We start from the raw sequence: 429,199 nt of genomic DNA on the forward strand, positions 1-429,199 counted from the left end.
CTCACACACTGCCCTGAGAAGCTGTTATTCTGCACAGGATGGAAGTATTTCCAAAACAGAACTCTACATTTTTTGTCACCCTGGGGACACAAAGACAACATATTTTATATATGAAATGCACCAAACCGGCAGGCAACCTCAGGCACTCAGCAGAACATCAGCATGGAGCTTCACACGTTGGCTCTGCCCATTGGTGCCCAGCTATGGTGGGAAAGGCACAGACCCCTCCGCACCACCTCCCTGTGGAAGAACCACTTATATTTGGTTCCCTGTGGAAGAACCATTTATATTTGGGTGCTCCAAAATAACCTCAAAAGGCATCTTTGAGTCCATGCCTTTGCTTTGCACCACCCCCAGGCAGGTCCCAGCAGCGGGGATAGGACCCACAGCCGATGTCCTCCTGAGAGCAGCGACATGATGGTGTTGGGATGGGGTGTGTGCCTCTGCTGTCCATCTGCTGGTACCTCGAATGAGAATTGTTTTCTTTCTCACAGGCTTATTTTTAGCCAGGAGGAATCTGAGGCTTGTGCAAATGTTTAAACATGTCTCCCTTGAATTATTCAGTACTCTGCCAGCTCCTGGAGTTAATTAAAATGGAGGTCGGTCAATAGCGAGCTCTCTGGCTCACCATGGGGAGAAGGCTAAGAACAGCTGTGGGGCCACTGATAACCACCTGCCTTCTCCTTCCCTCCCAAGCCCCACAAAAGCACTTGACTTAACAGCAAAGTGTTTTTGCCTGGAGTCAGGAGCGACGTAACCACCAGCCACTGCCAGAGGTACCACCGAGGGGCTGTTTTAGCTCAGAAGTTGGAACTCACAGAGCCAACACATCTCTGTTTGCAGGGCACTCCAAGGACTTAGGCAGAAAGAGGCCCCTTCCCATGCCCACCTCCAGGTCGCACCTCTTGTTTACCTCATTTCTGCTGCAGTTGAATGAGGCTTTTCCCACAAACATCCTCACGTAGCTTTAAAAAAAGCCCAAATGCAGCCCTCATCCTCTTGATGACAATGAGGAAATGGAGAACAGAACCAGAATTTCACCCATCGCCTGAAGAAAAGCACGTGTCCGAGCTGGAGCCAAAGAAGGTCTCACCTGTGGCTGTGGAAAGTGTAATACTGGCACAATCCAATCGCATGAGCTTGCATTGGAGTGTATTCATCCACACACACCTCCATGGCCCTCTCCTATTCTTGAGAACTGTTAGGAGCAAGTCCCACACTAAGTCACCCAGTGCAGACCTTATCATCTGCCTGCACACCACTGATAGCACTGACTCTGACATTACACCGCACGGAAGCACACAGTTCCTGTTGCACAGTTCTGTCCCCAGATCAGACATCAATTAGAGTCACCATTTCCCTCTGTTCATCACAATACTGCCCCAAACCCAGGCTTTGTTTTGACTCAACAATGCTCAGCAGCACCCAAAATCCTCCCCACCACACACACACACGGTTTTAGCACAAGCAACTTAACAGAAATACTGTATGGAGAAGGGAAAAATGATCACAGCGTGCACCTGGGGGCTTCTTTTCCCAGCAAGAGGCACCACTCAGCAACTGTCTGACCTGACTGAAGCCACGTTTGTCATCATTATGTTCTGGTATGTCCAAGACTTGCCAGTACCAAGACACTGTAATTAGGTTACTTGATATACAAAGATGTTTAATCAAGATGTCCTGGACTAAAGTTCACGTGGGGTTGCTCTGTGCTCCTCAGAGACAATCTGAATGAACAGTAACTAAAACAGCGTCTGATTCACATGTGGCACTGCTGGACTTTGGAACAACAACAGCGTGCTTGGAACCCTGTTGGGAAGGAATCTTCTCCCTCTTAGTATAAACAAAATGGAGCCTTTTGGAACCGACCCTTCCTGCTGTATGGTAAGAGAAGTCACACCAACAAATAAACAGCTTTAACAAAATGGGAAAAGACAAAATCTCCACCTGGTTCCAAGGTTCAGTGCTAGCAGACAATGGATGCCTTTCATCCCGAGCAGGTAACAGCTTGCTTCCCTCCTTAGAAGGACGGCTGATGGATGAGAGCCAGGTGCAGAGCTGCTGCTCTGGGCTGCAGAACCACAGCCCGGAGGAGGTATCACAGGAGCAGAACTGCTGCTCCTCTCAGGCAGAACGTGGGTGGGAAAGCAACGGCCTCCAGATGGGAAAAGGGACTTTCCTGCTGAAAGAGCCTGAGAACCATCAGGGTGGAACAAATCCATCCAGAATGACAGCTAAGGCACGAGAAAATGAGCTTTAGTTGGAATCAAAACCAAACGTTACAAAACACTTTATCAGAAAATGGACCGTCTTCAGAGGGCTTCTTTTGGGGCAGAAAGCGGCGTGACACGTCACTGTGTGCAGGTTGTTTACATCTCGCTTTAACACAGTTGGTGGGAGGAAGCGTTTCACTGCCAAAAAGGACTCAGGAGCTGCATTGTTTGCATGCAGCAATATTTAGACACGGCAAACCCACGGGTATTTCTGTCTGATGATGATACCGGTAGGAAGCTGCAGGAAAGACGGACTCTGTGTCCATTAAGCCAGAGAGAGATAAAGGCTCCCATTAAATCTGATCACAGAGGTGCTGTTTTGAGGCACAGACGGCGTTTTCAGTTCCTGTCCCATGCCAGAACTCAAAGCTGTACTTATTTCAACAGGAAATGAGAATCACAATCTGAAGCCCAGAGCCATGTCATTTCAACCCGCAGTTTTGCTCCCTTCCACCAACATTTGGTGCGTGCTGCAGTTATGATGTCTCACTAAGCAGCCCAGGTAGCTCATCACCCCAGAATCCCATCCCAAGCTAGGAAGGTAAGGAACCTTATTCCTCAAACCAGGTAGACAGCAAAGCTCGTGTCTGTCCCTAAGCACTTATCTGGATGCTCACAGGGAACAGGACCAGCCCCAACCAGCTGCTTCACGCTGCAATGAGCACAGCATGACATACAAAGGGCAGCGAGGGCGCTGTGCTGCTGGGGAGGTGACCCCCATTTAGGGGCTGGGGGTTCCTCCTCTCAGGCTCTGGGAGGAGGCAGAAAGGAAGTCGAGGGTTGGCTCTGCTGTGATGTTAATCTATCTAGAACGTTTAACTCTTGGTAGCAGGATGGCTTTTTATCATCTCCACATCATCTGTAACAACACAGCCCTCCTCCACAGATTCCAGCAGCCATCAGCACCAGTCATTTTCCCTGCTCAGATGATGCAGGCTGGCATGATGCTCCATGGCAGCAGCGCGGCACTGACTCTGTTGGCTCCAGCAGCATGGCCTGGCAGAGCTGCCTTCCAGTAAAGAGCAGAGAAAACATGAACTACGCAATTGCTGCTTGAGAGTGGCCGTGGGCTGAGGCAATCCTTGTCCTCCCTCTTAGGGAAGCACAGGGCAAGGCCCGGGTGGTTATGAATCACCCAGCCCTGAAGGAAGAGCTCTCTAAACACTGAGGGGTTAAAGAACTCGGTTCTAACTCCAGTTCAAGACTAAACAGTGAGCTCTGCCGAGTGCTGCAGCTCCTCCAGGCCTGCTGCTGCCCTGAGGCTGAGGAGGGGGAGGGGTGCAGCGCTGCCAAGGAGCCCAGAGCCTTTCCTAGAGGTTTGGGTGGAATTGTGACAGAAATCACCTGAGGGATTTGCAGTCCCAGTCACAACCCCAGCCTGTAACAACCCAACTGCAAGCTGCCTGCAGCCATACGGCCCCAGACTGATGAGAGACTGGGATGTGAGCCCCAACCCAGAGTCTATATCCACATAACAGAGGGTACAGCCAGCAACTTAGGACAATGGTCAGCCAAAACCATGCTACCTGTAACAAGCAGCATTAAAATGCATCTAAAAAGCAGTTTCCGTACATCTACAGAGTAGCTTCCCTCTGATACCAAGTATACAACCCACACCTCCTCACCTCCCCACCCCAGTGCTCCCCAACCAGCACAGGACCCTCTCAGAATCATTTTTTACCCTTTCAGAACCATTTCCGAAGCTTCTCAAGCGCAGCGTTTCTGGAAGATCTCACACACCAAAACATCTGAGTAAGAAGCAAACTGTCTATAATAAAGTGTAATCTTTATTCAAATAAACCTTTTCTTGACTTTCACATTATGTTCAGAACAGGGACACCCACCTCAGCAGGATGCTGTGCTGAATGTCCATCCATCAGCTGCACACAAGGGCCTCTGAAGCTCAGATGGCTGCCATCCTTCAGTTATCACAGTACTGTACCTTTACAAGAGACAGCATCAGCACTGTGATAACTGAGCCAGGGCAGCCTGTCAGTCATCGTGGCCCTTCAACAACGCTGCCAGGCCCAGCAGGTGCTTCCTCCACTCCCCATCCCTTGCACGTCTCAGAGCCTTGGTGGGTTCCCCAGCTGCCAGGTGAGAGGCTCGAGGAACATCTAACAGAATTGCTTTGCATCTGAGGCTTCAGTGCAGGAAATTATCATGAGCATAGTGCTACCCAAACAGCCTTGCTAACTTCTGCCTGAATCACCCTTAAAAATCCAACTCACCAATGCTAGACTGAAGAGAGAGATGTTAACTTATCTCTCTACAAATAACTAAAGAGAAAGAAGGCATCCCCCTCTCCCCGTTAAATTCATTGGAGCTTGAAGGAAGCATTTGTTTTCTGCTACTCAAGTGCTGAACACCACTAGCAATACAGCGTGTACACCTGGCTGAGGGCCAGGTGAGTTAATGCTGCCACACTGCAACAGCCAAGGGCTGGGATCGCTCACAGCACGAGTGTGAGGGCAGCACCACACCGTGACCAGGCTGCATACTGCACTGAGCGGGCCGGGCTCTCACCCAGGCAGCGGAGCAGGCTGGCGGGTGGTGGAATTTTACAGAACACATTCAGCTGGGCTTAATCAGAGCTGGTCACATGTGCTCAGAGAGCTGGGATGGCAGATATCCGCTCCTATGCCTGCTGATGGAGCAGCACCGAACAGCAAGCAGCCAGCTGTGCTGAGAGACTGCAGCTGGAATGGGCAGAAGAGGTGTCTGCAGCCTCTAGGTGCTTCACTATGCAGCTGGTGTTGTTAGGTGGGGAGATCCCAGCATAACACTGGGAAAAAAACAGGTAGGCTGCAAGCAAGTTGAACTTTTGCCTCCCTGCATTTCCCAACTCCCCCCTCTTTGTTTTTTAATGGGGATTGCTGAAAAGATGGTGGGGCTCCATTCTATGTACACACACCTGGGGGAATCGAACACACTGAGCTCTGAACTAAGCAGATTTAAAAGGAAACGTGGAACAACTCATTTGCTTCTAGCGTATTATAAAAGCTCCGTTTACGATGCAGATGGACTCCATCAGTACAGGATGCTCCTGTATTTCAAACAGGAGGGAGAGGAAACTCCAGACGTGGGTCACTGCTGGAAGCAGCCCGCTTACCTGCAAAGGGCACATCCAGAGACGTCAGGGAGACTGGGTGTAAAAGAGAAAGACTCATAGCACTCGGGTGGACCCAGCCATCAAAACGGTGCCTTTCAGCTTTCTGACTGAAGAGGGCAACAGAGAGGCCAATATGAAAGAGCTGAGCAGAAGCACGCAGTGGAAAAAAATATTTGTACCTTTTAAAACAAACTACAGACATACATTACATAAAAAGGGGACAGTCAACAGATTATGCAATGCTGATGTCAGACGGTGACACGAAAGCTTAAACACATCGCCTGAAACATGCGGGTTTGCCATCCACTGTAATTCATTACATCAGCAGCTGCTGCAGGAAAAACAAGCAGAACTTTGTAAGAAAAAGCCCCAAGCTGATGAAATGCTGCACGTACAGCCACGGCTCCTGACAGGGAAGCAAGAAATAAGCTATTGGTTCTTACTCTGTGATGTTTCTGTGATGTTTTCAGGTTACCATTATTATCCCAGCAGGAAAACTCCACCGATTTCAGCTGAACGGAATGGAAGGAGGAAGAGGAATCCTACATTTCAGAGGCCAATGTGACGGGAGAAGAAGCTGATCAGCTGCAGGAGTTCATCCCGTGCTCCAGCAGCTGCTGTTACGCTGTGCCAAGGGAGGAGAAGCACAGCAGTAAAGGTGAGCTGCCGCTCCCAGCACAGCCACCATCCCACTCCAGCTGCACTAATGCTCACGGCCAATGCCACTTCCCCCAGAGAGGAGCTCACTCACTCCAACAGAATCCCGGCCCATAGCACTCACTGATCTCACTGCCTCAGCCAGGCCGAATGCACATAGCTGTGCACAGACACACTGCTGAGCTCCCTGCTATTACCTGTGGGGCCCTCCCTTGTGTTGAAACACCAACCTGCACAGCTCAGATCCCAGCACAGCTCTCAGCTCCCAGCCCAGCTCTCAGAGCCCAGCCCAGCTCTCAGATCCCAGCACAGCTCTCAGAGCCCAGCACAGCTCTCAGAGCCCAGCACAGCTCTCAGAGCCCAGCACAGCTCTCAGCTCCCAGCACAGCTCTCCAGACTCAGATTCTGTTGGAGCACTCCATGTTTCCATACGCTTTTAAAGGCGCTGGTTCTCAGCCCCATCTCACCTCTCCTCGCTGTCAGCCCTGCAGGCCCCTGTCCCAGCTCCGGTGTCTCCGCGGTACAGCTCCGTTGTGTCACACCGCCCTCCTCACACGGGCCGGTACCCGGGGCCGTAGCGGAGCCGACCCGCGATGGAACCTGCGGCAGACCCAGCATTGAGCAGCACGGAGCGCACCGAGCACATCAGCCCCCACAGCCCCGATCCCGCCCGGCGGCTCCTCACAACTTTCCCGTGTAACGCGGCGGGTCGGCCCGGAGCCCACGGCTCCCCCGTGTCCCCTCGGATCCCCCCGTCCCCCTGTGGCCGCACCCCGCTCCAGGCCCCGCCCGCGTCAACCGCGCCGCTCGGAAAATAACAGTGCGCAACGCGGGAGCGACGAGCCCGTCCCGGCACCGCCCGGCACCGCCCGTCGGCCTGCTCCGAGCCGGCCCCTCGGGAGCGGGCGGCGGGGCCGGGCCGGACCCACCTGCGGGCGCTCGGCGGGGCCGGGGGCGGCGTGACGCAGCACGGGCGGGCGGGCGGCGTGAGGGCCGCCATCTTGGCGTGTTGATGGCAGCGCCGCGCGGCCATGTGACCGCGACTTCCGGAGCGGGGCGGGGACCAGCCTTGTACACAGACACACACACACACACACACACACACACACACACACAGACACGTTACACGCACATACACGCACGTACACACGCGTGGGCGCCCCGTGTGTGTGTGTAGGTGTGGGGTTATGGAGGCTGCGTGGAGGTGCGGGGTCGCTCCGTTCCGTGCGGGGTCTCCCCGGGCCGTACCATCAGCGCAGGGTCCCGTCGGGCCGATCGGACCCGGCCCGGTTCGGTCCGACCCCCCCCAGCGCCGCCATCGCTGCGGGAACCGTCGGGCAGCGCCATAAATCAACACAAATCATCATATACAAATCAACACAAATCAACATAAATCATCATATACAAATCACTACAAATCACCAGAAATCACTACAAATCATCATATACAAATCACTACAAATCACCGCAGATCATCATATACAAATCACTACGAATCATCATACACAAATCGCCCCAAATCACTACAAATCCCATGGTGCCGCGGCTCTTGGGGCCGTGCTGCAGGCGGGTTGTTCCCCCGTCTCTCCCCCGGTCCGTCCCTCCCTCCCCCGTGCTGATGTGTAACCGTGTGCGGGGCGGGGGGGCGGCCCGACGCGGCCGGCAGCCCCAGTGCTGTGTGCGCTGTGTGCGCTGTGTGCGCTGTGCTGGGGATGCTGGTGCCGTCGGGGCGCTGCCCCCCGTCTCGGCGGGTTCTCCTCCTCCTCCTCCTCCTCCCACATTTGCGGGCTTCCCCCGCTCCGCAGCTCCGCGCTGCCGCCGCGTAACGCGCCGTGCCGCCCCGCACGGACCCCCCCCCCCAACCCGGTAGGCGGCCATGGCCTCCAAAGTGCTGCGGGCGGTGGTGTTGGGCCCCCCCGGCTCGGGGAAGGGGACGGTGTGCGAGAGGATCGCCCGCAGCTTCGGGCTGCAGCACCTCTCCAGCGGCCAATTCCTGCGACAGAGCCTGCACGGCGGCGGCGGTGAGTGCCGGGGGTCGGGACGGGGCCGGGGGATGATGCTCCGGGTTGTGTCCGTCCCGTTGAGCCGCGGGGTCCCCGAGCTCCGCCGCCGAGTCGGGGCCGGCTGTGAGCTGTGGGCTGCAGGCTGTGGCGTCGCTGGGTTTCGTTTATCGTCTCCCCGCTGTATCTTGAGGTTATGGGGTGGCTGATACGATGGAGAGGGTTCTGTCCCAGCCCTGGGCGCTGCTGGGGCTGCACCGGTGCAAATAGAATCCAAACAGATCCCGAGTTGGAAGGGACCCGTGGGGATCGTCACGTCCAACCCCTGGACTAACCCACGCGGGAGTATTGAGTTCGTTGGATTTGGCAAGAGTAAAATTAGCCATTGGAGCTGTGTGATCTTTCAGGTGCCTTCCAGCCCGAGCCGTGGAATAGGAACGTTGCAGTTTGACTGAGGGCGGATGCTTGAAGTTGTGCAAGGGATGCAGGCGTTCGTAGGGATCCCATTGGGACGCAGGGTGCTGCAGCTGCGCCCTCCCTGCAGGAGGGCTGGGGAGATGCTGCAGGGTGCCCGTGCGTGCCCCCACTCATGAAGCTATTTCTGCGATCAAGGAGTGTGGGGGGACAGCAAGACTCAGCCCATCCTGTATTTCATATCCTAAACCTTTTGCAGAGCTGATAGCGTTCACTGTGCCCGCTCTATCACATCCCCCAAACTTCAGGTGCCAGCAGCCGGTGGGGTGGCTGTGGTTGGGCAATAGCAGCTTGCGGCAGCTCCTGTGCCCTGCTGCTAAGCGAGGGACCGGCCCAGGAGGAAGCTGACTCAGAAGAGCCGTGGAGTGGCATCCACGCAAAACAGGAGGGGGGGAAATAGGAGCACTTTCCCTTTTTAGAGGTGTGACAAGAAGGGAGGGTGAATGCTGGGAGCTGTGTGCGCCGCGGGGCGTTGCTCACCACCCCGCCTCTGGTCACGCAGTTAAAAAGACCCAGATTTCCTTCTGTAAATAAAAAGCACAAAAATATTTCCTTTGGAAAAGAGGCTGAAAAAAAATATCAGAAAGTCCGGCTGACTTTTGGCTGGGCTGCAAAGCACCTGAGGGCAAAGCAAGGCGGATTTGCAAGGTGTGGAGGTTTGGCCGTGGGTGGGAAATGCTCCCGTGGGCATCAGGTGTGCAGCGCTGAGCTGTGTGCACCCACAGGCTTCCCTGGGTTTTGTTTGCAGCTCTTTGTGTAGGTGTAGGAGAGCTCAGGGGATGCTGCAGGAGGAGGGAGCTGGGAGCTGGGTTAGCCAAAGCCTTCCAAAGTAAACTTGGGCTTCCAAAGGAGACAACGCTGAAACGTGGATAAAACTGCCCAGAAGTAAAGCAGCCTCAATTTGGCACAGCTGATTGTCCTTTCAGATGCCACCTCTGGCGTAGCCTCTGGTCACAGCTCTCAGTAAGGTACAGCTATTTGCTTTTTTTTCCGCTGTTTGCTTTGGACAAGCTGTTACATGAGCGTGCTGCCATGTGCCAGCTCTGGAGGAAGCTAAATGGAAGTAAATTCCCTCCCTGGGTTTATCATCTGTGTCCTGACATTGCACTTCAGGGCAGAGGAACCACGTTACAGCACCTAAAGGGCTGTTGGGGGGGAGTTAGAGCAAGGATCATAGGTGGTTTTTGTGCTTGCTGCTGCAGGACATGGTTCATAGGAAGCCAGTTAATCAGTGTCTTGTTTAGCGACTGCCTTGTTGTACAGAAGTGCTTTTAGTGGGTCTTGGTTGAAGAAAGGTGCTTTTGGTGCTAGGCAAGGCGTGACGGAGGATGCTGACTGCTTTATTCATCCGGTTCAGGCCTCAGTGCCCAGGGCTTTATTTCTGGTCTGTGCAACATCCTGTGGTCACAGCAGGACCCAGTTAATTTGCAGTAAAACTGCTCCAGGCGATGCCCACGTCTGTCCTCTCTCCTGCTCACTGTGCTGCTCGGGATGCAGCAGTGCTTCTAAGAGCCATCTGCCTGTGGATGTCCCCAGATGTGTGGCTGTGCCAGGCTGCAGCTCCCCAAAGCTGGGTCCTGCCTGCAGGGATGGGGTGAGTGCTCTGGGCTGGGGAGAAGCACCGGGGCTCTGAAAACTAGAGGGAAATATCTGGCCTTGGATGGCCGGGGTTGTTATAGCTTGGTGCACAGATAACCGCGCTCAGTGCCGCATTAACCACTTGGAGCTTCTCCTTCTGTTAACTCCAGATTGCTCTGTTGGAGCCTCTGTAAGAAATCATGCAAAAGGTGGCCCCAAGGGACCAAAAGTCCAAGGTTATTTTGTAGTGTCTGGCCAGGAGCTGCTGGCCAGCAAAGCTGTTGTGCTCCATGCCAAATTCCTGCACCTTGTGCTTGGGAACAGCCTTTCCTTGAGCCCCTGCAGCCTCTCCTCGAGCCCCAGATTGTGCTGCTGCCATTGCAGGAGGTGTCACAAGGCTGGGACCTGCCATGTCGCTCCAATAAGAGTTGGGAGGCACAGATGAACTAGGGTTACAGCAGGGGCTGAAGTCCTGTGTTAAACCTGCGGTCATTAGCTTAACAGGATTAAGTGATAGCAGTGTGGATTTTGGCCCTTGTTTTGGAAGGATGAACCCCAGATCATCACACAGCGGGATGGGGATCTGCAGGGATATCCATGCGTGGGCATGCCCAAACCCTGCTGCCTCTTGGCTCAGGGCTGGGGCAATTTCACCACAGAAATGCATAGGATAGATTGAGAAAACTGGAGACAAAAGCAACCCAGCAGGGTTGTGCTGCAGGGGGGATGTGATCCAGCACATCCCAGGTGCTGGGGGCCAAGGACCAGGTAGCTCCATGCATCCTTTGCAGGAACTATCTGCCCATTCTGCAGTATGAGCAATGCCTTGAGAGCTTGGGAGGAGGCTGAGCAGGGGGTGGAGAGGCTGAGGGGCTCCAGTAGAGTCTGAAAGCATTGCAACCCTATGCTGATGCATTGCCCCTCATGTCAGTGCATGCACTCCTATGGTGGTTCGTTGCCCCCTTGCTGATATGTCTCCCTCTCTATGCCAGAGCACCAGGAGCAGCAGAGAGCTGTCTGCTTGTATTATAGCCCTCTGGTGCAGAGCTATGGCCTTAGCTGGACATGTGAGGTGCATTTCCAGCCTTCCCAGCTGTGTGTTGGGGTGTTTGTCATCAGCAGCTGGTCCTGTAGGTCCTTGGGACAGGACTAGGACCTGCAGCTACAGCCTGGGCTCTGCTCCCTCAACCAGCCACAACCCTGCAAAAGCCTTCTGGCAATGTGCAGGCCACATGAAGAAATATTAAAAAATGTAGGTGGATGCAATAATATTTATGCCCTAGCAGATCTCTGTGCTGGTTGCATAAGACATAATGTATTCTTTTCATCCTCATGTGCTTTCCCGAGCAAGAGGATGACATATGGGCAGTGACAAAGAGCTTGTCATTGAACAAGGTATTTTCTGCAGCCCTGGGGATGCAGTGAGGCTACGTTGGTTGCAGAACGTTTGTGGAGCGGAGGGAGGGGACCACCATCATGCCCCTGCTGACTCATTCCTGCAGCCTGGTGACTCAGCGCTTTGTGGGCAGGTTGCCAAAGGGGCAGCCCCTTTCATGCCCTGCTTCATCCACACACGTTGCTCTGGGGAGGTTCCCTGCAGCCTCACACACCCGGAGCTGTGCTGCACAGGCTGCTTCAGGCTCCATCCTCTAGGTGAGATGTGTTCTCTGGGAGCCGTGCTTCTTGTATCAGACCCTTCTGTGTGTCAGCAATTCAGCCTGTGCTCCGATGCAGGTGCCTGACCAGCTTCTACATCTTGCTACAGTTTGGCCAGCTGAGCCTGGAGAGTCCCTTCTCCTTCATCCAGCATCTTTCAGCTGCTTCGTTCCAAAATCCACCAGCGAGGGGTACTGAGACTGTGTGTTGTCAGGCTCAGACAGAAGGAGGTGGTGGGTCCCTTCTGGAGGGGGAGATCAGCTACAGACAGTCCCACTAACAGGAGGATTCTGCAGGGAACTTTGTCCTGCTGAAGCTCCCTTCATGCCCAGCCACCCATGCAAAGCCCCAGCAGCTTGCCCTGAAGGTGCAGCATGGCTCTCAATACTTCACACAAAGGACTCGTGCTCTGGGAGGGCTAAAATCTGCTGTCCAAGTAGAAGACTTGCAGAAATGGGCTGCAAAACCCACTGTAGTGACAAATGCTGTTAGGTGCTCTGGGGGGGAGGAGGGGGGTATACTCAGCTTTTCTTACCTGAATGTATTCTGAGTTGAGGCTCAGAAACCTGAAAAGCCCGTGGCTGGAAAGCCATGTTCTCCTTTCAGCAGCAATAGCAGATGCTCAGGGACATGGGTTTTCAGACAAGCTTTCTGATGATGCCTGTTTACTGTTGCATTTTACACGTGACATTGGGTAATGTGTGCAATGTGTGCATCCCTTCAGATAACTTATGAAAGATGGTGCAGTGTCTCACAATGTACACGGAAGCAGGAGGAGGCAAACTTGGTTTGTCTCAGTCAGGTTACGAGCATTACCCAAAAGCATCATTTGTCCCCATAACTTTATGGGAAGCTCCTCTGAGGCACAGTGACTGCAGATGTAACATTGGGTATATAGCAAGGGATGTTATGATATACAGTGTGCAGAGCAGGAGGTGAGCCTGGCTGCTGAGCAGAGCTGCAGCCGTGCAGTGTCTTGGTGACATCTGATGCAGGTGACCTTGCTCATGTTACCCCTCACCACGCGTTCCCCAGCTCCAAAGGAGCTCTGTGTTCCCTGATGTGCTGCATGAAGGGTGAGCGATCTCTGAGGGCAAGCAGAATTTGAGGGGGAGCGATACTGTTTCATGCAGAAATGTCATGCAGTTTTAATTCCCTTTTTCCCTTTTTTTTTTTAAACATGAACAGAAGTTGGCGTCTTGGCAAAGCAGTACCTCGAGAGAGGCCTTCTGGTGCCCGACCACGTCATCACACGCGTGATGATGACGGAGCTGGAGAAGCGGCGAGCGGAGCATTGGCTGCTTGATGGTGAGTGCATCTGTGTGGGCAAAACCCAGCCACCTTTACAGCACTGCTTTGCTCCTGATGCGTTTGGGAAGACCAAAGGTGCCTCTCCTGGTGCTGCTGGCAGTAGTAGTGCTCTCAAGGATAGCATGCGGTACGCCTATTAGTTGCAGTAAATCAAGAGCTTGAGGAAGGACTCCATCAGTTTGAAGCTGCGGAGCTAAAAATAAGGAAAGGCCCTTACTGTGTGTGGGTGCCATCAGTTGGGCTCAATGGTCCTCTCTGGCTCTGGCAGCAGAGCAAGGAGAGAAATGGGTTTGTGGCTGTTGTTTCCCTGAGCCCTAAGAAGCAGCACGTGTTCATGCAGTTGAGCTCATCATGTGCGTGGGGAAGGGAGAGAGGTGTTTCATAAAACAGCCCCCGAGGGCAGCGTGCAGAGCGGGGCTGGCCAAGAAAAACTCCTTCACAGCTCCATCTGCATCTGAACGAGCTGTAATCCCAGGCCATGCATCCACCTGGGGTAGAGAAATGCTCCAAGCAAAGTGTGGGAGGTGAGCAGCTCTGACGGCAGCACTGAGAGGAGCTCGGGCTTTGGGCAGGGGAGGGGATGGTGGCACTTGGTGGGGTGCAGATACCTGGGGTTTGGGCAGAGGCGGGTGTGACATGGGGAGGAGCAGCCGATCTGGTGCGCTTTCAAACAGCTTGTTACTAATACACTTCAAAGTAAGGACAGGAGAGTTCCTTGTCTTGTTTTCTAGTTACTGAGTTGCAAACTGAGGAAAGTAGGCGGGCAAAACACCCCAAACTCCATCTCCACTGTAACATCTCATTACTCTGATAGTAGCACTACTCCGTTCAGTGGAAACACAATGATTGGCAAATGTTACAGCAAGTAGCGCTGTGCAGACAGTGTTTCCTATTACAGCTCTACTGCTTCTGCATTCAGGAGTGTTTGTAGCCCAGCTCACTCAGAGCCAGGTTTGCCTCCAGGGTGAAGCGTGTCCATGGGTTTTGGGCATGGAGCTGGGGAGCCTCCTGCTTTGCACAGTGACCTCTGACAAGGAGCTTGCTTATTTCAAGCAGTCTGTTCAGTAACACAAAGAACAGCCCAGCTTGACTTGGTAAAGCAGATAGTGTGTATTCATTCTCATGCTGACTAATCCATTAGGTGTGATGACATCCTGGTGAGCTCAACTGGGAAAAGGCCTGGGGTGTCTCCTGGGGCTCTGCAGGTGTTTGCTGAGCTTAGTGGTGGCCTGGAGAGGTGGGGAAAGTCCTCGTGCTGGGCGCTGCTTCCCAGGAGAACAGGAGCCTGCAGAGATCTGTGCTGTATTTTGGGAGCTGGTGCTGGAGGAGCTATTTTCTACAGCAGCCATCTGGTGGATGGCTCTTTCGCACCACGAGCGCTGCAGCGAGGAGCTGTGCTATCTTTGCAGCATCTCTGCAGCACTTTTGCAGCAAGTGGCTGTGTGCTTTCCTTCCAATCACCCTGCCGTGCTGTGGGTTCATGCCTGCAGGTTTCCCGCGGACGCTGGGGCAAGCTGAGGCACTGGACAGGATCTGTGAGTTGGACCTGGTGATCAGCCTGCACATCCCCTTCGAGACGCTGAAGGATCGTCTGAGCGCCCGATGGATCCACCCAGCGAGTGGACGGGTCTACAACATGGAGTTCAACCCTCCTCATGTGCACGTAAGAGCTTGGAGCAGCCTTCTGCTGCATGAGTGGGCTGCAAAAGCTTCAAATACCACTGGGGAAAAATCCTATGTAGCAAGACCACATCAAAAGCAGCATAGCCAGCGGATCAGGGTAGCTGATCCTGCTCCTCTGTGCTGGTGAGATCTCACCTCAAGTACTGTTGTCCAGATGTGAATTACTCAGTACAGGCATTGACCTCTGGACTACCTTCAAAGGAGAGCCACAAAAATGCTTCCAGGGATGGAACACCTTCCTATGAGGACAGGCTGACAGCTGGGGCTTGTGCAGCTGGAGAAGAGAAGGCTCTGGGGAGAGCTGAGAGCAGCTTTTCACTATCTAAACAAGGGATGTAGGAAGGAAGGGGACAGACCCTCGAGTGGGATCTGTGGTGACAGAACAGGGGGAAATGGTTTCATATTAATGAGGGGAGATATAGATTGGATAGAAGGAAATAGGTTGTTTCTGTTGTGGTGGTTTTGTATATGTATGTGTGTTATATATATATATAATGTAATAATATAATGATAAGGGCAGTAGAACACTGGCACGGGATGCCCAGAGAGGCAGTAATGTCCCATCCCTACAGACCCCCGGGGTCAGAGGATCAGGCTCTGAGCACCTGATGGAGCTGTGGGTGTCATTGCAGGGAGTGGGACCTGATGGCCTTCAAGAGTCTCTTCCAACTCAAACCATTCTATGGTGCAATGAAGACTCTGGGATGTTGGGGCCCCAGTTGGCTTTGGTCTTGAAAGCTGTTCTGCAAAGTTGTGCACAATGCCTTTTGGTAAATGAGGGTTATGCTAAGTGCTCAATGAAAATGCTCTTGACAGTGTTTGCCTTTCTGCAGGGCATTGATGATGTGACTGGTGAGCCGCTGATCCAGCGTGAGGATGATAAACCTGAGGCCGTCACTGCCCGGCTCAGAAAGTACAAAGATGCTGCAAAGCCAGTGATAGAGTTATACAAGTGAGTTCAATCATGCGAATAAAGCACAGCCCTGCTGCATTCTGAGGGCAGATTACTGTGCGGTACACCCAGGGCCATGGAGGTGGTGCCCTGCAAAGGAGGGTTCGCTTCACTCACCAAACCCATAGCAGCTTTCTGTGCTGCTCCAAATAGCATCAATGAATGGGTTTATTAAATAATCCCCTGTGCTGTGCGGGTCTGAAGTGGTATGTTTGCCTTGCAAAAAGCAGTCTGAGGCTCCTGGATCTGGCTTCTAAATGAAGTACTGGGCAATTAGCAACAGGGCAGAGGAAGCAAGGGCAAAGGGTGGTAGGAAACACATGTATACACCTGAGGGGATATGAGAGGCATTCTCCATTCCCCTGCACACAGACACATGGGGAAAAAGCCATATTGTAAGCATCTCAGAAGCTGCATGTCTCTAAAGCTCAGAGCTGTCGCCACTTTGAGCTGTGCATTGCTGCACTGATGCCCCAGGGCTGGCTGGGGTGGGTGTGCTGTAAGCAGATGATCACACTTCAGGATCTGACCCTGCAGTCCACGCTGTCACTTTGGAAATACACTGAGAAATGTCTTGTTCTTACCCTCTTGGCATTAACTGCTTGACTCTCTGCAGGAGCAGGGGTATCCTGCACTCATTTTCGGGGACAGAGACCAACAAGATCTGGCCGTACGTGTACGCTCTGCTGTCCAACAGGATCCCTCCCCTGCGCTCAGAAGAGGAGCACTAAGAAGTTTGGGCCAGGGACCAGGAGTTGGTGTGATCGCTGCTTGGTTTCTCTGCACGGTGCTGGAGCTGTGCTCAAATTAGGCAATCATGCAGTACCACCCCCAGGTGTGCTGGGAAACAGCTGTGGGAACACAGTTAGAACCAGTATCCAGCTGAAAAGATCTATGCTTATAAGGTCAAGACTGCTAGAATAAGTGTTATTTCTTCTGAGGCTAGAAAATATTCCTGCCTGTGATCCAACCACACAGATCAGTGATGCAAACCTAGGTCGTGATTCTTTCAGGTTTACACAACTTGCTGTGATCTCCCTGCCATCCCCGTATGAAACACCAGCCTCTAAGCCTACAATGTGCCATTCCATTGCCCGACAGTACTGTTTACCACAAGTCTCTCTGTCGTTGTCTTTTATTAAGAATTATTTTCTATTAAATGTATTTCTTAGAGAAATAAAGCTCTAAAGTGCAGGGCTTCAGCCTGGTGGGAATTGGTGAGGAATACAGAAAACATTCACAGATCAGAATGTGAAGATCATGTTTCCAATAACAGTAGAATAAAAGAGGGAAAACACAGGAGGTAGAATGCATACTTTGTGCGTTTCCCATAAGGAGAGATGAAGAGAACAGTAGAAAAAGCTGCTACATGTTTTACTTGTCATGAGCAGGTGTGATGTAGAGCAGGAAGGTGAGCAGGCCTTGTGCTTAATTTGTGCTTACCTTGTCCATAGCTTTCTATACCACAAAATATGGTCCTGTTTCAATAGCTTCTCCCAAAGATTTTAACGTGTTTTGGTGAGAAACAAAGTCATTCCTTGTTTTCTGCTGCCTTTGTCCTACTGGGAAGGGGCTGTCCCAAGGATGTGCCTCCTGCGGGGGGTTCACCTGCAGCAGCTGCGGGCTCTGGCAGCGCCGTCCTGCTGTCTGTCCCTGATGTCTGTGAGGGCTGCCAAAGTGACCGCACCCCTTTCAGCAGTGCTGTGTGTGAACCTGCATCTGTCTGGAACAGCTTTAGAGTGCTCCTGCTGCCCAGCAATTGGTTTGCAAACAAGATAAAGGCCGTGCTGGTGCTGTTCCAACCCCTGCACACAGGAGCTCTGGGCACAGGTCTATGGGGACGCTCCCCCGGTCTCCTCCAGTTGCCTTATTTTATAGACTATATTTAAGAGAATAAAAGAAAGCAAGGTGTGTATTTTTTAAAGTTTAAAAACTAAAGCTGAATTTTAGCATCTGCTTTGGAGAACGCTTTGCTGAGCTGCTTGCTGCAGTCTGCCAGACCGTGGGCAGGGATGCAGGGAAGCTGTCACTGTCCTCTATCCGTGCAGTCAATTAGAGCAGCCTGGGCAGGTTCCTGTTGCTGGAATGTCGCTGTGTTGTTGCTTGGAGAGCAGCTCCTGAGCAGGGCAGGGCGGACCAATTCCTTAGGGAAATATTTCTTTTAGGATTTCTTTCTTTTGCCCTGGGAGTGCTTCTCTGAGCCACCAGCAGTTCTGCTGCTCACTGCTTGAGTTGGGGACAGCTTTGCCCTCGCTTTCTCCTGATAACACAGCCAGAATCCATCGCAGTCTCTCGCAGTGACATCTCTGGCACTTGAGCTCTTGTTTCAGAGGCTCCGAGCTCTCCTGTAGATGCAGAACCCCGCAGCCACGCATCCCTCCAGCCCTCAGGACAGGTTTTTCTATGAGTTGTACTGTGCACTTTGGTGGACCAAACCCTGGGCAGTGCAGCCCTCGCTCTCCCCTGCCCCTGCGCTGTGAATCTCGTGCTTCCCGCAGCCTCAGCCACACTGTAGGGACCAAAGGGCGGCGGGTGCCCACATCCCAGTGTGTGACACTGAGTTTTGCCCCTGGATTTTCCTCCTGGGGAATCTCCTTTGCTGTGCTGCCGCTTGGAAGATGTAAATAAATTTTTTCTCCTGCTTATCCTCAGCTTGGTGGTGTCTGTTTGTGAGCTTTGCCCTGTGGCCACTGAGCCTTCCCACACACTGAGGCAGCAATGGGTCATATTTGACCTAGGGTTTGTCCATGGGAGGCTGGCACCGGTGGGCACAAGAAGGATGGAAGGGAAGAAGAGCTACAATATCCAACTCAAACTGGAGGAAACATCCCCTGTATGGCTTTTGGTTTGAACATGATGCTGCTGTTTGAGTGTTGTCGCAGCCATCTCCTTTCATAGAACCATTCAGGCTGGAAAAGCCCACTGTGCTCCCCCAGCCCACCTCCCCACCCCCACTGCCCACATCCCTCAGTGCCACAACCCCACGGCTCTGGAACAGCCCCAGGGACAGTGACCCCCCACCCCTGGGTAGCTGTGCAGTGCTGAGCACTCTTTGGAGAGGAGATATCCCCTAATATTCAGTCTTCATTTGATACAATCCAAAATTAATAGAGCTAACCCAGGCAGCTCTGAGATGCTATGGGTGAAGCCGGCTGTTCCTCTCCTGTCCTCACTGTGCACGGAGCAGTTCTGGTTTTCCTGTTTAACTTCCCCCAGCAGAAGCAAGGCAGGGCATGAGGCACCACAACACACACAGCTCTCTCTGGTGCCCCCAGTAATCCATCACGTGGGTTTGGGCACAGGGAATTAAGAGCTGGAGGTGCCCCCGCTCATGGCTGTAGATCTGATCACTGGTTCTTTTTAATTACCAACCAGCAGCTCTGGAGGCTCAGTCTGCCATGGACTCCAGGGTCCAATAGGTGACACTGTCCCATAAAGCGACATTACCCCATAATGTGACACTGCCCCAGAATTTATCTCTGCAACTGTGGGTCCATAGAGGGGAAAGCAGCCTGAGCATCCTTATAGATCCACAAGCAGAGAGCAGCTATGTGTTCCTTTGAGCCTCAGAGCACTAAAATCACTACAATTCCAACCTTTCTGTACAGTGCCGTATGTAGCAGCCCAGGCCGGGGGCAGGCAGCAGCTGCGTGTGCGGCATCACCTGCTGCCCAGCTCCCTGGCGGCCCCAAACCCTGCGCATTGCTCCTATAACCTCCCTGGAATCGCACCGGTGACCGACGCGGTGTTTGGCGTGAGGCTCAGTGCAGAGCCAGGAACACAACAAAAACAGGGGAAAAAACAACCAACAACAACAACAACAACGAAAAAAAACAGAAGGAAAGGAAAGGAAAACGCACCAAGTTCCCACTCGCTCCCGCCCGTCGCTGACTCCGGATCCCGCTCCGTGCCGCATTTTGGGAGCCGTGTTCCGCCCGCCCGCACCCTCTGCCTGCACCCTCCCAGATCGCTGCCGCCGCCCCGTCTGTCCGTCTGTCCGTCCGTCCGTGCGTGGCCCCACCGGGCGGGGGAGGATGGAGCCGGCCGGGGGCCCAGGTGAGCAGAGCGCGGGGAGAGGGGGCTGCGCCGGGGGGGGCTGCGGGAATCACCCCCACACGGAGCGGGGCTACGCGGGGCTCGGGGCTGTGCGGAGCCGCGGGGTCGGCAGCATCCCGCATCCCGCATCCCGCATCCCGCATCCCGCATCCCGCATCCCGCATCCCGCATCCCGCCTGGGCATCTTCCCAGGCACCCCGACCCCAGCTCGGCGCTGCGGGAGCCGTCGGCGCGCGGTGCCGTCCCCACAAGGGAAAGGGAACGATTTTTAGGGTTACAGATCAGAACTGGAGCCGAGCGCGGCTCCGCTGCCCGTTCCCCGCAGCGGGGTGCTCGGGGGTGCGTGCTGGGCTGACCTTCAGCACCGAGCCACGCAGCGCTGCCTTCCCCTTAGCAAAGCTCGGGGAGAAAATAAAAGGGTGATTGCGTGGGGTTCCACTTGCTTCAGCGCTCCGGGGGCAGGCAGCCTGCTGAGGGAGCAGAGCCCCGCTTTCCTGATGCGCTGGTGGCCGGCATTGCTGCAGCCTTCATTTGGGTATTGCTGAGGGAAAAGCAGCAGGAGGAGGAGGAGAAGGAGGGATGTTTTGGTCAGGTCCCCGGGTCTGCGAGCTCCAGGCTCCTATCAGCTCCTGCTCCCTGCTGAGGGCCTCCATCTTCTGCCATCTCTTCCCCAGCAGATTCCTTAGTCATAGCCTTCCCAGAGCGAGAGCAAACCAACCCCGGATCGCTGCGCCCGGCGATCCCATGGCACAGGCAGCGCGGAGACAACCCGGCTGCTCTATATTTAGACAGCAGTGACACAGCTCATGGCCCCGGCAGCGCTGGCAGCCCATGGATGCAGCATTTCGGGGCATTACGCGTCGCCCTTGAAGCGCTGCGCCGCTCTCAGCGCCAGCCCCGGCGTTTTGCTGCTGACCCCACTAATCTGCCCCGCTGCGCTTAACCTGAGGCCGTGCTGTGCCCGGAGCAGGGCACGCTGTGGGCTGCCCAAGGGCTGGATTTGGGGCTTTGGGGTGGGGGGGTTTGCTGCAATCCGACCCCGTGCGTGCCGCCCCATAGCAGCAGATTGGGAGAATAAAGCCCCAGGGCTGAGATCCCAGCTGGCACCGTGACGCTGCGGCTCCCGAGCGCCGCAAATGGGATTATGGGCGCTTCCCAGCGGCGGATGGAGCGGCCCTGGGGAGAGCTATAAATATCTCCTTAGATTTCTTATAATAAAATACGAATATTGATCTAGGAACCCTTATGGCAGTTCACCTTAGGATAGTGGATGGAACCTTGTGTTGACAGGTAGACAAAATACAGATTTTTGCCTAAATAAGTTCTTTCCAGGAACCTAAAATAGGAAGGAAAGGGAAGCGGTGCCCGCTTGGGTCTGCATCCCAGCTGGGAAACTGATCCAAGGCAATAGGATGCGCTAACAGACCCGCAGAGGGGCACAGGGAAGCAGGGCCTGCGGTGGGGATATGTGTCCCCTGCCCACCCCAGCAGCTTTGGGAGAAGCAGCCAGGTGCCTTCAGCCTGCTCTCGTCCTGCAGGGCTCAAGCTTTTGGCTCAGGCTTTTCATCTTAATCTCTATTTCTGCAGCGTTTTTATTTCCTGGTGAAAGCAAAACCCGGCCTGAGCCGTGGTGGGGGTGGACGCAGCAGCTCCCGCAGCACCGCTGTGTCTTTGAGGAGCTGTCTGATTTCCCACTTGGAGATGCCTTTTCTAACCTTAACGATTCTGTGCTCCTACCAGTTTTTCCCCTTTATTTACCACTGGCCTTTTTCAAATGCAAACAGTTCCCTTCTGAGCAGAAATGCTGGCAAGCACTGGGTTTTGCACAGAGGATTTTTCTAGGGCTGTTGGGCGATGGGTGCAGTACCACTGCCATGGAGTTCAGTGTGTTTCTGAGCTCATCCCTCTCCTTCACCTCGAGATCACACACAACACATTCTGAAGGCTTGCAGACAAGCTCCCAAAGCCCAGATTTTCATGGCACTGGGCTATTTGTAACATACACGAGGATGGGGATAAACAGTGAAAGGGGAGCAATGACAGCAGTTAGGCACCAAAATACCTGATTTTTTACCCAAATCCCCACTTGTTGTCTCCATGCAGACAGTCCCTGAGTGCAGGATGGGTGGGCTGTGCACTGTATCAGGGTGGAGAGGCACAATACAAAACCCCACAGACACAGCAATCCCTGCCGTGTACCATCACAGAGGGCAGAAGCGGACGGGGAGATAACAACAGTCCCATCGCAAGGCACTGGAAAACAAAATAATGATAAGCTGTGTAGATAAAGGGGAGGAAGGCAGGGAAGGAATGCAAAGGGCTGACTTGTGTGTGCTGGATATGACCCATGGCCAAGTGTTTGCCCCAGAGCAATGGCCAGCAGGAGAAAGAAAGAAAAAACCAGGCTGCTTGCTTTCCATCTTCGTTTTTGAACCTCCTGGCGAGGTTCAGTTTTCCTTCATAACAACAATCCCAAGCTGCTCTTTTTCCTTCCTCCCTGTGCCTGAATTGCTTTGGTTGGCCTGGCTGCCATGGAAGCTGCTCACTTGGGTTCTTGGTGTGCACCCGGTGAGGCTGTCCAGCCCAAACTCCCCACATGCTCTTGGGATGACTGTACTTCACTTCTGCTGCTATGATCAGAACTCATGCATTCGTGTGAGCACTTTTATTACCATCAGCATTGAGGGCAACTGGTGCTTCCTCTCTAGGTGCTCCAATGGGGACCACAAACAATGTGAGCTTATGGTCATTGACTGGCCAATGCTTTTGTACCCCATCCGGGATCTGAGCATTCTGGCCAGGCCTGGCTGCTGCAGGGGCTCGCGGTGCCCTCGGCTGCAGTAAAGCAAAGGTCCTGGTGATAAGGCCATGTCTAACACAAACAAGTCTGAGGCTTTCTCAGGGCCATGTGTTCTTTTCATCAGAGACAAACAAGGCAGGAATCACCAGGTCAGAGGTTCCAAAATAGCAGATGGGGCTCACACAGGGTTGGATCCTCTCACCACCCTCTCTACCCAGCTCCCTAAAGATCCCAGTCCTGTGGCAAGGTACATAGCACAGCAGTGTGACCTGCTGCACTACTGAGCAGGCTGTATTTCTCCATCACGTCTAGGCATAGACAGGAGATGGAACCACATGGTTGTCCTTGACTCCAGCCCAAACATTGCTTATTTATCCTCAGCACAATCCCGACACTGCTCTGAAGTCCTCTTTCTGGCTCTGGACCAAATGCCTTCACCCATTTTGCTGTCACATGCCCATTCCTGGAGCAGTGCAGGGGAAGTGGTGCTCCTTACCAGCTCATGGCACTGACCAAGTGATGAAGGAAAGCCCAGAGGTGAGGGAAAGGGGTGTCCTTCCCCCTGCACCATTTACATCCTGATGTCATTTGGAATGGAACCCAAAGACTGAGCCTGATGCTGCAGATAACACACAGGGACATGGGAGGGCCCAGCTAGCCAGGCAGGTGTGCCCCACTAGGGACAGGCTGCTTTCAGGGAAGACAAGTGTTTAGAAGAACTCTTGCTTCTGTTGGCCTCAGGGAAGATGAGCAGCAAGGTAAACCCTCTGGCTGTATGCAAGGATATTCACTTGCTGCCCCTTGCAGAGGTAAAAAATGATCTGATAATTGCCACATCAGTGGGGAGGTAGGATGAAGAACTGTGGTTCTCAGGCCAAGAAGCAACAAAACCTCAATCACACGGACTCATAATGACCTACAAATCTTTTCTGAGGTACAGTTATTTCTCCCAGTTGATCAGTGCTGCTTGCTGATGGGAAGGGAGGTAGAACTAACCCAGAGGTTAGGGGAGGGTTGTTTTGGGGTTTGGTTAGGAGTCAGGTCTTCTGTGGGTCAATGTGATGCTGCCATACATGGTTCAGGCAGATCTTGTAGCAAACCAATTGTTTTTGTTCCCTCTCTCCATGGGGTGCAGGATTTGGTGCTGAAGGGCTCTCCAGAGAGTGGCTGCAAGAGCTTTTTTTCCCTCTCTTATTCTCCAGAAAGCCAATTTTGTAGAATTCTCATTAAAGAGCTCTTGAAGGGAACCTAAATCAGGAGCTCTGTGAATTGAGGTGGTTTGATTGGGATTTGAGTGCTTTGAAGACAGGGAAGGGCAAAATGTTAATTGTCTGTAGAGTGTAGTGATGGGCCAGGGTCCCATTGCAAGGAGCAGAGTGAGAGTGAAGGGGAAGAGGGAAGTCCTGTCCCTGGGGCTGAAGGGCTTTTTGGAAGTGGGATTATGAAGTCCAAGCTCTGTATGTTTATTTACAGTCAGTGATAGCATGATCTTCCTTGGGGGTAAGATTAAAGGAAACTTCTTGATTTGAATTTAAGAAACAAGTGATGAAGTTCTGCTTGACTTTTCTTTCTGGAGTAGAGTGACTTGCTCCCAGGCCCAACATGTGAGGGATGAGGAGTTAAGCTGCTTGAACAAGCCTTGCGTTCCTTAACAATACGTGCATTTTTCAGCCCACGAGAGCAGCCTCAGCACAGCCCTGCTGGTACTGTGTGCCCTCATCTGTGCAGTCACACCTGGCTCTGGGCCTCCTGCAGAAACACTCTGTGCTGAGAGGGTTCATGGTTCACAGTGGAATGCCTTTGAACAAATGTTCAGCTCATTGAGTTTTAGCGGTATCGCCCTGGATGGTAAATTAATTTTCAAGCTCTAGTTGTAGTTCTTACAATGCTGCAATGTGTTCATGGGGAATTAAGAGTTTAATGTTTCACCTCAACTGATCAGCTTGTTAGGGAAGAGCTGGAAGAAAATGAAGTTGCACCTCCAGATATTTGGTGCTTGATTACAGCTGCTAACACTGACTTTTGCCCAGGAGAGCTGCAGCCCAGCTGGCAGCACAGGGCTGGGGGCTGGGCTACCAAGTGACCCTGGGAGGTCAGCAGTGGGGAAGGAGCTCTTCCCTCCCTGGCCTTTAGCTCCATAGTGTGGATGGTGCCTCCAGCCTCACCATGCACGCATTAAAAACACCTGGATTATCTGGTAGCATCATCAGCCGTGACTCAATAAACCTTGGGGGGTGTTGGATTATTCTAAGCAGATGTTTCCCCTTGTCTTTTTGTTTTTCTTTCTTTATTCACGCTTCTGGAAATCATTCTATATTTTCTTGACTAAGGTGTGGCAAATGGGTGATGTGAGGGAAGGGAGCGCATTCCTATTGGTGAGCATTGCTACCTACACATAGACAACAATGTATTAACAGCCCAGTAAGGAGAGGGCAGCAAACTCAAGCTGCTACTGTGAACCATTTATGTCAGGTTAACTCATTTGAGTTTGTTTGCATATAAATCTGCTTGGGTCTATTTACTGAGAAAATTCTGGGTCACAGATGTACCTTGTTTGCAGCACAGTATAAAACTGCTGGAGTTACATAAACAAAAACATGCGATGAGATATGGCTGCACCAGATGCCCGCTGCCCTGCACTGGGGGAGAGGAGAGTTTAATCCAAGTGTCAGAAATATTTCAAGTTCTGGTTATTGCTTTCAAAGCCCTGGTGGGGGATGTGCTTTGTGTTGGTCTGAAGTCTGTGCACGTGTGAACAGCTACAAGAATACTGGAGTGCTAACAAGATAAATGGACTGGCAGGATTTTGAGGTGTCTGAGAGTGATAGGATGAAAGGGAGTATTACAGGTTAGGGGCAAGTGTGCTGGCAAGGAACTCTGCAGAGAAGGATCCGGTTGACTTCCCATGCAAGTGGCTGGCCATGAGGCAGCAGTGTGCCCTAGTGGCCAAGAAGGCCAATGGGATTAGGGGTGCATTGCCCAGAGTGTGGCCAGCAGGTCAAGAAAGGTGATCCTCCTCCTCTGCTCTGCCCTGGGTAGGGCACAGCTGGAGTCCTGTGCTCAGAGCAGAGATGCCCAGTTCAGGGCAGACAGGGAACTCCTGGGAGAGCACAGAGGAGAGTGCAGAGATGGTGGGGGCCTGGAGCCCCTCCTGAGGGAGACAGACTGAGAGCTCTGTGGCTGTTTGCCTAGGGAGGAGAAGGCTGAAGGGTATCTGATCAGTACTGATCAATATCTAATGGTGGGAGTCAAGTGGGTGGGGATGGGATCTGTTCAGTGGTGCCCAGAGACGGGACAAGGGGCGCAAATTGGAGCATATGAGGTTCCACCTGAACACTGGAAAAAAACTTTATTCTGAGGAGGCAGAGCTCTAGCACAGATGCCCAGGGAGAATTGGACTGGGAGATATCCAGAAGTCCTTTCCTACCCGTGTTTCTCTGAATGGCTTTAAACTGTAAGAGGGGAGATGTAGGTTATCTGTCAGGAGGAAATGTTTTGCCATAAGAGTAGCGAGGCCCTGACACTGCTGCCTGGAGAGCTGTGGGCCCCCATCCCTGGAGGTGTCAAGGCCATGCGTGGGGCTACGGGAGCTGTCCATGACAGGAGCTGGGACTGGATGGGTTTGAGGTCCCTTCTTACCCATCCGGTGATCCTGTCTCAAGAACCTCCCTCCACCTGATACACCCTCCTCCTCCGAGCGTAGCGGTCGCGCTGGGAGCGGGCGGTGCTGCAGGGTGTACGAACGCACCATTTTCCGCTCAGATCTTTCTTTCCACGGCATCTCGGATCGCGGCCTCGTCTCTCCGATTGCTTCCGGGCCCGTGGGGGCGGGCAGAGCTCAGCGGCCGCCCCGTCCCGCCCCGTTCCTCCCCTCGGGGCGGCCGGAGCGCTCATCTTCCGTCCTGCCCGCGGCGGCACGGCAGGCTGCCCGCCCGCCTCGCCCCTATGAGCCTGCTCGGCGGCTACCGCAAGAAACCCGGAGGTGACGGCTATGAATCTTTGCAGCTGGTGGAGAGCGGCGCTGAGGGAGGCGGCGGTGGGCCCGGCGCGGTGGGGGCGGGCGGCTGGAGCCCCGCGAGGCAGCAGCAGCAGCACCGCGCCGACGGCAGCACCATGGACAGCTCCGGTAAGGGCCGCGCGTGGGGACAATGGCAGCGCGGACAATGGCAGCGCTTTGTGCCGGCCCCGCGGGGCTGAGCGGGTGGTCGGGGTGGGTGGAGGGAGAGACGGGGGTTGCACAGCCCTTCCAGCACGGGGTGCTCTGTGAAAGCAGCTCTTGGTTTCACCCTCGTTGGAGGAAATGGTAATTTGGAATGTAAAACGGATGAAGGGTGTTGGGGTCCTTTCCCCCCGGTGCGACCAACTGACCTATTTCCTGGAATTGTTGGTTTTCTTTCCCTCACCCAAAAAGCATCATCCAACCAAGGTGTGTTAATTGTGCTGGGGGATGCAGTGCATGCAGCGTTTTTATTGAATCAGGGAGCAGGGGACCAGATGGTCTTCGGGACTGGTAATGGGATAGAGAGCTCTTCAGCTCTGTATCACAGGTCCGAATTTGCCTTGGTCACCAGCCTTCGGGCATTCTCATCCAATAGCTTCTCAATAAGCTGCTGGAAGGAGCAGCTCTGCTTCTGGTTACTCAGAGGCGCCCATCCCCACCAACATCTATAGCCCACGCAGGGGGCTTCCAAAGGCCAAACCTGGGCAGGATGTGCCTTGTCCCATCGCAGGGGACCGACCCATTGTCTATCCATCATAATGGAGTGATGTCGCAGAGATACCTGCACTGCTCCATGAAAGAAAGGCGTGGGCCTGGGGCACTTGAATCATTCCATTCATTGCCTTTGTTTTAACATGGTAACCTCCTCCAGTGGGAAATAAATCCTCCTGACCCATGTCTGGATGTGGGTGAGAAGAGCCATACCTTGTATTCATTTCACGTTTTCTCTGATACAACGAGAGTAATGTTTTCCTCTTCCTCATTGCCATGTAAATGTGCTTTCTAAAGATCTTCTTAAGGCCGTCTTTGTTTTTTGTTTTGGTTTTTTTTTTAACTTTTTTTTTTTTTTTAACTTTTTTTTCTTTTTTTCCCCACTCCTGGACTTTAGAACTGCATTTTAATTTGCTGCTATGATACCTTTGCTATAGTAGCTTGTAATATTAGTGTTTGTCAGTAGAATCTTATTCGCAGCAGGCTGCCGTGTTACAGTTGTTTGGATCTATACAGTGGCATATCTGCTGCACTGGTTAGATATTGCAGTTGGTTTAACCTCTGTCATTAAGGCAATTATCTGAATGAGTTTCCTAGAACTTTCAGAACCACTTACCCCCAGCCAGGCGTGGGCTCACGTCAAGTCACAGCTTTTGTCTGGTGTCAGCTCGTGGTGTTATTTCAGTGTTGCTGCTGCAGTCGCTCTGTTCTGTTTCTTCAAGCCATGCCGCTCCCTGCTGAGCCAAAAAGAGGTGTTTATGGATAGCCAGACAATACCTTTATTTACGGCTTCTGTGCAATATTCACCCATTCCAACAGTTTAGCTGCAAATACAAAGACATCCCAGAGTGTTAATTGTACTAACTCCCCCAGCCTGCTTCTGGGATGCTCTGCTCTTAAATACATGGGGCTGGGAAGGCTGTGGTCAAGGGCTCTGTTTCATGCTCTTGGTGCTCTGGATACCCACCCCAGTGCCTCTCAGTCTGCCCAAATCTTACAGCCACGCTCTGGGCAGCAGGGAGTCGCAGGCCTGGTTGTGTGGCCTTTGAGTTTAGAGAGTTTTTGGTTATTGTAGTAAACTTGAATGTTGTGCATATAAGTACATATTTTTGGAGGGTGCCAAAGTCTTCACGTGAAGTTCAAGTACCCAATGTGATGCTCTGTTTCAAATGTGAATTCCCAGCTGGTATCTACCTTGTTCATTTAAACACTGGTTGCTGATAAGTGGCAAATTATCAGAGGTTTTTCTTTGCCAGAGGTGAAATTGTAAAAGCTTCAAGAGCCGTATCCATCCCTCAGGTGTGCTTTTGGCTTCTGGTCACTTAGTAGTAGAACTGTGGGGCAATTTATCTTCAGTGCTGTGTGAAGATGTGTCATTCTGGGGGGAGATTAGGTGGCAGTATAAGGGAAAGACAGGGCGATAAAGTGGCTGTGGTTTTGGCTTACTAGAGCAAGGGGGAAAAAAAAAAGAAAAAAAAAAAAAGAAAGCCACAACATTTTTCTTTAATAAAAGAGACTCCACCACCTCTGTGGGCAGCCTGCTCCAGTGCTGTCAGCCTTACTGCAACGATCTTCCACATGTTAGTATGAAAATTCCACTGTGTTTTATGCCATTACTCCTTGTCCTATTGCTATGCAGCACTGAGAAGAGCCTGGTCTCATCCATTTGCCTCCCACCTCCCTTTAGAAATTTATAAACATTTATCAGATCCCTTCTCAGTCTCCTCCCCAGGCTGAACAGACCCAGGTTATTCAGTCTTTCCTCATGTGGGAGATGCTCTAGGCATCTTACATTTAAGTTATGTGAGGCACTAACACTATGTGTGACTTCAGTGTGTTCCTCTAGCTGCTGAGCTCTTAGCACCTGATTCAGTGCTTTTCACAGCCCTGCCACATGTGCTGGATGCTGTACAGTAGCAGGGTCTCAGTGCCTAGGTTCACCCATGCACTGCAGCTCACTCTTCCCTAAAGCCGCAGGGTTCAGGGATGGAGGAGAGGTGAAGGGAGAGTTGTGCTTGAACTGGCAGGACACAGAACACTGCATGTCCAAAACCAGAATCCCAAGAAGAACATCTGTGTGGTTCTCCCTTTGTCATTTTAACCTGTTAATTTCTGAAAGCACTCAGAAGAATCTCAGCAGTGGAGATTCAATCGATTTTGGCTTTTGCTGTGGCATTCAATCATGCTTGCTTAGCAGCTTGCTGTGTGCTGGAAGAGGAGGAGGGGGCTGCAAACTACTCACTGCAAACTCATGCTGCAAACTACCTCAGGCAGCCTAACTGCAAAAGAAAATGGTTTACATCAATTGCAAGTGTACCAGTCGAGGTTTCTTCCTCTGCTTCACACCTGCAGACCTGACCTCTTGCACATTGGTGATTGCTTTTCACTGAGTCAGGAGAGAGACGTCTCCATGTCACTGGCATGGGGACAAAGGCCGGCTCTGACAATGTTGTCTTGTCTTCTTTTCTGCCTGCGTTTTCAAACAAGGAGGCTCTGCTTAATGGTGCCTTTGTTTGGTTGTGTTTGGGACACTTGAATGCTTTGGTGTTGGCAGTAGCTTTTTTAATCCTTTTTTTTCCCTTTTCTTTTCTTTTTTGGCAGAGGGAGAATGTCAATTCGAAGAGCAGTTTCACAGTTGTGCTGAAATTTCAGTGCTCCAGCCTCAAATACATTTTGTCACCATAGTATGACTTTCATAAATAAAGGAGACCATATAACAAATGGGGGAAAAAAATCCTGAGGAGGGGATATTCCTTCCCCTCCCACCATTACATCTCTTTTAACTGACAAAAAAAAGTTCCCTTTCTTTATTGTAATCTTACGTATTGCTTTGTTAATAGTATGAGCAGTATTAATTTCTCAAGCAATAGCAGAGATAACTTAATTCTTAGATCTCTGTGAAGTTTGCATTTAGGCAATCTCCAATGAACCTTAAACCAGCAAGCTTTGTGCTCCCGCTCTGTTACCTCCAGAACTGTATCCAGAAGGACTCAGAAGGGGCTCCTGGGCTCCCTCCTTGTTCCAGGCTGCCCCAGGCTCTGAGAGCTTCACCACTGTGGCTGATGGCCCTGTCCTGGCCCACACACAGCAAACTGAGCACAGAGAGGGACATAGTGCTCGTGGGAGGAGGAATGCAGCTTTTCTTTGCAACCCTGAGAGGGAGGCAACGGTGGATATTTTGCCCAAGGTCAGCAGAAATGCACTGCAATGTCCCTGTGCCAGTGATCCCTTGTAATAAAGCCCAAACCTGGAACTCTACAAAGCATCTCATGTTAGCATCCTTATGGTTCATAGACTGACAGTGTGGTTGGGTTGGAAGGGCCCTTATAGCCCACCCAGTCCCACCCCTGCTGTGGGGACATCCATCACCCCCTCCCTGGCCATGGGCATCTCTGGGCTGAAGGTCCACGTGGGTGCAGTGCCAGAGGACTGCAGGAAAGCTGCAGTAAGCGAAGAAATGAACAATGAAAACAGCCACCACAAACAACTCTTCCCTCGCTGGAATCAATAATTAAGATGCATCAGTCCCACAGCCCATCCTCTCCCAGCTTTGGCAGCTGTGCTTGTACACTTGTGGCGGGGGTGTTGCTATTGATTTTGCAGACAAACACTTGAGTTTTGAGATACCTGTGCTCACTGTGGGAGGGAATCTAATGCGAGCAGGAATCTGAGGCAGCTGTGAGGAGGGGGTGAAAGAGCCTGGTAGCCAAATATTAGCAGAAGCATCAGTCTGTGGGGCCTCTGAGACTCTAAGGATCTTTCCAGTGGGTTGTGCAGGCAGCAGTGCCTTCCATCCTGGTGCTGTTGGGTGCTTGTGCCCTGCTGCTCTCTCCTCAGCCCTTCCTATCCCCCTGGCAACCCATGCAGTTCTGTTAGTAAAGATGAGGCTGCCCTGGCTCTCTGTGGTCTGGGTATGTGTGAGAGCAGGGATGCTCTGGAGTCTATTCAGTGCTTATGTGCTGGGAGGAGTGGGGAAGGTGGCTCAAGGCTCTGGGGCTGTGCTTTTCAAAAACACAGCTGGCAAGTGAAGCACTCAGTCCTGAATACTATTGATTGCCACTAGATGCAAAGGAGCCACCTGCCTGGACATCCTCCAGTAGAAACTTGATGCTTCCCCCTTGAAATGGGAGCGTGGACTCTTCCAGTGATGCCTGTGCATTGATTTCAGTCCCTGTGCTGAGTGTGGGGACAGGGCAGCGTGACGCTGCGGAGGAGCTCCTAAACCCGAGGGAGTCTGGGCTGGTGTCCCCTAATGCTGGTGTTAAACACGTCCTGCCCTAGGCTGGCTTTGCTGAGGGATGAACGTGAGCAAAACAGCATCGTGTTTTGCTGGGTGCTCCTTAAGAACAAATAATTTTTAAAAAGCCATAACAATTTAAGCATTGTTGCTGAAGCCACAACAACAGCGTCTCAGGCTCTCTCAGATGGGAGCCTTTACAAGGGCCCTTTCTGCCCAGCTCAGGGTGCCTGCACTGTGTCTCTGGCTCCCCACTGTGCCCCACTCAATCTGGGGGGAGCGACAGGCAGCCCCGACCCAGAGCTTCCAGAACACCAGGAGGAGGCTGCGTATGAGGCAGCTACAAGCTTCTTCTCGGTGTGCGGTCAGGCTCTTGTGGCACCATGGAAGCAGAACACAGAAGAGTATCTGATGTTCCCAAAGCTGCCCCCACTGCTTTGACTTGAAGGAGAGATGAAATAATGGAATTCTGGAGTGGTTTGGATTGGAACAAATCTTGGTCCCTGGTTTGGATTGTGCCAGGGGAGCGTCAGGTTGGATATTGGGAGGCATATCTTCTCTCAAAGTGTGGTCAGCACTGGCACAGGCTGCCCAGGGCTGGGGGCTCACTGTTCCTAGGGGTGCCTCAGAACTGTGGGGATGTGGCACTGAGGGATGCGGGCACTGGGCATGGGGAGCTGGGCTGGGTGGGCTTTTGGATCCTGGAGGGCTTTTCCAACCAAAACAGTTCTGTGGTTCTAAAGGAAGCACAATCAGCAGTAGCTCCCTAAGCAAAAGGAGTGTGACCTTGGAGATTGTGTTGCATAGCATGGGCAGGCTGAGGCGAACCTGCTTTCTTTCCTGTGGTTTCATGTCTGCATTTTGTCTGCCCTTGGCATGAAAAAAGGGATTGTTTACCCTTGCTAAGTAACCTACAACACATAGCACTTAGCTGCCTGATCCTCCATTTGCAGACATCTTGCTTTCACCTCCAGCTCTCAAGCCAAGTATTGCTTCATCAGCACCGACTGACAGAGCCTTAAATGCCTCTTAAATGTCGGCTCGATTCCCGGCAGGGCTGGAAGTCACAGCCTGTGGCTCTTAGCAGTGTGGATTGCTTGGGGGTCTGGTGCTTGGAAACCCAACTAACAGTTCTGATGTGCAGGATAGGCTTCCATAACAGGGAAGTGAGCAATGCAGTGCCATCCATCAGCAGTCTGTCTGTATGCAGTTTAGTTTTGTAGTGTGGCTAATAGGCTCCTGTTGCTGGTTTTGTTGTGCTGAGGACAAACAGACTGCAGAGGGTCTCTTGGTGGGATTCAGTCTCTCCTGATGCAGCAGCTGATGTGATGTTTTGGCTGTTTGTGCTGGGAGAAGTTCTCCTGCGCTGCTCATCCTTTTCCTAACACTCTGAAATTAGCTGGAGGACTAGGAGAGACCTGAAGTACTTTAATAAAATATCAGTGCTCTCCAACTCCCATCCATGCTGCATGAGCCTGGTGCTGTGCAGCAGCTCCTTCATCTGCAATCTGTCCAGATGTGTGGAATCCTACGAGTGGCTGCTGATGAGAGGGGGGCTGTGGCAGAGTGCTCCTGCCACTTGAGCTCTGCAGGGAGGCGCAGCAGGATGGTGCTTTGGTGGTGGTTGTTGGAGGTTTATGATGAACTTCAAACAGTCCCTTCCTGGGGGAGGCATCAGCTCAGAGCAAAGAGCTTCAGTCAAACTCCAGCTCGTCAGCTGAATGGGAAAAGCCAGGTGGACAAGGAGGGAATGTTTTAAAATGAAAAGGGGAAAAAGGGAGGTTCAGGTTGGATATTAGGAGGAAATTCTTTCCCATGAGAGTGATAAGGCTCTGGCACTGCTGGCCAGAGCAGAGTGGGTTCCCCATCCCTGTAGGTGCCCAAGGCCATGGCTGGGGCTTTGGGGCTGTGGATGGTGTGGTGTCCCCACCGATGGCTGGGCTGGGACTGAGAGGGCCCTTCCAGTCCAACTCATTCTATGGTTCTGTGGCTCTATGGAAGTTGTCTCGCTTCCACAATGCTCCATTGGCCCAAAGCACATCATGCAGAGATGATTGCTACCACTCCCCAACCAGCCAATGAGAGCCAACCTACGCACCGCAGTGTCTCAGGTATGCTGTGCTGCAGAAAAAGCCTAATGTGAACCATTCCTTCATTGGGAAATGAAAAGGCTGCAGTTAGCAAGTCATCCCTGTGAAACCTGTGCCACAAATACAGGTCAGAGGCGTGTCTCTGGAGCCTGCTGGGGGATGTCCTGTAACTGGGTTAATAGGGAATTCTTGCTGCATAAGGAGCAAGATGCACCTCATGCATCAAAAGTAATTCTCTGTAACAAGGCTTCTAGACAGCAACTAACACAATGCTGGAGTTAACTGAGCTGCTGTGCGCTAACAAGATGAAAGGTAGGAAAAGCTGCCACTAAGTCATATCCTGCCCAAATGGTGCTGATCTCCAGATCTGTCTGGGCTACAAAGGTTGGCCAGCTCTTCCCTTTGGACCCAACAAGTGTCCTTGTGGCCCGGCTTGGGGTTGGGAGCAGACAAGGACAACTGCTGTCTCATTTGCAGCACTGAAATCCAGAGCTCTGCCTGTCCAGGTGCCCCTGTCCCACAGCTCCTGCCTGTGAAACTCCTGGTGTCCTTCAGAAGGGTCTACGGGAGCTCTGAAGGTCCCCATTCTCAAGAGAGACTTAGTACAGAAATGTTCTATTCAGCAAAATCTGCAGGAGCAGGCTGCGTTTTTTTTTCCTTTTTAATCAGATTTTTTGGCTGTTCATGTGGGTTTCTGCATATGCCATCAGATCTGTGTGCTAATGCGTTAACGCTTTCTGCTCTGCTGCTGGGACCCATCATTCCTTTGCACATCTTTGTGCTTTGCCTCCTAACACAGTAATGTGAAAGCAGAGTGTTTGAAGAGAGATCAGACACCGACTCCCCACTTGTAGGCAATGAGCTACTTGTTTTTTATTTTTAATCATACTCAAAGTAGATTCTTAGAATTGGTTTGGATAGGAAATGTTCCTGTGCCGTGAGAGGGCAGCTTCTGCTTGGAATCGGGCATGGTGCTCTCAGTCTTTTTATGAGTACAGTAAAGAAGATATTGCCTTCAACATTCCCAGTTTGCACGTGTGTCACGTGCACATTGATCACAACCACATCGCCATGCACTAAGCACCCTTTGTACACAGCAGAATAAGTAACAGCACTTTACCCGTGGAGTCTTCTGTTTACCAATATATTCCGTATTTATTGATATCTCCCTCCATATTTGAAAGAGTGAATGGCATTTGAATGGGTTTGGTACTCTACACAGTAAATCGATGGGGACTTTCTTAGAGGTATCATTTTTCATGTTCCTTAATGGTCTTAATGCCCCTAGAATATTTCTCCTTGTAGTGTGGTACTTTAATAGTGGGCATCCTACAGAACCAAAGGAGTTACAGCTGTAAAGTCTCACAGCAAAACACACGATAAGCACAGTCCACCAACCTGCCTTAACCTTGACAAATCTCCCACTTTTCTGGGTGCTGGAGTAATTAATAATGGCTGGGATGTTCTTGTTACATCTTGTCCCATGGCTCTGAAGCAGGACAAATGTTTTCAGACTTCCTGGGTGCTCTGTGAAAGGCAGCTCTTAGTGGATGCAGTCTTATTTATTAAAACTACTTGAGAGCGTGGCACACATTTCCATAGGTTGCTTGTTGCAGCAGTTTTGCTTTCTGACTGATCTGATACAATAACGAAGTAACAAACGTATAATTAATGTAGTCAAAGCTTGCTAAGATCAGGCAGTTGGGTCCTAGTGATTTTGGTAGCCAAGAGCTTTGTGTATGATATTACTGGTTTGTGGCCAACAACTCAGTTGTATGATAAAGCAAAACCATGTTTACTCAAGTCCACCTTCAACTTATTAAACTTTACTTTTCTAAGAATGATACGTGCTGTTAATACAGCAGTAGTATAATAAGAGAAGCTGCAGTGAATTGGGTCTTGGTTGAGAGACTGGAATAGTAGTTCTGGCATAATTGCAAAATGCAGCCTTGTGAGGAGGAATGCCACATCACAGCCCATCGAAATCATGATTTAAATGGCTCTTGCTCTATGTTAGTCTCCTACTGACATTGCAACTTTATGATGTTTCAGGCTGTGAGAAAAAAGCTTGAAAAGAAAAGGAGATGAGCCCTGCTCTGTTTTCTCCCCATCAATTTGCAGCGTTGTTAATGCTGCAAGTCTAGGGATATCCAAAAAGGGTCTATTTGTCAGCTAGGGAGTTTAATTCATGCACTTTCTTCTTTTCTGTCTGCCATCTTCCACTCAAACAAATCAGACTGGTCTCTTAAGTGACTTGAGATTGCTCTAATGGTTTCTCCTCTGTGTATGGTCATAGGTGACCTCTATGCATGTGGTGATAAGACAACCTTCAGTCATCCAGCCGCAGTGAAATTGGAAGCTATGACTTACACAAAAGAGCTGTGGTATATTGAAATGTCTCTTTCTTGTCCCTGTGGAGGTGGTTGTTGGTTTGGTGTTGGCTACATGCTGAAGAGCTTTGGGCTGTGTTGAGAAGTGAGGGAGCTCAACTGGTGCTTGTCCATCCTGTACCAGCACCAATTAACCTACATGCAGTGCTGAAAGTCGCTGATGGATTCTGTGCCTAGCCAGCAAGGAAGTGCCCTCTGTAATTATACTCAGTAGTCCTGGTAGTCCCTTCCAGCTTGGGATATTCTATGATTCTAGTTTCTGGACAGTCATAACTTTGAACAGGAAAACCTCTTTTGCCCTGCTCAATACGTGACAGTGCACATGAATACATTCAGTCTGAATAGAGCAATGGGTTTGTTGGCTCTGTGAATTTGTTTCAAACAAGTGATGATGGGTTTGGTTCTGTTGTATTTGAAGGTGCCTCATCACCGGACATGGAGTCCAGCTATGGGGGAGGCTTGCTGGATATGGTGAAAGGAGGAGCAGGGAGGCTCTTCAGCAATCTGAAGGATAACCTCAAGGATACTCTGAAAGATACGTCTTCGAAGGTCATGCAATCTGTTGCCAGGTATGGTACAGCTGAGGCAGGCTAATGCAGTAATATCACTAGCTGCAGGGTGCTAGTCTGAGCTGCCATCTTAGCTAGCACAAGAGCTGACCTACTTAAGGGGAAGGGGAAAATCACAAATGACTTCTGTAATTCTGTCTCGCAATTGGGTATTTGGGCTCAAGGGAGTAGAAAACCAAAGTAAATATCTAAGCTTCATAATGAATGAGGATCAACATCCAGAAATCTGGAAAAGGCCTTCCCAGTGGCAGTGGGGCACTCAGTCTCTGGTTCCCTCATTAACACCTGTGGGGTCCTTCTGCTCAACCACTGCTTGTTTGTCACTAGAAGTTGTCTTGTGCTGTATGAGGCTCCTCATGCTGATGTAACTGTCCCCTTTGCTAAAGCCACTTTTTGAGCTGAAGAAAGGGCTGACGTGACTTTGCTTTGGTCAGCTCTGCTGGCAATGGTCCCTGTGCTTTGCACTCCATTGTCCTCTGAGGAACGTGGGGCTATAGTAAATTGAAGACATGTAATGGATGCAACTCCTCGGAGTCTTTGATACATGAAGTGTTTAATTGCTAGAAATTTCTTCTGAAAACTGGTGCTGAAAATTAATGACAAAAGGGAAAAGGGACTTTACAGGGGGTCCACTTAAAAGGAAGGCTGGGTCACTGCCTACAGTAAGCTATCTATAGCTTCTGCTTAAAACATAAAGATGAAGTACAAGTCATCAGTTCTAAGATCATTCTCTTCCTTGCATTGAAAGTGGGAAAATACTGTTCTCCTGGATCCTGTAATGGGCTGCCTTCTGTAAATATATGAGTAACATCTGTCTCCTTCTTCGTCTCCTTCTAGTTACACCAAGGGAGAGCTAGATATTTCATACATTACCTCAAGAATCATAGGTAAGTGCTCCTTGCCAGATATATAAAGCTTGTAATATCTCAGGGTTCAGAGGTTCATAAGCATGAAAATGGTGCATGCTCAGCTCAGCTTCTTCTTACATTTCTAGTGATGTCTTTTCCGGCTGAAGGCGTTGAGCTGGGATTCAGGAATCACATTGAAGATGTCCGGACATTTCTGGATTCCAGACACCCTGACCACTACACAGTCTTCAACTTGTCACCCAAGTACTATCGTAGTGCCAAGTTTCACAACAGGGTGAGTGTCTTCCAAGGGATTAACAACAGTGGGGGGAAACCGAAAGGTGGCAAAAGATCCTGACTCTCCTGTGTGTGGCAGAATGTAATAAGATGGAAAAGGTGTTTTAAGCTGCTGTGGTCATTTTTGGGTTTTAGCTGACACCCAGGGCTGCAGGGATTAAAGGGATGGAAAGTTCAGGGATTAATGAGATGTGTTAGGAGTCTGTGAGAGTGGCATTGCACTGAGATGAGCCTGCGTGCTCTTGGCTCCTGCACTGGTAGATCCCCATCCCTGCAGACATCCAAGATCAGGAGATGAGGCTCTGAGCACCTGAAGGAGCTGTGGATGTCCCTGTTCATTGCAAGGATCTCAGACCACATGGCTTTTAAAGGAGCTTTCCCACACAAAATAGTTCTGTGACTGCTGTCAGAAGCTGCAGCAAAGAAATAACCTTTAGTTTCTCATGCACTTACTCCTTCTGAAGTTCACCTTTGTTAATGCACAGACTCAAGTGTATGACGTGGGGTGCAGGACTTGAGTGTGCTCTGAGCCCCAGTGGGTTGCTACTGAGACTCCTAACAGATAGCCAAGTGCTGGCAGTGCCTGGAGCAGAGTATAGTCATGGGTTACCACGTGAGATCATCTGAAGGGGAATGAGGGCTTTATAGGAGTTTGAAGATGGCCTTGCAAGGGTTGTAACAAAAGTGCTCTGAAAGAAGTAACTGATAAAAGAAGTAGTAGTAGTTTGTTTTTATGTTGAAGAATCCTCCAGTTGTGTTTAGTCAAGCAGGAGGACTCAGCATGCAAAGCTTGGGGTCGGGAACTGCATCTAAGGCACATTTTTTGGCTTTTTTATAGTATATTATATTTAAAAAATACAACTCCACACTCTGTCCCACTTTCCTTCTCTAAAACCAGGATGTCATGTGGGAACAGTTCAGGGCTCTGGTTCATCAATGGCTTTTAGAGGATATCTCTAAAAAATAATGCTGCTGAAATACAAGATTAGATCTAATCTTTCAGAAAGCTTCCTATTTATTCCCTATCCCACAAGGGATTGATGATTTTCTTTTTTCTGTCTTTCATTAACTCCAACTAGAAAGGCAGCATCAGCTGCTGGACTGAGCTCTATGTTGGGGTGAATGCCATGCCTCGTGTTTGCTTGAGGTGTAGCTGAACAAGAAAGGCTAATTAAAAAGGGTTATAGATCTTCAGTCTTGCTTGTGTTTGGTGCAACAGTGTCAGTGGGAGGAGACATCTGCTTTTGACAGCCCAGCATTAAAGAAACACTTGTTAGTATAATACTTGACCTGGCCGTTACTCCTTCATCCCCTCTAGTTCATCTCCTACCCTTCCTATGACTTGGCAGCTACTTCATATGTCACTCTTGAAGGCTGACTATGTGCGTGTGAAGGCAACACAAAGCACTAAGGAAATGAGGTATCTTTCAATAAAACATTCTGCTTTCAGGTGATGAGCTAGGAAATACAGACACCAAGTATCTCTCAGGAAGATGAAATGTGCACAGCAAAATGCATGAGATGAGATGAAACACAAACCAATTGTGAAAAGGAATTTGAACCTCATCTATAGTGGGGAACAAGATACTAACAGGCCATCAAGGAAGTGAAATCACGTGGAGAGTATCTTCTGTTTTGGATCACCTGAAGTTTTGAGACAGACACTTGTTCTTTGAAGTGATTGGGGTCTTAATTCCTATCTCCTTTAGAACTCCTGTGCTCTAAGTCCAGAGCAGATTATGATGAGCCACAGCACAGGAGGAAGATGACAGTAAATGCCTTCTGGGGCCATTCTCTGCCTCAAGTTGGGACACAAAGCCCTGAGTGCCCAGTCCAGTGCAGAGGAGAAGGAATGCAAGCAGTCAGAGCTCTAATCTGACTGTGCTTTGCTCAGCTCGCTGCCCAGCAGGAGAGCTCACATCTGCTGCAGAACACGTGAGCAGTTTGAGAACATATAATGCAAATCTAGCATTGAACAAAGTCATGCTTTGGAGTCCCTGCAGGGTCACATTCCTGGCTGTTCCAGCCCCACTGCTGGAATAAAACAAGCACTAGTTGCATATTTCCAGAGCTCCAGTAGAGCTCCTGTTAGTTCCTGCATAGTTGCCTTTCACAGGAGTTGCTGAGGTTGTATTTGAAATAAATGAAATGCTGCATAACGTGCCTTTAATTTCCTAATTGCCAACCAGCAGGCAGATGTGTAATTATAGACAAAGTAAATAAATAATTGTGGACTGTTGGGAAAGGCGTTTTATTTACGTGATAAGTGATAATGGCTTTTCCAAATGCCTGACAGTGTTGTCATGGGGCTTGTTCAGAGAAGTGTCAGTGAAAGGTCGCTGGTCACATTAATTCTAGCAGCCACTCACAATGCGTATTTGGTGTTTTGGTGGTCTGACTGCAAGTGGATCTCGGGCTGCCAGAAGTGGTACACAAGTTCTTGGGATCAGGAGGAGAATTTGGCCCGATAGCATAAAATAGTTGTTGGGCACCTATACCTCCATTATGGCATTGGTATTTTGGGTCTGTTGAAGAATGGAATGAATGTTTGTGATCACCTCGTAATTCTTGCAGACAATCTGCCTCCTGCTCCCTGGTTCTCTTCAAGCAGAATCCAAATGTCAGCTGAGAGAGAAAAGCAATCCTTTGTCTTCAATGTTTTTTTCTCCTTTAAATTTCTTCTAGCTAGAAATGATGTCCAATAAAGACATTTCAATTAAAACCAGATGAAGCAGGGATGTCTGCAGAAGGCTATTGATATGCTGTTTGAGACTGCAGAGACTGTTCTTGAGATGTGTCATGACTCGGAGCTGGTACACTGATGAATAGTAACCAGGCATGCTTCAGAGTTTGTGGGTTTTCAGCTCTAAGAAGTCATTCATTTTTCTAGCTCATATCATTAACTGTGCTTACACAGATAAATACACATACATTAATTTATTCATTTTAGGCAGAAGTTTCCCTTTGATCAATCTAACTTCTGTCAAACAGGGTTTGAAAATTCTACTGCTCTGAGAATAACAGATGCTCAGTATCCTTCACAAATCAGGGCTGTAGTTTCTGGGGACAACTTGTTTGAAGGCTTTTTACTGGCCTCAGTGTGCAGCTGTGAGACTAGAGTGCCATGGAAGGCCACTCAAGATAATCTGGCTTGGAATGTAATTGTTAATAAAGTATTGCCAATGGCAATCCATCAGTACCATGTTATTTAACTGAGAATTCCTTTTTGTTTGTCCCTCACAGCTCATGAAAGTCAGGGATCAGAATTACGTATGAGAAGTGATGGAGTAGGTTTCAAGTCCGTAACTTTATGTTGCTGAATTAAGTGTGTTTATTGGCCAAAAGCATTTGCAAAAGCATGCACTGCTTAATACTCTTATGAAGCTGGCTGTGCTCATGGTGCAATTCCTGTAGGTATCTGAATGTAGCTGGCCGGTACGACAGGCTCCCAGCCTGCACAATCTCTTTGCTGTCTGCAAGAACATGCACAACTGGCTACAGCAGAACCCCAAAAACGTGTGTGTCATCCACTGCATGGTGAGTACAGCAGAAAGGAACCACATTTTCAGACCTGTGAGTCGTAAGTCATGCTGCATGTTGCAAATATTATGTCTGTGGGCAAAGATGGCGACAATTTCTAAAACAAGTGTGGTAAAACTCCTATAGAAAGGGAAGCAAAGGCATAGAGAGGAGTTCTGTTTAACTCTAAACCTGGGGTTGTTAAAGTCTCTTATGGTAACTGCTTGTCAGATGTGGCTGAAGATGTCCAGTTGCTTTCTGCCTCGCACTGTGCACCATAGCCCATGGGCTGCTGACTCCTGATAAGGACGGTTCAAGATGGGAACACACAGGTCTGATGTGTGAGGGTGGTGTCATTCTGTATGACTAATTTATCCCTGAGCAACCTTTGATGTTATCCGTAATGCCCAAGAGGACAGTTCTGTTCTGTTCCTGGAGCCTAAATTAAATCCAGGAGGCTGTCAGCACACATCAGGGTAAACTTGGAAGGAACTGAGGAAATGTGTGCTCCCAAACTGTGCAAACCTTACGTCTGAGTCTGGCAGCTCGTGCCTCACATAGTGCAGCCTGTGGCTGCAGGACATGAGCTGGGTTCAGACAGTTACTGGGATGTACACAATGGCTCCAGCCTTAGAAATTTAGCTCTGCTGTCAAACGCCTTTAATGACCTTTGGACAATGAACTTCAGAATAATGCTGTGAAGGGTAGTGAGTCCTTTTGAACATTTTCTGAGGAGTCAGGAGAAGCCCACTCATTTTACATGAACCCCAGAGATCCTTTCAGAGGCCGTTGGCTAAATCTGCAAAGGCAAGCAGCCCATTAACCTGAGGTAGATGTTGGGCCTGGGTCACCTCTGCATGGTAAATCCTGTGGGACAGTTGGAGGTGAAATATACCGGGTATGGAAGCAAGTCTGAGCCATCCTCAGCTTTGGCTGCTTGTGAATGTCATCTTTGATCCAGGCCACTGCAGCTCACTGAAGCCCCAGGCTGGAAATTCATTGTGGTGCGGTCTCATTACCAGACTTTACAGAGACATTATTTTGTGTAACTTAAGGGAGAGTGAAGAGTGTTTGGGTGGAATTAGAAGGCTGTCTCTGACACTTATGCATTTCTTCCCTGCCCTGCTCTCCCTACCAGGATGGCCGTGCAGCCTCAGCAGTTCTGGTCAGCGCGATGTTCTGTTTCTGTCACCTCTTCTCTAACCCAGGCCCTGCTATGCAGCTGCTAAACACAAAGAGACCTGGAATTGTACTGTGGCCATCGCACAGGAGGTAGAGTACATTGGCTAAATGCTATGTGTGTGTTTTGGCAATGTGTCCCCAGCTCCTAGGCAGAGACATACATTCCATTTTTGCTTTAATCCCCAGAAATAGCGGGTAAACAATTAAGGTAGTGATTATACACTGGAGCAGGTTGTCCAGAGCAGCTGTGGGATCTCTGACTTCTGAGATCCTTGGCTGGGGATCACCATGAGCAGCATAATCCAGCTCTGAGGTTGGACGCAATGCTGAGGTTGGTCCTGTGCTGAGCAGAGAGCTGCACAAGATGACTTTCAGAAGCCTCTTCCAACCTGAATTACTGTGTTATTTCACAGAATAATGCATGTGACCTAAAAGATGCATATGCTCCATGCCTCATCCTGTCCACCCAGTCCCAAAGGTGTCAGCAGGAGGCAACAGAGTTAAAATGCAGGACTCCTACTGCAGCATCAGCAGTATTCATGCATTAGCCGTGCTACTTAGCTTTGGCAGGTCATAACTGATGTTTATGGCCACTTCCTATCCACCCATATTGTCATAGTAATGGAAGAATAAAAACAAGTATTACAATAGCTTTGTGCTCTGGCTTAGGAAAGCTGACAAGCCTGTAATTAACATGGCCTTGGTGAATCCCCCTCCCAATGTCAGCTTCATCCTTTAAGTATTTACACTGTAAAAATGTCTCGTTTTCAATTTTCAGGAAGCAGAGGCAAAACTGCCTATCAGAGCAAATAGAAGATGTAGTGCTGTGTGTGGGGAAATAATGGTCCATGACTAAGTACTTCGTATGGCATGTGCATGTAAAATAGAATGAAAACTGGTCACCTGGGATGAAGTTTTCACTGATGGCTTTCTCTGTCTGCAGGTACATAGGATATATTTGCGACCTAATAGCAGACAAGCCCATCATTCCTCATTGCAAGCCACTTACTATCAAGTCAGTCACTCTCAGTCCAGTCCCCTGTTTCAACAAGCAAAGAAATGGGTGCCGGCCCTTCTGCGACATCCTAAGTGGAGAAACCAGAATCCTGACCACATCCCAAGAGTATGAGAGAATGAAGTGAGTTGCTGTGCTCTCCTACCACCCTTAGGATGCTTTGCTGTAAGGCGTCTGGTATCTGTGCTGTGGTCATTGCCAGACTGCCTGATAAATCATGGAGTGTGGATATTAATTGAAGGTTGGTGCCTAGTATTCAATTAAACTAGGGTCAGTCTGAAGGTATCTCAGTTGGGTGCCTTCACTGAGATGGTTCAGTGCTACGCTAGTTTCTCCTTTGAAGTGTTTCTGTTTCAACTCAACCTCACGCTATACAGAGTGATTCTGTTGGCTCAGCCTGAGCAAGATGGTAATTTTGATGTTGGGGTTGGGTGGTAATGGCATTGTAGAAGGGAGCATAACTGTGGATCTCCTTCTTGTCCCTTTGAAGAGAATACCGCGTGCAAGAAGGGAAAGTCCTAATTCCACTGGGAGCCACTGTCCATGGAGATGTTGTTGTTTCTGTCTACCATATGAGATCAACCATTGGCGGACGCCTTCAAGCAAAAGTAGGAGTTTGTTCAGCTTCTCTTGCATGATAGAGGCAATGTAGCTAACTAAGAAGGGCCCGAATACTGGGTCTGAGAATGCAGATGGCACTCAAGACATAGAAGGCTTCCTTACCTGAGTACAGACATAGCATAAATTTGAGCGGTGCCAAGTGAAAACAAAGAGCATTTGGGGGAGTCCTTGATGCCTCCTGTTTCTCTCTATAGTGTATACTGACAGGGTGTAGGATCCTTCCAGGTGATGCAGAAGATAGAAACCAACACATCAGTAGCTAATACAGGGCAAAACAACACCAAAACCTCTGTCTGTGCCCTCTAAGAAAATGGGAGAATATTTTTTCCTTAAGTTTCAGTGAGTATGACTGACTGAGCCATCCCTCCTGGATGCTGTCAGAGTTGCTTGCTGTAGAACAGCCTTTACCTTTTTGAATGTTATGGATAACAGGCAAAAATTGCATTGCGACTAATGAATTTTTCTCTTCTTAGGTCATTACTGGCACTGTTTGCTGTACAGACAGTGCTTTACTGAACTTCCTACTGCAATTGAAATGGTCTTCTGTGTTCCTGGGCTACAAGCCTGTTGCTTCACTATATTCAGTGGAAATAGATATCAGTTTCACTTAAGAGCAAGAATAGGCCAAGTAGGTCCTGTCAATGAGGGCATGTTCCCAAACACTATGAAGACACTCCCCTGTCAGGGCAGCAGCAAAATTAAAGGCAGATGGAAATACTGGGGCTTGAGAAGGGAAAGTTCTACTTTCTATAGAACAAACAGAACAAATTAGCTTATACAGCAGTTATCATTAATCTATGTAGTAACTGGTAGTAGGGTAGACGTAACCATCTGCATGTGCAATATAAACAAATACTTGAATTTCATGAGCTAAAGCCCTTGTTCATTACGGCGCTCTGTTTTTCAGATGACCAACACACAAATATTCCAAATTCAATTTCATACTGGATTTATAGCCCTGGGAACAACCACATTAAAATTCACCAAGTGAGTATTTTAAACTGAACATTAATCAAACCTGGAGCATAAAAGCCTTAAAAAGGCTAAAGGAGAATATTCACAGATGAAAGTCTGTGTGCGTGCATATATATTGAAAGATGACATAGATTTGTAGAAATATGAGTTCCTTTTGAAGTGACCAGCTTCTCCCCATTTAGACCCGAACTGGATGCCTGTGACTCCCCAGACAAATATCCCCAGCTCTTCCATGTTATACTGGAGATAGAAATACAATCTACTGATAGACAAACAGAGTTAACTCCTCCATGGGAGAACTTCACAACAAAAGACATCAATCCAACCATTCTCTTCTCCTCTCATCAGGAGCATCAGGACACTCTTGCTTTGGCAGGTGGGAGCTGCGCAGGTTTACTCGCTTGATTTGCACACTTACATGGGTGTGGGGCTCTGTTTTCCTTTATTTATTTGTTTGTTTATGTTGGCACTCTGTGCTGCAGGTAAAGGTCCCACTGATTCACCCCAGGATAACATCAGGAATGTTGGACAGAGTGCTTTCTTCTCATCTCTCAGTTGGCAAGGTACGCAGCGTAGCCTTTAAGTCAGGTTGCTTAGAATGAGATAAACAACTTGTTTCTCTCTCCCCACTCCCTGGAGCACGGAGGCCTGCTGAGGAATCTGATTGTAGCATGCCTTATGAATTAGATCACTGTGTTGCTGGTCACGCCCTTATGTTGCAATTGAGTGGAAATTAATTTCCTACAATATTCTCTTCAGAAATTGCCTTCTCACGCTGTACGTGACTGATTATTGACGTAGCTCCAGTGTAAACCTTCACCCTAGGCATCCTTGGCATTGAAACAGCATGAAGCTGCTTTTTGCTAACGTTGTATTTGGGAGAACGTAACGCTGAGAGTGAGCTGGGTGCCTGTCCATAGCATGGGGACATGGCACTGGGGATGTGCAGGCAGGAACTGGGCACAGGCTGTCCTGGTGTGCAATGCCAGGAAGGTGATTTGTGTCACTGCTATTTGTAATGAGCCCAGGCTCTGAGGCATGGCTGGAGATAGGCTGAGTGCTTCATCCTGACCCAGAAACCTGTGCAGCACTGCTCTGTGCGGGTGGCACTCACTGCTCTTTGGGCTCGAGGAGAGACAATTAGCCTCCCCCTGCGCTCCTGATCAATAACACTGATTGCTTAGCATGCAGCCCAGAAAAGACTGAAAGTCTTTACCACAGTAGCATTCTGAATAGTTCTGTTCTTGACAGCTTTTTGTTCTGCATGTAAGCTGATTTCTATGGGAGCCTTGCAATGAAACTAATGGCTACCTAATTTTATTTTAGATCAGAAATCTGACAAAAGTAGCTCTCACCCCACCTCAGAGGACCGAGCAGCGTTGGTGCATGAGGAAAGCGAACAGTCAGATGATGAACTCTTGTCCCTTTCCAGTCAACACAGCAATGCCAGCGGTGACAAACCCCACGGGACGCCAAAACATGGCAAAAAGCAGCAAGAGCCGCCGGCACCACCTCCACCTGAGGACGTGGACCTGCTGGGGCTGGATGGCAGCCCTATGAGCAAAACCTTTCCCTCGCAGCCGGCGGCTGCCCCCTCTAACTCGGACTTGCTGAGCGATCTGTTTGGGGCTGGTGGGCAGAGCACACAGCCTGCTGCCGATGAGGTCTTTCACATGGCAGGGCCCGGATCGGTACAGTCCACTCCTCGGCATTCTGCGGCCTCGGCGTCCCCATCCCCATCACCAAGGGTGGGAGAAGGTAAGGCTGGCTCTGTGGGGGTGTTGCTTTCCTCTTTGGGTGTGCTTTTCATGGAGACAGTGAGGGACTGTGGGACCCTGAGAGCCCATCCAGTTCCTCTGCTCTGAGGCTGGAGTCACCAACACCAGCAGATTGGCCAGTTTGTTTCTTTAAGACTCTGGGGTGCTCACCCAGGTGCTTGGCTGGCTTCTTACATTACAGGCATTGGAAATCACCCTTCTTCCAATGCATCTGATAATGTACATGAGGAGAATATATGCTAATTAAAACTTAAGAGAACCCGGCCACTTGGGTCTTGGTTAGACCTGCAGCGGTTTAGGTTGAATTTCTTTTTTTAACAGTAGGGTTTTGGAGCTAAGATGGTGGTCTTGGGCTGTGAAATATGGTGACACTTTGCTTTGTCTGATCATTCAGCAGACATGATAAGCAATATAAGAAGATTTTTTAAATTATTACTCTTTTTTATTGCTCCGAAGGTCGAAATCAGGTTGGTAGAAGGGATGGCTGAATAGATTATTAGGGAGAGGGATCTTTTGGAGGATTAAGTGAATGGAGAAGGGCAAGTAGATAGCATGTATAATTGAACAGGTGAGGGTCTCTGGAATAGGTATCAGTATTGCCAAAGGCAGAACAAGAACACTGAGCTCAATGTACTGTCTGTGTGGTCTTCCTGTGTTTGGTTTGGCCAAATCCTTTATGTTACAGTTTAAGAGCTGACACGTAGTCAACAAGTACATGATTCAAAGAGCACAGTATGCTCACTTAACTTTTTCTTAGCAACTAATGATTTGAAGTGTTTGCCTTGTACATAAATGTTGGGTTTGTTTTTCATTTTGTTGAGGAGGGCACTGGCTTGAGCAGTGCTGTGGATGAGACTGGTGGCACCTACCCCAGGATGGCCTTGCGGCACAGCCATTGTACAAGCTGGTGATTTAGAGTTCTCAAAAATCTCTTCCAGCATCTGCCTTTGATCCATTTGGAAGTAGCCCTAAGCAAGCCGGTCCAGACCTCCTGGGTTCCTTTCTTGGTTCATCGAATGTCCCCGGTGATCCTTTCCTTCAGGCAACAAGAAGTCCTTCACCAACTGTGCACAGTGATCCCTTCCACGTGGGTAAGAAAGTGAAGCTCTTCCAGTGAATTTGAGCAAGCACAAAATGCTGCTTTTCAACCTGATGGAGCCATTAAGTGCAAACTGGTGCTTACTATGAAATGACTCTAAACCACACAAACTCCGCTAAACAGGAAAGGGCTTTTTGTCTCTAGACTTAAAGTATGTTCATCAGTTGAAGTGCGGTAGGATGAGACTTGTTTTGCTCAACTCAAATACTTAATTAATAAGCTATTTGTTTACATGAGGAAGGAGACCATGAAGAATGTCTGCCTGCATATCCCTGTGGTTATGAGGTCTACTTTGAACAAACTGCCACTAATTGAGCTAAATAGAGCATCGCATATTATGCCTGCTAAAGAAAATGCCCATCCTTTGGTGGTTTTGGTTAGAAGTATCTGATTTCTTTAGATCTGATACTGATCCTGGCCACATTCAGCTAAATCTGACTCTTTAAGACTCTCCCTTTGTTTTAGAAAAACGTCCCTTAGTTGTCCCTTTCTCTCCCTGTGCCAAAATGCAATATCATAACCTTCTATAAAACACATTCAGATACGAATTCCTTTGTTTCTCACCATCTAACACACATCACTTGGTGGCACGGTCTCCCTGGAAAGTTAGGGTTACAAAGGAGGGAAGTAGTCTGCTGCTGGCACTGTTTACAACCTTGCTTTGCTAGACTCAAACACTGGGTATTACTTCTGTGAATAAGACCTTTGGGTCACACTCGGAGCTGGCTGCACTAATGAAAGGAATTTAAATGATACCCCAGCATGATGAGGTATTAAGTGACACTGCTGATGCTGTGTTTAATGAAAAGCCGGCAGGGTGAACTGGATAGATGTACAGACTTTGTTTGATACAGGCTAAAGCAAAGACTTCTTTATTGTCTCTATGTGGAGGCTGTTTTGCTGTATCTGTGTTTTCTATCCTTGCCCTTTGCATATAGAACACTTCCTTCGGTTGAGTTCTATTCAGAAACACAAAACCCCACATTATTCTGGCGATAAGGTTTTATAAATATGTATGTAAAGCCTCAGACCAAAGCTGCCATAAAACAAAGACTGTAAATCGATGTCCTTCCCTACTTAAATCAGTACAGTATGAGATCAGAAATAAATGGAAAAAATCATAATGCCCTTTGTGGGGAAGAAGTTCACTTCTAATTAGAAAATGATAGATGGACACAGCCCTATGCTATCTGCCCTGCTCCTTGCCCCCTACCCTTTCTAGATGCTGGATTACCATAGAGGTTTGGGTTGGCTATTAGGAAAAATATTTTCTCTAGAGATCAGTGAGGCACCAGCACAGGCTGCCCAGTGGGTGGGATGGTCACCATCCCTGGGGGTGTTCCAGAACTGTGGGGATGCAGCACTGAGGGATGTGGGCAGTGAACATGGAGGAGGCGGGCTGGGGTTGAGAATGGGGAGCTTGGAGGGCTCTATCAACTTGAATGATTCTATGGTTATGCTGTTTTTGCTGTATTACTCTGAAATATTTATACATAGCCATTCTGCTTAGCTTCCAGCACACCAACAGTTTCCATACAGCCGGATGTTTCAGGTGGCTGGGACTGGCACAACAAACCAGGTATGTACTGTAAAATCTCAGAACAGTTAATGAAAAAGCCTTAGTGAGCCCTGAGATCTGTTTCCTTCCTCAAAAGATCAGGGCCTGAGGTGGGAAAGGTGCTAGAGGTGGGTGTATGTGCTTGTGCTTCATTCCATTGAGGAGCCAGGAGAAGGACGTGAGAAATGCTGTATGTTCCAAGGATGCTACTAAATTATAGTATGATTCCTTCTACTCGTGGGGGGGTATGTGTGTCCTACCAAAACTTGTTTCCTGAAGGCTTCCAGTTCTTAAAATATATCCATTTATCATAATTACTCCGTCGCTGCAGACAGTCTGGGGAATGTTCTTATTGCTGAGCCTAATTGTGAGTGGGAGTGCAAGTAGTCTGGGCCAACGCTGAATTGAGACTGCTTAGGAGCCTGACAATAATACGCTTAATTTTAACATCAGTCTTGTAACATTGTGTAACTAAACCTTGGGTAAGAGCTGTGCTCAACTAAAATAAGAATAAAAATGTAGCTATTTTTTTCTCCTTCTTATCTTTAAGGTGGCCTTGGTATGGGAAGTAAGTCGGCTGCCACCAGTCCTACAGGATCCCTCCATAGCACTCCCACTCACCAGCCTAAACCCCAAACACTGGATCCATTTGCTGACCTGGGGACTCTTGGAGCAAGTTTAGCAGGTTTGCATCCCCTGCAAAATAAAAGTTACCAGCTTCCCCTGGTTTAGAGAGATGGGATGAACAGCCTGATATGTGACAGAGCCCTATGGCTCTCTCAGCCCAGCTGCATGCCAGTGCCACTTTCAAGCATTCCCTCCTGCTTCATCCTCTAAATTTTCACAGACCTGTGCTTTTGCCCATCTTCCATCAAAAAAACCAAAAACCAATAAAACAACAACTGTTCGTGCCAGCAACAGTTTGGACCTTGTAGGCTGTGTGGATTGTGAAGTGAAACCTCCATCTCATCCCCTTCAGCTATTTCTGGCTAAGGATGCTGCTGTGTTTAGGTCCAACTGCAGAACGGTTGCTGCAGACCTTGGAGCTGTGCCTGGGAACAGGCTTTGGCTCCTGATAGCTGCAGGGGTCCTTGAGGAATTGTTTAGTCCTTCTGGATTTGGCCAACTTTCCTCCTTTGTGAGGAAGCCTGTGGTTCCTCAATAATCTGCCTCCAACTTGCAGTACTGTTGGAAGGTGGGATCTAAACCCATTTTCATTTGCACCTGGCTATGAAGGGCTCTTTGCCTGGCTCTCAGACATGCATTTTCTCCTTGTTCTGTCTCAGAACTATCAGCAAACCCTCAGCCCCAAAGCAGTCCTGACAAATGGCTTTCCTTAAAAGCCAGCACATCAGCTCCTCTGTCTGGTAAATAGATTTTTCTTCCCTTTGTCACTGCCCTCAGCTCTTTGCAAGCCATTGTGGTTTTATCTGGTGTTTGTTTTCCCCTTTGCGTCAGTACCAGCATGGTTCTGGAATTAGGTTTCCCAGTTCCCTCTGCTGGATCACTGGCTGCTCTGCAGGAGCAAAATAAAAGGAATGCCAAGATTCATGTCAGAAACACTGATGTGCTTTTAAAGCATGGATTCTGCAGCACAGCTATGCAGTTCAAAAACAAACGATTTGGCATCCACAGGATATTTAACCACATTGTTGTTGTTTGTAACTGAATCAATAGCACTTGACCCACTTTCCATGATATGTTTCAGGGCCTGAAGTTGAGTGTGGATATTAATCTCAAGTCATAAAACATTAATGCTGAATACCACCCACCACAAACTCTCAATAAGGTGCTGAAACATGTGACTCTGTGGGATAATACCAGATCAGCACAGCGTAATGAGGAACCATTTCAACATGCGCCAGCTTGAGGGTGCCACTGTAACACAGAAGCTCAGATTAATAAAGTGGTGGAAGTTAGAATAGTCCTCTGGATATTTCCCAACCCAACCCCACCTAAAGCAGGTTCCCTAGAGCAGGTTACAGAATGTAGCTGTGGTTCCCAGCTAACTGCACATTGCTTTTCCTGCTTTATCCCATCAAACTGCTACTCCCAAGGCAGGTGCTTGCTTTTATGCAGCTTGCAGAGCAGAGACAGGAAAGTGGAAGGGCTTTGTGCAATGTTGCAAAAGTCAGTTTGTGGCAAAGCTGAAAGAGCTTTTGTTGAGAGTCCCTGGCCAGAAGGTGGGTCATTGCTCAGTTTGTTAATGCACACCATCACTCCTTTCCCCTCACTGTGCAGGTGGCCCTTCATTTGCCAGTAAACCAACCACACCAACGGGTATGGGCGGAGGATTCCCCCCCTCACCACAGAAGCCCTCCCCGCAGCCCATGGGCAGCAGCTGGCAGCAGGGAGCTGGCTATGGCTGGCAGCAGGCACAGCCCAAGGCCCAGCCAGCCATGCCCCATGCCTCGCCCCAGAACAAGCCCAACTACAACGTGAGTTTCTCAGCAATGCCAGGAGCACAAAACGAACGTGGAAAAGGACCGGCTAATGCTGGTAAGCATCTCAGAGTTCAGTGTCTAAAAGGTTGGTTCTTTGTGATATTGCTTTCATGCACCGAAGCAGGTTGGAGTCTGGTGAGCAAGTCATGCTGATGGCGTTCAAAGTTCAACACTAGTTTCCTATTCTAGACTCTGAAGCATGCTAATATGCAGGAAATCCTGGATTACAAATGGGATTTGATAATAACAATTCAAAAGTAGCATTAACTTATACCTCTTCTGTGCGAGCCTGCATACTCATAATCAGTGGGAGATTGTTATAAGTGGTGTGGGGGGTTGCTTGGGTAGGGAAGCAGTGTTAAATAAGTTTGTATTGTGAAAACAATTTATTTTTGCTTTTTAAGATTCAAAACCAAAAGTGTCTGCAGATTTCGAAGATCTATTATCTGGTCAAGGTTTTAATGCTCACAAGGACAAGAAGGGACCCAAAACAATAGCTGAGATGAGAAAAGAAGAAATGGCTAAGGAGATGGACCCTGAAAAACTGAAAGTAAGCAACACTCTTGGTTATGCTCTTACTGGCATTCAGTGTGTCTGTCATTCTCATGAAGCTGGATGCTCTTGAACATCTAAACTTGACGGCATCATGCACTGCTGCGCTCCCCATTTGCATCCCAGATAGGAATGAGTAAGTGTGACCAGAAAAACCAAGTCAGGGGCTGCAGGTGTTGGAGAACACCTGGAAAAAAATCCACTAGGTCATCAAAATGAGAGATACCACTTGGAAAAAGAACAGTTTGTTTTCTAACAATAAAGTAAAAAACAACAACTTAACACCCTATGTTCCAAAGTAGCTTCATACAAAGAAGCCAGATAGGAGAGCAGCAAACATCTCCATCTGCCCTTCAACCAAACCCAGGCTTTGACCAAATGAGGGACTTAGCCCCCAGAATGAGATTGTCTTGGGGCAGAAGGTGAGAGCTTCCTGCTGTTTGTTCATATAATGCATTTTCACACCTCTCCTGAAGATGAGAACATCCTTTGGAATGCAACTAAAACTCCAAGGATACATTTCTGTCCTAAACCAGAAAACAACAGTGGCTTGCTCAGTGTTACTGACCTGGGATTCCAGGTCACTCCAGCTCTGGTGAGCAGGCACAGCTAATTGAACTAAAACTCTGTCTCGTTAATTGAACTAAACCTCTGTCTCATTTATCTTACCTACTTTGGAATTCTCTCATCTCTCCTGAATAAATTGCTGAACTACAGCTCTGTCATAGAGGGAAGGAAATGCATTCTGTCCCACTCCATGTAAGGAAATTATAAAGATGGCCACCACTAAGGGGGACATCACCCAGGGAAGTAGGATACCTACTGCTTTGTTAGGCTGCTGCATTACTAATAGAAAAAAAGGCTCATGGAGAGAACTGAGGCTTCTGATTCAAAGATTAGAAGGATTTATGCTGAAGCTAAGCTTCTGTATGAGTCTTTTGTGCATGTCTAGAGCTAAGGCTTCTAAAGATATGCTTCCACAGCAGAGTTCCAGTCAGGCTTATTTTTAGGTATGCAATTAAGCTTTCTGAAGAGCCACACAGTTAATCATTTCATTTATCTTTTGACTGTTCCATGTAATGGTTGTTCAAAGTGTCCTTAGGAGTGGCCCGAGTCAGTATTTTTGGCTCTGGCTGTCTTAGCTTTCAAGTGGTGATATAAAAATTAAAGACAAAGTACAGACTGACAAATATCTTCTATGAATATCTCCCAAAGCCCTTCCGAAGCTTGGAAAGAAATATGAGATGTTCCTTGGAGTCATTGCTTTTCAAATACAGAAACTGGAATATCTAATGTAAGACATAAATGGAGATTTACATTTTTCTCCTCAGATCCTGGAGTGGATTGAAGGAAAGGAGAGAAATATAAGAGCCCTGCTGTCCACAATGCATACTGTCCTATGGGCAGGGGAGACCAAGTGGAAACCTGTTAGCATGGCGGATCTTGTAACTCCAGAGCAAGTGAAGAAGGTCTACCGACGGGCAGTGCTCGTCGTTCATCCTGACAAGGTAAGGTTTTCCTAGTTCACATTGATCAAATTGTCACTGTTCCCAAAAATAAGGTTAATTATGAAGTGTTGAATGTGGTTGTATTGGTACAAACAAGCATGTAGAAACTTTCCAGCCTTGGTTAAAGCTTTTGGTCCTCATGGGGCTGCATCTCTTCGCTCTGTCACATCGAAACTGACTGAAAAAAATAGTGTTTTTTCTCATCAAAGAATATCTGAAAGCCATTTGTGGAAAGTGAACAATATGTGTTTGAGAATCTAGCTATACAGAGGTGTGTATGGTGGCCTCCCTTGATAGATGTCATACCCGTGTTTCTGTTTTCGTTCCAGGCTACTGGGCAGCCATACGAACAATATGCAAAGATGATATTTATGGAGCTAAATGATGCCTGGTCAGAATTTGAAAATCAAGGACAGAAACCCTTGTATTAGGTACTTTCTCAGTCTCCACTACAGACCTGTGCTAGTGCTTGTATAGTCTCTTGTCACAAATGTCACAGATCAACCAAACTCTGGCTGGAAATTCAGAAGTTTCAGAAAATGAAGAGCCTAATACTTATCATGAAGAACAAGAGAAAGGTTTCCTTATGCTTGTTTCAAGAATCCTGAGCTCAGAAGGAACTCTAGCCATCTGGCTTGTCATCTGAGAGCCATGGGGCTACTGTTCCTTGTATCTTTTTTTTTTCCCCTTTGGATTCCAGTCGGGTGAGAGAGAACACGGAAAAGGTGGGATTGTTCTGTCTCTGACACAGTGTAGCCAGTGAATTTCCTACTTCTTTTGTGTGTGTGAAATGTGATATGGCAACACTTCACTTGAGTTCTGTAACTGGTGGTGAAGCCCAGATTTCAATGTATTTTCTTCCTAGGTTTGGATCAAACTTCATCAAACTTTAAGTGCTCAGACGTGGTTTAGGCACACTTCTAACAGTCACCATTTGCTGCTTAGTTGCTCATATAGCATAGTATGCCTGAGTAGAGACAAAGCTGAAGCCTGGGTAGATCAGTGTGGCAGCTTACTGCTGCTTTATGCATTAATACTGTACTTCACCTCACAGTCCAGCAGTGAAATGTGTGGAAAAAATTCCTCAGCATCATCGAGTAAGTGTCTTTAAAGCAAACAGCAAGTAATTAATGTTAAACAGCACCTCGATGGCTTGTTAAACAGCAATTCTGGGGGAATAGTGAGCTGGGGGGAAGAATGGTTCTATGTTAGTACAAGAGAAGGATGAGCATGTGCTGCATTTCCCATGAAGTTCTCATCAGTAGTCTGAAGCCATCAAACAGCAGACAATACCAATAAGCTAAAACCCTACTGCGATTTTTTAGGAACTTCCTAACCTATAGGTAACAGCTCTCCTCCCGAGGATTCAGAAAACTTTATCCAGCCCACCTGCATCACCTGTATGCCTTGATCAGCTCCAGAGCACTTGGCAAAGGCTCCTGGCAAAATGCAACCCATTGCAACTTCATTTTTCAGACCATGGTGTACAAGCTGTCATGCAGACTGCTGTGGGCCGGGTCTGATTTTTGAGGTAAATTGTGCAAATTAATTGTCTTAGAAGTTTATTGTGGACCAAAGCAATAATATCGTCATGAAATATCTCTGATGCCGAAGCATCTTTCCTAGTTCAAAACAAGTTACGCTCTTCACCCCAAATCTAACTTTCTCCTTTTGTAGAATCACTGAAGTTTGTCTACCAACAATTGTATCCGTATTTGAGCTTTGGAAGGCAGATGTATTGAGAAGACAAGCAGGAAATCATTTGTATTTGCTGCTTGAGGAACAGGTTGCCATCTGACGCGAGACATTAAAGCTGGTGGTTTTTAAAGACAATCCACTTGTCGTTGCACTTAAATTTTCAAGTGGCAAAACTTACTGCAAAGACAGAGTGTCAAAGTACATTGCTTTCTGTATAAATTCATCCTTTTGTTGTACTGGTCCATTATTTACTACCATGAATTGAAAATGTGAAACCAACACATAGGTCTCCTTTTATATAAAAGACCTTAAGATAATAGTAACAAACTGGATGTTATTTATTAATGTTTTGATCCAGTATGTGCTTGTCTTATTTAAAGAGATAACTGGAATGTGAATCATGTTCCTGTGATTTGTTGGTTTATTGTTTCTCATTCACATTTGTAGATATCGTGACCTATGCCTATATAATAAAAAGGATCTCATTACTATAATGTACTTTTTTTTTTAAATAATGGAAACTATGTTAGCTTTGTATCAGGTTTGTCATGGCAAACAACTCTGGATACTCATACATTCACAAAACGCAAATCCATCATTAAACTTTATCTACCCAAAGAAACCCTACCCCACTTAAACTTTGATTACTTCATCCCTAATGTTTTTATGGGTGCATGAAAGTATTAGGAAGTATGTATATCAAAATAGTTAACTAAAAAAAAAAAAAACAAAAAAAATCTTGTCATATCTGGTAGTGACAGAGGTTATCAATGTTCAGGTTTACTGTTTGACTAAATTATTGTAATTTTTGTAAATACAGTATATACTCAATGAAATTGTGACTGGTCTAAAACATTTGTATATACATTAAAAAGCTGAAATGAACACTCACAGATGTTTTGTGCTCGTGGGGGGACTCTGCCTTGTTTTCAGCACAGGTCAGGGAGGTTTCTCTGTAATGCTGGATAAACAACAACGCTTCCCTTAGCATTGGGTGGAGGCTCCTTTCTCTCTGCATTCCCTGCTGTGTGTGACTCACATCTCTCTGTTCCTGTGGCTCAGGGCTGGCTGGGAGTGGGTATAACCCACACAGGTCACCAAGAACCACTTGATACGAATGTCCTTGATTTTCCTCAGTGGCAAACAAGGTAAATGGAGAAACCAACTCCTCTTCCTGCAGGAGGTGGGAAGAACAGCTTGGGGTTTAACTTTGAGAAAAGCTCCAATGGGAAAAGATGCAATGTTTGTTGCTTAAGATAAATACCCTTAACCCAAGAGAAGCACATTTAGTTAGTCAGCTCCTTCTGCATTTTGGTTGGTTGGCTGGTTTTTAATGAAGTGCTTTATTGTAGGCCCCAAAGCAGCATATGTTGGCTGTAAGCTGGTACTACCATGTTCCAGCTGCTTTTTCAGAGCAGCTATGGAGTGAGAGCTGGCAGCTGAGGCAGGGAGCTGCACCAAGGGAGCCCCTGTGGGGATGTGGGGCCCAAAGGCTTTACATAAATCGTGCTTCAGAGCTGTGGCTGTTGTTTCAAACCCTCACCTTCATGTGATGGAGCCCTAAAGGTGTGTATGCTGCACTGCGGCCTAGCACAAATGAAGGGGAGCGACGCCTCGGTGGCGGTGCGGCCCCTTTAAGGCACCCGATCCCGTGCTCTATAGGGGTGTGCTTAAACCCGGAAGTCTCTGGCTGCCACCTCAGCTGGGCGTCGTTGGGGCGCTGAGGAGCGGAGCTGCTGCGGCCCGGCCGGAAACATGGCGGGGATCAAAGGTACCGAGCGCTGCCACAGCGCCCGATGGGCGGCTCGGGGCTGCTGGGGGTCGCACCGAGCCGCTGCCGGCCGGTCTGAGCTGCTCCCTGCCTGCACGGAGGCACAGCGGCCTGCTCTTCCCTCAGTGGGGCTGGGCGGGAGCGTGGGCCGGTATCGCCTGACTGACCGGCTGCCTTGTGCTTTGCAGCGCTCGTGGGGCTGTCCTTCAGCGGAGCCATCGGGCTGACGTTCCTCATGCTGGGCTGTGCCCTGGAGTACTACGGGTGAGCGTGTCCCCAGCCTCCATCCTGCCTCATAACCTGCTGGGCTCCCCTTGGTGCCTGCTGTCCAGCTGTTGTCCCGACGTGTTGTGGTTGAATAAGCTATTTTCAACCAGCACCCATAAAAATGGCTGAAATCAGTGCTACTCTCCCTCAAGATGATAAATTCCTCAAATGGCTGCTTGCTAAGCAGTCGTTCTTAACCTCGTACAATTCTTGCTTTTTACTTGCCCCCTGACACAGCGCTGTGGTGTTTGTTGCTTCTCAAAAGCACCCAGCTCAAGCTGTAGGTGACAATATTCATCCTGAGGGCATTGGAGCAGGGAGCCTTTCAGGGACCCTTCCAGCTCAAAGTGTGGCTCAGTGCAGGGAGTGCTGGCAGAGATGCGTGTGGCAGGGTGTGCCTTCAGGGCTGCCGTGTTTATAGGCTGCCATTCCTCTCATTTGGAAAAAACCTTTGGTTCCAACCGTGCCCTTTATGTCTCCCAGATGATTGTAGGTTTGTAGGAGAGTGGTTAGGCCCTGGAACAGGCTGCCCAGGGAGGTTGTGGATGCCCCGTCCTTGGAGGTGTTCAAGACCAGGTTGGACGGGGCCCTGGGCAACCTGATCTAGTAAAGGTGTATGTTTGGTGGCCCTGCTACGCAGAGGGGTTGGAACTACATGATCCTTGAGGTCCCTTCCAACCCGAGTCATTCTGTGATTCTGTGAGGTGTTGCAAATGTAAAAGACATCATCTGGTTGTGTCTGAGAATGGATCCTGCTCTGTGAGGCCATGGGAACACCCTTCTGATGAAAGCTTAGGGTTAAATCAATCCGCTTCTCAATGCACAAAGTAAGACTACTGAGAAAATTCAACTAAACTGATAACGTTTCCTTTTCTTTTTCCCCATCAGAGTTTACTGGCCTATGTTTGTCTTAATATTTTACTTCATCTGCCCCATTCCCCACTTCATTGCCAGAAGAGTAAGTGATGACAGTGATGCAGCCAGCAGTGCCTGCAGGGAACTGGCGTATTTCTTCACAACTGGAATTGTTGTTTCTGCTTTTGGCTTCCCCATAATTCTCGCGCGGGTCGAAGCGGTAAGTTCTGCCTGCTTGATCTTCCCATAAGGAGGCAGTTATTGAGTGTAGTCTTTTAAGCGTGCAATTGTTCCTTTCTGAGCCAGGTGAGCTGCTTTTGTTTGTAAATCCTCCCTTTACTTGTGATATCTGTAGATTCCGATGAAAATAATCACTGCTGGAAACTTGCTTAATGCTGCTTTTTTGACCTAAACAAGCAACTTGCATGACTAAAAAGTTTGCTTCTAGTTTTGTTGTGGTCCAGTGCAAGGTATTTATCTCCTCCTCCATCTCACACCCTTCTCCGTCATCAGCTTGTGCAGCACTTCTTGCACTTGTCTGCTTTCTCCATTTAGGATGCTGGAAACTTGGTGACTGGAGTGTATTATCAATTAACAGCAAAAAGGCCAAACTTCCAGAACTGTCCTCTTGGCTTTCAAAGCATTTCCCAAGCTCGTGCTTTGGCCCCTCAAATCTGAGGAAATTTCTGCTAGCTGCTTTTCTCTTTGCTTTCTGAGCTGCTCTTCAGTGGTGAGATTTTGTCACCTTTGTTTCCAAGGCAAAAAGCTCCTTTGTCCTGTCTCCCAAACTGCTCGATGAGATGTTTTGGTCCTTTTATTGTTGTTGTTCATGTTTGTTTTCCCCCTTTTTGGTCTTATTGTTTTGCTTAAGCTTCATATGCTTAGTTCTAATTTAATTTGTGACGCACAATTAACCAGACATCGAGTTTATTGTGGATCTGATAATAGGCAGAACCAGAAGTGGCCACTTGAGGGAACTCTAATTCATCGCTGTGTCTTAAGAGTAAATGCTTGTTAGGGTGAACTTAGGTGGGCTGCGGAAGGTTGTTTACCATTAAGGCCAGGTAGTGTTTTCTGTGCTTGTTACTGGCATTTATTTGAAAGACAATCTTTTATTTTTATAGGTAGTATTTAAAATAAAGCACTAATCTCAGTGGGCTTTTGTGGTTTAGGTCTGTTTATAGCGACTTTTATGACAAGGTAATCATTTTGCTCTAAAATGTAGAACAATTAGCCCAGCTATTGAAGTCTTGTATTATATGAGTAGTTGCTAATTGAGTAATTAGTACTGTAAGGTGTAGAACTTATTGTTATTTTTCTTCTTGCTTTTAGCACCTTTCTGTAGTATTTCATTTAGTTTATCTGATGCTTATGAATAACTGACCTGAACGAATGTTAAAGAACTTCTTTGACTGTTTCATTTCCTTGCATTTCAGATCAAATGGGGAGCCTGTGGTCTGGTGCTGGCTGGCAATGCAGTCATTTTCCTTACTATTTTAGGCTTTTTTCTTGTGTTTGGTAGAGGAGATGACTTTAGCTGGGAGCAGTGGTAGGACCTCGCTCTGATGCTGGTAACGTTTTCAGTGTGTGTCACCACATATATGCTGTATGTGTGTGTCTGTGTGTATACATTAGTACTGATGTGTGTGCATACGTGCGCAGTTTTACATTATCACATCCTAACGTGCTCTTTTAAAATGTGTCAGCCAAAGGGGAAAGAGCTCTGTGACAGCTCTCTTAACATCAGTAAAAGTTGGGATTGCCATTGCAAATCTGTCCACAAATAAGTTTGCAAAAACATAAACTGTTTTTTACTCGTTTTTTAATACATGTGCATTAACTGCTGCTCAAGTCAGAGTTTCACTGATCCTTGAGATGTTGCTCACCAAAAACCATAAAATAGATCAATATAAAGATTATCCTGCTTGCTCTTGCTTACCTTGATTGCCTTTCTGCTCTGTTTAAGGATCAATGAGTACTTGCTTTCCACTTGAGTAATTGTAATTGTTTTCTCTGATAACAAAACCAAACATAGCGTATGCCAACTCTTACTACCTAATGAAAGAGGAAGAAAACCCTGGTTAAAAATTGATGGTGTTCATTTCGAATCCACATTCTTTCTTCTCTCTAAGATATGCTGGTTTTGCCACTCTTCAATTTAATGACTGAATGTATTGTGGGAATAATCTAGTATTTTAATGCTCAGAGTTGACATTACTTCTCTCACGGAGGCTCACAGAGGAAGAGATTACTCTCGGGACACGTACAGTCACAATACAGCATACAGCTCTGTATTCCTGTGTGTGAAGTGCCTGAATTGCAAGGAAGTGAGTGTTCTGCTGGGCAGGACTTCGTTCTCACTGCTTTGGTAACATCCTTATTCAAACTGCTATTTCTTGGCTGTAAGATTGTTATATTAAAACACTATATTTTTATGATGGCATTATCCTAGTGAACATTCTCATAATCTCACTTATAGAAGTTACCTTTATTACTGTTTTGACTTGCTGAAGCCTTTGATTTACAGAGGCACGTGATTTTATAACAGCGCATCGTGGCACAACCCAAACTCTAGAGGACACTTCAGGAATCTGCAGAGGGGCAAAGGGAGAGACGTGTTAGTTTTATTCTTACCTAAGGAAACTGACAGAGAGATTCCCATTTTATGAAGTAAGAAACCAATTTCCTGTGTAGGGCATGTTTAATTATTGAGAGTTCTTCAGGTTAGCAGGGGGCAAATGCGTGTTTTATCATCTGCGTTAGCTCATGGCTGACTGCTGGGACCCAGCATGGCTGTGAGGGACCCTCTGCAAGGAGGTGACAGAACTGACTCTGCAAGATGTGGCAGCTTCACTGAGACAGAACCTTTTGCCCACTAGGTTGTATGAGAGTACTCCACTGTTGTCCAATCTCTCATTCCTAATATACTGCAGAATGGTGTCCTGTGGGTTGCTGTGCAGAGCAAGAGTTAAAAAATGAATGAATGTTATGTGAGCACTCATACTCTGCTTTTTTTTTTCATGCTCAGGGCCCTGCTGAAAGGGTACAAAAGTCATTCTGTGGTCCAAATAATGTAGTATTGTTGAGATGTAGAGTATCTTGGCAAATAATTCTAGTATTTGATTAGATGGAAAACTGCTAATTACATGTTTTAAACTTCAGATGTGTATAAGGTGGACGCTTCAGTGTTGAGTAATGCTGAGTAATTGCGGCTGATACTGAAGTGTATCTGCAATGTCATTGCTGCCAAAGAAGATTTATGTTGCAGTGCAGCTTTTCTTCTGGATGCTGGTGCTTCATTGCAGACGTAGCAGGAACATGCTTATTAAGGTGCTGGTTGTGAGCAGGTTGTCTGCCTTCAAGTGAAATTTGCCATTTATGACTGATATGTAAAGTGCTATTGTTCTAAATATTAGCTGAGTTATTGAGAGTTAGCATAGTTTCCACACAGGTCCTGCTTTAGTTTTTTTTTTAAAGATTCACTTTGTTCCCCTTAGCTATGAAGTTTTTTATTCAATTTAGTGAAGTAAAACAACGCTGATATACAGCTGAAGTGCCTGATCCTGCACGTGTCTGAAGTCTTTGTTAAACATTCCATTTAACTCCAGTTTAAAGTACTTTGTGCTGGCAGCTTTAGGTTCCTGAACATTTTCACTCCTCAGAATTTGCTGCAGCAGAAGTCTGTAAAGCTACTCAATTACCACTGAAGTTTTGCTGTTGAGACAGGTGGGGTAAGGAAAAAAAGCTCCCATCAGTTTTTAATTTGAAGAACAGCCATTGTAGAATCTGTTTCCCATCTATTAGTGAATAGCACGTGTGTGACAGATAAGATTGGGATCCAGTTGGGATGCAGGCAGTAAACATGTGACAATCCAAAGTGAAAAGGAAGGCTCGGAATTTTGTTGTAGTGTTGAGGAGGCGTTGCTCCTTGCAAGGTTCTTCCATTGCCCCGTGTTTCCTTTGGCTGTTGCTGTAGCAGGGAGATGCTGAAGGAAGAAAGTGAAGACTTCTGCAGCAGCTGCGTGCACTAATAATGTGAACTTTGTGCAATTTTCATTGTGGACGTTTGTTTTAAACTGTTTAGCATTAAAAATCATATTTAATGGTGTTTAAGTAATGAAATTCTTCTGTGTCCTCTTTAGAAGCAAATTTGCTTGAAGGAGTTCAGTGTTTAATAGGGTCAAAAAACCTTCTCAGTGCACTTGGGTTTTTGTTTGCTTGTTTTTACCAAGAGCTTCATTCATTCACCCCACCCTGGTGCCCTGATGGCCAGTATCGGGCATGCTGTCACTGTCTATCAGTAGTGCTTTATTGTGGTTTCCCTGGAATTGATTCCTTGGTGGAATACTAAATATCCAAAGTGCCTTAATTTCAACACTGTGCTGATGTTGTATATGCATATAACGTGGAAATACCATTTTCATAATCACCTGAAAGACTGTTATTGCATTTCTATAAACCTGCCTTGCCAATTAATCACATTTTCTGTAATTCACTCTGCAGTGCAGTTTTTGTAACTTTTGTAAACACTATTCATGTTTTTCTGTGTTGGCTGGGTTCTCGAGATGGAGTATTAAAACATATCCTGCTTTTCTTCTTGAATTGTCTAATAAAACTGAGTAAACATACCCAATGCTCAAGAGTTTGTCTGTCTTCAATTTCAAGAGCTGACGAGAAAGAAAACGCTCCTGTAATTGGAAGGACACAGAAACGGTGCCTCTGATGCTTTCAGAATGGTGCTGTGGCTGTTACGAGTGCTGCTAATGAGCTGTTTGGATGCCTCTTGCTGTTGGTGTTCCTGAACTGGAGGTATTTAGAAACTGACTGGTGTGATACTGGGCAACCAGCTCTGTACAGCCTTGGTCAAGCGAGGCATTGAGCCACATGACCTCCAGACTCCCTTTCATCCTGAGCCATTCTATGAACAAATCTCAGAAGCCATGATCCAATTGCAACAGGGCCACTTAGTTTTATGGCCTCCATTAGGATGTATTGCAGAGGTCACGTTCAGACGTGTCAGTATCTTACCACTTAGCTTGAAAACTGTTATTTGTTTCCTGTATGTGGTGATTCTGTGAGCTCATACTTAACCTCCTCTCTGGATTTAGACACATTCATCAGCACCGGTGGAAGCAGGGATGCAGAGGACATCAGAGCTCTTTTCTTCCTAGGTCAGTGGGTAACCATATTAAGTGTGTGATCTTGATCCTACCGCTGCTTGGGAAAATGAGCCTGCTTAGTTAATTGAATCCAATTTGATAAAGCACCCACCACCAGGAAGAGTAAGCTGTAGCATCTGAGAAGCTGATGTTTTCTGTTGGCAGTAATTTTGGCATCTGAGCCTTCAAGAAGATGAGCTTGCTTGTGCTTTGCATTAGTTAGCTGCTGGCTTTGTGCTGTTTTGCAGACAAATACTTGGTACTGCTATTCTGTGCTGCCTCACCCAATTCATTCACTACTTACAGAGTAACTTACAGCACTAGATTTTGAACCAGGGGACTTGCTTCCTGAAGAGCTTTATTTAGCCTACTTTTGGATTTGCTAGTACTATGATACAGGATATAGCTTAACAAGTTTCCTACCTCTCCCACCCTTGTTTTTGTAGCTTCTCAGACAGCTGTTCTTTGTCAACTTAGATAGGAAATCCCCTAAAACAAGATGCAGAAGAATAAATGAAATGCAGAAGAATCTTGCACTGATTTTACACTTAGTTCAGCCCCATAAGCTTGCAAACTTCCTAATGAGTTACGTCTTTGGGTAACTTCCTAAAATCTTAAACAGACTTGAGTTCCACGAAGTGAATCTAAGCTCATCAGCACCCAGGAGTTTACCAAACTTGTCCTGGTAACGCAGTCCATTTCTGTTGAACTATGTAAAATTATGTAAAGCTCTAAAATGATCTCTTTAACTCTGATCTCAGTTGTTAATGCTGCTTTTAAGATACTGCATCATTGCTCTGCTCTGTGTTAATGGATGAGAAACCTATTTCATTAGGCTGGATGCACACCAGGTACTAACAACTAATTGATTTGTTTAAGTGGTGTCTGCAAATACGTGACTGGAATGTAATTGAGAGCTTTACAGGGGAGAGTCTCGTGATAAAATACGGAAGGAAGCATTAACTGCAGAGTTGTGATTAAATTTTAAAGATCAATGGACACTCCTAGAGAAACATTTTCTGCATTGGCCTGGTATTTATCCTCTATTTATCCCTTCCTTCTTGTTTTGCTTTTGCTCTTTATGGTGAGGTTTATTTTAGCTGTGCCTCTCAGGTGTTCTTTTCCAAACTGGTTCCAGCTGTGTATGTCCCAGGGCTAGGAGTTCAGCTGGAGGTGCTGTGAAACAAGTGCTCTCCTTGAATGAGTTCTACATGCTGACCAATATTGTGGGTGCTGCTTCTTTCTAACAGCTCTGGTTGGTTGCTCCCTGCTTCCTCTGCCACGAGGGGATCAGTCCTGGTCTGTACATGCAGTTCTGATACCTGGAGGGTCTCTTTGGAGATGTGCTCTCCCTCCACCCTATCTCTTAGGTGAGAAGGTTTATTTGCATAGTGAGACTACAACTATGGCTTTGTTTATTGCAGTGTTTTATGTATAATTAACATAATTGTGCATAGTCAAACGTGTTACAATCTCACTTTAGAGTCTTCATGTATAGGAAGGTTGCTTATAACGTTGTTGTCTATTATTAAAATGAAGAATTGTGAGTAAGTGCTTACAGCAGCCCTCATAGTGGAGAATAAGGAGCTACTTAGTAAGTGCTGAGGCTCACGCAGAGCTGGAGGTGACGGCGGATGTTGGTGTCTGCAGAGCAGTAGGTCAGCTGAGGCTATCCGTGTCTGTGCATTTGTTTGTACCACTTGCTTTGAGCTGCTTTTTCCAGCATGCTGGCAGAGTTGCTTTAATTTTCTCGATCGACGTGAATAAATGACACCATGCTTGGATGTTTGTTTGCTCGAGGATTTGGAGAGAAGTTAAAATGGTATTTATCATGCTCTACAAAGCATGTGTTTGAAATGAGAGGGTTGATCATGACATGTATATGTTTCGCTTACCCTTTGTTTTGACTATTTAAATTGGGCTTGTGATTTTGTTATTCACTTAATTCCTGCCTGAGGCTGGCATTTCACCATATAATAGGGGCCTTTGTTACCAGCTTTCCATCTAAAAAAACAGCCTTTGCACAACACATAAACAAAAGCTGCAGTAGCTGTAACTTATGGCTGCTGACCCAAGTCCTCCCTTTTTGAAGCTGGTGGGAATTTGCTATTTGGGTCAGTGGGGCAGAGAAGCAGTGATCCAAGAGGGCTGATGCTGTTTGATGCTGAAGGGAGCTCATGAGTCACTTCTCTGCTATAGATTGTCCATCCTGTTGCTCCTGGCTGCACTACACAGTGTACACGGGTAATGTTGGTACAGAAATCCATATGTCTGTGTTTCAACAGACGGCACTTTATTCCAGGAGAGGATTTCACAGCTTGTCCTTGTTTTCAGTTAACTCAGCTCGTGTCACTCTGCACAACTGGCCTTTCTTTGATGTCCTGCTTTCTCTGATGGTGTAAATGCTGAAGTTTGCGATGAGGGGTCAGGATGTTTTAAGACAAGCACGTGATAATGAAATGCTTTCTCATTTAATAAAGTTTGAAGGGGAACTTTGCTCCTAGTTTGATTTTAAAATACTAGGCAATGTAGAACATGTACCATGCATGCATAAATGTAACTTTTGAATCAGATGATACAAATAATATACCTATAGGCAGTCCAGAGCATGCTGTTTCCTCTATTCAAATAATTTACTATCTTTTTAAGGAGGATTGTGCTTACCAAATATTTTGGTGTTTAATCAAGATCCAGAGCAGAACACGTTAGTATGCAAGGCTTTTAAAATAGCAAGGCAGATTGATTAGAAACAACCATTTCAAAACGTACAGTCTTTCTTGTAGGGTCTCCTAAGTGTGTAAAGTTAATTAGGATTCAGCAAGTAGCCTCAGTTATGATTCAGGTGGTTCAAACTCGTCCTAGCTCTGAAAGGGCTGAGCTGGAATCCTGTCCTGGCCCCAGCCTTCATCCTGCCCCTTGGGGTTGGATGTCCCAGCTCCTGGCTCCAGCCTTCATGCCACCCCTTGGGGTTGCTCAGAAGCCCCCAGATCCCTCATCCAACCATGACATACATGTGGGCCCTGCTCCATGTGTTTCATTAACTAACAAAACCAACCCAAACCAACCCTCCCAAAGATTGTTGGCGTTTCCAGTCCCTCTGGAATATGAGAGTGAATGTTGTACTCCCACAGCCAGCGATTACAGCCTGTTCTTGCTCCTCTGCTCTGGTGAGACTGAGCTGTTGTCAACTTGGGAGTCACAGCTGAGCCAAAAGTGAGTGGCACATCTAAAAATACTCAACAAACACTGATTTATTGGTGGTATTAACAAGATAGAAAGCAAGGCAGACAAGTGGCCTGAGGTGGCTACTTCCTTAACACAGAGGTAGTTTGGGTGACTATAATTTGCATGAGTAGTGTCTGAGAGTTGCACATAATGGTTTGTGTTAAGGTGCAGAATTGCTATTTTAGTCAGTTTCAAATGTGTTAACGAACCCAAAGGGCTTGGTTAGAAGGACAAAGTTAATTCCCCACGAGGTCCCTTGGGGTGCAGTGGGCATCCAGAGCCAATTTTTACATTCAGTATAACCAGACAGAACAGATGCATGGGTAGCCTTGAGACTGAGCTCTTATTTCCAGAGAAATCAGCACATTCTCTTGAGGAAATGTACCTTTTTGAGCAGATAAAATATCAGCTAAATCCTGTATTGCTGAACAAGGCCAATAATCACTCAATCGAAATGCACTTCATTGGTCCTATCCCCATTCAGCTGGTACAGCAGAAGCTTCTAGGTGGCTTTGGAGAAAGCAAAGAGTGATTACACCAACAGACAGAAATAACCATAAAGCTGATTTGTGTGGATCACTTACAAGTCAATCCTGAACTTTCTGACTCTTTGTAAAAGGCTTTGTGTAAGTCCATCGAGGGCAAACCCATCATTCGTCTGTGCGGCTGTTTTATTGTGTACATCTCTGCTGTGTTACAGTGTAAGGTATTAGGAGTCAGTGAAGCTAATTGTATTCTTGGCACTAAATCTCTTTGGTAATGTGCAGGTGATGAGGAAATCTGTAGGTAAACTTGTTATGAGGTCAGCCAATATGTGTTTTCCTGCAGTGCTTTCAGTAATCACATTAACTTGGTAGCATCTCCTCGGCTTTCTGAGAACTTTTAAATTGCAGAAGTTGGCCATTTGTTGTTGCTGTGTTTTCACTCAGAGATGGAGCGTAGGAACTAGATTTAGGCTGTTCTGTTCTCTTCTAAACATCCAAACTTCCTACCCCAAACCAACCCTTTTGAAGTTAGTTTTGGTAACTGTGCTCAGTAGCCTATTTTCTCTCTCTTTAAGCCAACGACAAAGAAATTGGAATGGTGGAAACAAGAAGTGAGCTGAGAGGAGGGAAAGGCAGCTGGTGCTGACTGGAGTGAGCCATGTGTGCTGTGGCATCAGCCGTTTGCCTGTCCTACAGTCAAGTGGGTGACAGAACAATGCTGCATTAAATATGACCTTTCTGAATGGAAAACCTGTCTGAAGTGAATAATCAAATGAGACCTGCATTTGACTTGCGTCAAGTGGAGATCTTTTGGTTAAAACACCTAATCAGCAAGGGAGAATCTTGATGTTTGGAGACAGCAGAGTACTTTTAATGTGCAAAACAAAGGACTGTGACTGTTCAGACAGAGAAAGATCAGAACGTGTTCTGCTGCTGGATCTCCTCTTTTGCTCTAACTTAATTTTGTAAGGACAGCCCAGTCTGGTCTGCACCCAGCTCAGTGTTTCTGTTTCTCAGTGTGGAAGGACTCATGTTGATTCCTTGTGATCCCGATTTTCAGATTTGCCAGTATTTGTGTGGATCCTTCCCAGTGGAAACCAGCATAAGAGGGCTGACTGCTGCCCATTCTTCTCATCTTCTCCAGCAGCATCAGCAGAGCTTAGTCTATATGTTCTCATGCAGAAGCAAAGGGAGGTAATGCTGGCTGAGGCAATGTTTCCTATGGGAATGAAATGTGCTATACAGATCGTCTCTCTCCCCAAGGCCTCCATGTATCCATGTACTCTGAGCCTGGTCCACATGGCATTGCAGCCTGGATTTACAATAGGAAACAGCTGTCTGATTCAGTGCCTGCTGGCTTGGCGCCTGCCTCCTAGTGCTCCAATTTTTGCTAAGGAGGGCAAAATGTACAAAATCCTCTGTCACTGGCAGAAGAGCTCTCACCAGCCTGAAGTGTGATGGCTTAGCACTGCTCCTGCTGGCAGCATGAGCCCCTTTGTGGGGACATCGTGCTCTGCTTTTGTTGTGGCTCTGCCTTCCTCTTTACTCTTCCCCTCTTATCAGAATCCCATACTCTTCATTCACACCTCCTCGGTGCCAGGATTATCTATACACATTTCTGCCCTGGTGGGATCCATCTGCTTATTGTTCCTCCTCTTCCCATATCTGGCCCTTCCCAGCCCCCTTTCCCTTATCTTCCCACTACACACTGTTTTGATACTGTTTTTCTTTTTTTCCCACGCTATTTTCCCATGCTGCTCTTTCCTTCTCATCCATTATTATTTGCCTAGAAAGCAAATCATGCAGAATGTCAATATATCAGCATGGAAAGGGGTCCACCCATTCCTTTTTTCCTTTTATTTATGTTTTTTTTCTTCCATTCTGTGCTTCTGATTTCCTTCCAAAACTATTGGCTACTCATCTTGGAATAGTCCCTGATGTTCTGAGATTGTCAGATCTGGCTCTGAGAAGTTACTGAGACAGAAATGACTTCACTGCTGAACATTATGTCTCAGCCACCCAGTACATCTGGTTTGGGATGCATGTGAGATGTGATCTCTAATAGGTCTCGACCACAGTACATCCTAGTGTGGGTGATGTACTGCCAGATTTTGGAGACTAAAGCACAGGTCCCAAAGGTTAGATGCCAAGTTCCCCCTAGAATTAGTGCCTGAGGATATGGTTCAGAGCAGCACTGGCAAGCTAGTAGCTGAAAACTGGACACAGTGTGCAATGGCTTTGCTCAGTAGTTACATCAAATCTGATTTGTGGAGTTCCCTTTGTTGCAGCTACTTTGGGACAAATGGCACAATTTTCAACACGCTAGGAAAAAGAAGCGTATCATTTGTAGAGATTCAGTTATGAAGTGGATCCAAATATGAACACCCTGTAGAAGACTTTAAGGCTGCGTTAATTTGGTAAAGGGCAGCTGCCAACAAAGCCCCATGAAATCAATTAATAGTCACTTGATGAAGCACATGAAATAAAACTTATTGCTAAGCTGGGGCAGCAAATGTGGGATGGTGCTTCTGAGGCACAGGAATTCAACTCACTGCAGCTTCCAGGTGTGATCCAAGTGGTGTGTGACATCCAGGCCACTGTATTGGGCTGCCACAGCATGTTGCACTGGCTGCTGTGCTGAAGCAGAGTTCTCCCTGCCCTGAAAAAAAAGAGCATATTCATCTTGGCATCGTAAAACGATCTGCAGCTATTGCCAGGATTTTATCTGTATTTAACCATGAGCAGCAGTGGGTGTTACTGACACGTCACGACCGCATGCAGTGTTCAAACTGCTGTGATCTGCTCAATTTACTCTTGGCCCTGACGCTCAGAAGTGATGCACCCATTCCAAACACATAGCAATTAAGTCTTTTCTGTGCATAGTGTATTCTAGTCATGTAGAATGTGTTCCCAGAGCCCCCAGGGAGCTGGTGCTTTAATCACTGTATTTACATGGCATTGACTCAATATTGTACTGGCTGTACAAGGCAGATGGGTTCCACCTGGAGGAATGGACTGTTTCAGTGACTGCACAGTGTGACAGTCCATCTGAGCACTCAACATCCAGGCTAATCTCTTCCTCCCTCTTTGTTTTAAAAATAATTCTGCCTAAATGTCAATTCATACAGAGGTGTTCTTCCCTTGGACTCCTGTGTTACATTACAGGGAGCGATTAGGACAGTATGGACTGATATTAGGCTAATCAAATATGCCTTGATGGCTTAGGAAGTGGTTTGATGAGAAATTACCTGTGTGGTTTTATGGCTTTTTTAAAGAATAAAATATGAGAAGTGGTTTATGAAAGCATTGGCTCTTAGATTACAAGGAACATTGAAAAGGAAATTTTAACCATAAACAGAGTTTAAAAATGAAAAGATTCTCAGATCTTTCAGTCTTTGAATGCTTTGATGTGGAGGTGATCTTCACTGAAGGTCTGGTAGTGCTCTCAGTGGTATGTCCTGATTTCTGTGCCAGGTAGATGTGCCAAAGCACATCGGTTGTTTTGCAGCTTTTCTCCCTTTTTTTGTACTGCTGTAAAAAGGCCTTTTCATCTACACTGGGTGGACATATGGTGCTTTCCTTCCTTCAAGAGGAATAATGCATCTGGAAGAAGTCAGGGAAATTATATGGCATGTGTAACATGTGACATTTCCCCCGTTAGGACAAGCTTTCCCATTTGGAAGTGCAGGATGAGGTGGCTGAGGATCCTTGTACCCATAGTCCAGCTTTGCCTGCCTTCAGCAAAGAACAGTGATATACTATCACGTATTGTGGGCATGAAGTAGATTGGGTTTCTTTTTTTCCTGGCATGAAATTCATCACTGATGCATAAACATTTGAAGTACGATGCTTCTTCCACTGCCAAAAACACAAAAGGAGCCCCAGTTTATGTTAGACCACTGTTGCATTCAATGCATGTTACAATGCTAACCTTTTACCAGGGCCAGGCATGTTTGTGTTGCTAAAAGGCCTCTGTATTTGTTTGTTTCCCCAGGGTATTTTGCAGAATATCCCCTTTTTCCTCCCCTCTTCTTCACCATTTATCTGTCTCACATTTTGTGAATTCAAAGCCTCTGTGCTAGATGACACATTCAACTCAGACCAGTGCCAGGTTTTATAATGCTCTTCTGGAGACAGATTTCTTTCTCCTTTGCACATGAAGATGTAGTGGTGTTTACCTTCTTGTCAGTGAAATGAAGTCGAGCAGCACTCTCATCCTGGCAGGGATTGCAGTGATAATAGACCACACAAAGCTCCTCTTCTGAACCAAAGCAGATTCTGGTTTTGCCTAGCTGTAGCATCAGCAAAGACTAACTCTGTGTGACAAGCAGTGTTTGGGCTGTGGCGCAGTTCTGTTTGCTCTCATTCTCACTACAGTCAGAACTGAGTTCGTACATCAGGGAGAAGAATGGAAGGGAAAATCAAACTGACCCACTGGAGGGGTCTCCCAGCTCTGTCAGCTGATAGCACTGCTTACCTGTACTCTGTTATCCTCTGCTGTCTGTGTTTTCCACTTGCTTGCTCCAATTAGGTAAGTGCATGATCTGAGAATGTTTGTATTGGGTCAAGAACCCTGGCTAATGGACCAAGGATTTTTTTACTCTGCTATGCTGTATTTTCATCCATTCTTTATTTTTTTAATGTGTTTTCCCTCCCTCTCCACAACAGCTTTCTTTAAGGAGTCATTTGTTGGGAATGCATTTCCCTACTGAGTGTTTCAAGCACATCTTTGCAAAGGAGTGAAATAATAAAGGATCTCATTCTGATGCTGTAATTAGGAAACATGCATTAAATCCCACTCCGTCTGTAAGCTGACGTCCAGGTAACTGCTGGAAGACAAAGGGTTCAGCAGGGAAATGAACACCTAGGAGCATGTGGAGGGCTTGTTTCTATATTCCCTGTCACAGGGAGAGATGAGAGAGGAGGCTTTGGTGGTAACCTGATAGTGCCTTTGTCCCTGACTGTATGATATGAACCATGATGCAGCTACAGATCCCTCTTCTGGCCTTGTCCTTGGTTCTTTTCCTCCTCATCTGCCAAGGAGGGCCATGTTTTCCTTACTATATAAATTGCTCCTCTAGAGTTGGAACAGATTTTAACCATGCAATAGGGTTAATCTGGTCACAATAAGGCCTCCTGGAGAGCATAACAGGTCTTCCAGCACTAAATCAAGGCAGTGCCAGCTTAGGAGCATTCCCCTATAGAAGGGCATCCTCCAAAACAAAGCTGGGTCATCCGTCTTCTGTGTCTTCTGATTACTCACAGTAACTTGGAGTGAAGTAGACTGGTGGTGCAAACATAGCAGGGATACAGAAGCACCTGGACGTGCTAATGAGTCAACTGGTAAGAAGCTGGGAAAATACTGGGAAGGACAGCAGTGCTCAGAACGCGTTGTGTTGCTTTGCTGGCTGACAGGCTATAATAAAAGCTACAGAGGTGAAAGCTTTTAGTCCCCCCTAAATAATAATCCATTGTTGTACTGTGATTCCTGTACGAGGAAAATGAGTAGCAGAAGGACTAGAAAAGCAAGATGTGTCTTATTGTCCCCATTTTGCACTTTCCTTTCTACACGCATCCTCCTTACTCCCCCTGCAACCAGGTTTCGTGTTCCCACACGCAGGCCTTAGTCATTAAAAGGAAAACTAGATCCAATACATTGTAATTTATAATTTGAGAAGTGCAGTGATTAGGGAAAAGAAGCCAATTCATTAGAAAACAGGTTTGTCCTTTAAAATATTGCAGAAGTGAAGTGCAATGGTTCACACAGCAGATTGGTTTTCTGTATCTCAGAGGCAGCGTAAGTACAACCTATGATGTAAATGTTACTATAGTAACTCGTGTTTTTATTTAAGAGCCCAGTGAATTGATATATCATACCCATAGAACTTGTAAGAATATAAACTAAACTGCAGACCCTTGAAAGAACATCTTTTTTGGCTGAACTTTTGGTTTTTTGCTGCGATTTTCCTCCTGAATGCATTGAGCGTTTTCTTGTAGCTAAATTGCAATTTGGCACTCAGGAAACAGGCTTTGCTAATGGTGATGGCACTAATTACCTGAGACCTCACGTGCAGCCTTTCCTCTCAAAAGGGTGAAAGTTTCCACCTCGTGAATTTCCTATAGGCTTTCCCTTCTGCCTCCCCCAACAGCTTTGCAGCTGTACAACAAATAAAGAGTATGGTATGAACTATAATGTATTCCTCCCTCCTGGTGGAGCTGCACAGCAGAGCACAGTCCCTTGTGAAGCTGCTGTGCTCAGTGCTGCTCTGCTCTTCCCACTCTCAGAGCTGCTGCAGCCACTGCTCCTCACTCGATGCTGGCCAGGCCGACATCAGAGCTCACTGTCCCCTGGGACCTCAGTGCTGCTCTATCCAATTTGCATTGTGTGCTTTGACTATGAGCTAATTACCGTCTTGCATAAACTAAGAACCATGCCTCATGAATATCAAGGATGTATTCTGCTCGTTGTGCTCACTTTTTCCATTTTGAAATCTTCCTTTTGTTTACCAGCAAAAACTCATGTTAGTTGTTTGTCTGGAAGATGAGCAAGTGTGTGTCCTTGCTATGCAATCCTTGCTATGCAATCAGCAGCCTGTGTTGGACAGGGACTGCTTTGTGGTTATGCTGCTGGTGGTGTGTTGAGGACTGATTGACTGATTGCTGGGAGGCTGTAAGGCTGCTACAGTTTGGGACAGGGCAGAGGGAGGCTGCAAGCTGAGCTTACACCCCATAAGTTTGATGCTTTCATTTCTATCAGTTCTGAGCCCTGTCTTATTTCACTTTGTACCTTCTGCCTCTTGTCTCCTGACCATGCAGTGCATTGTAGACTTGGCTCTGTCTCCATGCTGCTATTGGTGCACTGATGCCTCCAGAAGATGGCATTTCTCCCACAAGGATGGCTGTAATCTGTAAGCAGTTTTAGTATTCTTTGTATTGTTGCTTCAGGACGTACCTCATACACTGGGAGGTAGTTAACAGAAGTAACACAAAAGCTTAAAAGCCCCAGAAAACAAAAATCTAGAAACCTGCTTTGTCTGTTGGTTTGAATTATTAACGTGTGGAAGAAGAGCGTGATGTGGAAGTGGGCAATTTGTTGTGTATGAATCAAGCTTTTTAAGACTCCTCTCATTAATAATTCCCAAAGTATTTATTATCCTCAGACACTTTCCAGCTTTGTATAATTTCTGTCTATATGACTCACTGAATTACTTCATCCTCTGTCGCTATTTTCTTGCCTCAAAAGCTTCCATAGAAGGTGGCAATAGCCATAATCCGTGTCTATTTAGGTCTCTGTAGAAGGAATGAAGCATTGTGAGCACCTACAGTGTGCCACAGAGCACCAGCATCCTGAAGGCAATTCTTACATTAGCTTGGCAGTGATTTCTTCCCTTTGCTTCTGTGTGTTGCCATCAGGTGTTCAGTAACACACCACTGGGTTCACTACAGACTGCAGCAGCAGCCCTGGGCTCCATCAGCCGTGGCATGAATACTTGTGCTATGGGAATGGTAATGAAGAGTCTGGAGAGTTATAGGTCAAAGCCTATTTTGTTCTTAAGGTTTGCAATTGTTTCTTGGTATCATTTCGTTGTTTCTTTTATGCTTCTCAGGTTCAAAGCAGCAATGGACCTTCTTGTCCTAGAATCAAATAAAGCAGCAGGAATGGCTGGATAACAGGAGTCAGACTCTTTCACCTGTTCAAACATCGGTTTGTTAACCTGGCAGGAATAATATGTTGGATAAATTAGAAGGGGGAGTGGGGGGGGGGAAGAGATGAAGATGCCCAAACCCATGCAATAAGCCCAGAGGGAGCTCAGCTGTGCTTAAACCTGACAAATGTGACCTGGTAGAACTGGAGCTGAATGTCTGCTGCTGTTTCTAGCTCTTTCAGAAGCACGTTTGCTCCATCCCCAGAAGTTGCTAGGATCCGGTGTGCTCCACGGCTCTGCATCTTTATTCAGAGCTGTGCCCTCAGAAAAGGGTCACGTTTAGATTTCTGTGGGCACCATCCTGTTGCTGCTGGAGGAGATGGCTGCAGCATTTTGCCTCTTGCAGAGCAGGAAACACTTCTTATTTGTACTTGTTGGCTTTTTCCTTACTTTTGAGTAGGAAGCTTGCAGGTTTTTCTGCAAACCTAGAAGAGTCTCAGTTGCAAGACTGGCATCACAATGGGTATCTGTAGGTAAGACTGCAGGAGATCACCCTCATTTTCTTGTTGTGAGAGGTTGGGGTACTATCACTGAATGCAATGGCTGCACGACAGTCCAGTGTGACTGCTGGAACGGATGGGATGGTTTTAATCCTTCATTATTTAACTTAATAAATATTAAACATTACCTTCGGCTTCCTTTTCCTCCTGATATCCTTCCTGCTACTAATGCTACAGTCAACATTGCTATCTTTATGGCCAACGAAGGCGATTCTGTATCTCATGTGGGGTTCTAGCAAGTTTGCAATCTGTGCTGCTGCAGTTTGCTTTAAGGAGGTTATCTCCAGTCTGGGATTTAATCTCTACTTTTGTTTGCTGTATTTCTTCCAGGCTTCCTTCGCTTGGATTTCTGGCTGTAGCTTTACTGCCTCGTAGCACGGACTCCTGTTAGAGCCTCTTGGTGTGCGTTCAGATTTCATACTGGTCAAACCTCTCCTCCAAAGAGGGGCAGAGCACTACAGGGGCTGCCCGGGGCTGGGGGGGGGGTCACCATCCCTGGGGCTGTTCGGTGCCGATGTGGCACTGAAGCACCCCGAGGGCGAAACGGGCCGAAGCGCTAAGTAGGTCAGCGGGACCGGGAGCGCTGCCCGGCTGCCTGCGTGTCCCCCTCGCTGTCTTCATGATTAAACTTTATCCTCAGCCCCTCGCTTCCCCGGGGGAATTCAATGTCAATACGCAGCCACATCGCCTCGTGCCGGAGGAGGGGCGGGGCGGGGGCCGCCGGGGGGGGCTCGGGCAGCGGGCGGAGCGGACGGAGCGGACAGACGGGACTGAGTTCAGCGCTACGGGAGCGGAACGGGGCTGAGAGTGATCCGTGCTGTGAGTGGTCCGTACTGTGAGTGATCCGTACTGTGAGTTAATTTCGTTTGTTGTTTTCAGACCAGTTCTTCAAAACAAGATGTATCATCAAATCGTTCTGAGCATCTCTGTGCTGCTGGGTAAGTCACTGCCGACTGTGTGAAAAGTAAGTGCTGACAGTCGTGTAGAATGAAGAGTTGTCTCTGCTTTTGTTTTATGGAGCTGTTGGGAGTCGTAGTGCTGCATTAGCACATGTAGAGGCCCTGGTTTATCCTTGTGCAGGATTGAAATGTTGGCACTCCCGGGGTCGAGCCTTTGTGTCTTATCCCTAGAAACAGTGCAGGTGATTGGTAAGATCAGAAAACATGAGTCTGGTGAGTCAGAATGCACTCAGATAAATGCCTCATTGAACCTGGCAGAAGGGCAGTTTGTTCTGTTACCTTTGCAAGTGCAAACGCAGAAGGGAAGATCCAAGTTCCATCCAAACTGCAAACTTTGTTTAACTCAGCGAAGCCAAGGATCACTTTGAGTTTGAGCTTTGCTTTTCCGCCTAGCTGGCAGTCTGGCTTTAATGAGCACTACATTGTTAAAGTTGCTCCATTCACTGTAACTGTTGATGAGTATAACAAGCTGTTTTTCTGCTTGGGAAGTGTCCGTACTGGTAGCGGTGTGTGCTGTTCAGGGACAGCTGGTATCTTGGGAGGTGCCTTTTCTGTTTATAAATTTTATATATAAGTTTATAAATTGAAAGAAGAGCCATTTAAAGAATTTTGATGCTGATGCTTATGGAGGAAGCAGATGCTGCAATCCAGTGATGTTAGCTTCAAAATCCTTCTTATCTTCATGAGAAGTGAGGAGCTCCTCAGGCAATATCCATACCTTTATTCAGTCAGTATTAAATATCGTCTTGTTGGTTAATTCTTCTTTTAAATCCCTTATGTAAACTGAAGGTGTGTACCTTTTTAATTAGAAAACCTGGATGCCTCAGGGAGGTTTCAGAGCTGCTTGTCACTAACTGGTGGCCTGTAAGGGTGGCTCATTGGTGTCTCTATTGACTGGCCATCTCCCTGTTTCCAAATGGAAAAATAGCCATGGTTGGCATCTTCATAGCCCTCTTAAGCCAGGTATGCCACTCACTGAGAGGTAAACTGCACGTGATGGCCTCCTGTGCATCCGTGTTGTGGAGAACTGGTTGTACCTGTAGCAGGAAAGCATTTTGAATGCATGTTGTGTTTTATTAACAGGAGGTTAAGAGCTATAGCAATCCTACACTGTCCATTCTGTACTGTAATTCATTACAGATGTTTGTTTTTTAATTCACCTGCAGAAATAGTACCTGCATATGTTTTGAATGTACTTAATCCTGTGACACTGGTGTGCTCTGAGAGGGGAGAGCCTGCTTTTAGAAAAAGAAAGTGACTTGACAAGAGTCTCTCCCAGCCCCTCACCTGACTCTGTGACTTGGGCAGTATGTTAGTTAACTGCCCTGATTTGTAGACAGTCGTGTCACTAACTTGTCCATGTTAATCTTTAATATGGACTAATAATCTGTGTGATCAACTGGATCCTCCACGTGGAGCCAGGAACCTAATGAGGCTGGTATTTATGGAGGCACAAACTCTGTTAAAGGAGGGAGGAGAGATGAGCAGAGCCCTTCAGGAGTCTGGTTGCAAAACCCATGCAAAGAGCAAATGAAACACTCCAGCACGCTGCACAGCAACAGGGTGTCTGCTTCTGATGCTGCATCTACTCTTGAAAAGCTTTCATTTTAGATTTTTACATTATTTAACTACTACACTATCAGACAGAAAACTTCTGTGTTTCTTAGTTTAGATGTTGCAGGCGTAGAGCATGAATTAATTTCTGCCTAATGAGTGGTTTAAAATATTTATGCCTTGCCGAGCAAAAAGCTAAAAGCAGAAATGTGCACAAATCATCCACACGTCTTTCTGCAGCCAGAGCTTTAATCCGAGCAATTCATTCAGTGCTTTACAGTAAATTTCTTCAGATATTCATCATTCTCAAAGTCGCTGTTAGTGTCATTCAAGCTACAGCTTACCAACAAGAGCTGCAGCTGTGGCCAGAATGCTCTCATTTCGGAGAACCCAAGTCTGATGGAAAGATCCATTTTTGCCCACATCTCATTTCCCAGACAACACGTGGGTGCTGCTCAGTTGCATCCAGTCCTGTGTTCTGGTAGCACTGTTCTTTGGAACTGAATGGTTGTGATGTGACTACATTATATTTACAGTGGGATTATTCTTTCTGATTGCAATTGTCCCAGCACTGCAGGGAAGGATGAAATTTGTCTGTATAGTGTGTGAACTTAGAATTGGATTCAGCGTGTTTTGAATACAAGGTGGTTCACCTTAAAGCGTCGTTTCCGCTACAGTCTTGTTCTTGACCTATTTCAAGAGGCTGAGGAAACAAAAATTTGTTTGTAGAGACTTCAGAAGAGGAAGCTGACGTTTGTCAGCTGTGCACCTGTTCAGAGGTGATGTCTGTAATACTTCTGTCTCCAACTCAGAGGAGATGAGCCCCTGGAAATGATTTTATGTAGATATATTTTAATAAGAGCCTTTCTGTATAATGTCATTTATTCCCTTTTCTTAGTGTAATGACATGACATTTTTCGTTGCCAACATCTTTCTCTTTCTTATTGTAGGCTTTCTTCACATGGCAGCTGCCCATTGTATGGTCCATGAGATTCATCCCAGGAGCTTTACGTTACCATGCCTGCTGCTGAATGAGACATCTTGGAGTTCTTCTGCTGCTGGAGTTGTACAGAGCTGGTCTGGTTTAAGGAGCGAGTATGGAACTGCTGAAACCAGCCCTTCTTTGCCAATGGATGAGGAAAGTTTTCTGTGTTGCCATTGGAGCAATAACAGCACCAACTGTTCTTTGTACAGAGCAAACATGGAAGCAAGGATGCTTATTCCTTCAGAAATAAGCATCTCTGCATCTCAGGAAAGAGGTAGGTTTCTCTGTCAAGGGTGTAGTGAGTTTAACAAACACGTTGTTTTTAGTAGTTCAGGAATGTTTAATCTGTTTTATTTAGATTCAAATTGGAACATTGAATGTTGGGTTGAAGGCAAGCTGGATCTCTTAGTTTGTAGCCTGCAGTTCCTGAAGTTTCACATGAGACTTGATACGAAGGTTCATCTTTTATATGCTGTGTAAGTACAGACTCAAATTTCTCACTGTTAGCATTACAAATGTGAAAGCATTTTCTAAACCATCAGCATTGGTCTCTCAGCTTTGTAGCACAGCAGTGGCACCAGCTTCACAGGCAGGTGAGACTTTATGTACCTTATCTTACCTTTAAGTCATCTCAGACTATACGGAGAAAAGCTCATGGTTCTATCTTTGAATGAAAAACAATTAGCATGGGGAGTCTCTCTGCTCTTATTATTTCCAGGTTTCTCAAAATGTTTAAATGAGATAATGGTTGGCTTGCTGAAATATCTTTGCTTTTGCACTGGTAAATTCAGACACTGCAGCCTAGTTCTACCTGTTTATGCTTTTGACCATAATGTTCTCGCAGAGTAATTAAGTAACTTGTTGTTTTGCGTTGTGTTAAGTGTTGCTCTAATCACATTGGTGCTGCTGGGAGGCATCCATCTGTGTAGCTGTCACTGTCATAAATACTCTGTGATGGTAATTATCCCGACTCTGGGGTGGCGTAGCATGTCTGATTTTATTGTAGGTGGGTCTATTTGATTCTGGTTTCACTGTTCCTCTTGTATTACTGATGGATTGGAAGGAATGATGTAACATACAGACTGAATTTCTTGAGGAAACCTGCTCCATAAATAGTTGACCATGCTAAATTTACAGGTAACAACTTCTATTTAAAATACAGAACTAGATGGCTGGCATCACTTGCCATAAATTTTATCTGTAGTGAATGCACTGGTAGCAAATATGGTTGTACAGGGACATAATACTTTAAAACTGAAACCATTCGTTGAGTGGGAGCCCACAGATTTCCAGTGTTCCTCATGACTGTGATTTTCAGCGTACCATTACATGTGTTTTTGCAGAAGCACATCTCACATCTCAGTGTGCCTGTGTTCCATTCAGTCGCAGCTGCAGAAAAGTCTTACCCAGTAATCCTGGCTTGGTTACTTAGTGCGGCAGAGACAAGGTGCACTGTGGTCCCTGACACTGGAGGCCTTGTCTCACTTCCCAGATTCTCAGGTGTAAGACAAGCCATGTGTGAAAATAATGACCTAGAGGAATCTGTAAGATGAAGTTTTACTCCTTCAAAGTTTTTTGGCATTAAAGATGTACCCTTTTGACTTTGCACATCCATGGTTTATTTCCTTGTAACTGTATCAAGTTACTTGGAGTGGAAGATGTGTTTCTCTGCCCAGAGCAATGCTGTGATGAGGGTACCTTTCCCAGCACCATGTCTTTGGGAGGAGAAGGATTATTCTGGAACTTAATGAGACAAATTAGGTTAATTTTCTACCAAAAGTGAGTGATAGTTGCGTGTATTCCAGGAATGCTGTAAGACCTGAAGGTTGATTACATTAACTGAAATCACTGAGCCTTAGGGATCCTTTTGCAGTGGCACAGATGAATGCTGGTGGGTGAGTTCTGAGTACTGATACAATTTGCCCTTTCACTGGATGGTGATTTATAGGATATGCTCGTATTCCTGAACTATTTGCAATGCCCGAAGGGCACTTCTTTAGTTCTGGGCTTAGACTGCTGTGTTCTTACAGATAAATTACACAGTTTACCTCAGCTTTGGTGTCTTCGTTGAGTGCATCAGTTATATACACTGTGAGCCTCATGTGAACCAGTCAGCCATCTCTCTGCAGTGAATAAGCCTTACCCAGAGGACAAACACCTCTCTATTTGAAATACAGTGTAAAGAAGAATACTTTGGTTTTTGTTTGTTTTACCTTCCAGGTCAGAGCTGTCACTGGGAGATACATCTACCAGCTCTCTGAAGGGGGCTGCCCTGGCTGCTCAGTGTAACTGCAGTGAGTGTGGCAAGTGTGAGTGCCATGTGCCTTCCCCAAGCCTCAACCACACTTACATCATGTGGCTGCAGATCGTGACTGGTGTAACACCTCTTTGGTCACCCTTGATGGCAGTCAAGCCCATAGACATAGGTAAGTGTTATGGAAGCCTTTGTAAGTGGGATGTCTTTGGATGAGAAGGAGGACACAGAACAGGAAAGGACTTCCTGATGTTGCCTTGGATTGCTCACTGAGCAGGAAAAAAGGCTGTTCTTAATGCTGCTTTGCAATTAAAACCCTTCTCTCCAGCAGCTCTGTTTTTCTTATGTTTTTCTTTCTTCCTTACACATACAATTAAACATTTTCCAAATTGGAAAACAGTCCTCTAATATTTAATAGAGCCAAAGCCTTCGTGACACAATGAATTGGATCTGTGTCGCTGTTCATTACACGAGCACAGTTATTGCAGACCTTGGCAAAGATTGAACAGGTTGAGTCTGTCAGCTGTAGGGGAAAAATCAGAAGTTTTATCAGCTACTTCCCAACTGCTGTGCTCTGCAGACAGAACAAGTTAAACGTCTCTGGGTTGGGTGGTTCTGAAGATGAGGGGCTGCATTCAACATTATGCTGCTTTCAGATGATGCCACAGGGAAAAAGTTATGCATTCAGAACCAAGTGTGCCAGCGTTAACACTGGTCTTATTAGATTGTTCTGCTTAGTGAAGTATATTTTAAGTGAGTGCTAGTATGTGTTCTGCCAAGGGTTAGCAGAAAGTACTTTAGAAAGTAAAAATATGAAAGTTTGTGTAATACGTCAGTAGAACAGGTGGCAGCAGCAGGAGAACACATCATTATTTGTATTGTAACATGCCCAGAAGTGTGATGTAAAAGTCACTGACTTTTTTTTGTTATAAAAGCTGTGGCCCTCTGCTGAAATCACTTATTCCTGCTGGTGTTCATCATTCCATCTCAGTGCATTTAACTTGGAGAATTTGGATAAGTAATAAGAAAATAAGTTGTGACTTTGTATAGTGAATTTGCACTGAAAATAATAACAGTTGTTTGGTAAGTTGAGTGAGGTTCCAGTAATACCATCCAAAGAAGACGACTATAAGGGCAAAGAAACCCACAAATGGCCTCTTTGTATTTAGTCCAGTACTGAAGGTTCAGACTCTTCCTGGAGTGAACACCCAGGTTGCTCTGAGAGGCTCCCGGTGAGACTACGTGTTGTCCAACCACGTCATTCAAATGCCAGGAGCCAGTTACTTGTGGGGCTGTGGGGGCAAGTTGTGGACATCCAATGCAGACAGGGCTAAAGTGAGCGTGCACCCACTGCCTGAGACCCTTGGAAATGCTTTCTTTTCAGGTAAGGCACATGCTGTTTAATCTGCAGTGGTTTTTAGCAGGATATCAGCCTTGCATGAGAGGAACTCTGCTGAATGAAGACAAGGTCAACCAAAAGGCACTATACTTACACAGTGATATGAAAAGGTCTCATTAACAGGTAAAATTAGGATCTCAGTTCCTTGCCTGTGTCCAAGGAAGAGTGAATGTGATTGCAATCATCATTTTAAATTGCCCATCTATTCTATTTCCTCCTCCACAGAGTTATCAGTATCCTTGTGGGAACTTCCCGAAGCCCCCTTTTTCCTTCTGCCTTAATGTAGCTCTGTGGGAAGCCTTTTATTCATAGCCATAATCACAATAGAAGGGATGGGAAGATTTAGGAATCGTGTGTGCATTATGAGGATATTTCCTGTCTGTTAAGGAGCTGAGCAAATGGCTTTGTACAGCACTCCCATCCCTTTCAACCCCTTCTTCAGCAAACCAGATAAGCTGGTACTTGATTACTGGGGAGAAGCACGACCAAGGCAAGAAGTACTTGTAATTTTAGGGCAAACATTAGGTCAGACAGCATATCCTGAGAGCTAACTGTGTAACAGTGCCAGGGTGAACTTTCACAGTAGCATTACACAACACTGCTCTCTCATTCGCTGTCTGTAGAGCAATTGTTGAAAACTGAACTTAAAGGGTGAAAGAAATTTCCAAGTCAATAGAATTCATTACAGCCAGCGGTCACAGGCAGTGTAAACTCATCCATTGATTTGTCTGCAGTAAAGCCTGAACCCCCTTTGAATGTGCATCTGGAAATGACAGAGAGAGGTCAAGTGAAGATCTGCTGGTCTGAGCCTGCACCGATGCCATACCCCCTCCGGTATGAAGTCAACATCTCTGGAAGTTCGGGTCAAAACAGCTGGCAGGTGAGTCAGCCCCTCTTCCTTTCTTTTTCCTGAATCGCTGTTCAATAATAATAGATTCTGATAATCCAACAGGTGGCTCAAATTGCTTTAAATACCTCATTAGACGTAGACAATGCGCTGCTTGATTCTTCCTCCTTTGCTCAAGTGCGGTGCAAGAATCATTATGGTCCCGGGTTCTGGAGTGAGTGGAGCACGCTGTATAACCTGAATGTGGGAGGTAGGTCACAGCGGTCAGCTTGGGCAGTAAGTAAACTGCTGGGATACTGTCAGTTTTCCAAGTTTTTTTTTGTGGGATCAGTGTGTGTAAGAACATTATCCAGGGGGATGCAGCACTCTGTGTGCGGGATTTGGACTTAGAATTCCCCTGCAAGCTCCTTCTGCATCTCCTGCCCATAGCTTTACCTGAGGTTGTGCTCTTTCCTTTATAGAAGATTAGCATTAAATGATAAATGCTGGAGGCTGCACAGTGATCTCCCTGACACCCCCGTGTCTGACTTTATTGCTTTCAGACCCAGCAGAAGCTGAGTCTTTCACTTAAGCTGCTGTGTGTTGTTTTCACTGCACTGCCCGTGTGTTTTTTGTCAGTTCATTACTATTTGCCTAGGGACATAAAGGTTATTTTTATTAGAACTTGTAAACATGAGTTTTGGAAGGAAGCAGTCAAGGATCTGTTCCTGCTCCTCTGCCCTCTAGCGATTCATAATAACAAACATGGGAGAAACACATGATGCAGAGATACAACTGGATGATAGTAATTTTCTGTTGATCTGTGGCTTCTGCTGTTGTTCTGATTCTGATCTCAGTAGATTTCTTTCTTTTCTTGTAGCTGAAGTGCTGTACTTCCCTACCAAGATGCTGACCAGTGTTGGGTCTAATGTTTCATTTCATTGCATCTATAAAAACAAAACCAAGAGAGTAACGTCCAAGAAGATTGTTTGGTGGCTGAACTTAGCAGAAGAAATCCCAGAAAGTCAATATACGCTTGTGAATGATCGCGTAAGCAAAGTTACTCTTTTCAACTTGAAAGCAACAAAACCTAGAGGAAGTTTCTTCTATAACGCGTTGTACTGTTGCCATCAAAATAGGGAATGTCATCATAGATACGCTGAATTATATGTAGTAGGTAAGAGTCCAGATGATTTTAACTTGGTTTTGGTGCTTTTTAATAGTAAGGTCCAGCTTCTTAAACCCCACTTGGCTTTTATCAAATAATTACAACTTGTAATGCATGTTTTTTGTGTAAACAATTATATCTTATTAATAACCTTTAATGTGTTTTTAATTAGATGTGAATATCAATATCAAATGTGAAACTGATGGGTACTTAACTAAAATGACTTGCAGATGGTCTGCAAACCCAAACGCATTGCTCTTGGGGAGTTCCTTGCAGTTAAGATACCACAGGTGTGTATAGCTTTTAATTCACATCTTGTTTGGGAAGCATTACTCAGAAAGTACTATTACAGCAAAGAACCAGGAATAGGTGGTAAAATGTGTACATACAAAACGTGCTCACCTCCTGTAAGCCAGACTTCTCTCAGTTGGAACTCCAGAGGTATCAAACGTATGTTCAAATGAGGGCTATGGGTATCCAAGTAGGTGATGTGGATTCTATTTTTCATTGACCTCCTCTTCTGCATTTGTGAGTCTTGTAGGTGCAGTTCAGCAGCCAGTTCTATAAATACAGTTCAGAACACAGATCTTTATTGACTCAGTTGTGACACTGACCTACATCTAACTGAACTAAGTACCAAACCCAGCTTTTGGGTTTTTCTCAAGTCTTTCTGCTTGCAGAGTGAATGCAAGTTCACCTGGCTCTTAATGTGGACACATTTGCTTCTATCAGTTATGTAGAATCTTCTACTTGCCTATTTCTACAGACAGTAAAGAAGCAAAAAAAAGAAGTAGCCAAAAAAACACGAACAACCCACCCAACAAAACCACTCATTGACAGAGTACTGGAGCAGGAGCCCAGACTGGCTCTAAAATCTCTGTCCTTGGAAAGAGACCTTGGGATCTCAGCTGGGCAGGAGCCTCGGCAGACTGGAGCTCTCTGTCTTTCTCTCTACATACAGACAGTATATAAATACACAAGGACCAAAAAAAATTAAATCTTGCTCGTAAGATTCAGAAAGGAGGTGTTGCTTTATGGAGGTAACGTTGGTGGCTGGAGCAATCCTTTCATTGCACTGTTCAGCAGGAATAGATGCGTAAAGGTTTTACAGAAACAAGACCTGAGAGCCTAATCCTTTGGAAAGCTGAACTGTCCTTCCTAGTGAAGGAGGATTTAATTTCTGCACTACTGTTGTACCAAGATGAGAAGCTTTTGTGGACTAAAGCAATAGCTGGGATGCTTGAGATTTCACGTGGAGACTTCTATGGCAGGGCTGGTGACTGAATGACATCTGAGGTAGCTTTTGTTTTGACTGTCTTCAGGAGTATGAATGTCATTAGTGTTGTGCTGGGCAGGGACCCTGAACTAAACACATTGCTGCTCATGCCGTGGTTTTATCCCCACTTTTTCACTGTTCAGGTTTAGCTGTTTTTTTGTTTCCCCTAATGCTACATAATAATCTGTACTTTCAGTGTTCTGCTTCATCGAGCACCGCACAGGGATACAACTGAAATGCTTGCTGAGTGCTAGTGTTTAATGTGGGATTTCTTTTGGTATTCTTGGGCTGGGATTTTGTTTCATGCCTTTTTAATGGAGTTGTGTGCGTGGGGATGTGCATCCTCGCTCTGGTAATACTACAGACTGCGAGAGCAAGAACTTAAGAAAGAAGTGCCACTGGGAATGGATGGAGCACACAGCTATTCTTCGTATTGATATGACTCCATCTGGGAGATGAAATCCCATGCTGTACAGTGATGTGGTGTGATAGCTCTGCATGTTGGTGTTTTGTTTTCATTGGCTCCTTATTACGTCTTCCTCTACAGTCAGTGCTGCCAACTGTAACAGCACAGAACTGATCGTGCTGGAAAAACAGGGCGCTAAGCTAAACCTTCTAAGCAGCAGACAGCTGTTAATCAGTATTAGCTGTGTTGACAGGAAGAGGAAGGATTCAGCTAAGGCTAACTTTTGTGGTGCAGCCGAATAATGAATACCCTATCTGGCCACTCTTACTGCAAGTCTGAGCTGTGCAGAAGCTTAGGAGGAATTTGGAGCCTGTCTTTCACACCTCCCATAAGACATAACTGCTGTTTTGTCCAGAGCCCAGGTCTCCTCTCTTCTGTTGCCAGCTGTGATACTGACTGCCTGTGGGATTTTGATAGCACCCTCCAGAATTAATACTCGTATGGAATTTCAGTCTCCTGGAGACTTCACTGTGCATATCTGATTGGGCTCCTGTGCTCTGGAAATGGCTTGGCAAGTCATATTCCTGGCTGCCTTGCCTCTAAATACCTCTAAAGTAACTTGATTTATTAGTGTTTGGAGATGCCTGCTCTTTTTGTACCTCTTTCTTCCTGCTGTTTGCCTGTTATCAAAAGATTTTGCACTGGGATGAGCTTTCCATGTCCTACTTTTCCTGCAGGCTAAGAGACAAAGCTTTAAGGAGCAGCACTGCTGTGTTAATTCTCCATTCAGTGAAGAGTTAAGTTCAAGATCTGTCCAAATAAGCATTAAAAAAAGATCACCCAGTTCCAGTGATAACATTCGTTTTAATTACCTCCTATATGACTAATGCCACAAGCAGATTATTGTTGCAGTGCATTAACTGAATGTTTCTCCTCTTTTAAGGAGCAAAATTTATTGTTCTAACTTTCCAAGTACTCCTCCAGAATCAGAGGTGAAAGAATGCCATTGCCAGAGGAATCATTCTTATGAGTGCACATTTCAGCCTGTTTTTCTTTTATCTGGATACACCATGTGGATCGAGTTTAAGCACTCACTGGGAACACTTGAATCCCCACCGACCTGTGTTGTTCCAGCAGATGTGGGTAAGCCTAGATTTCTGCACGTCTTCCTTCACTTGTGACCGTGGATTTCAGGCCTTATATGGTGTAGGTGAAGCATTTAAAATGAATTACATTGTGGAAAGAACATAAACACATAAGAACTTCAGTGTTGTCTTCTAAAAAAACATTGGATTAAATGTTATTTCCATAGATTTTGCTTGGCAGAGGAGTAGACCGTGACTGTAGCAAGTACCTATAAATGTCACGCTTAGTTTTGTATGTTTATCCTTTTGAGTGTTTTGCAAAGACATACAGAGGACAAAAAAGAAATAGTTTGGTAAAAGACACTCTGATTTTTAAGATTCTTGATTAGCTACTTGTTTCTGGTCTCTTCTCTGAGGAAGGGCTGAGAGGGCTGGGGCTGCTCAGCCCAGAGAAGGGGAGGCTTTGAGGGGTGCCACGTCCATAATAACCTGGAGGGTCATGCAGGCAGAACGGAGCCAGGCTTTAGGCATTGGTGCCAGTGCAGACCCAGAGGTGCTGGGCACAGGAGCTCCCTCTGCCCACCAGGCAGCACTGTGTGCTGGGCAGTGCTGGAGTGCTGGCACAGGGACCGGAGAATGGGGAGGACTCCTTGGGGAACTCCAAACCCACATGGCTGTGGCTGTGGCTGGGCACAGCTCTGGGGGCCCTGCTGGAGAATGACATGGGTTGGATGGACCCAGCGGTAGCCCCAGCCTCAGCCATCCTGTGGTTCCCTGAAGGTTATGCTTTGATGCAGTGTAACATGATAGCACACTCCTGTGCAGCTCTTGTTCCATAGGAGCTGTTTATGTTCTTTCATGCTTTTGCAAAGTTTGTTTTGTGTCACATAAAGCGCTGAAATTTGTGTAAAAGAGGCAGAAACAGTGCTTGAGTGTTTTCAAACACTGCAAAATGTGCAAAGCAAGTCTTGTCATTGGGTCCATGACTCAGAGCGCTCATTGGACTCTGTATTGCTTTGGACACAAATGAGAACATATGTAGAAGGAACACATTGCAGCTTTGGCTTTGTGTGACTTCTGCAAAACATTTTTCTACATCCTTCTACAGAGAGCAAGTATCAGTTTTCCACCCAGATTCAGTGTTTGCAGTAGCTGGTTCCTTCTGTATTCCTGATAGGCCACAAAGTGCTACACGAAATAAAGCAGAGTAGAGTATGTGCTTTATGGGTGTAAAGAGGTACCTGCTGCCCTTGGGACAGAGGGAGGGGTGAAGTGATGAGCTGAGCTAATGACAAATAGCAATGCTGATGTTGCAGTCTTTTTTCCCATTCGCATTTTCTAGTGAAGCCACTTCCTCCCTCCAACATTAAAGCAGGGATCACCAGAAATGATGGGCTGCTGAACGTGAGCTGGACAAACCCCGTATTTACAAATGATGACCTTAAGTTTCAGATCCGGTATGCAGTGAACAAGGAGGAACTCACATGGGAGGTACTGTCTTCTTCAATCCGGAGCGAAGCGTGAATTGTTGCAGTGCTGTCATGTAGCCTTTTAGCTAGCAGGTGTTGATGGAGTTGTAGTATGCAGTGAATCAGAGCTCTGAGTATTTGCGTTATCTGGCAAGGGAATGTTACTGAGTAGGCCTCTCTCTCCTGTTGGATTTATTTTCAAGAGTTTTGATTATCACAGGTGCCAAAACAACCCTCTGTTCTCACCCTCAGTATTTTGACTTCTGTTACAGCTGTATGAAGTTGTAAGCGTACCAACAAGATCGGCTGTGATACAAGTGCAACTTTGTGTTGAATATATTGTTCAGATCCGCTGCAGAGCCCTGGATGGTTTAGGCTACTGGAGCAACTGGAGCAGATCAGCCCATGCAGCTGTAAAAGATATCCAAGGTAGGTGTGACTTACGGGTGTGCTCTGGTGGTTTGTCCGCTTTCAGGCTGAGATGTGACTCTGTTCTTTCAAAACTGTAATGCTGCAGCTCCCTTACATGGCCCTGAGTTTTGGAGGACTATTACTGAAGATCCAGCAACGGGGCAGAGGAACGTTACGCTCCTGTGGAAGGTGAGAATGGTAACGTTTCGGTCCTGCACTGTGTGAGAGGTGTGATCCAACAGCACTGCCAGAATTACACAGCAAGGAGTGTGGTGCTTCCCCTTGCAGGCAGTGCTGTGTCGTATGTTTGTGTCAGTCCGCACCTTCAGTGTTAATTATGCAAATAGGTTGAAACAGATTTAACATGCAATTTGTTCTAATACTTGGGGGCGTGGGGGGGAAAGGTAAGATGGAATCAAAGACTGTAAGGGAATGAGAGATGCAGTTTTTGGCTGCCAAGTTCTACTAACAGAGATCTCAGAGCAGAATGTGCCACTGACTCCCAGACAGCTGCCTGTGCAAACACTGCTGCAACTGCATGGACTTGGCAAGGCTACCTCCAAAGGTTAAAGCAGGATAGAGGAAAAGAGTACAGCAAGGACTGGCTGCTCCTTGCAGTGATGTTAAGTGTGAAAAGAATCATCTGTCCCAGGTTTTATTTTGTTGTGTTTTTTTGTTGTTGGTTTTTTTTTTTTAAATCCTGAAAAATGCCAACATAAAGCAGCAAAATTTTTAGGAGTCTGAAACTTTGTGCTTCCTTGTGCCCTCTTTCACTGGAGAGACAGCAAGTAGGGTATCCGAGTCACATCATAGAACCATAGAATGGCCTGGGCTGAAAAGGGCCACAAAGATCATCCAGTTCCAACCTCCTGCTATGTACAGGGTTGCCAACTAGCAGACCAGGCTGCCCAGAGCCACATCCAGCCTGGCCTTGAATGCCTGCAGGGATGGGGCAGAGAGGAAGTCAGGTCTGTGGGTGGACTTTGGTGTCTTTGCTTAAGGCATATAGAATATCTATCTGGGGTCACGTTTTCTTCAAACTGGGACGCCGACACTTCTGCCCAAATGTTTTCTTTTGAAACCAAAGTCTGGGCTGTTGATTAATGTCAATGTCTGCCACAGCCACTGATGAAGAATCATGCATTGTGCAGTGTGAGCCACTACATCGTAAAGCATCAGACGTCAGAAAACACCTCGTGGTCAGAATATGTCGACAGAGGCACCACCTGCTCATTTCCATGGACTGAACACACGCACACCATTACAATTTTAGCTGTGAACTCAATTGGAGCTTCTTCAGTTAATTTTAATCTGACTCTATCACGGCAAATGAGCACAGGTACGAACGTGAGGTAGTTACTGTTCTGCAATATGAAATATGTTCAGAATCCTTGTGATGCTTTTAGGCAAAGCTTTCTTTGTGATGAAATTCCCTTTATTAGGGGAAAAAAAAGCACCTGGAAATCGTACCTGTGATGTCTCCTGTCCAGTAACAGAACACAAAGTAATTAACCAAATAAAAATGGTAGCATACTGTGGAACTGATCTCTCATCTGCTTCGTCTTGGGAACGCCCTGCATTCTTGCAGGGGAACATTTTATTGTTTCCAGAACGAAATGTGGTCTCCTTTCCCTGGCTGGAATGAGGTGCAGTCCTTTTTCCTGAGCTGCTGTGCTTCATCAATAAAATGAAGCCTATTGGAATTTTAAATCTTATATTGTGTAACGTTCCTATGATTATGTGTTCTATGGGAAGCAGTTCTGCAGTTTATTCATGGAACTTTTCCACACTAATGCCATTTTAGAAGCGTTTTTATGGGTCAGGTTCTTTCTGGTACTGTACGTAAGGGTGGAGACCCATAGTTGGTAGCAGATGAAGTGGGAAGCGTTTGTGTGCCTGGATTATGGTCTGGCTGTGTTATTTAGGGGGATTAGATGGGATTTAGCTTGCAGACTCTCAGTGTACGTTTTCATAGCTGAAGTCCATTTGTTGATTATTTCTTAGTGAAGCGATGATTAAGGAGGTACACATGACAACACAGACATTTGTCTGGTGAGAAGCTCGGTCTGTTTAGTGCTCAGGACTAGTTGGTATGGACCAAGCTTCACTGGCTTTGAGGAGTACATTTGCTTATGCGAACCATGGATCAGGCTGTACTGTATAATGATAACACTAAGATGAAGCTCTTAAATTGTAGTGGTCATTTGTGTGCGGCTATGCAGCTCCTGCTGAGCCAGCTCTCACCTCTGTTGGAGCCCTTGTTTCTCACAGCTCTTCTGTCCTTGCTTTGGCAGTGAACGCTGTGCAGTCTCTTATTGCTTACCCAGTGAACAGCACGTGTGTGATTCTGACTTGGACACTTTCACCTCAAAAACATGTGATAACATCTTTTATCATTGAGTGGAGAAACCTTAACAAAGAAGAGGAGATGAAATGGGTGCGAGTTCCTCCAAATATTAGTAAATACTATATTTATGGTGAGTGTGTACTTGAAAATGTAATACAGTACGTTAATTGCAATGGAATAGAAAAATACAGCATCCCCGAGCTCTCAGATTCCTCTCTTCCCATCTCCCCTTTTCTGTTGTTATGGTAAGGAGCAATACAGTTGCTTTCTTAACTGAAATTGATGCAGGATGAGGCTGAGATGTGTGTTCAGTTTTTGGCAATACAATGCTATTAGCTCAGGCATACTGACCATACCAGCTAGTTACCTAAGTTAGTGCATTAATTCTATCTGCATTATTTGCTTTAATCTTAGAAATGTTTACAGTAGTTGCATGAAAGTGTTAATTCCATGGAAAACAATTTGCTGGATTATGCAGTGAGTATTAATAGTTTTAATCTTTTGATATTAAAGTGTGTGCCTATAAAAGGTAGTTTTCCTCTTTCCTGCCTGCGGCCTGGCTCTGATGTGAGACCTCTGCAGGCCTTGTTTCATAGCAGGGTAACAGCTTGCATTCACAAGGCTGATTTCTTTGCTCCAGATCATTTCATTCTGATTGAGAAGTACCGATTCAGCCTGTACCCCGTGTTTGCTGCAGGAGTTGGCAAATCCAGAGCCACGGAGCAGTTCACCAAAGGTGAAGGCAGCATCCCTCTTCTGCGTGGTTCACAAAGTAGGAGCTTGTTGGTAAAGAGTGGAAGTCTGTGCCTTATCAGAAGAAAAATGATTTTAATACATCTAAAAACAGTGTTTTGGATTTCAGTTCCTTTAATGTGGAAACTCTTTGTAGAGTGAACTGAGAGAGGCAACTGAATTTCCTACACCTAACTGGGTAGCTGAGCTCCTCAGTTCTTCATTTCCCACTTAGGGACTGTTCCCTTATCTATCTGCTCTCATTGCCAATAGTGAGCGCCTCCCACCAAGATGGAGGAGTCACCTCAGTATTGAGAGTAATTCCTTCCATTTGTCTGTTCGTTCCCAAGGTAAATGCTGGTTAATGTGTGATAAAGCTGTTACCAGATTTCTTTTGCTTAGGCTGTTGCTTCTGCTGTTTATGGAAGTTGTCATTATTTGTCTTTTGTAAACTGTTTGTTCACAGACAAATTATTTCGCTGCAGCGTTACCTGCTTTGCTTTTACTTCCAGATGGATACACCAGTCAGACCAGTCCTACCCTCTATATGGTTCTGCCAATAGTTCTTTCAGCCTCCGCGCTGTTGCTTGGGGCACTGCTGGTGTTGCACCGAAGGTAAATTTGTCCTCACTGAATCCCATGCAGCCTTTGGAAGGCGGTGTGGTGGGCAGTGTCCTCCTGAGGACAGCTGGGATCATTCTCACCATTTCAATCTTTGAGATGTACGTTAGGCAGCGGGCTCTGAAATGCTGCACCAAGGATCTGAATGCCTTGTTACCTTGTCAGTGTAACGACCAGAGCTGGTGTTCTTTCTCAGTGGGAAATACCACGTCGGCCTGTATCCCACACTGCTTGCTTCTGCAGTGCTTTGTGGACAAGCTGATGGCTGCTGGGTGCATTGAATTTGTAACACACTCTGTGCTGCAGATGGAATTCTCCTTACAAACTAAGGTCTGAAGGGAGAGCCAATTCCAAAAGAAGTCCATTTGAGTTTTGTGGAGGGTGGGTTGGGGTCCCACTCAGCAGAGGCTGCCTGTGCATTTCATAATGCACAACACTGCCAGCTGCTGTGTCACTTCTTACTTTTTCTATTTAATTTTGACCTTCTAGAGGATCCCAAATGACTGTTCCATGGTCACAGTGTCCTGGATAAATAAAAGGCCACATATTCCTTTCCTTACATAGCAAAGGTAGCAGCAATACAGCATATATGAGTGCAGAATTAACTCCAGAATTTACCTCGTCTTTCAGAATGAAGAAGCTGCTCTGGGAAGATGTTCCGAACCCCAAGAATTGCTCGTGGGCACGAGGAGTTGATTTTCAGCAGGTGTGTGTTTTCCTGGTGCTGCTCTGCCCCACGCTGTGCTCAGGGGCTGTCTGCTCAGCACTGAGCTCAGAGTGTTGGTTAGCCTGGAGCCCGCCTGAATTGCTGAGCCTGGCACCTGGAGCCTCTGAAGTTGGCAATACAGCAGTTCTTTCAGCTGTAGAGAGCCAGCACCCTGAAATGTGCCAAGACCAGAGACCAGCATCTCTTGAATGCGACACGCCAGTTGTAGAATCCAAATGTGTCCCATTGGTGTAATGCTATGAGTGCAGTGCTTGTAGCAGTGGCTGCATGTTTTGCTGGAGTAAACTGCCACTCCGTTTACCATGTGAATCAAGAGCTGTGGTGCAATGAGCTGTGACCACTGAGAGCCTTTATGTGGACACAGCCCATTTGCACAAGGAAAGGGAGCTTCTCACAGTCGTGGGAGCTGACAATGTGTAGTCACTGAGACAGTGATCTAAATCAGGCCCATTAAAAGAGCACCCAATGGCAGAAGATTCCTTCTGGGTATTTTAGTTGCATTCCCAGGGGAGGTTTCCTTTCTCATTTCATTTCAAGGGGAGATGGGCAGTCTTTCAAGCCTAATCATGGTCACTGCCTGCTTGATCCTTTGGGCCATCTCCAGGCTTCCTAGGGTTAGAAGGCTTCTCTATTTATATTCATAAGATTGGAAACCCAGACACCTTATGATGCTCACTTGCTTTATTATAATGAACCGTAGAAGTAGCTCTGTCAAAAATCTAAAATACCCTTGCAACAATTAGGAGTAGGTGCCATGTAACAGACCAGAACGTGGCTTGTCACTTGTACAAGGCTCTCCTGTTAAGATCTTCTGAAGTCTTTACGTGCACCTGGTGCAGCAGCAACTCAGAGAATGCAGATACTGTATGCATGTTGTGTCTTGGTTGTGTTTTTTATCACCTACTTGATGCTTTTTTCCTGCAGGTTCCAATATGCAAGCTGTTTATATGGCTTCTTTATTCGTTAGTGTTCAAATAAGCAGCTGTATCAATGCAGATGTCTGAATCATCTCTAACGTTAGAAACAAGCAAGCAGAAATCCCCAAGCACGGCCTGGTTTAGGTGATGTTAGAGCAGTTTCTGCCTACTGTAACATGCATTTAGCACTGCATCTTAATTTTAACATTATTTTTGTAGCCTTTTAATGTGCTAAAATACTTCTCTGATGCACCACACCATATGTTTGAATGTTAAATGAAGCTGTAGGAGTTCATTCTGTGGGGGAGGATGCAGAAGGTGTTGTCCAGCCTTGTGGCAGCAGTCCCTGTGCCTCTGCCTTGCTCTGCAGGGCTCGCTGTGTTTTCCTTGCCCATGTTGGTAGGTCCCAGAGCAGTCTGACATGGCTGCCCCCATGGCTGCATCCTGGGAAGGGGAGGGATCTGTGTGAAAACAAGAGCAAAGTGCCAGGAGGTTCAGTTGCAGCAGCACACCTGTGTTCTGTCTGTTTAATCTTTGCATTTATAACGAGAGGAGCTTGTGGCGATCCAGATGGATGTCAGATTTGGCAGCACTGGAAATGATTCTCCTTACTGACTGGTGGAGCTGAAATGAGCACGCTGAAGCTGGTGATGTTTTAACTAGGAGGGTGAAGTCATTCCTGCGGATACTGTTGCATATTCATATCCCTTGCTTCATAATTAACGGGAAAGAAATGATGCATGCAAGTATGAAAGAAGCTGGTGTTTGACATGATTTTGGACAGCTCGTTCTGCAGCAGAAAGCACGCCTCCTTCGTGCCCTGTATTAGTCTGTCTGCAAAGTACTGAATAGGGTTAAGTGCACAGGGCCAGTCCTTGGATGAGCAGGATCACCTCCTGCTCATTTTGTGACATCTGGGGCTGAGACATTCTTTGCAGCAGTGTGGCCAGGGCCTAATTCTGCACCTGGATGTGTGAATGCAGTTTCCACTAGAGAAAGCAGTGTACAGCACAGGATGGTGTTCTTGCTTAGCTGCAGTAACCACTGACTACATAAACAGCCCATCTGCCACTGCTGGGAAGTTCTGGTGTCTTTTTGAAGGCATTTGATGCAGAACTTCTGTCTCGGCACATACCAGTATTCAGTCCTGCAGTCAACATCAGACCATTGCTTTGGATATTCAGCACTGGACGCTGCTGTTTGGTGCTCCTGAGCTGCATTCACAGAGCACTGTTTTATCAGAATTGCATTCCTTATTGCAGCAATAGCTTAAAGTCACAGTTTAAAGTAGGCAGACGTAAAGGCTTGCAAGAGTTGAGCCTACACGTGTGTCAGAACCAGGAGAAAATCACGTTATTTGCTCAGTCGGTGCAGTGTGTGCTCAGGTGTAGCAGGAGGCAGCGCTGCGGGCAGGCTGTGCCATGGGGGGGCAGCAGCCCCAGCCATGCGAGTTGCTGCGCTCTGGTCTATCATTGCCGAACGCTCTGAGTGTTTTGACACGTTCCTAGTTGTGTTGGCAGCTTTCCTGCTATAAAATATGGTTTGTTAATACACACAAGGTCTGTTTTTATCTGTTTGTTTTGTCTTGATTTCCTTAGGAAATACATTTTCTTCTTAAGTGACTTCTCCTCTGTAGCTAGAAGTTCCTGTTTGGTTCAGTTTGGGCTGTTGTGTGTTTCATGTGTGTGTATATTGGGTAGGAGGGAAGCGTCCTTTCCTCCAAAATAAACGTTCCTCTGTGAGCAGCTCAGACATACAGCAGGCACTGGGGTGGGAATGCTCTCAGAACACTACAGACAGCCCAAACTTGACGCTGAATAATCCAGCCCTGGCTGCAGGAGTTTGTTTTACTTGGCGTGTCTGTGATCTCAGACTGGTTAAATAATCTAAGTGAAAAGCCAAGAAAGCCTAAGGGCACACAGCCTTTGTCTTACAAAGCACTTGGGCACATTTCTTAACCCTGAAGCAAACAGGACCCCTCTGCTGCTGGGTTTCAGCTTCAGTGGCCGCTGCCTGGCTGCTGCTCTGATCACTTGGCATCCATGCTTTGGCTTTGCCCTCAGCCTTCCCCACCAGCCAGGCACATAAAGGAGGAGGAGATGTGTTGTAGGGGGCTGTCAGTGATGTGCTCTTATTAAGCTATGGGGATTTTGTCTGTGATTCTTGAAATCTTAGCTCCATGCTGAAATAGAGCTGTTAAATAGCAGTTGAGCATTAAACTGTATCTTTTCTTCTAGCCTGAAACTTTTGAGCACCTTTTTGTCAAGCACCCTGAAGCAACGTCATTTGAGCCTCTTCTTTTGGAGCCAGAAATAGTGCTGGAAGACATCAGTGCTGCTAAAGCTTTGAAACAAGAAGACACACAAGATTTCTCAGCAATGGATTCCATGTTCCCAAAAGCAGCAGGCTCTGAGCACGACTCCGCATGTTCCAGCAGCCCTATCAGCGGTCGCAGCTTCTCGGGGTGCTCCCCCAGTGACCCAACCACTGCAGAGACGAGTCAGTCCAATGTTAAGTATGCTGCTGTTATCAGTAACTCCGAGTCAGCTGGGCTTTACAAACAGAGCAAGAACCCTGGGAGTTTTGGTAGGTGTTTGCTAGCTGAAGGCTCCTTGGCTGCAGCTGCTTGCTCAGATAGCTCCTGGGAGCTGGGTAGCGAGGCATTCCTCCTGCTGCCCGACCAGCCTGACAGCCGGCCCTGCAGGACCCTTATATTTTCAGAGGGATTTTCAGAGCCTTCAGAGCAGGATGGTGCTTTCACAGCCGGAGGTCCAGAGCGAGGTCTCTGTTACCTGGGGATGACATCATTGGGCAAAAGAGAAAATGGCATTTTTTTAACACAGAGCTCCAGACTGAGGTGCCATTTCCATACAGCTGATCTACTCAGAGGTGTGGGGTTTCTTCAGGATACACCTCCTAATTTAAATGCATTTATCCAGAGCAGCATTAAAGCCATCGTGCCATACATGCCGCAGTTTCAGATGACAGCTGCCAAGGTGCAGGAGACCACAGAGAACAGCTGTTAAGCCCTCATGCCTTAATTTCGTGCTCTTTATGGCTTTCTAAGCGTAGGTACGTGCCCTGCTTTTCTCTCTCCTATCTTCTCTTAGGAAGGTTGGGTAGCTGGAAGTGAAGGAACCACATTACTGATGTTGAACATGAGACTGTGGTACGAGTGGCATCGCTGTACAGCTCACATTTCCTCCAGACCCCCTCCATAAGAACCCGCAGCAGAAATGGCAGGAAGCTGAGCCAGGAATGCTGTGCTGTACCTGCAGTGAGCTCACCTGTCTGTGTGGGTGTGAGGGAGTCAGGGTGAGTCCAGCCGCCCTGCTGAGCTCAGCCAAAGGGCCTCAGCTGTGAGCAGGAATCAGGTCCTGCATCCCAGTGGGACCTTCTGGGATACGCAGGTAAACCAACCCACAGTTCTGCAAGCCAAATAGGATTTTTCTACTTTATAGTTGGTAAATATTTTTGTATACATAATTCTTCAAAGAGCTGTTTGGGAAAGCTATGACAGGTGAAAATGTGCATCCCAAAGCTAAATTTTTATGAAACGTATGTAGGCGAGGAGAAACAAAAGGGCAAAACTCATCAGCGACAGTAAATAGTAGCAGAGTGAGCATGTGTTGGGGATAGGAAATTCTGTGGAGCAAAAGGGAGCAAAGTAGGAGCGTGTTTGCACTTGCAGAGAAGCTTTGCAGGCAGCTCCCTGGGCTGGGAAGGTGCTGGCATTGCTTGAGATGGGGTTTTGTTGCTGCTGCTGCAGTGCAGCCGTGTCCGTGCCTGGAGGAACAGTGCCCTGCCTGCTGCAGAGCTCGCAGATGGGATGCATGCGGTGCAGCTCTCTGTAGACCACAATAATAAAGGCATGGTTCATCATGAGCTTTGAGTCCCTTTAACTCCACATCCTGCAGAGTTTTCTGCTTGTGTTTGGTAATCTTTCTTGAGCTATAGAAATTTACATTGATCTTATCACTGACCACTGTTAGCAGGTGCCCATCCAGTAACCAAAGACAGAGCGGTGCTAAGTGAGGCAGCAGTCCATGGGGTGAGCCTGGGGGCTTTCCTGAACCGAAGGGATGGGATGGCTTTGCTGGGATGGGCACAGGGGAGGGCAGGAGGTCCTGTCTGCTCTGTGCAGCACTGGGCTGGCTCAGAGCTGGAGGCAGTGGGTGCTCTCAGCACGGATGGCAGCAGTAGGAGCTGCCCAGGGATCTCCATCTCTGGGAGCCCCGCCTGTCCTGGATGCCTCACTGCCATCCCTGTCACTTCATTTCCTGATAGCCAGAGCAAGCGGTGCTCCATAGAAAGCATGGTATGTCAGCAAAGGAAAATGTGAAGTGTAACAAGTGTATGAGTGAGCAATTTAACCCTGGGTGCCTCTCCTAAAGCAGCCTCAGGCTGTGCCTCCATCGAGCTGCCTCTGTTGGCATTTCCACCCCCACCAAATGGACCTTCGCTCTCAGCCTTCCTTCCCATCTGTGTCCAGCCTGAAGCCGTACGTCCTGCATCCCCCTGTTCCCAGTTCCCCTCCTGTACCACTGCTGCTAAATGGGCCATTGTGCTGCTTTTTCTTCTATGCTTTTTTATTTCTCCGTGGCTCCGCGCTAAGGAAAGGCCTTTTCAGTCTAAGCAGGAAAAGCAACCAGGAGGAGCCACGTGTGGCTTCAGGAGCACAGACTGAGCTCAGCATCCACCTCTGAGAATTAATTATGAGGAGCATTCAGGAGTGCGGCTCATTGATCTCAGCAGATGAATGGAGCGCGTTGCCCTCCCACTTACAGGTCATTCGCAGCCGTAGTTAAATGCCCTTATTTAGCACGATTGATGTGAAACGCAGTGTTGCCCACTGAGAACATCCGCAGTTTGTTGTGTGCCGTTGAGTCACCGCTCGGTCTCTCCATCCTCTGCGTAAAACAGGCCGCGTGTTTTTCTTTTCCGCCCGCGTAAACTGCCAACTGATTTCTGAGCGCAGCTTCCAGTCCTGCAGCTTTCGCTCCTGGAGCGTTAATCACTTTGTGACCACACGATAAATGACAGCTGGAGTTTACAGCCCGAACTGAACTGCCGCCATCCGCCGCTGTCAGAAGGATGCTCCTCATCGGTGCCAGCAGTGAATGGGGTAACGGCGTGCAGCAGCGCTGTGCAGCTCAGTGGGATGGGACTTTGTGTCACAGCCTCCCCGCTCCCTGCGCTCATGGCTGAGGATGGTTTGGGACAGAGGAAGGAGCCCTGTGTGGCAGCGTCAGGAACTCTGTACAGGATGAGGGTGAAGAGAGTGAACAAAACACCCTGCCCCAGAGCAATCCGGCAGCTAAAAGCATCACCCGGCAGCAAATCCCACCTGCTGATTATAAAAGCTTTTTCTTTATGGCTGTGAGCACCGTCTGAGCAAAAGAGAGCCAGGGCCCAGGGCTGGGGACATGGAGCGGCTCGATGTGCAGCACTGTGGTGTCAGGGTGCAGGTGGGCTGCCCTCAGCTCGAGAAACCTCTTAGATTTAAAAACACAGAATGGAACAGCGTGTGCTCCCAGCTGTTGCCCAGGGTTTGCTTCTGCTGTGGGTATATATTCCACTTTCTGCATTCCCTGTTGCAAAAGACCTCATTAAAATGCAGGTTTCTACTCCATCCTGTTGCTCTCCCGGCAACAGGAGTTAATTTTGTCCATCTGCAGTGCAATCATAGGGCCCGATGTGCAGGGATCTCTCTGCTGTGTAGCGGCAGAGCCCTGGTTCCCTGTGCCTGACTTTGCATCCCTGCTCCCCTAGAACCACAGAATGCTTTGGGTTGGAGGGGACTTTTGGGCTTCTCTAACCTGAGTGGTTCTGATTCTATGACTTTATACCAGCCAACAAGCACAAAAACTTCCTGGTGTTACTTTTACAAAGCTGCTTCTCAGCAGAGAAACTCACTTCAGCATTGAAAGGAGTGGCTGTCAGCTGTGTCACTTTGTGGAGGAGGAGGAATGGGATGGGGAAGCCAAGGAACAGGCTTGTTCCTCCCAAATCAGAGCTGGGAGACGAACCCATAGGTGGGCAGGAGACACAGCACAGGCTGGAGCTGCTGCTGGAAAGAAGCACTCAGAGAATCCTTCAAGCTTTAAATGGTGATTAAAAATCTGGGCTAGAAGAAGCTGGCAGTGAAATAATTATTTAGTCTTCTGGCTGCCTAATGTGAGGAGCGAGCTGCAGAGTGCTGATGCTGTTTTGGTAGAACAGCTTGCCATTGCTTACCATTGCTCTGCTTCCAGCCGTGTGGCCATGAAAACAGCGGCTGAGAAACACCACTAATACAGAGCTGAGCGGGGACAACACCAGCACAACTCAGGAAATGACAACTCCCTTCTGAAGCAAAGCACCCCATGCAGAGCTTTATGGCTGCAGAGCTTATTTCCTACCTGAGGGATGCCCGCTGGGTTCGTGTTCAACCCACAGGATTTTGAGGAAAAATGCCACGTTTCATTTGCCTTTTGTCTTATAAACACGGGTCCCTTCTGCTCCTTCTCTGATGAGTTAGATATGAAAAGTGATGTTGAACAAGCCATCAGAACTGGGTTTAAATGCAGCACCCGGCTCACAGCCTCCCTCTTGTCCTGCCTGCTGTCAGCGTGGCACAGTCTGCATTCACTGCTCTAAGCAGCTGCTGTTTGTTTAATCATGTTTCCGTCTACCTTGTTTTTGTTGTATCAGCTACTGCCAGGCTAAAACACAGAAGGTTTTATTTCCTTTCAGTTGGATCTGGATTTTGTAGGTAAAATGCAGTGCGTGGTATCTTAGGCATGTATTTTGGAAGTGATTTCCTAAGTCTTACCAGTGAAAAATCTAGATGCAAACAAAAGAAGATAAGACCTTACGTTTGTAAGTGTAGGAAAATCACCTCCACGTGCCTCTATCAGACTGAACCTGCAGCTCGTGTGGCTGTCCTGTGTGTGTGCTCGTGTTTGCTCACCGTGTCACAGTGCCAATGTGAAGCTGGATGTGCTGCAGCTGCCAACACCACTGTGCAAACTCGGCGTGTCCACACTGCACTGCTGCCAGCAGCACTGAGGGCTCCAGGCTCTGTGCATGAGATGAGCTGCACTCAGATTCATGGCTCCGTGTGCAGGCAGCGGCAGGAAGACCTCGTGTAGAACAAGCTGGGGAAAGGCAAGAGGAATGAGGACCCCGTCAGGACAGAGCAGACACAAAGCTCATGAAATGCAATAGCCAGTTTGTTGGATTTTCGGTTGGTGGTTGTGGTGTTGGGTTTTTTTTATGACTTTCAATGGTTTCTCCTGGCAGCCGTAAGGAAATGGTATGCAGAACAGACGGTTTGGACGGCTAAATATCCAGTTTGGGTTGGTGCTTTGCCAAGACCCTGCCAGAAAAAACACTCTGTGAGCAGAATTGTGAATAGCTGAGGTGGGAAGGGCCCCGGGGATGGCTCCAGGCAGCAGCTGGAGCAGCGTGCCCGCTGGGTTCAGAGAGCTGGACCACATGGAGGTATAATTCACACAGACATTCCTTTCCATGGAGAATAGCTTGTATAAGCATCATCACTGGGGATTTCCACGATTGATGTGGGAACAGAATGTCCCACTGAGAGGATGGGATGCGATTTCACTGAAATTCGTGGTTGAAAAAGGTATCCGTTATGGATAAATACCTCGATCCCGTGTTTTATAGTAGTGTTGACCCACAAGATTTGTTCCAAAGTAAACTTCTTTCCCTATTCCATGCAAAACATTAGTGTTTAATTACACGAAGGGGCTGAATACTGGCACTCTGTAAAAGCAGCCATTTCCCAGTGGAGGAAGAATGCCAGCTTTCGTGTCAGGGCGTTATTATTTGTGTTACGTGTATTGCTTTGATTGGACCGGTCTGCTGGATGGATCTTTGGCTGGTTCCGTTGTGAAATACCAGGCCCTTCCAGCCTTGTCTCTTATGCAAGCTGTCTGTGGCTATTTTTTCACAGAATTCATCACCATGTAGCCAACAGAGCAGCCCTCCCTCCCACAGCTCCATAAGCTGGGCTGGATGCATCAGTGCCGGGGGTTTAGGCTGGCAGCCAGTGAGCCCTCACCAAGAGGATTAGCTCTTCTGCTGCAGGTTTCCCTGCGATGCCAGCCGTGACCCCAGCCCTGGCTTCTCCATTTTCCACTTGGACCCTCTCAGGGATTTGGATGCTCACGTAGGGCTGGGGGGGCTGATTCAGCTCCGTATCTGACAGTGCTGTAACCGATGGGAGGAAGAGGAGTGCAGTGCCCGTACTGATGGCTGTAAGCAGCCAAACATGGAGTAGCTGCAGCCTAACACTGAATGGTGTCAGCTTATTCCCTTCTGAATGCTCTGCCTGAAAGAAACGGCCTTGTCCTGCCCTCTGTGCTACGGGCTGCCCCCTAACCCTCACCAACCAGCCCCCTGGGCACAGCACTCGGTGCTGCCACCGTAGTAGCAGCTGCTGAGTCTGGAAGGGAAGGGATGGGAACACTCAGCCTTTCCAGAGCAGGGTGTAATATAATCCACCTCCCAATGATTTCTGCAACAACTCTTCTGTTATGAAACGTGGAAGGTAAATTTCAGTGTCTGATCACAGGAACACAGCCTCAGCTGCACCCCATGTGATTCCCCTGTATCTGATACTTAGAAGAGCTCCTTCGGCTATTTCAGCTGCAGTGGAATAGCAGAGATGGGAGCGCAGACATTCATTAATTATGCCCAATGAATTAATCCACTGGTCTCTTACAGTACTCAGCATATTCCTTCCCATTGCCACACTGCCCTGTGATTCTCCTCCCGTCTTTCCCCTCAGCCCCCCTGGCTGGCACCAAGGCCTTCATGAAGAGTTGCAGAGATAACCAGGCTGTTTTGGTGCACGAACTGGAGGCACAGAGAAGACACTGTAGGGGGAGGCAACGGCTCCCTTCCCTTCTCTTGGTGCTGGCAGGAGTGAGGAATCTCCTGACCATCCCTTTGCTGAGAATAGGAATTCTGGAGGGATTCTGGGGATGGCACAAAGGTTTGTGCCCACAGCAGCTGCTCTGGGGCTGTGCTGCCTGCTGGGAGCAGTGCAGGGCATCAGAACTGCAGCTCAGAAACCATTCTGCCAGCGCTGCCCTGACGGCACAGCCCAGCTACGCAGCTGGAAGGATGGGGAAGGGAAATGATTTCATCTCCGAGACAGAAAAATCTCCCCTTTTCTTCTGGCAGTGAAATGAGGGCTGTGTTCCCCTTATTTTTAGCATTGCTAATACCAACCATCCTCCTTCAAAAGCGCATTTGCTTTTACTCCCTTTCTATTTTAATAGGAAACACATCTTCTTTTTACTATTTTGACAGCCCCTCGCTGAAGACAGTTCTATTCTACATGAGCTCTCCCACCACATTTATCACAAGGTATCTGAGTGCATTACGCAGAATGACTAACATCTGCCAGCTTGTTTTTTGCTCATTGTCTCAGATTAAAAAGAAAAAGAGAAGGGATGTAATAGCATCCTGGTTTGGTACATGGGGTTGTTTCCCAACCTCTTTAACATACACATTGCCCTGGTGTTTTATTGTAAAGAAAGCAAAGCTTGGGAAGCATACGCTTCTCAGGGAGCAGGAAGTGGTGGTATTTAATGGCGTTCACCCCTTGGTTCATTCCCTGCCCTCAGACTGATCCTGTGGCAGTTCTGCTGACCACAAAACCAGAGGGTGTCTCCATAGACTGGCAGTGGTGGAGGTGTCAGTGATGGCCTCCACCCATGAAGCAGCAGGTGAGAACGCTGCACTTGATTTTCTGTTTTAAGAGGAATTAGAGCCAAGCCTCGGGTGGTTCCTGGTGCAGCTGAGCTGTTCTGCAATGCCCTGTAGGCTCAGTGGAGTTTGTGAAGTGCATCATATGGCTGCACCGCGCCTGAGAGGTGATGAGAGGTGATGAAAGCATGAATAGCTGCAGTAAAGTCATCACACTCCAGAAAAGGACAGCGATGGTAACTCATCACCTGCAGATGACGGAGAGCATTACTCAGACCCTGGGAAGTGAGAGCTCAGTGCCAACACCACAGTCAGAATCGCTCTCAGATTGCTGCCCCAACTGACCGCTTGTGCATCATCTCCACATCACTGGCACTCGAGTGCATCATTGGATTTCAGTCTGCTCATTAGCAGGGCACCCTGTTAGTGAGGGGTCCAGCTGTGGAGGAGCTAAGTCCTATTACAGTGAGTGGATGTCCCCTGTCAGACAGCATCTGAAGCCTCTGAGTAATTATCCTGGCAGTTCTGTGTGGAAGGCGGTGGGATCTCAGGGTCAACAGCTCAAACACGAAGCGACACAGGAGAATGAGAACAGATGCCTCCCTCCTACCTACTAAGGAGGAGATCACCTCATGGCCGCCCCTCGGCTGTCTCATCTCCATGCCTTGGCCTAAATCAGTGAGGATCAGTTTCAGAGAGACCCTGGGAATATCTTAATGCCATGGATGTGTTCTCCAAGTAGACTTGGCAGGTTCTGGAGAGGAAGATAAGAATAACACAGCCTATGATATGATCACAGTGTGAGCTCTAAGAAATCACTCAATTTTGTCCTCCCCATGACAGTCTTTGCTATCAGCATTTGAGCTTCCAATGGGGTGCCAGAAAGCCACAGATCTATGAAGACAGGAGGATGACCAGCTCCTTCTGCCCAGTGACACGCTGCCACGTGCTCTAAGGCGCTGGGGCTCTGTCAGTGTTTGCAGATCACTCGCTGAATCAGGATTACTGATGTGCCTCGTTGCCAGGGAATTAGCAGACACCACGCACTGTCTGAAGGCTGTGGGGGCCTGAGAGCAACATTCCTGTTTTCTTGGCTTGTAGTCTAGCAGACAAGGCTTTCTTCTAGCCATACGAGCTATTTTACTTGTCCTTTCCTAACCTGCCTATGGTTTCCTAGTTAAGCAGAACTTAGAGATGACTTTCCTAAACACCATATAACCAACAATCACAGATCTCACTCCTTGCCATAAGCGACGGGCAATGAATTCATTACCCAACACTGTGCTCATTTCAAAAAGCACCATTTTGCTCCAAGTGCAAACTACAGGGAACTCTCGAGGTTGGGATATATTTCACAAGGAAATACGGGAACCACCTGATCCCAAACCACAGAGATTAAATGCAGAGTGTACGGTGGGGCTGCTGACCCTAAATGTGAACCTTGGCACACCAGAATTTTGATGAGAATTTCTATGTGACTCTCTGACCAAGGCAGCATCCAGAGGGAAATAACACCTTGCTCTGCTCCCGTGTGCAGCCAAGGATTGCAATTTGCAATGGCAAAAAAGAGGGCTGACATGATCCTTCTGTGTGCAAATTGGGCCCTGGGAGTGAGAGTGGGAATGTGGCTTATGGAACTGATAAGGCTGTTATCAGAATATTACAAATAGTTTTGTAGCCCATGTTCTGTAAAAGGTATTTACGTGTTTTGAGGGGCCTGGAAAGAATTGCACAAAAAGACATATTTGAAGAGTGGAAAAACACCATGTATAACGGATTTGAAGTGCTTGATCTGTTTATTTGATCAGAAAGAGGATTAAGCCATGGCTTGATTAGCATGTTGAATACTGTAAAGGAGTGGTTGGTTCAGCAGGGAAGGGCAAAATAAGAAGCACTGCTTGAAGGCTGGTCAGAGAAGTTCGAATCATTGCGTTAAGTGTGAGTTTTGTGGCTGTCAATGAGCAACCAGTGGAACGGCCTATTGAGTGGTGATGACTGATGTCCAACCTGCTGAGCCAGGCCAGGTGACTGAGGGGGACACACTGGGCACATCAGGAAGAGCCGTCCAAGATAAAGCGGTGCCAGTCTGTCTTTCCTGAGACTGCAGCCCTGACAGGCTGGGAAATGTTGAGAACACTGTTTTATTGGCAAAGGAAAGGATGAGATGATAAGTTGTAAAGGTGTGAAATGATTGCAGAGAGATGCTTTAAAGATCCTGCCATCCCAGCATCATGGCTGCCTGTCTCTGTGATGTGAAGGAATGAAAGAAACACAGCACATACCTGGATTGTTGTTTGAATTACAACTACCAGCAGTCTTACACCTTTATATACATACATATATATATGTATTAGATGAACAGAAATTGATTTCAAAAAGGAAAAAGAGTGAAAAATTGAAATTTTTTTCACTCATTCATAACTTACCTTGTGTGTGCTAAAAGCTAAGTGTATTTTATGGAGATCTAACAAGTGCTTATTAACCCTTCATCTCACCACAAGGCAATGAATAGCTCTTCATTCAATCTCTTCCCCTCCTCCCCCCCATGACTTCCCCTTATGCTCGTGGTACAAGACTTCCATTCAATATTGTTCTCTTGCACTGCATAAAGGCTGGTTTATCAAGATCTGCTGCAGTCTGCCCTGAATCTGTGGTACACTGGGTGATGAGATAGTCCTCGAGCACGAATTAAACAGCAGCTTTCTGTTCTGATTTCAGAGACTGCAGTCATTACTCCCTGAAATTAAGGGTCTGTGTCCTCTACAAACAGTGACTTTAACTCGTAATTCAAAAGCTTTTACAATCAACGCATTTCATTTTTGTTTTCTGGATGTTTTGGGGAGTTGGAGCTGCTCCTTTAAAACTGTTCAATATTGCTCCTCAACTTATGAAGGCAAGAAAATTACTCTTTTCAAAATGCAAATGAAGTGACATGAGACTACTTTGGAAGTCAGGCCTTTGATGAAGACCTCAAACATCCAGAGACCCAGCAGCACTGCTAGGATCAAACAGACATTCCTGCTGTAGCCAGCCCACATGAAATGACTCCTTCCCAGCCTCCACATCACAGACGTTTGAGGTGCTGTGAGCAGCTCTGGTGCATGGCTGCACCCTCAGGGCAGGCTGCTGTTTGCTGTTGCAGCCCCGAGGTGGTGGTGAGCTGTGTGTACCTCCAAGGGGGCTGCTGCCATGTCACTGTGATGCCACTGCCACGCTGCCACGTCACCACGTCTTCTCCAAGAGGGCCAAGTGCTGCGGTTCTAAGGGCTGTGTGTCCTAGAACCATAGAATCACTCAGGTTGGAAAAGCCTTCAAAGGTCCCTCCCGCCCCCCATCCCTCCACACACTGCCCTCATCCCTCAGTGCCACCAGGTCACCTCTCAGCCTCCTTTTCTCCAGGCTGCAGATGCTGAGCTCCCTCAGCCTGTCCTGTAGCAGAGCTGTTCCATCCCTGGGCTCATTCTGCAGCCCTGCTCTGGCTGTGCTCCAACAGCTCCTTGCAGTGCTGACTCCACACGTGAGCGCAGTGCTCCAGGTGAGGCCTCACAGCACAGCAGAGGTGCAGCATCACCTCCCTGCCCTGCCGGCTGTGCTGCTTTGAGAGTCACAGAACTGCTCGGGTTGGAAAAGACCCTCAAGACGATCAAGTCCAGTTTTGACGCAGCCCAGGTCCGGCGATCTGTGTGAGCTGCGGGCTCACACTGTGGGCTCACATCCAGCTTCCCACCCCCAGAGCTGCTCTCCATCCCTCCGCGCCCCGGTCTGTGCTGGTAATGGGGGCAGCCTCTCCCCACGTGCAAATCTTGCACCTCACAGCGCCGCCCCAATCCGGGCTGCAGGGCCTCGTTGTGCTTCCGACAGCGGGGAGCCGCGGCCTCGGACGGCACTGATGGGCTGATGCACAGCGCCAGCTCCGCCAGCACCGCCGCTTTGCTCCGCTCTGCTATCACGGCCGCTTTGCTCTGCTGTGCTCTGCTATCACGGCCGCTTTGCTCCGCTCTGCTCTCGTGCCGGGCGGCGCTCGCTCCTCCCTCCATCCCTCCATCCCTCCCGTTGCGGAGCGCCCGCCGAGGTGAGCCCGCCCCGCGCCCGCGGGGGACGGCGCCGCTCCCTCCCGGCAGCCCGCGGCCGGCTGGGGGGGGAGCGGAACCGAGCGGAGCGGAGCCGAACGGAGCCGAGCCGAGCTGAGCTGAGCTGAGCTGAGCCGCCGGTGCAGCCCTGGCAGGTGTCGGCCCCGCTCGCTGCCGTTTGCGGACAGGCGGCCGAGCAGCGCTGAGCCCCGCGGCGGAGACGACGGAGGTGAGCGGGGTAACGGCGGCTACACGGCGGCTTCCCGTTCTGTGCCGCATCGCGGGGCTGCGGGCGGAGCTCCGCCGGGGGCAGGTGGGTACATGCGGTGCCTGCGGGTCCTCCGGCGGATGGTAAGTTGTGCGGTTGGAGTCGCACCGTGATGGGAGCGGATGGGCTGAGCTCGGGAAAAAGAGAAGGAAAAAATGGTTTTCCGAAGAGGGGAATGTAAACGTACGTTGCTGTTCTGTCTGCTTGTGTCGGGGTCTGTCGTTTCATTTTGGAGGGGGAATGGCAGCTGTCCCGTCACAGCGCTCTGCTTTAATCGGCGTCTGCGGCCGCGTCCGTGGGGCGGGGGGAACACGGGGACACGGGGCGGAGGGGCACAGGGACGGACGGACACACGGACGTGGGACGCAGCCGGGCCGGGTCCAAAGCAACCGGTGGTTCCATGTGGCCCCTTCCCAGGTCAGCCCCCTGCGCGTGGCTTCTCCCCTGTGGGTTCTGCTGCCGTGCATCACGTTCGCTCACATGTGGTTTGAGTCACTTCGTTGTTCCGGTTTCCCTTTCGCAGCGCAGTGAGGATGGATGGGGAAGTTCGGTGTTCCCCCATAGCAGGGAGCGGGGGGAGCCGCCTCCAGCCCCGTGTCGGGGAGTGAGGAGGGAACGCAGCCCCGGTAGCACCCGGCCTTCAGCAGAGGCCTCAGGAGGAGCATCACCACGGAGGTGAGAAACAGAGCATCCCCAGAGCTCCAGCACTGCAGGGAGAGTTGCTGGTAGATCCGTGTGCTGCCCTATGGGAGCCGTGCTGGTTCCCTCTGAAATGCTCCGGGGGAAGCAGCACTGAACGAGCTGGGAAACGGTGTGTGCGGGTTTAGATCCAGCTGGATACAGGGCTGTTGTGATGCTCTGAGAGCCACCCTGGTGCGGAGCTGGTGGCCGGATTGTGGACAAATCTCTGGTTAATGGCTCAGCTGAAACCTAAGCTCTTTAGTGCAGGGAGCGCTTTCCTCGCCCACTGGCTGCGTACAGCAGGTTATTTGCTGTAGTTATCTGTCTGTTTCATGTGTCTGATTTATAGTCGTGATTTACTGGTGTGTTACCATGTGCCTGCTCAGGTACTCCCCGTCACACCTCTGTCTTGTTCTGCTCCTGCCCTTGGATGTCTGAGATCCCAGTAAACCATTGTGATGTAATATCTAAAGGTGAGGCTGAGCGTGGTGTGAGGTTTGGCCCCACTTGGCTGCTGCTTCCAGGACTGTTCTGAGGTTGAATTTGCAGCCAGGTACAAAACCTCAAACTCGTATTGCTGTGTTGGGGATGCGGTAGGTCAGCAAATCCTGGTTCCATGCTGTATCTGTATTTGCAGGTAGGACCCTTTCCTCACTCTGGTAGCAACCATGGTGCTGCAGGTGCATCCTGCTTTCTTTCTGTGCCCACTCCACCTCCCTGCCCCTCAGCTCTGTGCTTCCCATCGCTGAGCTGCAGTGTGGGCCCTTCCTTATCTGATACTCAGATCCTTACTCAGGAGTCTGGCTTATCTCTCAAGAAGTTTATAACAGGTCTAATCATCTCCGTGAGCTGTAGTCTTACTTTAAAGTCATTGCAATCAACTGTCTTCCGTATTTAATGTGGGAACTCTGCATTGTAAAGTCCATCTTTATGTGGCAGATTGTAGTGCTGATAGCCCACCTGGTTGGGACGACTTGCTTTACCCAAACAGACCTGGAGTTAGCGATGCAGGAAAAGCTATGGCTGTAGCTCCTCTGGTTTCTCTGTAGAAGCCCAGTGTGTATTTATTATAAGTGTGTATTTAGTACCTCCAAGGACTTGAGTCTTGCTGGCCTGCACTGGAGTGCATCTGGTTTGTTATGTAGGAAGTGTGCTGAGCAGCTGAGCTGTGTTGGGAAGCACCCAGAGGCAGAGATAGAACTCGCTGTCGTGCCACTTCCCTAACACTGTGCTCATGTGTGGAACAGGCAGTGGGCGATCAGTGCCCAGAAGGGAGCAATTAACTTCGTTCCTTAGTTTGACTTCTGTTTTGTGACGTGCAGCTTCCCGTGCTTCTGCAGCACGAGCAGTGTTTGTCAACTTGTTGTTCTGTGTGTGACGTGCTCATGATTTCAGGTGCTGGATAAATACATGGCGTGGAAGTGGTGGTTTCCATGCATGGAGGAAAAAATACTGACAAAATGGAGCGTGCAGACACCTCTGTTTGTTTAAATTTAATGTCCACTGTGCAGAAAATAAAACGTGTGTCTTTGCACCAGCTCCATCAGTAAATGAAACTGAATAATTGTGACAGTGAGATAAATATAGCCCCAGCAGATGGGAAAACTATTAGAAAGGCATAGAACGAATGATGGGAAAGAACTCCCCTAAACTTGAAGGCTGTTGCAAACAAATGTGTCTGCATACATTAAATATTGCTCCTGGAGCGAAGGGATATTAATCTGATGGTATTACTCACGCTCTGTGTTGTGATGGGCTTTGTATTATTATTTCTTCTGTATCTCTCTTGCTTTAAAGAGTTGAAATAATTTGTCAGCTTCACTTTCAGGTTCTCGCTGCTGTAATGTTTTGGTTTCAGGCAATGTGGAGGGATGGTTATTTAGCTGTTGTAGGTAAAACATTCTAACTGCGCTCCTTAATTATGAAAACATTTTCCGACTCTGAAAGCTTGTTTAACATTAAAAAAAAAAGATTAAATTGATCGTATCTCTCTTGCTAAAAATATGCCCACGAGGCCTGTTTCTCTTTCCTTCTTAGAGCTGTTCTGTGGCTTTAAGGACCTGTTGGCTCTGCTCTTCTGCAGCCCTTTGTGCAGCGCAGTCAGGCTGGTCATGATGCCCACACAGAGGGTGGTGATGCACTGGAACAGGTTGCCCAAGGAGGCTGTGGATGCCCCATCCCTGCAGGCATTCAAGGCCAGGCTGGATGTGGCTCTGGGCAGCCTGGGCTGCTGGTTGGTGACCCTGCACACAGCAGGGGGTTGGAACTGGGTGAGCATTGTGAGCCTTGGCAACCCAGTACATTCTGTGACTCCCTGATCCCTTCCATGGGGCAGTGCCTTAGGGCAGGATGGATGCTATAGAGAAGGTAGGCCAATGGCAGGAGGATCCAGAAGTGTATGAAACTTTGCAAACACTAAAGACACAAAAGTGGGGCTTTCGAAAGGATGTAAATGTCTGTCCTTCGTAGCTTAAGCCGGTCCCTGGGATGTAAGGCTCAGAGGGAACTTCCCATGGGAGCAGCTTATCCTGTCTGCCAGCAGCAGAATTTCTTGCGCTTCTGTTGAAGCATCTGGCATCACTGTCAGTGATGGGAGACAGATTAGTGGATCACGGTGGATTAGATCTGTGGCTATTCAGATGCTTAAAAAGTGTAGTTTTATAAGTCTATGTCTGCTTCAAGTTTGGCATTTCCTGTTTGTGTACAGAGCAATAACAGTATGCTTTGCTCATGTTAGTGTTAAGTCAGGGGTAGAAGGTCTGGAAAAGACCCTTTTTCTCCCTTGTCTTTCTATGTGGTGAGTTGTTTGTGTTTCCCCCCTCAATGATCCAAAGCCCGAGTGCAGGTCGGTGCCGTTCACTCTTTGGTTGGTGCTGCATAGGGTGAGCTGTGTGATGCTGGGAAAGGAACTTTAAGTGGGATGGAGTTATAAAGACTGATAAAACATTTCCTGATGAATCATTGGAGTCTTGAGAGCAGGGTAAGAGCTGGTGCTTCCACAAGCAAGTGGCTTGTGATGGGCACTGGGAGAGCCCAGCAGGATGGTTTGGATGTGTTGTTTGTGGCCCGGATGGCACAGGGATGATACAGAGATCCTGTGGATTTCTGTGAGGTTACAGTGGATTTCAGTGGAGCAGAAGTACTGAGAGTTTGATACTGCAGAGCATAAATAGGCACTGGAAAACAGGTGAGATTTGCCACAAATCCAGTTGTCATTTCTTTTTTCTCTGTGCACAAAAGCTGTATCACTGAAATGGGGGTCAGGGATTGGCAAGTTGACCACTCCTTTCTGTAAGGACTGGCATCAACAGGGAAGAATGCTTTGGAAGAGAAGGCTGGGTGAGGTGGTGGTTGAACGTTTCTGAGGCTGGATTTGGAATTGTTAGTGCACAAATAAATGAGCAGAATTCCGGTCCTTAAACAGGGATAGCTGAAGCCAAGTGGGACAATGGCTTATTGGTGGGCTGAGCCTTGCTGAGGTGCAGTTAAGTTCCAGGTTTCCATACAGTTTGAGGTGCTTGGATGTTTCCCATTGGACAGTCACCATTGCCAGCAGCAATTCAGGGACTGCTGAGTCCCAGCAAGAGGACTCTGAGTTTTACAGAGCCTCCTTCCAAAGGCTCACATCCAACCCTTGGCACTGCCAAACCCACCCTTCCTTGCCTTGCTGGCTTCAGCCATGGGAAGAAACACAGATGTTCCCTTCTGAGAACTGATTGTGTTTAGCTGTAGCAGTCCTATAGGGGCATGCCCTATTGGGGATTAAACACAGCACAGGGACCCCATGAGGGTCCTCAGACTCAAGCAGTGGGGCCAGCTCTGAACTGGGAGGATGAGGAGGGATGAGGGAGGATGAGGAAGGAAGGATGGCAGAAAGGATGAGCTTGATCCTAAAGAGCAGCAAGCTTTGTACGTTGTTATACCACTGATGAATTTAAATCCTCGATAGAATTCTTCAGAAATAGTTTCCTCTCTTTGCATTTGGTTCACTGAAAATGATAGCTCTAAATTGATTGAGTCTTTTAAAGCTTCTTTTTATAACTGAGACACAAGTTAATTCAGAGGACCTTTCCATCTCAGACTGTGGAAAGCGCTTGTGGTTGTGCTGATGGCTGACCGAGACATCTCCAAGCAGTTCTGTGTTCCCTTGAGCTCTGGATGATTGGATGGAACACCAGGATTTCCATGCAGGACAGTCTGTCATATGTTAAATGAGCTTCTGAAAGCATCCAAGTGGTGGAGCCCACCAGGATCCTTTGCAATGCACTGCAGAAACTGAGGCAGCCAATGTATTTGTTTCTAGGGGTGGCATGAGTGGTGCATGGGAGCACATGGAAGCTCTCCTCACTGTCTGGTGTTGTGCTGGAGGTTTAGGCTGCACTTCAGTGGAGCACAGTGATGCAAGCTATGAGACGATGCTTTTGAGAAGTATTTGAAATGGCATTTGCTGACGTACACTTGACTTGCAAATAGCTGTTGAGAACGTGAAACCAGCCCCACTTAGCTGCTAAACAGCTGATGTACTCCTGTACTCTCTAATTATGTGCAGCACAGCTGATAATACCCTTACTTTGGCCAGATTATAGGCAGCAGGTGTTTCAGGGAGTGGTGGCTGTTTGTGGCTAAAGAAATGCCTTCCAGATATGTATGGAGCCTCAGTGAGAAGGGAAATGACTGCAGTTAATGCATAAGAGGTAATAAAGGAGTGACTGAAAGGGTGACCAGCAGGTACTAATACCCTTTCTAACAAATGTTTTTCAACCTGCACAATCTAGGATACGGATTGTTGGTGTGTGCAAAATCATTCCTTCATTACAAACATCACAGGGCATTCAAAGCATGTGTTGTAAAACAACATGGTGAGCAGAGGCTCTGTTCTGCAAACAGAGAAGCAGGAAGAGTGAGAAGGAAGAGAGGTCATCTAAAACCAATTTAAGGAAACAATCATAGAATCGCAGGTTGGGAAAGACCTCTAAGATCACCCAGTTCAGCTGCTAACCCATGTCCACCGTGCTCATCAGCCATGTCCTGCAGGGCCACATTGAAGCAACCTTGAAGGCAGCCAAGAGCCGGGCAGGCAGAAGGGAGCAGCTGCTTGCTGGGGCTGCAGGGTTGCTCTGTAAGCCGCCTCTGTTAGGTGATGTTTAGGTGAGGAGATGCTGAGCACTTCTAAAGCCACAGAGCAGCCTGTCCTGGCGGTGCATCCTTCTCAGCTTTAGAGAAGCTGCAAGAGATTGAGTGAGAGCTCAGTGCCAGGATTTCCTTCTCAGCATTCTTTTAAGTGTTTTTCTTTTCTAACTGCGTTTATAAACATGTAAACAACGAGTAGAACCTTTTCTTTGCTAGAATAAATAACTGCGCTGTTTCCATTTTTGCTTTGTGCCCGAGGTCCCGAGCGCACTCGGTGCTGCTGACAGATCCCAGAAGCAGCGTTTGTGCTGGAAGCAAATCCAGATAATGAGGCTGTGCTGCACCTGCAGGTCTGGGCGCTGCTGGAGCCGCAGTGCTCCCTCTCTGACACAAAGGGCTGGTTTGGGGCATACACTATGAAATGCACAGAAACAAGGAGGAACTCCCTCTTGGTTGGGAAGCCCGCGTTATTCTTCTTGTTGCTTGACAGATTTGAACATCTGAGTCGTGCTGATGGATGTGGATCGGGTGCCTTCTACCTGCACCTGCTGAAAAACCATTTCAGAGCGTTGGGTGATGTAATGGTATAACAGAACTACGCTCTGAAAAACACATTCTTGCCACTGATTTTCATTTCATTCATGCTTTCGTAGTTCATTAATTGCTCGAGGAAGCAATAGGCTGCACACTGCTTGAATGCATAGCACCAGGAGAACCTTCTGAAGTTGCTGGAGCACTTGTTAAATGGGAAAGATAAATTGGGAGTGAAGCTCCTTGCAACAGGGATGCTTTCAAGAGTGCTTATAAATAGTGTGAAAACAGGGACTTCGGGAAGAGAGGAGCCTGAAATGATTAATCCTTGCTGGTAATCACTGCTGAAACTACGAGCCCAAATAAGAAACAGAAAATGATCCAATCTCACAAGAGCTCTCGAGAAGAAAATAAGTATAAAACATATGGAAACCTTCAGGGTGAAGCTGCGCTGCTTGATGGGATTCTGTTCAAAGCAAATGCTGTTCCTGCGATGCACACTGTGCTCAGGAGTGCTAATCACAAACCTCACACTGCCTGCGTGTGGAGCAGGATCTAAACCCACTGCTACCTATTTTGGTTGTACTCCTGGAGGAAAAGGCATCTGAGTGTATCACATCTACAGTCACTAGAGACATCAGTTTGGAGAATGGTCACTGAAATAACTCTGGGTTTTTTCCTTTGAAAAGGGCCACTGATGTTCTGAGTTCATGGTAACACCAGCTATTCTGGGATGGGAGGCAGAGAACATTTTGAACCAGGCTGTTAAGTGCTCCTTTGTGAACTCGGATTCAGCTTCTTCCAGAAGCTCTTATCACTGGAGAAAGCTCTCAGGGTATTTTGGGTACATCTTATGGGATTGGGGGATCTCAGCCCAACCTCCTGCAGCTCGTTGGGTGTCTGCAGGGAGTCCTTCCCCAAGGTTTTCATGAGGAATTCTTGCTAGAGGCAGACAGAAGCTGTACATCATTGGGGAGATATGGACAAATGCCCTTCTGTGCTAACAATTCACATGCTGCCATCATAGTTCTTAGGATGCCCTTCCACACTTTTTGCTCAGCTATGCAGGGTTGGGAAGAAATACGAGTTTCCATTTCCTTAATTTTCTCTTTTCTTTCTGAAACAAATTCAGAACTTTTCCCTTCCAAATCTCCCCCATTGCACTTTCCTGATGGGTTTGGGGCACGTGTAACCAGTCCTGAGCTTTATGTTTCTCTTTCAGAAGTGCATTTGCTTCCCTGAAACCCCTTCCCCTCCCATTTGAGGTTCAGTGCTGTGCTTGCTGTCTGACTGATGCCTCCTCAGCTCTGGAGGTGATTGGGCTCTGCGCTTTTTTCACATTTTTCCTTCATTTTTGTTCATTTCTGTACTTTTTGAAGGAGCCAAAGGACTCTTTTCAAGCAGCTCACAGTCACTGGTGTATCAATTCCATTATAAACTGAAGCCTTTAAATGCCTTTTCTCAGGAAGGCAGGAAGAAAGCAGCGTTCAAATGAAATCAAGCAGGAGAGCTATAAAAATAAATGCTTGTTTACCTATTGCTTAATGTGCTTCTGGAGTCTGTTGGCAAATTCATGGGATAACATTCATTTATTAAAAGGGGGAAAAAAAAAACCAGATCACAGGGAAACAGGCAGCTGGTTCCTTAGTCATCCGCTCTAAGTGTAAAAGTGCACAGAAGTCACCAGTCTGTGTATAGCAGTTTGGAACTGCTCTGCTGGCTGCTGCCATGTAACCTGGTTGTAAGGGAAATGAATTGCTCAGCTCAGCCAGGTACAAAGACCAGGTTGGTACAGCAGCGCAGGGGGCTCTTATACACGGAGGTGTCTGTGCATCTCCCAGTTGGAAGTCAGCACTTTGCTGCTAGCTCTTGCACTGCTGGACAAGTTGTTCAGCACCTCACAGTGCTCTGAGCACTGCAGGAGATCTTTCCAGGCTGAAAATTAGCCGAGCATTTGGGGAAAAAGCATCTTGAGCTCTACCTGCTTCTTCTTGGAGACCTGCATCTCCAGGATAAACATGCATGGAGTGTTGGTGCAGAGCACGTTCATTCTGCATCTACTTCTATACCACTTACTCCGTGGTTCCAGAAAACAGCTTTTTTTTTCATAAAAGCTTCTTCTTTTCAGGAAGCTGAGCCAATTTGGTTTGTTGTTACTGATACTGTGTCTTTGGGAGCAAGATGCATGTAAATTGATGCTGCAAAGTGCAGGCATGTGTGTGCACAGCTTCACAGTGCTTTTGTACTTTGGGCATATACTTTGGTGAGTTTAAAATATAGTTGCAATAATTAACGGTAAAAGGATACTTGGAGGTATCTAACAAGTGTAGCTTGTAAACAAGGCAATTAAATTCACGGAGATGAGGAATTTGAAATAAAACAATAAATTGCAAGAGATGTAAAATTACTTCCCTTGTGTTCTGGTAATCATCGCTGCATACTTGATGATTAAAATGTAGTACATCATGTTTCCACACTAAATATAAACAGCTATTTATTATCGCTCCGATGATGACTGGTTTTTTAAGATTTAAAATATCTAGAGAAGGTTTTTTCCCCCGTGGGAAGTCGGAGGGATCAGCTCTGCTTTCTCTGCAGAGGAGGTGAAAGGAGTGTTCTCCATATGTCTGTGGGGTTAAAATTATCCTGCGCGGTGCGCGGCGGAGCCTCTGCAGATGAGTGAAGTTCTGCACTCCAGAGCTAAAATGGAGGCATGGAAATGGAGAAAGGAGCATTATGAATTGGTTCCTGAGGCGTTCGGGCTGCCTGCAGGATTCCATTGTCCCCCTGCAGCTGACATCTCACTGGGTTGGATGTACAGCAATGCATAGCAAACGCTGACTGCTGTAAGTGCCCTTCTGTACATCTGGGCTTTGATTTTCACTCTTTTGCAGCCTATCATCCTGCCAATGGCTGGTGGTTGCCTTGCAGTCTGCTGCTGGCCTGCTGTCCTTTGGAAGTGGTGTGTCTCTGTTGCTCAGAGCCTGCATGAGCTCAGTGCAGTGTGGATGGGCAGTGGCAGCAGGGCAGGGCCATCTGTCCCCTGCCACCGCTCCATGTCCTCTGCTGCTGCCTGGCCAGCATCCCTCCCTGGGCCTGTGCAGCCTTCCCACGCTGGGCACAGGGCACAGTCGCTGCTTTCCTCCTCCATTGCTGTGCAGCTGGGTTGAGGTTTGCACCTCTGACTGCTGACCCCAAAGCTGGAACGAGTGGCAATGGAAGAGGCTGACTGCCCACGGCAGCACTCCCCATGCTTGGGTTTGCCTCGTGGTTCTGATGTTTCCTGCTGTTTGCAGCGGCAGAGATCGGCCCATTCATACCCTGAGGCTGTGGAAGGTAGACCTCATAAATGAGATTCCGACTGCTGCTCTGCTTGTGCTCTCTGTAGTCTGGCTTGCCAAGTGCTCGGCTTTTTTCTTTGGGGATATATTATAAATGCATTCAGCCAGGTTACAGGCTGTTCTGTGCATAGAACTTTTTATTTACTGCAGAAATGCAGCTGAGGTACAGCTTCCTCAGATTTATTACAGGCATCTTATTTGGTTACAGGAAAAAAACAACCCACAGTATTTCTTCCTATTCAGAGTTCTCAGAAGAGGGAATATGGGCATTTCCTTATCTCAGTGGAAGGAGATTCATGGGGGAGAACCTGAGCGTTGGAGTTAGGAATGCAAAAAGCCTTCTGAAAGCAGAAGAGAAGCAATCATACAGTGCCTCCTCCAGAAGCCAGTACGAACAGATTCAACTGAATGTAATTAATAGCATCAAGAAGAAATCCATTAAGTTGTTATAGTAACTGGGAAGCTCAGGTTTGAGATGTATGATCCAAGTGACTCAGCTGAGGAGGGAGAGGGGATGCAGAGCCCTGGTGGCAGGATGCTGCCTGGGGGCTGTTCCATGTCCTGCCCCAGGCACTGCTGTGCTCAGGTTCACAGCAAACCCTGAGTTGGTCCATAGGAAGGACTGTTGTATTTCCTTATCTATGAACTGAATTACTTACATGCGTATTCTGGACACATAGGGCAGAACCAGTCAGTGTGTAAGTGCAATAGTTAGTGCCAGCTGATGGCTGGGGGGCAGAGTGCATACACCTGGGATGCTGCTCGCAGCCTGCTGTGAAGGTGGCTGTTGCTGTTGTGATCTGCCTGATTCTGGTTCTGTGTAAGGAATTAATAAAGCTTTGGAACAGCCAAAGCTCGCTATGGCAGGATGTAATTTGCGTGACTGTGTACTTCTGCATTTAAAACAGTGAAGTTGCTGTGGAACAATTAAGTAGATAATGGAAGTTCTACAGCTAGCAGTAATTTGGTAGTGAAGTGGTTTGTGGTCTTCATAAAATATTTGGGTAATGTATAGCAACCGAGTGCATCTGTTCAGTTAAAACCGAGGATTTGGAGGCCTTGTTGCTTCTATGGGAAGCTCAGATTTATTTAACAAACAACCAACCCTCAGGCACAGGTCAGAAGCTGGCAGTGATGGACAAGCTGTGCAGGTTTCTCACCTGGCCTTGTGTTGCAGGTTCTGCACGTGTTAGGCTGTACAAAGATGAGTACACAGTTGCTTCCGAAGCCCCAGGACAGAGCTTTGGCCCCCACTTGTACAACACGAGGGTCTCTTATCGGCACTGTGCAGAGGTAGTAGGAACAAGGCGGAAAGCTGATGCCTTTCTTTTTATTCTTCAGCAAAACCTTTTCCAAATTGTAAAGAGAGCTGTTGATCTTTGCAGTACATTCTGCAGGGAGGTTTAAATCCCTGCTTTAAAATCCATTGAGCAATTGAATGCTGCTGTTCTGCCAGGCGCCCTTTGGCTTTTCAGGAGGGTAATGCTGAGGACCAGGCACCACTCCTGCAGCGGGCATTCACCGAGCTGGGCGGTATGGAACAGTTGGTGGGGCCCTAACAAGGCACAGATCCTGTTAGCCTGCTATTCATCTTAGGAAATCCTTCCCTTCTTTTCTTACAGCCATTTAAAGAAACGAAAGGGAGCATGAAAATGGCAGCAGGTTTCTTTGCTGGCTCATAAAGCGCTGTTTCCATGAGCAGTGGTGGAAGGCTCAGGTTGCCTTCCAGGGCCATAAACATTTGGTGCCTATGAAGGCTTTTCTATGCTGGAGAGGTGTCTAGAGGGCATGTACAGAGAGGTACATTGCCATGGAAATTACCTCTGTGTGGCTGAAGTGTGGCTGTATTGGTTCCATATGGAGATGCAGAACCACCCCAGCCCTCTCCATGGGCTCCTCTTGCAGCACCCAGGGGGTCCTTGCTTGCATTGCAGTGTGGTCCAACCCACCCTGATGCTCATACAGATGAGGGTAGTGTGGGCTTGCTTGCGCCAAAGGCTGGTGTTCGGCCAGTCTACTTTGCCATCCAGAGAAAGGAACACATTTTGCTTTGTTTTTGTTTGTTTTTGCCTGAGTTAAGCACATCGTCCAAAGAAAATCAACCAGGAAACCTTTCAGAAATGTTAGGCCATCCTCGTGACTTTCAGCATTTGGGATGCTGCTGTCTTGTGATCTGAAAAGGTCACTCGGTGTCTGCGTCACGCTGCTGCTTTGACTTTTTTGCATGGGAATGAGTAACACCAGCTCTGCTCCGGGGTGAGCTTAGTTCAGAAGGATGCTAAGGATGCTGTGCTGAGAATATGGATATTTGCTTTCTACAACACAGTTGCAGGAGCTCAAGTTTGATCGTCTGCAGCCAGTAGTGATATTTGTTTTAAGAGAACCCATATATTTCAAGGGCAATATTGCACTTCATTGCTGCAAAGGTGAGCGACTGCCTTTTCCCCCCGGATTTTCCAGTCTTACTGAGAGAGCAGTACTAACTGCAGCCTGCTGCTTAGCAGTGAGGGAATGTCTCCTTGCGGGTCTCTTTGCAGCATCAATGCTGAACGATTTGGACAGAAGAGCCTGAATTTTCCTGGTTGCACAAAGGAGGAGTGGCACAAAGCCTGTCCCTGTCGAGTGCCACCTCGGGAGCAGGGAGTGCTGCAGGAGAGGTCGCCAAGCAGCGCTGCTGGTTAATTGAGCTCTTTGAAGCACTTGGATTTCATCAGAACTTTCTAAAGTACGTGGCACGAGGCAGACACTGAGTGCTGGAAGAACAACACCACTTAATTAAGGGGTTGGAGAGTTTTAGATAACAGGGGGGGAAGGAGGGGGAGAAACAATAAGAACTTGGAGGAAAGGAAACTTTCCCCTCTCAATACCAGCACTTCACTCTGAGAAAACTGCAGAGTTCTGAGCCAATAACTTCAGCTGGGAAAACAAACAAATATTTTCCCAACAAACCAAATATCAGATACGGAATGCAACAAAATAGCTGTGGGATAAAGGAACGTACAGTCCTGGAATGGTAAAGCTCTGCGTTCTTCTATATCAGGCTTTACGAAACCTCTTGCTATGAAGAATTTGTTGGGAATATGGAAATGTTGTCACAGATGTCTCCTGGAGTGTAAGGTGTGAAGGGACGGCGTGGGAGCACTGCAGGCAGTGGCTGGGAGCACACATCTGGAGGCTTTCCATTCGGTGGAAGGATGGTTGTGATGCAGCTGCTAGACTGGAACGCTGTGAGGGAGATGCTGTGTGAGCCTGGGGTGTTTTTCCACTCTGCTCTGCTGATATCCATAGCCCTCTTTGTGTGGCATCATGCTGCTTCTCATTTCGGTGTTGCTGTATCATGAGTCTGCCACTGATCTGGTGCTGTTAGTGGTGAGGTCACTCCTGGTGGTTTGCTGATAGTTTCACCCCTTCCTTTCCCTTCGTGATGAGAATGGAAAGAAGCAGCGTTTTGTCTCGTGGGCTGCATCAAGAATATTTCATTGCAATTCTTTGGGTTGCAAATTGAGACCCTGGGCAAGGCAGGCTGTGAGAGGCTGCTTCCCAAGGAGAAATAGTAAAGTGCCCCCGTTCCGTTGCTTTACTTGTTAACTGCAGTATTTCCTTGGCCTCTTCTTGTGCAGCCTCATCACCCCTTACTGTGGGCACTTGAGCAAGCCAGGGGGACTCAGCAGCAGCCTGATTTGCTCATGGGCTTGTTCTGTCAGTAGGTTTGTATGGGCTGGACAGGCAGGAGGTTTCCTTCTGGAGCAGCAGTGTGGCATATGGCAGAATCACGGAATGGCTCAGGTTGGGAGGGACCTCAAGGATCATGAATCTCCAAACCACCCTGCGGCAGGCAGCAGTGCCAACCTCCACATGTAATAGCAGCCCAGGCTGCCCAGGGCCCCATCCAAGCTGGCCTCAAACACCTCCAGGATGGATGGGGCATCCACAGCCTCACTGGGCAGCTGTTCCAGCCAGAGTAAGGAACTTAACATAGGTCAGGTAAGCATCAGAACTTAGCATACATCAGGTTCTCATTGACTGTGCAATGCTATTGCAGTAACGTCCATGTTAGTGCTCCAAGTGCCAGGCTTTGCCTCTGCAGTGAGACTGCAAGTTTATTTTTAGTTGCTCTCTGTATCTGTATGGAAAAGGGGACTTTGTGAAAGCTGGAGCCATTTGCTGAGCCACGTGTCCTCTGGAGCGAGAGCTCTGTGTCAGACACATGTAGATGTGAGTTTTGGAAATGAGTTTGGTTCTCCTGGCAAGCCCCAAAGCTGCATTTAAACTGCTTCTTTTGCTCTAGAGGAGCAGCAGTTCTAGAGGAACTGTGCTGCTTCTGAAATCTCAGGATCGAGCTGGTTCTGGACAAACAGGGGAGTTAGAAGTAGGTTATCTTGCCTGGTCTGTGCACACCAGCTGGTGTGCCCCTGGTGCAGTGCTGGCACGGCTGGGTCTGTTCTGTGCCTGTTCTACTGTGTGTCTGGCCTTCCCTCCATGCTTCTGTGGCCCTGGGGGGCTGTAGGTTGGGGGCTGTGGTGCTGCTGGTGTGTGTTAAGCCCAGGGAGGAGGTGGCTGAGAACTTGGCTCTGCTGTGGGTGCGTGGCTGTTTTTCTGTGGGGGATGATGTGTATATTCTGGTTCGTATTACAAAGTTTATATATGCAACGCATGGTAACTGAGAGTGGCTCTTCCTGTACTTAATAGCAGGGTCATAGCAGCTACTCCTGCACAAAATCTGTGATCTGAAAAAATAAATCCGTTGTTTTTCACTAGCAGCGATGATGCTGCAGACGGGCAGAGCTGCTAGAAACAATACATCAAGTCTGAATAGATGCTGTTATCCCAGGAGTAGCCTTGTTTTGTACTCATTTAACAGCCCAGAGAGGTCGTGGACTCCTTCTCCTTCCTTGAACTCCTTATGGCATTGCCTTTATGTGCAGTCTACAATACACAGCTTATGAAAATGCAATTTATCAGCTGCAAAATGCTTTCTGGTGCAGGGGAGATGCAGACAGAGCAGAGGGCACATGGTGGCAGCTGGATCTGGGTACTGGATTTGCTTTTTTTTAATGTCTCTGATAAGAAAATCTTGTTATTCTTCTCCCTGTTAATAGCACAGCAGCAGCTGCCGTCATTTGCTACAGAGTCAGTTTTGCACCAGGCAATTAGCTTGCTCTGGGAGGTGCTGTTTCACATGGAGCAGGTACCCACTTTGGCTGCAGCATCTCCTCCATCTCCCCATACCTGTAGTCTTCCTTTGCATGTCCCAGCTGCTCATCTGTACAGGAAGGTGAGCAGTTGCAGCAGGCTGTGGGCCTGTCTCCTGCTCCATGCACCAGCTGGGGGACTGCAGCTCCCTGGGCTCCTGGCAGTTCTTGAAGATGCTTTGGACTTGGTGAATTGAAGGTTGGACTTGATGATCTCAGGAGGTCTTTTCCAACCTTGATGATTCTGTGATTCTCATTCAGCTCTTGCTCTGCACTGCGTATGCAGTTGACATTTCTGCTCTCCTTGGTGAGTCCTCTCCTTTGCAGGTCTCATTCAGCGCTGGTTTCCCAGGGACACCTTGCAGTTCTGATGTTGCACATCATCTTTTCCCACTATTTAGAAGTTTCTTTGAAGGGAAAAATTCAGGCTTATGGATGCTCCTCTGTTACAAGAGTAACAGCGATGCGCCCTTCTCGAGGTGCTCTTTGTTTCTAGGCTCAGTTATGCAGCTCTCTGCAGGCTCCAGCACTCTCAGCAAGGCAGCCCTGCTTGCATGCTGCCTGACCTGGGCTCTCTGTAAGCTGCAGGGGGAGGGAAGCTCCCCCAAGGACTGCAGAACTTCTCCTCTTGTCACTAAAGCAATGATGGGGTGAGTTGAGGAGAGCAAGGAGAACACTGTTGGCATGGGGCAGATGCTGTGTGCTGGTGATGCTGGGATATCCCCTGCTGCTGGCTATCCACAAGGCTAAGGGAACAACACTCCTTTTTCTGCCATCATTTTGTGGTGTTTTTTTTCTGTTTAAAGCATAATTAATAATCATTCTGTGTTCTCCGAGTGCTCAGCTGCAGCCCGAGGAGTGGGAGGCTGTGCTTGTCATTGGCACGGGAACAAGGAAGGTGCGCAGTGTGTCTTTTAATAGCACGACCTTGGCAGTCCTGGATGCTCCGGGTACCACCAGCAAACTGCAGCCTTTGTCACAGCCCAGACTGTTCCAAAATGAATTGGCTTTGACCACAAGAGTAGACGAAGGGTTTGGGAAATACAATCCTAAAGTCATTAATGTAGTTTAAAATATATATATATATATAATAGAAGAGGTTGTCTTTGTAGCTCTTTCCTCTGCTTGGGCTGTGATTTCTGGGATGAACCCACGTGGTTATTCTCAGCTTCAGTGGTTGAGTTGCCAGAGAAAAGATGAGTCTTTGCAATCCTCTTAAGTGCAGCAATATCGCAGCAAGCAACCTCCTAATGAACATTAAGGTGCTTGTTAATAAGGATCATTTCCCCAGCAGTAACACAGGCAGGGAAGTTATTGCAGGTTCTTTACTTGCAGCGTCCTCCTTCTGACAGAACTTTCTCAAATATCTGCATGGGATATCCTCTGTTCAGCGTTTCCTTTTGATAGTAAAAGAATTGAATGTGCTTATCAATTGATAATTACTGTGGCCTTCCCTTGCTGTGGGCCAGCCGGGCTCCTGGGTCGTCACAGGGCTGCTTGAAGGTTGTCACTGGTGTCATTGCTAGTGATATCACAACTTGCTTTTACCTAACATTAGGTCCACATAAGGTTTATTTTTCTCCAAGGAACCCTGTGCTGCTTCCAGATCTGCAGTACAAGCCCATGTGCTTTGTCTGGGAGAAACAGATGTGAGATTATTGCATTCTTTGGTGCCTGTTATCCCATGTCGCCCTGTCTGTCTGTGTCACCCCGTCTGTCTGTGTGGCCCTGTGAAGTCTGGATGATCTCTGTAGAGAACTGGGTCATTTGAATGTGATTTGAGCTCACAAACGATGCAGTTATCTGTATAATCAGATCTCCTTCATTCAGCCCCTTCCTTTGCAAGGCTCCTCTATTCAGTCAGCATTCCAATTGCTGTTTTTATCTCTGACCATCTCCAGGTTGTGCAGGACCTCTCAGGGTCAGTGTTGAGCCGCTGGGATGGATGCAGTGCTGGTGATACATGTGCCCTTGGCAGCACTGCTGGAGCTGGGTGGAAGGGGCACAACACAGCCTGGGCTACAGGGGCCCCTCATCTCCTGGAGTTTGGTTTGTGGTCTCTCAATCATTGAAATGAATGTAGAATACGAAAGCAGCCGGATGAACAGCCCTGCTTGCCAGAGCCTTTCTCTGATCCAAAGCAGTAGCACAGCGTGAGCAGCAGAGACGCGATCTTCCTGCATGTCCAGGAGGAGAGGCTGGTCTGCCTGCCACCAGAGCCAGGATGGGGGAAAGCAGTGGCACGGCGAAATGTGTTTCTGGAGCTGCGAATCATAACGGTTTGCACATTGAGCTGCACTTTAGAAATCTCTTTAAATAGCGTTTTTTGCGCTGGATGAGTTGAATAGCTATTTTTAAGAGTGTGTAGGAAAAGCCGACTGTATCCCATGCAGCCCTGTGGTTTTATCCTCAGCGCTGTCAGTCGCCAGCATTGAACCCCGCTGTTAATTCACACCCTCAGTATAAGGCTTCACCACCCTGAAATCACAGGAGCATTTGCTGTCATTTTCAAACTACGTGGTCAGCCAGCACAACACCGCTGAGGTGTAAGAACTAGGTCAGCCCCGTTGGAGCACAGATCTCATACCCTGCCTAGTGTAGATGCTGGCCAGATGGATTGGACCCAGCCACAGCCCACCTCAGTGACTCTCTGATTCCTGTGTCATCCTTCTGAATGCGCAGGATTCTTCATCACTGGTATATAAATGCTGTGAGCTGTCTGGTTTATCACTGGTATATGAGCTATTCATAGTTGCATTAGCCTTCCTCAGTGGCATAACCCACCAAGTGTTAACAGTTCTTTCTTTTAGCTTGGCAACCCAAAGGCCCAGTGCTTTGTTGGCATCCTTCTTCCTGCACAGTAGGCAGGAAGTATCTTTGAACCTTCAGGCTTGAGCTTATCATAGAATCATTCATTCTGGGATGCACAACCCCAGCCCACCCTTACTATGCCTGCAGACCACGTCCAAGAAGCACTGTAGGATCCAGCTCTGCCAGCAAGCTGCACCCTGCTTCGTTCTGCTGCTTAGGAGGCTGCTTCCTTTTATTCTTTCTGAGGAATTTTGTCTGCGTGCTGTGGAGGAGTGCATATTTTTGGCAGCAAGTAGTCACGCCAGCATTAATTTCCCCAGTCTGTGAATCCATGCCGCTGTTGCTGTCATCTTTACCCGTGTCTCATCTCATTTGCTATCTGCCCACTGTCATTTTGGGATTCTTTCCATATCGCGGCTGTTTAGTTTCTCACCATTGTTGAAGATGGATTAAGATCGTTCCATTTATTCTGCAGCTCTGTTCTGCTATGCAGTGTGACCACCAGCCCACTGATGGGCTGTGAACCTTACAGGGATGTTTCTGAGCAGTTTCTCCTGACCAGCCAGAAAGCTGCTCTGCCTCCACTTCTCGCTCCTTGTGGCACAACATCAGCCGGCCCTGGGCACCTTGGCCTGCCCCAGCTTTTGCCCCTCAAGGCCTCTCTCTGTGCCAGAGCACAGGTTGGAGGTGGCCCTGTGTGCAATAAGTAGTGGCTGTGAGCTGTGATTCGAGTTTAGAACTGCTTACAAATGCAGTTCCTTTGCTGAATTACAGTTGTTCGGGCTGGCTTCTCTCAGAGCCAGCTCAAGCCTTTTTCTAGATGTCTGGAAAGGGTTCAATTGAAGAGAAATCCCTTGTAAGCGGAACCTGTTAGCTTTGATCCCATGTTCTTGTGCATGTTTCAGTCTTGGTTGGATTGCAGAGCTTTGTGAACACCAATCACATTTCACATGCTTTTACTAGGTGTTAAATTGCCCTTTCCCTAATGGAGAGCTACACTTGCTAACATCAGTTGCCAGGTGTTATGTGGAAGTGATCAGCAAGTTACAAATCAGCGGTGATACCAGCAGTTGGATACCTGCTTTGTTACCCAAAACGGGTTGTTATTCAGAAGTACAGCTGCAGCTGTTTCTTCTTTCAGGCTGCTCATCTGAAGAAGTTGGATTGAACAGCAAGTTCTTACATTGGGGAGCACTTTAATCTCGACCATGAAGAAGAGCCGAAGCGTCATGACAGTAACTGCAGATGAGGTATGTGCTGTGTTGTGTGCTTTATGAATGTAAGGTCAGAAGTCTCTCTTGTCTTTGTGTCAGCTGGTTTTGCTTCAAGTGACTGGTTGACTTTCTTAGAGTTGTTTGCAGTTTGTGTATTAAGCAGTAAATAAAACAAGCGCTATTAATTCTGAAGAGTTGTTCTTTGCTTGGTGTAATAATGGCAGGTGAGAGGGATGGACGTTTCTGTGTCTTGGGGAAGCTGTGTTTTGCATCCCATCTTTGTGCTTTCTGTGCTTACAAGCGTTTCAACATCTCTTGCTGCGGTAGGTGTTGAACATCTAATGCAATGATGCATGTTATTCCATTACTATGCTTGCTAATCGTCATCATAATTTCCTATTAATTAAAAGCCAGTCCCCATTCTCTGGAGGAATGCATCAGTTTGTAGTGATGGCGTGATAACTACAGCATTAATTGCCTTGCTTGTTACAGCTGGGGCCCTCCAAAAATGGAAAACCACAAAGATGTGTGTGGAAATACAGGAGAGGAGCCTAAGAGCTGCTGTATCCTGCAGCACTCCTCCAGCAGCTGAGCGATTCTTTTACGTTCTTAGAGCACTTGTTGTGCTGCTTTGCAGTCAGTTTGCCTGCACCTGCTGGTAGGGTTGCTACAGTCCACTCAGTCTTTGCTGATAATGAAAGCAGGCATCTGACATCTAATGGGACCTTAGAAGGCACTGCTGTATGTTTCTTAAGCAATAACAAAATAGTTGCAGTCTCAAAAAATTATTAATAAAGGTTAGTCAAGTGAGACCCAATGTAGAACCCCTTCCTAGGGTTTTTAGGAGTGTTTTGGCTGGAATGTTACATGTGAATTTTCAAGTTTGTTCATAACTTGATGAAACAGCAACGTGGTGCAGTCAAACCCTTCCAGGACTTTATATGGTTATCTTTTGCGAGTAGCCATATCTGTAATACAAAACAATTGTGTGTGATTTACTGTGGTGGAGGAAGCCATTTGTCTGCAGAACTTCAGTGGCTTTTCTCTTTGCAGAATGCTCTGGATTACCTGGAGTGTGGGCTGAGCAAGTCCTACAGTACCTCCAGCCATGCCCTGGGCATAGACCTTTGGAGAGGAAGAAGGTGCTGCTCTGGAAACCTGCAGTTACCACCACTATCCCAAAGGCAGACAGAAAAAGCAAGGACGCCTGACAGAGACATTGTCTGCAGACCAACCACTCTGCCCTTGTTGGCCCCACCAAGTATTGCAATCACCACTTACCAAGACTGGTAAGTTATTTTCCTTTGCTACAAACCTCATGTGTTGTTTATTTGGGGACTGTTTTTACTTTCTGGTGTTTTTGGTTTGTTCTTTTGTTTGTTATGGCGGTATTTCTTTTGTGCTTTTTTTCTGAAAGGCACTAAATAATTTGTTCATTTCTTAGAGTTGTTGTGTTGCAGACCTGTTTTGCTCATTTTTGTGCATCTCTAAGAAACTTCAGTGTTGTAGCTTCTGATTCAGGTGAAGGGATTTGTTATTAGCTTTTCACCCATAGAGGAGTTCAGGGTGGTGTTGAGCTCTTCTGTGACAGCCCCAGGCCTTGGCCTCCTGGCTGTTTTCTGTCCAGGTGCTAACAAGAGGCTTTCTTTGTTCGGAAAAGGCATTTAAGCCCAAGAAAAGTCCAAAAGAAGCTATAGGAGAGCTGATTAAAGGGGGGAGGGGAATGCAGTGAGTTGAGTTCAAAAACAGAAACTGAATTTTAGGTGTAAAAGCAAAGGAATTCACCTGGAGGGAGGGAGAGAAAGACAAGCTGCAAGTGGTCGTGCACTGGAATTGCAGTGGTAGAATTGGATGGCGTTATAAAGTGAGAAGCCCAGCTTGCCATACGATTCTTGAAGTGGCATTGCAGTGTGGCTATGAATCTTGTCCTCTCAGCTTCATGTTTCAATAGCACTTTGGGTTCACTGTTTTACATCCTCTGCTCTCGATTTCGTTTGCTGGCTGCAAGGTGTATTCACTTCATTATATCATAGTCTGAGTCTGGTTTTAGCTCCTGGTAAGCTCAGCACTCAGTCTTCGAGGCCAGCGTTGCAATTTGCATTTGAAAAATAGAGGTAGAGGACATCCTAAATTAATTTGTTATGGTACTTTAAAAACAGTGCACTTGATGGTAGATGAGATACAGAAATCAAAGAGGAATTGGCAGGGGCTTTTGTTCAATATTTGCATTTAATTACTGTGAATAATGTTAACAAAATGAGTTTGTAATTTGGGATGGGTAGCGTGTTTTGACAATGGAAGGGTTGGTTCATCTCTTATGAGCATATTAAGAGTGTTCTCTTTCATGTGTGTTAAGCAATTTGTAATCCTGTCTACAAGACAACGTGGAGTCTGTTCATAATGTGCAGTTCTGTAACGTTGGTCTTTGAATAAGCCTTCATACATGATTTAGAAAATGCAAGGAGTGGCAGTGAACTGATGATTAGCTTCGTCACAACACAAGAGGGCAATGCTGCTCCTCTCTTCCATAACAGGAGAATCAGTGCCTGGGTATGGTGTCGTAAGTGTATTTTTCTGGCATGGCATGCCAAGTCAGGGAGAAATCACTTCTAACTGGTACTCAGCTTACTCCTTTATCGTTGTTAATCAATAAGCGCTTGGCTTCTGACTTCTTAATTGCTCGAATCACATATACCTGTTTGTAGCCATTTGGGCAGCTTGGTGTTGCTGCTGCTTGTGGCTGTTTGCCTTGCAGTGCTGGTCTCACCTCCTTGTAACACAGTGTCCTGCTTATCCATGATTTCAAGTTATTGAATGTGATCGTGTTTGGGATTTGTCTGTGTAGGGCTGGTGCAAGATGGATCCGATCCCAGAGCTATTTCAGCTCCTGTACCGGGGTATAGTCCTGCCTGAAATACGCCCTGGAGGCAGCTTGTATTTATGTAAGCCCACTCAGTGTCGTTGTGTTGGAACAGCTTTGGGATGATATGAGCATTAAGAGACTCAGTGAGTGGGCAATAAAGTGATAGGAAAATTTCAGTGTAGATAAACATAAAATGATGTATCTGAGCGTGAAAGGATTGTAACTGCAAAACAGCATTACTGCTCAGAAACGAGATCCTGGGAACAGGAGAGAAGTCTGACAGCATGGCAAGTTCACGCTTATTAGTGGTCTAATAAAGCACTTCAGAAGTTAAGGATTGGAAGGAAAAGCAGAGGATAAAGTAGGTGAAAAGTTAGCCAAATCCTGAATGCAGTGGATGGTTCTGGCCTGTTTCTGTTCCCCGAGGTACAGTCTGGCTATAGCTTGCAGAGGATGAGTTTGTTGGTGCTGTTACAGAGGTGAATTTAGTGTCGCGCGCAATGGGAAACCCTCCTCTAAGTTTCAAGTCTATGGCCTTGGTCAGGGACACCCAGGGGTTTGCACAGCTGAAGTGTGTAAATCATGTAGGACCCAGATTTGGTCTTTCTGTAAGATAAATCTTACACATCTGCTGTAACTTCTTCTTTTAACATTCCCTTAGTATGATTTATTTTCTTCCTGAGGTTTCATAGTCATAACTTGGAGGCTCTTTCTGGAGGAGACCAACAGGACTCATTCAGAAGCATGGAGGTTTGCCTGAGTGTTCTGCGACTTGTTCCTGGCTGTGCAAAACCCCAAAGAGAGTTGTGGCAAACGTCGTTATTATGACATGAAGACTAATTCTTTGAGATGATGTTATTTCATTCGCCTGTTGTGCACAGAGAAGTCATGTGGGTTTTTTGCTGGCTGTAAGACTATGGAAGGGTTTCCCAGTGGCACAAGCTGATTTCTTGCTGAAACACAGATTCCTCACTACACCCCCATAGTCGATACGTCTTCAGGAGCACATGCAAAACTCCTGTGGTGGACACTGTCTCTGTCACGTAGAGCAAGTATGATGGAAGCGAGGCTTTCCGTGGGCATTATATACTGAACAAAGAAACCGCTTTGGTTTGGGCTTTTGTTTCCTGTTTGTGTAAACCATTGTTGTCTTTGTAGAAATTTATCATCTCGAACAGAAGGACAAGAAGGTGGTTTCTGGAGAGGCAGGGATAAATCAAAACCCCATCGCTGAAGGATTGCTCTGAGCAGGAAATGAGCCGATGGAATGGCCAAGGATCTGCCTTTGTTGGGGTCAGTGCTCCTGCAAACTCCATCACATCCTTGGGAAAACATCTACTGCGTGTCTCTTTGGGGTGTGCGTCTGCCGAGCTGCTTTCTACCAGTTTCTCCGTGTATTTCTAGTACAAAAATCTCTGCTGCACGTTCGTTATCTTGTGCTGGTATTGGAATGCTGTTGCTCTTCTGATGGTTTCTTCAAACACTTTCTTACCTCCTTTGCTCCAAAGCATTTTGCTCCTTGGGCTCTGCATTGAGCAGATGCCAGATGACAAATGTCTCTGTCACCAGATGAGATTTCATACTGAAATCCTGTAAAATTAGGTTTTACATATAATAGTATATCTGCCGTTCTTCACAGAGCAGTTCTGGAGAGGCCCCATCTGTGAAGTGCTGTGCTCTTTGCTAACTGCTGGGGTGTTCATCTGAGTGCACTGACTGTACGGAGGGCAGTGGATGGGCTGAGATGCCTCTGAAGGTAGTAATTCCACCACAGAGTCCTATTGGCATCCAAAGCTGTGAAGATAAATCTGTGGCTGAGAAGGGAAAAAGCACAAAACCAATTCCAAGCAAAGAACCCAAACCAACACCCTTATGTACCTGAAGGATCTCAGTCCATTTCCATCAGCACTCGCTGGGGTAAGGTTAGCACCTAAATACTTGTGCTGCTTGTGGACCACTGTAGGATGCCAGGAAATCAGGTGGGGTTAGTTCTGGCCTGATATAGATCATGGAGCTCAGGAGGGGATTTGGAAATAACCACCTGCTGTGCACGGTGCTGTGTACCACCAAGCTGTGCAAAATCTGATGTGCCAATGGAGAACATCACCAGATTGTGTTACGACAGCTTTAGTGCTTTGCTTCCTTTCAAAAACAAGGGTTAGGGGGAGTTTGGTTTGCTCTGAGCTTACAAAATTCATCTGCAGCATCAGTGCTGTGCCACAGCAGTGGGCTGAGGGCATGCTGATGGAGGAAGCACAGCTGTGCCTGGTTGGAAGAAAGGAATAACAGGGTTCAAGTACAGAAGGTGTTATTTGGGAGCACAAAGGATGAGCTATGGCTGATTGCTTTTCTGCTGTTTTCCTGCCATGTTTTTTTCAGCAATTGCCTTACTTCTGCCTGCCAGTGGTATTACAGAGGTAAGCTCTGTGGGAGGCTGGGCTGTGACTTACATAACACTGCCACTGAAGATACATGGGAACCTAAAAATAAAGCTGCTCCTCGGGGTGTTTTTGCTCTTTTTTGTTTTGTTTTGTGAGAACTGTGTTTTCTTGAGGCCAATGCTGCTGTAACCAGCAAAAAAAACCCAAAAACCTGAGCAGACTGGGACCAAAGCAATAACAGCAAGTTAGCTGTGGTGTAATACCATTTGGTGTGGAAATAGCACAGCAGCACACGTACAGAACAGCCTCTGTAAATCAGACAGGGGAAGGAGCGTACAGGATACGGGTCTGCAGTGGCAGTCTGAGTGCGGAGGCCTTACAGGCAGCTCAAAACCCCTGTGTTTTTATAAGGGTCGTTATGATGTCTTCAACAGCCCTGCTCCATGTTTGTGATAATCAGTCTGGGGGTGTGAGCAGTGGGGTGGGAGCTGTGCAGAGCATCCAAAGCAGCACACAGCCTTTCCTCAGTGCTCTGGGGAGGCTGGGCAGGAAGCAGGGGCTGGGCTGGGGGCACCTGCTCCTCACCCCTCATCAGCTTCTTTACCCTTCTAATATGTGTGGTGTTAATTATACCTTGCTCGTCCGTCAGAGCCAAATGAGAACTTTGTGGTTTGAAGGGAGTTATCTCTGATGGAATTGGTTGCTGTTGGAGCCTTTTCTTTTAAAGGTTGTTGTTATTATTATTAATTTACAGCATACATAATGAACCAATTAACTGTAGTGCTTTGTGTGTGAGCTTGTGTTACTGTTAGTCATTCACCAGTGGTCAATTCTATGGCTCAGTTTCTTCTGAAGTGGTTTTATGGTGCAGGAAATGGTCAAAATCTAGAAGCAAATTGGATTGGGTGCCTGCAGTACTCGGGCTTCTGCTCCAGGTGGTGACAGCAGGCAGCAAATGTGGTGCAATGTTAACAACAAAACAACAAAATTTAGTGGGATTTTGGGCAACTGAGTCCAATACTGCATGCTCAGCAGAGATGCTGAATTCAGCTGGGTTTGGCCCCTGTGAAGTTGCTGTGCTGGTGGTAACTGGCCAAGGGGCAGGCATGGGAAATTAGAATGGGGAAGGGTATGGAGATCTGCTTACCCTGTGCAGTAGGTCAAAGTCTCACGTCTTAGATTGTTTCAAGTACAAAAGATAACTGCAGAAATATGCTGCAACCCGAAAATAGAAGAAGAAAGAGATGAGCTGGCTTTCCATTTGATGTGGAAAATAGAAGCCTAGAGGGAAAAACAAGCACCTTGTAAGCACATTTCTGATTTCTGTCTGTGCTTAGAAGTACTTAAATTGCAGAATGGTTGAGGTTGGAAGGGACCTCTGAACGTCATCTGCTCCAAGAAGTGTGTTACTGTGTAAGTCACTGGGATCGAGTGCTGCTATTGAACACGGTTCCTGTGTATCTCAAAAGCCTGGGCTGTATTTCCATAGAGCATCCTGAAGAAGGAGGCCAGCTCTGTTCCTCACAGCACTATATGTACTCCAGGGGAAAAACAGTTCTTAATTACACTGTGCTGTTTCTGGATACTGTACATGATAGTGTAGTTTCATAAAACAGAAGAGCATGATTGACCTGAGTTTCTTTGCATTGAGAAAGATGTGAGTGTTGACTGGGAATATCCTTAAAGGATTTCAGCTGTTGAATTATTGTTTGCTTGCTCTTCAGCGAGGTTCCTTTGAAATCTTATCTGCTGTGTTTAAGCATCTCTCAGTCCCGCTGCTGAGCGCTGGATTTTATGGCTTGGAGAGCCAGCAGCCCCTCCAGCTGGGACTTGAAAAGCTGCAATGTTCTGTTGGGATTTACATCTTGTGGAGTCTGCTGTAGTTCACAGATCCTCCTGATGAAGTTCAGCGTGGTTCCCATCCACTTGGGTTTGGCAGGGTGATGGGCAGGGGGTTATAAGCCTCATATGAAGGAGGGAAGTCTTTGGTTCTGATGCCCTTGGTGTTCGCCCTGCCCAGCTCTGTTGCTCTCCCTCCAGCAGTAGGTCGGTGTGACTGCACGCCTCAAGCTGCGCAGGTCATTTGTCACTAACACTCATTAGGGTCATTAACACTACTTATGTTTTGTTTTTGCAGTATTACATTTTCCTTAACCCTAACTCTGACATTTCCTTAGTTTGCATTTATTAGATTGGTCGGCTTTTCCTCTGCTTATACAGCATCCCCTTTTAGTCTGAACTGCACGTGGAGCCGCTGGTCCTGTTGTAGCTGATGCAGAAGGCTGCACTGCAGACTTTGCCTGGAGGTACCCACTGAGTGCAGAGGTAGCTGATGGCACGCAGAAAAGGCCCTTAATGATTCAGTAATAATTATATGCCTCTATCCAGAATGAAGTAAGACAGCATGAGATGTATCTAGAATGGAAAGAAATGAGTCACCATTAATTAGCAAAAGACAATGAAGCTTCTGAAATATTATGTTCAAACTTCGTCCTCCCAAGAATGTAAAATAAATGGAGATTATGGAAATACAGCTGATAGAAAAGCTGAATCAGACAAGAATTTGACACAACTTTCTTTTATCTTTAAACTTCTGACTAATGATGACTTCATCTGAAAGGAAAGATCAAAACCTGTTTGCTTTGTTCCCTGGAGAACCACCCTCCTGGCGCTCAGCAGAGCCGTGTTGGCAGGGCACATCATCACTCAGGTGGTGGGCTGCTCTGTGCTGCCCTGACAGCAAAGCAGCTGTTTTAAGCATCAATGTGAAGGTGCGTAGAATAAAGTAGCAGAGCTGTGCCCTGCAGTGTGAGACCAGCACCATCTGTGACATGTGTCTGTGTGCTGCTTCAGTGCTGTCTGAGAACGTGTGCATCCTGCTGCCAGCATCCAGGCCTGCCAGTGCCACTGTGCCCTCCTGGGCCTTGTATGCACGTCGAGAGGCAGAGGACTAAGTTGTGAGCTCCTTTCAGTAGAAGGAGTCTAGTGTTGTGCTGGATGAGAAATTAAGGAATGGAAAGAATGGGAATATTGGGGCTGGGATGCACACAGGAATGTATTTCTTTATGGAAAGGGTTGTTAATGGGCGCCCAAGGGAGGTGGTTGAGTCATCATCCCTGGATGTGTTTAAAAACCATTTGGATGTGGTGCTGAGGGACATGATTTAGCAGAGGGTTGTTAGGGTACTGTGGTTAGGTCGTGGTTGGACTTGAGGAGCTTTAAGGTCTTTTCCAACCTGAGCAGGTCTATGACTCTGTGATGCCCCCTGTTGTGCCATGTCTGTTTAGCAGCCTAGCTGCTCTTGCAGAGTAGGATTCGATGCACTGTGCATTCTTCCTCAGCCAAACTCAACAAAGCCCACTTACAAATCACATTTCTTAATACTTGTAACCAAGCTGTGAGATCAGTTCATTAGTAACACTATTATCTCAGGTCTGTTATGAATGGCTCTTCTGATTGGTGAGACTCCTTTGAGATAAAACTGCTTCTGTAGTCAAGACGTAACAAACCTATTTGTTCTGTTGGTGCCAGTCCTTCAGCTTTGGATTTGCTTGTCTTCAGTGGCTGTGGTTGGTGCCAGGTGGTGATGTGAGGTGAGCCATGCAGCCAGTCCCTGGGGGCTCATGTCAGCTGCCTGCCACTGACAGTGCCAGAGGCTGTTGTATGTCATAGCACCAGAGAATGGTTTCAGTTGGAAGAGATTCTCAAAGGCCATCTGATTCCACTCCCTGCAGTGAATAGGGACACCCCCAGCTCCACCGGGTGCTCAGAGCCCCATCCCTGACCTTGGGTGTCTGCAGGGATGGGGCACCACTGCCTCTCGGGGAGCTCTGTGCCAGTGCCTCACCACCACTAGCGTTAAGAACTTCTTCCTTAAATCCCATCTGAATCTCCCCTCTTTTAGTTTGAAACCATTTCCTCTTGTCCTGTGACAACAGACCTTGCTAGTGCCTGACCACTTCTTTCTTTTAGCCCTGGTCGGTGGGTTTTGGGCTGTGAATTTCTTCCTCTACTTGAGCTGTAATGGATAAAGCAGTATGTGAATTTTGTATGGTATCCAGGCACCAAAACTGAAGGCACTTGGCCAAGCTGGAGCTTACAGCCTTGCAGATGAACAGTAAATGTGGTGAGCTTTACCTCTCTTCATTTTCTTAGGGGAGCAGCAGTTAAAAACAGATGTGTGCTGTAAACCTTACGCTGTGTTTAATTTGAGAGATGATAAGCTGTACATGGTCTGGAACTCAATATAGTTTCAGACTCTCACTTGCATGCAGGGTGGGATGGTTTTCTCAGTCAGCTGCAGCAGAATGAAGAACTTGAAAGGGGAAGAGTCGAGTACCAGAATAGAGCAGTTACAGATTAACAGTCTTGTTTCTGAGTCCTGCTCAGCTGTTGCAGGTGAGGCTGGTAATGGAGAATTGTTTGCTCATGGAGATGACTTAAATCCTTTATCTGAAAGGTGGAGGGGCTTTGTCCAGGGCTAAGCATGTGGTGTTGGCCCATTCCCATCGCCTATGTCAGAGCAGAGGTTGGCAACAAAACTGATCTGTAATTTTTCTTTGCCTTGGCTTCTTTTGCTCTACAGTCACTATAGAGGTTTCTGCCTTTGAAGAATAAGCTTACACGCTCAGCTCACTTGTGAAGTATTAATCTATAGCTCTGAAGTCAGAAAATAATCTAAAGGAATGCAGATTGTTCTGACATATGTGATTACTCACTAGGGATAATATAGAAGGCAGTTAAAAGTGAGATATATTCTAAATCAAGCACAAAGTTGCTAAGGAAATTACTGTTATGAATGCCATATCTTACATCGTTCCCCAGGGGTTTATAAGTCCTAAATGTATCTCCTCATATGTAGCTACTGGGAAGTAATAACAAAAAGACTTATAAAGTAGCATTGTAGTGCTATAAGAAGCTGTGCTTTCTGTTTAACTATGGAGTGCAAGGCGTTGGGCTGACTGCTCTGCTGCCATGTCCATCCACCTTCTGAATGCACCAAGTGCTGCTGCTCAGGTGGTGCAGGGACTGCTTGACCTGGAGGAGCAGTTCTGTGAGCACAGATGTGCTGCTGGGGGCTCTCGAGGTGTCTTTCTTAGAGGTGGGGTTGGCTTATCTGTGGCACACCTGAAATGGATCCTGGACCTTCCTTGTCTCGCTAGAGGTACAAGGTGTTTTAAAGACTTAAAAACATACAAAATCGTGTACCAAAACTACAGCACTTGTGTGCTAGAGCAAAAACAGACACACGAGCTGCTCAATAAATGTGGGCTGACCTGCTCTAAAGCAATGGGATGCTGTTTAATTGGGAAGAGCTCAGGAGGCCTTTAGGGTAGAGCGGGTCCTGTTCAGCCCTTGGGAAGCTCCTAGAAGTGCATAATTTCTTTGTGCTGCTGTCCAGACTCCCTAAAATAAGGACAGACTTTTCCAGTTGCTTCTTTCTTTTGCAGTTGGCTCAGCTCTTACTCTGCAAACGTAAGTGTTGCTAGGTGCTGTGGTTCTGTCTTCTGTGGCCATTTATAGCGCTCCAAAACGTCACTTCCAAGGTCTGTGCAAGAATTACTGGTGTCAGCCCCTCAGAAGGATTCAAAGGCTCCTCAATCTGTGGGAACGGAGGTACAGGGTGTATGATTTTGAGCTACTGAATATAGCAAAAACTGATCTTCCAATGGTAATAGAAATTGCTGCGAATTGTAATTATTATTTTTGCCCCTTCAACGTGGGGAACTTGTCTTGCAAACCAGTAATTAGTGATGTATTTCTGCCTCTCGTTCAGCATTTCGATTTTGGAAACATTCAGGGAAATACAAGAAAAATCCTCAAACATGTCATTTCAAGTTTTCTGTCACGGAGCTATTGAGAGACCATCTTTTAGAAGCTGAGCTTGTGAGCCAGCAGGCGTTGCAGCTGAGTGAAGGCAAGGGCAGGGTATGAGCTCTGTGCTTAGAAAGATGAAAAGGAAACAAAACCCAAACCATAAAACCTCCCACCTGTGGGCCCAAAAGACATGGTTCCTGCGCTGGGCTTTGTATTAAGGATGTTATTAAGGGAGGGCTGGAGCAGTTTATTGCGTGCAGCTTCCAGATAATGTTTTTGTTGTGACATTTATACTGTTATTGAGGACTGGGTTTGCTCTGTGTTCTTTGGTTGCTGTGCTGTGTTGGGGCTCTCTTCCTTGTGGTAGGAAGTTGTGGCTGATGGAGCGCATCTCAAATTAGGACGGTGCTTTCTTTTTATTCAGGCTAAATGACTATTTTAAAGCATCAGATTTGGGTGCGATGGTTTAAAAATGTCAATCATAGGTATATGTTTAAGTAGAGCATGTCATCAGCTTTGCTACTTCTTTGAATGGAGCGACAGTGAAATATGGATTAGGAGAGGTAGAATGAACTAGTGTGGGTTACAATGGGTAGAATTAAGGAATATAACACCCAGCTGCTAATATCTCAAGTCCCTGAGTGAAAAGTCACCTAACTAGAAGTCAGCTCCTCCCTTCCCACAGGAGCATGCAGGACATCTCGCAGTCACTTCTTCCCTGGTGTTTTATTTTATACTGGCAACTCCGACTTAGAAACAGGTAAAGAACAGTGCTAGTGTAAAGAAAGTGTATGTTTTCTTGTTGCTTAGCAATTGTGCCTGCTCTCAGCAGGGTGAAGACCAGCCTGTGGTGAGGAGTTGTGTGCTTGGCAATATTGTTTTCCACCTATATCAGTTGTTCTATTAAAAACCATTAAAATCTTCTCCCACTCTAGGAAGGTTTTATGAAAAAGCACCCAATTGAACTTTGGAAAATTCCTTAATTTCTCCTGTTCTTCTGAGCTCTTTCTGTTTCCTTTCACCCCTGCTGGGCCTTCTTTAATCATCTTTCCTGCCTCCGTTGCTCTTCCTTTGTATGACCATTTGCTTTTCTGATCTGAAATTCCTTATTGCTCATGGACAGCCCATCTCAGTACACACATTAGTCTATAAGGGCAGGCACATCTCCGTGTTACGTCCTCTTGTGTCACACTGCATGAGTTCAGGCAGCAGCAAGATGCCTGCTGGCCATTTTTTGCTTGTATGAGGGGGACCTGCAGAGGGCTGAGCCTTGTACCTGGCTGTTCTGTCTGCCCTTGTTCCCTGTTGCTGACTGTAACCTCAGCAAGTACAGTCATTTTTCAGAACTACTGCCAACTTTATTCTTATACATGCCAGTTACTTCACGTCTCTTGAGATGTTCTCACCTCTTCTTGGATTACCCTGAAGGAAAGCAGCCTGTCTCGATGGAATTCCCATACTGATGTCGGCAGTGACTGTACAGACACTGGCTGTGTGCAGCGTGTGCCAGCGTGAAGGATGGCAGCCCACACAGACAGCTCAGCTACCCAGCAGGTCCCAGTGCTGCCGAGCCCAGCAGAAGGCACGTGCTGTGCTCATAGTGAGCTTTTGGAACGCTCTTTGTTATGTGTCCTGGACCTCAGCATGGCCAAACCCCCCTGTGTTGTGGCTGGCCAAAGCAGTGAGTGGCACTTGGCTTTTTCATCCTTCATGTGTGAGTAAGGGGGTTACCTCTGCTCATGCTCTCCTTTTCCCCACCTTGCTAGCTTAGTCTTCCTTATTTTCCTTCACTCCACCAGCAGCCTTGGCACACTGTACTGCAGTGTCCTCTGGGGGTTGGTACCTCATTGCTAATTGTCCAACTAATGAGAAGCACTCCCTAAATGGACACTGCTACTGAAAGAGCTTTGGGTTCAGGTAGGGAAGTACCAACTCAATATGAGGAGTGTGCCGTGGTGCAGCATGCTTTATTGCAGAGTGCCTCTAAAGGATGGGTTCCCCTTTTTTTTTTCTCCTTGCTATTTCAGCAGCTTAATGAAAAGAAATGCTGTGTTTCTAATATAAGATCTATTCTCATTTCAAAATACCTCATTTTGGTTCCCGGTGAGTTAGAAAATTCTTTTTTTTCTTGTCTGGAATTCCAGATTCTAAGCATTTGCATGGCTTTTATTTCTCATCCAGCACTGCTTTCAGACTTCCCTTTGTCTTTCCCTGGCTGTCAGTACAGTGGAGATGAAGCACAACAGATCACAGTCTAACACGTCATAGCTCCTGAAGCATTAAATGTTCCTGTTCAGCTACTGTGTCAACCTCTAAGCATCAGATAACGCTGCAGTTTGCACCATCCTTAGGTTATGCTCAGGGAGATTTTTCTACTTCTTCTTTCTAGGAGCTTAGTGTCCACGGTGTCTGGTACCTGGTCTTTGCTATAGGGAAGCCCTATAGGGAGCCTTTTGCTTGATGCTGAGGAAGGCATTTGGGTGTTTTTACAGGCTGTTTTGGGATATAACTGAAAAGAAGCCTGGAGCTGATGGGGCTGCAGGTGATCAGCTGTGTGTGATGGCACACTGTGCAGTCCCCATCTGCCTGGGGGTTCTCGTTCCTTTCTCCTCCTCCTTTACAAAGGATTGCTGTATTTACATTTTAGGGTCTCCTGGTTCTGACCAGCTGGAAAGATGCTCTGCCACTCTCTCTCTGTCAGCATCTCATCTTTAACTTCCCCGTACCTTGTGCTTGTGTGGTGTTTTCTTTTTGTACTTGAAAGTACAAAAGTTGGTTTTGTGGTGTTTACATCCAGGGCAGATTTAGTTGTTATTGTTGTTTCTAAATCCCCACATGGCTTATATTTTTTGGCATGAACGTGCTCTGTCCTGGCAGCGCCGGCAGCCCCTGCTCACTCACTACACACTGCCTGCTTGGGGGCTGCTGGTGCTGAGCTGCCCCTTGGTCATACATGGGCAGCCAGGGTGCCAACGCACAGTGCTGCGCTCAGCTACGTCTGTGCTGTGTGCATTCTCACAGCCTTTGTTCTTGCAGAATGTTATTTGTTGCTTCTTTTTTCAATCCCTCGCTCCGTTTTAGACCTTTTCTTGCCTTGTGCATCTCTCACTGCCAGTGCTGGAGCCACAGTTCTGGGTCCCTCTGGCTGTACCTGACAGCAGCGGCACGGCCCCCAGCTTAGGCTTTAGCACTGTGTGGGAATCCGACCCGCTCATAGTGCAGGACAGAGCTGAGCAGAAGCCACTTGTCAAAATAATATTGAACCAATAACACGCCATGGGTGGAGCTACTGCGGTAATGGCTAAAACTAAATCTGAATGGAGACCTTTTTGTTCAGCATCCTGGGTCTGAATGAAGCGGGGTACCTGGCTCACCACAGACGCAGGAACCCCTGGATTTGATCAGCACCCACCCCAAGATGCTGCGTTGTTGTGCTGTGCAGGTGCGCGGAGCCGGAGCCTCCTATGGAAGGGATTGATTATTGGAGGGTCCTGATGAATTTTTCATGAGCGGGCGCGCACAGCTGAATGAATGCAGCGAGTGTCGGCGTGCAGCTCGCAGCCGGCCCCGTCTGCAAGGAGGCTGCTGACACACAAACACGCTGGCGCATTTTCAGGGGGAGCGCCGGGCTGATAAAGGCTTTTCTGACAGCGCTGGCTTCTTGCTGTCCTCCCCTTTCTGCTGCCGTTGCTCCAGGCAGCCTTGGCGTTTGGAAGGCAGCCTGGTGAATGAGTGGGATAAGCCCTGCTGATTTATCAACGCTTTTAATCTGCGGCGATGCCTGTGTGATGCGTTTTTGTTCTGCTTTCTGAATGGTGAGAGCTCGCGTAACGTCTGAGCTATGACGGCAAAAGATTCTTCCAGGGAACTTGCTACTCCGGAGTCAGAGATTTACATCAGGACTTTCAAAGAGCAGATGCATTTAGAACTCGAGCTTCCCAAGCTGCCCGGGAACAGACCCACGTCTCCAAAGATCTCTCCCCGCAGCTCCCCGAGGAACTCTCCCTGCTTTTTCAGAAAGTTGCTGGTGAACAAAAGCATCCGCCAGCGCCGGCGCTTCACGGTGGCACATACATGGTAAGCTCTGCTCCGTGCCGGGGGGTGACAAAGCAACAAAGGTAGCAGCGTTTTGGGCTGAAAAATGCGCTGGGATTCATTCGCAGCAAGAGTTGGGTGAATAGAGCAGAGGGCAGCCCAAATGTGTGTAAGGCAGTGCCTCTGCCATTGGCATTCAGCTGCTGCTCCCCAGCATACATCCAGCCCATTATTCCCCTGCGCGGCGGCTGGTCACCAAACAAAGAGGCAGCCAGGAACTTTCCCGGGCGTTGCTGCTGCCTCTGGGAGGCTGTGGGGATGGGTTTTGGCTCCCCCAAGACACACTCTGCCTTCGCACTCGTAGATAACAGCACAACACAGAGCAGGCTGGGAAGGGTCCTCCTGGGGCTGAATCCTGGAAAGGGCTTTAACTTGATGCCTCCTGACCATTGTTACCTGCTTCGGATATCCCTTCTTTCAGCCGTTTTTCACAGAAATTCTGGCTAAGAGCTGTCTTTTCCTTCCAGTTGCTGACCCCCCAGCAGCCCATTTACATGCCATTGCAATTCATGGTCAGCTGCCTCTGGCCGTCAGTTGTGCTGGCTGAACCATACTGTCAACAGAGATCCAACGCACAGCTTTGGGAAACCAGGGGAAATCGTGTTGGTCTGTTTTCTAGATGGTGAACCTTGGACAGCCCACCTTTTCAGCTCCCCGCCTGTCTGTAAATACGCACTGGGTAGCTGTGGGACTCGCACCAAAAACTTTCAGTAGCACTGTCATTTTCAAAGCTTGCCCATACAGCCATGTTAATGGCCTTCCTGTTCTGCAGGGTGAAGCAGAGGAGGGAGGGCTGGGCTGTCCCCCGAGATCTGTGTGGGCCGGGTGCTTGGTGTACCTGAAACACCCCGGTGCCATTGCTGTATCTGCTGCTTTTGGAAACAGGATATTTCCAGCTGGGACCATTCTGCAACGCTGTGTGTGTTCCTCAGCTCCCTGCAGCCTTTTAATTGGGTATAGGCAGTGGTGTTTAGGTTTGTACATGTGGGTTCCTTGGACAGCTGTCATCTCTCACAGCACGGTACCAGGAGGTGCTGCCCATCCTGCCCTGCTGGGTTGTCCTGATAAACCAGGCTACTGGGAGTTAGTGGGGCACAGTGGGTGTCTGTTGCCTGGGGAAGGCAGCGAGTCCGTGTGCACACACACACACCTGGGGATGTAGCTGATAATCCCTTGGACCAGTGGAGGTGGGATTATCCTGAGTTTGTTGTTTAACAGAAGGGTGGAAGGTTCTCGTGCTCTTTCCATTGGAGTCTTTAGAATCAGATTCCGAGTTGCACATAACGGGTTTTAACCTTACAGAAGGAAACTGCTGTAGAAGTAATGAAAATTGCCTTTGCAAGGAAAGGTTTCCAACCTGCTGGGATGCGTGTGCCTGCTGTACAGTCGGGGCGCAGCAAACTCAAGCGTACTGTCAGCTTGCTGTGGCATCTTATGAAACAGGAGGGAGCTGACTCTGTAAGTGTGATGCAACATTTGTTAGATTGTCTGGAGAGCTGTGCTGCACGTGTGCTGTGAGCTGGGCGCTTCCAGCAGGGCGGCTGGATCTGCTCATTAGCTGCAAATCTGTTGTGCAGAAGCAGGAGAACATCCATCACCTGTGCTGCGCAGGAAGGCCGCTTATGTAAGGTCCCCTTGTGCCGTGAGGACGTGTGGCTGGATAGGAAGGGCCTCAGAAGTAATGCAAACCACGCAATGATTAAAAGGGAATTAATCCACCCCTCTGAAAATCACGTAATCTTTAGCTTTCATAGTGTGGTGAACAGGGAACTTCTTCTGTGTGGGGATTAGCGGCATGGTAAATGGTGATGTTTCACCACCTTTATCCGCACCGCTAATCTCATTACTTGATGAATCTCCTGTTCATTCTTCTATGCTCTTTATTTTCAGTTTTCTGTCTTAATTGCTCTGCTCCTTTGCTTTTCAATCCATCATCCTTTCTTGGTGTTCTTCTCCTTTTCTAACTGAACGCATTTCAACTTCTTTCTCCTGGTTATACTGATGAAGTCTGTCATCACCGTTCCTCTTCTGTACCCAATCACTTTTCAGCAGCAAACAAAAAACAAGGCTGTGATTCAAACACTTCTGTGCTCCGAATGTTCCCCCCAGGACCCAGTTGTCACGACAGTACATGACCGACATGTCAGCACTGTGCCCTTCGCCATCTGCCACCCATCCCTGCCTGCCTGCAGCCCTCCCATCACATGCTGTGGCTGCTGCTGCTGTGCCCAGTCTTTGAATACCTCTTCCATAGAACCTAACAGTACTGGAAAGGGTTAAGCCTGCACTCTTTTTCCTCTGCCAGAATCCACAGGTCTCATTCTTCCATCCCACACTTTTGTCCTGAAGATGCTGAAACCCCCATCCCATTTCTTCCTTTCTGCAGCCAGCCTTGGTACCGGCTGTGTTTGTTGGCTTCTGTGTCAGCGTTTTAATGAAGTGTTTTCTTAGGGTACGATGTTTATTGTCTTATCTAAGACTTTTTATTTCTTTTTTTACAAATGAGTTTCTATCTCCCTTTCATTGGTTTGGCGAGTTTACGTGAGTTCTCTGCTGGTAGCAGTCACCTATGGAGCAAAGAATGCACAAGGTAGGATGGAAATGGCACGGTAGGAAATCTCGCTTTGTTTTGTTCTTTTGGTTATCTTACAGTGCAGTTGAAATGCCAACACATTTGCTTTGTAAGGTATACTGCAAATTGTGAATCATATGCTGGCCTTAGGTTTTTGTTGAAAACATGATCTGTTTTCATTGCAAAATAATCTTCTGTGGTGGAATTTATTAAGTTAAATAGTATGGCACAATCCAGTCAGAGGGGTAGCATTTGAGCTCATTCCAAGCCTGGTGAATAACAACTGATCTGTTTAATTACTCGGAGCTGCACGACGTCCTGTAGGCACATCACAGCTATCAAGAGACGTAACGCTTTGTTTTGCTTTCTGAGCATCGAGCTTCTGGAACCAACTAACAAAGGCTGAACTAGTTGCAACCTATGCTGCAACAGGAGTTCAGACAATTCCCATTTTGGGGACTGTCTGTGTACTTGAATTTGCTGAGGATGACGAGCGTTTATGAGACTCATGAATCTCCTCAGTCATTCTGGCACCGAATCCCAGGCTGGTTTGGGTTGGTAGGGAGCTTAAAGCACCCCCTGTCTCACCTCCTGCCAGCTCCCATGGCCCAGGTGCCCAGGGCCCCATCCACAACCTTGAGCATCTCCAGAGGTGGGAGGCCCACAGCTCTCTGGGCAGCAGGGCTGGGGCCTCACTGCCCCCCATGGCAAAGTATTTCCTCCTAGTGTCCTCAGGACCCTCACAGAGCTGCTTTTGGGGAGAATGAAAGGGGCCTCAGCTGCACAAGTCCTGTTCTAGGCTGAATTAGGAACTGGCTTTTGTTTTGGAGGCAAAGGTGGTCAGTCTCACTGTAGCCTGTTTCCATCTGAAAGCACCATATGATTTGATTTTGGACGCATTTCAGCTTTGCTGTATATGTAGCAGGATGCATTTCCCTAGTTCAGGAGTTGAATAGCATGCTTGTCTTTACTTCATGAACAGATCTGGTTTTGTTTTTCACTGGCTATTGATACAGCTTCAAGCCTTTGTTCATTTGAAGAAATAGGCAGAGGAATAGGCAGTTTATTCTCTTGCTCGCTGGTATTGGACACATGAAGTTGCTCTGTTATTTGTTGAAACTCCAAGGAGAAAGAAGCCGAATCAAGGAGGGAAAAGGATGGGGAGGGTCAGGAGGTTCTCTTCTTTTTACCCCTGCTGAATACATTTTCCCACACATCCCAGGAGAAGTTCCTGAGCAACAGCCAGAGTGGCAGGGAAGGTCCCAAAGGGCACAGAAGTGAGGAGGGCTCATGGAACAAGAGACATAAGAACACACAGCAAACCCAAACTCTCTGGGTCATCCTTAAACTGCCCTGTCAGCCTGCTTTGCCTTGGGGCCTTGCTTTATGGTGCTGGAGCTGGTTTCCAGTAGTGACCAATGAAGCACACTTGTATCTGCCGCATCATTTGTGCGCTGTGGACGAGCTTTGCTGCAGAGCCATCATACGTTCTGTGGTTTGCCATTGTTTTTTATCTTTTTTAGCTTTGTTTGTGAGTAACCCCAGCAAGCCCTCAGAAATGATTCCTCTGTGTTTCGCTTCTGTTGCCCTACAGTATCTTAGTGGAACATCGCACTGATCCCATAACAGTGATGTGTTTCTTTGTCACCCAGGGCAGGTTTGGGGGTTGTTTAACAGCTAAGGGTGGAGGTTCTTCTGTAATTATTGTAGCATGAGGTTTTTGTGACAGTCCAGTGGAAAATGCTCTTGGCAGAGGTGGATTACAGCAGTGTCACAGAGAATGCTCTGCTGGTTGGTGCTGTGATGGGCAGATTTGCAAACATAGATTTGGAGAAGCAGAAAGAAGAGATTGGGGAAGTTAAAATGTGGAAAATTAGGGTTGCTCTCAGTCTCCTAATGGAGGACGTGAATGAGATACAGAAGTAAACAAGCTGCACTCTGCTGAAGGGGTGTGATGACTTTTAGCAAGCGTCGTGCCGTTCTGCACAGCATGAACGTATTTGCATCCATGTTCATTATGCCTTCACATTCACTGCTTGCCTTTTCCACGCTGCTGTCTGGTGTGACAGAAAGCACAGTGCTTTGCAAATCAGTGGGCAGCAATGCTTGACATCTGTGAGTCTGTGCAACATAAGGCTATAATATCAGGCTGTAACTGATAGTAAATATTTAAGGCTGTATCTTAGCTGATAGTAAATACAGGGTAATGCACTGATATAGAGGCACAAGCAGAATGCAGAGGTGGAACGAGAAGACTGATGCCAGAGCAGGTGCTAAAGTTTTGGGTAGAATATTGCCCAGGTAGGAGTTTTACTTTCCAAAAATGCCTGCAGAGGTGGAGTCTCAAATAAGGCTCTGCCACTGGGAAGCACTGTAAGAAAGAGCAAGTTTGAATTTCTCAAAGGTTTTTGTTCTTTCAGCATTGTGAATAGGTATTGCTGAGGAACACATCGGGAATTAAGCAATGCAGGAAGAAGACTGGAGAAACAGCAGTGTGTTTACCAATGCATTTATTTTTTTTTGTTGCTAAAACGACCTGTTTTGGTTGTGGGTGAAGCACAAGTGGTACCTCCTGATGGCCACATCTGTCCTCATGCTGTGCTGCGCTGTAGTCTATTCCAGCCTGTTCCATTTTCCACATCACTGCAGTAGGGTGCCTGAGTATGAATCAATTGGACCTGACCCAGATTGCTTTGGTGTTTTGACTTTCCAATACAGTGGGAAAGTGTGGAAGAACCCAGGGTGAGCAGGCTGTGAGGAGGGAGGGCACTGAGGGAGGAGGAGGGGCAGGCACTGTGGATGTGGTTCTTTTGTTGCTGCAATGATCTGCTGTGCTGGGAAGCTGCCTGCTTTGCTACCATCTAGAACTTGTTTTACTAGAAAAGGAAAGCTTTTATGGGTAACATTAGGATGCCTGCACTCACCGCAACTGAATTACCTTTCTGTAGTCAATGGAATGTTGTGTAGAGCCCTTCTGCTTTTCTTTCTCAACAAGAAAGCTGCGTTTTATCATGATGGAGCAATTAACTGCAGCTTTCTCCACAATAGCTTGCAACAAAACATCTGCCTGGAAGCTAGTGGAGTTAAATGGGAACCAGGTTATCAATTTTTAGGGAGTAAATCCATGCTCTTGTGGTGCAAGAGTTCTTGTTGCACTCTCAGCAGCTCCATGTGCAGCTCAGTCACTGTGCATGTGGTACCCCAGTGTGTCATGGGCAGCCCTCAGGAAAGGAAGGCCTTATTCTGAGTACAGGTGTACATACAGCAGGTGGACCTGAATGTTTGTGTATTGAATAATTACCATTCTGTTGCAGTGCATGTCTTGTTATTAAAGCCTGTGCTGTAACATGCATTCTATTTTATTGATTTCTGACCTGGGTAGCTGTCTAGACCTTGGAATGGAAAGCGAGCGTGTAGCTCCACCTGTAAGCATGCATCCCCAAAGGAAACACGAGGAGAAATTAATCTCATTTTATCAGTGAAGGAATACGAGAATCCAGAGGTATTTCTCTCAGCTTAGATACGGCTCTTGCACTGGTACAGGTTGTCCAAGTGCATCCAGTTACAACAAAAAGTGCTTCATGAATAGTCTCCTTTTAAAACATCAGCATGTAGTTTTTACCCTGGTCTCGCAGTATTTACTGTGTGGTTTTGAAATGCACAGAATGTGGTCTGGAAGCAAGTGCTTGCTCCTTGCCTTGTCAGTACATAAAGAACCACGTAAAGAGCCCTTGGTGTGAACTGGAAACATTTTGTGCAGCTCCTTTATTTCAAACAGCTTTAATGAGCCCTGCTGACATTGTGCATACGCAGGTAATGACTGCATAATGATGGACAACTTCATTAGGTTGGAAGGAAAGTTTTCTTTCATAACAATAATGCAGAATTAGCTCTTCCATTTTATTGGGTTTGTTATTACCAGGATAATTGGAGGATCTAATTCTGCATGGAGCCCACTCTGTTCTGGAGCTCGTGCCACAGAAAGAATTTGCATCCATTGCAAGTGCTGCAGTTGCCATCCATCAGCAGCAGCTTGTGCTGCCCTGTCTGGGCACTGTGAGAGCAGCTGCTGGGACCAGAGCCCAGTGTGGCTGAACAAGGCAAGGCTTTGGGGCACTGCCCCATGCTGCTCAGCCTTCCACCTCTGGCCATCACCTCTGGATGCTGCCTTTGTGTTCCAGCCTCAGGGAAGTTTTGTCTGCTCCTCTCAGGTGAGGACCAGGTGTAAGTGAACTACGCATTTATTGCCTGCGGGTCCTTTCATCTGCAAGTGATGGTGCCTGGTGAATACACTGCCAGCCTCCCAGCGGTGCATAAGGCAGCCATCTATGTTTCAGAAATGCAGATTTCTGTGAGCGTGCAGGAGCCAGGTGAGTGACAGATTAGTCAGACGTCAGTGCCAGCTTTCACGATCTTTATTAGAGCATCTGTGAGAGAATTGAGTGCTTCTTGCCTGAAGACTTGAAGACATGTATGCAGACTATGGCTGTTTAAATGCTGCAGAAAGCAAAATGGGGGAGTGATTTACCTAAGAGAGTAAAAAAAGTCAAGTAGCTGACTATCCTGATGGTATTCATACAGCACTGTAAAGCATAAGAGAAAGTAAATGGTGTTCATGATGTAATACATTTCTTCCTAGCCCTGCCTCATCTTCAGGAGCCTAAATTTTATCCTGAAAAGTCAAGTTCCTGTGAATTATCGTAGCGATACCATTTGGTCCCAACGATACTTCTGCCAGAGTACAAGAAGTATTTGCTTACAATGTAAAGACACAAGTTGTTGAGAAGCTCAGCTGCAGCCTAGGGCTGCCGTAGCCTTATAGAAGCACCTATGTCCAGTGGCCCAGTGCCGTTGCTCATCATGGAGTCTTTCCCTGCCCGGCATTGTAGATGTAGTATACGGTGCTGATGCTTTCCTATGAATACGCTAAAAGCACAAAGATGGTAATGTGATCTTTTGACTTGGATATCTCTATGTTGTCATCTATTGTTGCAGTTTCACATAACCTTAGTTTAGTATGTTTTTCTCATCTGGGCATGTACATTTCTGGGATATTCCCCTTACCCCACGACCTGGAATATTCCTGTTCTTACCAAGGGCTGCTCATGCTGCAGCTTTCGCAGAAGTAGCAGCATAATGACCATCAATATGAGTACACTGAGTTAGAGCAGTGTTTCCTCTCTGCCATAAAAACAAGCTGTTTTTATGCACCACAGATGGAGACACCTCTCTGCTGCTGGAAAATGGCATGGCACTCAGCGTGGGGTTTGCATGGCTTGTGCTAATGGCTGAGTGGTTGGGAGTCCTGCTGTAGGGATTCTGACACAGGCGTGGGATTGGTTGAGGATCTAATTCCTGGACATTAATGAGTGCTCATTTAAGAGCTACTCAGCCCATTTACCTTGTTCCTCCTCTCTCAAACAAGTTAGGTGGGGAGGAAAATGGAATATTTGTATGAAGAACAGATGAGGCGGATAATCCTGGGGAGGCTCATTTTTCATCAGCATTCGGTTCTTGTAACAATGAGTACATTCACAGTGTATACGAGGGCTTGGATTTCCAGGAGCTGTCACAACTGCAGAGCTTTTAGCACCTCTATTGTGTGTCCTCTGGTGGTACGCTGTGCAGGCTGAGCGGTGTCCCTGCTGTGTCCCCTCCACCAGCACTGCCTTTCCCTGTGATTACTACTGATGTGGTTTACTTTGAGCTGGTGTATTTGCTTCTGTCCTTATCTTGCTTTCCCAAATTCTGTGGGGTTTTTTTGGGGGGTGATAGGTGTGGGATCACCGTGGCTGGAAGACATGTGCTTCCCAGCTGTAAGCATGCTGTTCCTCTGCATGGGTTGCAGGTAGGCATGGTAGCCTGCTGTCAGATCAAGTAGACTGCACTCTCTGCTTTAGAGTATTTCTTTAGTAGTTGGCTTAAGGAGGAGAAATCTCAAAGCCAGTGGTGATTGTATGCACCAAACTGATGGCTGCAGGTTAATGGTGGCAACCTCCAGACACTAACTTCTGAGGCTGCGTGAAACTCTCTTCTTCCTTAGTCTGTATGCCCTTCTAAATCTAGCCAAGGTCTGCACTGTCAAATGGGATCCCCTCAACAAACTGCACTGGGAGCTGTTGGAGGCCAGGAACATGAAAGAAAGTGGCTCTTGCATTGTCCCTCTGGTGTTTGTAGGCTGGCTTTGGTGACATTGCTACTTGCTTTCCAACAGCTTGTCATTAAACTGAGCCAACATTCATTGAACATGTCCATCTTGGGGTCACACAGTTGTCACAGGGCAGCCTTTTTTTCCATGATCCTGAGCTCCTTTGGCTCTGGATGATGTAACAACAAGGAAGGAACAATCAAAAAAAGACAGTGCAGCATAGAGAAGGCGACACCAGAAGATGCAGACTGGAAGAGCAGATGCAACGAGAAGCCCACGCTTCCGTACAAACATGACTTTGAAATAGGCACTCCGGAATGCAACGTCTTGGCAATATCTGTATGTCTGGGATCTATAGTCGACTGCTGTCTTTTCTTCTGACTTACAGAAGGGTTAAGCAGGCACCTCTATGGGCACACGGATGTTTTCTAACTCTCTTCTGCCTACGTGAGAAGCACCTTCCTAAATCACCAAGACCTAAGCTGTGCCTTGCTTTCTAAAAGAGAATGAAGAGAATCCGCACTACCGTACTTGAAAACTGCCTCCATAAGGAAAAAACATTAATCTCTAAATGTCAGGCTTTGCTATTTTTACTGCATATCCCGGAAAAAAAGCTCCTGTGTTGCTGTATGCATTCCGGATTGCAGTACACAGCATGCCCACCATGGACAATTAGTACCGTTTGTCATGCAGGAAGCATTTGTAAGAAGTCATAAATGTCTTCTGATGGTCAGCCTTTTGTGGGTGGAATCTGAATCTTCCTCAGTGGTGCTTGGAAAGCATTGGGGGGGGGTTGTAAGAACAGACCATGTATTTTGGCTTACAGTTCCACTTTCTTGAATCCTGTGCAGTAGAGCCCCATGGAAGGCCGAGTGAGAAGCATCAGGGCTTTGCTTTGTGGGATAGAGATGTTTTCTGATGGGCTGTTTTGTTGTATTCTGAGCATATTTCTGTTGTTTGGATTTGCATTCTATTACTCATTAATGATATTTGACAGCATACTCCCTTTGTAGTGTACTTGCTCAAAATCGCCTCCAGCTGTGCTTGAGAAATGGATTTGGTTTGAACGCTTGGTTAAAATAATTCAGAATAAGCTAAAAGGCCTTACGTTGATGTTAATTCACAAAGTGAAATTTGAAGAATACTATGAATTAAGATCATGGGCCTGTTGTGTTGCAGTAGATACAGAAAGCGCTGGCAGATGCTCCTCTTGGGCTGGACTAGCTGTGCTGGGGAGGAGATGGGGAGGAAAGAGACTTTCTGCTCGAGTCTCAGGGCGTTCTGAGGAAACCTGAGGAAATTCAGTGGTGCTAAAATGATGCATGGGCTTTCTGCAGTGTGCTTGCAGTCCCCTTTGGAGCAAACGGTGGGGTTGTGCACGGTTTTCTATCCAGGGCTGTGTCGGAACATTTCCATCGGTCTCTGTGTTGGTCGCTGTCTGTGCTCCCCAGGGAGGGGATGGTCGCAGCAGTTGCTCTGTGGGTTTGTGTCCAGGCGTCAGCTGTTGGGTTTTCTTTTCACAGCTTTGAGCATTGAACAAATAGGTGCTGTATTTCATTGCTAAAAATCTAATTTCTGAGTTGGTACGGATGCAATTGCTTTCCTAAGGAAGGTCTCGGTTAATATCCGATTTCTCTCGTTATCGTCACATTAAGGCAAAGAAAAACAAATTCTCATTACTTCTGGACTTCAGGGAGAATATTTCCTATGTAATAAACACCGCAGGTTTGCTCATTCGAACGTAGCGGGGTGGAAACTGATTTCTTGGGGAAAGAGCAAGTGCTGGTTGCGGAGGAGTGGCAGCAGTCATTGTCAAATCCAGCTTATTTTCTTTGTGAGCGGAAAGGTCCTGGCTAGCAGTGATACAAACTTGAAATGGCATTGCCTGAGGCAAATAATACCCTGTCTAACGCGTTTGATTTTGCAAAGATAACAAGCTGAGTTACATTTCTGCTTTCAGTAATATTAATGGTTCAAGGAAAAGGACTATCAGAAACCAAAACAGACGATGAAATCCGCCCTTTATTCTAGCATCACTCGAGGTGAAAGCTAGCGGTGCCTTAAGGAAATCTTTGCAAAAAGTGGTCTTTAGTGGTTTATGAAGAAAAATAGAATTTGTAATGTATTTTTGCAGGATTTACAGCTGCTGGGGATTTGGGGGGAGCATTTGGTTAAATAGGTAATGAATAATTCAGAGCAGCTGATTTATGAACCCCGTCAGATAGCCCAGCAGCCAACTTCGCGGCCTCAGACAAAGACAATAAGCACACAGTGCTGGCTGAGGCTGCAACCCGCCGGGATGTCAGCACTGCACTGTGAGTGTGGGATGGGCAGAACAGGAACATCTCCCACCAGAAGTAACCAAGCCATTCTGGGGCAGAAGGGAGGCGGTGGGCAGGTGCCTGCTGAGGGGGGGGGATGGCCATGCTGCTGCACTGTGCTCTGCTGAGCTACAGGAATGGGAAGCGAAGGAAGGGGGAGGTTTCCCTGATGAGCCTGCAGTCTTAATTAACCAGGCTTAACAAAAACAATTACCACAGATGAAGCTTAAAAGGAGATAAGAGAGATAGAAGTGGATCTCTAATAGGGAGGAGAACACAAGCAGAGATTTGAATGTTGGAGGGTGCTGTGCCTCTGCTTGGGACAGCAGATGCCAACGTAGTGCCTTTCCTGTGCTGCCAATGGCCTATTTCCATACGGGATCTCTTGATCTGCCTGTTCAGGAATGTAAATTTCCAAGCTGAGTACAGCATTTCGGAGACTTAAAAGCACATCTCTTTGCAGCGTGTGCTCTTCACCTCTCCATGCAGATGCATTTTGAAGGAACTTTGGGTTTGAAGTCACACAGCAGTCTTCGCAAAATGGCAGTATGTCACTGCTGGAAAGAATTGTTTTCTCCTTCAGTGTGACCCAAGTGCACGCAATTATCCCATGTTCTGTGCCCATCTTGCCATGATGGCCTGTGCTGGGCATCCTGGAGCTGTAGCAGTTGAGTGGATATGAGCAGATGAAGGGCAGGCATCACTGCTCTGTCTGTCATAGTGGAAGTGACTGTGACCTCTGGGCATATCAGAGCTGCTCGGAGCCGCTCAGCCAGCCCTTCCTTGGGCACATGCCTCCTTCCAGTTGTTTCTGTGCAGGAGACAACAGGGAGATATCATTGTAGTCACCTGGTCTGTCACAGTGCTGAGTCTGTTCGGGGCTGGGAACTGGGGAGCAAAGAGATGTTGGCAAAGTTGGAGCATGGATCTGTGCAGCTTCTTGCAGCTGAATGGGATTTGACTACACACATAGAAGTTAAATGGATGTGATAACTCCGGCTGGTTTTGTCACCAATAATTCCTGCCTGGAGCAGGATATTAAAAAGGACAAATGAATTAAAAACAAAACTGCTACTGACGGCGCATTTTTATTTCACTCTCTTAATGTTAAATTAATTGTTGACAGGGATTACTTAGGCAGAATAGGTTTGTGCTATAGTTTAAATTAAGCCATTGTGTTCTTACTTAGAGTGCAGAAAAGAACCTTCCAAATTTTGAAAAGGTCGCAGCTGTTAATCATCTCGGGAAGGCAATAAAATATTCCAGTAATGACTCAACTGAAAGGAACAGCCGCGATGTAGGACGCAGCGGTGCGTGCTGCTGTCCGCGAGGTGCGGCGGGGCCATGGCTGCTGGGGAGCGCGTGCAGCTGATAGCTGGCCATGATTAATTCCTCTTGTCAGCCCTGGTGGCAAAGGTTCCCAGCTCGCTGTGCTCATCGCAAAGGAATGCAGTCTTTGGGGGGGCTGTTTTTAGCTCTTTGGTTTAAGAACTGTAGATCCCTCCCGGGTCAGATGTTAGACTCCTCGGGTAGCGGCTGCGGTGTGAGAAACACCTTCTCTACATCTGCTTGTGTTAGATAGGAGGTAAAGGGCAAGTCTAAGAATTAACAAGCTCTTGAGTGATTTAGAAGTCTTTGGTTAGCAAAATCACTAAGAGGGTCCTCCTTCCCCCCCATCCCTTAAAGCTGGTGGGTCCTTACTGAAGAGGAACACCTTCAGGCTATGGAGCACAGTAGCAGAATGACTTTGATTCTTCATTTTATCCCATTTTTCATGCTTTTTGTTTGTTACCACTGTGATGTGTTTTTCACTGCTTATATTAATACCTGGAAATGGATGTTGACAATCTGTGTGTGTTAGCTGTAACATGCCTGAAAGATGGCTGTCTTCCAGTTGTAGCCATTCTTGATATTAATCCCAGTGGACCTTTTATGTTCTCTTTGTATTTCCTTCCAGACCCATCATTTCTCTGCAGCACACAATGCCAGTTCATGTGTTGGCATTCGGTTTGTTTTCCCTTGCCTGGAGTATCCTTATCTACAGTCATTTTTGCTGATAAGCGAGTGACTTCCTCGTGTTTTAGGCAAATGAGATAGTAATCCAGAGACACCCGAGTGCCCTGCTGCTCCTGCATCTCTCAGGCCGGTGCGTTTTCCTGCACAGTTTGCTTTGCCAAGGCTTCTATCAGCCACAGCATCTCTTTATTTATTCCAGCTCTTACCTGTCTGTGCTTTGCAGAGAGTGCACAAATGGGCCTTGAAGCTGATGTGGAATATATTGGCTTCCCACCTCTAACCTTGTGTTTTTTCATTCCATGGCCATAATCTTTCGCTGAACTGGTGGGGCTGTGCTGTTTTCATTGGTGTGCCATGCGTGGGCCTTCTGCTTGGATTTGCATTCTGTGCAGAAGATTAATCTCTAGGTCATCAAATTTGAGTCTTCTGGGGACAGACCACGAGGAATTCTCTGTGCTGCATGTTTCTGAGTTGCTCTTCATACAGAAAGTGCCTTATCCAGATGGCAGCTCCCCGTACCCCTCCCATTGTGGAGTCACAGTGTGTAAGCGCAGGCTGCTTGGGGCTGAGCTCTGTTCTTTTTCCCAGTGTCCCCACAGGCACATGGTACCTTGCAGCATGCCCAGAGGCACGCAGTGGGTGGCAGAGGCTGTTCTCTCTCCCAGGAGTTACCTGGCAGCCTGAAGCACGGCCTCCTGGAGCACAGTCTGTGTACTATGTGACATCAGTGGACATCCTGGGGTGTCTGGTCTGGTCACCGGCTGTGCCCACTCCCCGTGATGGACCCCTTCTGTCCCTGTGGTGGGAGAGAGGAGTTCCACCTTCCAGCACAGCCCATGCAGGAGTCAGAACTGCCCTCCTCTTCTGTAGGTAGCAGAGCCCCAAGCAGCAATGACTGAGCAGCGCTGCTGCTTCCCATCAGACTGACAGTGCTGCTGAGCGGAGCCCAGGCCCTCCCTGGAACATGATTTTTAGGGTAGCAATAATTTATCCACAGATTCTCCTGTAGCTGGGAGAAGTCTTGGCGTGTGAGAGTCAGCACAGCTCCGGGACACGTGCATCTGCAGGAGCATGTGTTGTGACAGCTCCCATATGTTGCCACCTACACGAGGAAATGTGATTTCTGCCTCATCAGCCTTAATTCTTCCTGGGAGAGAACATGAGCGTTTCGCAGGGTGTTCAACTGTTGACCAGTCTTCCACCATCGTTGTTCCAGGTCCCTTGTGTTGTTTCTAGAGCCCATTAATCTATTTGCAGCCCTAAAGTCTCTTGCTGCTCCCCATACATCAGCACTGTGTAAATGATTTCCCTGTGCCTTGTCCGTGAATATGTAACCTGTGGTGTGTTGACCAGGAGGAGCACTGCAATGGGAACTGTATGGGGGCCAGCAGCCATCCAGCTGTGTGTGCATGAGCTCTCCTCCAGGCAGCCCCTTTCCCTGTGTGGTTGTGTGGCTGTCAGGGTAGATTATCCCAAAGCACAAATCAGATCTGTAAGAAGAGATTAAATTTACTTTCTTTTGTTGTTAAGCTGGATTCATCCCAGGTTGGTCCGTGATGCGGTTGGAGCAGTAGTAGACACAATCCAATGAATTCACCAATTGCTCTTTAGGCTCATTTAGTATTTTTAATTGGTCTTTAGTCCCTTTATGAGCTGTCGTCCTGCGGATCACGCTGTCAAGTAGAGCAATGGGTGTGTTTTATTCTCCATGTATAAACAACCAAGGTTAAACCTGCAGTCCCTGCTGTGAGTAGTCCTCCAGTTCATCTATAATGTCTAAGGGTTGAGGATCCTGGTGGAGAGTCGGCATAGAGTAAAAGGGAAAGCAGTTCCATGTTCTTGTCAAAGTAACTGAAAGTTTGGCCAGTCCAAAACCAAACTGACCACACGATTGTGGGGAGTTGGTGATCTCTGGTAAAATGAGGCTGAAAAAACAGAAGGGTCACCGAGGGTCACGAGAGGTTTCTTTCTTTTATTTAAACGTGCTCCTGGGTGTTTTTTTTCCCCTCGGAGAGGCATGAGATGATTCATTGCTGCTTTCCTGGAGGAATTTTGGAGCTCCTGAGTAAGCAGCAGCATCCCAATAGCGTGCACTCGTGCTGCAGCTTGTTTACTCGAGGAGATATGCATAACACGGGTTGTAACTCATTAATCTGGATGCATTTTCCCATTACCGTTATATTAGTTTTAGACCCTTCTTAACCAATTTCATGGTGTTGATCTGCGTGTCAGGTCTGTGTGTAGCCATCAAGGTTTGAAGAATACTTCCACTGAGAAGCCTGTACTTGTGTTGAAAGCTTTAATATTGAATTATTGATATGAGGCCAGCAGAGTGGATAGGTACGCTTGCCTCCAGCACTAGAAGCATATTGTTTAGTGCACTGTGATCTCTTACAGTAACAATGTTCTTTTTCTTGCAATGCGTATCTCTGTTTGGCTGACCGAGCAATGTTTTTTGCTCATCATCTCTCTATCCAGAAAGGCAAATAAGGCTCTACAGAAGCCTGGGAAACATGTCAAGAGTCACTTGCTTTTCCACATCTTACCTTCACGAAGTCTTACACAATTCTACTTTGAAAAAGCATTCACAGTCCAGCAAACATCACCCATCCGGAGAGGTGAAAGCACCGGGTGTTTACTCAGGGGGCAATTACTTTCTGTTAATGACGTGACAAATTTCAGGAGAAGGAAGCTTTCCTTCATAGCTGTTGGAGACAGGGCAAGAACTAATCAGCAAGTTCTGAGCACAGGCATTCCATATAGCTCCATTGGGAGAAGGGGAAGAGCTGAGCCTTTGCCTGGGAAGGCTGTAAGGCTGTAGCACTGTTTGCACAATGCATCTTCATGGGGGCTTCCTGTGCAGTGTGTGGTGGTAGTAACATCTGCAAGGCATGAGGGCTGGATCTCCAATGTAAGTACTGCAGGGAGGGAGAAGGGTCATAACATTCTCACTGTTGCTTTCACCTGTGTCCTTTTCCCTGCTGCTCTGTTGGTCTTGCATTTAAAGTCTCTCTATATGTTCCTGACGAAGGCATAGTCCCCTTGTGCATGTGTCTGGAGCAGTGAGCTGTAGGTCAGAGTGGAAAATAATTGCTGGAAAGATTGATGCCTGTGGTTGCATAAGAGCCCAGCGTCCCATCTGCATGCCCTGGCTCTGGCACTGAACGTGCCATGGGCACTGCCAGGACAGCCTCCTGTCCTCAGCACGGCTCTGTTGGGCTGCAGGGCACACTGTGGTCCACCTTATCTCTCAGCAGGATCATTCCATTGTTGGTTGTTTGCCTCTTTATGCAGAGGTTCGGCTGTGGGCTCTCCTGCTTCCCTTCTCCAAATAGTTATCATCCATAGCATCGCAGAGGCTGAGTTCCAGCAGCAGCTCCTCCACTCACTGCCCTCCAGGTGACTACTGGTATTGCTGCTGTTGGTGTGGTGAAGCTCTATCTGCATTGGTGAGTGCTGCTGTGCTCAGTAAGAGCAAATTTAGAGGAAAACAGTGAGGACCCACTAACTGCCCGGGCTCTGGGTCCTCACTGCAGTTCTGAGGGCAGGGCTGGCTGCAGGAGCCGTGAGCCCCAGCAGTGCCCCTGCCAGCTGGCTTTCCCCCACATGGACCCACTTTGGGAACGCCAAGATGTGCAAATTCCTTGCGTGACGCAGAGCGTGGATAGCAGTGCTAGACATTGCCTGTGTGCTGCCACCTCAAATGTGATAAAAGAAATAAATAGAAAGGGAGCTAGTCTGCTGCAAGTGCACGCTACCTAGTTACTATGGCAGTTAATCAAGGGACCATGGAAACAATGCAGCCCATGTTCTATGGCTGCTTCTGCCGCTCCCACCTTTAAACTGGGTCAGCCAGAGGAGCAGGGAGCAGCGCTGTAGGGGTGGGGGCCTGGCTGCATCTGTGGGCTTTGTGTTTGCAGAGGAGGTGATGAGGCAGCATGGGATCTTACTGGTAACGTGTGGTGCAGCATCTGGGAAAACAAAGCAGGGATTCCTGGATCAGGAAATCTTCCTGTCGGTCCCTAGACTGCATCCACATTGTTTATGTAACAGGGACAGTCTCTTTTTTGATGTTAAAACACTACCCAGGCTTCCTCGTGTGGGATCTCGGTGCCTACATGTCTCCTTATTGAGGGATAAATCTGTGTACCATTAAGCTGATTCTTGGGCCTCTTCTTGTCTTACGTAACAGAATGAACGACAGCTGCCGATGTTGGCCAGGTTAATTATACCTCTGTGGATAATCCCTCACTCTATTTGGTTCCAGCTGTTCTGGATGGAGCTGGATGTACCTACCCAGGGTTTGAAATGCAGCAATGCTGCATCATTAATCAGCATTCATTTTGTTTGTCATGCATCTCCCCGCAGCAGCTGGCAGCCTGGATGGAACCACTCGGGTCCCAGCCCCAGCAGCGTCACTCTGTTGTATTTCTAACTTCAGGAGGGCTCACGCAGTGAGTGCAGCCAGGCCGTCCTCCTGTTGTGTTAGCAACTCTCTTGTTCTGTGTCTTCAGCTCGGAGCATTCCTGGGTGTCACTTAGGAGGAAGTGAATAGCTGCTTCGCTGTGTGTGACACGTGGTGTGTTCACTCGCCTCGGATTTTGTTCTGTGAGCTGAAGTCACGCAATTTTCTCTAAAGAGAAATAAAAAGTGGAATATAATTCCTATCAATTAAGTGCGTTATGAATGTTACCTAACATTCTCAGGGATTAAAACGAAGATTACTTCTTGTCACTGTCAGCATCACTTCCTACGTGCCTCTAAATACCGTTTCTGTTATGGAGAGCATTACATTACTGCAGCACTGCAGACCTGAGCTCTCCTTGCAGGGCCACCCAAAGGGCTGCAGGCTCCTGCTGTGCTCCATGAGTCCTTCCTGCACTCCCAGGGCCCCATCCAGGTATGGGCATATCCCCTCCCTGCTGTGCTCTGCAATGGAGGTGCTGTGTTGAATGGAAAGCCTGGTTGTTAAACTGGAGTAAAGTTTAATGTGTTCAAATCAAGAGCAGTGACAAACAATTGCCTGTTCCTTTGAGTTCCCAGCAATGAGGACTAATTCACGGAGTTTGTTTATTTTTGCATTGTGAAGTATGATTTTTTCCCTTAGCATTGAGGTAGATTCTCCATTTCTGCGTGTCCCCTTCTTCATTAAGCAATAATGCAGGGAGAGGGATTAAGACACCTAAACCCACTGCACACAAAGAAGGATTTGCACTTTGTTTGTATTGCTCCAGAAATGATATCACGGGGAGTTTTGACCTTTAAATATATTCTTTGGTGCTTTTTGATATTTAAATTGAAGCAGTATTGTTCCTTTCCTCCTCTCTTCCCTTTAGAATAGCTCGGTAAGGTCCTGCAATGGCATCTCACATGGCTTCAGCTTTTAGGGCTCCTGAAGAAGCCAAGGCTTCCATTGCTGCCATGATGAGGGAATGTGCAAGCTGTGATGGCAGTGGGCAGGCAGGGCTCGGTGTGCGGCACCAATAAGCCCAGGAGCTGGGATAGGGATGGGGAGACCTGGGCCAGCAGCACTGGGAACTGCAGTTGGCTCAAATGAGAGGGGATGCTGTGGTGCTGGATGGGAGCAGCACACTGAGCCTGTGGTTCCTGTGATAGGGGCTGGAACAGCTGCCCAGAGGCTGTGGATGCTCCATCCATCTCTGGGGGTGTTCAGGGCCAGGTTAGATGGGGCTCTAAGCAGCCTGGTCTAGTATTAGATATGGAGGTTTGTGGCCCTGCCTGCAGCAGGGGGGTTGGAGCTTCGTGATCGTTGAGGTCCCTTCCAACCCAAACCATTCTATGATTCCTGGGCCAGCACTGCCAGCATGCAGGTCCTGGGAGGGTGTGAGTGCTATGGGAGATAGATGCTGCTCCCTGCTGAGCAGTCCGGGTTGGGCAGCGTGCAGACAGAGCATCCCTGCGGCTGTGGGACCTGGAGCAGCAGACACAAGAAAGGAGAATAAATGCCTGCCAAAAAAAAAACAGGCGCGTGCTGCTTCGGGCGGAATTTTCCATTCTGCCGAGCAGTTTGCTGTTTGTGTGCTCAGACTTTCAAGTCACTTGAGTGAAATAGCAGAAGTTGTTCCAGCACTGCGGGCAGCAGCGGTTCCTCCTTGTCAGTCAGCAGAAGTCAGTGGGTTGTGCTTTGCAGTAGGACCCAGTGCAGGTCTTCTCTCAGTGCAGTGTCTGGTCAAGCTGGCATCTTGCAGTGTGTTTTCATAGGGCTGCTGAGGAATGGAGTGAGGAATGTGGGAGCTTTATTGGTGTGAAGGTGTTTGGGCTTCAGGGAATCTCCTCCTCTTGGCTGGAGCTCCATGGCACACAGGGCACCCTCCAGCACTGTGACATGTCCCTGCACTGACATTGCGTGGCTGTCAGTCGTGCATTATGTTAAGAATAGCAGTGGAGGGAAATCTGGCGGTCTGATAGTGGGTAAACAACCAGTATGTCAAGAAAAGGTTTGAAATTCTGTGGGTTTAATTAGTGCCTTCTGCCGTGAAAGACACAGGTGGGAGTCATTAGCTTGATGAAAAAGAACCCTAAGCCAACCCACCCCAGGGCAAACTGTTCTTCAGATCTGGGCTGAAAATAGATAACAGGGGAATTGCAGGAGTGTTGGGTAGTGCTAAAAGTGAGAAAACTGCACGATGAGAGATGGACCAGGGTGATCTTTCCAGGATGGATCAATGGGTGGCAGAGAGAGGGGCTGTGTGTTGAAATTCAGATTGAGATTTGAACTTGCATACAGCAGGGTGTAGCTGGAAGCAAATACTGGTAAGAAAATGTGCTGTAGAGCCCGGCTGAGATTTCCATGTCACCAAGGTTGGCTTATCTCTGCTCAGAGTCCATGGTGTGGTTCTGCAGCTTGGTCATGTTCTGCTGAGATGAAAAATTAGCTGCTCTGCATTTATCAATGGGGGACAACAGAATGTTGGATAGGCTTAAATTACACATTGCAAGCAAGAGTAGGACCCCAAGACCCCTCCTAGAGGTGACCAGCAGTCTGAGCAGGCAGCATCGCTCGCTGGTTCAATGGTGCATCAAGTGTGGACTTTGGGAGGTGGCAGCTCGTGGGGAGCGGAGGAGCCCGCAGGAGTGCTGAGTAACTTTCTTAACAAACAAAGACCATTAACATAGAATGAGGATGATGAAGCAATAAGGGCGTTGTTGCACATCGCTGCGTTGTGCTGCGCGTCCCCTCTGCTGCCCGCACCCCCCACCCCCCCATCCCGCTCCGTCCCGATGCTGCTGGTAGCACGGGGTCACCTCGGGCTGGCGGTGCCCGGCGGCTGCGGTGTCCGTGGGGAGAGGAGGGAGCGATGCTTCGTGCGGCACCGCCGTAACCATGACACTACGGACGTCATCCGGCGAAAATAGCAGTCGGGGCGGCTGCGGAACAAAGCTGCAGCGGCGCCGCTGCTCTGAGCGAGGGTCCTTAGCGGGGTGCTGCCGTGTGCACGAGGCTCATTTACATAGAGATTAACGACCCGCTCTAAACTGCTTTTTCGGGCTTTTTCATAATAAGGAATAATATCAGAATTGCAAACGCCGCGGTGCGCTGAGGGCTGTGCCGTGCCTTTAAACTGATGGTGGAACCGCAGGATCTCTGAGTGTCGCGGTGGAGGGGACACACACGGAGCGCTGAGCCCAACCCCAGCACCATGAGCTCCGGGTCAGGGCCGACCCACTGCCTTGGGAAGGTGCTGAGCCCACCGCCCAGTGTGGCTCAGCCTGTGCCTCACCCCCCCAAACCCCCTCTGACACAGCCCTATGTCCGTTCCATTGGGCCCTATGGCACTGAGCTCTGCTCTCTGTTGCTCCTGAGCTCCCTGTGAGGTTGTGGGGCTGCCATGGGGAGCTGTAGGGTGACCATGTGGGCATCAATTAGAGCTGTAGATCTGCCATGATGCCTCCCCCCATGGAAGACTGCAGATGCACAGCCCAGTGCTGAGTGCCTGCTGGAGCCCCTGGGTTGCACTGAGCGGTTCCTGCATATTACTCCTGTGCTGCTGTGGTGTCTGGCTGCAGTAACTCGCAGGTGGATTTGTGGTTTGCTTGCACTGATGCCAAGGCCTGCTGGCTCTGTTTTGCTTTCCCCCGTGACAGAAGGACAGGGTCACAGGGATGCATCACATTGGTAATATGAGGAAGGCAAACCCATCCTTTGTTTCTAATGAAGTAGTTTGAGATGGGCATGAGAAGGAAATGGCAGTAAGGAGAGGGGAAGCCCACATGCACACAGCGGCTGACGTCAACAACCTGCAGGTCTGTGGGGCCCGTGGTCCTCGTGCTGGGAATGGGTTTTGCCAGGAAAATTCAGAGCTTACTGATGATTAACAAGACCAGCGAGCAGGGAGATGAATTGCTATTTTGGACGTTTGAACTCCTTTTCAAAAGGAATGAGTTATTTATATTCGTACATAAATAGTATTAGTGGAGCTCTCTCCTGCCTTAAATAAATTGTCAGAGAGTAAAGCTGATGTTAAGCAATTTTGTCTCTGGTATTAAAAATGAGCTACAGTGTTATGAATAATCTTCAGACCTTTATTTGTGCTGCTTGGAGAAGTTGAGGAAAATTTCGCTTGACTTGGGGGAATAAATGGGACAGGAATGTTAGAGCACTTGTTTTTCTCTCATTCCCCTGGGCTTTTCGAGCCTAGAAGCTGGACATAATTTTTGCATGAAACATTCAGGGCTGTGTAATGATTTACGAGTCCTTCTTGAAGCTTACGCTGCATTTTCTAACACTGATGGTGTGTTGAAAAAGCAACCAAGGAGGTGATGGAGTTCAAGCAGGGCTCCACAAGGCTTCTTCCAGGCTCTCCCAGCCAAAGGGAGCTTTGGGAGCAGCATTTCCCAGCTCACGGAGGTCTCCTGGGTCGGCGGCTGAGGTTCAGGGCTGGCTCTCTGGTGGGTGATGGCTCTGACTCATCTCCATCCTTAGCCCACTCATAGCGCATAGCGAAACGTTCTTCAAAGGAAGCGGAGCTGGAGAAAGTTTTCACTCCTGGCAACACCCGCAACAAAACCTTGAGTCAACGTGTTCAACACAAAGTAACCGACATGAAAGGAATCAAAGTGTTTTATTTTATTTGGCGAAAGGCGTTTCAGCCGGAGAAGAAAGGTGAATCCCTCAACTAACGGCGCAACCAAGGCAGCGTTGCCAAGAACAATCTGTCATCTCTCTGCATCAAAGGCGCTGCCGGTGCCCTCCTTCTGCTTCCTCAGATCAAAGTTGCCTGTATCCATAAATTACCTCTGTTCAGAATTGCTGGTGAGTTTTCCATCAGCTCCTCACACTCTGAGATCCCAGAGGTGTTCAGCACGGAGCACAGGGGGGAAGCAGTGCGAGAGGGGTGAGTACACCATGGAGCGTGGAGATAAAGTATCCATTGCAAACCAATGGATATTCTGGCACTGTCCTGTGCTCTGACCCACCGGCACCAGCAGAACCGAACCTCAGTGTTCTGTGTAAGTCCTGGGCTGCTGAAATGCCTTTAGATTTTTTGAGACGTGTGTCATAAATAAGTCAGGATATCACAAAATCACAGAAAATCACAGCTTGGGTTCAAAGGGATCTTAAGACCCATCCAGTCCAACCCTCCGCCGTGGGCAGGGCTGCCACGCACTAGATCAGGATGCCTAGGGTTATGTGTTTTCATTACCCTTAGGTATCTATGATCTTTTCAGACTCCCATGTCTATGGAAGCACCCATTGCCAGCCGTGGGACCTGCTCGTTTCCTCCTGTGTTCCTTCCTGTGGCAGTCAGTGTGGTTACAAGCTGCTAAGCAGGCTGATATTTTATTTTAATTTTTAAGTGCCTACGTATATAAAATAAAAGATCAAATACAGAACTGTCAAACAATTGCAGTATTTCCACTCTGCCCCTTACCAGGCTGCGGCCACTTCTGCAGTAGTTCTCAATCATAGAAGCAATTGAAAAAAACAAAACTTGTGTACTGTATTTTAGCGTGGTGCCTTGAGAGAACAGCTCATAAAAAGTGCATGAAGTTAGTCATGGAAAAGGCCCATCGCTTCCTGCTGCCCACACACGCCTCCGTCCAGCGCCGCACTGCAGCAGCAGCCCCGGGGTCAGCCCTTCCAGCTGCTGATGGATCACAGCTGGCAGCTCCTCGGTGACGTCCTGCTGAAGCCACTCACCTGTTGGTAAAGCAGCATCAGCTTTCTGTGGGCTGTCACGGTTTTCCCTGCAAAATTGCCCTTCCGTTGCCTGCTGCTGCCACCTCTGCCAGCTGTGACACCCACGAGGGACCGATGCCGATCCCTGGCTCAGGTTTGCCTTAGTTTCAAAGCCCTGGGCTGCTCCAGGAGATCTTTGCTTAGTGTAGAACGTCACATGAGCAAATAGTTCATTTCTGCTTTGAAGGAGCTTTGGTTTTCTCCCCTCCCATTTCTTTTCCTCTCTCTTTTGGTGAGGCTTGGATCCCCGTGCCATGGCCAGCCCTCTGCCTTTCAGTAACGGGTTTGGGAAGTGCTGACAGCTCTCACTGCCATGGGAACAGCACTTACTTTTTAATCTGCTGTAATCAAGTACATAATCAACATAATTAATTTCTATACCGTTACTCTCCTTGCTTCAATTGCAAAACTACCAGAAATTGCTAAATTGATCCTAATTTGGGGGGAGTGTTTTCCCTAAGTATTTTAGGTAATTTCCTTTCTTGCTAGCTGTTAATTGCTAATCGTTGTATCGATGAACTCTGCTTTACCTTGTGTTACCTTTGCTCGGCTGCTCTGTGATTTTTCTGTGTGGCCATATGAGTTTGGGGGTGACACCTCTTTCTTTGCAGAAAGGCAGCTTGATTCTTGGTTCTGTGCTCCGATCCTGGCATGGTAAGGGTGGGCTGGGCTGCCTTCCAACCCAACCAGTCCATGATTCCCTGGTTTTTGCTGAATGGTGATGACCATTTCCACAGTGATGATGCAGGTGAAGGACCTGGGGCTGGTGCCTGTGGCAATGCCCAGCCTTTCTGCTTGATGCCCATCAGCTGGGAGGCTCGGGGAGCAGCCCCTCCTGCCCAGCACGCTGCATGCCCAGGTGCCATTACCCATTTCTTCCTGATGCTGTGGGCTGTAGGTCAATAGGGTGTCACTGTGGGATTGATTCCAGTGATTTGCTGTCCTCATCCTGGAGTTCCTGATGGAACTTCACGTGTGCTGTGAGCTCCAGCTGCACTCATTGAGCACATCAGTTCATTTCATTGAGACAAAGGTGTGTGTTCCGCTGTCACTTCTGCACACCCAGCCTGTGTTTCCCGAGTAGTTTTGTTTTTGCTTTCCTACGTTCCTTTTATATAGGAATGGGGAATTATTATCATTGCAATTACCATGGAGACAATTACCATAAAGTATTGATCGACCAAGATAGATTAGTGAGCACAAAAGGATAGAGGCTGTCTCTATGGAAACATGGGCATTTAGAGAATTGTTTTTTCTCTGGGAAATAACTATTGTTTCTTTCCCTCAAACAAGCTCCTGGGTTAAAATCGCTTTGTAGTTTTAATTATAATTGCTTGTGTTTTAATCTGAAATAGACTTTTCTATTAAAGAAAAAGAAAGGATTTACTAAAGAGCTGTATCATTTGCAGAGTTTTCCTTAACACCAAAGACTAACTGGAATGTATCCTTAACTGTTGGTGACCAACAGGATAGAAGCTGACATGCAGCAGTTGTGTGTAGTGGATCTCTGAAGGAGAAACCCATTGCTATTTGGTGAGTGGTGTGGCCAGGTTGGTACAATGAAGCACTCGTAGCCATCGTGGTGCCCTGCAGGATGGATCTGCTGCCACCAAAATGAGCCCAGGAAAGTTTTAGTCACTGTTTTGTATAATAGAGCTGGACTTGAACTCCTCTTTTGATGTAAAGTTATGTAGCTGTTGTCTTGACAATATGCCATGCTGATGAGGATGCACGTTTTTGAGTCATTTCTTTTATTCTTCTATTGAAATGAGCTGAGAGTGTCGTCCTTCGTTGGTCTGCAGTTGGTTTAGGTGCTTAAACCTCTAAGGCAGTGCTCTCTTCTGGCACTGAATTAAGCAGTGTTCTGTGTCTCAGGACATGATGGAGCTGCTGTGCAGAGGAATTCCTGAGCATCTCTGGGGGGAAGGAAAACAAGACAGGTGAAGCAGGGTTTAGGGAAGTATTGAGGCAGCTGAATAAGTGTGTGTGCTTGATGCTGTGAGCTGGAGGAGCATCTGAAACAGGTGGCAGAGGAAAGAAAAAGGAGAATACTTGGAAGGACCATCTGATAAATGAGCAAACTGTGATTTTATCCTTCTTCATTTGTTGCCCTCAGCATTGAGAAGATGCTGTTCCTTCCCTTCCAGAGGAAAGCAGCCCAATCGAGTGGTCAATATTGCTTTTACAGAACTGATGCAGTAACCATATTTGTTTTATTCAATGGAAAATGAAGCATATTGTCTGCCTGAGCTCTGCAGTTGTTTGCATCAAGCACTGCTTGATGGAACAGGAGATTGGCCACCAGTGGCCACAGTCACCCCTATGCTCCAGCTCTTTGCTATGCACGTTGGAGAGGACTCTTGTCTTTAATGGGTATCTTTTGACTCAGCCCAGTGCTGAGTGCTCAACGAGCTAATCTGTTCTTCTGTGACACAGAGTGCCTGTTCCACTGGGATGGATGGAGGGAGCCATTGTCACTGGAGAGGTGGCTCCTCAGTTGTCACATTCCCCAAAACAGAAGTGTTTCTGTCAGCTGCCAGCAGATGAGGTGAGCTGGCTGCAGGGGCCCAAGCTACAATGCTGCAGCTGCTGTTAGCACGAGTTACTTGGAGAAGGGGTGTTCTTCTCCATTGTGTCTGCATGGCACCAGACAACAGTGTCAGCTTGTGCTGCACGTTGGAGGAGATGACAGCGTTGGTTGGGCTTCCTGCACTATGATCATCCTGTGAGAGGTGAAGGGCTCCTCATCTGTCTGCTCCCTTGTGCTCCCTTCTCCCACCTGCCAGGCGCATTCGTGACATATAAGCAAAGGGTTTTATGTGAAGGCAGTCATCCAGAATAGGCTTTTTCTGTGTGTGCTAATCTATAATTAAGAGAGTAATGGCATCCTATGCTTATGCGTTGTTGAGTCTTCATTACGAACAGTGTAATTAAAGGCACAAGATAGTTCTGTGTCAGATTGTGATCTTTACAAATAATTAGCTTCAAGGGGCACCAGCAGTTGGTGACATTTCGTGCCTTAAAGTATTGCTTGCATTCATTCTTCCAGTTGCTGGTAGAGGTGTACTGATGTAACTGCCTTATGTGATATTTATGCCATTGCGTGGAAAGCAGAGATTTTCAGCCTCATCATAAAAACATGAATGCATATACAGCACCTTTCTTCAAGGGAAATCCCATGTGTCATCTCAATGTGAATCACCATAATTTCACATAAAACACAGGAAAGGGGCACATGCCGGAATGAGAAATAGCTGGGCTGCTGCTGGCTGGTGAGATCCAGTGCTGGAACAAACACAACATGTGAGAAGTGGGGAAAGCTGCAGTCTCATTGCAATTGAATGATGCAGGGCTCAGCTCAGCTTCCAGGTACACACTTCCCCACTAACTGGTCTCAAAAGAAGCAGGATGTAAATGATCCCTTATGCAGTATGAGATCCATTTATTTATTCCATATTTATCAGGAGAGGAGAGCTGTGTAGGCAGTGCCACTTGTATACCCCAGTGCAAGTTTTATTTCTGTTGTAAAATGTGTTTTATGTAGAGACTGTATTGTAAATAATCAGACCGTGTATCTGCAGCACTGGTTGCCTGGAAAGTCCTGAAGTTGTTTGGCAGCAGAAGCTATTGGAAGTGCAGGTCCGAGTGCTGGAGCCAAGGGGAAATGCTAAGCCATGTGTTGCCCTTTGGTCGGCACGTTGGATTAATGCAGCAAAGAACCACAGGACCACTCAGGTTGGAGAAGGCCTCTGAGCACCCCAAGGCCATCCCACACCCCTATACCCACTGCCCACATCCCTCAGTGCCACATCCCCACAGCTCTGGGGCACCCACAGGGATGGTGACCCCCCACCCCTGGGCATCCCGTGCCTGTACCTGACAGCTCCTTGGAACAGAAATCTTTCCCAGTTCCAAACCTGACCCTCCCTTTAGGGCCTTCCCACAGAGATGTGGAATGCGGTGCGGATGAGAATCCTGCCTACACAGAATTCCTGCCTACAAAGGCTTCCAATGGGAAAATCTTTTTTGCAAATTAAATGTGAGACTGGAAAATGTTTTGAATGGTTTAGGAGCTAATGTGAAAAAAGTTTCTTCAAACTCATCCGAAATAGGGGTGATGATGCAATGGCAAAATTCGAGGGTAAAAGAGGTCAAAGAAGAAAAGCTGAGCAGATTATTGTTTATTACTGGGTGCTGGCGAGTTGCTGGGTTGCTCAGCTTCTACACAGGGCCTTCCTGTGACCACACCAAGAAATCAAGTGTGGAAGGCAGAAATTGCCCAAGTTTTAGCAGACAGGCTGTAAAGGAGGGCAGGTTTGGGGTTTTCTGTTTCTGACCTTCAGCATAGGTGTGCTTGGGAAGTGCTGAATTTGCATCTAGGACGGCACATCGGTGTGGGAAGGGGCAGGTGGGGCTGGGTCTGCTCAGACATCAGCACTTGGGAGCTTTGTTCATTTCCATCCATCTTGCCAGTTTCAGAGTGCCATGATTCCTTTGTAGCTTCCTTTCCAGACTCAAATGCAATTTAGCCCAGACCTCACCAACAGCCATTTTCACATTCTGCTCTTCACTGCTCATTGTGTTTATATCCCCATTATTTCTAGCCGTGTACACACAAAAACAATATTATTCCTATTTGCACTGTCACAAAAACATTTTCTTTCTGTGCTGTGTCTCTTAGAGGTCTGGTTCCCTTTGCTGCCACAAGAGATGTTAAATATTTAGCACTGCGTTAAACATTCCATCAATTAAACCTCACACTGTTTGAACAGAGCTTGCAAAAAAAACATCAGTGTGAAAGAAAAGAAGGCCAGGCAAGAGGGAAAAGAGGCGTTAGGCAAAAGCACAGTGTCCTTGTCAGCCACAAAGCAATACAAAACAGGCACAGGCCTGCAGGTGGTGTGCAGGTTGAAGGGAGCCTGAGGAGCCTGGCTGTGCTGCTGGGTCTGTCTCACCTTCCCCAGAGACATGCTGCTGCTCTTGTGCTTGTTGTTCCACAGCTGGCTCTTTTTTAGGCACTTTCTGGCTTTTTGTGCTGCTCTTGTATCTTTAGGTATTGTAACCAACAGCCTGTAAGCCATGGTAAGGTTCTCACTTTGTTTCCTCTGCTCTATTCTGGTCGAAAAGCAAGAGGGAGAGGAGGCAGAACCGCAAGAGGAAATACCGGGAGCATTGAACACCATCTATTGAGCTGCGGTGTGTAAGAGAGAAGTGGTATCGACGTGGTTTGTGCCTGCTGTTTGTTTTGTGTAAATCGAGGATGTGTTTCAGCTGGGCCTCCTCGGAGCTTCGTTTTCCCTTTGCCTCTTCAGTTCAGCTCTTACCTATAAAAATGTGTTAGCTTTGAACTGTAAAAATGTTTCCCTGTTATTGTTCTAACCAAAATGCCGCTTGCCTGAGGAAATGCGTCCGGTCTTTTAGAACTCTGCGTTGAATTTCAGCTCTTAATTTGCTCTATGAGAGCTATGGGGAGTCATCTTCCTCAAACAAAAGTTTGCTCCTGTCAAATCTTTACTTTGTTTTGATTGATCTTTTCCTTCCGTTGTTCAAATCCATCCCTTTTTCTATGGCATACACAGAAGGATCTCCCCCCCTTCCCCAGGAAGGCTATTGCTCGGCAGGTCCAGGCTGTTACCATGCAGCCCATCAGGTTGGAGGGAGCTCTGCTGGGTGCTGTGGGCTCATTGCTCTCAGGAGCTGCCTCCATGTGCTGGGTATCCCTGTGGGATCAGTTCCTGGGCTCGTTCCTGTGAGAAGGACGTGGCAGTGCTGCATGTCCTGAGAAGTGGAACAGATGGGAACGTTCCTGCACAGTCATCAGCATCACCTTCGTGTTCCAGCACAGCAGGTCGGTGGTGGGAGCTGACCTGGGCTCCCTGCAGTCAGTGCCATTTATAATTCATGCCAGAAAGCTTTCAAGATCTCATGTGAGTGCCCTGAGCACCCAGAGGGTCATACCCTGCCTGTTCTCTTCATGGTTAGACGTAGATGGGATCCATGCGGATCACAAAGGGTTCCACCTGCTTCACAAGGGGAAGTGAAGGAAGGACAGATGACTCTTTGCCACAGTCAACTTCATCTCCTATTATTGCCCAGTGCCCTCGAGATGAATCACGTGCACCAAGACCCCCTTGTTCACGTGTAGTGTGTTTTAAAGGCAGTGCTTTTTAAGATGCATCCTTTCCTCATGAAAAATGGATATGTTTTGGTAAGGTAAATTATCCCCATACTTCAGTTCGAATTAAAATCAATTCGGATGATAGAGTGAATATTTAGGAAGCCCATTGCTTGTTCATAAGGAGCTGATGGGAACGATGAGTATACTTTTAAAAATAGCAGCAATTTCTGGAATGGAAACCAAATTCCAGGCAGAGACAAAGCAGGATGGGTTTAGTCAACAAGTAGAACGTGTTGGAGCAGAGGTCGTGCTGTGGGAGATGCTGACGACTGTAAGGAGCACATGTGGGGGTGGGGGGCAGCCAGATGCTGGGACAGGGATGGACAGCGGGGTGTCACTGTCCCCAGGGGCTCAGAACCACCAGGCGAGCACTGAGCATCCTGCACAGCTGGGTGTGCTTGCAGCAGCGCTTGGGTCTGCCACAGCTCCCTGCTAACACAGAGTACCTGGAGCTGGGACGGGTGTGCTCCAAGCAGAGCCCTCAGGGCACTTCCCTTCATATCGGCATGCTCAGGTGTCTTAGGATAAAGCACAGATGCAGCTCTGCAGTACAAGCTCCCATGCATGGTACAGCGTTGCTGCTTCACAGGTTAAAGTGTGACCTGCAGCATTTGGGCTGTAAGGAAAATGAAGTGGTTTGTTTGGCTTGGAACCTAATGCTGTTATCTGAGCTGCCACTAAAGGTATCAGAGTGTGCTCCAGTGTTCTGCTTTTGTATTAGATTTGCCTCTGCTAAGAGGGATATAAATACACTTTATAGGCCGATTCCTAGAAATTAATATCCTTTTAAGAGCCTTCTTTTTGTCACCTGGGCTTTGGTTCGTGTGAGAGTAACTGCTGTAGTCAGGGCAGCAGGTTTATGGCTCCAGCTGTGCTTTGCCCAACAGCCTGTAACTCAGAGGGCACCGTTAGCTGGCAGCAACCTTCCTGCAATTAGCACATGCAGCAGTTGGGTCCCTGATTGCAGGGCATCCTTCAGACCAGGCTCCTTCTTGTCTGCAGGCCTTACATACTCTTACGTTCCCTTCCTACCAGTTATGGGTTAGCAGAATTCCAGTTTCTTCAATGTTTCATGCCCTGCACCTTGCTGACTGTGCCTTACCCAACGATGGGACGCAGCACGTTACTGTGCTGTATTCGTACCTGGTTGTGATTTAGGTTTTGACCCTTGAACGTTGAGTGCTTTGAGCCAGGGCTGGCAGGGAGCTCCGTGGATGCACTGGGTGGAATGGAGAGCCCTGGTTTGGTCTGCATCACCTAACGTGGTGCCACAGGCAGTGTGGTTCTTCGATGGAAAAGTACTTACAAGTGCATATGTACTGAGATGAAGCCAGTTGTGCTCTCTCTTCTGGAAGCCCATTGGCGTGCATTGAGGCTGGAGCGCTCACTTTGGCTGATGTCTCTGTCACTGCAATATAAATTTCAATACAGGTCACCTGTTTATTTTGTTTTGTGTTTCTTTTGACTGGAATAAGGGCAAGGCAGACATCGGCTGTGTGGGATTTGTACAGAGCCAGCTCAGGGTTTCGGCTCAGCCCCCAGGGGAGCAGCAGAGCGCTGTGCTTTTATCCACCCGGTCCGTTGCTGTGGGGATGCAGATCTCATTGCTTCCTGGCCAGAATCCCACCAAAGCCCCCAAGCTCCTTCCAGCAGCAAATCCAGCGCTCGGCAGCCACCGCCGTGCTCATTCAGAGAGATCTGTTTGGAGACGTTTTATTTACCAGATGCATTAAAACACCCACATGGATATCACTGTGGGTTCCTCGGTGAACACTGTATTTAAAGTCTTTAGGTTGCAGCTGCTTGGTGGGAGGGCATGCAGCTCATTCTCAGCCATGGATTCTGCTGCCAGGCTATGGCAGCCACTTGACACAAGCTGTAGAGCAGTAGGCAGAGGCTGGGCCGTGGGGGGGGTGTTGTGGCTGTCCCTGGACAGTGGCTGCTGCCAGCTGTGCCTGGTAGCGACCTGTCCTTGTTTCTTGGGAGGAGAGGTGGATTATGTGTCTAAAAGTTGGCTTTCTTTGTGACCTGGCATTGTCCAGGCCTGCCCTTACAGCCCTGAGCCAGAGGCGGCCAGATGTGTCACATCAGCTTTGGTTTCTGCTGCTGTATTTTTGCTGCAGTAACAAAGATAACAAAAAAAAAAGATGGTACCACAGAGAAATTCCTTTCTTTGTAAGATGCCGTAGTGCTCTGACCTCTGGATTTACTCATGAGGCGTCAGATGCAACAACCAAAGCCAGAACAAATTGTTTTACAGGTTTGCAAGCTTTAATTTGATTCCCTTTTTGCATTGGCTTAATGCACTGTATCCTTGCTCGAGTGAAGCTCACTTTTTTGACTTATGGCATCCGTGTGTGCTCATGAAAAATAAACATAAACAGTGAAAGAGCTCTGGATTGTTCAGAATAACAACACAGTGCTGCTGGAAAAGAGTTGGAAAAGACCTTTGAGACCATCCAGTCCAACCATCCACCTACCACCAATGTAACCCCTCTAAGCCATGTCCCTCAGTGCCACATCTACACGGTGATGAAGTGATGTGGCATTGCTCCTCGTGGTGTGTTGGGCAGAAGTGGCCATTGCTCTTGGAGGTCTGGCACTGTGAGCCCTGACCTGCACCCAGCTAAACAGGTTGGCTGGTGGCATCGTGCCCTACTTGAAGAGCACCTCTCCTGGTGAGGTCAGGTCAGATGGAGATGGGGAGAGCCCTTAAAACCTGTGACTCCTCCATCATTTCTGTTCCAACTGTCTCAACTAATATCAGCATCTTCCCTGGTGATCTCCCATCCAGACCAGCTGTTTGGTGCTGGCTCCATTGAGGACATGAGCTGTACTGAGGCAGACCCATCCTACCTTCCATCAGCTCACCTCCTCCTGCAGTGCCAGGCATTCTGCATCTTACAGCTGTGCTTGCCTGTATCACATAAAGCTTATTGCAGGTATGAGAGCACTGTTTAATTCTTATTTTATCCCACACCTTCCAGCGCACATTAAATTAGTAGTTTACATATTACTTTGCTGTAATGAAAAAGACCTCTGCTTTGTTACAAAGAGTAGATTCTAATTTTAAAGTTACATGTTTGTTGCTGCTGTCATTTTGATGCTTTCCCAGTGTGTGATTTTCATGGTTTTTTTATTAGCTCGTGTTTGAAATAATGAACGTCGGTGCCAATAAATCACCACAAACAACAAAAAAATAGGAGTTGCCATTTGTTGCTGCATTCGGTCGACTAAAGATGTTTTCGAGGTGTGACTTAAATCAACTTGCAAGGGTTGGTGGGCCCACCCCACAGCTTGGTTATGGGTTTGTGGGGCTGCTTCCCCATGTGCTGGGAGCAGAGCCATGCCTGCAGGGAGATGGGCAGTGGGGGGATCCAACCCAGGCTGGTGGTGGTTCAGGATGGATGCAAAATGGCACGTTATCTGAATGGATGAGCTCGGTGGTCAATGGGTCGCTGCATGTTGGCAGCTTTGAATGGATCATTTTCTTGGGGTTGGTTATTTCCTGTTTGCATGCTTTTCTGGATCTGTCCTTAGATATTGTTTCAGTGTTCATATTATGTTTCAGTATCAGAGCGCTGCAGTTTGGCAGCATTCTGTATATGCTTAATCTTTAGCCTTGTGAAATTTGTAATGAATTCCTAATGAACTTCGTAACTAACTACCCGGGCAATTAGGGAAAATAGGGCTTCAAAATGATCAGTGCAAGTACAGCATGGAAGGGTCTGTTTTGTGCAAGTGATACTCTAAATGAACCTGTGATATTAACAGCTATTTCCACAGACCCTGTGTGCCCCATTCAGCTGCTGGGGGTGTTGGAGCAATGTAACCAGCTGTGCTGAATTACTGGTTAGCAAAACGTGAATTGAGCTTTGTGGTTGCCCTCCATCAGCCACTGCTGCTGTGCCAGCCTCCAACTTATAGCTCTTGCAGGAGAGGTCTCCAGGTGTTCTGAAGAGCTCTCCTGGAAGGTGAAGGCACTCAGGTCCTTCCCTCTGATACAGGAGGGATTAAACACTGGTGTGATGCTCTGTGGGACCCCTGTCTGGGCAATGAGGCAAGCCTTCATCTGCATGTAACTGTTTGCTTTAGCAGAAATGACATCCACCTCCTTTGTGTCCGATTCTATTAACGAGATGCAATTTTCAGCCAATATCAGACATAACAGCTTTCAGTTGCTCTTCAAATGAAACTAATCTATGGTTCACTGGTCTAGAATCCATTTCATCCCCTGTTTATGTCCAAACGGAGCAATGTGGAAGACTGATACGTTCCAGATGTGCTTCTCGCACGACAGGCTTTGAGAAACGTCAGCTTGTGGCCAAGTTTCCATTCTTCACATTTCAAGAACAAACACAGCTTATAACAGACCGCTCACCTCTGTGAATGCTGGTTTTGTGTTTTGAAGCCTTGCAGGTTTTAATTCACGTCTGAGGTGTTGGTGGGGATTTTGATTGACCACAGGCCAGGATGCTCATTGCCTGTGCTCTATAGCACAGTGACCTCAGCAAAGGGAGCTGCTGTGACTGGGCTGGTCTGGCTCCTTGTGCTCCAGATGAGGGATGGTTCTCAGGTCCCTATAGCCCTTCACATGACTGGGTATGGATGACAGTGTGTTCTGCCTTCTGTGTGGCCCATAACATTGCAGAACAAGATCCCATATACCCTAGAGATCAGAGGAGTGAAAAAGCCACGAAGAACAGGATTAAGGAGATTAGAAGTAGTCGATCCCTCTGTTCTCAGTCAGCAGCACTGCGGTTCTCTGCCTGATGCCTCACCGTGAGCACCATGTGCAGTTTGGGTGTTGGGATATAAAAAAGACATAATGCTCCCAGAGGGTGCATTGCCTCATTTAGTGCTTTGATCACCTTGTCTGGTGCCATCTTACGGTGGGCTGCGCGTAGGACTGGTGTCACTGTGGGCTGTGGGAGCCACTGGGGAGCAGCCATGTGTTGTTGCAGAACATCTTTTAGATTGTTAGTGTGGCTGCATTGAGGATGGACCTGGTGATCTTGGAGGTCTTTGCCAAGCAATTCTGTGATCTTCTAGTTCATGGGCACTTGGTGCTCTTGGTCCCCAGGCCTCAAATGTGGGGGCTGTGGGTGTGAGAAGAAGGAGTGATTTGGATTCTGTGCTGTCCCCCTTTGTATTGCCAGGTCAGGAGAAACCCAAAGATGAGCCCATCCAAAGAGGCCTTTGGTGTTGGTGGCCTTCCAGTGCTCCCAGCAGCTTGGTGAGCAGAGAGAGGCCAGCTCACGTGTCAGTTGGGTGACCGGGTTTAGCAGATTTCCAGTGGGAGAGTGGGAAGAAAATTCCCTTCCCCATGATTTATTTACCTTTGTTTGCCCAACTGTTCCAGCTCAGACGTGTCCCAACACTTCCTTTCATTGCAAATCACTTCACTGTGGAAAAAGCCCCGCCATGCAGCATTTAATCAGACACGATGGTCATAGAATAAATCCTTCTCATTCTAAAACATTGATACGAGGGAAAGGAAAATCTATCAGAAGTGAGAGGATCTCCAGAGAATGGCCAACAAAAGCCAGGAGCTGAGAGCCTTCGTCTACTTTGCCATTATTTATCTGCTCCCCTTGGAGCCTGGCAGTAGAATTTGACAGAAGTAATGTGTTACACTCTGCTCAGTGCATGGTAAAATGGGCTTTGTAATGCATGAAGTCAGAGCTAGAATTATAGAATGATAGAAAGCTCCAGAGTTAAAGAATGTGGTAATCCTTTAAAACTTCCTTGTAGGAACAGCACTAACTTCATAGTGGGATTTAATACCTCATTACGAATGATGTGTCCGCTTCAGGTTGGGTACTGTGGAAAGTTGCCTCTCCAAAGAGTGGTCAGGCACTGGAATGGGCTGCCCAGGGAGCACCAGCCTGGGGGTGTTGGAGGAAGGTATGGATGTGGCACTGTGGGCCGTGGTTCAGTGGGAAATACAGGTGGTAGGTGGGCAGTTGTGCTGGGTGATTCTGGGGCTCTTTTTCAACCCTGGTTTCTTTTTAGAATCCTTTCTGTGATTCCACCTTTTCAGCTGATTTGATTGTGAAACTCAGTGGCAGCATCCATCCTTGTGGCTGCATGGTTACAGCGGTGCAACAGCAGTGCCTGGGTGGCAGCTCAGGGCTGTGAAGTCTCCTAAATGAGGAAGTGTTCCTTATTGTTCCGTCGTTGTTTGTCACTTGGAGGTTTTCCGTTCAGCCCGGCGCACAGCAGCGCTCAATCAAAGCCTACTGAATTCTGTTAAATGAGCAAGTAATTATATTTCTCAGCGCGGTTCGGTGGATTTATTGTTTTGGCTGATGTGAAGACTTATTACTCCCATAATTGAGATAAGTGCATTTTCATTGTGTTCTATTGCTAATAAAATAGTTGTGATTTAACATCTTGCTGGCTTAGAGCAGCTAGACCTTGCGCCTAATTACAGACTTTTCTTTTGCTTAAGATTCTGTGCGACGGAGGTTGAAAGGGTTTGTTTCCAAGGAAACAAATGCACTGCACTTTCGTCGCATAAAACGTTTCCTGACAGAAAATTCCATAAGCAGGCTCCCAGGAGCTGCCAGCGGCACACGGTAACTGCAGCGGCTGCACAGCTCATCTCCAGCAGCACAACCTGCTGCGGGCTCACCCTGCTGCCGTCCCCACATTGCTGCTGGGAGGTGCTGGGAAGCAGCAGTGGCAGAACACCAACGCTGGCATCGCTGCTGGAGTTTGTCAGCGTGCTTCAGTGGTGTTTCTTCTGTTTGTGCATTGCACACGCTTCTGCAGTAATAGCAGTGTGCTAGAAGCTCCCTTCATGGCTAAAAGGATGCACCTAATCTTCTGTGTTACAGCTCTGCATTTGCATGGTGCTTTTAGTTTTCATAGTGGGTTGATAAGGAAACTCCTTTGGCGCAGCTCAGGCATTGCGTTTTGGCAGAGCAGTGCTTTGGGACTTTAAATGTGGAGCGGGATGTGCAGGGGCTGCAGCACACTGCCACTGCCCAGGGCTGTGCGTCCCTGATGCTTTCCCACTGCTGCTAATGACGGCAGAGGCTGTGTTACCTGGGCAAGCTTCTTGTGCTGCTGTGTTACATAAAGTGTGTTCAGTGCCATCTGCCTGCTGGGCTGCTAAGGGTGCTGGTGCGTAGCCTGCAGGGTTGGCTCTGACCTGGAAAGTGCTCTGCTTGGCAGCAAAAGGAGATATCCCCTCAGGTTGTGTGTGTGCCTTCCTCAAGTTGGGGTCAACTCAGCCAATAGCTCAGAAGGCAGAAATGGCAGTGGGTGTAAGCAGTCTTTTCCCCTGTGCTTCTTCAGAGAGTTGTTTGGCTTTCTGCAGAGCTGACTGCCACCACCCCATCCCCTGGTGCAGGGGGAGGAGTTGTGGTTTGGGGCTCCAGCCTCTGGGGATGTATTCAGTAACCTGCATGCAGTGACTGCACCAGCCCTATGGAACATGTCCTGCACATGGTCTTGTTCCACCTGCACACAGTCCAGAAGAACCATAGAATGGCCTGGGTTGCAAAGGCCCACAGTGCTCATCCAGCCCCAACCCCCTGCTATGTGCAGGGTCACCAACCAGCAGCCCAGGCTGCCCAGAGCCACATCCAGCCTGGCCTTGAATGCCTGCAGGGATGGGGCATCCACAGCCTCCTTGGGCAACCTGTGAACAGTGCATCACCCTTGGGTGCATGGTTCTTCAGTGCAGATGCATTTCCTCTCTGAACATAACTCTTAAGTTCTGCGCGTGTTTCATGGTGCATTGTGCTCCTGTATAGCGATGGTACATTCACTGTGTTTGCAAAGCATTTAAGAATTATTGTTCTAATTTTGCACAAAATCAGTGCTCCAAAGTCTTCTGGCTTGCACGAATTAGGTAGGGCCGTGCGTATTGTCCTGCTGCTGGAAGTTCCATGAGACTGATTTCAATATGAAAAACCTGCCATTGTCAACATGAGATATTTCTTTGTGAAGAACATGTCTCATCGAAAGGGAACTTTCAGTACTCAGAGGAGATGAGTTATTCAACAAAATCCTAACATTGATATCTCAGTGTCTGGAAACAGATTCAGGAGGGGTCAGAGGAACTGAAGATTCGCTGCTGTTTGAAGTTCAAGATATTGTATTATCTTCTTCAGAGTGTCAGTACAAAGGCAGTGATCATATCATACAAAACTGGACTTATGGCAGGAGATGGGGTCCAGGAGGGTCTGCATCTGCTGCCATGGAACAGTGATGGGACGAGAGGTGCCGGCCTCCCGCTGTGCCAGGGCAGGGGCAGGCTGGGTGCTGGGGGACATCTCTGCTCCACAGAGCGCTCAGCACTGCACAGCTGCACAGGGCTGGGCTCACATCCCTGGGGGCGTTCAGAGCTGTGGGATGAGGCACTGAGGGATGAGGGCAGTGGGAGTGGGGAGGTGGGCTGGGGGAGCTGAGAGGGCTTTTCTATCCTGAATGAATGGCTCTGTGGTTCTGTGATTTCACTGGCGATAGCACGCTCTGCTTGGCATTTTTTTCCCCCTGTCATGAAGTCAAGTGAAAATAGAAAATATTTTAAAGTATTTTCATGCAGATGAATTTGTACTCCAAGGAAAGTGAGAGCATGATGGGAGCTCACAGTGTGGAAAGGAGCAGAAAGGAGCAATCTGAGTGCTGGAGGAAAGTGCCGTGTTCCCTTGTCTGCTGTCAGGAAATAGCTCCTTAAGTACTGCACTCCCAAATTGGCGTCTGCTTGTTTTAACACAGACTGCTGTAAGGTAAAAATACCCCTCCTGCACTCAAGCAGCTAGGAGAGCTAATGCTCTTGAAAACTACAGCTTAAAGGGTTGCAGACAAAAAGAGACAAAAAGAATGTGTTGAGGGTAAGAAGTCATAATATTATGACCTACCTTAAAGAGGCAATTATGTTCTTCACACCTACCTCTGTGCAGCAGGTGAGGCACGCAGCAGCCAGCCAAGCACTGTGCTGGGGCTGCCTGGCCCTGGGTGCAGTGGGCTGAGGTCATAGAATCACAGAATGGCCTGGATTGTAAAGGCTCACAATGCTCATCCAGTTCCAACCCCCTGCTGTGTGCAGGGTCACCAACCAGCAGCCCAGGCTGCCCAGAGCCACATCCAGCCTGGCCTTGAATGCCTGCAGGGATGGGGCACCCACAGCCTCCTTGGGCAACCTGTTCCAAGCAAGGACCCTGGAGATGTGGCACAGAGGGATGAGGTCAGTGGGGTGGATTGGAGGTGGGCTGGGGGACTTGGAGGGTCTCTCCAGCCTTCGTGGTTCTATGATGTCCAACCCATTGCTGTCCAGCTACTGGGTCAAACTCACCTCCTAGTGCCACTGTGCTTGCAACTGACAACATTACCGTCTGCAAACAATTAGAGAACTTTTTATCCTCTTTGTTGAATGTCATCTAGACAACAACCATCAGCTCTTCCTTACCAACTGAGGCAGTGCAGCAGGAGCATCTCAAAAGCACCGGGGCACTGAGAGCTAATACATCTCACATTAGGCATGAAGCTCATTTCGTAAAATTTGTGGTGGTTTCTGTTTCAATCAGATAAATGATTATTGGTTCTGGTTCAGTCCCTTCGCCTCCTGCCATGGGAGCGCGTGTCCCCCGCAGCATCTCTTCCACAAATTGGTTTCAGAAAGCTTTGGAGTTTGGAAGTAGCCAAACTGGAACATGAAATTAAAGCCCCCTAAAGGTACAATAAAATAGTAGATCAAAATATGAGCTGGTTGGAAACCTGTCCAGCGTGTGTACTTCTGCTGCACACAGCGTGTGCGTAGCCTTAAGGCCCTGGTGTGCTGTTAGCAAAGATGAGTGCTCTGAGGAGGTTGTCCTGCCAGGACCTGCTTGGGAGCCGCTCCAGGACCTCCTGCGGGCGGCTGCAAAGCTGGTGGTGCTGTGCTCATGGCTGTGCTGCTGTTGTCAATTCCTTATGTTGTTTCCTACTGAAGACTTCTCAGAACAGTTTGCTGTGACGCTGCAGGAAGGATCGGCTCTCAGTGAGCTCATTTTCCAGCTTATGTGTTCAGGAAATGTGGAGATGTGGCACAGAGGGACATGGTTAGTGGGCATGGGGGTGGGTTTGGTGGGTTTGGAGGTCTGCTCCTATCTTCATGAATCTATGATTCCGTGTTTTATTATTGCCTTTCTGAAGTATATTTTTCAGCCTTAGCCGGAGGACGCAGGTAGTTAATGCAGTGGTAAGGTAGTGCGCTGGTTGCCTGCTTCACAGCAAGGAGGAAATTAGAGTTGCAAATTAGAATGTCATCATCGTGCATCAGTGTGGCCAGAAAAAAAGGCAATGAATGGAAGGCCTCTGCGTGGCCGAGCACTTGGCTGGGTGTGCAGGCAATTGCATCACTTGCAGATCAATAGATAGCTTTGTGCTCTGTAAGTCAGCCCTGGTAGGTGTGTGTGCTGAGCAGAACTCTGTAAACGTTCGTGGAAGGGTCGATGCTGCTCTGCCAAACAGCTCCTGGAGTCCTGGGGAGCTGTGCTGGGTGCGAAGCTGGATTCTGGGAGGTACTTCCCCTGCACCATACGTGTGTCTGTCTGTCCATCCATCTCAGTGTTCTTCTGTCTGTCTGCCCATCCATCCATCCATCCATCCATCCATCCATCCATCCATCCATCCACTTATCCATCTGCCCATCCACATTTCTGTCTGTCCATCCATAGGTCTGTCCGTCTCTTCATCTGTCCATCCATAGGTCTGTCCGTCCATCTACCCATCCTTCCATCCACACGCTCATCTCTACCTCCATCTGTCCAAATGATTCTCACACTTTCAGATTTCAATATGGGATGTTTGCATATCACCCTGATTGTTCCACTGGTAACCACGAGGAGGAAGACAAAATTTTCCTCTCGGTGTGTTCAGTATCTTATTTATTACTCTGGGGTGAAAACCCCAATGTGTTCTTGAAGGGTGCATGGCCTTTAATCTGGGAAGAGATGCCATGGGACATGTACACAGATGTGCAGCATTTCTGCTTTGTCTCCAGACACCGAAAACACCAGGTGATTTCTTTCAGGCTCTGTACTGCTACTTTCTAGGCACAGAGAACATTCCTGAAGCTTTGCAGCAATCTGCTTTTGGTTGGGAGAATGAAGGTAAAATGTGCTGGAGGACCTGGGGTGCTCTGGGTCAGCGTTCCAGGGGCACAATGGAATTATCCACATCACATTGGGGATGGTCAAGGAGGAGAAGGGCTGGAAACGTGATGTGAGATGCCATAAAAATGGGAGCAGGGATGGAAGATGCAGCAGCTCAGTGTGGTGGGATAGAAAAAGAGCACATGGGAACTTCTGCCACCAAATGAGCAGTGAATTCATCTTGTCTTTTTTCCAGAAGCAGTGGGAGTCATGCTGCAGGCCAGCGTGGTGGGCTGGAGTCTGGCAGGATCTGAAATCTCACCAGAGGCGTTACTGCTTGTTATTTATAACGTAGCTGTTGGGCCCCAGAGCCCCACAGCGCTGACGTGAATGCTGGGAACAGCCCCAGCTCGGGTTCAGCTCATTAAGTGGGCTGCATTTCTCTTATTTAATGGTAAATTAGATTTCAGCCTGCCCCACGGCTGTGGTTGGTTCATCGAACCTCTGCAGCGCTTTCAACGTGTGAGGTGATCGGTGTGTTTGTGATGGATGGAGCATGTTTAGAACAGGCTCAGAACACACAGGGGGTTGTGACCCGCCGCTTTGGACACGGTGCCTGCAAGCCGTGCCGCACCCATTGCTGCTCATGGCGAGGACCCTTCCGTGGGGATGTCAGAGGGAAATGCCTCGATACTCCCGTTGGGGGAGCTCCTGTAAGGGGATGTGCTGTGCATCCCTTGGTGCTGCCCGCCCTGCAGGCAGCGTGCTGCCTGCCTGGCAGAGCACCTTCCCCATCTACCTGGCACTCCCCAGCCCTCCCCTGCCCCCTGTGTCCTCCTGCCCTGTGCCCCACACACCAGGGCCGTCACTGCTCACATCCCCAGCAGCGCCCGGCCCCGCGAGCCGGATGCTCAGCAGCGGAGGAGCTTCAGTGTCAATCCTGTAAAATTCCATTTTACGCAGAGACTCAAAGATCTGCTCTTGCTCAAAGCCTCAGGATGCGGCTGCGGCTGCAGACGTACCTGCTTGGAGCGTTTTCCTAGAAGCAGATGCAGGGAGCTGGGCTCTGCTCTGAGCACAGACGCCTCCCCGAGTGACGGAGCAAAGCGGAGCGTGCACTGCCTGTGCCAAGGGCCGTCCTCGGGGCTCGCCCTTTGATGCCATTGCTAACCCAGGCCTTTGTCACAGAGGAGCGATCCCTCGACTTGTCACAGAGATGGGAGCGTCGGAAACTTGGGCTCAGCGGCGGCTGAGTGAGCGATGAGTGTGACCTGGGGAGGATAAACAGGAATGCGGGGATGGCTCTGGAGTTTGGAGAACACCCGCTGCTGCTTTCTTTTTCCCCTCTGTGTCAGTGTCACTGGAAGGGATGATACAAATGAGAGCAGGAAGCTGCAGTTTGGGTTCTGCCAGAAATAGATCTTTTTTCTTCTGATAGAGATGAAGAACTATGGGAGTCTGGAGAGGCTGTTCCGCGGCACCCTCATGGTCTGATTGCCAAGTCGTTTGTATTCGCGTACGAAGTGACATCCACCCTGAAATGGGAGTTGACATGTAATCAGAAAGAATAAAAACTCGCGGAGGTATCTGCGTGCCGCTGACACAACTTCAGCACGAGGGGAGCTGGGGGCGAGCGCGGAATGTGCTGAGCGCACCCAGGAGACAAGAGGAGGAACACCAGCGTGGAGGATGTTGAATGTTAATATTGCGCGTAGTCGCCGTCATTCGTGGATTTGGTGAGTGTTACTTGTTCTGTTCTGCCCGGATCAGGCAGTTCTGGTGGGCAGGAGGGCTCAGACGTGTGCAGCTCTGCACTGGGGAGCATGCAGCTGTGTGTTTGGAATTGTGCAGCTCTGCGTGTGCTGAGCGGAGGCGTTGGCTGCACACACACCTTCCCCAAGTGGAACATCTCTGCACTGCTCACTGAGTGTTTCCTTCTGTGCTGACACCCCGATTTTGTAGAATCACAGCGTGGCCTGGGTTGCAAAGGCCCACAGTGCTCATATGGTTCCAACCCCCTGCTGTGTGCAGGGTCACCAACCAGCAGCCCAGGCTGCCCAGAGCCACATCCAGCCTGGCCTTGAATGCCTGCAGGGATGGGGCATCCACAGCCTCCTTGGGCAACCTGATTTGGTGGTGGTGGGCATTGGGGGCTGGAGCTGTGCTCCCAGGGCTGCACTTTGTCCCGCATTCTGCTCCCCAGCGCACTTTACTTTTGTAGCCAAGGTTCTGGTTTTGGAGGTGAGGTGTGAAGTTGGTGAGTGCTGTGATCTGTGTGTCCTTACACTGCAGAGCAGTCTGTGTTGCCTCTGTAGCACCCTGTGACAGTATAGGGCACATGGAGAATTTGGCGCCCATTGGTATGACCTCCAATGGAAAGGTGGGATCCTCAACCAAGAACTGAGTTCTGTGCACAGTGTGTGTTTGTGAGGAGTAGATTAGAAATCTGTAGGCACAATTTAGAAAAAGAAAGTCAAATATTTTTCTTAGGCTCACAAATGGCAGTAGGAGGCATAAAGAACGCACTGTTAGAATGTGTCCTCGGTGAAGACAATGCCTGGCTGAGGCGTGATCTTTAACAATGAGATAATTGTGATTTAATTGGCTCTGAGTGATGCAAGGAGAGACAAGCGCGTGCCTTTGCTGTTTGAAAGCCTGGGGGAAGGGTTCTACCGGGCATCCTGGAGCCGTCTCCATTGCTGCTGACCATGTTCCCCAGGCTCCAAATGAAACAATCTCTCTCTTCTTGTGGGATGCTCCTTTGAGCCAAGCTCCCTTATGCATGTGTCAATGTATGTACCTGTAATGAGTACAAAGTCCCCGTTCCCATCTCTCCAGCTCCATGTTGCAGTGCTCAGGGGCAGGTTGGCCTTCGGGCACTGTGGCTGTTCTGCCTCACAGGGCTCTGCTGATTCTTCCCCCTTCCCATGGAGATAACAGCTGAAGGTTGGTGGCCCACATTGCCCTGGGAGTGCATGGCGGTGTGACGGTGATGTGGTCAGTGGGCATGATGGCAATGGGTTGTTGGTTGGACGCGGTCATCCTAGAGGTCTCTTCTAACCTCAGTGATCCTGTGATGGTTCTGGGGCAGCAGGCTGAGCCTAGTAAGGGGAGGCTGGAATTGAGGCCAAGGCAGCTAGGGCAGCTCGACAGGGTGCTGAGTGCCGTGATGTGCTCCCATTCTGCACACTGGTGTCACACCAGTATGGTGTGGGCTGTCAGACCAGGGCGGTGGCTGCAGGACACAACTGGAACAAAATGAGGCAGGAAGGCACAGATAGGTCAGGCTGCTGGTTTGCTGCTGATTTTTGGGATCCTTCATTCGCTTCTCATTTCGTTTTAAGCATTTCTTTTTTCCTTTCTGTGTTTTAAGGGAAGCAGGAGCACTGTAGCAGAGGGATTATAAAGGCACAAGCAGGAGCTTTGTGGTACAGGAATGACATTTCTGAGAAGCCCCTGCGGTGTCCTTGGACAGCATGGGCCTTGGGAACATGGCTGCATTCTCTCCCATCACACTGTGGCCTTTCTATTTCCATATCCCTTACATAGTTGGTATTTAATCAAGTAAAAGTGCAGCTATAATAAGCAGGAGGAATCACCTGTGGTAAACTGGACAGACTACAGAGATGCCAAAGAGCAGCCTGGTGCAAATGCAACAGGAGGCGATGCCTTTTACTAGCAGAGGGATAATTAGCATGACCATTAATTACAAATCCATGCCAGCCAGTGCAGATTCCATGCCTGCTCTTTTCCGTGGTGTTGCTCACCATAGCAGAGAAGGGTCCAGCACTTCCCTTCAGTTCCCTTCCCACATTGCGGCTGGGTTGGGGCTGGACTTGGGGATCTCGGAGGTCTTTTCTCACCTCAGCAATTGTGTGATTTAGGCAAAGAAGGTTCTCAGCTGGTGTCTCGGTGCTGTGCTGCATATGGCTTTATTTAACCTTTTTGTTAATGATCTGAAGAATGAAACAAACAGCGTGCTAATTAAATGACGAGATGCCGCTAAAGCAGGAAGTGTTGCCAAGCCAGTAAGGAAAGAGAAGCAGGGGATAAACAACGATGTTGGGATTGCATGGTGGAGACACAGAGGATGCTGGGGACTCTTTGGGAATCCATAGTGCTGTGAAGGAGCCAGGGAGGGCCGAGCTGAGGACAACTTGGAGCTAAAGAGCAGCAGCACGCAGCAAGGCCAAGGGCTGGTGAATGGGGTTGGATGGTGGCACCTGCTCGCTGCTTCCCTGTGCTGTTCAGACAGCGCTGAGAACACTTTGTGGGAACAGGCAGTGAATTTGACGTGGAAAAAATGTAAGAAAGTGACGTCACTTGTAAGCGTGGTTCTTTTTCCAGTGCAGGAGGAGTGGAGAATTTCAGCTGAGCAGTAAACTCCTGCAGCCCTGCTGTTCTTTCCATTAAGCACTTTGTGAGATGAGGGATGTCTGCGGTCAGAGATGTGCGTGGTACAAAAGGGCAGGATGGGGGTCAGGGTCCCTGCATGGTGGCAGCCCTGTGGGTGTCCCCAGAGACCCAAACTGACCCCGCTGAGGTGCGGCACAGAAGCACAAACCCACCCTGTGCTGCACACCAGCATGTATGTATTTGTAGAGCAAACCACTGCTGTTTGCTGTGGGTTTCTTGAGGCTCTCAGCCTCCCGCAGTAACAAAGCATTTCAGCTTCTCCATCTGCTTGTCGCACACCTGACTTGGGCTCTGCCAAGCTGGCACACGGTTGGTTTAAGTTCAGCTATAGCTCTCACATCTGCCGTAAGCAGGTGACCCCTGTCTGCTCCATGGGCTGCATCAGATGCTGTGCTCACATCTTGCTGGGAGCAGGTGGGAGCAGCACCAGGGGCAGCGTGCTGGTGCAGGCTGCAGCCCAAAGGCTGAGCTCGGTGTGCAGGTGCCGCTTCTGGCCGAGAGGAGATGCGCTCCCATAAAACACCGAGCAGCTTTTGTTTTTATGATACGACCGCATGAATCCTGAAACCCCAAATCTGTTTGGTTTAATAGTGGGTCCCTCGTGGCTAATTCTGCATGCAGCGCACAAAGCAGCGTGACTATTCTGGGATGGGATCCCAGTGACAGCGGTGAGTCATCGGCCGCAGCAGCAGCGATGATACCAGGAGCTATTTATTGCCGCTCTCTGGGCTGCGAGTTCTGCTCAGCTCCGAGTTCAGCTGCAAGTTATGTAATTATTCCTCCTGGATGGTTTTTCTGATTGGTTTGTAATTACAAAACATTCTCAGAACGCTTCTGTGTTTTAAAATTAAGACCTCGGAATGACTTAATGCAAGAACGAAGAGATGAAATCCTACTTGGCTTCTATATTGTTTTCCCTTATCAGTTAAGCAGACAGCTTTCTGGATGCCACTGTACAAACTTCTCTGCAAAGCAGCGTAGCATGTGATTCCCCGCTTCAATCCGCTTACAAACAAGGATTTGGGGTAGAGTCATCGCAGAACCAAGCTGCTGCTGGGTTCCTCCATTGCCCTGGGCCAGGAGTTGCTCTGCTGCTGCTTCCCACTGTGAGAAAAGCCTGCAGGGTGGGGGCCAGCAGGAACCTGCCCAGAGAATAGGGTTAGGGTTAGGGTTAGGGTTAGGGTTAGGGTTAGGGTTAGGGTTAGGGTTAGGGTTAGGGTTAGGGTTAGGGTTAGGGTTAGGGTTAGGGTTAGGAACCTGCCCAGAGAATGGAACCTGCCCTCCGTGCTGAAGCGCTGCCCTGAGACTGAGCTCAGGATTAGCTGCAAAGCCTCAGAGAGGGTAATTCTCCCATCTCGTCTCTCTTTAGAAGAAGAAATAAGTGCTGTCCTTCTGTTTATGATCTGTCCCTCGGAACTGCGCTGTTAACTCAGCACAGGATTTCAAGTTACAGGAAGGGCATTAATCAAGGCTCTGGAAAGCTCTAAATCAAACGTCGCTGTGCCATCCCTTACGTCAGTCTGTGATTCTAACACTTGTCAGACGTCACTTTATTTCAGTGTTTATTCTGTGCTGCATTTTGACATTTCTCTCTGACATGTCTCCCTTCCTTAGCATAATAGTGAGCATCTAAGGGTGGTTTAGCAGCTGGTTTGGGCAGAGATGTAACCTGGAGATACAAAGGCAGAGGTGATGTGGGTCTGTCGGGGGCACCTCTCCTGGAGGATGGCAATAAGACAAGAGGTGTTCCTCTGTGTCCCAGCCCCAAACCCAGCTGTGGGAGCCTCTCTTGTCCCTGCCATTGGGTCTGGGTGCGCTCATCCCAGCTCAGTGTGAGCAGGAATGTGTCTGGATGCCATCCTGACAGTGCGGTGTGTTGGCAATACTGGGGGGGAGAAATCCGTGTCTGTGGTGGTGTGGATGCGTGGAAAGGCATCCTTGAAAACCTAGAGAAGGAGTATTAACTGAATGGAGAGGCAGCTGAGAGGGAAGTTTTGAAGTGGGTGCATGTTGAACGTCCTGGTTTCGCGGCCATCACAAAGGGCTGCCTGCTGCTTTTTCATCTGTAAAGACGGCAGATTGTTTGGAGTGGGACTGGGAGAACACGCTGACCCCTTTTGCTTTGCTGCAGTGACACTGCACAGTGCTTTCAGAAATGGAGATCTCCACCTCCTGCAGGTATCCCAGCCGGCAGAGCAAGCCCTGCTAACGAGCCCGGCTGATGGCTGATGCCATACTTAACATTAGTTTTGGATTGAAGGTGTCACGGGGTGGATTCTGATCAAAGATAAAATAAAATAAATCTGTCCTCAGGAGGAAGCACAGAAAGTTGCTGAAGCTGTAACAAAAGCATTGCCTTCAGTCAGGTTTGACATTGGTGTCACAGCACAGGGTAGGGTAAGTTATGTGCCAAGCAACAGACCTGCATGCTAAGGTGGCCCTGGCAGTGCCCTGTAAGCAAATCTATGCCATGGGGAGAAGCCATGCAGCCATCCCCCATAGGAACCATGTGTGGTGTGGGGTGAGCACAGCAGCCCCACATCTCTGAGCCACCAAACTGCCTTCATAGGTCTGTGTGGTCTCTTCTGTTATTAAAAAAGAAAAGGGAAAGCTCTCATGGGCATGAGTGAGGACTTATATAATAGTTTGCAATGGTTCCATCAAAGCCATTGTACTCTGTCTTGTGAATATCTATTTAATCAGTGGTTTAAAAAGAGCTCTTATTGGTGCTAAGTGATTCCTCTTTCTTAGGCTGCAGTGAGAATTTCAGGCTCTTGTGATGAGTGTGTGCAGCTCCTCTGGGGCTGAATGCTGCTGTTGATCAGTCTTTGTGCTGGGGGGATTCCAGTGCTCAGGGAGGCCTTTGGGTGGTCCAAGAGCCTGGGAAGGGGCACTGCCTGTGCATTACCTCTGTGACAAGCTGCTGTGCGTAATTAACTGCTTTGTTGAATTGAAGTGAAGGGAGAGGAGTTGTCCTGCCTTTGCCTGTACTGCTGCTGGTGTGAGTGTAAAGGTAGGCAGCATTGCAGTGGTTTTGGTGTGCAGCTAGTTAGCAGCATGGCAAGTTGGCATTGTTAGATGAAGCCTTGGGGAACCGTTCTTGCAGCATCTCAGTATTTCTTACGACAGTAATGCTGACAGCCTGGGCTGAGCGTGCTCTGGAAGGTGTTGAAGCCACGATGAGCAGGCTGTGTTCCTGCAAATGCCAGCAATAAATCCCCGCTCTGACGTCGGGTGCCGTGCAGAAGGTCTCAGCGTGACACACGCTGCTTTCTCCTCCATCTCTGTAGCTGTGCCTGCTGGGCAGCCTCCCTTGACCATTTAAAGTAGCAGAAGATGAAAGCCACAGCGTGTTTAGAGGTGGCTCTGCTAGGAACAGAAGGGCCTGACACGTCCCTTTGTTCCCCATCTCCCAGCACCCTGCTATCTCGCTCGCCCTTCACATGACTTGCCACCAGGCCCCCCATATCTGCCCGCTATCTGATGTTCCCGGTCAGATGCTCCACATGCCGACGCTGGGTTATTAATACCGCCGCTGCCATTTGCTCTGGCTGGCCGCTCTGAGGGGATACCCACCACTTCCTCCCACCCGCTGCCTGTGATCTTCATCTTTCCCAGACGCTCCCTGGGGCTGGCAGACGGCTGCTCGCCCCGTGACTGATTGCTTTCCTGGACACCATCCAGCTCCGGGCACATAAACACGCTCAGAGGAAGGCTCAGTGCTGGCAGGTTCCTTGCTCAGGGGGAGAAACAGCCCCATTTCTGTTGGGGTTCACCAAAGGAGCAATAAGCGAGGGGGGGAGTTTCAGAAATGGGCTGGGGAGGGCAGGTGCCCACACTTTAGCACTCATTCCAGATGTTTTCTCTCCTGTGTTCCATCATTTCAGCCGAACCATTCTTTGTCTCCATTGCAGTAACTCATCTGTGCTGACTCTCTTCTGGTTTTGCATGCAGTTTCTCGGTTTCTTTCTAGATGGCTCCTTCTTGACCTTGATTACTGCCACCAACTTGTCCTCCATTAGCTCAGCGCAGCCCTTCCTGAATGCAATAAATTCTCACGATGCCTAAATTCTATTAGCTGTAGAATAAAGCATTTATGAAGATGACTTGAGCCTGAAGCACAGTCAGATACAGCGGCTTTGTGCCGTGCCTACACTTCTATGCTTATTCACACTGAAAACTTCACCTCCTGCATTATTAGATGACAATTGGAGGTAGCAAGCACTATTTTTTTCCTGACCCCCCCAGTGTTTCTGGCTGTGTTGCTGCACTGTTTGCCGTTACTGGCCTTGATGCCTTATAGCTGCATCCAGTATTTCCAACACGCAGGACCTTTTTTCCTCTGTGCTCCCCCGTCTGTTTCTGTGAGCAGCACAGCGCTGTGATTTGAAGTGACTCCGGAGTAGCATCTCCAGCAAGTAATTGTCAGCATGAGGCAGGGCTTCAAAGGGATCGCTAATGAAGATCAGAGTGAGCCCTGCAGCGGGTCTGGGGAAGATTTGCATGTCCAGAGAAGTTGACAGCGTTACTCAGTGATGTTTGGGGTGCCAGCAGTGTGCTATTGCTTTCACAGCAGAACAGCTCTGTGCCAGGGGCCTTCGTGGGTCCAAGCAGGTGCAGCAGGAGGCAGCGTGGGGTTGTAGCTGGAACATGGAGTTATTCGGGTTGGAGGAGACCTCCATGATCACCAAGTCCAACCTTCAGCCCATCCCGACCATGCCCACTAACCATGTCCTGGCTGGAGTGTATGACTTCAAGCACAGATTTCCCTTTTCTACCTTTCACTTGGTCTCTTTTCCCCCTTTTCAAGCATCCTGAGGGAGGAGCAGTGCATGCTAAAGCCATGGGCAGGGGGAAAGCCGATGTGTTGGATCATGCCAATGGATTTATTGTAGCTGGTGAAACCACTCACAGGAGTGTGGCTATGGCACGGCTGAGGGGGTTGCAGGTGCTCAGTGTGCTGCATTGGTACCATCCCTCACTTCTGTGGGCTTCATCCCATGGAGCCTGCATGGAAGCAGGGATCAGCCCACAGCATGCGTATGGAATGGAGTAGAAATGGAGTGGAAGGGGATGGAGTGGAGTGGGATGAAGTAGTTCCATTGGAAGGGGCATTAAAGATATCAGTCCCAGCTGCATGACCACCTCTGGGCTAACCAAAAGTTTAAGCATGTTATCGATGGTGTCATCCAAAGCCCCCTGGACACCAGCAGGGGTATCACCCGCCTGTCCAGGAAGCCTGTTGTGGTGTTTGAGCACCCTTATGGTAGAGCAGCTTTTCCTCGTGGTTTGAACCTCCCCCGGTGCAGTGAGCAGTTCAGTGGTGGATGCGGCCATTAGCTGTGCTCAGTGTCTGCTGCTGTTGCTGGAAGAGAACAGGAGTGCGTGTGATTGGAAGATGTGAAGCAAGTAAAATCTTGCTGAAATGTAACCAACCAGATTAATTATATTTGGGAGGGCTGAGCTTGCGAAGGATTTAATGATCTGAATACCATCTCAGAACATTTTATTGTCCTTTTGCTGGCAGGAATGTGGGCACCAATTATAGAAATAAATCAAAAAATCAGGTCAAATAGTTATTTTATGAGCCAAGTGAAAAGGCTGGGTGCATCTCTTAATGCCGGGGTGCTTTGGGGAGGAAAGAGAAAGGCCCTTCAGGAGTAACATTGCTTCCTGTGGGGGCTGCAGCCACAGCCCTCGTGTTGTGTGTGGAGGAGTGGAAACATGGAAATGCCCAATGTGGACAAGAATCATAGAATCACACAATGTCCTGGGCTGCAAAGGCCCACAGTGCTCATATAGTTCCAACCCCCTGCTGTGTGCAGGGTCACCAACCAGCAGCCCAGGCTGCCCAGAGCGACATCCAGCCTGGCCTTGAATCCTGCAGGGATGGGGCATCCACAGCCTCCTTGAGCAAACCACGGCGCCCTGCCTGGTTCAGAGGGGGTTAAGCACCACAGTCTTTGTGTTTTGTGTGATGGATCTGGTTTGCACTGACCACTTTGTGGAACCACGAGGGTTGGTAAAGACCATCACCTCATCCAGCTGCCAAGTGACTCAGACTCATCTTTGCTGTCAGTCGTTCCGTTTGTTTCCCAGATGTGTGCATGAAGCCAGGCCGTGCTAAGCGTGGTTCCTCCTGGCACGTTGTTGTCCGTCCCCTCCATTTCTCTGCACTGCAATGAAATCTTTAGCAGGTGGCCCTCGGGTGCGCAGGCACTGAGTTGCAGCTAACTTCTGCCACCTGCTGCCCTGCTCTGCCCTGCATCCCCTTCTGCTCTGCTTCCTAAGGGCTGCCATGGGAGGAGGAGAGGGGCTGCTCTCCCCGAGTCCTGCTGGCCAAGTGTGGAACGTCTGTGTCATCAGAGTTAATTTTTTCAGTAGAGATGGATTAATTATCAGCCTGTGGTTGTAGATGCGGCAGTTACAGAGCTGAGTTTCTTCTTATGGCTGGAAATAAGGTGTACTCAGGCTGTTGTTGGTAGAAGAGCAGATAACAAAGAGGAAAAGAATGTAACTGAGCCATTACTGGCTCCAACTGAGCAGTTGGGTGAGCGGATGCTGCAGAGCAGCACAGTATATGCAGGGATATACATACCAGTGCCCTGCCTTTGGATTTCCAAGGAAGGAATCCATGTCTGCACTGGGAATTACCATTTTTAATTGCTTTAGTTAAATGCATGTGCTTCTGTAGTTCTTAATTCTGGAAGCACCATGTGAAGGACCAATTGGCATGGGATCACCTATGGCAGTGAGGAGTGGACAAATGCTGGGGACCCAATCTTTGCCTTTTCCTCCCCAGTAAGTCGGTTCTGGAGCTGTCGGAAACACCTTCCTGCCCCTGGAGCATGGGGGGATAAAAGCAGGAGCCAAGTTGCAAACAGCCACCTGCAGTGTATGATACTGATACCTGATCGCTTGCTCCTGAAGTCATCAGTTAGTAATGCAAAGGGTGCTCGGTGTGGCTGAGCAGCAGAGCAGAGAACAATGGCTCTGTCTGTTGCTGCTTTCTGAAGGGTGTCACCTGCCCGAGTGCCCAGGGTGACCTCAGCCACGAGCAGCAGCCAAGCTGAGAAACCATAAGGAAGTGGGTGTAGAATGGAAATGGTGACAGACAGCCCGGGTTCTCTTTTCCAAACCTCCGTTTTGCAGCACAGCTGTTTGATGTTGGCTCAGCTGAGATGTGAGATGTGGTTGGATGGAACCTTGTGGGATCCCAAAACCTGTCTCTAAAAGCGGAGGAGGACAGTGTGGCACTGCCATTGTGCTCAGTGGGTATTGCTCTGTGACGCAGTGCCTTCCATCCCCACAGCGTTTGCAAGGATGTGGGTGAGGTTTGGCACATCCACATTATGCAGTCAATGTGCTGCACTTGGGAGAGCCATGCACAGCTGCCCAGGGAGGTGGGGATGTCACCATCCCTGGAGGTGATGCAGAGCTGTGGGGATGTGGTACTGAGGGATGTGGGCAGTGGGCATGGAAGGTGGGCTGGTCTGGGCTTGGGGATCTTGGAGAGCTTTTCCAATGTGAATGACTCTGTGGTTCTATGCACTGCAAGCTGGCTGTTGGCAGGCACGTGTGATGCAGTCTGTGCTTTGTTTGCAGCTTCGATGTGGAAAATGGCCCTTCCCCCGGCCGCAGCCCGCTGGACCCACAGGCCAGCTCCTCCTCGGGGCTGGTGCTGCACACCACCTTCCCTGGGCACAGCCAGCGCCGCGAGTCCTTCCTGTATCGCTCAGACAGCGACTACGACTTGTCGCCAAAGACCATGTCCAGGAACTCCTCCCTCCCAAGCGAACAGTAAGCACAAACAGCTCACATCATACTTGACAGTAGCAGAGGCCAAGGGCTTGCATTTCTTCCTGTAATCCCCAGGAAGAGGTGCCTGCGGGCACTACGCACATTTCACAGCCCAGCAGACAGGTGCTGCCATGGCCTACCCACCCGTGACTCCCTCATCCCCATCCCATCCTGCAGACACTCACTTTTTCTCCATAATCCAGTAGAAGAGCTGTCAAAGCCAGGGGGTGGAATACAAGAGGACCCCGGTGCCACCTGAATCTCAATGGGAATGTGGTGGATTCCCATGGGGGAGCAGAGCATCCCTCCTGCCCCAGCACCCCAAGCCCAGAGTGTGAGCACTTTGTGTTGCCAGGAAATCCCTCCCGGTGCTGGCGATGCTGCCCTTCCCTCCAAACTTCAGCTCAAATCTTCCACGATGAAAACACGCAGTGTTTGGATAACGTGGAGCGCTGTGACACGAGAGCCAGGAAATTCAGAGCTGACCTTTACCCAGGCCAAAGTGGGTTTTTCCAGCTCAGAATGAGTGCATTGCCCTGGCTCTGAGTTTCCAGGCTGTCGCTGCACCATCCCCATGTACTGCCCCCAACCATGGCCATGCAGGGCATCCATCCGTGTAGTGATGGTTGTGCTGTCCTTCCACCCATCCACAGTGACTTACGGCCACGTTCTCCATTCCCCCTGCAGGCACGGAGATGACCTGATCGTCACGCCTTTTGCACAGGTGAGTTGGGAGCTCACTGCCTCTTGCACGAGGCCGGCTTGGAAAGGTTTGTCCTTGAGAAGTGCTCACAGATCCCTTCTGCTTGCCCCAGGTGCTGGCCAGCTTGCGGAGCGTGAGGAACAACTTCACTCTGCTCACCAACCTGCACGGCACGGCCAACAAGTAAGCGGGGATCCAGGGGTGGGGGGCGGCGATGGGGGAGCGGGCGGTGGGGCCGACGATGTCCCGACTTTGGCCGCATGGGGACGCCAAAGCTCAGCCGGCCGCGGGGTCCCTTGATGGCTTCGCAGCGCTCAGCATCGCGTCGTGCCCCCAGCAGAGCTGCCCCATCCTTGAGCTGCCCCATCCCTGGGGACGCCCCCGTGCACCCGGGGTCGTGCTGGGCACGGAGCTTTTAACCCCGTTGATTTCTGTTTGCTAGATGTAATGGGAAATGAACCGCCACGTTCCGAGGTGGAGGTTAATAGAAAAACAGATGGCTGAGAGAATGGATCCTTTCCTTGTTATTTTCTTGTGGGTGTTTTTTTTGTTCTGCTTTGCTTTTCTTGAATCGCCGAGTATTTTGGCAGTTCCTAATGAGGAATCTGAATGTGGGGCCGGAAGGAAGCGAGGGCGTAACCTGTGGGATGCAGCGGCTCCTTGCAGTGTCCTCCTGAACACATGCCCAGCTCTGCTTGAGGCACGGAGCCATTCACCCAGCCAAGGTCTAAGCAATCAAATGCTGAAGCCATTACACACCCAGTGTCCACGCCCGTGGCCAAATGCGCTTCCAGGTGCTGCAGAGCTTCCCACTCAGTCTGCAGGCAGCCCTGCTGGGTTATGCTGTGCTGCCAGCTGCTGGTTGTATCCTACATCTCATGATACCAGGCGTTCTTAACAGTCTGCTCTGGGGATCACGGCAACCTCTGCTCTTCTTTAATCCTTCCTCTCCTTCCTCCCTCCTCCACCCCTGCTGTTCCAAGAAGGGAGGAGAGGATGCCGCCCCACTTACTGATAGAGGTGTTGGAACGTATGAACCTGAAGGGCTGGGAAAACACAAAGAAAACAACAGTCATCACTTGATTTTTCATGTGTTTGGACGGTAACATCGGGGGTTTTTCAGACAGTTTCCTGAGTGGAAAAGAGGGGAGGGTGATTAATGGCTTCTGGAAGGCTGAGTTTGGCAGATGGAGAGCAGGATGCAGCAGCAGGGATCTGACAGCAGCTCCGTGTGACACCCGTCGGCTGCGGTACCCCAGAGGGGACAGAGATGTTGGGATGTGGATGGATGGCAGCTCCCTGCCCACTCCTTCACTCCTTCACAGCTGTAGAAACTGGGATGGGCGCAGCCAGGACGTCACGGAGGGCGCTGGGAGTGGTGCTGTTGTGTTTGCAATCTCTGCAGTGGGGAATACCCTTCTGAACATGAGCTCACCCCTCCCTGCCCCCCTGAGGGCACATCTCTGCACCGCGGCGGCGGCCGGAGATACCTGGAGCGCATCTCCACTGATACCGGCTGTCCCTAACCAGGAGTTTCTGTTTCCCAAAGATTCCAAGATTTCAGTTTTCAAAGGCTCGGTGCAGGCAGGTCGGGGCAGATTTTCAGAGGAGTCAGCACCCAGCGTGCGCACAACAGGACGAGCCCTTCGAAGAATCCAGGGCCCGCCGTGCCCTGCGGAAAAGCAGAACTTTTGGAAAGCACCCGGAAGGTGAAGGGAGCCCCGCTCAGCTCCGGGAGGAAGGTTGTGTCCGAGGCTGCAAAGCAGGGCTGAGGGCTGCCCACTTCTGCAGGTCGCACTGGGTTGGCCTTCCTGGAGTGCTGCTGGAGAAGCCCCTGTAGCTGCAATGGCAGCAGGATGGAGCCGCTCACCGGCTCTGAATGCAGCTTCAAAGGAGAGGCAGCCAAAAAATGGATGTTTCGTGTTCGGTGTCTGAGTCAGAAGGTTGGGGCTGGGAGGGACGTGGGGGGGATCCGCCTTTGGTTGGAACCTCTATGAAACCCCTTTGGGAAGCAGAATGCCCGGGTTTTGTTCCTGCTTAGCCTGGAAAACTGTCCTCAATCCCAAGCAGACTGCCTTGATTCTCATCTGGTAACTTCTTCACAAAAGAAGACCTTTCTCCTTTCCCCCTTTCCCTTTTCTTTTTCCTTTTCCTTTTTCTATCCCCTTTTACCTTTCCCTTTCTTTCCTTTTTCATGTGAATAATGGTTTCGACTTGAAAAAAACCAACAGTTTGATTTGGCAGACGTCACAGTGGAATCTTTTGACGTTTGGAGAAATATTGCACCATTTTTTCCAGCCCAACCTGCTTGCTCAGCGTCAGCCAAATCTGCAGATAGCTCTCAGCCCTCCTGGAATCCACTGTTTCCTGACGGAGCTGCTGCTCCTACTCAAGCAATGCCGTTCTGTTTTGTTTCCGAGCTCACGCTGTTGGCTGCAGCATCTCATTATGTGCCTGTGGGTGCTGCTCTGGCTGCTCATGGTGGGATGTACAGCCTCGCATCTCCATTGCAGCCCTGGATGTGCACACTGGTGTAACAACAAGCATTGCTTTGGGCTTCAGACTGGACTCGGCTGGTGAAATACCAGCAGGAGAAGGCCTTGATGTGAGGCCCCACTGAGCCCTGCAGTCACAGCACCCAGCCCTTGCTGTGCTGGACCTCAGTGCAGTGGATAAAGTGTGGGATGAGGGCACACCTTTTCTGTTGTGAGTTCTTTCTAGCATGTATTTGTGTGTGTGTGTGCTTAGCCGATGGACAGAAGGCATTTGGGTTATTCTAACAGGTATATTGTATTGCTTGTGAATTGCTGATCGCTGGGAAGTGTTTTAGGCTTCTTTGCGAACATGACAACAGCCTTTTGGTTATGAGTGTTAGCAGTGGTAAAAGCAGCACCTGTTGATGGAGTTTTCTTTACCCCTTTTAGGAGATCTCCTGCAACGAGTCAGCCACCTGTCTCCAGAGTGAACCTGCAAGGTATGTGTGGGTCCTCAGTAATCACCTGCCTGCAAACAGGAAGGCTTATTGCACATGGGTTTACTCGTGGCTGCTCCTCTCTCCCCCAGCCCGGTGTAGTGCTGAGCTCTTTCTGGGTTACTCCTGCAAAACCAATGCAGGAGCACTGCCAGGCTCAGGTTGCTGCTGTTTGAATGGTTTGGGGTTTGTGTTTACCTTCGTGTTAGCATGAGGTAGAACATGATTTTGGTTCGATAGTCATGGCCACAGTGACTGCAATTGCTCCGAGTCCCCGTGCAATGCAGGCCTGGGCAAGCAGCAGCCTACAGCCTCCAACAGGCTCAGGCACAGCTGTAGTTTTTATCCTGTTTATTTCAGTTTGCTTCCATGTGATCTATGTAAAACTGCGATCTCAGAAGCCTCTCTCGGGTGAAACTCCCTTGGCTTTTGTTAGGCTGCCCTGGAATGGCGTATTTTTTCCTTTCAACGTTTGTTTGCAGTCTTTTGAAATACACATTTAAGCAACTGAATGGGAGCAAAGTCAGTCGCTGCTCACCCCGTGTTCATCCCCATGCTGGGTCAGTGGCTGCAGCTCACAGCCTGGGCTCGGCTCCACCATGGGGGTGAATGGCACTGAGGGGGGCTCTGCACTGTGTGCTGGGCTGGGGCCTTAAGGGACCCCCTCTGGAAGAGCTCTGGCCCTTCTGACAGTGATGGAGTTGATACCCCCCCAGGGGAGGAGGTGTGGGTGGAGGAGTGCTGGTGTGCAAGGTGTGATCTTGGCCTCTCCTGCAATTCCACTCTAGGAAGGCTGAGTAAAACCACGTTATTGCAGCGTGCACAGCCTGGGTAACTGTCATTTCCTTTCACACTGCGTGTTATTTACTGTCTGGGGACTTGAGCAGTCCAGGAGATTTCCGGCTTGGATTCCTCAAAACTTGGTGGTGGAATGTGGAAGTGGTGGCTGCAGGGAGAGCAGTGATGGTGTGAAGGTCCTGCTGCACATTGCCCAGGGAGCAGCAGCAGAGCTGGGCAGGCAGGAGCTCATCCAGCACTTCATCCAGCACCGGTCTGAGCAAGACTTGGCATTTTGGCCCCCTGTGAAAGGCTTCGTGGAACATTTCATAAGCTTTGCATAGATCTGTTTATATAGCTCACAGAATCTGATAACCGGGAGATAATTCCCTTCCAGGAACTTTGAGATGAATTTTCTTAACGCTTACTGTGGAAACAATAGCTTTCCACTTCTTAACACTTTGTGGGCATGGAGGAAATGATACTATTGCACAGCACTGCCAGCACAGCAGAGGGATGACGGGTACCACAGGTAACCCTGTAGGTAACCCCATAGGTAACCCCATAGGTAACCCCATAGGTAACCCCATAGGCAACCCCAGCTCCTGATGCCTGGAGCCTGCAGCCACTCCAGCTCCCTTTCTGATAAGGGGCTCGTGTTGCTCTGGAGGACCCATAAGGAGACAGCAGCTGATGGGAAGCCCACTTACACCATGATGAACTGAGCCCTTGTGCTCCCCACTCACAGTTCTAGTGTTCTGGTGCTGTGCGGATGGGTGAGTAACTGAAGGACATTGTGACAGTTTGCAGGCAGCAATGATAAGAAACATGCTTGAGGTTGATAGGAAATGGTGTTATTTCCTGCACAAGGAAGCAGAGCTGTGTGCTGGGGGCTGTGGGGCTGCTCTCTCCTCCCACTGCTGGTTTTCTTCTGGGGACCTCCTGCCTCCATCCCTACAGCTGCTGCCATGACTTTCAGCCCATCAGAGAACAAAGATGCCGGTTGCTTCCTAAAGAAGATGCTGTTTCAGTGCAGAAAGAGCAGAGGGGCTCAGGGTGTTTCTTTCAGTGTGTCGATCCAGAACTTAGGAGCAGAAGGAGGGATGTTCCCATCACCCCCATCCCGCTGTGTCTGAAGGGATGCTGTGTTTTCCCTGCAAGTTTTGGAGCAGGAAGAGGTGAGGTTCAGACTGGGGCCACACCGTGTTGCTCCCTTCTAAATAGAAGGACGTGTCTTTAGCTGGGATGTGCTACATCCTCTAGGTGGGTTCACTGGCAAAGCTCAGTGTTTGATTTTGGCTCTCCCATGTCACACGTTGATTCATAGCCGCACCACCACGAGCGACTGGCATCACTGTGTGCACCCTGCGTGTGCCTCCTCTTGTCTGTTGTTAGCAGTGATTGATATCCTGTTATGAGCAATGCAGGGCTTGGGCTTTAAAGCAAACCAGCGTACATTCATAAAATCCCCCTGGGGGGACACAAACTGCGCTCAGCTTCGTGCTGCAAGTAATGCACGGCAGCTGGTTGGTCCAGCAGAGCCTCAGGGCTTTGTCAGTCGTTTGCAACCCATGTGCTCCCAAGGAGTTGCATCAGCAGGACCCAGACCCATGGCGGAGCGGATGGCCTGTGCTGGGTGATGAAATTCTGCTTCTTGCTTTCATTTTCTTGAAAACATGATCAATTCTGGTCAGGCTGTTGGTGGGGAAGAGCTGTTCCCAAGCACACAGTGATGTCACTGGAGGTTTCAGAGCTTTCTTAACCTTATAACCAAGCCATAAAAGGAAGAGGGATATGCACTGGACATCCTGTGTTTTGTCCCTGGTATCAGCTTAAGTAAACCTGGCAGATTTTTCCTGTTATTTTGTTATAACTGCAGATCACAGGAACAAACAGAAGTGCTTGTGAGAGTTACCTAAGGAACCTCTGCGTGGAAATATGAAGCAGCAGCAAAACGTACATCAGTCCTTAATTAGCTCCTGTGCTTCACAGCTGGGCAGGATGGTGGGGCTGGCTGGGACCATGAGGTTGGTGGCTGTGCAAAGCACTGCAGAGCACAGTTATGGAGGTGTGGGTTTGGGGCAGGTGCTGCCCCACCTCCTTTCCCGCAGTTACAGAAATGAGCAATAGAAAAGCAGTGCTGTGCACATCCCTGCAACTTCTCTCTCTCTTGTGCGCTTCTCTTTTCTCGTGACCTCTGTTGCAGTCACTTTGTTTGACCTCAGTGCTCCTCAGATCTCAGCTCAACCCTCAGCGCTGCACTTCCCAGTTCACCACCCTGGGCACTCGTGAGGGGTCTTCAGCCCCCGCCCCATCCACTCAGCTGATAAAGCCCATGCCCAGCAGCAGGTCTGTCGGCCCCTGCTTAGCTCTGTTCCTTCCTCACTGCTGATTTTCCTTACTGAGCCCCTTTCCCTCCTGTCTAAGCCATGCACACCTCATTCAGCCTCCAGGAGTGCAACTGGATGTTGGGACCCGACCCATGAGTGCTGGGCATCCCTGGTTCCCCAATGGGTCACTGCCCCGCCGTGCTGCCATTGGGACTGCAGAGCTCCTGCTGCTGCCCCTCGGGTGCCTTCAGCACTGAATAATTGCAGCACGTCCTCACCATTAATTATACACTTAGCAATATAATATGTCATTAGCTATATCGCTGATCGGCTTTGCAACCTGGGGCTGCAGGGGGGGAGGGGGCAGCACTTTGGGCTGTGTCACACACAGGCTTCTCTGGGCTCGTGGGATTGAAGCTTTGTTACAGTTCCTTTCTGGGGGTGGGAGGGAGAACTCAGTATTCTTGCTGTGCCTTGGCCTCTGCTTTCCTGCCCGTCCGCACGTTTGTCTGTGCTGCTCACATGCCTTTACACGAACCCAAAACTTGTACTCTTTCATTTTTCATGTGGGTGTAAGATGTACACAGACTCGTGTGTATGAAGCATAAACAAAGGACTGGATAACACCAGTGCCTGTGTAAAAGAGAGTCCCAGCTCCTGCAGGGGGTACCAGGTCCTGTGCACCGCTCAGCCCTTGGCTGCAGCCACCATCAGCTCCATGCAGTCAGATGGGGCTTTGCTCTCGCGAGGTGCTGGGCAGGTATGAGGGAGATGATTCATGCTGAAGTCCCGTTGGCGTGCTTCAGGCTGCCAGCAGTGAGTGCAGCATCCCTTGGTGTGCAGGAGGATGGGATGAGTTGGTGCCGTGCTTCTGATGGAGAGCCACACAGCACCACGGAGCTGAGCTGAAAGCTGCCTGTGCATAGCAGCAGTGAGGTGCTGGAGGCTCATCCCTAAACATCCTGCACCGTTCTTAATGTGGTGCCATAATGATGCTGGCTCGGAAAGAAGCAACTGTAGAATAAATCAGATGGATGGCAGCTTAGAGCTGTGGCAGAGCGATGCTGAGGCTGTTGAACGTGAAGCAATTGCTGCTGCTTGGGGAAAGCAGAGGTGTTGCAGAGTGACCTGGGGAGGTTCCCTGCAGCAGAGGGGCAGTGAGCACCCTTGGATCTGGCTGGGACACCCAGCACTGCTCCTGCTCTACCCGGGCAGTTCATTCCCACGCAGTCCGTTTCGTGTGTTGCTCCTGCCTGCAAACACACACCCCCTGAAAGTTGGACTCATGCATCTTAGTAAGTATTTCAGTTATGCTATTGACGTCAATGCAGTCATTAAATAGATTGCCGGCCCTCCCATCGGCAGACCTGTGCCAAAGACCTAGAGGCAGGCACATTTTAAAAGAAGAACATCAGGTTTTCTTTTAGCAATTGGAGAGAAAAAGGGAAAAGTTTCTGCGAAGTCGCTGTGCTCGGCGATTCTGAGCCTCCTGATTTTTCCCTTAAGTTTTTGAGCTTCCATTGCTGTGAAGGTAATTGCCCCGTTTTATTTAACACATCGCTGTGCACCGTGCGTGTAAACAACTCCAAATGAGGCCAAAGAGTGAGTTTTTGTGATCAGCTCCGGCTGAAAAGTGACACCCGTTTTAGGTCTCCCGGCTAGATTTATTTGTAGATCAAGTAGCAGAAGGTATCCGGGCAAACCTGCTTAGCCTTTGACTCCAGAAATTCTGTGAGGATAGATTTCATGACATCTATATAAGAAAATAGCCCCGGTTTCTCCTCGGCAGGCTCTGAAGACACACAAGCCGATTGCGGCTCCATAGCAACAGATGAAAACTGTTTTCCCCGCCGCCCCACCTGCGGGTGTCACATGAAGATGCTCCACGTGCTGCTGCCATCAGGATCCTGTCACTCGGGGCCAGCTGCCGCCCGCGGTGCCAGCGGGGCTCCCCATGCTCACACATCCCGCTGTGCGCGGGGCGGTCCCATCCCTGCCCACATCCCACCTGCCCCGGGTCAGGCGGGGGCTCCGAAGGGGCTTTGTGTAGGGGGTATCTTCACACGGGTGCGGGGAACCTTGGACGGGATAGCAGGTACGTCGGCAGCAGTGTGTTTGTGAAGAAGAGTTGAGCCAAAGCGCTGCTTTGTGGCCGAGGTTGTTGTTTCTCACCATACTCGGCACCGCTGGGGTTGCAGCTCAGTGCTGAGCTCCGCTCCAGGCCTCTCGCTCCCAGAAAGGCAGTGGGGCACAGCACGGTGGGGGCTGCGTTGTTGTGGGGCAGAGGAGGCTCAGGGGAGACCTCACTGCTCCCCACAGCTCCTGGCAGGAGGTTGGGGTGAGGGGGGTCTGCATCTGCTGCCATGGAACAGCGATGGGACGAGAGGTGATGGCCTCACACTGTGCCAGGGCAGGGGCAGGCTGGGTGCTGGGGAGGTGGGCTGGGGGAGCTGAGAGGGCTTTTCCATCCTGAATGAATGGCTCCGTGGTTCTGTGATTTCACTGATGATCCCACACTCTGCTATGTAGCATAAAGCCATTAAAACAGTCATAGGTTATTAAAAGGGCTTCTCGCTGATGGATGATTTCTTTGTGAACAATCCAGGCAACTGCCAGCCTAAGGTGGCGATGAGGAGATCTCCCCAGCCCGCTTTCATTGTGTCCCTGCGTTCACTCTGCTCTTTAAACACAGGTCAAGCCCCGGGAGCCCCAGTGCTGCTTTACTCAGCTCCCATTCATGCGGGGTTGCTTAAGGCCTCTGTGGAGACAATAAGACTTTGCCATCGCTAATCTCAGAGTTGATAAAATCTGTGTTTCTTTTGTTTTCTGTATAGAATGATAATAGTTGGTGTGGGTGCGATTTTGACATCGCAGCCTTTGGTGCACTGAATCAGTTCCATATGAGTTTGAGAAATGTGGACTTGGACTGTAAAAAAAAGAGAGAGAGAGAGAAAAGAAGAAACCAAAACAAACAAAAGCACCCAAAGCGAGCTGCTGGCAGGCAGAGCTGTTTGTTAGGTTGCGGGGCAGTGCATGCCTTAGTGATGAGCAGGGCTCTTCATTGTCCCACCGAGCTGAGCCCCTTCCATGACAGCGGCGTTTTGCAGCTCGTGTGAGCTGCCATGGGCTCCTGACAGCACCCATGGCTCATCCCCCCGCAGCCCTATATAAGCCTCCCCCGGAGCTGAGCGCTGTGCTGCAGCATTGTGTCCGGACGCAGCCGGCGATGGGAGCGTGAGAGGCTGCGTCTGCGTGCGGGGCTGTTCCCAGGGTAATGCCCTGCATGAGTCCCAGCAGCAGCAGCAGCCTGTCCTCGGGCAGTCCCCATGTTCACAGCTCTGTCCTGCCGGCTCTGATTGTGGGTGCCAGCCGCTGTGCCGTCGTGTTTGAAGAAGTGAGTATCTCCGGCTCTTTTTGGAGGCTGAACTGCGGGTCGTGGCTGGGCAGAGGCTCCCACTGAACACATCACGGCTGGTCTATGGGTGGGGGCATGGGTGGGGGGTGATGGCAGCCCTGGTGGGCAGCAGGTGATGTGCAGGGGGTGATGAGCACCCATCGCTCCCCTCATGGGTGCAGTCTGTCCACTTAGCTCTACAGGCTGACGACCACAGGGGGTAAAAACGGCTTTTAAAATCAACGTGTATTCTGGTTAGAGCTGAAGAAGGAGCAGGGGATTGCTAGTGCCAGAGCATGTTGTGCTTTTTTATGTAAGGGTGCTGTCCCATGCAGCTGGTAGAGTGTTATGGTAATTGCTAATGAAATGGCTCAGTGTCATGTCGTTTCCTCCATGTGAAGTGTCTGTAGGTGACAGCCCGAAGTGCTGTATAATTGGGATACGTTTTTGGTAGAAAGGAAGCAACTGTTAATTATTTATGGTTATTAATAAAAGGTTCTGGGTCTTCGTTTGCTGGAGTGTGAGCAGGGTGTGCTTACAGAGATCTGCGTTTTTAAGAGCACACTTCAGAAATCAGCTCAATAAGTCGTGACGGGGTATATTTCAGTGTCCAAAGGTGTTGTTGATTGACTCGGTTGTGCATTCGGGCGTTTAATCAAAACAAAAAGCAGCCATAAAAGGAACCCATGGAATCTGGCGCTGCGTTGGTTCAGCAGTTGATGTCTTTTGCTTTGCATACAGCACTGCATGTGCAGCTCGGAGCCTTCTGCCATGGGATGGGGTGGGGGTCTGGCCGAGGCCAGGCAGCTGCAATGGCAGTTACTGAGTGGTGAATTAAATGTCTTTAAAAGCTGTGCTTTTGGGAGTGGACACTCTGGTGTAAGTATCTTGCAGTCAGTGTACGCCTCCAGGAGGCAATTAAACATCTGCACATATGAAATGTCCCCAGCCCCATCTCCACGCTCTGCAAAAACTTCCTTACGTCGCCGTCATTGCGTGGAGCCCAGAGGATGGATGGCAGCTGTGTAAGGAGGTTGCTGTGCACCCAGCCTCCCACGGCCCTTACAGCACGATGTGGTCACCCCAATGCTCTGATTCCCTGCAGGCTGTCTGTGTGATGGAAGCAGGGCGCAGCACACATGGGCTGAGCTGACGTTGGTGATGTGCTTTCCCTCCTCCCAGAGCTGCTTCTGGATGAAGAGAAATCCAGACATGACTTTCCAGCCCCACCGTTGTGATTCCTGTGTTAGCGGTGCTGCTTTACGGGCCGTGGTCTGCGTCCAGGTCCTCCTCCAACACACACGTTGGGCCTTCACTTTTGTTGGAGTTCTTTGGGCAGGATATTTCCTGAAATTCCTGTTGTGAGAATGCCACGAGCTGTTAGCAGCTCCCTGGGGTTCAGCTTTGTTGCGTGAAGCTCGGAGGTCTTTCCATCTGTGTGCAGTGGGAACGTCTTCTCCAGGTAGGAGCCAAAAATGTGCTAATCACGCTTTATAGATGAGGAACCAGAAAAGATGCAGATGGGAAGTGATGGTCCTCACACCGCGTTCACCAGCAGCGGCCGCTGGTTGTGAGCCTGCCTTTGTCACACGTCCAAATGCGGTCAATTCAGTGTGCTGCTAGAATGCCTTTTATTGCAAACTGCCTTAAATGGAAAGCCCCGGGCAGCTGAAAATCAGATGTTTTGCAGAAATGGCGTGAATTTCACTGAGCTTATTCGACAGAATTAATTACTTTAGAGAAGCGCTGCTGGTTGGAGCACGGAGACTTCAGCCAAGGCAAACATGAGGTACCTCTTGTGCAAGAGATCCTGAAAGGTGCCATGGGCTGTGAGACTTAAAGAGGAACCAGCACAGTAATTTGCAGTAGGACAGCCCATATCTGACCTTCAGTGGGGAACATTGTGATTTCCATGTCCATTTAGTCTGGTATTTTCACCAAGGCTGTTAATAAGCACGCCGTGCACCTGGCTGACATTTCAATTTCCCTGAATCGGTTCGAGGTGCTGAAATAAGTATATTTTGAAGGCCTTAAGTAAGTATATTTTGAAGGTCTTCAATAATACGCCATGACGGAGGAGGGCTCAGTGCGGTGACTGCAGTGATGTGACCTGCCCTCCCAGCCTGCTGGGGCTCACCCTCTGCCTGCCCTGGGGCAGCGTTCTGGTGGCTGGGCTGTAGTGCAGGAACCTGGTCCAGACCTCAGACCACCACCTTTGGAGTAAAGGATTTCACCCTAACACCCAACCTGAACGTCCCCTCTGTGTGAGAGCTGGTGGCCAGGGTGTGATGGCCCTGGTTTGGAGGTGACACAGAGGCACGGTGCAGCTCAGCACGTGAAGCCGTTAATATGGAATATTAAAAGCTGTCAAAACAAATGATGCTGGTTCGTAGGATACCGGCATCTCCCTCTTCCTCCCCACCCTTTTACCCGTGGGATTTAATCTGTGATTTTAAACAGATTATTTTAAAAGGCTGTACGTGTGGTTTGGTAAACACGCAGCACGCTGAGTCACAGCCCCGAGCAGCTGTTGGCTGGGGCAGGTCAGTGCCAATGGTTGCTGCAATGGAGGGTCCAGCTTTGCCTTCAGCTGCTGCAGGCCTGAAGACTTCAGTTCGATGACGTGGGGCATTGGCACAGATAATGTCTGGATGTGTTTGCTGTGACTCTGTAGGTCCCAGGGTGTCCCCATGGAGCTGCTGGGGTGGCAGTGGCCCGACAGTGAGAGATCCTCATTTTCAGGAGCTGGAGGATCACGGGTTAAGTAACATCTTAAATTGCGTCTGCTTCCAGATCGGTCGAGTAATTTCTGCAGGTTCTGCTCTGTGAGCAGCCCACAGTCTGCACTGAGCAATCCCACGGTGCTGCTGAGTACCATTGCAGATGGGCTGATAGGGCTTACTCAGAGTATCACTTCAGCCCCTAATATGTCAGAACAGGTCATTTTTTGCAACGCGCTGCATGCCTGAGTGGCTCTGCTCAATGCACAGCGGCCACATCATGTCTTTCAGTAAGGTGACGGTCACATCCCTTGGTTTGGAGAGGCTAAATAAGGGCCACGAGTTCTGCAGCGCTGTGGTCACTTTGCTGGCTTTATTCTGACCCTTGTTTTAAACACTCTGAACAATTTTCTTCTTAAAGAGCTAAGGTTTATTAATTAATTCTACCTCTCTCGGGTGCCCGTGGCAGAGAGGAGCCCTTTGGGTGGATGAGGCACTTCCAGGCATCACCCCAAGGTTCCTCTTCCATTTCCTACCCAGTGTTTGTTTCACTGCGCTCACATGGCTTTCACTCACAGAATATGCAGAACATTGGATTTATTATCTCCAGGTTAACCTGCTTCAAAAGCTGTTTTCATGGCTCTGGCTGGGTGATGAAAACAACATCTTTTGTAGCCTTTTTTCCCTTTGATGATTGAAAGTTGTTGCAGTGCTCTCCTGCCCGGGCAGTCCCTTCCTTGCTAGGCTCCGTTGTGAAGCTCCGCTCATGGTTTCCCAAGGAGTGTCAGAGCATCAGCAGGGCTGCAGGCACTCGGTTTGCTGAGGGACCCCCACCACCTGCTTGCTGCTAGGGGCATGGCCAGGAGCCCCCCAGTGCACATGGTCAGCACATGGCACGTGGCACCGCAGCACAGCAGCGCCAGGCTCACCACCAAGAGCTGGCTCCAGCACCGGAAGCCGTCTAGCCACAACAGCACAGGATGGTGCCCCACCTAATTAAGCCTGTTGAAAGGCAGGGCTAATTAGTTTAGGTGGAGCACCTTGTTAGCAGTGTTGCTTCCAGGATCCAAGTTGGTTTCTCTGCACGTGTGAGCTTAGCAGCCCTCTCTGCGCCAGCCCACATGCGCCAAATGAGATAATGCTCCACACGGTGCTGCTAAGTCCCAAGTGGGCAGCTGGGTAATTTCATAATCACATCCTTAATTTTCTGTGTCTTTCTCACACTTGTGTGCTCACATGCACGCCATGTGCTCAGGAAGAGCACACTTGTAGTCACACCATCAAGCGTTCATCTCACTGTGCTCCAGCCTTCCCTTGTTTAGCCAGACAGACAACAACACAACCTGGGTCACCTGTGGTGCACACGAGGCTGGAATTGGGTTTAGATCCTCTTCCTCAGTTCTTTGTCTGGGTTGGATGCTTCTTTCTGCAGCCCATCTATAGCATCTGCAGTTCTTGGGGCCGTTCCACTGATATAGGCTGACTTTCATATGCCACCGTGGCCCTTGATGGACCGTGGCACACAGAGGAGGGATGGGCCTTCACATTTGTAATGGCCTTGGTAACCATGATCTGTCTTCAGAGACTCATTCAAGGTATGTATTTATTTCCTTACAAAACATCAACAGAAAACCCATTTTCAGCATTCCTCCTCCAGCTCCCTCCTGTACGTATATTGGAAGTCTTTTGTGCTTTGTGACTCTATGGAGGGGAGGTACCCTTTGCTGTCCTATTTTTGTGGTTAAGGCTGGTCCATAAGGAATCGGGCCCGCTCAGTACAACGACAAGATGCCAAACCGTGTGGTTGCTCCCTGAGGTGAGGTTGGAGCTGAGCATTCTCTCCTGTTCATTCAAGAGGCCAAGATTAGATCCTGCCTTCTCGCTGTTTCTGCTTCCCCTCTGTCCCTGGACTGAGGAATTCCTGCTATGCAGGCAAATCCCATTCCCAAATTCCCCCGTGATATCACTGCTAAGTGACATCTGACGGGATGCTTCCTGCATTTTGTTACTTCCATGTGGCACTGTAAAAGCACTGTCACTTATCCCACTGATTTGTGGCGGCCACGGTGCATTGTTCCTGGTAGGAGGGGGAAAGGATGCTGCAGAAACTGCCTTGAGCTGAAACAGATCGTAATCCTGCTTCAGATCTTCTTCAGCTTTCCTCCCTCGTTAGCATTTCAGATTAAATGTTCAGGCTTATCTTTGGATCAGAAACGGGCTTCTTGAAGACTTCCATTCATCTCCCTTAAGGTTTTCTTAGTGTTTGCACCTCATTTTTACTCCTCATTGTCATGCAAAGGGCGCAGTGTTGACTTTCCTCTGGGAATCTCGATCTTCCATCTTTATACTGCAGCATATTTAAAGCTGAGTGTAGACAGCTGTTCTGGAGCTTTCTGTATCCGAACCTTGTTAACTCACAAAGTAAATGTGAGAGCACTTCCTGAGTTTAACTCAGGACCGTGACTTTCTGTTAGCTGGTCCGTTCCAAGTACTTTCCAAAGCTCTGTTTCAGCTGGAGAGATGTTGGCATTATTTTCCTAGTTTTAGGCATGAAGATTCATGATAAAACACATTCTGCTCTCTGCAGCAACAGCCTTTGGTCCTAATTGCTGAGCGACATTTGGTAAATCCGCATCTTGGCAAGGCAGTGCTCCAAGACTGGAACTCCTGGTGCTCGTGGTGCTCATGGTGCTCAGCTTGGCATGGAACTGCTGGGTTTGTCCCATATGGGTGCCTTGGTTGCCTCTTCTAGAAGTAGAAGTGCTCTTGGGACTTGCAGTACCCTGCTGCCCAAGCAAGTAGAGTGTGGGCTCTGACACCTGAGTGACTTCTCCAGCTCCCGAAGTAATGAACAGTGATTGCCCTGCTCTAGGTTAATAAGTGATCAATTACCCAGCTCCTGTTCACTGTCAGTGGTCTGTTCAGTGAGCTGTTGCTCTGTATGGGTCCCAATGACCCAGTTCTCACACCTGGCCGGTGACCCACCCAGTGCTGGTGGGTACGATCAGAGCACTGCAGGTCCATCCAGTTCTGGCCTAACCGGCTGCATGGGCACTCAGCTCTTGCTCCAGGCCAGCCTCGTGCTGGGACTTACCTTGAAGTATTTCATTTCTGCCTCATGGCAGGGCCTGAGGTGGGCAGGAATCACAGTTCAGTCCAGGCTCAGAGTGGATGCACCACCCAGCAATGAGGCTCACCAGCCTGCCCTGGCTAACAAAACACATTTGTTTGCTGCTTCCAGTTACTGATTGGTCTTAAGGTGCTGTCATTGCCATGAGATTAACTTAGCCTAACTTTGGCCAGCTAAAAATGACAGACTCATTTTGAAGACAATGTATTATGAGCTCAGGAGCGAGCTGTCCTGTCATGCAGGAAGATCAGGAAACACAGCAGAAGCCAACGTGGTGAGGCAAGGAGCTTCCTAGTGGACCAAGGTGCAAAAAGAGAGAGGCAGAGAGCAAAAGGAAGGACGTGGTGATGATGGGAAAAGGGCTCATTCCTGAAGAATGCAGCAGGAATCTGGGGAGCCATGGAGCAGTCAGGCTGTCCTTGGTCACTGAGGCTGTCCACTGGTGTCCATTTACAAGTGCGTAAGGACGAGTGAATCAGGAATGGTATGCACAGATTTGTAGGGACAAATTGTTTTCGAAAGCCACAACCTCTGGATAATAGGAGAAATTTCTTTTCCTGGAGTGCACTTAGCACTGCACAGCTGCCCAGGGGGGAACACCATCCCTGGGGGTGCTCAGAACCGTGGTTTGTGGCACTGAGGGATGTGGGCAGTGGGCATGGAGGGTGGGCTGGGGGTGACATTGGGGATCTTGGAGGGCTTTTCAAACCCAAATGGTTCTGTGGTTCTGTGACCTCCTATGGTGGTGGATGTGTGGCTGACCTGGCTGTGGGGCTGTGGAGGCTCTTGGGCACCGCTTCCTCCAGCATTCCTGTTTGGATGCTGGGGCAGTGAGGGCCCTGCTGGAGGGGTCAGGGTTGGGGGCCGCCAGCCTGAGGGGCTGATGAAATCCCCATGGCCAGCTGGCAGTTGATGGCAGGGAGAGGGGGATGGCTTACGGTGTCCTGCAACTATTTGGAGAAGTGCTCAAGCAGTAGCTAAGCGGTTCTGGAGATGAGCTGCAAAGCCAGCGCTGGAACAGTCATGCTCTGAAGGGTGCAGGAGCAGGTGACCTGTGGTTCTGTTATGGCAAGGTGCCTCCTGCAGCTGATGGGGAGCAGGGCCCCCCAGAGGGTGATTCAGCCCGACGCAGGCGGCGTGCCGAGAATAGACCAGGATCACCCTGTGGAGGTCCCAGTCACTTTCCACTGACTGTGCAGGGAGCTTAGGTGATTAACTTTTAGCTGGCTAAAGATAGTTCTGATGAACCCCCCACCCCAGTGACATTTCTCCAGGCTAATATTACTGCTTATCAGTGTTGCTCAGGTTACACTGCAGCTGGCTCGGTGGCCGGCCGGCAGTCATATTGCCTGTTGACTCAGAAACATCGCTGCTACTATGGCAGTGGGTGACTGCAGACCCATGGGCATTCCTCCCATCACTGGAAGGCACCGCTCTGCTGTGAGATGAGCTGTGTCTTTGGTCGGCCATGGGGATGTGGTTGTTTTGTCATGGCACTGAGGGACGTGGTCAATGGGTGTAATGGGGATGGGGGTTGGACATGATGGATGTAAGAGGGTTTATCCAGCCTTCATGGCTCTATGATTCTCCCTTCTGAGCCGATTTCCACATTCCTGTGTCCTCCTGTAGGACATCTCTGCTGCCCGCAGCCCTGGGCTGAGTGTGGGTATCCTCAGCCCTTCTGCAGCTGCTGCTCTGTGGCTGAGTTCCCCAAGCAGCTCTTCTGGGTATATCCGTCATGTGTCCCAGGAAGGACCTGTCTTTAATTAGAGCCTTTTATAATGGCTCTGAAATGGAGTGCAATGCCTGACTCCTCAGCTGCGTCACGTAAGAGTTTATTTCTGTTGCTTTGAAAAGGCAAAAGCTGGAAGTGCCCACCAGAGCCTCGTCCTCGTTGTGCTGGAGGTTGGAGCACATCTCAAACCTTCTGACAAGTGCAGCCCCATAGCATCACTCCTGGCAGCGGCATCTCGCTCATTTCCTGCCATTTTTTCACAATTAGCAGTAGAAAGCTTTCACTTTGGTGAGGTTGTTTTTTCTCCCTATCTTCCCCCATCATCTCTGAATACAGCCTCTTTTGTTTCAGCTGCCTGTGCTTGGAGGCTGGCCCTGCTCTACTCACAGCCGGGTGTCCTCGGTGCCATCTCCCCAGCATCCCCAGGCCGGGCTTTGCCAGCTGAGCGCATCCCCTCTGCCTACAGGCCTTCACCCCACCTCCACCAACAACCACACTGGGTGACGGCACGGCGTCCTGCTGTCGGCGCTCCCCAGGGATGCGCTGCTTCCGCTCCCCCACCAGCACTGCCGGGGGCTGAGAAACGTGAGAGGGGACAGCTGGGGCTACGGGCAGAGCCGCCGTCCCAAAATACGCTCTGCTGCGGAGGGGGAGGATGGCAGGCGCGTCCATTTGTTCGCGACTTGCCCAAGAGGACTGGCTCCACCTGTTCCACAGGTGCTGGGGCTTTGTGCCGCTCTTGCACATCTGCACTTATCTCTGCAGGAGATATAATTAGTTTCATTGCACATGCTGAAATGTCGGAGGGGGGATAGTGAATGGAGATAGTCCGCCGTTCCCATGATTTTAGATAACTTGGTGACTGCAGACCTGCTCCCGAGCAATGTCACAGGCCCAGCGGTGCGATGGTGTGTGTGCATTGCTGGTGCTGGCTTGTTCTTGCTGTGGCGCATCTGCTGCTCTCCTTTTAGGCTTTTTCCTAGGTTTGTGCTTGAGGAAAACTTATAAATCTGGCCATTGGCTGGCACCTTAAATGTGGAAAGGCACATGAGGTCCCATATCCTGTAGGAATATGGGCTTTATCAGCTTGTAGGTCGGTGCTAGGAGGCTGCAGCACGTCCACCTCCAGCGTTAAAGGAATCACTGCAGCTGTGCTCTGCTCCTTTTATTTTGTTTCCTGTGAATTTTCAAACCCATCTCCAAAACAATTTTCTCCAATCTGTTTGCAGGATCTGTTAGAACAATGGCTTAATTCAAGGAAATGGCTCCCCGCTCATGGGCAGCCCTGAGCGCGCTAACAGGATCCATTAAACAAATAAATTATGTAGTGTCAGTTATTCGCTCGGCATTGTTGAGGATAAATATGTAAACATGTCCGCACGATCTGTAAACAACCGCAGAGGCATTAGGGAGGGCAGGGCGGGTGGCTGGCAGCCCGTGCTCAGCCCTGCTCCTGCAGGTCTCTGCGTGTTGCTGCTGGTGAACCTGTTCTGCTGAGCACGCGCTCTGCCCGCGGCTGCGGTGATGCTCGGCGCTGCCAGGAGTTGGCTGGGGGCACCTAACGAACCTGGCTTCCCCGACGTGCCGTGGGCATGTAGTGCTGGAAGGGGACCGGAGGAGCACTGCCAGTGAGCTGCGCCTGGTTGGCTTGTGTGAGCCATGACCACCCCTGTGCCTTGTTCAACCCCAGGACACCACGCTCTCCTTTTCTCTTTTCTCGTTTCCTTTCCCTTTATTTTTCTTCTTTCTTTTTTCTTTCTTCTTCATTCTTCTTTTTCTTCCCTTCCCCTTCCACCCTTTTCCTTTCTCTTTTCCCCTTTTCCCTTTTTCCTTTCTCTTTCCCTTTCCATTTCTTCCTTTTTCCCATGCCCTTCTTCCTTTCTCTATCCCTTTCCCTTTTCCCCCGTCATAGAATCATAGAGTTGCTTGGATTGGAAGGGACCTCAAGGATCATGAAACTGCAACCACCATGCCACATGCAGGGCCACCAACCTCCATATCTAATGGAGGCCAGGCTGCCCAGGGCCCCATCCAATCTGACCTTGAACACTTCCAGGGATGCCCCTTGTCCCCTTTCCTCTTCTCCCTGACCTGCACCAGGACACCTGGGGGGCTCAGCCTCAGTGCAGGGGAGTTCAGCTGGTTTGGCTTTTGTGGCTCAGACTCACTTGAGGATCCCACAGAGAGCACTTACACTGTTTTCCAAGCAGATGCTTTGTGTGCATGCTGATATCCCAGCTTGCTGCCTGCTCAGGTGTGAGCTCTTATTCGTGAGCAGTCAAAGGCTGAGCAGCATATATGAAGCCTTCAGTAAACACGAGCATTGTCTGCACTGCTCCCAAATAATGATCTGTCATTCAGACGATTAACCAGAGGATCTGCCATCTCATCAGCATTTCTTATCTCCTGTAACAATGACGGCACTGACAGCAATGGATAATGAATATGATGTGATGTAATTAAAAGTGGGCTGTGTGAAGATCCTCTCCTAAGCTCCAGGTGATACTTACAGTGTGTATTGTTAGAGTTTGGAAGGAAGGAAGGAAGCCAGAAGGTGTCTGGCTGGCACAGGGAACGGCTGGCTTTGCGTACAGAGCAGGCTACCCCATAGGCTTAGGACAGCTGCAAGGGGCAGTGGCTGCCTTTCTCACCTCCACTGCAAAAGGTTACCTTGGCATTTTTTCCATGTGGAAAGTATTTTTTGATGGAGCCTCTTGTAGGTCTTACATTCTCTATGTAGGTCAGCAAGTGAGGCTGCAGCAGGAGGAAGAAAGTCTGAGATGGAAACAAAAGAGATGGTGAATAATACCAGAAGGGCGGTTGTTGCAGAATGGATGCAACAGTCAATCAATTGCGTCAAAGTGTGTTAACATACAAGATTTTGTATTTTAATGCCTGTGGAGGCCTGGAGCTGTGCTGTCCTGCTTCCCTGCTGCCTGGCCCCAGCACCGCCAGCATGCAGCAGGGCTGGGACTCCCCTCGGTACCTCCTGCCTGGGAAAACTGAGAGAAATACCCATTAAAACAAAGGTGAAATGTCTACAGGCCATCTTGCCTGTACCTGAGGTGCCCAGGAGACTCCAGCAGTGCTGATGGCTGGGGGGTGCTCCAGCCTTACCCCTGCAGTCACGGCCAGCACTGCCCCCACTGCTCTGTACATAGTCATGGTGGTGCTGACCTGGGCTCTGGGCACAGTGGGACAGGGATAGACACCAAGGAGGGACATATGGTCAGAACCTTGTTTCAGAAACCTCATTGACTTAGGAAAATGAATGGAATTCCTCTTCATCTCTGCAGGCATTCGAAGCCAGGCTGGATGTGGCTCTGGGCATCCTGGTCTGCTGGTTGGCGACCCTGCACATAGCAGGGGGTTGGAACTGGATGAGCATTGTGGTCCTTTTCAGCCCAGGCCATTCTATGATATGATTCTGTGATACAAAAAAGTTAGATGAGTCACAACCCCAAACCTGGGGAGAACTGAGGAGCCCGGGGATGGCGGTGGTGCTGTGCTGGGGCTGTGGCCCTGCAGTGATGGAGACATCTGTCCCTGGGCACAGGAACAGGGGGTGATAATGTGCCCAAAGCGCTGGTTCTGTTCAGCTGAGTTCTGAAAGACAAGAGCAGGGCCCTTCACACAGGACTCAGCAGGACTTCCCTGCAGCCCCGGCCCCTGGCACGGCTGCAGACCCCCACTGGGCTCCGCTCCTCCTGCCCCCTCCCAGCGCTGGCCGTGGCTCCGAGTGCTTTGAAGTCATCGTGCAGACCGCGCTGCAGTAACACATTGCAGCCCATTATTTAACCATATGGGCAGCCCCTGCTTAGTTTGCTTATGAGGCGGGTTTTTTTTTCCTACTCCTGAAAGAGTGATTTAGTCTCTGTTACTTTTATCAGTGCAGACATGTTCTATTGGAAGGGATTCGAGCCCTTCCAGCTCAACTAATTTACATGATAAAGTGGTTGATAGAGGGAGCAGCGGGCAGTTAGAAAGGGGAATATGCTCAAGTTCTGTATGTTTTGGCTGTGTCTACCTGCTTTTTTGTAGAGCAAAAGTATGCGTTGGGAGAGGGATCACTTGCCATGTTTGGAGCTCTGTGAGCATAGGAAAAAAAACCACCCACCCTATTGATGACACAGAGGTTCAGACTCACTGTTTCTTTTCTTTAGCTGTGCCAAGTGCTCCCTGATAGCTCTTTCATGAGGTTCTGTTTGGCAGCATGCGTGTTCTGCTTTGTAACTTCAAACACTGAACGTGGGGGTCCTGTGCAGCTCTTACTCAGGGGTTCAGCTACTCTGAGGCTCTGGGTGAGGATGAGGAGTGCTCCCCTGGTGAAGGCAGAGAGCAGCTTGTGGGGCTGTGCAGGGAGCCCGTGGGAGCACCCTGTGTGGGGCCGGGGGCTGCACAGCCATGGGGCAGCTGCACACACAGCATGTGTGCTGTATTAGCTTATCCTGAGTGTATATAGTAGCAGTCCTGCCCTCTGATGTCACTGTTACCTGCTCAGCCTGTGCCATCAGAAATGCTGAACTCATTAACTTGGACAGATTTATGGGGTAAGCGTATGTCGTCGGTGTTATGAGAAGCAGTTACATTCATCGGGAGTTTTTATGATTCACCGTATCCGCTTATGTAAACCTTAACTTGGACAGCAAGAGCCTCTCGGGAGCACGTTGTCCCTCTGGCAGGGTCATCAGAGCTCGGTGGGGCTGTGGGCAGGGGCTGGGTGGTGGGGCTGGGGACTGACACGGAGCAGCCAGGGCCAGTGGGGTTCGGGAGCAGAGCTTGGAAGGGTTGGGGGGCAAAGCTGGTGGGGTTGGAGAGCAGGGCTGGTGGCATTAGGAAATGGAGCTGGTATTATTGGAGGCAAGGCTGGTGGGGTTGGGGAGCAAGACTGGTGGGATTGGGGAGCAGGACTGGTCAGGTTGGGGAGTGGGATGGTAGGGTTGGGTACACAGCCCAGTGGGGAGCATGGAAGGCTGACCACCAGAGAACAGGGCTGGTGAAGATGATAGTCAGGGCTTTCAGGGTTGGGAAGCAGGAGCAGATGAAGTCGGGGAGCAGAATTGGGTGGTAGGGAGCAGGGCTGGGCATCAGGAGCAGATGAAGTTGGGAAGTAGGATGAGATGGGGTTGGGTGGCAGGACAAGATGCCCGTGGGTGCTGGGATCAGGAGAAGTCGGGGATCTGGACCACGTGAAGTTGGGGAGAAAGTGACAGCGGGAGCAGAGCTGGGGAGAAGACGCAGCGAGGAGCAATGTCGGGGAACGGGGCTGCGGGGGGCAGGAGCAGCCGAGGCCGGGGCAGGCCGGGTGCCGGCGGGGCGGGCAGTGCCCGGGGCGCACAGAGCCGGGCTGTCCCCGCGGGGCGCGGATCGGGGCGGGCCGGGGCGGGCGGGGCGGGGGCCCGGGGCCGGGCGGCGGCGGCGGGCGGGGATTTGCGGGCGGGCGGTTGGCGGAGCGCAGCAGCCGCATGATGAGGGAGCGGAGCGGAACCTCCGGCAGCGCGGCGGGCGGCTCGGGCGGCCCCGGCATGGAGAGCCTGCCGCCGCGACAGCCCGACTACATGTCCGTGTGCCTGTTCGCAGAGGAGCCCTACCAGAAGCTGGCCATGGAGACGCTGGAGGAGCTCGACTGGTGCCTGGACCAGCTGGAGACCATCCAGACGTACCGCTCCGTCAGCGAGATGGCCTCCAACAAGGTGAGCGGCGGGACGGGGCTGCCTGGAAGCCGTCCGCACCGCGGCACTGAATGGCCCCGGGTGTCGCTGTGTGTCCGTAACGCCGTTACCGACGTGCGCGGTCGCGTGGCTCGGTTTGTCCTGAAGGGTTTAATGCTGGTTCTGATGTGTCTGCTCGCTGCCCCATCCCGTCCCTCGGCCGGTAGCCAGAAGGGCGCTCCGCTCCCAGCGCGGTGCTCGAGTCCGGGGCCGGGGAGCGGAGGGAGACGGCTGGGGGGAGCGCCGGGGAAGGGGAACGCGGAGCGAGGTCTGCGCGGAGCTTTCTGAAGTCCCCTCTGGCGATGCCTTTACGTTCCCTGCCTCCCTCGCCCGCACCGAGCCGTACCCCTGGCCCCGCGGGGCACAGCGCTGCTGCGGTCCGGGAGGGTGCCCCGAAGGGATCCCCGGTTCCCGGAGCCGTGCAGCCCCCGCAGCGGGACACGGCCCCGCCGGCATCGCTCCAGCTGCGCTGCTGCACCCACGCCGGCAGCCCGCGGCCGTGGCTGGATGCGGTCCGGAGCTGCACCGCACAGCCGCGCCGTTGTTCTCTTGTTGGTTGTTTTTTTTTCCCCCTAATTGGGAATTAATGAAAGCAGATACACTGAATCATGAACTGATTTTATGGAAAAGTTGAGCAAACGAATCCCGTGTTGCTTCAGCTTCCTCCTGTGGTCACGATCGCTGCGACGTGCAGGGGCAAAGGGAGCAATAAGAGTTTTATAGATGGGGCTTTCAAGTGAGGAATACGGGATTTTGGGGGGAGTTGGTGAGACTGAAACCGGGCTGGAGGCTGCGGGAGGGGCTGGGCCGAGGGGCGAGCTGCGCCCCAAGGCTGTGTCCCAGGGCTGGGTGTAGGTGCCCTTCTCTTGGAGACATTTCATCTTTGCCGAGTGAAACCCCTGCCTTGGTGAAGGCGAAAGGCTCTGGTTGGCGACTGGGGTAATTAAAAGTCATTATCTGTCCACGTGGGCCCAGCAAAACCATCCCCAAAACTTTGTTCTCTCATAACAAAGTTCCCAAAATGCCCCCCTGCTTTTTGTTGGAGCCAGGACTGTTGTCTGCAAAAAGGAACCCTCGTGCTCGGCTCCCCCCGTGGGCGACAGGCACAGCCGTGGGTCGGCTGGGGGGCTCCCAGCTGAGCACCGCGGGGTCACCTCTTTGGGCGAACACGATGAACAAACCCCTATTTGGGTTCTCCTCCAAATGACGGCCGAAGGCATTTCCATTTGTCGCCGGCGAGCAGCAAAACAGCCCGAATGTTTTGAAAACAGGATGCTCGGGCTCGGCGCTATGAAAGAAGAACGGAAAGAGAAACAGCCGAGATAGGAAGAAAGCGACGAGGCGCAGCGTGCGGCCGGCGCAGCGCGGCACAAACAGCCACCGATGTGCTGACCTCCGAGCCGACGGGCCCTGGCCCCGAGCCACGCCGGCCCCCGACGTCACCGAGCGCGATAGTAGGCACGGAACAGCTGTTGCAAGTGTGACTCGAATTTCCTGTCTCCTTCCTGACAGACGTAGTTTAGAAAACCCAGAGTTGCAGCAACAGCGGGCGGAGGGGGAGGACCTCCGTGGACGTGTTTGCAGGGCGATTCTCAGAAGCGCTGCACCCAAAAGGGATTGCCGGGGGGGAAGCACCGGGCAGGACGCGTCCCGGCTGAGTGCTGATGGCTTTCGGAAGGCGTGTGTGCTTCTTTAGGATGTGAGTTAATAGCGGGACAAGTGAGGAAGCGTGTGGCTAATGGTGCCGGGAGCCACCGAGCCCATTGCTCCGACACACGTGGGCAGAGGGATGACGGTGGGACCCTGCGCTGTGAGTGGGGATTGGGCAGAAGTGGGCAAAGCCGGAGCTCTGTTGGCTGTGTGCGTCCCCAGCAGCTCCGCTGCCCTGTGGGTCTGCCCCACACCCTGCCTGCTATCCTGTTTCCCAGTGGTTGGCATACCGAGCTTTCTTCATCAGAGAAAAACTACCTGGAAAAGCACCGGGCTGTGGGGAACGCAGCCAACACGAAGGGAATTTCCTCTCGGCATCAGGCAATCCTCAGCTGCCAGCAGCACAGCACTGCAGCAAAACAAAACCGCCTTTAGAGCAATGTGGGGCACAGCGCTGCTGTGGAAGCACGGCACGCAGATTCCTATTCCTGTAATGCATGTATATATGTATTTCCTCTGTTCATCCCCCTGCTCAGCTCCCAGCTCGGGCAGTGCAGCCCCAGAAGGACCTGGAGCCATCCTGATAGAGGGGGATTCTCTCTCAGCACCCACCCCTGATGCTGCACTGTCTGCTCCCCCCCACTTCCATCAGGGGGTTCAGTGCCCAGCACATCCACCCCTGCATAACGACGAGGGGAAGAATTTCCCAGCTGCAGCTGCTTGGCAGCTCCTGGGTCATTATGGGGCCTCGATATCATATAGCATATACCTATTGCACATGTGGCATGGATGGATCTGCACCTAAGAGCAGCTGCCTTGTCCCGAAGGCACACCTGGCTTCCTGGGAGTTGTTTGCAATGACTAGATGGGCACCCTGCCTGCTCTGTAGTCTGTGGGAATGTTCTGGTTTTGAGTAGTCAGAGTTGTTGTCACCAGGTGCCTTCCTCGTGCTCTCACTGTTTGGGAACCCGTTTCCAGTTGGACTCGATGACCCCTATGGGTCTCTTCCAGGGTGGGACATTCTGTGTTTCTCAGGGGGACCCTTCCCTGCACAATGCTGAGCGAATCACCCAAGTTCCCTTTCAGCCCAGCAGTGCTGGCTGGCAGGGCAGGCCCCGTGCAACAACCCGACCCTGGGCCAGGACAAAGCGGGACGGCCCCGCATGCTCCCACTGTCTCACGTCAGCCAGAAGCCACTAAGATAAACACAGTCCGCTGCATTCTGCTTGTGTTTCAAAGGGCACAGGAGAGCAAAGGCCACTCTTTGCTGCTGGAGGCAGTGGTGGATAAGCAGCTGCTGTAACCCCAGCAGAGCCCCCTGGGGCCGCTGCCAGCAGTGTATGTGCCGTATGGCACAGCCTCTGCTCCGTGCGGGTCTCAGCCCCAAAGCACGTCCCCTCCATACGTGATGTTTCCCCGAAGTGGTGCCAAGCTGTTTAGTCTTCGGGTCTCTCTGCTGTAACTTCCTTTGTTTAATATCCTTTCAAGCAGCCGAGCGTCTCACAAAGAGGAGTTTGTCAGCTTGCGCAGCAGCCAGCGAGACAAAGAGACTTCCACATCTCCTGTTTTTACAAGCTGGGATGAATCACCCTGCCCCGCGTGCGGTTCCGTGCCGGTATTCCCCTCGCCTGGGGACGCGTGTTGCGGAAACACCGCTGCCTGCGCAGGGGCTGGCAGCAGCCGCTGGGACAGCGGGCACCGTCCTGGCACTGCATGGCCAGCCCCAAGGGCTCTCGTTCTGCAGTGCTGTGGTCCCTTGGTAGCTGCAGTGGGAGCTGAGGTTGCAGCGCCCACTCCGTCTTTCCTTTGTTGGGTTGTGTTTGTTGGTGCTGAAGGACTCTGAGAGGACCAGGCACTGTCTCTTGCGTGGAACGTGGGGCCTGTTGTTATGAATGGGAGCAGCTGAGAGCAGTGAATGTGAGGTTTTGGTGAAGGAAGAGGAGGAACCTGCTCAGTGCTGTGAGCCCCCCGAGCTTGGTGTGTTGGGGGCTGGGGAGCTGGCTCTGCCCCACACTACAGCAGCTCCCATCGCTTCCATGCCTGGGCTTGCAGGTTAGCTCCCACTGCCCATCGTCAGCCTCCCCTCTTTCTCTCCAGCCTCTGTGATAAATCACTCTGGTCCTATGAAATATGTCACAACAGTGGGCCATGCACAGGCTTATTTGACCATCTGCTGCTTTGGTCTTGCTCTGAGGGCTGTCCATTCCAAGATATCTTGGTTAAATTACTAAAAAATATATGTATATATCAAAAATATAAACATGTATATTTGAGAGCTGAATTTTGCTCCAGTCCATCTTCCCAAGTTCCACTGTCTGTCAGGACACAGCAGTGCCCAGGGCTTCCTAACTCATCCTGTAGCGTTTTCTGCTTGTATTTGGCTGTTAAAGTTTTGCATTCTCAGACTTCTACGTTATAACACATCAGGGTGGGGCTTAAATAAATAATAGCTTCAAGGCAGGTTCAACATGAATCACGATGTGAGGGCAGGCGGGAGGTGACTAACAGTTCGCAGTGGTGACCTCGGGAAGTGAAGCGAGGACAGTGGAGGTACCAGAGGGGCATTGCTTGGTGTGGGGTGGGCTGCCAAGGGGCACAGGTAGGATTTCATCCCAGAGCAGCCCACATCCCAGCCCCGGTGCTGCGGACCACTTCATGGGATGCAGAATGGGCGAGGTTGGGAGAAACCACTTGGGGTCATCCAGTTCATCATCTGTAGGGATGTGGGCAGTGGGCAGATGGGATGGGTTGGGGATGGACTCGGTGATCCTAGAGGTCTTTTCCAACCTTTCAGATTGTGTGATTTTATGCTCTTGTCGCAGCCCAACCCCAAACTCCTCACTTTTCGCCCAGGTGTGGAACCACTGCTTGCTGGCGAGCAGGATATCTCCTCTAAGTGAAACTTAATTGGAAGAAGTTGTGTTACCAAAGCCAAAACACGCTGTGGAGATGCATTGGTCTGAGAGCTCGTCTGTCAGAGCTCCCAGAGGCAGAGATTTCCCTGATGAAAGCCTTCACTCCGTGTTTAAAGCAAACAAATGAGGGGTGCCTCACCTCGCTGCTGTCGGAGCACAGCTGGGCAAGTGCAGCGTAAAAATCACTGCAAGCCATTTGCCTATCTCTGCCTTGAGAAGGAGTCCTCATTTGAATGCATTTCCATTAACGAGTGCGCTCGGTGCGGTTCCGATGCTTGCGTTAGGCTCCCCTTCATGTGGGCAGCCCTCTTTGGAGGGACGCCGTGCTGCAGGGTGAGGCCCCACGTGGTGGCACAGAGCTCCTGTCTGGGTCTGGCGGAAGCTGTTGCTTCGAGCATCCCTGAAAAGTCAACTCGGGGCACAAAGCGATTTGAATTTTCCAAAGCCTGTTCTCCTGCTCAGGTGAAACCCCGGCTGGATTTGCCTAAGTGATGACTGCAGAGCCCGGCTCAAATTTAAATTAAATTGAAATTGCTGCTTCGTACAATTAACGAAATCTCGGTTTTAATTGCGTTGCTCTGTCATTCGGCGATAAGGGCCCTTCCCTCCCAGTGCTGGGATGGGGTGCAAGCACTCATTGTCCCCTTGCTGCAGGCTGTCCCCATGGCCACGAGGTCCCTGCAGACCCCACATCCCTGCAGGACACAGTGCTGACCCACCACTGCCCGCGTGGCTGACGGAGCCGGGAGCTTCCCTGCTTTGTGTGCAGCTCTTACGAAGCTGCTCGGCTTCCTCTGGCACTTGAGGCTTCATCCGTGTGGTTTGCATGGGTGGGACTGACAGAAGATTCTGGTTGGAGATGTGCAGGCTGCTGGAGTGCTATCTGCTCCCACGGCCGCAGATGTTGTCAGCTGCATCTACGCTTTCTTTAATCAACTCTGTGTCAACAAACAAGCTGCTGCAGCTTTTAATTTTGCTGGTGCTTCCTCGCCCCTGGCCCTCAGCTCGGGCTGCTGCTCCTCGGCTCTTCCTCAATGTTCTTTCGCAGTCAGCACACGACAAACATTTGTTCCAGCTGGTAGGAACAATTTTGCAGAAGAAGTGGTTTTGCTCGTTCCTGGTTTTGTCAGCCATCCTCTTGGTAGGTGGAGGGGAAAGGCACAGCCGGGCCGAAGCCGTGGTGCTGGGCTTGGCAATGTGGGGCCGGTGGTGCTGGGCTTGGGAGAAGGGATTCTGGTGCCTTCTGGGAGGACATGAACACAGGATGCAGTCATGTAGACTCTGGGTATCGCTGCGGATCTTTTGTTGGCTTAAGGACATGTGTTAAGAAGTAGGAAAGCACCTCTTAGGATCCCAGAATCCCAGATGGTTTTGAAGGACCTTAAGGATCACAGAACCATGGAATCCTACAATAGTTGGGTTAGAAGGGACCCCAAAACCCCCCACCCCACCCCTGGGCCGGGTGTCCCACCAGCTCAGGCTGCCCAGGGCCCACCCACAGCCTTGAGACCACCAGGAAGGGGGAGACACCCACAGCTGTTTGATGAAGCAGAAACTAGCCCGGGGTTCCAGGGGAGCTGCAGGTTGGGTCCAGCCTCAGTGCCGCAGCCCAGGACACACCGCAGTGACCATCTGCCATATGTCGTGTCAGTCAGAACAAATGTGGGTCCCAAGCAGGGGCTGACTGCTGCCAAGCAGGGCAGCATGTCCAGTGTCTCCCAGTGTCCTGAGACACATTGGAGCTGGCCAAGGCCTGGCTGCAGGCTGAGGGGGTTCCTGGCGTGCCCGTATGGCCAGAGGTTCAGCATTGGCTTCAACAGGGCTAACTCACAGCACTTGGCACAGGGTTCTGCAGGGAGGTTTTCCTATTTAATCTGCATATTTTGGTCTCATTTGCCTGGAAATGAGCTGGGAAGGTCCCGCTGGTAGCACTGGTGCTCAGGTTCCATCCCGTCCCCTACTCAGCACCACATTGTATAGGTGTGTGCCACCCGGGGGGGGTCCGCTGCTCGCAGGCGGATGCTGAGCTCCGCATGGCAAACCTGAATGTTGTGCTGTCTGCATCAGATAGGTGGTATTGCTTTCATGAGCAGCCGCATGCTGATTTATGGCAACGTGCTATTTATTTATCAACATTCAGGCTGCGGATTTTTCAATTATCCTAATAGCACAGAGCCAACAAGTTGGTCGTGACGTTGCTCCTTTAAAGTCTCCCTTTGAACGCCTCTATAAATCAGCTCCCCTTTGATGTGAAGTGGGAGATTTCATAACCGTCTGTTTACTTTTGGCTTTCAAAAAAAAAAAATAAGCTGAAGGGAAAATAAAAAAGAACAACAACAACAACCGAAAACAAGCAGCAAACAGCACTTTGTATCTCATTAAAAACAGTTTCGAGCGCATTCACAGCTATATTGTTTTAGGAAACGAGAGCTAGAAAGAGTTGCAGTCGATCCTTTTAATGGCTGTTTGTTGGCTGCTACCATTGCACTTGTCTGCAGGCTCATGGCAGTGCTGCTGGCACAGGGTCTCAGCTGTGCCCTGCGGCATTAGGGCCGAGCAGACGGACAGGGGCTGAGCCTGGCTGTGTCTGCATGGAAATCAAAGGCTGACGTTGCCCTCGTGGCACAGCTCCTTTTGTCGGAGGGATTTCCAAGCGCGGGGGATGCGAGGTTTGCGTCAGAAGGGTGGGTCGCCGGGAACAGGGTTTGTAAACATTTGGACTCGCTGGAGATGAGCAGTGAGATTCCTCCATCAAAGTGTGGGGTGGGACCCGCTCCCCGAGCCGCTCCGGGCTGGAGCCCCGCAGCACCTTCACAGCGCTTTTATCTTGCATTTACCCCACTGCAAATGGCTGCAACCCTCTTACAGTCTTTAAATGAGGGCTCCTGGCCTCAGGGAGCCTCGGCTGGCACAGGCTGACTTCAAAGGGCTGACATCAGCAGCGGGCACATCCTCCTGCCTTGTCCTGGCTGTGCAGCACTGGGAGCACTGCTGTGCTGTGCTCGGAGGGACACGGGGCCACGAGTAGCAGCAGGGCTGCTGCTGGGGCTGCACAGTGAGGCTCAGACTGGGCGTGCATTTGTGGGACTCTGCCCGACTTTCTGGAGCCATCACCAGGGATGTTCCCCCACGCACAGCAGTGGGAAGCTGGAGGCAGCTCGTGAAGAATGGCCGCTGCTGTAATCAAAGGGTGATCCAATCTCTGGAGGCCTAATTTGGTTCAGATGGCTCCTGTTGTTACTTCAGAGCATGTGGAACAGGAAAACTGCCTGCAGGAGAATGGTGTTTTCGCACACAACCCTGCAGCTGGCTCCATGTCTGTCACCCAGCATAGGGGCAGGTGTGCCCATGGGTGTGCGGTGCCCACTGGGTTGGGGTTTGTTCCACTTAACGGTGCAAGTGTTGTGTGTGTGGTCAGAGCTGGGACAGAGGGAATCATGGAATCACAGAATCACTAAGGTTGGAAAAGACCTCTACATTCACCAGGTCCAGACACCAACTTATCCCCACGATGCCCACCGAGCACGTCCCTAAATGGAAGGGAGCCCCAGGCCCTGCACCAGCTGCACATCCTTCCCTGTGCAGGTGCATGCTGGAGCGTGCTCTGCAGCCGTGCCCAAGCTCTCTGAGCCTGCTAGATTCACTCCCAAAGAAGTGAGGCTGCTGCTTGCTCTGAGGCAGAGCAGTTGGCATCCCTCAGTGCAAACAACCTGCTCTTCCTTTTCAGTCAGATTGATTTAACAAGGCACTGGTGTGGAGGTTTGAACATGACATCAATCTGTGCGTGCAGTTTTTCATGTTCTATTTTCATTAAGTAAATCCTGCTTTTACATGCCCACATCTCTCAGATGGCAAATTGCACCAAACCCTACAAAGCACAGAGGTGTCTGCATGGAAAACCCAGCTGGTGCAAGGGGCACCCAGCCCATGGTGGGAGTGGAACAGGGTGGGCACGGAGTTCCCTTCCAACCCCACCATTCTGTGGCTGTGTGGTTCTGTGAGTCCTTCAACACATACTCACTGTTGGTGTGGGCATATTGCTGGCTGGGCTTGTGACCCCAACAGTGTTTCAGTGGTGGGAGCAGCAGGCTGGGATCTCCCCCATGCAGCAGCAGCACCATCTCGCCCCGTGGCATCAGCTGCTCAGGCACTGGAAGGACAAGAGGAGGATGTCCCTGACTCCATCATGGAGTTATGGAGTAGATGGTCAACAAGAGATGGAAGCTTGGGGGTCTTTGGCCAACAGGAGATGGGAGCTTGGGGTCAGGGCTGTGTCACCCCTGTACAGCTTCACTCTATTTGTTGTTGTTGCCAAGGAAAGCATGTGCAATGCAGGAGTCCCATCCTGGTAGTGCTAAGATACTGCAGGATGCAAACCTGAGTGCTGGCCATGCTGTGTTTAGCAGCTGTATTTAATGAGGAAAGCACAGCTCAGAATGCAAGAAGTGCTTTTCTTTTCAGATAAGTTGGCAGCATCGGTGCTGGTATGTGCCAGAATCACCCTCAGCTGCTGTGGCTCAGGGCAAAAAGTGAAGAAGGTCCTTCCTGCAGCTCTGTGACGGGCAGTGACGTTTCTGCCATCGGGGATGCCGTGCTGGGATCAGGGTTGTGCAGCAGCAGCAGCAGCAGGGCTGCAACGCAGTGCCCACGTTGGGTTTATCATAGCAGCGTAATGATAAATCACAGGATTTGGGTTGGGAAGGAGTCCCAGTGAGAGGATTTATTAAAGTGTTGCGTTGTGATGCACAATGGAATTGCAGATACCGGGTTACCTCTGCTTTGTGTTTCCGCATTGAGAAGTGCTCCCAGGTTGGAAAGGCGCATTTTGCTGCGCTGCTGCGTTTTGCCTCTTTTACCACGCAGGGAAAAAACAGCAGTCACATGTATAGTGTCAACGCTTTGAAAATCCCCTCTGAACACTTTGCCTGGCAACACTCTGCAATGAAACCGGGGAGGGGAAGAAAAAAAAGGCACAAAAAGCGGAACGGAGAGGAGAGGGCTGCGTGCTGCGCCTCGCTTCAGCGCGCACCGCTTCCTCCATCTTCCCCTCCTCCCAAAGATGGCTGTGGGGCCGGCCGTGGGGCCGCGGGCTGCGTGGGGCTCCCCTCCACCCCCCCGGGGCCACCCATCCACCTACCCCCCCCCATGGGCGATCTCCCACCGCAGCACACGGTCTCGCCTCACGTCGGGATTCGCCGCCGCCTCCCCGAGCGGCTCCGCGGTCGGGATTCTCTGCAAAGAGAACCCACCCACGCTGCAGAGATGCGGTGCCGGGCTGGGCTCCATCGGTGTGCGCTGCTCACCGCGTTCCGGGCGCCGCGGGCTGCTGATGCTCGGTGCCCGCTGATCGCTGCCGGCTGCCAGCGCTCCCCTGTCGCCGGTGACGTCTGCGTAAGGACCTGAGCATAAGGGGCTGCGGAGCGGGGTGTTCCAAAATGCCCGAAGCGAACGCTTTGTTGTCCGTGTCTTGGGGTTACATTAAGGTGGGTTGTAGATCTCGATGGCTCCTCGGTGCCTGTTTTTGTGCTGCATTCTGCAGGTAAAGCCCTGGGAGGGAATGGGGCTGTTTGGATGGTTATTCCCACGCAGTGTGTGTGTGCGGTGCATGCAGTGTACATGGATGTGAGTTGCTTCTCCCTTCTGGGAATTCACTTCTGCAGGATAAAATGATGCTGCAACCAAAGCGTGCAATTAGCAAATGGAGAGCAGCGGATGGGCGCAGCTGGGAGAGCGCTGCAGTGATGCAGGCAGACCTGAGATTTGTGGCAGCTTTGCTTTTCTCTTTGGAACGCATGCAGCCGCATCTCAAAATGGAGCAAACTTATGTAATGGAGCTGAGAACAAAAGGAGGTGGAAATACGATCCAGCACCAGACTTGGGTCTCTCGGAGGGGTTACCTGAGGCGTCTCATTTCTGGCAGTGCAGATAATGTCTGTCCGTGGAGGAAATTCATGCTGCAGTTTTTTCACACTGAGCTGAAGTACGTGGCTGCGCCGGTGCTGCGGGGTATCTCAGTGAAGCTGAATGACTCTGTTTCATATCTCTCCGTCATTTTATGTTTCACCTCTTGTCCGTTTGCTTGCTGTAGAACTGAAGCCGCGTGGAAGCATTCAGAAAGATTCCATTTCTATGTATGTGTTTCTCCCTCCCTCCAGTTCAAGAGGATGCTGAACCGGGAGCTGACGCACCTCTCCGAGATGAGCCGCTCCGGTAACCAGGTGTCCGAGTACATCTCCAACACCTTCCTGGGTAAGCAATGCCTGGGCTGTGGCCCCCGGGGCAGCCTCTGCCTCCTTTCACAGCCACATCTCAGCACACGGCAGTTACTGAAAGGCTTTGATTTAATGCTTTCCAAATGGAGGTGGGGAGGAGAAGGGTGCAGCGCTTGCCTGGCGCTTTGCACAGAGGGATTCCCTTTCCAAACGGAGAGATCTCTCTGGTTGGGCTGAACCGAGCTGCTGTCGGCTGCATCGTGCAGTGTTTGCTTTTTGTGCTGACCTTACATGAAGGACAAAGCCACCCGAGCCCAGCTGCACTCACTCATCTTTGCACCTTCTGCTTCACAAAGCTGCATCTCCCCCTCAGAGCCAGGGTGCTCGGATAGGCAAGGTCAGCCCAGGAGTTTTGTTACTCTGTGCTTACGTGCTCATTTTGCACTGGAAATCTGAGCCCAGCCTTAAAGATCCGCACAGCATTTTGCGTGACATTCCTTCTGTAGGAGCTCCCAGGACGACCAACACGAATGAATTAAACATTGAAGTGTTCTGAGAAGTGTTTATTTCCTCTGTGTTTACAAAGCCCGTCTTTTATAAAACATACAGTTTACTGTGGTTTCAAACAGCTCCCAAATAGGTGCTCAGTTGCTCTTAGCAGCAGCCTGATGCTGGGCACCCCCACCAAGTACTGGGTTCCATTGGCCTGAAGGCTGTGCCCTCGTGCTCAGGGAGCTCACGCCCCGTGGTCGTTGTGGCCCAGAACGCCCTCCCTGTGTGACACACCATTATTTCCATTAAGGGATTTTGAAGTGATTTCAGTAGCCAGTTGCAACTGGAACTGTCGCGTGCATTTGGGACGCATCACATCATGAATAATCCATGTAAGAGTCTGGAGCTGCTTTGTGGGAATCCTCCACTGCTATCGCTCAGCTTAATGGTGACATCCAGAGCTGAATTAATACAGGGAAGAAAAGCAGAGCAGCTTCACTGCCAGAGCAGGGCACTTCTAGATGTGCTGCTGCAGAAACACCCAGAGCAGCCTGAGGCTGGACCTGATATCACACACCCATACAGCACACATGCACCTATGCTAGTGGGGTCATTGCAGAGAAACTATCAGAGCTTTCAGAAGGATCTTAAAGCTCTTTGAGGAAGTCGTGCTCTCTCTTTTTTATGAGTTTGCTTCTTTTCTTTTTTTCTCATAAAACTTGACTTAAAAATAGAAGGAATGCACAGCATAGCAGAGGTTGAACCAAAAAGGAGAAATGATAGAAACATAGTACGGCTCGGGTTGGAAGAGACCTTGGGAATGTGTCCAAACAGCATTTGTGAAATGGGGATATCTCATGGATGCTAAAACCAGATGGCATATCTCTGTGCAGCGCCGTGGCTTCATTAAATGATGTGAGGAAGGCAGCAGTGGGGCAGCCCCACCGCCGTCACTTGGCCAGGGGGTGTGAGAGGTTGTTTGTTGCTGGGATGGGCATGGGCAGGAGCTCAGCCTGTGCAGAACAGTGCTGCGGGCACAGAAATCCACATGTGCCCTTTGATGGGCTGTGAACATGACCTGCTAACCTTGAGGCATCATGGAACCACTAATTAAAGGTTTAAGGGTAATTACCCTATTTTCCTAAGTGTTACTTTGAGCCGAGCACTGAATAGCAACATACAGTGTAGTTCTATCTTTCTATAAGGATTATCCGTAGTCTGTGCTCCTCAGATTCTCCCCTGCACTGCTCATAAGGATGTTGTATCATCAAAAGGATTCTTCTCAGAATTCACAGAGTTCCAGGGCTGGGTCAGCTTGGATGTTAGGAGAAATCTCCAAAGAGCCTTAAGCACTGCACAGCTGCCCAGGGCTGGGGGTCACATCCATGGGGCTGTTCAGAGCCATGGGGATGAGGCACTGAGGAATGTGGGCAGTGGAGGTGGGGTGGGCTGGGGGAGCTGAGAGGACTTCTCCAGCCTTAATGATGCTCTGATGCTATGGTCCTGTATTAAAGATCAAAGCAAGGGTTGATGTGAGGGGCTGCGCTGGGTGTTCACACAGTGTTCCTGCAAATTATGCTGATTTCTTTCACTTCTCTTTGTTGCAGACAAGCAGAATGATGTGGAGATTCCTTCTCCCACGCAGAAAGACAGAGAGAAGAAGAAAAAGCAGCAGCTCATGACCCAGATCAGCGGAGTGAAAAAATTAATGCATAGTTCAAGCTTAAATAATACCAGCATCTCGCGATTTGGTGTGAAAACAGAGAAGGAGGACCATCTGGCCAAGGTACATCAGATTGATGTGGATTGTGGAGAACTGGTGTGATCTTGGAGCACGTGGCCTCCTCGGACAGGTGCTGTGATATCAGCACTTCACAGCTGCCCTGTGTTCCTGTACTGCAGTAATTACTGGTGCTTATGAACTGCCTTGACTACCACAGACAGGAAAACACAGCAGCTTTGGTGGGAGGGATACATGCAGATGCGTCTCGAGAAACATTTTAACTGTTCTCTTTGTGTCTTTCCCAAAGGAGCTGGAAGACCTGAATAAGTGGGGTCTGAACATATTTAATGTCGCCAGGTATTCCCACAACAGGCCGCTCACCTGCATCATGTACGCCATATTTCAGGTGTGTAGTTTTCTGTCCTTTCACTGCACTGGTTTAATACCTGGTGGCTCCGTTACACCACCTTGTGCACTGTGACATCAGGTTGCCCAAGGAGGCTGTGGATGCCCCATCCCTGCAGGCATTCAAGGCCAGGCTGGATGTGGCTCTGGGCAGCCTGGGCTGCTGGTTGGTGACCCTGCACACAGCAGGGGGTTGGAGCTGGCTGAGCACTGTGGGCCTTTGCAGCCCAGGCCATTCTGTGTTTCAGTGATTCTAAGATACTTTTGACATCTCTTATGCAGGAGCGAGATCTACTGAAGACATTCAAGATCTCATCAGACACCTTTGTGACGTACATGATGACACTGGAAGACCACTACCATTCGGACGTGGCGTACCACAACAGCCTGCATGCTGCTGATGTTGCCCAGTCCACCCACGTCCTCCTCTCCACCCCTGCACTGGATGTGAGTATTGCTTTGAGCTGAGCTCTGTGCCCGGCAGTATTTCAGCTGCAGCTCCATCTGTGATCTCTGATTGGTCATAAGGAGCGTGTGCTTGCATGTCAAATGTACTTACACATGCCTCGTCCTCCTAGAAGTAATTCAAAAAGCAGAGAAGGGTTTGCTTCTGTAAATGGGCATCCCAAAGTGGTGCTGGGCTTCTCTCACAGATCCCCATTTCCTCCCTAGGCTGTCTTCACCGACTTGGAAATCCTTGCTGCGATTTTTGCAGCTGCGATTCACGACGTGGATCACCCCGGTGTCTCCAACCAGTTTCTGATTAACACAAGTGAGTTTTGTCTCAAATACAATCACGGTTTCATCTGCAAACTCAGAGTATGTTTTCCATTAGTTCAAGGGCCGAGTTGTGACTTTCAGACCACGGTGCTTTCTCAGAACACCGTGCAGCAAATGAGTTCAACGTTTAGAAGTGGAGCAACGATTTAAGTCAAGCTCCTATTGAAACAAAGGAAGCTCCTATGGTACAATTTGCAAAGTGGCCTTGAGTCTTGTGATTATCACTTGACAAGGCATAATCAATCTTCCAAATTTCATCATTAATAGCCAATTAGTAATGCTGTTGCTATTGACAACGATGGAGCTAAATATTGTGGTTCATGTTGTATTCTGCAACAGGCTAAGCATGTGTTCTGGTTCCAAAGGACGAGCATTGTTCTTTTTTGGAGAGCATGTGTGCAGCATCCATGCTTTCTGCTGTCGATGCTTCCAAAGCCTGTAACTAAGTCAGCTGGATGCTGTTTTCCTCACTGGGGCTAAAGCAAAGGGCTGTTGGTGTTCTGCACACGTGCCCAGAGCTACATGCTCTTGTATTATGTGACACAAAAAAGGAAACTTCTCCATCTGTCGCACGCAGCAAACACTGCAGTGCCCGGTGTCGCTGTGGGAGCCCCACATTGCATGCACTGAGTCCCATGTTTGTGTTGCTTTGGCAGATTCTGAGCTGGCACTGATGTACAACGACGAGTCCGTCCTGGAGAACCACCACCTGGCAGTGGGCTTCAAACTGCTGCAGGAGGAGCACTGCGACATCTTCCAGAACCTGACCAAGAAGCAGCGGCAGACGCTCAGGAAGATGGTCATTGACATGGTAGGGCACCTGCCACGCTGCTGCTCTTCTCACACTGGCTTCTCCACCTGGCCCCCCTCACTGATGTCTTGTTTTCACTTCTGTAAAGGTGTTGGCAACAGATATGTCCAAGCACATGAGCCTGCTGGCGGATCTGAAAACGATGGTGGAAACCAAGAAGGTGACCAGCTCAGGAGTCCTCCTGCTGGACAACTACACAGACAGGATACAGGTACAGCTCAGAGTTCCTGCAGGACAGAAGCACCATGCCTGTCTTGTTCAGTACCAAAGAAACCACGTTCCTGTCCTTGCTGTTGCTTCCAGATGGTCTAGATATAGCAAAGAGGCTGACCCAGATTTTCAGCCATCATGCAGGAGCTGTCGGCCCCCTGATTTCATGTGCTCTGCACCACAGACAGATGAGTATGAGGGGGGCTCTTGTGTCTTTTAGGTGCAAGGGATTACCTGTTTAACTCATGGAGTAAGCACACTTGTCCCTCTGAGGTTGATCTTATAGATCACGGCTGAGTGTTTGAGGGCTTGTGAATTTCCTTGCTGCTTTCTCCCCTTTCTTTAACCTAACGAAGAAATATACCAAGATTGCAGGAGCTCAGTTTGCAACTCTCGTAGCTAAAGCAGCTGTTGAAGTTAATGATACACACTGCTCTCTCCAGAGTGTAATCCTCACCTTGCAGACATGTCAGAGCAGCCTGGGGTTGTGTGGGTTACATGTAGGATGAGGTACATTTCTGTCTCCCCACTTTGCTGGCCAGCTTAGAACAGGAAAACCCTCTCACATTTCTACTGATGTTGGAGCAGCTCTCTGCACTGAGTCCCCATCCCCGCACTGAGTCAGGCAGCCGGCTGTGTGCACGGAAGGGATGTTACTCATTGCCTAAAGCAGCAGCATTTAACCGTATGAGAGCCTGAAAATACCCTTTGAATGGCGGGAAGCACCTGCATTCAAAAACAAACCCCTGTGATGTCACCAGTGTTGCTGCTGCTGCACCCGGTGTAAGTTCTGAGACATCTGGGACACACGGAGCGCGCTGCACCTCTGCAGCTGCAAGTCCCGTGCACAGGGTGCGGACATTTCTATAGCAAATTGCATAATCGAAGAGCCTCGTGGTTAAATGTACTGAATTGAGCAAGCAGATACAGCTTGAAGCCGTCCTCTTTTTCCGTTGGATTTTATGAGTTTTCTGATGAATGTAATTGCAGGTTCTGCGAAACATGGTACATTGTGCAGACTTGAGTAATCCCACAAAGTCCCTGGAGCTGTATCGGCAGTGGACGGACAGAATCATGGAGGAGTTCTTCCAGCAGGGAGACAAAGAGAGGGAAAGGGGAATGGAGATCAGCCCCATGTGCGACAAACACACGGCGTCGGTGGAAAAATCACAGGTAATTGGCCCGGAGCCACGCGTCAGCGCTGCCTCAGCTCATGTGTTTAAAGCAGAGACAAAGCTCATGTGCTTTCCCTGACACAACTGGGCAAAGGGCCAGCTGTTCGGTGCGTTGGTTCTGATGGACCCTGATGCCCAGCTGTGCCTGGAGGTCCTACAGCCCCGCAGCCAGGCCGTGGGCTCCCTGCCCGCTCCTTGGCGTCCCCACACTCCCCATACATGTGCTTATCTTGCCCTGTTCACGTCCCAGTTTCCAGAGTGAGCTCTTCTCCTTTTGTTCTTCAGGCTGGAGGAGTGTGATCCCGATCTCTTCGGGTCTCTTATGTCTTCACACCCTGCAGCCTCCTTCCTAGCTCTTAATCAGCACCTCCTAATCCTACTGGTACTGCACCCGCATTGGAAATGTATGGCAGTTCCTGGCCCTCTGATGGAAGAGGTACAAACAACCCCAAGGGGAACTTCACCCAGAGCCTGAATTTTGGTTGCTTTTGACCTCACATGGAACAGTTCTGCAGTGCATCAACCAGCCAGCTCAGCTCGGTGGAGCCTCTGTATCTTGAAGTCCAAGTGTGGGTATTTAAATCAGTGCAGGTCTTAAAAAGAACTTGGGTTCTTATTGTATTCTGAGATCACCCAGGTCATCCCTGGCTCTGATACATAGCTCAGATGGTTTCAGAGTCAACTTAGATCTGAACTGTGTAGCTCAGGCTGTAGCGTTTCACTTGGTCAGGCAGAAACAAAGCCGGAGGTTTGCGTTGGCCAGAACATACTCTGGTCTTCATATACTGGTGTCCCAGTTGTTGTTTTGGAAGGACTTGAGCAAGACCTCGTCAAGGTTTTTTCAGTTTGAATCAGTAACAGAATTGATGGTAATTATTTCCAAATGTCCTCCTGGGCTGAGCCAGGCGCTTTCAGAATTATTCACTGGACCGCATGGTGATTTTGTTGGAAAAATCTGTCTTATTTGTGAACCTAACAAGAAATGAATCCTTCAGCCAGGCTTGGCCTGAAAATGCCCGTGTGCTCCGCGTGTGAGCTCCAGTCAGTTCTGTGGTTCACATACGTGCTTCGCAGAGGTTTCAAGATGCCATTTTTGCTTTGCAAAAGGAATTGCATGAAATGGCCACTACCGAAATACCAACTACTGCGAAGGAGGGGGGAAGCAGCATTTCCATCCCGGGCTGAAACACAGAACCCAAGGGCAGACAGCATGCGAGTGCAGCTGAGCTCTGGTGTTCTTCTTTACATCAGAACACTTTAGGATCAGGCTGGCCAGCTGCTCTACTATAGGAGCTATTTGTGCAAGGAAACGATGGCGCTGTGCAAGGTGCTCCGTTCCAAGCTGTGCTCCCCCCAGGCCGTGTCTGGTGGCCATCGGCTCGCAGGTTGGGATCTTTGTCACTCTAAAAGTGCTCCGGAACTCCTGTGCTGCAGGAAATTTTCATCACCTTTTCATTTAAGCTGCCTCCCCAGTATGTTACAATTGAATGTTAATGGTTCTATTGACATCCTGTTGTGTCTGAAGGAGGCATGTGTGATTTCCAAAGCAAACATCTGCGCGTTGAGCCTGGCCCCTCTGAGAGCCATTTTCCTGCTGCACAGAAACGTCGTCCAGCAGTGAGGAGAGAAGTGACACACTCTGCCAAGACGGAAGAATTTCAATCCTCTTTATGGCCATTCAGTTTTCTCCATCCTGGACGTACGTCCTCTTACTCAGACAATTGAAACATGATTGAGCTCAGCGCCTACGCGCCTGCAAGCGGATGGGCTGACGGCCGCACTGCTTCCACCCCGGCACGGCACCCCTGGGGACTCGGGCAGCCCGCATGAGTACAGGAGCAGAACTTGTTGGGCTTCCCTTCTCCCTGCACTCTTTCCAAAATGGAGGGAAAGAAAATCTCCCATCAGGATGGACCGACCGACCAGTGGTCATTAGGTGTCATTTCTGCAGGGACTTTAGGGATGTTCTGCCTTCAGAGTGGGAGCTATTGGTAATAGGTGAACAGTTGGACTGGATGATCTTTTAGGTCTTTTCCAACCTTGGTGATTCTATCATTCTGTGATTCACAGGTAACTTGCCCCGTCCCATGCTCAGCAGTGATTGATTCACTGGGTAGGAGGAGGCACCCACAGGGACATTCAGAACCTTTCAGCCAGGGACAGGTGCAGCATTTTCATCTTAAGAGTTCCAGGTGGCTCCTGCTTTCAGTCCACCTTTCACACAGAACTTGGTTCTGAGCAAACATTGATCTGATCAGCGCTAATCAGATCCCCCTCAGCTTTCTCCTCTTCAGGCACACAACCCTGGGGCTCTCAGCCTGTCCCCATCAGGCGGTACCCCAGGCCTCCACCATCTCTGCACGCTCCACTGCGCTCTCCAGCAGTTCCCTGTCTGCCCTGACCTGGGCAACCCTGCAATGGGCACAGTGCTCCAGCTGAGCCCTCCCCAGTGCAGAGCAGAAGGGAGGAGCAGCTCCCTCACCTGCTGGCTGTGCTCTGATCAATGCACCCCCAGTCCCAGCGGTCCTCTTGGCCACCAGGACACACTGCTGCCTCATGGCCAACTGTTGTCCAACTGTTGGTCAACCAGGACCCCCAGGTCCTTCTCTGCAGAGCTCCTTTCCAGCAGCTCAGCCCCTGACCTACCCTGATGCATGCTGTTCTTCCTCTCCAGGTGTAGGACTCATGCATTAATATCACTTAACTTCTCAGACAGCCATCTCAGTGCATTTCCCTTCCCTAAGTGTGTTCCCATGTTTTGCAGGTTGGGTTCATTGACTACATCGTGCACCCACTGTGGGAGACGTGGGCTGACCTGGTGCAGCCGGATGCACAGGACATCCTGGACACTCTGGAGGACAACAGGAACTGGTACCAGAGCATGATCCCACAGAGCCCCTCACCCCCACTGGAGGAGCGGGGCCAGGACTGCTCCGGCATGATGGAGAAGTTCCAGTTTGAGCTGACCCTGGAGGAGGAGGATTCGGATGGGCCCGAGAAGGAAGGCGAGAGCATCGGCTACTTTGGCAGCACAAAGATGCTGTGCACGGGCAGCCCAGGGGAGGACGTGCAGCGGGAGGCCAACATAGAAATTGTGACAGAGGACACATCTCCCGTTGACACATAATGCCCCACACCTGTGTAAGTGGATTGGAAACGCTTAACGAGCATGCAAGTGGTCTGGTGGGACTCGCCTGCAGCCTGAGCCTTAGGCCTGTGCCTGACGTTGGCTGATGGATCTCCAAGTCCTTGGGGCTGAGTCAGGGCTCCGACCGCGTGCTGAACAATGGCTCAGGAAACGCCGTGAGTGACGCTGGGGTGGCCGTGTGCGCTGCGGGCGCCGCGTGGCCTGGGGCTGCGGCACTGACCCCGAGCGGCACAGCCAGCACACAGCTGCGGGGTTCCCAACCGCTCGCTCCGGGACTCCGAGCCGCCGGGCTGACAGAAACTACTGACCCATAACTCTGCGTGTAGAACCTGCCCGCCCCACCGCCTGTCTGCAGACCTGTGTGCCTTCTTTGTAAACACCCTCATGTCTTTTCGAGATCTGTTCCATACACGGAGTTCAGCATAAGCAGCAGCACCGAGTGTTCGGGAACCGACGGATCCTTCTTTATTCTTCCTGTTACCAGAAGCAGTCTTCCTTCTTCCACGGGCAATACCTGTCACTTTATCGCGGCTCATCACTTTTCCAGACTAAGAGAAGGGATTCCCTCCGTTTTTGCATTACAGCACTTTTAATTAGTCCTCTGAAGGCCCCGTTCCAGCCCCCTTGCTGCCTGCCCCTGTGCGTGGGGTGGCTGCAGCGCAGCGACACGCAAACACCTCCGTGTTCCACCTTCCCCGCGTTCAGGCCCACCGTCCTCCTCCTCCCGCACTGCCTTGAGCTCTAACACCTCCATTACTGTTTATAACAGTGTATTTATTACGTAATGTATATACTGTAATGTTTTGTAAGTTATTAATTTATATGAATTAGCATTGCCTGTCGGCGGCGATGTTAATTGTGTAGAAGACTCGGAATAAGAGTTGCCTTTTATTTTCCCTTATTATTATTATTTTTTTTTTGGTTGTTGTTTTCTCGTAACCTTTTGTATTGCATCAAGTACAAAACCTGAACACAGCTGAAGAGACATACGCAACCCAGGGGACGGGGCGGAGGTGGCCGCGTCCTGCCCCAGCCTCCCAACGACCCAATGTGAATCTTTAGGACTGAAATGTGAACTGATGTAATAATCGTGCTGTGAAACTCCTCCCGGTGCCGCCGTTGGGCACGGCCAGCGGTGCCGCCGGGTTTGTAACATACAGTTTCGAGCTTCTGGTCCAACTCGTGACAAGTCGTTAATGACAATAGCACAGCTGTGCATGATCGATGGGTGTGTATGTCTGTCGAACACTGCATTGTTCCAGGTGGTTATTTTCTTGTTTTCAGAGGTTTCACACCACGTATGTTAGAGTATTATATATTGTGTTCAGATGCATTCTTAAGAGATTTTTATATGAAGTGAATAAATGAACGCATGACCCTGTCCCGGGGCTGGTCGTGGCGTTGTTTGTTCATTGAGGGCTGGGCTGCAGGTAGGGCACGGGGACACGGCGCGGGGTGGCTGGGACATGGCACAGGGCAGGGGGCTGCCCATGGGATGGCTGCTCACTGCTGTCCCTGCCCGGCGGCAGCGGCGCCAGGAAGGCGCTGCAGACAGGAAGGCGATGCCGCAGCGCACCGCAGCCCGGCGGTGGCTTTCATGTCCCGGCCGTACCCAACGCAATCGAAACAAGCGGCGGTCTTCCAGGAACAACACGCCCTGCTGCTGCGTGGGGCCGGGCCGGCAGCGGGCGGCGGAGCCGAGCACGGGGCCACATCCTGTCCCCTCGCCCCTGCAGCATCACCCGGAGCGGTGCCCCGTTCTGTGGCCGTACGCCCCGGGCACCACCGCTGCTGCTGCTGATAGCGATTCCTCCTGTCCACCCAATTCAGCCTCTGCCTCGGATGCGCCCAAAGCTCCAAACCCACAGCCACAGCTTAAGGAACACGAAGCAGTAACAGGAGGGGGGTGGGCTGCAGTGCGTTCCGTGCTGCCTCTCCATCCTTCTCACACCCCCCCCCCCTCCAGGTTTATTTTCTCCCTTCCCACTGACCCACTTCTGGCAGTGGCGTCACCGCGAGTGCATTGAGCGCAGCCGCGATGCTCTGTGCTGCAGCAGCATCCTGCCCTGCTCTGCTCCAGCAGCACCGCCACAGAACCAACCCCAGTCCTCATCTAGAGGGGAGTCCCCAGTCAGGTGATGGCGCTCTGCATCCTCTCCTCGAGGATGCGGCCATGTGTTAGCTGCACTGGCCCCAGGCTCCTGCTTGCCCCTGTAGCTGTATGGCTTTCTTCAGCATCAGGCACTCAGCAGATGCACAGCATTGGCTGCATTCATGGGCAATCTGCAGGGATGGTGCTCTGCCTGCTCCCAGCCACATCCTGGGGTGCAGGAGTGCAGGCAGCTGGCTGTGGAACCATGGTGTAACTGTGCAAGCAGGGAATGCAGCTCAGGCTGGAGGTGGGGTTGTGGCTGGGTGTGCAGCACAGTCCCCATTTCAGCAGCACAGCCTCGAGGAAGCTGTAGGTTTCTTATGCTGAGAAGAGTGCATTTCTCCAGGTGCATTTCTGGACGATGCAGCACAGTGCTGCTCACTGCATGGCAGAGCACAGGGATGCAGGTCCCCATACAGAGCTGCAGAACATTGGGCTGGCTGAAGCTGTGCACCAGCAGAAGGAGCACCCCCAGAAATGTGCCTTTATTGCAGAGCTGCTCAGCTGCTGGCAGCATTTTGGGTGCAACACGCTGCATTTTGGGCACATCCTGCTGCAGCTCAGCATGCACCATCCAGCTACAGTTCAGGTCTTGTCTAATGGGTAGGGAAGAGGTCGCCAATTTTACTCGGGCCCCGTTTTTGCAAAGCGTGGCCAGTGTCACCCTGGTGCTCCCCACGCTGCATTTCCCCACCCACACAGCAGCCAAAGCTCAGTGTGCTCTATGCACACAGCCGTGCACAGCTGTACAGCTCCATCTGCTGAGCCCAAACCGCTGCACGGCGCTGCGCATACAGCAGGGATGTGCACAATGGGGCACGTGCCATGAGGACAGACAGCGGGGATCCGTGCAGTGGGAGCCAGCACTGCTGGAGCCACACACAGCTGGATGCCCACACAACTAAAGCCATGCACAGCTGGATCCTGGCTGGCTGGAGCCTGAGCACTGCCAGGGCCATGCACAGCTGGATCCAGCACAACTAGAGGCTGCCTGCACCCCCAGGGTGCTCACTATGGGACACACTTGATTTTCTTCCTATTGCACTGCCATTTCCCTGCATGGCTCTGCCTGCTCCCTGCCCCCTGCAGGGCTCCACCACAGCTGGTGGCCTTGTTCTGTCTGTGACAATGTGCACAGGGCACCCAGGCAGTGTCATCTGACCCACGATGTGATCACCTGCAGCATTTACAGGCTGCCACCTCAATCTCCATCACCAAACAGGACCTGCCTGCAGCTCTCTGCCAACCCCAACATGTGCCCTTGGGCTGGCAGCACACACTGGGACCTGCGAGAAGATTCCCAATGTTATTCAAAGAATGCCATTTTTTTTCCCCCATAACCTCATTCTTCAGTCATAAAACCAAGCAAACAGCCCAGGGCAGGCAGGACACTGCCCACAGCTGCAAGGAAGCAGCATCTCAGCACGCACTGTTCCCTTGGAATGCCCACAGCCTGCACTGCTCCCGTGGCTTCTGTAGTTGAAACTCAGCCCCTTGGGTGCAGTTGACCCCCTGCTTCCCACCCTGACACACAGCACTGGGGTCAGGAATGCACAAGGTGGGATCTGAGGGCTCCTGTGTGTTCTGCACCTCAGCCCCATCCCACCCCAAACACACTGTAGGGTCTGATGCTCTCAGTGATACAGCCCCTAAATGGGACAGCAGCTTTGGGGAGCACAGGTGTGCAGCACTGCCCACAATCCCCCTCATCCCTTTACATGGGGACTTTTTCAGCATTCCTTCTTTCTAAAAACCCAGAGCATGGGGCCACAGCTGTGCCCCATCAATGCACGGGGCAGTATTTAGGATGCAGAGCTGCAGCTGGGTGGCTTAGCCCCACTTAGCAGAGGAGAGTTGAGCTGCTGTGCTGCAGTGAGGAAGAGGAGGTGGGTGTTAGGTGAGTACTGAGGTGTGTGGGTTGTTGTGTAGGTGCTGAGCAGTGTGTGCTCATTGCTCTGTGTGTGCCTGGCAGTGGCACAGCTGGGGTTGGCTCCCTGCTGCTCCCTTTGCTTAGTGGAATGGAAGGGGCCCTGAGGCTCTTTGTGCATGGGGAGAGTGGGGATGGATGAGCGAAGCTGATGGAGCAGAAGGGAGCTGTGCCTGTTGTGAGGGGCCAGCAGGGAGGGAGCAGGGAGCTGTGGAACCATTGGGATTGGAAAAGGCCTCTGAGATGACTGAGTCCAGCTCCATGTGGCAGTGGGGGCTCTCATGGGGCTGCTGGGGGGCTCAGCCTCTCCATGCTCTGCTCCCACTGGGAGGGCTGCCCCAGCTCGTTGGCAGTGTGATGTGTATCTGTGATTTGGCAATGGGACAGCCAGGACAGGGCTGTGTGTGTCACCATCTCACTGCAGATGCCTTAATGCTGGGATTTGCGGGGCTGTGCCCTTGGCAGGATGAGGCTGATGGATTTGGTCTTTATTTAGCAAATCCCTCCACCAGCACTGGGGGCACCTTGTGGTGCTGAGCTGGTGTGAGACTCTGATGTGCTCATTGCCTCCAGTCTCATCCCAGGGCAGCTGCAGCCCTGTGTGTGCCCACATGAAGCCCATAGGTGTGCACCCCCAAGAATGAGCCTTGTGGGAGCCAGCTGTGCACACTGAGTCTCTGAGATTGGAAAAGCCTTCTGAGATCCCCCAGCCCACCCCTTATGTCCACTGCCCATGTCTCCATGGCTCTCAAGCACCCCTACAAATGGTGATCCCCCCTCTCCCCCATTCAGTGCCAGTGCTGACCACTCTGCAGGGACAACCATGGCTGCACCCACCGTTATTTAATAGCATTATGGCAAAGCTGCTGCAGCTGTTGGTCTCCAAGCTTCTGAGTGGTGAGGGCAGAACCCAAAGTGGGGACATGTGGGACAGAGGGTGGGCGAGTTCCCAGCACAGGTGATGCTGAGAGATGAGCGCTGGGGGGGTGCTGCTGCTGGCACTGTGTCCCCCTCCATTGCATCCTCTTGCATCTCCTTTCTATGTGTAAAGGGCTTCCAGGTAACACCATCTACTCTTTCCCCCTGCTATGTTTGAATTATATATATTTATATTAAATAGTATCCCCAGTGCTGTCCTGCATGGGGATGCACCCGAGTGCATTGCATTGCATCGCAGCCCTCTCTGCATTTCCCAGCAGGGCTGTAGGGGGATGCAGGTGGGGGGGGTGGTCAGGTGAGCTGGGCGAGCACGAGGGGTCTGAGCCACCGCAAGGTACGAGGTGCTGTGCGGCGTTGGAGCCGCGTGTGCCGGCATTGGCTGTTGGCAGCATCCCGGGGCCGCGGGGCTCTGTGCCCCCCCCGCACTTCTCGGGGCCGATGGCCGAGTGTGACGTCACCCATTGATTCCCCGTGAATGGCCGCGGGGGGGGCCCCGCGATCTGACAGCGGCACCCGGCAATTAATGCCCCCCCACTGCAATAGGATTACGGGGAGGGGAAGTGCGTCACGGGGTACGGAGAGGGGTTCTGCTTTTGGGGAAAGTATTGGGGGGTGGGGGGGCGGCTGGGAAATAGGCTGCGCGCTGCCGGCGGGAGGAGCGCGCTGTGACGCGGCGCGGGGGGGGGGCACCGCCTCTCCGAGCATCTCCGGCTCCGGGGGCGGCACAGCCGCAGCCCCGACCGTGGGCCGCCCCCCGCGCTGACAGCGCCGCTCACAGCCCCGCAGCTCCGGGGGGGTCCGGGGGTGCGGAGAGCGGGGCCCGACCGTCCTCCTCATCTGTGTTTTTCAGCTCCCGGGAGAGTGAGGAATGCGATTCTGCCACCATGATGGAAGGTAGGGGGGTGGGGGAGTGATGGGCTGGGGGGGGAGAGGGGGGAGAAAGGGGGGACGATGGGGTGGGAATCCTTCACCTTTTCATTTGAAATCATCATCATAAAATCCATCATCATCATAAAATCCATCCCCCCTTCCCCAGGTGGAGCCGCCGCCGAAGCCGTGGGGGTATCTGTGGGGCCGGGGTACGGGGGGCTGCATGGGGTCGGCACGGCCCCGGCCCTTCGGTGCGGGGTTGGGGGGGTGGATGGGTCCGCGCGATTGATGGCCGTGCGCTGCTATGTGTGTGTGCATCCCTCCATCGGGAAGGGATGCTCCGAGAGGGACCATCGCTGCCGGGAGGTGGGGGGGGGGGGGGGAGAGGAGGATGCGGTGCTGGGGAGGGGGCATAGGGGAGATGGAAGGGGAGATGGGCTCCGGTTGAGCGCTGTGTGTCTGTGTGGGGGAACAGCCTCCGGGCACCGCTTGCACAGATTGTAACCCGTGTCATCTGCCTCGGCCATATGTAGAGCTCCTCCTTACGCCTTCTGCGGTGAGATGCCATGGAGGAAGGGTTTTATCCGCTTAAAGCAGAACGGCTCTTGGCCTTCAAGGCCCCAGCATGAATCGTAGAGGTGTTCTGCTTTATTTGTGCCCCCCCGGTGCAGGGTGCCCCGATCCAGCCCCGCTTATGCCCTCAGCAATGGGCAGAAATGGGGATCCGTGGGGTCGTCACCCTGCTGTGCAGATGGAAGATGCCCACCTCCCTTTGGCCACATCCATGGCCGAGGGCTGCGTGTGACGGCTCCGTGTGCTGCGTGATCCCTTGGGGTGAGCGGAGCGGGCATCCCTGTCCTTCAGGGCCTTATTTATGCTCCACAGACGTTTGAGGAGGGGATAGGAGCGAAGGGCAGGATTTGATCTCAGGGCACAGCGCTGCGTTCCCTGCCGTGACTCACAGCGGCCGGTGACACAGCGAGCGCTGCGTCTTCGGGGGAATTAACGGCAGGGAATTAGAGCCGGGCTGGGTGCGGCGGCTCCGTCTGCGTGCGGAGGGGGCTGGGCTGAGCTGGGCTCCCTCCTGGGTTCCTCGGTGGTTCTGCTGGTGATGGATGGCGGCTCACGGAACCATCTTGCGTGGTTTATAGGGAAAAGGGACCGGCTGTCGAAAGTTTCCCCATTAGTGACGACTCGTTGGTGGGAGCCCGGGATGGAAGTGAGAAAATGGAGTGAGAAGAAATAATTAATGCTTTTGATTAATTTTTAAACAGTTGGAAACTGGCTTTATTTGTGGAAGAGTGAAACTTTCATGCCCGGTGCCCCACTGACACCTCGCAGAGCAGCTTCCTCCTCATAGAACCCTTCAGGTTGGAAAAGCCCCATAAGGCCACCAAGCCCAGCCCGTCCCTGCTGTGCCCACTGACCACGGCCCTCATATTCTGAATGCCCTCAGCTTAGAACCAGTTTCAAGCTTTCAAAGCCACATGAAGCACTTGTGTTTCCTTGCACTGACAGCTGTAGGGTTTTAGTGATGCTGAATTGGGGCACTGAGGGGATGCTGGTGCCTCAGAGCTGGCCCTATTGGGGTTGGATCCTCCCATGGGAGCAGGAATGTGGCCTCTTGGGGTGATGGGGACTTGTGCTGGGTTCAGGATGAACATGGGATCTCTTCTACTTCTCTTTGTAGATGGGGAGAGAAGCCTTAGTTCCATTTTAGAAGCACTGGGGGAGGGGAACAAAACAACCCGGTGATGTTGTGAAGGTGAACATCCACACACATGAGAACAAAGGGGTGTATTTCTCTCTCTTTTTTTAATCTGTTGCATCTTGGGCACACCGATGCTTAATTAAGTTTTGAAATCACTGCTGCAATGTGGTGCTCAGTGCAGATGTATGGCAATGGAGGATCACCCGGCTGTGGCTGATGGATGATCCCATTGGGCTGGCACTGGGACCAGCAGTTCCTTCCATCCTCCCTGGGGTCAGAGGTTGGCTCAGATGGCAGGAATTTCTTCTCCGCTTTCTCTGTGTGCTGCTGGGGCATCTGGTCATGCTGGGGTTGCCATGGGTGGCTGCTCACATCCCATATGGCCTTGCTTTGCATTGCATCCTAGCAGTGCTCATCTGGGTAACACTGGGCCTGGGGGGAGCCAAGGGCACATGGCAGAGAAAGCTTTTCCTTTGCCAAAGTGAGAATGTTGGCTTTGTTATGTTCTAGGTGGTCTTGTTCTGGTAAATGGTGCATCTGAATGTCAGTGTGTGTGTGTAGCACTGGCTGTGGGGCTCAGGGAGCAGTTTGTGTATTGACTGGGCTGATGCTGGGCCTTGATGCCAAAAGATAGCAGAGCTCTGGGCACACCACCCAGTCCAGCTGAGCTGGTTTGGGATTTTCCAGCTGTTCCTAGGGCAGCACGTTTCTCAATAGGTCTTGCTAAAGGAGGGAGGGAGGGGATAAAGGGATCTAACTTGAAAACAACAACAAAGCCCCACCCAAACTCTGGGAATTTGGGAAATGCATTGGGTTAAGCCTGGTAGCACTCCCCAGTTTGAACCCACACTGTGTGAAGGTGCTGAGGATGCCAGCTGGAATAGGAACGGGGCAGCCAACACAGAGCCCTCACCCTGTGTGTCAGACTGCAGGGTCATTGAGATGTTTGAGGACGGGGCTTTTTGGATGGGAAAGTAGAAAATGAAGGGTTTAGAATGAGAACTGATGGTCTCACATTGCACCAGGAGAGAGTCAGGTTATCTTCTCCAAAGAGTGGTCAGAACAGCTTCATGGGTGGGGGTCACCATCCCTGGGGTTGTTCAGAGCCTTGGGGATGTGGCACTGAGGGATGTGGGCACAGGGGAGGGGATGGGAGTGGACTTGGGGAGCTGCTTTTCCAACTGTAATGGTTCTATGGTTCAGTAAGTGCATGGGACGCAGATGGCAAAGCATCTGTTTGGTGAGCCCAGTTTGACGTGTGCCCAAGCACAACCACTAGGGTCCCTGCTGCCCAGTTCGTTGGCATTACACACATTTCAAAGACTCTTTAGGAAAAAAGGAATCCATGTTTCCTTGAGTCTTTGCCACGGGGCCTTGGGCAGCTGAATGTGGGTGAGTGGCTGCCCATGGCCATCCCCTGCTGCACTGAGCTGCTCGGTGCCCGAACTTTCCCTTAATGTGTCTGTGTCAGGGAGAGCCTTTTGCCACTGAGGTGCTGGGCACTGACTCTCCCTTCCAGGCACACGTGTGGTGGTGGTTTCATTCTCCATGCTCACCCGATGCAGCCTTTTCCATAAGGTGATGTATTTGAGCTCTGTACATTCAGTGGGGATAAGGAGGTCCCTGGCTCTGCCCTGCTCGTGTGCAGCACAGCAGCGCAAAGCCTGGCCTGCTGCTCCTGAATGGCCACAGCTATTCATTTGTAATTGAAGCTCAATTACAAGCTGGTGTTCCTGGGGGTTTTTGGAGGTGTGCTTCTTGGTTGGCAGAATAAGGCTGGTGGAATGGCTGCGGCTCCTGTTGGCTGTGCTTTCAGCCCCATGGAGTGGCACATCTGTCAACACTTGGGCTGGATTTGGGTCTTTTTGGTTTCATAGATGCTAGGTTTGCAGGAGATATAAAAGGAGCAGCTCAGCCCTCCCAACACAGTGCAGGGCATGGGGGTGGCCAGTGCTGGGTTTGTCCATACAGGCCTTCCAGCAGTGGGGGTGATGCTGCCTCCTACCAATGCAAATGCAGATTGATGTCATATATGGGTTGGAAAGCAGCAAGATACCAGCACTGGGGAAATCACCCCGTGCAGCTGTATCAGGGATCTGCTCCTCACCATCCCAGCACCCTGACCTTGGCACACCCTTCCGAGGGCTTCAATTATGACTCTCAATCTTACCCAGCGCTGAGTGCCAGCTGTGCTTTCATGTTCCCCACTCCCAGGCACCTCTGCAGCAGTGCTGTGTGGTCTGTGCAGCAAAGATGCTGGGGATGACCGCAGCCAGACCCATCCCTGTGGAGGTGGGGGATTTTAATGGGTTTGTATCTGTTTGTTTGGGGGAAATTCTCCCCCCCTGTGTTTTCTTCTCTTTTTCTTTTTTTGGTGTATGTTTTGTTGTGGCTTTTCTTGCGAGCTGTGGAGTGAGGGTGGGGAGAAGAACCTCCCACCCTCTGCAGCTGCGGGGAGCTGAGCAGCCAGCTCAGGGCACGGGCTGTGCTGGAATGGCTGTGGGGGGTTGGTGGAGGTGGGGCTTCCAGCACAGGGCACGGTGCTGGGGGGGGGGAGAGTGGGGGAGGGAACCTCCTGCCATGCTGCTGCACTGTTCTGCAGGGCCACTTCTACAGAAGCTGGCGGAGACATCGTTAGAGATGCACCCTGGTATTAGAGCTGATGAATTATGAATAGGTGCCAGGCTTTCAAGTGTGTGTGCAGTGTCAGTGGGCGTTTGTCACTCTGCACATCCCTCAGAGTGCATCCCAGCCCCCTGCTGCCACGCAGCCCCTCGGCTGAGCCCTACCCTGTATCCTGCCCATGTCATTGATGCTGTAAGCTTATGAACCAGCATGTCAGTACAATGGCAGCCTGGGTGTTATTTGACTTAACCAGAAGCTCTTGTATCAAAAGATACAAGAAAGAAGCACAGCTGTGGTGAGGTGGTACCAAGGCATGCACCAGACCCTCTCCTGAACAGCTGGAAGACTCCATGACCCTTGGTGCTCATGAAAGGATGAGCATGAAGCTCTTCCTGTGGGTTGAAAGGCTGGGGGTTTTTGTTTACTGTTGCTGGGAGCAGCACTGAGATGCTCAGTTTTCCAGGTAGGGAAATCCCATAATGGTTCTGCCCTGGGATGGACAGAGGATGGGACAGGGGGAAATGGTCAGGGCTCCTTTTTATTGGGCTTTGGTATTGCCCACTTGAGATACTTCAGATTTATACCTGTTGAAATGCTCATTAAGGTTTTGCAATAGTCCCCTCACAGGTGAGGTTTCCTGGGAGATGGTGGCATTAGTAAATATGCCTGAGATGGGCTCATCTGGTGCTCTTCTCATAGGACCACAGAATCAATCTGGGTGGAAAAGACCTCTGATCCCCACCGCTCCCACTGGCCCCTGGGCACCTTTTGGTCCCTCACCATGCTGTGCTCATTGCTCCTTTACAAGGAGCTGTGAGCTGCTTCAGGTTCCAGCCTTGTTTGGGTGCCCATTTAGATGTCATTGCACTGTGTACAACAAATGATGGTTGTATTTCATGATCCTTGAGGTCCCTTCCAACCCGGATCTATACTGCCCATGGGTGCATCCTGCAGCCCATAGAAAGGTTTTCCAAGCAATCTTTGGAAAATGAAACTTCTTTCTGATGGGCCTTGTTTGTGTGGGGGGAGTAGGGAGTCTTGTCCTTGTCCTGCAAGAAATGGATGGTCCCCAAATAGCTTTGGGTCTGTCAGACCTTCTTGCTTGGAGCCTGGGTCAGGCATGTGATAGTCCAGAGGCAATTTGTCTTCCCTCTGCTTTGGTTTTGTTGAGCAAATTGAGGGTTATTCTTTCTGGAGCAAAGCAAATACAGCCACTTGGCTTTGGAATTAGCTGCAGATTTCCCTGTGTTTGGACCTAGGGAAGTAATTCAGCAGAAGCAGGTGTGCATGAGAATGGAATGGGCATTGCCCACATCCAGCTCCAAGGAAAATAAACAGCCCCCAAAAAAACCCAGCAGCAAAACAACTGCAAAGCAAACTGACCATCTCCTGTTTCATGGTGTTCAGAGTTGATGCTGTTCATCCCTGAAATGGTGGAATTTCTCCTTCTCTCCCCTCCTTGCAGGTGCTTGGGGTCCTGAGGCTCCTTGGATGTGTTTATCCCAGTGCACAGACTGAGCAGCCCTAATGAATCAAAGCATTTAAAATAGCTTCATTTTAATGCTTTTGTCATCAAAAGAAGAGCATTTAGGGCAACAGTATTCCCATGGATGTTATCTCTGTTGAAACTGATATTGCTGTTCTGAAGCTCTTCCTCCCAGCACCCTTCCCTGTTGGGGGACCAGGAGAATACCTGTTGTCCCATCCATTGGCAGGAGGCTGCTGGCACTGGGAGAATGGGACTCTTTTTCTCCTAGAGCTGTGAAGTCTTTGGTCTAGAAGGTGTTTGCACAGTTCTTAAGATTAAGGTTGCTAAGCTTCAGAGCATTAAGTACAGAGTTGCGTTTCTTGGATGCTGATTCATAGGTATACAAGGAGGTTGGGGGGGATGATGGTAGTAAATGGAAGGTGACTAATGCCCTGCTGCAAGGAGCTTCAAGTTTGGGAGAAGATCTCCAGCATAATGCACTGGTTCTGCTATGGTTGGTGGTGCTGTGGAAGCTCTTACCCTTCCCTAAACATCTCTTTTCTTCCCCTAATTGTAGTTACATTTCCAGCAGATGGTGGGTCTCTTATATAACTGAGCAGAAGGCTTCGTTACAAAAAGAAGAGCCAAATCGGGCTCTTCTTCAGATAAGGCCAAACAATGTCTCAGTTTGGTCATTCACCTCCCTCCCTGTTCTACTTTGGGTTTGGAGGCCAGTGTTGTTCTAGGGGCTGAGATGGGTGGAAAACTCCCTGTGTTATTAATAACTTGGTGGGAAAGCTGGGAGATGAGACAAAGCCAAACGGGGGCTGTTGTGCAAAGGTGTGGGGTTAGTGCCTGGGGTTGGGCTGCTGCATTGCCTCCAGATCTCCCAGCACTGACCCTGGGGCTCCGTCCGCAGCACCAAGGAAAGCTGTCAGAGCCTTTCCTTTTCTGCCCAGGCTTGGCCCTGATGTTGGTCAACCAAACATCTGGCTGTAGGGGATCAGGAGCCTTGAGGTTCCCCTTGTGTTGTTATAATTCAAGTCTGATGAGCTGTGATGTACTGCAGAAAGCCAGCACTGGGGGTGCTTGTTGCATCCATCTGGAGGAGTGAGATGCTCCCGGGAAAGCAGAAAATAACTTCAGTTGGAGGGCATGCACAAGCCTGGAGGCAGAGCAGAGAGCAGCAGCCCAGCTTCATGGCAGCTCCAAGCAGTTCAAATGCTAAAAGCCCTCCCCGGGTGTGCTCAATACAAGGTGTTAGAATGCTCCCAGGGACTGCTTTTCCTCCAAAAAATGGGAGGGATGTCTCAGAGCTGCTGTTAGAACTGATGCTCTGCTGGTACCTGCTGCTGTGGCCATTGAAGGCTGTGTCCCCCTCTCTCCAGTGGGCTGGCACTGCCATAACTACAAGCACTGTGCTGAACCACTGCACCACCCTAGTGGTTAAGTAGGTTTTGTTTTGTCATTTATTTACCCCAAATAAGGGTTTTCTCACTGCCTGCACTGTGGTGAGGGAGTGTATCACAAGACAGTAAGGTCAGGGATACTGTGAAATAGGTAGTTGAGCAAGTTAATGAGCGTTCACTTAATAAAAGCAAGGTGTAAGCAGGCACACGCTGCCTGCACTGCCCTGCTGGGGGTTTCTTTTCACCTTGTTCATGATTTAGAGCTGACAACTGGGGAAGCAACTTAGTGGTTTGATTTGGAGTGTAACGTGCATGTTGGATTCTTGTGCCCCTACCTACAGGACTGAAAAAACGTACAAGGAAGGCCTTTGGTATACGCAAGAAAGAAAAGGACACTGATTCCACGTAAGTCAATGATATCCAAAATGCATTAATAAGTAATGATGGCAGGACAGCTGTGCCAGGGCAGGAAGGACCTGGGTGTGTTGGGGACATCTGTCATCCTCAAGTCATGGCTCATAGCAAAGGCTGCATCAGGGCATTTCCCCCCCTGCACACAGAGACCTGCAGCCATGTGTGCTCTGTAGTGCTGTGGAGACATGGGTGTGTTTGCTGTGCATAGCCACAGTGAGCAGTGAGCAGAATCCCAGCTCTCCTCTGGGAGCTGCAGCAGATCAATCTCTGCCCAAATACTGATGTGCACACCTGCTGGAATCTCTTCGGATGCAAATCCCATTGAAACAGGTGGGACCATGGTGGGCAGTGGTGGCACAGAGCTCAGCTTTGCTGCTGGAGGGGCTTTAGGTCCCTGGGCCACATCTGGAGAGGGGGAAGGCTGTAGTGAGGGAAGTGGGAAGTGACCCCTATGATGAGAGAGGAGCACACGAGTGTCATGGTGATGTTTGATAGAAAGGTGTTAATCTCCATCAGGTTAACCCAGCCCAGGAGCACTTGATGTACTGGTATATGTGCTGTCCTACAGCATGAGAGCACAGCTGTGCAGGGTTCCTGGGGAGCTCACCAACGATTTGGCTTTGCTGGCAATGCTGCAGTGGCAGCTCCAATTGCTGTGTGAGCATTCAGAGCACCATTGCTGCATGTCCTCAATGGGGCCGTGCTGGAGCTAACCCAGGTGTCTTTTCTGTTCCTTGCAGGGGGTCACCGGACAGGGATGGCATTGTAAGTACTGCTCAGCACTGCTCTGTGTTAGCAGCTTTGTTGGCCTTCATGGGCGCTTATTTTGTGAACCACTTCCTTCTTAACATAAAAAACAAGTCTCCAAGTCCAGATGAAGCAGTTTAAATAATAATAGTTTAGGACTCTGTACAAAATTGATGCAGTGGAAATAGCCAGCAGGTGCTGTGCGCCCTGCAGGGCTGCTCAGGTGCCTGGAGATCCCAGCTCCTGCTGAGCACAATCGGCTCAGGGCAGCTTTTCTATGGGTGGAGCTAAGGGCAAATCACCACACACCTGTTTCTTATATCAGTTTCACTTCTGTATTAAAATGAGATGAAAATGATGGCTGTTCTTGAGATGCTGCTGCTTTTCTTGGTTAAGGATAGAAACGGCCCCGCTAGAACCAGGCTGTGGAAGGAGCACTTTAGCTGCTTGATTTCCAATTTACAGTCCAGTGTGTTGAGCCCAGACTGGGACTGTGTGGATTCAGGCATTAAAGGCTTAAAATAAGCCCTAGGGAGACATTCAGCAGGACAGCAGCACTGTGTGCCCAGCCCTGTGCCAGGGACACATGGCACCACTGTGCAGTGTGGCATCATACAGACATTGTGGTGCTACATTGCTCCTTCAGAGACATGTCTTGTTTCCTACATCTGACCCCAGATCCTTGGCTTGGGGCTCACCTGCATTCCTCTGCCATTAGTTCCTGGCTGTTAATTAGTGATTAAGAAGTCTGCAGCTCAGGTAGTGCTTTAATCAAGGTTCTGCTCAGCAGTTAAAGCAAATAAACCCCAGCAAATACAATGACATAGATTTCTGCACGTCACAAAACTCTGAATAAAACTGCTGCGCTGAGCAATGCCAAATCTAATTTTGGAGAGTGAAAGCCCAGCTGACAGCTCCTTGGGCATGGCTGATGGCAGCACTGTGTGCAGATGGGGCAGGATCTCTGAGCTGGAAACCCAAACGTCACCTCCAACCCTTGGCAGCAGCTGATGCTTTCTCCTTAAGATGTGGGTTTTCCAGACAGTTTGCTTTCTTGAAGGACGGGCAGGGTTTCCAGTGCTCCAGTAACCTGGAGGAAGCAGGAAAGCCATTCCTTCTTTTAATACCTAATGAGAGCTCTGAGTATTTTGAAACAGGCAGCAGAGGATGGAAATTTCAATTTTCATTCTATAGTACGTTCTTGGAGAAAGCCACGTTGTAGTGAGGATGATGGCCCTTGGGTGTCCTTCCCTCCCTATAGAGACCCCACAGTGTTTGCTGATTCCTTTCATTTGTTCTTCTGTTTAAAACCAACCAACTGCCCAATGCATTAACCCTCTTTCTGCCCAACCCCAATCCATTCCAGCCTCTCAGCCCTCATCTCAATGAGCCACCTTGCCATAGCAAACCTGAGGGCACACAGGAGCAAGGAAAAAATAACTCGGTAAGGAACATGGTGCTTGGTTACATGGTGCTCCTTGCCATCGTTAAGGAAGCTTAAACCCAAGGGTTGGTTTAAAGGCAGCCCCAAGAGCCTTTGCTTGGCTTGTGTCGTGGTAGAGTCTCACCACATAGATGCGCAAGCACATGTGTATATTCATGTTCTCTTTTTCCCCCCCTTCATTTTAAGTGTTGAAATCTTGTTTTCCCATGTGTTACAGAAGAAAACGAATGGGGCCCCCAATGGATTTTATGCCGAGATCGACTGGGACAGATACGTAAGTGTCTGAGGGCTCTGCCCCTTCCATGGGCAATGCTCTATTGTGAACCATGTTCCTCAGCCCCACTCTTGTCTCTCTGCTCCAAAGCTGAAGCACACTGAGCAGAAATAGTGACTTCAGAGACATTATTACAGATGTACTGATGTGTATTCTCTTTTAAAGGAAAGGTTACTTAGGGATATGGTTTAGTGGGCATGGGGGGGATGTGTTGATGGGTGGACTGGATGACCACAGACTACCTTTCTGAACTTAATGATTCCATGTGGCATCAATGATTTGAGAACTGATTCAGCAGACAGGCTTATAAAACGGTCCAGAAGCCAGGAGACCAAGTGAAGGGCTACTCTTCCCTGTGTAGGTGAGGAGAGCACCGGGTCCAACCAAAGACAAATGTGGTTTGCAATTGGGTGTGAGGGGGGGAAAAAACTATAGTAACAACAACAACAAAACCCCAGCAGCAGTGTTGATCCTTCCTGTTTTGTGCCCCATGCAGAACTCCCCAGAGCTTGATGAGGAGGGCTACAGCATCCGGCCTGAGGAGCCAGGCTATATCCTTTGTTGTGGGCTTGGCCTCTTGGCTAACGATCTGTAAGATGAGCTGGGGTTCACAGAAAGGCCACTGACTTTATGGGTTTTTCTTATTTTCCTCTTTTATTCTCCTTTGAGCTCTTGCTCTGCAGTCCAAACCAGCTCCCAGAGAGTGTTATCTGTAGCAGTGGAGCAGGGGGCATGTTTAAGTGCCTTTGATCCATGCTATGACTTGAGCAGGTTTTCCTGGGCAACCTCATGCCCTCTACTTTGTTATGATCTACAGATCCATAATGTGTTCTGTAAGGGGTGAGGAAACAAGGATGCAGGCTGTGCATGCTGCATGTGTGCCAAGCTTGGGGCTAAAAGCATCCTTGTTCACAGCTGGAGGAGGGTGAGTGAACAATAGGATTCCACTTTCTGCTGATGGAGGGCTTTGTCCCCATCAGAGCTGAGGAAGGGTGGCCATGCACCAATGCAGACTTTGCTGGGCAGCAGCAGAGCAGTCTTCTTACCCTCCTCCATGGGCAGTGCAGGAAGGCTTGTCCCTGTGGCTGCTCCTGCCATTGAGGTCAGGGATGAGCGCTTTAGAAATGCTCAGTTCCCGTTTTTCAGTGAGATGTGAGGTTTTGACCCATTGCTGAGCTGGTGGGTGCTCCTGATCTCCAAGCAAGATTCCTTAGCTGCGCTGCACCCACCAAAGGGAAGCACTTCTACTCCTCCAGTGAGTCTGAGGAGGAGGAAGAAGCCCACAAAAAGTACAACATCAAGATCAAACCGCTGCAGGCTAAGGACATCCTGAAGAGCGCGGCGACGGTGGATGAGCTGAAGGCATCCGTAGGCAACATTGCACTTTCTCCATCCCCTGTGGTGAGTTGTCCATGTCCCCAGCTCTATTCCTATTTGCTTGCTTTGGCCCAGGGAGCCCCTTCCCTTGTGTGTGAGTGAGGAACCTTGGCTCTGGGTCCTTGTCACCTGGATCCATAGGGAGTGGTGATGGGGATTGATAGCAACGTTTGAGCTGGGGAATGTCTGTGGGGCTCTCCATAGTGCTGCTGTAGGGTGCTTCCCACCCAGGGTTGTCTGAAAGGAGCAGCCATGTCTGCTCCCTGGTATGAATGCTGCTACCCACTGGTTTTCATAAGGCTTGTTGAGATCATCATTGCATCCCAATCTGTTCTGCTGGGAACAGATCTGCGAGTTTTGCTTTTTTGATAGGCTTCAGAGTGGGCTATGGAGTCTCTGCAGCTGAAGCTGTTCAGGGTTTATCCTCAGCCCTCATCTGAGGTGTGAATCAGTCTCAAATAGAAGCCAAGGTCCTCATTTTATTTCTCCTTCCCAAATCAATGCGATGTCACTAAGCTCACAGAAAGGCACTGGGAGAAGCTGATGCCTTCTGCTCACAGATGCAATCCTTTCAGTTCTGTGTCAGCCCCTTACAGAAGAAATCTGATTTTCTCTTTTTATTCTGTTGTTTTTTTTCTGCATACTTTTAGAGGAAAAGTCCGGTAAGAAATTTTCTTTTTTTTTTTTGCTTACAAACTTTTAATACAGCCTTGACTCGTGTGCTCTGCTTTCCTGGCACCTGTTCTGCATGTCTCTGGAACTAGAATGTAAAGGCAAATAACAAATCAGACAGTTCTGGAAGGTGTGATGTTCATTGCTGTCCTTCACCCTTGGGTTTAACTCAGTGGGTGGAACAGAGAGCTCAGAGAGGCAGAGGTGACCCATCCCTGCAGAGACCCAAGGTCAGGGATGGAGCTCTGAGTGCCTATGGAGTTGAGGGTGTCCCTGTTCATTGTGGGGTGTGGGACCAGATGGCCTTCAAATGTCTCCTCCAACTCAAACAGTTCCGTGATTCTGTGGATAGGAGCCTGGTTGTGTTTCCTTGAGATGTGCATAGTCCACATGGGGCATTCCATGCTCTCTGTGGGAAGGCTGGGGCTGGTGTTGGATGAGATGTGTGAGGGCACAGCTTTCCCTGAGCAAGTTCTGCTCACGTCCTTGTGCACCAGGATGTAGTGGAAGGCAGAAAAGTGCATCTGTGGTTTGTGACCAGAGTGCTGGTGTGTGCAGCAGTGATGTTGTCCTCATAAGGACTTCCATTCTGAGCCCAGATTGGGCAAATTCTCTCTGTTTGGGGTTACCAGGCTCCCCCCCTGCTTGTGCTCCATTGCAGGAGCTGACCCAGGGCATCAGGATCAAAGGGGTTCAGTTGCCAAAATATCAAAGTGCATCAGGAGGGCAGGTGTGGAGCATGCTGCATGCCTGGCTTCTGGGGTCTGTGCCCAGCAGCACTGCAGCACAGAGGAACCCCATAAACACCCTGAGGGCAGCTCTGGATGGGCACTGCCCTCCTTGTAGGCAGAGAAAGAGATGGCTGTGCATCAGCATGGGGCTGCTTGTAAAGCTGGGGAAGGAGCATCCCAAGGGTCCCAACCTCGAGTTCTCAAGCAGGGATGCTCCCTATCCCTGGGATGCCAGTCCAGGCATGGTGCCACATTGGTGCTGACGCATCCCTCTCTGACCAGGTGTCTGTTCTCTCTCCCTTCTCGCTGACCGCAGCGGCGCAGCCCGGTAAGCTCCTTCCTTGCTGCCTTCCTTGCTGCCTTTGGCCATGAGTTTGTGCAAGTGGTGATACTGCAGTGCTCTGGAGGGGGTGGGGGGCTTGTACTGCATGCAGGTGCTGCATGTTGTGTGGCAAGAGCGGGGCTTTAGGTCACTGACCATGCATTATTTGGCTTAAATCAGTCCCCAGTCCATCAAAGGTGAGGATGCCTCCAATGGACACCCATTGGGTTGGAGTGACAGCATTCAGCTTTGTGCCAGGGCAGCTGTGAACCTGGGGCTGCCAGGGAATGGGTGTATGTGGTGCAAAATCCTCTTGCTAGGCTCTGTCTGCTCCCTGTGTGCTGAGAGCAAGCCTGATTTCCTAGTGCGTATGTGTGGGTGGGCGTCTCTCAGCCACACACAGTAACTCTCAGCCAGTTTCTGCCCTGTGTGCTGTGCTGCTGCTGTGGGTTCTGATTGCGACGTGCCTGTGTCCCTGCACACCCCGCTGACCTCCTGTGTTTGTAATTCCAGGGGATGATTAAGAGGAATTTATCCAGTAAGTATGTCCTAAGTAATTAGTGCAGACAGCTTGGTGGTGGTGGCCTTTAAAATGTATTTAATAAAGGGAAGGGGGGGAGGGTAGGTTTGCTGTGGCAGAAATGATGGCACCCAAATGTCCCCTTAAGGAAGGCCATATGGACATCCCTGGGGTGCCATGTAGCAGAAGCACAACCGTTTACTATAGAAACAAGAGCTGGATTAAGCCCAGACCTTTCTCTACCTGCACCTCACTAGTGGGCTTGGCGTGGGATGTGGGGGGGGGATGTGGGGCAGGGGCAGAGCTCTAACCCTGCTCTGTCTGACCTTGCACAGGTGAGGAGATTGCACGGCCTCGGCGTTCCACACCCACGCCAGACCCCAGCAGGTCAGTACAGGGGATATGTGTGTGTACACACACACACACACACGCACATACACCATATATCTGCAAGATCTTGCTTGGGCATCACCCAGCACAAATGCCCCATGGCTCCATAGAGTCCATCAGTAGGGCTCTCCATTATGGCTATGTCATCCAGATGTGACTTGAAGCACTTTAGCACACAATTGCATGCACACCAAGAGTCTAAACCACACCATCTCCCTGCAAATACACACATTTGTGTTCAAGAACAGCTTCTCAGTGCACATTGTGAATGCTGTGTGCCTCTGTCCCACAGCAGGAAGCCCCCAGAAGACCCTGCTGCACTGGCACCGCTCTTTGGGCCCCCACTGGAGTCAGCATTCGAGGAGCAGAAGCTGGATGGTATGAGGGATGGGTGCAAGCCCCAATGCAATGAAAAGCTCCTCTTAAACCTTGGAGCAAAGCTGTCCCTGTGTGTAGCTCTGCACATATAGCCTAAGAGAAACTGTGTGTGATGCTTCAGTGAGTTATAGGAGATGGGTTCCCCATCTGTGTAAATGCGCTTTGTTTGATACCTGGGTTATTTTCTGCGTATCCTAAAATTCCAGAGGATTTCGGTAATTAATTCAGTGTTTCACTTAATGCAATAAGCCTCCAAAGACACAAATTGGCATTGTTTTGTTTGCCAAGCATCATGAGTGTCAAACTAATTGCATGTCCTATTTAAAAAGCAGGCGGCCCTGCAGTTATCTAACATTACAGGGAAAATAAATGTCTTTAATTAGTGGGGGGTTGCTGTCAGGGCTTGGTTTCCTCTCCTTATGAGCTTCAGATGAATGTACCTTAACTGCTCCTTCTGGTATTTGTAGGAAAACAGCTTTATCATCTCCATTGCACGTCTATTTATTTGCTCTCTTTTCCCAGCTCCTCTGGACCAGCCCGAGATCTGGGGCTCCTTCCAGCCCAACAGCACTGAGTCCCCAAAGCTGCAGAGACCTTTTCCAATGGGAAGTAAGTTGACAGAAAACAAACACGTGTCTACATACATGATCCCAAACATGATCCCAAACCTTCTGTTGGTTGCTGCTGGCTCTAGATAGTGCTGGGAGAGCAGCCTGGTGCTGTGTAGAGGGGGCAGCAGGAAAGCAGTGCAAACCATTCACGGAGATTTTCTGCCACCTTCCTTGAGTTCTTTGCCTTCAGCTGGGCATAGAATTGGTTTCCTCATAGCACACTGAGCCAAGGGTGGGGGGGAAGAGGTCAGGAGGGTACTGGGAGAAATCTATTCTCCAAAGAGCACACAGCACCGCACAGCTGCCCAGAGGGTGGGGATCCTCATCCCTGGGGGTGTCCAGAGCCGTGAGGATGTGGCACTGAGGGAGGTGGGCTGTGGGTGGGCTTGGGGGAGCTCAGAGGGCTTTTCCAACCCAACTGATTTCATGCTCTCCTCTCTTTCCCTCACAGCTCCACCACCACTGCCGCCCAAGAACGTCCCGGCCACGCCGCCCCGCACTGCATCACCCCTGACGGTGGCACCAGGTAAAGGCCAGGCACCCAGCTCCTAGCACGTGATGTTGTACGGCCGGATCTGGACCCGTGGGGTTGGCTCTCCCTGGGGCATCCCATGCAGCGGCTGCATTTCAGATGTGGATTTGTCCCCTGTGTGTTGTCATGTGTTGCGTCCGTGTTGTTTCAGCAGACGTTGCATTCAGGGCAATGCTGCAAAGACATTGCTGGTCCTGAGCTGGCGTTGCTCAGTTGCTGCTCTCTGCTCCCCATGCTGTTGGTGTCGGTCACTTTGAGGAGCAAAATATAAAGCCAGCCTTAAATCCTGCTCTGCACTGGCAATAAATAGCACTGCTGCCTCCCTCTCACTCTGGCTGGAGCCATCCAGCCTGCTGCTGGGCCTATGGAACTGTGGGTTTGGGCTGCTCCTGCCTGCTGTGCCCTCCCAGCTGTGAGCAGGGAGTGTGCTGCACCATGAGTGAAGGAAAGCTGAGTGAGGCACAGCCATGCTGCTGGGGCAAATCCAGTGCTTTATAAGCTCTCAGCGGATGGTGCTGCTTGTAGAAAGGGGTTGCAGCTCCTGCTCCTCCAAGCTGTGCTGTGTGAGGTCAGTCATCCTCCTGCACAGCACTCACGCAATATGCAGCCTTGCTTCATGTCCCTGAGCTGCAAACAGTGAGCAGAGCAGCAGGCTGTGCTGGGACAGGAGCGTGGGCACTGCGCTGTGCTGGGGTGTGTGATGGAGCCGTGCAGCCAGGTGTGGTCATGATGGTGGTGGTGGCAGCTCAGAGAGCGAGCAGAGCCACCAGAGCTTCATGTGCTGCTGGCTGCAGCTGAAATACATCCACCCCGTGTGCTGTCCTGTGCTGCATGCCCTTGGCCAGTGGGAGCGTCAAACCAGCATGTGTTAATGTATATATTTATATTTGTGTGTATAAATATATATATATGAGTGAAGAGTGCAAGAGAGCTTCGGTTTGCTGTGCTTCCTGTGTGAGTCTAACAGCTAACTAATAATTCCTGGTGATGATAATGACGCTGTTTAGCTGTGACATAATGAAGGCTGCGTGCCAGCTGTAAATGGTGCGTGGGAAGGAGTGCCTTGTATGAGGCAACCCCTTGGGCCGGGCGGCTGCATGCTCTCCTGTGCAGTGTATGTATTCCAACCAAGTGTGTTCTGCGAATGACGTCCCCCAGCAGCCGATAAGCCACGTGCTTGGCAACGTGCTTTGAGCATCCCTGTAGAAAGCAGCTGGCGCCGAGCCCCGCGCCGCCGCAGCCCTCTTAATGCTAAGCTTAAACCCACTGCTTTGACCGCAGGAGGTGACCAGGCAGCCACGGAGGCCAAAAGTGACAAACCGCCATCAATCAATGACTTGGACAGCATTTTTGGCCCCGTGCAATCCCCCAACTCTGTGGCTGCTCACGCGGAAAACAAGTGGGTCAATTTTTCCGATCCATCCCCGGAAAACACGACGGCGGTGCCGAGGCCCCGGGAGCCGGCAGCGTCCCCCCCGGTGGCTACGGGCAGCCCAGGGGTCGAGCCGCCCCGCGCCCTGCCCTCCCCGCTGCGCCTGGACGAGCTGCAGAAGAAGCCTTTGGAGCAGCCCTATGCGAAAGGGGAGAACGAGGAGCCAGCGGTCGCCTCACCCAAGGAATTTGGGCCGGGACAAAGAGCCACCCCGCCGCCCCCTCCGCCGCCCACCTACCGTACGGTCGTGTCATCCCCTGGGCCGGGTGCCGGCAGCGGAGCAGGAAGCCCCAGCGGTACGTCCTGCTGCCCCGCGATGCTTCCCCTGCCCTCGGCCTCCGTGTGGTCCTCCTCCCCGCTCCCCACTGTGTCTGGTGTCGGACGGGTCTGAAAGCCTTCCCAAAGCTCAGTGCTCCATCAACCCTTCCCTGTCCTCTGCTTTGTGTGTACACCCAATGTCACTGGGCAGAGGGGGGCTGTATCTGCAGCTGTGTCATCTGTAGGCTTCAAAGTGAACAGAGGCACAAACACTCCAGGCAGATCATCACCTTGACTAATAATCGTGCAGTTTTTTAGCCTGCTTGTCACACACCAGCACTGTGGGGCTGTTGTGACCTCAGCAGGTGAGTGGTGAATGCAGTCCCAGTCTGCCCTGCCTTGGGTTTGGGAGCAGGCAACCACAGCTGGGTTTTGAGAAATGGCTTTCAGAACGTGTGTTTCAGAGGGACAAAACCTGATAGCTCTGTGTGATGTGTGCTGCCTGCCTGGCTTCACCTGCTCAATTATAAATGTGTGTCTGCTGGGGCGAGTGAGCTCTGAGAGGTCAGTTTACAGCTGGGCTCTGAGTTTGAGAAGCTGCAGCCTTCTTGTGTTGTGTAAGGGCAGAAGGGAGGCCCTGCACCAGGACTTGTGCTGCTCACAGCCTCATAGAATATCCTGAGTTGGAAGAAACCCATAAGAATCATTGAGCCCAACCCTGGAACATCCTCACCAGCTGCCATCCTGCATGGAGACCTAATCCAGGATCGACCTTTGTCCCACTGCTGTTACCAGCTTTACATCAAGAGCAATGGGTTGGAATTGGTCCCAATTGCTTTAATGACAATCCCACACTGTGTGGTGTGTGGGGGAGGGCATAGGACCCCTCTGCTCCGTGTGTAGTTGGAGGAGCTTTGGTGTCCATGGAGCTTTGCTTTCCCTGTGAGTGTGGCTTGGCTTTATGGCAGTACTGTAACTTCGTTGTGCTGCTCTCATAAGGTGCTGGGGGTTGGTGGGGGTGGGATGGGGACTCTGGGGGTTGCAGCCCCCATCCCAGTGGGACCATTGAGTTTCTTCATGAATTACTTCCTGCCTCTGTGATGGCTGAGCTGCACTGACTGAGCTGAGGATGGGGGATGTGATGGTGGGAGAGGTGGAGAAACTCCCCTTGGTGTGAGAAAGGAGCTCTCTGGAGCTGGGCTCCTCATTCAGAGCATCCTCATCTCTTACCTAAGTTACTTTGTCTCCTTTCTGCATGCTTTGCAGACTGCTGGCTCCTATTCCTGAGCAGTCCGAGGTGGGAAAGTGAGCTGTAAATATGCCAAGTGTTGAAACATGCACACAAAAACAGTACACAACTTCATACAGCCACAGCTGGTGGCAGTGGGATGTTGGTCTGGATCCCTTCCTGCTCCTGTGCTCTCCCTCAGTGTTGAGGTCTGGGTTGCTGTCAATCAGACCTGGTCCACCTTTGGGCTGCTGGGGGGTCTGATGTGTTCCTGTGTTAGCATCCCATGGGGGTCTGGGTTCCACCACAGCCAGGCAGGAGCCCAGAGTATGAGCAGATTCCTGCTGGGTCATGGTGCAGTGCTGATGGCTTTTGCTACAGAGACACCTTACAAGGGGGAGAATGAACATCCCTGTGTCAGACCTGACACCTGGAAGGCAGGACACTTCTGGATCAAATACACGTGTGGATCCATCACACGATGCTGCTGGATTACCTCTGAATAATTCTGGTTTTGCTTTGACAGCGACAAGGAGGGGGGAAATAAATCAACCTTTGGCACCCAAATTAGGCTTCTAAATAAGAGCAGCTCAATTTTCAGAGATGCCTGGATGAGTTGCTGTGGTTTATGTTCTTTAAACAAACCTACGTTTCATCTCAGCATTCATTTATGTAGGTCCAAGTTCCATAGGCTTAGGTTTGATGTTTTCTTACTATGAGCTCTCATTCAAAAAGCTCAATGAGCTGTTTATCCTTTAAGAGGGGAAATACAGAGCTAAAAGCATTGTCTTACTGTCTGCTCAAGCAAAACATTCTGCTCCAAACCAGAGTGTGCTCCTGCAGCCCATGGTGCTGGTAACCAACGCTGGGTAGTTGGGTGTTACGATATCAAGGTGCTATTGCTGTGCTGCAGGTCCACCTCTATTGGGCAGCAGTGGTCTGTGACTGCTGCACAGCACTGGTATCATCTAACTTACCCTGGGAGGAAGTCTATCCATGGAACAAAGAGATCTGCTGGGTTTCCTCTTAAGCGACTGTTATAATATCTGTTTGGAGGTGAATAAGTCAGCGTTCCCAGCACGGCCACAGCTGCCGGTGACCACACGAGCTGTGAAAGCATCACCATCTTCTTCATGGAAGCTCTCTCAGAGTGCTGGCAGTGCTCCCAGTAGATCTGATAACGTTGCTTTTCTACCCTTCCCATCCCTGTTCTTCACTGGGACAAAGCCACGTCCCTGCCCGGCCTCCCCTCTTCCTGTGGCTGGGACTGATCCCACAATGGTGCTGTGCACTGCCCTGGGATCTGCAGAAGCCCAATGAGAGCTGTGCCAAGACAAGTGGAGGCGCAATGTGGTTTTGTGGGACTCTGAGGAAGAAGAACCCAAACCTCTTTTCTTGCTGACATGAACTGTCATGATGGAGGGGAAGAAGTACCCTTTCCCTGCAGCTCATGGCACAACAAAAGCTGTTGCAGGTGGAGATTTCATTCCCGGTGAATCACTTTCTCCTGCTTGGGTAAATCTGCCAGACTCTGGGTACTCGGGTGACCTCCAAGAGCACTGCAGCAATCGTGGTACTCTCTGCTGTGCCAAGCTGCTGCTCTGGAGCAGCCATCATGGGGGAACTGATGCGGGGACACCCTGTCCCCTCCCCACCAGCTCCTGGGAGCAGGATCTGTGTGCTGACGTGCTGCTGATTCCCCATCTCTGTTGCAGGCTCCTCATCCCCAGCTCGGCCCGGCACACCACTGGCTGCCTGCAGCACCCCACCACCCCCACCACCACGACCCCCATCGCGGCCCAAGCTGCCCCCTGGCAAGCCCTCCGTCGCAGACCTGGTAGGTGCAACATGCTTGTGTTTGCAGGGGCTGCTTGCAGGTTTTTCTTTTTTTCTTTGCTGTTTGTGCACAGAAACAAATCATGTGTGGGAGAATAGCACTGAGCTGCATCCTTGGGGGTGCAGGGGTCAGGTCAACCTGGGTTTAGCGGGTATAGAGAGGGTGGAATGTTGCTCCTGTACCAAAAGGGATATGGCAACCAGAATGAAGGATGGGCTGCTGGGATGTGAAGCAGCACAGGAAGTGGGGGCAGGAGCAGCAAGGCCATGCCTGCCTGATGCTGCTTACACTAATGCAACCCTCCCCACAGGGGTCCCATGTGGTCAGCAGGTGGGGTGCACCACAATTACATCTCCAGCAACAGCTTCTGCTTGTTTAATACAAATGCTCAGTGCGTATTTTCTTTAACCTTGTGTTATTTTATGTTTTTCTCCAGTCCAGGCCTTTTAGCCCTCCAATTCACTCATCCAGTCCTCCTCCGATAGCACCTTTAGCCCGTGCTGAAAGTACTTCTTCCATATCTTCCACCAATTCCCTGAGTGCAGCCACCACTCCCACAGTTGGTAAAAATCCTACAGCACTGCTTTTCTTTCACCTTTCCTTCCTCTAAACAGCCGTGAGAGCCCTCAGCCCTTTTTGGTTTGCTAGCTCGATCTTTGGGTTCATACTCATCCATCTTAACAGGTTTTCAGATGCAAAAAAGGATGGGGGCTGGGTGTGGAGGGTCATCAAGGTGATGTTGTCAGAGGGTTTCTCCAACACGTGTTTGGTGAAGGCAGAGCCTATCACCAAGTGTAAAACAACATGGAACACGCTTGTGGTCTGTAAGGTTGGTCAAAAGCAGCTTTTTGCTGGGGATGCTTATACCTGGGAGGGGAGGGAGGATGGAAGCCAGATGCTGGGATCTGGGAAGCAACGACTGTTTGATCTCTTTGAATGTCTGAAATATGCATTTCCCCTTAAAGTAGGAGTGGGAAATGGGGTCTCAACAAAGGCTCTTCAAACCCCTTTGCTTCGCACATTTTCAGTCATAACAAGGTGCTGCTTCTGGAGGAAATGTCCTCAGAAACACGTTTCTTGCTCAACCCATCAGGTGCCCACGTGGCATGGGGCACCCTGCTGATACTCCATGTCTGGCTGTCAGCTCCGAGGTCTGTGCTCTGGGGGTGCTGCCTTCCCCTGTGCCTCCTTCCCTGTCACCTTGCCTGCGCCCTCACTCCCTGCAGCTCCATTTCGACCAGGATCACACCCCGCTCCCTTTTCTTTCCGTGGCTTTTCCTGTTGGTTGTCCTGTTCTGATGATGTGCCGGTGCGCTCAGTGGGGATGTCCCATGGCATTGCTGTGCCACAGGCTGGCAGCAGCTGGGACCTTCTCGACAGGAGCAGGTCGGATGCTAGAGAAGATTGTTAGAGAAAGAAACATCTGAAAAAACCACGAATTTGTTTGTGTCTGTGTGTGCTTGGCAACAGTGTGAGGCATTCCATGGGAACTCCTAATATGAGGCCATTGGGAATGGCAGCACTGCCTCCCGCCCGCGTCTCCATCCCTCTGGGACTTCATGCTGGAGGTGTCTTGAATGTATCTATTCAGCCCCGTGTACTTATTCAGCGCATCATGGTACTGCAAACTCACACCCAGAGCAGCGGTATGGGGGGACAGAGGCTTTGGTGGAAGACACAGCTGGGTAAGGGGCTGGTGGAAGCCAGGAGGAGTTGCTCTGAAGTTTGGGCTGTGCTCATTGCCAGCAGCCCCTGCCCTTGTGTGGATTTCCCCCTGGGATGAGCATGAAGTATCTCCTCTAGGTGCTCACTTTTACATATACATTTTCCCCTTTCCTGTATAATTTCTTGACTGTAGCTTCTTCATGATGTTTTGCTCACTGGGCACATCCCAGCCCCGAGCCCCAGGTAGGGGCAGGCATCACCGTGATGCTCCCCCTGCCCCAAGGGCTGCAGCCCCTGGTCAGAGCAGGCAGTGCTCTCAGTGTATGATCTGATGGCGCCTGGGGATGCCTGCTTCCACCATGATGCTCCCAGAGCAGCAACGTCCATCAGAGCTCATCCGAGGGTGCTGGGAGCGGTGGTTTTATTGCGTGTCCCTCATGCTGTGCTGGTGTGCTTCCATCCTGGTTGCATGTGCGGTCACTTACTACAAAGAAAGAAGCCGTTGTGTTTGTGCCAGCGAGCGTGCAATTATTTTTCTCGTTAAAATTCTTCTCCTTGTGTTTTTGTTGATAGATTGCACGGCTTGATTTCACTTGGGGTTTGTTTTCTCGTTGTTTTTCTTTCTTACTGTCTTTTTGCGTTTCTCCCGTTCACGTGGTCAGAAGAGGCTGCCCTGTGACAAAGTGCCCATGTCTGCACTTTGGGCCTGAAAAGTGGCCTGAAAGTGGCCCTGGTGACAAAAAGCACTGAGGGGTCACACGCCACCACCTCACGCACTCCAAAGGAAAGGGTTCGTTCAGCAGCTCTGATGCCGTTCTCCCCCAAGCCCATCACTTCAGCAGCACTGGTTTCAGGTGCTGCTTCTTCTCCAGCAGTTTTGGGGTGGTGTGAGTGCAGCTGGCTGGTAGCAGTTCCAGTCGGGCAATTGCTGCCCCATGTGTGTGTGTCTACCTGGAGTTGTGTGCCCTGAGATTCATGTTGCTGTGCTGCAGTCTGGCCACACACGCTACTTTGGTCGTGCCCATCATGATGTCCCCATGGGATGCAGTGCTGGCACGGTCTGAGGCACCTGATGCTCTCCTACCGTAGGCAACAGAAGAAAATCCAAAGAAATCCTTTCCAAGTGGGCAGAGATTCCCTTCCATTGGGCTTCCATAGCTTTGCTTCCTGCTTTGTTCTCCAAGCCAACCTTGAGTTTCAGAGCCCGCTCCCGCCCCGCACGCTCTTGGCTTGCTGCGCTCCCCGCCCCATAGCGAGATGGATGTCCTGCTCTGTGACTCACTCTGTGTCCTTCTCTCTCCCTCTCCTGAACCTTCCCCATCCCGCTTCACCTCCCGGCCATACAGAGAATGAACAGCCTTCCCTCGTTTGGTTTGACAGAGGAAAGTTTTATTTGACTTTCGAAGGTAAGTAGTGCGCAGGCTCAGCTGCCGCTCGCTCCCCGCTCACTCGCTGCCCCGGGCTCCCCCAGTGCTGCGGCCCAATGCTGTGCCAGGTGCTATGGCTGCTTTGGTTGGGTTGATGCCATTCGTCAATGAGCTGTTTCCCTGTTGGTTTACTTTAAAAAAGAAAAAATAAAAATAAAAAAAATAAAAGGAACTATCTCAGTCCCTGGGCTGAATGCCATGGAACTGCTCCAAAAGCACCAGTGCTGCCAGGAATAGGACCTTCACTCCAGCCTTGTGGCACCCCTGGGAAACCGCAGGCATTGCACACGCTGAGACCCAGCCAGGTAAAGCCATCCCCTACAGTTCTCCTGCTTGCTGCCTGCAGGGCAGGGCTTCGGCAGGCAAGTCCTGAGCAAAACCAGATGCTTAGAAACACTCAGAAATCTTTTATTTATTTATTTACTTATTTTGGTCCATTGAATTGATTCTGTCACCTTTGAGCTTTCTTGCCCCACCACCCAGCACAAGGGAATGAGCATCCTGCAGCTGACGTAGCTACATGGCTCCGGGATCTCTGTGGCTCTTGCATCCCCATGGGTCCTGGTCCCACGACAGGGTGTGCAGAGCCTTGAGCAAAGTGCTTTTGGTGAGGGCACTGCCACAGCAGCATTGGGAAGGGGTCAGTGCTGGTGAGGGGCGGTGCTTCTTCTCCTCTTCCATCGGGGCAGCTGCTGGCCCCTTCCTCCCAGTGCTCATTTAAGTCTTGCTTTTTCCTGGAGCTGGGTTCCTGTCCTCCCTCCTCCTCCTCACTGGATTGGGCCTACAGCCCTGCGCAGACCCGGGGGGATTTGTATGCTTTGGTCTTGTAATGGTTATCGGATCTTTTTTGCTGCTGGATCTGAAGTTTTGGGGGTCACCGTGGCAGCGCTTCTGGTCAGGGTTCCTTTTGTTGCTGTTGTTTCTTTTTGGCTCTGGGCAGAGTATTTGCGTGCCGTGGGGTAATTTGTCTGCGCTGGTGATGCTTGGACCGTGCTCAGCCGGCTTCGCTCCTTCCCTTCTATTCTGCGCCACCATTCAGGCAACAGTGAGGCAAACCACCCCTGTGTGTGCCATCGCTGTGATGGGAAACCTGCCCCACTCCCAGTGGATAACAGCAAGTGAACCCAGTGGGCTCCGAAGCCCTGCCGGGTGGATGCTGATCTCCTGCATTGTCACTTTCCTTGGCCAAAATGAAATGCATCTGAAAGTGACTCCAGAAGCAGGAGCTAAAAGTGGATTGGTCCCATAGCATGTACTTAAACCAGTCTTCCTTCTCCAAATGGAGCACTCAGGTGCTGGGACAGGCAGCCCAGGGAGCGGTGGAGCCTTTTCCAACCTTGATCCTATGATTCTATATCAAAGCTTGTTGTGGAAGAAAGCTGATTTCTCTCTGTGTTTGTTAGAACATTGCAGGGGTTTGCAGGGAGAAGTTGGTGGTGAGAGCTGTGGGTGCCGGTTGCGTCCAAAGGATTTTTGTCCTTCCTCTGTGCTGGGGCCGGGAGTGAGCATGTTCAGCACTAAGCCAGGTTGATGGGGTTAGTGATGGCAGCAGGAAACCTTTGGGGGAACCCAGCACTGTACGGGTGATTCTGCAGCAGATCTTGCTGCATCGGGTCTTGGGGTGCACTCTGTGCTGCTGGCACAGCAACGCCATCTGGGCTCAGCCCATGCATCCTCCCAGGGCTCTTCAGGTGTCTGGACAAGAGATGTGTGGCTGTGTTCATTGTTAATGCCCTGCTGGGCATTAGGGCTCCTAAAGGAAAATCCCAGCCCTGGGAAGGCTCTTCCATGCTGCTGGGGGAGAGCAGCTGTGTTTTCACACATTGACGCTCTGCTGTTACGAGCATCTCAGAACTCAAGGTGTAGTTTATTGACACTGATGCTTTTCCCGTGAGACCACCCAAATCCCAACGTCCCACACCCACATCCCACTGCAGGAAAGCTGCAATGCCACAAGGCTGAGCCAGCAGCCAGGACCACAGCCAGCAAACACGGGCACCGGCGGCAGGACGGCGGTGGGGAGATGGGTTTGCTGGGAGGGCAGCACGAGCTGGCAGCAGCCTGCTGCATGGCATTGCTCACTGCTACCTTCCCGTGCAGCAGCTCGGGCTGCCAGCTTGCATGCGCTTGCATGCTGGAAGCAAAATCATCCTGAACAGTGCATTTCACCCTTTGCCATCACTTGTTATGTATGTTCTGAGCAAAATAACCCTAGCATTGAGCTTGATGTACAAGATTGCAAAACGGTGCATTGTGGAAAAATGGATCTGGGCATGTTGGAGCCTGTGGGGCATTGTTTTGCAGGCAGCACCTCTCGTGGCCACCTCCTGGGGACATCTCCTGGTCCCCAGAGGCTCAGAGCCCACGGTACCTGCACTGGGCATGTTGCACCTCGGGTAGAGCTTGCCTGGGGCTGATGGTGAGGCACCAGCGAGCACACTACATGCTAGTTGCTCTCAATTGCTCTGCCCTCAGTGCTGGGGGGTTTCCAGCATGCCCCAGGGTTTCAGGCTGCCCCTTGCACTGCTGCTGTCTTCCTCTTGCTGCAGTACACCATGGCAAGGCTGCAAGCAGTCATGCATCTGGCCAGATTGCTGCTGCTTCACAGCCTGAACCATGACATAATGCAGGCCTTGGCGGATTTGCAGCCCTCGGAGCCACCCGTGAGCTGTGCAGGGAAGCAGCAGCATTATATGTAGATGTGTGCATGGAGAGCCTGTGGGCTGGGCTTGTGCAGCCCCTTTGAATCGGTGTTGAGCTGCAGGGTGAGGACACGAGCATCCTGCTCAGTTCAGAGGGGACACCAAACTGCCTGGCCCCTCTGCTGGGGGCTGGAAGCTTAAATCTGCACAAACCATCCCCATGCAGGGATTGGTGCCCCGTGCTCATGGCAAGGCACCTTTGCTCTTTTCCTTACTTGTCTTTTAAGGGGAAAATAATCACTTCAAAATGGTTTTCAAGCCTGATCCAAAGCCTTGGGGACCTCTTCTTTTCACTCTTTGCCCACAAAGCCACATACTGGGCTGGGGCTCTAGCAGGGAACACCCCGGGGTGGGTGCAGGGTCCCATCCTGCAGCTGACTAGCAAAGGCTCTGCTCTGTTGTAGGGTCATCACGGGGCCCCAGCCCGCTCACCATGGGGGCACAGGACACCCTGCCCGTCGCTGCTGCCTTCACCGAGACGGTCAATGCATACTTCAAGGGAGCCGACCCCAGCAAGTAGGTGCTGGCCGTGGGGTCTGGGCACGGGTGTGGGGGTCTGGGGTGGGAAGAGGGGGGCTGTCACCACTGTCCACCCTGTGCTGCATTTTGAGCCCTCCATTTCCTCCCCCTGGGTCTCTGTGCTCGGTGCTGCAGGTGCATCGTGAAGATCACGGGGGAGATGGTGCTGTCCTTCCCGGCAGGCATTACCCGACACTTTGCCAACAACCCCACTCCGGCGGTGCTCACCTTCCGTGTGCTGAACTACAACCGGCTGGAGCACGTCCTGCCAAACCCACAGCTCCTCTGCTGGTGAGCCCCTATTCACATCCATGCTGCCAGCTTGGGCCAGGCAGCTCTCGGTGCTGCTTTGCTGCAGGAGTGGCTTAGGGAAAGGGTTAATACCCCCCCTCCTCCTGTTAATTTGGTTTTGGATGAGAGGTGAAGTCCTCACGCTGTGCCAGGGGAGGGGTAGGTGGGGTTCTAGGAGAAATCTCTTCCCCAAAGAGCGCTCAGCACTGCACAGCTGCACAGGGGTGGGGGGTCACATCCATGGGGGTGTTCAGAGCCATGGGGACGTGGCACTGAGGGACATGGCAGTGGGCAGGGGGGGGTGGGCTGGGGGTGGGTTAAGGATCTCAGAGGTCTGTTCCAACTCGAGTGATCTTGTGGTTCTACGTTAACTGCCGGCAGTGACAGCACGCAGAGTGACACCAGCACAAAGGAGTTCTGGGTCAACATGCCAAACCTGATGACGCACCTCAAGAAGGTATCGGAGCAGAAACCACAAGCAACATATTACAATGTGGATATGCTCAAGTACCAGGTATGGTGTTTTGACAGGTTGAATTCTGCCAAAAACATGTGCAGTGCTGTAGGAGATATGATGTGTAAGAGGTGGGGTTTCCATAGTGCAGGGGAGGGGGGTTGTGCTGTGCTGAGGCTCTTGGTACGGCACTCAACTGGGGGCCCAGAACAAACTTACTATGTGGATGTGAGGCGTTGTCTCCTCTAAAACACATTGCAATGACTGAGTCTGTAAAATGGGATTTCTCCCTTCACCCCTACAGGAACTGAATGTTTTTTCTGTCATTTTGGAAGGTATCTGCCCAGGGTATTCAGTCTACTCCATTAAACCTTGCAGTGAGCTGGCGGTGTGAACCTGCAAGCACTGACCTGCGCATCGACTACAAATACAATACAGAGGCAATGACCACACCGGTAGCTCTAAACAACGTCCAGTTCCTCGTCCCTGTGGATGGAGGAGTAACCAAGCTGCAGGCTGTGCTCCCACCCGCTGTCTGGTAGGGATCACTGACAGATCACGTTCTTGCTGTGTGCTGAACCCAGCACCCAACCCAGCCCTGGCTCTTACACCAGACGGGGGTGGGCAGCCCAACTCTACAACCCCAAGTGATGTTTTCTCACTTGGGTCCAGCCCAAAACCACTGAGGTTCTGGAGCGTGGGCTGCCCTGAGCACGTGGCTCTTGGCAACGTTTGGATGGGGTCCGAGTAGCCTCTGCTTCCTACAGAAATGCTCTTCCTGGTGTGTTTGCAGGAACGCGGAGCAGCAGAGGATATTGTGGAAGATCCCTGATATCTCTCAGAAGTCAGAAAATGGAGGTAATCCTGCAAATACGCGTGCCTGGGGCAGCGGGGACTCTGAACAGGAGTCTTGTTCCTCTTGTCTGCACACAAGCTGGGGGTGCTTGCAGGGGGAGGATGCTATTTGGAACTGGGAGCAAAGAGCCTGGAAAAAGCAGGGCATCAACCGGGACTGCTTTGCCAACCAGAGCTGGGCTGCAGAAGGGTGTAAACAAAGACACTGGGTGGAAGTGGTGGGGGTGGGCGCAGCATCGGCTCTAACTGATGGTGGGGGCTCTCCTGCAGGCGTGGGCTCGCTGTTGGCCCGCTTTCAGCTGGCCGAGGGTCCCAGCTCCCCGGCCCCTCTGGCTGTGCAGTTCACCAGCGAGGGCAGCACGCTCTCCAGCTGCGACATTGAGCTCGTCGGCGCCGGCTACCGCTTCTCGCTCATCAAGAAGAGGTTTGCAGCAGGTAGGTGCCGACCCCTCCCGAAATGCCCCCAGTGGGGGCTGCTTTCCATTCGTGGGATCCGGGGGTCTCCGGAGACAGCTCTGGCTCTGTGGGTTCTACATGGGGATGGAGGCGGTGGGTGGAGGAGGCTGGCTGATGTCTGGTCCCGTTTCCAGGTAAATACTTGGCTGATAACTGAAGGGAACACATGGAAAATAGCGTGGCAAATAAGCCAGGACTACAGTTGAGTGGAACGGGTTTTAATTCCAGCTTAAAACGAACTAAATCCTGCACTTGGGACATTTCTGTTGGAAGTGTCGACGACTTTCAGCTTTTTTTTCCCCTCAGAAAACACCGTCTTGACCAGTCCTGCAGTATTTACTTCTAGATGTAACATTGTTAATGGTTTTAAAATGTAATTATTGTATTTGTAAATGGTACTCATTCCAGTAAGGCCGTATTTTGGAAGTTAGACACTTGAGTTTTAGCCTTTTACCATTCATGAAATGGATGTAATTCAAACCGTGGTATATAAATCTAATAGTAGTACTGTTGAATGGCACAACGCTTACAGAGGTAGATTACATTTTGTCAATATATACAATTCAAATACGGTGCGGAAAGCCGTGCTGGGGGGGTGGGTTCCTCACCAAGGGAGCTCCTTTACTCCCCTCCCACCCACAGTGTGTCTCATGGTGGTGAATAAATCTCTCCATCCTCAGGCTGCTTGAAGTGCAGAGCAGTATTTGTGTGCAGGTGGAGCTCCCAGCTCTGCCCCGCAGTGGCACTGTGGCTGTTGGGGATGCGTTCCCATTGCAGGCTCTGGGTTTTTGGTTGCATTTCCACCATCCTTTGCTCGCTTCTTCTATTCATTTCCTCTGCTTTCTGAAGGCCCCACGGGTTTAGGAAGTGCTGTAAAGGTGTGCAGCGCCGTGCTTTTCCTTTTTACTCATTAGGCAGGGAAAGGTGATATCTCTATACCCAACTATTGAGAGGTGAAGGCAGCCCAACCTGACCCTGCTCAAAGCACTGGCACTGGGAGCAGCGGCCTCATGAAGATGGGGAAACCTTCAAGAGCTGTGCAGAAGGTGCAGAGCTCATTTCAGTGGGGGGAAAAGGAGATGGCAACCCGTGCCCATCCTAAGGGAAAATGGGAATGTCTGGAGCTGTTTCAGCTCTGGGATGGCTCCTGGTTTGGGGTGTGCATTGCAGGATGGGAGCTCTGTGTGCCTGTTTGTACAGAGTGTGAGTGCAGGAGGAAAGCAGGACTGGGTTACCCAAATCCACACAGCTTTGCAGATGTGAAAGCAAAGCTGCCAGCAGTCCTGGCTGGAGCTCTGTGCCCTGCTCAGTTGTTTGCTCCCCTCCAAGATGGAAATGTGTACGAGAGCTGTGACCCACCCCTTCCTGACATAGGGCACAATCTGCACCACCAGCTCATGCTGTGTACAATTGTTATAAACTCATGCTTCCAGAGGGCATCAATGCCATAGTCCCAAAAATAGGGATTTTATAGTGTAAATATGACCAGAACATAGATACTTTACTTTATATTTCATTTGAAAGATGAGGTGTTTACATTAGCATTGGGATTTTAAATGCTTTTTAAGGAAAAAAGATGGAAACCAAATAACCCAAAGCTCCCGAGCTCAGCCCAGCTCCCCTCCTGCCGGTGCCGCTCACTGCTGGGACCCGAACTGGTGCTGTGGGTCAGGTCCTTCGCATGGTGGTGCTGCCAATGCCCTACATGGGGTTTGGGTTCATTCCTCGCTGTTGCTTCTCCACTGAATGCTGCTCTCTGGTTCTGCTGCGGGGCTGCTGTGCACTCATCCCTTAGCTCTGCTGCTTTACAAACCATTCTGAAGCATACCATGACCAAAATACCATGATGGCATTCGAGGAGACACCCAGGGTGAGGGATGGGGCTCTGAGACCCTGCGGGGCTGTGGGTGTCACTGTTCACTGCGGGGAGCGAGACCAGATGGAGACCAGATGGCCTTTGAGGGTCCCTTCCAGCTCAGTGATTCTATCTTTCTATGGACACCACTGCATTGTACCTGGCCTACAAGAAATGACTGTCTTAAAGACTTCATTTCATCACCGCAATTATTCTTTCCTTCTTTCCTTTCACAAACTGAGGAGGAAGGCGATCCTTGTAGGGCTGAGGACTCCTCTGGCTGCAGTTCTCATCCCTATTTCACTGCACAGAGAGACAAAGCCCTGTAGGAGCAGCTGGGCTCTGGCAGCTTTAGCAGGCGCTTGGACTGCCTTATTGCTCTGTTAGACTTCTCTCTGTTGACATGCAGGAAGTCACTGTGGAAATGCCATGCTGGAATTTTGTCCATAACCCACATAGGCAGATCCGAAACCCACCCACCCCTTCCTCCCAGCTCCAGCTCCACCCAGAGCGCTCTGTGGCTGATGAAGATGCTCAGGTGCTTTGGTAGCGTGCATGCATCCAAATAGGAGCAGTGGTTTGGGATGGGAACGGCATCAGGGCAGAGGGGGGTGTGGGGCTGCTGAGCTCAGAGGGACCCCCAGCCGCCAATCGGGATCCCCAGGGCACAGCCCGACAGAAGCTCTATCGTGATACGAAATCCCTTGTGTACAAAATGTTTATAAATATTTGTGGATGAAGATACACAGGTCTATTTTTAAGATTTAAGTTCAATAAGTTAATGAACGGCTGGCCTTTTTTTGCCTCGACGTGCAATGGGATCTGTTATACCCTTAGTCTCCGATGGCCGAGGTACCGCTTCAGTCTGTAACAAAGACTTTGCTGCTCCCCCAATGTCCTCAGAGAAAAGCTATGAGAGCCGTCCAGGTTTGGTGCCCACAGACCACGGCAGCAAAGCTTTGTATTTGACCACTGGTAATATGAATGTGTTGTATTGACTTGTGGAAGATAATCATGAGACAACATATTTTAACTGTTACTTGCCTTATAGATTAGGATCCGGAGACGTGGATATCATTTTTGTACATAATGTTTTTTATAAATGTTTTTCCTCCATCCTCCCCGTCATCCATTCCACCAGATCTCAAATATGCAATTATTTACCACGCATAATATTGCAACAAATAAACCCCCGCCTCAGAACAAAATTTATTAACCCTATACATGAGAGCCACACAAAACACCCCCTTCGGTTGCAATTTAAATGTGATTTTATTTTTCCCCGTTGGAAATAAACAGGACCCAGAAAACACAGCTTTATCTGTGTGTGTATTGCTGTCATGGGCAGGGGAATCCCGAGGGGGTGGGGGATGGGATGGGGGATCACAGGCTGACAGGTCTCTGTGTCCCAGATAGCATCAGATAGCATCAGGGATGGGGCTGCGATTGGGGTCGGCACATAGAGAGATGTGGGGAGCTGCGTGGAACACGGGGACATCGAATCGTTAAGGTTGGGAAAGAGCACGGAGATCGTCGATTCAAGAGACCCATGTGTCGTCTAATGGGCAATGGGGGCATGCAGTGCTTGTGGGAACACATAGGGACAATACAGGCTGTGGGTACACGCGAGGGCCACGGCTGTAAACACATGCGAGGGCTGGGAAGACCCTTGTAGGCAACGAGGATCCACCAGCGCCCCGTGCGGAACACGAAGATCCGACCGACGTGGCTGCAGGGACTGACGGGGACCCGCGGGGGGAGGCGGAGGGTCGGGCTGCGGCTGCCGCCGGTCTCTGGGCGGCGCTGCCCCCCGCGTCCCCTCCGCGTCCTGCCGGGATGCGGCGCGGTGCGGGCGGATCTCCGCTCTGCTCCCGTCGGCCCAGCGCCTCCCGGGCCGAGCAGCGCGGCGGGGCCGGCAGCCATCCCGCTGCGGGGAGGGGACGGCGGGGCGGGGAGGGCGCGGGAGGCGTCGCGGCTCACTGCCCCCTCCCTCCAGGTCCCCCCAAGCGGTTCCCGGTGGCGGCGGTGGACGCCATCCTGCAGGCCGTGCTGGAGGGCTGCCTGCGGGAGCAGCGCTACGAGCCGGGGCTGTGCCGGGAGATGGCCGCGACCGTCAGCGAGGTGCGCCGAGCCGTGGGGCTGTGGTCCTGCTGGGAGGCCGGGGTCCCCCGGGCACGGCTGGGCGGCGTTTGGCTGCTGGTGTTGGTGGAGAGGGGCAGGAGGTCACCGCTTAGCGGCACGGTGCCACGCGTGGGAGCTCCGTGTGGGATGAAGGCGCTGCTGCCCCTGCACTGTGCCTGGGTTCGAAGGATGTCAGGGAAGTTCTTCACCCTGAGGCACTGAGGTCCCAGCGCTGCCCAGAGCTGCGGGTGCCCCATCCATGACCATGGGTGGGCCCTGGGCAGCTGGAGCTGGGGGACTCACCCAGCCCACACGTGAGGCTTTGCGGCCCCTTCCAGCCCAGCCGTGCTGGGATTCTGTTGTTCTGTGCTGCTGCCCTGAGCCTTCAGCCTTACAGCTGGTTTGGCCCTGGAGCTCAGCAGCACAGGGCAAGAAGAAATGCCTGTCAGTGTGAGTGCCCACAGCGAAGTGATCTCATCAAGAGCATGGTGCCCACCTGCAGTGTCTCCTTGCATAATGCCTGCGCTTGTGTTCTTGTTGTGAAGCAGAGAGCTGTGCCAGCTCTTAGCAATGGAAGTGTTGGTTCTCATGCACTCACTGCTTTGTAGTGAGCCCAGAGAGGTGGCGGTGCCCCAGCCCTGCAGACACCCAAGGACAGGGATTATGCTCTGAGCACCTGGTGGAACTGAGGATTTCCCTGCTCATGGCAGGGAGTGGGACCAAATGGCCTGTAAGGGTCCCTTCCAAGTCAAACACTTCTATGATTGTCGTCAGGACTGTCACAACTGCTGAGCAGTGCCGTGCTGGCACTTCCCATCCCAGCACACCCTGATGCTGAGCACGCCCCGTGCAGAGCTCACCGGGTGAGTCTCAGCTCACCTCTCTCCTGCAGGTGATCAAAGCTCGGGTGAAGGAGCTGGTGCTGCCGAGGTACAAGATCGTTGTGGTGACACACATTGGGCAGCTGAACGGGCAGGGCATGCAGATCGGCAGCAGGTGCCTGTGGGATCCTGCCACCGATACCTTTTCATCCTATGTCTTCAAAAACTCCTCGCTGTTCGCTCTTGCAATTGTCTACGCTGTCTATTTCGAATAGCAAAGTCGCTGCTTCTAGCAGCAGGAGAGCTGGATTTCAGTCCAGGTGCTCCTGATGCTGAGAGCAGCAGTGAAGGACCAAGGCAACATTCACCTGCTTAGAAGCGTGGCTCCCCAGAGCCATCACTGCGTTCTGCAGGGCTTTCCCTGGTTAGTGATTCTATGTAGGATGCCATTTTGCACCTTTAGCTTCTTTCAGCACCAGGTGTCCGTCTCACACTTTGTCTCCTTGAATTTCCTGTGAGCGTGTGATCCTTCAAGTAACCACGGGGTGATCTTTTATAATGCAAAACAAATGCATTTGGAGCCAACACACACGATGATGGGGCAGCTCAGCCCCGGCCCCGTGCAACCACTGCCCTGCTCACACAGGGTCCCATCGTGTGGCCATGCATGAGATGGCTGAACTGTCCCATCATTTTCCAGATCGAGCAGTAAATGGATCTTACATGGATCATGTTTGGAGTATCTCCATCCCACACGTCTGGCCCCTTTTATGCCCTGTCCACTGGGCAGAACATCGGGTACATGGGAAATAAATCATGACTCCTCCTGCATGTTTTGAGGGTGGCCGGGGCTCACTGTGCTGCCTGCTGCAGCGCTCCCATGCTGAGCTGCCCTGCAGAGCACCGTGTGCTCAGTGCTGTTCTCACTGCAGTACCTGAAGCTGCTGGTTGTTACCCCCATCTCAAGGTGATACCCAGCCCCAAAAGCTGCTCTTGGATGTTTTGTAGCTTGCTGTGTTACGGCTCCTTATGTGCAAAGACAGCAGTTAGATGGGAGGAGATGGTTTGTGTTTGCTTCAAAAATTTCAGTGCTAAAACACTGTAATACTTTGTAGAACCCCAACAAACCCACCTGAGCTGTCACTGCAGCTCCTAACGCTCAGCCTTTGCCCCTCCGCGTACTCGAAAGAATAAAGGTGCAGCTAAAGAACACAGCTGACAGAACCGTGCTTTGCGTCATGATTGCTTTAATGCCTTCAAGCAACGGCCGCAAACCTCCCCAGCAGCGCCGCGTTAGCACAGCAGGCTGATGTCCCTCTCACTGCAGCCCACGCTGCAGCAGGACGTGGTCAGCAGTTTGGCCACCTCGCGCTTCTTGAGCACGGCCACCTTCCTGCTGCGCTGCACGTCGCGCTCCTCCTGGGCCCTGCCCTCCTGGCTCTGCTCATCAGCATCCTCCAGCCCCGCTGCTGCAAACGGGGACATCTCTGAGGAGCCACCGCTCTCCTGGGCCGAGGACGGGGAGCTCTCGCTGCTCTCTGCTGCATGGAATTAGAAGCTGAGAGTTAGAAGTCGCGCCTGTCGGCCTGGTGCTGGTGCACGTCCTTCAGAGGATGGAACTAGAACAGCCCGTGCCTTCCTGAAACACACACATGCTAACGAATCCAGCACCTGAACTCAGGGATGTTCACTTATGGGATGCTTCCAATGACGTGCATTCAAAACACCACGACACACCTGGGCACAAACCCCGGAGCTCACACAGCTGGGTGTTCTGTCTGGCTCCATCCAGCAGCAGAGCTTTCTGCTCCCTGGTAGCACACTGCAGATGGCAATGCTTTTCCTATTGAAAGCTGCTGCTACAACAGCATTGTCCAAGCAGGCAGATGTTATTGCATGGAAAACATGGGAAGCCCCTGCTCCTGTCATTGCCTCATCTATCTGCTTTTTCCTCTAGTCATTGTAATCAGGGTACAGATCTCCAGCAGCGTGTGCAACAGCTGAGTGCAGCACAGCATGGGAAGGTTACTGCAGGGTTTGTGTCTCACATTCTATGCTCTTAGTCCTCATATTCTCCAGTTGTTCATATAGTTTGAGTGGGGAAGAGGCGTGTGCTCCTTGAGATGAAGTGGAACACGTGCTAACTGCAGCAGGGCTCCTGTCTGACGCATACATCTCATAGCACAGGGGGGTCCTGCCATAACCTTGGACCTGGCTGACAGCACCTGGGTCCACACCTTTTCCATTTAGCAGAACAGCAGGTGGAGCTAAGAAAGCAAACCATGAGGGAACACAGAACCCTGTCTGAGGGTGAAGGCTGTGCTGCAGTGCTTGGGATGCACCTCCCAGCACAACACCTGTAGCTGGTTTGCTCCTCCTGAGCCCCAGCCCTGGGATAAGCCCGTACCGCATTAGCTGATAGCAGGGTGATGGGCGATGCGTTAATTAGTACTTACCAAACAGGTACTGGTAATGAGCCAGGTCCCTCTTCCACCGAGAGCCGCCGCAGGTGAAGACGATGGCTCTGACAAAGTCTCTCCCACAGAGCTTCACAGCATTGCCATCCCCTGCCGTTCTGTGCAGCACAGCCAGCAGGCAGAGCGCAGCCAGGGCCAGCAGCGTGCTCCTCATTCTGGGCTGTGGGGCTGGAAGGGCAGCGAAGGAGAGCGCTGTGGGGCTGAGGTGGGGAATGCTGCTGGGAGCTCCCATTTATAGGGGAGGCCCATCCGCTCCACTGGGCAGCAGCTCATTGCAGGGTGACCTCATGTTTGCCAGAACCAATTGTGTTTGTGGTGATGTTTGATGTGCCTCTGGGGTTTGTTTGGGTGTTAAAGATGTCTTAGGATCGTATAACTGTTTTACAGTAGGAATACTTGTAGCGTAACGTGCTTATAGGAAACGGGCTTACATCAGTGCTGTAAACGCATATGTGCAGCAAAAATGTTTATTACATGTTCTGCAGGTAAATGGGTTTCACCTCCATTCACCTCCCTTGCAGCCCGTTGCCCAGCTGTGCCTTGCTCTGTCTGTGATCCCAAACAAAAATGGGAATTGACTCCTTCCATGGGCACCCTCAGTTGTGCACCCCTCATTCTCCCCTGCTTCATCCTCCTCGTGCTGCTGGTAGCTGTGCATCGTGCCTCAGAGCAGGCTGATGAGCACAGGGAGCAAGCTGTGGAGATGCTGTAGTTGTTCCACACCAGGCATCCACAGCTATTTGCTTTGCAGCAGTCTGTGGACAGAGGGCCTCGCTCAGAAGACACAGAGAAGGGGCCAATGGCTCTGGGCAAAGCACAGAACAGCTGAGGATCAGCATCCTGCCAGCCTTTTCCTACTGATAAATAGCCAAAAGGCAGAGTGGAGCAGCTCTGGGACTGGAGGTCAGTGGACCAGTTGTGCTATCGGAGCAGCCCATCCCTGGCTGGATGTTGTTGGCTACTGTTGCTGTAAACTGATAAAAAAATTCCGCAATAAAACGCCTCAAAGAGAAAATTGGGTGATTAGGAGGTCAGAAATTCCGTATTTAAGAACCAATTCTATGATCCTTAGCACTTCCTAGCACCACAAGTGTTTTTCCAGCCCCATAATGTTGCAGTTAATTAGTTTACACGATGTGCAGGGCGAGTTATGGGGCGCTACAGCCTTGAAAGCTCATTTTTTACCAGTAGCATCAGTAAACAGTCATAACCAGCGGTGAAAAATAGCCGGCACAATTTGATCAGCTTTGTAATAATGATTAACGTGTGATTCACCTTAATGCATGTCTTTCTTTGAAATGCACAGATTTGTTTTATGCCCAGGGTAAGCTTGGATGTTGGTTGTAAAATGCACAGAATGTGGAGGGAAGGGCGTGGTAATGCATCCCAAATGGTCTGTAACTTCAGTGATGTGTTTAAACGTCGGGCATTTATTGTGAGGCTAATGAGAAAGTCTGGATGTTCTGAGCATATAAAATACAATCCTAGCTACGTAGTGCTTCCAGGAGCAGCCACTGGCTGCTGATGGGCTGAGCTCCTGTGATGGGGGACCTGAGGAGCTGCAGGTTATGTGCTCATCCTTCCCGTGTTGTTCAGCAGAGAGGTCTCCCAAAGCAGAGATCTGCCTTCTAGAGCTGCAGGAGTCCATTAGACTGTGAGGTTATTCAGATTTGTCAGGTTGAAAAAGCTGGTCCCTAATTCTTCCCAGCTGGGGCAATCTGCAGGTCATGGGAGCACTCAGTGCCTGCCAAAGCTCAGCTCTCACACTCAGCTGCAGTTTATGGGAGGGCAGACAAGAAGGACCTGATGAGAAGTCCATTCATTCACTGTACAGTTTCACAGGGGGAGATATGGATGACAGACAGCCATATTGCAGGACTTTAGATGGATTTAGGGCACGTTCTGGTTCCCAGTAGAGTGGCCTATGCAGGAGGGGACTTGGGGCACTTCTGGTTTGGGGTTGGTTTTGTTTGGTTTTGAGTAACCCAAGGAGAAAAGCCTTTAATGGGGCCTTTCTATGGCCTCATCTGTGCACTGATACAACAGACTGATCATCCAGCAAGGGGGACTTCCTGTGGAAAACACGAGGCATTTAGAAGATATTTCTAACCAGTCCACAAATTAAGAGCACTGAACAGCTCATGATAATGCTAGAAAAATCTTTCCTACTTTTTGGCAGGTGAGAAGTGCTATCATTTATGTACTGGGAATAGAGCGGGACCGATTACATCACGCAAGGCATCAACCTGTAAAACAAGAGGTGAGAAACAGAAATTCAGAAGTGAATTTAAGAAGTACGAGCCCCATTTTGCAAACTGGTAGTGCAAATCCAGTAAGCCAAAACTGAAAGGACCGAGCTCATTAGGCTCCAGATCCTCGTCTGGGCTTCCAGCTCATGCACAGATAGATCCTGCAGGGGGGATCAACCTGCTTTTCTACTACCCAGGATGGCATCACAGTTCTGTGCAGTGAACCATGCGAGAAAGGCCCAGTGGGGCTTTGGTGTAAATTAGCACTGATTTATGCTTGCCATTGATTGGTGGGAGTAAAAGCAGACATGGGGCCCACATCTGATTTCAGTCAGCTTCAGTGCTGTTGCTGATAGTGTTTTGTGGCGGTAGGACAGGAAAAGAACCTGGTTGAAATGCAGTGAAATGGAGAGAAATACCTTTTACTTTTTCCTCTCCTGTCCCAGATGGCAACTCAAGAGGATTAGTAGTGGCTTCTGAAGCAGTGAGGGTAATACAGGGCCACAACGCTGGTGGGTTTGCTGACACGGCTGAGCTGAGGCTATCGTGCTGGTGGCCAGGAGGGGGCACGTTGCTCCCACCTCGCCATCAGGTTCCCTGCCCTTGAGTATATTGGGGCTGTGCCTCCCACTCTGTCCCTGTGCCCTCCCAGCTACAGATGTGGGGAGCCTCTGAGTGTGCAGTCAGCTGAAAACTGAAGTTTGGAGTTAACTTACCTATTCCTTCTGGTTCATGAGGTTTCTATCAGTATGGCATACAGAAGAGCACAAATGGTGTCAGTTTTTAACCTGGTCACCTACTTGTACCTGATGATGCCTCCTAGCTGGATTTTCAATTAAGTTCTGTAACAGCAGCCCCAGTACCAGACGTTCAGGCTCTGAGGACCGCTGCCTCTTCCTGGGGAGTCATACCTCAGTGCAGCTGGAAGCAGCCAGGTTCTGCAGCTCAAACACACCGACTTCTCCTCTGCTGTCTCCCATCAGAAGGCAGTCGGTGTTCTTAGCAAAGAGTACAGATGTGAATTTTGCTTCTGGGTTGGCAAAGCGAGTGATCACAGGGTGCAAGCTGCAAGCCAGTGCATGTGTGAGCTATGATACAGGTAAAGCTGCATTTGCCTGGAGCATACTATTGCTTATGGCCTGGGTGTAATACAGGCTTGAAAACATCACATATTTTGCATTTTGTTCTCTAGATTAGCTCCAAAAGCAATAAATGAGGCAGTGTGTTGTTTTTCTATCAGAACAAATATCCCAGCTGGAACTAACCAGATATTCTTGTTGCCTAAGATCTGTCCTATTGCCTGCTATTGGGGTGTGCTTTAATATTTGTATAATATGACTAAATTGCTTTGTGCTGCCACGAGGCCCAGCAGGTTTCCTGCTCCACTGCTTTCTTTATGCAGTCATTATTAATTAACAGTCCAAACTGGCAGCAGTAGTACCAGGCTGTGGGTTAACAAAGAGCATTGGAAAATGTAATACTTGTATCGGTAGTTAAGTAAGCAAATGACATGGAGCTGTATGATCTGATGACAATACTGACTGAGCAAAAATGTTTAGCCCCTGTGCTCTTAAGTCCATTATTTCAGAACCTTCTTTGAGAAAATTAAGTACTTACATGCTGATGCTAAGGTCCCAGATTTCTACTTTGCTTTCACTAGCTGCTGCAAATATGAAGGTTGATTTTGGAGACCACATGATGTCATGAACAACAGTAGTGGTGGAAGTGAAAGTTAAAATGGGGGTCTGTGAGTTCTGGTGCCATAAAATAACGCTCCAGTCTGCAGAGCAACTCAGGAACATGTCAGTGATGAACGGGTTCCAGGCGACTTTGTACACAGGGCCCTTGGTGTTTGGGAAGAAACAAAACGGAGCTTGGTGTTAGTCTAGAGCTACAGCCTCAAGAGATGGGTTTTAGCAGTGCTCTCTTCTCACCGACCTTTCACAGAAATCCCTCACTGTCCTCCAACCTTAGCAGTAAAACCAGCATTGTTTTGCAGATACCCATAGGAAATTAGAATGCAGCCAATATGGTAAGGCAGATGTATGAGAAACTGGTAATCACAGCCTGAACCTCTGATTAATCAGCTGAGGCAAGTGTGGGGTCAGCTGTGGGAGCACAGTTGAGAGTAATTTAGCTGTGCTCCTGGAAGGGGTGGAGTTTGACTCCACCTCCTCTAGACCTCATTTAAGGGCTGACCACCACTGAGGCAGCATCTCTTGGAGGTTGCTCCCTGGTGGAGATTGCCTTAGCATTTCCCAGTAAAGGCATCCATATCGGTGAGTTTTCCCTTATAAAATAACCTTTTGAATATCTGTTATCATCTTTGTATCATTCCACCTTACAGCAGGAGAGGAAGAAAGCATTCAGCTGACTGACCCTTCCTGAGCTGACGCTGAAAGGACAACTTCTTGGATGGAGCACAGGCTTGTAGAAAAGAGAGGTGCTGTGCTATTGAAGTTCTGCCACCTCCCTCCCATCCCACCTCCCCCCCCCAGAGATAAAGCTATTTAACTCTGATTTCCAGGACAATCAGATTACTGATTGTTCTCTTTAAATAATGCTGGAACTAAAGCTTTAGAACAGTTTATACTAGAAGCTTTGATACGTTAGTTTAAGAAAATAATAAAATGCTTCTAATGTAGAAAGTAATCCTGTAAGTAGATGATGCTTTTTGCTATGGGAACTCATTCCTAATTTAAGAAAAGAAGTTGAGGTTTCTTTTGTTACAAGTGTTTTGTTTAGGAAATAAAAGAAACCATTAAATTGGTGAAGTTAATTGAATGCTGTTTCTGCTGTCACTAGTTTTTCTGTGCATCTCTCACCTTGTGTCCTCTGTATGTCTTTAGAAACTGCTTATTGAATGAACGTGAACATTTGTGAATGAGACCCTCTTCTGTTCCAGCAAGATAAAGATAAGTGTCCTGAAATAAAGGTAAAACATCCTAAGCTGGGTTAACCTACCTCTCGCTTCTATGAAAGTATGTAAAGGACTATGTGGGTATTGGTGGTACTCGGCAGAGCTCAGGTGGAGCTGCCAGGATGCTGTGCTTTGGGCTGCCTGTGTGTGTTGCAAAGATGGATCTGCAGTGGGTCCAGCGGTGCCAGAATCAATATTCACATACAGGGATGAGTTTCTTTGTTTCCATATCACCCCCTTTGGAATAAACTGTTACTAGTTAAGAAGCAATTTGTTTCAAAGCTGTATTGCCTTTAAATTGCAGTGCCAAATCCTGGACTAGTGCATGTCAAGGCAACTCCAAAGGAGGCTCTGACCTCTGCTGCATGGTTATTCTGAATAGCCCTTCAGCCAGGATGGACTTTGTGAGCTTACCTTCGGATGGAAGTCAAAGCACATCCCAGCTGCCCATTGGGATATAGGAGTTTCACTTTCCCTTTCTTTCTCACTTGGTAAGTTTTTCTTCTTTTTTCTTGTTCGTTTTATTTTCATCAGATCTGTGCAATTAGCAAGAGGTTTTGTCAGACAGATATGAGTTATTCATAGCACCATCAGATGCTTACAGCTCTTAAATGTTTTGTATATGATAACTATGTATAAATATCAGCATGTGAAATAAAAGAAGTAATAGTCACTTCAGGTATTAGCTCTGTGCAGGGGAAACACTTACCAATGCCACCTAGTCCCTCCTGTATAAGCCACTGGGTTATTCGGCCATCTGCTGAGATAGAGATTAATCTCTCCCTCTTGATACCTTTGCCTATGTCACACTGCACCCACTTCAGTTGCCATACAGGACCTGTATGTTTAGCAGGACATTCCCTGGGATAAAAAAATGCGAAGATAAACCACATATCAACAAAGTCAAGACGACACTTCTAAAGAAGAACTGATTTCCTGTTTTGTATTGCATGATAAGTATTATGACAAACGCTATTCAGCTTTTCATAAAAACATAGAAGTGTACATATCTCCTAATGTTCTGTTTACATTGGGACGTATTTATTTTACCAGACATGTTTTGTATTCAGTTCTGAGTGTTTATAAAGGAATTTCTAGCCAGAACTAGAAAATAATGACAGAAGTTGGAAATGAAAAATGATTCAACATCTGTGAGTATTCACGAGCCTTTACTATTATCATAGAATCAAAGAATGGCCTGGGCTGCAAAGGCCCACAGTGCTCATCCAGTTCCAACCCCCTGCTGTGTGCAGGGTCACCAACCAGCAGCCCAGGCTGCCCAGAGCCACATCCAGCCTGGCCTTGAATGGCTGCAGGGATGGGGCATCCACAGCCTCCTTGGGCAACCTGTGTTTGTCACACACCAAAAAACAAATGATGAATATTCACAGCTGAGAAGGTAAGACATGACCGAGGTAGGAGGTGGCAGCATATTGTAACCTTACCCACTGTGGAAAACTGTAGTGGAGTCAGAACTCTGTACGTTGTAGACCACGATGATACCACTGTACATCCCAACTGCTAAAAGGTTTGGGATTGCCATAGAAAAATCCAGTGTAGTAACATCATGCTCACATTGGAAAGTACGCTCTGGCCACTGACCGGTAGAGAAACACAAGAATATTTTTAGTTAGTTTCTTAATTTACGTTAAGCTTCTCAATATGGGATACTGAACTGGTAGGTAGTTCTGAAAACCCAAGTGCTGGTGGCCAGGGTGGGTGCCTCTACACAGAAACTGGCTGTGTTCTAAGTGATTCAGTTTATTATTTCTTGCTGCAACTGATAAAGTTTGGGGGTGGAAATGAGGACTATGCAGCAATATGGTACTGTAAAGTAAGTCAGATGAGCCTTCTCCAAACCAACTAACTAGAAATCAAGTTCTCTAAGATTCAGTGATAGGAGTATACTGGTGTGTTAGAAAGTTCCTCCAATTGTTTTCTGTCTTGCAATCAGAAGGCAAGTGCCTTGCTAATTACAGTAATTTAGTTGAAGGTACAATTTAATTGCTTTGGGTAAAATGTAAAACACAATTTTCACGTTGTTCTTCTGTGTTGCCAAAAACTGATTCTGCTCCATTGTAACTTTAAACCCTTTAAGTCATGGAGCTCCTGAAAAGGGAGACGGTGAAGTGCTGGTTTGCAAGGAGCTGTGCTGCAGTGTGAGCACCAGCTCTTACTCCTTCACTGTAAGCATTTCAGGACAGCAATACATGTTTCATTCTTTTTTTTTTTTTCTCTGCTCTGATGTAGGATTTCATTATACAACAGAAAATGGATTGGAAAGGATAATCCTTAAATTTAAAACACAGATGCATTGTAATCAGAAATTACAAGCACTGAACAAATGGTGTATAGGTTTAGAAAAACAAAGAAGTAATTTGATTTACCCCATCCTGCAGGCACACAGCTGAGTACTGCAGTCAAAATTGGTTTTCCAGAATGGTGTGGTTTGGGCTCCCAAATTTAGCTTTATTTGCCAGTTCTTTGCTTTTGGTCTTTGTTTTTGGAGGTCTATTTTTATTTCATTTTCTTAAGGGGGAAATGAATGAAGCAGAAGCAGTACAGCAGATAAAAGCAGAGAAGAAGACAAAATCAATGCTTCTGTTACCATTGGGTTCTTCAGCGACCAGCAGCATGCCAAGCCTTCCTTCTGTTCTTTAAAATCAAACGCTCCATAACCAACAGCTAAAAGATCCTAAAACCACAGATTAACAGGCAGATCACAGTTTAACTTCACATTCAGTTTTATATTTCTAAAAGGAACCTTTCTGCTAACAGTGGTCCGAGTGCAAAGCTTGGAAACATGTTTGTGTTCTATGCAAGCAGAACCTAACACAAGAACAGAATTTCTAGAGAACTGGAAACTGGTTGAATGAAAAGAGTGTTGATAGTCACTATCAGTTGTTTGCTGCCCTTTCACCTCCTAAGGCCATCTAAAAAATGTGCCTTGCTAAAGATGAGTGTACAGCATTCTATGACCTTAAATGTGCAGTCTTTAATAGGACGTGTCACAGCAGTTGCATTTCTCTTTCCTGTTTTTAGTTGTAGAACCAGCTTCAGTGGTTGCCTCGAACTCTTAACTTTCAGCTGTTGATGATACATTTAATTCTGATATCTGATACATTTAATTCCCTACTTCCCATAAAGAAGAGTAAAGAAACAGCAGTAAGACTTTAGTCTTCAGCTTCATTCAAGTTTTTTTGTTTTTTGTTGTTTTTTTTTTCCTATGTGAAACAACCAGTTGGTGAAGCTAACACTTAAAATGCAGGTATTTGTTTGCTCTAAAATTTTAACACTGCAGTACATAAGTGTCCAACTCTACACAGACCTTTAGATGTTATATTAACCTTATGACATGGTCATTATATTATCTTTCTTCCCATGGAGCAATCATAGTGGATTTGTTTCTCCTCAGTCCCTGCTTTTTACCTTTCTTCTGCACATTATTTTTGTTGAGGCCGTAAGAGAGCTCTGTTGGGAAAGTTTCAATTTCAACTTCCCATTCAGACAAGGTTTATTCTCTCAATGCTGTTGGTCAGGCGACCACCTACGATGTATGTAGGACTGATTAAAGCTGTTGGGATACAATTGTAGCAGAAGCCTAATGCAGCTGTCCAGCCTGAGGAATAAGGCAGCAAGGATGAAATACAACCAACCTGACTGGGAATGTGTGCAAAAGTGTATCTAAAAAAAAATCAGGAATTTATTTACACTGAAAATTATGTAGACATTTTACAGACAGCTTAGAAGAAGTTATTTGTTAGCTCACCAAGTTTACTTTGCTCCAAGCCATGCTGCTCACATTGTGCTGGTGAGTTAAATCACATCTATAGCACCACAGTTGTTCCAAACTGGGAGATACCATATCTTCTGAGGTTTCATTTATCTCTGATAGAATTGAGGGGTCAGTAAGTGTTTCCTTCTGCTCTTCCTTATCCATCTTCTCCTTGTCATGCTCTTCCTGCTCAGCTTCATTTATAGCACCTGATGTGCTGTCAGCCCCTGATGTGACAGCAGGATCTAAAATGCATAAATAGAGTAGAATCTGAGTAGTAACACTTCATTTAGTTAACTTCAGTTGGTCACAACAGAAGAAAAATCTGCACTTTCAGCAAATATATTTCAGAAGAAAAGAAAAAGGAAGAACTGAGGAATTAAGACACCTTTACTACTAAAATAGTAGCTAAGGTAGGGACAGAGAAAATGGCAGTTATGTTCAAGGCACTTCAAGTTTTTTCACAACTCTCTATACTATGGAAAGATATGAAATAGTAATGGTAGTCTGATTTCTTCAGATAGACTATATATATATATATATATATATATGTGTGTGTGTATATATATATGTAAGTATATTGGAACTCCTGCTAAAGGTACAGTCCTACTTAGCTCTTGGGCCCAGGTAATGCCTGTTACAGACTTCAGTGGCCATATGTTGTTAGACACCTAACAGGCTGAATGAATCTCTATCTTAGCTGGCAGGAAATAATCCTGACTGATATTTTGAGGTCTCGGTTTGCTGCAATAAGGAAAATGAGCCAGCTCAGAATTCATGAATTCAGTTCTTCCTCCAAGTATTGTAGGAACGTCTGTTACGGAGTGTATAAAGCTGCCCCATTCAGGCTAATGTCTCATAAACTTTTGTCTGTTTCTTAAATGGTTGGTCATCTGTGAAGACTTTCAATGAGAGAGATATTTCTTTGATTCTCAATAGCATACAAAGCCCTGTGATGAAAATGGGGTTGCTGGTAAGAAACTAACCTATAAGGACAGGAATCTGTCGATAAACTGCAAGTTGGGGTTGAAAAATATTCTCCATCAGAATCCTCTCCATGAAAAATAAATTCTGCTGAAAGTTTTCTGATCTTAATGTAGCCTCCGTGTGGCATTTCTCCTCCTGGTGGGCTCTGGCAAGACCAGCACTTTCCAAAGTGGTCGTAGAAGTTATGCTGCCTGACAACAGGTAAGATCAGAAAATATGGTTTTAACATGATACTATTATGCACATAAAAGTGGAAGGGATGAGGTGTCTCTTCCTCCCCCTAAAAAAAAGCAGAGAAAAATCTATCAACATCAAAACAATACTTCCACTATTTCCACCTTTGTCTTGCTTTATTTATTTATCTTTGTTGTTCAAATATTCAACATAATGAGATATGTCTCGATGCTTTACATGATTTATGTCTTTCTTCTACTATCTAAAGTAATTGGTATCATCAAATTTTGTCACTTTGTGTCCTTGCTGAAGATCAGTAATGAAAACATATGTTATGCACCGTTCGGAAGGATGAAAAAGCTGAAGAAATATAAACCTCCCAGAAAAATGTTACCTCCCTCAGCAGCTGCAGGTGCTGTAGCCTGCTCTTCAGTCATACTAGAGGTGCTCCGCTTCTCATCTGGGGCTCCGCTGCCTTCTGCTTCTGAGGTAGGTTCTACTTGTGATGTGTTACAAGAATTGTAGAAGTCCCAAGAAGTGACCACTATCCCTAGAAATGAGTTACGCCATATTATGTAAGCCTCTTGTTATCAAGAGCTGCAGCTGAGCAAAGATATACTTTTTATGCCATACACCCAACTGTTTAGCAGAGGGGCTTCAAAACTGAGACTCAGACAGCAACCTTGTCTGTGTGTGACTGGCTCTTCAAACATGGGTTGGAATGAGCTCTGCTGGTGCTGAAGGCACACAAAAGGGGAAGATACATTTTCAGACCAGAAAATATTTATTTTACTTCCCCTTTTGATATATTGTCTTCTTTTCCACTCATTTTCTACTAAAGAACACAGAGATGTTTAGAATAGCATTCCCCATAGTTTTCTTTGGCCTCCCATGTAAATGTATCCATAGTGAGGCAAATCTCAGTACCCGTATCCAAAACTTTGATAATCCTATACAATAGTCTCAGAGCCTTGAGCTTGTAAAGCTATTTTGTAAAGTTGCATTTTACTACGAGGCTTCCACAACTTTCTGCTTTCCTCAGGATTTTAAGTGTTAGAACAAAGGTTCTCTTCTTTGCATTATGGCAAGTCGAAATAGAAAATAGCACCACTGAAAACTTAGGAGAGAAAAAAGAGAAACCACATCCTTTTATATTTCAAGAGCATAGTATAAACAAAGTGTCATAAAACCCAACTGGTAAGGAAACTGTGTTGTAAATGGGAGACTGCTTTTGTTTAATACCCTTTCTATAAGGTCAGAGTTTACCTTTATCTTCCATGATGATTTTGTCACACTGTATTTTCTTGTTCTTTGCAGCTCCATTAACAGTTTGCATCATTCTCTCTACAAAGCGATCGTTACCAGGTCTGTTTTTGCAAACCTCAGCATAAATCTTATTACGCTCCCTTGAAAAGAAAATAAGTGGATATTGACTTTCTGAAGAACATTTGCATTCAGCTTCTCAAATTATGTAACCGCAAGTTGATGAGAAAACTTTGCTCCATGTCATATGTTTATTTCTTGGGGGTTTTTTTTGTGTGTGTGTGTTTAGAGATTTTGTTTCATTCCATATATCATCTTTCAGCAGCTGCTTCCCACCTTGTGATGCTGTTCTAGAGCAGAAAAGCAGAGAGGGGCTTTAGTAAAAATCCCCACTCCAACTACTTTTGGTCTTTGGTGGAATCTGGTTCAGAATTATGAGACTCTCATCACTTAGAAATGAAGGGCAGTGCATACAAAAGACAAAAAGGAATTAGTAGGAATCCGTTTCATCCAGCACTCAGGACTGTAGGAATGGTCAGTGGGAACTGTGGGGTTTTTCTGTTTTCTGAGTCTTAATATCCTGACAGCAGATATTGGATTATACCAGGCCTTAATCCACCAGCAGTTTGCTGCACCTGGGAGGAGTCACTCTCTGTCCCCATGCAGCCTAGTATGGATTCAGACAAAAATGAGTGGCAAACTGGAGCATTCAAAACACCAAACGCATCTGTGAGCTGCCTGTGTGGGTCTCTGTGGTCAGGAGAAATTAGGTTTGCTGAGTATAATATATGCATGTATGCAATTGCAAGTATACATACTCAACTCTTGCAGCATCTTCTGATTCTACAGACATCAGAAGAGGTGACAAGTCCAACATCCAGAGAGTTTCTGTCTCTGTGAGATAAATATCCACTCTCTTGTCTAAGTCTTCTTCTGTCAGTTGTTCTTTTATCTCCTCTTGCCTCACCTGTACATCTGACATGTTACAGGAGGTTAACAAGCAAAACTTTTTCTTCTCTCACTTCAGAAGAAGGCAAATTAATTCTGCAGGTATCATAATAAGCAGGAGCCAAAACCTGTGAGGCCCTGGGTGTCTCACAAGTCTCAGTGCTCCAAAGAACAGTTTAGGTCTATAATTATACAGTGTATATTCCTTACCAGGTAAGCTAACAGCAGTATCTTGCTGGGAGCCAGGTTCTGCTATTCCATCTAGCGTGGACTCTGCTACTGACATGGTTGATTCAGAAATTGTGCTGCTTCCACATGTCCTTCAATAACAAAGAAATTAGCTGAAATGGTATGTGTGAGTCCAGACACAGAGTGCTACAAAAACAGCAGTGTTGTTTTCAGGATAAACCACAGAGGACTTTGTGAGAGCATGTACAGGAATGCTTGCCTTGTAAAAGAAGTCATAGAAGGCTTTGCAAAGAAATAATGAAAAGGAATGAAAAATACTTAAAAAGGAAGAATTCATCCAACAGCATATCCTGAGGCACTAAATAGGCGATGGAAAAGAGGCTGTTGAGCTCTCAGATTCATTCTTAGCATATAATAATGTGACACGTTGGTTACCTGCTGGGTGATAACACATACATAGGGAGAGCACAGTTCTCCACTGGAATTAAGATCCTCTGGGGCTTTACATGTGCTGAACCATCTTTGAAATGCACAGAAAGCTCAAAAACATAATATAGTGAAGAGCTGCAAATGCTCCTTCTCAGCTTTATGTTCTTGCTCAGGGAACTGGAACACAATCTTCTTTATTTTTGAGATAGTGCTTTGTCACATACTTGTGTATAGGTTCTAATCTAACTGTGTTTGCAGGCCTAATCCTTACAAAACCTGTAGGGTGGAGGTCTGTGTTTCTGTACTGTGACCATCTCTAAAAATGGTCCATTCTGCAGAGTTACATAGAAAACCATGCATTAGGAAGAAGAATTTGAATGCAGTGAGAAATATTACAGCAGCATGTGGTGCAGTGTGCTTTCAACTGCATGTATGAGCATTTCAGCAAATACTTCTTGCACAGAATCAGTCTCAGCCACAAGTAATGATAAATTCCACCTGCTCTGTTTGTTACTATGCCTCAGATTTCAAAGCATGACTATGACAGGTAAACGTGTGTGTTTTAGCAACACAGTATTAACACTGTATCGTTATCCCATCTCTTGTTCCATCTGAAGAGCAGATTTGTGACTGCTACAGGACAGATGTCTGTGAGATACAAATGAGGAGACAGCAACTAATGAACTAACATTGAGTGTGGGGCTACAAAGCCATCATCCTCTCCTGATGACTGATGTACAGAGACAGGGAGAGAAACTGACCCTGGGGCCCCCGAGTGACTGGTCGATGCCAGGAGCTTGCTTTGTTTGGGTGCAGCAGTTTTTGGATCTGGATGGAAGAGCGGACGGGGTGTCACATCGTTTCCTTCGTCATCAAAAACCTGAATAAGTATTTAAATAACAATAGCAATGTCACTGTCTTCTCAAAGCAAATGGCAGTCATGACACGTGCAACATTTCATCTTATCTTGAACAGAAAGACCCCAGTCCAGGCAGGACACAGATGTATTCACCCTCCTTGACAGAACAGGCAACCCTGTTGTGCAAATGGTGCCTAATATACACCACCAACATGAGCAAAGAGGAACTGATTCCCTCTTTTCCTTTAGGACTCAGTCTTGAAAGGACTGTCATCTGTGCTTGGGTCTCCCTCTTGGGACCTCAAGGATCGTGTAGTTCCAACCCCCTGCCTGGCAGGGCCACCAAACATGCACATTTACTAGATCAGGTTGCCCAGGGCCCCGTCCAACCTGGCCTTGAACACCTCCAAGGACGGGGCATCCACAACCTCCCTGGGCAGCCTGTTCCAGGGCCTAACCACTCTCCTAGTGAACAACTTCCCCCTAACATCCAACCTAAATCTTCCCTCTTTTAACTTAAAACCATTTCCCCGTGTCCTGCTATTGTCAGCCTTTAAAGGCACTGTCCAACCCAGCTGGTTCTGTGGGTTATTTCAGAGCGGACTCAACTCTTGGATCTTTTCCTTCCCCCACAGCTCTTCAGCTCCAGCCCTGCCTTTATTTCCCCCTTCTGTCCCCACAGCGTTTATACTCCACATGACCCCATTGAAGGCGTTGTGGTTCCATTGCTCACAGTCTCACCCTCACATCTCGCTCCCTGTTCTCCTGTGCTGCCCGCTGTCCCGCTGTGTGGCCGCTCAGTGCCGCTCTGCTGCCTGCGACGCTCACCTTGCGGCTGCCAATGGCCCTCAACGGGTATCTCAACCTGAAACCAGAAGGTTTTAAATCACAGAATACAATCAATAGAATATGATGAACCACATCAGCTGTTCTTTAGTTTTCACTCAGACCGCTCAGGATGATCTAGTAGCAGGGTATGCAGCAGTGAAGGAGGAACGTAACCCCCTCAGACAGGTCGCTTGGCGGCCGAGGGGCCGTGTCAGCAGTAGGGAGGAGGGCAGGGCTGTGGTGGAGCAGCATGTCTGGAGCTGGCACCCGCTAGTTCCTCTCACTCACTCACACGGACAAGCGCCGCTTTCCTCCCGGGCCCAACATGGCGGCGCCGCTCGGCGGGGCACCGCGTCGCGCGGTAACAACGGCAACGCGCCCAAAGACGCGGCGAGACGATTGGCTGCCAAGGCCGGCGCCGCCGATAGGTCCCGCCCGTCCCGCTCTCCTGGCGCCCGCCAGGCCCGATCAGAGCGCGGCGGCGCGTCCCGCCCGTGCCCGGCAGGGTTCGCTCGGTGCCCGGCGGGGCTGGGCCTGCGGGCCGCCCCCTGCCCGCCCCGGGGCTCCTCCCCGCCGGCAGGGCCGGGCAGCGCCGGTCCCGCTTTGTCACCGAAGCACAAAGGTTGGCGGCGGCGGCTCCCTCCGGCCCCGGGCTCCGTGGGGTTCCGTTCACACGGTGCTGCGAGCATCGCCCCGCGGGGCCGCTCCCGAAGTGCCGAGCCACAATGCGGCATCCCCAGCGCCGGCAGCGGCCGTGACGGTTCGTACCGCGGCACCTGCGCCCTAAGGCGGCCCGACCGGCTGCACCGCGCACGGGAACGGCCCGAGGGGCAGCGCGAGGAACGGCCGCGTGCCGGGTTTGTTTCCCGTCCCGCAGGATCCCGCAGCCCCGCACAGCGCTGCGCCCGGCACCGCGGGGCGACGACGCCTCCCGAGCCCCAACGTGAGTAACAACGGCGGGAGCGCGGTTCGCTCGGTGCGGAGCCGCGGCCGGACCGTGTGTGCCCGGTGTGCGGCACCGTGTGTGCCCGGCGGGCGGCCCCGTGTCGGGCAGCAGCCGGCTCCTTCATTACCGCTCCGGGACCGGGAGGGCGGCGCCGGCGGGACGGGCCGAGGGGGCGGGGCCTGGAGAAATGTGGGCGGGGCGTACGCCGTGATTGACAGCTGAGCTGAGCGCGCGTGCGATTCCCCCCGTGCCCCCCCCCTCCCGTTCGTTACGCGGTGACGTCCCGCGTCGCGCCGCCCGGCCCCGCCCCGCCCCGCCCTCCCGCCGCTCCCCGCCGCCGCGCAGCCCGCGACCCTCCGCCGCCGCTTCCTCCTGCTCCGCCCGGCTGCGATGTGACCGACCCCTCCCCGGCCCGGCCCCGCCGTCCCTCCCGCGCAGCGAACATGGCGGAGGTGAGCGCTCGGCGGCGGACGGGCGGGGACCGGCCCGGGAACTTGTTGCGCGGGGCCGCGGCCGGGCGGAGCGTCCCGCAAGTTACTTGTGGGGCCGGGAGCAGGCAGCACGGAGCACGGTGCAGGCCGCGACGCACCGAGCCCGGCTCTCGCAGCCCAGCCCAGCCCCGCGGGGCCCGGCCCGTCTCGGCGGCGGGTTGGGGGGAGCTGGGAGCGAGCGGCGCCGGCCGGCCCGGGAGGCGGATACCGGCCGTGTTACGCTGTACCGGGGGGTCGGGGGGGGGCAGAGCAGAGCTGCGGGGGGGGGGTCCCCGCCTGTCCCAGCGCACAGAAAATCTTTTCTGCTGGACATCGCCGTTAGTGGGGGATGGAAGGGGCGTTTGTTTTCGGTAATGATCGATTTGGAGACAGCAGGACAAAGGGGGGATGTCACCCCTTTCGAGGGGGGTCCTTTCTCTGGAGCAGGAAGGTGGGCTGTGGGGGGAGCGCAGGGAATGGCACACGGCTTCATGGGCACTTTGGGGGCTGTGCGGGGTGAGTGATGTGCGCGTTTGTCCATCGAGGTGGGATTGGGAAGAGCAGCGCCTCGGTGTCCCAGGAGGTGAGTTAGGATGGCTGAGCTGGTGTTCTGTCAAGTTTCCTTCGAATTATCCTAAGATCTCAGTTTTAAGGTAATTTGCTGCTTCAATAGTGTCGACAAACGAATTAGAAATGCTTCCTCAGATGTGCTATAAACAGGTTCTACCCAGGATGGGCATTTCTTCCAGCTGTGCTTGTGGGGGGCAGGAATCTGTGTTAAAATATCCTGTAGGTGAGGGTTCTTCCTGGTTCCCTTGAGATTTCAGGCCATGTTGTGAGTTCTTATTGGGTTGTATTTTTTCAGCTATAATGTAGCGTTACCTCTTGCTATTGTTACTAAATGTAACAGTGTGAGCTGTCTTTACAAGTTAACAGAGTTGTTTCTCTTCTGCATCTTGAGAGGTCCGAGCCCTGAGACAATGTGGCTGCTAAACTCCTCCTTGAAGCCAGAGACAGGGATTGGGGCGACTCGCAGCTCAGTGGTTTGGTCGCAAGTTTTACCAGCTGCCGATAAGTTTTGTTCATTTAGCACAGCGTTATTGTGAAATACCCCCAGAGCTCCGTTGTGTGAGAGCCGAGACTCGCCATGTTGCTGGGAGCCACAGTCAGAGCTGCACTACTTCCTATTCGGAACAGTCACGTACTTGTATTGACGTTGCAGCAGGAACGGGGCTGAGAGTTGTAGGGGATGCGTGCAGCACAGAGCAATAAAGCCATGGGCTATGGAGGGCAGGCAGGCATTGTTTTTTTTCACTTTATGGATGTTGTTCCAAAGGGAAAGGCTTTTGTTACTTGTTGTCTGTGGTATTTTACTAAGAAAGGAAGAGGATGTGTTTTTTCTCCCTTCGATATTTGGAAGGAAAGCTCTGAAGAGTTCTTTGTTGCATCGGGGCTGCTTTATCTCTGGGTATGGGGCTGCTTTATCTCTGGGTACGAGGCAGGAGCAGCACAAAGAGACTCTGGAAGCCTCAATCCACCTGTGGGACAAGCTCAGAGGCGGCAGCAGCGACACGGGCTTGGCTGCCATTTGTTTGCATCCACTGAACTGTTTGTGCAAACAGCTTTATGGCTGCACTGCCTTCTAGGTATGGAAACCAGTCAAAATTAGGAGTAAAAAGTTCTCTGTGATTCAAGCTAGGAGCAGTGAGCTGGGTGTGATGGCTCCTAGTGCAGCTGGGACTTCTGTATGGGGTGGGATGAAGTCTCCTTAGCATGGCAGTGCTGTGCCTGGAGGAGCTGCATGATGTCAGTAATAAGGATGGAGCTTCTTGAAACTGACAGGGAGGTTCTTCAGACAGGAGCTCTGAGCTTAGTGAGTCAATGAGTCCAGAAAGTGAAACTAAATTAACAACAAATCCAGTTTCACTTTAGCAGAAATGTATTGATTTGAATGCAGGACAGAACAGAGGGAGAAAAAATAGTTTGAATGTAGCTTATACAGGGTTTAGATTTGGGATTAATAACCCGTTTTAGGGTTTTGTTCCACTTCAAAGCATGCTCGTGTGGTGGGTTTGAGTGCTAATGCTCCAACAAATTAGAAGATTGTTCAAGGCAGAGTCGGAAAGAAAGCATCTCTAACTTAAGATCAGCTCAAGCTTTGTGTATATTACAGAGCTGTGCTTTAAGCAGCTTATTTAGTCCTCGTGGTGGAGTGAATGCTGAGACGTATTTTTTTTCCCCTAATATAAGAATTTTAATGTCTATTGAGAGGAGAGAAGATTCTGACTTAAAAGCGTGATTAGTAGTTGAAAGAATGCTGCTTTGTTGGCGTTTGTTTATCCATTATAATGCTTGAATAAAATGTGAGGATGAGATCTTCTGGTTGCACGAACTCCAGGAGATGTGGTCATACAATCTGATGGCAAGGGACAAAGCTGAATACCTGCTATGATTTCCAGAAGTGCTGAGCTCCTGCTTTTTTCTTGTCTTGCTCTGTAATAGCTTGCACTGGTCAGGTTGCTACAGGCACAACTGGGGGTAAATGCAGAGGGCTTGCTTGCTTTGAGGCATTTTTGGTTTGTTTTTTTCCCCCTAATCATTGGTGAGGAAGTACCAGGCCTGCACAGGAAAGAGGATGCTCGTGTTTGATCAGGGATGGGCTGGGCAAGTTGGGTGCAAATCCCTGCACCAGACTGGCACAGCTTTGTTTGGGGAGAGCCTGGACAGCAGCTGGGCTGTCAAGCAGCTGTCAGGAAGAGATTGCTCTGCCCTCCTGCTGCTTCTGCATAGACTGGGTGCTCTGACCTGTGCTGTGGACTGGCACGGCTTGTAGCTGAGGAGGAATGAAATGCTTCCTGCAGGGCAGCCGGTGGCATCAGCTAATGCAGAGATCCAGGGGGCAATGGAGCTGGGGTGGCAGAACCAGATGTGGGTATAGCAAGGGAGCAGTGTCTTCCTCCTTCCAGAAGTGCCAAGCCATGAGGCTGGTTCAGCTTCTCCTTGGGCAGTGTGCTCATCTTGAGCAGTTCTGGATGCTCGCTTGTGCTAGAAGATGCAATCCCATTGGCATCCTTTGCACCTTCTCATGGTATTCTTTGCCCTGCAGTGAGATGGTTCTGCTTGCTGACTGCTGGAATAAAGAGCTTAAACTTTGCTGTTTCTGGGAGGTTAACAGCTTGAATGGGCTAACAATGGTTTCAGCCAACGATGGGAAGAAGCAGGAGCTGGTATGGGAGAGGAGCAGGACCAGCTCTTCCAGAATCAGCAGACAGTTGAACTGAGACCTGGTGACTTCTTTGAATGCACTTCAGTGCTGTTTGTATTTCTGGAGGTTTGGTTGCTTTTGGTCAGGAAATCAGTTTAATAATGTCATGTTTAAGTTCTTTATTAACCCCTCTTTAAATCTGTAATATCTGGCAAGGTTTTTCTCCTGGTTGCTGTACTTCTTTAAGCTGAACAGTTTTGAAGTTCATTGTGAATCAGAGCTCTGGTTTTCCTATGCATCTTGAAACAAGTGCAGAAATGGTGCTTCAGAAATATGGCTTCTAATAACCATTTCTAATAATATTTTTTCATGTCCTTAAGCCTTTAATTTTTATTATGCCATGCTATTGCTTTAAAGTAATATGGGTGAGTATAGCCTCCCCTGGGTTAGGCAGCAATAAAGTTAGTGTGATTGTGGATGTGATTCCAAGTTGAGGTGTTCTGGCAGTTGGGGCAGAGCTTTGGAGTGATGCTTGGATACAAAATAAGGTCAAAACAGCTTAAAGTGATGTTTCCTGCTGATTAAAATTAGTGATTCTCATCAGTCCATCCCAGTGAGCAGCACTTCTGTTCGCTCTCATTATGTGTGTAGATTAGACTGATGCTGTTTGTGTGTCTTCCTTTGGAGCTGTTTTGGCAGGGTAACTCAGTGGTCTCTGAACCCAGTGCAGATCTAAGGGTTCCATTCCGGCATCCCTATTGAAGAGAAAACAATAGCATTTAGTGTTCTTCATTCCTAGAATTGGAAAAGTGATTGGTTTTTTCCTGTCATAAGGGAAGAATGGAGTGGATTTTAGTGCATGTATGATAGAACGCTGCTGCTTGTGGGTTTCCTGCGTGAGTTCTTTCAAATGCAGTGTAGGGATTTTAGGTAAATGGTGGAATTGTTGAGTAGTTTGGTTTCATTTTGTGCTTTTTCCTGGCCAGCAGCCCCAGTGTGCATTCGTATTGAAACGTTAATCCATTCTTGTCACAAACTGTGCACAAAATTGTTTTCTTGTGGAGCTTGGCCTGTGGTGGTGTCTGGTTTCTCTGAAATGCAGGATGTGATGGCTCTGTGGCCTTCCAGTTTCTCATCGTGAGACATTTCAGGGTATTGCAACAAGTTGAGGCTGCTGCTGTAGTTCGTAATAAGTTGTTAGGACCAATAGAAAATGTGTGCTTTAGATAAGATGGGGACGGTGTTCTGAGCAACTGCTGCGCTCGTGCTTTGTAATACTCCTTGAGGGAAGATTGCTGGAGTTGCAGTGTGCCTGATGGCCTGTTGTTCCCTCTGGCTGCAGCTTCCTCCGCCTGCTGTTGTGCTATAGCCTTACAGCCCCCACCTCACTGCATGTATAGGGCATTTGTATGCAAGCTCAGCAGCTGATCCAGCAGCAGCGCAGTCCTGGGCCATCAGATGGGACCTGCTTTCACTTTCACTGCCCTCTAAAGCTTGCTCTCTCCTTTTGGCTCAGAGCCATGAGAAATATAGGGAAATCTGCTCTTTGGTGCTTCTCACAGAGGTCTGTGGGTGCTCAGGCTGGCAGAGCAGTTAGCTCCTCTAGATCTTGGGGTGATCAGCACCGCCCTGGCAGTCTCAAGGTGCACCTCTAAGTGCTGCTTCCTCTTGCTGCGGGCAGCTGTGATAGGAAGGGAAGCACAATGGCGTAGCTCTGGAGCCTGCCCATTAGTACAGATTCACTCCGGTTGCATCTTTGCTTTCCTTCTGCTGCGGTGTGATAACATTTGACAGAAGGGTGAAGCAGATCGCTGGCTGGAGGAAGCTCTGTCGCCTCGGGGAGCATCGTCAGCTGACACCTTTCAGCCTTCTGTGTTTCTCTTCAATCACTGCTTTAAAAACTCGTGTTTTTTGGTTAAGTAACAGCTCTCTTTTTTGTTAGCAGTGCAGCTGAATTATCTTTCTGCTAAAGAAATATCGCTCATGTTCATAATATTCTGTTTCTCCAGGAAAAACTGTGCAGTTTTTTGATGTTTTTTTTAATGAGGTGCCAATAAACAGAAGCAAACTGTATCCAGTGCTTGGCTGGACTTGAAGGAAAGGTCATCTTTATTGCCTCTAAATGGAGCCAAGACTCGGAAGGGAGCAGCCAGGTCAGGGGACCTTTGCTAAGGTAGTTCCAATGCAGGGGGGTACCTGTGTGCAGTCTGAACTGAAACACTGCAATTCATCTTCTGTTCTGGCAATGCAAGAACTTTGTCATTTAGCAGCCAAATGAAAAACAAAACAAATTCCTCGTGTGTATAAAGGCTTCCATTTCATGTGCAGAAGGGCTTGGATATCATTATGGTTTCAGCTGCAGAAATATTTACATGTAAAACCATTAAATGGGGGCAGCAGGGTTGGGTGTTTGTCCTTCTGTTCAATACATCATTGTTTTATTCCTGAGGTGAAAACAAGACAAACCATTTGTAGATGCACACGTAGAGAAGGGGCAGGATGGAGCTATAAGCCTTCCACTGAGATGCCTATTTCTGCAGAGGGCCCCAACCCTTGAGATAGGGTTATTCTTTGCTGTTTTAATCTGTCGCTTCCTCCAGGCCATCACTTGGCTCAGCTTCCTGAGAGCTCTTCACATGGCTGCCATGTCGGCTGGTAAGACCTCACAGCTTCTGCCTGGGTCTCACAGGCTTTGCAGCTGATGTTGGGAGGTAATTTGAACAGTAAGATGTACCACCACGTTGCTGTCTAAACCACGAGTATTCAGAACTTCAGTTTTCTGTGCAGTCTCTAAATAGTATTCATGTAACTGTTAACCTGTGTTCAGAGAATAAATGCTGGTTATGTTAAGAATGGAGTGCCTATTACTCATTTTAGATTAGCAATTTACTTTTAATTAGTCTGCTTAGGGAAATGTAGCTTTAGTGATGTTGAAATGATGTTCAAGGCACATACGTGTCTACTGAGTAATTTTGCGTACTCTCCACCAGCTGCTCATGCTTCATTTCTTGTGTTATGTAACAGGGAACACTGCTATGTTTTAAGGTTTAGTTCCCAGTTGATACGGAAGTTTCCAGTACCTCAGATGTACTTAAAGCAATCCGCTCTAACCCACAAATCAGCTTCAGTATTTCCCTGTCGTATGGTTGAAAAGACTTGGGCATCTACTTGATAATTTGTCATGTTTATTCCCATCAATGTAAATTTAATTTTAGCTTTTAAATATTTTAGTTGACATTTAGAAAGCTCTTAAACATAACTGAGTAAATCTGAATGGAACATATATTTGCCATTGTCTGGAAGGGAGTAGATACTGAGTTTTAAGATGTTTCATATATCAATTATTAAGCAGCATGGAAGGTGTTAATTACAGCAGCAGTACTGCAGATAGAAGTGAAATTGTGTAGAGTCCTTTCAGTTCTCTTCAGGTGTCCTTTGCAGGCAGAAGGAGAAATGTAAAGAGAAGACTCAGTGCATTATTTCAACAGCTTTTGCTTTTGGAGCATCGCGTTCCAGTCCAAGCAGCTATGAAGCCATGGAATAAGGCACGAAGAGCTCTGTCAGTGTGCAGGAGTGGAATCAAACCAATGCTGTGACTTCTGAAGTAGTGGGTTTAAAAATAAGCTGTGCAAAACCAGAAATGCAAACACCTTTCTGCACTGAATAAATCTCTGGTGGTGTCAGTTCAGTTTTATTTCTGCCGCTTAACTTCTATCACAAATCATAGCAACACAGACATCCCAAAGCCCAGCGAGTTTTTGTTGTCAGAGTAACAAGCTGTAGACCCACAGGGTGTATTTTATCTATGGTACCTCTCTTGGGTTCATTGCTTGCCAGTCCAAAGATGTCTGCAAGAGACTGGCCAACTTCATATCCATCTATTATAGCCATACGCTGACAAATGTATTTGATGTGATTTTTTTGGCTCAGTTGTTTTTGCAAGTGTTTTTCACCCTCTGAAAGCACCTAGTCCACATCTTTGCTCAGATTCCTAAAAATACACATGCAATAAAAAACAGGGACAGATTCTTGTAGTGCCATTCAAGCCTGATGTTTTGTTTAACATCTTTTACCTTTACTATGAGGTATATTTTCTTCATATCTCAGAATTAGTGTTTCCTTCAAGGGGCTCAGCTGGAGCATAAACAGACGTGCTCAGCTCTGCTGTGACCATGCAGCAGGACTCGCCATGAATATTTCTTCATTCATTTGAACCCACGGTACGTTTGCTGTTACCCTTTTTGGTGGTTCTGTGCATGGAATAGTTTGTGCGTCACCCATATATTGTCAGAATCCCATCGTTTTTCTCTACTGACCTGTTATCTTTTTTTAAAGTAGCAGTTCTGTGTTTCTGTGAGTGCCCTTGAGGCAAAAAAGTGCTTTGTGCTTCTCTGTAAATTGCTGCAACAGAAACAGAAAAGCCACCGAAGCATTCAGTGCTATCCTTTTTGCACAGGAATTGCTGCTGTGTTGACATACCGTAGTTTAGGACTTGGGATGCAATGATACCAATGCAGCTGTATGATCTTTAACTACTGCCAGGGAATTTTCATAAGCAAATGCCCTCGAAGCCATCTGTTGTGCCCTGGCCGCAGTCACAATTGCTTGGAGGCAAGGAAATAAGGGCTGAGCGGTCAAGAATTGCAGTCATCATCTTGGAACAGCTCTTTAATCAGAGGATGCTCTTTCACCTTAGGTTAGTGTTAACAGATGGAAAGGGACACTCGTGGTCTCCTGCCGCTCACCCTTCTCCTCCTGGAGCCCAGCTTCCAGCTTTGCAGCATGTCCACAATTGCAGAGGCCCACAGTGAGAGTTTGGCCCACAAATAGGTCGGAAAAACAGCACTGTTTTTCTCTGAGATTGGTTTGCTGAAGCAGCACGTGCTGCAGCTTTCTGATTGCTGGACCTGATGACACAAGTGGCAGAGGCACATGGGGAGTGGTGGGAAGAGGTCAGACTACTACTTTTGGCAGCAGCTGGCCAATAACATAAAAGAGATGTAATGTGAAACTGCATCTAGCTGGAAATAGAAGGCAGGAAATGATAGACAGTGCATCACTCACAGCAGAATGTGTGAAATGCAGAGATGATAATCCACAAACTGGGACGTACTGAGTAGATCTGGTAGGCAAAGCTTAGCAGAAAGGAATAGAGGGATAGAGAACCAGAGGCTGTTCTAAAATTCACCTATGAAATTTATGAACTAGATGAACTAGAACCTTCCCAGGGATGTGTCCATCCTGCAAGGTAGTCTGAAGTGAATGTGATATTTGTTAATGATGCTCATTAGACTTTAGGAGGTTTTCTATTTTGATGTTCATATTCTCAGACTAGGGTTGCACTGGATGTATGTTTTGGAGTAGCTGAAGAGGCATGGGGTTGTTCTGAGCTCCAGAGGCACTGCAGTGTTTTTGCAATGCTTTGTAAGCTGTGCAGGAGGTGATTGCATTGGAGGTATTTCAGCCTGCTGGGAAGGCTGCTGGCTTTCCTGAGCTATCCCCACGCTATTTCAGAAAGTGGAACTTTGTTTGAAAGCTGGCTTGACTTCTATTAGATGCCTTTTTGTCTTGCTATGGTTTCATGATCACTCTCATCACAAAAGGATTTAATTACAGTAAGGCCCATAGCAATACATGTTGGAGCATTTTTAGCTGCAGGACTGTGGAGGCAGGCAGGGGCTGCTGGAGGCAGGAGAGGCAAAGGCAGATCTGCAAGAGCTGGATGCCCAGGGCTGTACTTGGTCAGGGTGTGGGCATCTCCAGGATTCAGGCCGCAAAACCTCTTGGGCAATGTGTGCCCACGTGTCATCACACTTGAAAGATAGGAAAAAGATCTTGTGCCCATTGACTCTTGTCCTGCCATTGGGTGCTGCTGGGATGAGGCTGGCTTTGACTTCTGCACGTCCACCTGTCAGGTGTCTGTGCACATGGGTCGGATTCCCCTGAGCTTTCTCTTATGATTGAAACAAGCTCCAGCTTGTTCCACTTCTTAAATATACATACGTAGAGGTATATAAAATGTACATACAAGTTGTGTAAATACGTACACACCTGCACTCATAGGTACATCATGCAGGTCCTTTGGGGTGGTGGCAAGTTCTAAAAGCCAAAAGCCTAGTAGTGCAGCTGGGGCTCTCGTCCTTCAGGGCAGTGCTTGAGCCACTTCACCATACTGTGCTCTGTTTGCTTGGACTTCTGCCATCCCAAACTCACAGTGAGTGAGTGCTGTACTTCCCTTGGGAGCCCCCTACACCCCTTCCCAGCTGAGAGCCCTATGGTGAGCCCATCAGCAGCCAGCTGGGGGGGAAAGCAGAGCATGATTTCTCCTTAGCCAGAGACTAGCACAAGGTAAGAAGGATACTGGCCATTAATAAATACAGCTTGAATGTTGGACACAGGTTTTATTTTGTCTTCAGGAGTGTTGGCTTATGTAAGAGACTTCTACTCTAAGAATGACTCATGCTAATAGCCGGGCAGAAAGAACAGTTTTCAGATGCCATTTGCAGAATTTATTATTTACTAAGTAACATGGTTTATCCCTTTGAGCAGATTCTGTAAGGGCTTTCTAGAAGGCTAAATCCAATTCTCTGTTCTGCAAGGGGCACTTCTGGAATAACGTTTCTTCATAAGTCACAAGACTGGCTTTTTCCCTTCCTCTATTTCCAGGTCACTTCTGCTTTCCTGCCCTCGTCTCAGGGCAGCTCAGGGTTCAGGTGGTTGGTTTTGGGGCAGCACTCTGTGTTGTTCTGCCATCCTCCAAGTGTGCAGCTTACCAGAGAGGAGCTGGTCATTGTGGGCTGGTTTTGGTACCCAGTGGCAGCTCAGCCTATGTTAGTCATGCATTGGATGTTTTTCTAAGATACTCTTGTTGCACTTTTAGCAGGGCTGCAGTCCAGATACAGAATTATGTATATGTACAAGTATGTACCATGAATGCGCAAATCAAAGTTTTCCACATTATTTCTTGGCCAAATGCAGGCAGTGTTCCCTGAAGACAGCATTGTGCATTATGTAAGGTAATAACAACGTCCTTAATCCCAAGCAGAATCTCAGTTTCCAAAGGGCAGTGGGGAAGGGGGTACTGTGGCTTGCTGGATTCAGAAGTCAGTCTTTCTGGCTTTGCAAAACCTCTCCAGTCGGTGTGTTCCTGAGCCATTTGCTTGCATTTTCAAACCAAACAAGGTTTGCATGTCTGACATGCAAATCTGAGCTCAGGAGGGTAAGGACTGGCAAAGCTATAAGCAGGGACAGCAGGGTATTGTGGCAGAGTGATGTTTGTTCTGGTGATAAATGCAGGGAGCCTAAGGATGGCTGGTCATGAAGGTTGTTGTGGAAGTGAGTGTTTTTCTGAGTTCCAGAACTTGTGCTGGTTTTGTAGTCCATGATTTGCATCAGTTTGGTACAGTCATAGCTGGGAAGAAAGGCAGGCTTGCAGAGCAATTGCTGCTGTTTTTTTCCTCCCGGTTGTGTTAGAAATTAAACTGTTTTTTTTCTGTTTGTACTATGAGGAATTTGCAGTGTGGCTTGTGCTTACCTTTTCAAAGTGTACATTTAGTTGCAATGTAAAGGAGATTCTTGTGTTCCCTAATGTGCAGTTTCAAACATGAAAAACCATTTATCGTTTACCTTTTCAAAAGTGAAGGACAATTTGTTATAAATCATGTTTCCACTGTCACTGTAATCTGTTGTATATAGGGCTGGGCTGTGGAAAAGGGGGTTGAGTACACGGGGACAGATCACAGTGGGGCTGCTCAAATCTCACCTTGTAACTTAAGTTCGTACATATTCAAGATAGAAAAAATAATTTGCTGTGTTTTCTTTTTTTCTTTTTTTTTTTAGCCTTCTCTCGAGTCTTCAAGTCCAGGTAAGAGTTTCCTCAATGTCCATTTCCTAGACTTGTGGGGGAAGAGGGTATACTTCAAAATTCTCCCTTGGGGTCTTTTCCAGTTGTAACCTAAGGCTGTGGTCTGATGAGTTCAGAGTAAGCATGGAGTCAAAGGCCCTGTGTGCTCTCAGTCATCAGACAACACCATTGCTGTATGGTTTTATACACAAAGCAGCAAGGAAAGTAGGATTTTTTTTCCCACTAGGGTTGCAAAAAATGAGGAGTTTCGTGCCTTCTGTGTTTAAAACTGGTTATTTTTTGATATTTTGGTGTCCCAGAGTTCCTGGTATTTGGTAATCAACTGAAACATAAACTACGACTCTGTTTTTTTGTATCTTGGTATTGCTCTTGTTAGTGCTATTTATTTCAGAGTATTTGGGCATCCTTCTGGTGGACAAGCTTTCCAGTAATGACTTTAGCTGGACTGCTGTTGTCTCTGGAGCTCTTTCTTCCTTTGTAGAAGCCATCGATCACTTGCACACCTCCAAGCACAAAGCAGAGCTAGCCCTAGCCCTACCTCTTGTGCCCATAGCCATGGTACCATTTTTGAGCTTTGCAAAATGGAATATAAGTTCATGGAGACGATGGAAAAACGTGAGCAGGGCTAGAATGAGAGCTCAGGTATTGCTGAATTACACCGAATGCTGCATCTGCCAAACCATTCATTCATTCATTTTTCATTGTCACAAAATGTAACCACGTTGTTCTGCACAGAACTGAAAAGAAAAACACATGGGGAAAAGTAGCTAAGAGTTTGGCATCAGAAATAGGATCCATACAATTGTGAAGCTTATTTTAGGTTTACAGTTTAGAAGAGTCGTCAGATTGTCTTTGTAGCTGTAAACAGGAAAGCTTGCAAGGTATCAAGGAAACAACTGTCCCACGTTTATATTTGGAGTGTGACTGCTCCCAGTAGAGCTCCTGGTGCAAACAGATTTATGATTATGTAGGAAATAAATCTTCAAACCTGGAACATTTTACAGATGTTTCTGTAGGGACCTGACGTGCAGGACTGTCACAGGGCAGGAGGTGGCTGCTCAATGCTCTGCCCAGTCTTTCTTCCACGAGCACCCAAAGGATGGCTTCCACTGCCCTCTGAGCAGCGCTGCTGGCTTTCCCCAGATAAATGGCTGAGGGATTTTCAAGACATTTTCATTTCTCAACCTAATTTGAGTATTGAAGCATCACCAAAATAAAAATATATTTTAAAAAAACCTAAACTCTAACTAAAAAAAATTCTTTAAAATGTTTCCCATCAGGAGGTTCAGCAACATCAGATGACCATGAATTTGATCCATCAGCTGACATGCTGGTGCATGACTTTGATGATGAACGGACATTAGAAGAGGAGGAAATGATGGAAGGAGAAAGAAACTTCAATTCTGAAATAGAGGATCTTAACAGGGTAGGTAGCATTAAGTAGTCATAAAATATAACCACAACCCACAGTCTTAAACAAAACACGTGCAGGGTTTTTTTCCCTAATATTTGGGATTAAAACAAAACAAACCGCCCTTAAACACTAATAGGCAAATAACATAGAGGGGGAATAGGGGCTGAGCTAAATACGCAGTTCCCAACAGTTGGGAAAAGGGATCTGCTACATAAATACTCAATAATGCATAATGCTGGGCTTGATTAGTTTCTTTTTGCATAAATGTGCTGGGATGTGGTTTGCCTTTTAGAGCTCATAGGAGGCAAAGTGCGCTCCGCTTAAACTTGTGTCTTCCAGTCGTGCTGTTTGCTCGAACATTTGCACTTGATAAGTGCATGTAGATTTTGATTTTAAAAGATCTGGTAATTTCACATTCCTTTTACTCTTCTATACAAACATCCATTCATATACTCCTGCAGTGGGGAAGATAGGAGCACCTTCCGTTTTTAAGGTGGAGAAAACAGAGATGTAGATAAACTGATTTGCTCAATGCAAAAAGTTGTCGGCAGAGCTCGGCTTGGAACTCCCACATACTGATAGCAGTGATAAACTCATTGTAAAATATGTGTCTTAAGAAATAATTGCGTGTGAGATTTACTTGGCGTTTTGAGGTTATGCTGTCACTTATGTACTGCTTTAAATTACTTCTCAGCCAAGAATCATGTTCTTAAACTGCAAACCAGGTTCATTATCAATGCAAAGTAATGTAGATACAGTCTGTGACCTCCCTGGCTGAAAAGGCTGCTGGAATAGATCATTAATGGTTTTTAAATGCCTGTTTGATGTACAAATCCTGTTTAGCATAAGTGATCTTACCAGTATGGCATTAAATTAATAGAGTATGTTTAATCTGCATTTTGGAGGTAAATGATGATTTCTTTCTGGTGATTCCACATTTGATATTAAACAGTAAAGATAAATAAATTGCACGTGAATTAAATATTTAGACTAAGTGAGAAATGGAGCTCCACGAGTATCATATTCTTTTGAAGTTCAAAATGTGTGTTCTTCCTCATCATTTGTGAGGAGCCAACATCTGGCTGTGTGATCCTACCACCACAGCACACTGCTTTGTTTGTAAGTGTGCGTCAGCAATCAGAGCATTCCCTCATGTCCTGGCTGTGGGTACTGCAGGCTTCTGGATTCTGCACGTGTCTGTGACAGGACAGTGACTGGCACTGTAACTTAGTTTCCTGTGCTGCTCTTTGGAGGACATCTTCCCATGCTGGCACAGGAATGTCGGTCCTTTGTGGCTTTGTAGGTAGAGCTCTTACTGCCTTTCAGATGCTCTCATGGCAGCAGGATTATGCTGGGTTTCTGCTTGTGGGATAGGCAGGCTACACATCAAGGCTTGTTTCTCTCTCCTTTCTTGTCCTCTTTTCATTTTTCATTCATGCCTTTTCTTAGATGTGGATGATAGACAGCCTAAATCTCAACAGTACTGGCAAGACAAGTGCTATCCTGTCTTTTCCTTTCCCCAGACACTTACATATATTACTTCAGATTTCCCCAGCCTGTGAATGTGCCAGATTTCCTTGCTCAGCTCCTTTGGAGATGAGATGACAGTCCAGTTGTACAGAAGCACCTCACTGGTTAAACTCCTGAGTCACAGAAAAACTGCACATTCATCTGAGGATGAGAATCTTCTCTACTGATCGTTGGAAGCTCCATAGTCCTGCTTTGTCCCTAGAAGAGTGTAGTTGTTTCTCTTGCTCTTCTCTGTGCCCCTCCTTATGATGCAGTTCTCTGTTACACGGCTCCTCCTCACTTACCTCTGCTCCAGATGTATGATTTGTAATGCATTTCTTGTTACTAAACATCTTCCACATGAGAAATTTTGGTGCCATTGATCATCCATGTTACTTTTTTTAACCTCTGTTTCTGCAGTGTCCCGAAACTACACAGAACTCACAGCTGTGGTACCAACAGTGTTGCATCTTTGAGAGCTGCTGGCACTCAGAGCTTTTTGAACTGTCAGGGACTATTTCAAGGCTCTACCTAGGAAAAAGGTTCCAAATACAGCATGACTTTCATCTAACAGGAGGGTGATGAGGAGCACCTCATGCAAGTTTTGCTCTCAAAAATGCACTGGAGGACATTAGTTTGGGCTTCTCTGACAGCTGTACTGTAAGGTTTTGATTATGATCACAGTCCTGTCATGTTGTCCACATGTGTAAAACAGGAATTCCTCACTTCTGAGAGTTCACTGCATTAAATACAAGAAATTAAGAGGGAGAATGAGGAGATGAGGTGCCACATGCTCCATGACCGTGTTTGTATAGTTGAACTGAAGACTGGGCCTGTAAGTTGCTGAAAGGCTTAGTGGTTTAAAGTAACACAAAATACATAGGCAAGGAGTGCAGGTAACCCCTGTGTTACTGCTGTTTTTACATGGCAGAACTAACTACACTTGCCTTTTGTAAAAGGAACTGATGTGTAGATAAATTAAGCCCTTAGGAGAGGAGTTCAGTGGCAGAAGTGTGAGGCCAGCAGATAACTAAAAATCTGATCATCAGCCAGGGCTTGCATTACATCCTGAGAAGCACCGTTTGGAGCAGCCGTACACACCTCTGAATGATGAACAAGGGATTTGATCTCATGAGAAAGGTGATTTTAAAATGCTCTTAGAAAATCCTCCAGGGATGCCATACCCTGCCCCTAAGGGCAGGATCCTGAGGCATTGAAAGTATTGAAGTAACTCATTTGTGGACCTGGCGATTAATAATTTGTGTTAATAAAATGGATTCAATCAATAACAGTTTGGGAGCCACTAAACTTGAGGTCTGTCTGTATCTTCTGAAGAGTCTCTTCAGAACAGGCCAGAATTCTACATGTAAAGATTTTTAAATGAGCACGTATTTCAGTAGATTTGCTTCCCAGGTATGTTTGCTTTTGTAGACAGCAGCATTAAACACTTTTTGGTTTTAGATGAGGAAATATTGTATGTATCTGTGAGCGGTGCTGTCTTTGCCTGGATGCCACCTGACCCTGAAGATAGTTTTTGGGCAGCAAATGGAATATTTATATTAATTTATACCCCAGTTTGCTCTGTATATGTACTGAAAAATTTGTGATGTGCAGACCACAGGTCATACTTGACTGCCAGAATAGTGCATTCAGATAATCTTGGAGGTGTTCAAGGCCATGTCGGATGGGGCCCTGGGCAGCCTGATCTAGTAGCAGATCTGGAGGTTGGTGGCAGGGCGTTGGAACTTGATGATCCTTGGGGTCCATTCCAACCCAAGGCATTCTGTGAATCTCTGCCACACTCTGCCTCAAGGTCACCTTAATGCTGGGCACAGAGCGGGCTGCAGGCTGCATGTTTGCCAGAGCACACAGTGCATGCAGGCGTCCTGTTGCGTGTCTTGTGAGGCATCAGACTCCTCCTAGGAGCCAGTGGCAATCTTCATCTGCTGCTGAAATGGGTGACACCCATATTTTGGTCCCATGATAAATGCATGCCTTGTCATTTCATAGGCATGGATTCTTCCCAGGATCATAGCTGTATAACCAGATGTAACTGCCATATGACAGTGCTGTACACAAATAGTAGGCAAACACCAAGAAGGGCAATGGGGCATACAGCCCCCGGTGCCTTTTTAATGGGGCATACAGCCCCCTGCTGCTGTTTTAATGAACTTTCTGGCCCCTCTGAGAGTCTGTGATGCCAGAGTTCTACTGCAAGTTTATTAAGGATTAGGAAATAAAATAAAGGCCACACGTTTTTCCTAGGAGCCAAAACTTCTGAATGTCTGTTCATTTTAGAGAAGCTATTCTTAGTATACCTGGTCATCAGTTATCTGTTTTTGTTGTGTTATGTTTAAAAAGCTCAAATTTAAGCTGTAGAGCAGATGTGGGATGCAAAGTATTATGGTTAAATCTCCGACTTTGTTTGGATGTTTGTCAGGAAAGCGATATGCCAATCCAGGAGCTGCTTAGCCTTTATGGCTATGATGGCACCATTCCTCTCCAAGAAGATGATGATGATGAAGATGAGGATGAGGAAGAGGAGGAGGGAGAAGATGATGATGATGTTGATAACGATGACAACAGTGGCTGCAGTGGTGAAAACAAAGTAAGTGTTCACGCCAGTTTACAACTGATTTTCATACAGCTGTTCTGTAATAGACAAGCATTCAAAGTGCCAGATCACAGCGGAAGTAAGTCATCATACAGCTGATTTCAGATGCTCTGTGTACTGAAGTCTAACTGTTATTTTTAATTACCCTTCTATATTTCTCTTAATTGCTCTGCATTTAATCTGTATCATGCCAGACTCCTGCTGAGGCAAATTAGAGTGCGTGTATACATACAGCATCACGTCAGAAGGGATTGTGTTGTCCTTCAGAAATACTGTCTGGTTTAAAAACTGGAATTTTAAATGCCTGAAAGTCCCTTTGTAGATGTGACTGAATGCTTGTTTCGAGATGAAAGCTCATCTACTGAAACTGAGCAGTGCAGTGTGGGGTTGCAGTAACCTCCAATGCTCACTGATGCATCTTTTAATTCAAGTCTTCTTGCTTCAGCTTTTTAAATTATATTTTTTTTCAGCCCGGCAGTAATTATCCTGCTTGCATTTAAATTGTTAATTAAATCTAATGCTTCAAATACCTTCACAGAATGTAAAGTTTTGAACTAGAATCCTGTCCTGTGTGCTCTTAAAACAAATCATCTGATTATAGGAGGGTCTTTTCTACTTATGTATGTCATGTGTATTTGTAATAATCCCATCTCGTCACGGGCACAGCTATAGGTTCTCTGTTACTGGCGCTGCTCAGAGTTGCTTCCTGAATACCATTAAAATACGGAAACCTTTGTACTGTCAGTAACAAAAAAACCCACAGGCATTAATGGAAGTTGAATTACCTAATCTGGATTTCAAATGAATACATTTTCTTCTTTGATATCTTACCCATTTCAGAATGTCTGGAATGAGACAGAAAGGTGAGGAATGACATGCTCGATTCCAAAAGTGCTGTAAAAGACTGCTGTTTGTATAGGCCGAATAGTTCAAACAGAAGAAAATTAGATAGTTGTATTGCATTAGGAGGACTTCAAGAAGCTAGAAATGGGGAGAAACTTACATAACAGGAATATGCAAAATTAGAGTAAGACACAAAGGCATTTGATTTTGTTGTGCACAGCAGTGTTCCCAAAGTCCCGCTTCCTTCTTATGCCTTTGCTTCTTAATTACTTCCTGACCAAACTGCCATTTTCTGTGCTCTCCCAGCCTCCTCTGTAGCTCTCCCATTCTGTTACCAGTTGGTTTAAGGTACTGCCCATCTTTCCTCTAAGCTGCATGGCTTCCCTGTTTCTGTCATTGCTAAGATGCCAGCAGTGAGAGGAGTGATGTCTGTCCTCCTGCAGGGGGACACTCTGCAGATTGCTGAAGAAGAGAACGGGTTGGTGCAGCAGTGAGCTGGGTAGGGTAAGCAGAGTCCAGCCAGCAGCTCGGCCTGATTGCAGCCCTGTGCCTGCATTTGGACAGCAAGTCTGCTGAGTTGCTCTGCCCCAGCTTGGGTAGGGTTGGAACAAAGGTGGTAAGGAGGGTTGGGCACAAAGAGAGCTGGCCAGCCTGTCAGGGTGTTGTGCCTTGGGCTGCAAGAATGAGTGCTGTAGAATTACTCGCATGCTTTTAGCAGAGAGGCAGTAAAATGCATCTGTGGGGGTGGAATCGTTTTATAAATCATTCAGGCTTTCTCTGCGAGTGCACATCTTTCTACAGCTTATTTAGCTGTGCTGCACTTAGCTGTTTTCTATTTTTAAGCTGCTTTAAGCTGCACATGTGATTACACTGTGATGCAGTTAAAGGTACACGTAAACATGTGTCATGCCCTATGCCTGTGTCAGAGCTAGCAAGCAGGAGTGCTTACAACAGTCATAAAACCCAGACACTATGTGGACAATACACACCACATCTAATGTATTAGAAATCTAATGTATTCTCTAACCATTATCATCTTATTTTTCACTAATTATAATAATTGCCATTGTTGTTGTGACTTCTTTTCTAATAAACTGGTTCTTGTTTTTGACCTTTTGGCAGCTCGATGTACAAACACATGGCGTGTCGAGCTGACTGATTCCTGTTGGGTAGAACCACACTGTTGACATTTATTTTTGTGGAACACACAGTTTCTATTTGATTGAGAAAAGTATCTTTGTATTGTTCTTTATACTGACACATCGCAAGGAAGGGCTTTGAAGACTGAAGTAAAACGTAAAGTGAAATGAAATGAAAACTGCAAGGTTTTGCTTGACTCATTTTAAAGCTATTGCCAGTATTCAGCTGTGCTTCGTGTTTCTGATCTGTGTGTTAGAATCTGAGTGCTGAATCTGATCTGCTTAAAGTCATGGTCAATGAAGAACATGATATGCTTACGTGTTTGTTATGGGTTGGTGTGGACAAACCACACCCAGTACAACAGCCACTTGAAGTCAGATAGATAACAGGTATTTGGTTTGATATGTTGACAGTTTTGGAAAACATATTGCCCAAATGGTGTTTCTGACCTGTCCTCTTTGCTCCTTTATATTTCAGGAGGAAACCATAAAGGATTCATCAGGTCAGGAAGATGAGACACAGTCATCTAATGACGACCCAGCACCATCAGTTGCTTCTCAAGATCCACAGGAGCTGATTCGCCCTCGTCGATGTAAATATTTCGATACAAGTATGTACAGCTTAGCACTGAGCATACCTACCTCAAATGATCGGCCTTTGCTTGCAGACAGCTTTGTTAGTTAACCAGTATTCTGTTTCTGAAGTGTGCATCCAGATACCTGTGGATGCATGTTTGTGCTCTGAGCTCTGGTTTTGATTACTGTTACACACAGTGGGCAACCAGAAATTCCTGCTGTTAGCCAAACCCTACAGCTTCTTCCCAGAGGAGACATTCTCTGTAAGACCAGATACTCTGTTCTTAAAGGATTAATTTGTGGAAAAATGTTTTGAAACAGCACCTCAAACAGCATATCTCCTTTTGTTCCATGACATCCACATATTGGCCTATGCAGGTGTGCCCTTCAGGAAGAGATCCTTGCATGCAGAGTCCAGGTGCAGTAAATGGCTTCGGAGACTGATTTGTACAGTGAGGAATGTGATCTAACAAATACTTCTCTGTGGAATCCATAGTCTGTGTGCTGCTATGCTGTGTGATGGCAGCATTCAGCAGGGGATCAGCAGCACCTGCCTGTTCTGTGTGGTATTACCTTCATGTTGGAGCTCTGGCTGCCTGCTCTCACTCTGGACTGCATTATTTTAAGGAACCTCAGCATGTAACTGTGCAGAGGGTTGCAAATATCTTAAATGAGCTCTTATTTTTAGACTTTAGGATTACACACATGTATTGCACTAGCTTTGGAGTTTTTACAGCTTTCAGCTGTGTATAAAATGTAACTCAATGTGTAAATCATTTTAGTGCCAGTGCTCCCACTTGCTATATATATATCAGGGTGTGGTTGCTTTTGTTGCATTGTGAATGGCACCTACCCCTTATCATAGGGCCTAAGATTGTTGTCAGCCCTTATCCTGAGAAATCTGTTTGAAGCAGTACTGTACATCTCTGAGCAGTACATCCAAGCCTACTAAATCCCAGTGAGGCTCACAGAAGTGTGCTTGTGAATTTCTTGTGTGTTGTGTGGTAGTTTACCTTAAATTCAGTGACAGCTGCTGTAAGGGAGAGAGAGCAGCAGCAACAAAGCGGTGAGCTTATCGAAATGGGGTTGAAATCCACGTGTGGGTGCTGAGTGTGCAAGCAAGAATACTTTCAGGATGTAACTGTGTGTTGTAAATGTGGACAGTCTCAACTGCTTCACAGCTGAGTGAGGGAAAACAGAGTTTTATTAGGAAGGACTAAAACTGATGGATGCATCCACTTGTGCCTTCACTTTTCATAGCCTGCTGTGTATCTCGAGCCGTTCTAAACACAAACATTGGGTGGGTCGTTTTTAAGGCAGTCACTGCTGGAGCATTAAGCAGTGCCAGCCGGCCTGCCTTCCATGCTTCTGCAGCGAGAGATAAGGTGGCAGGGAGGCAGAGTGGGGCTGCAGCACTGCCTGTATCCATCCCTCACCCCACGGCACTCCCAGTGGCTGGGTGCAGCCCCAGCACTGCCCCAGCATGGCGCTGTGTACATGTTGGCTCATTTCTCCTAGACAGTGAAATAGAAGAGGAGTCTGAAGAAGATGAAGATTATATTCCCTCAGAAGACTGGAAAAAGGTAAATATTAAGGTCGGTTATCAAACTCAGTGTTCTGTGAATAATGAGCTGAGCTGCTGCCTAGTAACTTTGATCTAAAGATCTCATAACTCTTCTCCCTTTTTTTCTCAACAAATGTGAGTGTTTTTGTAGCAATAATGTTAAAGACAGTGAAAAGTGTGTTTTTTTCTAATGCTTATTTACAGTTGTTTTAGATTTTGAGTGATGAAAGCTTTAAGAGAGAAAGAATGATACAGACATATTTTCACTTGCTAACAAAAAACTGCAAGGCTGGGGTTGCTTAACTTTTGGTGTCTGTTATTTCCAAACAGGAAATCATGGTGGGCTCTATGTTTCAAGCTGAAATTCCAGCTGGAATATGCAGATACAAAGAGAATGAAAAAGGTGAGCCTCAGCACTGCTTGCTACTGTGTGTCAGTTCATTTCCTAGTGGGAAACAATAACAGATATGTTGCACATATCTTGTGGAATGTAACAGCTCTTTCAAATGAAGAATAGAACCATCATCCCAGACTGTAGCTCATCGTGTACTTCAACTCTAGAGCTTGAGACTTGGAAGGGTAAAAGATAGGTGATATTGCTGTCCTATTGAGTCCTTGCATTCTAACCTGGTAGTTGAGCCAAACTTTGTATCAGTTATGTTAACCTCTTCACGTGGTTTGTTCCGTTTATGTGAAATGGATAGTAAAGAAATGATGGTGCTGGATTAACCTGTCATAGAGATGAAATGGTGCCAGCAGCTTTGTTTTCACATCTTACAACTCTTCAATCATCATTAAAGAACTTCTTGTTCTACTACTTGAGTGTTTTCCAGGAGCTCTTTTCCTCTTACAAGCAGAGCCTTTGGCAGTATGCTGTTAATACAATGAAGCAAGGAAAGGCAGACGCACATAAACCCAGCTTGAGCTTAAAAGCAGGAATTTCCCTGCTCACTCAACCCATTACCAAGAATCTGTTCACTCTGCAGGTTGGTTTGAGACTGCAGCTTTTGTATGTTAGTTTTAAACTAACCAGCAGAAACAGTGCAGCCCCAGAACCTGAGAACATACTCGAGTGGTGACAGTTGTCTTGCTCTAGGTGCCAGGTTGCTGTAGCTGTACTGCGGCCTGGTCCCAACAGAAAATGGAAACGTGGTCCCTCCTGGTCCTGGCCAAAAACAGGCCAACAGTGGGGCTGACACTGAGAAGAACGTAGCTTAAAACCAAGTGAGAATTCAGGAGCTTCTGTGAAAAAAGGGAAAATGGTAAATTAGAAAATACAGATACATTAAACGCAAGTTTTTAGCTGTGAGGAAGTTGCTCCTTGCATGCTTTGCTGTTATTGTCTAAAAATAGAGTTGGAGTTACGTATTTACCTGGGATGTGGCAAATTATGCTTTATGGATCAGTCACCTGCTCTCTCACATGTTTACTCAGCTCTGAATGGCTTCTGGCCTCCAGCAATAAAAAAGGGCTGCTTTATGCACTACACTAACTTATGTAGAGCAGTTTCTCATAGCCTTGCGCACAGTTCTGTGCAGGATGCAGAACCTAAGCCATGGGCTAAAACTGTTGAGGAAGAAAGTTAAATTTTCACCAGTGTTCTGGGGTTGTTGTAGTTCTGTGTACCAGTGGGGTTTGTTGTCTGTTGCCACTTCTTTTCCTTTTCAGTGTTTTAAATCTTTTTGCCAGGGTTCCAACTGGAATATGAATGCAACGTAGTTAAAGAGTTCAAAAATAAATATCTGGGACTGTATGTTGAGTATTTTTTCATGCACACATCTCATCATTCTCGTTCTTCAAGAAGTCTAGTCCTCTTGGATCCCCCCCCTTATAAACAAGTGCACAAAAGTACTAGCTCTGAAGATGAACCATGTTGCTTTTTGGCTGCTCTGACATGCTCTTGTGAGAAAGGGTGAGCCCAGTGTGCTGCATGAAGCTAATGGTTCTCAGCTGGGCCTGGAGGACCAGCAGCTGCCATTAGAGAATTTCAACCAGCAGAATTCAAAGATGTGCTTTCAGAAGGCTTTGTTTCTCTTCTGAAAGTTTTGCTTGCTGCCATCAGTAAAACTGTGATGCTTAAATAGAAGTGTAGGGTGGGGAGTTCTGGGCTCTGGTTCTGCTGCCTTGTGATTAAGTAGCATCTGTCAGGAGGACGCACAGGTGGAATTCGTGGAGTATCATGTTCCCAGAATCCAGAGCAGAGATTGAAAGACAGGGTAAGGTGTAGTGTGTTACCCACAGGATCATGTTTGTGAGCTGATCTTTCACCTGCCCTGAGGTGTGGATTGATGCTGATGCTCCGAGGCTCCATCAGTGCTAGCTTTACAGGAGAGGATAAGCTTCCATATTGCTGTTTCAGCTTGCTTCTCTTTTTCCTCTGCTTCCTGCAGTGTATGAGAACGATGACCAGCTGTTGTGGAATCCTGATGTCTTGCCAGAAGATAAAGTGATTGAGTTCCTAAACGAGGCATCACGGCGCACAGGTGATGAGAAGGGCCTGGATGCCATTCCTGAGGGATCGCATATTAAGGACAACGAGCAGGTATGTGGTGAGGGGTGGCATTTGTAGTTTAGTACTACAGAATGAATTATCCCTTTATTTTATTATAATCCCCACAATTAAAATTGGGCTTGAAACAGCTTATTTATTGCTTTTGGAAGTAGAAATATGATGGGTTCCTTCCTCCCAACAAATTCTGGACTGCTAACTTTGACTTAACCTTGTGTTAGGCATCAGCGTGTGGTTTTGTGTGTAAGTAATCGTGCGTGAGTTCTTTCAATTGCAGTTTTTTTGAAACTTCATGAATTTTCTTTAAAGAAGTCAATTTTGGGAATGTGTGCAGTGGTTGAAAGTGTTGAAATACTTCACTTGAGTTTATGCTTGGTTGCGTAGGTAAGAGCTGTGGAAATGTAACCAGGAAGTGCTGTCTTAAATTGTAATGCAGCCCTTCAAACAGTTCATTTTTCACCTTTTTTGAAGTAAGTCTTAATACTTTATGAAGGATGCTTCTGTGGCACAGTGTGAAATCAGTGTTATTTAGAATACTAAACATATGTCTTTTTGTCTTTGCAGGCGTTGTATGAACTGGTTAAGTGCAATTTTGATACTGAAGAATCTTTACGAAGGCTGAGGTTTAATGTGAAAGCAGCCAGAGGTGAGCACACACACTGCTTGAGCTCTTACAGTGTTACCTCTCCTTTTGCTGCATGGGTCCTGCACACACAGGTGTTCTGTTACACTGTGACTGCATGCAAGCATGACGTAGCAGTGTTCATTCAAGCGCAGCCTTCAGTGAACTTCTTTGGGTTCTCTGAGAGAAAGAAATTAGCAGATGTAGTATAAGCAAATACATCTCAAAAGAGTGCAAGTAAATTAGCTGATAATTAAGCTTGATATTTGTATTTGTCACATTAATAATGAGTTAAAATTTAAACTGACTTAGCAACTATGCCGTGCATTTATTTAGCATTCTGTTCTTTGTTCTTAGAGCTCTACAGTCATTAAAGTCAATGGAACAAACATGTATAAAATCTCATAATTCATAGTTCTAGCTAAAGGAGAATGGGTGCCTACACCTTTTATTGGAAAGGTATGCCACTGAGAAGGCCTCAGTCTTGGAGACTGAAGCATTTGCTGTTTTATTATTGGTCTTTGTACTCATCACAGCAGCGGCTTCTTCCAAGTAGCAGGAACTGTCCCAGGTCTGTAGGCAACGCACTCCTATGTGCTGTGCTCCCTGCAGTCCTGGGCACTGTGCTGGCAGCAGCTGTCTGAGCCCTTCTTCCCCCTGCCTGCTCACTGTCCCCAGCTGGCAGAGCTGCTGGCTGGTGATGGTCCTGCCAACACGGCACTTCAGCCAGCCAGCATTTCCCAGCTCCCACCTGAAAGGGAGAATCTTCCTTTTTGGAGTGGTAAACCAGATTTCTGGAGGTGGTTCTCATTAGTTTGCAGATGGTGTAATAGACTTGAATGCCACATGTCTTTTCTGTCACTGACCATATGCTTTTATGTTAAGTGTTTTCAATATTGCATTTCCTTGCTTTAGAAGAATTATCTGTTTGGACAGAAGAAGAATGTAGGAACTTTGAACAAGGGCTGAAAGTCTATGGCAAGGATTTTCATGTTATTCAGGCAAATAAGGTACGTGCTGATTTTAAATGTAGTTCTTGCTTTTTCTTTTGGTACATGGGGTGATCAGAATGCTCACAGCACCTCTTTCCTAGGTACGAACAAGATCAGTTGGTGAGTGTGTAGCATTTTATTACATGTGGAAGAAGTCAGAGCGCTATGATTTCTTTGCACAACAGACGAGATTTGGAAAGAAGAAATACAATCTTCATCCCGGCGTAACGTAAGATGTGCATTATTACGTGCTGATTCTCAGTTGTTCTTTTGTACTGCTCTGACTCTGAAATGGAGGGACAGACTGGTGACGCCACAGTCCCAGGTTGCAGTGGGAAAAAAGCCAAAGAAAAGCATACCAGTGTGTATCATGTAATTCCCAAAATACATTTGCTGGGAGTTAGGCCAGCAGTTTGCATTGAACAGCTCTTTCATGGAGTATTTTTTGGTTCAGTGTATCACAGATGTAACGTTTCTGCAAGTAAGAATCACAGAATCATAGAGTGGCTTGGGTTGCAAAGGCCCACAGTGCTCATCCAGTTCCAGCCCCCTGCTGTGTGCAGGGTCGCCAACCAGCAGCCCAGGCTGCCCAGAGCCACATCCAGCCTGGCCTTGAATGCCTGCAGGGATGGGGCATCCACATTCTCATGAGAGAATTGTTTTAAACAGTCATTTTGCTTTAAATACATGTTTTGCATGAAGGCATTAGTCACAAATTTCAGATGGGATTTTTAAAATATACTGTTTGGCCAAAACCATACCCTGTCATAGGGCTTTTTTCACTATGCACTCCCCCAGCTTTCTTACAGCTATTTATTCTTCCTGCTTGTTAATACGAGTGTTTATGTGAACATTGTAGAACTGTGTGCTGGACCACCAAAGTGAAACTGCAGTACATGCTCTGATTATCCCATTAGGGAAGGGTGCCTTCCTTCCTTCCTTGTTGCTCACACACCCAATGCAGTGAACTTTATTGTACGTGCTGAACTTGCTTTCTGTCTTCCGTAGAGATTACATGGACCGCCTCCTAGATGAAAGTGAAAGTGCAGCCTCCAGCAGAGCTCCGTCCCCTCCGCCTACAGCCTCCAACAGCAGCACCAGCCAGTCTGAGCGAGAGGACAGCACCACCAGCAGCAGCAACCAGAACGGTGAGAGCCCACAGCAGAGCTGCAGAGCTCACACACTGGGGATAAGTGATCAGTGCTGCCCTGGGAAGGAGTTCCATGCAGGAGAATCAAAGCGCAGCGCTTGTCCCATGAACACAGTTAGGTATAGGGCAGCAAAGGGGATGTGGGAGTGGGAAAAGAGCCTGAGCATCATCACTTATCAGGGAGAAGAGCCTTAAAAGTGAGGGTCAAGCACTCTGAAGGATGTGGGGTAAAAGCTGTTGCAAGAAGAGGGAGGAGGTCGGGGCTGAACTAGACTGGAAGACTGGAAGCTCCAGTATGTGCATAGATGAGGACAGTTCACCTGCAGCTGTAGTGGGGGTGGTTTCTGGGACATGGCCTTGGCTATTGCTCCTAAGGGCAGAGGACATGAAGCCAGGATTGACTTCTCTGTTTGGTGGGCTTCTGCTTTATTGTTCTGCGCATTTATTCTGCTGCTGCTGCTTCTGTTCTTTTTCTTACGGTGTGTCTCTGCCACAGGGCTGTCTGCTAATGGGCCAGGAGAGATACCAAGTAAGGATGAAGCAAAACCAGAAGGACTGCACGTCAACGGACCTACTGGTGGCAAGAAAACCCCTCACACAGATCTGGATACAAATGGGTATGAAACTGAAAGTCTTTCCCTTGACCCCAAAGTTGCTCATTCAACTTCAAGAAGTGAAAATGATTTTGAAGAAAAAAATGAAAGACCTCTAAAAAGAAGAAGAATTAATAGCAATGGTAAAGAGAGCCCTGGTTCTTCAGAGTTCTTCCAAGAAGCAAATTCCCATGGGAAGCTGGAAGAGCTGGAAACATTGGATGACTGAACAACAGGAGCTGATTTTATTCCTTGGAGTAAATCTTGGGTGTCTAAAATTTTCAGGGTTGATGGGTTGCCTTGCAGAATCCAGTTCCATAAAACACTGCTGAGATTTTTCTACTCGCTTCTGGTCGGCTCCGCAGATCTGCTTCTTTGGCTGCGTCAGTGCTGAAAAGCAGCAGCAGAATATTCTGTTCCTGAGGTGCCAGCTGCAGCTCTGGGAACACGGAGGCACTTAGGAGCATTTGAGAAACAAATCAGTGATCTTCTGTAAAAATGCTCCCGGCCAGCAGGAGGTCCGCTGTGAGCACAGATCTGAGCATCGCGCAGGCGAACAAAGCAGGGGCTGGGTACGACTTCTGATCGCTGGGGGAAGTGAAAACGAATCCCACATCCCAAGAGGTGCACAGAGTAGGCACAGAGACTCCTTGCAGAGAGAAGCCCGTGTCACCCAGCTGCTGAGGAACCCGCGCCAATCCTGAAAGTTCCGAGCACAACTATTTTTATATAGAGAAGTTTTAAAAGGTAACTAAACCAGGTCAGGTTTGTCTATGTAAAATTGTTGACATCAATGATGTCTTTCCATATTCTTATCTGGGCTAAAGAAATACGTTCTGTATTTTTCCAGATTCCTTTGTAGCCTTTGAAAGATTTTTACAGTACGTAACGTCTTGCTCAAACTGTCCTTTCTTAAAACAAAAGCTTGTATAATTTTCTTAGCTTGTACAGTTGGTAAACTTTTATGAGAGAATTGATATCCTGAGTCTGATGTCAGCTTCGTTTTATTTTGCTGAGGTCTTTTCTAAGAAAAAGGAAAAAAAAAAAACCACCACAAAAAAAAAAAGCAGCCAAACCAAACCAACTGACCCAGAAAAGAAACGCTTCTCGGGCACCGCCGGGGCGTTGTCTGCTCTGAAGCAGGAAAGTCACCAACATCAAGGATGGTTCCCAGTCATTTGATTTTAGAAACGTGGCTTTTCTTACCTGTTTTATGGCGGGCAGCGATGCCAAGGATTTGTTAGGCACGGCGCTCGCCTTGCACGAGTTCTTTTGCTTTCCTTATAGGTTATTTCCTCCTTTTGTTTTGAGCTGAGATAATTTCGTGTCACACGCTGCAGTTTGCCACGGCGCCGTCGCTGAGAGCAGCGATGAGATGATTAATGGAGTTACTGCAGCGTGTTTCACCACATCACTGAGGAGAGAAGGGGATGGGTGAGACGGTGCCGGCGGTGGCACCTCTGAGCACTGAGAGCCTTGCAGGGATGGATGTTTCAGGTAGAGCTGCATTGCCATGTATAAATGCATGGCACAGTACGTGTGCAACTGTGCAGTATGAAGCACATCACCTGCTGGAGGACAGAGTGGGCACACAGAGCTCCGCTGCTAAGAGCTCAATCACTGCACGTGGCGGGGGGTGATGCTCACCTTCCTGCTGGCCCCAGCTTAAGGTTGTTGATGTAGGGTTACATCCATGACACAGAAACATCCTTAGTATCAGCCTTTGTTTCTCTTAAAACAAAGGAACAAAAACCTCGCGTTTGGGGTTGGTTACCTTTAAGCCGCAGCTACACATCCTGCTGTGTTAAAGATAGGAAGAAGTGTTTGTTTGTTTGTTTGTTTGTATAATGCAGAATCTTGTCTCCTCCTGCACTTATTTTCACCAAAAGGATCTTTTAGTTTATGAATCTTCACCATATCAGCTTTAAACGTGTGGTCCCACGGCTGGACAAGCCCCCACACAGGGCTGTGCTCCTCATGGATGGTGTGGGTGCAGCCCAGCTCTGCCAGCAGCAGGCGGCACAGCGCTGCCAGCTGCTCTGCTGTGGAGCAGAGACCATGTGAATTAGGCGGCGGCTCTGCAGGCACACAGGTGCCGATGGCTCCTGCATGTCCAACTGCAGGGCTTGGCTTCCACCAGGGTTGCTGTTGGCTCAGCAATCTCCTTCAGTAACAGAAACCCAAAGCGCCGCAGCCTTCCCATGGAGATGGGCTTTGGGTGGTTGCGGACTCATCTTTCCTCCTGCAGCCCTATTTTCTATGTTATTGTTACACATTTTTCTTCACGAGTTGGAAATACTTCCATAAATTTATAGGAAAGTTTCTAAGTTTCTAAGTACGTAAATGGTCTCAGGCTTGTGTGTGAAATGCAGCACCGTGTATATTTTCAGGAACGTTGCTTTGTTTTTCCTTACCTTTTCCTGGTGATAATAGAAGAGACATTCCATAATCAACAAGTACGTAATGCTCAGCTAGACTTTAAGACTATTTAATTATCCTTTACCTTTTGTTCATGATGGTGTTTTATATGCAACACTTTGTTCTTCAGCCCGCAGCCACTATCACTTGATAAGTCATTGCACTACTAAGGCAATTTAAATTCATCTTAGACATTTAGCGACTGGTTTTGTTGAGGAAGCACTCAGTGGAGCCCACACGGGGTTGGACTTGGTTCCAAGCTGCATGGGACGGAGCACAGAGCACAGCACGCCATGCAGGTCGGGGCTCCACGCAGCACCACAGGCTGAGCTGCAGCCACCCCGAGTGAACAGAGCTCCGTGGGCACCCGAAGGGTGGAAGCGGTGTCACAAAGGACACAGCCACGCAGACTGCACCGGTAGTTTGATACGTTTTGTCACACATCATAGTAATTTTGCACTGTTAGTACTTCCCTCGTCTTAACCCTGTTCCCTGTCTGCAATTCTGAGAAAGCTTATTAAAGTATTTTTGTAAACATACCGTCTGCATCCCCAGTTCCTGCGCGGTTCCCCCTCCTGTTTATATTCTCCTTTTAAGTACTGGATGCCCACAACGAGGGCTACCTGCAGCCTTCCCTTCTCCAAGCTAAACCAGCCCAGTTCCCTCAGCCTTTCTCCATAGGAGAGTGGCTCCAGCCCTCCTGCATTGGAGCGACCTGCACAGCCCACAGAGCACACACGAGGCAGGTGCTTGTTCATTGCTTTATTGGAAGCCAGTACAAAAATATTGAGGCACATAAAATCCTTTTATTTCTCCCCTATTGTTCCTGCCTTACACAGCCCGCCGTACATTCAAATAAGGTCACCCTTTAGTCACTAAATTGGTCATTCTGTAAATAGATTCTGTATAGAAAAAAGTTTAGTAGATTAAGAGCATAGAAAATACTGTGGTAGGAACTCTGCTTTCCCAGTGTATGCAACACCAGCCGGACCCGGCACCGAGTGTGCACAATTATAAACAAAATAAGCTTTTAAAAACGATCTCGGCTGTGTGGACAATCAATCCAACCAGCAGATTTGACAACAAACAGAAGCTCTCACCAGAATGGACATCCTGGCTGCAGACAGCTCAGCACAGCAACGTTACAAAGGCGGGTGGAGGAGTGAGATGGGCAGGGACTGAGGAGCTCCGGCCCAGCACTCAGCCCTGCCCTGAGCTGCGTCCCCATCGCCCTCCTGAAAGCAAAGCTCTGCAGCTGCTGCAAAGCCTGAGCCTCCATCCACGCAGGGCTCTGCTCTGGAGCTGCTCTTGGCCTGTCCCAGCCAGGGGACAGCAGGGCAGCACAGGCACCAGCAGCACGGCCAGGCTCTGTGCAGCCACACAGCATCGCCCCAGGGAGGAGGATGCCCTGTGAAGCACACAGCTGCTCTAATGCTGGTTGTCTAGAAACAAAGCAAAGTGTACAAAAACCTCACCTGGTTCTCCTGAATTCTTCTGGAATTATAAAGAATTTCTGTTTAAAAAACAAAAAGACGCTCGAAGGAGAGACCAGGAAGGAAGTGCTGTGTAAGACAAGCTTGTGAAGTCAGTCCCTGCTGCTCAGTGCATGAAACCCTGCTCTGTTCTGCAGCAGCACATGGTGACAGCCAGCACTGCAGGCCACCAACCTCTGCCCCGCCGGGACAGCTGGTAACTTCCAGGTGCCGAGGAGTCCTGTGCAGTTCAGTCCCTTGCACCACTGGAGCGAGCCAAACCTTGGTGTCATTTAGCAGCCAGGAATCCCTCACAGTCAATCAGACTTAATCAGATTAATGCTTACATATGCAGTCATTCACCTTTCCCGTAATTTTTTGAAGGCAGCAATCTGGATTGTGCAAATCAAAGAGCATCACCATTACTCTGCAGCAGACACACCCCAACTCCTCGCTGCGTCCTGCCAGCGCTGGGCTCAGCACAGAGTGCGTTCAGCAGCTCAGATCCGCCATCACACGGAGCTTTTGCCCTTAATATCCATCTTGCTGCCCGCCTCGGCCTGCTTGCTGAGCTGCTCCTCCGTGAAGGTGATGTAGGAATACACCAAGCTTCCTGCAATACTGCAAAACAACCACAGCATGTGTCAGGGGGAGAACAGCCCCTGGTTTGTTTAATGCATCCCTGCAGGACAGCAGGCAGAGATGTTCCCCAATACACAAACACACCCTGGGGCACAAAGACTGTTCCAAAAGCTGCACTGAGCCGCCACGCGAAGTACAAACTCTTTCTCCTGCTATCTTAATTACACGATTCAGACATGCAACAGCGAAGCCGGCATTCAGGGTGTGCTTGTGCACAATCTCCACGGCCTTACCTGATATTTAGACCAATGAAGTTCATCCATGTAAAAATATAGTCTCCTCCAAAAAACATCCCAATATAGGTTATTAAAATATTCTGCAAAGAAACAAGAACGTGAGCTCTCACACGGCAAGAAGGCGCTGCAGTTCTTACAGCAGAGCAGGGGGGTCTGAAACATACAAGTGCTGATAACCACGGATTACAGGTGACCAATTTAGGGCCACTGGGAGACAGGGCTCAATGGGGGCCTGGATTCTGATGCTGAGCAGCCCCAGGTGCCCATAGGGGTGGGCAGGGCTGCAGAGCCCCCATTGCAGGGCCAGCCTTGCTGGCTGGACAGCTCACACAGGGCAGCAAACCCAGAATAACAACACAGGAGCACCCATCATCTATTTTCACAGCCAGTTTGTTCCACCATGGGACGAGGTGACACAGAAGCTCCTGGTTATTTCTGGGTGTTCTGTATTTCATTTGCTCAGACTGAGCCAAGTCAGCGCCACGCAGCAACAACTGTGCAACCCCCCAGCTCTGCACAGCGCAGCCAGCAGCGCCCTGAGCACCAACAGAGCTCAGCTCCCAGCCCAGCTCCCCTTCCCCAGGGGCTTCCTGGACCGGCAGCAGCACTCAGCAGGGACTGCCATGGGCTGAGAGTGCATAAAGTTCATCCTCCCAGCCACACGCTCACAGGGCAGCAGCCACGTGGCGCTGCAAAGCACAGCACCGCTGGGCACGGCCCCAGCGCTCCGCCAGCCCACGCACCAGCGGCTGCTTAATGCGTGCGACGAGCAATAATTACTGCACTAATTACTGCAATGCTCACCCCGAGAGCGGAACCGCCGCTTACCTTAATGCAGCCAACTATTGTAGTTGTAAGAGCAGAGTTATACTGAGTGCAAAGAACTGTGGAGTACATCAAAATAAACCTGCGGGAGGAACGGCTGCCGTCAGACCCCAGGATGCAGCTCAGCTCAGCTCCCAGCCCAAACCCCAACAACACACCCAGTCACCCCAATCCACCACAGGAACAACGTTCATCTACCACGGGGCCAGCGCTGCCAAAAGACAGAGACTAGAGAGTCCTCTTCCCAACCCAGAATGACCCAGACCCCCAGAACACAGAACTGGAGAGATAGAGGTGCCCCATCACCCCAGCCCCATCACCTAACCTTAACCCATCACCCAGCCCCACAGCCTTACCCCATCACGCAGGATAGCGTGAACTGCACGATGAACAGCATGTCTGCCCAGCCCTGGTACTCCATTGCCTGCAAGAAATAGAGGTTCAGAACACAGCAGCAAGACAAGAGCCAAATCCCTGACACGGGCTCACAGAACACAGCAGCGTTCATCCCATTGGGTGCGAGTTCATGCAGAGATTTAATACGAGTGTTGTGGGACGCTCAGGAATGCATCATTTCCCTCATACACCCCAGCCCCATGGCAGCCCACCCAGCTCTCCCTGCAGCACTCCAAAAGCTACAAGGAGCAGCAGCCCCTGCCTCACAGGGGTCTGCAATGTGCACAGGCCAAAGCCCGCAGCAAAGCCCAGCACCACGTGGCACAGATGGGTGCCCTCCATCACCTCCCTTCACAGCAGGGCTGAAAGCAGCCCCTACAAAGGGATGAAGTGATGCCCCCATAAGCACCGCAGTGCCCTCTGTGACAGCATGCGGTGCCTTGCCCCCAGCTTGGCCCTGCCTCCCCCCATGCTCCACAGGAGCTCTGCCCACTTCAGGGGCTGCCTCTGCCCTACAGGCTTTGTTTTTAATCCTTGTGGCTGCTGAGATTCCTTAATTACCGCCCGCAGCACAGCACAAAGCGGCTCACAGCTGTCAGCGCGCACATTTCTCCTTTCTGCAGGGCACAAAGCTGTTAAGCTGCTGCTGCTGAAGGCCCGCAGCCCATCTCCGTGTGCAGCAACAGGGCAGGAGGCTGCACAGGCACCCGACAGCCCCGAGCAGCTCCACAGCCCAGCTGCAGCGAGCATGGCTGCACGGTCCCCAACAGTGCAGCTTTGTGCGCCCGGTGCCAGGAGCGCGGCCGGGGAAAAGAAGTTTATTCGGGGGGGGGGAAAAGCAGTAAGAGATTGTGTGCAGCTGAACAGAGGCTGCTCAGTGCCCCGGCCATAAAGGAGCGCTTTATCCACAGCTACAGCCCTGCTCAGTGCTCCATGCTAACCGTTAGCACTGAGGCTCCACCCCTCCTATTGGGGCCATGCAGCCCCCCAGGTGGAGCTGGACATTAATTAGTGCAGGAGTAACACAACAGCATGGGCACACAGCACAGCACAGCACACCATGCAGGGGCAGCAGCACTGCTCCAAAGCAACCCAAGGTGTGCTCCGCTGCAGTGACCGATGTCTGCACAAACCCATTCAGACTAATAACGCTCAACTTCTTTGTTTTAAGTAATAGTTGGTTTCACTCATTGCTCTCACACTTCCCCATTCCTCCAGCATTACAGAAATGCCCAGACGCAGCAGATCTGCTCTGTGCGCGTTAAGCCAAGCGCCGCAGTTACTTTCTAGCGGGCAGTTTCCCCTCTGTGCCCCAGGGCTCTGTGTGCTGCCACGTGGCACTGTGTGCACACTGGGGATAGGGAGCTACCCCACGGCCTCACATCTGGGGTGTTTGCTGCCCTGTGCAAGAAGGCTGAGCTGCAGAGGATGCATTAGAGCAGTAAGGTGCTCCTCCAGGGGATGCTCCATCACGACAGGCTGTGCTGCAAGGCAGGGCTCCTACCTTCTGCGCATCTCCAGTGAAGTAGGCAATGGTCAGGGTGGGAAGGATCATGAACAGTGCATTGTAGTAGAGCAGGCCGTATTTCCCCAGCTCCTGGAAATAGGAAACAGCTGTGTGTAAGCAGGCTGCAGGCAGGAACAAACCCTCATTCATGTCACTGCTGAGGGCTGGGTGCTGAATGAGGCTCCAGGAGACTGAGAATCAGAGCGCCCTGTGTGAAACAGACACTGTGCTGCCCATGAGCCCCTCACCAAAAGCAGGGCATCACAGGGAGGCTTATGGGACCAGGAGAGCCAACAGCATCGGAACAAGGGACACGGTGGCACTGGGTGGGACTGTGGGCACAGCAGAGGTGATGAGGCCACGGGCAGCCACTGAGCAGCACGAGGAGGGGCAGCCTACCTTGGAATCCAGCTTCTGCTTCACGTAGGCACCGTTTGCAGCTGTTAAGGCATCGTTAATGAGGATAAAAATATATCCTTCCAGGTCGAACGCCAAGTCAGCGCTGGGGATGGAAAACACAGTGAGAGCTGTGAGCACACTGAGCTCAGTGCCGGGCAGAGCGAGCCCAGCTCCTGCCTGTCAGTGAGCTGTCAGGGAAAGTTAATCACACTGAGTCTGGAAAACATTCCTTCCTCCTGCACAGCACGTCTGGAGGGGAAAAGGTCCCCGCTCGCCTCTGAGCCGGGACACGGGGCTGTGTGTGCCAGGAGAAGCTTGGCAGCTCCTCCCAAGGAGAGAAGAGCCCCAGCTGTCTGCTCCAGGTCGTGAATGGCTCACAGTGCACGGATGGGACTTCACACTGCAAGGCCTCCAAGCGCTGCACTGCACTGAGGGGCAGCAGCTCTGCTGGCTGCTCTGGGGCAAAGCCACAACTTGTGAGGGAACAGGAGCTCACCTGGCGGCCACGAAGGCGCCAATGATCATCGCAAACACCGTCATCTGCACACCCCAGGAGAACTTCTTCCTGAGCAGAGGAGAGGAAAGAGGGCACTTGTCAGCCACAGACACACACAGAGCCCCCAGAGCAGGACGGAAAGCAGCTGGGAGCAGCAGAGATGCAGTGCAGGCATTCAGGAAGCTGCACATCCCTGCCCACAGCAGCAAGGGGTCCATGGTGGGTGCTGCTCTGTGTCTCTCCAGTCCCAGCACCTTTGAGGACACAGCAGGATGGGCACCGTGCCTCCATCCCCAGACTGAGCAAAGCTCACATGAAAGCATGAAGCTGTAAGTGGGGGCAGAGCATGGGAGCCCACCATGCGCCAGCCTTGTAGGCACACTGGGAACAGGCAGCAGGGCTGGGAACGGGCTGCTGCACACACGGCCATGCCAGGTTCCCACTCCCACTCTCCTCTGGCCCAGCTCAGAGCCACGACCCCCAGCCCAGAGAGCAGCGCACAACCCTCGAGCCCCAGAGCAACTCACTTGAGCAGAACTCCTTCGGCAAACATGGTGAAGAGGATGGAGAACCTCCGCAGCACGGTGAACATGGGCAGGCTGTGGGGAAGGCTCAGCAGGGTGAGGTTCCCTCCATCCCCCCACCCCGCGGGGCACCCCACCCCCATCCCCCCCGTCCTTACTTCAGCTTCTTGGTGCTGAAGAGCCCCGTGATCTGGTTCCCGAAGTACAGGAGAGGTAGAGGGAAGGTCTGCAAAGGGAACGAGGGGGGCGAGCCGTGGTCAGGGCGCCGCACGCGCGGCTCCGAACCGAGGCACCGCACGCAGCGGCTCGTAGCGGCCGCGGGATCCGCTCACCCGGCGCGGGACGTGCCGGTCCAGGTCGGGGAACTTGAGCAGCCGCAGCGCCTTCCCCGCACGGAGCACCGCAACCGTGGCCAACATCTGCGGGACAGCGGGGCGGCGTCAGGGGGGCACGGAGCGGGGCGAGGGGACGGGAGGGGGCAACGCACTCACCTGGCCCAGCCCCACGCACAGCGACGACGGGAACCTACGGGAGCACAGCGGTCAGCGAGGAGCGCCGGGGGGACCCAGCGCCACCGGGGGGGGACCCAGCGCCACCGGGGGGGGGACCCAGCGCCACCGGGGGGGGGACCCAGCGCCACGGGGGGGGGACCCAGCGCCACGCGGGCCGTAACGCCGCCCAGCCCCCTCCCCCCCCCGGTCCCTTAGGCCGTACCCGTAGGTGGTGAGCACGCTCTTGTTGACCACGACGATGAGGAAGGAGCTGAGGCCGTAGAAGGCCGCTGCCAACAGCTTGATGCACAGCGACAGCCCCGGCGCCGCCATGCCCCGCTCCGCATCGCCGCGCGCGGGGGCTCCCGCGGGGGCTCCCCCCTCGGCCCCGACCGCCGGGCGTCTGCGCGCCGACTGCGACGACATGGCTGCGGGGGAGGGGCCACGAGGGGAGGGGCCACGGGCCGCGTGGGAGCAGGAAGGGCGGGAGGGGGGGGGGGGGGGGCAGGAAGGGGGCAGGGGGGTGATGCACGTGGGGTTTGCATTGCACAGGGGGGTGTCAGCATTGCGGCGCTGCTGGGGGATGGCTGTGCGCTGCCGTGCGGGCATCTCGCTGCTGGGGGTTGTCACTCCCCGCGCTGCTCCGTCCCCGCTTTGGGGCAGGATCCCCCGCTTTGGGGCTTTCCCCGGGGCCGCCCCGCTGCCTGCCGGGCCGTGGGACCGGGGGGGAAACCGCACCGAGGCGGCCCGGAGGGAACTAGAACTAGAAGTAGGTTATGGCAGAGCAGCACAGGGCACGGGCTGCCGCTCCGTGCGAACACAAAGCAACGAACGTGCTCGGCCCATCGCGGTACCTGACAACCCCACCCCAACCCCCGGCCCGACGGCTTCGTTCGGGGAAATCCCGCCCCAAAGCGGCTGTTTGCGGTGCCCCGTTCCCGCTGTGCAGCCATGCACGGCCCCACCATCAGTGTGAGCTCAGTGGAGCAGGGACACGGGCCGTGTAGGGCTCGCGGGGCCGGCAGGACCGGCTGGCAGCCCCACCGTGTCACCGTGTCACCGTGTCACCGCGCTGTCACCGCCACGTGCCGCCGCACACACGTGTCACCGCGTCCCCGCAGCGCTGGGCTCAACGCCCGGCCCGGCCCCTCTATCGGCTCACGGCTCCGAGTGCACCAAATGTATCAAAATCCCCCTATTTCACCCCAATAAGTGGTTGAGGAAGTGGCTGTGAGTGGCCGAGTTTCCCCTCCTGAGCAAACCTGGGGGCTCTGCCTGGGTGATGCCCGGCACTGAGACAGGAATGGCCGGCACTGGAGGGAGGGAATGAAGGGACTAAAGGGATCAGGATGGAGGGCAGGGATGGGAACAGGATGGGGAGAAACGGGCAGCAGGGAGGAGAAGTGTGCAGTGCCATACAGTGCCACGCAGTGCCATACAGTGACATACAGTGCCATACAGTGCCATACAGTGTCATACAGTGCCATACAGTGCCATACAGTGCCATGCAGTGCCACACAGTGCCATGCAGTGTCATACAGTGCCATACAGTGCCATATAGTGCCATACAGTGCCACACAGTGCCATACAGTGCCATACGGTGCCATACAGTGCCATGCAGTGCCATACGGTGCCATACGGTGCTGTGCTGTGCTGCAGCATACTGTGGCATCCCATGCTGTGCCATGCCATGCTGTGCTGTGCCATCAGAACTTCCTCCGCAGCAGTAAAACACTGCAGGGTTATTTCCACCTCTGGAACTCAGGCTGTAGGGCAGATAAAGCAAAAGATGAAGAGCCCCGGATGGAAGGGCAGAGGGATGGGGTGGGAGAGCACAGAGCTGCAGGCTGCCCAGAGGGGAGGATGGAGTGCCGGGTTTGTTAGTATGGGGAGGGGAAAGAAGTGACATTTCATTCCAAAGGAAGGCAAGAGCCCCTGAAAATGTTGTTGGATGATACAATTTTTTCCTTACATATTGCATTAAACACATGGGTAACAAGCCCAGATCCCCTCTGCAGCTCACAAGCTCGTTCTGGGTCCTTGGCACTACAGCAGGCAGAGCTCTGCCCACAGCTGCCCATCACCTCCCAGCACCGCACGGACCCAACAGAGCCGGGGTGACAGGGCTGCTCTGCCGGTGGGAAAGGATCCTCCACAGCCTTTACTTGTGCTGCAGGGCGAGCCGAGCCGTGCGGTATTTCCTGTGGTTGCAGCCTCTATAGAGGTTAACACTGTCGCTGAGGTTAACCCTTCTGCTGACGGGGTGGGGGTGGGGGACAAACTGGGGCAGACAGGGATGCGGTACCAGCAGCCCTGGATCCGTTCCCCCTGGGTTTTCCAGCCCTGAGCACTGGGAAACAGCAGAGGGATGGGCACACACAGCCCTGCTTCCATGGGCCGTCCTGTTAAGGGTTTGGGTCACAGAACTTAAAACAGCTCCTTGGTGAAATCTGGGGCTCAGTGTCCCCTGCAGTGGTGGGGATGGCAGCACGAGGTGTCTGTTACAGAGCACAGAGTGACACCAGTGTAACTAAATCACGGAGTCTGCCAGGAAACCATCATCGTGCAGGAGGCCACGAAGCACACACGTGAGCCTGTTGCTTTAAGGGATGCTGGGTTTTCCCATGGACTGACTCAAAGTGGAAACTGTGCTTTCTCAGCATGCAATGTAGGTCAGTGCTGCCGGCAGTCGCTGCTGCTGCTCGCTGTGACCAGCAGTGGAGCTGCGATGGGTCCCCGTCCCATTGCCTTGGGGCAGCAGCCCCACTCCTGATGTCAGCGCTCGGCTCCCGAATGCTCCTGACCCCGGTAACCATCTGCTTGTAGGGCTGGGACGGCTTCTTTCTGCTTTGCTTTTTGCTTTTCATCTATTCAGCAACAGGGTGCAGGGGGATTTGTAACAGAGATGGGATCAAAGAGACTTATCTGGAGATGAGACCACGCTCTCGTTCCTTCTGGCTTTCAAGTTTGCAAGTGCAGTAAATTGGACCGAAAATGTGAGCATAAGAAATGCCCCGAGGAGCAGAGCTGTGGCTTCATGCTGTAACTGGCTGCTGTGAGCATTTATTATTTATTCAGATCTCTTCATAGCCCACGAGTGTTGTGTATTTTAATGTGCTCCAACTTGCAGGAGGTGTGCGGGCGGCTTGGAGGCCTCCAGAGCCCCTCCCTGGGTCGGCTCGGCGCCGGGCTGCTCCTTATGAACGCTCTCACTGTGCTCGAAGCAAATGAGGTCAACGCATCCATCCCGAAGGTAACAGAAGTGCAAAGGTGTTAGCTGGGACTGGGAGGCTGCGTGGGGATGGACTGTGCTGTTTCGAAGCTTGGGGTGGAGAATGCTCTTTTGAAGCTTTCATAGTGGACTGTGTGCCCCGTTCCCAAATGGAGCCCTTTGTCAGTGCCCTGCAATGGGGTTCATCCAGGACCAGTGGGTGCAGTGGGATGGGAGATGTGAGCCAGGTGGGAAGGAGGGTGAAGGGAGTGCAGGGAACTCAGGAGACAACGGGGATGTGGCCATGAGCTCGTGTCCTCGGAGAGCTGGGAAAGCCCCTGCTGGGTCTGAGGGGCAGCATCTGGAGCACGGTGGGTCGGGGACGTCAGGAGAGTTTGGTGTTCCCATCCCATGGCAGGTTTCCCATCCCGTGTGGTTTGGCTGTTTCCAGGGATGGAGGCTCCACAAGCTCTGCCACCTTTATGGCAAAATTATTTTGCCTCAAGTTTCAATGGAGTTTTGGTCTCCATCCCAGCTGTGCAGCCATTGCTCCATCACATCTCTGTCCTTGGCCTAGTGCCGTGGGGCTTGGCTCCCAAGTGTCCCTGACTCCCCCCAGCACCCCAGGCTGGGTGTCTTGCAGCACTGATGCCTTCCCTCCTCCCCAGGCCATGCCCCACGCAGGCAGCAGCAGCAGCCCAGGTCCTGGTGGGAGGCGGAGAGGCTTTTGTGCTCCATATCCTGCTCTGCATCCTGGGCAGAGGTAAGCGGCCGCTCAGCACAGCATGGCGCAGCACGGCATGGCAGAGCTGTGCCTTTTCCAGGAAAGCCAAATGCAGCTGATGTCATTCGAGCATGAGCTTTATCAGTGCTGCTGCAGAGCCCCAATCTGATAGCGCGAGTCAGCGCGCTGCTGTAATCTCAGGGATCAGAGTTCTCAGCCCGTGCGTTATTTCCCTGCAGTCATTTAAGCATTAGAGCAGAAGGTAAAATCGGTGCGGCTGTTTCCGAGCTGAGCAATGAGTCACCAGCTGCTTGCATGGGGTTTACCCTGCACTTGGGGGGCTGCACTGAAGCTGTGAGCGTTGTGCAGGTGCTGCCCAAATCAGGTGCCTGGGGCACGTGAGGATCGAGCCGGGCTCAGTGGTGCCGATGGGTTCCAACGTCTCCATCACCTGCGTCTCGGCACTGACCTGCCCGCGGGTGAACCTGTCCATCCTGCTCAACCTCACAGCCCCCGAGAGTCCCCCACGCCCTCTCAACAGCAGCGCGGCCCAGCTGCAGCTGCGTGGCTTCCGCCTGCCCTTCAGCATCATCACCTGCCTCGCCCGCTGCTCTGACAGCTACTGGAAGAAGGTGGTCTGTGGGACGGAGCTCTGGGCCGGCTGTGAGTATCACCGTGGGGTTACGGGTGGTGGGGGAGTGGTGGGGCTGAAGGTGGGATGCTGATGCTGCGTGTCTGCAGACCCCCCAGATCCCCCTGCCAATCTGAGCTGTGCCATCCCCGAGCGCTCAGGGAGCCTGGTATGCACGTGGGACGCCGGGCAGCCGACACTGCTGCACACCAACTACAGCCTCCACCTGCGCAGGTAGGGAACCACAGGCACAGGGAAACCAGATCGTAGAATCATGGAATGGCCTGGGTTGAAAAGGCCCACAGTGCTCATATGGTTTCAACCCCCTGCTGTGTGCAGGGTCACCAACCAGCAGCCCAGGCTGCCCAGAGCCACATCCAGCCTGGCCTTGAATGCCTGCAGGGATGGGGCATCCACAGCCTCCTTGGGCAGCCAGCAACCCAATTCCCAGCATGAACCTAATGGTGCCCAAGCACCTAAACAAAAACGCCACCAGGAAATAAGGACTGGTACAGCTGTGGCCTTCCTGCCCTACACGTGCTGTGCCACATGTGACACCAAGCCTCCATGGTGTGAGGCTGCTGGGCTTTCATAGTCAACCTGACTCTGCCATTCAATTACGTGCAGTCTGTGTGGGTTTTCTGATTAACTCCCAGAGGAGCTCCTGGGGTGCAAACTCTGAACTCTGCAGCCTGGGTGAGCTGTGGGAGCTCCTTTCCCACAGCAAAAACACAAATGCCACAGCCAGGAACCAAAGGGAATGATTTTCTAGTTCACTCGAAGAGTGAAATACTGCAGCTCTGGAGATGACTGTGCTCCGTGCAGGGCTCTGAGCACGGCTGCTTTCTGCCCCACAGCACACAGACGGCGCAGGAGGATGTGTTCCCCACGAGCTCACCGGTGCCCTTGAGTGCACTGAACAGCAGCAGTCACTACCTGGCGTGGGTGCAGGCCAGCAATGCACTGGGCATGGCACACTCAGCCCCCCAGCACCTCGACCTGCAGCAGCTGGGTATGCCCGTGGCACACACACTGTGCCCTGTGCTGGGGCTGCAACCGTGAGCTGTGTGCTGTGATCCCTGGCTGATGGCTGCTGCTCTCCTCACAGTGGTGCCCACTTTGCCCGTGGCCGAGGGCGCGGAGACGACGGCGGGGTCAGCTCCCACCACCACCATCCATTGGAGACAGCAGACGGAGCTGCAGGACGTGCACTGCGAGGAGCGGCACAAGGCTGCGGGTGCTGCAGAGTGGCATGTGAGATGACACTGACCCCAAAGGTCCCATTGTAGAGCTGTGGGTTGGGGTCCCTGGGGAGCAGGGTGGGTAGAACAGCCCTTCCAGCAGAGTTATCTCTGCTTTTTAAGCAAAAAGTAATATTTGTAAATCTTATCCAGCTCTGCTCAAACAAGGTGGAAAAAAGCCACCAGGGGTGCTCAGCAAACATCTGCTCAATCAGTTCCCTCCTCATCACAGACACAACTACTCTTGGGCAGAGTGCACCAAGGTCCATTTTGGAGCCCTCCCTGGGCTGGCAGACAGCTGACCCCCAATCCCAGCGCTCAGCAGAGCTGCCAAAACGGGGGACTGGCCCGGTGCCACTGGCACAGAGCTCTGCAGTGTGCTGGGTTAAATGGGCTCAGTTGTCTTTCCCCTGACCTCAATGCATATGAATCAAAGAATCACAGAACCGTTAAGGCTGGAAAAGACGTCTAAGCTCATTCCCACCGTGCCCACTACAAGTGCTCCAAAGTGGAGCAGGGAAACATGGAAAAGCCCAACCACTGTGCCAAGCGTGGGCATCCTGCTCACACTTTCCGGCTGCTTTCCCCTTAGCAGCAGCCCCCCAGGCTGGGCTGCACTGTGGGTTTAGCAGCACCACGAGCTCAGAGGGCTGAGCATCCCCTGTGAGCGTGATGCCCCATTGCCTGTTTGCCCTGCAGGTGACAGCATGGGACAGTGCAGTGCAGCGTGGACACCAGCTTCAGAGTGCAACCCGCTACGTGTTCCAGGCTCGGTGCCGGCTCAGTGCTGCTGGCAGCCCCTGGAGTGCTTGGGGCCCGTCCTTCACCTACAGCACACCTGAGGCTGGTAAGTGCTGGTAGGGCATTGCAGGGCCACACTGTGCTGCGTGCTGTGGTGGCTTGTCTGGGTCTTGAAGGTGCTGCAGAAGAGCTGAGCTGTGCAGGCATTAAAAAAAAATGAGGGGGGCGGGGGGGGGGTTAAGATTAGGGGGGGATTTGATGTGTTTATCTATCTTTGGTAGCTTGCTTTCCTCCAGCAAATTGTGAAGAAGGGAACAGATTCTTCAGTAGGATTTGTTGTTAATAGGACAAGATGGCTTCAAACTAAAAGAGGGGAGGTTTAGATGGGATATAAGGAAGAAGTTCTTTATGCTAAGGGCGGTGAGGCAGTGGCACAGGATGCCCAGAGAGGTGGTGGTGCCCCAGCCCTGCAGACACCCATTCATTGCAAGGAGTGGGACCAGATGGCTTTTAAAGGTCCCTTCCAACTCAGTTCTACAATGCTACGGTCAGTGCACCAGCCCCTTCAGGGCAGCCTTTCCTCTTTGAAGCCGGGCTGTCGGCACCAGGATGGGGCTGTGTGAAGCCAGCTGAGATGTTCTGGCCGGCAGCAGCAGGGCAAGGAGCTGAGGGCAGCACTCGCCCTAAAAGCAGCGCTCTGGGTCTGGGTCGTGTCCTGTCCCACACACCGTCATGTCGGTGCGGCACAGCTCGGCCCGGGGGCTCCGGGCCGCCAGGGGGGGCACGTAGGGGATGCTCCGACACGGGCATCTCAGGCTCGTACCGGCTGTGTCCCGCAGCCCCCGCGGCGGCTCCCGACGTATGGCGGCGGCTGGGCCGGCTGTTTCCCAACGGCAGCCACGAGGTGACAGTCTTGATCAAGGTAAGGCCCTTTCGGGGCGGCTCTTGTTCTCTCTTAGCACGATAGCTCCGAACACTAAGGGGCAGTAGCAAGCAACGCGACCGAACGAGGGTGACGACGGGATCAGAGGGCGGGGACCCACGGGGGCAGCGCATCCCCACCGCATCCCCCCATCCCTGCTCCATCTCTCTGTCCCCGCAGCCGCCCCGCGATGCCGGCGCCCCCATCCTGGGTTACATGGTGTGGGCTGGAGCCTCGCGTCCCGTCTGCAACACGTCGAGCACCGCCTGCAGCCTCCTCCTGCCTCCAGCGCTGCGCGACCTCCGCGTCACCGCATACAACTCCCGGGGGGCGTCCAGCCCCGCCCGCCTGACGCTCCGCCGGGACCCCAGCCCGGAAGGTGGGACACGGAGCATCCCGGCTTCGGCCCGAGCAGAGCGGGTTTATCTGAATGGCGAGGGGAGAAACGTTATCGTGCGCGCACGTGGGTGTAGAGCGAGAGCGGAGCCCGTCTGCAGAGGGAACGCGGTGTCCTCCAGACAAGGCCACAGTCCCTTGGAGACGCCCCAGCAGCGCAGCTCAGCGCTTCGCCTCCGAAAGCGGCAGCGATGGGTTTAAAAATAAGCGTGTCCTGCTGGCGGGGCGCTCACCGCTCCCGGAATAGCTCCTGGGCCGGACAGTGACCCAGCCCGGAGCCGGGGCTGCCCAGCACAAAGGGAGGGCAGGTTGCTGGGCGCCTCCAGCTCCCTGTGCCGCACAATCTGGTTTTCCCCACTACCACACTTTCCTGTTTCTGAAAATGTCTCTTTTTCTGTGAGCAATGGGAGGGGAAAGTCCCATTCAAATGAAGGACAAATAGTGAGTGTGACTAAATAGATGCTTCGCAGTAGAAATAAGGTGGAAAACATTCTCTGATCTCCCATTAATCAGAATCGCACACGTTTCCTGTAAATACGTCAGGTAAAGCATTTCAGACAGAGGAGACGGGACAAAACTGAACACGTGCTTTGATGAGGTGTGTCTCAGTATCAGATATGGGGACAGGCAGACAGAGGTAGATGGAGATATTAAGTCACCACTTCCAAGGACATCCTTCCCCCCTCAGCCCTTACCCCCCCAAGGAGGGCAATGCCCAGCACGGCAGCTCTCCAATCTCAGTGCCCTCACTACATGCCCCCACAACACCCCCTCTCTCTTTGCAGCCTTCCCACCACCCCTGGCTGTGGATGTGCAGCGTGAGAACCAGAGCACCATCTCCGTGGCCTGGCAGCCCCCCCGGCACAGCGGGACCCCCCCACTCTGCTTCATAGTGGAGTGGGTTTGTACAGCTCTGTACAGCCACGAGGAAGAGTTCTTTTGGAAGAAAGTCCCAGGCCAGGACACCCACACCTACATCCAAGGTAAGAGATCCAAGAGTCCCTCTTGCTGTTGGGTGTAGATTGGCAAGATGTAAAATCACTATTTCATTTGGAATTGAGCCCCTTCCCCACTTGATTTTGGAGCATGGAAGCATTTGAGAGTGAAGCGATGGAAGACCTGGGGGCACCCAGTGGCATTTGGCCCACACATGAAGGCCACGAGGAAAGAGAAGGAAGAGATGAGAGAGGTGGTGGGGAGTGAAAGCAGGGTGATCTTTGGAGCTTGTGCAAGCAGAGAAATACAGATGTGCATTTATACAGAGAGAGAGCAAAACAGTCGATGTAATGAGCCTGTAACTTCAGCTCAGCTCCTCTCCCTGCAATGGCCAACCTGTGAGTCTCAGACCTGTCCCACCTGTCTCCTGGTTCCCACCTTCATTCTGGTGCTCGTTGGCTTTGGGGTACCTCATAGCCAGTAACCTGGCCAGGCCTTTGCTCCATCATGTGTAAACCCCACACCTCCTCTCCTTTCACTGCTCTGTCAGAAGCCCTTGAGCAAATCCACAGCTTTAATAGAAGCTTAGAAATACAACTGAAAGGCAACCATTGCTTCTTTCCAGAGGACACAGCAACAGGAAGCCACATCAACGTGTCGGTGTATGCAGTCTACCCAGATGGAGTGAGCAAGCCAAGCTCTGGCCACGGTAAGCTCAGCGTGTAGAAGTTGCTGCCTGCTGTGGTGGAGCTGCAAAGTTCAGCTTGGTGGTAATTCTCACAGTCTGCCAGTTTTGTAGCTTTAGAAATGAGAGAAGTCCAGAAGGAAATCTTGTGGCTGTAGGACACACCAAGTCTTTAACACAGCCTTTAACCAGCCTTTTCTAGCTGCTGCTCTTTGCTGTCCTGGACAGATCTCTAACAGTGCACGTGAGAATGGCATCTTACTCTACAAAATACACGAGTGGAGATCTTCTCCCTCTGTGAGACAGAAAAGAGGAGGTTGCTGCTTTCCATATTTGGAAGCTGTTAAAGCAAAGACAAAACAAGCCCAACCTTGACAGAGAAGTGGCCAAGCTGCAGCCAGTCCTATCACACCTGGAGCTGGATGCAGGCAGGCTTCAGTTCTGGAAAGTATTTAAAATTAAACAGAGCATGGGCCAATTAAAAGAGACAGTAAGGACAGTCTGTCCCTCATCTCCAGCAGCATTTGTAGGCTGTGGCTGCCCTCGGAAGCTGGACACCCTGACAACCCTCTCCTAAGCCAGGACAAGCCATGCACAGCCCAAAGCTGAGTGCAGAAGATCCCTCCCAGCAGCCCCCTGAGCTGTCACAGCTAAACGTGCCAGTGTGACACCATCCCTCCACAAGTGCTCAGTTCCAGAGCTGCTGAGTTATTGGCTCAGACACTTTCCTTCCACAATTCCATACAATCAAGGGCTGCTTTGTAATGTGGAGCTGAGTGGGCTTGCCCTCTAAGCATGCTCTGTGTAGGGGAACTGAACTACTCGCTAGGAAAAGCATATGTCTCAAATCTACAAAATTAAACCATTTCCATGATTTCTTGCCCCTGATTTTTGCTAGTGAATTGTGTTACAGCTTTGCTGAAGCAGCTGCAGCATGAGCCAGGTCAGCTCAGGTCAAAGCCCAGTGCCAACGTGGTGACATGAAATACAGTTTGACACTGGGGCTGACATTGCTGCATACCTCTCTGGTACAGTACCGTGTAGGCAGAGCAGTTTGGAAGGAGGACAACACAAATAGCTTTACAGAGCAGTGTAGGCTTCCCCTGTGGGTTTCTGCTGGTCCTTATGGAGCTGGTGCAAAGCAGAACTGAGATGGGGCGTTTCTCCTCCATGCCTGTGTGGCTTTGCCAGGCCTAGACAAGCTCAGTACATTGACCACCACTCATCAGTTCATTAAAGTATTCATTCAAGCAGCCTATGAGCTCATTACTGGGTATTCTGAATTGTCCTGGTCAGCTTTAAGCAGCGTGACTGCAGATGAGGATGTTAGTTAGTTAGTAGCTGTGTCCTTATCAGTGCCAGTCCTCAGCCTAAGCACGCTCAGCCTGTGGTTCCTGCAGAGAGGCAGGACGTTTCTGGAAGCCATTATTTCTAAGCAATATGGATAAAATAAACAATAGCTTCTACTTCACCCACTGTACTTCTCTAAATGAAGTGATGGGCATTTTCTTCCTCTCTCTGCTGCAGTTTCTTCAGAGGACCAGATGTTGGGCATCATCTACCAGGAGGATTTGCATGGTAAGAGCAGAGTATTTCAGCCTTGGTAAGCAAAAGCTTCTGCCTGAACAGAGAGGCTTTGGCCAGAGCAGCGAGTGTGTATCTGGAGATTGTTTCCTGTATCTGGAGATACAGGAAAGGGGAAAACTCCACATACTTTGGAGAGGTCAGAGCTGGAAAAGTGAAAGTAAGCCACAGAGTGAGAAAGGCTTCCATGCTGGTGTGGGTGAGCAGAACGTGCAGCATCCTCCAATTTAGGCTTTGTTTTCTTGTGAGATGTGCAATAAAAAGTACGTTCCAGGAAACTGGAGCTTAGAAAAAAAGGAAAATAAAAGATCATAGAATCACAGAATGGCCTGAGTGGGAAAGGCCCAACCTCATCTGGTTCCAACCCCCTGCTGTGTGCAGGGTCACCAACCAGCAGCCCAGGCTGCCCAGAGCCACATCCAGCCTGTGAACAAAGAATGTTAACAGATACAGTCACATAACAATGACAGACTTCTGCCCTTCCAATCTGAGCCAAAGACTCAGATTTTAAATCTAAACATCTCCCATCTATTCTTCTGACTGCAGTTGTGTGTCGCATGTGTTCTGGTAAAGGTTATGCTGTGATCTGTTTCACTATTTAAAACAAAAACAAAACCGACGTGAACTGAAAAATTCACTTGAGCATTTCTGGAAGGTACCTCTGCGTGGGAAATGGTTAAACACGGTGACCACACTTCTTAGAATTACTTGCCTACAGCTCCCATCTGCTCAGCAAAGGGCCCTCAGCGCTCAGCCCAGCACTTCACAGCCCCCAGCTTTAAATGCGTGGTGCTCTTCCTGCAGACCATCAGAGCCGTGAGGGTAAACCTGTAGGTAGAGCAATGGGAATGCAAGGAGTTGTGATTAGTGTGACTGACTGCAGATGCACAGCTGTTCACAAGGGAGGAATCACAGCACAGGACACCACCTTTAAGCCGCCTGATTGATTTTTTCCCTCTTTACCCATTTTTGTTCCAGATGCTGACATCAGGTTTCCCCTGGGAATGGCCGTCACCATGGTCATATTATCGGTGGTTCTGGTGATCCTGATGTTTAAAAAACCAGCTCGAAAAAGGTATCACTTTTGTCACATATTTTTCCCCATTATTTCCAACTCATGCTTTTTTTCTGGTATATTTTACCATTAACTACAGCAACCAAACCTTTTCTCCATGTTCTGCTCTCCCCGAGGGCAGCTCCACCCATTGATCCCATTGCTGCACAAAAGGGTATTTGTGAATTCCGCAGCATGGGAGAGAACAACTGAAAGAGCAAAACCCATTCCTCCATTGAAACTGAGCTTATGGACACATGATATATTGCTGTTACACATACCTAGGGGGAGCGAAAGAAGATAAAAGGAAAAACACAACCCTTGTTATGTACGTTTCATACTAGAATTTGGTTTTGTTACTTTTCAATGAGGAGAGAACGCTGTCCCTTGTGGGGTCTATTGGCTGCCCCTCGTATCTGCACCGAGACTGGCAGAGGTTGGGGATTGTCACACAGTGTGACATTAGCATAGAATCACAGAATGGCCTGGGTTGCAAAGGCCCACAGTGCTCATCCAGCTCCAACCCCCTGCTGTGTGCAGGGTCACCAGCCACCAGCCCAGGCTGCCCAGAGCCACATCCAGCCTGGCCTTGAATCCTGCAGGGATGGGGCATCCACAGCCTCCTTGGGCAACCTGTGAACAGTGCGTCACCACCCTCTGGGTGAGAAACTTCCTCCTAAGATCCAACCTAAACCTCCCCTGTCTCAGTTTAAAACTATTCCCCCTTGTCCTATCACTATTATGCTGAGCAGCCTCCACCACTGCCACAAATGGAACCCAGAGCAGCAGCACAGAGAGCTGGAGAGACAGACTTCAAATAGAAAAACTTACCTGGACAGGGGTTTGTAAACCTAATGCTTCCAAGCCCTCCACAAACCCTATGAGTGATCAACACACTTAGAGCTCCCCCATCATCCTGGGGCCAGTTTCATCCAGAATGAACAAATGAGTGACTAATACAGTAGACTAACTCTTCTTTTCTCTCCTGTTCTGATGTAGAATGAAGGCAGCAGTGGCGCTGCTTCTGCCAAAATGGCTGCTTGAAGATTTCCCCCGCATGGAGAACAGCAAGGTGATAAAGTCCTTCCAGGTAATTGCACCACTGCGTCCTGGCTTTTTTTCACTTATGTCTACTTAGATTGAAATTCATTCTGTAGGTGTGAGAAATACAGACAAGAAAAGGGTTCAACCCTAAGGGATGTAGGAGTCCGAGAATCCTTTTCCTCTCACTTGCACTGTGCACAGGAGCCCAGCTTAGCTTAATCTTTAGACCTTGTCTCACTATAAACTTCATACAGTAGAACTGAATTGTGCTGACCTCGAGGTGCCCACGTAAGCATGGAGACATGCACAGCTCTTCTATTTGCTCTCCACATCTCACTGTAGTCTGTTTTGTGGAGGGGATTAGAGGAGGGGAGGATGCTGAGATGAAGACCAGGAAGTCACTCCATTTCCCCCTTGTGATCCTCCCATGATATCAGTCCTATTGGTAACATCTGCCTGTTTGTTAGTACAGTCATCCTTTTTTCTAGGACAAGAGTGACTCCATAAGCAGCATTTTCAGAGAGCCGTTCCCGGATAACAGTGACCCCACAATCACGGAGATAAAAGAGCTGCCAGGGCATGAGAAATACAAGAAGGTGGACATCAAAAAGGAACCCAGCAAGGTGGTCCTTGAGAACAGGGAGCACCCTCAGAGCTCAGCAGCTCCCTGTACCACTGCCACAGAGCAAGTCAGTGACTACAAACCCCAAATCTCTGATGCAAACACACTAGGATACGTAGCTGCCAACATTGGCCTAATGCAGCCCTACACAGCGGCTCCAGAACCAGAGACAAATATTTTCTTCAGAGACTACAGCAGCCCTTTCAGCTACCAGTGGGATGCTGAAGGAGCTGAAGGGCCCCAGGTCTGCCTGCTGGACAAGATCAACCTGGTTCTAAACAATGACAGAAGTGGGCAAAACCGCGCGTTCAGCTCCGCCCAGGAGGAACAAAATGCCCTTTTGGAAAGTCAGTGGGGAAAATCACTGTACAGTGAAGGCGTTCAGGAACAAACCTTGGTTCCAGATGAGCTGGTTTCTTGCTTAAGGGCAATGAATGGAGGATCTGTGGATGTACAGACCTGCTTTCCGCAGAGCATCGGAAGATTGTTGGAAGAAAAACTGTGATTTCAGCCCACAGACCTGTGGCAATATGATTGTGACACGTATCTGCCTTTGAGATTGCAAACATCAGAGCTGGAACAGAACTCCAAACCCAAAACTCTCCCCTTAACTGAGTGCAGATGGCTTAGGATGCATGGAACGCCTTGGCCAGTAAAACATCACTTCAGTTTTACCTCATGTTTTTACAAACACAAAAACGTGAGCTTGGATTTCTGTGGGAATTGAAATATAAAGCAGGTGATTCTTATGGGATGCATTCAACTTCAATTAGTCTAAGGTACCCTCTTGTTAAATATACAGAACATGTAATAGCTGGAGCTGATTGCAAGATGGATAGAACCATCCCTTAGGTATTCTGGCTGAGCTGTGTAAAATAGCTGGAGATCACCCATAATGAAGAGACACTACAATGAGGACAATTTACACATCATGAGCAGCCATGGATACCATATGAAACCTTTTCTGCTTGACAGAATAGCCCTATTTCATTTTCCTTTCCATCCAATAAGAAGAAATACATCACATAAGAACAAACCTTCATCATCTTGGTCTGCCAGCTGATTGAATATCTCTGTCTACATTTATCACTGGGCAGAGTCTTCATTTTGGATGAAGGATTTATCATCTCGCGTCAGTCTGTCTGCAATTTGGCTTTGCTGCTCCGTAATAAGCAGAACGTGGCAGAGTCTCCTTCCTGCTGAGTGGTCTTGAAAGCAGCTAAAAGTTCACCCAGGATGTCGAGGTAGCCTTGCAAGGTGCTCCAGAAAGCAGAAACACCCTGGGAATGTGAGAGGTTGGATTATTGCCACTTCTTTGACTGATCACCCCAACCTTCTACAGAAATACTTGAAATGCTCTGCAGGAATGAAAGAAGTTTACTGTGCCCCGTAGAATAGCTGAGCATTCCATCAGCAATGCTCTCCCTAAGGTTTGCTCTACTGGGCCTTCTCTCCTACCCCTTATCACAGCAAAGACCACTTTTATGCCAGAGCTGCATCAGGACGTGGCAGAGCTGCATGCTCAGGGTGGGCAGGAGTTAGTGCCATGCGGCCAGCACTGCATGGGGCTCAGGCTGGAGCAAGGGGAGGACATTGGCCCTGAAGCCTCCTCCGTGCTGCTCAGAGCAGGACCCGGGGCACTGCAGCACTGCTAACAATACACAGCACAAAGGAGCTTCTGAACCACGTACCAGTATGACCCATTTCCATTCACTGAGGTGTCTGTGCATCTCACACAGCTCTGGGTAATAGAGCTGGCTACACACGTGGCAGGGAACGCACACAGGGGGTTATTTTGTAAGGCTGACATTAACAAAATGGCAAACAGAAAAAAGGCAAAAAGATCACCTGCCTGCATTACCAAACCAAAGGCTGTTAAACAGTCATAGCAAGACTCGGTTACGTTCATATAAGACCTACAAGGCTAAGATAAATGCTAACCTACGTGTAATTAGTTGTCTACTGTTACCCACTTGTGAGTGTTGGCAGTAAAACCCAGAGATGGTCATTTTCCTTGTGAGTGTTGCTAGGCAATGTGTCATGTAGTCCTGGGCACCTTTAAGCCAAACCAGTTGTGTGCTGTGGTTGTTTCCTCCTGGCAATAGAGCTCTGCCATCTGTCACTTCCATTCACAGGGCAGCACATCACCTGGGAAGATGGGATAGGTCTGCTCTGAAGAAGTAGCAAGGCTGTTTCCAAGCCTGAAATGTCAGTCTCACATGTAAGCTAGTCTAAAATTAGTGATTGCTGCCTGTGCAGGAAGGAAATTGTAAGAGAACAGCCACACAACCAGCAGCCAGAATGTGAGGTGTGGAAGGTGTTGGGTTTTTTTTCAATGTCCACATCCTGAGACTCGAGCTGCCTGTGTTACCTGCGCTACCACAACCCGCGGGGTGTTTGTGCTGCGTGGAAATGCTCATCCTTTCAAACACCAGGACTGAAAGCGCAGCCTTACCTTGCAGGCTGCTGGCTGAAGGCTGCCACACTGGGAGAGATGCCTGTGAGCATTTCCATGGTCAGGAGGATGTTGGTTCCTTCCCTGTTGAACACACCGGGGTTTGGGGCCAAAACCTTCACCCCTCTGTCACCATGGATGTATTAACAGCAGAGCTGCCCTCAGTTCCACTGGGGCTGAAGGATTTGTCTCCTTTTGTGGGTGAATGGTGCAACCAGAAAACATGGGCAGGTTACCAGGAGAAAACGGAAGGAGAAGGGCAAAAAATATATACAGTCCTGCTCCACCTGTCCCTTTTAACCCACGTAGGCAGTGGTAACGGATTGGGTCTGAACAGATGCCTGCAGTGCCTGCCTCTGGCAGTGAGTGCTCTGGGCCATGAGGACAGCCCTCATGTTGTCAGTAGCCCAGTGCCACGTTGTGACCTCAGCTCCACATCTGACTTGTTAGATTTGCTCTTTGCGCTGCTTTTTGTCTCTGCCTGCTTTGACCTTACAAAGGTCTTTTCATCAAGCCGGGCCTTCTTTCCACTAAGTGCGGCACTTAGTGGTAAAACCCAGCATCCTGAGTGCCAGGAATTGAAGTAGCTGTCGCGCAAAGGCAACACCAAGATCCTTGTAACGGGAAACCTTGAATACATGGATGGCTCAGCATTTGTAATCAAATAACAATGACGTACTTAACACACTTATTTTAGCATCTCAGATTCACCTCTTCCTCTAATTCTTGTTATTTGTGTTTTTGAAATCTTTTTCTAAGCTCACTTGAGTTGTTGGCAGCTGCATTGCGTGCCAGTGAGCTCTGCAGGTTATTTACCAGCTTGGCACTGAGTCGCACGGGTTCTTCACCATAACTGTAAGGTGGGCTCTGAGTACTTTGGAGGCACACAGAGGAACCACATGCCAACCAGTGTCCCTACACAGGCAGTGCACAGCAACAAGCACCAATAACTATCACTGATCTGTGTGAGACTCTATAGAATGTCCTGGGTTGCAAAGGCCCACAGTGCTCATATGGTTCCAACCCCCTGCTGTGTGCAGGGTCATCAACCAGCAGCCCAGGCTGCCCAGAGCCACATCCAGCCTGGCCTTGAATGCCTGCAGGGATGGGGCATCCACAGCCTCCTTGGGCAACCTGTGAACAGTGCGTCACCACCCTCTGAAAGAGCTCAAGGATGGAAATGTTACTTGTGCAATCCACATTGGTTGCCACTCAAATGTAAAGTAATTACATTTCAGGGCACTATAGTTCATGACACACAGACATACCATGGTGCTGTTTCTCACTGCTGTTCAAACCAACCTCAGTGGAAAGGGTCTTTTCGCATAGAAGGCAAAAGAGAACAAATGAAAAAGGAATCTGAAAATGAAAAGCAGTCTTTTCAAAGCTTGAACAGTCTCTGACCACAGCAAAACCATTCACTGCTAGCTCTTATCTCCAGCCCATCATGTCAGTATAGGGTGTATCAAGTGTGAACTTCCACCAGTGTAAATTCACATGGAAGAGTTACTGGCAGTACAACTCAGGCAGCAGCTCTGCCCCTCTGGGACTCATTGCACACTATCACCTCTCAGAAAGTGTGCTTGAAACAAAATGGATAGCAAGTCACACATTAAATATGCAGAACTAGTTACAACTTTTAATTACTCATGCTGCTGCATAGCCACCATGCCATGCGTGCTCCTGGAGAGCAGAGCATTGTCTGCGACTGAAGCACAAAGGAGATGACTGCTGGCCTCAGCTCAGCCACTGTGTGACCTTCAGCAAGTTACTTGGCCTCAGTTTATTACCCACAACGCCTGGACAGCAATAATTACTATTTCTAATAATACTATTTCTAATCTCAGGATCTGGAGTCCAAACGCCGCATGGCATCCAGTAGTTGGAAAAGTACAAGAATATGAAGATAGGGGAAATGTTCAGTGAGTAATCTTGTGCTGCTTGTCTTATTCTACATGTGCATTTGCTTGGCTGCTCCATGCTGAAAGATTTACAAACATTTGTCTGTCTGTGAATGGTGAGAGATTCAGCTACAGATATGCTGCAGAGACTAAAATGGGATCGTAAGCTGAAGCTAAAGGTTCACAAAGCTAAATAACAGCTGTAACCTGGGGATTGCTGGATGCAAAGGCAGAAGACCAAAGCCCAGGTTGTGACCAGGACCTGCACACAAAACTAGGAACAAATGCCTCATTCAGCAAAATCATTCTAAATGAGGCAGCTGAAAAATGCCAGCAGGTAAAACGGCCATGCAACATCTGTAGGAAGATTCAGTTAAAAACATTCTGTTTGGAGCAGCTCATCACTGTTATCCTCCAAGAGGATCCATTCTTTAAGACGGAAAAGGAGTTTTTTGGAGGGTGGGAGGGCTGAGCACAGCAGCAGAGACTGAAACTAACCTTGAATTTCATAGAAGAGGATGTGAGAAGCGAGGCTGTGGTTTTACATCTTCAATGGCTGCAGTGCATGTCAGCTACACAAGGTCAGATCCTTCAGAAATGATAAAACAATGGGAGCAGCACTGTGATAGAAGATCAAAGCAAGCACTGAACATTATAGAAGTGATCCATCAGCAGAGATTTCAAGACTGATTTTTACCAAAGCAGCCAAGTCTTTCCTTAAAAGAAGGGAATTAAAAATGCCACAAGAATATTGGAAACAATAAAGACAAAACCTCATCATTCTCAACTTCATAGGAGATGCAGTGTGACAGTGTGACCCTGCATCCTCCATTGGGTTCTCTAGAATTGCCCCATTGCACTCGTACTTTCATTGTGAATGCAGCCACACTTTGCTTGGTTTCAAGGAGACAGAGCAACTGTACTTGCAGAACTAAGCAACCAGCTTCATTCTGCCAGGTGAAGGCAAATGCAGGCTCACTGGTGCGAGTAACAGTTGTAAAGCCAGCACACAGACTACCTGTAGCACTGAAGAAACAGACACACAAGTCATCATCACCCAACATACTGCTGCAGCAGCTGCTTCAGCGTTACTCTTGCATAGCGGGCAAAACCTGATGTGAGCAGCTGAATCTCATTGAAGACATGGTGGCCAGAAAGGTAGAATGAATGGACCAAGCACAAGGCAGCACATGCTTTGACATGGGTCTCCTCAACCACATTCAGGGTTTCCTCTTCTACTGGGATGTGAGTTGTGTCTTGCACAATAAGCTGGATTGCTTTCCAGCCCCTGCTCTGAGTCACCCAACCAACACCAGCACAGCGGCCTCTATCTCCAGGGTGGGAACTGCACAAACTGGAGGCGTTGTCAGAAAAGAGATTGCTGAAAGAAACTGAAGGGCCGGGCACAGAGTGGTGCCATGAAAGGAACTTCTGGAAATAGGTGGCTGGAGAAAAGCATTTAAACAAAAGGGCAGGGAAACCTATTGCTAATGAGGGAACTGAGAGGCCACCGAGCAAAGCTGACCAAGAGGCCTAAAGAGAAAAGGAAATGAGGGACACAACTTGCTGAAACGTGGAGCCTGAAGGATAGTGCTGCTTCTAACCTGTAGTGAGCTCAAACCATTGCACTGATCATAATTACAACACCAGTAGTTGTGCTTCTCAAGCATTACAACTGCCTTGGTGTTGCCTCGTACACCATTCAGATGCACAGAAGCACATGCAAGAAAAGCAACCATTATAAGAAACCAATACATGGAAAAAGCAACTATTTACCTTTAGTGACTGATCACGGATGGCACTCACAGATCTGGGGGGTCGACTCCCGTTGACTCTGATGACTTTTGGAGCACTCAGTAATTAACTCGCAGGGAGCCGTCACTCCTCACTTATCATTTCATTGTGATGACTCAGTACCTTTGCTTCACAATTACCCTTCCTCAAGGTTATTTCCAGACCTACAGCTCGACATAACCAGAGAGTGTGATGGCTGTGCCTGCTGATTTCACTTTTGTCTTTGAATGCTGTTTTCTCTGGCAGTAACTTTAACACAAGCACTCGTCTGTACCCCGACCTGGCTCCAGTCTTCTACCATCAGCAGCTCCAACTTCCTCTGATTCTCATTCAAATACCTGGGGAAAAGGAGGCTTTCCAATATCTGGAACTAATTGTCTTTGATAGCTTCTTTCCCTTACAAACCCAGCGTAGGCTCCAGCCAGTAAGCCCTTCCCAGCTCTGTTTTGCATCACTTTGCTTTGCAAGTCTCCTTTTACATGTAAGTCAATCCCAGATACATTATTTCATCTTTCCCTTCCAGCACTTGAGCAGGAATTGCCAACGACAAACATTCAAATTTCATTGCATCATTTATATCTGATTTTCTCCCCCCCCCAATCTCCCCCAGCCCCCACCCCCACTATATTCAGGAAAACCCATATTCTTTACTCACACTTTCTCTCTAATTCCAGCATTCATTGGATTATGAGAGCAAGTTGAAGCATACAGCACCTTGACCTCAACACATTACTTACTTCCTAGTGGTGCTTCCTTTCCAATTTATATCTCTGGGAGCTTGGCAGCACCAGACCTGTGACTCATATCCCACCTGTGTGAGGAGCCCTCCCCTTGTTTCTGTAATCACCGTAATTTGTTTCAGGCAGTAAATATCTGAAACAACCCAGTTTGTAATTCTCCCCCTACAAACTTGCACTCAGCAGGCTGCCTTATGTCTTGCACACACAGCTCAGCTTTGGCACATTCTCATTTTGATCATGCAAACTTCACCCTTGAGAACCGACTTAGTGGAAGGGCAGCACTGCTACTCACCCTGGCAGCTGTGGATCTCAGAAGGCACAGCTTTGCCTGAGCCATAAGAGAGGACACCACAACCATCTCTAGTGCTCTGTTAGAACCTTTTCCTTTGGCTTCTTCTGCTGCAGCCCTCTCTGCTTTGCTACCAATGCCCCACAGCCCATGGTCACCATCCCCACCGAGCATCACCTTATGTCAATGTCAGCCACTGATGGTGCTTTCCCAAGCTGCATTTCAGAACTGCAGACACCACCTCAGCTCAGAGAACTGATGACTCTGAACTTCCCTTGAGATCACCTTCAGCCCCAAGAAGCCCTGGCAGTGCAGGCAGGTTGGTACAGAGCTCAGCACCCGGTACCTCCATTTGCAGCAGGGGCCGTGCCCTTCTGCTCTTATTTTTGCAGTCAAGCACCAGGTCAAGCTTCTGGTGAGTGCTTGGTAAGCATCGTGCCTTCACTCAGACTTGTGAGTGATGACATGGAGTTACTTTGGGCTCAGCTTTGTTTCCTTGCCTTGAAGGAATGCCCTGCACATGAAGACCTTCAGAACTGACAGCAAAGCACTTCCAGACAGACTCTGGAATCCATTAACAGTTGAAATGAGAATACTTAGCAAACCCTTAATGATTCTGTGATTCTATGGAACACTGCTTAAGAGCCTTGTAGAAAAGCCAAGGGTTTATACAACACCTGGCACCTTAAAGACTGTCCCATGACAGCTCTTGGAAACATGCACTGTTTAAACACAACTCAGAGGGAAAGAACTGTATGAAAAAGCAGAGTTTGCTGCTGGAAGAACAGAGAAAGCAGCTGCGTTTCATGATGGGCAGTGGACTGGTGTTTCTCAGTGCAGTTTCCTGCCATGGTGACACAGAGTTCTGATGGCTTGGGCCACCTGAGGGGCACCTTCCTTCAGAGCATCATCACCCACCAGTAAGATGCTGCCTAAGCTTTGCTACTGGCAGCTGAGCACAGAGTGTGCCCACCATACCTTCTGGAAATGGAAACTAGAGGCACCCAGTGAGGTGGAGCAAAGGATGAGGCCTTGATGAAGGGTAAGAGATACGATGCCATATGAACTCCTGTTGGAGTCTTATTTAAAAATACACCAACCTTGGTTTTATGGTGCGTGCTTGGAGGGTGTAAATGTAGCATGAACCAAAAGAAGGCAGAGGGGAAATAAGGCAGACATATAAAAGGAAACTGGTGGTATTTGGAGCCTCTCAGGGCACAGACACATGCAGTGCACGGGGGCAGATGGTGAGCTTTGTCAGCATTTCCTTCTCTCTATAAGAATGAGTGAATATTATGGTGTGATTTGGGAGGGGGCACCATGGCTTGGAGGCTCACACGGCTGTGGCCCTGCAGACCCCAGTTCAGCAAAAGTCGGTCTTTAAGCAAGCGACGGTCACCCACGTCCAGCCAAGAGATGGAACAGCAGTAACAAGGGGCCTCCTCCGTTAGGAGCGCATTCAGGTAGGGCAGCAGCCATTAACAACGTAAGAAATAAGAATCCAGCCCTATTTTCCTGTACTCCGGCTGCAGGGATTCCGCTCTGGGATGGGGGGGAGCTCAGGGCTCCGGTCCTGCGTTACGGCTGTTGGTTCCGCAGCTGCTGCGCGATTCCTCCCCGGGGCAGAGCAGCGCGGGGCGGGGCCGGTAGAGCCGCCCGCACGCGTGGGATGCGCGGAGCCGAGCGGCGCTGAGCAGCGCGGAGCGGGCAGCGATGCTCCAAGAGCCGAGCGGGGACGGCGGGGCTCCTTTATCGGGCTGTGACCTCAGCCCGGTGCCGTTTCGCTGCTGGCAGCCGGATTCCCAATAAACACAACTCCCGACCGCGGCGCTGGCCGCAGCCTCCAACAGCCCGTTTTTACTCCAGAGTGTAACGCAACAGCGCTGCGAGCTCTGCGTTGTGCCGGTAAGGAGCGGCGAGAGGGAGGAGGGCACTTCCACTGCGACCCGCTGCTCTACGAGGGGTGCGTGAGGAGCTGCTGGGTTTGACTCAGTTGTTTGGGGCGCAGTTTTGCTGGCAGCGAAGCCCGAAGGATGTTTGCCCAGTCAAAGTGGCAATTTCAGTTTATTGGAAGGCAGAGCGTTTATCTGAAGAGCTGCCGTGGTGCGATTGCTCATCCCGGCAATTACGAATCACCTCCAGACTTGGCTGCCGTCAACGTGTTGGTGTGAAGCTGAAGTGCTGCAGCAAAACGTTTCCATCCGAAGAACCCGAGGATTTAAATGAAATGTTTAGATGAACCCATAGAAAGTCCTGGCTCAGGTCAGTGGGGCAGTACAACAGTACCTGCATCCTTTGTAAGAGGAGTGCTGCGTCCTCTGATCTGCAGCGTGGACATCAGATCTGGCTCTGGATTCTCAGCAGGGTTTCCCTGCACAACAGACCTGCTCGGTCTCTCCTCGCTGTCCATTATTGTGCCCTTAACTCCATCTCCGTGGTACTCTCACAGCTGCCCCATCCAAATGCACAGCACAGCAGTTTGCCACTGGAGAGGTGAGAGGAACCCACCTGCAAAAGGTGAGGGAAGTATCAACACTGGGGCTCTAGTCAGCCCCAGACATTTCCATCCTGTCTCTTATCCTTCCCTTCTCCATTTCTTTCTTCATCTCCATTCCCCATTGAAGCAGATCTTGTTCCGCACAGTGTTAAGTTTGTGTTAAGGCGACAAATCTAGAAGGCGGATGGGACGAAGGGTGGTGAGCAGGCTGGGGTGACACCCATGTGAGGTGGCTGGTTGGCTTCAGCAGCATCAGAAAGCCTGGGTAGGCAGCAGCAGTGGGCAGACAGCGGGCTGGGCGTGCAGGCTGCCTGAGCTGTGTGCACTGGGCTACATGGCTCCTCTGCAGGCTGCCTGGATGGCAAGAGCACATTGAGGAGCTGGAAAATAGGTGCAGGACTTGAGGACAATGAGAGCTGCTGGAATGTGGCAAGTAAAAAGGCATCCTGGGGAGAAACAGCACGGCTTATTCCTTGAGAAGAAAACTGAGAGGCTTGAGGGCTGCTGCTTCTATTTACTGATTGTTCCTTGGTATGGTGCGTCCTTTCTGCTTCAGGTTCTGCTCCATCTGAGCTGTCACACAGCTGCAAGGAGTTGAAGAAGTGCACTGTGAAATTGCAGATGTGCCGTGCAGGAGGTATGAAAGCAGAAAGGAACGAGAGAAACCTTTGTCCTTTGCATGGGGGGCACTGAGGGTCTGCTCTGGTTGTCTTTTGCAGCAAGGTTTCTGGTTCTGGGCTTGCAGAGCATCTCTGGGAGGGAAAGGAGGAAGTATGGAAGCATGTCTCTCATTGAAGCACAAAGTAAAGGAGCTGTGATTCTAACATCCCCCACAGCTGTGTGTCAGTCTGCAGGGAGAGCCAATGGCACCTTCGGCTGCTGCTTAGGATCACAGCCACAATTCAGCAGTGTTAGCAAGGAGAGTTAATTAGGAGGAGCTGATGGAGGAAGGGTTTGGGATTTCTGGAGTTAGGAAATAGTACCAGTATCATAAAATGATTTTTTTTCCCCACTTTTTAGGTAGAAGATGAGCATTTCTCTGTAGGGAGCAAAATGCAAACTGCGTGGGTTGTACCTGTCACAGCCTGTTTGCTGCTGTACTTCACAGCAGGTAAGATGGTATTTTATGTATATAGCACTCATCACTTAAAAGAAGCGCTGGGTAATTAGTCCTTTCAGACACACCAGTAAACATCTTTCTTGTTACAGAGAGCTAAGTTTGATGCTTAGTTGGGCTTTCACTGTACTTTCCTTATGAGCTCATTGATGAGCTTATGAGCCGCTACCACTGGGTATCTTCCCATTCTTTCATGGGAAGGTTCATGAAGCAGCAGTGAAAGAAGCGGTTCTGACTTGCAGACTTTGCCCTGGGCTGTGCCTTTTGCTGTGACCACTGGTGGTTTGCCTTTGGTTTCTCATCCCCACTTAATCTAGTCAGTGAAGACTGACAGCAATACGCTGTGAGTTACAGCGCAGAGACAGGAATCCTTATGTGATAAATTTGGCCCCACAGCCATCCCTGAATGAGCGTGTTATGAGACATGCAGCAGCAACGGGTCCCTTTAAAGGTTTGTCTTCCCATTCCATTGCAGAAGCGTGCAGTGAAGGAACCGTGTCTGCCAGCAAACCTGCCCACGGTGTCACAGAAATATGCGAGAAGGGAAACATGGCTGCTAGCACTGCTGCTCACGTCCAGCCTGGAACCAACGTTACCCTCTCGTGCCAGCTCAAACAACTCACGTACAGCCAGCAGTGCAAGACAGCTCTTTTCTTTAACGGTTCTGAACTGATTAGCAATTACGGCACTTCAGTAAGCAGCACATTTCCAGTCAATGCATATGGCAAACACATGTTTACTTGCAAAATAGATTGTGAATACAAGAAAAAGCTCATTTGTGGAATTGATATAGAGTCTGGAAGTAAGGAGAGTTTCACTATTCCTCACTCTTTCTAATGTTCTGGGGTGCCTCTGAAGCAGAGGTTGGGGGCTCACAGGGGGTGGCCTCCTCTAGAAAAGGTGTGATGTTGTATTGCTTTTATATCTGAAATGCTGCTGCCTGGAACTGTGCAGTGCTACAGAGGCCTTTCACACCCTGATTCCAGCCCCTCGCGTGGATGTGGGCATCTGCAGGGCTCGTGTGCTTGTTTTTCTCTGCACCCACTGTCTCTCACCTCTGACAAACCTCTTGTGCTGCTTTAGATGTAGTGGCAACATTTGCATGTCGCCAGCTTGCTGCTCTCAACATCTCTAAGGAAGAAACTGATCCAAATATCTGCTTAAGATCCTCCAGATCGGCCAAAAAATGTGTCATGTATCCAGTATGGGACAGATGGCAACCTCACCTGCACCTGGGATAAAGGAAGGTTTACACACATGAACACTACATACGTGATACGGTAGGTAACACAGGGAATTAGGTTCCTTAAAGCCTACAGTCACATCCTAGAGGGGTTTTTGTGTTGGTTTTATGTTGTTTGTTACAGATTTACCCTTTATCAACTCACACAAGAGCTGCTTTCTGAATAAGTCAGTGCAAGGCTGCCACAATCACAAAACCAACCCTTTCTGCCTACAGCTGTGTGTGTGTGCTGCAGTAGTTAAATGACTCCTGGGTTAAGTGCATTAAGAGAATGTGCCGAAACACGGCTCCTTTTTGCAAAGGGATGTTTAATAGTAGAAGCAGTCTTAAACGGGCTGCTTAAAACCTGCTGTTTTCCCATCGTGGATCTTCTCTACGTAGATATTATGTGATTAGCAATGCCAACACCAGGAAGCCTCAATTCTGAGCTCATAGTGCCTCACAGTTCAGCTGAGGAGATGGAGAGAAAACTTTTCCAAGCTGTGTCATTTTTGCTTCCTCTCAAAGAACCTGCAGCCTTGTTGCTCACTCTGGTTTTGCTGAGCTTCCCCTGAAACAGACTGCAGACCTCTGCAGCAGCTCTGAGCAAGGAACAAGTGGATTTGTCTTCCACAGCTTATGAAAAGGTATTGACCAAGAGCTTTCCTTCTATTCTAGGCTATCGGATGGGACTGACACCTTATGTTTCTCAGAAGAAAGCCTGAGTAATAAGTTTGGCTTGCTGGTTCTGAGCACGAAGTTGAACTTTGAATCTACTTACAGACTTGTGGTTGTCGCCTCCAACAAACTAGGAAGTGCTTTTTCACAGCCACTTAAATTCATGCTCATAGACATAGGTAAATGCCTCACTCACCTTCCTGCAGTCAGCACTGGCTATTGAGAGTAAGTGCAAACTGAGCACTCTATCTTTGTTGTTTGAACCTGTCGGGGAAGGTATCCGTCCATCTCAAGCACCCATTCTCACCCACCCCTCCATTATTAGCTGTGATGTGTATCTGAGTGCTGTTTCTTTGTTTTCTTTCTGTTTTTGCTGCCAGTGCAACCACGTCCTCCAAGCCTTTTAGTGGAATGTGAAGATTCTGCAACAAACTGCTCGTTGTTTTGGCACAGTGAAGGCCGAGTGCAGCACTGCAGAGTGAGATACCGACCACTGAGCAGTTCCACCTGGAACACGGTAATCCTGTGTTGAAGGATCAGTTCAGTGGTGATCCCTGGGTGCTCCTGTAACACTATTTCTCCCTCAGGTCTGCTCTATTGCATCTTATTTAAGAAAAACTATTTCCTGCTCCTCAAAGCCTCCATTGCTGCCCTGAAACTGAATGAAAAAATAAACACAAAAAACCCTGCATGTGTGCACAGTTCCCCACACATCAGGCATAGTGCACAGCAAATCAGAGCTTACGTTTGGCACACACACCACTATTAAAACGTGGTCATTTCTGCTCACTGTAGCTCAAGGGGATGGCTGTACATTTTCCAGATGCTTCCGTCTTCTTTAATGCTGGCTGGAATCCCGAGCTCGTATTTTAAGGGCTAAAACGAAGGAACTGCTTGAAGCTGAGAAAAATGTATGAACGTATCGTTAACCCTATTTCCCTGTGAATTTAACGCTCTGTGTCCTTTATCTTCACTGAAGGTTGGAAGTTTAAATAGTGAAAACTGCAGTTTTCATGGTCTGGAGCCACATACAGAGTATGAATTTCAAGTGAGCTGTAAAATTCATCCTGAGAGGGGACTGTGGAGTAACTGGAGTACATTCCAATCCCGGACACCAGAAGCAGGTAATGTGATTTGTTATGCTAAGCCTATGTCTAAAGCTTACGCAGAAACGTAAACTTCAGCTAATGAAATCACAGAACTATAGAATGGCCTGGGCTGCAAAGGCCCACAGTGCTCATCCAGCTCCAACCCCCTGCTGTGTGCAGGGTCAGCAACCAGCAACCCAGGCTGCCCAGAGCCACATCCAGCCTGGCCTTGAATGCCTGCAGGGATGGGGCATCCACAGCCTCCTTGGGCAACATGTTCTAGTGCATCACCTCTGTGTGAATTCAAAACACTGTTTGGTTTTTGCTCCTGGTTCAAATCTGTAAATCCAGAAACAAAACCAACAGGGTTGCAGCAGTCCTGTACTAAAGGCTGACGGGGCCACTCAGTCACTGAGGAGCATCAGATCTGAGGAACACACGCTGGGTTCTGGAGCCTGCTGGACAGTTTGCTGAGGAGCTGAGCTGGATGGATGGGCCCAGGAAAATGCCTCTTCTGGCTCAGTTCAGTTTCAGGTTGTAACAAAACAGATTAAATTTGCTGATCCATCTTCCTCTGAGTAAGGAACATATTTTGCTCAGAGAATTGCCAAATAGGTCTGTCCTCTAAGCAGTGCAGTCATTGGAGATCTCCATAGCCTTAATGGGCGACAACCTGGCCACACATTTCACAGTGAATGAGAAGATGAGAACACGGCGTTTCTGCTCATGGAACAGCACAGCAGAGTCCAGGGGACGCAGCACAGACACGAGCTCAGTTCTCCTCTTTTGTAGCAATTCTAATACCAGTTAGATGCAGGGTCCCCACCTGCATGCCCGACTCCTGTGTGTTCTTATGAAAGAAGAAAGCTTCTCCAGGAGAATCTCAGTGCAGATGCATTGGCTTCTTTGGCATCACCTCCTTTCCTCTCACTGTTGGCTTTCATTGCTCTTTTTGTGAATTCCTATAAGGGCTCCAGGCTTCCACAGTCATTACTCACGCTATTTACCACTTCTGCCTGCAGCAGTTTCTGTAAGAAGCATTGATTGATGCAAAAGGTGTGAACTTTTCCTTCCCTCCCCCACCTTCCTCTCAACAGTTTGCTTTGCCTTCTCAAAGCACCCGGCGTTGCTATGGTGTCTGTGGTCATCACCCCTCTTCCCCAGGCAGTGCTGCAGATGATGACTCTGTCTCTCCTCAGCTGCTCAGGGAATATTTCTGCTATCACTCAGTGAGGTGAGGCTGCAGACGATGAGCAATGTGTTCACAGCCGTTGCTCTTCTTCAAAGCAGCTGAAGTTTTCACACTAGTTTGGCCTTCACTGAATTCAGGACTATGCCCTTTATACGTACAAAGCTGCTTTTCCCCCCTGCCATGTTTCTCCAGGCCACAGAAGTTGCTTTCTGCAAGCACGTCAGCAAAGCGAGCCTTTCTTTTCCACCTAATTTGTGTGGTTTGAAAAGATCCTTAACATCTGGGCTGCTGTTCAGCAGATGCACTTTGCTTTTTCCCCCCCTGCTTTGAACTTGCCCCTTGCTCACAGTCAGTGCCATCCTGGTTGCATTTCTTCTATTGCTCCCGTGGTTTGTTTGTTTTCTGTTGTTCTCTTCCTTTTTTCTTTCCACTCCAGTCACTATTTGCAATGGAAGCGGGACAAATGGTTCTTAACATTGCTGGGACTGAGGAGATTTTCTGTCTTTGCATTCAGCAGACAGTCTCAGCCCCATTCTAAGTAGGGCTGCACATCAGTTGCCTGCTGCTTAGGTTATTAGAAACACTTATTATTATCCCTGTGCTCAAGGACCTGGGGGAGCCAAGCTTTGTCACACTGGCTTTCTTTGTATCTCTTTATCCAAATCTGAATTGTTGGAGCACGTTGTTAATTAGCTTTTGCGGTGAGAACCATTTCTAACACCAAGGGTTTCCAGGAAGCATCTTCCTTGGACCTTAATTCACCTCAGCTTCTATGCAAAGATGAGAGCTAATGCTGTCCCTTTGGTTTATGGGCTTTCTTGGAAGTCACAGTCACATAATTCCTCCTATTGAGATGGTTTGTCCTTTGTGACTACAGGCATCTGGGCAGTCATCCCTGCAGATGAGCTCTATCTGTAATAGCAAATAAAAGCTTCAAGTACAAAACAGCACTTTTAAGACTACAGCACTTACGTGATTTCTGAAATCTTAAATACGAGTTGTTTCAGGATTATGACTTCTGATGTCTTGTTTGCTTCAAAATACTGTCATTAATCCTGTTTCTTTTCTTTTTCCACCAGTGCCCATTGGGCTCTTAGATGTCTGGTACAAACAGCAGGATGTGGACTCTCAAATGCAGAACATTTCTCTCTTCTGGAAGGTAAGTTGTTGAAGGAAAACTCAGTGGATGCAGAAATAATCAGCAGCTTTGGACAGGGAGCCCCATGTTGTGTGTTGGCAGGAAAGGAGAAAGTAAAAACCAATCATCTGGTACCAAAGACTGTTAGCAGGTATTCGCTACTTGTCCAGCAAGTTATGCTGACATTGTAAGTAATTTCTTTACTATGATGAGAACAAAAAGAGAGGTATAAAATACCTTCTGCCATCTGCCATGTCCTGGATATTAAAGGGCTGATAGTGGCAGACTGATGGTAGCACAGAGCTGGTAGCAAGGCCAGTGATCTGCCTGACCTTTTAATGATGATCAGCAGCTCCTTGGAGGCACTGAAACCTGACTTGGGATTTAATCTTTCTTGGAAAGGAAGAAGAACATGATTCATTCATGTCAGGAAGTAACAAGTGTCCCAGCCGCCTTCACAGGAGGTTCTGAATTGAGGCTTCCCCTCCGTTTGCTGCCTCATGTGGAAAAGGCCCTGCAGCTGTTGCTCATGGGATCGCACAGTGAATGGCAAAGTGCAGGCAGACGTGGATGCGTGTGTGCTCCTCCAGGCCTTGCTCAGGAGGGTCTGTAGGTAGAACAGAAATCCCTCTCATGAGGGAAGGTCCCGTTCTAAGCAGATGGACTGTTTGGTTCCTGACCAGAAGTGCTGGCTGAGCCAGTCACTGTCAGTGGCTGCAGAAGGGCCTTTTGTTTTCCTGCAATTAAACCCCCATGTGGAAAGCTGAGTATGCAGCTGTGTGACATGCATCCTCCTTCCCTGAGCAGGTTTCAAACACCACTTTGGTACCACCACAGTTCCCTGCAATACGCTCAGTGCCGTTGGCTTTTTTCCCACCTTTCTTCCAGGCTTTTCCCTTGACTAACAATGTAATAAATTCATTTTCTTTGCAGGCTTTGCAGCAGTCAGAGGCGAGAGGAAAAATCCTGCATTACACAGTGACCTTTGAAGCACTAAGACATGGGGAGTCCAGAGCAATAGAAACAAACGTGACCACGCAAACCAGCTACACCAGAGTCACTCCAAAGATGGGCTACAAGATAACAGTCACTGCTGACAACTCCAGGGGAAGCTCACCTCCTGCGTCCATCCTGACTGACCTGGGCACACAAGGTAAACCCCTTCTGCTGGCAGTGCAAGCCGTCCGGGCACCTGACACAGCAAACATCCAGCTATGAAAGAAAAAGAAAAGCAATGGCCTCTTTTCATTTGTTTTGTATGAGGGAGGGCAGAACTGAAGGGAGGGTGATGGCAAGGGGTGAAACATGGTAAAAACCAGGTATGAAACTCACCAAGTCACCTTAAAGCCGAGGCAAATCTGTGCTGATGGTGTGGTTTCTATTTGGCTGTTCTTTCTCCCATGACAGATTTACCCTCTCCTCAGAATGTCTCTGCTATGGCAATGGGAAATAACAGCATCTTGGTCAGCTGGGAACCTCCCATTAAATCCACTGCATCCATCAGTGGGTATGTTGTGGAATGGATGAGCACCCATAGGAAGAGCGGCCTGGAGCCCCATCCAAGCTGGATAAGGCTTGTCGCATCCAACCTGTCCGTAGTGATACCAGGTGAGCACCACGGACAAGCAGGATGTTGTCAAAGCACTATTTGAATTGTGAAAGCCTGGCCATGAGTGCCTGCAGTTGTTGGTCACTGATCCAAACAGCAGCAACAGCCTTCATATGAGATAGCTCCAAAGTTACACTGAGGGTGCTGGGTTATTCCAGTCAGTCCTTCCCACCTTGGCTTGGTGCTGCTCCTGCCAGGGTTTTAAATCCCCGCTCTCAAGCCAGCAGGAGAAAACAGCACATTCATGCCGTTACTTTGTACTCTGCTTTGAGAAAGGGAAACATTAATTGCTGCCACTCTTCCCCAGCCCACATTAAGTCCTGGGGGAGCAGGTGAGTATTTTAGCCATAACTGTAAATATCCCAGTGGGGTAATTGTTCCTGTTTCTGCATTTAGAGCACATAGAAGATGACATGTGCTACCACATTAGTGTGTTTGCGCTGTATCAGGACAGAGCTGGGCAAGCGACATCAGTGAGGAGATACTCACGAGAAAAAGGTAAAGTGCAGAAATCCCCTTTCAGATGGTTTAAAGCTTCAAGTGCTCAGCACTAAAAGTCAGCTCTTATGTTGTGCTCTGTAGCACCAGCAGCTGGGCCACAGGTGTATGCAAGGCCTCAGGCAAACGGCATCTTGGTTTCGTGGGAAGAAATCCCTCCCCAGCAGCAAATGGGCTGCATCACTTGGTACAAGATATACCTGCAGAGAAAGGCCAGCGATGTGGATCCTAATGTAGGTGGGTATCTGGTGATAAACAACGTGATGTGCAAGTGCTGCTTATTGAGGGGGGGTGGTGGTGAAGGAGGCTTCAAAAGGAGCCCCAGGCAGCTCCGCCAGCAGCAAGATGCACATTCAGTTCTCTGCTACGGCTGCTCATGGACAAGGCTGCGTATTTATACTCATATATGAAGTCTGATCATTCTCAGTTATTCTGAATGAACAAAATTCTCCTCCCCGTTGTTGGTTTTTTCCTTCTTGTTATTCTCATGAGCTGCAGCCCCGTAATTATCAGCAGGGTATAAATAACACTGACTACAAGCTGTATTCAGCAAACGCAGTCAGCACATTGAGACACAGCAGGTAACACACACTGCATCCCTGCACTTGGATGCATTAACCAGGCACAGCCTTGGCCTCCACGTGTGTAACTCCACGCTTCCACCCAAGACAAGAAATGCTTTTCCTTCTCTTATTCAGGAGCTGCAGGGCAGCTTTTAGGGCATGGCTCAGAGTCCCACCATGCAAAGCTCACTTAGATTTAGACACTGACATACCACACAATAGTCAAAGGGCAGAACAGCCAATGCTGAGCAGCATCTCTTCTGCTCTGTGCATGGGGACAGGTCTCAGAGCAACCCCAACAGCCTGAGCTCTCCTACAGCCGTCCCAAGGGCTCAGTGATGTGGACAAGGTTACTTACAGCAAGAGAGAACTCCTGCAAACACAGCTCTTCATAGAGCTAAACACAGTCAGAACACGTGCTGGGGTTTTCATTTGCTTTCCCCTCTTTCTCTTTTAGCCATTTATAATACAACATCCCGACATCCATTCCACATCACAGACCTGCAGCGTGGGGAGTGCTACGTCCTGTGGATGACAGCACTGACGGACGCTGGGGAAGGTCCCTGGGGAAACAGCGAGCTGGTCTGCTTGGAAAGTAAGGGGTCTGATGGGGGACAGGGACCAGCCGAGTGTGGTCCCCATTTCTGTGCTGCCCGGGGGCTGCAAAAACAAATCTGTGGCCTGCGTCCATGGGATGTTCAGTACCAGGTCAGCAATCATGTGTTTCCATCACCGACTGCCTGTCTCTAGAGACAGCTGTAGGCATCCCAGCACTATAAAGTACCATTGTCCCCAAATGCCAGTGCTTCGTTCAGCTCCCCCAATTAAAACCATAAAGCTCCCAGTATTCTTCTCTACAAGTGCAAGCTATGAGTGCTGTCCAGTGTGAACCAGAATATGTTTTGCTTGATTAAAATGAGATTAAAATGCCTGTTCTGTGTTCCAGGTGCCATGGACTGGATTATTGTGCTCACCTGCAGCTTCTTCATACTCTCAGCCTGTCTTTGCTCCCTGCGTCCTGCGAGAAAACTGTGAGTGGACCAACCCATTGCATTTCAGTAACACATGGGCGTTTTGCTAGAGGGCACATTAATGTGGGGAACAGGGAGGATTGTTGTGAACAAAGGCTTTGGGTAACGTGAGCGGTCAGAACAACACTTAGTGCTGCTCAGAAGGTAGTTACAGTTCAAGTCATGAGTTTGTAACTGAGATCCTAAGGCCTCCTTCCACTGCAGCCGGGCTGCTACAGGCCTCAGGCACATCCTGAGAGGGAAGCCAGACCCTGTGACAAACCCTTTTTCTTTAAAGCAACACAAACACATCCCACATCTCCAACTGGATTTTGCAGGGCTGAGCTCCTGGCCGTGCTGAGCACGCTCTGCTCTTAGTCATGCACACCTAACCAGGGCTGGCTGCAGACGATGCTGTGCTGCATGGCATTTCGTTAAGTCAGTACTTGCTCAGTGTTACCTCACTCCTGACTCAGCACCTGGGAAACATCAGCACCTGGAACAGCCAAAAAAGAACACACAAAAGGCTGCAGAGCAGTGCGGAGGGCAATAACATACAGTCATAAAGTGATGTTCCAGCCAGAGGAATTTGGAACAGTGGGAACCCAAAGCTGTGCCGTCCAGCCAGCCAACATTGCTGCGTCCTCAAAAGCCCTGGCAGGCTCTGCCAGACCCACCCAGCCTGAGCTTCTGCCATTCCATAGGAAGGCAGCCTCATCACAGAATCCTGCAGTGAATGTATGCACAAACAGCACATTCCAGCTCAGCAGAACCTGCAGGGATTGGCTTTCGTGCTTTTAACTTCACTCATCCCATCCACAGATTCCTCTTGCTCTTTTCTGCACCTGGGTGGTACAGCAAAGCCATCCCGGATCCAGCTAATGCTACCTGGGCTAAGAACGACTGGTCTATGAAGGTAAATCAGACCTTTTGTTTTCTCCTAACCCCATCGTCTCCAGCAGACAGAGCAGTCAGAGCCATGCACATCAGTCACCCCCTAACAAAGCAAACCCTGCACTTTCTGGCACGGAAGCAGCTCTGCTGTGTTGTGTTACACGTAGTAGGTATCACCCAGTAACCACAGAACAGTGCAGACTAACCTCCACTTAGCAGTGGCAGCTGCTGTGTGGGGATGCCCACATTATGGGGGCGGCTGGGAGGGCACAATGCAGTGAGTGCAGGGTTAACAAGCACTGCTGTACGTGTGCCCCCAGCAGGGTGAGCTGAGCGTACCTTCCACTCTGCTCCTGCACAACACCAGCAGTTTTGAAGAGCCTGAAACGACAGAGGTAGAGGAAAGCTTCCCAAAGACAGGCTGCCAGGCTTTCCAGGACAGGCTCATCAGCAGCATCACCCACAGCAGAAATCACAACTGGCAACTGGAAAGCAGCTTTGAGAAGCAGGACTCAGAGTACAGGCCTCTGCCCAGCACCACAGATGGAGGCAGTTACGAGCAGCAGCTTCCTGACCTGTACCAGAAGATGGTGCTGGAAGTGACAGAGCAAACACAAACCGCATGTGAGTACATTGCGAATCCAGCGACTGACAGAGCTACAGTCTACCTGCCCTCAGCCATCTCCCCACCTGTCACAGACACTAATGAAGGAGACCCTGAACTTTTGTGCAGTCCCATCTCTGTCTTCCCAACAAGTTTTTTGACACCAGAATTTTCCTGCGGAGGGAAGCTTAATTTGGACACGGTGAGGCTGAACAGCAGCTCTTTCACAATGTAGGCTGGCACGGTGGCACAGCAGCCCAGCCTGAACGTTTGCACTTTAGCCAAGCATTGCAATACGTGTTTCATTGCAGCCAGGACAGCAACATGCACGTCACGCCTCCAGGTAACACAGCCCAGCTCACAGGTATCCCAGGTTCTAAGCCCTGCCTTAATTCACAGTGCAGCAGCTCCTCACCCACAGAGCACATTGAGGTAGAACTCAAAAGTCCAGATTGCTGGGTTCATTTCTTGGGCTGCCTGCAGAGCCAGAGCTGCCTCAGGTGCCCACCCGCTGCCTGAACACAAGGCTGCTTTGGACTGCAGCAGACAAGCTCAAAGTCATCCAACACAACGCCTGCCCAGCAACAAGGAGGGACCTCAGTAAGGTCAGAGCTGAGCAGGCAATGGCTGCACTGTGCTCCAGCTGCACACAGCTCACAAACACAGCACCTGAGAATCTTCTGCTCACCTGACGTGCTCAGTGTGTGCTCAGTGCCAGCAGACGTTCCTCACTGCTGCACGAACACAGGCACAGCTCACAGCCCCAGGGACAACAACTGCAGCCCCATGTGGGCACTGCAGGATCCCTCACTCCATTGAGCTCTATCAGCCCTGCTGCAAAACCAGAGCGAGCCGACCCTCAGGGCTTAGCAAGGAACCGTCAGCAGAACGAAGCAGGCACCACGTGCACACAGTACGTCAGATGGGCTGCTGAGATTTGTAATCATTTATTGAAGCATTCTAATTACAGGCTTGAAGTCCGTGTTACACATGTAATGACTTTGTTTACTACGTGCGTTATTTATAAATAGAACGTTGGAAACCTGAAATTTGTATGGTGTTGTTCTCTCTGGTCAAGCTGAAGCTCGAGGCTGCAGCCAGCACACAGCAAAGCACCGTAAATGACAGAGCTGGAGGGGGCAGAGCAGAGCTGAGCTCACCTGGAGCACAACGCATTGCCTCCTGCACTGCCCCCTGCATTGCCTCCTGCATCGCCTCCTGCACTGCCTCCTGCACTGCTCCCTGCATCGCCTCCTCCCACCCACGGCCGGTTGAACGAGTTGTTAAGCAGCAGCACAAACACGGGACAAAGGCCTTGTGTGACACCCAGTGTCATACTACAAGAGCCACAGCTGACCCTTAGCAGTCCTGCAAACACCTTCTCACACTGCATTTCACTTGAACAAAGCAAAGCCGAGTGCTGCATTTGGGCGATCCCTACTTGCTGGATCCTCTTCAGGAGCTCCACGAACTGCTGTGATCCCAGATCCAGAGATCCGGCACAACACAGCTGTGATTCTCAACACCTGAACACACTGCCTGCTCATTTGGGGCCCACAAATGATTATTACCACCACTAAGACTAAGGGGTTCTCTACCTGTGCATTGCAGCAGCAGCACGCACAGAGAGGCAGTGCTTGCACCCAGCCCCTGCACTGTGCCAGCGAGGCTGTGCACTCCAGCACTGCTCCCCTGGGAAGCAGCTTGATGATAAACTGAGCGATAAGGAAGGGCTGAACACAACTCCTGCACAGAGCTTCCCAAAGCAAAGCAACAGGAGCTGCTGGGAGAGCCCAAGGAGTAACACTGCAGGTACAAGCAAATGGGGCTGCTCTCACAGCAGGGCTGTGGCAAAGCCCATTCATCCCATCCATTGCCTCAGCAGTGCTGTGTGGATGGGAACACTTACCCTCGCTGTCCAACCATGCGACACAGGCTCACCATGCTCACGGCAGGCACTGTATATTGAAGTGACTTCCAGACGTAGCACCAGACGCTCACAGCCAGGCCTGTTGTCCAGGAGCAGCACAGCCCCCATGTCTGCCCCACCACTGCACCAGACGCTTCTCCCTCTCCCACCCACGGTCTCCATAGGGGTCCCAGAACAGGATTTGTTGACACTCAGACTTGCAGATCAGATGGAAGGAAGCTTCAGAGCAGCTCCTGCAGCACAGCCTGCACCACGGAATGACCAGAGGCCAGTTCTGAGCTGTACTTCAGAACAGTATTTCTTGCCTGGAACCTGCTCGTAGCTCACTGCCGCCTCCCTGCTGGCCGGGAGCTCTGGGCTGTTACACTCACAGCTCAGCAGAAGATGCACTTCCATATGAACAAGGGCTTCCAGCAGCAATCTGCAGAGCAGCTGCCCCAACTGGCACCTTCATCCCAACCCAGCAGACGTGCACTGCCATCCATCACTGATCAGAACTGCTGTGTGCACCATGGCAGTCCCACAGCCCTGCAGTGCCGTCACCCCGCAGCAGGCTGCAGCCCAGCACACCCCACCGAGCCCGACCTTCAGCTGCTGCTTTTTCAGCGAACAGAAGCATCACTTCTGCTTGTTCTCTGTGCAAGACAACAGGAATCCCATTTCCTCACGTCTAACTCAGTGCTACGACTCAGAGCCAAGGCCAAGGAGCCCGCTCAGCGGGATCCACAGATCGCTCTTCAGACGGTTGTGCTGAACTCCTGCCCACAGAACAATCTATCTGTCCATACCTGAGCAGCAGCACAGCCCAGCTCACTCCTGCAGCGCCCGAGCTGCCAGCAGCTCACAGGGGCACAGCCCAACAGCCACCAGAGGTACCAAGCACACCACCTGCGAGTGCAAGGCAGCATCACCAGCAGCTCAGCAGGAAGGGAGAACAGCTCTGGTACCCCACGTCCTCCTCACTCCTTGCTATCAGGTATTGCACCTGAGGAAACAATGTGCAAGGTGGGCAAGGGAACCACATACAAAAGGGAACCAAGGCAACAAAGCGCAGCCGCCCACCTCTGCACGAGGTCGCTCCCACGCTCAGCTCCACGTGCAGGGTTCTGTCATTCTTTACAAGTTACCATAATTACACTTTCGGGGTCCAGCAGCTCGTTCCAAGTTCTGGTCCCAGCCCGGTGTCCAGACATCTCCCAGCTGGGAAGGGCTGCTCTGTGCCAGCAGCACACTGCTCATACCTGGCTCACAGCTCAGCACAGAGCAGCACTGCCATGCTCTATCTGGTAGCAGCCCTTGCAGGAAGCCCCTGCCCATCACAGCAGATTGCTATCTCAACACAGCTGCACAAAAGCACAACAGATCTCCATCATCAAAGGAAGCCCTTGCTCTTCAAAACCACTACCTGACCCTCAGACACACAGCCAGCTGACCCTCACATTAATCACTAACTGAACGCCAGGATTCATGTTCTTATTGTTCTTCCAGTAGCTCACTCCCACACACAGCTCCCTGGAAGATGCAGTCCAGTTGGAGACCAGCATTACCAGCAGAAGGGCTGAGCCTGAGCTGTCCTGCCCTGCAGCCTTCTCAGCTGAGGCCACACCATTGGCTTTCCCCATCAGCTGCAAGCTCCCCAACACAGCACTGAATGTAATACACCAATGGTGCCAGGGCACTCAGCCCCGGCCTGAGCGTATGGAGGGCCTGGAACAGCAGAGCAGAGCACAGGCATGAAACAAAGGCAACAAGGTCCTCGTGAGGAAGGTAGAAAAGAAGCGTGTTAGCAAATGCTGCAAGTGTCAGCTTCAGGCATATGTCCTGCATTTATTAAAACAAGAGGTGAGGCTACGCAAACCAATCCCAATGAGCAAAACCGGTACAGTGAGGGGTGGTCTCAGCTCTTCCCCTGCAGACACCGCCGTACACTCACACATTTGTGTTGTTTTCCCCTAGAACTGTGCCCATCCCCACCGCTATCACTGGCATTTACTGATCAGAGTCCCTTCCTCCCAGCATCAACCTGTAAGATGAACTTTCATGCTCAAACCTCGCCATCATTATATTCATGAGCCAATTTGCACCACGTGCTTTTATCCCTCTCCAGCTTTATTTTTTCCTGCTGGCCACCTGTTGACAAATTGCTCAGCTTTAGTGCTCTGGATTTGGTGTGACAGCAAAAGTGGCGAGCAAAAGGACAGAAATCAGCACAGAGCAGAAATGAGCTGCTCAGCTCAGAGGGAGACGTTCTCCTGTTCTGATCCCAGCAGTGGACGTGGCACCATCACCATAGGGAGATCTGGACCCCCTGGGGCAGAACCCAGGTGAGCCACTGATCTCAGTGGTTTCACCTCCGTGGGTTTCCCGTGACGTTTTTAAAAGAGCGTGAAAATAAACCTTTATTTCAGTTAACACCCACCGATATTAAAGATATACGTTCACAGTTTTAGTTCTTGACACGAATGGGCTGCAAGAGGTAAATGTACATCTATCAGAACAGCAGACAGGCCCATTATACAAGCTGTTTTGAGCACCGTACGTGACGTGCCGTTCCAGGAACTGCTCTAGTCTCTAAAGCAGAAGGGAAAGCTTCTGGTCAGCCTGGCCCCAGATGACCAACTGGACAGCCCAGAAGGCATCTGGAAAAAAGCAGAGTGACAACTGAAACAGCAGATACACAGTGTGGAGGCGGGGAAGGCTTTTGTTACAGAGAAAGCTTTTCTGTAAGTGTTTCTGCACATCAAGGCAATTAGTTGTATTAATTCAAGACGTCCCAAAACTGAAACTGCAGCACGTTCTACCAACTCAGAGTGGGAGATGGAAGAGAAACACTCAGTGCTGGAAGGAGCGCAGCCCCTGCACCGAGCACCCGCCTGTCTGCTTAGTGGGGAGAAACAAACCAAGAGCCATCACCATCCACCAGCTGAAAACCGGCCTCCTCCTCCCAGCCTGGTGCTTTAACTGGCAGGTGAGAAACTAGGAAGTCTGACAGGATGGTATTAACAGTGGTTTACAACAAACACATCTGTAGAAAATAGTTCAGGGAAATCAAGCCAGCCAACGCCACCGTTAAGGAGTTCGGTATTACATAGTCAAAGGACTCCGATACTTTTTGCCTGTCCTGTACAGCTTTTAAAAAAATAGGGCATTACCATTTGTTTCCTATCTACCTAGTTACGAAACTACAAATGTTTTAAGCTGTCCAAAGTGTAAAACATTAAATAAAACGAGAATCCTGCTTCTAGTCTCCTACTAAATGCTGCAGATAAAAACCCTACGAAACCCTCCTTATTTGTCTTTCTCCAAACTGCTTTTGGGTACCAAAGTGGCAATGTCCCCATTGGCGGGGATTAAATTAAACCTACAACTTACTACAGGGGTGTGAAGGATTTCTTACAATCGCTCTCTGAAGAACATTCATTTGTCAGCCAGCAGTCCAGCCCCAAACAGCACACAGATACAGAATGAAACTTAGCCTAAAGGTGAAGCGCCAGGATCTGTTCTGCACCTTTCTGCATCACACAACCTGCAGTGCCCCCAGCCCTCCTGCCACAGCTGCCACCTCCCCCCCAGCTCTGCACAAGAGGTGGCTCAGCTACAGGGCACCCCAAAAAGGAAAAGCAGGTGGAATTTAAAAGCTTTTTTTTCCTTTTTTTTTTTTTTTTTCCTTTTTGCCAACAAAGCTTCTTGAAGGGGGGAATAAAATGGTAGGAAGGGTGAATGAAAGGCATCACACTGATTTTAAAACCTGCTCAGACCGATGGATCCACACAACACTGCTGGATACGCGGCTACGGAACCAGAACCCAACCCTGGAGGATTTCTCAAGTACCTGCTATCAATTCTGTATAAAGCTTTTGTGTAAACAAACTACCAAGCAGATGAAAAGTGACCACTTTTCCAAGTCTGAAATTAAGCATTAAAAGCGAACTAACTCCAGCAGTTGGTATTTCAGACACTGCTCGGTCTGCCAAACTAAAATGCCACATATTCCAAAAGAACACGGGCCGATAAAAACCTGCTAAGCAGGAGCCAAGGGAACACGAGTTGTGTGCGAGGATTCCAATCCAGCTCGCAGGGAGGGGGAAAATCTCTAAAATCCTGAATTCAAAAATAAACCCACAAATGAAGTGAAAGCTTTTAACTGGTACACACTGTTCACACCTATATTTCAAGTTTGGAAACGCATATTTTCAAGCAGCAATACAAAAAAGTATCCATGAAGAATGCATAATCTCTGAAAAAATTATGAAAACATCCCTGCTACCATTACATTTCTAAATACAAAACTGACTACCATATTGTTGCTTCTGTGTAGCGAGAGAAGTTCATTTTCGAAACAGATAAAATTCAGTCTTTAGGTGTGAATGGTATGAATGACAGTCTCCTCTTTTTTTTTTTTTTTTGATTTTTTTTTTTTTTTTTTTTTTTTTAAATTTCTTAGTTGTTTAGGATCCTTAAGCATGCAAGCCTCGGAGAGGAAGGCCCAACGAGGGCAGGGTTGGCTTATGACATCCAGTTTAGGACAGAGCTGGGAAAGCCTCTGGGTCATCTACATCAGGAGCAGAAGCACTCGACTGAAAGAGAAACATCAGAAAGTTATCACCCCCAGCAGCACCCAGCCCTCCCACACCCAGCCCTTGGCCAGCAGCAAGCTGGGCATGGGGCAAGGCCAAGCCCTTCCCTGCACAGGGAACCTGGGTGTCTCCCCAGCAGCTGAGCACACAGCACAACCCTGACCTCCCTTCTATAAGCTACACTGAACCCCAATTGGTATGTTCTACCCTGGTTTTCAAGCAGCAAGAAGTAAAGCAGACTTCAGCAGTTCAGTGAAAAGCAAAAAGGACCCCATAATAAATGGAAAAACTGGAAAAAGCATTACTTCAAAAAAAGCAACTTCTTATCTTCCCCCTTGACAGACAGTAAGTTTTTGCTGTCCCCCTCCAGTCCCAATGACTCCTTACATTAACATACTACCTGAGGAGGCACCAGAGGCATTAAGCAGACCAGACCTTCTCACGCCTATAGCAGAAGCTGACAGCTTCTTTCCATTCTTAATCAGTGCACTCCACGTGGCTGCCACTGTTGCAACAGCACATAACCATCAACCCTCAACAAGGGAATGACTGAAGCATTAGAAAACAGAGTTAGCTGTTCAGAGCACAGCTAAACCTTCACACATTTAACTCCCCCTGTTCACAAACTGGCTGTTAATTAAAAAAAAGTCATCATGTCAATCTATCCCTAAGAACTTAGATGCATCAGCAAAAAGGCTCTTCAGTCCTCACAGAGTACTTTTTTCCCCCAAAAGGCTCTCAATCGTGCCTAAAAAAGCACGGAAATTAAATGCAAAAAGGAGGGACTTGAGAGTAACCTTCACTTTCTGCATGAGAAATGTGGTGGGGAAGAAGAGTAGAAAGAATTTCTAGACAGAAACCATGGAAGTTCCTGCAAACATCTACATGCATCAAGGAGGAAGTGAAACTTAAAGCCATTCCAATAAGAGCTGCAGCAACATCTGCAGGTAAGACAGACACTGCAGAATTGCCTGTGCCACAAACTAGAGTTGAGAAATAGTAACAGGGCCTTCTGCATGCAGCCTGAACATCTACAGCTGCTGAGGCACAGAGCAGGTGGGCAGGCAGGATGGGCAGCATGCTGCGGGAGGGAGGGGAGCTCCCCACTCTGGGGAAGGGAGAGGCTGCAGAGATCACCCACCTGGTTGGGCGTGTGGATCACATCAAACTCCTTCACCAACTGGAAGAAAACAGAAAGTTGGCATCAAACAAGCAGCAGATCTCAAAGTACTTCGCCACCTCATGGCACATTCTTCTACATATCCTATTAGTGTAGTGACTCAGAGCAAAATCCACCGTAATTTTCTATCAATTCCTTAAAATTTTTCTTACGTCACTGCCAGGAAAGAATTTTTCAACTAATAAACCTAAGCATTTACAAAAATGCAGTGAAAAGAAACAGTCAGCATCGTACAAAGGAAAGAACAAGCCAGACTGGTTTACATGACAACCACAGCCCAAACTCATCTTCTAGCAACCTAAGCATGTGTTTATGGCAAAGAAGTGATCTGTATTAAATCAGACTTTGCTACAGCTACACAACTGTACTTCAGCTTCACACTCCTGCCCCAAGCAGTGTTTTTCCAATTATTTCCTTGGGGGCTTTGGTACTACAGGTGGAAAAAAATTCCTGCACGCTAAGAAAGAAAACATGTTCCATTTCCATATAATTCCTCCCCAAATCCCTCAAACTGAAGACAAACCATGCAGCAAAACACTTGTTTTCTTTCCCTCCCAGAGGTAACAGTGCAGATATTCTGTCCTCAGATCTGTCCAAAGAGTCATTTTTCAGGCTTAGATAAAGCTGAAAAGAACTGTTTTTTGTAGTAACCTACTTCCTACCCCTGGTTCTGTGCCTAGTTAGAACACTGCTGAACACTCATCCTTTTGTCCTAACAGTAACCTAATTTTAAAGCAAACCTGCAAGAAAAGATGTTTCACCTGGCTTTAAATGGTGCTTGCTTTCCAAACAACTCTCCCCAGAACAAGAGTGTACAAGAAGGGAAAGTGTGGGTGCCACAAGCTCAGCTGCCCCACAGCCGGGAGCTCTGGCTGCTCACCTTGTCAGTCCTGCCCCCACGGCTGGCCCTGCCTCCACGTCCTCGGCCACCCCGGCCCCCTCGGCCACCGCGTCCGGGGCGGCCAAGGTCTCCAAAGTTGATCTCCAGCTGGGATGTGATGTCATTGGCAGGCTTACGGAAGTGATGATCCATTACCGAGTCCTCAGCATGAGCCTGAAATGAACAATTTTCACCTGAGTAATCAGATCACCACCGAAGGGTTTTCATCTGCAGCTGCACTCTTAGTGACAGGGCACCTGAGCTCACCTCCAAACACACCACCCTGAGCATGGTAAGAGATACAGCAGGAACCACTGTGCATCAACTGCACCACTTCTGCAGAGCACTGACACCACGCAGAGGACAGCAAACGCTCTCTGCCTTAACTTCATTAGTGTGCTGGAACATATCTTGTATGTCCAAGACAATTCAGAGGAGCTCTGGCATTCTTTCACATTAACAAGGCTCAGCTTACCTGGGCCCCAACCATTCCAATACAGAACTCTGTTTTCCAGCATTTCGCTTCCTCTCGTTTCATACCTGAGGAACCTTAAGTTTCTATTCATTCAAGTCTTGTGCAATATGCACTCAATAAGCCATCTTTATTTTGCTCCATGAGTGCTTTACATGTCCTCATTTGCTTCGCTTCGTGTTAAGCACTTCAAGCACTGGAAACCAAAAGAACCCCACCTTGGTATTCAGCCATAGCAAACAGTGGAAGAGGCGTAAGCACAGTTCAGACAGAATATAACTGAGGTAACTAACACAATTCAATTAACACAATTAAGGCTAAAAGAGAACCCACCTCACAAATTCCACTGAGGAAGGGCCCCTACCAGCATCACCATGACCAAACAACCCCCCAGTGCTTGCTGGTGCACTCAAGACTCAACACCCCGCATCCTACCATGCGGAGCAGGCCAAGCATTTCAAGTCATTATACACTGAACACAACAAGCAACAGGTGTTTTTGTCTCCCCTACTCAGCACAATTAACTTTCTATACAAGCAGCCCATTTTTGGCTCCTATGATGACATGCAGAATGTAGAATTAACCACAGTGGATCAGACCAGTACTGTCTCTTAAAAAGCCCAGCCATCGTACTTTGGAAACGTGACAATCCACAGCTCTCTAACACCCAACTTCTGGCTGTTTGCTCTCTTGCCTAACATGTAGGTGCCACATGCAAGCTTAGGCATTCTGACCGTAAGTTACTTTTCTTGTGGTATAGTTACACAATATACTGACTTTCTGACTTTCAAAGGCAACATACTGTGCAATTAAGTGCAACACCTCTTAATTACCTGTTGTGGATCCTTCACAGAGCAGCCAATGGATACACAGAGGGCTGAAGTCAAAGGGCAGAAAGTTGCTTTTGGGAATGCCTCGAGTCAGTCACAAGCACCGGAATGCACAGAGCCACCAAGAGCACTACCCCCCCCCATCCCCCACCCTAATGATCCCTTCCAAGCTCAGCTGGATGTATGGCATTCACAGCACCTGCAGCTTCATTAGGCACAGTGAGAAGTATTGCTCCACGCTGGTTTACTCCAAACATATTTCACTGGGACGTGTTCTGTGCAGCAGCTGCTCCCTAAGAGGCTCCTGGTTCTACTGATCTGAACCACACTCTCATCCCTCAGATCTCTTCTCTGCACTCCTAAGCTGGTTTCAGCAGATGCTTTTTGGACAAGAGTCATTCCACGTCTCTACCTGACAGCACGGGCAGAATGAGAATACTAAAGCAGAAGTCCACCAGTGATTCAAAGAGCAGGCAATGCCCCTCATTATGGTTTTGATTCGTTTCCTATTGATGGTGTCTCACCTACTGTCTCAAACACCGCAGGGTACTGAGATGTTATTTCCAACTTACTGGCAGTCAAGTGACTCTTCCGAGAGGCAGAAGTAGTAGTTCTGTGCATCTACTTCCCTGCACTGCTACTGCTTAAAAAAGGAACTCTACAGTCTACCAAAATACTGCATTTTCCCCAACTGAACCTTGGTTTAACCACTAAAGCCAGCAAGTAGCAAGTTCTGTGTGTAACCTGAGGATTTCTTTACCCAAAATAACTCTAGCTAATTTAAAACACCAATAGAAGACTTGGCACATTCTCCTCTTGAGCTTAGGTGGTAGAAGACATACCACATAGACTGTCTGTTCTGAATCATCTTTGGAAGCACTTCATTTGTATGTACTGGCAACTCTCGATAGTGCTCTGATCTAACAGATAGCTGCTCAAAGGCACTGCTGCATTCGTGGGTCTTGGGAAAGCCTGTCCAAAGCTTTAAGAACAAGTCACTAATGGAAAGTTAGCCAAAGCAGATAGGAAGATATGGAAAAACAGCAAGAGAAAATAAGAGACTCACGATGGAAGTGTTTATGGGACGATCAAGAAGGAAAAAAGGCACTAATTATGGAGAGCCCTACACTGTGCAGTGAGACAACAGGCATGGACAGAAAAGCTCCATATTCTCTACGTTTGCTGTTTCCTTATACGAAAGCCCTTCATTTCAGAAGGGGCTCCGATCAAAAGCACGTATCACCAGTTAGATAGAAAGGATCAGTACCTCATTTGACTCCAGCAGACTCCCCTGCATTTCTGTCATCGCCTTTGTCTGATGAAAGTTGCGTGTCCACACCAAAGTGACAAAAGGAACAAAGGGAGAAAACAAAAGGAAGAAATGAGACTCAACTACATATAGAAACAACACGTAATAAGGTCACATGAACTTGCTGGATACAGATGGCAGTGAGCACACGAAGCAGCAAAAGGATGAGAGAAGTTGTACAAGCATCCAGAAGGTGCAGAGGATGGATTTATACTGGAAGGCAAAGAGAAATCTCAGATTGGGAATAAGAAGTTGTTTAACGACCTGCTGAGAACTCCACCTGCAGACCAATCTCCTTCACCTCACTACAGTGGGCACACAGGCCTGCACAGACAGATGGCACAGGTTGAGGGTGGCTTCAATTAATTAAGCCTAATGAAAAAAGGAATTCAGGCTGCGCAGAAACTGAGCTACACACTTTGCAAAGATGACCGACTGTGTTCCGATACTTGCTTCTCAGTCTTCCATTGTGATCTCTTCTCTAAGGAAGCGATGAGGGTAGAGGCACAGCACAACAGATGTGTTGAGCAGGAGCTCATTCACTGGTGGATGAATCTCTCCAGGAGTTGTTTTGAACAACTGGAACAAATTTTAACATTTCTTCACAACTCAGCTTCCTGTTATTTGTTCAGTAGGACTTGAAGTACTCAATTACTAAGCCAGCTGCAGAGAAGGAAAAGGATCTCTTATGGCACAACCAAGCCTTCTGGAAAGACTCTCATCAGATGAGGGCTGCCAATACATGTGGATTTCATATTAAACCAGCAAGAATCTGAGACAGTACGAAGAGTTCATTGTACAGCACGTGGAAAAGACCTGCGATACAGTCAGTCACTTCAGTCTTCAGTGAAGAACATGTGGAGGAGAGCCTTGTGAAGGAGCTAAGGCAGATGAGCAGCAACAGATCCTTTACTGCAGTTTCTTAGGACACCTCTAGGAGTGCTGAGAAGGTGGCCCTTGTGACAGAAATCTGCAGGTGCACCCTGTCATTATTCATCCCTAAGGGTTAGGAAGACGTGGGGCTGAAACCCAGAATTTACCTATAACCAAGTCACTTCCACAGACCAACGCTCTCATTACCCAGCACAGAAGCCTTCAGCCAACCTCATGATTCAGAAGGATGTCCAAGAAGACAGAAACAGCAAGAACAGCAGGTGGTGAGTAGCTGTGTTCACAGCTCTGATTTATTCTACCTGTCCACAAAGAAACTGCAGGGAAAGCTTACCCAACACTTGTGTTTTAAAAACAATCCTGCTGTAACACTCAGGAAAAGAAAAACAGTTTCCCAAGAGATCAGCAAACAATTAAAAGAACAAAAGAAGACATCTGCTGGACAAGTTTAGAACACTGTTAACAGTGGTTTTGTTGGTATCTCACTTCTGTGCTCGCACATCGAGGACTGGTTACCTCAGGCACTAGTGTCAGAAGTATCATTTGTCCTCAGAAAGAGCAATCTGCTCTCATCAGCAGCTCCACAAGAGAATTCTGACGTGAAAAAGAAAGTTTAAAAAGTAGAATAAACTAGTGCTTCACTTTTCAGAAGGAAAATAAGAGCTAAGAGCTTTCCAGCTTATTACTCAGGAACACAACCACGTAATCACACTATCGTATGTTCAGATATGTCTGGGGAAAAAAAATTCCATCTACCACTGGTACCTTGTAACAGATTCACTCTGTGAAGACTGGAGTGGGGGAAGAGGATGTCCTGAACTGCTCAATGACTACAGGTGTGCTGCATCTGCATACCTTGCTTGGTACCTTACTTCTTCAACACACAGCAACTTTGTCTAACTCAAATTCTGCTTCCTATGCAAGCTAGAAAAAGTAGCAGAGTAGGAAAATAAAAAGAACCAATCTACTTTGCACGGCCAGAAAAATAAACAGCATGATTGTGTCTCAAGCTCATTCCAACTTCAGTGGATTAGAAATGGAGTTCTCATGGTAAGGGATGAACAGCACTTCCCCAGCTGTATGGCATGCCCCATCTTACAAGAGAGAAATGACAAGGTGTGAGAAGCAGAAACACACATTAGAAGATCAAACAGCATGTTGCATACTACTTCACTGCCTCAAAAGGAGTCAGAACCATCTGCTGCACAGGGCTGAAGGCCACTGATTAACAGTGTTAAAACCAAAGATTTAAAGGTCCTGTCAGTTTTTGAAACTGAATCCAGCTGCTAGAGCCCAGCCTCAGTGCTCTCTGCACTGCTCTACTCCCTAAGCGGGACAATGTGTTTCTCTTTGCTACACTCGCTTTTTTAAAAGAAGCTGGTCCTTACTACAAAGTATTTGAGAAATTACAGTTTTCAAGTGATTCTACAGAACAGTGTCACTGACACATACAAGCACATTCCAACTGTTCTCTAAAAAACATCAGAGGCACTTGGCTGGGTAAGCCTACAGAACTACAAGTTACCTAGGCTAAAACTTCCAACCTGGTGTAGGCATGACCCACGTTTCTTCAGTCCTACGCAGAATTTAGCAAGCACAACCAGTGTGCTGAGCCAAGACCAACGCAGTGATATGATAAACTTCTATTAAAAAATTGGAAAAAAAAAACGCTGATGGTCCCACGAAGAGACAGCCCTTACAAAGCCCCTGCCCAGCTGCTGTCAGTATTCCAGTCTTCTCTCTCAATGGTCAGGTTATAACACAGTGTACGTGAGCTTAAGAATACAGGACAATTGTGAAAACTAACCAGAGGAAGAACAGCAACTAACACTACTGTACAGCTGCAGTTGTCTGTAAGAGAAGTTATTTTCGCTTTAACAAACTTTGATAGAAAGGTCAGCTTGTCAAAGAATAGAGCTCACACTCCAAGAGGTGCATATCGTTAGAAAAACCTGTACAATCTGGACACTAGCAAATATCAAAAATCACTTTACCTCCTCGCTCTTTGACTTGTGAAGAACAAATCCTTTTTTCCATTGCCCATCAGCACCCTCATTTGGTTTACGGATGTTGAACTCAACCTTTGCACGATCCTTACTTTGAATAGCTTTCCATTCATCCAGGGTCATTTCCTTAGGACCTTCCTCCTTAACTTCTTCAACCTCATTTTCCCTGTAGTAAATTCATGGATAATACTTACGATCATGACTTAGAACTTAGTCCCTATATACAGTGAATTCAAAAACAGCTCTAATCAGCACCAGGTTATAATAAACATTATATATATATATACACACACACAGAGTAATGCTGTTATTTTGTTTCAGATATACGTATTAAAAACTCAACTCCAACACTCAACAAGCACACATGAAAATTTATCTCCTTTAGCTAAATGAAAACTGCTAAATATCACAGTCAGACACCTTTGAAAACATAAATGGTGACCACAGCAATATTTTAAAGTTAACATTGATCCTTGCTGTCTATTCTCAGTATTAATGGCAATTGTCTGTGCAAATATTAAAGCCTATTTTTCCACGAGACTTGTTTGGAGCTGTTCTCCCCTCCACCAGGAGACCTGACTCCCCGTGTGCCCAGTTGGGCATTAAGATGGCACTTACTCTTACCGTAATCCTCAAGATTCTGTTGTTGTTGTTGATTTGCACAGTCTGCTTCTTTTACTTGATTAAAATCAGCTATCAGTGTTCCAGGTAACCAAAAACAATTTCCACTTTTGGTTAACTTGAAAAAACAAACAACTGCATAAAAATGCAGTTCCTTGGGAGATGCATCACCTCATTGTAAAGCTCTGGCACCCCTGGCTTCTGCCAAAGAGCTATTTTTAAGTAAAATGCACCACCACTATGTTCAGTAACAGATCATGTTCCAGCTACTCAGGCAGTCAATCCTCCAGTCATTCTTTGGTGTTGCATTCTTATGCAACTCTATTTGATTTATGAGCTAATATGACATTACTGCAAAGCAGTGCCACATACAAGCAGCAAAAACATCATGAGAGCATCAACTCAAGAGAAAGGGTCTTCCCTGTAGCCATGAGTTGATTTAATAATGCATATTTAATAATGCAGTTTCATTTTACTCAACGTAGAAGAGAATGACTTTCTATGTGACACTTGCAGAGCCATGCTTAATGCTCATTGCAAAGGTACTGGCCCCTGGCATTCTCCTTATTCTGTAAAGCATCCTACAGCTCCACCAAAACTAATTTAGAGATCCAAAATAGCCAACCTGGAAGCAAAGCCATGTAAGGGTGCTTCCCTGGAAAGAAAACTGATGGACTGCAACAGAAGAGTTGTATGCTCAAAGCACAATACATCTTCTGAAGAGTTCCAGAAGGAAACCACTCACACAGCCTGCAGAATGCTGCAAATACTGACCCACCCTTGTGCAGATCAGTAACCTGGTCAAGCAGCAGACACCACTGCTAATAAAGAGCCAGGCAATACTGCACACTCGGAAAATCTCACTGGGTCATAGAATGGTGTGTATTGAAATGGGCTCCAAAGATGACCTGGTCTCAACCTCCTTAACGTGGGCAGAAAGATCTGCAGCACTCTTTTTCCTTCAACATGAGCTACATGCATTTTCGAACCACTGTTGCAGCTCTGAGTCCTTAAAACTGCTTGGGTTCTTCCCATTCACAAGGCAACCTTAACCACGAGCATCTACAACCCTGCAGGAATGATGGCACTTGGCAAGTAGTCAAAGCACATCCCTGTCTTACTCTCTGCTCAGTCACTGCTTCACCAGTAACCAAAGCTACTAGCAAAGCAATGAAGCTGCAGAGTGTAAACATTAGAAATCTTTGGCAAACCAGCATTTAAAAGAAATGTTTTCTATTGTTTGCCATTCTCTTTTTAATCCATCACGCACTTATTAAAATACTATATTTCCATAAAAACCCATATCTAAATCAACTCCAAGCAACTAAGTAACAGTTGCAGGAATTATTCCATTCACTAGTTGCTTTTTTTTCCCCCCTTAACAGTGTCCAAGAGAAAACAGAAGCAATGGAGCTGACTTCTTTGTGAACTACACACATGCACAAAAGATGGAAAGAGTGAGAGACAACCTTTCTACTAAAGGCCAGCCACACAGCCCCAGCAGTTCTGAGAAACTCAGTGCCTCCCATTGGCAGAACATTCCGTCCCCTGGTTGTTCTGGGTAGTTATGAGCATGGTTGCTTTTGGATTTGGTACTTACTGTTGTAATCCTGAGATTACACACTACAACGGGTTATTAATAACTAAATCTGAAAGCGACCTAAGAGCTTGCAATACAGTAACAGATAGTTTGAAGATAACTTCTAGATGTCAAGTTTTAAAGAGTTCTTCAGCAGCATCATGGCTGATTTTATATCCACAGAAGGACATATAAAGCAAATGTGGCAAAACAGAACTCTCAGGGAGTACCAGTAAAGCAGTGATACCTTTGAGGCAACCAGAGAACACAACAGAAGGGGACACACTCACTTGTTTTCAGAATCAGCAGGCGGATGTTCCTCTCCCTCTGGCGTTTCCTCAGTAACAGCAGACTGATCCAATTCACTGTAATTACAGTTGGGCTTTGTTTGTTTGCTGTTTAAGTTCAGGCCTATTTCAAACTATGCAAAATGAACGCCTAAGTTCTATGGCACATTTACACAGCTTAGTGTTCTTTAAAAAGAACTGCTTCACTAAGAATAGGGGCTCCCCCTGCCTTTTAAAACTCTCGAGCTTTCCTTCTTCCCCTGTTTTTCCCCAGCACTTGTCATACCCCTTCTGAATGCCTCCCATCAAAGCTTGAGACAGAAAACATCTGGATATTAAAAACACCGTATTCAACGTAATACTTGGGAAAAAAAGCCTGCTTAGTCTGATCAACAACATTAAATCCGCTGCTTTAATTTTTAGTACAATAAGGATTGTTCAAAGAACAGCACAAAACTGTTCCCTGCTTTCAACTTCCCCAGAATTCCTGTTTTAGAAATGGAAGCCACCCCATCTATCCATAACTCACTACATTCTGCAGTCATTGGCTTCTTTCATAACGTACCACAAACTCCCAAAACCTAAAGGAAAAAAGGGCCCCAAATCTTTGCCTTTTGCAAGCTGTGAGTTAGGATTTAACATTCTGATAGATCTCAGAGCAATCAGTGATTACTAACGTGAGCTCGTCTTTGACGGTTCCCCAGTTGTGTGATCCGCTGCCACCTCGCTTGTCCTCATGCTTCAGGCTGCTGAAATGTGAATGTGAAACAGAACTAACAAAACTGAGTTAACATTATAGTGTCCAGATACAGAAATTCAAAGACATTTTGAGCGGTATTTTAATAGTAAAGAACAGCTAAGGAAGCTCTGGGAAAAGGTAAAGACTTACGATCTATCGCTGCCACTATGTCTGTCAAATTCACGTTTGCCACGAGAGTCAAACCCATCTCCTCTGCCCATCCCACGGCCACGGCCGCGGCCTCTTCCAAGTCCACCACGGCCACGCATCGGTCGGTCCAGGATGGGTCTAAAAGAAAAGGTTGCACTTCAGTATTCCCCCCACCCCGAGCTTACAACACAGCTTTCAAGTTCTTATTATGAGAATTAGGTTCGCTTTCCCTTTGATTATTACTTGTTCTGTTGGCATTACAAGTTTTCAGAAAAAATGGTGGTCAAACCCTGGAGCAGGCTTCGGAGCAAGGCTCTTAGCACCCACTGCTGTCAGCACACCAGAATAACGCCCTAATTAATGTTCTGCTTTTGGCTACCCCTGCAGCCACACACCTGGATTTGAGGATCTTTGTAGGTCTCTCCCTTCCAAGTGAACTAATTCTAGCTACGTACAGTCTAATTTCAATGCTGAACTGGAGGAAAACCGTATGTAATGCTGCTCTCCACATTTCAGGAACTAAACAAATGCTTTGTTTGCATCTCCAGCCCACCATTCCCAAATTTAGCCTCTGTGTTGCACTACGTCACTCACTGATGGTACAATCTCCCTCCCAGCCACCTTACTTTTAAAAGCATTTCAACACCCATCATTCACACGCTAACACTGGAGAATTGTTTTCAGAACTCTTGAATTCTGGACCCCTTTAGCCATGAGCTGCCTTCATTACTTCCACACCTGAAGCCACCGGAGCCAAGGAAGCGTGAACAGCTCCACAGACAAACCCACATTGGCTTGAGGTTAACTGGACAAGTGAAGCAACAGCTCTAACAGCAAACGGATCTCATCCTGCGGGCAAGAGCCACGCTTCAGTTCCCCCTCTGACCTCTGTGTTGTGGATGTTCAGAAATACACCAGGTATCTTATTGATTTGCACCGTGCTTATTGTCAGACCAACAGAACCGTTCACATTATGCGACTCCTGCTAAAAACTTGAGCCATGTTCTTAAATGAAATCACACAATGGGAAAGTACTCTGTGCTGACACAGGTGCCTCTTTTGACCAACAAATGGAATTCAGTCACTTTAATTCTGATGCTAGCAGTTTTTGCTTGGCTTTTAAGCTCAGTAGCAGAAGAAAGGACAGCTCCACTCCAGAATATCACTGTGTCCAACATCACGCAAGGCAAATTCTTACTTATCAACAGAGAATTCTCCTCCTTCGCCCTTCTCATCGGCAGGTTTATCAAATCGGCGCTCACGGGGAGGTCGTCTCTCAGGTCTCCTGTCAATGGGTTTGCCTTCACCCTGCTGCTGCTGCTGCTGATCAGGCCTCCTGCCAATGCGCCTTATCCCTGCAACAGGAGCAAAACACACCAACGGAATGCAGAACTGCACCGGGACAGATACTGCAGGCAGCACTGTCAAACAAAGATGAACATGAGCTGGAATTCAGGCTTTTCTTCTAACCCTGTGACCATGTGGTCTTAGATACGATACCTTTATGAGGATCATTTGACTCCAACTGACGTTTGAATGCAGCATTTCAATCAACCTGCATTTAATCCAAGCATTTGCTCCTACAGTACTGTGGGAACAAGACCTGTCAGAGCACACAACCACCACAGATCCCTGTTCAAACGATCCAGCTTTCAAAGAAGGATCAAGATAAGCAAGTTTTGTGTTCTTTCTCCAAAGGGCACTTTTCAGGTACAACATGTGCTTTCTATTTGATATGCACCAAAACAAGGCCAGCAGCTTCCCCAGAATCGAGCCCCCATGACAGCCACCCTGTTTCATCCGACTGCGCTCTGCCTGCAAGCATGGAACCAGAGGAAGCACTGGGGGCTGTGCTGCTCAGGGGGCCACCCCCCCCCCCCCAGCCCCGTGGCACCCACCCCCCCCATGAAGCAGGCAGCTCAGCAGGCACAGCTCAGCGCCTCGCAATGACTCGAGCGCTGCTGCTCACAGCCCCGCGTGCTGGCGGACAAAGGCTCAGGCAGCAGAGTGCTGCTCACAGCCCCAGAGCTGCACTGCTGCAATGGACCCAGCTCCTGTCTCCATTTCCACACCTTCTGAAACGGGTCGGAATAGCCACTCCCCATCACTATGACATCTGAAGGGCCTTAAGTACTTTCCCAACCATCTTTACTACTTTTTAGGAAGAGCCGCACAAACTGCTCTGGGTGCTGTCACACAAACTACCATCCCTCCAAAACACGCAGGGAACAAAGCCCTCAGCAAAGCAGCACCCCAGGGCTGCCTCCAAACAGGGCTGCTGCTTAAAAAAAAGAGAAAGAAAAAAAAGCCAGTTTTGAATATTCCCAAAGACAGCAGATCCTGCCGAACAAGCAGCGCTGCACCTGGGTGGGGCCCAGAAGTTCCAGCTGTAATGATATCCACGCCAACACGCCCAGCCTAACAATGCCTCCTTACCTGACACATGGTGCTGAGCACACGTTGGCATGACAGACACTGCTCACTCCCTGCAGGAACACAGCGGCCTCGGCCCCTACTCATTCCCAGCAGAGCCACATGTTTGTAGAGGCGCAGCACAGCGGCCGTGCCACGCTGAGGCCCACAGCAGGGCTGCAATGTACGATCCAATGTCAAGTGCAGCACCCTGTGCTCAGCACGGGGCTCCCAGGAGTCAACCTGACAAGGTACAGCATTATCCCACAGTACATCAAACAACTGCACCTTGCAGAGCAGTGCTGCAGCAGCAGGCCAGGACGCCTGTTTCATTGCTATAATAATCCACAGCAGACTCCTTGTCACAACAAAGCACTGCTCGTTCTGTAAAGTCAACTTGAGAACCAAGAGGTGACCGTCCCTGAGCCGTCCAAGGACCCAGACCCTGTGTGCTGGTGAAGCACCCACCCCCATGTCACTGAGTGGGCTCCCACTGCCAGCCCACACCTGACCCACACCCACGGGGGACTGAACTCCAGAAACCACCATTCAGGACAATAATCCCTGGCATCACAGTGGGAAACACAAAACACCCACAGGCAGAGCACTACAACAGCCCCCAGCTGCTGCTCAGTGTTCTCTCACACCCAACGGGAGCACCTTCTAGTACCATATATTCATTTCGCTCTTAAAGCCCAGTGTAACCCAAGCTACACGGGGTGCTGCACGGCCACCTGCATGCACAGAGCCACTGCTGCTCACACAGCCCTGTACCACAGCTTGTTAGTTGAGGCTGTGTGCATTTCCAACAGCCACAACACCCGAGTCCTCCTGGTGCGATGGCTCCGGGGTCACACAGCCATGATGGAGGATGCGAGTTATTAACACAGTGCACGTTGTTCCTACTGACTCAGTTCTTACCGCTGCACAACAAGGAGTGAATGACTTCTGCTCCGAGCGCGACACACACCTGCACCCCCGGCTGCCTGGATCCCGTGTGGGGGTTACCCCAATTCTATTAAATACCCCAATTAGATTCAATACCCCAATTCCTGCTGCTCCCATGGCGGAACCGCAGGGTCCCAGCAGTGCGGAGCTGTTAGGGCCCCCACCCCAATGCTGAGCGCCCCCACCAGCTCCGGCTGCTCGGACCCACCGGCGGCTTCGTGCAGCTCCGGGATTCGTACAGCAGCTCTATGCAGCGGTGCCGGGGCCGCGCTGCTTTTGGGGAACGAACTTCCCCGCGCACCTGCATTGAATCTGCCCCGTTAGAGCTGAACGCGGTTCCCCCCCGTCCCCCCGCTCCCCGGATTCGCTCCCGAGTTCCCGACTCGCTGCGTTCCCTCATTACCCCGCTCCGTTCCCCGCTCCCCCCCGTTGCACCCCACGCGTTCCTCCATTTTGGGGCCGCGGCCACGTGCGGTTCCTCGGTGCTCCCGGGGCCGCCCCCCCCCGCGCCACGCGGCCCCGCTCCCGCCACGTGCGCACGGCGGTGCCGCTCCCCGCTGCCCGGCTCCCCCCGTCGCCGTCCTCCCGTTCCCCTCCCCGCTCTCCGTCCGTCCCTCTCTCCCTCCCGGCCGTACCCGCCGCTTCCCGCCGCCCCCTTTGTGCCCGTTGGCGGTTTCCCGGCTCTCACCGTCCTTGCGCAGCGCCGCTCCGCTCTGCCCGCCGCCGTCCTCCCGTCGCTCTCCCCCGGCGGACGCGGCGAATGGCGGCAGCGGGTTCTTCCGCTCCTTCTGGGACTCCCTGCGCAGCTGTTTGGCCGCGCTCCCCGCTCCGCCCGTCGCGGCCTGTCCCGCCGTTCCGCCGCCGGCTCCTCCCGCGCTGTTGCTCTGCGCTCCGCCCGAGCCGCCCCGGGCCCCGCCGCCCCCCTGGGCCCCGCCGCCGCCGCCGCTCTCTTTCCGCCGAGTCTCGGCCGCCCGCAGCACCTCGAAGGGGTCGGACTCGTCATCGAAAAGCTGGTCGAAGCGGTTGGTGACGACGCAGCCGAAGCCCTCCTGCAGGTGTCCGGGCATGATGGGCCCCCGTCGGCGGGATCCTGCTCCGATGCTGCCGGGCCCCCCGCGCCCTGCTGCCTGCCGCACAAGATGGCCGGCCGAGAACAGACCCGCTTCTCTTCCGGCGCCGGCCACATCCGGGCACCTCACCCCCGCGCGGGGCGCGCCGGGATTTGGAGGCGGCTCGCGCCCAACTCCGCGCGCGCGTGGGCGGCGAACTACAACTCCCGGCGTGCACCGCGCCGCCATTGTGCCGGGCCGCGGGCGGGGCGGGGTGTCATGGCGGCGGCGTGGGCGGGAACGCGGAGTGAGGAGCGGGAATGGGCGGGAAAAGCGACACGGCTCCACACGGACGGGACGGGCGGATACAGAGTGTGGGACCGGCTGTGGGGATACACAGTGCGGGACCGGCTGTGGGGATACAGTGTGGGACCGGCTGTGGGGATACACAGTGCGGGACCGGCTGTGGGGGTGGATGGCCGCCTGCTGCCCTCAGTGCTGTGTGTGAGCACTGCCGGCTGCTGGCGGGGTGCTGAGCAAGAAGAGGGAACGGGCCGGCTCCGGTCGTGGTGGGGCCGTGGCGGGGCCGTGCTGTGCCCTCACTCCGCCCCTCCGCTGTAGTTTCCTTACTTTGAACTAAATAACCCTCACGTTGCACAGCGCTGTTCCCTCCCGCTGTGTCCCCTCCCTGTCCCTGCAGCCCCACCAGGAGCTGCTCGGTGCTCCGTGAGGCCGCACTGACTGACTGCACGGAGAACATTGTGAACGAAGCTCAGCCGTGGCTTTGGAGCAGCAAAGCTCCGTGTGTCACCTCACACGGCATCCTGCAAAGCTGCTGCTGCAACTTTGTGCCCATTCCCTGGCACCGTTCTCACTGCATTCCCGACGTGCTGCACGGAGGCGGCACTCAGAGCAGCGCTCAGGGCTGCAGTGAGATGCAGGGAATGCACGGAACACAGCGTGCTTTGTGCTGAGCTCTGTGCACTGCACAGCAGGGCTGGCAGTGGGGCACAGCAGCAGGCAGACGTCCTGCAGGGCTCCTGTGTACCCTGTCATTGCAGCATGGGGTCTGCAGAGCAGGAAAACCTGCTCACTCTTCACTGTAAACACATGAACAGCACTGCTTCCTCACGAGGCACGTGCATCGGGAAGCAGAGCAGCACAGCCCCGCTCTGCACGTGGAGATGTGCAGCAGAGAAGTGAAGCAAAGCGTGCGGCCGCAGAACATCAGGTAACCCGGACTCATGGAGCCTGTTCCTCCTTCCCCTGCATCCCCAGCAGCTCGCAGGGTGGGTGCTGCTCCTGCCCAGCCCTGGCACAGCCGGTATTTCCAGCTGACGGAGGAAGCAGAGGGTTGGTCCTGAGCTCTGCCCTTAGCAAACCGCTCTGCAGCATCCAGCCACGCTCAGTGGGCTCTGCCGTGCTCCGTCCTCAGCACATGGGAGGAGGAAAAGGGAAGAAATGAGGCATTTCCCCTCACAAGGGCTGGGGCAGTGGGCACAACAGCAGCGCTGTGGAGGCCAGGACGAGTGAAGCACATGCAGTGTGCACCCATTGGAGCTGGATCTGCGGCCCAGCCGGCTGCAAAAGTGCAAACACGTCTCCTTTGAGCTCATTCACTCAGTGTTGCAGTCCGTGCCATGACTTTCCATCTGGATCAGCTCCATGGCTCGGTGTCTCTCCCTGAGACTTTCAGGGCACTTTGCTCCTTTCCCCACCGTCAGACCCACGTTCCCAGTGTCACGGTTTGAACTAAAAATCCACCTGCGTCCGTGACAGGGGGCCGTGGGCCCCGGAGGGGCCCTAGGCCGAAAAGAAAAAGTTAATTAGGAAAAGAAAACAGCGGCAACGATCTAAGGAGGCACACTTATTTACTAAATACTATATCGAAATACAGGATAACACAATATAATACAATATAATTGAAAATTGAGCTAACGAATCAAGCAAAATAGGAGAGAGAATGAGTCCCGTAACCGAGAGGCCTACTGTAAATCTAGGCGAACGGCTGAAGGCTCCCACACACTCCCCTGAACGCCAGAACTCGAAAGACGTCAGTCTGTTCTGCGACAGAGTTAATATAGAGTCCAGGTCCCGTGACCTATCGTGTTGTTCCCTGGGAGATGTAGTCTTCTTCTGATAAGTTGCAGATTCAGTAAAATTATTCATGCTTTATATGATGTTATGATGTGGAATACTGATAGCAAAAATTACAAAATTATTAAACCATGACATTCCACCCCTTATTCTACATCATTACATTATATTTATACATACATACACACTCATATGTATAATTGTGAATAATCAGCAACCTTATTTTTTTCTCAACAATCTATATTTATTCCATACAAATCCCTAAGTTGAGAACAAAACTCTATAACCTAACCTACTATTTATTAATTTTGAGAAAATGGCAAAACTGCCAGAAAAAGGAAAATATGTCAGCGGTAGAGGGGAAAGGCAGTGCTAGTAGGGCGTCCCCCACATCAAGGTGCACTCATCCTTTCCCAGCCACCACAGCAGGTTTTCCTTTTGACTTATACTTCTTTCCATGTGTGCTCTACACATGCATGGCCAGTGCAGGATATAGAGTCCAGATGGAAAACTTGCTTACAGAATGCCTAATTAAGGTATATAGAGAAAAAGTGTTTCCTTAACATTAATCCACTCTATCTTAAGTCCTATACCTAATTGAACTATTCTGTACCTAATTGAAATATTTTCTGAGACTCTACCTATATATCTACAGGAAAATCATTGGCTGCACTCCCCCAACATCAAATTCCCTTGTGGTACACATTGAACATTCCCATTTTTGTCCATCACCCACCATGTGCACCCAGGTCCCTGGGCAAAGACAGTACCCCGGAGAGGTTTGCCCTTTCCAGACGCTGGAAGGACCCAAACTGTTTTTCCCAACACACTCTTTATGTGTACTACAGGAACCTTATCTCCCTCCACGGTACGTAGGGAGCTGGATTGGTTAGGACCATTACGATTACTAGATCCTCGAGTGTTGACCAACCAGGTGGCTTCTGCTAAATGGTTCTCCCAATTTTTATACGTTCCGCCACCCATTGCTTTCAACATAGTTTTCAATAACCCATTGAATCGTTCAATCTTACCAGAAGCTGGTGCATGATAGGGAATATGGTAAATCCACTCAATGCCATGATTTTTGGCCCAAGTGGTTACAAGGGAATTTTTAAAATGGGTCCCATTATCTGATTCAATTCTTTCCGGAGTGCCATGCCGCCACAGGATTTGCTTTTCCAACCCTAATATGGTGTTTCGGGCGGTAGCATGGGGTACTGCGTATGTTTCGAGCCACCCAGTGGTTGCCTCCACCATGGTGAGTACATAACGCTTACCATTGCGAGATCGTGGCAAGGTGATATAATCAACCTGCCATGCCTCTCCATATTTATACTTTTGCCATCGCCCTTCCCCCCAAATAGGTTTCATCCTCTTGGCTTGTTTAATTATGGCGCATGTTTCACAATCATGAATAACTTGAGCAATAGCGTCCATAGTTAAGTCCACCCCTCGGTCTCTGGCCCACTTATATGTTGCATCCCTTCCTTGATGACCTGAAGTCTCATGGGCCCACCGAGCTAGGAATAATTCACCCTTGTTCTGCCAGTCCAAGTCTATTTGAGCCACCTCAATTTTGGCAGCTCGATCAACCTGATGGTTATTTTTATGTTCTTCAGTAGCCTTACTTTTAGGCACATGAGCATCTACATGGCGCACCTTTACAACAATGTTCCTTATTCGGGCAGCAATGTCTTTCCACAGTTCAGCAGCCCAAACAGGTTTACCCTTTCGTTGCCAATTATCATTTTCCCACTGTTGCAACCACCCCCATAAGGCATTTGCCACCATCCATGAATCAGTATAAAGATGAAGCATTGGCCACCTCTCCCGTTCAGCCACATCTAAAGCCAGCTGAACAGCCTTTACCTCTGCGAATTGACTTGATTCTCCTTTACCTTCAGTGGCCTCTGCAACTTGTCGTGTGGGGCTCCATACAGCAGCTTTCCATCTGCGATGCTTCCCTACAATACGACATGATCCATCTGTGAATAGGGCAAATTTCTTTTCGTTTTCTGGTAGCTCATTGTATGGTGGTGCCTCTTTAGCACGTGATACCTCTTCTGTAGGTGGTTTTTCAATTTTTTTACTCTCAGGCCAGTCCATGATCACTTCTAGAATTCCAGGACGGCTGAGTTTTCCCATTCGAGCTCGTTGAGTAATTAATGAAATCCACTTACTCCAAGTGGCATCAGTAGCATGATGGGTGGAGGGAACCTGTCCTTTAAACATCCAGTTTATTACTGGCAAGCGAGGTGCTAGAAGAAGCTGAACCTCTGTCCCAACTACTTCAGAAGCAGCCCGAACCCCCTCATACACGGCTAAGATCTCCTTCTCAGTTGGAGTGTAGCGCTCCTCAGACCCTTTATATGCTCGACTCCAAAATCCTAGGGGTCGGCCTCGGGTCTCTCCTGAGGCTCTTTGCCACAAACTCCAGGTGGGACCTTTCTCTCCAGCAGCAGTGTAGAGGATGTTCTTCACATCCTGTCCCGTCCGTACTGGCCCCAAGGCCACGGCACGGGCTATTTCTTGTTTTATCTGCTCAAAAGCCTGCTGCTGCTCAGGACCCCATGAGAAATTATTCTTCTTCCGTGTTACCTGATAGAGAGGGCTCACTATGTGGCTGTAGTTTGGGACATGCATTCTCCAAAAGCCCACTACTCCCAGAAAAGATTGGGTCTCTGTTTTATTTGTGGGCGGAGACATAGCAGTGATTTTGTCAATCACATCTGCTGGGATGTGACGACGTCCATCTTGCCATTTTATACCTAAGAACTGGATTTCCTGGGCAGGCCCCTTCACCTTGCTGCGCTTAATGGCAAAACCAGCTTGCAAAAGAATTTGGATTATCTGTTTCCCTTTCTTGGAAACCTCTGCTGCTGTATGGCCCCACACCACAATGTCATCAATATACTGCAAGTGCTCAGGAGCATTACCCTGTTCCAAAACAGCTTGGATCAATCCATGGCAAATTGTTGGGCTGTGCTTCCACCCCTGGGGTAAACGGTTCCAGGTATACTGAATACCTCTCCAGGTAAAAGCAAACTGTGGCCTACATTTTGCAGCCAATGGGATGGAAAAGAAGGCATTAGCAATATCAATGGTGGCATACCACCTAGCTTCTTTTGACTCCAGTTCATACTGGAGTTCTAGCATGTCTGGTACAGCAGCACTTAATGGAGGTGTAACTTCATTCAGGCCACGGTAATCTACCGTCAGCCTCCATTCCCCACTGGTTTTACGCACTGGCCATATGGGGCTGTTAAAAGGCGAGTGCGTTTTGCTAATCACTCCCTGATTTTCTAATTGGCGAATTAGCTTGTGAATGGGGAGCAATGAGTCCCTATTGGTGCGGTACTGCCGTCTGTGAACCACTTTGGTGGCAATTGGTACCTCTTGGTCTTTTACCTGGAGCAACCCCACAACAGAAGGATCATCTGACAGACCAGGTAAAGTTGACAGCTGCTTAACACCATTTGTGTTTACAGCAGCTATCCCAAAGGCCCATCGATACCCCTTGGGATCCTTGAAATATCCCATCCTAAGGTAATCGATTCCCAGTATACATGGAGCCTCTGGACCAGTCACAATAGGGTGTCTCTGCCAGTTTTTACCAGTGAGGCTTATTTCGGCCTCCAACATAGTCAATTCTTGGGAACCCCCAGTCACTCCATGGATATATATTGGTTGTGTCCCTTGGTGACTTGAGGGCATTAGGGTGCATTGTGCACCAGTGTCCACCAAGGCTTTATATTTCTGTGGTCGAGATGTGCCAGGCCACTTAATCCACACAGTCCAGTATACTCTATTGTCCCTTTCCCCCCCCTGGCTGGGGGCAGGGCCCCTCTATTGTTTACCTCGGCGGCTTGCAGCAACTGGAACTTTCCCTCGTTTGGAAGAGTTCACCTTGGTGGTTGTTTTGGATTGTAATTCTTTCACTCGTGCCTGAAGTGCAGAAGTGGATGAGTTATACCACTTCTTTATATCCTCTCCATGATTACTCAAGAAATACAACAAAGCAAAACGTATGGTCTTATCATTGTCGTTTGCTTGAATACGAGGACGTCTCTTTTTTATGGTTGAGATTTTCGATGATACAGGTCGAGAGGAACTCATGTTGTTTAGCTCTCTCAATAGGCGATCGTGGAAATCCTGGTTTCCATCATCTGGTACCACCGTGGATTCATCTACATCAGGCACATTAGCCAATTTGTCAATAATATCACTTTGTGTTTCCTCCACTTTGTCTAACCTTTCCACTATTTTTTTTCCCATTTGGACAATGGCTGAAGTATAAAGCTTAACTTCTGTAGCGCTTATAAATAATTCAAGCTCCTGAAGTCTGCTAATTAGCTCATTTACAAGGGGCTTTCTTTCCCCTTTGCCATATACCAATGCAAGTGCACTGGCATGCTTTTCTGGAGCTGCCTTTGTAAAGTCACGCCACATTTGTCGTGGAACGTGGACTGCTTCAGGATCATGTAATTGGTTTGGATTGTTACGATTGAACTGGGGGCTGTAGAGCATTTCCACCAGAGCCCTTTCTCTCAAAAATTGGATACCTTTCTCCATATCAGTCCATTTCTTTTTCTCAGGCTCCAAGTCCCGTTTAAAGGGGAATCTATCTCTTACCGCTATCAACATCCGCTTCCAGAGGGTGTAGGACCGATTTTGGCATGTGCCTATACCTCTGTCCACACGTGAGTCCCTGGAAATGCTACCCAGTTGGCGAGCTTCACTGCCATCGAGCCACGCACTGTTGGCACCATTGTCCCAGCAGCGAAGTAACCAAGTGACCATATTTTCTTTTGGCTGACGTGTGAAATCCTTTCTCAGATCTCGAATTTCACTCAGTTTAAAAGATCGATCAATAATGGTCGTAATACTTTGCTCACCTTTTGCTCTATCAAGAGTCCCAGGTGTTAATGTTGGCAGCTGTGTTGATGAGGCTGCCCCATCTATAAGTTTGGACTCGAGAAATTCTCGTAAAGAAAATTTAGCTTTTGGCTCCTCGTCTGACTCTGACCCTGACTCTGACGCTTGTGTTATTTCCTCCAGGCGACCTTCCTCCTTCTTCCTCTCTCCTAACTTTCTCTCTCCTAACTTTCTCTGCTCCTCTGACTTCTTCTCCTCCTCTAACATCTTCTTATACTGCTCTAACAACCTCTGCTCCGCCGACTTCCTCTGGTCTTCTGACTCCTCCTGCTCTCCTGAGTCCCCCTGCCCTCCTGAGTCCCCCTGCTCTCCTGAGTCCCCCTGCTCTCCTGAGTCCTGCTCTCCTAACTCCCTCCGCTCTTCTAACTCCTTCTGCATTTTCTCTATCTGAGTTGAAACTCGTTTTGTTTTTCGCCCTCTTACAGGGGCAACCAACATTGTATCTGGTGCCCCCGGTGGTTGGTTAAGTTGGAGTACATACGGTTCAGACTTGAGGGTGTCGCATTCTGCCCTGAGGACGTTATAACTAGACTGGAGGGCGTCGTGCTCAGACTGGAGAGCGTTGTGCTTACACAGGAGGGCGCTGCGCGCTGCCCGGAGATTGTCGTACCCGGACTGGAGGTCTTTGTGTTTGGACTGGAGAGTGTCATACTTGGACCGGAGGGCGCTGTGCTCGGACTGGAGAGTGTCGTGCTCGGACCGGAGGGCATCGCGCTCAGTCTGGAGAGTGTCATGCTCGGACCGGAGGGCGCCGTGCTCGGACTGGAGAGCGTCGTGCTCGGACCGGAGGGCGCCGTGCTCGGACTGGAGAGCGTCGCGCTCGGACCGGAGGGCATCGCGCTCAGTCTGGAGAGTGTCATGCTCGGACCGGAGGGCGCTGTACTCGGACTGGAGAGTGTCGTGCTCGGACCGGAGGGCGCCGTGCTCGGACTGGAGAGCGTCGTGCTCGGACCGGAGGGCGCCGTGCTCGGACTGGAGAATGTCGTGCTCGGACCGGAGGGCACTGTGCTCAGACTGGAGAGTGTTGAGTTGGGATTGCAGGGAGCTTTTCTCATCCCAAAGTTTTTCTGCGTCAGCTCTAAGACTCTCTTTCTCGTACCAGATTGAGTCTCGTTGGTACAGGAGATCTTTTCTCTCAGCTTCAAAAGCTTTTTCTCTCTCTACCTTCTCATCCCAAAGTTTTGCTGCGTCAGCTCTAAGACTCTCTTTCTCGTACCAGATTGAGTCTCGTTGGTACAGGAGATCTTTTCTCTCAGCTTCAAAAGCTTTTTCTCTCTCTACCTTCTCATCCCAAAGTTTTGCTGCGTCAGCTCTAAGACTCTCTTTCTCGTACCAGATTGAGTCTCGTTGGTACAGGAGATCTTTTCTCTCAGCTTCAAAAGCTTTTTCTCTCTCTACCTTCTCAGTCCAAAGTTTTTCTGCCTCAGCTCTAAGACTCTCTCTCTCAGGAATGGTATTGACTAAGGCCCAATAAGCATTAGCTAGGCCCAAAATCATTTGTGCCTCCTGAGATCTGCCTGAGCCACAACATTCCTGCCTCAAATATGCAATCAAACTCTCAGGATTCTTCAAGTGTTCAGGAGTGAAGCTCCATAACACTGAAGATGTCTGTCCTTTGAGAATCTCTTCAATTCCCTGCCACTCAGTATTCTCTGGTTCTAGGGAAGACTTCCTCCGGATGTTATAAATCCAGATACTGAGTGAGATTATTACAATAATCAACAGTAAGATCAGGGAGATTAAGAGTGTGGCCCACTGATCATTCAAGAACTGCATAAAGGATTCATAGAAAGAAAGAGGAGCACGCTTAAAAATCACCATTTCTGTATAATTAGTTGCATTAGTTGCTCCCTCTGGAGCTGTATACAGATACGAAGTGAGCATTGCTAACCATGCTTTCAATCCATTATACAATTGTATAGCTCCATAAGAAAAAGTGGCTAGCTTAAACATGGCCCAATATGTTCGGAGCGTCTCAAAAAAGGAACCAATGGCACACAGTCCCTGGTAAAACAAATTTAGTAGAGAAAACATCTTTTTTCCTCCAATAGAGAGAAAAAAGTAAAAGAAAACAAAGCTCAGCAGTGTTTATAAAATATACCGGAGTATTGGCAGTCCGCCTGGACTTTCAAGGTCAAGCTCGCAGGTGCAGAATCGCAAACACGAGATAGCTCCTTAACAGGAAAAAAAACTCGTAGCTCTGTTAAAAGCTAAAAGAGCAACAGAAGAAAACACAGAAAAACAGCAACTCAATTTGCCCGCATTCTCCACCAAAATCTGTCACGGTTTGAACTAAAAATCCACCTGCGTCCGTGACAGGGGGCCGTGGGCCCCGGAGGGGCCCTAGGCCGAAAAGAAAAAGTTAATTAGGAAAAGAAAACAGCGGCAACGATCTAAGGAGGCACACTTATTTACTAAATACTATATCGAAATACAGGATAACACAATATAATACAATATAATTGAAAATTGAGCTAACGAATCAAGCAAAATAGGAGAGAGAATGAGTCCCGTAACCGAGAGGCCTACTGTAAATCTAGGCGAACGGCTGAAGGCTCCCACACACTCCCCTGAACGCCAGAACTCGAAAGACGTCAGTCTGTTCTGCGACAGAGTTAATATAGAGTCCAGGTCCCGTGACCTATCGTGTTGTTCCCTGGGAGATGTAGTCTTCTTCTGATAAGTTGCAGATTCAGTAAAATTATTCATGCTTTATATGATGTTATGATGTGGAATACTGATAGCAAAAATTACAAAATTATTAAACCATGACACCCAGGCCGGCCCTGCAGCCGTGCTCCGTGCATTCAGGAGCAGCACTGCCAGCTGTGCCCCTGGGTGATGCTCGTCGTGCTGAACGTGCCGGCACCAGCAGCGCTCAGACCACGTGTGCTGCAGCGCACAGGCAGCAGCAGCCGGCGGGGGAACGCGGGCAGGCGAGATCAAACGGGCTGAAAGCAGGTCACGGCATCACCCTGCTGCAGACAGCACGGCAACTGCTCATTAGGCTGATTACAGGCACAGGAGCTGCCCGGCTCTGCTAATGAGCAGCACGGGCTGCCCGACCGGTGCGGCACAAGCAAAGCCTGCGGCTGTTGGTGCACATTCAGCTCCCGAGGTTTCCTCGTGCTCCTGTTCCTGTCCATCCCCTGTTCACCCCCAGCCTGTCCCAGCAGCACAGCACAGCCCTGACCCACTGCTGGAGTCTGACAGCACCGTGCAGAGTATCCCTGCAGCCCTGCTGCCTTCCTCCGACTGCACTGAGAGGCAGAAATGACACGTAGAACCAGAAGCTGGGTTGGGATTATCCGTGTATTCACATCCTTCTGTGCTCCCCCTCCTTCACAACGTAATGCCATGTATCGTATATAATTACTGGCAGTTGGAACTGGGTGATCTCTAAGGTCCATTACAGTCCAAGCCATACTATGATTCTATGATGGTGTAAATACTCAATGTATATATAATTTCTATATACAGAGGTATCTCTATAAACATCTCCACACGGGCAGTATCTCCCCAGGCCTATCGCTGTCCCATCACCCTGCTGGGACGGACCCATTGCATGGCTGGCACTGAAAATCAGAGCCCACACCTGGACCAGGGGCTGCCCAGGGCCTGAAAAGAAGGGAAAAATAGTGACAAGGGATTCAGAGCGCATGGATTCCTCCCATACAGCTCCATGGATGCTCTATGGATGCTCTATGGATGCTCCATGGATGCTCCATGGATGCTCTATGGATGCTCTATGGATGCTCTATGGATGCTCTATGGATGCTCACACCCCACGGCTCCCCGTGTCCCCCAGGACATAGCTGCTGGCTGAGGCTGCAGGTCGCAGCTGGCACTGCCGCATTCTCGTGCTTGTTCTGCTCCCTCTCATTTCCCCTGGGGCCGGGGGCTGAGCCTGGAGCCAGCACTGGGCGGGTGCTGCGGTACCGGGGCAGCACGATGGGAACGTGAGCGATGGGAACCGGCAGCGAACGAGCCCCATGTCACCGTGCCATCGGTGTCACTGGGACAGCAGAACAACGGCTGCAAAGAGTGAAATGCAGCTCCGAGACATAAATAATGGCAGCAAAAATGACCCAGCAATTGGTGTTTTCTGATTGAAAATGGCCATGAGCATCGCCGGGACCGCGCCGTCCCACCCGGGAGCGAAGTGCGGCCGGGACCCGGCTCCACAACGAGCACGGAGCGACCCCCGCACCGGGCGGGGACACGAGGGGCGGCAGGACACGCCCCCAGCACAGGCCACGCCCCCTAACCCAGACCACGCCCCCTTCAGTGGCCACGCCCCCTCCTCCCACCATCCAATCAGCGGGCGCCGTCCCGCCGGTTCCCGTGGCAGCGCTGCCCGGTGGCGGAGTTGGGCACCGGGCGGTGAGAGGCCGAGAGCTCATTTGCATGAACCAATAGAACTTTGCGTATGTAAATGTGGGCGCAGCCGGTTGGCTGGGAGCGGGCCGGATAACGACGGAGGGGGCGCCTTTGTCCCGCAGAGCCGAGCAGGAGCGGAACGGAACGGAGCGGGGCGGTGTCGGTGTGAGCTGCCCCATCGAGCGGCCGCACTATGACTCTGGAGGAGCTGCCGGGCGACCAGCGAACGGCCGGCAGGTGAGAACGGGGGGTACAGCAACCCGAGGGCGGGCGGTGAGACACCGCGGGGATCCCGGTACTGACGGGCCGTGTGTGCAGGATGGAGCAGGCGGGGGACGCGCTGCAGGAGGTGCTGAGCAAAGCGCTGAGCCAGCGGAGCCTCACCCTGGGGGTGTACGAGGCGGCCAAGCTGCTCAACGTGTGAGTGACCCGTCCCCATACCCCCCTATAACACCCTATAACCCCCTTTAACCCCCTTTATTCCCCCCTTCAATCCCCCTTTAGTCCCCCTAACACTTTCCCCCACCCCGTAGTGACCCCGACAACGTGGTTTTGTGCCTCCTGGCCGCCGACGAGGAAGAAGAAGGAGACGCGGCTTTACAAATCCACTTCACTCTAATCCAAGCTTTCTGCTGCGAGAACGACATCAACATCCTGCGGGTCAGTAACCCGGCTCGTTTAGCTCAGTTGTTGCTTCCCGATGGCGGCCCTGAACCACCCACTGATCTCCATTGCGTGTTGGTCACGGTGAGTCCATTGCTCATGACTCAATGCCGATGGCCCGGGGAGGTTCCGCCGGCGTCTTGGCCTCAGGGAACCCCCCGGGACCAAATGTGTTGTTATTTAAGTGCATTTCACGCTCAAACCGGCCTTATCCCCCAGCAGAATCCCCATTCCTCCCAATGGAAGGACCCAGCGCTGAGTCAGCTGATGTGCTTCTGCAGGGAGAGTCGCTACATGGATCAGTGGGTGCCGGTCATCAACCTCCCCGAGCGATGACCACGTCCCGACCATCACCAACACAGCGCTCAGGAATCGATCCACATCCAACCCTTTCTCCCCCCCCTAAACACACACTTATAACGGAGCTGGAAGAGCCAACCTCCATCCCCGGGTTGGGGACGCAGCGATGCCGAGCGCCCTGTTCTTGGGCTGCTTTTCCTTTTCCAAGTGCGACTTTGACAGTTTCTGGTTGAAATCTTCTATAGAAGGAGCTCCAAACAGGTTTCAAAGGGGACGCTCGGCAAACGATCCTCTCGTATTGGTTTATTTCGGGACGGCGATTCTCAAGGTTTTTAATGCTAAGATATATAATAATAAGTTATTTTATGATATTGACGGGGAAAAAATGATAATAATAATAGTTATTTATACTCTGAGGTCTGAGAGCCGACCTACCCTCGAGCAGTCGCTCCACAGCCGCACGTCCTTTAGGCGCTGCTGAAAGCAGCCCCGCTGATGTCATGGTTGGCAATGGGACGGTGCTTTGGGGTTTGGGGTTTGGTTTTTCTTGGGGTTTGTTTTTTGAAATAAAGTTGTGACTCTGCTCCTGTTTGCTGGGTTGTGCTTTGCTCCACTTTGCTCCGCTTTGCTTTGCTCTGTGCAGTTCCCCGGCCTCGGCTCCTGTTGCTCCTCTGCTCCTGTAATGGCACCTGGGCTCCCTCCCGGCCCCTCCCAGCCCAGCAAATGGAACAGCAGCTGCCATGCTGCAGGAAATGCGATTTATTTTTCTCCAGCGCCGCCACTTTGCAGCGTAGTTCAAACACGAGGAAGCGTTTCAGCTGCACTAACAGGCCCGGGGCTGCTTCCGAGCTGGGGGAACCCCACTGCTTTGTGCGGGATCCCCTTCCCCAACGCTCCCTTTGCAGCCCTGCTGCCTTTTCCCCCCTTCTCCCCCTCCCTCCCTCCCAGCTTTGCTCCCTGTGCCTCTCAGAGCCGGGCAGGGGGGAGCAGCATGGCCCACGAGCAGCTGCGCGTGTTGTTGTTGCCGCACACAAAGCGGGCAGCAATCCCTCCCCTGCCCCCAAAGAGCAGCCCCCAAAGAGCAGCCCCCCGCCCCCAGGCCCTGCCGCTGCTGTGGGGAGCTGTGAGCATCGCCCGCTCCATGCCCCCTATTCCTGCATCCCCGCTGCAGCCCAACCCGGGGCTGCCCAACGCGGGAGCTTCCCAAAGTGGTATTTTTAGCTTTGTGATTACAGCCTGCAGCCGGCGTCAGCATTTCTAAAGCGAACGCGGCCCCGGCGCTGATCCCGTGCTGCCTCCTCCCTTTGCATTCAAAATGCCTTATTCTGGCTCACGGTGCTTTGGGAGCGCAGATGTCACAGACCCAGCAAAGCCCGAGCGCAGCTGACCCCAAACACGTGCCAGCGCAGCTCGCTTCTTTTGTCCTGCGTTGGGCCCCACAGGCTGCTGCTCACCCGGGGCTGCAGCACAGCCTGTGCAGGCCTGGAGCCCCCCAGCCCAGCTCACAGCACCCCATCCATCTCCGTGTCTGTACTGATACACACACACATGTGTAAAGCTAAAAGCCTTTCGCTTGGGAGCTGCCCCCTTCCTGGGCTGTGAACCAACACGGGACCTTTGACTCAAACCCAAAGTATGTCGAGACGAGAACAACAAGTCCGAGTACAGCCAGTGTTGGCAAAGCAAACCAGCAAAACGAAAGGGGAAAATAACATAAAAACCTCCCCCTCCTCCCCAGCAGACCCAGGGCTTCACCAAGGCTCTGCAGGACACCCAAACTTGTTGTTCCCCTTTGAATCAGGGAGAAGGAACAGCAAAAGAATGCGTGCAGAAAAGCAGAGCTGCACACCAAGGATGGAGGGGAAGGGAGACCCAATGCACAGCAGCAGTGGGGCACAATGCACAAAGTGGGGGCACACTCAGCAGAAGAGCAAAGGTGCACATAGAAATGTCACCGCTGGAGCCCACCCCCCTGCACTGTGTGCAGCCGTGCTGAGCTGACCTGCAGAGCTGATGGTGCCAGGAGCGACCAGCTGCTCCCACCACCACCCAGCTGCTGTCTGAGCCGAGAAACACCCACGGAGAACTGCTGCAGTGCCTGCAGTCACAGCAAGGCGCGCCGTGCCCGCACACAACCCTCCTGCTCCCTGAGCTACAGGCGGGCACGAAGGAGATGCTGATGTGAACCTTTGCCCCGGTGCTCTGAGCATGTCAACACTGCGTGACACGGTGGGGAAATGCTCTCAGTGCGCAGAGAAGTGCACGCAGCAGAGAAGGCCCGAAGGAAAGGATTCCCCTTCACCCCACGGCACAGGGGGAGCGCCCGGAGGTTCCACGCGAGCAGAAAGCAGCCAGGAGCTCCGTGCCAGGATTCTTTATTAGAAAGTACAAAGGTAAGCACCCTGTGTGCTGGGTGGGGACGGCGCCGCAGGGGGAAGGACGAGGGGCGGCACAGCTCCGGCCTCCAGGAGCAGCACCGCCGGACCTCGTGTGGGTACCGGCTCACAGACAGCACTGGGACAAAGCCAGGCGTCACCCCGGCACTGCACAGCCACTGAATCACAGAGCCCTTCTGGGTGGAAAAGAGCTCCATCAACCAGATCCAGAACCACACATTGGCTCCAGCAGTGCTGAGGGCTCCTGGAAGGAGCAACATTTGGGTACAGCACAAGGCCCCGTCCCTGTGTGTGCCGCCCCAGCTCAGCCACCGGCTGTGTCTGACAAGATGTGTTACAAAACGAGACTCAAACGGAGTAAAAAAAAGCCGAAATAAGTGTGGATCTGCACCATGGCTTGGAAATCATCGCTAGAAAAATAGTCCGGTTATAAAACTCATTTGAGCGTAAGCACAGAGTAAGAAGGACAGTGCTCCTACTGCCAGCCTCGCGTTCGCATTTCTGAGCTGTTTGTTAAAGAGCCTCGTTAAACAAATATATCATTTCTCAATATATTATCAACAGTGCGTATATAATTTAATATAGAAATGACAAATAGGCGACGTGGGACAGTTAATTACAAGTGGTTAATAAGCCCTGTAAGCAGCCTTACAGGAAGGCGCAGCGATGGCCGCTCACAGCTCCGGCCCTGGCCCACAGCTACAGAGAAAGGAGGAATCATTGCGGGTCCCCTGAAATCTGCTGTTCGTATGCAGCGTCTGTACTAATATTGTTGGGGTTTTTAAACACTGATCCATGTACACACACGCAAGGACTTGTTTTTATGGTGTATACACATCAAATGACTTCCTCAACAGAAAGGCCCCCGTTACACCTGCACAGCCACTACCTGGGTGCACTTTGGCCTTTTTTTCCCCTGGAAGAAGCAGGGATTTAGGACAGAGCCAAATGTTGAGCACATATGGCACAAGGCAGAACCACACCGCAAAGTCCACCACAAGGACACCAGCCACGAGCCTGGCACCTCCAATCCCTCTGACAGCTTCCCTCTTTTCAATACCAACACAGACTGTTGATGAGAGAGATGAGAAAAACAGAATTAAAACGGAAAGCTGCTTTTTCAGCTCCTCTCGAAGGCCAGGAAATAAACCATCGGCTACCTGACCCTCAACCCATTGGGTTTTACATAACCAAAACCCTGCCAAGAGCAACGGGTGCACCAAGGGTGTCAGCAGGAGCCTGGAGCTCTCCAGCAGTCACTACCATCATTTCTCAAGGTAGCTGTTGCTTGGTAATGCACTTCCAAGTGTGAACGTGCACAGATGCACACCTGAAGGCTGCAGAGGGAGGCCCTGCTCTGCATACACACGTGGTTTCAACAAGCGTGACACCACCGATGTTTAATAATGGGGATCCCAACTCTTAGCCCGGCTCTGTTCTGCAGCAAAGCCGGGCAGCTTTGGTTTGTGTGTGTGGGGGCACAGCAGGAGCGCAATCGGAGCCATGGCTCTGCAGTGGGACCCCGCTCCTCTGGCCAAGGGAGAAGTGATGGAGTGTGAAATCTCGCTTCCTACCGGAGACTGGGAGCAGAAGAAATGCTTTAGAAAGCCTAAGAGATCGTTTCTACACGTGAGAAGAGGACAGTGAATACCGGGTACCTTACAGGTTGTTTGCCTACACATGTGCCTGCGGCTTGCCCTGCCCCAGGGAGCTGCGGAGGCACCGCTGTGCCCCTACAACAAAATGCACGTCTTCTTGTCCTTGAATGGGTTTTCAGAAGCAGGAATGCCCATCAGCAACGGATCTTTCTTGGCGTGTTCTTCGCAGTAGAGCATTAGGTCTGCTGATGCCTTTGACACCTGCAGAAAACAGAAGACACGATGGCCACTATTTCCTCATAACCAGCAATAGGAGCGGATGTGACCCAGTGGGAAGGGAGGGATGCTGGGCTGCCAGCTCCTCGCAGGCTCACACCCTCTTTCCTGCAAGAGACAGAGCCCTGTGCCTCGCCCTGGGGCCAGCCCTATCCACAGAGGGGAGCTCCTCCAGCTGCCCTGGCACTGGTTTGTGACACGAGGCAATAGGATGGCTCTGCTCGTACAGGGCTGCTGCAGAAGACCAAAAACAAACAGGAAGGGCTCAAAATCGTGCAGCAGGTTCGTAATAAGGGACTTATTGTCTATAAAGCTGGGGACAATAAACAGAAGTGTCCTCAGATGACTTAACGCTTTCTAGAACACTAAATACAGCTTCTCCTTGCATAACCCTGCACCAAGAAAGGGTACCTTGCCGTGTGTGTTTCTGAGTTTGCACTGCTGGCACCTCCAGGGATGGGGCACCCGCAGCTTCTTCAGGCACAACTCAGAATGAGTTACTATTAACGCGGGTTTTCCAGGCTGAAATGTAAACACCAGGATGGGGGAGAACCTGAACTGCGTCCCCTTTGCACGTGTCCTGGCTGGGGAAAACAGGAGGAAAAGAGGGGCTGGGGAAGGCAGCGCTCTCACCTTTATTCTTTCTATCGAGGCTTCTATTCTCAGCTGCTGGACAGTCCTCCGGGCCTGAGCTATGTTGTTGGTGGTGCTGGCTGTTTTACCCGACATTTTCAGTGAGCCGGCGACGCTCTGTTGGGAAAAACAAGGGGTTATTTTTCCTACGGAGGCACAGCACGTCGTGCTGCTTCCCTGCACAGATGCCACAAGCTGCAGGAAGCGTTCTTATTTTCCTTATTTCCCTTATTTTCCTTATTTTACACAACGGGGCTCTGGGCTGAGCGGCACCAAACACCCTCAGACAAACCGCACTGAGCTGCAGCACACCGCAGCGCTGCTGTCGGCCCCAGCCCGGCAGCTTTACAACATCCCAGGGAAAGAAAAAAAACAACAGCCAAAGTTCACAGAAATGCTCCCAGCTGCTGTCTGCTCCCATATGGCCATATATGGAGGCGGAGCAGGAAAAAAAAAAGCACAGCCCCAGGACTTGGCTGCTCCGGGTAAGGAGGGAAAGCAGGGACCCCTGCGGGCGGCGTTTGGCTGCTCTCCAGGGCAGGAGGATGCTGCTGCTGTCACTGCTCACAGCTGCCAGCCCTGCACAGCTTGAGCCCGGCCAGGCTGGGCCACAGAGCACTGAGACGTCTGCGATGGAGGAGCTGGATGGGGGTGGTGCGGCCCCTCCTGCCCCCAGCGCCGCACACAAGGGCTGGGGCAGCAATTTGGGGAGCGCTGGTAACCGGGTGCCGGCCTAAAAGTACCACGGAGCCCCCGTAAATTCAGCAGTGAGTGGGCAGCCAGCAGCTCAGAGCAGCGCTGCCTCGTCAGACCCGTCTGTGCAGCAGCACGCGAGCTCCAGCAACGCACAGACTGCACTGTTTGTTTTACACAGATCCTCCAGAATAACTGGCTCCGCGGTGCTGCGCTTAAATCATTTACAGCACTGCAGGGGCTCGAGTCGCAGGCAGCTGAATGTGACCTTCCTGGGGCCGCACGCAGCCTCTCCCCGCAGGCCTCTCTCACTCACACGCTGGCAGGGCAGCAGTGCTGTTTTTCCTCCCACCGCTCTGTGTGCTGAGAGCAGCATTTCTGCGCTCCGAGCCCCTGCTTTGGCACAGCCCACACTGCCAAACTTCCTGTCCCTGCAGAGCCCTGCTGCATTAACGCCCAGCGTGCCCCCAACAGCAGTGCTTTATGCCAAGGAAGATGTGATACAACCAGCACCCAGCACCCTCCACACCAACACCTCCCAGCACCTTCCCCTACTGACAACTCACTGCACACGCAGCAATGCTCCTGCTTACCACCCTGACAGGCTGTGGGCTGGGGACGTGGGACTCTTCCTGCTGCTGCTTGCTCCAATTACAGCAAAAAGCCCAGAGGTCCCACAGGAGGTGCTGGCTCAGTGAAGTTCAATGAGCCCCTTCCGACCCAACTCAGGCAAGTTCCGAAGCAGGAGGGGCTGCAACCTGCACCAGCAGCCCTGGCAGGCAGCACACAGCCCGGGGCATCGCTGAGCACATGAGAAATGGCTTATGTGCAGAAAATGAGTCCGCAGTGCAGCTGGGACAACATCAGCTGACTTGGAGAAAATATAATTTCAACCCCGTATCCATTAAAAACATCTTTAAATTATTAACAAGGCTAAGGCGATTAACTTTTTCTTAAGCATCTTATGATCTACCGGTGAGAAACACTGCGAGGGCCGTCCCAACAGGTATTTCGTGCTTGGCCACTTGCAGCTGAGCTCTGCTGCTCCTCGAAACCCCCTGCGGTGAGTCACAAGCAGACAGAGCTGCTGTTCTCCCTGCTGAACCCCCTGAGCCCAGCGAGCACAGGCTGGGGCTGCACGCAGCATCCAGCTGCTGAGAAACTGCTTTGCTGGGCAGGCAGCAGCAGGATGTGGGAGGCCATCCCAGCCAGCAGCTTGTTACTGCAAATGGGCAAGCAATGCCTCCTGCTCGCACGCAGGTAGGAGGGATCTAATAATGGGTACTGGGCAGCATTAGAAACTTGCTTCCTGGAAGAGGTATTGAAAACATACTCATGAATCTCTCTGATGTGCACAGAGCCACGTGGCCATGGAGCAGGCAGCTCCTGGGCTCCCCATCCTGCTTTGCAGGTGTGCGGCTGGGAGGAGACAGGCATGAGACAGAACTGGTTCAAACGCTGCATGTGCTCCAAGTGACCCATTCCAGGGTAAATGTGGAAGTTCTCTGAGTTCAGAGTCTTTAAACTTGTGCCAGTGCAAAGATCACAGCACCAAGCAGTGCGCGGCAGCATGCAGGGCTTTCGGTTGCATGTGCAGCACAAACCACACACACTCCTCTAAACACTCCCATCCCAGGTTTCTGCCTGCAGTTAGCAGGACAAAAACTGCAACAAAGCTCCTGAAACCAGAGCAGAGAACACCCTGCTGACTGCAGGGAGGGCAGGCAGCAGCTGTGCTGTGCAGCCCTACTTGTGCCTGCTGCCCTCACTGCCAGAGCACAAGCAAAACTCCCAAAGGTGTGGGAAGGCGGCTCCTGGGGGAAGCTGCATCCCTTGCAGTGGGGTTAAAGTTGCTCTGGGTGTCTGCAAAGTTGCAGTAATTGCACGAAGCTACAGATCACAGCGCTGGGGGAAGAGGGAAGGCGGAGTGCTCTGCACGACAGCAACTCGCCCCGCAGCGCTGCAAGCCTGTTCCAGCCTGAACCCAAGGCACGCAGGGAGGCAGCAGGTGGCAGAGCCGGGCAATGAGTCAGCTTGGGCAGCAGGGCGGGCACGGAGCTCCCGGAGCAGCTCTGCAGCCAAGCGTGTGTGCTGCAGTTGTCAGGAGGGATGCATGGGTGTCCAGAACACTGTGCACAGACAGCACGACAAATCCCGTCACTGATTCAGATAAGCTGCACGTAGCACCATCCTGCAGAGAAGCTGCTGTTAATCACAGAGATGCAGTACCCCACGGCGTCCTGCATCACTAACACTGGCGTCACTCAAATATTAACATGCATTTTGATGGCGTGGTTGGTGATTCAACCTGTAAATTACTCAAGAGAAATGGGAAAGCTGACGGACATAAACACATTTGTCTGGAAATAGTCACCATCTGCTTGCAAAGTTCATATTGAGATCATTCGCTGTATTGCTATGAAAGAGAGAGCACCGCAAAGAACAGGTAACTAATCTGAGACTGTTGGCTGCTCTGCATAGAAGATGGTACGAAATCAGAAGACCCTTCTCCTTTTGGAGGCTCCATTCTGACCAAAGCACGGTGCAGGAGCAGAGTGCTGCCCCCACCCAGCCCTCCCTGCCTCCCACAACACCCAACGTGTCAAAACAGCCCTTAAGGATCTGTCAGGGATGGCCCAGGAGTACGGGATCGCACAACAGGTTAAACCAGCCCATGCACACCAGTATCACTGCACCTCCACCAGGCAGACCCAAGAGTGAGCAACCGCTCCATGTGGTTCCAGCGCTGCCAGGTTGGGATGTGCAGCAGCAGGAGAGCTCCATCACACCGACATGCAGCTCCACTGGAAACGTGTCAGCTCTCATCAGCTTTTTTTTCCTCTGTTCCAAAGCTGTGTTCCTTTAGCTCAGGACAGCTAAGATGTGCAGCATGTGGGCCAGCTGGTGGCCCAGCTTTCCTGCTGCAGAATGACCATGCAGAGGATGGCCGTGGCTCAGAGCCGCCCGCTGCCCAACACTCACATTTTAGCAAAAAAAGAGGCTTCTAGCAGGGCCTCCCGCTCACGCTGCTGGATCTGATAAGCAGCACACCTGCTGCGCTGATAAGGAGCTCTGCTGGCACACTGCAAAGTCAACACGGTAACAGCGTCGTTTTGGAACACAGAGGTGCTGCTTCGTACAGATACAGACAGAGCATCTGCTACAACCACAGCCCTAACGCTGATCCCACACTCCACAGGTTTCATTTCTTCTACTGACAAACTAAGGAGTGGAAAGAAAAAGCAAACAAACAAACCAGACCTTGATTCTGTCCCCAAGTGATGGTGGCATCCCTGCTAAGTATGATATGCACCGACTGCTCTGATTTTAGTATTTCATTTTTTAAAGACAAAAAAAATTAAAAGCAGTTACTGTGGAATTACAATATAGAACGCTCCCCCCTTGTTCTGCTGCAGTGGGGGCGGGCTGGCTTTGCTCTGCCTTTGCATCCCATGGCCATGACCCCTTTTGCCACTGGGGTGGGTGCAGCCTCTCCAGACCCCCCCGTCCTGGCTCAAGGAGTGACCTGGTTAGGGAAGTTGCAGGGCTTATTTTCCCAACTGCCTCGCTTTGTTAACAAATCAGATCCCTAAAAAACAAAAACATGACATTAGAAAATTAAATCGTCACGTTTCCTCATCTCCAAACAAACAGAAGCAGCATTACTTTAATGGTCCTCCTAAGATTACCAAATCTCTTCTGCAGAGAGCTTGGTATACAAGTAGGTCATCTCCCAACACTGTGTTCCATCCGAGTTCCTGGTAACTACCCTGATAAATAAGCTGCTGCAAACATCTCAAACTGGGTGATCTCCTGTAGGGCGCATTTGCCTGCAGTTACATATAACAGATTGCACGGCAGGGCAGCACGGGCCGCTCTGCACACCACCCAAGCAAGGACACAAGACGTTCGCAGTGTGATCTCTTGCAGCCCCGTGGCAGCGCCCAGACAGGAGCACAGCTGAGGACTCACTGTGCTTGCTGCTTCAAGGACATGCACGAGGTGACAGCCCACGGTCCCCAACGTGCCCACAAGTGGCCATGCAGAACAAGGGCCCGGCAGGACCAGAGTTAGGGATGAGGGAAACCTGCCATGCTGAAGCCACGGTGCAGCTCCCGTTGCCTGACTCACAAGCTAAAAAGAGACCAAATTATCAGTCCCATCAACAACCTTTCCCAGCAATCCTACCCGAGACCAACGCATTTCCACAGAAGTGCTCTGAAAACATGCACAGCTATGTCTGAAAACAGATGAGGTTTATTTTTTCCGGCTATGGCTGCTCTAATAAAAGAAGCGAGCTCCCGTGCCCGTGCTCCGCACCCCCTGGGGAAGGTTTGCCCGCAGCCCTCCCTCTGCACAGGGCTCACCAAAGCACAGCATTTACTGTGCCATCGGGACGAGCTCCTCTTTGCTTCCAGCCTCCAGCACATCACACCACACAGCCCTGATTTTCCCCTTAACAAAAGAGCCCTCAGGAGCAGAAGGGCGCAGCAGCTTCCACTGCAGGAACCAGCAGGGCTCCTGACCTGCAGCAGGCACGACCCACCCCCAAGCAAGCACCATGGCACGCGCTGCCGTGCGCTCATGGTCACCTTGTGCCCCGTCCATCCGCCATCCCTACCCTTGCTCTGGGTTTTATCGCTTCTCCACTCCTCCATTGTGAAAGGGTGAAATCAGCTGCTGCAGGGAAACATTTCTCAGTCCGTGCCTTGCTCCGAAGGGGCACAGCCAGGCACTCGATGCACAGAAATGCTGGCACACAGCAGGGGAAGGACCAAGCAGGGCTGTGGGGAACCCCAGCACGGCACGAGGGTTTCACCAGACTCAGGCAGCAGCTCCCAGCATCATCGCATCCTCCATCGCATCAACCCTTCCTTTTAGTGGTGAAAAAACACATTTCTGTTTGAAGGTTGTCAGCAATGGGAAGAATTATTACGGGAAAGGTGCAAGCAACAGCAGGCACGAGAAGGCTGCGTGCCCTCTGCAGACACTCGCAGCAGCACGCACTGGGCCAAGGCTCCTGCATTAGCAGCAGAGTCAACAAAACGAGTGGAGCAAACCAAACAGGCCAGTGGGAAAGCTTAGCTCATCTGCTGGGGAAAACACCTTTTTCCACGGAAAACCGAGGACTTTGGTTTGTTTAAATAATGATCTTTAGAAGAGGAGAATGCTCACCACATTCCCAAGCCACACTTGGCCATGGTTTAACTCCAAAAACACAGGAACCATCCAGAGCACATTTCATCCGGAGCACAGGCTCGTGTTCTTTATCAAATAAGAGCAGCAGTAGCCACAACCAGGCAGAGCTGACCCCATTCCCTACAACAACCCTGTTTTTAAGACTTTGCCCTACTTCTTTCCCCAGGCTGCAAGGAATGAGGTTAGAATACAGCAGGCGCTCAGAACAACGGCCTCAGCAGGTACGTGGCAGGCACTGCAGCTGGGCTCCAGCTGGGATAATTAAAGACCAATCTATCTTCTTTACTCTTTTGGATCTAGGAGTGCTGGGCCACCTGCTGAGTGAGATGTAATTAAAGCAGCACTGCTGGAGCTCGGCTGGGCATGGCAGCTCTGTGCTGCACAGCTGCTCCGTGCTGCACAGCTCGTGCTTCATGCGTTATGCGAAGGCAGCTCTAGGCTACAGCAGCTGCAAGAGGGTTCGGCCCGGAGCCCTGTTAATATTTCTTTCAAAACAAGATACCTTTTAAACTGAATATCTCAAAACTGTAGATGAATAAAGCAGCCCAGAGCTGGGGTCAGTGTGAACCCGACATTAAAGCTACTCTGCACGTGCAAGCTTCCAGCACGTCTCCCTTTTACAGCGACAAAAGCCATGCGAGAGGCTGATAGAGGCAACAGAAACATTTTCCCTTTATACTCATTGGGATGGAGGAACCATTAGACAGGTCTCAGAGCAGCTGTGGGCACACTCCTCTGGGGGGGCAATCACAAGAGCTTGGCCAAAGGCAGCACTTCTGCTCCAAGAACAATTGCAAAGTGGCACAGTACGATCCACTGTTCATGGTTTTGGCGATTCCATGGCAAACACTGCAGGTTTACAAGTGAAACTACGCCCTGTCCTGCAGTCTCCCCAGGCATTTCACAAAGCTTGAAGCTGGCTCCTTCTCGCAAGTCACCACTGACCACAAAGGCCCCGCCAGCCCCAGCACACCACCAGCTCCCTGCTCCTTCCTGGCTTTGCCCTCAAGACCTTTTTGCAGTGACCCTATACCACCAGCAGGACTTTGCTCCCACCTCTGAAGGCAGCGATTTTGCTTATTCCTCTGTGACACCTCAGATAGCTGCTGTGCATTGCCACATGCCCTGCTGCCTGCCATGCACTGCCAAGGATCCACCAGTTTCTGCAGGCTCCCCAAGTGCTGCGAGCGCTTCAGCACGTGTGGTTTGCCCAGGCACCTGCGTGGGAGCAAGGAAGCTGCAGGCCGGGCTGGAACTTGAATGCTGCAGTTGGTTTTCCTGTGGGAAGTCACGGCTGCTCCGCGCTGGGTTTGTTCCGACTTGCAGAACCCAAAGCAATGCGACTGCATGCCAAGAATTAAACACTGCGGCTGGGCACTCAAATAACCTTCAAAGTAAGCACTGCAAAAGCTAACCGTGGTGATAGCTGTCATATAGGGACTTAGCTCTCCTAAGGGTAACACTAATCAGAGTGCACGAATAAGGAGATGGCCAGTGCCCCTCCATCAGCCGGCCGCCCTGCTGGGCAGGAGCAGGAAGCACAAACAGCCTGGGCTGGCCCAGCTGCATGGACGGACACACAGCGCTGCACGGGGCCGCACTGACACCCAGTGGAAGGCAGGGTGAGATGCCTGGGAGAGAACACACCGCTGAGTGCCTCCCTTCTGCTGTCAGAATGGGTCTGCCAAGCAGGGAAATGCCTGAACGCCACCCTACAGTCGCAATGCAAACGTTCGATATAGACTGGAAACAATTGGGTTTGGGTAAAAGAAAGGAAGACAGTTTTGTACAAAGAAAAGGTGAAAAAAACCATCAAGTGCAGCACGGAGCACACGGTGCTCCCAGTGAAGGATGTTGGTTCCTGGGGACTGACCCCACAGACTGCAATGGAGGGGCTCCAGAAGAGCCGATATCTTTTTTTTTCTTCCTTGCTGGCACAGAAGCTTCTGTTCCGTGCAGGCTGCCTCTGTCTGCATGGTCTGAACAAGTGCCTATTTAAATGTGAGCCACGCAGAGCAGAGAACTGAACCAGGGAACGCGGTGCTTCGGTGATTCCTTCTTCACATGATCTACACTTGAGATTGTTCTCAACCATAAATTCTCAAAATGTTCTTTCTTTCACAACCACAGCCAACACCTCCAGTCTCTTCATGAGCCCATCATTCTGAAATGCATGAAAATCCCCAACAAAAATCCACCTGAGTTTATCCTTCTGGGTACCCTGGTAAGGACGTGCTCCTTCACCACCAGCTCCATTGCACCAGGACAGCCCTGCTGGCTGAGCCTGCACTACAGCTACGTTTCATTTCATAGTCAGCCTCCAAACACATGATTCTGTCAAACCCAATTTACTCGCTGGGAAATGAACAGCGGAAAAACCTGCTTTCCTTTTACTCTCTATTTTTACTGACTGGACTTTTTCTATCTTTAGTATAAATGAAAGCCATGAAAGCTGACTTGTACATCAAGGTTACTTTGAAAAACATCTGAGCAGCGTTGTTTTAAAGCCTTTAGGCTGATATTGTCAGCAAAGGTAACCTGCACGCCCTACCAAGCTGGGGTACCTCCTCTCCCAGGCAGGGACCTGCACACAGCACTCCCCAGCTGGCTTACAAGAGAAAAAGACACCAACCACAGAAAGACTCCGGTTGTACCAAAATCTGTTGATCTTACAGCATGTAAAGCAGGAGCAGTCAGCAATCAAAGCACCAGACTGGGAGTCACAGGATGCCGCCCGGCTTCTGGTTCCGTGGCCTTCAGCGAATTCTTCTGTCTGAAAAAGATAAAATCGTTGAGTGCTGGGGGGAGATGATCTGCTGAGAGCTCCCTGGTTCCTGCGTCAGAGCCACTGCAGGGCTGCAAAGCTGAGGAGGCTCTGGGGGACCTTACTGCTCTCTGCAGCTCTCTGAAAGGAGGTTGTAGTGAGGTGGGGTCAGTTCAGCAATAGGATGAGAGGTGATGGCCTCATGTTGTGTCAGAGCAGGGTCAGGCTGGATACCAGGAGAATCTCTTCTCCAAAGAGCACTCAGCACTGCACGGCTGCCCAGGGACAAGGGGGTCACCCCTGGGGGTGTTCCAGAGCTGTGGGGATGTGGCACTGAGGGATGGGGGCAGTGGGCATGGGGTGGGCTCGGGGAGCTGAAAGAGCTTTTCCAACCTTAATGACTGTATGGCTCTACGACTATGCAGGGTGCTTACAAGAATTAACCAGATTATTTATTTCAAGTAAAGGGAGAATACAGGAAGAAGGATTTGCACCCTGACACAGTCAGACAATGATTACAAACATACTTCAGCAAACACAGACATTTATGGAGGTTTCCACGCTACCTCTTGCTAACTGATGTAGCCAACAAGGGACAGCCTGACTTACGTGGGAGAGGCAACTCCCTTCAAAAAGCATTTCTGCCCCCAGTGCTGGAAACTCACCTACATAGGCAGTCCTGTAACCCGTCTGCCTTGCTTTGCTTTTATTTGTGCAATGACCCTGAAACAAAGTCAGATAAAAACGTAAGTACTTCATAGTGCTTCAAGTCAAAGCAAAAAGGGGTGACGGCTTGTGGTTTAATCCTGATCACACAGACTATTTCAGTTTGAGCTCAGCTCCACAGAACGCTGCCTCAGGACACCCCCATCCACCCAGCTCACTCCCTTCCTGAGGACACAGCCTTGGCCTTCTGGCTGCCCACCCCCAGCAGAAACCAGCCCACAGCCTCCCCACACCCCCTTCTCCTTTCCAGTATGCTGTGATTCAAGGAACCAGCACATGACTACAAGATTTTGATATGGAACAGGAAGAAATAGAATGAGATCAACATACCACTGGAGCAGAGCTCGTTTGGTATTAAAGTCAAATAAATACAAGAACCTCGGCTGGTCACTTTTTACTGCAGGGGTCCCTCTATGCAGCAGGCGTGAGCCCACCCCAGTCAGGCAGCCAGGGGCAGGAGAAGCCCCCCTCCATCTCCCCCAGCCTCCCAGCACGACACACAGCCAGGGGCAGCTGCCTGTCACCTGTGTTGCAACTGCAGCTGCAGGCAAATCGCGCCCCTCCCTTTCTGGGAAGGAAACAGCAAAGTCCCGGGCACGCTGCAAAGCCACGCTGCAAAGCCGTGCTCCTGGAGCCTCACTGAATCCCCAGCAGCCATGCTGAGCTGCGGGAGAAACAACCCGGAGAGCCCAGCTCACCCCAGCACGTCCTGCAGGCCCACATCCCACGGCTCTGGAGCACCCCCAGGGATGGAGCACCCCCCACTCCCAATGCAGCCCGTGCCAGTGCCCAGCCCATCCTCCAGGCAACCTCACCACATATCCAACCTGCACGAAGCCTGTGATCTGCTGGCTCATTGCAGCACACCCAGAGGTGCACTGTAGGGTGTGCAGTACACGCTAGAAGTCATAAAAACAGCAATTACTAATCTAATACCCATTAGTATTTGCTGCGTTAACCTTTCCTATCATTTACGGTGCAAAGTTCTGTGACTGTATCTCTGCACAGACATCACCTCCCAGGTACGCTGCAAACCACTGACCACACGCACCGGGCACTACTAAGCTGAGGAAGCAGCGCACAACCCTCCTGCATGTATCTGTGACAGCCGCACCGTGCAAAACGAGTTGCTAATGAAAGCTAGCTTCTGCCTGCTTACACAACAGCCAACACTGCTCCTACAGCCCTAAAACCATTAGGGAAAAGTAAGAGAAGTTTTAATCTACCCACCTCTGCTTCCTGACAGAGAACAAACCACGCTCTGGAAGCACCCTGTAAATAATTAGGGCTCATAAATCACGGGCTGCTTTCTGCTATGGAGCCACAAGGCCTGGGTACTGGGGCCCACACAAAGCTCCTATTGGGAGGAAGGGCCGGCCCGTGGTGTGGGAGGATGGGAACCCACACGGCCACAAGCAGGCCCAGGGTTCAGCAGCAGCCACAGGCTGGGATGTAAAGAGTGAAGAGAGAGGAGGAGTCTCCGTTCCATTCCAAAGCTCCTCCAAAAGGAGGAAGTTCTGTATGGGCTCCTGCAGGAGCTGAGCTGCTCTGGGGATGAAGCTCCTGGCTTTCCCAGCAGCACGACGCAGGCTCACAGGGCGCAGGCAGCCCACCAGCACAACCTGCCTGCTCAGCCCCAGCACAACCTCTTTGGCTTCGCTCTACAAACCTCCTGCTGCACTTCAGCAGCTGCAGCACTGACAGACAAACGTGTCTCCTGACAAACTAAACTGGACATTCTTTGCTTCATTCCTGACTCAGAAACGAATGCCTCCTGGATGCCCCCACCAGCACTGCCCAGCTGCAGGCCCACCCCTCACTGCCCTGCACTGCCCCATGCCTTCCCATGCAGCGCTGTGAGCAGGGCCAGCCCGGAGCTGCGCTGCTCAGGGGAGCGGGGCAGAGCAAGGCTGTGGATTTTACGTGAACCGATGCACTGCTGCCTGACATTTCAGGACGTGCATTTTTCTTCCTTCTAAGGTTTAATTCTCATGCTGCTAGATACCAGCGAGGACTTTACGAGCTTGGTAATAAACTGAATTTACACACAAACACAATCTTACCCGCTCTTAGGATGCACTGGCCTGTCTAAACCACAACGGTCTGAATCTGATGCCCTGTTGTAATGCAGAGGAGGAGCAGGTAGCTCAGTCCCAACTAACTCCTCATTTCCTATTAAATAGCAGTTATTTATAAAGCCAGCACGCGAGTAGCACCGCAGCCCTGGTCAGGAGAGGTTTCATACCCAAAGAACCGGCTCTATGTGTCCCTCCTCAGCCTGCAGGGACAGCAGCATCCCACCATGGCAGCAGCAGCCTTGGGCAGCACAGGGACAGCTGCACAGCACTGCTGCACTGTGCCTTTCCCCATGCAAACTCAAGCCAGCCACCCCAGCACAGAACTCCCCGCACACCACTGAGATGGCAGGGAGTGTAAATGCCTTTTGTATCTGCCCGGTTTCATTTTTACAAATAGAAAGGAAATTTTCTTCTGGAAACACATCTGGCCATTTCCTGCAATGACTGACGACACTGCAGAGAACCTTTTTCTCTTTTATTAACTTAAAAGGTATACACAGATCCATCACATATCGTAGAACCGCAGGCTGCACCAACTGTTGAGAAAACATAAGCAGCGAGAGCTAACAAAACAGGACAGAAATCCAAACATGTCCAATTAGGGACAGACAGCCCAGGAAGAACTTTCCTGCAGACAGACTTCCTACGCTGTGATTGCTTCTAAACTGAAGCTCACATTGATAAACAATTAAAACGCCTGTTTCTGCCAAATACACCCATGTTATATCTACGTATGCGTCCATCAGCACATGTGCATCACATGGAAGTGTGATGATGCTATGGAAGCTTTGCAGCTTTGCTGGGACATGAAGCACAGAAGTAGCGATGCTTTTGCGATGACCACAGGCCAAAGGATTTCTTTATTCACAGCCAAAGAGCCTGTACTCCGGAATGCTGCTGCTGGAGGAACCAAGTGCAGCAGTGCTGCCCACGTCATCTGGCTGCTGGTGCCGTCTGGGGGCACAGGAGGGAGGAAAGCCCAGGGAAGGTAGCACCAAAAGCCCACCTCATTGCACCCTGTCCACCCCATCCCATCCCATCCCATCCCATCCCATCCCACACCATCCCATCCCACACCATCCCACTCTGACTGCCAGGAGACGTTTTGTTCTCCTCATCCTGAAGCACCAAAACCCACTGATTTCTTCCCCATACACAATCCTACATCAACACCTACTCCCCAAGCACCCCACTCTCTGACACCAGGCCACTTAAAGCTCAGTTCCTGCACAGGGCTAAAGCAGCTTTGGAGCTGTGATGGTGTGAATGGCTCAGTTCTCATCCCAGCAAGGAGAAAAGGCCGCTGTACCTCCCAGCAGCCCCAGGCACACAGCCTGCCCTCCATCATTCAGCACATCCAGTGCTCTGATTCTCGCTCAAACTCCATCACATGCCAAGATACTGACACGGAGACAGGAAGCCGAACATAAACACGCCGCCTGCTTTACTGAACATTCAGAGAAACAAAGCTAAAAATATGGATTTCTCGGAGTCTCTGGACAGAGGGAAAAGAGAAAGAGCTGTACCGGAGCTCCGAGGGCTTCTGCCATTCCCTCTGCTCTTTGCAGTGTTCTCATCAGCAGCACAGAGTGAAAGCTTTCCCTTCACAACACAAGGACTTTCTGGTCTCCCTCCCTTCCATAGCCCTCACAGCTTATTGTGGAGAACAGAAATAAGGGGTTTTCAGAGGGGACCACAGTGCTGAGCGCTGTACGAACACTCAGGTCTGGAAAAAACTGGGTCTCATTGTGTAACATGACAAAACGCAGCAAACAGCTGCAGGATCCCAGCAGTGATTAACTCGGAGCAAATCCCGAGAGCCACCAAACATCTGCAGCTTCAATTTCCCAAGAAATGGCAAGTCTGCAACTACTTCCCAGAGCTGGGGAACTCGCTTTCTGCTTTCATTAAAGCCAATGAATGCTTTACTACTGATCCCTATCTCGGCCCTTCACAGCAAGCACCTTCCTTCTGCCCCCAGAAGATGGCTCATGCCATAACCTTTGCTCCAGCACAGGGATGAAGCGAGAAAGCTGGTGGTGAGGATTTCTGGGGCCACACCAAGAGCTTCCAGAGCAATAAGAGTTTGCTTTTGTAACACAGCCTCATCAGAAGATGCCATATCAGGACCTGGGCAGGAAACTTGTTCCAATGTGGAAGAGCTGCGGTGCGGGGCAGCTCCCCGGTGGGCTCCGTGTTTCCAGAGCTATGGTGGGCCTGCATCTCCCACAGCTCCACGGCACACAGCAGCTTCTCATGGGCTGGGCTGAAATATTCTGAACATCCCGAGGAACGCAGCGTGAGAAATGGACTTTCAGTGCTCATGAGAGTAAAGCTGCCTACACAGCCACACAGTATCTGAAACAAAGTACCTGAAACACAACACAACTTGCTTTAACCTACGATGAGATGGAGAGATGGTTCCAAGCACTGCAGGAGCCCTCAGTGCCTCTCTTAACACCAATGCTTTGATAGCAGGTAAATCACAGAATGGCCTGGGTTGAAAAGGACCACGATGATCATCCCGTTTCAACCCCCCGCTATGCACAAGGTCACCTCTCACAAACCAAAGTGGTCCCATTGCTGTGCCATGACACGGCTCCGGGCTCACCAGCTGCTGCCCATTAGAATTCATTTGCCACTTTGGCACTCGATTAAGGATAGCCTAAATTACCGCCATACATCCAACGCAAGGCTGAAATACGGGATTGGGAAGTCATTAACTACATCCTAATCCCTTAATCGCATTCGGTGGTACCGCAGCAGCACAACATCGTACCGCCACCCCATTACTTACTCACCTCATTTTACTTCTAAACGAATTCCCAACCAAGACAGACTCAAACCAGCCCCTTACGGCCGCCCCGCAGCCCGCACAGTGTCCGGCCGACCAAGCGCCCCTCGCTCGGTGCCGGGTGCTGTCGGCGCTCACCCCCTCGTGCCGCTGCCCCCATCTCAGGGCCCGGCCACGGCCTCGCGCAGCTCCAGGGCCGCGCTCCGGTTCCGGGCACCGCACGACACGACACCGGGTCGAGGCCGAGGCCGCGTCCCCGCAGCGCCACGTGCCGGCCCGCACAGCCCCGCAGGCCGCGAGGCGCTGCCCGGCGGGAGCGGCCCTTTCCCTCCGCCGAGATGGAGCGGCCGCCGCCCGGCGGGGCTCGGCCCGAACCGCCGGGATCTGCCCGCCGGGGAGGCCCCGCTGCCCGCACAGCCCGGCGCTCAGCCCGCCGCCCCTCGGCCCGTCCCGCCCCGCAACCCCGGAACGGCGCAACCGGGGGAAAGCCGGGAGAAATGAGATACAAAAAGAACCGGCCCGACAGCGGCCGGACGGCTCCGAACTCGGCCCCGAGCGCCGCGACCACCGCCGCCCGTTCCGGGCCCACCCCCCGCCCGGCCCGCAGCCCCCGGCCCGCACTCACCGCCGCCGCCCGCTGCCGTCTCCAGGGGCGACCGCCCCGCGCTCCGCCCTCCTCCTCCTCCTCCTCCTCCTCCTCCTCCTCCTCCGCCCGCTCTCGCCCCGCCCGGCCCCGACCCGACCCAACCCGGCCCGGCGGCCCCCGGAGGCCTCGTGCTGCCGGCCCGGCCCTGCGCCGCCACGGGGCCCTGCCGAGCGGCGGGTCCTGGTGGCCCTCGTGTCTCAGGAAGGAGCGCTGTAGCCTCCTCCTCCCGCCTCCCCCTTTGTCCCGTAGCGGTGCTGTCCGAGGGGCGATGCTCCTGGGGGCAGAGCTGCCGCTGTGCCCGAGGGCGGCCGGGCTGGGTGCGGGCAGCAATGGCTTCGTGTAACGAGCCGCACCGCGCGGCTGAGCAGGGCTCACAGCCCGGGATGTGGCACCCAGGGAGGTGGGCATGGGCTGGGATGGGAGCTGGGAGCTCCAACCAGCATGGTGGTAATGTGGTTCAGTTCAAACTTCAGAGTAGTGCTGTAAGATGGATAATCCTGGTTGCAGAAGCGCTGAGCAGGAGCGCGCTCAGTGTTATAAACTTACACAGTGCCCACAGTCGATGAGAGCAGGATGGGAGGGGACGAATGGACAATGCCCCCAAACCACGGCAGGCCACGGCGGGCTGCAGTGGAAGCTCATCTGCACACACCCGTCCCTGGCTCCTCCGTGATTCCATCGCCAGCGCAGCCCCACGGGGCTCCAGCGCTGCCGTGTTGCGTCACAGATCCGGTCTCTCCGGTTCCCCCGGTGTGTCCCGGTGCTGCTCGGAGCTTTGCATGTGATTTACATCAGCGCTGCAGCGTGGCAGGCCTGGCTGCTGTCAGGGCTCGTCCTGCATCCCGTCCTGCTGCAGCTTGCACGGGGTGTTGCTGCAGCCCGGAGCTGCTGCAGTTTGCAGTCAGGCCCAGCAGCCTGCAGTGAGCTCAGGGGGGCTGGGATTGTGCCAGGACGACTTTGTGACGTTTGAGGAGCACACAAACAGCTGAGGCTCCATTCGTGCCCTGTGCTCCCCCTCTGCCCATTTTTAGCACTGTTTCTCATTATCACCACGGTTCTTCAGACTTCTGACGATGACAAGAACCCCAGCTTTACACGGTGCTTTTTTTCCCCCCATGTTAGTGTAGAAGTGGCTGATTTTGTTTGGAGTCAGCTGTTTTTTGAAGGCCGCCGTTTGAATTGTGATGTAAAAAAGCCAGAGGGGGGAAAATGACACAGAGAACTACGGCAAGGAACGGAACTTTGGGAATCGCTACTTAGAAAGGAAGTTTTGCTCCATCTCCACCAGCGGCTCCCAGGAAGCAACGCCCTCTCGTGGGCTCCAGCAGCAGCTCCTGCAATTCATTGATGGTCTCGGCTTAATGAACCATTGCTGCCTCCTGGGGCCTGGGCTGGCTCAGCGAGAGGAGAGGAGGAATAAACAGAGCCCAGTTTCCACCTCCAGGCAGATGGCAGCGCCTCCTTGGGGCGGTTATTGGGTGGGCTTTGAGAAACACCAAACCCACGGCGCTCAGACTGCACGGCTGGGGGAGGCTTTAGCAGCAAGAAGGTGGTTGTGGCCTGGCTGAGTAATTCCTCTGACAAACAACAGGATTTGCTGTCCCGGCCGTTCTCGCAGTGATGAATGAGATTCATTTCCTTTTATTCGCTTATTCCTTTACAAAAAGGCATTTCTGGGCTATTTGCAGCCACTTGTGAAACTGCTCGACAAATAGTGGCTGTGCCAGCGGGAACTCAGCACGAAGGTGACGTCCTGATCCACACAGAGCGGCTCTGAGGTGCTCCGCTCCATGACAGGTGCTGGTTGGGATCACTGGGATGAGGTCCTGGTGTTGGGCAGGGCAGGACACAGTGCCTCCCTCAAGGGCACCCCCATCCGTGACGCCATCAGTGCAGCACGCTGCTATGCTGCTGCAGTGACACTGGGGCAGCAGCAGCCCTGACCCCCTCGTCCTTCAGTCCCTACGTTGCTTCCACACACGCACAAACTGCTGCAGCTTCCTTGTTACACATCACACCTGTATTTCATCCTTGGCTGCTGCAAAATCTTCTTTTTTTTCATTTGATTCCTTCGTTTTGCTGCCCTTAAACCATAGCAAAGTGCATAACCACCACCTTAGATGTGAGGTTTCTGCAGAAGCCCATGCATGTGGGATTTGGTGCAGCACCCAGGGCGGAATCCTGTCCACCACAATCATTTATCTCCACTGAGCTCTTATTATTCTGTGTGTAACAACGTTCGGAGTTCAGCCAAGGGACACGCTGCAATAACAAACCTGGAGAACAGAAGATCTGCTCTCAGCACACGCTTTGGCCATGCTGATGCAAACCAAGATTTCTTCTGTGCATCCCGTACAGCTGCTCCCCCTCCTGTCTTGGCCACGCTTTCGCCAGTTCCAGCAGTGAATGAAGTGCTGCAGCTCTGCTCGTAGCACGTGGCCGGAGCAAACCCCCCAGCTGTGGGGCAGGGGGATCGAGCAAAGCCCACACCTGGGGAAGGGCTGCAAACTGGTGTCACAGGTGGAGCACAAAGGTGCTCCCAGCATCCCAGGGCACTTTTCTTGCAAAATAATCATTCATAGAACACAAAGTGCTCAATGAGCTGAACAAGAGAAACAGCGGTGGCTGCATCTGTGTAGGGAGAAGTGAAGGTGCAGGAGACGGCCTGATGCAATTTGCAAGTCAGACATCACTTACCACTGCAGTGTGCTGGAGGTCCCCTCCATAAACCTGCATGCATCCATGCACCCAAATGATGCCAGCAGCAGCCAGACAGCTCATCGCTGCCGCTCTGTGGGCTGAGCATGTTCTTAGGGATCCCCCAGCTCAGCGCAGAGCAGCTGGGGGCACAGACCCCCCCAGGCAGGATGCTGCCAAAACTGGGCTTTGCTCCCTGTCCGCCCCCGGCTCTGAGTCACACCAGCTGTGGCATTGCTGCTGACAGAGCCAAGGCAGTTGCTGCTGTTCCAGCGGTCCCAGCGTGCCCCCTCAGCCCGCACCCCATCACACCGCAGCCTTCCCCCCCATGCTCCACCCCAGGGCTCTGGCACAGAGCTCCGTGCATTTGCGCAGCCTGAATTTATGCGCCAAAAGAATCAGCATCTTGGCTGTGCTGCTGGATACTGAATGGACTACTGGAGGAGACAGTCCCAAAGGGAGGAAGAGTGATCAGGGGGCAGAGAAGGAATGTCTCCTAATACCCAATCCAAACCTTCCAAACCTCCCCTGGTGCAGCGTAAGTCCATTACCTCATCCCTTATGAGGCATGTACACAAGAGCAGTGGTGGATAAGGTGATGCAAAGTGGTTCAGCTGAACCCTTGGTTTCTGAGCACACTCTGACACAGTCGTACTGCAGGACAGCACCTGCAGTGCGTGGTGGGCACTACAGCAGGGGCTGCCTGAGCGCACCCACACCCTCTGCAGGAGCACTGCTCCCTGACCCCCAGCTAACAGCAGGAGCAGGCAACTGTGCAGCAAAGGGGAGAGCTTATTTCCTCCTGAAAGCTGCAGTCATCGGGCAGACTTCAGAAACACATCGAGACAGATTTTACAATGCTGCTTTGGGTGTTATTTCCAGTTTTCTGACCAGTTCCCCCCATCCTGCATTCCATCTTTGCCCAAGGCACAATTTGGTGGGGATTCAAGAAAAGGAAGTTGTTTGTCCCTCCCCTCTCCCCATAAGGCTGAAGGCAGCTGGAGGAACATGGCTGGACTGTAAAGTCGGTGCAACGCGGGCAGCATGTTAACACAACGCCTGGGGCTCCCGAGCTCTGCCTGTGCTCACTGCTCTCTGTGCTGCATTTCCTGCTGGTGCTGTGGGGAGCCTCACAGCCGCCGGGTACAGACGTGCCCCAGCAGCCGGGTTAGCCCTACATACAGAGCTCGTGGAGGATGAGCATTCCCTGCTGATTTTTCTGGAGCAAAACCTGCTGTTCCAAGAGCAAAACAGCTCACAAAAAAAGCTGCAGATCTGCCTGGCCTGAAGGAGCAGCCTGGAACAACGGCATGAGTTCCTTCTGTGTTACAGATGGCACAAGCTGGTACGAGCACACTGCTGCTTGGGTCTGCTCCCCAGGGCCTGCTACAGCCAAAGGGCTCAGCAAAGGGTGAGGGTATCACAGAGTGGCTTGGATTGGAAGGGACCTCAAGGATCACGAATCTCCAACCCCCCCACCACAGGCAGGGCCACCAACCTCCCCATTTAATACCTGCCCAGCGCCCCACCCAACCTGGCCTTGAACACCTCCAGGGATGGACGGGGCACCCACAGCCTCTGGGCAGCTGTTCCAGCACCTCACCACTCTGATAGTAAAGAACTTCCCCCTGACATCCCACCTAAACTCAGCAGGTGGCTCAGGACACAGCAGGCCGAGAGCAGTGGCCATAGCAGTGCAGTGCTGATGCCTGCAGCTTTGCCCTCCTTTCCTCACTCCTGCTCTTCATTATTTGATGCAACCTCAGACAGAAGTAAATACACTGGAAGATGGGGTGTAGTAGTGCTAGTCCAGCAACCAGCAACTCCCATTAAGCAGGAGGTTGCTATGCTGCCGCTCACTTCCATCTGCCTTCAGCAGTTTCATTAGCTCCTTGCTGCTTTGGGCATGCTTTGTTGACTCGCACTACAAAGCACAGACAATGGCAGAAGGCAGAGATGTGCTTTTAGTCTCAGGGAGCACTCCGAGCACCGTGCAGTGACAGACCACACATGTACAACAACACTGCTTGTTATCCAGAGCTGTTTGTTACATTACTCGGGTGCCTGCTTGGCTCTGGGAAGGGGAGGTAAGATGCAGTGCTAATTGGGCTGCTTGTTGCCACCATCCACATGCAGGTGGGTATTCCCATGCTGCCCTCGTTTTCCTCTTGCAGAAGGGCTGTCCACAACTCCACAATTCCCCACCCCTGGCACTGGTTCACGGGCCAGGTCCAGACGCAGGAAGGAAACAGCCCCAAGCCAACAGCAAGTGCTGTGTAGAAATAACAAGCACCACTGATTGAGCAGCACTTGGGCTTCTGGATGGCCGGGAAGAAGCCATGCAGCAGCTCTAAGAGGCAATGCTGTCACAATCATTTTTCCTCCAGCAAAGCAGCAGGGAAAAGCTTGCAGGGCTTCTCTCTGTCCATTGAATACTTCTGATTTGACACCTCCTAGTCCCAGTGTTGCTTAACAGGTCCTCAGCAATTAACCGCAATGCTGCTGTCAGCATTTCTGAGAACTAAAACAACTCCAAGAGTACAAAAAGGAAAAAAACAAACAAACATGGATTAAGAATAAGAATTGAGCCAAGCTTTAAACAAGCTCCGACCTTCCAGGTGTGCGTTACCTCACAGATGGATTTAGCAGAACTTGCACCAGTCCCCAGATCGATGGCTCTCAGCCATCCAGCTCACAGCAGCCAGCTCCCCCCCCAGCTGGGGCTGCAGCCTTCCATTAATGCCTGCACAAAGCAGCAGGTCTGCAGCATGCAATGAAAAAAGAAATCAAGAAAGTAAGCATTCAAACCTGTCTTGCAGATAAGCTTATCATATGTGTCTCTTGGTAACAGGAGCCCACACAGCACAAGGTGTAAGAGCTAAGTTCACTTCTGCCCTTGCACTTGTTGGAAGTGTCTGCCAGAAGTTTTGGTGGCAGAGGTGTTTGCTTTAAACGTGCAGCTTCCAAGTCCAGATATTTCCTCCCAAAGCAGCGTTACCTAAACCAGCCCAACAGCAGCTTCAAGCAACACTTGGATGAAATAAAGAGGGGGAAAAAAGTACTCAAGGGAACTGTAGGAAAACTGCCCAAGTAGCTCCAGTCCTGTGCAAAGCAGCTGACAGCGCAGAAAAGAAAGGTTCACTCTGTACTTGCTGCTCCCCAGAAGTACCAGAAGGACAGAACCTGCTCATCTTCAGACCTCACACAAATGCAGCTTAAGAGTGTTGTAGAAGTGTGTGGTATTATTGCAGTTCTGCAGGCTCACGTGTGAAAGGAGAAATAAACTGCCTCTTCCCACCTGCTGGTCACCAGCAGAGCTGAGCTCCTCGGGCTTCACGTCTGCTCTTCTCCCACCTGGAGCTGAAGGTGATCAGTGCTGGATTGAGGGACAGGGGCGAGCAAGGCAAAAGCAAAATTGGTATAACTGTGCACAAAGATGTGGTGGCAGGAGGCAGAAAAAGCCTGATTACACACAGGCATAGCTCTAATCACTGCAGAAATCTCAGGAGCTACATGAGCATCTTCAAAGGACCCCCCTGAAGTCATGCCCAGACCACAACAACTGTCACTAGAGCCTTTAACCCAAGGGACATGTGTGTCCACTGCCAAATTTCCCCTTTTTACTGCAGCTTTCAACAGTGACAGACACTGTCCCCACCCACAGATCTCAGCAACAGGCAAAGTGTCCCCCCAGCACACCCCCCTCCATTCCTATCTCTGCTCTCACAGCCCACACATCCTCTTTACCCAAATCCCATCATTAAGGGGACTTTCCAGAGATGATTTCTCAACCACTGTACCTCGTGTTTACAAGGTATTTATTAGCTACAGGGACACACTAACACTAACTAGCACTTCCTTGCTTGCTCACTCCTTCAGCTATAGGCACTGCTGCTCAGAGGCAAACATCCCCTTTTCAAACAGCCCTTTCTCAGGGCAGTGTGATTTGAGGCAGCTGCTGCTCCCCAGCTGATCCCAATCATCCAGCCCTGCCCGGGCTCCCCAGCTCTGACAGTGACCACATTTTCCATTCTAAATGGAAACCAGCTGTTTGCCAGAGCTCCTCCTGTAAGCAGGGCACAGGGAGAGGCACCAGGAAACCTCCAGGAGGATCCCAGCCCTTTCCTGCAGCAGAAAGCATTCCAGAGCCTTGTCTGTTCTGGAGCCCCAATGCCCACCCTTATTCATGGAGGAAAGCCCTCCTCCTGGAAGCCCTGGGGGGCTTTGGGCACAACAAACAAGGACAGGGAGAGCAGAGGGGAACACTGATGCCCGCTGGTGGTGTTTCCTTGAGTTGAGGTCATGAAATGGCTGTAGAGAGGATGGTATTTAAACTCCTGGTGTGGGGGCTCAGGAAGGCTTGTCCTGAGCAATCCTCATAGCTGGCACAGATGGGAGGCAGGAAGAGCCAGTAACTGCAGCCAAGGCAGAACCTCTTACTTCATTTAAAACTCTGGATCTGAAGCCTGAAGATCCTGTTGATTTCCTATTGCAGTTAGTCTCTGAAATGGGAAAACTCAAGAAGCTGTCACCTCCTGCAGAGCATAACGGCAGGAGCTGAGTAGCAAAGCAGCCCCTGACACACCACAGGGCAAAATCCTTCCAGAAGTAAATCTGTTGGCAGTGGGCAGAGAAAGCAAAGCTCCCACACTCAGTCCTCAGGGAGATGGCAAAGGCTGAGCACAAAGAACTGCTCTGGTGACCCAGGGCTGCAGGAAATTCAGTACAAACCAACCTTCAGCCCAAAGCCACTCGCTGGCTTTGCAAGACTTGCAGCCCCCAGCTTGCACAAAGCTCTTGCAGGTTGGTTCCTTCCCCTAATAGAGTGGCTGCCATGCACC

General features: G+C 49.6%; 17 protein-coding genes and 5 long non-coding RNA genes across 82 annotated transcripts; 12 read left to right on the forward strand and 10 right to left on the reverse strand.

Moving 5' to 3' along the window:
- Positions 1 to 2,099: 2,099 nt before the first annotated feature.
- LOC146759086 (uncharacterized) lies at positions 2,100 to 4,194 on the reverse strand. 2 transcript variants are annotated; one of them, XR_014933060.1, is made up of 3 exons: positions 4,118 to 4,194; positions 3,955 to 4,021; positions 2,100 to 2,234 (listed from the first exon to the last, which is right to left on the reverse strand). It is a non-coding gene; the product is annotated as an uncharacterized LOC146759086 (long non-coding RNA). The 2 variants fall into 2 exon arrangements; XR_014933061.1 differs by lacking the exon at positions 2,100 to 2,234 and adding an exon at positions 2,381 to 2,511.
- Positions 4,195 to 5,249: 1,055 nt separating this feature from the next.
- LOC146759087 (uncharacterized) lies at positions 5,250 to 7,077 on the reverse strand. 2 transcript variants are annotated; one of them, XR_014933057.1, is made up of 5 exons: positions 6,972 to 7,077; positions 6,510 to 6,642; positions 5,829 to 6,010; positions 5,590 to 5,716; positions 5,250 to 5,492 (listed from the first exon to the last, which is right to left on the reverse strand). It is a non-coding gene; the product is annotated as an uncharacterized LOC146759087 (long non-coding RNA). The 2 variants fall into 2 exon arrangements; XR_014933058.1 differs by lacking the exon at positions 5,590 to 5,716 and having other exon boundaries at positions 5,250 to 5,385.
- Positions 7,078 to 7,689: 612 nt separating this feature from the next.
- Positions 7,690 to 18,341, forward strand: AK4 (adenylate kinase 4). Of its 2 annotated transcripts, none has more exons than XM_015870813.2 (5): positions 7,690 to 8,063; positions 12,939 to 13,058; positions 14,552 to 14,724; positions 15,578 to 15,696; positions 16,313 to 18,341. In XM_015870813.2, exons 1-5 carry the CDS (start codon positions 7,919 to 7,921, stop codon positions 16,425 to 16,427), a joined length of 672 nt encoding a protein of 223 aa, XP_015726299.1. In that variant the 5' UTR covers positions 7,690 to 7,918; the 3' UTR covers positions 16,428 to 18,341. The 2 variants fall into 2 exon arrangements, with proteins under 2 accessions (XP_015726299.1, XP_015726300.1); XM_015870814.3 differs by lacking the exon at positions 7,690 to 8,063 and adding an exon at positions 10,038 to 10,110.
- A 1,052-nt stretch (positions 18,342 to 19,393) lies between these two features.
- On the forward strand, positions 19,394 to 56,528 carry DNAJC6 (DnaJ heat shock protein family (Hsp40) member C6). Of its 3 annotated transcripts, XM_015870812.3 has the most exons (20): positions 19,394 to 19,752; positions 26,558 to 26,678; positions 36,399 to 36,549; positions 37,387 to 37,436; positions 37,544 to 37,692; positions 41,109 to 41,231; positions 42,352 to 42,485; positions 43,339 to 43,533; positions 43,901 to 44,018; positions 44,939 to 45,018; positions 45,189 to 45,382; positions 45,489 to 45,569; positions 46,333 to 46,764; positions 47,723 to 47,875; positions 49,394 to 49,462; positions 49,992 to 50,126; positions 51,683 to 51,940; positions 52,290 to 52,435; positions 53,769 to 53,945; positions 54,275 to 56,528. In XM_015870812.3, exons 2-20 carry the CDS (start codon positions 26,666 to 26,668, stop codon positions 54,374 to 54,376), a joined length of 2,760 nt encoding a protein of 919 aa, XP_015726298.1. In that variant the 5' UTR covers positions 19,394 to 19,752; positions 26,558 to 26,665; the 3' UTR covers positions 54,377 to 56,528. The 3 variants fall into 3 exon arrangements, with proteins under 3 accessions (XP_015726298.1, XP_015726297.1, XP_015726296.2); XM_015870811.3 differs by lacking the exon at positions 26,558 to 26,678 and having other exon boundaries at positions 19,611 to 19,752; XM_015870810.3 differs by lacking the exon at positions 19,394 to 19,752 and having other exon boundaries at positions 26,424 to 26,678.
- Positions 27,827 to 56,781, reverse strand: LOC146759088 (uncharacterized). The gene is made up of 2 exons (XR_014933059.1): positions 56,536 to 56,781; positions 27,827 to 27,997 (listed from the first exon to the last, which is right to left on the reverse strand). It is a non-coding gene; the product is annotated as an uncharacterized LOC146759088 (long non-coding RNA).
- A 550-nt stretch (positions 56,782 to 57,331) lies between these two features.
- LEPROT (leptin receptor overlapping transcript) lies at positions 57,332 to 63,164 on the forward strand. Its single transcript, XM_085512403.1, has 4 exons — positions 57,332 to 57,414; positions 57,603 to 57,678; positions 58,570 to 58,756; positions 59,973 to 63,164. The coding sequence occupies exons 1-4, from the start codon at positions 57,399 to 57,401 to the stop codon at positions 60,087 to 60,089; spliced, it is 396 nt and encodes a 131-aa protein (XP_085368529.1). The 5' UTR covers positions 57,332 to 57,398; the 3' UTR covers positions 60,090 to 63,164.
- A 13,162-nt stretch (positions 63,165 to 76,326) lies between these two features.
- On the forward strand, positions 76,327 to 98,632 carry LEPR (leptin receptor). 9 transcript variants are annotated; one of them, XM_085512380.1, is made up of 19 exons: positions 76,327 to 76,430; positions 76,491 to 76,549; positions 79,075 to 79,383; positions 79,468 to 79,585; positions 81,330 to 81,535; positions 83,497 to 83,642; positions 83,715 to 83,859; positions 84,469 to 84,765; positions 84,929 to 85,046; positions 87,382 to 87,581; positions 88,866 to 89,014; positions 89,265 to 89,421; positions 89,510 to 89,592; positions 90,526 to 90,742; positions 91,698 to 91,880; positions 92,391 to 92,486; positions 92,995 to 93,097; positions 93,734 to 93,809; positions 96,985 to 98,632. In XM_085512380.1, the coding sequence occupies exons 2-19, from the start codon at positions 76,510 to 76,512 to the stop codon at positions 97,771 to 97,773; spliced, it is 3,432 nt and encodes a 1,143-aa protein (XP_085368506.1). In that variant the 5' UTR covers positions 76,327 to 76,430; positions 76,491 to 76,509; the 3' UTR covers positions 97,774 to 98,632. The 9 variants fall into 9 exon arrangements, with proteins under 9 accessions (XP_085368506.1, XP_085368508.1, XP_085368507.1 ...); XM_085512382.1 differs by lacking the exon at positions 79,468 to 79,585 and having other exon boundaries at positions 76,345 to 76,430; XM_015870838.3 differs by having other exon boundaries at positions 76,384 to 76,549.
- A 7,612-nt stretch (positions 98,633 to 106,244) lies between these two features.
- LOC107317680 (uncharacterized) lies at positions 106,245 to 109,028 on the reverse strand. Its single transcript, XM_085512402.1, has 2 exons — positions 107,845 to 109,028; positions 106,245 to 107,743 (listed from the first exon to the last, which is right to left on the reverse strand). The coding sequence occupies exon 1, from the start codon at positions 108,814 to 108,816 to the stop codon at positions 107,887 to 107,889; it is 930 nt and encodes a 309-aa protein (XP_085368528.1). The 5' UTR covers positions 108,817 to 109,028; the 3' UTR covers positions 106,245 to 107,743; positions 107,845 to 107,886.
- PDE4B (phosphodiesterase 4B) lies at positions 108,623 to 239,976 on the forward strand. Of its 12 annotated transcripts, none has more exons than XM_085512395.1 (18): positions 108,623 to 108,766; positions 127,633 to 127,741; positions 128,759 to 128,994; positions 131,727 to 131,861; positions 195,409 to 195,603; positions 196,291 to 196,327; positions 196,419 to 196,489; positions 199,231 to 199,280; positions 218,944 to 219,056; positions 229,795 to 229,888; positions 231,951 to 232,129; positions 232,374 to 232,472; positions 232,754 to 232,918; positions 233,144 to 233,243; positions 233,908 to 234,062; positions 234,151 to 234,273; positions 235,263 to 235,445; positions 238,212 to 239,976. In XM_085512395.1, the coding sequence occupies exons 4-18, from the start codon at positions 131,836 to 131,838 to the stop codon at positions 238,572 to 238,574; spliced, it is 1,953 nt and encodes a 650-aa protein (XP_085368521.1). In that variant the 5' UTR covers positions 108,623 to 108,766; positions 127,633 to 127,741; positions 128,759 to 128,994; positions 131,727 to 131,835; the 3' UTR covers positions 238,575 to 239,976. The 12 variants fall into 12 exon arrangements, with proteins under 12 accessions (XP_085368521.1, XP_015726276.2, XP_085368519.1 ...); XM_085512393.1 differs by lacking the exon at positions 131,727 to 131,861 and adding an exon at positions 109,329 to 109,480 and having other exon boundaries at positions 108,659 to 108,766; XM_015870790.3 differs by lacking the exon at positions 131,727 to 131,861.
- A 4,303-nt stretch (positions 239,977 to 244,279) lies between these two features.
- On the forward strand, positions 244,280 to 276,401 carry SGIP1 (SH3GL interacting endocytic adaptor 1). 10 transcript variants are annotated; one of them, XM_085512411.1, is made up of 23 exons: positions 244,280 to 244,507; positions 252,038 to 252,101; positions 252,851 to 252,875; positions 254,224 to 254,301; positions 254,519 to 254,575; positions 255,072 to 255,126; positions 255,801 to 255,976; positions 258,191 to 258,215; positions 258,533 to 258,584; positions 258,880 to 258,965; positions 259,488 to 259,574; positions 260,028 to 260,102; positions 261,390 to 261,836; positions 264,742 to 264,863; positions 265,300 to 265,426; positions 267,875 to 267,934; positions 271,062 to 271,173; positions 271,312 to 271,467; positions 271,849 to 271,981; positions 272,257 to 272,459; positions 272,715 to 272,779; positions 273,047 to 273,211; positions 273,367 to 276,399. In XM_085512411.1, exons 1-23 carry the CDS (start codon positions 244,498 to 244,500, stop codon positions 273,387 to 273,389), a joined length of 2,403 nt encoding a protein of 800 aa, XP_085368537.1. In that variant the 5' UTR covers positions 244,280 to 244,497; the 3' UTR covers positions 273,390 to 276,399. The 10 variants fall into 10 exon arrangements, 9 of the variants coding, with proteins under 9 accessions (XP_085368537.1, XP_015726310.2, XP_032302114.2 ...); XM_015870824.3 differs by lacking the exons at positions 244,280 to 244,507; positions 252,038 to 252,101; positions 252,851 to 252,875; ... (1 more) ...; positions 254,519 to 254,575; positions 255,072 to 255,126 and having other exon boundaries at positions 255,843 to 255,976; positions 258,883 to 258,965; positions 273,367 to 276,401; XM_032446223.2 differs by lacking the exons at positions 244,280 to 244,507; positions 252,038 to 252,101; positions 252,851 to 252,875; ... (2 more) ...; positions 255,072 to 255,126; positions 255,801 to 255,976 and adding an exon at positions 257,638 to 257,683 and having other exon boundaries at positions 273,367 to 276,401.
- A 422-nt stretch (positions 276,402 to 276,823) lies between these two features.
- Positions 276,824 to 279,253, forward strand: DYNLT5 (dynein light chain Tctex-type family member 5). 2 transcript variants are annotated; one of them, XM_085512417.1, is made up of 3 exons: positions 276,831 to 277,019; positions 277,083 to 277,208; positions 278,101 to 279,253. In XM_085512417.1, the coding sequence occupies exons 1-3, from the start codon at positions 276,924 to 276,926 to the stop codon at positions 278,302 to 278,304; spliced, it is 426 nt and encodes a 141-aa protein (XP_085368543.1). In that variant the 5' UTR covers positions 276,831 to 276,923; the 3' UTR covers positions 278,305 to 279,253. The 2 variants fall into 2 exon arrangements, with proteins under 2 accessions (XP_015726274.1, XP_085368543.1); XM_015870788.3 differs by having other exon boundaries at positions 276,824 to 277,208.
- Positions 279,254 to 279,259: 6 nt separating this feature from the next.
- INSL5 (insulin like 5) lies at positions 279,260 to 281,923 on the reverse strand. 2 transcript variants are annotated; one of them, XM_015870786.3, is made up of 2 exons: positions 280,486 to 281,923; positions 279,260 to 279,570 (listed from the first exon to the last, which is right to left on the reverse strand). In XM_015870786.3, exons 1-2 carry the CDS (start codon positions 280,736 to 280,738, stop codon positions 279,323 to 279,325), a joined length of 501 nt encoding a protein of 166 aa, XP_015726272.2. In that variant the 5' UTR covers positions 280,739 to 281,923; the 3' UTR covers positions 279,260 to 279,322. The 2 variants fall into 2 exon arrangements, with proteins under 2 accessions (XP_015726272.2, XP_015726273.2); XM_015870787.3 differs by having other exon boundaries at positions 279,260 to 279,567; positions 280,486 to 280,876.
- Positions 281,917 to 295,586, reverse strand: DNAI4 (dynein axonemal intermediate chain 4). The gene is made up of 18 exons (XM_085512412.1): positions 295,420 to 295,586; positions 295,041 to 295,164; positions 294,202 to 294,320; positions 293,033 to 293,142; positions 292,693 to 292,849; positions 291,878 to 292,017; positions 291,006 to 291,161; positions 290,437 to 290,628; positions 289,445 to 289,695; positions 288,284 to 288,370; positions 287,121 to 287,272; positions 286,385 to 286,536; positions 286,090 to 286,211; positions 285,581 to 285,679; positions 284,373 to 284,599; positions 283,667 to 283,820; positions 282,676 to 282,752; positions 281,917 to 282,578 (listed from the first exon to the last, which is right to left on the reverse strand). The coding sequence occupies exons 1-17, from the start codon at positions 295,452 to 295,454 to the stop codon at positions 282,699 to 282,701; spliced, it is 2,331 nt and encodes a 776-aa protein (XP_085368538.1). The 5' UTR covers positions 295,455 to 295,586; the 3' UTR covers positions 281,917 to 282,578; positions 282,676 to 282,698.
- MIER1 (MIER1 transcriptional regulator) lies at positions 295,560 to 326,094 on the forward strand. Of its 7 annotated transcripts, none has more exons than XM_015870783.3 (13): positions 295,560 to 296,070; positions 307,588 to 307,612; positions 308,893 to 309,038; positions 312,976 to 313,143; positions 315,610 to 315,742; positions 317,226 to 317,302; positions 317,602 to 317,674; positions 319,662 to 319,813; positions 320,345 to 320,426; positions 321,318 to 321,412; positions 321,496 to 321,623; positions 322,403 to 322,542; positions 323,041 to 326,094. In XM_015870783.3, the coding sequence occupies exons 3-13, from the start codon at positions 308,940 to 308,942 to the stop codon at positions 323,364 to 323,366; spliced, it is 1,473 nt and encodes a 490-aa protein (XP_015726269.2). In that variant the 5' UTR covers positions 295,560 to 296,070; positions 307,588 to 307,612; positions 308,893 to 308,939; the 3' UTR covers positions 323,367 to 326,094. The 7 variants fall into 7 exon arrangements, with proteins under 7 accessions (XP_015726269.2, XP_085368541.1, XP_015726268.2 ...); XM_085512415.1 differs by having other exon boundaries at positions 295,585 to 296,070; positions 317,226 to 317,290; XM_015870782.2 differs by lacking the exon at positions 295,560 to 296,070 and adding an exon at positions 296,397 to 296,525 and having other exon boundaries at positions 317,226 to 317,290.
- LOC146759089 (uncharacterized) lies at positions 302,347 to 303,436 on the forward strand. Its single transcript, XR_014933063.1, has 2 exons — positions 302,347 to 302,459; positions 303,237 to 303,436. It is a non-coding gene; the product is annotated as an uncharacterized LOC146759089 (long non-coding RNA).
- A 208-nt stretch (positions 326,095 to 326,302) lies between the features above and the next one.
- On the reverse strand, positions 326,303 to 333,005 carry SLC35D1 (solute carrier family 35 member D1). 2 transcript variants are annotated; one of them, XM_015870785.3, is made up of 12 exons: positions 332,767 to 333,005; positions 332,544 to 332,577; positions 332,385 to 332,471; positions 332,211 to 332,278; positions 332,056 to 332,127; positions 331,529 to 331,597; positions 331,033 to 331,135; positions 330,631 to 330,723; positions 329,087 to 329,154; positions 328,734 to 328,812; positions 327,903 to 327,985; positions 326,303 to 327,648 (listed from the first exon to the last, which is right to left on the reverse strand). In XM_015870785.3, exons 1-12 carry the CDS (start codon positions 332,967 to 332,969, stop codon positions 327,540 to 327,542), a joined length of 1,068 nt encoding a protein of 355 aa, XP_015726271.2. In that variant the 5' UTR covers positions 332,970 to 333,005; the 3' UTR covers positions 326,303 to 327,539. The 2 variants fall into 2 exon arrangements, with proteins under 2 accessions (XP_015726271.2, XP_085368542.1); XM_085512416.1 differs by lacking the exon at positions 332,056 to 332,127.
- A 2,199-nt stretch (positions 333,006 to 335,204) lies between these two features.
- IL23R (interleukin 23 receptor) lies at positions 335,205 to 348,342 on the forward strand. 4 transcript variants are annotated; one of them, XM_085512420.1, is made up of 16 exons: positions 335,205 to 335,351; positions 335,674 to 335,796; positions 336,423 to 336,517; positions 336,989 to 337,141; positions 337,220 to 337,343; positions 337,967 to 338,121; positions 338,218 to 338,363; positions 339,050 to 339,197; positions 339,931 to 340,013; positions 340,194 to 340,392; positions 341,195 to 341,392; positions 341,971 to 342,054; positions 343,558 to 343,608; positions 344,593 to 344,689; positions 345,668 to 345,758; positions 346,201 to 348,342. In XM_085512420.1, exons 2-16 carry the CDS (start codon positions 335,771 to 335,773, stop codon positions 346,837 to 346,839), a joined length of 2,289 nt encoding a protein of 762 aa, XP_085368546.1. In that variant the 5' UTR covers positions 335,205 to 335,351; positions 335,674 to 335,770; the 3' UTR covers positions 346,840 to 348,342. The 4 variants fall into 4 exon arrangements, with proteins under 4 accessions (XP_085368546.1, XP_015726327.2, XP_015726329.2 ...); XM_015870841.3 differs by having other exon boundaries at positions 335,223 to 335,351; positions 336,848 to 337,141; XM_015870843.3 differs by having other exon boundaries at positions 335,251 to 335,598.
- A 4,344-nt stretch (positions 348,343 to 352,686) lies between these two features.
- Positions 352,687 to 363,909, reverse strand: LOC146759090 (uncharacterized). Its single transcript, XR_014933064.1, has 3 exons — positions 363,778 to 363,909; positions 363,563 to 363,657; positions 352,687 to 352,822 (listed from the first exon to the last, which is right to left on the reverse strand). It is a non-coding gene; the product is annotated as an uncharacterized LOC146759090 (long non-coding RNA).
- IL12RB2 (interleukin 12 receptor subunit beta 2) lies at positions 356,934 to 369,107 on the forward strand. The gene is given in 16 exon segments (XM_015870769.3): positions 356,934 to 357,121; positions 357,603 to 357,929; positions 358,293 to 358,407; positions 359,028 to 359,206; positions 359,408 to 359,544; positions 360,007 to 360,151; positions 362,387 to 362,466; positions 363,379 to 363,598; positions 363,853 to 364,053; positions 364,451 to 364,552; positions 364,637 to 364,789; positions 365,573 to 365,710; positions 366,062 to 366,146; positions 366,948 to 367,041; positions 367,343 to 367,835; positions 367,838 to 369,107. Coding segments are annotated over 16 exon segments (2,832 nt in total). The 5' UTR covers positions 356,934 to 357,063; the 3' UTR covers positions 368,143 to 369,107.
- Positions 369,108 to 373,691: 4,584 nt separating this feature from the next.
- On the reverse strand, positions 373,692 to 389,589 carry SERBP1 (SERPINE1 mRNA binding protein 1). 4 transcript variants are annotated; one of them, XM_015870773.3, is made up of 10 exons: positions 389,123 to 389,589; positions 386,273 to 386,429; positions 385,075 to 385,212; positions 384,863 to 384,934; positions 384,189 to 384,263; positions 381,687 to 381,864; positions 378,760 to 378,807; positions 376,191 to 376,364; positions 375,272 to 375,310; positions 373,692 to 374,130 (listed from the first exon to the last, which is right to left on the reverse strand). In XM_015870773.3, the coding sequence occupies exons 1-10, from the start codon at positions 389,499 to 389,501 to the stop codon at positions 374,074 to 374,076; spliced, it is 1,317 nt and encodes a 438-aa protein (XP_015726259.2). In that variant the 5' UTR covers positions 389,502 to 389,589; the 3' UTR covers positions 373,692 to 374,073. The 4 variants fall into 4 exon arrangements, with proteins under 4 accessions (XP_015726259.2, XP_015726258.2, XP_015726261.2 ...); XM_015870772.3 differs by having other exon boundaries at positions 384,863 to 384,958; XM_015870775.3 differs by lacking the exon at positions 378,760 to 378,807.
- Positions 389,590 to 401,015: 11,426 nt separating this feature from the next.
- GADD45A (growth arrest and DNA damage inducible alpha) lies at positions 401,016 to 402,441 on the forward strand. 4 transcript variants are annotated; one of them, XM_015870901.3, is made up of 4 exons: positions 401,016 to 401,132; positions 401,214 to 401,315; positions 401,429 to 401,642; positions 401,778 to 402,441. In XM_015870901.3, exons 1-4 carry the CDS (start codon positions 401,089 to 401,091, stop codon positions 401,892 to 401,894), a joined length of 477 nt encoding a protein of 158 aa, XP_015726387.1. In that variant the 5' UTR covers positions 401,016 to 401,088; the 3' UTR covers positions 401,895 to 402,441. The 4 variants fall into 4 exon arrangements, with proteins under 4 accessions (XP_015726387.1, XP_015726389.1, XP_085368557.1 ...); XM_015870903.3 differs by having other exon boundaries at positions 401,781 to 402,441; XM_085512431.1 differs by lacking the exon at positions 401,214 to 401,315.
- Positions 402,442 to 404,217: 1,776 nt separating this feature from the next.
- GNG12 (G protein subunit gamma 12) lies at positions 404,218 to 422,212 on the reverse strand. Of its 10 annotated transcripts, none has more exons than XM_085512424.1 (5): positions 421,641 to 422,212; positions 416,083 to 416,140; positions 415,308 to 415,426; positions 406,762 to 406,878; positions 404,218 to 406,113 (listed from the first exon to the last, which is right to left on the reverse strand). In XM_085512424.1, exons 1-3 carry the CDS (start codon positions 422,067 to 422,069, stop codon positions 415,410 to 415,412), a joined length of 504 nt encoding a protein of 167 aa, XP_085368550.1. In that variant the 5' UTR covers positions 422,070 to 422,212; the 3' UTR covers positions 404,218 to 406,113; positions 406,762 to 406,878; positions 415,308 to 415,409. The 10 variants fall into 10 exon arrangements, with proteins under 10 accessions (XP_085368550.1, XP_085368549.1, XP_085368548.1 ...); XM_085512423.1 differs by having other exon boundaries at positions 415,286 to 415,426; XM_085512422.1 differs by having other exon boundaries at positions 415,327 to 415,426; positions 421,641 to 422,207.
- Positions 422,213 to 429,199: the final 6,987 nt, after the last annotated feature.

Source organism: Coturnix japonica, chromosome 11 (genome assembly GCF_054131305.1).
Source record: "Coturnix japonica strain WE chromosome 11, WE-NBRP24, whole genome shotgun sequence".
Lineage (NCBI taxonomy): Eukaryota > Metazoa > Chordata > Aves > Galliformes > Phasianidae > Coturnix > Coturnix japonica.

Coding starts and splice junctions, on each gene's coding strand:
- LOC107317680 (XM_085512402.1), bottom strand. CDS start 108,816: ATGCGGCACAGAACGGGAAGCCGCCGTGTAGCCGCCGTTACCCCGCTC.
- IL23R (XM_015870841.3), top strand. CDS start 335,771: ATGAGGTCAACGCATCCATCCCGAAG. Junction 335,797..336,422: donor TCAACGCATCCATCCCGAAG/GTAACAGAAGTG, acceptor CCTCCTCCCCAG/GCCATGCCCCACGCAGGCAG. Junction 345,759..346,200: donor AGGTGATAAAGTCCTTCCAG/GTAATTGCACCA, acceptor CCTTTTTTCTAG/GACAAGAGTGACTCCATAAG.
- SLC35D1 (XM_015870785.3), bottom strand. CDS start 332,969: ATGTCGTCGCAGTCGGCGCGCAGACGCCCGGCGGTCGGGGCCGAGGGG. Junction 331,136..331,528: donor GGCGCCTTCGTGGCCGCCAG/GTGAGCTCCTGT, acceptor TTCCATCCCCAG/CGCTGACTTGGCGTTCGACC. Junction 330,724..331,032: donor AGCAGAAGCTGGATTCCAAG/GTAGGCTGCCCC, acceptor TCCTATTTCCAG/GAGCTGGGGAAATACGGCCT.
- DNAJC6 (XM_015870810.3), top strand. CDS start 26,498: ATGAGCCTGCTCGGCGGCTACCGCAAGAAACCCGGAGGTGACGGCTAT. Junction 37,693..41,108: donor GTGCCAAGTTTCACAACAGG/GTGAGTGTCTTC, acceptor CAATTCCTGTAG/GTATCTGAATGTAGCTGGCC. Junction 50,127..51,682: donor TCTTGGAGCAAGTTTAGCAG/GTTTGCATCCCC, acceptor CTCACTGTGCAG/GTGGCCCTTCATTTGCCAGT.
- GADD45A (XM_015870901.3), top strand. CDS start 401,089: ATGACTCTGGAGGAGCTGCCGGGCGACCAGCGAACGGCCGGCAG. Junction 401,316..401,428: donor GCGGCCAAGCTGCTCAACGT/GTGAGTGACCCG, acceptor CCCACCCCGTAG/TGACCCCGACAACGTGGTTT. Junction 401,643..401,777: donor TCCATTGCGTGTTGGTCACG/GTGAGTCCATTG, acceptor CTTATCCCCCAG/CAGAATCCCCATTCCTCCCA.
- DNAI4 (XM_085512412.1), bottom strand. CDS start 295,454: ATGTTGGGCCCGGGAGGAAAGCGGCGCTTGTCCGT. Junction 289,696..290,436: donor ACAGATTCCTGTCCTTATAG/GTTAGTTTCTTA, acceptor TATGCATTTTAG/ATCCTGCTGTCACATCAGGG. Junction 283,821..284,372: donor TGGGACCTTAGCATCAGCAT/GTAAGTACTTAA, acceptor ACTGGCTTGCAG/CTTGCACCCTGTGATCACTC.
- LEPR (XM_085512380.1), top strand. CDS start 76,510: ATGTATCATCAAATCGTTCTGAGCATCTCTGTGCTGCTGG. Junction 83,860..84,468: donor GTATAACCTGAATGTGGGAG/GTAGGTCACAGC, acceptor CTTTTCTTGTAG/CTGAAGTGCTGTACTTCCCT. Junction 90,743..91,697: donor ATCACGGCAAATGAGCACAG/GTACGAACGTGA, acceptor TTGCTTTGGCAG/TGAACGCTGTGCAGTCTCTT.
- SGIP1 (XM_085512411.1), top strand. Junction 259,575..260,027: donor GAGACCTTTTCCAATGGGAA/GTAAGTTGACAG, acceptor TTTCCCTCACAG/CTCCACCACCACTGCCGCCC. Junction 271,174..271,311: donor AAGGGAGCCGACCCCAGCAA/GTAGGTGCTGGC, acceptor TCGGTGCTGCAG/GTGCATCGTGAAGATCACGG.
- DYNLT5 (XM_015870788.3), top strand. CDS start 276,924: ATGCGGCGCGGTGCGGGCGGATCTCCGCTCTGCTCCCGTCGGCCCAGC. Junction 277,209..278,100: donor TGGCCGCGACCGTCAGCGAG/GTGCGCCGAGCC, acceptor TCTCTCCTGCAG/GTGATCAAAGCTCGGGTGAA.
- PDE4B (XM_015870790.3), top strand. CDS start 127,700: ATGAAGAAGAGCCGAAGCGTCATGACAGTAACTGCAGATGAG. Junction 196,328..196,418: donor TCGTCACGCCTTTTGCACAG/GTGAGTTGGGAG, acceptor TGCTTGCCCCAG/GTGCTGGCCAGCTTGCGGAG. Junction 232,130..232,373: donor AGGAGGACCATCTGGCCAAG/GTACATCAGATT, acceptor TCTTTCCCAAAG/GAGCTGGAAGACCTGAATAA.
- AK4 (XM_015870813.2), top strand. CDS start 7,919: ATGGCCTCCAAAGTGCTGCGGGCGGTGGTGTTGGGCCCCCCCGGCTCG. Junction 13,059..14,551: donor GGAGCATTGGCTGCTTGATG/GTGAGTGCATCT, acceptor TCATGCCTGCAG/GTTTCCCGCGGACGCTGGGG. Junction 14,725..15,577: donor TCAACCCTCCTCATGTGCAC/GTAAGAGCTTGG, acceptor GCCTTTCTGCAG/GGCATTGATGATGTGACTGG.
- SERBP1 (XM_015870772.3), bottom strand. CDS start 389,501: ATGCCCGGACACCTGCAGGAGGGCTTCGGCTGCGTCGTCACCAACCGC. Junction 385,213..386,272: donor GGAGAATTCTCTGTTGATAA/GTAAGAATTTGC, acceptor CTTTTCTTTTAG/ACCCATCCTGGACCGACCGA. Junction 384,264..384,862: donor ACCGTCAAAGACGAGCTCAC/GTTAGTAATCAC, acceptor CTGTAATTACAG/TGAATTGGATCAGTCTGCTG.
- MIER1 (XM_085512413.1), top strand. CDS start 297,067: ATGTGCGCGTTTGTCCATCGAGGTGGGATTGGGAAGAGCAGCGCCTCG. Junction 317,303..317,601: donor GGAAAAAGGTAAATATTAAG/GTCGGTTATCAA, acceptor ATTTCCAAACAG/GAAATCATGGTGGGCTCTAT. Junction 322,543..323,040: donor CAGCAGCAGCAACCAGAACG/GTGAGAGCCCAC, acceptor TCTCTGCCACAG/GGCTGTCTGCTAATGGGCCA.
- INSL5 (XM_015870786.3), bottom strand. CDS start 280,738: ATGGGAGCTCCCAGCAGCATTCCCCACCTCAGCCCCACAGCGCTCTCC. Junction 279,571..280,485: donor TCATTACCAGTACCTGTTTG/GTAAGTACTAAT, acceptor AATTCCATGCAG/CAGAGAGCAGCGAGAGCTCC.
- GNG12 (XM_085512424.1), bottom strand. CDS start 422,069: ATGCCCACCTCCCTGGGTGCCACATCCCGGGCTGTGAGCCCTGCTCAG. Junction 416,141..421,640: donor GACGGCAGCGGGCGGCGGCG/GTGAGTGCGGGC, acceptor ACTTTGTTTCAG/GGTCATTGCACAAATAAAAG.
- LEPROT (XM_085512403.1), top strand. Junction 57,679..58,569: donor TGTGCCCTGGAGTACTACGG/GTGAGCGTGTCC, acceptor TTTCCCCATCAG/AGTTTACTGGCCTATGTTTG. Junction 58,757..59,972: donor TTCTCGCGCGGGTCGAAGCG/GTAAGTTCTGCC, acceptor CTTGCATTTCAG/ATCAAATGGGGAGCCTGTGG.